This window comes from Paramormyrops kingsleyae, chromosome 14, assembly GCF_048594095.1.
Source record: "Paramormyrops kingsleyae isolate MSU_618 chromosome 14, PKINGS_0.4, whole genome shotgun sequence".
Taxonomy (NCBI): domain Eukaryota; kingdom Metazoa; phylum Chordata; class Actinopteri; order Osteoglossiformes; family Mormyridae; genus Paramormyrops; species Paramormyrops kingsleyae.
This window is the reverse complement of record NC_132810.1, coordinates 7,886,654-8,370,797: the sequence shown is the minus strand read 5'-3', so window position 1 is coordinate 8,370,797 and position 484,144 is coordinate 7,886,654. Positions and strand designations below refer to the sequence as shown.

General features: G+C 44.1%; 14 protein-coding genes and 1 long non-coding RNA gene across 50 annotated transcripts; 6 read left to right on the top strand and 9 right to left on the bottom strand.

Moving 5' to 3' along the window:
* Nucleotides 1-98,911: 98,911 nt before the first annotated feature.
* acp7 (acid phosphatase 7, tartrate resistant (putative)) lies at nucleotides 98,912-122,961 on the bottom strand. Of its 4 annotated transcripts, none has more exons than XM_023802177.2 (14): nucleotides 122,861-122,961; nucleotides 118,459-118,592; nucleotides 116,386-116,586; nucleotides 115,473-115,655; nucleotides 115,143-115,168; nucleotides 112,597-112,694; nucleotides 105,885-105,947; nucleotides 104,014-104,128; nucleotides 103,596-103,709; nucleotides 101,033-101,069; nucleotides 100,513-100,580; nucleotides 100,246-100,317; nucleotides 99,948-100,085; nucleotides 98,912-99,679 (listed from the first exon to the last, which is right to left on the bottom strand). In XM_023802177.2, exons 1-14 carry the CDS (start codon nucleotides 122,914-122,916, stop codon nucleotides 99,614-99,616), a joined length of 1,371 nt encoding a protein of 456 aa, XP_023657945.2. In that variant the 5' UTR covers nucleotides 122,917-122,961; the 3' UTR covers nucleotides 98,912-99,613. The 4 variants fall into 4 exon arrangements, with proteins under 4 accessions (XP_023657945.2, XP_023657946.2, XP_023657948.2 ...); XM_023802178.2 differs by lacking the exon at nucleotides 122,861-122,961 and adding an exon at nucleotides 122,200-122,352; XM_023802180.2 differs by lacking the exon at nucleotides 118,459-118,592 and having other exon boundaries at nucleotides 122,861-122,938.
* Nucleotides 121,607-125,734, top strand: katnbl1 (katanin p80 subunit B-like 1). Of its 3 annotated transcripts, none has more exons than XM_023802182.2 (10): nucleotides 121,607-121,861; nucleotides 123,064-123,190; nucleotides 123,525-123,562; nucleotides 123,773-124,040; nucleotides 124,252-124,367; nucleotides 124,448-124,498; nucleotides 124,579-124,668; nucleotides 124,754-124,858; nucleotides 124,970-125,063; nucleotides 125,164-125,734. In XM_023802182.2, the coding sequence occupies exons 2-10, from the start codon at nucleotides 123,077-123,079 to the stop codon at nucleotides 125,194-125,196; spliced, it is 909 nt and encodes a 302-aa protein (XP_023657950.2). In that variant the 5' UTR covers nucleotides 121,607-121,861; nucleotides 123,064-123,076; the 3' UTR covers nucleotides 125,197-125,734. The 3 variants fall into 3 exon arrangements, with proteins under 3 accessions (XP_023657950.2, XP_023657951.2, XP_023657949.2); XM_023802183.2 differs by lacking the exon at nucleotides 121,607-121,861 and adding an exon at nucleotides 122,412-122,466; XM_023802181.2 differs by lacking the exon at nucleotides 121,607-121,861 and adding an exon at nucleotides 122,477-122,619.
* Nucleotides 125,735-126,023: 289 nt separating this feature from the next.
* Nucleotides 126,024-128,576, top strand: emc7b (ER membrane protein complex subunit 7b). Its single transcript, XM_023802186.2, has 5 exons — nucleotides 126,024-126,403; nucleotides 126,579-126,698; nucleotides 126,885-127,023; nucleotides 127,193-127,273; nucleotides 127,455-128,576. The coding sequence occupies exons 1-5, from the start codon at nucleotides 126,180-126,182 to the stop codon at nucleotides 127,599-127,601; spliced, it is 711 nt and encodes a 236-aa protein (XP_023657954.1). The 5' UTR covers nucleotides 126,024-126,179; the 3' UTR covers nucleotides 127,602-128,576.
* Nucleotides 128,577-128,678: 102 nt separating this feature from the next.
* LOC111838825 (fibrinogen-like protein 1-like protein) lies at nucleotides 128,679-132,269 on the top strand. 2 transcript variants are annotated; one of them, XM_023802185.2, is made up of 3 exons: nucleotides 128,679-129,182; nucleotides 129,467-129,668; nucleotides 130,653-132,269. In XM_023802185.2, the coding sequence occupies exons 2-3, from the start codon at nucleotides 129,512-129,514 to the stop codon at nucleotides 131,345-131,347; spliced, it is 852 nt and encodes a 283-aa protein (XP_023657953.1). In that variant the 5' UTR covers nucleotides 128,679-129,182; nucleotides 129,467-129,511; the 3' UTR covers nucleotides 131,348-132,269. The 2 variants fall into 2 exon arrangements, with proteins under 2 accessions (XP_023657953.1, XP_023657952.1); XM_023802184.2 differs by having other exon boundaries at nucleotides 128,680-129,182; nucleotides 129,445-129,668.
* A 579-nt stretch (nucleotides 132,270-132,848) lies between these two features.
* LOC111838822 (muscarinic acetylcholine receptor M5) lies at nucleotides 132,849-146,051 on the bottom strand. The gene is made up of 3 exons (XM_023802175.2): nucleotides 145,523-146,051; nucleotides 133,601-135,225; nucleotides 132,849-132,974 (listed from the first exon to the last, which is right to left on the bottom strand). Coding segments are annotated over exons 2-3 (1,542 nt in total). The 5' UTR covers nucleotides 135,142-135,225; nucleotides 145,523-146,051; the 3' UTR covers nucleotides 132,849-132,973.
* Nucleotides 146,052-167,699: 21,648 nt separating this feature from the next.
* On the bottom strand, nucleotides 167,700-264,962 carry ryr3 (ryanodine receptor 3). 15 transcript variants are annotated; one of them, XM_072699224.1, is made up of 105 exons: nucleotides 264,685-264,962; nucleotides 246,103-246,222; nucleotides 240,396-240,500; nucleotides 238,392-238,412; nucleotides 235,819-235,893; nucleotides 234,940-235,018; nucleotides 234,437-234,549; nucleotides 233,610-233,709; nucleotides 233,142-233,235; nucleotides 230,793-230,867; nucleotides 230,294-230,450; nucleotides 229,519-229,683; nucleotides 229,183-229,304; nucleotides 228,314-228,494; nucleotides 226,639-226,774; nucleotides 225,772-225,867; nucleotides 225,168-225,286; nucleotides 224,615-224,748; nucleotides 224,184-224,425; nucleotides 223,903-224,095; nucleotides 222,691-222,907; nucleotides 222,420-222,524; nucleotides 217,726-217,829; nucleotides 217,349-217,432; nucleotides 216,999-217,158; nucleotides 216,374-216,521; nucleotides 215,920-216,125; nucleotides 215,574-215,748; nucleotides 215,149-215,357; nucleotides 214,724-214,923; nucleotides 214,504-214,570; nucleotides 214,264-214,424; nucleotides 213,990-214,155; nucleotides 212,985-213,071; nucleotides 212,665-212,891; nucleotides 211,700-212,504; nucleotides 211,266-211,466; nucleotides 210,489-210,591; nucleotides 209,716-209,850; nucleotides 205,240-205,513; nucleotides 204,926-205,040; nucleotides 204,403-204,535; nucleotides 202,535-202,638; nucleotides 202,283-202,418; nucleotides 201,937-202,123; nucleotides 201,740-201,848; nucleotides 201,395-201,515; nucleotides 200,466-200,635; nucleotides 199,810-200,030; nucleotides 199,631-199,721; nucleotides 198,470-198,610; nucleotides 197,698-197,861; nucleotides 196,762-196,840; nucleotides 196,401-196,490; nucleotides 196,141-196,287; nucleotides 195,710-195,775; nucleotides 194,838-194,913; nucleotides 194,248-194,371; nucleotides 193,896-194,011; nucleotides 193,021-193,088; nucleotides 192,645-192,766; nucleotides 192,180-192,229; nucleotides 192,011-192,071; nucleotides 191,429-191,667; nucleotides 191,138-191,219; nucleotides 190,789-190,919; nucleotides 190,381-190,704; nucleotides 189,820-190,060; nucleotides 189,591-189,678; nucleotides 189,413-189,505; nucleotides 188,860-188,874; nucleotides 187,712-187,882; nucleotides 187,535-187,594; nucleotides 187,064-187,198; nucleotides 186,811-186,923; nucleotides 183,714-183,813; nucleotides 181,619-181,728; nucleotides 181,342-181,393; nucleotides 181,210-181,266; nucleotides 181,011-181,110; nucleotides 180,850-180,929; nucleotides 180,625-180,701; nucleotides 180,159-180,232; nucleotides 178,308-178,325; nucleotides 177,685-177,765; nucleotides 177,394-177,482; nucleotides 177,178-177,306; nucleotides 176,609-176,713; nucleotides 175,923-176,004; nucleotides 174,414-175,726; nucleotides 173,930-173,991; nucleotides 173,668-173,839; nucleotides 173,485-173,571; nucleotides 173,078-173,263; nucleotides 172,858-172,988; nucleotides 172,531-172,573; nucleotides 172,173-172,300; nucleotides 171,985-172,045; nucleotides 171,759-171,905; nucleotides 171,524-171,658; nucleotides 170,785-170,941; nucleotides 170,483-170,547; nucleotides 170,223-170,323; nucleotides 169,355-169,406; nucleotides 167,700-168,772 (listed from the first exon to the last, which is right to left on the bottom strand). In XM_072699224.1, exons 1-105 carry the CDS (start codon nucleotides 264,730-264,732, stop codon nucleotides 168,677-168,679), a joined length of 14,682 nt encoding a protein of 4,893 aa, XP_072555325.1. In that variant the 5' UTR covers nucleotides 264,733-264,962; the 3' UTR covers nucleotides 167,700-168,676. The 15 variants fall into 15 exon arrangements, with proteins under 15 accessions (XP_072555325.1, XP_072555326.1, XP_072555327.1 ...); XM_072699225.1 differs by lacking the exon at nucleotides 183,714-183,813 and adding an exon at nucleotides 183,010-183,106; XM_072699226.1 differs by having other exon boundaries at nucleotides 195,710-195,772.
* Nucleotides 264,963-266,335: 1,373 nt separating this feature from the next.
* LOC111838861 (formin) lies at nucleotides 266,336-351,517 on the top strand. 7 transcript variants are annotated; one of them, XR_002836977.2, is made up of 21 exons: nucleotides 268,454-268,599; nucleotides 270,740-272,499; nucleotides 283,409-283,587; nucleotides 289,880-290,000; nucleotides 292,254-292,315; nucleotides 294,934-295,688; nucleotides 297,913-298,054; nucleotides 305,523-305,610; nucleotides 308,560-308,621; nucleotides 308,886-308,974; nucleotides 309,945-310,074; nucleotides 310,569-310,715; nucleotides 310,810-310,869; nucleotides 311,048-311,168; nucleotides 322,461-322,553; nucleotides 330,568-330,619; nucleotides 335,698-335,847; nucleotides 338,947-339,028; nucleotides 340,580-341,141; nucleotides 341,387-341,447; nucleotides 351,246-351,517. XR_002836977.2 is itself a non-coding variant. In XM_023802248.2 (19 exons), exons 2-19 carry the CDS (start codon nucleotides 270,861-270,863, stop codon nucleotides 340,622-340,624), a joined length of 4,017 nt encoding a protein of 1,338 aa, XP_023658016.1. In that variant the 5' UTR covers nucleotides 266,336-266,477; nucleotides 270,740-270,860; the 3' UTR covers nucleotides 340,625-343,564. The 7 variants fall into 7 exon arrangements, 4 of the variants coding, with proteins under 4 accessions (XP_023658016.1, XP_023658018.1, XP_023658015.1 ...); XR_002836975.2 differs by lacking the exon at nucleotides 351,246-351,517 and having other exon boundaries at nucleotides 340,580-340,819; nucleotides 340,990-343,564; XR_002836976.2 differs by lacking the exon at nucleotides 351,246-351,517 and having other exon boundaries at nucleotides 341,387-343,564.
* LOC111838865 (gremlin-1) lies at nucleotides 344,176-349,412 on the bottom strand. Its single transcript, XM_023802261.2, has 2 exons — nucleotides 346,686-349,412; nucleotides 344,176-345,733 (listed from the first exon to the last, which is right to left on the bottom strand). Exon 2 carries the CDS (start codon nucleotides 345,730-345,732, stop codon nucleotides 345,181-345,183), a length of 552 nt encoding a protein of 183 aa, XP_023658029.1. The 5' UTR covers nucleotide 345,733; nucleotides 346,686-349,412; the 3' UTR covers nucleotides 344,176-345,180.
* scg5 (secretogranin V) lies at nucleotides 349,565-356,932 on the bottom strand. Its single transcript, XM_023802260.2, has 6 exons — nucleotides 356,726-356,932; nucleotides 355,824-356,058; nucleotides 353,329-353,478; nucleotides 351,567-351,679; nucleotides 350,912-350,965; nucleotides 349,565-350,203 (listed from the first exon to the last, which is right to left on the bottom strand). Exons 2-6 carry the CDS (start codon nucleotides 356,044-356,046, stop codon nucleotides 350,087-350,089), a joined length of 657 nt encoding a protein of 218 aa, XP_023658028.1. The 5' UTR covers nucleotides 356,047-356,058; nucleotides 356,726-356,932; the 3' UTR covers nucleotides 349,565-350,086.
* A 151-nt stretch (nucleotides 356,933-357,083) lies between these two features.
* Nucleotides 357,084-364,626, bottom strand: arhgap11a (Rho GTPase activating protein 11A). Of its 5 annotated transcripts, none has more exons than XM_023802254.2 (12): nucleotides 364,498-364,626; nucleotides 363,232-363,302; nucleotides 362,987-363,083; nucleotides 362,648-362,904; nucleotides 362,157-362,317; nucleotides 361,714-361,854; nucleotides 361,448-361,522; nucleotides 360,727-360,897; nucleotides 360,495-360,612; nucleotides 360,051-360,159; nucleotides 359,057-359,204; nucleotides 357,084-358,950 (listed from the first exon to the last, which is right to left on the bottom strand). In XM_023802254.2, the coding sequence occupies exons 1-12, from the start codon at nucleotides 364,618-364,620 to the stop codon at nucleotides 357,617-357,619; spliced, it is 2,805 nt and encodes a 934-aa protein (XP_023658022.2). In that variant the 5' UTR covers nucleotides 364,621-364,626; the 3' UTR covers nucleotides 357,084-357,616. The 5 variants fall into 5 exon arrangements, with proteins under 5 accessions (XP_023658022.2, XP_023658024.2, XP_023658023.2 ...); XM_023802256.2 differs by having other exon boundaries at nucleotides 359,057-359,171; XM_023802255.2 differs by lacking the exon at nucleotides 361,448-361,522.
* LOC111838867 (uncharacterized) lies at nucleotides 360,124-366,313 on the top strand. The gene is made up of 3 exons (XR_002836980.2): nucleotides 360,124-360,257; nucleotides 360,538-360,628; nucleotides 361,750-366,313. It is a non-coding gene; the product is annotated as an uncharacterized lncRNA (long non-coding RNA).
* On the bottom strand, nucleotides 365,324-369,613 carry LOC111838863 (actin, alpha cardiac muscle). Its single transcript, XM_023802259.1, has 9 exons — nucleotides 369,530-369,613; nucleotides 368,094-368,244; nucleotides 367,861-367,989; nucleotides 367,629-367,739; nucleotides 367,432-367,516; nucleotides 366,668-366,829; nucleotides 366,122-366,313; nucleotides 365,733-365,914; nucleotides 365,324-365,575 (listed from the first exon to the last, which is right to left on the bottom strand). The coding sequence occupies exons 2-9, from the start codon at nucleotides 368,220-368,222 to the stop codon at nucleotides 365,432-365,434; spliced, it is 1,134 nt and encodes a 377-aa protein (XP_023658027.1). The 5' UTR covers nucleotides 368,223-368,244; nucleotides 369,530-369,613; the 3' UTR covers nucleotides 365,324-365,431.
* A 3,309-nt stretch (nucleotides 369,614-372,922) lies between these two features.
* Nucleotides 372,923-396,357, top strand: eif2ak4 (eukaryotic translation initiation factor 2 alpha kinase 4). 3 transcript variants are annotated; one of them, XR_011982570.1, is made up of 39 exons: nucleotides 372,923-373,275; nucleotides 373,419-373,534; nucleotides 374,683-374,785; nucleotides 375,082-375,255; nucleotides 375,331-375,411; nucleotides 375,605-375,723; nucleotides 375,868-375,980; nucleotides 376,464-376,621; nucleotides 376,837-377,372; nucleotides 377,769-377,881; nucleotides 379,315-379,469; nucleotides 379,663-380,087; nucleotides 380,412-380,484; nucleotides 380,567-380,656; nucleotides 380,748-380,870; nucleotides 381,575-381,679; nucleotides 381,986-382,049; nucleotides 382,328-382,407; nucleotides 383,156-383,257; nucleotides 383,340-383,390; nucleotides 383,568-383,804; nucleotides 384,012-384,087; nucleotides 384,203-384,324; nucleotides 384,499-384,548; nucleotides 384,673-384,841; nucleotides 385,081-385,197; nucleotides 385,283-385,348; nucleotides 385,545-385,715; nucleotides 385,823-385,957; nucleotides 386,463-386,570; nucleotides 386,888-387,016; nucleotides 391,220-391,306; nucleotides 392,013-392,125; nucleotides 392,209-392,267; nucleotides 392,964-393,067; nucleotides 393,293-393,361; nucleotides 394,309-394,353; nucleotides 394,995-395,394; nucleotides 395,982-396,357. XR_011982570.1 is itself a non-coding variant. In XM_023802370.1 (39 exons), the coding sequence occupies exons 1-39, from the start codon at nucleotides 373,150-373,152 to the stop codon at nucleotides 396,037-396,039; spliced, it is 4,938 nt and encodes a 1,645-aa protein (XP_023658138.1). In that variant the 5' UTR covers nucleotides 372,923-373,149; the 3' UTR covers nucleotides 396,040-396,357. The 3 variants fall into 3 exon arrangements, 2 of the variants coding, with proteins under 2 accessions (XP_023658138.1, XP_023658139.1); XM_023802370.1 differs by having other exon boundaries at nucleotides 394,995-395,110; XM_023802371.2 differs by lacking the exon at nucleotides 395,982-396,357 and having other exon boundaries at nucleotides 394,995-395,110; nucleotides 395,202-395,975.
* Nucleotides 396,358-399,047: 2,690 nt separating this feature from the next.
* On the bottom strand, nucleotides 399,048-424,814 carry LOC111838907 (cysteine-rich motor neuron 1 protein-like). 4 transcript variants are annotated; one of them, XM_023802360.2, is made up of 16 exons: nucleotides 424,432-424,814; nucleotides 422,955-423,195; nucleotides 420,328-420,489; nucleotides 419,666-419,839; nucleotides 414,091-414,333; nucleotides 411,701-411,880; nucleotides 410,061-410,264; nucleotides 408,255-408,383; nucleotides 407,841-407,994; nucleotides 406,034-406,155; nucleotides 404,627-404,845; nucleotides 403,662-403,877; nucleotides 402,887-403,108; nucleotides 401,893-402,006; nucleotides 401,349-401,527; nucleotides 399,048-401,260 (listed from the first exon to the last, which is right to left on the bottom strand). In XM_023802360.2, the coding sequence occupies exons 1-16, from the start codon at nucleotides 424,465-424,467 to the stop codon at nucleotides 401,069-401,071; spliced, it is 2,787 nt and encodes a 928-aa protein (XP_023658128.1). In that variant the 5' UTR covers nucleotides 424,468-424,814; the 3' UTR covers nucleotides 399,048-401,068. The 4 variants fall into 4 exon arrangements, with proteins under 4 accessions (XP_023658128.1, XP_023658127.1, XP_023658130.1 ...); XM_023802359.2 differs by lacking the exon at nucleotides 424,432-424,814 and having other exon boundaries at nucleotides 422,955-423,735; XM_023802362.2 differs by lacking the exons at nucleotides 411,701-411,880; nucleotides 424,432-424,814 and having other exon boundaries at nucleotides 422,955-423,737.
* A 5,336-nt stretch (nucleotides 424,815-430,150) lies between these two features.
* LOC111838813 (tubulin alpha-1C chain-like) lies at nucleotides 430,151-432,009 on the bottom strand. The gene is made up of 4 exons (XM_023802155.2): nucleotides 431,908-432,009; nucleotides 431,524-431,743; nucleotides 431,248-431,396; nucleotides 430,151-431,183 (listed from the first exon to the last, which is right to left on the bottom strand). The coding sequence occupies exons 1-4, from the start codon at nucleotides 431,908-431,910 to the stop codon at nucleotides 430,206-430,208; spliced, it is 1,350 nt and encodes a 449-aa protein (XP_023657923.1). The 5' UTR covers nucleotides 431,911-432,009; the 3' UTR covers nucleotides 430,151-430,205.
* Nucleotides 432,010-484,144: the final 52,135 nt, after the last annotated feature.

Genomic DNA, 484,144 nt, shown 5'->3' with positions numbered 1-484,144 from the left:
TACATGAATTTTTCTCTTCTCCAAAGGAACCAGTATAATGGTCCAGTACAATGGTCCAGTACGGACAATAAACTGGGAATGTGGTGCGGAAAGCAGCAGATATTTTACAGAATTTGAAATAAATCTTAATGCAGTGGTGGATCAATACAGCGCTAGTGACTGCATGGAGATTCTGTGGATGGGCAGGAGGGGGCAGCCATTAATGTTGGTCTTTTGCATGACTTACATCAATAAAAATGTGCTCTTAGATAGTACAAACAATGACACAATTCCGTCACCTGACCTCACGGAATGCAGAAATCACACTCTTCAATATAACACTTCAATGTGTGAAAAGTTAAACAGACAATAAGCAGGTAGCGAATGTAAGAGAAGTTGTTAGTTTGTCCAAATTGAGTGTATGAATGTGTAGATGCCCTGTGATGTACTGGATGCCATCAAAGGTTTACCCCTGCCCTCCTCTGCCTGGAACAGTCCCCCTGCATTCGATCAGTGGTTGGAAGATGGATGATGCAGTTTAATATCCTATGATTTTGCAGCTGCTGTAAAAACATGTTGAGTTTTGCACCAACAATGCAAAGGTTGTGGGTTCAAATCCCAGCGAGCACCCATAAACTCTTCTCTCTACAGTAAGCGGTATTGGATAAAAGTGTCAGATAAAATGGACAGATCTTATAATTATTCAATATTTTTATTCTGTTTTATTTTACAATTGGAAAATATGTACCTTCATGTTAAAGATGTACTGTATATGTATGTCAATTTTTTTCATAGAGTTAGCAAGACATGCTGTGTCTAATTTAGGACTTGAGAGTTTCCTTAGAAACTGCTAGGTGAAAGGTCATGGGGGGGGGGGGAGGGGCAGTTAGCAACGGGACAGATGTGGATGTCCTGAGGTGCATCTGCTAGGCCGCGTCACTGATCTGGCAGAGCGGCTGGGGTGGGAGCAGCGAGTCCAGCACGAAGCGTGCCAATCCATGACGAAGACCTGTGCCGGAAGAACTCCATAAATAGCGTTTATACTCCGGCACTCTGCTACTCACAGGATTTTTGATGTGTAATTTGGTTTGTAGGAAATTGTGATATTTGTCATAGTTCACATATATATTGTAAAAGAGTGTCGTTTTTATAAAAGGGACGCCGATTCTCTCCCAGTGGTAACCTTTACAGGGTGTCCGATCAGAACACTGGGTTTATTTGCCTACCTCTGACAGGTTATTACACTTATATATTATAGTTGGATAGTAGCGCATCAACACACCATCCATAAAGCAGTACGGATGCTCGTTGGGGGATTATGTAATTGTGGTTTACTGAAACAAAAGTAAAAACAGGAATCAACATATTACTACCGCTCACAGGTAACATAGTTTTATAAACATTAAACAAATATAGATACTAAATAATATTAAGCATTTGTATTACAAAACACAAATAACCATACAATACTCTTAAACCGAGATGCATTAATACAGCAAAACGCGAAATTTTAAATTACCAACACATAAAACAATAAACATTTGCTCCGGTTACAAAGTATAGTTCAGGTACGAATGAACTGCAGACTTACTCAGCATGCACGCACAACTACAACATAAACCCAACAATACTTTGTAGGACTACAGCGTTGATCTCTGCATCCAGCCTAAAGGAAAGAGAAGAAGAAGAAAAAAAACAACGTGGGGTCCTGCGTGATGCCTCCAATGGCCGAAATAATGCCTGCTCAAAACACTGTGCAATTAACAAACCACTCACTTAACAGCCTTTTCTACATATATATATATATATATATATATATATATATGTGTGTGTGTGTGTGTGTGTGTGTCTTTATATCTGTGTCACATTTTGTCATGTCTGTCTTGTGTTGTGAAAAGGAGCAGGGGCACCATGCGTTCCAAGAAGGACAGTCATGTACTCATAAATGTTTGTACTCTTCCACCTGTCTGTCGTTCCTAGTGTTTATATGTATATATTAATGTCTTCTGTTTTTGTTTACCCCATAACACCAGACCAAAGACCTTTCCTTTCAGATCAGACCCAAACATCCAAACAGCAGCGTGTCTGAATGCAGTGCTCCCCCGCCAAAACTGTAATTTGACAATGGCTGATTTGGGAAGGCTCTTTTTTATTGCTCCATTGCCTCCTTATTCCTGCCTGACCCGGAAAAGGGAATCCCACATAAAACTAGTGTCACATGCATGTCTTTGCAATGCCTTCCTGGCTTTCCCACAAGTGCACACGCTCACATGTATATAATGTTGACCAGACAGCGGTGACAGGATACACTGCTTGGCCAAAGGAAGAATAATTAATTAAAATGAAGACATATCTGGGTTATAGATTGAACTGTAAAACACTTGAAAACAGAATAAGCCCAGTGACCAGAATCAACAAGTGAGTCTTGGGGGATTTCTGCAGTAGGCTACTGAAATACCTACGCTGTCAAACACTTAAGAAAGAGACCTTTTCTCCCATTATGACTTACTTACTGCTTATATACACTTTCCCATTCAGATATTACAAGTGTGAAGCACGCGATGATGGTAGTAGGTGGATCTTGTTACTTTAAATTTGTTTCTTTAAATATCCGATGGTCTGAAAATAGCAACTTTATGTACTTGTCTGGAATTTGCTGCTGTCATCTGCAAGTGAAGCAACATTGATTGCTCTTGCAGAACACCATGGTTTAATGCTGGCTGCATTACCGGATCCTTAAGTTTCAGACATTCTCTGGCATTTATGAAGCAGATAGTCAGATTGGTCATGGGCCAGTGTTTGTGTTGAGGGTACAACCTTAGCGGGCCATTGAAGGTGACCATGTTGGTTGCTTTAAGGTGGCTGCATTTGGAGACCTGTCTCAATACTTCTCATCATTTGCTGGCTGTAAAAATTAATCAGTATGCATTTGTCATGCAAGTGATTGTGGTGGTGTTCTACTGTGGTTTTGATTATAAAAGAGGAAGACATTAATTAGAACTAGAAGCTGGGAAAAAGAAAAAATGGTAACACTTCAGGCCATGTTATTAGTAATTTATAACACATTCATAACAAATAACAATGCATTCATAAAGCATTATAAACATGGCTATAAATATTTATAAAAATGCATAACACATTATAGCCATGTTTATTATGCATTATGAATGCTCTATAAAGCTGTCATCTATAATGCACTATAGAAACCTCTATAATGCATTATAATGGTCGGTATAAGAATTAACGATGCTTCATACTGCATTATGAAGGTATTATAGTGCATTATAGATTATCATCATAATGCATAATAGACATGGCTATAATGTCATGTCTTTTTATAAATACTTACAGGCATGTTTATAATGCTTTATGAATGCATTATTATTTGTTATGAATGTGTGTATAAATTGCTAAAAACATGGCCTTAAGTAAAGTGTTACCGGAAAAAAAATTCTTAAAAACATGCCTTTAACGGCTTTGCAGGGTGCCGTGGGGCTTACTTTGGACCCAGTGCCAAAAAGGTTACTATGAAGAAAACAAGTTTCAGCTGCTTTCTACAAAACATGCTTACTAACATCTTTATTGTTATCCTGGCTTTTTAAAAATGTAGCTTTTTATCCAAGGCAAACGGTACAGCTTTTAGCATATAGCATTTTACACTTTAAACAGGTAGATATTTACTGAGTCAGTTCAGCGGAGGTTGTTTCTCAGCTGTGCATAGGTCCGTTATCTGGACTTGGTACAGCCGCTTGACCACCTCCTGTCCAAATATGGTTAAGTACAATGTCCTTTGTTGTTTTTGTAGAGAGTAAACTATTGACAAACCTGGACTGTCAGCAGACGACAGCTGCAGCACATTGTAGTAAGTCTGATTCTTTTAGGTGACTGTCATAATTCTGTAGTCATGACAGCAGCCGGCGAGTAATGAGCCAGTCATCTGTGGGCTGTCTGGGTGCAGATCACTGGGTGCACGATACAACTGGATTTTTAGCAGGCTGAAAAATCTTCCCCTCAGGCACCACGCTTACTACTGCCTATGACGAGTCTGCTGTGTGCGTCAGCAGTTCCCGTTAACGGCTGTAGTCGCGAGAAAGTTGCCCACGCACTATTAGGCCTCATATCTCGTGTCATTTGATGCCTGTGTGCACACAGGGAGTTGCTTAACATTAGTGTCATCTCCTTATACATGTCTACAGATCCCAGCTCTCCAAGGTGCCGTGAAGCTTCGGTCAACAGTGGGGCTGCTCTGCCGACGTGTCACAGTGCCGGCATCTGGAATGAATCACTGGAGTAAATAATTGAACGAATCATCCCCGAAAAAATGTCCTGCTTACATTAGGTTATGTAGAGCCTAAATAAGATGGGGAAAAAATAATCCACTCTCACTGTTTCATATGTGCCTATGAATATCTTTCCTGTCATGTGGGCAGTACAACCAATTAGGGGTGGAATGTTCTGTAGTGATAATGTTCGCTGAGAGATGCAGGGCTTCACCCACACACAGTCCTTTGGATGAGGATCGATTAATTACCTTTCGTTAAGCTGAGTTGAGTTTGAAACCCTCTGACACATTGTTTTGCTCTTTCACATATCTGAGCAAGGTCTGCTCTGCTCACCTGGAGCCGTTTGCAGTTTTCTGAACTGACTGTACATGCCACTGCACCCATCTGTGCGCTGGTTGTTCCGGAATGAAATTCCATGAACTTTCTTGCCGGAGTCGCTCAAGGGAGTCCATACCCTGCTATCTGATTCCTCACACGCAGCATGGATCCTACCAGTCAGTCATGGTTAATGACCATTCATTACTGACTCTTCACGCTGAAAGGGGACTGCGGTGGTATTTGGGAATTATTAATGAAATAATGGTCCACACTGACTGGTAAAAATGATATACAACTGTAATAATTCCCCAGCATCCTTCACCATAAATCTGCCAGAAGGACACACATTCTGCCGTTAGAAATGGACATGCATGAACCTTGTGCTTTATAGGGGCACCACACAACTTTTCATTAAAGAAGATATGCAAATTAAGACTGCTGCGGACTGTCTTGGACGTTCATGATTACAAAGGTTCAGTGTTTCCAATTTGCAAAAACATTGACTCTGTAGGGTAATGATTAGCCAAAAGCCAGAGTTATTAATTCTAGTAACTGATTACTGAGAGATTATTTTTAATTTCTTGAGAACTCTTTCTTGACAGGGGGTTGTGATAAGCAAGGGCAGTCACCCAGGTCTGGGTTCACAGACTTAAAATGCTTGTGTGGATTTCTGATGACTGGTGTTGATACCTTTGACTCCCTACCCCCAACCCACTCCAATCGTTATGGGATGATGAGCATCGCCGTGCTCTTGGTTGTCCCCGCTGCTTTAAGTAATGAGATGAAATACCTTGCCGCACTCACCCTGGGGAAAGGAGACACTGGTGTCTGAGTCAGCCAGAAAAAAACACAGTCTATGGGAATAGCTTGGAATGTAAAGGCATTTTTCCATTTCAGGTGTCCCGGGAGGTGTCATACGTCAGACGTCAGCCACACCGGGAATGCTACAGAGTGCGTTATAAAGGAGGCCAGGGTTTTGCATGAGGAAGCCCCAGACGGCCCCACAGGGAGGTAATGAATGCGCTGAGGTCTCCCAGAGCGATGGCGGCATTCTGCGTGCCAGGTACGGCACCCCCCACAGAGGTCCCATTGCGTAGCTGTGCAGTCACGCGGCACAAAAAACAACCGTCGGGGCCGTGTGCTACTAACGGTGTCCCCGTACACTAACAAACATCACACCGTGGCTGCCTTCCTGTGTCACTGCTTTACAAGGTCGTTGAGGGCTGGACAAACAGGAGACTTTATGGAAATCCCTTTATAAATTTAAAGTCAAAGGGTCATCTTGGTTAAGGACCACCTGGGCTGATAATGAGCCTTCCGGTACATTACTGGTTCTCGGTTTTGATGTCGTCACTGGGTACAGCTACACATGCAGGCTTCTTCACAGGTAAAGCCATAACTTAGAATTAGGCATTCAGTGTTGACACACCACAGCATACAGTAACAAAATGAGTCCTCTGCATTTAACCCATATGTGACATCGTCACATAGCAGGGCACAGCTAATTCAGTGCCCAGGGAGCAGTATCTTGCTGGTCCAGGATTCAAACCAGCAATCTTTCAATTATAAGTGCACTTTCCTAACCATTATACCACCACTGCCCACAAACACAACCCAGGCACAAACTAACATACCTTTTCTAAGTGATGATTAGTCATACGCAACCATCTGCTGAGTTAATTACTGTAGGTCAAAGGAGTGTCTCAGTAGATTTGAGTTCCACTTCTGCTCTGCATGTTTGGAGTTGACATGGACTCCCAGGGCTGCGAAAGGACATCGAGGGGCCTACATCACAAAGCTGGATTTTTGGGTCAGTAAGATAACTTGCCGGATTTAAGAATGAAGTCCATTGGAACTGGGGTACCTTAAATCCATCAAGCCAGCAAACACATTTCGTTTCGTGACACAGGCCCAAGGTGTAATCAAGGTGGTCTTGAAAGGCAGTGAAACACTGCACGGTGTTTTTTCGTGCGTGCACTTCTTTGGGTGGTAACCTTGGAACGTAACCACAGCATCGGTGAGTGTTATATAATGGAAATGATGGGTGAACCTAAGATGACAGGTGCCAAATAAGAGGACATGATTCAAAACCATCAGGCCGTGATCATGATGGATGTCTGTTGTGGCTGCATTGTGACACGGAACACTGGCACAGCATAAGTGCTGTTCCCCTTAAAGTGCGCATTTAGCCGTTAACGTCACAGAGCTGCCTGCGCTCCAGCCTCCAGCAGCTTTTGCCTTCACCCATCTCTGGATGTTGCATTTTGGAGCCCCCCTGTATTCATACAAAGGTTTCAGAGGTTTTGTATTGATCCCACACATGATGATTTTCTGGGGGTTGGGGGGGTCTCCCAAAAAATTATACTTTGTATGTAGGTTTATGATTCATTATAGATGCCTTCATAATGCATTATAATGGTCAGTATAAGAATTAAGGATGCTTTGTACTGTATTATTGTCATGCCCTGTTCATCTGATCATCCCGTGTGCCACGCCCCCTTGCTACCTTGTGTGAAATCCCCGTGTTACCAGCTGTTTCTCGTTGTTGTTAATTAGTCCACGTTTGAGTATGTTTCCCCAGTCCGGTCATTAACATTGTGTGACATTGTTTCATCTTTTCAAGTGTTTTCGACCAAAATAAATCCCATGTTACCCGACTCCACGGTTTATATCCTGCTTCCCCGGTCCGTGTCCCGGCGATCATGACAGTCATGAAGATATCTACAGTATAGTACATTACAGATGAGAGCTTCATAAAGCATTCATAATATGGTATAAACATGGCTATAATGTGTTATGTCTTATAAATATGTGTAGCCATGGTTATAATGCCTTATGGATGCTTTATAATGTGTTATGAATGTGTTCATAGATTCTTGTAGACATGACATTCATAGAAAGTTTTACCGAATTCTTTTGAAAATGTACAGCTTCTGACATCTCATGACGAGTCGTCTTTCTCCTGCTATACACTAGGCGGTGTTGGCACATTCAGCATGGGCTCACACATCCACCTGAGTCACATGGGCTCCGTTTCTTGCCGTCAGAGGGCTTAGAGCCCCTGTCGCTGCGGCACGGGTATGAGAGCCTCTCGCTGTTCTGCCCCCTCAACCCGTTTTGCATAGATCTTTCTTTGACGTCCTGGGCAGGGCAGCTGGTGAACGCGGAGCAGCCCTCTGTTCTGATGCTGAGTCACACAAGTCGCCCAAATTGTGTCTGGGCTTGATGCTTGTTAAATGCCATCTCCAGGGCAGAGACTGAGGAACCGTCCTTGTTGTTAGCCTGTCAAATGGCTGTGACGGCAGTCCCTCTGAGGGCCTCTGTTGTCACACACAGTAGGGCTCTCTGCCTCGCTGTGTCACTGTTCAGATAAGCAGTTGTTTCCAGCAGCTGTGGAACATTGTTCTTTGTTCCCTGACCACAGCATCCGAGAAAGTCTCTGAGACGCAGGTCTCTTATCATCTTTTTGCTTAAGTTACAGATCGACTCTTCCGTTCTATTCTGCGATTGTGACTCAGTGTTTCTCACTGCAAAACTTTGGATATTCACAGTTAAAATTGTAACACATTCTGGTTTCTTTTCGGCATGTTTGTTTGCTGGAGCCTCTGCTGGACCCACCCATCAACCTACATTATCGTTCATTTATATTTTCTGTCATTATGAATGAACAGAATATACAATGTATTTCCTTCCAACTGTTCCAGCAGCATGGTTAATGTGTTTAAAATGCATTCAGTGTTTACCTAATTAAACACATTACTGTGCTGAAACTGAGAATGCTTGTCAGATTAGAGAACACTCCCTGGGTTCTTTCAGTTGGCACTAATATTAGTATCTATCAGCTGCGATTATCCGAGGATATTGAAAGGTCATAAATTCTGCTCGTATTCTTCACATCATTTCACATGATAGGAAAATACCTGAGGAGAGGCCTCTTATGTGCAGGTGCTGGCAGAGTTGGCAGGAAACACGGTGATGCCTTTCTAATCACTCAGCAAGCTGGTGCCATAATGCTCCCCTTGTCACATTAGGGTTGCTTTGGGCTCGATTCAAACTAAAACGCTGCAATGCCGCGTCTCTAACCGCCCTCGGCTTCATACCTTTTCCAGTGAAAACCCCCCCCTTGCAGATTTAGGACTGGCCTGGACCTGCTCAGTAATGTGAGGTCAAAGCCTGTGAGAGATATGACCCAAGCAAGCAGACATACCCCAAATTGGTGGCTTTCCGGTCTGGCTGGGAGTCATGTGGACATTACTGGTGTTCAAGTTCACGTCCCTTTCAAAGCTCCCTCTCTGTACCTTGGCATCTGTGTCATGATGACCATGGACAGTTGTTTGGTTGTTTCTGTCAAGTGCAATACACTTAATGGCCACTTCATTAGGTACACCTAGTTCATGCCAAGTAGGACTGACCTTTGCCTACCGAATGTCTTAAAATAATTGATTAACAAGGCATTTTTGGCAACCTTTTTAATTTATTGCACTGTTCTCCAGACCCTCGAGACACTGTAGTGGCGGTGGTTGTTTCTGAGACATTCTAATGCTTAGCTGTGCAGTACATGAACCGATTGACCCTGTCTGCATGCTGTATATATTTAGTTGCAGGTAAACGACTTGCTGCATGGAGGAGCAGGTGTTCAGGAGCAGGTATATCTCATTAACTGACTGCTGCGTGTTTGTCCCAGAAGAATTTGTTATTTGGCTTTAGATGGGTCAGCAGGGCAACAGTGTCATTTTAAACAATTCTTTCTGCTCAGACGGTCACAGATTTCACATCCAACGGTCATTTTAATTAAACCCTGAATTTCACGCACCACTGCCATGATCTGTCAGCAAGTCCTCCCTGTGTGAACTCAGTAAGGAGTCTGCTGCCTTATCCACTCCTCACCTCTTATAACCAGACAGCAAAATGGACACATTCCTCACTTCCATTCTTGGTGTGAAAAAAAAAAAGATTTTCCATATCAACTTTGTACTAGCAGGGCCATTAAGACGAAACTGTCACAGAAAGCTGTACTGAGTCACAAAGAGATCCGACATTCAGAAATACAGCACTTGTAAACAGTTAGCAATAGGCATCTGTAGTTTTTTTAATTCAACATTTTCTCCTGTACAGAGAGAAAGATGTTACAATATATCTGATGTTTTCATATTGAATGAGGATAAGAATTCCTTTTATGGATTATAGCAGGAACACAGCAGAATCCCGTAACCCTGTGTGGGGTGTGGAAAGTGTGTGACGTCATACTGGAATGTGAAGTGCAGGAAGAGGAAGTCCATATGTGTTGGAAGGAGTTTTGTCAATCATAACATCTGTCTACGCTGAGAACTGGCACATTCCCTGGTTCTTGTGCTTTGTACATTTTTCTTTAATTTTATCACTGATATTTTCCACTGTACTGCTTTCGGTCACTGTCTGGAGGGTAATTTGTGACCATGGAGAATTTACTGACTTCCTCAAATAATCCAGATGATGAGGACTATGAGCTGCTTGTGTGTTTACTCTTGTGTGAATGTTACACACACGGTTTAATATCCAGTAATCCAACTATCATCTGCCTGTCTTTGTATCTAATTGAAGTCTTACACAACTGCTATGGAAGTTTTATTGCAAAAGCAAGTTTGATCAATCAGCTATACCCTTTTCACCTGTGGGACCTGCTGTGTTGTTTAAAACAAGAAAGGGACAAACAAATAAAAACTTTTCCTTACATTCAAGTCAGGATAAAATGCAAACACGGAATTCCAGCAAACTGCCTGTCTAAAATTTAATTTTGTTCTTCACAGAACTAATAAAAAGGGAGAAAGTTTGCTTGTCTTTTCATTACCAAACGTGCTTTGCCATCTGTGCCAATTGAACAGGCAGGTTCAAGCACCCGCAGGTGCAGTGGGTCAGCTTGTTTAAGGCCTGTGGGCATGTGTAGCTCTGTTGATGTGGTTGCCCATGGTTACGGAGGACGCAGACTGTAACACAACAAAAGTGTTTACATGTTACACACAGGGCACCATCCAAGGACACAGGCAAAGGCGAGGGCAGCCTGGACGATAAGAACCTATAGCAGTTTCACTTCACACTACTGTTTTTTCAAAGTTATGTGTATACACACATTATCTATTTATAGTATGAATAGATATCAGGCACCTGTGTCCTGAATTTGCTAACTGTAATAAAAATTTTAGGGAACTCCATATACTTTTGGGGATTATAATGAGGTACTGTACCATCTCAATAGCTGAACACAGTAGGCATTATGCAAGTTTCGGTCTGATTAATACTGTATTTGTATTTTAGTCCTCTGTTTTTTAAACAACGCTTCAAGTATGATGTTACTCTGGGAAGGCCTTGATAAGATCCTCTTGCCAGCTTCAATATTTACAGGGAAAAAGAAAAATGAAAATAAGCAAGCTAGCCGAATATTCATTATCCTGTTCTGGGAAAGTTCTGTAGGTAACATCTCCTCATTTTCATCCAGACATGCAGAGCAGTTGGCCTGAGGGTCATTTTTGTCCAATGAACCGCACTTCCTGTAAGGTGAGGGAAAAAAACACAGAAAAACCATACAGATTTTATACAAACTACTGGGACCAGAATCAGATCTACAGTCCTGACAGTGGGAAAATACAACAGCATCACTGAGGTGCTGCAGTGCCCCCAACCCCAAATACATAGAGCTGTAGAGCTTGTAGTATGTAAGGGGTACAAATGAAGTGGATCCCCACATGTCACTCTGGGGAAAGTTCTGGGGGGCTGATTTAGTCCAGCATGATTTGTCACCACCTGGACGGATACACACCATCCAAAAGAGCCAGCATATCTCAGATAGACCCCAGGGATGCCTCTCTGGGCGCCACTCGCTTGCGTTGGTCTGTTTTCTCTCATTCCATGTTTTCCTGCTAATTAACTCATATGTTCCCTTATGCAACACATTGAAAGGAAATGTCAAGATTCCCTTTTCTGTTTCTGCTCCAAAACCCCCAAGGATTCAGCCTGTCTCTCAGGAAACAAAAAGTTAATTCTACAGATCTTACATATACCTTATAAAAACAAATGCCTATTACTTATGAGAGGAATGTATGCCTATTATATATTATTTAGTAATTACAGTGGTAAGTGATTTAAGAAAAGGATAACATTCATATGTAAAGTACTGGGTAAAACTGCTGAAGGAAACTAATTGTTTCTGTAATGTGGAATATATGACATAACAGAAAATAAGAGAATCAGCCTTAACCTTAGGACTTTGTCAGGGAAGTGAAGGCAAAATCTCCTGAGCGATGAGTAGCTTGTCCAGAGGCCACAGATTTACAGTTTTAGCATTTATTGTAGGGTGCAGTTACTCATTTCACCAAGCCTTTTTAAATGATCACAAAACTGTCCAAGGAAAAGTTTGAGAATATAACCGGGAGAAAGCAGAGAACGACGCTGGGTGTTGATGGCACACGCCATGCATCAGGTTTCTCTTCATTCGTAATGTCAGCACATTTATTATACTGCAGTATTTGTTTTTTTGGCTTGTGGTTCACTGTGAGCCTGCATTTGCTTTGCATTGACCCTTCTGTTGACCAGACAACAAAACTTCATACGCACAGTTTCAGTGGCATGTTTAACTGCAGAATCTGAGGATTACCATGACATCATGGCAGTCTACTGGTTCCTGGGTTCAGGTTCTGCCAAGCCTACTTTACGGTTGCAGAAATGCATCCTCAGGGAGGTATATTCTTTGATTCACCTCTGATTCTAAATAATTCCACTTTTGTTGACATTTTTACAAGAGTGCTGAGCTCCAATGGAAAGGTACTATGTTGGAAGCCATTTGATTGTTTTTGGTCATTTTCCCAGAGATCCAAATCAAATAACATTTTTCCTTTGGCATGCCAGTCACAACCTGGATTTTTCCAGTACTCAGTCAGTCAATGGCAGTGAAACAGGTCAATGGTTCGGCATCAGGAACCTAAAGAGATCGACTTTCTCGGTCCATGTTTTTGCTCCCTCCAAGCTCCCTACCAGAATCTGGGAGGGAGCAAAAACATGGACTGTCTGTGGGTCCCAGAGGACTAGATTGGGAAACACTGTGCTAGAGACCATGCCAGTGAAAACTGAGATGCCTTTGACCTGGTTTCTGCATGATCCCAGTATCTCTGATTTAAGTGTATTGTCAGGAAGTCGGAGGCTGGTAGGCAACCACTGAGACTTAGCAGATGATGGGCAAAAAATATTTATTGTATGTTTTTTAATGCTGAAGTGTTATATTTTGTTGTTTGTTATGTACATTGGCTCCTGCCTCCCTCTTGTGAGGCTGAATTTTCCCAAGCCTACACCTTGTCTGTAAGAATAACTTTGTAACTCCTTCACTTATGCCAGCCATTTGTTTTCTCCTTCCCTACTGTAATAAGTCATTTTGAAGAACTTTACACAGAATATTTAGGATTCGCCCCCTGCTTGAAGTGCAGCACGAAGCAGCACTGTACCCGGAGGTATCCTGCTGGATCCTGGCCAGTGATGGTCTTTTTCATGGTGCATGGTGAAGTACTGCATACTTCCAGTTTTTACAGGGGGAACAAATCAACTACTGACACAGTATAAAAGCAGTAATTCCCACGTGCAGGAAGTGCATTTTTAAAATTCAAGGTCAAAGTAATGTTGGTAAGTGCAAGCACTAGATTGTGGGGGGGGGGGGGGGGTGCCACTGAGTGATTCTCTGCGTCCAGATTCTTTATGACCTATGGCGCAGGACTGAATCCAGATCAAGGGAAAAGGACTCAGAGGAGCACTGCATTACAGTGTTGTGGCTGACAGCCGAAATTACTTAGTAAATTGTTACAATGAAAAAATGAAAATCAAAAACAATGCCAGTGCTAAAAGCATTTGGGTTTTTATATTCTGGCACCGTGGTTCTTTTTATTCTACCTGTGCTCTTATTAAACAGTGCTATCCCAGTTAATGTACTGCCATGGCCTGGTATCCCTTACAGGATGCAGCCGAGGCTTGTGCCCTGTGTTTCTGGGACAGGCTCCAGACCTCCCTGTAACCCTATAATGTGTAAGCAGATAAAATATGGATGGCTTTCAATTAATTGAGGATTTCAAGAACTACTCCCTTGATATTGTGATATCTTTAATGATTTTGGCATATTGAAGTAAATAAACCTATATATAAATATTGACTTTCATATTACATCTATTTAAAAAAAATGCAACACTCTAGAATCACAGAATTACATTTGCAGTTTTTTATTTGCCCTGCCTCAAAAATGTATTATGCTGAAAAGACACTCGAAATCTTGGGATGTTTTTGTCCTCTTTGTACAGTCAAAAACGTGGCGTATAAATAGAACGTCATTATTTTTTAAGAAATGGTGGTTCAAAGTCTTATACTTAAATGGTAGTGATGCCACCCTTCGTCATATCTGTCCTCGGCATGTGTCCTGTCAGCAGAGCCTGTTTCCTGCAGGATTTCGAAAGAGACAAGTGGGATCCCATGTGGATGCTCCAAGGAAAATAGGACTGATTTATCATCACTGGAAAGCAGCTGGCACTTGTAAAATAGTGGCCGGATAATTGTTAAGGGACTGGCATCTTCACTGGCATCTCCACTGGCATCTCCACTGGCATCTCCACTGGCATCTTCACAGTTTCACTGGCCAAACTCTTGGAGACTGATCAGTGAAATCTGTCAGCTTCTTAGGAAAATACTAATTAATGCCAGCAGTTTAATGATGGCTGTCTTATATCTGAGCCCTTATCTCTTTGTCGGTAAAGCAATCAGCCCATCCTTAACATCCAAAGGAAGATTCATATTCATGGCTCCTATGTAACTAGCTGCTATAGAACAATACTCAGAAATACCCTGCAATGCAGAGCCTGGTATTACAGCAGTCAAATGCAAAATAAGGAAAAGCATGTCAGCAGTAAAAGAGTCCTGTCATGGGTCTAATCATTCCCAAAACAGCGTGTATTTGTTGTGGCTACTGCCCTTAGTTTGGCTTGGCTCTAGAGCGCTTTGCAAAAACATAGGAACTATCTGTCGTGGCAGTAGCATCCTGCTAATTTCAAAATAGTTTTCCTGACTCACTTTCCTGTTCAAAAAGAAACACGTGCGAAATACTTTATGTGCAGTTAATGGACAGAGGAGTTAATCTGCACCTGACAGGTTTTGCTGACGTCATATTTCCTGGGAAGTGCTCATCATTGCTCTTAAAGCATTTCCTGTTTCTGAAGTTTGCCCCAGTTGCTATTTTGAACCAAATTTCTGTGACGTTATGGTGCCAAAGCTGCACGGAATGGCACAGATGTATAAACCTGAGAAAGTTGTTGGTAGTTGTTTGATACTACAGAGTGGGCTCTTTTTGTCAGGAATTCCGATTGGACCCTTGAGGGAACAAGGCAGTCAGGCCCTGTCAAATAGCTTGGAGAGTTAAAGGCCGACTTCTGTTCATTGTCTTGAAAATCTATTAAAGTGCCTAGAATTTCTGTTTTTCCTCACCATGGCAAAAGCTGCAGGGGGTGTCTGAGAGAGACTTTAGTTTTGTGTTAGCTAAGATATGTTAATCTTCCTATCGGATGAGCCTACCCCATCTAATGAAAATTTCAGAAGTTGGATTTACATCTTTCGGTTAAATAAACCAACATTTTATACCACTTTTTTTAAAAAAAGTAAAATTGGCTCCTGAATCTAAGCATTAACTCATAACCTTCAAAAGAGAACTTGCTTTCCATATTTCTAACCAAAGGTGAACTGGTTTAAAACTATACTTAGAAACACATGTGCTTTGGCAAAGCGCTAGTGCTGCATCATTTGGAAGTGCGTATTGGGAAGCAGTAAAAATGCAATATGCATTGTTCACAACATTTGTTAATGCCGTTTTCTGAGAATGACTAAACTAATCGCATAAATTTTAGAGACTTACATGACACGTCGAAACTCCTCTTTACATCTCTAAACTCCCTGGGTCATAAGGGTTGTGGCTAAGCTTCTTATTTATTCTGGACTGTTTCTCACAGGCTCTCCAAATGAAAGAAATAATCATAAAACGTTAGTTAAATTTTGCATGCTGACAGGGATTCTCATTTTGTGAAAGGTAAACGTTTTTTTTTTCCCAGATATGCTCTGGATGAGACTCAAGATCCCTGCTGATTTCTGTCTTGTTTTTCCTGTTTCATGACTATTTTATCTGCTTTCCATGCAGCTTCTTTGCTCTTTTAGTAACCTGCTATTGTTTAATTAAAATCTAGCTGTATTGAGTTGTAAATAAATCGGGGTTTCTGATGAATTACAATGGAATATGAAAGGCGTGTTATTTACCTCAGTGTATAGTATATTCCTGGTAAGAGAGCCCAGGGCGGGGGGGGCGAGGGTGTACAAGCGATGAAGCAGCTGTGTCGTGGACAGCCTTCCTCAGGGCTTTGGAATGCCCAGAAGCTTCCAGAATGTTCTTCATCAAAACAGTCTAGATGCTCCTGGCTTCCCACAAGCCTGCGACAAAGTCGAATTCACATGGCAGTGAAGTCAGGAGGTGTTTATTTTCCAGTTTGAATATTTCTACTGGTGGGACATGAAGTGGACTCTCAGTTTGGGAGCATGACCAGCGCTTCAAATTGTGCTCAGAAATGTGTGTTTTGTTATTCACTATTTGATTTGTTTGAAGTTATTTAAACAGTCTGTAATGGAAAAAAGTAACATTAGATAGTATAAATGTGAATCTGGTCCACTTGATTTGCAGACAAAATTTTCAAGTACTTGTTGATACGGAAACAGAAAGCTGGCCTCTTTCAGTTTTTGGAGACAATGAAAGTTGAAAAGTTGATTTGATATTTTTCCAGTTTCTCTAAAGGGAGAAAACAAGCACGCAATAGACTTGCTCGGGCTAAGTGGTAAAAAAGTGATCAAGAAGACAGGCAGTTCTAAGGAAAACGAGAACTCTGTCTGTTTGGCAAAAAGTCTGCTTTTCCATGGATCGGTTTTACTTTTGCCCATGAGTTTATATTGTTGATTGACAACTAGCAAAGTAACATATATCTTCATCCTCTAATGTGTTTCAGAGAACTGCACTTTGATATCGGCTTGAGGCTTCAGAGAGCCTTTGAAAGGAGCGAAGTTTCTACAAGCGTTGACTTGACTTATTCATAAATGAGTATTATTTCCTTGCAATGACTAAAGAAATAACCAATTTGGGACAGTACTTAGAATTAAGGCAAGGGAAAAGAATGAGGGGCTGTTAAAGCAGTTAAGGAAATCATCCATGTTAGATTTACTTAAAAAAAAACTTCACTAAGTTGTGATTCTGATTTAAGCTTTCTTGAAATGACAATGTGTACCTGAATGTTTTTGTAAGATGTTTTAAAGATGATGGTCGTTTTAAAAGAAGTCCATTAGGGAAACAAGCAGTTGAGTTATAGACTCAGTGAAATTTGTAATGAATGCACCTATAAATTAGACTGCATGTGGAGTTCATCCCTGGAATCTTTTTCCATATATCGAAACATTTTGCAGTACCGGGGAGTTTTTTTTTTTTTCATTTGCTTTTTGGTTTGATGGTTCTTAAGTGAAAAGCTGATGGATGAGCACGGCTGCGGGGATTTCTAGGTAAAGCCGTGCTTTAGGCATGGAGGGAAGGACCAGTATTACATGGAAATTGAGTGGAACTTGTCTGGGCCGCGGCCCTTGTTGCCTTGTAGAGTTATGGGCAGAGTTCTGGGGGAGGGGCAGACCTCACTATTTATATACCCTCAGCATGAAAGGGAAAATAGACAGAAGCCCTCCAGGTGTTTTCTTCATCTGCGCAAGCAAGAGGGATGATGCACATTCCGCCACTCAGACCACACCCATATCCTGGGCCAAAACACCAGCGCGTACCACTCCATTGGCTGGAAGGTTTCTGTTTTGTTTTTGTGTATGCTTTTGTCTGGAACTGGATCACACTTTTTAATGAAAGCACCAGGGACAATAAGCAATGATAAACACATGATCAGCAATGACTTCAACTGTTCAAACTCGAAAATGATGGATTTAAAACAAATCTAAGCCCTCCCTGGCAGCAACATTGATACTTAAATGTTAGGATCAGAAAACATTATATCATCAAGTGGAAAATTAATAATACATTTGGCTTACAAAAAATCTAGGTCAACACTCAATCAGTTGGGGTGTCTCATCTGAAGGATATTAAAAAAAAAATATATGTGGGGGTTGTCTTAAAATAATCACTCAGTTTGTCATTTAGCTTTGAAAAATGTTTAATTGCAGTGTCTTTGGGTGTGTCTCTTTGGGTGCGCTAATTGGCAGGATTCTAGAATCATGTGTAAAATGAAGATAATAAGCCCCAGATGACAAAGGCAACCAAACTCAAGCACTGTTTGATAACCACCTGGCTTTTTCATCAAGGGTTTACAGTCAAACTTGCCTAGGGAGGCATATTACATGCTGCTGTCAGAATTCAGTATGTAGGTCATGTGTTCAAGTGAAAGAAAATGGAACATTACATGAAATTCATGTACCCTCAGTCATACGTACAGCCACCCATATAAATGTACACAAAATAATAATACAAACCGTTTATGAGACCATATTCAGAAAAACACGTTTGAGGACGTGGAAGGCACTCATTTATTTGATGTACTGCTCAAATGACTTTGACTTGGTGACTTACAAGAAAACAATGTGTTTCACAGCAACATAATATTGCAGGGTAACTGCTGCTTTGTAGTTTTGCATGAGCGGTGAACATCTCATGTACTGTACTTGTTAAGCTGGAGGCTGCACTGACTCTAGGCCTTAACTAGATGTCTCTACCTTAATTCCTGCGTAGCTGTTTTCACTGTAAGCCATTCCTCTTTTTTAGTTGATAATGAACTCACTAACAGAATGAAATGGGCTGAGCAAGCAAACACAGAACACATGGATCTGATTTTGAGACCTTTGCCCTAAACCCTGAGCTCTAAAAGTGCTTCTGTGTATTAATTTCCCCCCTATTTGCTGCTAATGTGGCTTCAGAATTTACTGGCAGATGCTGAAACACACTCGACTACAGACCTTCCACTTGTATCATGGCTTAATTTTTCAGTTTTGGCATCTCAGCCAGATACTTTTGCATATACATCACTGGCTTTGAACTTGTGTTAATGTGACTGATATGACTCTGATGTGACTCATTTCTTCTGATGCAGCCACATACATGTTAGAAATGCTGTGAATCCCAACAATGATGTCCTCCCCCATCACCCGTGCTTTACTCACTTTTGCAGCTGGATCACAGAAGAACATTAAATATTAGAACATTTATCTCTGCTTATAAATGCGTGCTTTTCAGATCACCTGATTCTACTGAACTACTCAGTATTTGAACCTAATTCATTTTTTCCTGTAACTTTTCAGCTTCTCTCCTTTTTTTTGTAGTCTGATTTTCTGATTCTGTTTTATGTCGAAAACAAAGTAAAATTATGTTAGTCTGTTTGGAACTTTTAATTTCCTCCATTGATACTTTTCTTTGTAGTCATCATAATTAAATATCAGATTATCATGTGGGCCAGTATAATGTGCAGCTGTGCAATCTGCTGCTGCAGATTCCAGCATAGACTGGAGATATTTGGTAGACTGAAGAATTTTCATTGCTTAACAGGACAACTTTTTTGAAACACCCTGTGCCACAAATCTGCTAGGGGAAGCCATAATTCATCTCCAGCACTGCACTGCCTCCCACTGCTATATTAGCGCAGAGAACTGCCGCACTTTTCAAAAACTAATATTTGCAGGCCACATCTAGGGAGTATTAAAATAAGTTTTATCGGTCTATAGTTTGGTTTGAACGTTATGGACTAACAGATATGTTATGATTCAATGTGGCAAAGAGAGGCAGAGACCTGATTCACCAGAAATAGCTGTCACAGGAAAGGGAAAGCCTACTAGGTGTTTTCAGTTCAAGAGGCTGTATTCTCTGAGTCATATCCAGGGCCAGAAAGGTTACATCAAACATCTGAAGTGCCTGCACATTGGTTCTACTAAGCTGGAGCTTCAAAATGGCAAGTATAAGCTTTTGTCTGTGTCACATTGACCACAAATATGGTGATATGTCAGTGACTTCTTCCCTTAGACAGATTTCTCACGTTCTACATCCTCCAAATCCTACAGCAATGGGTTCCATACGCAGGACAACAACCTGGAACCTTTGGGGAACCAAATCTTGTAGTATAATTTGCTGCTTCTGCAAACCCTTTGCACAGACATAGACGCTCTCGGACACACAAACACACAAATCAGAGGAGATGTCAGCATGCACCCATCAGGACAGCACTGGCAGTCCCGAGCAAAGGTCTTGTAAAACTCAAGCGTAGCCGTTGACATGGCAGCGATAAACAAACACCACCAATCGGCAGAACTTCCATTTGTTTTTGCACTTTTTGCAAGCATGGGGGGGGGGACCATAACCAGGGAGGGTTCACTTACTCACAGGCCCTGAGTAGGAGCAGGGGGCTTTAATGGCTGTTCAGTTATGCACAGTTTTTGTGCTAAGTCATTGAGTTGTACTGATTTACCGCTGTTTGCCCATCAGCCCTCTGTCCCTCTTGCATCCCATTTAATTGTGCGGGAGCTAGGGGGGGGGGGGGGGGGCTGGCATGCTAATCAGATGGATAGCTCATGGAAAGACTGCAGTGGATGCCATTTTACCATTAGTAGTTCCATTCTGACATCATAAACCTAATAGAATAATAATCGGCCGAATTTTATTTGATTGTGTGACAACTTTTCTGCATATTTTTTTTCTCTTCTGGTACAAGTGAAATATTTGGTTAACAGGGACAATCAGCTGCCTGATTAGGAGCCAACTAATCAGCACACTGGATCCAGCCAGTGAAATGAATCATGTCTCCTGCACATGGTGACCTTTGCCCCCCTGGTCAATAAAAAATACAAATAATTCTTGTTACCTCGCAGGCCAGCCGGCTAAACCATGTGCTCTGGTCTAACAAAGGTGTGCTGTTAAAAAAAAGATTTAGAGGATAAAACTAGGAACAGTGTGAGCGAGCTAAACACTCGAATAGCAGTTACTGGAACATGGAGGAATGTGAGGAATGTTCCTTTTTGCCCGCTCCCTTTCTTTGACGGAGCAGCTTTATTTATCCCAGACACAATGTTCCCCTGACTCTTTCCCCGTTCGGTTGCTGGGAATCCCTCTCTCCATCCTGCCTCAGCTGCAGTCCTCGGAGGACCCCCAGACAAGCAGCTGAACTCCAGCTGAGCTGCAATAACTCATGATCTGTGAGGGTTTACGGTAAAGTTCAGTGGGTGAGCTGGCGTCGTGTGGTGTGGGGGGTGCGGAGGGGTTCGCACATGCTGCTAGCACGTCTGCATTTCCACGGTGTCTGCGGCCCCTGTCTACGTGTGTGGAGCTGGGGCGCTTGCCACCCTGTGCCCAGTGTAAGGTCAACCACCGCTCAAATCGTCCTGCTCATAGTGCCGCCTGCAGTGGCAACACTCATAAAAGGCAGGGTGGGCGCGTCCCATTTAAGAGCAATTAAGAAAGACGAATTACATCATGCGGAACTAAGGAGGTACGAAGGAAGTATTACATCTCATGCATGCTGCCCTGTTACAATTTAGAAATAGTCCTTCCAAGACCAGTCGCAATGCAACAAATCCTTACTCAACATTCAGTAAGGAGACACTGGGATATCCAGTAAGCACATTTTGACCAGAGCAAAGTCTGGTCCCAGGTACTCCTGCTAAGATTGAACTTAACTTCCGCAAGCACCTCAAACTCTGCAATCTGCCAGCCTGCGGCACCGCTTTCTCCGGAGGTTTCTCTAGCGTTAGCCAACACGATTACCAAGAGAAAGTAAGTATGGCATTTTCTGCTTCTGTGGTAACAGGCCCCTGATTACGCAACAACTGTGTGTCACTGTTTGCTGTCCAAGCCCAGCATCTGACTAATCTATTGCCGCAGGAGCCAGGATCAGTATCGGAGCCTCACCGGGCAGCTCCGCAGAACAATAGTGCTAACAGAAACTCCATGACCTGTCTGAGACAGCAGCCATAAGTCATTCAGCTGTCAGGCAGCAGCACGCAAGACTCTTTCGTGACTGCATTTTCATGGCTCGCGTTAACTGAAGTGTTAGGGGGCAAAATGCATGAGGAATTATTCATCTATGATTCGGAAAACTTTGTTTGCACGTGGGGGTCCAACTACTGTAGTTTCGAGTACCTGTGCAATTGGCAGGAATGAACCCAGAATGTTTTTCTAAATAAAATTGTCTGAGCAGCTGCTTTGTTTGTTTTCACTCACTAATGAAATGCATGTGCATGGTTGTAGAAACAAAAGGTTTTGCACAAAAGGTTTGCATTTCCTATAATTTATACGATTTTCTATAACAACCGGTACAATGCAGCTAGAATTTCTTCCTTTTAATTGAAGGAGTAACTCCATTCATCGTTAAAAGCAAATTAGAAGAGGGGCAGCATACAGCTTGTAGTACTTCCCAATAATTGTTATTCTACAAAGGAGTGAGTCTAATAATAGAGTTACTCCATGTATCATTTTTGGTACAATGATAAGGCAAGAATATGTTTGATGAGAATTGTATTGTGAATTTAGGAAAAGTGTTATGGCAGTATTAGGTCAGACAGCGATAACCTGAAGCTCGTTATAGACAAGGCAGATAGCCTAATGATACCAGGAGCACAAGTAAGGTGGAGCCTCTCATGCAGACGATGCCTCCAGCTTCTGATGCACATCACAGGAAATCTCCCATGCTTAGAGAAGTCATCCATCCACGGAGGTGGCCTACAGGCCTCAGAGGTATAGCATGCAGATGGCAGCTGTCCCCGAGGGCTGAAATGTACATTGTGTAATACTTCACATTTCTGAAAGAACAGATGTTTGATGTCTACCTACTCGTGAGAAACCTGTCATTAAAAATAGGCACTTCTCAATATGCTGCAATAATGTGCTCATTGACTTTAAAACGATTAGTCAAAAAATCCTTTGATCGTTGTTGTGCACAGTGCTAAACTAGGTGTTATCTGTAGCCAAGCAAAGTTATCATTGTGGCTCAGTGAGTGAGCTGTGCTTGTGATCAGAAGGTCGCCGGATCAAATTCCAGGGTTGGCAGAGTGATTTAACCATTGGGCCGCTAAGCAAGGCCCTTAACCCCCAGTCGCTCCAGGGATTGTATGTAGCTCAGCGGGTTAGGACCCTTTGCGTCTGATCAGAAGGTCACCGGTTCATCTCCCACTGTTGGTGATTTTATCATAAGCCCCTTAGTCCCCGAAGCAATAGGGGGAATTATCTGACTCTGCTTTAAGTCTCACCCCGTTTGTGTCTTCTAAATAAATCGTAAAAATCTAATACATTTTTGTGATAGTGTGTGGATGGTCCTCATGTTCAAATCTTAGGGTTGCGAATCATAACTTCTTGCTTTGTGCTATGATGTGATTTTTAATGGTACTGAGACCAAGCTAAGCAGTCATGATACATGGGAAGCATCAGGCTGCATAATGAGCCCTCTGTGTTGTGCAGGTTTCCTCCAGGTCCTCCTAGTTTCTCCCCACAGTCTAAACCCATGAAATCAGCTGAACTGGTGTTTCTAAACATTGTGTGGGAACGTGCATGTGTTTGCCCTGCAGTGCACTGGCCTCCCGTCCATCATGCATCCTACATTGTGCCCTAAGCTACCTGGAATAGGCTGTAGGCTTTCCCCCTGCAACTGGGTAAGAGATTGGATAGACAACAAGGATGGTTGGATGGATAGATGGTTATAATTGAAGGAAATATAACACTTTAGTGTGCAAGGCTTAGACTTATGAGTAGCGTAAGTCACTTTGCTGTTATTCGGCTATGTGTAACAGGTCATGGTGCTGAACTAGCGAGGTGTGGACCACCTCAGTTGAGAAGTCTTCTAACATCTCTGCTCAGACTGCTGCCCCTGCAACCCGGCCCCATATACGCGGCTGATAACGGACGGATGACTGGAGGCTGTCTAGCGCATCTGTCATTGATGCAAAGCTTAAGTGAAGTATATTGCCCGCTTGGATGCATCCCGTCTTTTCTGTGCTAGGATGAAAGATCTCAAAATGACATACAGCACAACATAACCATGCTGTAAAGCCTGCCATACCAGAAACTGAAGACAGATCTGCATCCAGAATGTCTACTGGCATTTTAATTTACATTTGTCCTGTTTAGCTCTAATACCAATGTTTTCGTTTCACTTCCTGCTTACAGGATATTGTAAATGAGTGCAAGAAAGCAAAACCAAAAAGGACACAGTATCAGACTGTTAGGCCAGACAGTCACATACCCTTTTAAAATATGCTAAACGTTCTCCATAGAGGAGTATCATGTCAATTAGACATACGCTGTTGTTTCTCAGAGTCTAACCACAAGTAAATCAGGAGCCTTCAAAATGTATAATTTCAGTCTCCTAAATGTTACTGCTAGCGGGTCTGTTGTGTATCAGATATAGACTTTTGTTCCATCCAGGAAATTGATGGGAACCACATGCTACAAATAACGGTAACGTAGCTTAAGATTACATATTTTTATTAAAACGTTTTCCCTTTTCCTCGTGTTATTTCCATTGCACTGTGGCTTGTTTCCATTGACTTCCAAACACGACACGGGTTCATTGCATTCAGATTTCCGACAGTGTGATGACTATCAGGAAAAACTGCATGCTTTGTTCATAGGTGAATCAGATCTTCCAGATCCCCCATATCTATTGAATGAAGTTTTGTCTTATCACAAAAGAAACTCATTTCTCTCATTTGATAACCATATGTGTTAAAGATTTACAGATGTGCAAAATATTCCCTCAGTCCAGTGACTGGACAACCCTCAAACAACCATAAAAAACACAGCTACCATAGATGGCAGGTCCTAGTAAGTGCAACATGGACCATTGCCCAGGGTGGCATCTTTTGAGGGGGTGCTGACTTAGCAAACTACTGGTGTCAGACCATGGTGAAGTCTGCTTTGGGGGGGGAGGGGGGGCTAGCGGGTGAAGGAGGCCTAGAGTGTTACATGGGCTTTGACCCTCACTGCTTCAAAGTAAACTTCGAAGGACCCTAATAGTGTTCAAATTTAAAGCTCAAACTGGATAGTATTATGACTTACATATTTGTTTCTGGAATTAAGGGTTTTTTTAAGCCTTTTAAATTAGGCTTGATTTAATACAGCCACTTATTTTTACTGTTTTTCTAAGAGTCCAGGTGTTTTTCACAATATGTAAAAGTCAGGATTATGCCCTGTCTACTGTTTTCATGGAAAATTGAAGCTTTATTTAAATAAATAAAGTTTATATGAATTATCATGTATTAATCTTTCACCTGGAGATTACATGTATGCTTTTTCTTTCTAGCTTTCTTTGAAATGAGCCAGTAACATTCCTGTTGCAGAATTGCATGGCCTAACTGTCCAGGTGAGCCAGAATGCACGTGCGGCCCACTGGGCTTCCTCTGAACGTCGGCATCGATGGGCAGAAGGGCCTGCCGCAGGCTCCACGAGATGCACCCACCAGAGATCAACGCCGTGTCACATTATAAAGGACATTGCCTTTAAAAGTCTACCCTATTTAGCTTTTTCTACAACAGGCACAGACAAGAATTGCCACCAAGGAGTTTCTCTGTGTACGAACAGGTTGATGATCCCCGACATCCACTGATGCCTCCTGACAATCTGTAAGACACTAATCACTAATCCTGTCCCAGTGGTGGGGGTTACATGCACGTGTAACCGGAAGCATCCTGCTGGGGGGCAGGGAGGTTTAAGGAATGCCTATTATACACGGAAAGGTTGTCTTATAGCCCTGTGCGATAGCTGGACATCTGCTTGACCCCTGGCGCCTAAGTACCATCCATCCAGCATTACTGTCTACATTTCCAACCTTCCAATTGTCCCTCCTTCCACTTCCCCAGAATATCTCTTACATGTAATGATGTCCGTCAAGCAGCTGAAGATGGCCTGTCATTATAAGTGCGTGTCAGCCCTGCCCTGTTCATATGTCCCTGGCCAATGAGGTCGGAGCAGATATAAGTTCTGGGCATGCAGTGGTTGGTCAGGGCTTCTATGTAATCATATGAACCTTTGAGGGAGGAGGGGCTCAAGGAACTCCAGGTTAAAGCTGGTAAGAACCCAGTTCTCCAGTACATTGGCTGCACTGTGTTTATTTACAGAGGGGGTTCCAGCCCCGAAGGCTGCTCTGTCATTCCTTCGAGGGGGACTCTAAATACCCCCCTGCTGACAGACGAATGCTGCAATGATCAGCCCCCACCCCATCCCTTGGGGTACGATGGTGACAGGGGACCACCTTGCAGGGCCGAGGGAGTTTTTGGATGTTGTGGTGCAATGATATATGTTTGAATATAAGGCTTCGGAGCAGAACATGTATAACTTTGGATTATAAAGAACCAAATACTATGGAGTAGGGTTTAGGTCATTTGAATGGTTCAATAATAGTAGAAAATTGCACACAGTCCCTAGTGTGACTATCCCTCCTGTTCGTAAAATGGAGGAACCAGATGAGCACCCCCCACAATTCCAGCTCCATCTCCACAGGGGCCCCTTGAGGTGAAGGTGGGATGGCAGCATTGCACAACTCCGGTTTGTGTCCTGAGGTACCTGGAGTGTGCAGAAAGCCCTGTGACTGCGGTTCTGTGAGCTGTTTTCCAGATGCAGAGCAAAAGGCCGCGTTGCCCCACAGCAACTGGAGCCGAGGAGCTACTAACAGGGTCATGCAGACCTGGGCGATGTACAGATGAGACACGTGCGCTGCCTGCCTTAAAGAGAATAACACACGCGACCGGCACAGATTGAGCCAAATCACTAGATCGTGGTTCCTACAGTACATTGCTGCTGTCTGCTATGCAGCGGATCCCGTTTTTCTTATTATCGTAACTGAAAAAGACTGGGCATGTTTGTTTCTTATTCAGTTATGGATTCCTATTTGGAAAACATCCTAAGCTTCGCGGAAGCAGGTCAGTTCTTACCTTGATTCATTGCCCTTTGTTTTCCACACAACCAGAAATCATTTTCATCACTTGTATTTTACATGTCCGCTCAAAGACTATTTTGTTAACATTCTTGAGTCAGACACAGCAGACACATCAGACTTCACTATAACTCCTGGAATGCTTTTGATGTTAACCCATCCTTGTCATCTGGGGTCTTTGGAAATTAAATGATCTGTCCATTTCTGTCAGTGTCACACCAACAGCAAGCTTTAACCTTTGTAAAAATAAACCACAAATGCATTTTTTTTGCCCATGACTATAAAAGTTGAAATTTTTCTCATTATGTGCCTCTTTAATTTTTCCTACCCTGCATTACAAAACAGGCAGCATGTCCGGAAATTAGTTGCCTGCGACTTCATTGCTGTTTACTGAACAAAATCATTGTGCAAATGCAGGTAGAATTACCAAACAACCCTTTTAATTGTGGTATCAGATGGTACAGCTGAAAAGCCACCTGTCCCACATGAAAACAGAGAGCAGGATGCTTGACTTTAGGTTGTCTGCAGCTATCGAGCCTCGTCATCATAGAGGGGCTGTAAGGAGGAGCACTACTGCAGAGCTAATGCTGTCCCTTAGTGACATGACAGAATTTACAGGGTCATCAGATTCTCTCGACCACTTAGTGACTTGTGATCTTTTTGAGCTGATGTTCCTCAAAAATGTTGTTTTTCTCCTTGCAATAGGTGCTTGTTACCCTGTAAATAAAGACAAACTGGCAGCACTGGGAAGAGTGAAGGGGTGAATCTAAGTGACCAGTGGTCTCGTACTGCCTTTGTAAATGCCTGACGGTACACAGTGCTGTTAAGCTAGTTAGTATCAGATTGCCTAGAGTCAGATGAAACCAAATCATTTTCTGAATAATTTTATTCTGCAGAAATGCCAGTGTTTCTTTGGTAATAATGAGATAGATCTATTTAAGGACTTTCCATCTTTTTTTCTTACCCTTATTCGTGCAGATTGGTACAGCGGATAACCAGACAGAGGTCCAATGTTGTCGGGAGCTCAGCTGTGATGATCCCTCTTTTAACATAAAGCACAGAACCTGGTTCATTCCATACACTTCTTTAACAGACCTGCGCTGGTGACACTGCATTTGTTGCCAGGGTCTGTCTAGAAACGGCATTAATAGGTGGAAAAACCATAGGAGGAGACAGGCGCCAAAGTTTTGGGAAGAAGAAAAAAATAATTGTGATAATAAATATATATATATATACGGAAGAACATAGCGGCTGCTGCACAAGTGCATAGCAATCACAATTATCGATTTGAATATAAGGTTCAGCCTGGAAAGATCAATGAAATAACAGCCCTGTTTTCTGTTCCTTTCAGGAGGACTGACGCCCACCCTGGCTATAAAAATAAAAGCTTTCGGCTGCACTGGAGGGCACTGGAAATGGGCGACTCTCTATTACAGTGACTTGTCTTCTGTGTCAAAGGGAGGGATTATCAACAGAATGGCGCCATTATCCGCAGGAGCCGGGGATGAGCTCCCGCAGCCTCCCACAAAGGGCGGATGAGGTCTGGGGGTAACCCAGGGACTTCCATTCATGGGCCAGCCCTTGTAACCCAGGACAGTGTGACTGATGTGATAAAAGTTAAGGAGAGGCTAAGCCAATGATACAGTAATCCTGGGAAAATATGGAGAGGCGAGTCTGGGTGCTGACAAACAATTCCTGCGTGGGTGGGAAACACGATGTGCTTTGTCACCAGAGAAAAGCCCTCTGTGAAAAGGCGAGGGAGGGACTGCCAGACTGCTGCTCCCCTTAAGAGGGAGTCAGGTACGCTGCTCCCGCGATTCCCAACCTGGCCCTCAGGGACCCCCAGTCAGCCTCCCTACCAGAATCTGCCGGGAGCTGGGAGGGGGCAGAAACGTGGACTGCCTAGGGGTCCCCAAGGACCGGCCTGGGAAACACTGTGCCACACTATTTACATTTATTAGTTGTACATATTTATCACAGTCTTCCTGTGTGTTACTCTGCTCTGCTTTTGACTGACAGTAATCTCACACTATTTCCCCTGTATGTTTCTCCTGTAAGGTGTATGTTTGTGTTGCATCCATCTTTTTCTCTGTTTGCGATGATTTTTTTTTATGTGGGGGGACAGCAGGATTTTAGATGGACATCTAGCATTACATTTAAAGTGTGCTGAATCCTCTGACCAAATCCGTGTGGGCTCCCCGGTTAGATTTGCCTTGTGATTTTTCACCGAGACCACAATCTGCTCCTGGCGGATTAAATTGACTCGTTTTTTTATTCTAATGACAGTCTTCTCGATCGGGCCCTTTCTAAATGAAACGGAAAGTGAATCACCGACCAGGTACTGAAATGCAACAGAACAGCAGTTACCTCACTCTAATCTATATAATTGGGATTTGTAATAACTTAAGAATCCACTTAAGAAGGCTTAAAAAATTAGTTGCGACCTCAATAGTTGAATAGGTTAGATAAAAAACTAAACCCTGCAGCGTTATACTCACTCAAGAAGATTACGTCCAGTATCAATATTTACCCTTATCCGCCCATTTGATTAAACTCACTCAGCAGCAGTTGTTAACTAATCAGGGGCCTAACAAGAATGCCAGTTTAAACAGACGGCAGTGAGGGAGCTGCCAGCGTGCGCCTCTGTCCCTGTTCTGTGCCAAAATGGCTGCGCAATCGGCAAGGCCACCACAAATAATGTAACACCGCAGTGTTTCACCCATACGCCTGTCTGTCATCACTGCTATCACTCTGGTCAGAACTAATGATATGATCGGCTGGTTTGTTTTCCCCGATTACTGCCAAAAGTCCCCCTAGTGGCCATCAGCGGGTTTGGATTGGAATGCTGCGATCCAAAGAGAGGCACGTCCGCAAGGGCGGCTGCCTGATGCCGGCTGTTGTCCTTCCCATTTGCGCGCTGACCGCGTTCCTGTTACACGAGCGCTGGCTTCCTCGGTGCATCGTCCTGCCATACCCACGCTGCCGGAAATCCTCACGTACGCATCGTACTAGCCAGCGCCCTGGGGCTTACTTTTGTATTTGCAATAATTTCACAAATATTTGAGGTAGTATCTCTCTTGCTCTGGGGTAGCAAGAATGCATGGATGAGTTCAAAAACCAATATATTTTCCAGTCATTAGACAGCAATTCACTTCTCATTTGCCTGCAAAACATGATATAACTCAACCGCAGTAACCAGACTTTGTACCCTATTCGTGCAGTTTGAAAATGCAGAAAACATATAGTTAGGGTGACTTTTTGTCATTGTTTTAGAAAACTGTGACCAAGGTTCATATCAAAACGATTTGGACATCTGGCAAATATTCTTATATTCTTTTTAAAAAGTAGCAGATTTTCAGGTGTGAAGCTCTTCTGCTTTGACGTACACGCCCCTGGAGGTTATGTAAGGAATGACAATAAACAGCACTTATGTCTACTGCTGCTTTGGGTCCTGCTCTTAGGAAATGAGCTTTAAATCACTTTTTTCTAATGTTCTTTGCTGGCCAAGTTTCACCAGATTAATTTATTTTAAAAAGTCCCCTGAGATATCAAATATCTGGACAAGCCATTTCCACTGCTGAAGGGTCACTCCTGGAACTGCACTAAGTAAGGCTTGAGGTCTGAGGTATGGGGCCCCCCTGCCGGCTGTAGAGGAACCACCTCTGTAACAGCAGGAAACTCAGTCTGCGGGAGTACACAGCCACACAACAACACTGAGCCCCTTCATCCAGCACAAAATTAGTCTGATTATTTCCACTATTCTTAAACTTAAGTGGCGGTAATGTGGGGTGGTTGACGAGGCTGACGTTCAGGCTTTACTAATCCGGCAGATGCTCCCGGCTTTGGCTGGCATGTTGTGCGTTTTCAGATTGCTGTGTTTTGGCAGCGACCTGCAGAGTCTCTGGTCTATTTTATTAATTTTTTTCCGAAATCCGGAAGCCATTTTCCTTTGTCTCACCTTGCTGTGGACAGAAGGTCCCTCCAGAGACAACATCTGGGGTAAGTGGGAGAGGTACAGCTGAACTCCTACTTCCAATTATGTTGGGAGTATCAGGTAACGGCTGAAGCAGGCGCCGTCAAATAAAGCACTTAAAACTCCTGATCGCTTAAGAGCGCTCATAAATGCGGCCGGCTGATTGCTGCCCGTGCTGATTCCATGTGCCTTTTGTTATTGCTAAAATGCCTGTTGTTTTGGTCTCAAATGCACAAATCAAATTGCTTTTAAAATAAGGGATAAAGAGGTATTCTATTAAAAATGCATTAATGTGTAATTCAGGCTGCAGCTCAGACATGTGAGAGACACTGGACTAATGCAAAATACAATATCTCTCAGTTGGCAGTTGAAGTCTTGAGATTATTATCAAGAGATTTACTTAAAACCAGGCAGCTTGGGGCACAAGCCTGGGTACTCCCTGGGCAGGGAGCCACAGTCACACATTGAGGCCTTCTTCTGCCAGGGTTTTTAAATCAACACTTATATGTTTTCCACCTGAACACGAATGCTTGACACTACCATAACATCTAGGAACTTCCCTCTAATTAAAACCCTGGAATTTCTAAGAAGGCAGATTGTTATGTTCTTTAAAAGCCATTAAAAATTTATGAACAAAATAATAAAGTAACACCGATGACTTAAGGCGAAATGATTACCGGAATCTAAATTGGAGGGCGAATATATTGTGGGCTGTGTTATCTGTGTAGTGAAAAGACTGATATAAAGCCAGATTATGATTTATGATTTGGTCCATGTTTCTCACTAAGTGTGGCGCCAAACAAATGTGCATTTTGGAAACACTGAAAGAATGCACTTCTGTTGTACTCATTGTCATTATTGAGAAGATGGTTTACATATACAGAGCCGCATGTCGAGGCTGCATCAGGAATAAGAATGTGTCAGGCTAAGCTGGAATTTAGTTAACACTGGACACCCCGGGCCGTGGGAAGACATCGGCATCAGATGCTTTGGCCGGCTCTCTGTCTGCGAGCCAGCCATCGAGAACAGAGCCGTCAGGCTTCCAAACCGCTGCCAGGAAGACGTCCCCATTGAAATGCTGCGTGTCACGGGTGGCCAAGCCGTTTAGCGAACGCTGACACTCTGTCATGGGAGGCTCATCGATCTCCCCAGAATAACAGAGCTCCTCATAGGCGAAGGGATTTCGCCAGTCAGCTGAGTGAAGCTCGAGTCCAAGTTCAAATTTACAACTGTTACAGCAGCCAGAACTTCAAAGAACGTGCCTGTTAACAGACTCCATAGCCGCTCACTAGGTTTCCCTTGGCCATAACAAAGCCATCTCTCCGGTAATATTCACAGCCGCTTCTTTGTGCTTCTCAACATGTTGAAACAGAGATGAGACTTAAGCACACAGTTCTACTTGGGAGCAGGCATGTACACAAGAGGTCAGACGATGTGTTTTATTATCTACTCTGATTTAAAAAGTTGTCATCACGTGTCGTCAAGGTGGGGGACATACAAATATCTGAGCTAATAGTGAAGTTAATTGTAACTTCAGGGTCGGTACCTAGCTTTCAGACAATAGGATTTCTGGCTCAGTCAAACTCAGAGGCCTTGCCTGGATCCTACCAGGGGCTCTGGAATGAAGCAAATCAAATATGCATTGTGTAAAAACGAGAGAAATGAGGTGGAAAAAAATCACTTTGTCATTTCTTGTCCTTTTAGCCAAGTAACACAGTGTTGCACGGAAGTCTAAATGCAGTGAGGGACATAAATTGTGTTGAGTTCTCTCTCCCACAGCTTCTGCTTTGTTATATGATAGTTCTGGTTTGGACCAAAGAGCAAAGACCCACACAAGAGCAAAAATCCCACAAGAAACACCATGTTTATACATGCTTGTGTAGGTTATGATATCTTTGGCCACTTGAAGACCTTTACATATTTCACAGGTGTCCTAGAGTTCATGAGCACTGCAATTCTATAACAAACTTTAACTTGTTGCTGGACGTCTACTATTCTGCTTCCACTTCAAGACACAAACAAACTTGTGGCAAGTCAAATATTGCTGAAGCTATTGAATCTGCCTACATTCCACCCCACTCTGCATGGGGTTTGCTGCTGCACAACACTGGAAAACAATAGTTAAACCTGTAAGAAGGCTTATTAACTTTTCAATGACTTGTCCTAGAATATAGAGTTTTAGCAAATTTTTCATTGTGTCTGCAGAGTAGTATTGTGATAAAACATATTTGGGGTCTGTTGGCTACATGGCTATTGTTGCATAAGGTATCGTGTGTGGAGATGCAGGCAGACCATGTGAATACTGATTTACATTCACCAGATAATCTACCCGCCTCCCAAGTTTCTAAATGAAACTTCACATGTAAAAATTGCAGAAATTAAATGACAAAAAAAATCACATTGTTTGCAGATGACCATCTTAATCCATGCCCAACACCAATTACTGTCCAGTTATTTTCTTAAATATCTAAAAATGTCAGATTGTCCTCAAGCTGTCCGTCAACCGTCAGTTGTCTCTGTACGTAATTAGTAAGGCTCCAGCTGTGCGTGAAGCAGGTCAAGAGATCTCCGAGTGGCAAAACATGTTTGCCTGAACAAGAAAAGGTATAAAAATATGAAAAGAACCTGACCCACCACTAAATCACCTGTGACTGAAATGGGTCTGACCAACAGGCCTCTCAAAAAGTCTGTCGTCATCTGCAAAACAGTTCAGAATTATATTTTTGCAGTTAGCAGCTGTTGACATTGCCGGCAGGTTGGGTGTCTGTAGAACAAGGCAGACATAAATTAGGAATTAATGACCAGGGTGGGTGCAATTTGAGCTGCCACTGTCTGGGTACATGGTGGCCACTGTCAGCCTCAGCACAGGCCCCAAAAACTTGCCATCACATACTTTACCTAATTTGGTCAACCGATGCAGTGATTCATTTGAAATTCCACCTAAAATTCCTGAAGGATCGTTCTTTCTGTCATGCGTAGCTAAGAAAGACACTGCCGAGTTTTTAGAGCGCGAGTCAAAGTCAAACGTTCTTCAGTTATGCCAAAAAAAAGTAGGAAAACTGTGTTTTTTTTCCACACAGGATGGCTAATGGGTGGCAATATTCTTTTGACTTGACCCACCTTCCTGCTGCAAAACATACCACAGTACATCAAAAGCACATTTATTCCTATCACTCATTCTTTTTTCATTAAGAAAATGACAACATCACATTGCTGTGTAATGTGAAAGCTATTTGTAGAACATGGATGATGAATACTTCAAATTGACAAAGCTACTACTATATTAAGAAAATAATAAAAAACAAAAAACATTATTCTGGGATTAGCAGTTTTGAGTAGAAAGGATTTAAAAGAATTTTTGCTTTTGGTTCCTCTTTGGAGCTTAATGATGGCCTGTCACCACTTGCTGGAGTCTGACTGACTAGAAATGAGATCACGTGGATTCACTGCTAGTTTAAAGACACAAGTGCAGCCTGAGAATTTGAGATCTCATGCATCCTCAACCTGAGGGTAGACCGCTAGCCAGGGCAGCCCGGTGGTGTTATTTTAGCTGCGGGTCACGCAGGCTTAGATGTTATCTCCAAACAGTATTTCTGGTATTGCAAAGACATATCTAGAACCACAGGGGAAAACCACGCAGCAACCTTTGTGGAGATAAGGCTAATCAAATGAAACAGAGAACTAATCATACCACCTTAGCCAATAGGCTGTGAGCGAGGAAATGTAACGGAAAGTGTGTTTTTAGAGATGCTATCAAGGCCTAAATAGCTACCTAAATTGTTGTTCTCCCTTCCTCTCTCTCTTCTGTTATATAATCCAATACATCGGTGGCGTGACATAAAGGGACAGCATGAAAAGCACCAAAAACTGCTCACATAAATTATCACGGTTTTCATGGAAAAAAACGTTTAAAAAATGTTTGCATACTTTTAAAATTATGTTTTGTTTTATTTTATTCTGTTGCCACTGGCAGCTATCATTTTTTCCTCTGAAACGTTTTTTTTTTTTCCAGTTACTTACTGTGTCTGCTTCTTATTGAGACCTTTGCTCCAGCCACACATTTCTTAAATAATCAAATACAGGAATTCTTATTAAATATTTGTGGTGAAATGATAAGTGACAGGAGTGACAGGTTTATGCGTCTATTTTCAGCGGAAACGTTGACGACACGTTGTGAGCAGATCTGCAGGCATGGGCATGAAAACTAGCGAGTTTTTCAACGCCGTAAGTCCGTTTTTGCCAGTGCCCTCTGAAAAGGCTGTTATGTAAACGAATAAAAACTGGCAACTCTTGAAGCTCGGAAATTTGGCAGAGCCACGCTGGAAAGCGGGCTGGTCACCGAAACGATTTCTGTTTTAAAAGCAGTGCCGTATTTTTCATTTTTCCATCTGCACATGAATATTAGCAGTGGTGACACGTGAGGATGTTCATTACGAATCGGGTGTCACGGGTCACAGGCATGCCACACGAGGCTTTTAACGTACGTATAAAATGTTCGTGCAAAGTGCTTCATCTTTTCCACCAGCTTTAATAATACCAATGTCAACTCTTTGAGATGAGTGCATTTCCGGACCCATAAAAAAAGTTTTTCCCCTGCATTTGGTATAAACACCCGGGTGAATAATTCATTGTTAAATGCCTCTTAATTGTAACTTCAGGATCGATTTAATGGGGCATGCTGGTAATGGCAAGCAGCTGGTGCAGCCAGGGGACCCTCCTGAAAGTGAGCAATCAACCTCACTGGCAGTGAAGACCAAGCGCAGTGATTCGACATCCTCAGGACTAGGGGGTCGAGGCCTTACTGGTTGACCACACTGAGGAACAGGCTCCATAGCCACTGAAATGCATGTTATTGGATGATGGAGTTTATATATTGATGTCACCCTTCCCTTCTGCATACCTGTACCTCTTAACACACTCCATGGTGGACCCAGTGGACCCAGTGGAGGGAATAGAATGCCCAGGGACTCGGGCAGTGCAAATGTTCTTACCCACGGCCAAAGGGACCTCATCTTCAACCCACACACATCCACCTGGGACAGCTGGCAGACAGGGACTACGTGCATTATGGGAATTTGAGTGGCTCAGCTGGTGAAACGAGGGCTGACACCAAACAGCAGCGTCCATTTTTCTCCTGCATGCTCCAGCAGCCAAGATGTCCGCTGGCCAAGACGTCCACCGGCGAGTTCTGCTTTCACCGCCTGTTCCCACTCACTGGGCGTCACCACAAGGTTGTGTTTCCTCCCCGTACATCTGCAAGCAATGCAAGCAATTTTTGAATCTGGGTTTGAGTCTTAATTAAAAGCACATAATGCTTCCATGCAAGGTATAAACACTGTCGATTGCACAAAGGCATGTTGCTGCCAGCTTCTCTGTCCATATGTCACTTGGGAGCATTAAATTCTTTTTTTTACATTTCACAGGGAGAATTGTGCATCTTCCATCAAACACCATATGCAACAGGTTAGCTCACTTAACCATTAAATTAAACACTTAGGATGAGATGCAGCCCTCCTGCATTTGCAAAAATGGTTACAGAAAGGTTACTACAACTTTTCTTATTATTTGTCTATTGGATAGAGTTAATTTAAAAGAATTTTAATGCACTTACTTGTTTAGGGTACATGTTGCACAGCAAATACACAACAGACCAGGAATAGTAGCTATTTAGTTCTAGAAGGCATGCACACATTGACGTAAGCTTGCAATTCATTTACACTGATACCACCTAGTTGTATTTATTTTAGCATTACAAACTGTTTTTCATTTGAACATCCCATCTCCAATGGTAACCAGTGTTTTCCCAGACTGTGGGATGTCTGCAGGTCTCACAGTATGTGCAACAGAATCACAGTGAGCGCTGCCTTATGACAACGTCCTGTCACTGTGTGGATGAAATTAGACTTGGCAATGGATCTTTTGAGACGTCACTGCCCTGGAAGCCCCCGCTTTGCCCCCTACCCATTCGGTAAACCCCTCCCCAGTGTTTCAGTGACAAACCCTTAACCCAGATCCAGTACTCGCAAGCTCTCTGCTGGCATAATGGAGTGTGGTTGAGAAATGCTATAGCTGTGCTGATTGAGTGCAGTGCCTCAGAATGAGGATTCGGCACGCCAAGCAGCTGGGCTAATTTTAGATTCCATTTCATGTATTTTTTACCATTTCTTTCATTTCTTAGGGTGATATAAACTTTGAGATAGCTGTGGTCCGTCTTCACTCTAGCTGTGTACTGAAGCCATTGCTGCCGTGAAGGGAGGCTTCAGCTAAACTCCAGCCCCTTCACAAATCCATGAAAAGGCTCCGCCTCTGCAGCTTATGCAATAAAGTTCCACTCGCACCTGAAATGAATTCAGGGTCTGAGCTAAACGGCGGGCGTCTCACCATAGCTGCACGGCATCTCCCCATGCAGCCACTGCTTTCTAGAGGACATGATCTTGTTTTTCTGGGCATTTGTGTCACACTCTGACTCTTCTTGCCTTCCTAGATATCAGTCACTACTCTGCACTTTCCAATGAATGAGTGCAATGAATTTTGTGGGAGTTAAATGTACCCTTGAAACAGTAATTTGTTCATCGTCTGTGTAGCTGTTGGGTATCTTGACCTGAAGAAAGAATGACAGATTTTTAAATAGGATACTATGAGCTTGCTTTCCATTTTATTGTCCATTAATTTGGTGTTATAGGAATGTTCTGGGATTTCTGAGTAATGGGAGATTGAGTTGATTCCCTTCCCGTGTTGAGTGGACTATGGAACATTTAGTCTGACATAAGTGCCACTGATCTTGCACATTTTAATAATTTTATAAAATTGAATTTTTGATTTCTGGGTGCCTTAGTGGGAGAGACTGTTGCTTCACACCTCCTGGGTATGGGATGCAAACCCAGCTTTCACTCTGTGCATGAGGAGTTGACCTGTGACCTGTGGTGGCTGCATGATGCCCCCAAGTCCATGACATAGGAAAGTATCCTACAGTATATCAAGCCTCCTCAATGGAGTGGCTAAGCTATGCCATGCCGCGGGGGTGCTGGTTCTCGGGGAAGGACACGGTCAATGTTTCGTGAACACGCCATCCCCCCAGTTCACCCCAGACCATCTGGTTATAGTTCATGTGCTGCAATCCAGGATGCCATTAGTGACTGGCGGGTCAGGAGAGCAGCGTGAGACATCATTTGTTTCCACCACCATTAGTACCATGTGAAATGGGTGGATTCAAATGAGGTGTTCACCACTAAGGGAGGGGGCATGCATTTAGTGATACATTCTCCTGTTGGGCAGAGGTGGACATTTCCGGTCCAGAAAGTAAAAATCCAAACCAGGATTTTGTTTCAACCAACCAGTTGAGTACTCTGTGACTGTGGCTCTTTATGCTCAACTGGTTGGTTGAAACAAAATCCTGGTTTGGATTTTTACTTTCTGGACCTGAAATGTCCACCTCTGCTGTTGGGGGTCCCTGACTCTGTAAAGCAGTGTTTACCAATCCGATCCTAGGGGCCCCACAGACAGTCCAGGTTTTTGCTCTCTCCCAAAAAAGTGTGCACAAAAATGGGAGCATAAATGTGGACTGTTTGACAGGGATCTCGGAGGGAGCAAAAACATCGACCAGCTATGGGTCCCAGAGGACCGGGTTGGGAAACACTGTTCTTGGGGTTTTCGTTTAAGCTGATGATAAATGATCTGTCTGTCACGCAGTCCGGGTGCTTGTGCCTGTCGCAGTGTGTGGTGCTGAAGTGAGGAGATGCACGTCCATCATGGAGACGGTCATCGTCTAAGCAGCTGCAGTTTGACACCAGTGCTCCAAGCACACCGATGCAAGAACCTGGAAGTGTCAGTTGGACTTTTCCTCTTAGTTCTGTTCTTTTTCCAGGCTGGAGTTGAAACAGAAGATAAATTATGGCCATTCCCATGATGGTGGAATTTTTCTTTTTCATTAAAAAGTTTGGACAGTAATAATGACTATAAATCTATAAATGAACTTTGAGTACGGCTCCCGCCTCCCTACTTGGTGATCCGTCTCTCTGAAGCCCTCGTTGGCTGAAGCACGCCAGGCAGCCACATGCTTCAGCCTGACCGTCCCCAGTGGGTTCTGGCCATGTGGTGCACACATGTCTGGGGAGGCACCTACCGCTTCGTAGCCTGGGCAGCAGCTTAGAGGTGTGGGGGAGGACTGGCACCCTGCCTCCAGACCACAGGGGGTGCTCTAATCCAGCCGCTCCACTGGGAATCATTGTCCTTTCCACTTGCATTTGCACACTTGTTGAGTTCCCCTCTGGGCCATCGCTCCAAGAAAACCAATTTCTGGCTTTCTCTCTACTCACATTTTCACAAAACTCAAGTTTTGTCGTCCGTCTTCGCTTCCATTATTTGAGGCTTCTTTGGCTCGTGTGATTGGATTGATTTTTGTGCCCCATTTCTTTCACAAGAATTCCCCCGTGTCCATTAAGCTCTCAGGACGGCTGTGATTTGATTGTGAACATGTGTTTAAGTAAAGCCAGTTTGTCCTTCTGTTTTTGCACAAGAACTGGCCTCAGCTCTTCCATCCTTCTTCCTGGTGACCTGGGGCATGAAGTTTCCAGAAGAGCTCCACATCTTCTGTGGTTCATAACCTTCTATGGTTGCAGGCAACTGCAAGCATCCACCGCCCTAAACCTGTGCTCCTGAAGGTTATGAAATGGAAACACCACAAGCCAATGCTGCAGAGCATCTCTGCCCAGCCCTGATACCAGCTCTCTGTGTTTGACACATCCCACGTGTTTGTTCTCTGCATTAGCCGCATGCCTGCCTGACTGCTGCCCACAAGCCTCCCTTAGCTGCATAAAATAACCCTGTGTTAAGGGCCAAACCCACTTTTGAATACAGGAGCTGTGTGGAGTGATAAAAAAAGGATTCAGACTTGGCATTGCAGATGTATTTAAAAACAGACGCGCAAAATAGGTTTTAAACAGGGGTGACAGAATGCTTAAGGTAGCAACCATACCCACTAATTAAAGGCAAGAGCATGAAGCTCCCTGAAGGACCCCTTTTGCTGTACCATGTTCAGCTGCAAACTTTGAACGCTGCCCTGGGTTAATCAGTATTCTGGGGAAGTCGATCCAAACAATTGGTTTTAAATTAGCATCCTGCATCCTCATTTTAGAGCCTCTCAGTAAGTTTAAATTTCCAGCGACATGAAAATTCAATATAAAAAGTAACTGCTGGAAAAAAATGCCATGTTTGTCTCTCCAACTTATGCAAACACATTAAAATCATTCAGGCAATCATAAGGATTTGAAAAATACCCCCAAATAGATATTTTTTGATGTTTCATTTTCATGGTGATTTAGTCTGTATTTGAGTTCAACGTCTGTGGAAAACAGATTGAATTGTCAGGGACCAACCTCGTTTCAAACATCAGAGTGGTTTCCTCATGCCATCTGGTTGGCACACAGGGATGAGGTTGATCTAAAGTCACGGCTGATCATTTCTGGAGTTTTGTAATAGCTGGTTCTCTGGCCAATATTTGTTTGTTCCACCAGCAATAGCTCACAGATCATCGCTCAACTGCGTTGCTCATTTAAAATGAGGAATATTGCCTGACTCTAAGACCAGATGTGCAATTGAGGCACTTTAGCAGCATTTTTTCATTTAAATCCTGGGAAGAATAGGTGGAAACTATAAAGCTTGGTGTTCCTGTGATCCAACCAGGGATGGCCGCTGATGTTTTGTCTTTGTTGTACAAGCCTGGCACAGCAGTTTCACACGCCTCAGACTGGTCACCATGTCCCCTCTAAGACTTATGCCTGGCAGTAGCAGAGATGATGCATGCATTCATTCATGGCTGCCTTAACAGCCAAAGGACCTTGATAACTCAACTTGAAAGTAGTCAACAAAAGCCTTGAGTTGGAACTATTGTGTAAATGGATGTTTTATTAATGATGAATGTAGATATCAAACCACCCAGATAGCGGCCTTGAACTGTCTGTCTCGTTCTTTGGATATCTTAAATCACTGGGCAAAAAAGTGCATCCAAGTTGAATTATCTTTAAAAAAAAGTTATATGTATACATACTGTATGTGTGTGTGTGCGTGTGTGTGTGTATACAGACGCTTCTCTGCTTACGAATGAAATACGTTCCGAACGCCGTTCTTAACTTGAAATGTCCGTAAGTCATTATTCAACATCATTTTTAGGGTATACGCAAGTACACCTTATAATACGCAAGTACACCTTATAATACGCAAGTGCTTTAATTATATTTCATGATTTTCATGAAAGGCACAGGATACTGAAGCCAATAATTATATTACTAATTACTAATTTAAGATGTTAAATGTACTGTAAATATGTGGCATATATGTAAAACACATTATTTATCTGAGTGGATTCTGCAATTTGTTTTTTGTTTTATAAGAAAGGTAAACAGTGACAGGAGTATTAACACTCGAAAACCAGTTTTTCTCAACATTTTTGCACCCTAACCAAGTCATTAACATGCCAGCTCAGCCGCGATCCTATATCAAGTACAGCTATAATCAAATGCACTGTCCACTCTGCAATTTATACCAATCAATGCCTATCGCACAAATCTGATTGGATGTGCCAGTGGATTTTAAATTACACATCTGTGGTTTAACTTCTTGGGCTGGTTGAGTGTTCACTAGTTTTGCGCTAAGCAGTTGCAGACCCAAGACCCGTTTAAATAGGTTAATTCTAGGATTGTGGCTGGGAAATCTGATCGTGGATCAGCATATGAGCTTGCTGGTGTTAAAATGCTTACATTTCCAACTCTGCCTCACGACCCTTTCAGAGCTTGCTGCGACCCAATGAGAATCGCTGCTCTAATCAATGTATATCCCCCTTCCCTTTTCCTTGTTTGGTGTTCTTGATATATTCTGGAGTATTACGATGCTCTTATTCAAGACTCTTACTCATATTGTTAATTAAAAATGATCTATTTCTTTGTCAGTATAGTCTGATCTACTGTTGGGTAGTACAGGAAATATTCATACTGAATGTAACATTGCTGCTCTACTTCCAGACAGTTCATTGGCTGCAGTGTCTGCAGCACTGCCCTGCACTGATAAGTCCATGGAAATCGGACTTTTTAGATCTTCAAAAATTGACTGTAGTGTTAGCACTCAAAACTAGAGCCAAGGGCTTCCTCTGAACTCTCCACTGAGCCCAGAAATAGCTGCATTTGGATTCCAAGGAGGCCGGCCGGCCGGCAGGGAGCCACTCGACATAACATTGCTCTTACTTCTTGAAAAACAAGTTTTTCAAAAGTGTTACTCCCCAAGGCGTGTGCATTCTTGCTGTTCCACATGAAAATCGGCACTGCCTTGGTAGCACAAAATAATTACCTTATTGCTGCCCCACCAGTGAAAGAATATAGAATACGGATTGAATATTGAACACATTCTTTGAGTCTGGACTCCTTGGACTGTTTCGGTGTGTAGACATCTTTTCTTTGGAAAGAGGCTTGAAGTATATATTACTAAACTAAACATTATTATTGTAGAGAAATGTATGTTGCTCATTTTGATGACATTTCAAAACATAATCAAATTCAAGTTACATGGGTATGATCTTATGATGATGTAACCGTAAAGAGTGTGTTTGAGCATCATCTCAGTACTCTTCAGTGCTGTTAAAGATGTGCATGTCTTAGTTGTAAAATAAAGACAGTCTTTGTTCGACTACAGAAAGGACTTCTTCCCTTTTGGGTTTGCAATATTTGTTATCTTACCAAAGTCTGAGATATTTTCTGTTAAGTGTATTGCCAGTCTTATGTAATTGAACAGAAATATATAGACTACAGTTATATGGAAAAGTAAATTGTCATTGTCTATCTATAACATTTTAATTGGAACTCTATTATTCTGTTTCTTCAAAGAAGAAAAGACAATAAAACCAACCCAAAGCTTTGCCGTGCCTTGCCGACTTTAAGTCTGTCATTCAGATGATTGTCATTTCTCTAGTTTCTCGGTGGATGAACACTTTGTTCCCACAGTGAAAGATGGAGACTGAGAGAGGAAGATTCTTGAAATGTGCAGAATCTGACAAGACTCCCAGATCATTAATATCCAGATGTTTTGCACTCTTTTGCAAAGGGCCTGGGATAAACAAACTGTCTGGAGACAGACAATGAAGACATTTTCCAAGGTCTTCCAACCTCTTATCTTGGGCAAAGTTGGGGGAGTCACTATCTACATAGGTGTACAAAAATCAACTGCTACATAAATTGTGAAAATGAGAATGGGAACTAGAAAAGTTTCTGTAATAATTAAGGCACCCATTAAGCTAAGCTAAGGTCTTTAGCATTAGGATGGCAGTGGTATCTACTGCAACCATCTCCCAATGGCTCACCTCCCGCATAATGCACCTAAAAGCACCATAAAATTGACATATAGCAAAATTTACAAAGCATTCACAAGAAAGCACTATGGTGTATGTGAAAGGAAGGGCAGGACATGGGGGCAGAATTAAAATGGCTGATTCCTTTGGCAGCTCCATCACCTGAGTAACCCAAATGCGGCCATGAGCAGCTCTGTCTATCACCCATGTACAAAATAATAGTGTGGGTCACATTTCTTGGTCATTATGCATCTGGAGTCATCTCCATGTGCACAAAGCTTAGGGAGCCTTGTGATCCAGTCGGTTTTTTTTGTGTGTCCTCTCGTATATTCACGCCAATCCTATGATATCCAATGATGCTAAACAGGACCTCCCACACCATGTTTAGCAGAGGGTAAATGACCCTTTGAATGTTTATGGCAGAAGAGAGGAATAAGCAGGTCCAGTTTTCCATTTACAGTTGGCTATAAGCACAGCTGTAACCTCATAAGGCAGTATGTAAAATCCATCGGAACATCGCAGGGGGTGGTTTGAAAAAGAAGATTGTCAGAAAGACACTCAAACACACTGGCCCCGTTTTTCTGCTGGTGAACCGCAGGCAACAGTCCGCCGTATCCTTGCCCTGTAACTGGGAGGCCAGCCAAAGAAAACTTGGGGACCATTGTACCCGATTATTATACTCCGGCTGCTGCCCGGTCCCTCCTCTGTTCTCAGCAGCTGAGAGAAGGTGAGCTTGATGGAACACCATTCCACAGCCTGCATGTGGATATGATCATACTCACGTCTGTGAATGGGGGCTCAATGGAAATGAGAAATCCCTCTGTGAAAATATTAGATTTCCATACTGCAAAGCTGCCATATTGAATTGTAAGATACACTACACTTAATGAAATGGAATGTATTCTATTCACTGAAAGTGAACTGGAAAGGGAACAAAGTATCAACCAATTTGTACTTTGGCTTGCTGCTGTTCTTCAGATCTCTGTTTCATCTTGGCAGAACCTTCCCTTCTGGGTTGTCCCTCTACTCACTTGACAAGCCATTGAACAGGCAGATGCAGCCCCAAGATGCCAACCTTGAGGACTTTGATAGCCGGAGCTTTTGGCGTGTTCCTTTGCGAGGTTGCCCAGCATTAAATTACATCATCTAGCACTTTGTAGTTACTCAAATATACTATACTAATAGGCTCTTTTGAGACCTCTCAGTGTTGTGCGGGTTTTTGATGACGTGGCCCCAGATGCAAGCATTAGCGTAGGTCTCGGGGACAAGCATGCAAGACACAGTACACTGTGAGAATTAATGTGTTGGGTGTAAAAGATTTTGTTAATGATTTAAATCCAAGAAAATATCTGGAGACAATTTTGTTCGACTGAAATGTCAGCACTGTTTTCAATTTAGCAACACAGTTCTTACCTCATTCTGCTGGTGTTTTGTTACGTACAACAATTTGCATAAGACTTCTCAGTAGGTGAAAACTATTAAGCACTTGCTTAGCTAAGAAATCTCAGCTGTGTAGATTTATATCAATAGGAAACAGAGAGTGCACAGGATTTTTTTTTTACCTGCTTTAGTTCAATGTTACTTGAAAAGTGAAAAGTGTGATATATAAGAGTACTTTCTGACTTTCAAATACTATATAAGATATTAATATTGGAGACCAAAATAAGTTCAATGTAAATCCTGCCCTGGAGAAAGGTGGCATCTTCTTTGAATACTGGTGTCTCAGCTTTTCAGGTGTTTGTATGGTTGCCTGCCATGCAGATTATCCCCTCCATCGCCAACACTTAAAAGAACCTTTCCTGGGTGTTGGATCTCCTCCCTCAAGTGTTGGCAGGAGATAGAGGTGTCTGAGGTATGCCATTTGAAATAAGGCTTGTACCTGTGATGTTTGAATGTTTTGTTTGTTTTGATCTGTTTTATAATTTGATGAACATACTTTCAGTGGCTAGGCCTGGCAGCCCAATACATTCACACATGCTTACAAAGCACCCTGCATCTGTTGTCCAGGAATGAGATTCATCTTCCAGTGGTTACAGTTATTGTTGATTTGTGAGATAAGCAAAAGAAGTTCTCAAGTACTTTACTATGAATGGCTGATGTGCCTCCAGGGAACAGGATGATGTGCTGAAATGAAAAATATTGGGTAATGTCCACATTTCTGCAGCAGAGCAGTTCTATATATCCTGCTTCTCAGTCAAACAGTTGAACAAAATGCACTGTCCTTTGACCAAGTGTCCATAGCACGTCACAAAACGAGATGTACTGTCTGTTTCTTTCACAGTTACAGTGCACGGTGATGGAACATCTAGTGACAGTGCAGCTGTGTAATCACGCAGGACTGCTGAATTATTGTGAAGGATGCCAGGACCAGCATCCTTCAAGGCAAGCCTAGACATCAAAAATGATTGTGGCTGATGTTTAGTTTTGAAGGCTGCTAAACTCTGTTGGTGGCCACTGTGGTTAATTGTGGTTAAGAATTGTTGATATTAAAAAAAAGTTAGTGATATGCCCATATAGTTTTATTTTATATGACTTTTGTTGAGTATTTACTTGTCAGGAAATGTGTACACCTGTATGAGGTATATGGAGGGAAATCTGTTTGAGTGGGAAAATGCTGTCTGTAGGGGTAGCATGTGACATGGTTTTGTAGATGGCTCTAGGATGCCAAGCTCGTCTTCCATGTCCCAAGGCTACTTCAGGACTGCATTTTTCTGTTTCTGTTGGGGCATGTGGTGGGCAGCTGTCTGTGGAGGGCTGAGGAGGTCACCACCGTGGCACTGTGATTTCACCTAGCCCTACTTCCTTCCTGGTGCATTCTCCATATGCTGTAGCTGTGTTCCATTGCTTCAACCTCTTCCTCTACACAGTTTTTGCCTTCAAAGCTTTGAATAAAGGAATAGAAGAAGTTAAGCAATAAGTCACAAGGTTAGACGAGGTCTCCATCCCTCTACCATCTCTACAGGATTTAGATTGAAAATATTCATGCTTATTATTCACTCTGCTGTCAGACAACAAAAAGGACATGTCCAATTGAAGGAGGAGTATTATGTAGTTTGACTGCTTTGTTTTATGTTGTTTATATTGTTTTGTATTGTTAGTGTTTGTGTTAATATCTCCAGGAATATGGTAGTATTTCATTGTCATACAATAGCTAGACTTAATAATAATAGAAATAAATTCTTTGTTACTTCTTGTATCCACAAAGACTGAAATTCAAATATTTGCCTTTTTATTCTTTGTATCTCAGTGCTTCCTTGTAACAGTTAAAGTGGCCAAAAAAAACTTGGCACAGGACAATTAACCAGATCCTATAACAGCAGCTCACAATCCTTTCATGCAATTCAACACATTCTGTCGGTGCATCAAGGATTTTTTTCAAATTATAAAAACAGAATTAGATGAAATCTTCTAAATGTGTCATTAGGATTACAATTATGTATACATATATACCATGTATACCATTGATTCAACACATTGTGACCACCCCCACATGAAACGAATAATGCTGACTCGTAAAAACGGATTAACCCATGAGACTCCCTGAAAGCCTCAAAAGCAAAATTTTAAGGGGGTCTCAAGATCGGTATTGCACAAAAATAAGGAGATGGGGACCCCCCCCCCCGAATATTGATGCGTATTTCGCACACTGGATGGTATATATCAGATGGTAATTTGACTTTTCGTACTTTATGGCCAGATGACTGGGCCAGAACATCTTTAAAACCGTTAGGCTTGTGGGGAGCTCATGGTCAGCTGTGGTGAGCATCTACAGTACCATAAGAGGTTCACGGAGGGAAAAACCAGGGACCATCACGACGGGGTGTTGGGCAGCCAAGACTCATCGGTGCAAGATGTGAACGAAGGCTCTCCCACCTGTGGACAGAAGGGTTACTGTGGCACAAATGGCAGATCATTTTGATGATGATCACGGGAGTAAAGAATTACAATACACAAGATCTGTCACATATGGGGCTGCATAGCCATGGAATGGACTTGTCGGTCAAATGCATCCCACAGATCCACAATACACATACACACACAAGTACACACATCAAATAAACAGCTCGGCATAGTAACTCACAGATTACTGTTTCAGTTTCTTTACGATAGCAGTATTGTAATCATCCATCCATCCATTTTCCAAACCGCTTATCCTTCTGGGTCGCGGGGCGTCCGGAGCCTATCCCGGAAGCTATGGGCACGAGGCAGGGAGCAACCCAGGATGTGAGGCCAGCCCATCGCAGGTATTGTGATCATTATATCAAATTTTTTAACGTCTATGATTTTGTTAATTTTGATATTTAAGAAGTCAGGCCGCATTTTGGTTTGAAATTGAATGAAAGGGTGAACCCACTGACCTGACATCATTGCAAACGCTGCTACAAGGGGACAACACGTCTAATGTGGCGAAGCACCTGTCTCTCACTCCCCCTGATTTAAATAAAGAGAGAAAAGATCTTCAGATGTGCATGATCACACATGTCAGACAGATGATAGTGATGTAACTGAACGGTTATTATGTTTTGTGTTTCTTTCTAAAGTCATGTTCAGCCATCGTGTGAGTTCATTCATATCCCTTTCCCCAGTGATGAAAGTAGGCTAGGGAAAACGGCAAACAGAACAAACACAAATATAATCCTAACGTTAATGTATTATTGACGAGGTTTTGTGACAGCTGAGGCCAAATTAATATCAGAATCTATGAATTGAATGGAGTTTGATTTATCTATGGCTTCTATGCATATTTTACTGGTAATGTTAAAACTATATTATAGGCGATTGCAGTTGGTTTAATTCAAAAATAGGCCTGCATATTTTAAAGCAACATAATATTTAAATATGAATGTTTTATAATATTGTTTTAATATCCTCTTTGTTATTAATATAAAAGTACGAAAGCTGATACCGGTCTAAAAGTCAAAATTTTGATCCTTGAATGCCCATTATGTGAAAAAAATATTTGTTTTGGCTTGTCCTTATAGCATGTGACGCTCATAACCTGCATTCTGGCCATGACACTCAACCAGATCGAAAAATCTGAACTATTTATTGGAAAAATTGAAGCAGCCGTTGGAAGTGCTAGGCCTTTAAATGAATATAGTCCTTTTCAATGCAATGAGTGATTTAATGGCTCACAGGAATGCAAATCTTCTCAGTCTTCTCAGGGCTCGATTTATGGAGAGCACAGTCTGGGAGAAGGTTTGTGCCTGTGATTTAGGGCCTGGTTCTATTGAAACCTCAAAGGGCCGTCGTTTTCTCCAGAGATCTCCACTCTGCACGCATGCTGTCTGAAACCCTCTGGGGGTAAATGCCCTTCCATTCAAACTCCCTGCTTATAGTTTTAGATGAAAATGGTTCCCAGCCTTAGCAGACTGGCATCACAATAAATATTTGCCTATTAGGTACAATTCCTGCAACAATGTCTACTCAGATATATTTATTTAGGAAGGGAATTTCTCCTTCAGCTAAATGGAGCTTTTTAGATACACCTAATGATTTTCCTCAGCAATCGCGGTTTATCACAGATTATTTATGAATGTGCATGTCTGCTTGTCTGCTTGCAGTGTGAGGCGCTGTCTGATCTGACCTGCATCCTAACCTGCCTGTACCTGCTAGCAGGCTTTCGGTCCTGCAGGTGGCCCCAACATCAGACAAATACAGTCTGTGACAACCTTACCCACTGCAGCACTCTGAGCTTTCCCGGTTTCTCAATGCCTTTCTCCAGGAAATTTTTATTTGATTTGGCCCAGTTTTTACGTTTTTAGAGATATACGAGTTTCCTCCATCCAAGGATGAGCAGTCGTCTTGCATAATTAACAGGCACGTCTTCATGTAATTAATGTGACCTTAAACTGGGCAGCGAGAGACAAAATCTGTTTGGAAGGGAAATTTAAAAAGTAAAACATTTCCCCATCTCAGGGCTCCTCTCTTTCCTCACAGAGTTGTCTCCTGTCACGCAATCCATCCAACTGCCCTGGGCATTACTGAGAAACAGCTTGCAAAGTCTGCTTCTGGCTTTATATAATACTTCCTGTTATTTAAAGTTCTGTAGAAGGCAATTATTTTTTTTGGCAATTTTGCAATTCAACATTTTAACTATTTAAAATTATTCTTGACTTTAAAAATTATTGATTGTTGTTCCTCTCCTCCTGCGCTGTCATACAAGTACCTCAAAAAAGCAAAATGATCTGACTGCTGCTTTGATACTCGATTTTGAGTAAAGTGCATTTTTTGTGTGTGCTCATACCAAAGAAAGCCTTCCATATGGCTGCAATTATGTGAAGGGGTGTACATTTAAGTTTTTATTATTTTAACTAATGACATTCAATTTACACCTTACACAATGCATAACAGACCTTCATAATAACCATCAAAAAAACAAATATGTAGGTTTTAATAAGACAATTGGCTGTTTCCATTTCCTCTTATTTAGCTAAATAAAACCAAGTCTCGGTCAGGTTCTGTTGTAAATCCTCCATTTTATTGCAACCACTAAATGATGCTTTGTATTTTTTTGCGTTTCTTTCTGCTACTTAACTGGAGGGTGATTAAGAAAGTGTAAGAACAGATTAATGGTGATCTTTATTTACATGTCTCATGATGTTCCTATTAAATGCACTGCTTGAGTCATAGGTATTTATTACCTTAGTTATTTCAGAAAATGAAATATTTGTATTTCCATCTCCTCCTCTTCCCTCACAGACTGGTGTAATTTTGTCTGTAACTAAGAGCTGCTTAACTGTTACTGTTGATGTGAACAGGACGGAGTTATTTGTCTTCCAAACAAGACATCATTTGTTTGCTTTCAAGTGTGATTTCTTGGTAAACGTTTTGGAAAAAAACTAAAACCGCAATGTTTCTCAAAATAGGCTCTTGTATGTTATTCCCAATAGCCAGTTGCTGGAATTCCGTTTGACCTCTAGAAGATCAGTACATCACGGTGGTCCAGGTGACTCTTTCTCTATGTATTTTGGCATTTTCTTTGACTTTTGACAGCACTGCCTTGTTGTGCTGATTCACAGCATCAGCTCCGTTCATCACTCATTCATTTCATCCTGCATCATTCAGAGGCAAGAGCCATTTAATTCAATGACATTTATTTATTTCTTCCTATAGGAATTCATACATCGTAATATATGATATTCTATGTTACCATCTTGAGATGCCAAGACCAAAGGATAAAAATTAAACTATAGGGATCAATTTTTTATCCAGCTGTGAAAGAGCAAATTATGTTGAGTTTTAAAGTAGTGTTTCTGAACCTGGTCCTCAAGAAACCCGCAGACAGCCCACGTTTTGGGAGCAAAAATGTTGACTGTTTGGCAGGAACCTAGGAGGAGCAAAAACATAATCAACTGGGGGTCAATGAGGACCGCATTGGGAAAGAGTTTTAAAGAATGTTATCCATTAACATAGTGGTCAAGGTGCTGGGACACCAAAGTGCTAGGCCCTGGGTCACCAAAACATCCCTTTGGGAATATTATTTATCCAGATGTTTAAGTAGAAAATTGTCAAAATGTGAGCTGTAACCTGTCAGTAAAAGCAGTGACGTCTAGTAATTTTCAACTTCAATTCACTGAAAATTTGTTTTCCAGTTATTTGCTACCTGCTTCACACTCTGTATATGGAAACAAACTGTAAGGTATGGAATTGAATAAACCATATTTTAATGTGATAAGATACTTCTGTATTTATCAACTTAAATATTTTAAATTGTATTGTTACCATTCTCTTTTTCTTACTATATAATCTTCAGATATTTATGTTAGAGATATGGATAGAATTTTTGTATTTTTTTTCTGTTTTGGATTGTTTATTTGGTGAATGCACTTTTGTTTCAATTATAGATGTATATCAAGGTAGCTGTCTCTCTAAGAGTAAACCTAGAGAACTGACGGTTTGTATCGTTGGCAACATACTGAAGCTGGAGACACAATGGAGTAAATCACTAGGTCACAGAGTAACGTGCAATACCCCGAAAAGACCATATAAAGAGTTTCTAGAATTATTATTTCCAAAAGGGGCCATATTTTACTCAGAAATAAAAGTGATATAATTACATCATATAAAAGATGTATTTAGTTGGTTTAGTAATGACGGGCCAATTCAATGGCTAGGATTCCAGCTAACAGCCTCAGTATTATTTCCATTGTTATATAAAGCTTTTTGTTTGTTGCATGGAATGTCCTGTGCAGGGAAAACACGCGCCTGCACTGTGGGAGCAGCTTTTGGCTGCTCACTGCGGCTCTCTGCAGTTTCCTTGAGCCATCAGCTATGGCAAAACAACTCATACCTCCTGGAGGAATGGAAGTGTGGTCCCCCTCAAAAAGGCGCTGAGGAAGCTGGGAGACCAGGCCTGCCGGTATTGGTGCGATTCTGTTGCACGTTTCACGTTGAAAAAGCAACTGCCCGATTGCCAGGTGAAGGTTCTTTCCGTCTCCATGTTGATTATGGGCGAAATCCTTGTAGTAAACTTGACGTATCGTTTTAGTGTCTGTAGCCGCGTGCAAAGGAGAAATCACCTGCGGTGTTTCCAGGAATAAAGTACATTTACGACCTACTGTCAGCCTAGTCTAATCATGTGAGTTTTGAGACCATTTGGCAGTAGTCATAAACGAGCTAAATACATAGACGGTAACTTTTTTTGCTAGATTTTTTAGATTCCATTCCCATTTTATACTTAAATATTCGTTTCAGAGTGTTCTCCTTTAAATGGTACCATCTGTGTGGAAATCATAACTGAGAAATGGCTTTTTGAAGTCATGGTACTTTTCTGAGATGACATACTAAAATACATCCAGGAGTCAAAAATTGTAGAAGTAATTTTGTTCCACCCTAATGAAATATTTATTAGTGTCCTGTGTTCTCTTCTTAAGTCAAAATGTAAATATCAAAAACCGCGTAAAGGTAGGTAAGTTTTGGAGAACAGTATGTTAACTCCAGATGTATCCCCAACCTCAAACACTTTCCTGTGTGGAAACCTGGGGCTCCCAGTGAGATATCCATGCAATTACAAATGTCTCAAATCCCCTTTTAACATCAGTGTCTTTATTTTAATGCATAAGACAAATAAATAAGTAAAACTATATCCATTCTTCAGATTTAATCAGGAAATCTCACCGATTAGTGTGTCAATTTATAACCTGCAACATTGACTGTGATGTAGGGTGGTCTGATAATGTTTTAAGCCTGGCTGTCAAGCAGCCATGCAGGGAAATTGCTCTCAAAATTTGCAAGACAACAAAATCTATAGATCCAAATTCAGTTGAATTGTTTTACCAACTTAATGGTGAATCATCTTTAAATCTGTGAGAAAATATCCATCCATCTTTTTCAACCGGCTTATCTGTTTGTAGCTCTGACAGAAAATGTTATTTTCAAATAATCAGCACGCCCCTTGCGCATTATTACACACAAGGCTAGTCCTGCAGTAAATACTCAGCAGTGTACCTAGCAAGGAGTTAACTAATAAACCAGGCACTTTTAATCAATGCAAATAAGCGTGTTATCTAGGGGTGTGCATAGCAACTGAATGGATGCTGTGCGTAATTAAGAATTTTTCTTCTTATACATGTTTTATTTAAATGAAATAAGATACTCTGCTCTCTGTTGTTTTTTTTCCCCCAGTTGAAGTAGTCTCCTTACTGCACTCCTTTACCTTTCCTGAGTTTTTGAAACAATGGACTGTTTTAGTGTTAGTGTCTATTACAGCCGGTGGGAAAAGAGGGCGACGATCCACTGAGAGGCAGCAAGATGACAGGGGTTAGGCTTAGGGTTAGGGTTAGGTATGACATCATTCCCAGCAAGATGACAGGGGTTCATTGAGGAAAAGGAGCCTGGGTGGAAAAGCTCCAAAATAACAGGACCACGATGGGTCAAAAGGAACTGGAAACTGACTAAACTTAAGACCATTTATCACACAAAGGAACTAAGAGATAATGGGAACAGGAATAATCAAGTAATGAAATGACAAGCAAAGTCACAGCAGGCAGAGACAATATAGAGCAACGTAACATAAAGGCTTCACACAACAACTGGGGAAATTACCAAAAGCAGGCACTTAAATACGCTGATAACAGGCCTAACAAAGGGCAGCTGTGAACAGCTAATCAACAAGGCCACGGAACAACAAGACACAGGTGAAATAATTTACATTTAACAAGGGAGCAACAAACTAGGGAACCTAACAAACACTAAGGCTTAACAAGACTAGGGCAGACTATGAACATAAGGCTATGCAGAACAGAATAAAAGCAGGCACAACAAGGTAAATCAAAGGCGAGGAAGAAGAAAAGCATAGACAAATACACATGGGAAAAACAGATAACACTTAAGTTACAAACGAGGCCACATTAGAGGACTTCATAAGGCGTGATGCTGAACTGCATGTGCCGATGCCAACTAAGGAGGGTATGGCAGCAGCAGCGCGGGCAAGGAGGGGTCAGCTGGCGAAAGAGCTGAGTCGTCTGTAGCCTGGTGAGGAACCTAAATTGTGAAAGTAGAAAAATAACAGCCCTATTGTCTATTATTTGAACGTTTTAAAACACCTTAACTGTACGTTGTGTTTTGTTTGAAGATCACACTTTCATAATATTTTGCAAATATTATGAAAGATTAGATTAAAACATATACGTAAAATAAATTGAAATAAAACACACAAGCATAAATATATCCCCATTCCCAGCTGCCGCTCTCATTCAGCAGCGAGCTGCACCATCTTCAGGCATTATTATACTTCGTATGATCTGGTGATACCAGGAAATGAGGACACACTCGCTGCTACTTCATGCCACGCCTGCTTCACCTCTAATGGCTTAAGTGGAACAATGCTACTCCCACAGATGATATGCTTGCGTCTTCTATATCACGCACCAGCTCATCCGTTTCCTCAGCTAAAAACGATTTTGTTCGCCAGGCAAACGCGCCATTGTAATAACAATCCGCCATAAATCATGCGCCGCTGCTGTTCCGTTTGGCTTATTGCCCGTTACACCCAAAAGACGCATCTGAATCCTTAAAAGGGTTAGGACAACCTTTTTCCACCTTGCGCTGGCTCAAAGTTTGATTAGTTGTGCTTTGCCCTACGCGTTTTGTGTTAGATCGTCAAAGTAGACTGTACTGGTCTGTACTACGAAACGGGGTTACTGGCTTATCGGAGTAATTTGTCGGATTTAAGGTACCACAGTTTAAATGGACTTCATATTTGTTCACTTGCATTTTGCCCAGACTACCTTAAATCCGACAGGTTACCCCGACAAGCCAGTAACCCCGCTTCGTAGTACAGGCCATTGGACTGGTATGATCACAGTGAACCAAACTTTAGGTTTTGTTAGCCCTGACTAACCTTATTTTCTAAATCAGCGGCAACTGATTATTTTACGATTTCTGGATTCCATTATAACAGCAAAAGTATTTTATGTGCAGTGATTCGAAAGTGGTAGTTACTACAGTCTAAGTTGATATAAAACAAAACATTTCATATAACGTTAAATAAACAGCCAACAAATAGACCTATCATCTTCTTTTCCACTTTCCATAGCCACTCATCCATGCAGGGTCACAGCATAAACAAAAATGAGTGTAGCACAAACAGAGAAGCTGTTCTTGGTGAGACACAGATGGATGCAGATGGACAAACTTTTAGATTTTTAATCATAAACAAGTAAGGTCATCTTCACTACTTGTAGTTTGTATTTAACTGATCTGAAAAGTCCTAGAGGTGAACCTAATAAGCTCCCTGTTACTGAAAGCGTACAGTAACTGTAATGCATATGTTTTGGATGAATCGATTGGGATCACTGTTCTAGGATTACTAGGGAAAGGGATTGTGACACATGATTCTGTGTTGGACTGGCATCCAGTCCAGGGTCTCCCCCAGCCTTGTGCCCTGTGATGGACTGGCATCCAGTCCAGGGTGTACCCCAGCCTTGTGCCCTGTGATGGACTGGCATCCAGTCCAGGGTCTCCCCCAGCCTTGTGCCCTATGATGGACTGGCATCCAGTCCAGGGTCTCCCCCAGCCTTGTGCCCTGTGCTTCCTGTAACAGGCTCCAGGCCCCCACATAATCCTGACCAGTCATTAAAAAGAAAGAAAAATTATCTGGCAAAACAATTAGTTGATGCTTACTGTACCTTAAATTGGTGAAATGTCAAATACATAGCATAATCTGTGTTTCAAAAGGTTCAGGTGAAAGCAACCTGTGTAGTTTTGACAACAATTTTGATTACCTAGAATTCAATAACCTCTAGAAATACTTAACAGAAATGTTTATTAATATCTCTATTCCATGTATTTAGCAGTGAAAAAATGTAGTCCATCTCTGTTTCTCCTTTTAGTTACATTTCAGAATAGTTAGTTAATTCTTTTCTTTCAAGTCTGAATAATGCAATTGAAGATGTACAAATGTTTGAGGGTAACTCGGAGAGGAAGTCTCTGTGGTTGGTCTATGTGTTTGGGGGTAACTCGGAGAGGGAGTCTCTGTGGTTGGTCTGTGTGTTTGGGGGTAACTCGGAGAGGGAGTCTCTGTGGTTGGTCTGTGTGTTTGGGGGTAACTCGGAGAGGGAGTCTCTGTGGTTGGTCTGTGTGTTTGGGGGTAACTCGGAGAGGGAGTCTCTGTGGTTGGTCTGTGTGTTTGGGGGTAACTCGGAGAGGGAGTCTCTGTGGTTGGTCTGTGTGTTTGGGGGTAACTCGGAGAGGGAGTCTCTGTGGTAGGTCTGTGTGTTTTACTAAAACTGCGTCACTTTCCAGCAAGTTTCCAAATTTTGTTTTCCCTTCCTGTAAAACCTTCACATAAATCACAGGAGCTGTTAAAAATATACAGCAATGAAAATAAACCAAAAAATCTGTTGCGTTATATTTAACCCAAGGGGCTAAATATAGGCATTAGGCTGAAGTCAAGATTGTCAAATTGAGGAGTATTCTTTATGGATCATATATTTTGAAAACAGTAATGACAACTCTGAAATTCCTCCTGAATTATACTGGGGAAAGGGGTAAATATAAGAACAGATATTATTATTATTATTATTATTATTATTATTATTATTATTATTATTATTATAGTTGTTGTTGATGATGCTGATTGATTATTATTATTTATTAAAGGTCTTACATTTAACAGGCTAAAACTCCTTTAATTAAATCCAAGTTTACACGTCATGATTCTGTTAAGTGGATCTTATCTTACTTCAGGATCTGTTTGTAAGGAGGCCCCTGGTGTAGCTAATCATCAGTAAAGATATTTGCTGGAAACATGTTGTCCATCTGCTGTTATATATACTGCACAGGGTTCTGATGTATGGGTTCTTATATTATGATAGTCATTGGGTTTAGTACATTTTCTCGGCTTTCAGTGCTCATGTCTTTAGAGTTACACCTCATTGCCAGAATTATTTTTTTTCTTTCCTATTTCTGTTCTGGTGTCTCACCACACATTGTCTCAATCTCAGGCAAGAAACACTCGTAAGAAACTATTTGTGGGAATAAATACTCACTTGTATACATTTAGCTGCAAGACATTGTGTGGGAAAATGCATATATACCGACTTAGTTTTCACTGGGTCGTTTAGCGTGTCCTGGCCAGCAGATTTTGGAAGGATGAATTCTGAAAAACCATGAGGTCAGCACAGTTAAATAAAACGAGGCAATGGAGAACAATTAATGGCACAGCTTGTGAGCTTTATGGGTATCTTACACAACATCCCTTACCACTCTTCCAGGCTGTGATTAAGGGTCCTGGACTCTACCCACATTGTTGAGGAGAGAGTGTTGAGCCTGGCACTGTCTTTCCAGGCTTTATGGGGCTTAGTGTCTAATATGGGCTCGCCGTATGCCGTTAGCAAAGAAGAAGTAGCTGGTCTTTCACTTAAAATTAAATTGGGAGTTGCGCTATGTGCACTAGCTAGCATTTTCCTGCTTATCTTTGCTGGTTTCTCATAGCAAACATTTATTTACGATTATTGCTCGCCTCACATGACCCAGACTAATATTCAGAGGTGGAAATTTCAGGTCCAGAAAGTACAAATCCAGACCAAGATTTTGTTTCAACCAACCAGCTGAGTACTCTGTGACTATGACTCTTTATGCTCAACTGGTTGGTTGAAAGAAATCATGGTCTGGATTTTTACTTTGGATTTTTGCCACCCTCTGCTAATATTACAATATTTGGTAAGGCTTTACATTAACTGCATCTTCATAATGCGTTTATAATGCATTCATAGAACATTCAGGGCCCCTTCGTGAAGCATCCATAAGACATTCACAAGCAGCATTTAACTATACCTTAACATCCTAACATACCTTAACAGTTTTAAAATAATAAACATTAATAACATTAAAAACAAACATAATAATTGTATAATCATAACATTTGTAATGTTTATTAAAGCTGTAAAGGAATGTTAGGACGTTAAGGTATAGTTGCATGCTGCTTATGAATGTTCTATGAATGCATAATGAATGCATCATAAAGGTCCAGTTAATGAAAAGCATTACCAAATATTTCAATAAGGGATTCCAAACCCTTGTAACCCTTTTAAGTGTTTACCTGTACATATGTTACTGTTTGTATGGGACACCATTGATTTTGCTGTCTTGCTGGCAAGAAATATACATATTTCACCTGAGCTTGCAAGTATGACGTGTGATTCAATAAAACAGATCCCTGCAAGTATGGACAACACATGGTAATGAATATAAGTTTAATATTAATTTGCGGGTTGCACACACCAGTCATAAAGCTGTCTTTTAATAATGTATGGTGAAAGCGATACATAGAATCTTTTCTATGACTTTTACCACAAACGTAAGGTGGACAAAACTCAGCAGACAAATTATATGACCATGGTTGTGTTCAAATCCTGAATTTGGGAAGCAGCTTCTTGGGAAGCAGATCTGATCTGTATCATAAATCTCAGCATGACAGCTCATTGATCCATGCAGTGAAGATTACATTTTGACACATGAGAAGCTTCAGTGCAACTTCATGAAATTTACTTTGGGTGAAAAAACAAAACATGAACTGCACTGTGCCAGAGCTCTGGGGTTAATTTCCTTTTCTTTAACTGCAGGTGTGTTTGCCTTTTTATCTGTGTATGCAAATGTGTGTGGGTGTGTTTGAACATGACACTGTGTGTGTGTGTGCGTGTGTGTCTGCTTGTGTGCCTGTCTGTCTACTTGTACTAATATTTAAACCAGGATAGTAATATCTTTTATCTTTGTGTTGATATCTCAGAAATGCTGATGCAGGATGTATTGAATATTTCCAGATGCTTTATAGAGCTACTGTTTTTGAAAACACTATTAATCACGTTGTGTCATTTGTGTCCTGTTGATGCATCATAACTCGACAGTGGAAATACGGACATTTCAGCGGTTCTCTGACTGCTGTGATGGCAGTAAATCATACTTTTACTGAAAAAAGAGACTTAGAAATTAGATAAAGCATATATTTGCGAATCTCTAATAATGGCAAAATTCCACAAAACTAGAGACAAAAAAAAAATGATAATCATGCTTGGGGGGTGTGCTGTCGACGCTGATTAGAGGAATATGGATGCTACAGCATTTTTTATTCTGTGGAATATGCAAGATTGATCTGCGAGCCAGATATAATGATGGATTACAAACATGTCATGGGCCGTATAAAAACATTTCGTGGGTCAGTAGTTTGAGACCCCCACTCACGGTGTAAGGTGTGGGGGTGGAACATGAATATTAAATGTAAAAGTATTTATAAAGCTGCTTCTTAAGGGTGCTATGTAAACAGAATTGCCCAGTGAGCCAGTGCACACCTTGTTGTTCTGGCAAACCCATGTGAAATCTCTGACAGCTTGTCTGGCTCCCTTTCAGGTGATAATGGGGGAGAATGCGCTACTAATGAAGTGTGCGTGCTTGAAATGCGCGTTCTCCTCTTCCAGAGGTTGGTGGCTATAAAACTAGATGAAAACAGCTGAGTGTTACATCCAAGCCATTCGCTTTATTTCAAACTCCACCTCAACGACTTATGTTTTGGCTGAGTACTAATCCCCTTTGGGGTATGGAAATTAAACATTAAGTCTTCAACTGTCTGATTCAACCATTGCTCATTCAATTGTTTAATTTAGCAGAATAAAAGAAGCCAGGTGAAGAAACCCAGAAGTATTTGTGTAGAAACGCGTCACTGGTGAAATGCACCTGTAGTGCCTTATATTAAATTTCTTTTGCACTGACTTGCCCCGTTCTGTGGTTGGAATATGCTGGCTCATATTTAGTGCGGGAGGGGGAAAAAATCCCTTACCAAAGCTGAGCACTATGGCCAGCAGACCCTCACCAGCTTACACTAATAATGCCCGGAATGCTGGTGTTCCACCACATGTTTAAGTGGTTGCAGGCGTAGGGTTATGACGCGGGCAGACAGTTCTTTCTGGGAACACTGCATTGCAAATATTTTCCCTTTGTAAAACATACTTTCCTCATGCATACAAAGAGGGTAATGGCCCGTCTGTTGTCCTCTGTCCCTCAGAAATCGACTTCATAGGAGATCACTGTTCTGTCCTGGGGTCTGCATGCTGACAAGCACTGGCAAATCTGTTATCTGAAAAGTTCCTAAACAAATAATTGCCTGCTTCAGTGGGAATAAAATCAAAGCTTTACTTGAAAGCACACATGTGGCAATTGTCAAGCATTTACGCAGCTGAACCATAACTATGTCCTGTCTTTGGTCCAGTAATGTCATAATCAAGAGCTTTTTTATTCTGGAATGTTTATGAGGAAGTTTCATAGCAGCCTGTTATTCCTCACTTATTTCACATGTCCCTCTTTGCCTGAAAATGTACATTTTGTGCAAGGCAAACATGTGGTGTTCAATAGGGTCTGTGTGGCTCCACTTGACATGTCCTCCCTGTGCCTCCTGCCACTGTGCAAAGGCGTTCTCTCGGTGTTTAATTGCATTTGTGTGCATTCTGTCCAGGGTGTCTCCCATTCTGTGCATTCTGTCCAGGGTGTCCCCCGTTCTGTGCATTCTGTCCAGGGTGTCTCCCATTCTGTGCATTCTGTCCAGGGTGTCTCCCATTCTGTGCATTCTGTCCAGGGTGTCCCCCGTTCTGTGCATTCTGTCCAGGGTGTCTCCCATTCTGTGCATTCTGTCCAGGGTGTCTCCCATTCTGTGCATTCTGTCCAGGGTGTCTCCCATTCTGTGCATTCTGTCCAGGGTGTCTCCCATTCTGTGCATTCTGTCCAGGGTGTCCCCCGTTCTGTGCATACTGTTCAAGGTGTCCCCCATTCAGTGCATACTGACCAGGGTGTCCCCCGTACTGTGCATTCTGTCCAGGGTGTCCCCCGTTCTGTGCATTCTGTCCAGGGTGTCCCCCGTTCTGTGCATACTGTTCAGGGTGTCCCCCGTTCTGTGCTTTGGAAAACAGAGGAGTGGCATGGTGGCTGAGCTGCCTGGGGGACACTCCAGGGCTGTGGGTTTGAATTTCACCTCTTTTGTGTAGCTGGGATCTGCCTATTTTGTCCATGTCACTTGCAGTTAGGCTAAATGCCTTCTCTGCATTGCTCATGGCCCATGAATCTATCTTGCGATGGGCTGACATCCCATGCTGGTTCACCCCAGATAGGTGCCTTCTGTTCCCTGTGATGGGCTCCAGGCTTCAAATGACCGTGACCAAGATCCCATTGGAGGATGGATGGAAAATGGGTGCATTATTCTTAGATGAGTATTATGTATTATTTATAGTGACTGTCTTCATTTATGGTTTAAACCACCCTATTTCAGACAGCCGCTTTGAGTAATTGCACAAAAACCATAACAGTTTGGTCTAACATCACGCCTAGACATCCTCACAGACTGGTGCCTTGGGGGGCAGAGGGCCTGCAGGCTCATTTGGGGAAACAATGGTGGTCTGTTTGCCCTCCACGAGACAAACGGCAGCTTGTTCCTATGCTGATTTCGGAGTGTTAGTCCTGAGGCATTCCAGGAATGCTGGGAGACGCTGTTGACAAGACCCTAATGTAAGGGATCAAACTGGCCCAGAGCTCGTGGCATGCTTCCACCCAGGCAGATTATGTAATTAATGTCTTTCTCCCTCTCCTGTCACTGGGGCTCTGACTCGTTTGCTGTGATGCTCACCAGAAGTGCAGTGGAAATGAGCCATATAAGGGCAGAGCTACTGTTTCATTTATTTTCCCACCAAACTTTGGATGGAGAGGTTATGTACTGAGGGGGGGGGGGCGTTTTCCCACCCTCATCTTCAATATACCCGTTTCCCTTTCTGTTATTGTGTCAGGACTGGATATTTACATTATGTTTATCTGTTTCCTATTCTGTTAATATGTTAGGAATGGGCATTCATTATGTTTGTATACTTTCTGAGTCACTGGAAAGCCCTCCCCTCTATCCAGCCCTAGTCCCTTTATAGCCATATATGCAAAGAGCCTCATTTCACAATCGGACAGGTTCACTTCATTGTACCAAAAGGGTATGAAGACATCATAACAGCAAAGGAAGATCCCGGCATATGATGCATCTACACTGATTCTATGACACATTCTGAACTTTCACCCCTCTAGACATGTGTCTCCTCCATTAGCTATTATACAGCAAAACTGAATTTCATTTTTAAATAACCAGCTGTTCATATTTTCATTTTGTTATTAAGCTAAATATTTCAATGTTATCAAATTCTGCTTTAATCCCATGTGAACTTGGTATAAGTTCACTCATGTCCAATTATTCACACATGCAAGTTAAGTGTCTTTCTAAAAACTGACAGCATTGGGGGGGGGGGGGGGGGTTGGTTGTAAACGTATCCCTATTGAATTCCAAACAGTTTGTGTTCAACGGCTGTTTACTTTGCAGCCCACATCTCTTAATGTTACGGGGCTGCCTAATTTCCAGACGGACAGCCAGGCCAATAATCACTGTAACCAAGACAAAGTCTCATGATTCACCGTGGTCTGCCGGCTAACTGATAAGCAAACCACTACTGACGGAGCGACATTGAAACGAGGAGGTTGGGACGCTGTGTAGGGACACAGGGTGTGGTTAAGTACTGTAGTCATCGACTTTCAGCGAAAAATTTCAGGTGCCTCTACATGCGTTGTGGCCCTTACTTGGTTCTCAAGTCATGGAACATAACCGTGACCATAAAACATATGGGGATGAAACAGCAAGTGTAGCTTATTGACGGCCCCCAGCCACCGGTGGAGTTTCCAGTAAACGCTCGGTCCGTCCTTGGACACTCTAGCCAAAGCAGTCGTTCCACTTGGCAGGCAAAACCCGTCTGCTCAGCTCAGTACACTTATGTTGGAATTACAGAATCCTAATCAAAATGCATTTCCTCTTGTATTTAGCAATGGTTCCTATCGCCTGAGACCCTTGGTCAAATGGCCGATGTTAACTCTCCTACCACATTTATCAGCTGGAATCTTTACACAGGTAGCTCTCAACTTAAGTTAATCCGGACTTATGCAAAAAATATCCGAGATACAGAGTTTATGGACACCAAATTCTTGCACTCGGACCTCAATCAGCATATCTGCAAATGAATAATAGACTTCCTGACCAGTCACTCCTAGCCGTCAGGTTAGGGACATGTCTTTCTTCCATACTCACAAGTCAATACCCACATAGCTCAGGACTGATCTCTGACAACAATGCAGCAGCTTACAAGACCTGGTGTTGAGATAACAGTCTTACTCTTAATACAGGTAAAGCAGAAGAAGTAATCGCTGACTTCAGACAAGGCAATAAGAAATATGCACCCCTGCATAAAAATAGAGACTAGGTGGAGAGAGTCCCCAGTTTCAGAATCCTGGGACTTTACATTTCAGATGACCTCAAATGGAAAGCCAATACTACCTCACTGGTTAAGAAGGTACACAAGGGCTGTTCTCTCTGAGATCCCTCAGCGAGGCCAGTGTGAACAGACAGCTATTGGTGAACTTTAATTGCAGCGCAATTGAAAGCATCATCACATTTTGCATCCCTGTGCGTTCTGCTGCTGGCTAGAAACCACTAAAGTGACATCAGCACTGCCCAGGATATCATTGGATCTGAGCTCCCCTCCATCTATTTCACCCACTACCTTCACAGAGCCACTAGTATTGTCAAGAACCACACATACACACCTCATAACAATCTGTCTACCCTCTCGCTATCAGTAGACGATACAGAACCATTCAGGCCCTTACTTCAAGAATGAGGAACAGTTTCTACATGAGAGTTGCTGCTCTGCGGAAGAAGCAAAGATCAATCTTATTTTCTGTACTGTTCATGTCATGCAGGCATGTCTTTTCGTGCCTGTTGCATAGATGCCATGTTCTCTTACAGTACCTGCTCTTACTGCCAGCCTATTGCACTATTACCTCATTGTTATGGTTCGTCTCACTTCACTTCTCACCCAGTCATTTTTATGCTTGTAAAATGCTCAACACATTTACTTCATATTTGAATTTATGTATTTATTAATTTATTTGTTTTCTTTTTTTTTCTTCTGCATTGTCACTGGAGTAGCATAACAAATTTCATTTTACACTGAATTAGGACTATAAAGGGAAAAAAGCTTGTAAGGTAACATAAGCCTGTAAGTAAATTTTCACTTTCTTTTCATTTATTTAATTTGTGTTATTTAGTATGTATTACTAGTATATTTTGACATGTCTGTTTTTTGCTATAAAATTTCTTGAATGGTATGGAATGTTAAGTCCAACTTATGTAAGGGTATGTGGAACGGATCACTTACATCGGTCACAAGCTGTATACTGTAACTGCAGACATAATACAATGCCATTTCACTTTGACTTTACCTAAAGCTTCTTAATAAACTCATCCATCCATCCATTATCGTATTCCCCATTGGGGCCGCAGGGGGCCCGGAGCCAATCCCGGAACAACGGGCGCAGGCGGAAACCAACCCTGGGCAGGCGCCAACACACCGCAGGGCGAATAAACTCATTGTACTGATAATATGTAACATTCTATAATGTTCAACTCACTCTTTGGCACAAGGTACCATTTAGTAAAATGTGAAAAAGTACTGCAGCAGAATTAGGGCTACACACACCATTTGGTGAACGGTTCTTGTTCCCAATTGTTGAATCAGTATGCAAAAATGCACCTCGTCTGGGGAACATTTGTCTGTAGATGGACAGTTCAGTTCATTTTCTGAGTGGGAGTCGGTCCCTGCTTTTCCCTGTGGAGGCAATAATGAGTCACTGACTCAGCAGCTGGGCCGCGTCAAGCCCCAAACCCCTGTGTTTCCCATGATTCCGCAAGAGAGTCACCCACGGCCAAACTATCAGGCCAGTAAGCTCTGATGTCATTGGCACATCCTCTTTTTCCTTTTATAGAGAAATTTATACACTGTGTACAGGTCTGGCTTGGAAAGCAGCTTTCATTTTATATTTACCTCAATGACAAAAGGAGAGATAGTAAATCCCATTGCTGGGCTGTGTGTTTCTTCACTGGCACTGACCGTAACTTACGGCAGCATTAGTCACCCATACAGCCAACTTGAGACTGGTGTTCATCTCTGGTCCTCTGGGCAGATCTTTCCGGCAGCAGACCACCATAGGTGCCAGGAAATGATTGTTATAAAGTGACAGGTGTTTTCACAAACATATGGCCAGGAGGATTCCTAACAGAAATAAAGTGTTTTTTTTTTTCAAACCCACCCAGTTTCAGTCACTATCCAACAAGGCAATGTTTACTTGAGCCTCTGTGTAATTTGAAGAATGGTTTCGTGGAGCCAAGTATATTGTCTGTAGGCCCCTTGGTCTAGGATGAGAAAGGGATCCACAATTAAGCTTTGGAATAAACATTTTCCGGTTACTTTGGAACTTGGGACTTGGATCAAGAAACCTGTCATATGGGAATCTGTAAACATTTTGCAGTTTATGACATGACATGCTTTTGCCTACCGAGAACATATGCGTTCATAAAGGAAGTAATTAGAACTTTATTTCATTGACCTCATTCTAGTGTTTGGATGGGCTGGCAGAGTCATGTGATTGTAGAAGGGTTGTCAAATGCATCATCCTTAGGCATGAGAACATCCAGACCCCGGTCCAGTGACACAGGCTAATGAGCACAGAAGCATTTCGTAACTGCTGACAAGCAGCTGTGGTGCTCTTGCGAGGTTTGCTGAAAAACCCGACGATGACATTAGCTGTACTGCTCAATCCCACCAAGACCCAAGATTCCAGATAGTTTGTGGAAGAAGGCAAAGGAGCTCTAGGACCAAGATGGGAGACCCCCAAAAGATGTATCTCCTGCAATACCCGAATCAAAATGCAAAGCATTCTGACCTGCTGCCAGCTGCCCTGATTCAAATTCAACTTATGATTTATGAGTTTGAGTCTTATGAGTCTTCACAGGGTGTCACTCATTTTGGCACGTTATGGAAAAACAGCACCAAAGCATGTTGGGGCTGCTAGAAATAGATTAGGTCAGGCTTATAGGGAGCAGTTAGAAATCATCACATTTTGCCCTCATTTCATTAGCACTCAGATTTTTTGTGACGAATAAGGACCTTGACTTTAGTCTAAAAGTTTAAGTCTCTAGAGCAGTGCTTCCCAACCCAGTCCCAACCATAGACAGTCCAAGTCTGGGAGAAAGCAAAAACCCGACTATAGGCAAGCCAAGAGATGCAAGGCATGAAAGGCATTAGAGGGTTAAATATTTAGTAGGGGTGAGACATTCATGATATGACTCAACCCTGTCTTTTGTTAGCATTTTAGCATGTTAGGTTAGTATCACCCTGACAGCATCTGACACATTCTGGAGCAGTGCTGGGTACAAGGTGTGCCTCATGAGTGCAGACTGACAGGAACAAGCTTTCTGTGCTGAAAACAAATGGCATCCATCTGGCTTAGTCTGTAAAGGCAGAAGTATCAAAACAAACGCTCATCAGAGAAGCTGAGCAACCAGTAGGAATAGGTATTAGATGTACTTGATAGCTGTGGATATCCAGTCAGAATGGGAGGATGTTGTACTACATAGCTGTGGAGGGACTGCCTGATAAAGAAATTGATTTTGTTGTGTCATGTTCCTTGGCTCTGCGGTATTTCTAAGGAGTCTCATTGGCACGTCTACACGGTATATTCTCACTAAAAACAGGAATTACCGAAAAGCACCCGCTCAGTGCACAGGCTGTTCCCTTTTCAACGGAAAAATTCATGGTCACACACGGCTCGGCTGACCTCCGCTGGGCCGAACCGAACCTGTCACGCCCGATTAAGGCTGGGGTTCTGGGCAGTCCTCTGCGGCGAGCGACGTGTAGTCCCTGTTAATGGCCAGTGCATCCAGAGCAGACGTGCTGAGGAATGCTCACGTTGAGACTCTCTGCTTTGTTTAAAACCACAAGCCAAAACAATAGGGCTATTCAGTGAACCAAAAACCTGGCAGAAAGTTTATTGTTTAAGCAGTCGTTTTGCGTGGGATAAAGGGTGCGCATTTTTTTGTGACAATTATGACCAACAATACCAAATTTATGAATAGATTCCACATGGCGAATACCCTTTACGCATCTTTTCTGGTTCTGCTTTGTTAGGGCCGTACACTGCTGCTCCTAAATCCCTGTTTAATCGCCTGCAGTTGCTTCCTTCCACAGAGATTTGTGGTGTCCTGCTTGGTAAGAACAATGGCTCTTGAATTGACCTGCCCCACTTACATTCTGAAAGCTTGTATGCTTCTTCATTTCAAAGGCCAGGACGTGAGAGGATTTAATGTCTGGATGAAAACTGGCTCAAACAAATACAAAGCTGAGAGACAGTAGGGATGATAGTCAGTACAACTCTGCCCCCGGTCTTTCTCTGCCCTTGGTACTATACCACACTGATCAGTCCTGCCTTTCATTTCAGCTGCTTATTAATTAGGATATGAAATCCATCATGGACGGGTGGACCCTTCCACACTCTGCTACACATCTTGCTTGACCCAAATATGTTGCTCATGGAGTTTTACTTACACAAAAATGTTCTGAGGGCAGAAGGAAAAATGATTGGTTCAGAGAGATGACCAATGAGATTGTAGGGGAGGTGGGTCCAAGACATATGATTGGTTGGTCCTGCCTCCTCTAGTTGCTTAGACCCACCTCCTCTACAATCTTTGTGTAAGTAAAACTCTCACAAGGAAATGTGTTATGTTCCTTATGGTATTCCGCAACACTTCTGATGGGCTGGCACTCATCTTACATAAGAAGTATCCATGTCAGGAGTCGATCTTATTTACCTGTTTTCATGTAAACTTCACCCACTTCCTCTGCCTGCTATGTTAATACGGCAGACAAAGTAATTTCACCTGAATATGCCAGCTGTGGTCTAATTGTTTTTTTTTTTTTCTTTTAATTATTTTACATGATACCTTTCATATGTATCAGAGAATGAATTCATTTTATGAAAAAAAAGTCAGAATTAATGAAAACTGAATTGTGGTCAACACGTAATTCATTCTGAGTGAAATCCTTGCTGAGAAGTTAGAATTATACAGTATAAGCGGTCTTGACTATTCGCTGTCCGTTAGGGCTGTAAAGCTGCATCAATGCATTGTGATGAATCACTTATTGAGGTGGCAACTCAATGCCTTGATTTGATTATGTCAGCATTCATTTTTTGGTGGGCACAATCATCATTAAAGACAAAGGTGCTCCTGCTTCCTGGCTGCGCACCCTGGTGTTCACATGCTGCAGGTAAACACACAAAGTACCATGCAAATTTCCAAAACATAGCATGGCAGGGAACGGCTCATTAATATTCAAGGAAAGCACTACGGTAATTATGTTTGCGGTACGATGCTTTTCAGAAAAACATCCTGTTGTGCAGCAGAGAATGCTCTCTCCAATGGTTAAGATGTTTTTGTAGCTTTGTAGGACAAAGAAGTCTTTGTTCTTGCTAGACATGGCAGCAATGATCAAAAGCCTAAGATGTAATGTTAGGGTTAGAGATGCACAACATATTAGTTAACACCAGCTTCTCCATATAATCATTGGTCTATTCCCAGTGAGCAATTGCATTAATGGTCTAGAGGAGCCTCCTGCCACAATAAAAAGCCTCAGGCTTTTATATGTGATTGAGTGTTTCTCAGATTTTTGCCTGATAGTGTTGAATACATCACATAAATGAAAGCACTTATTAAAGGAAGAAGATGAGGAGCCACATCAGACGATTCAGTGAGGAGACAAACAAGGAGGACTGCAGAGGTATCTTCATGCATGAGTATCTCACATGTCAGTAGGAGTTTTGCTGACCCATCTGAAGATGATGCAGGTCCATTGACCTTGACAACAGAGCTGAACCCAGTATGGACTTATTCCTAATGTTCCTTCTATAAACTAAAGTATAATATTTAGGGACTTGGGGTTAACGAAATGTTCTTGTCACGCCCGGCTCATCCTATCCTCGTGTGTGCCACGCCCCCCTCATTACCTCGTGTTACTACGCGATTGTCATCACCTGTTCCTTGTTATTTCCTGCTCATCTGGTGTATTTAGTCCGCGTCTGTATCTGTATTCCCTAGTTCCGTCATTGACGTTGTCTGACATTGTGCCTGATGTTTGTCGCTGTTTTCCCTGTCCGTGTGAATAAACCCGTATTCCTGACTTCACGGCTTCGCTGCCTTCCTGCCCGCTGGGCGAACGTAACAGTTCTCTTCCTAGTTGCCTTTTTTCTAGATGGTCCATCTGGAGAAGCAAATAGTATTACCTTCATGCATGTTCATTAAAAATGAAGATATCAGTGTAACCCCAACCAGGGGGGAGAGGGGGGCACTAAAAATGTCTCACCACAGGTCTAAGTTTCCACCGAATGAACAATGAAATGGAGACTGTGTACAAAACATAACTCACTTTAATAAAATAAACCAAAGCAGAAGCTTAAGCCCACATAGAATACACCAAGACAACTCAAGAATACAATTAAATCGAAATGAAGCCCCAAATCAATAAAGGAAAAGAAACAACCTGTCCCCCCCATACAGGTAACAATACACAATTAAAACAAGGGCGAGAAGGTCAGCGACCAGGACTAACCCCCCCCCAAAAAGGTAGGACTAACCAGACCTACACCGGCCTAGCTGACTTAATGCAGTTCTTGCACACACGAAAATCCACAGCATTACAAACAATCCCAAAAGCCAGAGCACTGCACACCCACACCACTGCACACCCACAACGCTGCACACTCCCCTCCCCTCTGAGGTCAACCCTGACATCAGAATTCCCACCCAAAGAAAGACAAACAAACTAAAGAAATTATAAATAAAACACCATAGTAAATCACAGACGACATGCATGGAGGTGGTCTTACAGCTTGATATCCTTCACCTATCCATATTACATACAAGGCAAACAACTTCACTAAGCAATTCACGGGGAAAACCCTGAACTAATTAACTAATGACAAGCTAATGCAGAACACGGAGGCTTTTCACGCCGCGTGAACGGCATTTAAAGAAGGGAGCCGGAAATGGGGAACCCCGTAACTGCCACCACTACGTCATACCACGTTACCTGGGTGTAGCCCGGTGTCCCCCACCCCAACACCGCCGGAGACCCCACTCTCACCTGTCACATCAGCATGGGTCCCAAGTTTCAGTCTTGGCTGATATTTACACTCTGTTAGTGATCAATGTGATCAGCAACAGAGCTAAAGACACAACCACTAAAATAATGGAGATGACTGCATTGGACATTCTTATTATTAAGGATTTTGTCGGATCATTCACCACTTAGAAGAGGTTGCAAAGTACTGCATTGAAATGTATATAATTCGATCGTTCACAAAATAAAACCCAATGTAACAGTAATAATCCGGCCAACAAGCTCCATCCCCTGTGACCCCCAAACAGGTACTGTACAGTAGTTGGACTTTTGTAAATTTTACACTGGTTTGTTCTCCCTGTTTAATAATAACAATGAAATATAATGATATGGTACTTTCTTTGTATTACATTCATAGTGTGTAATTAAGTTTCCATGGTAATACATGTGAGTTTCCTCATTAAGCAGCTTGCCCAACACTGACTGTGACATGATTTGTATTAATTACAGACTTTAACATTCCCTAAGCTTCTTAGTGATTCTACACTTGCTCATTTATCTGATGCTTTTATCCAAAGCCACTGATAGCAGAGAGAGCTTGTAAGTTCTACCTGCTCCTTGGGATTTGACCCTACAACCTTTGTATTGTTAGCATAATGCACTACTTGTTGCGCTACCAGAGCTTTTACTGAAGTCTGTTGCTATCAAGCTTCTTTTTCTCCTGAAATATCTCCATCAACCCCTCATCCCAAGCAGTACTGGGCGCAGTGCTGAGGTACAGCCTTGACTGGATGCCAGTCCGTCATGCGACACATTCGCTCATACTCACGTACTGTGAACGACTTTGAGACAACAGTCAATCCTAGCTGCATGTTTGTGGAATGCAGGAGGAAGTCTGTGAGCTGGGAGGACTTCATTCACTCACTTAATTCAAAGAATCATTGTATAATATGAAATTGTTAAAGAAGATGATTTCTGAAATCCATATTTAGAACATACAGAATTCAGAAGGTCTTCTGAGGTCCCATCTCAAACATGTTAGACATAACATGTACAGTACTGTGTAAAAGTCTTAGGCAGTCAAAAGTAAAGGTGGCTACCTATTTGGGTTGTAAGTGTATATTCCCTCAGCAAAATATACAATTTAACAACTGCACGATTGCAAATGAGAAGTATCACAACAAAAACCAAGATTTTTTTTCTTGGTCAATGATTTCTTGTTGGATGGCTAGATGAACACCACTTTGGTCCCCAAACCTCTCCTCAGGGGCACCCCGGCCACTCCGTGCATTTGATCACTTTTGCCACCAGGTCAGTAAATTACTGAATTTATTTAGTTAAATTACTTGATGCAGTTTTAATTAGCTAAACAAGGTGGAGTAGTAGATGAATAAACTTTGTCAAGCTGCAAATTCCTTGGGTGATTTTAGAAGTTTTGAAATGGCTTTAACAGGCATAATATCATAGTTTTACACCAAGAAGAAGATCAATTAAACATCATTTTCTTTGACTGCCTGAGACCATTGTACTGTACTGTAGGTTCTTCTCTGCTCTTCATGTTAGCAATGCGAGAGCAGAACAGCTGAGACATCTGTGTCCCTCTGAGGATGGGCAGGTCTCCATGCCTTTAGCATTTGGCATCTCTGTCGCACGAGTCTGTCTTCCTGTACATGACCTAGACTAACGTTTCCCTTCATGTAAGGCCTCTGACTGCCGTCATTATACCAAATTACACTGAGCTTCAGTGTGTACTGAAGCACTTTTTTTTTAAAGAAAAAAGAGAAATCTGTAAGAAGGAGAAATCTGTAAGGGTGCTTTTCCGAAGTCTGGTCCAAAACTGTTACTCATAAGGTGGTTCCTGACAGGCACTGCAAGCCTGGAAGTTTAGGACTCTTTCAGTCCTCAGTGCGAGCTCAGGGTCACTGGACAGTGGGCGTCAAAGCTACTTTTACAGGGCTGGTGGGGCCATTTCGGGGAAGAGAATGTGGGAGGGATGCTGGACCCCTGGCCACTATTTAATAATAAAATTAAATACTGTAAGTTTATTTACTTGAGGATCTACAAACTTTGCTTGAAACAAATAGCGTCACGTAAACCCCGTAAAGTAACGCATGAATTTTTCTGTAAAGCTGGAAGAGAATAAATGTATGCATTGTGCATTTTAATAGGGGGAAATGCTTTCAACAGAACCATAAAATCTTTCCCTTTTATGCTCCACAGACACGTATGAGTTCCATACTGACGGAAAAGTCTACGGTACAGATCAACACGGAGAATAGTGATAGAACTTTAAAAGGAACAGTAGTTTAAGGTCATTTTGTTTTTATCCCAACAGCTGCTTCAGGCAGGAGGCAGTCCTGATAGAGTTACTCCGCCAGTTTGATTTGAAAGGAAAGTCCAGTGTATATAGTATTAATATGGCCAATGAACTGCGGTGCCTCAGGGAGACAGACAACTCTCGCCAAACATCTGTGGTCCAGTTTCCTTCCGTCAGAGGTAGAATATGGGAATCGGAACCTCCACCGCCAAGCAAACCTCAGGGGACTCATTATCTGGTAGTCACTCCCATGTAGACACAGTTGTATCTGATATCTCTGTGGTACCGTACATGTTAAATTGGGTTTTGAACCGTGGCCTTTGTGCATATCTTTGTAAATGACCTTCAGGATTCTTACTAGATTCTGTTGAAATAATCCATGCTTACATGGCTTTTGGGTTTGCAAAAGGAGAGGCTATTCGCGAAGATTGTGTTTAGCTTGGACATCATTGGTGTGGTAGGTGATTTGGGACACATTATTTGGATTCATGTGTCAGATGGTGCACTAAGGCTGTACACTGGTGCTGTGCTCACACTGCTTTTGATTCATAAAGCATGTTTAAATAGCCTTGAGAACTTCTCATCAACTTCAGCAAAAACACTATCCAAATTATCCCAACTGATGCTAAATACCGTAAAACTGAAAAATACTTAATATTGCTTAATATCCAAGTTGAGTCTAGAACCAGGAGCTTGGAAAGATTATTTTTTATTCAAGAAAAACAAATAACAAGTAATAAAAGTTCAAATCCTATAACCTTCTGATACGAATATGGTTCCTTTCTGAGAATCATGTTGTCATTGCTGGCAGTTCTGAATTTTCTGCCATTTTTATGGCCTGATGAGCATATGCAAGACCACAGCTGACCCGGCAGATGAAAGGCAGCTCTGGCCTGGCCTCAGTTGGCAAAAAGCTTCTTTATAGGCGAACAGGGGATAGAAGTAGCCTTACGTTTGCAGAGTAAATGAGGTGACTCATCGGCCCTTTGGGTGTCTGACTTCCACAGCACGATCATTTGTTGGATGCTGCACAGCAATGGAGGTGACTAAGCTTCCAGGAATGGAGTGGATAGGAATTGCATGACTGTGGTTTGACCTGGTCACACCTCTGCCACACTCCTATGCTGGAAGAGGCCACTACTTTAGGATCTTCGGAACCAGTTTCTCTCTGAATGCTTCATTGATTTACCACAGGGTTTTACTAGCCCCATACTCTGGAACACGAAAACAAATGAACCCTACACAGGGCTGGCTTGTAGTTATGTCTTGATTATTTCATCCCATGGCAAACAACTGGATGCGAATACGTTATTATTGTTTTTTTTTTAATTAACCATGTGTGATTTCAGCCTTATGTGAAGCCCAACTTAAACCCCATTATTGGGCATTTCAGCTCCAGAAGCTACAAATCCAGACCAAGATTTTATTTCTACCAAGCAGTTGAGTATAAAGAGTCAGTCACAGAGTACTCACCTAGTCACAGAGTACTCACTTAGTCACAGAGTACTCACCAGGCTGGTAGAAACACAATCTTGGTCTGGATTTGTAGCTTCTGGACCTGAAATGCCCAACATCGTTTAACCATTTGTCCGTCTTGAGTGACCCGTTTTCCAAGTTCAGTTTTGATGGTATTCAATTGTTTAACTTCTGAACCAAACTTAATAAATGATCATTGCTGACAGTGTAGAGCCTCCACAGCCAATAACTCAGTCGTGCGCTCCAAGCTCTTCCGGAAAAAGAACACTGACATCAGCGCGTTAAACTCACTTGGCTGTGTTTTACACAAGAAGCCTTCCAGAAAATTCTACCCAAATGCAGAACTTTCTTTCTTGACTATTAATTAAAAGCCAATATTAGTGAACTTGTAACTATTGAAGTTTAGATTTATTTTCTGATTTTCTGAACTGTTGTCCAGATTTAATGCCTCATAAATTTTTCAATGCGCATATTAAAACAAAAATGAATATTTTGAGGGTTAAACAAGCAGTTGCGCTCTTTGTATGTATGACCTTATCTTCGCAGACAAAAACATTTGCAACGCTGTAGATCTTTTAGAATTTATGAATAAGAAACAACATGTATCTGAAGCAAAGCAGTTTTTCACATAAAGTAGAAAATGTGCTTTAAACACAATTCCTCTGTTACGTTTATCTGAGGATGATAAGGTGAACAGGAAGGAGGTCCAGCATTCGGCGATGAAACTATTTAATCTGCCCTTTTATTGGCTGGGATGCTTTAACCGTCTACTGCCTGGAAAAAACTGCCGACTGGGAAGTCTTAAATCAGTACCAGAAGTTGGGCTTCATTTTGCCAAGTCATATTTCTCTTTTCTCTTTCTCTTTGTTTTTACATAACTCAGCTGCACAGCCAACACAGGCTCTGTTGTTGTTGGCAAAGAATATTTTATTTATTCCTTGCCGCATTAGTATTGGGGGGAGATTTGTGGATTGTTGTTGGCCATTGTGTTTGCAGCTGTTTGCATGCTGAACCTGTCCACTGGCATTTTTCCTTTAATTTTCAGGATAAAAGGATGAAAGTTGATATGTTCTTGATGCACATTCCTAACAGTATAGGGACAACACCGGAGGTCAAGGGTCACTGGGTAAACCAGTTCAGGTCATAAGGTGGCAGCCTGTCAGAATTGACACCACTCATCCTAACTGATAAATGTAGATGTTTCTGTGCCTCTGTGTGGGGTGAAAGCCAATACTTCCAATTTGCTTGTAAAGAAAAATACATTTATCAGATAAGATTGAAAGGTTAAACTTATGTACTATCCACAATGTTCAGGGGAAAATAATTTCATAATGATTGACTCTGGAACTTGACAGTTTTGAAATTCTTTTAATCGAGTACAGATTCCGTACGTTGTTAATATGGACGATTTATGAAGAGATATTCTTGCATTTTTAGAGAGATACAAATGGTATCATTCAGTGTTTGTGGTTGTTGTGAGCAGTCTGAGCCCCTCTTCCATTTGTGATCTTTTTATTAGTAAATAGTACATGTAAAACAAAAGGTTTCAAAACTATATTTAGTTCAGGAGAATTTCTTGTGAGCTGAAGTGCACTTAAATCCATTGCGCAAGTCCTCATATGTTGTGGGTTTCTTAAATTGGTATATAAAATTGCATACGTGATGCTACTGTACAAGCACAAGTTTGTGAGAGAAGCAAAACGTGATTATTTAGCCGTTAAGGCTACAATTTAGAGAAGCGGGATCTTTGTCCAGATTGATGAAACACTTCCCAGTGCTGCGTTTTAGACAGGACTGATTAGAAATAATGAATTGTAGGTGTTTGGAGATTCACCTGTTGTATGCAGTCCAACTGAAATTAATTCAGTTCACTGAGGCTCCTTGCCTGATATCTGGAAGTCTCTATTTTTTTCCTTTTTAGTTGTACAAAGTTTATTGCGGGGGAAGAAAATCTGAAAACACTGAGTTACTCAAACTCCCAAGCAATGAAATGAATGTACAACAGTCTCTGCCACCAATCTGTGTAGCCAGCACTTTTTAATTTGTTTTGGCACCTGTAACTAAGAAACAAATCTCTTCAGGACCACACAGTATTACTGTACACACTGACATGTCCATTAAAAAAGATTCATGAAACACGGCTAATTGAATATTACCGAAGTCATGAAAATATTTTATTACTTTATTACATTATTAATGATCATTTTGTTCCCTTTTTAGTTAATAAATTCATAATAAGCACCATTTTAATGTGCTTAATGTATGAGTAGTGATTTGGTAGTCCTTGTGCTGAAACCACTCTGAAGGAAGCAGATTACAGATCTTGCTCCTGAGAACAAACTTACAGTGTAATTGTGACCTTTGTCTCTGTTTTTTTTCTTGTCCTCATACAATCTGCCATTTGACATCAAAGTGAGAACATAAATTTCTGAGATATCAATCAGTGGTTTATTTCTTTTTTTCCTCGTTCTGCAAAGGATTCTTTTTCCCATTTTCCTCCTATTTTTATTAATCCACGCACCAAATTACTTAGGTGGTGCTTATCTGTCCCATATGGAGTTCCTCAACTCCTGGGAATATCTAAAGGATCTCAGGCTCTTTCTGGAATTACAGAATGCCTTTGATAGCTCACCATCCAGTAGCACGCGAAGTGACTTTATCCAGGATCATGACTTGTACTTGTGAGTTTCAAATAAAAAGCACAGGAATGCACAGTTTCAGATATGGAATGCTGCAATGTTTTCTCAGCTTCTGTTCTTATTAAACTGTGTTTAAACTCTTTTTGGCTTGGCTTTCTCATCTGCGTTTCAACACCAGCAAAAGTGAAAAACTGGGAAAATATTAATAGCTGATTTTGTTGATCACCATACAATTTCTTCTGCATCCTAGCGAAAGTGAATTGCAATGAATTGGTGAAAAAAAACACCTCCAATTTCTCCATAAGAAAAATGTCTTTTCTGTTTTCTTTGGGGAACATCATTTTTGTTCTCTATCCTTTTACCTGCCATGCTGGAAATTTTACAAGTCTGTCATAGTCTAAAAATATGTCCTTATCCACACAGTAAATAGAATTTAAGAAGAATGTTCAAAACACTCATTTCGTTTCTTGAAACAAAATGTATCATTTATAACAAAATGGTGTACTTGGACATGAACATAACCTTGAAGAAGGCCACAATATCTCATGTGGCAGCCTTCTGTCTTGTTTTAAAATAACAACATGTATAATTATTCTTACTGTGCAGACTTCCTATTTAAAGAATAGATATAGAGTCAGAGGCTCCCAAGGTTGTAGATTCAACAATCACATACATTGACATTCTCTGTCACTTATGTGTTAGCAACATAGATAACAACAAAACATCCCAAAACACTGTTTTACTAGTATCTGTTGCTTGGGCCATTAATCACCGATACCACATGTTGCTAACAGAGTATAACCAAGGCCAACCTGTTGGAATGGCTTAGTTGCCCATACTTTGGTTCCCTGCCAATTGATTAAGCCTAAGGGAGATGCTTGCTGTTTGGACACTGACACAATCCAGTCATGTGCTCAGTGTCACTTTCTGATAGTTCTGCCAAAGGAAGTCAAGCTCACGGCCAGACCGTGCACAGCACTAGTGACACATGGCTTTGGAGAGGATGCCGTTTATGAGCATAACATGTCATAATGTCCCCTTGGGGACTGGGAGTTTGGGTTTGCTTTTGCAATGAATTTCTAATATTAAAAGCAACCATGAACTTCAGTAGAACACTTCAGAATTTATTTTTGGAATATACATAAATACAGATCCTCATCGGGAAGGGGGGATTAAAGATGGAAGGATGGATGGACGGATATAAAATTAGTGTCAGTGTCATGGCGAATTAAATAAGGTGTTAAAACTATGTAACATTTTCTTGAAAGAAAAAAAAACAATGAAATATGAGGAATTTAAAACCAAGCCAAATGTACAAGGAGTTACTAGGTATCATATGGTGACCTGCACTGGCTTCCCAGCTTAGCCAGTTTATTGGACTGGCAACACAGGAGCCAGGTTTGTCTCCATCAGATAGGGTTCCTCCTGGGCAGAGAACATTCCAGAGGGGCTGCATCGTCTCTGATCCTGACGCTGGCTCCTTCTTGAAGGCAGAGTGGAAAAAAGTCTGTGGAATGTCAGAACTGCCGATAAGATTTACTAAGAGAGTTGCTATCCTGACATTCTGGCCTTCCACTGGGAGTCAGAATCTCATCTGGCCAGTCTAAGGGTTATCTGTCCATCCGGAGCATAGTTTCGGGATACGGTAACCAGTGAGCAGCTCAGGTTATAATTTGAGGCTTGGATATCCTGTGTTTCGCCAGACACTTGGTTAATTCCTGGACTAATACTTTTAGCGTGAATGAAAATACTTCAGAGAAATAAGCAAAAGTACAGAGGTTTTTGGGTTTATTGAGTTTTTGCCAATGAACAGCTCCAAATACATCAGACAGATATTAAGCCATCTGTCTTCACAGTTATAGAAACCAGCAATGCGAAGTCTATTTAAAAATCACTGCTTAACAAATTAGTGCAATTTCAGCACTTTATAAATGCAACAAGTTTTCAAATGGTTTATGTGCACTTAAAAACCGAGAATACCAGAGTTCTACTGGGTCGAAGATGGGATTATGACTGGTGGTGTGGGGTGGCGTCGTACTGCCCAATGGCAGCAGGTACGAAGGATCTCCTAGTTCTTCTCAGCACATCACAGTGGAAATTGCTGGTGGATGAAGGTGCTGCAAAGTAGCAGGCCATGGGTCAGATGGGCAGAATGGTTCATGGTGCCATGTAGTAGAATGGTTCATGGTGCCATGTAGTAGAATGGTTCATGGTGCCATGTAGTAGAATGGTTCATGGTGCCATGTAGTAGAATGGTTCATGGTGCCATGTAGTTTCTATGACGACATTGATGTTGGTGATGGTGACAGTAGTGGTGATACGGAGGGGGTGGAGCAGTGGCTCACATGGGTGCCTTACACCTCTGAAGACCAGGGTTTGAGCCTCTGCACCCCCCCCTCCATGTGTGTGTTGTGTGCATATTCTCACCCATGTTGTCATGGAGTTTTCTCCAGTTTCTCCCCTCAGTCCCAAAACACACTAAAGTGAGTTGGTGTTTTGATACTGGCTGTGTGTGTCCTGTGGTGAGTTGGTACCCCCCCCCCCTGGACTGTTCCCTGTCTTGTGCCCCTAGGGGTAGGTTCTGGACCCCCATGACCCTGGTGGGTATAGAAAATATATGGATAATGAAATTTAAAAGCACTGCTTTCTCTATGGCAACAGGGGATATTGCGTGTTTGAATTCTGTCTTTGTTTTAATCTCCTGGAAGCACTTTCATTTCACAGAGCATTTCATGGGCGCTTTTTATATGCTCCTTCTCCACCATTCTCCTCTCATTAGACTCCAGCCAGTACCATGATTTACATGTTATAATATCTGTTGTAAAGACTCACAGAGCTTAACGCTTCCATTAACTCTTGTAGACCCGTAATACAGCAGCGTTTAAAAACTGGCAACAAGCAACACAGGGGGGGCAAATTACTGCAGTCTGGTAACTGTGGTTGACAGACATTAGTATGGTAATATTAATCACCTAGGCCTGACCTTTCTTGACCACTGCAGTAGTACAACTCATAAAGGTTATACTGTGTAAATGCTAACAGCCAGTGGTTTGAGTACGAATAGCTATAGGCAGGGATCCTGCTACTGTGCATTGTAATCTCCATTGAAACTAGTTAGATTGCTTATAAAGTTTTTGCTGTGTGAGTCACAAAGTATATTGCTTTCACTTTTTTGAAGCTTAGGTATAATTAAGCACTTTATCAGTCTTATGTCAGTTTGCACTTCATCATACCAAACATTGCATTACTATGGAAAGCTTCTTTATTGCATCCTTGTATCCTGACCACAGAAGATATGACATAATGTCTCAAATTTGTACCTTTACAGCCCCTATCAAAAGCCTAAAACGCGGGACGTGCCGTTCTTCATTATTCGACTCAATTCAATTTATTTTTATATAGCCTCATTCCCATTGTGTTTGACAAAGGCAGAAATGGGCTATAGTAAAACAAAATATAGAGTGAACAACGTGTCAGACACATTATAACGATCTCAATTTAGAAAAACAGCGAAAAGACAATGAAGGACAGGAAACCTCTGAGATGTATATAAGGCAACAAAATCTCTGGGAGTCCGTGGCCTTCTACTGTTTAACTGCCCTGGAATGCCAACTTTATAGAAGACGGAAAGAAGTGTGTGAGCATTTTGTGAACAAAATTAACGAGTGGGGCAGTTATGTTTATGTCTGAACTGCTCCCTATAGATTAAACTCAGATTCCCATGGCTGTGGTATGTGGTGGCAGAGACGTTAAGGGAAATTTTAATGGACTGCTTTGAAACCCAAACAAAAAAACAAAAAAGGAAAGTCTCCATGACAATAAGGCACAGCAGTGTAGGTAAACAGCTAACACGTCTAACACTCGGTACACTTTCGGTGGTCATTCCTTTTCCGTCTGCATTCTGGTACATCGCAGACCTTTAACGTAATAATATTTTGCATGTGTTTTTTTAGCCTACAAATTAACCTTATTGGATTTCATATCCTGTGCCAAATAGTTTTGTTCGATCCTTGAACGGCTGTCTCTGTGGAGCGAGTTCTGGCGGGCCCACTGACGGACGTCAGAAGCCTGCTTTTCTCATCCATGCTGCCTCAGCCGGCTCTTGCATAAAGGGATCTTTGTGATATCAGTCTGCGAAAGGCATGGAGCGGGCCGCTGGCCCGAGCAGGGCCCGTCCTCTGCTGGCCTGTTTCTGAAGCCCCAGTTGTGTAAACAGTCCTATCGATATCCTCATAGCAGGAAGGGAGGTGCAGAAACGGCAGCTCTCAGAACAGACTGAAAGGACAAGTTGTCTTTGCCCAAAATGGCCTGGTTGCATCTGTGTGTGTGTGGATTAAATTTATATTACATTGTAGGGACCAAGGTCTTCATGTCGAGATTAGAGTTTTCCCTATAGAAAAGAATTGAGAGTCCCAACAAAGATATAATTATAAATCTGTCTGTGTATGTGTGTGTGTGTGTGTGTGCGCAAGCGGGTATACCTTACCTTATGGGGACACGATGTCCCCACAATGTAATGAATACCTGTTTTTTTTTCCTCTTATGGGGACCAGGAAACTGGGGAAACTCAATTTAATAAAAATGTGACTGCAATGAAAAAACTAAAAATGCAAAACTCTTGTACTTTGTTTGGTTACTTATGGTTATGATTAGGGCTGGGTAGGGGTTAACATTGTCATAGTTTAGCGTTAGCATTTTTCCCATAGAAATAAATTAGCGGTCCCCATAAAGATATGTTTACCCAACGTGTGTGTGTGTGTGCATGCAAAAGACACGCAGATAGTCAAAAGGACAGAAAGGGCAAGGGCTTCAGTTTCGTTTCCACATCGGTAGGGACCAAATCAGCCCCAAACCCCCTAAACACACACAATGTTAATATGGACACGTCCCTACCATCCATACCCAAAGGTTGGGATCAGTGGAACATCCACAGGGCTGATCTCATCTGCTTCTGCTGAAAACACCTTTGGTTCACAGAATAAATCCTAATCATAACCAAAAATGGGGGCCTGAGCAGGGTGATTTCTCTCACACACTGGACTTTTGGCAAAGGTTTTGCATCAGTAAATGTGCTTTTCTGTTGTGCATCATTTAATACCACATTTAAGCTCTCTGGTTTATATTAAACCCTAATATTATTTTGAAGTTAAAGCCATGTAACTGGCCACTGTGATCACCTCCCACTGGATGGAAATATACCTACATTAGAGCCCTGTACTGCTCTTTACGGGCTCACTGACATCTTTTAAATAATCGCTGGCAGCATTCGCAGCCGGTCAAAGACTTTTCTTTAATCTCCCTGCGGTGTGCAGGGCTGCTGTGCATATCGTCCTTCTGAAGTGTTTCGTGTAGGTTAGGGGGGTGCAGAGAGGCCCAGGACGTGTACGGAATGTCTTCAGCCCGTAAGGATCTAGCAAGGCTTCCTTCCCAAACCCAGGTCTGACACACAGCAGAACCTTTGTTCTTTTGCCTGCCTATAATAACCTTCGCCCCCCCCCCCCGCCACACACAGAAGCAGATGGCCACGGACGCTCCCGTCTCACACGTTATAGCCCCATGTGATCCATTTGTCGCACTGCCTGCACTTTCTCACATTCCAGTGCATGCATTTTATATCTCCCCTCTGCTCCCTCGCATGTCCCAGTGGCTATGGAAATATCACTCGTTACTGGTTCCTTTAACAGCATAATTGTCGGGGTTAAATAGTGTATTTCTGCTGTAAAATAAACATTTGGTTGTGGAAAATGAGGAAGAAGTTAGCTTACATTTTTCCACAGGTGACTCACAGTGTACACAATGTTCATCTTCCGAAAGAATAACAGTTCCTATGTAATATCTCATTCACAAAGGCTGCCATTAACATTTTTCAGGCTTTTCACTTTCTGTCATATACAAAGTGCCTATGCACTGGTGTCAGGCTGAGTCTTCATCACCGGCTCTTTGAGCGCATGGAAAATCAGCCGTGACACGTGCAGCCTTCAGAGGACTTAAGGTGACAGTCTAATGTGCTGGATTAATTATCTCGCAGAGGCACAAGGGCCTGATTCTCAGTACTTGTATGCTTAATATGCTCTGAAAGACATGGATCTGTATGAGTTCAGTAGTGCTGAGTACCGTCCTGAGCCAGTTACCGAGGATTAGATGGCGTGTTTCAAAGGCACGCCCCGTCTCGTCCAGGCTTGCTCTTCTGCATATGACATCCAGCCATTTGCCATTTGCCAAACGTGGTACAAATTGTCTGGCCTCTTTAGCCCTTACTACCTAATGTCCTGGGGTTGTTTTTGTCAAGGTGACAGGTCAGGATTCTTTGACAGCCTCACGGCCATTAAACGTGCTTATCTTTCATCCTTGAAAGCGCTCATCGTTATTCCTCACAAAGTGCTCTCCAAGACAGGAGCCTCCACTGCCCCCCCCCCCCATTTTGACACAGAAGCTTCTTTGCGCCACTCTACTGCCCAAATAACTGGGATGATAAGGGGGAACTTTCCCCTAAAGTAGAAGTGAAGACACTTCTGTCACTGCGCAGTGTGGGCATGTCTTTGTAATAGGTCATCTGAAACGGGCATCGGGCTTCACCTTTTAACAGAAGCACTGTCAAGGCAGTGATGCCCGAGTTTTCTTTGTCGTCATTTCCAGTTTCAGGAGCATCTAATGGGAATGTAACAGCGATAGACTATGGTGAGGGGGAGAGACGGGCTGGCTCAGAGGACTAGGGGTCTGAAGGCACCCAAAACAAGCCAGCCTTTGTCTATGATTGCTACATCCCACATTCTGTGTAGGCAGGAGCCAGCTGTGGAGATGCAGAGAGCTGCCAGCTATATTGTTAGTCCCACCAATTACCGTGTTTGTGACTGCCAGGTGTTGATTCCTTACCCAATATTGAATGACATGCTCTTGAGTTGGTACTAGGATTTATGGCTTTTGTAGCATTATTTTTCAGTTATATATTTACGTATTACTTTTCAGTGGAGCCCATCCAGGTGACTTACTGAAGGCTGTTTGTGTCAGAGAACAAGTAAAGGTATATAGGCTCAATAGCAATAAATGAAACTAAATGCTGGAATTTCCCATGATGCACCAGCAAGCCCTTACTGTTTTGTGATGCACGTTCCAAAGCTATGCTGAGGATTGGGATCTTTTTTCAGCACTACTGTGCTGTTTGTTTTCAGACCTGTCTTCCTTCTTCCTTGAGTGATCTCTCAATGGCAGCCTCAGTCTGGCCGGCTTGGCTACAGCTGGGTTTCAGCTCACCCATCCTTACCATTCCTGAGACAAAAGCAGAAATAAGACTCGGAAAGTTAAATACCATTGTGTGAGGAATTAAAATGTTTCTTTGAAGTGAGCTTAAAATATCTCTTGTCGTGGAAACGCCTGAAACGGGTCGCGGTTATTAAAAATACGGGTCAGTATACTTGGACTAGCTTAATTGCACTCTTTTATCACGCAGCTCTTCTCATCTTATTACTTTCAAGCGCCCCACAAAATAAAAATTCCAGGGCATAATTTTCACATAATCATCTCAATAAAGAGTTGCGTGCAAATAGTACGAAATTTACACACAGGGCTGATTCTTAATGACATATGTGTGCATTAGGGGAATAATTCTGATTCTGTTACATATTAATGATGCATCTCCTCAGCAGCCTACTGGGTTTATAAGATGTTTATTTGCTATTTCAAAATCTCAGCGCTGTCACGACGAAGATATGCATCTCCTACGGCGTCGCATGCTGCTTTCTCAGGCCGTTTGACTTACAGAAACGTAGTCGGACTTCTGCTCGGTAAGAAGAAGCTTGGCCTTTCATTGCCGTTGCAGTCAACCATTTTCTTTAAGGCTGCATTCAGAGCCGTTCTTGCATTTTGGTTCGATAAAGAGCCACCAGCTTCGGGCATTAGGATCTCCCGCCCGCACATGGTGGGACAAGGCCCTTCTTAGCGGTAAACGGCCCAAACGGTGCCAGCCTTCTGCTTCCGCTCCGCGGGCCTGCCTGCTGCGTCGCTGGGCTTTATTCAGCACCCCGTCGGCACAGACCTCACGTATCCGCGGCTTCCTGTGAGACATTCCTGAAAAAGTGGGCCCGCCACCTTCTCCGCTCCTCTTTCCCTTCGTCTTTCTGCAAGCTCCGTGGACCTCTCTGACGGCAAGCTTGCTAATGCTCTTCTGGCAGGTGTTCCCTCTATGGGCTTGTGGTGTCGGAGCTGGGGGGCACGGGGGCAATGGCCCACAAGCAGCCTTTTTTTTTTAATTGCCCACGATGCCTGGAGCTGCATGCCAAAAGCAGCCTACTGAGAGACGCTCTTGTTGCAGCGGCCCTGTCTAATATGTGGTCCCGCGCCCTCCCAGCCTGGCATGGAGCGGCACTTCCTGCCGATAACTGCGGTCCTGTCTCCAAAGCCATGCCTTACATTGGGTCTCTGTTTACTTTACCTGGGGTGGGGGCAGGTCTAGGCCTTCGACAGCCGGCTGTAATGCCAGAAAGCTCACCCGAAGGAGTCCCACTATTAGAGACTGGTATTGTTGGCAGGGATAGGAGAGACAGACAAGGAAAAAAATGGCAAATTCAGCTTAGAAGCTTGAATTGCCTAAAGTGATATCTAACTACCCATGCTAGCGATGATTCTTTTTCTGTCTTGCCTGACAGAGGGCAATACTGCACAATTAGAATTCTTATTTTAGTGCAATTAGTCTGATTGTAGTTCTTTTTTTTATATAATCTTGATGCTTTGCCTGCAAGTCACTTAGGAGGAACTCTCTGCCTAAAAAATAAAAGATGGTAATAAAATCAAAATTTTCACTTAGGAGTTGGGATCCAGAATGAGTCTGTAAAAATCAAGGCTGCCCAGCGGCCCCCTCTCTCCATGCCTGCCACGAGCCCAATTTAATGCCCGCCATACCAGACCCATTCTACCTGTCCCACTGCCTCTCTCTGTCTGGCATTGTTAACAGCTCTCGATGGCCCAAGTCGGGTGAGATGTGCCACAGCCCTATCTCCTTCCCATCTGCAGACCCTCTTCATGCACTCATCTCCCCATCCTTGGTCTAGGAGACCAAGTTTTGAGGGCAAGCCAGCGACTGTGGTTGAAGGCACTGTTGCCTGGGAATGCTTTAAGTAGACTTGCATAGCTCCAGACAGCAGACCATAATGATGTGTTTCACCATGGGCTAGGAGGCGCCTCCGATGCCAAACCACTTTAATAGCCACCGATGAATGTCAAGTGGCTGGCTGAACTGGCAACTTCCCCGTGCCAAGCACATGGTTTGGTGCAGCACAAATAAGCGGCACTTTCAGCGTGAACGGCGCCAGCCGCGCGCTCCTTTTTCCACCGAAACGTGTTTATCGACTCTTACAAAAACCGACAGACTCGTTGATCGTAGGAAATTCAGATGTGAAGCTGCTGTGAGCTTTTCTCAGGAACAGATATAAGAGGGTTTGCCTCTCCCTCTTCAGCACGCCTACGGAACGATGAACGTAAACATCAAGGAAAAGACCCAAAAAATAACATCCAGGTGCAGCTGAAATATCAGGTGCTGTGTAAAGTCGTTTACAGACCAGTGGATGGGGCAGGGTGTTGATGAGAGGGCCGAGGGTTCCATGTTCACCCCTGAATCCCTCTGATGTGCGTCTGGTATGTCTTGTTTTTTTTCTGAACCCTGAGACACAACATGTACATGGGTTGAGGTATTCGACACCTACGTTTTCTTGAAGTAAAAGAAACATACATTCATACAGGACTTGGCACCAGAATTGATGGCTAAAGAATGCAGTATGAGGTTGATGTCCGCAGAGCAGTGAACACAGAGGGACATTGTGGGGAGGCCACAGCCCAGCCTCGAATACAGATGCTTGCCGACTTGCTATATCATCAGAGCCCATCCATTTACGCCTTATAATGTTCAGCATTGATGTCACGTTGGGACATGAGGGAATGATGATCCACTGAGCAGCTTTAGACAATGAGGGGATTTGGGACCAGAAGGAGTCAAACGAAGTAGATAGATAACTGAGAATAATAAAACTAGAACTGAAAAAGGATAGAAGTTGAAGCAAGGGGACAAGCTTCGTTTTCACCAACACGGAGCTGGTACTGGTGCTGGTGCCGGTGCTGGGCTGGTTTTCTATTGGTGCCTTTTGAGAACCAGCCTGCGTTTCCACCAGTTTCAACAAAGAACGGAACAGGAATGTTACCGAGGCAGAAGTGGAAGTAAAGTAAAGGTTAATCTGTATTTCATTTTTTGGATTTATTTTGCTGAACCGAAAAAAAAAAATTTCAGAGTATGACCTGTCTCTATTGCCTGTGTCCACTTTTATCTCCTGTGTGTGTAAATGAGTTTATTCTTTATTCTCGTTCAGTTTTGCCGCTATCCGTTTAAGTATCACGCTATAAAATAGTCTAAAATCTAAACTTTGCAGTCCGCCTCATGATATCTTTGTCACTCAAACGCCAGAATATTTTATTTATTCAACCTGTGACATACTTTATTGTTAAACATATTTATACTTTATTATTAAATCTGGCCAACAAATCATTCTTTCATTTTTCACAGAATAAAAAAAAACTATAACATTGCATCATTTATGTGAATTATACCAGTGTTTTAGAGCAAGTTAATATTTTACGTAAAATATCTCATTTTCAGCAAATACAATCCATACTATTTCAAGCTATTTTACAACATTTTGTCTCTGTAAAGGCTCCCATGACTGTATGTGTCAGTGTATTCTCAGTTGCTGTATTACCGCTGTTCTTTTAAGGATTGCGCAGTAATGCTAAAAACTGAATTTTGTTGTCCGCCTTATAAGAACATAAGAACATAAGAACTATACAAACGAGAGGAGGCCATTCGGCCCATCGAGCTCGCTTGGGGAGAACTTAACTAATAGCTCAGAGTTGTTAAAATCTTATCTAGCTCTGATTTAAAGGAACCCAAGGATTCAGCTTGCACTACGTTATCAGGAAGACTATTCCATACTCTGACTACACGCTGTGTAAAGAAGTGCTTCCTTAAATCCAGTTTGAAATGTTCTCCCGCTAATTTCCACCTATGGCCACGAGTTCTTGTATTTGAACTAATGCTGAAGTAACTATTCGGTTGAACAGCATCCAAACCTGTTAGAATCTTATAGACCTGGATCATGTCCCCCCTCAGTCTCCTTTGCTTGAGGCTGAACAGATTTAGCTCAAATAACCTTTCCTCGTATGACATTCCTCTAAGACCAGGAATCATTCTTGTGGCCCTACGCTGCACCTTTTCTAAGGCCGCTATGTCCTTTTTAAGATATGGTGACCAAACCTGTACACAATATTCTAGGTGAGGTCTCACCAAGGAATTGTATAATCTTAGCATTACCTCCCTTGACTTAAACTCCACACACCTGGAGATGTACCCCAACATCCTATTGGCCTTTTTTATTGCTTCCCCACACTGGCGAGAATGAGACATGGAAGCATCAACATACACACCAAGGTCTTTCTCATAATCAGCTACCTTTATTTCAGTAGGTCCCATAAAATACCTGTACTTTATATTTCTGCTCCCTACATGGAGTACCTTACATTTGTCTATGTTAAATTTCATCTGCCAGGTGTCAGCCCAGTCACTAATTAAATTAAGATCCCGCTGTAGCTGCTGAGCCGCTAGTTCAGTATCTGCTACACCACCCACCTTGGTGTCATCTGCAAATTTCACCAGTTTACTGTATATATTGGTGTCTATATCATTTATGTAAATTAGGAACAAAAGTGGTCCTAAAATTGAACCCTGCGGTACCCCACTATGAACGCAGGCCCACTGTGACATCGAGCCTCTTATAACTACTCGCTGCTTCCTATCCGTTAACCAGTTATCAATCCAAGTCGCTACAGTTCCTAAAATACCTGTCGCTTTGAGTTTAAGTGAGAGCCTCTTGTGGGGAACAACATCAAAAGCCTTTTGGAAATCTAAATAGATGACATCATAGGCCTTCTTATCATCAACTTCCTGAGTAGCTTCCTCAAAAAACTCCAACAGATTTGTTAAACAGGATCTACCTCTCCTAAATCCATGCTGGCTATCCCTCAAAATGTTATTTGAGTCCAGGTAATCTACCATTTTCTCTTTGATTATAGCCTCCATAACTTTACCAGTTATACAAGTTAGACTGATTGGCCTATAGTTTGACAAATTACTTCTATCCCCTTTTTTGAAAATGGGCGTTATGTTGGCATGCTTCCAATCAGAAGGTACCACACCTTCAGATAAGGATTTTTGAAACAGTAATGTTAAGGGTCGGCAAATAATATCCCTCATCTCTTTTAACACTATAGGTAAGATGCCATCAGGGCCCTGTGATTTATTTATTTTGAGCTTAGCTAGGCTTTGCAAAACATCAGCTTCAGTTATATATATATTAGTTATAGACGATGTTGAATTAGTAATAAGAACTGGTAAGTTACTAGTGTCCTCGACAGTGAATACCCGTGCAAAACTATCATTGAACTCATTTACTATGTCAATGTCGTTTTCAATTATAAGACCCTTACTATCCTGCAGATTAGTAATTTCAGCTTTTAGAGCTCTTTTAGAGTTAAAATACTGGAAGAAACTTTTAACGTCATCCTTAGCCTCCAATGCGATCTTCCTTTCGACATTCCTTTTAGCTCGTCTAATGTCATTTTTTAATTCAGCCTGTAGATTTAGATACTCTTGCTTTATTATGTCATCATCAGTTATTTTCCATCTCTGGAACAAAGCCCTTTTCCTCCTTACTTTATACTTTATGTCCCTATTAAACCACCTAGGTTGCAATTTCCTAGATTTATTCTTGCTAGAAACAGGTATGAAGTCCTCTTGTACTTGCAATAATGTGCTTTTAAAAAATTCCCATGCCTCTTCAACAGTTTTGTTATTTAACTCCATCCAGTTCACGGTTTCTAGTTTTAATCTCATACAATTGAAGTTAGCCTTCCTAACATTATATATTTTTGATTTGGACTTTGCTCTTCGGGCACTAAACTTAACCTCAAATTTAACCATGTTATGATCGCTACTGTCAAGTGGTTCTAAAACATCTAATTTACCAATCCTGTCCTGGTTATTAGACAAAACAAGATCAAGAATGGCATCTCCCCTGGTAGGGGTGTTAACAAACTGAGTAAAAAAACAATCCTGTACTAATTCCACCATCTCAAGTTCATTTTCAGAAGAGCCAGCAACAATGTCCCACTGTATCCCCGGTAGATTAAAATCACCCATAACTACCACATCATTTTTATTGCTCATAATCCTAATATCACTGTATAACAATCTGCTTTCCTCAGCAGCTACATTGGGTGCTCTGTAACAAACACCGACAATTAGGCTATTTGAGTTTGTAGCATCTAATTTTACCCATATAGCTTCCGTACTTTTACTTATATCAGTAAGCTCCCTTGCCTGCAAGATTTCCTTTACATATACTGCAACACCACCTCCCTTCTTACCTATACGGTCTTTACGGAACAATGTGTAACCATCCATATTATATTCTTGTCCATCCTTATCACTCAACCACGTTTCAGTTATTGCTATAATATCATAAGAGTCCAATGAGATAAGAGCCTCTAAATCATGAATTTTATTCCTAATACTCCTGGCGTTTAAATACAGACAACAAAGGGTAGGCTTATTACAGTGCCTACTTATAATATGATTTTTTTGGGCTTTCCGTTTCCCCCCAGTTACATACTTAACTAACCTCCCTGCCCCCCCAGTCCCTAGTTTAAACATTCCTCAACTACTCTACAAATACGCCTTCCCAGTACACTGGTTCCCCTCCGGTTCAGATGCAACCCATCCGGCTTGAACAGGTCCCACCTGTTCCAGAAGGTCCTCCAGTGCCCCATAAACCTAAACCCCTCTTTCCTACACCATCCTTTTAGCCACGCATTTAATCTCCTTATCTCAGCTAACTTAGCCTCACTTGCGCGTGGCACGGGGAGTATTTCGGAAAATACCACCATGGACGTTCTGCTTCTAAGCTTATTGGCGACTTCTATAAATTTATCCTGCAGAACAGCCCTTCTACCCTTGCCTATGTCGTTGGTGCCAACATGCACCACGACAACTGGATCCACCCCAGCTGGGGCCAAAAGCTTGTCCACACGATCTGGAAGGTCTCCTACCTGGGCACCAGGCAGGCAAGACACCGTACGGGACCCTCTATCACGCGTGCACACATAACTGTCTACTCCCCTAATAATTGAATCCCCCACTACCACAACCTCCCTCTTTCTGGGGGGAGGGGGCTCCTCAGTGCCCAAGGGCCCACCTGCTTCCCCAGTCCCTTCCGGCTCTAAAGCTGGAAGCACCTGAAACCTGTTAGACACAGACACCTCAGGTGATGCCGCCTCTGTAACGTGTGTACGCCTTTTCCTGCGTCTACGACCTACGGTCACCCAGCTCTCTCGACCTCTCTGCTCTTCATTCTCCCTCCCCCCCGTTAGTGGCGTACACACCGTCTCCCTAAACGGCGTATCAACTAGCTCATCTAACTCACTGTTGCATTGGATGCGAGCCAGTTGCTCCTCAAGGTCGCGAACCTTGACCATGAGTGAGTCCACTAGCTTACATCGCTCGCAGATGAAGTCCGACTGGACACTAACGTCCAGAAGGGCAAACATCTTGCAAACGCAACACTGAGCTGGCCCCATAATTAACTAACTCACTATGACCCCGTACTCCCAGCCCAGTAAATTTATATAGTGTATTTAACTATAAAGATTAATTTGCGTAACAATAAATGCAGTAACGTGCGGAGTACACTAAAATAAGTTATTACTTGTGTTAAAACGGAACTTAATTATTATTTTATTAAAAATTTTAAACCTGATAAACTTACTACTACTTACCAGAAGAACTTCTGCCTGAACCAAGTATGAACTAAAAACAAGGCGAAATCGAAGTTAAATGACCTCTTCACCACTCAAACAGCATCATCTTTTATTTATTTGACTTGCGACATAGTTGTGTCACTGCCAGCACTGCTAGTATTAGACTAACTACAGTATATCCTTAGTGGATTGAAATTTCTGGGTATGCGAAAGGTTTGGACAGCATAGTCCGTACCATTTTCGCTGACATAATGGTGCCAAATTCTGAGCCCAGCTTTTCTGTGGTGCCATGCTGGAGCCATGTTTTTCTGGCCTAGGTCCATTTTTTTGCGGTGGAAATGCATGGAACCAGAGCTGGATTGGGAAAAAGTCCGGCACCGGCACCAGCACCGTGTTGGTAGAAACGAGGTAATAGAGGAAACACAAGTAAGAACCACCTACAAATAACACTCGACATCAATCAAACACTTACAACACTGACACCTACAATGACTAACAGACAAATAGGGCAGGGCAGGCTCATATATAACGAGGACTAGGAGCAGGAACAGGTGCAGGTCATTGACAATTAACTAAGCAGTAGGAATACACTGGCTGTGTTCGAATTCAGGGGCGGCATCCTTCTAAGGCTGCATTCGAAAACCGAATGCGTCACAGTGGTGCAGCAAGGCTGCCCCATTTCGAAGACTCCTTCAAATGCGGTCTAGAGATGCGTCCTTCTTTTACTGCATCGTGAAGGATCCACCCGATGGATCCTTCGCAGCCCAGCATATCCCAAGTTCCATTGCGCAGATGTAAAGTAGGTGTGTACCAGATAGGTGATAAGAGCGGCACGTAAGGGTGACTCAACGGTTAGGGCGGGAACAGCGGTCATGGCCAAACCGTCCCATTTCACAACAATTCAACCTCCGAAAACATCACAGCCTACAAAGGCTATACGTTATTCGTAGATGATGTCCTTCAAATTATGCAGCCCCTAAATTCGGACACAGCTACTGAAATAATGAAATGTGCTAAGCACGAAGGAAAGAATGGGATGGGATGGCCAGCGACACTTGTTGACCAAACAGGGAAACAATGGACAGAAAGGCAGGGACCAATCCTGACAAGTTACTGGGAAACCAAGAAGTTAATATATTCCCTTTTTGGACTATCAAAGAAATGAATGTTTTTAGTGTATAATACAATCAAGCAGACCATGCTGGACTGCAGGAACATGCGGTTGATTGGAGGACACAATTACATAGATGGCATCAGTGGCATTCAAAGATAAGGACAGAAGGCCCAGACATGGTATGCATGGACCATTATGGACTATTTACGCTCTGTCTGTAAAGCGGAATCCTTCCCTTTCTGCCGTCACTGGTCCTCCATGGCCCCCGCTGCACAGAAAATAGAATCCCACCTTGTGTTTTATAGCTTGACACATAGTATCCATTTCGCTTTTCCTGAAACGTAAAGTAAACAGACATACAGTATAGGGCAGATTGAAAACAAAACGGCCGATTCACTTTGGGATTACCTCCTTACAACATAATGTGAGAGGACGTTAGGCTTACAGTGGGGTGCAGACACGCTATCCCTACAGCCTCCTTTATTGCTCAACCAGTGGAGTTGTTTTTCTCAGTTGAATGACTATGGTTGACTCTGGCTCCCTCATGGAACTGGATCCACTGCGTCTCGGACCAAAACCCAGACACAGTGCATGTGTTGTTATTTTAAATCCCCAGTCACGGCTGCACATCTTCTGGCAAAACTATGTGGGACACAAAATATGTACTTTGAACTTTTATTTTGTTTTGACCCCGACAGCAAGTGCTGAGCAATAGTGCGCTGTTTTCATTAAAAGTCCTAACTTACGTTTGTTTACGTTTTTTTTTTTTCCCAGCTGGATACCAATATGTTTCACATTTCCCCCACACATGTTGTGAAAATCGCACAGCACACAGGCTACTGTGGCCCTGTTACAGATGAGCACGCAGCCGCGCTCCTTCCACATTTACGACGGCACTTTCCTTCAGTGAGCGTGCCGCCGCTGCCGCTTTGTTGATGCAGCATTCTTGGTCCATTTAAGCTGGTGGGATCATCCTGATGAAACAACCTACCGCGGGAATCGCTGTGGAGCACAGCGCATAGCCGCGAAAGCTCTTTGTAGCAGAATGAAGAAAATGTCTCTGGAGATCAGCACCATTGTGGTTGGGACTTGGGGGGTCCCAGAGGGGTAGGGGTACTGACTTTTGAATTGATGGCATTTCTACACAGAACATCTGATAGCCCTTGTACAATAACAAGATGCCCACGTGGACCGTGCCACATAGAGATTTTATTAAATGGTTCACGTTTTCCCCCCAGATAATCCATTCCCTTGATCTGGTCTGGGGACAGTTACAAAACAGTGCACACTTACCATGGAGGCTTCGTTGGCCTGGGAGATACTCAGGACTCCTTAAGCTTTGACTTCACAGTTTGGATTAACTGTGCAGACTCAGAAGGGGACAGCTTCACATGGCGATTGCTGAAAGGCCCTGACATAGCCGTCTTGGCCAGGTCCTTTTCTCACGCCAATTCATCATACGATGGTCGCGCTGGACGTCCCCTAGGCACAGTCTCCCACCTCGTCGAGACTCCGTGGGACTCAGCAGAGCCCACTGCATCTCATGTCTGCTTCCAGTCGCCATGCTCAACAATGAGAACCACATTGACTTAGTCATTACATGGCAAGGCATAAGAAGTATATTTAAATCTTCCTGACAGAGATGGATTACGCCAAATGTTGCTTGGTAACACGTGCTGTTGTCCCGCTGACGGCACAGTGTCCAAATTAGTTTAAAAATCTCAGTGTTTTCTGTGTTTTGAGGACTGAGGGGACAGTGTAGAGAAGAAAAGCAACAAAGGCTGCTAGCCTTGTACAAGGATGTAGATAGATACTGTACAGAAGCATCTTTTCAGCTGCCAAGCCAGGTCATGTGACACCCATACTCATAAGCTTGAGACATCTGAGGTATTGATTTTGCATCATACAATGATTTCCCACAACTGATAGCCCATGCAGTAGAAAGCGAAGATCTACATTGTGCATGGAGGCAACTGATGACGTCTGTCACCTAAGAAACGAAGCCAGCAGGCCCATTACAGAGCTGGGGTGGAAAAGCCACTTTATCCTTGGTACCAAGCTACCTCTTGAACAGAAGCACATTCAGACAGATACATACATCTTTGCCTACTTCACTCTTCATATAAGGGATAATTTTGTTTTGGTACAAATGTACCTTTTCGAACCCAGCTGAAGACTAAGCTTGTTGCAGGCAGGCACAATAACTCACAACTCACCTGATAGTGCTATACTCCTCTGTACCTCCTCATGCATGGGGGGGGGGAGGATTTTTATGGCTTCCAAAGCGTCCATGGGACAAGAAATTTCCAGGGAAATACCTGCTGGACATCCGAGCAGGACATCTGAGAAGGCACGAATGGGAATTCTGGGCCCTCCGTGTGAGGCCAGGCAAGCGGAGCAAAAACAGCCCGTCTTCCCAAATAACATTTTTCCTTGAACTAACCGAAGCCATCTCACTACGCTGCAGTTTTGCAGTGACTAAATAAACATGCATGTGACCCAGCATATTTAAGAGAGTAACATACATGAGAGGTTAGCGCTGCAAAAGGGAAGAAGTTTCTGAAAAGCTCACTTCTTTGGTCCAGCAGCCTTGGGTTTTAAAGTAAACTTTGTTGAGATTCAGACTTAGCTTTGAATAGCGGCTTGAGGCTCCAGACTTCACAGACCCCTGAACAGCGTGACCTGGAGGAACCCAAGAGGGATCCAGACCACGGGAAGCCACACGCTCAATTTGCTCAGGTGTAATCAAGCGTGTTTGTTCAGGTGAAGAGACAAGCCAATGGTTGTATAACATGAATACTCACCTCTTTAATTCCTCATTCTAACAGGCCTGGTTACTTCTGTCTATTGCTATATATCTCATTGGGCACATTGGTTTATGTAGCATTTCAAAGCAGTCAGTATTTAGGGTTTTTTTTAACCGCAATTAATATTTATGTGCATAAGAAATCTGCACATAATTGTTCTGTGAAGCTTTATAGATTAAATATTTTTCAAATTATTTGGAACAGAACAAACCTTATTTGCACATTCACTGTCATGGATGAGCTTCAGTTACAGCAAAACCCGATAACTGACATTTACTTATGTCGCTATATAGTATAACAGCTGGGGCAACTGTAGTCATCACTGAATTTCATTCCCCTCAGCAGGTCTCTACCTACAGAAACTCCATCTGCTTTGCTGTACACCAATGCAATAATGCCAGTAATACTTTAAAACTGCTACTTTATAGCTACATAAATTATCTAAAGGGCCCTTTTTCCATTGTCCTTTTGTTCCTGGATTGTGGTCAGTAATTGTTTTCAAATTTGACTCACATTAAGTCAACAACTGGGGAACGTAAAAAGGAGATATTTGTCTTGGAGGAGACACTGTGAAGAGATGCCGCTTGCCCAAGATGACGGCCTGTCCACATGCTCAGCCCATCGATGTGGCCACATGCCGTCGGTGGGGACATGTTGTTTATAATTGTACCAGGCAAACATAGTTCACTCTTTTCACTCTGAATTTGAGGTTCTCTCAGGCCCTCTCATCATCCAAGGGAACTCCTAAAGAAAAAAATATCCATGACGCAAAAAACATCATTCATATGCAAGAAAATGCCACCCAAACACAGAGCAACAGTATTCGCTAGATGTAAAGTGGACCTGCTTTTCAAACTTGGAGACAAACGTGCAATAAACTGAGCTAATCCCACACTGGTCCAGCTGAAAAGAGCATTTGTTGAACAGGGTTTGTCAGATATTATTTTTAATAAAAACCCTGCCTCTCTGACAGACTCTGGGAATGTTTAATATTTAAATCAGGAAAAATGTTAAAAACTGTCTTCAGTGGAATTAATGAACCAAGCATTCTGGGAAGCGTTTGGTAAAGCCAGCGTTGCTGTGCTGCATGGCAGAGGCACGTAGCCACGAAGTAAAATAACAGGTCCGAAGCCCCCTTGAAATTTGCTTCGGCTTCAGCAAAATCTACCAAGAGGGACCTATTGGCAGCGTTGCTGGATCTAACTCCAGATTTATTTCTGGCTATGGGCCTGATGCTTGGGATCTCTGATGTGCAGTGATCAGGTCAAAAGGAGATTAGCCTGAGAGACGGCAAACATTCTGTTTATCACAGCTGGCAAGTGAGATCCTTAAAGAGTCACCCTGTTTGTTTTACAGCTGTTTGTGTCAATTCTGCATGCATTTTCTCCCTCTGAACAAGCACCCTTGAATAATGATCATCTGAGTCACGATGAGAGACAAGCCGGAGGCTGCAAACAAACAGGGGAGGATTTGTGATTTCAGCAGGACTGCAGGAGTGATGAACACTATTGCACAACTGCAGAGGTTACTAAGGTTGTAACAAGATTTTCAGGCAGGCACCCACTCCTAATGAATGTTCATGTCATCCTCCACTTGGTGGCGCTGTTGCAATTTAATGTTGCAGGTTTTATAGGGGAGCTATATTATTTAGAGCAAATGCCTTAACTTTTAGGGTACAAGACGTATAGAAGCACAAGCCACGATAGCAACTTTTAAAAGACATTTTAAAAGGTCTGTGGGGTACTGTGGGGGTGCAGTGGTCATTGTGGGAGGAGTTAGAGTGACCCCCCCCCCCCCACCACTGCCATTCTCTTCATTGGCTGTTATCTTCACTTTTTCCCACCTCTAGCTTACATTAAGACATCTGCAATTCTTTATCGCTTCGGTTCACCTTGAGATAAATATTACACAGTATCCTTGGATCTTGTTCAGGGTCCAGCTCTGTATACTATGCTGCCTAGGACAGGCTCCACCCCTCCCCACAACCATGTCCAGAAGAAGTGGCTGGAAGATGGATGGATGAATGGATGGATGGATGAATGGATGGATGGATGGATGATATCCTTCAGTGGAATGATTTCATTGTATATTTGTGCTAAACATATAATCACAGTTAACAGAATAACTCTTACCCCCCACACACACACAACCAGTGCCCCATAAATCTGCAATACGAGGCAACTGTCCCACTGAACTCCTCACCATTAAAATGTGACGTGAATGTTAGGGTCAGAGAGCAACTATTTGCTGGTTTCTGAGACATTGTGGCTTGATATACTCTTACTATCACAACAAGAGTGTTGGGTCAGAAGTCAACGAGAAGCAGACGCACTGCAGGAGGGTCGTCGCCACACCTCAGGTTTGAGGCACGTGTGTCATAGAGACTTGCCCAGGAACCTTAACCTCTCATAGCCCCGCCCCTTTAGTAACCCCCGTCATGCTGCTGCTTCTAGAACGCCCATGAGCAAGCCATTCCGAGCATGGGGGGTCTGGGGAATCTTTATTGCTTTCCCATTTCTGAATTCCCATCTGGCAATGACTCTTCCATTCCCAGCACCATTCATTTTGGCCCACTTTGGAATGTCGCAGAGAATATTAAAACAGCAGGTCAGTGATTGACAGATCATTCAATTTGGTAGAAGGTATCACTTTTGCTTTTCTAGCAACACTCGGTACACCAAAATCCACATGCACTCCAGACCTGTCATTTCCCAGTGACACAGCATTGTCTTTGAGCTTTGAAGAAGTGCTAAGTTCCATTCATGTTTCTGACAGGATTCATCAATGGACTATGCAGAAGTAGCCCTAAAACCCCCACAATAAGCCATCTTATGGAGTAATGCTCAGTCTCTATGCTCAGTCATTTGTCACTACCAGCAGAAGAAGTTATAAATAAGGCATAGCATGTGGCAGCCCAGCTGGCTTTTTGATGCGTGGCTGATGGCCACCAGTTCATAGAAATGTGTACCAGAGACATATGGTTAATGAGTCTTTTCAAAATGAGTCAAATCATTTTTCTGCGTGCATGCTGCGACCACAGATATCACTCTATAAACTATTCTTTGTATGCATATATTTGTGCTTTTACATGAAAACCAAACGGCTGTTTTTGGATATGTCTACAAATCACCCTGTTTGAATTGGACACATCACACCAACTGGATCTGACACCCTTCTGGACTGCGCAGGAGAAGCTGGGCTTTTGACCCAAGGGACTGTAACTTGGCCTAGTATTGGACAGTATCTCATGCAATGCAGAGATGGAAAGACCACAGGGAACCATTGCTCGTCCAGGAAGTTTATTGAAGTTGACGACAGTAATGGCTGTTTTCCATCGAAAGCCGTCTTTGTTTGTCAGCCCAAGTCCAAACAATACCTGTTTTATTGAGTCTCAGGATCAGTCCCATGTAAGGATATCTGGAAGGAGGATCCTGTCCTAAAAAGATAGAATGCAGTGGACCTCAATATATTATAACCCCATCCTGGAGGACCTCCACTAAACTTTGGAAACATTTCTTTGGGACTGAGACAAGGTCAAGGATTCACACATGCAAAAGAAAGGGGGCTGTTCTTATCTGTTCTTAATAAGTCCTGGAAACTTGCCTCAGGTTTAGCCTCAAATGGGGCATTTTAAACTAATTGCCGGGGAGACAAGGGGTGGCACAGTGACAGCCATCAGTCACTGTCATGCAAACCTTCGCTGCTTGTCTCATGGTCCATTTAACCCCATGGAAACACATGGAGATTTTTTTCCCCATTTGTGTTCAGAGATGCCGACAGGATGTTTCCCAAAGAAATGACTGAGGAGGGAGTAGCAGTGTAGCACAGGCTGTTCGAGCATTCGTCAGCCTGTATGTACTGATAGGGAGTCCTCGATGGAGTCGGCCGTGTATAAATCACTGTCTGCCTTGCTGAATTCATACTGGCACAGAGTCTTGACCGTTTCAGTATGTCCCTCAAATATGGCCTTAAGTCTCCACTAGATATTGGAGTTAGTTAACTGTTACTGGACCAACTGTGAATTGTTAGGTTGGCATAAACATATATAGCTTTATTATAAGCTAAATGCAAGATAAATGTTTCCTTTGTAGTACAAGCCTGTCCCTGAAGCATTTCGTGTTACAGTCAAGTTCACAAGGTGCAGTGATTGACTGAGGTAGGACCGGGAACTGAGTGAAGGGCCTATTTAAACAGGGCAGAGCGGTAACTTTAGAAAGACATGCTATGCTTCCAAGTGGAACAATTATCCAGGATCACATTTGCTGTTCCAAAAACAAAACACCGTATGCAAACCAAGCCTACATTTCACCCAGAAACGAGCTGACAGGAACTTGGAATGATCATTTTTATTGAAAAAAAATCTGCAAGATCCAGAAGACAGCAATTGCAATAAGACAATTATCAAAATAAAACAAAATTTACAAAAGCAAGTTCACAAAGCTACACGTGACTTTCCTGCTGCCATTTTAGATACAATCACACTAAATAAAAAAGCATCCACTGCAAAATGACAGATTAAATACATCTTCTGCCAGCTTTAGCCTTTTTACAGCCTGATAGATGATTAGCGGCATTTAAACTTTCTTTGTGACACACTTAAGAACTTCCTGGTTTGGGTGAAAATCCCTTGTGCTTTTGATAAATGTTTTTAGCATTTATCCATAATGCATAAATCACCTTATGTAGGCTTATGCAATCCCTGTGGTTTTAGACAGATTCATTCCAACTCCAGAACAACAGATAAAATAAAAGATTCAGCAATATAAATCTGATCTGACAACATTTGAAAGCCAAATATCACCCTTTTCTTCAGTTCAAAACACATGTATTTTATAATTGGCTTTCATCCATTATTAAAAAATTCACAGCTGTTTTATAACTGTCATATCCCTGTAATCATATAACTGCATATCGTGTCCCTAAAAAGTTTAGAATGTACTTAGAAGTTAATTGAACCTTGAAATACTTTACTCCAAAAAAGAATTTGATTGGTTGAATGCTGCTGGTCCCCGCCCATATGTTGACTGGTGTTGTCAGACCCAGGCTGCCGTTGCATGCCGATCCTTCACCAGCCACATGGTGTCAATCACCTTACCATTCTGCGGGATAAACAACCAGGAGTATCTTTGAGTCTGCTTGACCTCAGCATAACCGCAATACTGACATCACCCACTGTCTGCATCTTCTTCACAATCTCACTTGATGGGTGAAGTTGCAGCCAAGGGGTGAATCAATTTCTGGAGCTCCGCAGTGACAAGAAAACAGATGTGCTGGCTGCATTCGGTGTTCTATTCGCTCTCGTTTTTTCTGTCACGGTCTTGTCTGGAAAACCTAAGCTCTGGGACAAGGGGCAGCATCTCCACCTACCTGGTCGTCGGAGACCTGCTCCAGGTACAGATGGGTGGAGTTCAACACCTGCATGCGGGTGTAGCCATAGTCAGTACTCCGTAAAGCACTCCAGTCCCTGGGCTTGGGGATGAACCCGTCGTGTTTCTCTCTGCATCCCTGGAAGATCAAAGGAGTCTGACTGCTTCTGTCAAACCTCTATCATTTATCATCAGAGTTTTTCAGTGGCATCACTTTTTAAAAAGGGCCCTTTCGATTCTTTTGTGATGTTTGGTTATGGGTCAGTAGTGCTAATCCTTTGAAGCACTGCGATACTTACAGCTGAGCCAGTGATGATGTGAACCGGGGCTCTGGGGTTCACATATGGCTCCTCTGCACTCCCATTGTAGACCTGAGGAAAGTACAATTTTGTTTCTATTTTTATTTTGTTCTAGATTAGATTAAAGGCCATTTTTATAAATGAATTATATATTTATTGACTTTATTGGCAAATTCAACCTCAAACATACCTATGACCATAACAAGCATGACTGCACTGCACATCTTCTCGTCAGTTTATTGTATTTCTGTTTGTGAAATCCCTTACCTTGTACTTATAGACTGGCCAAAGCCTTTCGTAGGTGTGCTCATGTGCCCAAAGTTCCAGGTCCACTCCTGTAAAAGCACCAGCACCAAACCATTTAGGTGCTAACCTGCCATAGTATAGGATTAACCTCCACTTCGAATTCACCATCTGCTGGTTTCCATCCCGTACCTATGTGTCTCTTTCTGTGCTGCCCTGATTTCCTCTTTCCATTAATCTGTGGGAACTCGCCAGACTCATGAAGCTAGATAGCAGGTGACCGATCTTGGCTGTCCATGACCTTTGACCTTTTGTAGTCCAAAAGTCAAGAGTTTTCATGGCATATCTCTTGAAACAATCAACCAAGCCAGGAAAGTCACACGAAGGCAAAAGCAGCCATCAAAAAAGTTTCTGTACCGCTGCAAATTGAGGTCTGGACTTTCTCAACCCTTGTTTCAACTAGACCAGAGGATGTCAGTTAAAATCTTTTTAAAACACCGGCAAATAGTTTTTGTGATGCTATGTTGCCACAAGAACATCTTACCATAGAGGTAGAATAGATCTTCAAGGCTCCGTCTGACCTGGAACAGAACAGAGTGTGCACTGGGTAACTATCATCAGAAAACACATCTGGAACCACCCTCTTTGGGTCCGTCTAAGCCGTCAGTCCAGGCATGTACCGAGAACTGCGTGTTAAAGGACCAAATGGAAACTATTTTGTGCAATCTGCACTGATCTGCTGGTTGCAAAAAAGCTCACACTTCAGGCCACGTAGAACAGCAAACTCATTTCACAGTCAGAAGACACAATTCTAGTAGAATACGTAAGAGATCTAGTTAGCAAAGAAAGTCCACAAGAAGGGCAACAAGATGCTGTATTCAGTTCAGAGCAACACCAAACAGGAGGTTAAGGGCATAGGATCAGGGTCAATGTGCTGATTCCTTTCCAGACCGTAAAACTGCTTATAGCGGTTCAGAGAACTGAGGCTTCAGATGAGCAGAAGGTCCGCATGGAGGTCAGCATGGAGGATTTACATGCCCGGGGTCAGAGAGACAGGCATGCAACAGGCCCCACACAGACCCTCGGGCACCAAGCTGCCAAATGCCCCAATGCTGAACTCAGTGCCCCCACGGTGAGCCTCAGAGCTTCTTATGGGAAATAAACAGCACCGGTAAAGGTGCATTTCTCACCCGCACTTTAACACACCACCCCATACCTGTGATTTTGCAACAATGTGATTTTCATGAAATATCTAAATGATGATGGCCTTTCTGGAGCACCTCTGTTAATCCCCCCAAAAATGTAAACTATTACAAACACACTGAACGATGAATTAATTCTTAGAGTTTTAAAAGAGAGATTGTAAAAAATTGTAAATAACCTTATAAAGCTTCCAGGTCGCGTGTCTCCATTCTATGCACCTCTGTTCTATTTGCTTTTTTTTTTTTTTTTTTTTTTTTTTTTTTTATTGCCCACCACCACCCCCCCTCTTCGGAGGACAACTTTATTTTACATTACATTCAAGAGTAAAGATTGTGGCCGCTCCGAACTCACCAGTACCGTGGAAAAGGAGAAAAACAGGGGGGGTACAAAAACAACAGCGTAACAATAACAGACATCAATCACCATGGGGAGAGGGGGAGAGAGAAAAGAAAAAAAAAAAAAAAAGGTATACAGAAATAATAACACTAATAATGTAGGCGGGATGGAAAAAAGATGAAGTATAGGGGAATACAGAATACAAACAACCATAAGAAACATAACACTCATCAAACAACAAGAATTATAACAACATCAGTGATACTAATAATAATTAATACAAATCGGTATTATATATATGTAGCATACACACACGTAATCGTACCGTTATATATGTATATTTCAATTCCTAAATCTATAACATACCCTAAAAAGTCATAATAATAATGATATTGATCGCTCAACCAGTCTTGTATGCATGTGCAAGTGTAGGTGTGACCTGATTTGTCATTGGATGTGCTGGCATTTAATGCCGTCAGGGGAGGCGGCAGCACCCCCCCCCCCCCAGGCCCAAGGCGAAGGCAGGAGAACCAGGCAACCGAAGCCACCCTACTGCCCCCCCGGCACAAGGGCCCACAGCCACGCATCCCAGAGACAACCACCCGCCCAACCCGAGAGGGAGCCCGCGAGGGACTAAGGGGGCGCCAACCCCCGCACAGGGAGGCCCGCAGAGGGAGGACGGGCGGCGAGCCCCCCAGCCCCACCCGCAACCACCCCACCGGGGCAGGCGGGTCCAGGGCCGAAGGGCCCCACCCACCGGGACCACCCCCCCCACCCCCCGGCGGACGGCCCCCCACACACCGGGGGAGCCCCAGCCCCCCCAGCCCGTCCCCCGGGAGGACGGGCCGCCGCCCACCGCAGCGACCCGGCACGCCTCCCCCCCAACACTGCAGGATGATCCAAGGGGGGCCCATACAAAGAGCCCCCCCCCCACCCGGGAGCGGACCCGCGGCGACCGGGGAGCGGCAGACACCCCGCCCAGCCCAGACCGAACCCCCCAATCCGCCTAGCAGGGCCCAGAGCGTCCCAAGATTCCCCGGACCGCCCGCCAGGGCCCCACCACGGCGCAGCAGAGCCAAGCACCACCCGGCCCGCGGCCCAAGAGAGGAGGCCGCCCATACCCGCCAGGGCCACCCGAACCCCCCCATGATGGGTCTTCCCCCCGGCGGGCCACCCCACCAGCACAGGGCCAGAGACAGAGAGTTAGGGGGGGCCCCTCAGCCCCCATCCCCTCCCTGACCCATGTTGGTGTGAAGTGTGCATGTACATGTGTGAGAGAGTTGTGTGTTTATGTCTACTATGCATTAAAATTAGTGGGTGCAGTTCGGGTATGTTCTATTTGCTTAGGCTGCTGCGACTGCCCCCCCCCCCTTTACAAGTCTAGAGCTACATGATATATGTACTAGAAATTTATGCCCTGTAACATGACCAGAACACACACAGCATATGTGTGAGTAATAGCCAGGGTTTGTCTTCAGTCTCTGACAATATAGCAGCTATTAATTTATTAATCAATGAATGCATTTGGTCCCACAATAGCTATTTACAGAGGGGTAGGGATAACATACAATGCTCTCAAACATGGTGCAGTCGTCCTTGTCCGCATTGGAGCAGTACATAGGCCGGTGTCCCATGGTGATAATCCAAGGCCGCGTCTGCCTCTTTGATGGGTTACTGGCCTCCTGGGAGTTTGTGAAAAACAATGCATTTCATGTACACAGCACAGTATGGTGACTGACCATCAGTGCACAAGCCGTCAGGGCTTTGGAGAAAATATTTTACTTTCCAATATGGCCAATATAATCAACAACACTAAATCTCATTATTGGCAAAATGAAAGACAAGTATGCAGAAGGTTTGGGTAAATGTTTATGTTTCACATTTCCCGAAGAAATAACTGTATACAAGCACTTTAAGGAGAAAGCTATTTTGCTGAAAAATGAGGCGTAGATCCAGTAAAAATCTAAATATAAATGAAATATGTACCTCCAAGTCTTTTTTAAGCCATTCATACTGCTTGGAAATTAAATCCTTGCCAAACTCCGGGTAGAAGTAGACTTCCGTGGAAAATGAGATTATATGAGCAGGCCCAATGTCCCAGCTGCATGAGATGTAAACAAAACAGCTATCCATAAGTATCAGCCAATCATGCATCATCATAAGACTTACAGACATGCCCATAAGAGTTACACATAACTGCATGTGTACGCTGTGTCTATAACAGGGATGTGCATCTCCATTACTGAGGCCAATGCGACACACACTTCGATGCACTGACAACGATCGGAGACATAAGCGATACATATGAAACCACTATAAATGCGATACGGTGTGATTCACTCCTATTGCGATGTATCTCCAGATACTGACAGGCCTCCAATTCACACGAGATGAGCAGAGAGACTTGCAGAGAAGTGGCCACTGACAGCAGTGGAGACCTGGCGATGAGGTCAACTTTCTAAATAATAAAGGCATATGGCCTCTACTAATAATTATTTGTTAATAAATCGAATTTTACAGATGCAAAGATGTTAGGAACGATGCATCCCGAGTTCATCCCAAATTGTATCTAGTGCACATTTTTTTTTGATTGGAAGAATCGCATCGTGAACATTTATGCAGCTGCACCCATGCAAATCGGTGAATCTTATTAACCCTAGTCTATAATAATCCATTCTTATAGTAAAGCGCATTGTAGGACACCACTCAAGACATGAAAGTCATCTGCAAAGAGCACATGCAATATGTTTTGGGGAGATAGCAAGAACAACACACCTCAACTGGCCTTAGTGCTGACATGAAACGGAGAGCCCAGACGGTATCACGGGCCGTAAATTCAGGCTTCAAAAAAGAAGATGGTTTATGGCCAGAATCCGGAACTTCACTTCCATTGTGAACATATCCGGCGAGGGGTACAGATATGCCCACGGGGAGCTGTAAAAATAGCCCCACAGCTGGCGGGCAAATTGGTCACTGACGTGGGGTGGCATTGATACACGTTTCTACAAATTATTCGATCAGAGAACTTGCCAGATGGAGCAGTGAGACATTGATGGTGGCAAGGGAGTGCTGGTGGTAAGTTTCCTATGGGCCGCAGAGGACAGAATGTATTAGATAGATGTTATTTGTTTAGAGAATAGGCACTCAGCGTGCCCCAAGTCACCAGAGTGGGAGCAGAATGGCATCCTGTGCCAGAGTCCATGGCACGCCGCCCTCTTTGCCCAAGCCACGTCTGACAGATGTATGTCCAGCACTTAGAGTGCCTGTGATGGATGAGGCCCGGGTCTCAGGGGACCCGGGGCCCGCGAGAGCCGCTTCTGTGCTTGTGGTCAGCCTTGCATAGCTGCACTCTCTTCTGGGGTATCGCCTTTCGGCTCTGAAGAATGGCCCAAGTATTCCATGCCCTCCGGCTCTGGGATCGCTGCTGCCTGTGCCGCTGGTTCCCTCAGAACCAAGCATATGTCTTAAGAAATGCTGGCAGAGGAATAGCGCTTGACTGTTCTCTCCCTGTGCTTTCATTTCCTATTTTTTACCCCTTTGCTCCCTATTTTAACTGTGATATGACAGATTTGCTTGCTGGGGTGAGGCGTACAGTGAACTAAAGTCTACAAAACTTTTACAGTTTTTCCATTCTTGTAGTGAGTGCATTTAGCTGCATGTAACCATGGAGACTGAAATTCAGTTCTGTTTTGAAAGCTCTTATAGGGCAAAACTGCAAAGAGATCTAGGGAATATTTTTATTTCCTTTTAAAATCTTTTTATGCCACTGTAGAGAGTGTGTGTCCTTCTAGTCACCTTGCAACTCATGCTGTGAATTCTCGGTCACAGAGATGGGCGTCTTTAACGGTTAGGCCTACCTGTACCAGAGACCCTCCGTGTCCCCTGGCATGCTAAAACGGTTCTTGTAGTTGGAGAAGTTGCTAGAAATAAAGAAAACAGGGCAAGAGTTGTCAGGTAGATGTATAGGTTGTTGAACTCACATTCCTCAAATTTCTTAGGTGATTAGCTGCAGAAACCATTGACTTCTGCCTTTTTGTTGCTGTTCCCCAGTGCAGCCAGTAAGTATCTTGTTGCATAATCCCTTGATCGAAAAGAAACGCTGTGGGGTCAGGTTTCCCCGGCATGCCAAACACAGCTGAGTCCAGTTAACAATTTTGACAGGGTTCAGTCAAAGGCATCTCTGCCCTGTGCTCCTCTCCCAGCTGTGGAATGAGCCCTGCCTGGCCTTCACCTTCAGAAACAGACCAGCTGAATGTGTGTCCCTCCATGCTGAGGACTTTACATAAGGGAACCCACATGATCATGCCTGTCAAATCAACTTTTATAGCAGTGATGCTTCTGTGCACCTCAGCGGTCACATGACACACACGAACATGGTCATGTTGCTGGATGCAGTGCAGACAGAGAGATGCAGCATAGAGGACCAGCAAATGTCTGCAGAGTACAGCTGCTCCTTGTAAGAACAGATGAACTCTGAACACATTCATTGACATTGGCCCGGACAGGGCATGAGGTTTCTTGATCACAGCAGGTGTTGCTTTTCCATTAGTTTTCATTGAGTTTCTCACTGGCCAGTTCCAAGAATCACAGAATGTGAAGATGCCCGCTACCCGGTGGCTCTTAGTGCAAGAGGCCTTTTCTTCTTAACCTTTCACAGCGTGGCAATATTTTCACTGGCAGAATCTGTGCCACTATATCAAATGTGCAAAGGGAAAAATCTTCCTGAGGGGAGCAGTTGGTAACAGAGAGGACTTTCCTTAATGCCTGGCTAGGCCGTAATTTCACCATAAACAGTTGGGCCAAAATCCCTGTGAAGAAGACGGTGCTGTGGGGAACTGCTGGGTGTTCTTATGTAAGAGCGACAGCTCACTATGGGAGGCCAGACTGAATTCGGGGAGTAGGGGTAGGGTGACGGGGTTAATGTCAAGTTACGGGAACCAGAGGAGGTTAAGGTCAGGGATTAAATGGACAGGGAAGGGTGTTTTAGTATTGTGGATGCTTAGGAAAGGATCAGATTTAGGGGTACTGTCATTGTAAGGGCTAAGATTATTCTGCCTACAGTGTTCCTTGCCAACTCCAGGCACAAACAAAATACTTTATACAAGTAACTGAAGTCACATAATTCTGCTTAAACCTAGAAGGTATTTTTGCAGTTTGCACCACATAAATACCGAATGATGTCACATAACGAGCAATAACTGAACAAGAAATACATGCAGCAGCAAATACATACTAATCGTATGGATGAAAAGGGCTTTAGACTCTTCAATCTCCTTTAGTGGCAGACTAAAGCCACAGGTTAACACTGCCACCTAGTGACAAAGCCACAGGTTAACACTGCCACCTAGTGACAAAGCCACAGGTTAACACTGCTACCTAGTGACAAAGCCACAGGTTAACACTGCCACCTAGTGACAAAGCCACAGGTTAACACTGCTACCTACTGTAGTGACTCAGGCTTTAGTTGGAGGCTTTAGGCTTTAGTTAGAAGACAGTGATTCTGGCACGACGTACAAACTCTGGACATTAGGAAATGTCTGTTTTCTGTGAACATCCTAGATTCCCATAAAATAATCATAAAATGGCCAAAGGCACTATCATGACATTGCATTCTATTAGTCTATTACATGTGGATAGTTAAAATTAGAATTTAAAATAATTTCAAGCTATAATTAAAAATAATAATTAATTCTTTGAAATTTACAACAACATCAATATAATCTGGCGTATAAATTGATACTGTTTGTGTATGAAAATACTAAGAGTGACCTTTCTCCTCAGAATGCAGTGAACCTGCAGGGAACCTTTCTCAGTCTGTTCCTCGGGGACCCCAGACAGGCTGCGGGGATCCCTGAGAACCAGTTTGAGAACCACGGCTTTAAAGGTACCTTACAGGAGACCGTTTCCTGAACTCTGCTGCTGTCCTGCATAACCTTTAAATGCAGTGGAAAGTATGATGCTTCTTTCTGTTTAGTTGTTATTATTTCTGGTTTTCTTCAAACTGCAATCTGGGAGCCACTTTCCACACAGAGTTCTTGGACACGCCTGGTCTTCCATGGAAATTCAAGTAGATAAAAGGGTGTAAGAAAAGTATTTCTAAAAAATGATTGCAGGCAGGCTCATTATCCTTTCAGTGGAACTGCTTTATAAAACGAAATTCCAAGAGTAAATCATAGTTAAAAAGAAAAGCGAAGCGTTTGATCTTGTTGATGTTTAAGATGACCAGGCCCATGCACATGTTTGGTTAAACAGACAGAAGTAGTCTTTTATGTTTGGACTGTCATACTGACGGTGTGACTGTATTGGCCACCTCCTCCTCAACGTGACAACTTGATGCATGTGACACACTGAGTACACAGAGACCACCGGTAGGGTGACACTATGTGGGGGGAGGGGGACACTGTGAGCAACTTCAGGTTTTAGAAACTACTGTAAAACTGAAAAGCTCCTTGGTTAATTACGGTAGTTCAATCATTCCGGTGCTTTTACTGGTTTGTTTCCTTGATTGAAAAACTCATCCAGCTGTTTCACATTAACTGCATGATTGTAGGAGACTGACCAATCCGCACTTAGCAGGAACTCAAAGTGAAAAGCTAAAGTGAAATCCAAGCCTTTTTAATTGAAATCGTTGTTTACAAACCCTGTCCTAGCTCATAGTGTGTGTGTGTACTCCCCGCCCCCCACCCCCCCATGGATTAGGTGGTCACTCTAGCCACCAGTGGAATCTGAGTTCTTCTGTTTCAGTATCACAAATGAGTAACCGATCTTCTGCCACCATCAAATGCAGTGGTTTTGTGGGCCAGATGAAATGAGAGCCATTAAAATAAATAACAAAAATACATTAAAAGCACTTTCTTGCAGAAAGAGTTATGCAATGTACACACAATCACCGATACTAAACCCTCCAGTTGGGGGACAAGCCAGAAGCAACAAACTACTGTTTGCCATCCCCATATAAACAGATAATAGTGAGAGAACAGGAGACAGTAAACTTGAGAGGAGGGTTAGGGGCTGGAATTGGCTGATCAGGGGATGTAGACATAACACTGAATGACTATTACTGTCACTGTTTTTGATATACGAGCCCCTCATTTCCCCAGAGAAGCCTGGGCATTAGAATTAGTCTGCAGCTGATCCCTGGGACACCGAATACCACCAATAACATCCAGCTTCTTTAGACATATTGTTTTCATTTGGTTGATGGCTTTTTAAGGGGATCCTTACTGCTGTTTTCTGTATTTCTAAATGTTCTAGAGGGTGTGGAGCACCGAGTTCCTCTAGGTTAGGGGAAAATATCCTGCTATGCATTGCCCAGTGGCTGGGTCACCATCTGAGAAACGACTGTGTAGCAAAGCCAGGGTATGAAGCTGCTATGAAAGGGCTTTGTGCATGTCAGGGCACCAAAACCTCCTTGCCCATAAACTTCAGGACGGGGCAGGTCAAATTAACCCCCCCCCCCCCCCCCCCCCCCCCCACGGACTGGCACGCCAGCAGAGCTTTCCCTGACTCTCCACCCCCACTGCAGACGCAGGTCTAGAGCCCACCTCCCCGCGGATGATGAGTGCACCCACATCAGGAATATGCCTCAGGCGAGGGAGAGTGCGATGGCCATAAAAAAATAATAAAAAAAAAAAACAACACATTTTTCTGGGGAACCCAGGAGCAAAGCAGGCTTTGACAGGCCCTTACCGTGAGCGAATAAACAAAGGGATGGACAGATAGAAGGCGTGAAAAAGACAAGGCCGCAAAATGACTGGATGGGCCTGCTGTCAATATACACCTGCTTCTGTTCACCTCAGCCGAGAAGTGTTACATTATCCTATCAGGGATATTTTACATTATTCTATTACACTGCCATGACGATACGAATGTCACTCCGAAAGGGACTGTCAGTCAGAGCATTCTGAACACTTCTGCTGGCACGCCATTCTCAAACGAGTCCTAAAATTGACCCTTGACACACAGCACATGCATCTGCTGCAGATTCAGCTCGGTTTAGCATATTACACGCAATGTGGGCAGCTTGACACTGACAAAATGTAAAACGACAGACTAAATTCCAGTATATACGTTCCTGTTACAGTACGACAGATGCCTTCATCCAGTGTGACTCTACATTAAGAGTTAATGGCAGACTGCATAAAATCCATTCTTCAAGGCAGTTCTTTAAATGGAACAAACACAGGGGACCTTTGTGGTTTTGTCTTGCTGGGTGCCTCATACCACTCACACGATCTCTCTGCAGTCTGGTTTTAATAGACGGAACACACCTTTGGTGTTCACAAACACAAACCGAGATCATCTGGGACACATGACACTTTCCGTAGACACGCAAACCCACCACACCAAACCAGTAGCTGGAAGGTCAGCTCACTAATGTAAACACCACAGTAAAAACATACTTTTAAGTGGCAGATGGGGCATTTTTTCCCCGCCGTATTTATTTATGTCCATTGGGAGCAAAATGCCCCCAGCTTTTACAAGGAGACATTGTGGAACCTAAAGCCAGAAGTTGGCCTCACTCCCACCCCCCCCAAAACCAAGGATTATTCTGTAAAGCAGTTCCTTGTTTTGCGGCTTGTTCCTCTTGACGTACCTGGTGTCCTGTTTTAACAGCACACAACAGTCTCCTGGAATCTTTCATTCCCAGGAAGAACAGCCGCCTCACATTACGTTTCCCAGTATCGAACCCCCCCACTCGCGATGTTTCACTGATGGATGAAATATATCTCCTTTGCGGCAAAAATGTTTTAAAATATAGTGCACGCTACCTGTACAAAAGGCTGGAATGAAGCATGTTTACAGAAGGAGGCGATAAAACCCTATTTTACGGGCAGCAAAGCTGTTACCATATGCACCTACTGTTTATGCACCATATAAACCACCATCCAGAGTTTGCCTTAGTGCGTCCTGTTGACTTTGGGAGCCTGGAAACCGTATGAGTGAAAGCAGTCTGAACCGGCAGAGCCGGCGGCTGGGGACTCCTGGCCGCAGTTCAGAGAGCAGCAGGGTTGAAATCCCAGACTGAACAACACTCGTGGGCTTTCCAGAGCCATCTCTCTCTTTTTTTTCTGCTTTCCCCTGAGGTAAAGGCAGCAGTGTGAATAGAATCTGGCCTGTAAATTCAGCACATAAACAGGAAACTTCTTTTGTGTCGAAGAGAACAGTGGGGGGGGTGGGGGTAGTGCTGAGTCATCAGCAGCAATAGCGCCGGCTCTCATGCGAACCCGGGCACTTCCAAAAGCACCTGGGAGGGTCTATCTGCTCTCACTCCCTGGCCAGGCTGCCCATGCAGCACAGTTACCAGGGCTTGTTGCTGAATCGGAGCTGACCTCAACGTACATCACCGTCACTGCAGCCTCGGCCGGCTGGCCCGCCTGGGTTCGGGCCCCACAGATGACAGCAGGGCCGAGTTTCACGCATAACCTTGCCGGAAGGCAGGGGAAGCGTCACGGCAGGCGTTCGTTATTCACCATTGGCCTGGAGGGAAGGCGGATACAGGCACGTGCCCGGGCAAAGCCAGCAGTGGTTCCACAAACTGCTGCCGCCCATGCCATGCCAGAGGCCAAGACATTAACCATGTATGCAGAAAGGACCGAGTAGAAGAATACAGCAGATCAGATGCAGCGAGCGGACAAATGTGGGAGAACAATAAAGTTCATACATGTTCAAAAAGATAATGGAGAAGGGAGGTTATTGCTTACTGAGATGTTCATGTTCGTTTCCATGTTCATGATCATTCCATTGGCTCACATGTTCACGATTATTCCAGAAAATCTGTGATCAGTAAATCTCTGTCTAAAGAATGTGCTGGCACAGGACAAGATACAGTATCTCTAAATAAGGGTGTTAAACAAGCTATTCATTCTGTGGTGGGATGAACAGGCAGCTTCCAAACCCAACATCTGTCCTGTTGGCCAGTGAGGGAAAAATAAACATGAGATCGTGATGTGAGAGCAGGGAAAAGAAAACTGAAACTATGGAACATGAACTGTGCCCATTTCCCTCTGGCGGTATCGATTAAAAAGCGTTCAAGGACGTCACTGACCGAGGTAATGTTAGGCAACCGCTATCAGTGCTGGACTACTGAAAGGCAATTAACTATGTTTTCATTCCGTGCTTCTCCGTACACGTTGGTTACATTTCATGAAATATAACCATTTGATGAATATGCATCATTATACCACACATCCGAAGGACAGGCGTGATACTGAGTGCTTTCCCAGAAGCCGGGAGATGGGGGGAAAAAAATGAAGTGCGTTATTCTATCTCAGTTACATAACAGCCCAGAAGGGACCGCGTGCATTTTTTAGTCTTTGTGTTTTGGCTACAAATCATCACTGTGCCCTTGTCGAGTTTTCACAGCAGGCCCTTTGTGCCTGGCCATTTTTCAGGGAAAATGGGCGTCTCGCAGTACTGAAGCTCATGACGTTCGCCCCATGCTTGTACACAAGGGCGCGGCACGTCAGGTATTAAGCTGTTTAAGGAGACATTACCTAGTGTGTAAATACACCTCACTGCAGCGGTTGCAGCCTTTTAATGTACAGGCAGGAGAGAGGAGACACTCACTATCTGTATTCATGGTTCCCCGGGCAGGTCATGTAGGGCACATAGGCAGCAATGGATTCCACCTGCCTCATGAACTCGTCCCCGATCCGGGCATTGTCCTAAAGGCAGACAGAATTAGACAAAACTTCGCATAAGGTTCACAGACCATTCGTTCTGGTTACGCCATGGCAGGGTGAAATGCTTAATCAGTTAACACTGGCGTTTTAGGCAAAATGGAATTCATTTCTTTTTTTACTAAATAAGGCGATTATTCACCTTTTGTAAAAATGTCAAACTTAAAGCATTAAATAGTCTGAGTACATTCTCTTCGGTGAATCTATAGTTAATTATCCACACGCAGTGTTCAGTTCGGGTGGTGAAGTTTTATAAGGTGCAAAAAAACTTCCCTGGGATTTTCCTTCTGGACCAAAATACATTTAATGTCTAGGGCTAGAATATAAAAATCCGCAAAAGTATGGAGAAAATCACTTTGGTACTTCGGTAATCAGGAATTCAAATAAACAACATCTGGGGAAAATTTGTGGTGTTAAAATATCAACCACTTCATTCAGGATAAAATAAAAAAATAATAATTATTAAAAATATATAATAAAACCTTATTCCTGCTTATGCATTCTTATATGATGGAAATGCAGAAAAATACAGATTTATATGAATACTCAGCTGTGCTTAATACCCTCCTTTTAAAGGCCTAACAAACTATAAGCAATAAATGTAATTTGTCTAACCAGCGTTATTAACCAATTCAAGCTTATTGTTTCCGTTCAGCTGCAATTATTACATTATTAGTATTATACGGCGCTCACAGAAAGTCTTGGGACGCTTGCTTAATTCAATAAAAATGCTGCACATTTATTGGGTTTTATCACAAAAACCAAATATTTGTGTTTAGTATCCCTTTGGGAGCTAATTGCAATTAACAAAATGGCAAGAGCAGAACTGAATGAGTCAGTCAAACAAAAAAATTACACTTAAAATGTTTGTGTGAAAGATATCTGCATGAATCTTAAACATTGCTTGTCATTGGATTTTTGTTATGAAATCAATAAATTTGCAACATGCATTGTAGGGCTCAGCAATTGCCTCTTCTGTATTAAAAATGCTAATCAGTTTCATAAAGGGGAGATGGGCTGAGACTAAGACTGGATTGGTTTGTAAGGTCACGTCATGGCCTTCTCTTGGGTGAACTGGCTGGAAACATAACAGCGCTGTTTCCTAAGCAATAACACACACTTTAAGGTTGGGCTCCTAACTTGATACATATTTCCAAAAATACTGCTAAAAAAAGAAGCTGATTTTGTAAATTCTTCTGGGTTCTGGACTGACAAAATAACAACAACTGAACCCTAGCATTACTCCATCAGTGTTTCCATAACACAAGAATACCCAGAGACATGGAAACAAATAGTGGAATTCTTTTCGGGATTCATTTTTTAATAAAAAAAAAAACCATTGCCTGTAATCAGAGTACATACATTTTCCAGACAGCTTGAAATATGAATCTACATCACAGCTAATGTTAATGGAATCGGAGCTGTTTATCTGGCTGTCATTTTAATGCTGGTCACTGAGATCAACTGGCTCATCCTACCCTCATCCTTTTAAATATAGTACAAAAGGGTTCTGTTGGTTTCTATTTATAAGACCCAGGAAGTCAAGGAATGTAATCAGCCGCTGAAAAGCACTGGCGTAACTGGGTGTGATGAACAGAGTCTGATCATTGAGTCCTGCATATTTTAGTTTCCTTTTGGTCCTTGGAGAACAGAATACAGGAACAAAAATGTTCAGACATTTAATTTGCCCAAATTGTGTCAAATTGATGTGCACAAGAACAGAGAGTTACCCCATTTGTGCAGTGTTTAAACACCCAGCTGCACCCACACAGCCCACTGGGGAATCACCTGGGATTTTTTTCAGTCCCGCACTGAAAAATCTTTCATTGTCTGTCACCCTTTCAAGTAATGTACTTGGTTTCATGTTGCTAGGTATATACTGATTATGCTTTTCCAGGAACGAGGGTGAACTTTGTCCTGTTTTTAAAGCATTGAGTTTTTTTAATTGTATGAGGATGGAATCCTTGGGATGCCACAGGCTGGCTGACAGCTGCTCTTAACAGGTCGTCCAATGAGCTTCACAGCCAAAGTCAGTCAGTTCCTGCACAGAGTGACAGCTTTCACCGGGAGCCGCTTATAGACGTTCCATGTGGAATACCTAAGGTCATCTCACTAGAGCCTCTAATGGACGGTGTGAGGTTACTGTGGATCAAAATGGACCTTAGAGCGTACAGTATATGTACACCATGTATTAACCCTGGGACACGGAGTAGGTCACTATGACAACAGCAAAGTGCAGCATCTGTCCTGAGACTCGACTCAGGCCTGACTGAATTCATTTTAAGCCTTTGGATAAGGCGTGATAATATGTCAAGTCATATTGGTGTGTGTTCCCCACCCTTTGCCAGTTTCGCTAAACAATGGTGAAAACATAAAGCCCAACCTGCGGGCTGTACTAGACTACTTATGTAACTTATGATATAGGTACATTACCTCATCCATGTCATATGCAAAGTCCCCTAAAAGGCAAAAAAGCCCAACATTATTTTTTCATATCTTTGTGTATTATCATGTATATCTTGCTTAGTCAGCATTACAGGTAAAAGAAAGAGAAGCCACCAAATAACATTATTTATGTAGTTTGTTCTTGGTTTATATAACTAATACCCATGTGTCCACAGTTTTTTTAACATTATTTCCGTAATAGAGAAGAAATGGAAACTAAATGTGAATAACAGAGATGCTGGACACCTAATTTCCTGGCAGTTTGGGTATGTTCCGCTCACTCATGCTTCGCACTCATTTGCCGCAGTGATCCCTCACCGATGTGCAGGATGACATCGTACATCCCGACCTGGGTCTCCTTCTGCAGCCGGGCCAGTGACTGTGGGTTCTCGTTGCCCATGTCACCAAAGAGGGCGAACCTGGGGCTCCATTCCAGGCTTTCATTCAGGGCGGTGAAGTAAAAAATGTCGCTCCAGCCAGCCTCGCTGCCACAGTGGTAGACTGCAGGGCGGACAGAGAGAACAGCAAGCATCATGCAAGGCAGCTGGGGGCGGAGACTCGTCCTAAACACCTCATGGTGGCAGAACGACCAAAAAACACTGACTGTACATGCCAGCAGACAATTCTTGCAGTTGAGATGCTAACACGTTAACTAATCGACTAAACTGTGACGTGACCGCCAGGGGGCGCCAGTGGGCCTCATCCCAAAGAATGTGTGAACCAGGTCCGTGAGGGGATATCCAATATCCCTGTCTTCTGTCCCCACACATCCGCATCCGTCTGCGCCGTCAAAGGGGCATTCAGTGGCGGCGATGATCAGACTGACAGAGGCAGAGAGCCAGGCTGCAGCTGCCCCCATTCTCTCCTTCCAAAAGCCCTCGTCTCCTCAGCCGACTCAAAGAAAAGCAAACCAAAGCTTTGGAGCGATCCGGGTTTTTCTAAGACGGGGCAATATACGAAAATGAGTCATGCCATAAATCACAGAGTGGAAGGAGCTGGGCGCTAACAGACTGGAATCAACCACAGCCAAGGGGTCAGAGATGGAAAGGACGTGTGCGTGTGAGCCCCGCTCATGGGATTCAGCATTCATTGGCCTTGGAAACCTCAGCTGGTCCACCATCCCCCATGTCCATCATATAAATACATGTATTCCCAATGAAGGTACCTGCTCCACTCCATCTTAGAGCTCTGGCAGTAAGAGCTCCCATTGCCTGTGGCTGCATGCACTCACCATAAGCAGAGCCAGGCTTCAGGCCGGATAGGGTGACTTTGTGAATGAACAGCCTCCTCTTCTCCGAACCCCCGTCCACAAAAGTAGTGGCGTTGCCCTTGGCCACCAGCGTGAAGAGTTTGCCTCCCCACTCGTTGTATTCAACCACGCTCTCTGTCTCATTGAAGGTGGTCCAGGTGACCACCATGGAACCATGGACTCCTGGGAGGAGACACCCGGCTGTCAAACACTAACAGGCAAGAAGAATTGTATGTTTGCTCTATATTCCAGTTATATAACCTCGATCGGCCACCGATCTGAATGGGCCGATTTTCAGCCTGATCAGCCGATCAGTCTCACGTATTTCCGATTACGAACCGATCTTGCGCATGCACAGTAAATCATAGGCGCAGTCGCGCGCACTTTCAGACAGGCAAAAACGTCCGTAATTTGGAAATTCTTCAGCGTGAGCCAAGCGGGCGCAAAATTCGCTATCTGCAGCAAGTGTAAGGGCCAGGTACACCGTAGGGGATCCAATACAAAGACATTTAACACAACAAATTTGATTAGACATTTAAAAACACGTCACCCCAGTGAACACGTTCAGTTTGAACAAGCTAGCAAAGTGAAAGCTGCTAGCAGAGCATGTTCGAAGCCATCTACGAGCCAGCAGTCCTATCTTTCGTTGGTATTTAAGCAGTGAAGAGAGCAAAAAATTACAGGGAAAATTATGGAATTCATGGCACTGGATGACCAGCCGTTTTCTGTAGTTGAGGATAGAGGCTTCAGAAATCTGATAAATTACCTCAGTCGAACATATAGAATACAGAGTAGAATACCGTTACTTTTCGGACGTCGAGCTACCGGAGTTGTTTAATCTAGTGTTATGTCACACACGTTTACTTGCTGCACCTATTATTATTTTAAAGAATATATTAATGTTTTGTTGTAGTTTTGGTTTTATTTATTTGTTTTAGTTTAATTTATTTGAATTTGTAAAGTTTAATAAGAGTTTGTTACGGAAATAAAGTTTTGAAGTGAAGAAAATGTCATTTTTGTATGCATTTGCTGTTCTCAGGGCAAAAATCGGTATCGGCCGATCGCACATACCCAAAAAATCGGTAATTGGGATCGGCTAAGGAAATTGCAATTGGTGCATCCCTAGTTTATGCCTCCCTCAACTTGCTCTATTTTGTAGAGTAAGTTGTCCGCGAAGGGCAGCCACCCATAGCAGTGCCCAGGGAGCTGGGGGTTAAGGGCCTTGCCCAAGGACCCGCAGACGTGCTGAGGCTGGGTTTGAACCGGTGACTTTCTGATTACAAACACACTTAGCACACTGAGCCACACACAGCGCTCACCTGGTAATAAATTACACATCCTCCAACATAAATATCATCTTACAGCACATAACAGATCAAGAACAGCTCAGCACCGGGTGTTTTTCAATATGCTTACTTCACCATACTTGTGTTCTCGTGTACCCGTTTTTACGTCATCTTCCATTGCCAAAAACCAGTGTCAATTAAGTACAAAGGACGGTATGTTGTTCTTGCCTCACCCCAAATATCAACAATGCATTGGCTGCATCCTCGCCAAAAGAGAAAAATCACATGGTTCATTGGAAGCCAGGTTAGCAAGATCGCTCTTACCACGAGCACAAGTATGATCTTTGCATTCTTGGTATTGAGAAACATCCACGGTTAGTTGCTAAGACCAAGCCTCCTCCAGACCAAAAATACAAAAGACACTAAAGCAATAATCACCATTCAAAGGTGGGCTGCACAATATCACATCACCGTATGTGAAATATCCGCAAGTAATATTACGATATTTACAAAACAAGATGAAATTACTTGAAATAAACTACAGCCAAATGAATCATATTATCTGCCAATAGAGTGTGTCAAATAAGCTGGCTGGCCGCTGTGTAAGCAGACACAAAGCAGTGCAGACAGATGCGATATGACTACTGTGCATGCGCACATCGTGATGACCATGCTGAAACGATATATTGTGCAGCCCTGATCAAAAGACAATACAAATTGTCAAAAAAACACTAAAGCAATTCTGATTATGAACATAGCAAAATTGTACCTGGATAGGAGACGTGCACCTGCTCTGGTTGGCTCCAGATGGGGGGGACGCCATGCAGTGGGGCGATCAAACAGCCGACAACTAAGAGTATACTGACAGGCAGCATCCCTGCTTCCTCCTCTGCCAGCGGCCTCCTGTGTATGACACCCACCGTGGGCAGCCTTGTGACTTATTCTATGTGGTCTCATGACTATCACGCATTTCTTCTCCAGAAACAAACACACGCGAGTCATTTCCCTGGACTATGACCCACCTGTTCAGCCAGATATTCACAGGACAGCAACCATTCACCATTCAGAACCAGTCATGCAAGGGGAGAAGCGAGGAAGGGCACAGGATGGCAGGGAAGGTGAAGCACTACACCATTGGTTGGTGAGAGGCACCCATTATTAATACCAGCTGCTGTCTGACATTGACTGTGATACGCATTCATAAAATACAAATCTATGACGCACTGAGTTGCAAAGTAATATACTTATAAATATAAAACAGCTGCATTTCTTCTCTAAAGTTGTCCACATCTCCTAGCCTGACAGTACTGCACAGCTGGCTTTAATGTTTTTCTCTCATTTCACCTGTCATTGTGTCTATATTGCAGGTAATTACTGGCTGCAATTTAGTTTCTATCACATGCAGACAGGAGACAAAAAAAAACCTCGTCAGCAGGTTATGTAAAACCAGCAGTACACTTCCTCATATTTATGTAAACAACATGTGCTGTCACATGCCACTTTATAATGCCGGCTCAAACAGCTTTAATGTTTGGGAAGAATTAGCTTAGACCAGACAGCAAAATAATAATATTTATCTATGGTATACTTTAAGTCTATGAGGAACAACATCTTTTTTATAATCAATGGTGTACTCCCCAACATTACATTTACATTTTATTTATTAAGCAAATGCTTTTATGCAAAGCAACACACTTTTTTTTGAGAACAAAGGGTCAGTCAATCCCAGGAGCATCTGGCAGTTATGGGCTTTACTCAAGGGCCCAATGGCGACGCTGCTCTGTTGATCCTGGGATTTGAATATGCAACCTTCTGATTACAGACACAGCATTCTAACCCCCCCCCCCCCCCCCCTCTACTAGGTCTAGTCGTCAAACCTTGACTATTCATCTGCCTAGGAAGCAGCGGAGCTACCAGAGATTTTGGGCCCCAAAAAAGCACATCAGACCAATCCAGACCAATTCAATTATTATTATTATTATTATTATTATTATTATTATTATTATTATTATTATTATGTCACTCAGGGGCCCTTGGGATCATCCTGACTACCCCCCCCCCCCCCTTGATGGCACCCCTTCTTGGGAATCTGCATCTTTTATTCTAAAAGTGAATATTCCACTGTAGCTAACACTATTACTGCTCTGCATGGACTACAGCAGCACTTTTCTGCAACTGAAAACTTGTCCCTTGATCTTCCCAACTATGAATCGGTCAGAGATCACAGGATCCGACCGACTGGTTCGCTCCCTACAGACCAGGCAGAGTGCAATCAGAATCATCTCTGATGTCTGCCTTTCAACCTACCACCTTTTCCATACTCTCACCTGCTGTAGTGTCTTCAGATCTCTGCTCTCCAGAACCATATGCTTCAGTTTTTACCTGCTGCAGTCAGACCTCTTCACTCACCAAACCGAACACACCAGTGCATGCAGTGCATGCCCTTCCTATGTTTGCATGGATTTCCTCTGACAGTTGTAAGACATGTAGTTCGGTGAACTGGCATGTTTAAATTGCTCACAAGGTGTGGTTCTGTGGGTTAGGATGCTGTACCAATTATTAGAAGGTTGCCAGTTCAAATCCCGTTGTCAGCAGAATGACATTTGAGCCATACCTTCAACCCCAAATACTCCAGGGACTGACTGGCCTTGTTTCCTTAATTTCCTGTTGCTCTACATAAAAGCATCAGCACGGATGGGCCGATCCACATTTTTTCAGTTCCCATCCGATTCCGATATGAGCTCTTTTTACTTTAATATTTTAATATAATAAATTTACATAATATATTTAGACTTTATATATTAATATTTTAAGCTGGTAATTACAGATGAAAAAATGCATGCCAAAAAAATGGAGTTAGCAGTGGGTTCGATATTCGCCGGACATTCACAGATCTTCTCTGTATTTACTTGATTAAAACGTTCATAAATTTGTGTGTGTTTCTGAAATTACATGCACACCTTGATTTTTTTCAATTACTTCATCCAATAAATTGTGAAAATGCAAAACAATGCAGCTCCTGTTGTGAATTAGTGCATATTCGCTTGACTTTTGACAGTGGGAAATGGAAAAGCAAACGGGTTATTACTGAAGGCATGCAACACTTTGAAACTCCATTCCAATGTATTACATACTTACACGAAATCACAAGCACATACCGAGCCCACTAACACTCCTGAAACTATAAATAATCCTATAAGCTAACGTCCATTATTTTTGTACGCAGGTACAATATAGGGCATCCTACATTTCAGCTTATGGCCAAAGAACATGAGTAAACCTACACAAATCCTCTACTTTGGCAATTGGGAAACCTGTAGAAAATTTGTGAAATAAACTTAGATGCCTCTTATCCATTATTTTCTAAGCAGGTGAAACGTGGAACATCCTACAGCTCCAAAACCAAAGAACCCAGCAATGAAATTTCAGTTTGTAGTCAAAGGACATGAGTAAACCTACACAGATAATGTACTTTGGAACTAAGTATCGGACGTGGATCAGTGATGTATGGCCGATACTCGATTCATCAAACAGGTCTGGATCAGCGCCGATACCAATCCGTATACCGGTATTGGTATATCTCTAGCATCAGCTAAACAAATTCATGTAGTATATGTGTGGCCTGTTACAGACCGGCATCCCTGCCTTGTGCCGTATGCTGCCTGAAATTGGCTTCATTACTGGCATACTGTATTTACTACATTTACACTCGCAGCTGTAGGTTTAATGTGAATTATTTATAAGTAACAATGGCGCAGTCCTCAAATTTTGAAAAGGTTTCAATACAGGCTATTCGTAAAGTATTCCCATCCCAGGAATGGCACATGCATTGCGCTCATATGAACACAGGAGGGCGCATTCCAAAGCAACGACCGTCGTACAGGTGATCAAGGCCGCAGAGTCCATATATTTCCCCGACCAACGACAGGGGGCGACCGAGTCCAACTGACAGTTTCATGCTAAGATCACTCCCAACATGCAGCGCTTTTCTGTTTGAATGGCGCAAGTTCCACTCTGATTCTGAATGTATTTTTTCGGTTAATGACGTTTAAATCTTTTTAATAATTATTTTAAAGTTTATCTACTTTTTTTGTTACCGTTCGGCTAAAGTCGAATTCAGTTCCAGGCTTGACACGTTTATAATGTGACACACGAGAAGCCAACATGTAACGGTAGGTAAACTCCTCCAGGCTTTAGATGTGCCTCTCTCCCTGCGAGTGCTTCATTAAAATGCAGTCGCATATAGCCCGTAGGAAACCAAAATATTTGTGCAGTTAAGCGATCGTATAGCCAATTTTGTCAACGCGGGCAGGAGGCTAATTCTACAGAATTAGCATCGTCGTGGGTGCGATTGCTCGGCAGGCCTCGGCAGCACCTCCGCTGGCCGATAGCGCAGCTAGCCGGGTAAAACGCCCTCCGCGGCAGACCGTGTGCACTGAAAATGCGGGCAGAAACATACATGCGCTTCATACCCTATGGTTTCCGTGAGCGAAGATAGCGGAGGTCTTACCGTGGCCCTTTGGGGAGATAGTCTGGTTATGGTGGTGAACTCGAACAAACAAAGCAGACGGCCAGGGCGCAGCTTGTGACAGGGCCGCGCACGGCTGGGCTTCGCTACCGGGCGTCCCGCTGCCTGTCTCTGCTACGGGGGCAGCTCCATCCCGGCCTTCCCCCCCCCACACACACGCACAACTGGTGTTTTTAAACTTTGGCAGGGATCCACATGGGTTGCGCCATACTGAATAACAGCTGTAATTTGCAGCCCTTCGGATCGCTGGTAAGCGAGCAGATTAGTATAATACTGCCGTTTATTGGGAGGCTGTTTGCCGAGAAGGAAAGGACGGGGACAAAAAAAACAACCTTTCAAAATAAGTTTATCGCTGGAATCAGACAGTCCTTTGACAGTTGGGATGTTCACAGAAAGCGGCAGGTGGATCCTCCGTCCGTGGCTGCTTGGTGTTTTAGTTAGAACTGGCGCACCGAGTATTATAGCTACGAAGTGATGTGAAGTTTATAAAACCTTAGTGATGCCTATTCTGGTTGTTTTTAGTTCGTATAACTACTCCTCTTACTGTTGTTTCGCTAAACATATGGCACGTTGCGTTAATGAAAGATGATATCGTCGGAAGCAGTCAGTCCACACAGTTCAGGATAGTTCTAGTTAATATTACCTTGTTGGCTGATGGTGCACTCCAGTAAAGTATAGTTGTTGACTGCTTATGTGCATGTAGTTTGTGGAGGAAATGCCCTTAAGTTGAAAGGAAGAACTCGTATTTCCGGGATTTTTTTTATTTTTTTATTTGGCATGTGACATTGATGCAAGTGTTTGCTGAAAAACAACCGATTTCCCCCTTGCGTGTTACACTTTCTCAAGGTCCTTCCCTATTATGGCCTCTGGAGACCATGGTGTTGACAAGTTTGAGCACCGGTTTCATGAAGATGCCCAACCCTGCGAGCTCAAAAAAAGGATACGGTCTGCAAGTGGCAAGACCATGAAGGAGGCGAGTAGGGCTGCGTCGGCGCGCTGGATAACCACGAGGATTGTGGCTTGCTTCCTGGCAGTGTGTTCAGGGCAAGAGATGTCTGTGCCTCTTTGCTTTAGTGGCACAAATACAGCAGTTAATGATTTACTTGTTTTGCAAAATAATTAACTTCCCCTTGTCTAAGCAAGTGTCTGACTTTCTTTAATATTCATTTTATTTATTTGGCCATAACATCATGGTAGGTTTTACAGTGATTTTGCAGTCGCAATGACTGTTCTGAGTCCCAACTCCTTATATGTACTCCAGTAATGTATGGTGGAAGAGGAATTTAGTGGTATTCTTTTCCTTTTAGGTGGATTATTTTAAAAAGGAGGAAATAAATAAGAAGAGGTGAGTTTTCACTAACCATCAGCAATCTGACGCTCACCTCGTGTGATTCCCACATGTGGCAAACATGAATTGATCCGTCACCAGTGTATCGACTCATTCACAAAATCCAAAAAATAAAACGCCTTGCAGAGGGGGTCCAAGAAGCCTCAGTTTTGTACAAGGGCGATTGGGTTATCTGGGCAAACCCTGAGCCTTATCTCCACTCTGCAGATCTCCAGTGGGCCGTACTGCACAAAACTCTGGCAAAGTAAAAAGAGTGGTGTCCTCCAAAAGAAAGGCACGTCAGGTGACTGTGTGCCCTGGGGGCAGACGGAAGCCATCCCCAGCTGTTGGGAGCTGTGACATGGCAAACAAGGAGAATGAGCTGGCATGTGATGAAGACCTCCATCAAGGGCTCTTCTGCAGGCAGCCCCTGAACCAACCAGAGGTCACCAAAATGGATGAACCTGGGTCCAAGTACAGTGACTACTTCACCGAGGTGGGTCTGTAGCAGCTACTTTTGGTCACATGGAATCCTTGATTATTGGTTTTTGATAAGTAAAGTTGGGAATAGGAGTAATTATTACTGTTTGCCTCTTCTTCCAGAGAAGAATTGGTTTTATAGTTTTGTCGTGTTTTCTGTCACAGTCAAACCATTATAGAGATCTTTCTTTGTTTTGCTTGAGTGTGTGACTTAATTTTTAATACAGCTTTCAAAGGATCATGATGCAATGACCCAAGTGCTTTTTGGAAGAAATCTCAGGCTTAACGTTGCTTTGACTCTGTGGCGAAGGAACGCAGGCGAACTAGTTGCATACCTTCTCAGGTAAAACCTAATACTTGTGATCTACAGGCTAATTTCTAAGTATTGAATTCAGATTTTAATTTTCCTTTTGTCATCTGTAGAATCCAGGACACTGGTGTGCTTGTTGACTGTTTACCTGTAATCACAAAAAGGTAAGTATTTATTTATTTGAAATGAATTGTTTGACTGCATTCTTTTTTTCTTATAACTTGTGCTTTTATTCTTTGAACAGTCTTCAAGAGGAAAAGCCAGCAATATCCGTTGGCTGTTGTGTAGACCTTCTACCTTTAGTAAAAACGCTTCTTACAAGTCAATATGAAGAGTGAGTTCTATTTTTTTATAACAACCTGGTTTTGTCCTGTTGATTAAGTATATGGCAAAACTTGTACTTTAAAATTGCATTTCAGGTACCTGGTAGTCGGTTTACATTGGGTTCAGTCCGTTCTGAGGAGGTGGTGGCCAGAACTGTCTGTGAACGGCAGGACGGCTCGCGACAGCCATTCAGACGATAAGTATGTTTGCTCGTGTGGCCTTTTACAGCTGATTGGCCGGAATTACCCATGTTTGTTGTGTGCTGTGTGTTCATGTGCTTCTTGATTAATTTCCTACTAAAATTTTCGTAGGAACATTCATGTGATGAAGCAACAGTTACGAGAATTATGGGAACATGGGTCAAAATTAATTTTTCTTCCTGGAACTACGGGTGAAGTGGCGAAGGTACGGTGCTTCCCTTTTCTTTCTCTTTCCAGAATCCTCTAGCAGCTGTGAAGAGTGTTCACATGTGTCCTTGTTCTCATTCTGTCCTCCTCTTTTGAAGGCAGTAGAGTCATACTTGTCGCAGCTGCGCTGAGGCAGAGATGTAGCACGACGGGGCTCGGACCACTCCACGCACTTGACAGCGGTTTACAAAGCTGCTTTTCAACTCCAACACTAATTCTGAGGCCGGAGCGACTGGGCCTCAGAAGCACGACACAGCAGTGGACTTGAAGGACTGAGCATCACACTGATGATGCATAATCTGTTTTTTTTAGAACTGATACGGGACAGGGGGGCTACCTGCAAACCACGACAACCTACTTCACATTGAAGTGGGCTGTTTGCTTAGGGGCACACACTGGACTCTGAGGTGCCAGAGACTCAAGCTCAATTAAAGTGCCAAGCTCTCGCTCCACCAGAGCACTGTTCTACTGTCGTGTTTTTGTAGAGATGAATGTAATTAATGTTCCTAGTCATTTTTTTTGGTCCCCCTCTCCTTTCCTGAAATCAAGAACTTGAACAGCAACAGTCTTAAATTATTAGACTTTTCATGTGCTTGTTCATAATTAAAATCTTGGACTGTAATGTATATAAGATTTTATTTTAATCGAATATTAAATAAATTTGCAATGTCCTGTTTCAGACTTTATTTTTATTACATGGCAGAGATTGACATTTAACATGTCTAGGCATGAAATCTTCACTCATTTTAAATATACGTTGAAATGAAAAATGATGTTTCTGTCTTACGATTCCATGTCAGATTATGACAACTGACCTCTAGGAAACTCTGCGAAAATCTATATGTAAATCATCCTCAGTTGGAAGGTGTTTTGCTTATCCTACCGCTTCCGTGCGGTTTTCGAGCAGAGAATGTGTCCGTGTCCGCGATCGCGTTTGTCGATAAAGTTTTAGTCGTAAAGCCAGCGTCATGACGTCATTACTCAGGCCGAGACGACGGTCTGTGTTAATGGTGGAGAACTCAAGATACTGGTATTTCTCATAGCTTGTGATTGAATTATCGTGGTTAAGGCGTCATTTAGACTTTTTTTTCAGGTTGGCGAGGTCCACATAAGAATGCAGCGAACAGCGTGGCCGTCGTGGCTGTTTTTCTTAGCGCAGCTGGCGCTGTCGTTGGGTTTCAGTGACTTGGAGCCTGGGCCCGGCGGTGTCGCGCCGCAGACCAGCGGGGATCGCTTCAAGATTGAGGGCCGGGCGATCGTGCATGGAGTGAAGCTCCAGGACTGGATTTCCACCGCTCGGGTTCTCGTGGAAGGGGAGGAACACGTGGGGTTTCTGAGGTAGTATTAAGAAATTGAACGTGTATCCGTCCCAGTTAACTACATCGTTTTCTTATATATAACGGTAGTTTATGACCTGTCAGTCACCCTAACGACAAATGTCTGTACTGAGGGATTGACCGCGAATGGCAGAATGATATTTCTTCACGGTTCCTAATGTTTTTTTCCTCTACAGGACCGACGGGAGCTTTGCTGTGAATGATGTTCCCTCGGGCTCTTATGTAGTGGAAATTGCGTCGCCAACATACAGATTCGAGCCTGTACGGGTGGACATTACATCAAAAGGGAAAATGAGGTATTCAGTTACTCATGTTATATGCAGTTTTCTTGTGTCTTTGACTGTGTGTCTTCGCGTCGTGCGTCGTTGCTTTTATTAAATGAAACGCAATTCGAGCTTAAGTAACATAGATTCCTTTTCAGTGACAGCAGCTATAATGCACCAGTCATAAGTTTTTGCATTGAATGTGTTTCTGTTGCACAGGGCTCGCTTGGTGAATTACATAAAGACTTCAGAGGTGGTGAGGCAGCCATACCCACTCCAGATGAAGTCCTCCGGGCCCCACTCGTTCTTCGTGAAGCGAGAAACCTGGGGCTGGACTGATTTTCTTATGAACCCAATGGTAAGAGACAGCAGTAGTGCTCCTCAGCATATTTGAGGACGCCTTGTGACAAACTGGTAACCTGGAAGAATTATCGTGAAAGTTCCTTTCTTTGGCATTTTTGTATTTTTTTGTAAACTATACACTGAGTTTAATGTACTATTCCTTAACTGATGTATTTTTCACCTAGGTTATGATGATGGTCCTTCCCCTGCTCATCATAGTGTTGCTGCCTAAGGTTGTCAATACCAATGACCCTGAGATGAGAAGGGTAAGTAATCTTACCTTAGCATTGTGCATCCAAACCGGGCAAGTTGTGTCCAGTGAAATCTGCCTTTTCGTTTTGTGACTTATCGTAGGGACAGATTCCCTCAACAGGAGTAGAGACTTTGGTGTGCTTTGCTGGGAGGGAAGGGTTTGTAAAATATTTGCCCTTCTCTTTGCTCTTCTAGGAGATGGAGCAGTCAATGAACATGCTGAACCCCAACCACGAGCTGCCAGACGTCTCTGAGTTCATGACCAAGCTGTTCTCCAAGGGCTCTGGCAAGTCTGGAAGTGGCAGCAAAGCAGGCAAAAGCGGTGCAGTGAAAAGGAGGTAGTGCCACGTTTCTGCCCAGGAACAGTAATGCACTGTGGCACTGTTACCATGGAAATGGGAGGTTTTAAATGAAAATAGCTATTTCTGCTCCGTTTGTCTTTTTTGGTATTAGAATATCAGAATTTCAGGACCTGCAGATTTTTTTTTTTGGGAAGGGTGTGAGGCGTGAAAAATGGCAGATGTTTTTGAACAAGTTTTGAGGAGATGTGCTCAAAACTTCAGTGCATTCTGTGTCATGAAAGAACCTGATCTTCAGTTTTTTTTTGTTTTAATTTATGTATGCCTTGCGATACCATCACATCTGTCTTTTGGCTAGATTACTGGTCAGATATCCCTCTGCGATGCATGCCCATAACTTCTGGTTTAACCACTTAAAACCTGTTGCACTGCTGAATGTAAGTTAATGTTGTTGCTTTGTGTATTTCAGTAGGCATCCATTGCCACACTGTATGTATATTTTGTGTTGGTTCTGACCATGATCCAGTTTCTGCCACATTTACTTAAATGAGACATTATATATTAGAGATGTTCACTATTAGGGTGTCAGTTGCTTGAAATGGGACTGATACCCTTAAACTAAATGAATGCTTATGAAATTTTAACTTCAATAAAGTTCTTTAAATGCTAACAATATGAACTGTGTTGCTCTTATACAGTCTTACTACTTTTGTGTAATTCGGCATCAGTCAGATGGCTCTGGGTTTTTGACTTGTGTGTTTTCAGGCTCCCTGTGCCCTGTTTTTCTGATACCTTGCACTAGGTCTTGGATTTGGGTGGGATGGGCCTCTCTGCCTGAAGCAGTGCATGCTGGGGGATGCTTAGTCTTTGGTCGTATGGAGCCGACTCTTTGACATGAGTACTGAGAGAATGGGTGGGGGGAGGTGCTCGTTCAGATTTGCTGTGGACTGTGTAGTTGATTCTATGTGATGTATTGTGCATTGGAAGCGTCTTCCTAAGAATAAAATACGTCATTGTGTTTGGTAGCTTGTTCTTTGGAAATATATATGGACACTGGTCTTCTGCCTTCTGGTCAGTGGGCATGTCCTTGCAGTCTGTAAAATTATGTGATTGTTTTTAAACATGGGTTCATGTGCAGCCTTGAAGAAAGAAGGATGTGAGCCGGCTGGAACTGTGGAGCTGGGAGATGCATGATCCTGCTCAATCATATAACTGCTTTCAAGGAGGCTTAGTTCCTCTCAGTGGGAAAAAAGAAACAGTGTACTATCAGAAACCTTCCGCAATCCTTTTATTTAAACAAAACAGACAACTGCAACATGAGCTTTGTGATCTCTGCTGGCGTTCACCCAATCAGATCACTCCAAAGCGGTCTTCCGCTTTCCACACAGGTTCAGATAAGCACACACTTTAAACCTTAGCGGCTCTAAGGAGCAAAGTGGGGGCTGAAGTCCGACGGAGATGAGGAGCCAGGTGTGAACGACGCCGCGTCCGTTTGGACTCTGAGTCTCCGACTGCCAACTTGCATGGCTGTGTTTGTTCTGTGCCTCAAGGTGCAGTCAAAGTACAGCTCGAGTAAGAGTTGCCACAGCTGTCATCAGAGAGAGTCGGTGACACTCAAAGCTCGGTACAGTTGCTAACTTTATTTTTTACTTTATTGGGGATATTTTACACTATAGCATGGATTGCTGTTTGTAACATCGGAAGTACATTATGCATTACTCTCCTGTATGGTATCAGTATGTTATTTGCTATGGTCTTATGTAATGTCTAACTTAATTGCTCAGAAATGTCTTTTTAATGTTTTAGATCACAACCATCTGGATTTTGGCAAATTATTAAGGTATATATTTATATGCTGCTGCTAACATTAGCCTTCTGTACTACAGAACTGTTACTGTGTCGGTCCAGCACTAGGGGCTTGGGTTTCTGGCCTCAGCGTTGACTCGCAGGGAGATGTGGGGGAAGCTGATGATTACTGGGGTTTGGCTGAGAGCTCTCCTGCTCCCTGCGCTGTGCTTGATGGGGGCTCACTGTGAGTTTCCCCAGGCCAAGAACATCCACCTGCTCTACCACGAAGAGCTCAAACTGGTCCTCAACCCGGGTCTCCAAGGTGAGCTCCTGGCTTGCCTGAGCAAGGTTCGCTGTACAGTTGGTGTCAGTCTGGTTTCTTTGCAACTTTGTAGAACAGTGTGTCCCAACCCGATCGTCAGGGACCTACAGACAGCCCACATTTTTGCCCCCCCCCCCAGCTCCCGGTGGGGTTAGGGTTAGGCCTCGTTCCGACTATGTGTGTTGCGTTGCGCTTTTCATGAAGTCGTGTGTTCTGCGATTTGCTAGAGTATCATATATTGCATAGAAAGCAATGGATGATGTCCCCACTAATGTGCTGCATTGCAGTGCATTTTGTAAACACTCTGCTACGCATTCCCATTGATGATAATGAAAAATTGATACAAACGCATTCCAAAGTCTTTGTATGCATTTTTTACTCCCTCTTTTTCCCCACATACACTAGGGACAATTATGTACAATCATAGAAATGGCTAATACGACGCAACTTTAAAAACATATAAAGACGCACAAGAACGTGGACAAACACGAGACGAAAACACAGAAAAACGCATGCAAAAAAAATGAAAAAACAGCACAATATGTTTTTTTTTGGCTTCCCTAGTGTGAACATACCGCTACTGGGAGCTGGGTGGGAGCAAAAATGTGGACCGTCTGTGGGTCCCTGAAGGCCGGCTTGGGACACACTTTTAGAGGATAATTTCCATGGATGAGTGTTGTCTATTGCTGCGAAAATGGCTTGAAAGTTTTGAAATATTGATATATTGGCAGAGCGAGCCTGTCTTTACAAGTTACCCAGTTATAAAAGTGGTTTATCAGTGGGAGTCAATGATTATGTTCTAGATACGGACACATTTTCGTGTAAAACTGTCAAAAACTGACCAAAAGAATCGGTGAGTTTTACTTACAGCTTCTTACCAGCCTCATAACGAAAAATGACTAAAAGCTATTTGCTAACGATTTCATTAGCGTAAATGTTAACAACCAGATGTTGACACATACAAGGTGAGTGTCTGTCTTGCAGAGTTCCCAGGGGACTGCTATGACATCTGGCGGGATTCTGGGGGCCAGGCGCAGGATGGGGTGTATCTCATCCAGCCAGCAGACTCCCTCGTCGTGGTGCAGTGCGCCATGCAGGACGGGGGCTGGACCGTAGTGCAGCATATCACCGTCAACAGCACGGTTGACTTTGACCGCACCTGGGATGAGTACAAGCTGGGCTTCGGGGTCCTCACTGGAGATCACTGGCTGGGCAATGAATATCTGCACCAGCTCACCCGTCGGCCTGGCCGCTACAAGTTGGGAGTGAAGCTGGTGGACAAAGACGCGGTCACCAAGACGGGCGAGTACGACCCGGTGCTGGTGGAAGGTGAGGACGCCCAATACAGACTCCGCTTGGGGCTGTTTCAGGGCACTGCCGTGGACGCCCTCACTCAGGACACAGAGAACTATCTGCATGACAACCAGAAGTTTACCACCAAGGACCGCGACAACGACAACTATTTCCAGAACTGCGCCAAGCTGGAATTCCAGGGAGTGCCCGGAGGTGGCTGGTGGTACGATTCCTGCGCGGGTGCCAATCTCAACCGGCGGAATGTCATCTACTGGCAGAAGGACTGCAATAAGGAGCATCTCTGCAAGTATGCCTGGATGATGGTGAAGCCGTCGGCTGCCGGCAAAGGCATCAGACCTGGCAGCTGTCAGAAGGATGAGCTGTGATGAAATCCGGCATGATGAAAATCTGGGAGACGTCTGCTGTAGGGAGTATGAACTGGCCAATTAGGAGAGAGGGGGCAGGACAGTGAATGGATTCTATATGCAGCTCAATCAATATTATCGCTTAATCTTTCCTGTCATCAAGCCCAGGGTTTTAATCGAATTACTCCAGTTTTTGCAAATTTCATATTTTATGTAGGTCCATATTCCTAATACACATACATCCTTAAGAAATAGCCAACATTACAAATCATTTATTTCTTTTTTGTGGGGGGGGGGCAGTGAGAATATGTAAAGAGAAATGTAAATTCCTGAGATGCCCTAAAGGTGATGATACACAAGGCAAGATTTTGAGCATGTTGCCAGGCAACTGCCAACCACGTGAGACAGAGGGCAACTCATCTGCATCTGATCTGCCGATCAAAGTTTTTCAAGTAGAAAACAATTGCCCAATATCAATGGAAAAGTGTCCACGCAGCATTGCTCAAAAAGTTGCCCTGTATATCATCACTCTAACACTGTGATTACATTTTTTGCTGATATGTACAATTGAAGGGGGCTGACATATATCTTGTCTTTTGAATGTTTTAGCATAACAACCAAGTAGCCATTTTATGTCAGTCACTTTCTGAATGTTCCTGAGTAGGGATATTTATAGCCACGTTCCTGTTTCACATCATATTTTGTACAGTACCAAAGTCGGCATATATATAAAATCAAGTTTGTTATTAAAAGTAATTATAATATGTGAAACTGAGACGAGGTAACACGCTAATGATGTGAAGCCAGAAGGTACGTCTAGAATATTTTGACGTTTTGAAGGGCTGTATAGAAGAACAAAATCAGGCACACGGGTCATAAGCCAAACTTTAGAACAAAGAAACCCAGCATCGTGTGGTAATTAATACAGTTTTTTCTACTTTTAAGTATCGCTAAGGACAAAATGCTACAACAACAGATTCATTGTTAGATTGATCCAACTTACCTTCCTATAAGAATCTGGGGCGTTATTGATTCCACAGTCCTTATGATACAGTCAGAAGCAATCAAACTGCAGGTCAGACCAGTGCGCCATCAACCTATGCTCACATAGGTTTCCACATACCTGAACCAGTTTCCATTGCACATACATTCAATCGTACAGCTACTTCTAACTCGAACCACTCAATTTCCACATTAACTGGTTTGTTTATTTTTTTTAAAAATCTGAAAAATGCAACATTCTGCTGCAATTTTTACTATTACATTTTCTGGCCTCATTTTCTATCCTGAATATATTACATGTTATTCTTCAATATGCAGAAAAGAATGTACTTCACATGGTGTGCTACTGTTAGAAGAAAAAGTTGTATACAGGAGCCTATTCATGTGACAGACATTTTACAACTGCACCTGTTAAAGGCTTTCATGACAAAGAGTAAGCTCTTGATATGCAGAGTAGACACGATCAGACTGTACATATACTGTAACCATAGCAGAGTCATACATGCCAGTACAAAATGTGGGTAATAATAGCAGGAGGAAGAATCTGGTGAATGTAACACAACTGACTGAAGCTCTGTCTATCTGGGCCTCATAAAGACCTAATACAGGTGTTGGGAACATCCAGGGAAATGTTGATCTTTTTTGTCTTCTCCATGGAAAGAAACAAAATATAAATGAGAATCATTAGTATTGTAAGTAATAATATAATGTTACATCATCAAAACGTTTGATTTGTCATTGCTTGTCTATTGACAATTTTTTGACTCCTGTGTTTTTATTACTGGGTTAACTCATGGATAACTCGTATTGCAAGACAATAAGATTCAGCCTAGTTGCACTCTCAGAAAAAAGGGTAAAGATCTGCACCTTTGCTTGTCACTGGAGCTGTACCCTTGTAATTGTACCTTTTAAGGTACAGATATGGACTCTGAGGAACATCCCAAAGGTACAAACAGCATTAATGTACCATTTCAGTCCATTTCTGTATCTTAAAAGGTACAATTACCTACAGCTAAGGGTACAATTGGCAGATCCTTGAGGGTTCAGCCCCAGTGACATGCAAAGGTACAAATTTTTACCCTTTTTTCCAAGAGTGTGCAAAAATTGGCCTGTTTTATTGTGAAATAGTGAATTATGTGTGTTTATCTGAAACAAAATATTGAAAGATTAATTGCTAAAATATACTGGCCAAATAAAAATAAATGCTTTCGTTACTTGTGTGTATGAAAGCCCTGTATCAGGTTTTTGCCAATGACCGGGTTATGGCTGTACCAGTATAGCTTCTCTTCTGTCCTCTTCCTCTTCCACTGGCACAAAAGCAGCATGCGGAAGGTCTTCTGGAAGGTTTTGTTGCAGAGGGCGTAGCACATGGGGTTGACTGTGCTGTTGACGTAGCACAGCCAGTAGCCCAGATGCCAGAGAGACAGAGGGATGCACTCAGAGCAGAAGGTTGAGATCAGAACCATGATGTTGTAGGGGGTCCAGGTGAGAATGAAGGCTAGCAGGATGGCACTGAGAGTCTGTGCTGCCTTCTTCTCTTTAATGAGGACCATTCTTTTCCTCTTGGTGATCTGGTTCTTCAAGGTGGTGTCCATGGGTTTGGAGGAGGAGGCAGTGGAAGGGGCAACCATGGACTCTGCAGAAGAACATGATGATTGAGTCATTTTAGTGTCCCCGTTTTTGCATTGGCGGGGACTTCCATCTTTAGGAACAGGCTTAAATTTGTATGAAACACATTTTTTGCCTTTTTGAGAACTGCTCTTGGGTGGAGAAGGAAAATAGCTTCCCTCTTCGTAGCTGCTCAGTTGCTCATTCTCACTTGTGACAGAACTTTCTTTTGCTTCACTGGCCTGGTTTTTATAAGGTGCCTGGAAGATCCCTGGAGATCCAGGGTGCTCCTCATCTTCTGAGGATGCGTAGCTGTTAAAAGTGGTCACTTGATCAGCCCTAGACCACTCGTCATTAGGAGCCGCTGCAGACTTGGCAACATTGCTACGGTTCGAAGAAGACCAGGATGCCTGGTTCCTATCCCGGGAGGAACTTGGTGGCTGTCTGCAGTTGAAACAAGATCTGATTATTGTCTTCTGGGGTTTGGCACTGCTGGAGTCAACTGAAGAGTTGAGACCTTGAAGTTCTGCTAAGTCCTTCGTACGCTTCTCAGTTTCCTTGTAGATCCTCCAGTACAGAATGGTCATGATGGACACCGGGATGTAGAAAGCAGCAATTGCAGTTCCAAATGTGATCACTGGCTCTGAGAAGAACTGGATCTGGCACTGCTTGTCAGGTACTGTCCTTTTGCCAACAAAATACTGCCAACACAATATGGGGGGTGCCCACAAGATAAATGACACCAACCAAGCCATGCCAATCATGATTCCGGCCCGTTTGGGTGTCCTCTTAGCTCTATATGTTAGCGGTCTTGTAATGGAAAAATATCTATCAAAGCTAATAACTAGCAAGTTCATTACTGAGGCATTGCTAGCCACATAATCCAAAGCTAACCAAAGATCACATGCTAAGCTCCCCAAAGACCAGTATCCCATGAGTATGTATGAGGTATATAAATTCATAGAAAACACTCCAATTATGAGGTCTGCAAAAGCCAAGCTCAGCAAGTAGTAGTTGTTCACAGTTTTCAGTTGACTGTTGACTTTAAAGGAAATCATCACGAGAATGTTCCCAATTATCGTGATCAGACTTACAATCGCTGACACAGTTGCTATGGTTATAACTTCCCATAGGCTGTGTGTGATTGATTGGATATCAGATGCATTGGCATTGACTGTTAAATTTTGCTGTTCCTCCACCTCCATGTTTTTCGTATTGATGTGTGCTTACAGGAAATTCGTTTGGTAACAGAAGTCTGCCGGAATTCCCTTATGAAGTAGCGTGCACACCTGAGGGAGGAAAAGACATTCAGTACGTCATAAATTTATGTTAATCAAAAGGGTATATTAATTAATGCGGCTAGGGGACGCTTTCATAAATGTAATCTCTGTAGGTAGTCACCATCTGTAAAGGGACGACTGGGGATAAAGCCTACGGATCGCGGGACGAGGAAGCAGGAGAATGGGCTACGGGAGGCTGTGTATGCCAGCAGATCATCGCTCCGTTTCCATAGTTAGTATATAGTCTCTTGGCCCCTGATGGGCGTTCGCTACTCCGCTGGTAGTAGTTCATGTCTTGCTCACTATAATGATATAAATATTTGGTAATGATTTACATTAACTACACCTTCATAATGTTTTTATATAGCTTTCATAAAACGTTCAGTACACCTTCATAATGTATTCATTAAGTATTCATAAAAATTCATAAACATCATGTATGTATACCTTAACATCCTAACATCCCTTAACAGCTGTAATATACATTAATAACAAACATTATATAATAATAACAAACATTATAATTGTATAATCATATAATCCCCAGTGTATATATATATATATATATATATATATATATATATATATATGAACGTACACAAGGGCGTAACTTTGGCTGGAACATTGGGGGGGTTGAGGTCTCCACCCATTAGGGGGGAAATATTGGGGGGGTTGTATTAGCTGGTTTTGATTTATCGGGGGGGGGGGGGCTACAATCCCCCCACCCCCCCCCCCCATAATTTACACCCATGAACGTACAATTCACGAGAGTTCAAAAAAGTAATGTCTTTAAAAATTAAATTTTTAAAAACATCATTTTAAATATTATTTATTATTTATTTATATTTCGGTCGGATAAAAAACAGTCACTGTTGGGTTCTAAATGAATGACTGACTTCCATTTGCTTTCACCTATAAATTTAAAACATAATTCTTCTGGGGTTTTACAAATACCTTGTACTGGGATATAAAATACGATTTCACTCCATTGTAGCATGTAACAGAATAAATTTGTGTAAAAGTAATTAGTGAGTTCAGGGTTTTTCCGTTGGGTTGCTGTGCTCCTGTTCGACTGACACGCAGGCTGTAATTTATTTGCATTCCTGTTTAGAAATGCACTGCGATCTGGCTCTGTATAGGCTACGCAGGTACGACGACTCCATCTGCCCTGCTTATCCATCCAGTGCAGGCTTGCAGTGCAGAGAGGGGGCATGGGGGTGTGACTCCATCACAGAGCACATATGCTCATGCAAGCAATCACACGCTATGCATAATTTAAAGATGCCAGTACACTTGTGTGTCTTTGGATTTCAGGAAGAAACCTGAGCAACACCTGGAAAACCCCCATCCCTGGAGGTGTGAAGCAACAATATCACCCTCTGAGGTGATACCAGCAGTTGAAACTCACCCCTCTAATGGGCTTGGGACTGTGGTTATTTTGGGTTTAGAGTCACTGCACCAGGCCACTGACAGCATCCAGAAGGAAATGAAGTTTTGAAAACAGGTACAAGAAGCCAATAACTTGGTGGCCAAGGGGGAATTTAACCAATAGGTCTCCAAATGCGAGGTATTAAGGTCAAAAGGTATCTCAGAAGGGGAGACAGGCTGGGCCTAGGCTGATTTGATTGAGAGATCTGCAAATACAGCTGAAGTCCATTTTGTATCCATATCAAGCAATATTTTTAAAATCATGTCTTTAAAATCAGTAGTTCTTAGGGCTCCATGATATTGGAAAATAATTATATTATGATGTGATTTTTAAATTTTATGATAATTGTGGTTTTTATGGAACAAAAAATGAGTTGAAAATTTACTCAAACTATAGCCAAATAGAACTCATAACAATAGTTATTTCATATAAGTTTTTGGTGTTGCAAGTTGTGCCAACACAAAGTCATGTTTTTAACAATTAGGCCTACTAGCTAATCTTGAAAATGAACAATCATTAAAAAGTTTTGTGTCCTGTGATAGAGTAAAATGTTTTAGCATAACGTATTGATCGTCTGAAACCAGCTGACTATCACATTCCTTGCAATGTGACGATTGCATGTGCAAAACGTAGGCCTACATGTTACGTCGATATTAACATTGCACTAGGACTGCCACTAACGACTATTTTTCTATTGATTTATCTGCTGACTATTGTATTGATTGGTCGATTAATCTAAACGATTAATCTTCCTCCACTTTACCGTTTAATTTAAGTTAATTTTATTTTGAAAACAACGAACTGTATACCTTTACATGGCTTTAGATTAATGTACGCGGGCTTTTCGGCACTACATGAACATTATTTTCACCCACAATTCAATAAACAGATTAGTAGTATGCCTAAAAATATTAATGAGAGGCGTATTTTGATGCCCAAAAGCCTGTAGTCTGTATAAATTTGGCGTATCCTCATGCTTAATAAATTCGGTTAGCGGAGCACGCCACATATGCCGCACAAGGGACTGAAGTCGCGACGAAGGAAGGGACAGATCAGCAGCCACAACATCTTTTAAAAGAGGAGATAAGCTACTGTGGTTAAACACGGTAAAAATATGTTGAATGTGTGGCGGTACTTTTGCAGATCGAACACGTTTTTGTACATATTTGTACATGTTACATTTTTATTTCTGTCCACGAATTATTTCCTTTTATTTAGTGTTTGTTTTCCTTTCAGTTTAAGTTTACGATGACGACACTGGTCCCAACAAGTTCACTTCGCACGAACGCACACACTGGAACCGTAAAGCAACGTAGAATAAGCCCAGGTTTTAGCCTAAACATTTGCACAAACACTTATTCAATTGAATAATATAATGTAGCAGGCAGACAACTTTATGACTTTAATAATTAGTGTTTTTTACAGCTACAAGGACAAAAGATATTAAAAAGCTCTCCGTACTAATTGGTAATTTAATAAACATGAACAGAAAACACGGTGGTTTGCAGGTATAGAATATCGCCTGTGTGTTTTATCTTCAGGTGCTCATGCGTAGCGCTAGTATCGCCGTGGTATGCCATCGCCCTTTGCAGTGTAAAACCACCTTTTTTGTGATAATTTTTGAAAAACTCCAATAATGATAAGAAAAACTTATGTTTTAATGAATTGAAACGTTTTCGAAATCATAACGGTTATTAAAACAAGAAAAAAAACAATGCGTCGATTTAAAATATTGCTGCGTCGACGTCATCGACTAATCGCGACAGCCCTACGTTGCACATTGTGCAGGCCTAGTAGCACTGTTTAAAATATAGAGATTTCTATTTAGGATTTTAACCTGGATAAGTCGAAACTTTCTGTAATGGTTTTGTGGTTTTTGTCATACTGCTCTGAGTAGGACAGATTAATGTGTTCTTATTTGTTTATTTTATTGGACATCCTACAGCATACAGTCAAGTATTTAGGTGTTTCAGAACTAATATCATATAGATGCTTTTCTTATTCGAGATGATGGTTTTGTTAGAGCTCCATCTGCTGGTCCAAAAAGAACCTGAACGTACTTTTGTCTTGATACAGAAATTGGTGATATCAGTTGACTGGTAAACATACATACATACGGCACATACATACATGTGCTGAGAATTTATTTGCTTCCAAGCACGAGGGTTTTTATTAATATAAATTTGTAGGGAAATGTTGAATATTATATGAAATTAGGTCTGTTGATATGCTTATTCCCAGGTTAATCTACAACTTGTATAATTGTGTGTTCTTTATATATGTGTGTTAACAGGGTGTGTATGTAGTGAATTGAGGGAGCAGGCCTTGTTTCTCTGGATTTTTGTTACCGAGGAAACGGTCACATAATGTAGTTTCATACCACCTCTGAAAATTTGAATGCACCAGGCTGTTCAGTGCAAAAAAAAACCACTGTAAATAAATCAGCCATTTTCCCTCTGTCCTTTCTCCTGACTGCAGAAGCCTGTTTGGATTGTCTTGCTGTTGTGTGTTGACTTTGCACTGGAGTGAGTTTGCTCTCTAAAGAACATAGAATGTCTTTTCTGTTGAATGTTTTTTTAGTTCTTGGGTTGCTGTATCTGTATATCCCTTATGCCTTGCCTGTGGCAATTAAAATGAGGTATTTGCATACTCTTGATTTTGTCATTAGAGATAATTTAATATACAGCTTATCAGTTTTGTATCTGCTACTTAAATAACAGTCTGTGGCAGTCCACATTGCTGCATCTCGCAATATAAGATTCTATTACGGGCAATTAATTTGATTTAACCTGTGCTACTGTACTTTCATTCGGCCGCTTTTTACTGCACGTGTTCCTCATTACCTTAATCATGCTATTACTGCTATTATTCATGACTGTGTTGGTGATTTAGGGCTCTTCACATGATAACAGGTTGGGGGTGTGTGGAGGCGGTAAGCAGCTGGCAGGAAGTACAGCTCAGTGAAACACAATACTCTGGATCTGGGGTTGAATTGGAGGATTCAGTGCCATAGAGCGACAGTGAACACTGGAAGTATGGCGCCACCTAGTGGGCATTGAATGGTGCTTGGGTTCTGTTTTGTTTGTCAGGCGAATGGGTAGTGTTGAAGTCTAGCACAGGGAATTGGGATGCTGGCAGAATATGTCCACTGCTATGCAAAGGTTGTGTAAGATCAACAGGCAATTTGTTATGCAGAATGGCATTTTATCATCATATTCTGAACGTCTCTTGCACAGTTGAAACTGGCTGCCTACTGGTTTGAGTGTTCATAGGTGACTGTAAACAGAAAATTACTGACTAGGACATGATGGTCAGTAGAGTAATTACACCCACATAGAGCCCAGCTATTGCATTTATGTGATTGCTCTCATCGGTCCCCCCGGTTTGTACCGTGCTTTTATTTTGTTTGATTTTTTTTTCTGTTTGCATGTTTTACCCGTCTACTCGCTTTTTTGTTTTGTTGCCCACGTTCATTGATTCATCCCAGAAAGCGACAGCCTGTAATTCTTAAGTATTTTTAATTAAATGTAGGCGTGATGTGGTCAAGCCTGTTGTTGCAGACAATTAGCAGAACCAGGCAAGAATCTGAATTAGGCAACTTTCGCCGTTTGGAATAGGAAATACTTTGATTAATGGAAGCAGCACAGAAGCATTAATTTTGTTGCACCTGAAACCAAAAATTCTTTGTATTTAAGAATTTGACATTTGTAGTAATCTATGCTATGTAGTATTAATTTTACAAAGTACTACTTCAATATAGTATGTATAGCCTAACCTTGAATATCAAATTGTGAATTTATTAGAGATTTGTTGGGTTGGAGACAGTGCATCATTGAATGGAATCTGCAGCTGAGAGTGATAAAAAAAACTTAAGGTCACTGAAGGTTAGTGGCCTTGTAGATCTTGTGTATCCTCATCGAGTCGTTTTTTGTTGTTGGGTATAGCGTAAAGTGTCTGCCACCATCTGGGGACCTGGCAAGGTGATCTTCCTTCTGGTGCTGCATCAGACAGAATAGGTTCAAATATGTGCCCTGTCCCCAGTAAGCCTGTCTGGGCCCAAAACAACATGAATTAATTATGGCTGTTATGCACGGCCAGTGAAGTGAGGAGGCATTCTCTCTCGTTAACTGAATAGCATGAAACGCGGAAATGAACAAACTTGCACATACTATGCCCTGTCCTGCCTCTTTTGTGCACCTGCATGTATGCTTGGCGTTTGTGTCTCTGCTCGTTATCTCTGGCACATACACACACACACACACACGTCATAGTTTGCATCAGGGTTATTCCCATAGAAATGAATGAAGAGTCCCCACAATGGTATGAATACAAACATGCGTGTGTGTGTGTACGGACGTGCTTGCAGAGTTTGCATTTTCTCTCCTTATCACGTGGGTATTTCTCTGAGTTCTCTTGTTTCCTGCTCCAGTCCAAACACTTGCAGTTAGGCTAATTTGTGTCTCTAAATTTCTGATGGAGTATGATTGTGAGTATGTGCCCGTTTTGGACTGGTATCTTAGTCTGGGTGTCCCACAGCCTTTTGCCTTGTGCTGTCTGTTATAGGCTCCAGGTCTCTCTGTAACTCTCTGTTCTCTGACCAGGAATAGCGGTTGGAAGATGAGTGGGGAATGGGACGAAACTACAAATGTCGTTCATTCTGAAGGTTAAAATCTGTCTACTTTAGAATGTATTGATCTCTTAAGAATTCCTAATGTGCTGTTTGTATGGTTTGGTGGTCTGTGGCTCAGTGGTCTAGGTCTCGGCAGAACAGTCACATGTCCGTAGGGCCTGAACCCCCAGCTCCAGGGGTGCTGCACGTTGGTGACCCTGCACTGTGACCCCCAACCTATGGAGAGCAAGATGGGGTGGGTGAAGAAAAGAATTCCAGTTCCAATTGAACTGTTATCCCAGAAAAGGCATGAGTCAGTTTATATTAAAGATCAGTCGCATAACATAGTAATACTGGATGAACATTTGAACGTTTTCTAGATGTGCAGCTAAAAGCCACCATGGGTTTTATTCAGCCATATTTGTGTGGTCCGTGTGTGTGTATCAAATTTGACTGTTATCCATCTTGTCTGTATGAGCCAAAAGGCTGTGAATGCCCGTTAGCGAATATTAAGTGTGTGTGCTTTAGTTATCTTGACCTTTCGGGGCAAACAGTGTAAAAAGACACTACAGTAAATGGCTTATAGGAAGTTTGTTTTTCGGGGGGTGACATATGCAGCAGTGATGCAGTCAGAGAGAATGCCTGGTCATACTGCTGCATGGGGAATAAAGGGCTTTTAATAGACTGCTTTCTTATGATTCAGACAGGAGTCAGGATAAATCACTATGAGTTTCTGAGTGTTTAAATGTGCTGCTGTGTTAGAGACTAGTTGTATCTGAGAGTGAGTATCTGTTTGGTGAGTCCCAAGGTGATTCTTGGATGAATGCTGCTGTTGTTTTTGACCTGATCCACAGCACAGTTAGAAATACCTTCCCACAATATTGTGAACCTCTGTGGTGGAATGGTCGGAGCTCTGGATTTTCTTTAGATCTTGACAAATAATACTGTAGCATATATTGCTCTGGTGAAATTGTATGTTTGCGCATGTGCCTGGCAATGGGATGGAATCCAGGATGTTCTGATCTTGTACGCTGTTCTTTGTGGGATAAGCTCCAAGATCTCTTTGACCCCATGCTGAATACGCCGTTTATATAGATGAATTTAAATTTAATGAATGAGCTGATTTCTTTATAGTTATAAAAATGTAGCAGTGCTCCATTCAGTGGAAACAGTGGACAGGATTGAAATGTATCTTACAGACATACATCTATCTGTAATATGACTGACATGATGGCGTTTGCTGACTGAGTAGATCACTGCATCCAGAAAGGACACACGCCTTGGTATTAGTACTCAGAATTTGTCAGGCAATAGCTTGGGTTACACCGAAGTGACTTTTTTACTGATTTTATTTTTGTGTTACTCATGCTGGAATTTGTAGTTAAATTTTATTAAGCATTACCAATTCGACAAATTTGTGTATTTTGGACAAATTACTTGTGTTTGCGTCATTTCTGTGTTGGGCGTAGTCATAAACAATCTTTGCGTCTTAACAGTTTTAAATATATTTATTCTTTGTATATAGAGATGCACCGATCGGATATTCGGATCAGTATCGGCGACAATCCAGACCTATTTGACGGATCTTGCATCGGCCATACGTGACAGATCTACGTCCGATACCTACTTATTTAGTTTTTGGCAGCCTCTAGAAAGATAGCTCCTATTTCTTGTTAAACCTATTAGTACAATCAGTCGCACGGCAGCTCTTATTCATTTCAGATTAGTTTTTTGCGGCATTCAAGCTGAGCGGTAACGCTCATATAATTACATTGTAGAGATCTACAATTACATTTTTACTATTAAAACCTCAATTATGGATATGTGAGCTTGGAATTCTTACTAGTCAAAATGTATTTACAGATATCTACAACAGGAATTTTTACTAGCATGAATTGAATTATAGAGCTCTACAATAAGACTTAATTGTTACTGGTGAAAATTGAATTTAGGATATGTGACGCAAAAATACATTGGAAGTCAATGGAAATATATGACTAATACAAATCGAGCTCTACAATATAAATTCTTACTAGTAAAAATACAGTTCTTAGTAGTAAAAATGATCATTCTTACTAGTAAGAATTGCATTGTAGATGTCTTGAATTACTAGTAAGAATGTTATTTTTACTAATAAGAATTAAGTTATAACGAGTACACCTTATACTAATATAATAAGACAATTTGGATTGCCATAGCCGCTCAGTGACTGCTGTGACGTCATGCGCATACCCTTCGCTGTACGGGGAGCGTGAGAAAATCAGATAAGAGGGTGACGATCTGCAAGTATTTTACCGTTTCAACAGCAACTAGTAGCACAGCGATTTGCAATCTTTGTAGAAACAGCTTGTAAAAAAGTTTTGATAAGTAGGAGAAGCATTACGTGGAAAATTCAACTAAACAAAGCGCACGCGATTCTGCGAGACAATGCGAGTAATATGAAACATACAAAATATGAAGTGTACAAATTAACGAGGTGGAACAGTGCGTTATGTATGTTTCTAGTTGCGTAATTATTTCTCGTATGTATTTATCAATTTAAAATATTAATATTTAAAGTATGAATAATTTAATAATATTAAAGGAAAACAATTAAAGCTCTTTTATCGGAATCAGTATCCGCAGTCGTGTGCCAAAATCGGATCGGACCTTTTTGTATAGATAATCTGTCATCTTTTGCAGTCCTAACTTCAATCTTTCACATTTGGCAAGTTAACTCTTCCCAGGTGAGGTTTATAGATACCAGCTCTCAAATAGTAGTTAATTGACCATTGTCAAATTGTACATTCTAGGCTGTTTGTTATGATTTCTGGACTTGCTGAAAATTCACTTTGGTTTCTCAGTAAAATAATTCTCCAAAAAAAAAACCAAACAAATGGCAACCATTTTCCTCTCCCTTCACCTGGCTTGTTTTAAATGTGCTAATCAAAATGAAAATGATTGATCTGTGATAGGTATAGTTCTTGAACAGAACTAGCGTCTGTCATAGTACTTCTGTGTTTCTGTTATCTCAACTGAGCATGTATCTATATAGTCGTAAAAGCAGATTTGGGTTTTAATGAAAAATGCTCTGTATAGACCTCCCGATTCATCTTAGCGTTTGCATTATGAAGATTAGTGGGGCTGCACATCTGGGTAAACTCAGTTGCACACGATAACATTAATCTGCTTTAATGTCAGCGCCTCCCAGCCTGTTCCCCTTCAGCATAAACCTGCAGCTTTGTCTTGCTCTGCACATTTGCTTTTGGTGACTTTGTCTGAAAGGTTTGTGTCGCACCACATTTCATGTCTAAAATGCTTCGCTGAGCATGTGGGCTCTGTATGGGCCATTAAAATTGCTCTTGAATGAGTAATGCCTTTATTTATTTTTGATTATGTGGCAGGCTGGGAAGGATCTGCCTGAGGTTGCCTACGACACTTGTGTGTTAATATGAAGGCTTGTTTTTCCTAGAAGTTATGCTTGTCATTAGTGGCGACGTGTTCATGCTTGAATGACTCCTTGTCATTGTTTTATATGCAATTTCCACAATCCACGGTGTTACCATTTCAATGGTATCAAATCAGGAATGCCGGTGCCCTGACTACAGCTCATTATGTCTGTGAAGGCTAACAGCCACAAAGGTTAGGGCTGACACCTATTACGGCTGTTTTATAATGGTTTAATGAGAAATCGTGTATGTTACGTTACCTTGCGTCCTATGAAATTGCGCTTGTACTAACAACAATTGCCCATCAGCACATGAGATTGCTCTCATTGTGAACCAGGTGAATAGGGTTGAGCAAATGCTATTTCTTACGGTGTCTGTGGAGAGCCAGGGAACTGTAGGGTGCAACCAGGACTCCTATATCAGCTGCAGATGGTAGAGGTTTTTCCACTCATTGTAGATGTACTTTAGTGCCTGAGCTCAAGGGACAACAGGGAGAAGCAGAGAGAGCCCCCAATTTTTCTGGAGTGTCAGTGAAATGTAGATGTTGCCTCAGGCTTCTGCCTGACAGCTTCATGGATGATGTTGAAGTGTTGCGGCTTAATACATAGACTACTGGCCTTCAACTTTTGTTTATTGACTTAGAGAGGCTTGCTGAATAGTATACTTGAAAACTGCTCCTTTTCTTTAAATTAAAAGACTATTACAAAGCCTTAGATGTGTGTCTGTGTGTTCTTGCAGCAGATTGTGTGTTAGCCTGTGCTTTGAAATGAGCCAAAAGCATCGTCTTGAAACATTTCTAATCCCTGGTATAATAAAGCAATCAGAAAGAGACATACTCACAGGTGACATTTTTGTAAGCCTGCCTTCCCATTAGGAGACAGATCTCATCCATGCAGTGGAGTAGGTGGTCAGTGATCTGTTAATTCCTCTGGCTCTAGATTCAGGTCCACATTCGAGTTGGTAAGTCCACAGGAGGGCTGAAAATTGCAGTTGATCAGAAATGCCAGGTATTCCAACTAATACACAGCATGCCAAACCCAGCAGGTGGAGACAGACCGCTACCCAGAAGTTCAAAAGCAGGCTAGCATTGTGCCGGGAGGGAAACGAAGGGGGCAGCCTCGGTAAAGGAGAAGAAAAAGATTCCCGGGTAGCCGGAAGGAATGCCACTGTTTCCCCGCGCAGAAAGGGGCACGTGAGAGAGTTCCTGGGACCGGCTGCCTTTCTGGAGAGTGGTGATGGTCCTTGAGTTGCAGCTGCCGTTGACTCGCTGGCAGGCACAGATGTGGTCGGCGCCCGCTGGGAGTTTGCATTCCCATGGGTCAGGATGGCTGGCTCATCCTGTCTCAGGACCTCAAGCGTGCAGGCGTGGAGCCTGAGTGGACGTGCGGGAGGGAGGACTGCATGGTAATGGAGTGGGAGGGGCTAAGCTAGCGAGAGCAGGCGGCGCTCTGACGGGTAACGAGTGCGTTAATCACCCGCCCCGGCGTGCCGTCTCCACCGTGAGGATGCAAAGAGCAAGGTGCTGCTGGGCTGTGTGTTTGTGCCGCCTCTATCAGCGAGTTCACAGCTCAGCGTGAAGGTCGGCACCTCACAGGCCATATGACCTGGCCTCCCGAGATAAGCCTGTGCTTCTCATCCCTATCCCTCGTCTGAGACTTTCGTTGGGGTTTGCCGGTATTATTTATGACTAAGGACTAAAAAAAAGATTGTATTCACACGTTAATAATACATTTAAACCTTTTTGGAGCTTTTACTCAAATTGTGGTCTAAATTTGGTTTACAATTAAACATTTATTAAAGTGCCAGACATTGCTTTTCTCTTATTAATACTTTGCTTGTTAATCTAATCGTGCAAAATTCTGGAGGCCCAGGAAGCACCAGCTGAGGGACCCATTGTGCTGGAGCAGCCTCTGTGCTGAGCCATGCGTCGCTGTCATGCTGTGTATTCACATTATTCACACGTTGAATGGGGGATCCCCCAGATGATCTGGCTGCATGCTCTGTATTCCACGTGTACCTACTGATTTTCTCACCCAGCTGGTCCACCGCCATCTTTTTTGTGTGCAGAAGTTATTCTGTATGCTCCGTGATAACAGAATTTGAATGTTGTGGGTAGCTTTGTTCCATTTTTTTCCCCCAGTCTTTCCTGCTCCTGGAAGGTGGATTTTGATGAAATCGACCTGCTGCTGCTTCTTGTGTTAGTATTAAATGCAATATTAACTTGGCCAGTAAGAGGACGTTCAATGGATTGTTGTCAGTGAGTTTTCTCCCAGGGCTAAACTGAGGAACTGGCCATGCAGTAAAGCTACTGATGAAGGTGAAAAGAAAATAAAGGTGCTTCTTTACCAGTATATTATTATTAAGAACCATTTTGATTTCATGTATGAATCACTGGAGATGAGTGGTTTTTTTTCTGAGTGATGCATCTTCCAGGACTGGCGACATTTATCAAGACATTTTGAATGTGAGTTGCAAATGTGTCCATATGCTTCTCTTTATCTCTGACCTAGTTGTGCACAACTGCATCTGCACTGTCCTCTGTTACAGAGGCTTAAAAATGCTCCACTTCCTCTTGCTTGACATCAAGTAAATGTGGATGGATTTATTGTCTTTGTCAGCTGTAACGCTGTGGGTGCGCAGGGCGTCTTGCGACCGTCCCGCGATGGCTTCTAGCGGGAGCAATGTTGCCTCTTTATCCCTGCTGCATGCTTTCAGCGGCTTTTCCCAAATGTGTTTTTATGTGTGAAGGGGAATAAAAATTGCGCTGTAGCCTATAAAGATGATTGGCCGTTACCTGAATGAGACAAGCAATTGCAGTGCAGGTCAGGCAGACGTTAACTTTTTCCTTGGGCGGTTTAGTTGTTAATTACACTGGTCCTCTGGTTCACCTGTTCCTTTCCTAGCTGTCTGTACAAATACAACACAGCTCTCTGCCTGTGGAAATTAATTAATTAGCTAAAGCAGGTTGGGCTTTCTGGGCTTTTTTTTGGGACAGTGTTGTTTTCAGTCTCTTTTTTTGGCAGTTCTCTGCCCCTCCCATGGATTGATCCCGTCCTGCTATAGCAGATTACTGTTACGGATTATCTCTCCTTTTTTTTTACGGTTTTTCCACATCTCAGAATTTATGTTGTAAACAGGATAATAATAAAATTTGATTAAATTTTCCTGGGGTTAAAACACGTTTTCTCCGTTCTTTGCAGTTTATGAAAAACTGTCTGGTTTTCTAAAGAAATAATTTGTATACACATTTTGACATATATTTTCGTAAATCTTTAACATTGCAAAAAAAAAAGCAATGGAAACGCACAGGAAAAATAACTGGTGCCAGGTTATGGAAAAGGCTTTGGCGGGTTAGGGCTGGGAATCGGGGCCCATTTGCGTTTTCCTGGGTTCAGAGTAGATTGCTTCCCTTGACAGGGTTGTGGGATAGTAAGAAAATATTATTTGAATCATATTTAGAATAACCGGTTTTTACTGAGTACTAGCAAGTACCATGTATGCAAGTCCTGCCATGACAGAGTGGTTGCACAGTAACAGTAAAAACTATATCCTGGATGAAGTTAGAGGGCAACTGAGAAAAACTTCTCAAGCCAAATCTTCAGAATTAGAAATCTGATTTTGCCCGTGACTGGCGGGAGAAATCATTCATCACCTGGCAAAATCTCTAACCTGCTTGGGTAAAAAAATAAAGTCTGGGTGACAACAGAATCTGCAAAGAATCAATAATGATGGTTGACTTGGTCTCGCGGTGTCCTGCCAGGACATTAGCATTCAGGTCTGTGTGTGTCTTCTCCGCCCACCACACAGTGCTATCTGTCCCTCTCAGCAGATGATGGCAGACTGTGTGGTTGTTGCCTACAGTTGATGCCGTGGTAGTGCCAAGCTAGAAAAACCAGCTGAATGTTGTCAGCTCTAGAAAGTCAAACCGTTTTCACATTAAGATGCATATACTTTGCATTAATGCATTAAGACTTTACATTGAGTGAGGATCCATCCTTGTCTGAAATGCACCTCATGATGGCAGGATTTCGAAAAATAATTTTTATGACAGTCGGATTAAAGTTAGCTTACACATCCTAGATTTTGCGGTATCATTTTACCCTCTCAGGAATACTTCTCTGCCATTTCACATAAACCTGAAGTGAAGATGTTACAAGACAGACCTTGAAAAAACTTTAACCAGGTCCTTCAGATTGCTACAAGTCTGACTTGTGGCATAATTTTTTTCCATGCCGAACTGAATAAGCCTCACAGCTGACATGTCATACAGAGATCTACATGTTCAGGCTATGAGAAGTCAGTGGGAAATCAGTCCGGGAGGCTGCTGGCAGAGTGTACCAGAGTAAAATCATTCGTCGTTTCAAATGTAGCTCATCCTAATAATGAATTCTCATTCTCGTTTCCTTCATCCTTTGAATTCAGATGGTCTGAAAGTGAATGGGAAAATGATTGCTTTGATAACCACTAGTTTAATTTTGAAGTTTGGTAATTGGATTTTTTTTCCAATGTTATTCTAAAGACCCCTGCATGTTGCCTACTGTTGTGAAGGTACGGTTAGTTTACAGTTACTTCATACTTGAAGCAATTCAAAGTGCTTTACATAAAATACATAGACGTAAGATTGGAATAATGGATAACGTGGAAGATAAAAATATTAGAAAAAGAAATTAAACAGCAAATATGAAATCAATTTAAAACAGCATAAAATAAAAACATTTAAAAATGGTTGAGAGGTGAGGTGTACCTCAACAAGGTCCTCAGGTAGTCTGTTCTTACTGTTGGCTGCATGATGACTAAAACACATTTCAGCACTTTGTGACTGTAACTGGAAACCAGTAATTGCGAACCAGTGCAGTGATTCTGTAATATAGTAGTCATCTTGTTTCCTGGTATTTGTTCAATTTTAGCAGGAAAAGAGCCGGAGCTGCCAGTTGGCCTTTCGGGGAAAGCAGGTCATGAAATGAGGTCGTATATTTTCATCATATTGATCAGCTTTCTTATCTGCACTCTGTCTTATTTGTTCTTTCTTCTTTCTTATATGACTCACGCATACGTGTGCCATTCGGCGGCCATTTCTGGGTCCTCCTCTTTAAGATTTGCCATAAGTTGCTGAGTGATGTATGGGGATGTTTTGCCGTGAATTCTATAACCCTTCATTTGTGTAAACATTCATTAGTGATACTTCTGTGCCATTTGTGTGTGCAAAGTAGGTTTTCACACATTCCAATAAGACTACCCACATGAATGGTTTGTGAATGGTTTATGATCAGGTTATTAATTAGGGTGTAACACTTTGTAAGTCATCAACAGACAATTATAAACAAATTATAACACTGTTTTCTTTTAATTACCGAGTAACTACCAATTTTAAGTGGCAAAACGGTGCCTTATTATAAAGAGGTACCATAAAGTATGACACTCTTTTCGCAGTTTGGTTGTGTCTGCTGTTGTTCGGCATTTTCACAGACCTGCTGTTTTACCTTTGACGTGTCTCCTTGGTACTATAGCTGTTATTCAAGATTCAAGATTTGTCACATGCATAGTTATACAGATGCAGCTCAAGGTGAAATGCAAATCTGGTTACTCCTTAGACTGTGAGACAACTAACAGTTAAATAAAAACAAATAAAACTTAAATGGTTAAAAGTGTGGAGGTGGAAAATGTATAATAAACGTTAAATAAGACAATATACAATATATGTATAGAATTGATTTTGAGGGGATGGCAGGATGGGTAATAAAAGTTTAAGACCATATATTCATAAATGGCAATTTATAACGTGCATAAATGGCTGAGTGTGTGTAAGCATGTCCTCTGATGAATTAGCATCGTGTCCTGGGTGTCCCCTGCCTCGTACCCTGTGCCACCTGGGATAGACTCCAGGACGGCTGTGATTATTTACTGGATAAGCAGCTGGGCGATGATGGATGGATTTTGCTCAGGCAGGATGAAACGAGCTTCCCCTGTATGTCTGCTCCACATGCTTTCACCGTTTGACACACTTCATGCATCTGGATTCTCTAGCTTTGGCAAAACTCCTGTGTGCCTATTGGTGATTTTCACTATTCCACAACCAGGGGCAAATGTTTCATTAACAAAAATTAGCAAAAGTAGCAATAACACGAAATGTTTGCCTGTAGCGACTGTTTCTGTATTTTTAATCAAACATAATTTCACTGAATTAAATCCTCATGTGAAACAACAAGAAACTGATCTTGAAAATGCAAACATGCACAGTAAAACCAACTTATAAGCTGAGTTACGGCACGTTTCATTGCTCTTTTCCTGGTCAGGGTAGGGACCCGTGGACGGGATGAGCTTTCTGAAATAGTGCAAAAGTAGATGCACTTAAGGGAACATATTCAGTGAAAAGGTGCAGGGGGTAGACTGTCGGATTTTGCGTTTGTGGCTGTCTGGAGAGGCCTCACTGGGGGGCAGCTATGAAGGATGTGTTGGCCCAAGTTTTCAAAGTCAAACATGCATATTGCTTCTGAGCCTGGCTGGATGTCAGACTCGCAGCGCTTGTGGATAAATGGCTCTCATCATGTAGTAATTAATTCACTTCAAGTGTTGCTGATGTCATCACAAATGATTGATGAAATCTTGCTAATAGTTTCATGTTGGATAATAGAAGCATCAAAATATCTGTAAGAGGTTTAAGTTTCAGACACTGTTCACTGGTGGACTTAGGGTAGGGTTTGGTGGGAGGGAAAGGGTACCAAGCCACTTCAGATTTAGAATTTACCAATAATACCAACAATAGCAGGTCATGTATTTACTGAAGAAACTCAAGGATCTTACCTGCCCATTCTTGTAGCTGGCACCGGTTTCCTGCTAGTTTGCTTTTGCGTATTACTCAAATTGCTGCCTACTGTCGCATTACACTCTTGGCACAGTTTCAGTCACTGTAGATGCAACAGAATGAAGTTAAATTAACCAGTAGCCACCACTGGTCTCCTCTCTGTGTCGCTTTCCGTGAAAAGCAATTACTTTATCAGTTTTTGCTTGGGGTGTGAAAGTAAGGGTGATTCACGTTTATTACACTTTCTTTTAGGCATGGAGAGTGTGGGAATGGGCTATTGGAAATGAGATTTTTTTTTAAATGGTCTTGAGAAAATCAAAGCAATTTTAAGTGCAGGTCTCTAGCATCAATTACCGCATCAGTGTGGGAATATAGTGAATTGAGAATGAAGTTCTAAATTCTCTCTGTTCTCTGAAATGCTGAAAAATCAATGTCACCCATGTCCCTGGGGGAAACCGCTTTTTAATATATTGACTTCAATTGCTGTGAAGATGTCTGTGTTTCCTGGCAATGTTAAGATGCTGGATCACAATTCTGATGACCAGATGATTGTCCATGTCTCTAATGCCATTAAGAATGAGATTTTTCTAGTTAAAGGTCTCATAATGGTTTGTTTTCAATGGAGAGTCGTAACTGTACAGCTGCAGGTTTTATGTGATGTAGAGTAGGTCAATGATGCCTGGTTCAAAAACTGCTGAAAGTTGTAATTATTGATATTTTTTATTAGCTGGTGATGCGAGAGTGCGTGGTGATGTTCCAGTTTTTCCTCACATCTAGCCTGTGCGTAAAGGTGTTTGTTATTTGTCAAGAATGTGGCAGTGGTCCACATAATGACTGAAGCAACGTGGGCTGCAGGCATGCAGGATAAACCTCTAACGTGCTGTCAGGAAGTGATCCCTTGCTTCTTCATTCATTTCCATGAGCTTTGAATCTGGCAAAGCTGCTTATCAGCATGTCCAAGCGTAACCAAATAAATTGCCTTGCGGGCTGTTTAATTGTGTTGTGTTGTATGCGTTGGTTATTTGATAATGATGCACTTTATTTTGTTTGCATTTATAAATGGGTACACAGATTGCTTTTTGGAATAGCCGTGGTGATCATTTGTGTGTGCGGCTGGGGGAGCTGTCTAACTGTCGCTGCATTTAACTAAAAAACAGAAGTCAATGTGCAATCACTGGGCTTTCAGTGTAGGGCTCTTAAGTGAAAATGAAGAAATCTGTATACAGTGAATTTCGGAAATTTGTTTAGACATGATTATAAAGAAAGGAAATTGCATCTTTGATCATTTCAGCATGTTTGTCTTTTTAAGCTGATAAAAAATATAGGCAGTTCAGGTTAGTTCAGATGGCTGTCGGGCTTTCGTAATCACACAGTAATTGGAAGATTGGTGGTTATCTTAGATCAGTATATTCATGAATTCCTGAACTCATTCTTGCCGCTTTTCCAGACACACGCGTTCGTATAAATATCTCTGTGGGAACGTCCATTCATTTCTATGGCCATAACCCTAATCTCAACTATATAACCTTAAGCCCTACCCAGCCCTGACTTTAACTATAAGTAACCAAAGAAAAATACAAGACTTTTGGTATTTTTAGTTTTTTTTTTATTGCAGTCACAGATTTTTATAAAACTGAGTATTCCCTTGTGGGGACCGGAAAAGATGCCCCCACAAGGTAGAAAGTATGAGTACGACGATGTGGTAAATGCAAACCCACACTCAAATAGTAGGGGTGCACCAATGTGAAATCTGCATGGACATGTATGTAACTGCTCAGTACTGCTTGATGTGTCTGCTGTCCAAGCAGTAATAATGCCTTAAGTGTATCAGAGCAGTGTGGTGTGCAGCTTACTGGGCTGCTGCTAGAATGGCCCCCAGATAGCACACCTGCTATAACACATAAAAGGCTTACATGCAGTTTACTCAGCTTACACCAGGACATGCTACACACACCACCTTCCAGAATCTTCTGCTGAAACACTGGCACTTGTTATTCAGACCCCCTTTTTTGTTAATCTCAGATTTTAGTTGGTGATCTCCTGTGTATGTGTGAGTGTCCCCTAATCGTCTATTACAATAAACTCCAATACAAAGCATTAAGTATGTAGTCAGTAACAGCTATTTGTTGTATGTCTGTAATGTTCCTCTTCAGCAGGTTTACAGTATATAAAGCATCAGCCTGGATAGGGTAGCTATGCATAATCATATAAAATATTTCTGCATCACAAGTTGGATGCTAATTGTTAGTATCTAATTTGACATTGTAACAACAGTAAACAGAAAGGGTTTGACTTGCTAGGTCCTGAATGTACTCTCTCATAGACTGGGTACAATGCAGCTGCACTTTCAGCTCCTGATTCAGACCAGAGTTCTTGGATACTGCCCTGTTTTCTTCCAAGTTCATGTTGACATGTATCTCAGGATACACAGGTTAATTGAATTTTTTATTGCATTTTTTTTTTAAGTTTGAAATTTTTTATGTACCTACTGTGGTGGTGTATAAAATGTAAAAATCACACCACTGATTTGATAGAATGTGAGTCTGTGTGTGTGTGTGTGTGGGGGGGGGGGGGGGTGGTCACCCACACAAACTAAGGCATGTGCCCCCCTCCCTACCCATTTGTATGAATGGGCTCCCTAGCTGGCAGTTCTCCACCAGGGGGCTCCTACAGTGGGCAGATGGCTGAATGTCTTTTGCCATGAGTGTAACACAGGCAGACTGGAGCAGTTTGTTGTATGGTTTCACTGGAAAGCTGCACATCGCCTGCCCTATACAGTAGTTCCCTGTCATCTTTAGTGATCCCTCAGATGTCCTGATTGGTCAATGGCCTTGAGGCCTCACCGAGTTCTTTCTTGATGTGGTTCCAAAACCACATTCTCATTCGACTATGCACTTGCAGAAGGCCCCAGGATGTGGCCAGACGTCTCCTAACGCATCTCGTTCCAGCAGATCCTGTGAGTGCTGTGGCCTGGAGACTATAAAAGCGCACAGTAATATGGGTTTAAGTTGGGGCGATATGCTGGGGCGATATGCTGAAACATTTTATCATTTTTGCATATCAGTCTGTATCGATAATTAGGGTTTCATGCAAGTTGAATTGGCAGAAAACTGACATCTAATTTAATTAACTGGATCATACAAAAAAATAAACTTATTTGTTGTAGGGTGTAACACTAGAAGACTGCAGTAGTGTGTTTGGTTTCTGGGCTTATTCTCTGACTGCCTTGCTGGTCATTCTAGGCGACAGATTTAACGTTGCTGGTGTCGGTGGCTTTAAGCACTTGCATTCTGTATGTTCTACTGGTTGACAATGCTTGAGGTGGGACATAAGTTCATGGTAATTCCCAGGTTCAGTTTTCAACAGAATCTACAATAGATACCAGTTGTGTGTTGGACTTTAAATAGCCAAAGTGCCACCACACCACTGATGTGTTTTTGCCTTATTCTTCCTCACTTTCTCTTTTTTTAATAATGTGGCTGCTGAGCTGTTATCTTCTCCTCCGACATTCGAAGTTTCCACCGAGGGAGCAATCATCTCATCCATGACTCACGTACAGTCGTGGGAAAAAATGAGACCACTCTATGTTTTTAAACAAATCTGCATTTTTAAATCATGGTTTAATTGTGGTTCTGCTAGTAGAAGGTTACGCTGAGCAGCAGGATGCTTTCAGGTTCAAAATTTCTAAGACAGCAGTCACTCAAAAATAAGGTGAACTAGGAGACACTGGGAACGACCAGAAACCAGTCAGGAAAAAGGATCCTAATGCCGGAGATGACTGTTGACAGTTTCTCATGAATCGAAGGATGACATCCAGTGAACTTCAAAAGGAATGGGAAACATTACAAGCAGGTGTGAAGTGCAGTGCTAGGATAGTTTGTATCAGACTCCTAGAAGCAGGACTGAGGTCCCATTAATGAGAACCAGGAAAGAACCAGACTGCAATTTGCAGAAAAATATATATTATTCATAGATGCACATCCACAAATTGAGAAATGAGTGAAACAAAAAATTGTGCTGTGGTCTCTTTTTTCCGCGGCTGTGTATCACCAACAGTAACATATGCACATAAGTGCATATATCATTTATGCTGACTAGCTCATGCCATTTACTGTCTAGTGGTGTTCTTGGAACAGAGATGTTAGGTCCTATTGCATCTGCTATTGGGTGAATGACAAATAAGGTTTTCACAAATTGACAGATGGCGCAACCAAAAAAAAAATTGTATTTTACAATAATTTCTTTAAATGAATACATTAATAAAGTTACCATATATGTGTCCAGAATGCATTAAACATTTATTCTTATTTGTTTTTTGCATTTTAGATCAGTAGTAAAATTATTTGCAGTTGCACCTCCTGCACAAACTTTTGTCCTTGATATGAAGTCAGGTTGTACTACCTGACATGAAATCTGTGCAATCCTAGCCATGACTTGTCAGTATTTAAGTTAGATCTACTTACTTTTTCACTGTGCCATGGAGATCACTTGGGACGTCTTTATGATGTAGCCTCCAGTCCACTGTTTTATAAAATGACTTTTAAATAAAGACCCCCCTTGTGCCACCTGACATTCAGAGTAATATAATTTTGCAGACTAATGTTTTTCAGTTATCTTAATGGTGTTTTTCACCTTTTTCATCATCGTAGAGGTTTCAGGCATAGAATTTTGCTTAGTTAATGATTTTTTTTAATTACTTAAATTCCAGTTTTAATAGGTTTCATACTCATTTGTTCAGAGGGTTGCACTACCTGACATGTCAAAACTGTACATTATTTCAATGTTTTTAAAATATATACCCACATTAAAGAGGTTTCATGCAATAATGTTAGGGATGTTATGTACTTATTAACTTATTTAAAAAGTAATAATGGACTGGGGAATCGAGATATGCATGTCATTTTATTCACCCTATTTCACTTACAGATCATTCCTGCTTCATGTACTGTAGGAAGTGGTTTCAGTCCTTATTGTGTGTAATGAAGTGTTTCCACAATTTTTGTACAAAAAAAAACAAAGTTCGATATCTTAATGTACAGTTTTTTACCAGATACATGATAATATTCTGTCAGCTTCTGTGTAATACTGATAGATGGTGCTTACATCAGCTTTATGAGCTGCTGAGGGACGCTGCAGAAGTGAGGATTGGTGTCGGCCAGGCAGGGCCTATCTGGTTTCCATAGGCGTCAGTGAGGATGCAGTTTGCTGCCGTGACCTTCATTCCCTCCCTCTTCATGAGTGCTCTCCTGCTCCATGACTGTCGCGTTACCCATCAAAAAAACAGCTTCTGCTGAAAAAGCACTGACTTTTGACAGATACGTCAAAAGTGTGAATGTTGGGGTGTACCTCTGTTCGCATTTAACCTGTTATTTTCCTACATTTTGATTGTGAACAGTCTTGTGAATGGGTTTCACCTTCTCTGTCTCAACAGCAGGTTAATGTTTGTAATTTGATACGGTGGTGATGGGGCAGTTTTTTGAATTGCTGTTCTCAAAGGAAGAAAGTTAACTGTAATCAGCACAGTGCCAAGGGTGTGAATGAAGGTCAGAGAGACTGCTCTGCAGTGTTATTCTGTCTTTTGTGCTTGTTAAACGCTTACAGTGAGCCCCCTTTCCCCTTCTGTAAGACAACCCCAGGCCATTTGCAGTGGTGAGCATCTCCACGTTCTCCTTCAGCCTTGGCTGCCTAAGAAGTGGTGCCCCCACTGCATTCACTGCTGGTGAAAACAAGTCCTACTGCTTGGGGTGTTCTGGTATTGTGTTTGAAGAGAGAAACACAAGAGGCAAAGTAAGTTTTTTGCATATGTATTTTGACTGGTCATTTTGGCCCTGTTCTGCTTGTACTGGCATCACAAAATATAGCAGATGCCCAAACAAACTTGGAGTGTTGTAGTGGTGTATCAATGTGGAAATTCAAATTTTTCACAAATGTGAAATTTGCCAAGCTTTCTGTTGCTGATTAGCAGAATGACGATACATTTTTTTAGATCTTGGCTGCAGGCTTGTACTTTAAGACCTTCTTACTGGTGAATGAGTTGATGAAATCCCTCATCCGCCACTATGGAAACTGGCTAATTGTCCAATTCAATCATTCCTTTAATGTAGTAAAATCTTTAGCTCTGACGCTGCTAGCTTTGATTATTGACTAAAGTCTAAATATTAGCCGTTGATATTGATCGAAATTGACACATCAGACCGCTGCCTATGGCTTAACTTTTTACAAACATTGTAAAGAGTTCTTACGGATTTGTTATCAGATGTATAACAGTAGACCGAAACTAGTGTAGCCTGCTTACATTTATGTTGTGTTTTATCAAACAAATGGAATCTGGGAGATCTGTTTCATCGCCTTAAAAGATAGCTGGTTAATAAGGGAGACTCTTCTGGACAGTAAGGCTGTATTTCTGTTGGTGTCTTTCTGGTTGATCCGCTCGCATGTTGGTTCGTTGTCCAGGCATTACTTCTGGCAGTGCTAGCGATCTGAAAGGCCAGGCATTAATAAGCAAAAGGAATGCAGGGTGTTAAGTAAACAAGTGTGATGCAATCCATTTATGTGTTGGTACTGAAATGTCAGATGCGTTAAGATCTTAACCTGTTCAAACGATGTCCTTCATTAGCTTATGGGGTTATATTTGACTGCCCACAGGAACTTGCCCATTTACATGTCTTTAAATTGGAGCTTGAGCGTGAGTGAACAGTGTAACCTATCGTAGGCGAGGATTTTAGCCCATGTGAGTTTTCCCTTACAAAATTACAAGGAATGAATATAAATTGGTTGTGCACTATGTTTAAACTGTTTTTTAGATTACTGTCACTTATCGATCTTGCATGTGTTATCAATAATAATTGATAAATCAATAAGTGGTCCCAGCCTTAAAAATGTCTGCAATTTTGCATCAAGGTTCACAATAGTACAAAATGCATTTTGGGGAATGAGAAGGTGTTTAAAGTTTTGCAAAAAAGGTAAATCAGATCTGTGAATTGTGTCTAACTAGTTGAACATTTGTTTAGGGTTTTGCCAAATGAGTGATTGATTAGAAAATCAATTGTGGTGATTGACAGTTTTGTTCCATGAATGGGGTGTAGCGTTTTAGAACTTCAGAAATGCCGTAATAGTCATGCCTGCATTATGAGCACTGGCGGGAATGAAAGTTAACACATTCTACCTATAAAATGCCTTGTGAAGTGTGGAAGTTTAAGTCTGAGGACCAGAAAAAAAGCTGTTTTGCAAGCAGTATTAGAGGAGTTTTTCAAGAAATTTGCGGGATCATTTGTTAAGCCGATGCCCTTATGTCCGTTCAAGCAAAGGAAGACGTGTCTGTAACCAGCTCCTGCACATTTTGGAGGAAAAGGTCAACCCACATTGAGCTAAAGGCATCACAGTCAAGATTGTCGATATTATTGTGGATGGATTGCCTATTAACACAGTCAAGAGAAAGTTATTTAATAAATTAATCAAAGTATTTGCCCCAAGTGGCCAGACAGTGTCAGCACTAGAGATAGATGTGATTGGTAAACAAGATCAACACTTTTTCATCATGTTGCCTGTCAGGAAAGTGTCATTGGTCCCAGACAGTCAGTTTTCTGGATCTGCCTGGTCTGAAATTGTTGTCTTCTGTGTAATTTTTAAAAATGCACGGCGTCACGGGGACACAGCACCCCACTGCACGGCGTCACGGGGACACAGCACCCCACTGCACGGCGTCACGGGGACACAGCACCCCACTGCACAGCGTCACGGGGACACAGCACCCCACTGCACGGCGTCACGGGGACACAGCACCCCACTGCACGGCGTCACGGGGACACAGCACCCCACTGCACGGCGTCACGGGGACACAGCACCCCACTGCACGGCGTCACGGGGACACAGCACCCCACTGCACGGCGTCACGGGGACACAGCACCCCACTGCACGGCGTCACGGGGACACAGCATCTCAGGCCTGGTGTACAGGAAGGGAAAGGTGCTCCAAACAGATCTGCTGATGGTGATGTGCAGTGAGAGCTTAATGGTGCTACTTGTCACCCTGAGCGGTGGACACTATCCACAGTGACGGAAGTGGACATGCGGGGTTCAGCTCTCATGATCAGCCAAAAACGGCGTTACCTTCAGTGTTAGGTCACATGGGTCAACTTTATCTTGATCTCTCCTTCACTTGCAAAATCAAATTTTATATCAGGAGTGCTGCCTGGTTTTTTCTCCATACGTCTGGTGGGTTATATAACGCACTTGATGTAGAGCTTACGCTGGAGCCGGTTGTGGGCTAAAAATAATCTAACATCACAGTTGAGGACATCTGCAGTGTTCGTAATATTACATGAGATGGTTTAAAAAGTGGGGAATAAGCCTGAGTAGCAGAGACAGGGGGAAGATGGGCGCTGAAGAGTGAGACTGAACTCCTACCTCCCTGTAGCAGTGAGAGCTCCTTAAGCTCCTGTTTCAGCACCAGGACAGTTGAGATTTCCTAGCTGCCATGTTTGAGGACCTTCAGGAAGTCCAGAAAGCATAATTTACTGCTATAAAGATAAAGTACCTGACAAGTGGATGTTGAGTTTATTTTCCACTTGTAATGAACTATAATTATCGGTCTCTAGTTTAATTAATACATTGCATAATGCATTGGGCATAAAACCCAATTTTTCTGATGGTGCTGTAATATTTTAATCTCTCCTGGCACTTGGCTAAATGCTTTGCTGCCTCTGACGCCATATTCACTAGTCTTCTGTTCTCTGTGACCTGTCTGTGCATGGTCATGCAGTCCGGATGATGATCTGGGACAGGCGTATTAAAAATTAAACCTGATAAAATCTCAGTTGTGTATTCTTCAGGAGCGCAAAGAGCTGTCCTCAGACTCACAGTCATCGCCGTCACCCCGCACCCCTGTTTCAGCGGCAGCACACTCAGCTATGCTGGGATGCTCTCTCTTCCTGTGGTTGGTGGTTTTTGGTTTTTAAGTGGCCTAACTGGATCTGGAATTTTGTGCATAGACACTTACTTGATTCTGTCAAAGCAGCAGTAGGGTTTAATGCAGAAGGTTCAGACTGGACTCAGAACATTTATTGCTGCTTGCTGTTTGTCTCACTTGTACATCGCTGTGGACAGAAGTGTTTGCTAAGTAAAATAAATGTAAATATGTGCTTGACTTGTGTGATTGGGTTGTTCATATAAATCTCATGCCACATTACAACACGATTTCTGGTCTGCTGATATTGGTGGGGGTCCATTTGTACTATTTGCACTCTCATTTCCCATATTAACCCCCTCCCAAGGGTTAATACAGTTTTACAGGGATATTAAGACTGAATAAGCAAGAATATTACTGTAAGCCATTTTGATGCATTTTAAAATTTTTACATATTATGTTTCCAAATATTGAAGAACTATTTAACTACGCAATAAGTAGAATAACTATATTATATAAAATAGCTTTTTTGATCAGTTTGTTTATTTTGTATTGCTTTGAAGTAGTAACACAGAATACTGACAAATGAACATAATGCATCTTTAAGACGTTGATCATAAATGCATATAACTAATGAAGTAACATGTAGCATGGCTACATGACACGAGGAGCAGTGCCTGCTCATCAACCAAACATGGGGGGGGGGGCTCTTATTCCGTCATGTTAACTGGCTTTTCGGATAATAATGCTTCTGATGATGAACAATCTGATGGCAGCCAGTACGAGACAGGACAGCAAACAGCTGCGCGTGTGTTTGGGGGACGGGGCTGTTTACTTACAGACCAACAACAGCAAGAAATAAATTAATCACAGAATCAGTTAACGGATATCAACGATGGCTTACTCATGCCTGTATTTATCTACCGCCCCCAGCTTTTTCTGCCCCCAGCCTGTTTCGCTGCTCTCTTGCTGTGCTGGCGTGTGGTTATGCAGTCCAGCCTCTGGGGCTGTAGGACAGGCTGAGCCCCTTTAGCGACGCAGTCCTGTAACTCGACATCTCACTACCTCCCCTGGACCATAAGGAGGCCGAGAGTGGCTCAAGGCAGGAGATAGTTGATGTTGCTTCAGATATGTTGGGATTTTTTGTATTTTTTTTTGTTAAATCCGTCAACCAAGGAATTTTTCAAATAGCCACTACTGATCCAGCCCCCGTCCCCATCGGTGAATGGCCGTTTGACAAGTGTAGTGAATCACCAGTAGCGTTCTGGGACACGTCTCCCGTCTGACCTTGTAACCAATTCTCCTCGCACAGCACCCTTGGTTCCTGTACTGCTCTGAAGCAGATGGGCTGCTCATCAATTCTCAGCTTTCAAGGAGCTCATCTCACCCCTCCCACTGGCAGCAGAGGTGGTGCTCATCCCACAGCTCAAATTCTTATGCTGATTTCAGTGACCTTTTGTTGGGAAGGTGCTGTGTAATTATAGAGAAAAAATGACTAATCTATTAAAGCTGATTCTTTGTTTTTCAGATAACAAGGATGTGTTAATGATGAACTGCTTTTTGGCTAAGAGTTAACAAAGAGTATTATCACAGAGACTAATTTCAATTTCATTATGCTGATTTCATAATTGTTCTTTTTGACAGCCCACAGGATGAGATGCAGGAGAGGAGGTGTTCTCCCGTAGAAGCTGAAAGCCCTTCTCCTCTGGGTAGCTGCCATAGATGCAGGCTTATCAGTTTCCTTTTCCCCCCAGTACTCAAACTCTAAATACACTGTAGGGAGCTAAACATCAACGTGTGAAGGTGTTGAAGCAACTGATGAAATTGTTGTGGTGTTAAACCTGCCCACCTGGGGGGGTGGTCAGCTGGCAGGAGGGGACTGCTGGCTCATTTGAAGATTGTGGTTTTAATAGGGGATGGTGTTTATCTCTGGGGCTCACTAGTGCATTTCTCACAAGGAAAGCATTCAGGACGATCAGTCCTAGTCATCGCCAGAGCTGGTCAGAGTGAAAATGATCTGATCATTTACATGTGTTAAACGTGAAGTGCTTTTTTTTGTTGACATTGACTGTATCTTAAATTAGTTTGTGTAATAAGCTTGTGCAAACTTAAATGTAACTTTAACACCAGCGTCAGCTGCAAGCAGATATGGAGATAAACACAGTTCCATCTATCCATCTTTCAACTGCTGATCCCAGTCAGGGTCGTGGGGGGTGGGGCCTGGAGGCCGTCCCAGTCAGGGTCGTGGGGGGTGGGGCCTGGAGGCCGTCCCAGGCAGGGTCGTGGGGGGTGGGGCCTGGAGGCCGTCCCAGGCAGGGTCGTGGGGGGTGGGGCCTGGAGGCCGTCCCAGGCAGGGCTGTACTCTGGCTGGAATGGCAGTTCATCACAAGGCACATGCATGCACTCACTCGCACACACAGTCACACACTATGAGCAAATTGGAGACACCGATGAGTCTAAAAGCATGTCTTCGGACTGCAGGAGGACACTGGAAAGTCATGTGACACGGGCGGACCATGGAAACTCCAAACACAGTGCCGAGGTGAGAGTCAGATCACCAGCTCTGGAGGCACAAGGCAACATGCTGCTCCACACAATCCAATTTGTCCTTATTTCAGTGACAGTGACATCCTAAGCCATGATCTAACAAAGTTAGTGAGAACAGGATTGTTTTATGAGGTAAGCTGCCAGTGACTATACCCCCCCACACACCTTAGTCCAGGTGCCAGTGCAGAGCAGCAGGGGTGGAGGGGTGGGCACATCTGTTAGCAAGCCCATGCCAGTTCTGAAGCGCAGTCACCAGCAGCTGAAACACTGAAGCTGCAGTTTACAGCTGGCCTCTTCAGCTCCTCCCAGGGTTGTAGATTCATGTCTTTTGGTCCAGCAGCATATCTATAAAATAGCTTGAATGTTGTTTTTCCTCCAGACAGTGCATTATTGTAACACCCTCCATATGTAGCCTGACATTATTGTAACCCCTGGTAATCTGCAGCAGCATGATCTGTGGGGACGTTGGTTCCTGTCATCACTCTCTATGCTTTATGGTATTATCTGACGAGTGTGTGTATGATTCTGGGAAAATCAGTCACACGTGTCTTAATTAAGATGGTAAACAGGCATAATCTGTATCAATTTGTCTCGCTAAAGTTGTAGAACTTCAGAAGATCCCAAAAGGCAATAGAATCAATGACCAAACTGCACCATTAATCATCATTAGGTCTGTGGGACTTGTTCCTGCCCAGGGACTGTGACATTTAATTCAGAATAATATTTCAGGTTAGTGGACTTGGCAGAAATGCTCCTGATTCATGCTTCTCAATCAGTTGGCCTGCGAAAGTGCCAATCCTCATTAGCAAACACTGCTGTCCATGACACGTGCGCATGCTTGAAGCACATATCGTTAGAAGTGGATTCATTAAAGGCGGAAGAGGCACCGCAAACCATCTGTCCACTTCTCTCTCTTGCTGCCCCCCTCTGTTCCTTTTGGCAGAGTAATTAGAAGCTGAGTCGGTGTTTTTTCAATGCGATACGGTGCTGAAAGCCACGTACGTAGTGCTGGGGGGCGTGTGTGGGGGGTGAGGTGGGCATGGCTTACAGGCTTGGCAGATACTGCTCTTCAGGTGCCCAGCTGCTGCAGACAGGGCATCCTCCTTCCTGTCGCTGTCCTTATAAGAGGCGGGCTTTCATCTTCAAGATTACAAACACTAAAGCCCTCGAAAACATTACTCTCTCTGTAGTCTGTAGTACTACCTTACGATCAAAAACCCTTTCATCTGTATTGGCATTTATGCTGCAGACAAGCACGGTAATTTGTGGACGCAGTATTTCGGTCATGCTGCATTCTGTGTCCTGCTGATTTTATATTTGTTGTCGAGTTCAAGTAATTTTTTGTAGTTTAAGGTTTTTGATCACAGGGGCTAACAATATTCTTTTATCAGTATATTAGAAGGAACTCAGGAGCTTATGCCCTCAAGCCATTAGATCACTAAACACCTCTGTGACAGTTAATTTAATACTCGTTGATTACATGTGCACCACACTCTTTGAGCTACTCCATATAGATACACAGTATTGGCACACGTGTCTTGATCATAAAACTCAGGTGGTTCATTCAGACGCATTGGCACAGATGTATAAAATCAAGCACCTACCCATGCAGTCAGGTGTGAAAACATTTCTGAATGTGAAAGAATGAGTTGTTCTGAAGAGCTTTGTGAATTCAAGCATGCTACTGTCATAGGATGCCACCTTTTCAATAAGTGAGTCTGTGAAATTTCTTCCGTGATAGATATTCCATGGTCAACTGTACGTGGTATTATTGCAAAGTGGAAATGTTTAGGAACAACAAAAACTCAGCCACGACCTAGCAGACCACTTAAAGTAACTGAGTGGGGTGACAGACTTCCTTTGGCATTAACTCCAGCACAAAACTGTGCGCCGGGAGCTTCATGGAATGGGCTTCCCTTGCCAAGCAGCTGCATGCAAACTTCACATCACCAAGCGTAATGCTAAGTGTCAGATGGAGTGGTGTAAAGCATGTCACCACTGGAATTTTGAGCAGTGAAAACGTGTTCTGTGGAGTGTTGAATCAAGCTTCTCTGTCAGGCAGTCTGATGGACAAGTTTGGGTTGGGAAGATGCCAGGAGAACATTACCTGCCTGACTGCACTGTGCTAACGGTAAAGTTTGGTGGAGGAGGGATGGGGTTGGACGAGGCCCCTTAGTTCCAATGAAGGGACATCTTAATGCTTCAGCCTACCAAGACATTTTGGACAAATCTATGCTTCCAACTTTGGGGAAGGCCCTTTTCGGTTCCAGCATAACTCTTTCCCAGTACACAAAATAAAGACATGGTAAGGTGAGCTTGGTGTGGAAGAACTTGACTGGCCCACACAGAGCCCTGACCTTAAACCCTTCAAACACCTTTGGGATGAGCTAGAAAGGAGACTGCGGGCCAGGCCTTCACATCCAACATCAGTCTCTGACCTCACAAATGCTCTTCAGGATGAATGGGCAAAAATTGCCAGACAAATGTGCAAAGCCTTCCCAGAAGAGTGGCAGCTGTTACAGCTGCAAAGAGGGGACCGGTTCCAGATTGATGCCTATAGATTTAGAATGGGGTATCATAAAAGTTCCTGGAGGTGCAACTGTCCCAATACTTTTGTCCATATAGTGTACAGTGCACTTTTTTCTTTCTTTTTTAGCATAAATTTCTGTTACTTGTTCATTATATAATTATGTTGCCATCTTCTTTTTTATTCTTTTATTGCTATTACTGTTTTTAATGGCAGTGTTGACTACCTTTAATTTCACTGCAGCTTATAGTCTATGACAAAAATTCTTGAGTATTAATCCTTACAGAAAGAAGCAGTGCTTCTGACAGAAAATTTTAACTTGGGCAAGTTTCCTTGTCTTTTTGGCTGGAAACCTACCATGGGGGTCTTGCATCAAAGTAACAAACAGCCCCGACCTTGTTTCCATTCGTGTATGTATGTTGTCATTTCAATGACACAGTGACATAATTTCCAGTGACTCCGACCGGCCACCATCCCTGCAGGGCGGGCTGCTATGAAACATGGACTGTGCTGGGTCTGGGCCCAAAGAAGCAGGCCAAGCAGAAGACCAGGTGCATGGGCGGCACGACGAGAAGTAGCAGGGAGTCGTAAAAGCGGCCTGCTAATCTTCCAGGCTCTCACCAATCTCCCGGTGCGCTGGCATTCACACGCACGGCATGAGTATGACATGACATCAGCGGGTCACATGGACACAATAACTGTGGCAGGGAGCTTGCGGGCGACAAGTCTGAAAGTTTTGAAGGTGAAACTGAAATGGAAGCAGCTTCAGCTTTCAGCTCAAAGGAACAAACAGCCCAACTTTTATATAGAAGCTATGGTGGCTGACCTTCAATGATAATTGTTCCCTTTGCAAACTGCAGCATGTTTAAGCTGTGGCTGTAGCAGTACATCTTCCTGGCCCTCATCACCTCCATGCACCAGTAGGCTACTGCTGAGTTTGTTTAAAATCCTTCTGTTCAGGCTGATATGTGTGACTGGTTCGGACTGCAGCCCAGCAGTGATCCATCATTATGGGGCCCAGCTTGTTGCTTCTTCCAAAATGTGTTTAGTTATTTATCTGACTTTGTCTGAATGGCCTGTTGTGAAGAGAATATTGATCATGATGGTGAGATCTCGTTACTAGCAGAAAATTCACATGCTGTTTATCAGAAGGGGAAGTGAGCTTCCCTGTTGTGCCTGTTGTTGAAGGACAGTCAAAAAGCAAGACAAAGGACAAATTCTGCCTGGGCCGTCAAAGCAGACTAAAACAATGAAAACCTATAAATTTCCCACTGGTTTTGATTGTCAACTAATTAGGTTGGCAAAAGAAAAATGGATGTTTTTCTCCAATCAGTAGGACAATTTAAAATACAATTGTTTTTATTTTGTAATGCTGCATTTTTGTTTTGTAATATTGATGTTAAAATGAAAAAAATTGCTGGAAACATACGATTTAACTTGCAATGTCTGTAAAAGCTCCTCAACTCTATCATCTGTGGACAGTGTCCTGGAAAGGCTGGCAGCTGTTGCTGCTGCACATGTTTAGCGTGAACTCAGGCTGAATGTTTCTACCCTTAAGTTGTCCTTGTCGCGTTCAGGTCCTGGGTTATGACTGTGTGCGGTGAGTGTTAAATGACAATTATGTGCCGTGTTCACTGCTATATCCCAGGGGTCATGAGGTAGCAGCCAGGGAAAGCAGTAATGTCAGGAGGAGCCACCTTGACTTCTGGATGCAGGGATGAGGGAAACAGCTGGTTAGTTCCACCTCCCTCAGCATGCCAGCAGAGATTCCAGCTGACTCCCTTGTATTCCACACTACACAGGTTTGACTGTGGGGAAAACAGCAGCACAATAGCACAAACGGTTTAGGCCTGTCCTTATGAACCAAGCAATGGATTGTCCCCCTCTGCTAAATCACCAATAGGTCCTTAAACTGGTTGTTGGGACGTGTTACAGGGCCGCCATGTGTTAAGCAGTGTTCATAGCCATGGATGGTCACTCTATGAAGGAGGTGTTAAGCTCTGAGGTGGCTGCTTGCATGTAATACATAACAGTGTTAATACCTTGCCTATATCAGTCTCCTCAGAATGAAACAATGGCACGTTCAATAGCAGCACTATGGGCCATTAGCTCTTTGGAAGATCAGCCTTGAAAGATCTGTAAGTCATCTGTATTTTTTTCCCTTTATCCCCTTATATCCAGTGAGACTCGGTGCAATTGGCTACACATGCTGCATTCATTCAAACTTACAGCACCAGTTCAAGCAGAAATATTTTATTGCAAGTGGGTTCTTTATTTCCCCCCTCAAAAGAAATACACAGGTTAGCAAAGCTACTACATACAAATGGCCATACAACAGCATTTATTCCCATTGTTGACTTTTTGACTTTTGAATGGTGATTTCTTAGCAGTTTAATTGTATTGTGAATATTTGCAGTTGGGTTGCTGCAGTTGGAGAGAAACTGAATAGAATTTACATGTCCCTTAATTTTAAAACAAAAGCCACAAAACTAACCTTGATACATCTGCTTGTCGCTAATCCAGGAAAACTACAGCACTACCATACTAGAAAGAACAGAAATGGTTTTGCATAGCTTTGTCATGTCAGTAAGGCACTTTGATACTTGATAGTAGGCATTTCAAAGCATGTTCAACCCTTTAGCTCAACTTCATTTAAACTGTTTTTCATCTGATCAGGCAGAGTGACAGTTTAAATATTACAACACTGTTTATAAATCTACGCATACAACCATTTGGCATAAGTCTCAATTTCAACATTCTGTGAATATTGAAGTGGTAATTCTTGTGCATAATTAGGACAGAGATTGAAACCTCATTCCAAAACCCTACACAATCCAGTGTTTGTCAGAGACGAAAAATTTTATGCAACGGCTCAGTATTATTCATAAGAAAGGCAACATGTCAAAAGAACAGACTGTTCCCAAAAAAACAAAAGTTTGTATCTTTTTTGTAAGTTTTGGTACACTGAAATGTGGCACTGTACCATAGAATAAAATGGAAATATTTAATGCTGATACAAGATGGTTTCACTTAAATACAAAATAATAGTATGACTTTTGCATCTGGTCTCTCTGATGATCGAGGGCTTATGTTCTCTTAAGTTCAGATGTTTGAGGATACCTGTGGTGCAGTCGTAGAACAGTTTGGAGGTTCTTTCATGGTGTCTGTGTGTTTCTTCAGCAGTTGACAGGGAACTGAAGATACAAGGTCTGATCTACCCCAGCTGGTCCTCGTACTGCTTGCGGAAACAGTCTCCGGCAGGGAAGAAGTCCCAGCATCTCTCCTGATACATCTTCCACACGTACGACTCCTGGAGACATCAGAAGATTATATTAACTTACAGAGCAACCACAGTGTTAAACAGGGACATTGTAGATGTGACTGTTCAGGGATCTGTTGTTTAATTGTGAAGAGTTTTGAACTGTGTATATGGTTCGGTCAAAAAAACGTATAGCGACTGCTCTCTAATTCTGCTTAGTATAGAGCAACTTAGACAGCCTGCCTGTGTTTCTAACACTAAATTGTTTTGTGCTGAAGTTCAGCAGCGCAGAGGTGACTGAAAACCCAGGTATCTGGGCAGCTTAGTGACTAGACAGCATTGAAGGTGTTCCAAAGTCACTCCATGATGGCACCATCAGCATAAGTGGACCCCCATTCCTGTGCTTTTTGCTAGCCAAAGACAAAGCATGCTTATCATAGTGATAGAATGAATCACTTCCATTTATTCTGTCAATATTAAGGGCATTTGACCCCCACAAACTACTCTACTTTTACTGGCATTATCATTACCTTGACTGTCAATCTAACAACTGTAGTTCTGATTTTTTTGCATATAAGCAATTACATTTATATACATTACAGACAGTAAGTATGGAGAACTGGGCCTATGTACCTGACCAGTGTGCTCCGTCTCATCCTTGTTGACGAGGTACATCAGGAAGAACCTGCCAGCACAGGGGAGGGATCAGAGCATGGCAGCAGGCAGTTGTTAACCAGAGTGAAGCTCTACAGAAGTGTTTCTCAGACCCGTCTTTGGGGACCCCCAGACGGTCCACATGTTTACTTCCTCCTAGACGGGCCACATTTTTGCTTCCTCCCAGCACCCAGCAGCAAAAATTTGGTCTGTCTGGGGGTCCCCAAGGATTAGTTTGAGAAATACTGCTGTACAGCATCCAGCTTATACATCGGTGATCTCTAAAGTAACCTGGGCATTTTAAAGTCACTTATTATCACAATGCCATTACGTTCTATTGGAGTCATTCTGTCCTGCCCTACTTGTGCTTTGAATGAGTGTGAAAGTGTTTCTGTAGATCGGTAAGCTCCTGGGTGACTCCAATTTGATCAAGCTGCTGTTGTCAAGGAAACTGCAAAAACGGAAACTGTTTCCCCACTGTGGATGTCTAATAGCTTCAGCCTAAAGGTATCTATAACAACACTAGATGAATATTTGCTAACGGTGCGCCATCACTGCGGATCCCTTGGAGAGGCAGTGCCACACATCTGCATGTAAAAGAACCCAACAGTCATAACCATCACCAGCTAGCGCACTTACAGAACCAGGGGTTTGTCTGTAGCACAGAGATAGTTACTGCACATGATGCACCTCTTTGATCTTGTGGGGCAGCTGTGTTTTCGGGCAGATTCAACATTACCACAGACGTGCAAAACACAATCTAAGCAGGGTCAACCAGTTGTAATATCTGGACTCAACAGATCCAAACTGTGCACTGCTATGTACTGGGTTGATGACAGGTACTCACAGGTAGTTAGCCAGGTTGTGCTCCTGTAAGGTGTGTGTCTCAAAGCCATGTGGTGTTGTGTCAAAGTAATCATTTCCAATTCCACAGATGAAGCATTTGGTCTGGGTTTAAACAAAAGGACATGGATTGCATGAATAATAGATAAAGATGTAAAATCGTAGCTTTTGCCAAGTACCAAGCACACATTAACATTTTGATTTAACAGAAGTGATCTAGAGAGAGATTTCTTGGCAAGACAGGTTACATCTCTACACACTCACCTCCATGTCTTCTTTCACTTGTTCCTGTTGATCTCTCAGCTCTCCAAATGCATCAATGATTAGACCTGTTTCCGCACACAAACCGCTTAGGATGCATGAAACGGCAAGAATTTCACTGAGAAATCATCTGATCGAAATGTGAAATTGCATGAATGTCAGCGTGATATTTTTGGAAGGGAGCTGGGACCATGCATTACAGAACCTCAGTGCGAATTCTCTTCTCCACCCCACCAGGTCCTGCAAGTTAACACTGTGCAGCCAGAAGGTCTTCCTGGTAAGCAGAGATTGACAGAGCCCCATACCTTGGATGATGGCCAGCAGGATGACAATGACAAAGAAGAAGAAGGTGATATCAAAGAGGATGCGGTAAAGCTCATAAGGGTCGCCTGCAGGGTCCTCGATTTCATCTCCGATGCCACCACCGGCCCTCACGCCCACATACATGTGGAACAGGTAGCACTGAAGGGGGAACAAGATGGCTTTAATGACACTGCTCATATTGTCCAAAACAAACTACAATTCTTATTTACATTTGCACATTTTATTTAGCAGATGCTTTTGTCCAAAGCAATGTATAACTAAGGATCAGAGACCAGGCTCAAACAGCATCCCTACAGCAATTGGGTTCATACGCCCTGACCAGGGAGCCACTGGCAAAATCGCTCTGCCAATCGTGGTATTTGAACTGGTGACCTTGTAATCACAGGTAGGGTGAGCCACTCAGCACTTATTGACTCTTTGAGATGGAAAGGATGCAATAATTTCTTCTGATCCTCCCAGGAAAGTGAATGAGAGAGTTATATGTCACGATCCTATATGGGTGAATAGTGAAGACACCTGCCTAGATAAATAAATGGTCTGTTTTTATCTGTTTATCAGTAATGTGGAGCAGGAGTGTGTAGGAAGAAATTTTATGGAGAATAACAGCCACCATTGATCCAAATACTGAGTTCAAGTGTACCAACGTCCCCTTCAACCTTTCAAGGCACCTAACCACTTTAGCTGCTGTACCACAGCGTTTAGAAGAAGGAGATAACTTACGGTCATCATGTCATCACACTTCATGTCTGGTTCATCTTCATCCTCGCTCTTGTTGTAGAACTTGCGGAAGAAGTTGAAGGCCACCACAGTGTACAGGTACACCACCACTGCCAGCAGCCCTACCGTCAGCACCAGCTATTTTAAGGGTGGAGAATTGTGATTAATGCATGGCTGCTGTACAATACAAGGCTCACAGATGTGTGTCTTTAGCTGCTGGAAGACAAGCTTTTCTTACCTGTTTTCCATTATGAGTAACTGAAGATAAGATGGTTCTCAAGGTTTTGAAGCCCATAGCAATGTCCAACAAGTGAGCAGCAAAGAAGAAGTTGTTGTAGTGTCCAAGGATTGACATGGTGGTGTACCAGACCAGGTAGAGAAAAGGCTGCAACACGACCACATAGTTATCAGCAACATCCGGTGAGCAACTGGGGCCTCTGGTGGAACAGAGGAGATGTACTCACGTTGTCTGTAAAGACCACACCCATTTTCCAGATGTGGTATTTGGTGTCGATGGAGCTGAGCCTATGGCAGAGGAGAAGATGAGAAAAAAAGTTATTGGATTGTTTGTCATCTATCCACTCCACCAAATCACAGCTGTCTTTATTAAGGTGGAGGGTGTAAGATTCCCTGCAGGTATGAAGTCACTTACCATGAGACCAGCGAGGCCTCCTTAACTACAGCCTCCTTGGTGGGGTTGAAGTCCAGAGCACTCTTATCCAGACCCAGCAATTCAGCTATCCTCTCTGCCCCATAAAGATCTCCATACTTATTGATCACCTGCAAGCAATGGCAATGAGCTGTGTTAGAGGGTAGGGCGACTTAACAAATAAAACACATTCTGGCTTTTAACTAGGAAAAAAAGTCTTAATTGTAGTAACAGTGTAAGCATGTAGTAAGTGTTATGTAAATATACTTTGCCTTGAAATACTGTGATAATACTGTTAGTGGCTTTAAACTGGTCACTAAAGGGTCAAAAATGTAATGTGATAAATTTAAGTTTAACTTACCTTGCGTTTAACAAATTTGTCCCAGTAGTTGTTGGGAAAAGAGCTATAAACAGACAAGAATTATAAATGTGTAAGTCTCCTTGTGACTCCAGCAGATTGGCAATAAGGGGTAAGTGGGCAGTCAGCTGTGTTTAACAAAACAAGGACCCAAAATGAGGATTATGCCTGGGGGGGGGGGGGGGGCTTTTTTCCATTACAGTGCAAACTGACATGTACACAGCCACTCCACACAGGGGGTAGACACTTCTGTCTCTCACAGACAGCAGCTTAAATTGAGGCCACTTCTTCACAAATAGGGATCATGCAGTGGGTATTGAAAGGACGTACGGGGTGTTGATGACCAGTCGATCCCACTGTCCTTTGATGTCATCATCCGAGGGCTGCTCAGTGATGTACAGGCCATCAAACTCCAGCTTCCTTGCGATCTCTTTCTCACGCTTAAACACCACCAAGGGCACCTTGGAGTAGAGGTTATTCAGGGGTTAATCAGGAAACACTTGGCCGTGTAATTTAATCCTCACATCCGGCTTTTAGAAAAGTGGGTCACCTTAAGGTAATAGTATCCCACCACACACAGGAAAGAGATGACTGTGTGCAGGATGGCCAGGAAGCGGAGAGTGGGTGCCATGTACCCAGTGCTCTCCTGCAGCACAAAGTACTCCGTACCGCCTTCCTCATTTTCATCATCACCATTCCAGGGATCTGCCTCCTCATCCGAGTCATCGCCTGTGACCTTAACACAGCATACATTTACAGCCACAAGAGGCAAATATGGCTACACTGCCCTCCTAGGCTGAGTAGGCAGGCCTCGCACAGACTGAAATGTCAGCTGTAATTCTGAAAAAATGCCAATATGTTGCACAATCTACATTTCTAAAAGCAGACTATGACACGTTGAATAGAGAAGTAGCTGTTTAATCTAACAGTAGGATTTACATACTTAGTCTGAGTTACCTTATAGAAGAGCAGAATGAAATTGATGGCAAAGGCAACAAACAAAGCCAGGAGACGGAGATTGTAGAAGTTCCTGGCCAGATAGTTCTGTAAAGACACAAGTGCATTTTACCATCAACCATGCAGAGAGCTCAACATGTTGCCTAATGAAAAATTAAGTGTTTTATGAAAACAAAAACTCACAAGCATCTTGGTCTGGTAGACCTCCAGTCCAGCGAAGAAGCTGGCCATGAAAGCCTCGGGTGCCTCCTTCTTTTGATCTCGTCTTTTCTTGGGGACCTTCTTCTCCTCCTCCGTGGCAGGCTCAGATGGCATCTCCTCTTTGGCTTTGTCCTTTTTCTCTCCATCCTCTGTGCTGAATTGGTAAAACGCCACAATCCCACAGAGTTAGAGAGCAACAGGGCATCACAACAGACAGCTCTGCTGTGGCTGAGCCGACACTCACTCTGCCTTCTCAGGCTCTGCTTTCTGATCGGTCTCAGCGGCCTCGATGCCAGCAGCCTCCTTCTGTGGAGAGCACAACCCCCCAGGCCAAAGTTGTTTAAAAAGAAAAAGCCCCAAACTGCTTATACTGAGACATACCAGCATATGGAGCTTACAGAACATGCAAGATCAATTTAAAATTAAAACTGACTTTTTGCTTGAATAGGGTAAAAAAAAAAAAAGCTAGTAACATGCACCAACAAGTATAGTACGATAGTTCTTTGTCCCCTATGAAAACACTGCTGTGATAAATGCTTTAAAGCAACACTGTACATCATTCCTACAAAAGCCAGCCACAACTACTTTCTCCTTACACACTAAAGCTGACAGGCCACCCTGCATTTGATCTGTGGTGTATTTAGGACACTGTTGCCTGAGCCACCCATAAGCCATGTGGCTGGTCATGACGTGTCAGTATCATTCGCAGTAAATCAGTGGACACGTGCCTGAGCTTTTTTCTGGCGCACAGCACTTGCAATGGAGGGCGCGTCAGAGCCAACAATCTCAGACACGTCGCCTAAGCCAGGCTCCAGTGCATGCTTTCCTCCTTCCTTCTTTGGCTGGATATTTAATAGCTCAGTCATAAGGTCGGCCTCCACCTTGTCTCCTTTAGCCATCTGTACCAGCTCTGCTGTAGATGATAGATCACCAGGCTCCAGCTTCTCTGCCTCCAGCACATCACCATGGATACCAAACTGTGTGGGATCAGGCATGTTTCCCAGGATGTCCGTCACTTTCATATTCTTAGCCCCCTCTACAAGGCCTCCTCCAAACATGGAAGTCCAGAGGATGTGGAAAAAGCCCCAGACCAGGTTGAACATGAAGTAGAAAATGCCAGTGAAAATCATCCAGAAGAAAGAGAAAAACCCTTTGATCATCTCCTTCACAGTCATTTTTCTTAACTTTTTATATCGCTTTCGCATGCTTCTGATGGTCAGCATCTGACGGAAACTGCACAGGTTTTTCTTCATTGAGGCACAGGCAATGGAGAAGGCAGAGGATGACTCGAGTGCATGCTCTTCATCCTCCTCCTCCAGCTCCTCCAAAAGACTATGTAAATCTTCCTCATCATCCTCTGGTCGCTCCACTGCATCTGGTTCTGAGATCTGTGAGGCCAGCTGCATCTCAAAGATGGTGTCCTCACAGAAGTTGACAAAAAGCTCCATCTTTTCACTCTCACCACCCTCATTGACAACATCAAAGATGAATTGTCGCTTAGATTCCTTGACCTGGGGTTTCTCCCATTGGGTCCTACTGGACTCGCTGATCTCAAAGTAGACCCTCTCAATCCTTTTAGCACCTCCCATTATCTCAATGCGCCCCAGGTATGGTTCAAAGTAGCTGAGAACGCTTTCAGCGAGGTCGAGGAAGGTACTGAGTCGTGAGTCATGGGGCATATGTTCTGAGAGATTGGTGAGGAGCACAGCCACATTAAAGCCAATATCCTTGGCAGGCTCATGGAAACGTTCCACAAACTCCTTATAATTAAACATATCATTCTCATCAGCCTCTGCACAGGAAAGAAGGAACTCAATCTCTGACTGGGAGTACTGCTTTTGATTCTCCATGGATTTTTGGAATTCCTTTTTGGAGATTACACCCTTGCTTTCAGGATCATATTCTTTGAAGTTGTCAGAGGTAGTCAGGTCCTTCAGTTTGAGGAACATGTCAAAGAACTTCAGGATCATCTCTACGTTGCTAGAGGATTCCACCAAGGTGTCCACCATCTGCTTACCAATTGTTCCATTTACCACGTTTCCTGTGAAACAACAGCAAAGGATATTGACATACATGTACAGTGTAATCACCTTACACCCTGTATAGAAAAGCTATCAACAATTTGAATCAGGGATTAATGAAAACATGAAGAATCTGCCCATTGAGATAAGAGCAGCTGCTATCACTAATGACAATTTTTAATTCTCATTTCCAGTTCTTCTGCCATACAGCCTAACCTTCCAGAAGAGACAACAGCATGACTATCATATCCTTCTGCAAGTCCAGCAGTTCCTTCAGTAGCTTGATCTGGCTTGAGTCCTACAGAAAAACAGAAACCACTTGACGACGACGTGTATTTCAAAACTGCGAGCAGACAATCACATTTAAGTGTTTAATAAACCTAATTTGAACGGTGGGTGAAATTCAGGCTATTTTTCAAAAGATGAGTCTCATCTGGTCAGTGCCATCCATCAGCACATGCTAATGTCATTCTATTCATCAGGAACAGGTGGCGGGGAAGGCCTGACTCAGTTTTGGGCTACCTCGAAGTCCAGCTCCCAGCAAGAAATAAAATGTAGGCCAGCACTTTACTCAGCAAAAACAAGTGTGCTCAGACTGTCCTGTTGAGCAAATTCAATCTGTGAGGTCTGCTCTAAATGGCAGTGAGATTTATGCTCACAAAACCCTTGGCCACTTGGGCCACATGCTATAGGAGTAATGTAATAAGTGTACACTGCTTCTGATAACTGAAAAACACCCTCTGTTTAAGAATTGTTCAAAGGGAGACATCTAGTGGTAAATTTGTAAAAAATACACTGCTGCATTTCAAATGTTAGTAGTTAACTACTGTATTGATTTATTATACTCTGTTCCATCTATGGTAAAGCCATAGAAAAGATATAGAGAAGAATAAGGACAATACCTGTGACAGCTTCATCTGCATGTTGGCAAAGACATGTAGAAAGCCCACCACTGCGTCCCACAACCTGCTGTGAGCCAAACTTTGCTGGTTCCCAATACAGGGGCCCTGCAGCAGAAAGGTTTGCCACAGCTGTGTTCATTATGGGTTCAAGTTCAATATGAGATAAAACTTGTATATTACTACACGAGACATTGCCATAACATTCCGTCACAGGGGCATGTTAGTATTGAGAAAGGAGCACAAACTATACTTGAGGATAACCCCTAATGGTATGTATGGATGGATGGATGGATGGATGAACGGACGGACGGACGGACAGACAGACAGAATCTTTATTGTCATTATACTAAGTAAAATGAAATTGGATGCAGTCCCTTCAGTGCAAATTAAGCATTTAAACACATACACAAATAGAATGATTAAATTCATTTAAAAATTGGATGTTTATATTAACTGGGTTAAAATGTAAAAAAAAGATAAATTATTCAATACTATAACACAATAAAAAATTACACAAAAATTTATATTGACTTATATTTATATGAGACAAGGAGGGTGGAAGCCCATACCTGGATGTACTCAGTGAGGGAATTGAAGATCTGTCGGGCAACGGCCAAGGCTTTGGAGAAGTTACGTTGGCCAGTTTCATCCATGACATCCTTTCCAGAATAGTACCAGTAAAAATCGCTGATGGATTCCTTCAGGGACAGAAGATCAGAGCAATGGAATGTGAAGCAACCACTGCAGTCTGCGACTGAAAAGTTTTTCCTAGTTATGTGTTTTACCTGCAGCCGAAGCAGATAATCCACGGTACTGATGATTATGTTAACGGTGGTGGTGTTTCCAGTTTGGGTACGCAGGAAATTCTGGAAGTCTGTGCAGTTAAGAGAAAAAGGAGAAGGAAAAATGACCTATTCTAATTAATTAATGTACCTGATAAAGACTGAATAACATGACTTGGGACAAGTTAAAAAAAATCTGCCTATATTTTTCTGCCACATTTAGTTGTGGTCGTTGGGCACAATTAACTTAAAAAAAAAAACCTTGTGCATGAATAAGTGGTACCTGGTACCTACCGTTATTGTGACCTTCACAGAGAAGTTGCAGGAACCTAAAGAGATCCTTTGTGAAATCGTCATTCTGCAGTACCTTAGAGCCTTTGGAGACAGAAGTGTTCTTTGATTAGCACTGGGAAGAATATTAGACCTCATAGGTCTGAGGATATCTGGCACAGGCAGGTTATTCTAGCAAAACGTTGACGTCCAGCTTTTGCTTGGTAAGCATGTGAGCTTTGTAGGGTAAAAGCTTAGAACTACCACTACAGATCAGACTGTATCACTACTGGGAGAGCAACAGTAAAGAAACTGCATTGCAGGGGTTTGTCCTTTCTGATTCACACATACAGAGGTGTATTCATTTGTATTAAAGTACCATTTTTATTATTTCTGGTTAGTATTGTTATAACAGGAAAAGGTTTCCACACAAATCACAAGCACAAATTTAGTATAGTGGGTGAGTCAGTGAGAGTCTTTGTCTATGTCTACACATACTACTCTCAGCATGCATATTTTCCTGCAGATCACAGCAGGACTAACACATCCAAGACAGGGAGGAAAGGGGATGGGAGTGCAGAAGTTGTAATGCCAGCATTCGGGACGGCAGCATTGCGAAATGAGGAGAATCTAAACCGTGTATTTACCCTGCTCACTCACGTTGACTGCGACCGATGAGAAAAAAAATGACAAAGAAGAAACAAACAAACAAAAAAGCAGACATAAGCAAGGGAGAAGACACTGAATTTCAATAAGAAGTAAGAGAGAGAAAATTGACATCACTTTCCAGTATAGAGACATTGACATGCGCTTAAGAGAGTCTCAAGTACAAGTTCTGCACAGATCGGCAGGTGTTTGACTGGAGGTGAAATACAGTACAGGACTCAAGTCACCATCACTTATGCCTGATTTAATGAGGTGGGAAAATGACGAAAAACACATAACACAATTGTCAATGAAAACAGATGTCAAAGAACCCAATGAAATATCTTCTGTGAACAGATTACTAATGTTTTTTTTTTCGTGCTACTCTTAACAGGTGGTGCGGACAAAGATAAACTCCTGAGGGTAACTGAGGATGGCATGGTGATGAGTATTTCTGTGAAAAAGAAAAATGCAACGGGATCAGCTAATGCTGACTGATGTGTCTGCATCCCCAAGCCCCTTAGATGAGCGGTGCGATGGGATCAATTTCAACAGGGCAAGTGCATTGAACACGTCTGGCCTGGTATGTAAGCTCTGTAAAAGTGCCCCACATTCCGACAGAGAAATATACTGCCAGTGCACTGAAATCTGGCTGGAAGAAGACAGACAAATGGCACTGAAGGGAGTTTTGGAGACTGCAGGGAGGGTCTGTATTGATTGAAAAACTTCAGCTAACCAGGGGCACTATGCTGAACCCTTAAATGAGAATTTCGCTGGCAAGCTCAAGCTGCAGCGTGTTTTTCTTTCTGCCAGGTATCAGAGGGCTGCTGCATTGTATTGAAGTGTCAGGAGTGTTTCCATTCAAAATATTAAGCAACTTTTTCACAAAATTCGTATGAGCAAATATAAATCATCTTCTCTGGAGGACTACAGTTATGTTTCATGAAAAAAAAACGTGCTTAATCTATAGATATTTTTCTTTAGAATTGCTGTTATTCATAAATAACCTTTTCATTCCAATACTATGCCTTTCCAAAGCTATTCACTAAGCAGTTCCTCAAAGAAATATGAATCAAAATTAATGATTCATGTTAATTCTCCAGCTCATGTGGCAGCCCTTTAAAAGTTAATATATTAATTGTTATATATGAATCCATGGTTTAAGCCATGATTAAAGCCAGTCCATTTAACCTCTGTGCTTTGTCTACGAGTGTCACATCTATTTAAATGTGGTGTGATTTCTTGAGTTGAATCTGTACCTGTAGACAAGACAACAAAATGTTAATGAGACAACACGGAGCACTGTCTGTGGGGCAGGCAGTAAGGGTGTGCCACAAAAAGAAAAAAATGCATTACAGGGATAATGCAGTTTTATACTTGTTTCTGCCGTTGTGCAACTCAGTCCTTGAAGATCAAAAGAGAGTTACCTGCTAAACTGGGATCTCGTTATTATGGTATATTATGGTCGCCAAATCCGTATCTATGACTTTGCTTAGGCTGCAGTGCTCAGTAACTGTAAAAAACCATCATGTGCTGGCAGAAATATATAAAACGAATTTACTGCATTTGATTAAATAAGTTACATAACAGATGGTAGCTCAAGTTGCTAGAAGCCAGACTGATTACAGAAGATTTGGCTCAGGAAGCAGTTTTCTATTTGGTGCCTTTAAAAGTTTGAGCATAAGGGCTCTGAGGCTCTGAAATGTGAAGTATGGTCAGAAATTACAACAGGGGCAACTAAGACAGACTTCTACAGAGGCACCTAAGATAAAGCTATAGAGGAACCTAAGACAGACCCATAGAGAGGCAGCTCTTCCATCAGTCTCCTGCCCTGGGTGGTTCCCCACACTTACTTGAACCTTCCTCAGTCACCATTCCCAGACCTTCTGCTTTGTTCTGCCTTTCAAATGCATTCAAATCCAGGACACTGAAGATTAAATAAAATACATAAAAGATTATATAGAATCAGTCTGAAGGAAGCAAACTACAGTTTGCTCCATGTGGAAAACCCTGCTCTTCTGATTGGTGAACAGGCCCACGGGACACTTGGTGGCTGGAACGGAGCCCATTTTAGCGGCACCCTCAGGATCTTCCAGGATGGCAAACCCAGCAAGTCACAAAACAAGTTAGGCACTCTAACGTAAACTAAACATGAGCCTAATCTCCCTCCCCACTAACACAAAATGAGCTGCTTTATATCTAGGAAAACTGGTTCATGGCACAGAGGACCCCCAACCTCACACATCTCCTGAAACATCCACAGGCTCCCTGTTTCTGACACTCCTATATTGAGTGAAATCAAGACCAAGGGTACAGCACCTGCAAGACTGCATCAGTCCAGATAAACTCTTGAAGAATCCAGCATCTCTTTTCTCCTTTAGGTAATCCAGCATTTTCTGCAAAAGGATAGGTACAAATTTCTCTAAATATAATACGGCACTAGAAAATATACAACCCACAAAGAGGAATAAGATTTAAAATGAAGGGTAAAGGGTAAAACGCCTTTCTGTAGTTAACATGATCACTGTCTGTGAGCATCTGTACCTGCTGGACAAGCACGTTTCCCCCATTGAGAATGGAGATGCCCAATTTCAGTGTGACTGTGACCATAGGACCCAGCCGGCCTGAGGAAGCAAAGGAGAACAGCCTGGTCAAGTACACCCCATGTGGACTATTTGTGTACATGTGCCTCTTTCTGCCCGTACCTTTACTGGCACTGATCATCTGCAGAACCATCTGAGCCGCCCCTCTGTCATGCAGCCTGGCCTGCTGGTAGAGAGTCCTCTGCTTCTCCATCTCCTTCTCCTACAGCCCCCAGGCACATCACATGGTACCACTGGACTCATTTTGCAGACTGTGCTACAGCTGTTCTAACAAACCTGTTCTAACCACAGAAATATTTACCTCAAAGGTCTTCTCTTTCTCCTCATCCTCTTCTTCTTCTTCACTTTCGGCACAGCTCTAGGGAGGAAAAACTTATGAAATTGCTGAGCATGGCCGCCCCATTAAAGGCACTGCATTATCTTTTCTTGTTACCTTTGCCATCATGTCAGCGTATGCGATGTATAAAGGGTCCTCTTCCAAGTAACTGGAGGGAGGAAAAATACTTATACATGAGAAGCAAAGGCAAGTTACCAACAGATCATATAGGACACAATCTCTGAGCTTGTGTGGGAATGAGCTGTGAGGCCTTATGCATCATGTGTCCGTGTGCACATGTAGCCTGCAACCTATGCCCTGGTTGTGTAGAGGTGTGTGAGCGAAAGTTTGTGTCTGTCTATGCCGAATTTGGGAGAGTTTACAAGCACCTCACCTCCGCTCTGTGAGTGCATTGTGACTGAAATGAAGGATAAGCTGATGAAGAGGGTCTGGCTGCATCTCTGTTTCCTCCTCCTCTTCCTCCTCCACCTTCATCTGGATCTTCTGCACACATATCCAGAGCCATCAGCATTTTTTAAATGGCCCCTCAGACAGAATTCTGTGTATCGTGTTTTGAATAGCATTCAGTGAAATTAATTCTGATTAATTAAACCCTCTTCAGCCGTTTTCTGGTTCATGGAATACCATTAATATCCATATTTCAAAGAAAGGTAATGTTGAAAAATACATTATAAATCTCAGGAAAGCTTCACTACAGTCTAAACAAAACAGATGCAAATCTCACAAACTGCACACACAGATGCCAAAGCAGAACAACCAGTAACTACACTTTAACTACTCATTTTGGTGCACCATGCACAGAGACCTGCATCATTACGTTTAAATAATTATACATTATATGACATGAATAACTTACCTTTGAAAAATGGATCTACCTTGTTTAGTTAAATATATGCTACTTTGTGAGGCTGATTCCAATCAAATGAGAGCTTTGATATGATATCGGGAGTTTCTGTAAAGAGGAGGATAGAACTGGATGCTCTTACATGCATGCACATACAGTATATTCACACACAGCCTCGATGAACATTCAGTGAGTTGACACTATAACACAAAAGGTCATGAGTTGTCAAGCATGAAATTATGACAGCTATCGATTAATTCCCCAGTTTAAGGCACATGGCTCATAAATGAGAACGACAGAAGTTAGATGAGTTCGATGAGAGGCTACCTATGTCGTGATTTCAAAGTCTTCACTGTTAATAAAATATATATATATATATATATCTTCATTATAGTTGATGTGTCTTTTTTGGCTGTGTGTGTTGTGGTGATATTTGCTTCGGTCACTAATCAAGCATAGCCACAGAGCCAAGTATATCTGGTTCTGATGATGAAGTTCTCAACCTAGAAACACTTAATATTTTCTAGAAAGAATTGCATAGGTAATTAAGATGATCTTAAAATGATGTGGCGATGACAATAATGTAGACTGCAACAAATTTACGAAAGAGACTTCCATAAATTTCCATGGTTAAGTCAAAGCATTGTGGGACCAATGCCCTGTGGTCACCGTAGGGAGACGGGCCGTATTACTAGTGAGCTCACAGTCTGCGCTGACATTGAAGAGAATGTCATGCTGGCCGGAGCTGCAACACTGAGCTGGAGCCAGACACGAATGACAGAGACAGCAGGCACACGGGGGCAGGCAGGCGCGTTTCCCGCGGCCCAGCTGATAACTGCGCTTGCGAAATGCTCGGCGGCGGGGGGGAGGGGGGCGGCCCACGATGCAGAAGAGGCCGACGCCGCAGGGCAGGTACTTACTGCCAGGTCCTGCACTAGGCTCTCCTCAAAGGAGTACGTCTCTGTCTCTATCCAAATTCTCTGATAGCCCATGAGGAAGAGGTTAATAGAGCGATGCCTGGGAAGGGGGGGAGAGGAAGATTAGGAGGGGTTAAGGGCTTAAGGTAGGAAGGGAAGACTGTTCGGACCAGGGTGAGCTGGACCTAGGTGGTTAATGGTTAGTGTGAAACAGTGGCTCATCTAACTGGTCGCCAACACTGAAAAGTGGGACATTTCAGACACTAGTCCAAAACCCCCATATTTCATATATACAGAGGCAACAAAATGTATATATGATATATGTAACAATACCCACAGTTAAAAATTTTAAATACATTGTTTAATTACACTCATGCTAAAAAGTAACTTGTGCTTATGCTAAAATCTTGGTCTGGATTTGTACTCTCTGGACCTGTAATGTCCACCTCTTGTGCTAAGTAATACTTAAAATTGGGGGGGCGGGGGCGGGGCGGGGCAGGGGCAAAAACATGACGTCTCTAACACCCTGAATAAATGACTAGAATACACTACTGATGTACCCTCAAATAACAGCACCCTCCAGTTTGTAGGCTGACCAGTTAGAATCCCAGTGAAATCAGTATATGGAAGTTATAATACAAACCATGGCTGGAAGGGGTAGGGGGGGTACAGGTCACAGACGCCGGGTCTCCAAGTCATTACGTTACCGTTAGCATGGAGAGCAGACTGTCATAGTCTGTGTTCTCATGCATTTTTTCCAGCCAAAAGTGTCGATAGGAGTTCAGGAAGTAATTGTTATTTTTGTGCCTGAAGAAAAGGTATCGTCATAGAACAGAGAAGAGGATGTGTCAAGACAGGGAAACGAAAGGGGGGGAACCATGGTTATTATTACCAAAAAATGGTTATTCATACCAGAAAGACATTTAATATACAGTATAAAGCTCTTTAGTATTTAAGGTTGAAGGGAATTAGCTATCAATAAGAAGATAAAGGAATGAGGATGACAAACAAGTCTGTGTGGAAAAAGGAAAACCCTGAAATTTGGTGATTAAACATGTTCCGAAATGAAAACCAAGTGCTAGCTGCAGATTACACTCTCACTCTGCTATACTTCACCTCATAATGAAAGGAGACAGTACTGATGTACCCTCAACTACTCTTACTATGCAAACAGCACCTGGGCCAATAATCAGCAATGAAAACTGCTTCTACCCGCCAGTTTTTGTTCAGCTCTAATTGGATTGCAATAATTTTTCATTCCATGAATGTTAACCAAACATTACAATTAAGGTATGGAAATCATTAAAGTGTCCAGTTTTGCTGATGTTCCCAGAACATTATCTCATTAATACAACTACAATTAAGAATAATAATGTACATAAAAATACAGGTAGTACTGTGGCTTTACACCCCTAAGGTCATGGGTTCAAGGCTGGATGGCGTAATAGTTTTATTATAAAACAATACTTTTCAATATTATGTTAAAATGACGTTCAGGTAATAATGCTACCTTGCTATTATTGACAGAACCTTTCTTCAAATGTATAAAGTGGAAATAACATTCCATGAACATTACAGTAAGAACATTCTCTGCCAATTTTGAGAAGACCTTTAAATAGGGATGCACGATACCGATACCGGCATCGGGTATCGGGCCAATACTGCGCTCATATGCTCATACTCGTACTCATAAAAATTGTCCAATACCAAGAATCGATACCACTTAGTTGCAACATTACATTAAAACTTGAAGCCGTAGCATTTTTGGACATATTTTAGGATGAGGCATGATGACAGAAGTACAGCAGACTGTAAGCTCTATTCTGCTAACGTGTCAAGAAGAGGAAGAGACAGCACGTCATTTAACAGAAGTAATCTGATCAAACATCTAGAGACACCACAGTGCAGCTGCACACGGAGTTCGCTAATATTCTCAGAGAAAGATCGCGACAACAAACTCTAGTGCAAATTCTGGAGAAGCAGGAGAAAATAAAACTGAAGCGTTATATGTACCTAACATTAAATAACTAAATAAGTTATTTAATGTTAGATATAACTAATGCTTCAGGTTCAATTACCAATATAAGTACACCTGGGTGCATGCTTTCTTCGCTCCTATAAAAAAAAGAATGTAACCAAGTGGACCCATCACAGTTGTTGTGGTCTGCATTGCATTGCTGTGATGCGTAATTTCTGGGGAGGTGCACGGTAAGCTATGGCATAGGGTCCACGGCCACGTCGTACTTACGGCGTCTATTCGACGCAGAAGTATAAATGATTGAACTGACAACTGAGGTGGCAAGTAAGGTAAATTAATTCATACTATATATATATATATATATATATATATATATATATATATATATACATACAGTATATACACACACACACACACACACATACATATATATATACTAGTGCTGTCAAACGATTAAAATTTTTAATCAATTAATCATAGGGTTGCTGTGGATTAATTTAGATTAATCACGATTAAATATCATTCATTTTTAATCTATATTAATCGCATTTCATTTTGTATGAGCAAACAGATTCAAGAAAAAAGGGAATATACTGTATATGCACTTAACATGTTTACTGAACATCTTGAACACGAATCGAAATGCAATCCATCTGCCACAGAAGTGCAATACCATGGACCCATATCAAAAAGCAAGATTTTTTGCATAGCCCGACAACTTGTCGGATTTAAGGTACCTCAGTTTAAATGGTCTTTATCTTTTTTCACTTACAATTAGCCCAAACTACCGTAAATCCGACGAATAATCCGACTAATCATGAAATCCAATTCTAGCCTGGTTAATTGCCATTGTTAGCAATATCAGTTGATAACACATTACGCGCTGTGCTTTACGTAGAAAACTTCGTAGCAACACGTCCACAGATAAGTTGGACGGTATAGAGTGTGCGACCGATTTAATGAGCCACAAATGAGAAGTAGCGCTTAAACAGTATAAAACTACAACTTTTCCTTCTATTGATAAAGGCCACAGACATCTTGGATTCTGAACTCGGGATGCTCTGTGCTGCTCTGAGATATTTCTCAGAACTCCAAGAAACGGGAGCGTGCATGTCGTCACTTCCGGCTTCAAAACTCGGAATCTGACTCGGAATATGAGTTCCGAGGGCAAATGGAACGCACCAAAACTGCCCGAAATGGGTTGACAGAGACATTTCAGGGATTTTGAGTCATTCTGCACTACAGATGGGTTAATTGCGTTAAAAAATTTAATCAGATTAATCATGATGATGGATTAATCCGCGTTAACCCGTTAATTTTGACAGCCCTAATATATACAGATATATATATATATATACATACACACATACACACACACACACACACACACACATATATATATATAATGCTTTGAATAGTCATTACATATTATATATGTTTTATAAACGCCGGTATCGGATCGGTACTTGGTGTCGGCTGATACACAAACCCCAGGTATTAGTATTGAGATAGAAAAAGTGGCATCTTAGCAAAAGTTCTGGGAACATCCCCTGTTATCTGGGACACTTGAGGGTGTATAACTGGAATCAAGAGCTTGTGAATCCCGTTAGATGAAACGATTAGAAGAGAGGCATTCTACTGATATGTAAGGGAGTACTGTCCAGAGTTCAACTTGAACAAAGCATCAAAACACTTTCTGTAGTTGTCATTAACCTGGGTTTACTGGAACTGTCACACATGCAGAATTAAACAATAAAAAGTATGCTCAGATAAAGGCTCGCAGAAAATGTCATGATAAACCTTCTGGTACGAATGGTGACTCGTACCTGGGCAGGTTGTAGAGAGGAGCCATGCGAAAGCAGGCCACCACAGCACGCTTACGCTGTTTGGAAAGCAGCTTCTGCCACACACACTTTTTGGACCTCAGCGGCTGCTCCACCTGGTGCAGACGAATAGATAAATAAATACAAATACTGGCCTGAGCAGTCTGGGCTGCTCTTGATAGGAGAACATATTGACACCTTGAACTGGTAAGAGGAGGTGGTCAGCATGAGCTCATGGAAAAAGGCAATGGCTCACCTGCTCCAAGTGAAAGACGGCAGCGGAGATCCTCTGCACGCGGTCCACGATGCGATCGGGGTCAGGTGGCTCCTCATTCTTCACCACCACATCTTTGTAAAGGTTCAGCTGCCACCTTACTGCTGGGTCCTCAGACTGAAGGCATGTCAGCAGCTATTTAATTACTATCAATCATTTATGAGGCCACGATGCCGTCACCATCACTGCAGACCTTTTTTGAAAACACACAACCTTATTTTCAGTCTTATGTTCCTTGCCAACATATCACTCGTTAATGGGTGTAAACATTCATTCTTTTTATTGCTGTTGGTTTTAAACCTTGATGCCAGATGTGGAACATGATAAGCAGTGAAGATCAATATGTATCATCACAATTTACAGCCACTACTTAACAGATCTGATAGTTCATTAGGACTTGATACTGAAATGACAATGTTCTTTGCATGCCGGCTGATGACTCCCACATCTCACCTTCTCCTGCAGGTGCAGATTCTGCCGCACGTGCTCTTTGACCTCCTCATCCGTGTCTTTCTGTTGAAACGGTTAGATTGGGGAAGAAAGTCATAGGATAACTGTATCAAGGCAATTGGACAGCATCTGTGGAGCCGCCCTCCGCCGATTCCGAATGACGGCACAGCACTTCCTCACCAGAGTGTAACGGCTCTTGGCCAGGGAGATGAGCTCCTGGTCACCCGGGGTGCACATGTTGAGGCCAATGGGCAGCATCTTCTTCAGAGCTGCCACGATGAGGGAGGTCTGGATGGAGTAGAACTCGCCACGTCGTTTTTTGTGCCTCCTCTCCTGGTCCTGTCCTCCTGACTGGCAAGGAACACATATGCATGTACTTCTGCAGGTTTATGGTTCACCGTAACACTGATGCAGAAAGATAACAGGATCTTTTGATGTCGATTCTATAAAAAAACTGGCCTATCAATGATGTTAATCTTTTTTAAGACATAGGGCTCATAGATCCCCTAGAAAGAATCTGTAAATTGAATTTAATTTAAAAATAACAGTAACCATTTCCCAGACTAAGATTTAAATCTGCAGCTTCATTCAGTGTAACTCTTTATTTTTTCTGTGCTGACACAAAAAAATCAGATCGAAAAAGTATTTAAATGTTATACTGCACTCTCATTTTAACAAGCTGTTGTATTTATTCAATCTAAGCAGGAAATCCAGTGTATTTGTTTACAAAAAAGTTGCCCCAAAGCAAAGAATAAAACTGGTGCCAATTAAGCGTTTCCTTGTGAGATGCAGCCCAGGTAGCTGCACTAGCCTGGCCTTTGCCTCAGTCAGCACATAACACTTACAAAGGGCTGGTTTGTGCTGGGGGGGAGGAGAAGGCAAAAGGGACTAGCCGGCACAGCAGCGACACAGACGCCTAACAGATAAACCGACAGTGTATCACACCAATGTGGGAACACAAGCAACAATGGGCAATGGAAGCAGAACGACATTTATAAATACAGGACTTGGCATGTAATAAACAGCTGCTGGTAACTCGTCACCTGATGACATGTCACAGATGGTTACCATGGAATTTGTCTGAAGAAGTTGGAGGGATGTCTGTCAACATAGGTGTGGAAGGTTGTACTTGTTATTACATCGACGGCGACCAATGAGGTCATTAGTGACTGACTCGTGAAATGTGTTTATCACACGCCACACACTGCCCTTCCCTGAGAACAGACCGCAGCGCGAGGCAGGCTCGCGGCGAGGCAGGCGCGAGGCAGGCGCGAGGCAGGCGCTAAGATGTTTGTCTGAAAGACACAGCTCATGCACTCTGACTGTACCTTTCCCAGATAAGACTGTGTGAGGGGAAAAAGCACAGGTTAAACGTACTTAGACTTCTTTGTAAGTTGCATGATTCAATATATATATATAAATCATTTTTAATTCACATATAATGTCACTTAATATCTCAGTCTTGAAAATCAGCAGAGTTCTGACATTCTGCTTCATAAAGTTCATTATAAAGGTCTCAAAAATAAAAATAAATGGTATTAGCATAACTTATAACAATTGTTAAAGGTTTCCATTAGTCTTCATAGTTCTTTAAACCACATGAAAATGTCATGCCCCCACTATATGAGAATATTGTTCTGGATCTGCAGCATAAGCCAATAATATATTACCTGCAAAAGTGCTGACAGTAAGCACAGAGTGGAACTAACCAGGAAAATACTGCAGGAAAGTTACAGAGCAGATTCAAACTACTCCCCTGTGCAATTAAGATGTTCCTGGCTCAGAGGTACAAACACAGGTCATTTCCGTGGGCCTGCATGTTGCTCTGATAAATGGGCTGATTTTATAAACTGTTAAAGAAAATATTCCAAACTGCTTTACCTTGGACATCTTGGTCTTGCTGTCTCCAGTCAGGAAGGAGAGGTTGTTGATTTCATTCTGAACCACAAAGTTCTGCTCTTCACGTTTGAAGTTCTTCAGGGAAAACAGAGAAAGAGTGAGGTCATCATTGGCTCATGTATCTCAGTTCTTAGTACTGCTATGCAAGGCAAAAACTTACATGTGATTTACACCAGAGGATGAAGATCTCAGCCACCATTCTGAAGAGCTCATTAGAATCAGCATCTGGCTCCTTCAGCCATCTTGATCTGAAGGTTTGATAATATTAAATCATGTCAGAAGAGTGGAGGTTTTGTATCAGTTTTGACTCTGAAGTCTCTGATTTTCGCCCCACTCATAAATGAATGGATAGATATTCCCTATATTCTGTAGAATAAGTGCTGGATTACCTGTTGTTGTCTACGTAGCGAATCAACATGGGGTAGAAGGCATAGAGGTCACGGCACAACACGGCAAACTCATCCAAGATCAAAAGCTCTGCTTCTTGGGTATCAGCCTTGCTGTCAGCTTTGAGAAGCTCCTCCTCTGCCACCACCTTCACGGTCTTCTTCTTCAACTTCTCCAGTGTGGGCAGGAAGTGGGTCTTCAGCAGATCAGCCCGTGCCTTGCTGATGATGGGTTGGGCGTATACTGACAGAGCAGAAGATACGATAAAGACCATACGCTACAAGATACTTAGAGTCCTGTAACTTTCATGGGTTACAGAATCACTGTACACTGCTAAGAGTAATAGTGGCATTTTGTGTTCATCATTCTTCCTTTACTCTCTTAGTAAATCATTTCCCATTATTTGCAATTTTAATACATGACAAAAGATGTGCTAAAATATCATGGTAAGATCTCTAGTGATGGTAGCTTTGCACCGCCCTGGTCTATGGCCAAATATGGTCGTTTAATGCCATAATTAAATAAGCAGAAGCCCATGAACAGTCTTGACTCTCCCCACCCACCAGCAATCCTCTTCATCCAGGAGGCCTCGTCAATGCCCAGGTTGCTGTTGAGAATCTTGAGGATGTTGCCCAAGATGATGCTAAGATGCTCAGAAGTTACGGTGGTGCAGCAAGCGACAGAGCTGCCCTCAGGGGTATTTTCTGGCCCCTTCTCCCACCAGTAGGAAAGGTAACTGCAGATCATGGGCAGCACCACCTCTATGACATGAGGCATCTCTGTGTAACGTGCACCAGACTCTGACATATCATTGATGTCAGACATTAAGCCATCAAGACGAGGTATCTCCGGACACATCTCTTCCACTGTATCTGGCATGGCTAGAACTGGACACATAGAGAGAAAGTGGCTTTACCCAACAACAAAAGGGGACAGAATGAATTTGCACTCAAGCTCAAAGGGATACTCACTGGCACGCTCACGAGGAGACTTCGTGTTAAAAACTGAGCAGGGGTTGTGCATGTTTAACTGGGGCTCCAGAAAGGCTACAGGCATGGCTCCTGCTAGAGTAGCCAGACACTCCCCCAGGGCAGGAAGCTGCCTAGGGAATGAGACACAGCTGCTTCACACTTTGTTACAGTTGCATGCTTTCAGAAATTCAGTATTTGTAATCTCTTTATATCCATCTAATCATCGGAAAGGTTGATTTACCTTGTAGCTATTAATAAATCAGTACGCTAAACTATGATATATTACAACACAATAGCTGTGCAACCAGTCTGCTTTTCCTACAAAAGGTTTGCTGTAAGTTCGGTTCACCTCTCTACATAGATGTTCTTTCCAGTTCCCAGCGAGTACAGGCTAGTCAGGATACGGTAGCAGGACACCTGGACATCATCCACTAAAACACACAATGACGCACACATCTTTGAAAACAATCTCTGCTTACTGGAATATAACACTATGGCAATGATTGAAGTTCAGGCACTTCTTCTATCTACAAAACTTTGTGTTTATGGTCAGACCTATGAAAATCCTGAGAGAAAGTCAATGCATCAATAACTGAATAAAGTGTTGGGACTTATAAAAAAAAAAAGGGGGTCGACATACATAGCAGGTCCACACCAAACTGGTGTTGGGTGATGTGCTGGAAAAGAGCCGTGAGGATTGGCAGAAGGGCCACTGTGGTGTAGTTGATATTCTGGGAGACACCCTTCATCTGGCTACGAGAATGTGTGAACTTCCCCAGCTTCAGGTTTTCCAGCGTCTTCTCCAGGTCCTCTGCGGCATTCTCAAAGAAGGTCCGCAGCCCCGCCTTCACTAGGTCTGAGCCGGACTTCATCACCGTCCTGAGGGAGTGAAGAGTGCAGACACCCACAAAATCCATTACACAAGTAACACTGCACAATATTGTGTTTAACACAGGACTCATGCATTTATGCTGATATAAAACTCTTATTTATGGAAGAGAGCTTAGCTTTAGTCACTATGCATAACTGTCAGTACACAGAAAAGGAGAAAGAGATGACTGGAGCCTAGATCTATAGCAAATGCAGAGGGAAATCTACATCATGCACACATGGTTCTATATGCTTCTTCAGACATACTTGGTATGTCTGACACTTCTGACATAAAAGAGGATCAGGTGTACTAGTCTAAATCATGGATTCGGTTCACAACACAGAAGCATACCTGGTATCAAGAGTATGTGCCAGGATGTGGAGACAGCTTACCATGGTGGCTGAGTCGCTTCCTTAGGGAAAACAAACCCGAGAGGGGAGTCATGTCAGTTCTCTAAAGCGGACAATGATGAAAACTGTGCGTGTAAAAGAGAGGCCGAGGCATCCATCAATTCCCTTACCAAAAAGAGAAATCCTGTGTCTGACAAGAGCTGCCAGTTTACAGAAAAGGCTAAAAAACAGTGGAGACCAAGAAGAGAGCTGTGAGCAGATACACAGATATACAGGGAATGAGATTTGTTCAGGTCACAGTGACAAAGAGTGACCATTTGATGGGTCACAGAGCACTCACACACACACACACACACACACACACACACACACTCTCACAGTCATTTGGAGTTGCCAATTTAGAAGACCCAGCAGAATTTCTTTGGACTGTGAAGAGAGCAAAAGAAAAATAATGGGACACATGCATAGTGCTGAGGCCAGAGTGAAAGTCCAACGTTGAAAATGCGCATCCTCAACCTATAGCACCACTAGTCCACAGCTCTGCAGCAATACCTAGTTATTGTATTATATACAGTATGGCAAGCCTGTGGGATTATAAACACACTGTATCAGTCACTGGTGCAGTGAGATGTTACCTAGTGACCATCTCCTTCTCTTTGTTGGAGGCATAGCCACTGCTACTCAGGTTCTTGCTAGGAGATGAAAGAAAATAGAGACTGTGGTTCTTGAAGTACTGGTCTATTAGCGGGAGCAAGACCTGTTATCCAAGAATGGGCAGACAAGAGGAGACAAGAACACATGAATGGTAAAGTATGAAGATAACCCTGAACACTGCAGAGAAACAGGGAGCTGAGAACATAACATTCTAGCAAATAACCCTGAACACTGCAGAGAAACAGGGAGCTGAGAACATAACATTCTAGCAAATAACTCTGAACACAACTTTTACATTTAAATAATGAGTATGTGATAATTGTTTTTGAATTAGCAAAACTAGTGGGCCTTTCTTACTTTTGCAAAGAATTTGATTTCCTGCTCATGTGGAGACTTATCAGTCTTGCCGCTGGAGGCCATGGCCTCTGAAACGAGAAGATCAAAAGTCAATAATCACATGCAGTGAGGAGATGAATTCCACAAGGTAACAGACACCACCTTGGTAAGCGACCAGACTGTATAGAGGTAATAACACCCTCTATACAATGGGGGGGGGGGGGGGGGGGTGTCTGGTACCAGAACTTCCCATCTACACATGTGAGAAAATTCCAAAAGGTTCACAAGCATTATCTGGAGATCTGAATCCAGGTTGTCAGCAGTGTTGGGGAGTAACTAGTTACATGTAACGGCATAATGTAATGAAATTATAAAGTAAATGTAATTGTAATCCGTTACATTTACTGAGAAAAAATATGCAATTAAATTACAGTTACCAATCAAAATGCTGGTAATTACAAATGGGTTACATCTTAATATTTTCTTATTAGTAAAAAGCTTATGCATTGTATAACATTCATTTTGTTGCTTTGCAGCATGCAGAAATGCCTTATTTTGGGATATTTCCAAACAACGCAGGTCAGCAAAGCCGTTAGGATATTTCAGCTTTACTGCCCAATTTAAAATATCTGTTACACATTTGTTAGAAATCGAATCAAAAAGTAATCAAATGTAATAAGTTTCATTACTTTGATGAAGTCATCAAAATAGTTACTGTACATTACTTATTACATTTTTGATAGCATAACTAGTGTCTGTATCTGTAACCTGAAACATTTCAAAAGTATCCTTCCCAACACTGGTTGTAATAATAAGTCCTAATGTGCTCTAAATCATAATAATAAGTTCTTTGTCTTTCTTGTAAATGGCCACTGTAACTGCACTCAGTCACACACCTAAGTGAGCGATGAACTCCTGTGCAGAGTCCACGTATTTCAGCAGTTTTTTCAGAAATTTGTAGGCGAAGCGCCTCTCCATGGAAGAAGAGTCCTGCTCCATGTCCTTCAGGCCTCTATGGCACAGAGGGAAACAAGATGATTAAAGACGTGCTGAAATGATCATTCAGGTACTGAGATGCGTTTCAGCTTTACACGCTCGTCGGCTGTTCACTGGGCATTCACCCATTTACCAAGCAGACAGTTATTCAAATGGCTGAAGACTATAGTCACTGAAAAGCTCTGAATGTACATCTGATAAGATGGTGAAAGTTGCAGACTGTTCAAGGTGGTGCTACAGGAATCACCTGACCTTGTGATAGCGTATCCGTTAATTTGCAGGAAGCGGAACAGCTCCTGGGACTTCTCCCGATCCCGGGCCTTCTCTTTGGCCGTCAGGGTGTCATAGGGCACCAACAAGGGGTGTGTCCCACCTCCTGGGCAGAGCAGATACAGTCAATCCCAGACAAAGTGACAAAAGGACAAAGGAACAAAAGGAGATTGTGACAGGAAAGCGAATGTCCTACAGAGACTGATTTTCACGATGAAATGTCACAAAATACCATACGATCATTTCCGTTTTGGAACTGTCAGTTTCTTATATAGGCAATTTCAGTAAATGGCATTTTCATCCTGGTGCTGATAATAAACTGTGTGAGGAGCCACTGTTTCCCAGGGGTCTGCGATTTGTGTCAAAAGGCTTTGGACTAGGCCTTGTCAGCCGCATCAGAGCAGATGGTGTGCTGGAACAGATCCATGGCTCACAGACTAGAGGAGACGGAAACACTCTCTCTGTCGCTTTTGCTCCATTCTAGACCTTCACAGGACTGCAGGCACAGGACCAGACAACCGCACAACACTAAAGTTCCAGCAGTTAGTTGTATATGCAAAGGAATAAGGTACCTCTGCTTCCAAGTTCAGTTTTCTTTTTCTTTGCCCAAATATTGTGGTAGTTTTCTGCTACCACCTCAACCATGCCCTGCAATGAAAACACCATGTAGTTTAGATGTAAGTGCACAGACCTGTACAATGTTGTTTTTGCTATTAAAAAGAAAACATTTGTAAAACAATGTACTATGAAAGGCACAAAATCATCCGAATTTAAAATTCCATCAATCATTATGGGGACACCCAGCCACCCCACCCCCCCCCCACCCCCCCATCACGATCAGTATAAGTGGTTAGAAGATGAATGGATGGATTATGGTGATATTAATGTTAAAAGCATCACCTACTCCAGAAGCACAAGAGCAGAGATAATACCACAAAGGAAAAGCAAGTCTATCTTTACTTTAGAGAAATTCTGGTCTGATAGTTTCTTCTATACCGAGATCAAATCATGTTGGAGATGACATATAGATGTGGGTAACACTAAAAGGAAAAATGTAGATAGGCTTGTAATTAGTTACGTCATGCAGACCTAAACTAGATTTCTTCAGTAGGAGTTTGATTACAGCAGTTTTAAGTGACTTGGGAACATATCCAGAACGACTATGTCTTTATATTATACAAAGGTTTTCAAAATACAGCAAGTTCTTTCATTGACTTTGCAGATATGTGATCCAGTAACTGCCTTATACCCTGTGGTGCCTGGGATATGCTCCAGGTCCCCCATAGCCCTGTCCAGCATAAGCGTTTGGAAGATGGTTAGATGGATGAATTGATCAATCATTATGCTTTTACCATTATTACTCTTAATTAAAACTTGGCAATGTGATTTGACACAGAGTAATACATTTAAGTGCTAAGAAATAAAGACAAACTTTCATGCTAACCTGTAACTCTCTTGACAGAAGTACATTACTCATATCCACTGGACACGGGCTGTAGCCATTTCCCTGCTAAAATTCAGACACTGGTTACTAGTGATGCACCATCAACAGACACTATAAACCAAGAACACATTTTATAGGTAAAAGAAAGCAGACTGTTCGAGCTCAACAGCATTATTGCAGTAAATGGCAGGAGTGATGAAAGAGAGACAATGAATCCAAAGATAGCACTTCAAAGGCCGGAAGTACGCAAGCATGGGTGAGCATGCACACACCGACACAGTCTTCTCAAGCTTTTAGAGATGCCCTATTTCAGTGGTGTCTATGTAATTAATTGAGATGGTCATGCGGCCTGATGGATAAACGCAAAAGAGATATTCAGCAAAGAGAAATACATGTACAACATACAATGTAAAACAGAAAACAGCGTTTACCTGAGAGGACTGGGAAATCCTACGAAGCTTCTCACTCTCCCGCTGCTGGACCATGGCTTCACCCTCCTTGGTCCTCTCCATGTTCCAGCCCATAGCTAGCATGCTCTTCAGAGACTCCTTCACAGGCCAGCGATAAACCTCCCTGTCCTGGCATAGAGATGCACACACTCAGATTCTTTCCCTTGACACACCTGTCCTGGCTGAACACAGTCGGCATGTTACGTAGCGGATCTCCACACCGTTGAAACTCTTGGTCATACCTTCTCTGCCAGGGACTTGTAAGTCTTCAGCAGAGGGTGGGTCTTGGCCTTCTCGTCTACCATCTCCCCAAACTTCCAACCTAAGGTCAACTGAATATTTACAGATAACAAATTAAAGCCACCCACAACTCTTAATGGACACCATTTATATTTTAAGCCTTGCTCTCAATTCTGTTTTCATTCAAAGGTGTAGCACAAACATCCAAGTGACAACAGTTATGAAATTTCAACTAGTCCATTAAACGTTTTCCTTCAAATACCAAATGGAAGGGTGTTATATATTCAATATAAAGTCAGATTATATATGATCAAACTGATGCAGGCACAATTGAAGTGGGACTGACCTCTGCTGCCCACCTACCTTTTCTGCAGCCCATTTGTCATGACAATGCTCTGCATATTTGTTGGCAACATATTCCAGCTTCTCTGGAAGCGAAATGCTGAAAATACATTTAAAAATAAATACACTTTTTTCCAGCCAAATACTAATTTGTAGTATAGACATATAAACCTTTACAAACTCATACTGGTACTCTAAAGAGCTACTGGTAAAGACTTGGCGGCTTAATATTGGTATCAGTTACTGTGTTTAATTTATTATTAAAAAGTCTCAGGCAGTCAAAGAAAATGATGTTTAAATGATGTCGGTGTGAAACTATGATATTATGTCTGTCGTGTGTTAGCTTAACCATTTCACATCCTCTCCTAAAATCACCCCAGAACTTGCAGCAAACATCCAATACACCGAAGTATTTTTTGACTCTACCACTCGCATAGCATGTTTGGCTAATCAATACCCCACTGACCAACTTGACTATTAAAGTTTGTGAATTGAGCTGGTGGTGAAAGTTAACAAATACATGGAATGGCTGAGGTGCTCCTGAGGAGAGGTTTGAGGACTGAAGTGGTGTTCTAATAGCCATCCAACAAGATATCAGTAACTTCTTATTACTTTTTATTGTGTTATGTCAATTATATGTTCTAATGTTAAATTGTGTTTTTTTTGAGTAAATATACACTTACTATCCAGATAAATAGCTTTAAACATTTTGACTGGCTAAGACTTCTGCGTAGTACTGAATATGACAGACGGGAGGGCACAATGGTGGCTGAGATGACCGGAAGCTCTGTGCTCTGTGCTTTCAGGGTGCTGTCAAAGGCGTAGACTTGGGTACGGATGGGAGAGACGGTATTGTGGGAGTACCGTGTGTGTTTAAGGGAGGGGTGGCGTTTGAGCCGATTTGGTCCATACCAATGCTGAGACCGAACCTACCCACCGCAGTTCCACGGGACTTACTTAGCAGTGTTGATAGGTTTGGGGTCGAAGTTGCCCTGGGCATCCACTGAAGCCTGCTTCTCCAAGGTGGTGCTCATAGATGAGTCCACATAGTCAGGCGGCAGTGCTCCGGAGATGGCGCTCAGGCAGGGCATAGCCATTTTGAAGAGCTCCGGGTCGTATTTCTGTCACAGCAGTTTATGGGAGAGTTAAATTAGCAGAAAAGACCAATCAGCTGAGTCTAAAGGAGAATTGCTTGATCCATGCAGCCTGCTGTGAAGCAGATTGAGCGGAGGCCAGCTGCTTAATGGACTGCCGTTTTAAAAAGCAAAAAGCAATGAGGGAAAAAGGCTGAAATCCCATACGCCAGCTGAAATATTTACGTTTTCAGCCTAGATTTTCAGCAGCTTTACTTTTATGTGTGCTTGTAATGTCCTTAAAAGATTCAGTGTACCATAGTAAGTGTTAAGCTGGAACCATGATATTTAAACTGAAACCTTTATGGTGTTAGACGTTATGAACTACAAATATGAATATCTGACCACTGCATTGTTTGCACAATGCCTGGATTCTTAATATGTATTAAAGGAGAAAGAAGAGTAAAGAAAACAAGCTTTGAATTATTAAAGGAAATTTGTACCATGGTTAATAGCATTCATGGGAATAAGTAACCAATATTTTTGGTTACTTAGAGCCAAATTGTTGATTATATTTAAAAAATCAAGAACAGGCCATGACAGACTGCCACACTCTGACTGCCACACATTTCCCAGATGGTAAAGCAACGCTATACCTTCTGCGAGAGTGAGTCGAAGATTCCCCAGAACAGCTTCTTGGTAAGAAGAAGCTCCTCCTCAGATGCCATACCATACCCACCGCCTCCTGCAGGCAAGCAGTAGTACTTCCAGCTCTGCTCGTAGTGATTGGTCAGGAGCTAAAGGACACAAGACAGGATTGGACAGTTAGTTGCCCCGTCACAGTAGTCAACACAGTGAGACTGGATCAGAGCCCAACACCTATCATTTTTAATGATTGCAGATAGGCCTGAACCAGGCCTGACAGCTGTCATACAGCCAGCAGAGTGCATGCTGTGTGCCTTAAGTGAGACGTACTCTGTTTTCCTCATTAGATGGTGACAGGGTTCTGGATGTGTGTGTTTGTGTATTTCATTCCGGGCCAGCACAGAGACACCCATACATCAGTTCTACTGACAATGACACTTGGCGGTACTTAGGGAGTATAAGAGCGCCTGTTATAGCCTGTTATAGCCATCTTGGTTGAGACAATTGGGAAAGGGGAGCCGTCATAGACACTGCAGGTCCAGGCACTTTATCTACCACTAAGTCACCAAACAGCCATGAACACTAAACAACTAACATCAGGAATGAGAGCCAAAAGCAGAACCTCACAGCAAGTAGGTCTCCTATCATCTACTGATTCCAAGTTCGGTTCCCAGGCAGAAGGTGATCTGGCTGTTAAAGAAGCAGTTCTTGAGTACAGTACTCAACTTGAGGTGTTCAGTACTAAAATACTTCCGCAAATAAATCTAACTTACCAGCAAAATACTAGCAACACCATTTTAAAAATTAAATCCTACAAAATCACACCCGTTGGGGTGACAATATGACCCCACAACCTGAGCTTGCATTCTGGCGGCAGGATGAATACATTGACATGTTTCCCCTCACAAAAATACTAAGCACAGCATTATGTTCAACATTCAGCATTAATGATTTCATTCTTGCCCGCAGCTCCCTGGGGCTGCCTGTTTTAAAGTCAGGGCTGCTGACATCTGTTTAGCTTGGCAACACCATCTCTGGTACTCCTACCCTTAACGGGGAGCCTTCATAGGAAACAAACTGGCCCGGCATGACAAACAGGAATCGTGTGTACTGTCAAGGTTAGGCAACTGATACAAGAGACGCAGGAGGCAGCAAAGATGGGGGAAGCTCACTTTTAGGGGCATTTTGCAGTACTCCGACAGCAAGGGCACGTCAAAGACGAGGCGGCGCAGAAGCTGTTGTAGCATCGAGGGCCGGAGATGCCTATGGAAAGGCAGTCATGTGACCATCAGGGGGCGAAACACCACGCAAGCAAAGATCTTCATGATTTTGAAACCTCAAGTGGTCATACTTGCAGATGGCGAGCAGGCACTCCTCAATTGCGTCGCGCTGGGCCTTGGTGAGAGAGCGGCCCTTGGAGAGCCGGTAGATGGTGTGCAGGGTAGAGTCGATAAGTGTCGCGTAGTGCTCCGTGCCCGCAAAGTGCGAGGCGCAGCGGGTCAGCAGAGGCAGCATCGCAGAGCATATGTATCTGTTCATGGCCAGCGCCGTCTCTGTGGTGCTCAGTGTCTCCTGCAGGTAGAAGCCCAGAACAAAAATAATGGAGCCAGGCCAGGCCAGGCCACATGCCTGTGAATCTCTGCACCAGTTGTTGGGGCTTTTGTTGACATTTCATTCATGACACCAATCTATCAGCATCCAACTTTGTGGAAAACAAACTACTGATGTCCATGACATCATGAGTAATAATACAGTATTATAAGGAGTATAGTATACTATATACTATATACTATTACATCCCATGTAAGATTTGTTAAATCTTTTAATCAAACTTTATGTGAACTTTATTGTAAGTCTTCAGCTTAGCAGTTATGATTACCATTTATGATTTTATTTAATTTCTGCATGAAATCTAAAGCAAGCTTTCCCTGGTGCACTGAGAGGAAGACTGCAAGCACCCTCAAAACGTGTCAAACACGCAAGCCAGTGTTTATGCTGCTCGCTTACCGTGTCCAAGGACGCAGAGGCACGCAGGTCAGGCAGGAAGCCCACCTCCAGCAGCTGTAGCAGGAAGCTTTGGTCCTCTATACCATACACACGGTCCAAAAACAGCACCATGGGTGCCTTGTGGTCCGGACAAAAGCTGGCTGACATGTCAGGCTCCGTTACAGTTCCATCTGAAAGAAGATGCAAGACAATGCATGGAGCTCCTGGTGCTGTCACACTTTGGCATCTGGACAGTTACCGAAGCAATGTAGGTGAAGTACCTCAGAAGAACCGGAACAAACAATATTTATTATCTATGACTACTAACATAAACTCTGAGCCTGATCCTAATGCAACAAACTGCCCTCACACAACAATTATCATTAAGCGAAATTTAGTTGCCCTACTTGAAACCATAGAATGAATGAGTATCACAGGGAACAGATACAAAGTAAAGGAGAGGTGGCAGGGTTCCACTAGTCTAGAACATTATGATATTGGATGTTAATTCCAGGCAATGATTTATGGAAAATAATATTAAGGCTGCAGCATAATAAAGGAAGGGAAATTTTATTGTGATTATTTTCGCTGGCTTTGTCAGAGGGCTTTTAGTAATAGTGCTGAGCCCTGCGGCACTGGGCATGGCTGCAGCTGCATTGAAAAAATAGAAGAGGAACACCTTCAGTGGTATTAGAGTGATGGAGACAAGGATCCCATTTAGTCATAACAGTGGGTGACAACTGCAACGATTTTTTTTTGCCAACTTTCTTCAAAGCTTTTATCAGATGAATACCAAAGACTTGGTATTAACAGCACTATGACACAATTACTACGGTCACAGAGAGGAATTACTCTGGTTCGAGTGTGACACTTGGTATCGCAGGTAGCCTGCTGTGACTGAAGCAGCCTGGGTGACTGGGGAGAGTGGCTAAAGAAGATTAGTCTTGTACCTTTGTTCACTACAGGCATTTTAAGGGGTATACTGATGATCCCCACCAAGTCCTCTGTGGGAACCAGAGATCGCAGGATGGCACGGATCCGCAGGGCCTCCCCTTTACCCTTGTTGATCAGCTGCTCGGAAAGAGAGCACAGTCAGGGGCGGCGAGTCATGGTTCCCTCTGAGGCATCATTAACTGAGAAGAATCACTCCCCGACCCCGAATACAGGACTAACGGCAATGCTGGAAATCAACTATAATCACATCCGAATAATGCTTCGGCTTTGTCACTGTCACAGAAGCTGAGATCAGCCGTCAGTCCCCTGCTTCATCTCCAGATGTCCTCCATATGACTCACATGCATCTCCGGGGCACAGCGCCCCAGCAGGTCAATAAGAGCGGAGTAGAAGGACATGATGGCATTGCCCATGTGCACCACTTCTTCCTCCTCTTCATCTTCAGCAGAGCTGGATGGATCAGAAAAGGAATGGAGAATTTGTGCCAGGCTGTAATGCATTGTGGTGGTCAGTGCGGTCACTGGGAATGGCTACTTACACGTCTGAGCTGACCCCCTGGGCGGCACTGGGCAGGTCCAGGGCCGGGGTCTCGGAGATCTTGATGGCTTCCTTCATGGCAGCCAGGAGGCCATTGCCCCCCTCACCCCGAAGGGCTGGACCAAAACATTCTGGCCGCCGGATCAGCAACTTCACCACAACAGTGGAGTTCTCCTCCACGCTTTCACCTGGGACAGTGAACACATATGCTTTTGTAAATATAATACATACACACACACACACACACACACACACACACACACACACAGGGTCCCATTATTTCAATTATGTGTGTCTATCTGGGTTTTATGGTCAGTGAGGTCATGTGATCGGTGGGTATGACATACCATTGACAAAAACAGCAAAACGAAGGAAAGACAGGTAGCGTTCGCCTTCGATAGGGTTCCAGCCAATGTCAGGATATCCTTTCACCAAGAGCATTGGGCAGCTCTGGAGCCCACAGCCAGCCAGGTATGTCACCACCTATATCATATAACCAGACCTCAGCTAAGGATTGCCTCAGCCTCTTTTCCGAAGACATCCTCAGCCGACCACTGCTCCCTGCCACTCCCCCTCGCATGCATAGACAGCATACACACCTTGTCTAGGTCTGGCTCCTCTAGTGCCAACGCCAGACCATTGTTGTCCATCACTGATGAGGCGGCTACATCCAGAGGGGTTGAGCCCCGCATAGAAGGAGATGCTACAGACCGACAAACATGAGAATTACAGGGGACATTACACAGCGAGTCTGATAGTGCCTCCAGTTTCTAACAGTTCTGGGGCTGAATTATAGAAACTTCCTAACTTGCAGATCGTATCGTAACTGTTTGGTAACCATGGTAACTAGGGTTACTACCTCATTTAGGAAAAAAAACATTAAAGATGAACAGTTCCTTAGTCATTATTATGAGCATAAGAGAGGAAAAGTGTATTACACAAGCTCTCTAACTGGCGAAAAAATAAAAAAAAACTCCTAACATCAGGATGATCGTTAAGCTGTCCTGACTTTCACTGGCCACCACACTGTTAGTTATAGCTAAACTTATTTAATCCGTATTTCTGCTCTTTTATATTTTTTTGACAACCAAGAAAATGTCACCAGGCATAATTTCTTCATTGACACACTGTAACGATGTGTTATGGTTTGATGACCAAATGCTCATTAGTAGATTTAAGCTACCCCAAGCTATGATCCTGCAGATAGCCAAGCAACTATGACCAGCTTTGGAGAGGCTGACCAGGCGACATGGGGCTCTCCCAGTTGTGGTGCAACTGCGAAATGTAATTCTTTTTTTCTTGTTTTTTTTTTTTTTTTTTTTGCTAAACAGGAGGGGAACAGCAAACTTGGCATGTGAAGCGAAGTGACCAGCACAGCAAAAATTTCTCAGTCCGCTGCAATTTAACCGAGGTGGCAACAGCAATTAGCGATTTGGCTGCTCATTACATGCAGTTTCCTGCAGACTCCCGTTCATGACATTGTCATAAAAATTACAAAAATTGCTCCGGGAATGAATTAAGAAAACGTGGCCACAATTTAATTAAAATAAGGGAATGAATTTGAGAGTTCACAGTGGGGAGGATGAGGCAACATATGTGTACTGCAAAGGATACTATGCCATGAACATCCAACTCATAGGAGATCATAACATGATGATTAGGCATTTAATAGCAAATTCACCTTGTTCAACTCATGATGCTTTCTTCTTTACGACAAAGTGGTGTATTATTATTATTAGTTTTAAGTATGTGATGCTCTTTTTTGACAAAATATAATGCTAATGGGTCACAAAATAGCTCTGTGAGTTGTGAAAAGTAACGTTGGTTACTTGGTAACAGACATAAAAATTGATAAACGTTGTGAGAATGAGTATTTAGGATTTCCTAACCTTAGATAAGATAGGATTCCTAAAGTTAGTTAGGATTTGCTTCTTTAATACCAAACTGGAGCAAGTCCTGTCTTATACTCTATCTATCTTACTTTAAGAATTTGGCCCCTGGAAACTACTGACCTCTGTTCATTCAGTAATTCAGCAAATCTATATTGCCACACTACTACATTAATAATAAAACTGTAATATACCCACCTTATTTAAATTATTTAATTCTCCCCACTGCCCCAAAAACAACCACAAGGCTAAATAAAAGCATATGCTGTCACAAAACAGCAGGTGGCAGCATTTTGACTCTCAGTATAGAATGCAATTCTATTCCTGTAACCAAACTGATAGTCCGTTAACAGCTTTAAGTTACACATTCAGATTTAAACTTTCAAGGAGCTCCTTACAGTGATTACCTACAAATCCTTCCTGAAGTGAATGCATGTGCAAGTCCCCCAGAATACTGCAGCAATACAACTACAGAGCTGCCATAAAGTTAAGGTTGATATTATTATATCCGCCTAAGGTGGATGGGATTTAATTTATTAAGAACCGACTGTTGCCAGCCCAGGTATAGTTCTACACACCCAGTCCCACACTGCTGTTCTCCAGCAGGTAGCTCAGGTGGTCGAACATGGCCTTCTGGTTCTGACGGCTGATCCGACAGAAGTAGCACAGAAAGCGGCAGCAGCTGGCCACCATCTTCGGGAAGGCGATCTCCTGCAGAGTGGCATGAACTTCACATCAGCTCACATGATATGTTCACATCTCAAATAATAAATACATGACTACAGACACTAAAATGCTAATGCTAACTAATACTCCCACCGGGGTGCATTTTCAATATGCTACATCATCCTCCGACTGAAATAGTGTAGATGCATGACATTTACATTAACATATTTATGAGACTTGTACATCCACTAGTACTAACCCTTATTTACATGTATCTATTTTAAATGGCTGGTTTCTAAATAGGAACACAGATCGTAGACAAGACATTAACTAAACAAAAGGAAAGGAGGGCAGGCTAACAGCATGGCAGTTAAATCATCACTAAAATAAAACTCACTTTACCCCCCACCCCCAGTGCAAGTCCCCCCCCCGTACCTGAGACTTGCCGCCCCCAAGTACGTTCACCATCACCTCCATCACAGTTTCATGCATGCCCAGGACCCGCATCAGGTTGGGGTGTTGGTAAAACACTTTATTGTTCATGATGTCACTAGAGAGGGGAGAGAACCACTGCATGGTTTGTCTGAGTGTTCCATTCCTGGCTCATCTCCCACATATCCACCGGTAAGAATGACAATCCATGACACTTCCCAGCTACGTGGGACACTTATGGTAATAATCCTATTCAAAACGCACGGTTAATGAGAGCCGCAGGGCTAGGCTGAGCACAGGTGCAGAGAGATGCACACCTCAGGCCGTCGATCATGAGCCGCTCCTCCTCCTGGCCCATGCGTACGCTGAGCAGCGAGCGGATCTGACCCAGCGAGGCTAGTAGGTTGATGGTATCCTGCACGGAGGCGGCGCTGATGCTGTAGCTCTTGCGCATGGCCCGCAGGAGCTCACCGATGCTGTCGTACTGCCGTCGCAGCAGGCTGAACATCACCCGCACCAGCTCCGGGTCTTGGATGTGGCACTCCTGGGCCCAGCTCACCATGGTCTGGGAGATCAGCTCCTTCAGATTGGCTGGGGAGGTTACGGCGAGGAAAGGCAATTAGTGTTCAGCTTGATTAACTGCATATTAACTATGTCATTATAAACACTTACAATGATATGACCCTTAGAGTCTGCTGAGAATCCTATGTGAATTGGTGACACTAATGGGAAACTGCATCATCTCCTCCTCATTTGATTAACTAACGAAAAAGGTAAGTGATAGTTAAATCAAGTACTTTTTCATGCATAGAAAACAAAAAGCAGCCAAATTCTAACCCAACACAGTCACAGTCTCTTGGCCACAGTGATCAGGGTTGGCATCTTGTCGGCAATCCCCGAAAATGATGTGCGTGGTAGAGTAAGTGGCCTGTTGTGTCTAGCTAGCAGCTATGGCGTGTGCAGCTATGGCGTGCAGCTCTGACACGCCTGCTGGAACGCAGCAGGGCCACAGGGCTGCGGAGAAAAGGCGCAGTTTGTGCCGGTGATCCCGCTTGTAACTGCTGCAACAAGTGCAGGCCATAAAGGAGCACCTGTCAGTGATGAATTCAGCCATTATGGTGTATTTACAGCCTGTATGCTCCTTCGCCTTTTTTCAGGAGAATAAAATTTCATTTATATTCATAGGATATAAACAGCATCGATGAAGCTAAAGTGCACAATTTTTTTGGGCTGTCTACTAACAAAATTTGCACTGGGATGAAGAAAGTATACCTTAATACCATTTTATATGTCATTTTTTATAGGCATAATATATTTTGAGACATTATCATTTATAATAATGGTGCACTAATTAGAAGTACTAATAATGTTATGTTGCTTGTGGTCAACAGTTTGTCTGGACAGCTATTGTATGGGTATACCTTAAAGCTTCATTAAAACTAAATCAATATCAAGGCTGCTTAGCAACACAGGATAAAGATCCAATTTAGAACAGAGATCATTTCAAAACAACTGATTAAACCTATGCGAAAGCTGAGCATAACATTTGCATGTCATTGGGTCCTTCTGACGTGACTAATTGGTGTGGTTTATATTCTGATTCTACACCTCCTAATGCCATGCATGTCACTCGTCAGATGAGCATTGGATGGCCTGTGGAATGTTCTGCTCAGCGACAACCAATACGATGGTTAACACTCATAAAGTGGGGGGTTATGCAAAGGCATCTCTGGACAGAGATCTACCACATTCCCAAGTTTTGCCTGGACAAGGCACTTGAGGTGCAAACGATAGATTCTTCCAAATAAAAGCGCACTGCTCTCTTGCACAAAGCTCCAGTGTGTCGGGAACCCTAAAGGGTAAATTCTATTCGCCAGTCATGACAGGAGAAGTCCGCCACATTTCGCACCTATCAGGTCCTTCATTCCATCATCCATGCCACCACTACACCATCTTCCCCAAGTGGAATCACACAGTGTCTACCAACCTCCATTGTTCAAGAGGAGACGCTGTCAAGAAAGTTAACATTTACGGTACCGAGGCACATCTATCACAGCTGCTGGTCCCATTCTAGCTAGCATGCCTTGCAGTGGTCATAAATAACACCATTTATAGGCCCCGCCTTCCCCCATAGACTGGGCCAATTATTGGGGGGGGGGGGGGGGGTAACTGCAAACTTGGCATAACCGGGGGAGATTAACAGGTGGCTCCCTGGCTCAGGGGGAGCCCTGCTAACGCAATGTGGAGCTGACTGTAATCAGAGTCCGACCTCTCTCCCATGTGCCCCAAACCTTCTTTGGTCAGGTGCATCCTTTAGGCCGAAGAAGCCCTGCCCCCCTACCTCCTCAAACCTCCAACTGCTCTCTAAACTTTCCCATCCATGCCAGATTTTCCTGGTCATGGCTGAGGAATAAACCACAAAGCCAGAGTAAAAATGCTAAGTTGACATCTTCACTTCCTCGTCCTGGAAAAAAAATCGATACAGAAAATTCCGCTCCTTGGCACAGGCCAAACACAACACAACACAACAAATGTGCTACCACAGAAACTAATGTAATGGCCCAAGCTCCTCACAACTCTTTAAAAGCTGATTTCAATTACTGTGATCACTGGAATGCATGCAAACCCCATGCTCCTTTTAAAGGGCTCATAAACAGCTCACATCCCTGCTGCCACAGTGCTTTTAATGCCATGAGATGACGTTCTAGGTGCCAAGAAATCCAGCACCAGTCATTTCAACTGTACTGCTTGTAATTAGACAAGAGAATACTAATCACATTTGGTACACTTGCTTCTGCTAATATAGTCTGTATTATTTGCATTTATTCAGAATGCCCTTAGTCAGTTGGCATTTCACTCAAAGCTTTTCATTTGGTTGTTTAACAATTAGGACAAAACTGCTTTTTGGGAGGTGACATAAAACAAACAAACCGCTAATGATAAATTCAGAAGTAAACACACTGATGATTAACTTTAGTTTTAAAACAGTGCATGTTTATTTTTTAGGGAAAATGTCCTTTTATAAACGTATATATTATCCAGTCTGACTTCTGGGGGCCTCAGTGTGACATAGTTTTGTTAGAAGATGCAGATATTCACACACTGACTTGATATACTATTTTGGTTATATGTATGTGCCACTTAGCTAAGTGAACAAATTAAAATAACAGGTGTAGGTTTCATTTGAGTCTGTGAAAGATGCTCAGGCTGCAGATCATAGGCTGGGTACCACATGATCGGTGGAACCAGTAGCTGGATGGTATCAAGCTGAGACATGCAGTATAGAGTCTCAAGCCCAATAAAAATCTGCTGCACCACACAGTGTACTGACCTTAGTGCAAGTTTAACACCCCAGAGTGTACTTACTGCAATCAAATTTTTCATTTAAATGGTGATTTCCAAACCCCCATCGAATGGTAGTTTCAAGCAGACAACAGCAGTTTCTTGCTTCTAAAGAGCATACGCATCTTCATACACCAGCACAATACAGGTGCCAGCACTGGAATCCAGAGTCCCACTGTGAATTGTTTAGCCTCCCTTTACAGCTAGAAGGCAGCCCACTGGCCAAGGTTTAATGCAGGTGTCACATTTCCATTAAAAACACATTTTAAACCAAACTGAAATGTAGGTATCAACGTTCATATCACTGGTAGCTGAAATATAAATCAGAATACCTGTAAAATAGACTGAATAGAAGGGTTGTGGCAACAGTCAGTTACTTATAATCTAAACAAATATCAAATAGCAATCGCTATTTACCATAATCTCAGAGTCCTACTCCATGAGGCCTGTGCAGGGCACTAGTATTACTGGCTTGAATAAAATGATGACTTGGTCAGATTAGCTGATGTTTTCAGACATCAACTGGCTGCTAAAATCACAAGCTCTCCTGCCATCAAGCAGCCATCGACTGTACCCGTCAAGCGTGATCGCTAATTGTGCTTGAGCACGGAACGCAGATGTGATGTCAAGGAAGCGGCTGGCACATGCATAAGCACATTTAGACTATACATGAAATGGACCTGGAAGGAACAGATGGAGTAGGCTGTACAGAAAGTGTAGCAACAAACATTTAACAAATATAGCGACAAAGGGATCACTTTGGCCTACTGCAGAGGTGCAGTGTTTGCTGGAAATTTTGGCTGATGAGAATATCCAGGAATAACAGGATGCAACTCAAAAAAACTCAGAGTATTTGGTAAAATACACCACTATCTTATACATGCAGTGCAACTGGAAGTTTGGGCAGTGGTGGCTTAATTGTTAGGGAAGCGCACTTGTAATTGAAAGATTGCTGGTTCAACCAGCAAGGCACCACTGAGGTACCCTGAGCAAGGTACCGTACCGCCACCAAGCACTGCTCCCCGGGCGCTGAATTAGCTGCCCCCTGCTATGTCACGATGTCACATATGGGTTAAATGCAGAGAAGCCATTTCATTGTTGTGCACTTTGTGCTGTGGTGTGTCAACAATGACCACTGATCACCTAATTAAAATTAAATGAAAACCACTTTGTTGCATACTTGATACATCTGTAAGAGGTCCATGGGCTATGTGACCAAACGACTCCAAATAAGTTACAAAATAAGGACATTAATCATGAATTCCATTGTGCTGTGTGACACCACTTTTCTTCTGGCATTCTTTGACACAAAAGGTCGCATGGTGATGATGAAATCATTTGGGCCTGGAACATTAAGTGCAATGTGAGCGCGGACCAGCAGGGAGGTGAGGAAGGGGGATGTGTTTGGGCGTGCTACATCACAAGCGGGTCGAGTGTGAGTACGCCCTTACTGGGAGCTGACTTCTCCTCCACTGTAGGCTCCTCCTTGGTTTTCTGTGGGGGGCCTTTGATCTTGTAGATCAGAGCCAGTAAGCGGCCCTTGATGGAAGTGTCCTGCTCCTCTTCCTCCTCCTCGATGGGGATTCCTAAATGAACAGGCATAGATATTTGCAGAGTTCATGTAATTGCCCAGGCATCATCCTGGCATTAAATGAGAAAATATTACTGAGTATGGAGACAAAAGACAAAGAGTTTCATATGAAAATGGGTCCCTCAGGACTTTGATTTAGATCTTAATTTGAGGTCAGGTAAGATCTTATTTACACTGCCATTACTGTGTAAAAGAAAACAGATTGTAAAGACCTCTGTTTTTGAAGACTACAAATGTTTAAAAACTGTTTGCAGATGCAAATGTCTGGGACAGTGTTCCTGTAAGATAAATTGATACTATCCGAAAGCAAAGAATAACATGTTAAAGAGCAATGAGACTGATGACCAAAGGCATCCTCATTTTTTTGCTTTAATAGTGTTGCTTTAACAGCAGAGCTAATCATTGCCATTCTTTCTTCTTATGGAGGGCATTTGATTTGTCTTGCACAGAACAGGTCCTTAGCGCATCATGTAACTGGCCAGAGTTGACCATGATTCAGAAAACAGAAGTACTTCTAGAAAATTTTAAAGCTGAATGACTACTGTAGGACAGCTGGTTATCTGTGTCCAATTTCTAGCTACAGTATGAAACCCATCCCACATACAGAGTGACAATATGAGACTCTGCCCATACCACAGTGTAGGCGCAGCTCATTATGGAAGTCATACAGCTCCTCCTGGATATCCTCTGGACAAGGGCAATCCTCACCCATGCTGAAATTCAGCAACATATTAATCTGGAAATAAGAAAAATTACAGAGCTAGCATGGTGGCTACTAAAACAATGGCAGCAAAATGCTCATCCCATCAGTGGTATACAACCCCGGACCCGGAAGTGTCACACAAGACAATTTCTTCTGTGGGACCGAAAAGCCAAACAAATCGGCAAAGCACAGCATCGCAGTGTAAATTACATGGGAAAAACAAGGCTGGTGTAATTGTTGGGGCAGGCGTAGACTAAACCTTGGGTACGCAAGCTTTCCCCAGCCGTAGGGCTGGAACCTCACAGTCCCTAAGGCACTACCTTTTGCACAAACAATAAACATACCAAGTAACTCAATGAAAAACCTAGGCAATCTCAAAAAAGTAACATCAATTGATCACAGGGTCATAGATGTGTCCCTCATCCATGTCATCACACATTTACATACAAATAATGCTCCTTATGAGTGCAGTACCTGCTGCAAACCCTAGAACTCCAAAACCACTGGAACAATGTTAAGGTGCCACAGATCGTGACAGCCGTTCTCGGTTGCGGCCATAATAAACGACACATCGAAGCATAAATGAAACAGCAGCTACAAATATGAGACAGCAAAAAAACTTAAATACTGCGAAACTGTCAGAACCAGAGAGCAGTACGCCAGCAGCTGTATGCATTTCCCTTTGCAGCACTTCTGCAGGTTCCCACCTGCTCCTGGGGAGGCGAGCGAAACTCTTTCGTCTTCTTGGCGGTGACGGCAGCAGACATGTTGAGGGCCTGCATCAGCTCATTGTATCGGAACTTCTGGTTGTACTGAAGCTTGGAGACAAAGCTGTCTGAAAAAGACACGATGGCTTCGATGCGGTGCCTCAGCTCGCAGTCACAGAAGTAGTGGAGCAGTTCGCACATCTAGGGCACAGACACACTTATGGGATTATTATCTGTGCTAAACCAACTGAAGAAAGCCACAAACGGGAGAAGGAAATCCATGCAGAATTATGACATTTTTATTTGTGTGATAAGAGGAATTGGCTGGAAATTATTCAATTCAACAATAAAATACACACACATAGAAGTATATATGTATATATAATGTATATATTAAATGTACATTGACTGTATAAAATTCTGGTGCTCTGTACCTGTCGCTTGACAGACTCAGGCAGTCTCTTTTCAAGCAGGCCCTTAATTGGCTGCCTGGCATCCTTGGCCTCCTCCTCTCCTGCCTCCACGGCCTTTTCCTCATTGCTGGTCACCTCCTCCTTCTTGGTGGCCTCTTCTGGTTCTTCCTCCTTGGAGTCACCAAAGACATTGGGGTCAATGAGCAGCAGAATCTTGTGCACGTCCTCACTGGCCAGCACACCCATGGTGAGCAGCGTGCCGATCAGCTTGAGGATGGGCACAAACTGGTACTCCACGCTGCCCCCCACTGGGTCACGGATGTGGTGGCCGCCGCCCTGAACGGCCTCCGTAAGCATGCTGATGGCCTTCTCCTTGAGCGCGTCCAGCGGGATCTGTGGGCTGTAGAGGTGCTGCTCCCGCTTGGTGGTGATGAAGCAGAGTGGCACGAAGTTCAGCCGGGGCTTGAGCGAGGTACTGAGGCCCACGCCGGGAGGCGAGTGGATCTTGGATTCGTCGGGGAAGAGGCGGATGCTGCGTGTCTCGTCGGTCACCGGGATGATGAACTCGTTATTCATCATGAGCCGGGCCTCCTTTGCCGTCTCCAGGTGAATGCTGACGAGCACGTCGTAAAAGCCCTCTCGCAACATGCCGGACAGATACTGGTTATCGATGGTGTATAGCAGCTGGGACTGGTCAAGGTGGCTGCACAGGGCGTGTGCCACCCGAGTGTTCCCAAGGGCACACAGGGCGCAGTAGAGATTAAGTGTGTGGTAGTGGAACTTCCTCAGGTCCTCCTGTTCGGAGAGTTCCATTATGTCCACACACCTGGGGACAAGGAGACTTGTCATTGGGGATATGCAAGACGATGCACCTGAATGCCTTCAGCTGTACACGTTCTCATGTGAGTGTTTGTCTGATTCACTTGCAGCATACAGCTGTGTGTGCGTGTTACAGACTGAGTACGTGGGTGCGCATGTGTCCTGACCTGTTCTCCTCAGGGATGTGCACAGCCAGCATCTGCAGGGGCTCCAGGCACTGCACCACCCAGCCATGCCTCTCGCTCACCCTGGCAGTCTCCACCTTCAGGAAGGTGTTGGGCATCCGGCTCCACAGCACAGAGATGATGGTCTGTACGTCCAGACGGGGCGGGCACTGCGGCACGGGGTTTTTGTGCTCGCTCTTAAAGATGGCGGATGACAGGGGCATGGCATTCTGCAGGAAGTGCAAGGTCACAGATCAAAATGCTGCAAAAACGCGCCTAGAAAACACCTCGAGCCAATGCTTGAAGATCCAAGACCAACAAACCTTTATCTTTGTCAGCTCAAACTGAAACAGATTGGGACTTGTGGGCTGCACAAACACTGCTGGGAACAGCTTTGTGTTGGGCTCAACCTGAACATGAGACAGGGCACAGTGAGCTTCCGTTATACATTTATCTGTAAACTCCTCCACATAAAGAAAGCAAGATGCTGCAGTTTAGCATCAGGATGACAAACATGCGGAGGGTAGCTGTGCACGGTGCCGCATGGAGCTGTGCTCTGAATACTCCAAGTTGCATTCATCTGCAGTGCCACTGTCCCCCAGTTGCAATTTTGTCACCTTGTCCACAGTTCAGTAGCTGGCATGTATATTGCCGAGAAGAACGAAGCAGCACTAGTGGCAGTTTTGACAGACCCTGCTCAGGCTTCATCTTATCGGAAGAAGCCGCTGAACCATGTCACCCGGCTTTCCGTTCTGACAAGGTGTTAGAAATGGAAGCCTATATGAGAGGCCCAGGACAAGGGGATAGCTGACGGAAGGGGAAGCCGAGTCACTAGGCGTCATGTGCGTAACTGTGCTCTAGTATCTGTGTATCTCTGCGAAATGTACCCACGTCGGAAGTATGTAGGTGAAAAAACTAAACAGCTTTCTAGACCAGTGTTTCCTAACCCGGTCCTTGGAGACCCGCAGAAAGTCCACATTTTTGCCTGCTGGGAGGTGGGAGGGAGTAAAAATGTGGACTGTCTGGGGGTCTCCAAGGACCGGGTTGGGAAACACTGTTCTTGACAATGGTAATATATTACTGGGCTGTTTTCCAGGAAGCAACTTGGAGCATGTTCATCTCTGACATGTGGTCCTCTATAGCGATTGCTCCTGGCTTTTTAAACAAAGTCAGCAATCATGATAAACAGTCCGCAAGAGAAGTGCAGTAAACACATGGGTTTCTCCTGCTAAGGAGTCTTGCGCATGCATTCGCTCAAACTCTTTTCATTACACATCCACTGCTTGCCTACATGTTCCTGTAGTCTTGAACCATTCCATGATAGGTACCTGGTAGGAGGTGGGCAGCTCCTTGCCATTAGCAGAGAAAGACACAAGGCCAGTGGCCAGGTCGATGAGGCACCCGACCTCCAAGTCCACGTTGCTGCGGCCAGAGGAGGGGGAGGTGCTGGCGATGTCCCCTCCCCACACCATGTAGCAGTTGCTCCTCTTAATGCTACGCAAGAAAGGACACAAAATTGGCAAATTAATTCAAACTTAATTACACCTAAAGGAAAAGGCAGCTTGATGCTAATTTTAAGCAGCAGTGATTCAGTGCACATACCTTTCATGTACCCGCCCTCTCTCATCTCCCAGAGTAACAGTGACTGTTCGGTTCTTGCTGAGGCTGAAGTTGTTGCTATAGTAATGGTAGTCAGGAGTGACCCAGCCCACCCACACACAGGAGGGGTCCTGACCCGCGAAAACCCGCACAGAGTGATAGTACTGCGAAACAGAACACAGGGAGGTTACCTACAGCATCTCATGCTGCTTCTACCAAAATTACAACATCGTTCTTACATACCATCGTGATGCTACTGTAATCTGTCCTCCTTCCATCTTCCTGATGTTTCTGGGCTTTGCCAGTATGTCTGCAAACCAAAATGATCAGGAAACATAATTTTCTGGCACGAATGGCCAAAATAATAATATAAAAAAGGTAGAAGCAATGTATCAACTACTAAGATCAAGTATCTTAGTAACTTCCAGCGGCTCTGAGTGGCTCTGGGGTGGGAGATTCACACCTGTGTTTGGATTTCTGAGACTCATCCTCAAGCACCCCATTTATGTCAATAGAGGGACTGCTCCGAAAGGTGGGCTGGAACTCCACTGGCATGCTCAGCCGGCAAAACACCATATTGGCATTGCTGTTCTGGGTCCCAAAGGTCTTATGGGTCACTTTGAGACACGGCGGGCTGTCGATGGTGCCATCGATTCTGGTAACCTGCATACATCCAGAATTCAGCAGACAGCATGGGGGTCCCCATCAGTTCCACACACAGCAGTCGAGAGCAGAAACCGAAATTCTTAGCTGCATCTTCACTATAAGATTGCAGAACATGAGATAAATGCAAATAACTGCTTCTATTACCTTCTGGCTCTATGATAATCATGGTCTACAATGTGTATGCTTGCACGTCTGTTGAGTGTGGTTCCTATAATGACTTGCCTCTATATGGTTGTGGTTTTTTGGCACATTGACGAAGGTAGGTAGACGTTTACTGAACCACATAGTAACTTCCCGGTTCATGTTAACGGCGAAAGGTTCAAAGCCCTCCTGAAGACCACACATGGTGTAGTATTTGAAGGTGCTGGCATCCTTCCCAAGGTTCATGCGGCCAATCTCAGAGAGACCCAGGCTACATACTGGGATGAAGCCTAAAGAGAGAAAGCTGAAGAGACTATATGGGCAAAGCAAACATTCTTTCTGGAATAGTCTTCATCAAGAAATGTTAGGCCTGTATGAGAGACAGCATTTCAAGATAAACCCAGTCTTATCCAGCATAGTCTACCAACAGCAAGGGGTTCTCAGACGATTAGCAAGACATACACCACTTCATGAAACATGGCTTCCTCAGCTAAAACAGCACTCACCATCCTCAGTCTCAAAATCTGCGAAGCACAGTTCGGAGCCCTTATTTGTAATGAGGATTTCTCCATTCAGGGTGAAGATCATGGATTTATCCTCCATATTAATCATGCAGCCGACTACGTCGCCCGCGTGCCAGGTGCGGCCAAAGAAGCGGCTGCCCATGTGCAATCGGTGACCCTGAAAATGTCACATGGCTTCAGCTTCAAAATACATATAAAAAACACTTGAGAAAAATATTTCTCAAACAACAGAATGTAATAAGCTAACAAAAATAAGAGCTGCATGGACTGCATTCAAATACAAATATTCCGTGCATTTAGCAGATAAATGTGACCAAGTGGGACTTACCTTGTACCCATCGAAAACAAATGCCTGGTCATCCATGCCCAGATCTAGGTCAGACCTGCATCCTGGTCGGGCCCAACCTACACGCATGTCTCCCCCGGTGACAGCCTCAAATTCAAAGTACCACTTCCCCGTTTTCACAGCATATGTCTGCTCCACACGGAAAAAGCGGGTCTTGTCAATACTCAGCCTCTCACTGACATGGCCGGCTTGAGAGAAAGAGAGAAAGTCTTACCTATGTAGATGTACTCCATAAATATGAAAAGACATATTTTTCAAAAAACAAAATATACATTGCCTAAAGCCCCAGCAAAATACAAAAGGAAGATAAATCTATTCTGATCCAACACCGAATACAACAGCCCACACTCAACTCTACAGGGTAAGAACAACAGGGAATATGTCATTTTACATTGAATCACCCTATAGCCTCACAGAACAGAGCAGATCAACTCACCACTCTCTTGGTCTGGAGGTTCAATATTGTATCCATATCCAATCAGCGTTCTGATAGCCTCACGGAGGCTGTCCCTGTTCGACTTCTTTGTGCGCTCATCTAATAAAGCATATGGCACCAGGCGAGGATTGCGCTTGCTCTTCAAATCCTTCACAAAACAAAGACATCTTTCAATTTCCAGTCTCTTGTGCTTCAGTGCCTTGATTACCCATGAGTGCTACAGTAAGTCCGGGTGGTTAAGAGTGAGCTGACAGTCCCTTCAGCATTAAAGAATACTTAATTGGTTGTTTCCTTCATTTGTGCACCCATGTGAAATTATAGTTTAATGTTCAGTTTGTGAAAGCAAAAAACAAAAATTATGAATCAATGTGATATATGAGTGTATTTTTCTAATATAGATCAAACAGGTTAAACTGTTAGAAATGGTATTTTCAAAACATCCAGATAAAAGGGTGTCATTTTTTCGTTACATATGGTCGCTTATGTTGAATCTGTTATTCCAAGAAATTTCGCTATCAGATTCTCTTTGAAATAAATCATCACCGTGAGCCTCAGTTCTTTTCACATCCCAACTGTCATGCACAGCTTGGCAGGATAATTAATGTGTCGCTTTGCAGGCCATCACCTGCTGAATGCCATAGGTCCATCCTTGCTTGATTCTGTCCTTCGCCCAAACGTTGTGAGCATTCTCAGCCAGCTTATCGACCAGAATTTCCTGAGCAGGTGTCAGCTTTACGTCGGAAAGCTCCAGCGGTGTGGGTTTATAACCATTGGACATCATGTAGCTGCAAGAGAGACAAAATGATCAGGTGACAAAGTATTATCTGGACAACTGGTCTATAATAAGCTTGAAAGAATCCCATTCCTTGTAATGTGTATATGAATACACAATTTGCTGATATGTAAACTCTGGTACATTTCTTTTTACCTAGCTGGGTGGGACTAGACTACAAACAGTCCTGTTCAGACTCTTACTTCTTGGGAAGCTTCATTTTTTTCAGATCATCTTCTGCGTCGACATTGACATGGACAACATGGCAGCCCAATGCCAACAAGGTCCTGAAAAAAATAATGCAATTAGGGTGGAACAGTGGCCTTGGGGGTTTCAATACCACCCACTGTGTAAAGGTTTTCTTGGGGTCCGCTCATAATCTATGGCAGCCCACGCTGTTGGGTGAGCTGGACTCTCTATGCTGCCCATGATGTGTGGGTGTGTGTGCCCTGCCATGGCGTGGTATGTCATTCAGAGTGTTTCCCTTTCCTCTGCTCTAGGCAATCGTTCAGTCACGTTGGCTAATGAATTAGGCCCACCCTGAAAGGATTTTCCCTCTCTCTATCCACCGAGAACTTACTTCAGCGTTTCAGTTGACATCTGCAGGTTGTAATTCTTTTCAGTTTCAGGAAGCTTCGAGAAGTCCACCAGGCATGGATGCTGTCTCTTGTTGTCATCCCTCACCTATAAAGAATACAAGTCCTCATTCATGTACACCATAACTCTAAACTGTCCACTGTCCGCAGAAGATGGACTCCAATTTCCTCTTTTGGCAAGCCAACACTATTTATAATTCCTTTAGATGACCATAACTGCCACTACCAAAGTTCAGGGTTTCTTAGTAGGAGTGTAATAGTACACATATTTGTACTGAAAATTTTCAGTACAGTATATTTCAGTATATTTCAGTATATTTCAGTTCGGTACACATATGTACTTAATGCAGAAAATACAGAACCTTTGTGTGTTTCCCCTGAGCAACTTTCATAAAGGAGCGGATGAAGCCACAGCACTAATGCGCGTATGTCCTTATGTGAAGCTGGACGCTGTTAAGGTGAGTATACCACTGGTATTTTTTTTAACTGCTGCACCATAACGGTTATTTATTTTGTTATTTTTTGTATTTTTTGAGACAATATTTGTGTTGCACAGTTTCAATATGAAGCTGAAAGCTGCTAATGTGAATACAGTACAGATCAGGTACAGTTAATTTTCTAAATGTGCACCATAATGGATATATATATTTTTTTATTTACTTGAGATTTTTTTATTTACTTTTATTTACTTATTTTATTTTGATTTACTTTTAAGTAAATTTTTGTTTTTTATTAGTAGGTCACACCAGTATTGACAGAGACTTTTTAATTTAAGAAAGACAGTCATACTTTTTTCAGTAAACCACTGTTTAAAAAAGAAGCAATTTATGTTTTGATTCTTTTAGCCCCCTGTACCGAAAATGTACCTACCATGGCTTCAAAACCGAGGTACTTACCGAACCGTGATTTTGTGTACTATTACACCACTAATATTTAGGCTTTTGAGCAAATTCTTTCTTTGCTTTCAAACTCAACAACATAAACATCCATATTAATATTACTGAACATTAAACAAATTACTCTTAATTACCATTACACAAAAAAATATTACCCCATGACTAGGGCTGGGTACCGAACTTCTGCATTTTTGTGGCACTGACTGAAATGCTCCAAATCAAAAAAATAATTTTCTTTTGGTGCCAAATTCCGATATCGAAACAGTAAAGATCTAAAGTTGCTGGTGATTGGCTGTCTAACATAGAAACACCTTGTGTTTCTCACACTGAGACGTAAGGGATAACGCCTCCAAGGTGTCCCGTTATATAGAATTAACGGACGAGGCGCAGGTATACAGAGTTTTAAGCTAGTTTTCATAGCTGTCCCGATCAAATTATACAGAGTTACTAGCTACCTAACAGGCAATCAGAAAATAGCATTTGTTGTTTCCGGGTAATTTCCAAAATAAGTTACATGTGATCCCGCTGCAAGCTCGTTATTACATGGATGCACATACACGGAGCGCAGACAAAGTGGGAGTGGCAACACTGTTGCCAACTCCTCAGCAATGAAAGTAGCTACTAGCTGTCTCAAAAGTCGCTAGAAGTCGCTAAATGATGCCATCGCCTGTTTTTTTTTTTTAATATATATATTTATATATATATATACAGACGCTCCTCTACTTATGAATGAGATACATTTCGATTGGCCGTTCGTAACTTGAAATGTTCATAAGTCGTTATTCAACATCGTCTTAAGGGTATACACCAGTACAAAGAACTAGGATGCTGGGAACATGCACGCTACACTGCTGCACAGTGGGAGTAGCGGCCAGAAGTTGTACTAGGCGGAATTGGTGCGCAGAAAAAAAAAACTGACATTGCGGACAGGAAACGGGAGCCCAATGAGCACAATTTGGATTTACAGTTCTCTTCGTTCGTATGTCTGAAAGTTCGTAATTTGAACGTTCGTAAGTAGAGGAGCGTCTGTATATCACAATTCCAACCGTCCTCCTTTATCCGGACTTGGGACTGGCGAAAGTGACCCCAAAGAGACACTCTGGCGGAGTTTTGACAAGCCAGGGCAGGATCAGCCAAGATCAGTCTCCAAAAGTCTCCAATAACACCAGAAAAAGTCGCTAGATTTGTCTCTAGTAGCTTTTTTGAAAACGAGTCGCTAGAGGGGTCTAAAAACTCGCTAAATATAGCAACAAAGTTGCTAAGTTGCCAACACTGAGTGGCAGAGCAAGAGCCAATGAAAGCGGTAGGCAAGGCTCTAAAGTGTCACGCATTGGCCGTGAGACACACGCTGCATCCCTAACAGATGTAATCGCACTCCAAAATTTTGATGAAACTGAAGAGCCCGGGTGAAATATAGATAAAAGGCTGTGTCCTGTTATGATCGTGATCGATCCCCCCAGTAACTAACCAATAACTTAACAAAACGATTTGTTCAAATAAAAGATTGTTGCTGTAATGTTTAATGTATTCTTGTTGTTGTTGAAATTGATTTAAAAACATATTGGTATCGAAAAAAGCATTGTTCAGGCATTGGTATTGAAATCAAGGAATCGTACTTCTACTGGTAACGAAAAATTTTGAACGATGCCCAGCCCTACCCATGACCCTGAACAGGATAAGCATTTGAAGGTTGAATGAAAGGATGGTAATATTACGGCTACACACACAAACACAGTAAGAGTATTATTCTTTACAAGCCTAATTGAAACTACTCTAGTGGACATGACATGGATGCATGCGAGCTGGTTTTCTTGGTGAATGATATGTAAGCAAACAGCTCATATTGCCAAGTCAGGATTAAAACTATTTGTTTTCTGTGTTTTATACTGCAGCGTATTGGAAAATGATCCATTCGTACACCAGGCTGAAGCTGCTCCAGTGTCAGATTAATACTGCCCAAGAAAACACACCACAAATATGCTCAGCGCTGTAAGGCGTCTAAGGTGAGCAGCTGTTTGTACTAACTGAATGAACACCAATTGCCTAGGATAATTCCACTGAAGAAGTGCAACTTGTAGTGCTCATAATAGACAGCTGCCCCAGGCCCATTAGAGGGCCTGTACATCATCATCTTCTCACTTAAAACTACACCTGACAAGTCAGCTTCCCTCTTCGCTTTTTAGTGCTTGAACAAGAGAAATACATTTCTGTGAGAGTGGTGGCACTGCGGCGTAACTTGTTAACGGTGCTGGTGGAAAATGTATTCATGCATAAATGCACTTCATTTAAATAATTCACGCTGCAGCTCTGGTTTGGCAATGCAGAGGACACTCTGTGCGCAGGGCACTCTGGGGTACACAGATGCTGACTATTAACAAATGCAATTAGGCCCTTGGGTTTCTCTGAGTCTAACTGTGTTAGTAGAGAACAAGGTATCACGCAAAACATGGAAATGGTCAATAGCTAATGGTGCCCCCAAGGAAACAGAGCAGATAATACAACAGCAGTAAATGAAGGAGATGAGGAATCACAAAATTCAAAGATATCACCTTTAGGAAAAAAGTCCCACACACATCATGGAGATCTCCTCTACAAGGGCTAGACTAGCACTTCTATGGGCTAAGAAGGTCTCATTAAAAAGGGAAATCAAATCAATTCTGCAATAGCTGTGGCTCCAAAATAATGTTTTAATGAACACAAAGTATGACCTTAACATAACAGATATCTTCCCTCCCAAAGAAGTTGCCTATTAAAATCTTGGAAGGCAGGGAGCTTTACAGATGGAGCGATTCGTCATAGAGGACTACACTGAGAACAGGGGCGGAGGGCACACAGTGCAGAAAAGCTGATCCACTGCAACACGGCCCTTTTTGGCCAGATTTTCACTTTTCCCATAATCAGACAGCACATGGCCCCATACTTTTGGCTTGTGATAAACTGGACTTTATTAAAATTTAGCTGTAGCCAGAATGGTTGTTAAGAGACTGATCTGATGGGGAAAAGGCTAACTGAATTATTACAACAAGGAAAACAGCTGGGAATGGGACCAAACTTATTACAGCGGAACACGGGTGAAGACAGAACTAACTTTGGTTATATACCACCTCGCCAGACCATGATATCCTTGATTTTGATTGCTGTTAACCTTTTGTTTCCAGTCTTGTCCTCGGTTGATTATTCATGAGGTTAGGTACACCAGTCTATTGTGTAATAGATGTTAAAAAGATGGAGGTATGGCAACTACAAGCAAACTAATGCAGCATTTCTGTAAACAACTGATGACAATGGCTCAATGGAAAACAATCTTATTTTATTTCCACTTACCCTCTGTTTAATTTGAACCGCAAATTATAAAAGAGAAAGCAAAATGACGTAGCTATTTTTATTTTTTAGCTTCAAAACGATTGAAAAAACGATTGGAAATTGATTAGATTTAAGTTCATGCAGGTCATATCTTAACCTTAATCCTAAAACATACTCTATGTACTCATGTCCTTCAAGTAGTTGCATTTCACATTGACCCTGACACACTAAATCTTTATATACTGTATGAGAATTGATCGTTTCCCCCCATTCCAAACTGTGTTTATGGATTTAGCAACGTGATAAGGTACAATATGTAACTGATATCCCCATTATTTTCCCTTTTGTAATAACAATGCTGATACTTAATATGGATTAACTTGCACACAACAGAAGAATATGCAATATTGGTCATTTTCCACTGGTGTTCATACATAGAGCTCATGGGGTTTGTCATGCTTATTTCAGAGTGTACCTACCTTACCGTAAGACCAGCCAAGCTCGATCTTATTCATACCCCACAGTTCATGGATGTTTTCTGCCAGTTTGTCCCGAACTTTCTCAAGATGTGGAGGCAAGACGATCTAAGAAAACAGGACATGTGACTCCATACCATAGGACTGCTGCAGAAGGCCTCCCATGCGCACAATGCAGCGCCAACAGTATGACTATATCACCAGCATAACTAAGAGGATGTTTAGCCTGTTTTGCCTTGCATGTATACATGTGCACATAGAGAGGCATGCTAACCTGGCTGGTCTCCACAGGTTTGGGGATGAAGGACGCTTGGGACATAAACTGGGTTGTACCCAGCAGGTCCCTCACACCATCTACATCACGCTTGTACTCCTTCACTGGCTCCACCCGCATCTTCTCCTTGGGCAGCAAGGCCTCATAACATGGCGCGTAACCCAAGGGGGGAAGGAACTTGAAATCGCCATGGCGACCCCCCAGCAAGAAACGCACTCTGAAAAGACCAAATCCACTACTGGGTCTATCATCGGTTGCTGACACTAGATTCCTTTTGCATAACGAATCACAAAGCACTTGCCGTTAACTTCCTTTATATCTCAGTGATACATCTGCGGTAGCATGAGTGCGAAACCAAAGGCATTCATGAACCCGGCACCCAGGCACAGACCTGCTAAGGTGGCACCATCCCCACCTACACCATCACAGATACACAGAGACTCTGATGTCCCTCAACTCTGCACAGCAATGAATTATTTAAGACCAGAACATAACCACTACCCATTTCCTATAGAGTGGGGCCCTCAATGGATCATTTCCTACAGAGTGGGGCCATCGATGGATCATTTCCTACAGAGTGGGGCCCTCAATGGATCATTTCCTAAACAGTGGGACCCTCGATGGATCATTTCCTACAGAGTGGGGTCCTCAATGGATTGTTTACTAATGGCATAGCCTCTTTATTAAACCTCCAAATCTGGCTTGCAATACAAAAACCAAAAGTTATTCAATGACATACCCCTTGAAGCCATGAGCCCTGGTTAACATTAACCACACAAGAAGAAGTATGGAGAGCACAGGGCTGATCATAGGTGCCATGTTAGTCAGCTGAAGCTATAAATTCCTACCGCAGGCATGCCAATCAAATAATCTGAAGTAACCATAGCAACACCTGTGTGCAGAATGTTAGCTTCAGTCTCTATAAATAGCCTGATACTTGTGTTTTTTATTGCGTTCAAAGTAATTCTCTGACATTTAGCTAGAAAACCAGTGCCAGCACACAAACAGATGGAAGGAAGATGTGTGCATTAGTGTAGAAAGTGCATCAGTAGCTTTTGCATTTGTGCTTATTAAAATGTGTTTGTCCTTGTGTGGGAGAGAAACAGCAATTTTAATTTTCAAGAAGTTAAAAAAATCCTGCGAGCTTGCGTAATCATTCATTCTTGTCTTTGTCTGATCATGTGTGAAGGAGTGTGAAGTATGTGCACATACTTGACCCCAGCAGAGAAGCTGACGACGGGGAAGAAGAGGCCGTCTGTGTTGAAGTTCTCAAACATGCCCTGAACGGGCTGCCCATTGATGCGGAAGGAGATGCTGGGGGCACCCAGGTCTAGGCAGCAGCTCACCACGTCATCAGAGGTCAGAAGGTGCTGGTTAATGGAGGCTACCGCCCGTGGAACGCGTCCTGTGACATTCAAAGCAAGGGGGCGTTACAGCAGCTGGACCTGCCTTACTGAAGCTGATCAGTCCTGAAGAGAAGAATCAAAACTCACCGGACCAGAGGTGCAGTCCATCAAAGCTGTAGGAGTAGAGGTCGTCGCCCACACCATTACCCCCCCAGCCCTCTCCACCCCCAGGGTAAGGGGCATACCCTTTGTTGTTGGCCCAGCCAACACGCAAGTGGGAGGGCTCACTGGTCAAGAAGGGGTCCACCTGGTCAATCATGAGCTCATAGTACCACTTTTTATACTGGGCCGAACCTTCACTCATACCCAGGAAAATATTGGGCCTCATGCTATAAGGGAAAGAAAGCCAGGGTGCAGTTACTCTAAGCAAAAATAGTATAAAAAAGCAAAACAAAGCTTTCTCTATGAATATCAATATGTTTTTAAAGGTAAGTCAAAGTGAAGATATCTCACGACAAATTTTTACTTACTGATAAAATCATGTCACATAGTAAAACCACACATAACAGGCCTGTTACCTCTGGACGTCATTAACCAATCGCGTCTGGAGAAGCAGATCTCTTTTGGGAAGCAGGTGATCGCAGATGAAGTTCTGATTGGCTCGCACAGCAACCCCATTGCAGACGCACAGAGAACACAGCACATCAAGAATCTGAATCATCCAGAAATGAAAGCACAGTGAGCCAAGGTAGGAAAAACTTAAAATAAATGCTTAACACCCCGTGTTTTTCCAAGCCCTATTTTTGCATGACAAATAATTTTTAATTGCAGTGCTTATTCCATTTATACTAACATTTAACCTCATGTCATTTTGCTCTTGTATGGATGCCCTGTTTTACTGGTGCTGACATTTTTCTTCTCCCAAAATATAATGTGATAACATAACCTTTGCATAAAAAAGAGGGGTTTCACTGAAAATAGGTTAAGGTGACGCAGTCTGCTATACACACAAGCAGACTGTCCATATCATTATTCATTCCCCACTACTCTCAAGTTGTCAAAATTCTCCTGTATGCTGAGTGGTGGTGTTTAGAATGCACCAGGCATCTGTTCAACACCGCTGTGTATCACCTTGTGGTTACGCCCATGTTTGTACAGCAGGGAGATGATGGACTTGATGTGGCCTTTCTGGATAATGTTCAGAGCTTCAGGGCTCTCAATCAGGATGCAGTGCAGGACTTCCAGGATTCCTTCAAAAGGCAAAAGAACCATCTTTAACAAAAAAGGTATTTTTTAACCAAAAGATGACTTCCTGAGATTGAAAGGCCAGATGAAGTTTCTCTTGCGACCGAGGTGGAAGCAAAGACTGTCTCAGATATCTGTCAGCCTTTATCACAAAAATGTTCACATATGGTAGAAGCCCAGTTAAAGACCCTATCAATATCACAGAGCAAGCATATCAGCTATAAAAAGCCAGTTGTGTGGCCCTGTCTAGCCAGATCGCTTGGAATGGACCCAGGCTGAGGGACAGGAGGCCACCGCAAAGTCAAACCTGCAAGGCACTGGCACTATTACAGGAGCTAGTGGCCCCACAATTAATCTCTGATTAGCACCTCCTCTCTATAGCCTGAAATGTCAGCAGTTCTCAAACGGACTAAAGCACGGTAATCGGGGTTAGGATAGTAAGGCAACACTGGGGATTTCTAGGCTATTGGTTGGCAGCTCTGTGACATACCTGAGGATGACTCCAGTCTTTCAAGCTTGCTGACCAACCAGTCCAGGTTTTGGGAGAACTGCGCACAGTTGTTTCTGTTCCCCTTTATGAGGGCAGCTGAACGTGAATGACAAGAGTTAATTTTTATGATATTACTCTGTAGGACATTCTATGTTGGATTGTCTGCAAACATAAAACACACTTTACTTATAAACCCCCACATTTCAGGTAAAAAATAGCAAATTAGTTAAAACAAACACACCTCTGAAAAAACACACCTCCCAAATAGCCTCATGCCTTTATGCATACTAATTACCCAGCTAATTACTGAGGAAGGCACAGCACTGAGCAAGAGCAAAATGGCAGGGTCACCTAAACCAATGCAAAAGAAGAGTCTTTAAATGTATTCAATGCTGGCCGCATGATAGGAATATAAAATGCATTAATGCCTGCACAGAAATTTGGTCCATGAAATACAATAATCTGAAGTCAGCTCAGTATGAAGGACATCCTCCACAGCACTTGTAGGGATGGAGAGCCTTGTATGAGGAATGAGAAATTACAGTACAAACTACACAGGCCCAGAGCAAGTCCATATAAATCTCTACGTATGATAAGGCCTGGTATCACCTGCACACCTCTTCCAGATAAACATCATTAGCACCTCAGATAGGGATTAACTGCTAGTTCACTGGGTGTGTTGATAGTGAAGCTACTACAATGGGAAAGTGGGTCAGCTGGTTACTAGTTCTGAAACAACAACATAAACAGTCCTGCCACATTATCCGAACCAGGAAGTCATGTGACACACTTATGGGCAATAAGCTCCCCAGCCACAAACTGCGAATGGAAGGTATGGAAAGAGTGTATACTGCTGTCCCATCTTACCCAACAGCTCATAAAGGAGGTTGAGGATGTCCTTCCAAGCTGCACCGGCCTCCTCCCCAGCGCACTCCCCAAAATGGGCCGCACTGTTATATACACTCAGCCGGTCAATGCAGCTGGACACCAGGGTCAGCATTCCCTGAAACACAAACACCGTCAGCTCGGTGACCTGCCCTGTCCAACGTCAGCTTTAGCTTCCATCACATCCACACCCCTCTGCGCTGGCATAACAGGCATGAGGACAGGCTCTGAGTCATAGAGGATGAATAAAGAGCATCGGGAGAGAAAGTGTGATAATCACCAAACTGCTGGCGATCTGCAACATTTAACAGTCTCTGTCAATTAACAGAAATGACAAACTGACATATAAACATTTCATGAATATTTTAATAAAATTATAATAATTATTAAATTAATTATTAATCAGGACCAAATTCAATTCAATTTAGACTGAAAGGCCAAGGACTAATGAAAAACGATTTCAAGAATGATGTCTTGAGCACAAGGACCAACCCGTCACCTAAACATCTTTTTTCGTCAGGCCATTGCTCCTCTAATTAAGGCCCCATGAGAAACTGTCTCATAATCTCACCACCCACTGTACAAGTTTCATTCCCTTATAGACTCGTTTGCACTATACCCAAGCTGTTTGCACATTACATTTATTCACTTTATATTTACTATTATTTCTTTATTTGTCCACATCCTTGTCACATCATTGCACATGGGCGCCCCAACGGGTGGCTGCCCTTCACGGACAACTTACTCTACAAAGAGCAAGTTGAGGGAGGCGTAAAAACAATTTCCCCACGGGGATCAATTATTATATCATTTTCTATTACTTTGTTTTTAATTATATCTTTTATCATACTGTATATATGAAAAAGACCTATTTTTTGCTTTATTCTATTTACTATTCGTACTTTTACATTTAGATTTTTAATTTGCATAAGTCATGACACCACCCAGACCAAAAGAAATTCCTTGTTCTTTTCTGTACTTGGCAGATAAAAAAAAGATTCATTCTGATTAACTGCTAGTAATTGAACAAAAGGAATCAAAATTAGAATAATGTAGAAGACTAAATACAGAATTGATATGTGTTGCTCTCAGCAGAAAGCTCATAATACTTATAGTAAATAGTAGGTTTAATTGCTATTTTGACCAACCAGGATGCTGAGTGAAACTGGGGCAATAAAACTGTGTTACATTGAATTCTTCAACATTACAGCTGCAACTGAATGTCTCTGGGGAGGGAGGATCATTTCAAAATTAATGAGCGCAATTTAGGGCCTGGGAGCACTACGATCAAAGCTATACTGCTTTGCTGTCAGTCAGAGATTAACATATCACTTGAAAGCAGCTTATAGTTATAAGGCAACACTGTAAATTAGGATTCAGAAAACAAGGAAATCCATTGCTTCTGTAAAATGTCTTCTCTTGTCTGTGACCGATTGTTGCTATTTTAGATGGCCTCTTACTAAAATTTACTGAAACATTACCAATACAGGGAGCACAGGGGGTTTCCCTTTGAATGTCAGTCCAATATAGTCGGTTCTGATTCTGCATCCTGGGCATGCTGTGTCCGCCCACATGTACAGTAAGGTGCTTTCCTTATGTACAGAATAATGCACAGCTCCATCTGCATTTCTCACTTCCTCGGTACAGCCAGACGTACTTCCTGTTTGAAGAGGTTCTGCCGGTTCTTGAGTGAGCGGAGCTTGTTCTGTTTTTCCTCATGCTCCAGCTCGGCATCGGGCAGCTGGAAGTAGGTGATGAGGTCATTCAGAGTCTGCAGGACCTCCTCAATAGGCAGGGCGACAGCCGCACGGTTCTTTCCACTCAAACTGTCCAAGTCTCTGAGGGACAGAGTGAGAAAATGAGAAAAGACAATGAAGATGTCTCCACGCATTGGACTAGGGTATAACTGGAATAACAGTGGCAATTATGACAGGGATGAGCCAAGACGTTCAAGAGTTGCATGAAATTCCCATTTGTAAGGCATCTGTGTTTCGTGGATGGCGGTGGGGTCAAATGGAAAGCATTCCATGAGCAAGGAACGGCAAATCAGCATAACCAAAGACATTCACAATGTGACCGTGACAAAGCATAGTTTCTTAAATGCCCTTGAGTAAATTTCTGCTGAAGTGTTCATTTCTGTCAACAGGATAAAAATACCCCCTGTCACATCATGGGGCAAGGTGGAGATTTGGGGGGTGGTGTACGTTCTGATCCAGGCTTGGTGCCAGAGACAGCAGAGCCACTGAGTTTTCTGGCGATAGAACATGGTGCGTAGAAGAGAGTGGCGGGGCATTTGCCTTCTGGGAGGCTGAGTCATAGTCATTGGGGGGGGGGGGGGGGCAAAGAAAACATGTCTGCTGCAGAGGAGCCTTAATGGAGTGCCCCCACACACATTTCACAGCAGTAGCTAACAGAACTGCTTTGTAAGTTAACAGTAAAAGCATTTGAGCAAAGGAATGGCAGGGCAGAGAAGGACTGGGCTCTGCCTAAGGAACAGTATAGCCATTAAAAAGCGATGCTGGCTACCTGATGAAGTGCTTAAAGAGCCTGGTGGTGTTGCGGATGATGCGAGCTGCCCTGGACTCCTCATGTTGGCAGCGCTGGAGGGTCAGCCCATCATCCATGTGACCTTCCGAGTGGAGGCAGGCCTGCACAAGGATTGACATTGATGGATCAAACCAGCACTGATTTTCCATCAGCGGAGCGTCACAAAAGCGCATGCGACCGCACTCCATGACGACCTGTGGAATCTGACCCATCATCCCAGGTGGATTTACCATTCATTATTAATAAGCTCCTGTTCAAATGCTGTGAAAGCATTGAATGTAAGGCATTTCTTCACAGAGTACTCAAATTGCTCACCCTTCTCTTGAGCGGCCCCAGGCGAGCAGATTTCACATCTGGAGCCTGGTAGGACAGCCACAGCCCCGTGGCCACATGCATGACAAAGCAGATCGAGTCCCCGTACTTTATCTCCGGCGCCCCCATTCCTTCGATGTCACGTTTTGGGCTGGACTCCACCTTTTCCTGATAGGGAGAGACAGACAAACAAATGAAAAATGTCTAGGACTGCTAGAAATCGCTTGCATCCATCTCTAACTTGCATCTGTTATGGATAAACCAGAGAACTGCACACGTGATAATGAGAACGAAAGGTCTAAAAAAGGCTTTTTAAAACATATGTGCCCGAATCATAGTAGTATTAATACCCACAAAGTCTCTTAATTATACCAAATAGTGCAATAGGAATGAGAATGGTCAAAGGGGACTTCACAAGATCAGCAAACCAACAGGGACAATAACAGGGAGCAAAACAGCAGAAAGTAAGGATAGGACATGCATTATTATTATTATTATTATTATTATTATTATTATTATTATTATTATTATCCATCCATTGTCCATTATTATTATTATCATAACCTTGGTTCAGGTCCGCCATATTGGAGTTCATGTTATGGAAACTTTATTCATAACACTGTTCTCAAGCCCAGCATACATATTAGCAAGCCGCACAGTTGTGCCAGCCTTCAGGGACCTTAGCGGGCATTGGTTGGCCCTACCATCTGGAGTTGTTTGGATTCTGTGCATAGGAAAATGTCTCCAGGGTCTTGTGAGGCTCCTGGACAGAACTGACCTTGGAGGGTCTGAAGCAGAAGGCAGTGGAGGTCGTGTCAGACTTCTCCCGGTCCTGCAAGACCAACCCCCTGTCCTCCGTCAGCGCCAGGTAGTGGCCCGTGGTGAGGTGTCGAACGCGAAATGGCTGGCCCCAGCGGATGTGACTCCCACTCCAACTGACAAAGACAACACCCCACCCAGCATGCAAGCACACACGCACACCACACACACACACATACACACATATACAGTATGAACACCACAGTCAATTACAAATAACACTCTTACATATCAACATATCAACTATTACTCGGTCCAACTTATGTAGGGAGGTTGGTCTCTAATCACACCTGGTGTTGAAACTCAAGATCAAATCAAAATCTTTGTGCCAGATCTGACCACAGCCCAAGAAGCATCTCATAGACTTGCTGGCTTATCATAATCCATCAAAATGGAAATAAAACATCCTACTTCCTTCCTTAGATGCCATACTATGCAGAGAGGGTAGAGGAGCCCACCTGATTCGAAGAGGCTCCAGTCTCCAGAGGGACCTGGCTTTGGCACCTGCTTTGCCCGTCTCATAGTTCACAATTCTGTAAAAATAACCAGAAAGTTCACCTGTTGGTATTCAGCTTCAAGGCACAGCCTATATATTCGACTAGCATTTTAGCTTGAAACGCACTGACACATTAACCCTGTGGTGGATGTGTGCCAACATGTTTACAACAGTGACACTTTATTCCATCAATGAGAACATATAAATACATAGAGCACTACACATGAACTGTACATCATCAATGTGAATGACAGGGTCAGAAGATGAAAAAATCTTTAATTTTCATGAGCAACATGTCTAAATGTGTTTGATGGACCTGGTCAAAATTTAGCTTCTTTAAAAATGTCCCCTCTATTAAATTTCAAGGACATGTCTAAAAGTAATGCAAAAGCTGACAACCAATATTTAATCTGCTGTGTATTTGCCAAAGGCTTCACACTAAAAATAGGCCCCATGACTGAAGAGAAGATGAAGGGTCCTATCACCTCTCAGCCGACCGGCAATACCTCTCCTGGTTTCTACAGCGACCCACTTCTCTGTCTGTGTGCTACTTCCTACTGTTTACTGTCAGCTCCGGTGCAGAACATCTATAGATAGTAGAGCGGCCATTTCTTCCCCACCTCAGGGACTAAACTCACAAGGAGTCACGGCACCATACTGTCATGCCCCAAGCCTTTTCCTCTCTGGCTTTTTAAAGCAAGCTTGGCCGACCAGCCTCAGGCAGTCTCGGCTCTTCTGCTTTCTTTTCGTGCCAAGGTCTATGGAACACAACCAGCACTGACTACTTGGCCTCCAGACCTACAGAGGGCACTATGCTCACATGTGGCACCTTGCCAATATGCCTCTAATACAGATGAAAAACTACAAAACAAGCCATTATTTCTTTAATTTTGTATTTAGCTTAGTTTACCAGGGGGGTAGACTAGCTAGAAAATGGACAGAACAGAAAGTTCGCCTATCTGATTTGAGTAGAAAATGGTGGTACTTAAGCAAATACTAAGAAAACACATATTGATAAAAATATATCAAATGGTACATAACAATGAGCCCTTGTACAAATAAACTGCAGATCCACTGTACATCTACTCATTCAAACAGTCTCATGGAAACAGAAACATTGGAACCACCAAAAATGAGCATTTAACTATACAAGACTATAATCCTGTGGGTCTATGGGACCTTGCATAAAATGGGTCTGAAGTACAGAACTTCACCAAATCATAGGAGTCCCAAAAACAGAAAAGAAACAGCAGGATATAACATTCTGACATTGGATGAAAAAACAAGAATATATAGTTTGTGATCTGATATTTGGATCAATATTAGGACCGATCCAGATCTATTTCACGGATTGGGTATCTGCCATACATGACCGACTCTTACCAATTCTTAATTATTTAGTTGAGCACTAACACTGCCACTCAGTATTTTTTGCTATTCTGGGTGTGAGAGCAGTGACTTCCACCAGCTGTGATGTCATACACTTCGTTGTAGGGGGAGTTTGAGAAAATCAGATAAGATGGTGAAGATCAGCAAGTATTTTACGCTTTTAGCAGCAACTAGTAGCACAGCGATTTGTAATCTTTGTAAAAAACAGTTTGTAAAAAAGTATTGAGAGGTGGGAGTAGTGCATGCAATTGTGCGAGACAACATGAGTAATATGAAACAAGTAATGGATGATTAGGGAGTCGCTAGCATGGGCAGTTCTACAGATTGTGATACAGGGGTGGCTGCTATTGTAATGAAGAGTAAGTGACGTTGTTGCCTGTGGGAAAAAACTTGTGTGGCATTTTAAACATTCGCCACCATTCGCTTGGAAGATATTCATATTGAATTGCAAATGCCTCAAAAATGCTTAAAACAAGACGTACAAATGAGGTGGAGCAGTACGTTATGTACGTTTCGAGTTGCCTTATTAAAGATTTTTTTTTGCCATAGATTTTCTCATCTGCATTTACCAGCTTAAAAATACGGACATATAAAGTATTAATATATTAATGCATTATTAATTATTAATGTATATTTATTATATTAAAATATAATAAAATGTGTATCGAAATCAGATCAGAACTGGAAAAATGTTGATCGGCCCATCCCTAGTTTGTAGATTTATTCAGGTGATATTCAAAAGATATAAAAGCCAAATGATTTGGGAAAGCACTCCTGTCAGGGCTGTTTCTAGCCAAGTCAAGTTTACTGGGACTAGACTTTTTTTTTTGAAGGAAGATTGACATCGTGGTTAAAATACTCGGGGCAATAGCCCGGAGCGATCAGACCTAACGACGCCCTTGTTTGCTGTTCGGTAACTCACCTCTGCTGCTCTTCACTCTGGTCTGACCCAGGAATGGTGAGGCTCTCATCGTGTCCATGAAACAGACGCATCACATGACCTCCTAGCAAATAGCCTATCCAAAGACAGACAAAGGTCTCAGTTGTGATGACACCACAGCACTCCTTCAAAACCAGTGACAAGTGGCAAAAGATTAGATCTGATTTGCCCATGGGAGTCATTTTAATAGAAATAACTTTTGTAATGGAAACACTTATCACAAAATTTTAATTAAGTACTTTGGAAATACCTTGGAGCAAACTGACTCGGCCCATTTTACATTACCCAAATATACTTAATTTTTTATGATTAGATGTGGATTATACAGTACATGTCACTGCAGATACACATGCTCTTTACAAGTTTAATTACTATGCATTTACTCATCTAAGCTTGGGATGCACATTTCCATAAAAAGAAATTTGCAAAGACAGTGAGTGTCACACTTGCCTTCTTCCACGCTGCTTCCAGATCGGGTGGGGTGGACATTCCACAGTGTCTGCATGAAGGAGGCATCCACTTGAATGCTGCCGTTGGAGATGGACAGGTGCTGGGAAAGAGGAGCCATTTAGTAACTCCTAAATGTGCAGGGATTTATCTACCCAAATGGCATTTTGCATTAACAGTTGTATCAAACAGCATCATCATTACTTTGGGATAAGACATTAAAACCACTGGGCATAAAAGGACACCAGCTTTTCCATACTTTTATACAGTGTCAGGTTGAGTGATGCTGTCACACGAACCACTATACTGCCATCAAATGTGTCTCTGGTGCCAGAAAAAGAAGCTGGTCATACTCTGTTACCTAAAACACACACTATGTTAAAGAGTTTCATTGCTTTTCCTCCAAGAACAACTGTCTGGTAGCCTCATTTGAGGGCAACTGATCACAGGGCTAACCTGAAAAATGTAATGTGTTTAAATCCACACATCTACAGTAGTGCCTGTGCATATTTTAACTGTGCCTGACAACCACAGGAACTAAAATCAGCTCTACTTATTGACAGTACCTTATAACAGAGGAGAACCTACAAACAAGGTGGGTCTCACATGCTATGGTACACAGTACAAAGGACTAAACAGAGCATGTGGAAAAGTGTCAATATCTATGTTCATGCATTGTTTCTGAAAAACAGAATTTAAAATACGTTCCCTTTGCTATCTAGAAATGCAGAAGAAAAAAAATCTTCAATCTCTCCTTACATTGCAAAACAGGATCTCAGCACTAATACTGAATTTCGTCAAGGCAAAAAAAGGGGGAGAAGTGTACTTACAAGGTACCGCTCTGAGGACACGCTGACTAGGATGAGGTCATCACCGATGCGCACCTTCTCACCCTCCGATCTCTGCTTGGAGGCAGGGTGGATTGTCCACCAACAAGCCTCACCTGCAGAAAGAGCTGGTGTCAGGGCAAGAGGTTCATACAGCATGCTGCTCACAGTAACCACACGACTTCTTATACTTGCAATTAGAAGCTATTACCATTCTACCACAATGCCTTATACAGTATGACCTACAGAATGACTTCTATGATAAAGCAAGTCTACACTTGAAAGGTCTCCCTGAGCACATGTAAAGGCCTTCAAACTGACAGAAAATTGAAAAAATGGCACCGGCAAACTTATTTGTCTTTACAATGTCAAAAGAAACGCACCTAACTAAAAGTGGATCATTCAAATAATACTAAAGATTACACACACTCTCTATAATGCTAATAATTATTTTATACCTATTAAAGCACTAATAGTGTTGTAATAACCACATCAAAGCAAATTACCAGTTGAATCTTCTTGAAGTCCCACATCAAAAGACAACTTATCAGTTAGGGACCTAGAAGTCTTCAAACAAGTCAGGTACTGGAAAAGAGAAATTGCTAAACAATCAAGCTTTCAAAAAAAATCTGTAAAAAATATTACTGGTTACACAATATAGACACTCCATTCCTACAATTAGGTCGTTAAGGAAATTGGTCGATAAACGAGGAGCCGCCCCTTGCCGATATTTCAAGCATACTGTACTGGCAGTGGGATTATGTCAACCATTTTTAGACAGTGTTTTAATGTCACCTTTGTACCACCATTTATAACATTTTTAGTATATTTATAAATGTTTATACAGCAGTGTACTGTATATTGTAATAGAATGGAGGAAATCAGCTCTAACATACATTGTGTACTGTAAATACAGGTAATCATTTTTATTCATTCTGAAAAGATCTAAAGGAAACTCCAGGTTGATAACTTTGTTTTAATTTGCATATCTCGATGATTTCATCAAATTGGTCAACAAAATTTTCCTCGCTTCCATGTCCTTGCTTCCCGCCTCACCGCTGATGCTCCGATTATGCGGGTTGAATCTCCGGCAATACAAATTTATAGACGGAATATGTAGTCTTGGTGATTGCGAACATAGTGTAGTGAATACTGAGCGACTGCGGAAACGAGACTGAGACTGAGAAAGGGTGATGAGATGCTTGACACTGAGATGACGCACTGCCATTTCCAGGACCAGCATACAATACCGACTGGTGGGAGAGCTGGTAAGTCCGGGCGGTCATTAAACAGGTAGCTTATTAAGCGAGGAGTGTCTGTACCAGGATTCAAGAACAATACAATCCTCCTTCTACTGTGGCATCATAGTCACCATGTGTTCTTACCATCCCGCTAAAGGAGTGGCGAAGGAGGATTGCATGGCCATACAGCAGGGTCCGATGCCCACCTCCCTGCACTGCCTGAAAGAAAAACACATCCAGATTAGTCACCCATGAGCAGGGTGGGGAAGGCCGGGCTCTAGGGCTACTGTCCTTTGCTACCAACCCGCCTTGCCCCACCTGACTGGCACAACTGAAAGTAGCCAAAGCTACAACCATCCCAAAGTTTCTAGGTGAATTACGACCTCTCACCAAGTCAGATCCAGGTTCAAACCAATGAATGCATGCAACCTCACTCGCATTATTTTGTTAGACTGTTCTCGTTCGTTTGAACGGGAAAAATTTCTTCACAGTACCGAAGAAGAAGGAAATGAAGAGGAAAAGAGGGCTGAAAATCCATTTGGTCTGTGTGGTTGGGGGTGGGGGAGGTGGGACTCAAAACATACACAGATACAGCTCAAAGAGTCACACGAGAATCGTACATTAACTTTTAGTATGCTCACTGCTTCCCAGCCGCTGCTCATTGTACATTTAAGAGAACACTTACTCACCTTCCGGATGAGCCTCTGAGAAGCATCAAAGTAGAAGAAAAGAACACGTGTTTATTTTAACATTGCATATAGGATATAAAAAAATCAAGAGGGGACAAGGGATACTTCTTTATTTAAAGGTGAACATACACCTCCCTCATATTCAAGAGAGTGTAGGTAGTGTCTTCACAAATATTCTTGTTTCAATGAACAGTTCAGTTGCTATGGGTGGGTGGAGGGGGATCGGCATTGTGTTTAAAAATATATTTGTAAGGTGGCAATCACATTAAAGACAACCTGCTGGCTTGTAGCCCTTAGAATAGGGTTTGTTGGCTGCGTGGAAGCGACTCAACATAGACATTCAGCCATGGCATCACCCGTATGTAGCTCACCCACAAAACCAAAAAAAGAAAAGGGTATTAAATCAAAGGCCATAAATAAACAAATAAATGAATAGAATCTTTACTCCAGCTGTTGCTGGGAGATGACATATTGACAGCTGGGGAGCAGTGACCTTTCGCTTGGTGGCAGCTCCCCTGGATCTCTGGCCAAGTAGAGCCATTAGATAGTAGGGATTTCCTCCCTGTGATGCAAGACACTCACCCGACTGCAGGTGAGCAGGGGGACAGAAAAAAACTGCGTGACCTGCTTTCACTCATCAGAGTCCTTAACCTAAATTCATGGAGAGAGGCTTCCCTGTTGGCCTTTTGTTTTAAAATAAATCAACAAATTGTCGACAGACCATATTATCAATGCCATTTTCAAATTCAGAAGAACTTGGGAAAAATGCTGTGTTTCATATTAACGTGAAAATATTAAAGACTAGTGCAAGAATGTAATTCTTAAGAATGGTAAGAGAAAAACAGAAGGAATTTCTTCCACTTCAGGGACCTACGATTCCAGCACAAAAAAAACACAATCACAAAGACATTTTCCGTTCTGTAACGACAACCCAAAAATAAAAAATTAAAACAGAAAGAAAGAAACTTTCTGGAACCAACAGAGATTCCAGAACATTTCCTCCTCCTCGGTACCCTTGAAATTTTAAATAGTTAGATCACAAAGAGTAATACCAACAAAAACATCCATCGTACGGCATTCAAACGATCAGGAAAAATCTTTCCATCATCTCTGTGACAGCCTCAGTCCCATGAGCGGCACAGCTGCTCAGTGTATCAGTTTGCAGCTCTGTGAATAACCCTCCTGAGTATTCATCAGAGTCGTCAATGGGATAATCCATAGACAGCTTAACAAAACTGCAGGCAAAAACATCAGGGAACTGATATGTACACTTAATATGCCCTCTGAGTCACACAGGGGATTCCATTTTTTTTAAGACAGGTTAGTTAGAGGCTTTTAGTTATGGTTCAGAACAGCAACCCCAGCCACTAATGTGTGTCTGAAGTTGCAGTACTCCAAGGTGCTGAAAAAGGGCTTTTAGCAGTAGCAATAATATTGGGATGCTTTAGAAGCACTGATGGTGTACACCTTTAATTGTCACAATGTGCAACCATATACCAGCTGAACAGGATGTGATGGATCAAAGGGATATGAATGTAATTAGTATGGACTGAAAATACAGAGTGTAGTGGCAGATGCCAATGCTGACACATTTATCTTTAAACTGCACATGCTCTGTGAGAGGTATGGCGAAGTGTGCAATGTTGCTTGACACACTCACATTAACAGTGCAAGGGGTGCTTCAGATATTTCATTAAGCACCATTTCCTCCCATCTGTAAGTATCACAGGAGCTCCTATCTACATCGGATACCACTCTCTGCTTGTCATGTTACTGAATGCCACTACAAGAGAAACTGAAATGTGTTTCAAGATCGAATCCACTGATGACTTCATGTATGCAAATCATTCCATAACTCTTACCAATAATGCCTTATCTGCTATTAACCCCAGCACCAAGGAGACTCGTAAAATAAACACCAGTTGTGGGAACAATGGAGGAAAATATACAAAAATATGTTGGATTGTTACTAAATAAAAAGAGAGCATTTGCATGCACATGATATATCAAAATGAGCCGTGGACATACCCATTGATCCATGTCACGTGGCTAACAACATGGGAAGGGGTGGGGGGCAGGTTTGGAATAATACAGCACAGACAAATGAAAGCATTACTGCCTGATTGTGGCCAATGAAGGCAAGCATGAAACAAACTGGGCACAGTTCACTTCCATGAAAGGTCCAGTTAACCAATGTCTATAAGGATAATGCAGAAAAGCAGCAAAGATGCTCAATGTACGTTTAGCAGTACAGCCACAGTTTCACGCTTCCGCGACCCATTCAGCAGCATCTTAGATTCATGAGAAGCAACAATGAAACTGGGAAAAAAAAACTACTTCACTGTTTACCATTCAATTCCAACTAGCGAACATGCCACCAATTATTTTTTTACTCGACTGAATTTCATATAAGATGAGATATATTTAATTGATCCCAGGGGGAAATTTTGATGCACACAGCAGCGAGGCACAGAAAATCCACAGACACAAACATATAGTGCAAAAAGTAAAGCCTGACAGTTTACTAATAAAGATGGTACTGTGCTGGCTCTGCTCTTATGCTGAATATGCACATTCTGCCTGACACATTAATACAGGGGCTCTACAGTCAGTTCCTCATGGCTGGAATGCAGCACTTCAGGCCTATACAATTTCAAAAGGAAGGTCTTACTATATTAGGGCTGCTAGCAGGTGTTGCACTGTTGAACACTTACATGACAGAAATACTATAAAAGCTTCAGAAAAAAATGAACTTATTTAATAAAATGCGTTAATATATTTCACTTAATACATAGAGTTGCTGTTTCTAACATTGGCAGTTGCTTCCAGAGCTATTAATCAATCAGGTCAAGAACCCAAAATAAGTGAAATTACCAAACTGGGCCATCATGATGACAGTTGTTGTGCTGGTTAGACATTGATACTATTTTTACTGCATTAAATTTGTAAAATAGTCCTGTATCCCTCCATTTTTGTTGCCTGTATGCCACAGGTGAAAGCTCAGGTAGCAGACAATATTCTACTTTGATTTAAAATCCCTCCAAAAAAGAGATTACAGTAAATAAATTCCTGAAAAAGACTGATTAGAGCAAAAAACTTAAAGATTATTCTTATAAAACTGTCATAACTAAAAATGTTATGGTACATTCATAAGAACATAAAAACAAAATATAGTGTAATTTTAAACTGGGAAAGTCCACATTCACTGTTGCATGCCAGTTCTTTTCCACTATTTTCTTGTTACATTACCTTGGTCAGGGAAGATTTACATCCCCTGTACTTTTGAAGGCATTTCATCTGTATGTATTATACAAACCTGTAAACGATTTCATAATTTACCCAAATTATGTAGAGCTGTGCATTAACTCTATCTGCACAGTAGACAGCTGATTCCGATCTGGTGGTCTTTGGATTAACGATAAAGTTAAACAGAGACATATATTACAATTCACTGCCTCAATGATGGCTCTGTTGCTCAGACATTAAGCAAGCAAACCTGCCTTAAGTTTCTCAGCCATAGAATGGAAATCATACAAGCAACAAGTCACGGGATGCCGTTTTTGAAAAAGATGTTCAGAAGGGATCCCCTGCATTATCATGAGGTTCTCAAATGATCTGTTATTCAAAAAAGCCTTGACAGGTACATAACCCAGACTTCAAAGCCCTGGTTATAACAGAATCCTCTTCTTTGTCTCTGAAAAAAACTGGCAATAGTACAGATCCAAGTAAATGTCGGGGAGAGAGAAATTAAATGAGAAATTCCTTAAACTCATTTCAGATGGTAGGATTAAACATTTTAAGTCTTGTTACATAATTATGTATTATTATGGAAATACGAGTGGTAGAACAGATAGTGTGCTGTGCACACATTTTTAACACAGCATACAGCAATACTGTGAACACTGTGAAGAACACAATTGAAAATCTAAAAAATTAACGTTTACTCACACTCACACCAATAAGAAAAAATTTTGTCGGTGCCAATGAAAATGTGCTACAACAGGTACACAGAGGTGAGGCAATGATACTTACTCCCTCGCTGTTCTCTCCGGTTTTGGCCAACATCTCTTGCAGGGCACGCACCGACAGGGACTGCTCCAACACAAAGTTACAGATGCACAAATCTGGAGGGACATACTGCAGAGAATGGGACAAAGGAGACTCTCAGTTTGTTCTAAAGTGCAGATGACTTCTGTACATAGTTGGATACGAATGGATTTTACACTGATCCCAGAACAGCACTTACACAACAGAGTCATTTTAGAGGGCTGACAATTTGGCATTGTGAAAGTGTTTGTCAAAGGAAAAAAAAAAAAAAACTGGATTTTTTTTTCTTTGATACCACCCAAATTGCTCGAAAGAGAATCCATCTGCTTTTTGTGCTGAAAAACACTTAAGTGAAGTGTTATATATCTATCCATCTTCCGACTGCTTATCTTGGTCAGAGTTACAGGGCAATTTGGAGCAGCAGCACAGGGCACAAGGCTGGGATACATCATGGAATGGATGTCAGTTTATCACAGGTCATATACATGCCGGTTAGCCTAAGCGCATGTCTTCAGCATACCCTTAACCCTGGTGCCGTGAGGCAACAGTGTCACCCCTATAAACATATATTAGTTAAATATTTCTAACTGTCCCTTGCCAAACTACTTTCAGCTAAATGCCCCACCCCAAGAATCTTTGATGGCATTTTGTTGCATCAGATTATAACGTTCATTTTCTCAGAGATTAGCACCTCAGCCTGAGCGTAGGTGCTGAAGTGTTCCAGCACAGTGGTGTCAGCAAGTACCTAGATAATTACAATTATTTAGAGCCACAAATTCAGCCAATCTACACGACTGCAGCCTGCACAAGTGAGAAAGAAAAACACGTCACCTGACGACATTTATTGTTAGGTTCATGGATTTTCAAAGGGATGGCAAATAACTCTGGAGGCCTGTTAACTTCTAACGCCTCTGTTACAAAAGGCTTTATATATAGGAGCACATATCTACAGCCCTGCCTGGGCTTCACTGACTCCTCTGAACTAAACCAGACCCCCAAGGCCCACAGGGCAGGTCAGGAAGTCAATCAACACAGGTGATGCCACTGAAAATAAAGACATGCTGCGCCTCACTCTGACTGAGAGAAAACAGCCACTCTGGGACAACAGTGCAGCCCTTAAGTTTAACATGGGAGTCACACCACTGCAACACAGATAAAGGCTCACCATAGTTTTGCTGCAGATATACAACTAAAATGGCATGCTAATCAAATTTGGACGATACGAAAAAAGAGAAAAACATAAACCCAGTTTAATCGAAGCTAACAGGTCAGCTCTGTGATGCCAGCAGTTTAAGGTAAAGAAGAAAAGGGACAAACAAAAGAGAAAGTGATGTACTCCATAGTAAGCGGAAGCACCCCCATATGTTTAGGAATACCAGGAAAGGAGGTTACTGGCAAGGTGCTATGGCTTGTAACTTGGGAAACTCTTTGTCCTCATTTCCCTAGTCACACTCCAATCCCTGATAATCTACCTGCCCACACAAGATAAATATCAGATAAATACCAGAGTATGCAACAAATTAGCAGTCAGTTTCCATTACCGCACCACTGCTGTGGTCACTCGCGTAGCGGCTATTTTCCGCTTAACATTGGTCGATATGCATTTCAGACCTACACATATAGAATGTCACACAAATCAATATTGTGTGCATGAGACAGAGTGAAAAATCGATGCCTTCCGACATTGTTTTGGCATTTAATGCTTAGTTTAAATTAAAAGATGGTAAGATAATCATCAGAAGACTTCCTAACGGAATAGTGGGATTCTTTAAATAAAGCAAGTTTTTGATATATGGCCCAACCACGTGAATCAAGAGCATATAGGAGAAGTCAGGAATAATAACAGCGACATTGATGACTGTATTTTACCACAGAAGAAATAGATTTGTTCTTCATAAAGCAATTCATGGGTGTTGAAGGGGAAAAAATGTATTTTCTAAATTTTCAGAGTGACTTCAAAAGATGCCTTTCGGTAAAAATTCCATTTTCAGATGCACTTCTGTACTCACTACATTATAAATAACATCTTTGTTCATGTTTCCTCTGCCTTTTTATTCAAGCCTTTATATCTTGTTCTGTGATAAGGGAGGGTCCTACCTTAAAGTGACTGTCAAGAGGTGGCGGCCTGGCAGTCATTTACTAATCAAGGTTCCCTCCTGGCTGTAACCTCCAAGCTTTACATTCTCTGGAAGACCGCGATGAAACACAGAAGACCTCTGACTTCTCTGTCCACAAATGGCCTTCCATTCACTTTTTACAGATAAGGAAGCAATATTTATGATATTCCCAGGGGACCAGTGGCCATCTGTGCCATTTCACTGCTGGACGTCAAACAAATGCAGTGTCCTCTCACCAAAAGCTGTGTTTGCAGAGGATTCCTTTAACTGAAAAATGCAGGATAACGTGAAACAGGACCCCGGACCCCTCCTGCATCGGTAACCCAATAGGCACAGTGCTTAACATGAAAGTGTCCACTGAAGTGAAGTGCACTAGTGATGTGGTGACATGGAAACAATAAAGAATATATAGGCCTGAATGGCATACTGAACTACCAAAGATGATTTAACGTTCACTTTCTGCACCACCAAAGGTAAGACAGCAATGAATGGACCTTTATCATAGGCATTATATTGTAATTATGTGATGCCCTTAGGTCTCCATAGAATCATCGAAAAATATGCTGAAGTAGTAATTAAAATATGCCAAAGTACTAATTAAACTCCCTTTAATTGTCCAAATGTAGCAAGATGTGCATCTCTGACAGAAATCCTACTATTAATCTTTTTTTAGTAGCAATTCAAGCTCTCTTGGAAAAGACCATGTAGACAAGTAAAGTGTAAATAAAACCATCAGAGGCAAGACACAGGAGTCTGAAAAACTGAAAAAGTGTAACAACCTCAAAAATAGACGGTTTACATTCAACATTTTTTTCACTAATTCTAACTGGATTGCGAGGGTTGTACTCTTCATGCTTGTGCAGCCAGACTTCCCCCCAGGAAGCCACTCATGCTGGTCTTCCTCATCCAGAAACCAAGGTACCAGAACTAAAGCACAGGACACAATAGCAGGTGTCAGGAGCAGTGATGAGTAAAAGCCAGGGATGTGCAGCAAAGCACACTGTCCCACAATTACATTTTCGTATGATCTCCACCCCAACAGAAGGGGTCATGGACCTGCGATGGCAAGGTGATATTTTATATACATTAAGAGGCAATGAAGACAAACTACCACACGCAGAAGTCATGAATCACTGCTGCAAGCTTCAATAACCACTGGATATGGTGCACAGACATTTAACCGTTTCTGATTCCTTTTGTGGAAGGTACAGAGAAACAGGTATTTGCAAACCGCTGTGCTGCCCTATCCACCAGCATTGCATGCTGAAGAAATTTCTTATAGATAATAGAAATGTTGATTAATGTAGTAACCAAAGTGTGAAATCTAAGCATGCAACAGGGTCACTGCTGTGGGAGAATAATAATCTGGGGTTAAAGAAGGGGAGTCAAGTTTATTTGTTTAAAACCACAATTTTAAAAACAGTCATTTCACACAGATCTGCTTTCTGTTGACTAAATATCTACATTGCTGCAATATTAAATTTTCCACTCAGAATAGTGAAAATATTATCTATCCCCAAACTGAAAATGAAAAAACATTAAATATTTTGATATTTTCTCCCACAAATGGCTCTTGCTTAAGCTCAAAGCTGCAGGGAGTTTAGGAACTGTAGCAGCTTGGATCGAAAACTGGTTAACAGACAGGAAGCAGAGAGTACCATAATTGTTAAAGGCACAATGTCACAGTGGGCCTGCGTTCATAGTGGGGTACCGAAGGGTTCAATTTTAGGACCACTATTGTTCCTAATTTACTGTACATTAATGATATTGACACCAATACATACAGTAAACTGGTTAAATTTGCAGACGACACCAAGGTAGGTGGTGTAGCAGATACTGATCTAGTAGCACAGAGGCTACAACAGGATCTTGATTTAATTAGCGACTGGGCTGATACCTGGCAGATGAAATTTTACATAGATAAATGTAAAGTAATCCATGCAGGAAGCAGAAATATAAAGTACAGATATTTTATGGGTTCCACTGAAATAAAGGTAGCTGATTATAAGAATGACCTCGGTGTGTATGGTGATGCTTCCATGTCCCACTCTCGCCAGTCTGGGGAAGCAATAAAAAAGGCCAATAGGATGTTGGGTTACATCTCTAGGTGTGTGGAGTTTAAGTCAAGGGAGGTGATGCTACGATTATATAATTCCTTGGTAAGACCCCACCTACTGTAGAATATTGTGTGCAGGTTTGGTCACCGTACCTTAAACAGGAAATTGCTGCCTTGGAAAGGGTGCAATGTAGGGCTACGGGAATGATTCCTGGTCTTAGAGGAATGTCTTATGTGGAGAGGATAGCTGAGCTGAATCTGTTTAGCCTCGAGGAAAGAAGACTAAGGGGGGACATGATCCTAACAGGTCTGGATGCTGTTCAGCCAAATGGCTACTTCAATATTAGTTTAAATACTAGAACTCATTGCCATAAGTGGAAATTAGCAGAACATTTTAAAATGAATTTCAGGAAGCACTCCTTTACACAGCGTGTACTGTAGTTAGAGTACGGAATAGTCTTCCTGCTAGTGTAGCGGAAGCTAAAACCCTGAGTTTCTTTAAATCAGAGCTAGATAAGATTTTAACAACTCTGAGCTATTAGTTTCGTTCTCCCCAAACGAGCTTGATGGGCCGAACGGCCTCCTCTCATTTGTAAATTTCTTATGTTCTTACTCATTGAACAAAGAGAACTGTGTCTGTAGTTAGATTTATCTGACAGGAATTACGGTTTTGATTAATTTTCGATTAATTGCCCAGCCCTAGTCCAAAATCAGAAAAGCATTATGAATTAAAATACTATGTATTTACATTTATCTATGGTTTCGCACAGTCACCAGAGTAAAAAAAATACTTAGACTATTTAAAAAGGCAGAATTATGAATTAGAATTGTGCAAAAGCAAATGGACTGGTGAATGAAGAGGGTGTCCCCAGCCTTCTGCCCCGCGAATCCTGGGAACAGACTCCAGGCTCAAACGGACCCTGCACTGGTTAAGTGGTTATAAAAGTCAGGTGAATAAAAGGGCAAATGCAGCGTAGTCATTTCTAAAGGGGATGAAAAATGCAGCATCTCAGAAACATTGTGTTTTTGAGCTGTAAAATGCAGGCTTGCTACCCTTCCATCTCTTCATTTCATTCTTTTCCCAGGTAATCGCAGAGAAAATTCAGCCTCTGATTGTCATGGAGCCCCACATTGGGATTCTATACCTGCTGTCATGCACCTGAAGAGGGGAACTGCAAGGGATTCAGGTTTCCCTAAAACATGGCATTATCTGTTGTGCAGCTAATTAAAGGGATTAATTTCAGATGAAATACTTGAGTGTTAATTGAAATAATGTAGAACCAAACTGGTATCTTACAAGATCCTATCTGTTTAGAATCTTCAGCGAGAAAGGTGACTCAGAATCTATTTTTAAACCAATGTATCCTCATAGGTTATAACCCCACAAGGAAAATGTGGACTGTTTGATTGATTACTGCTTACAATGGCTTTGAAAGCTAGTTTAACTGAGGAGACATGCAGGGCTGGTCACTTCAGTACATCTTTTTTTTCACAGGATCCATCTTGCTGGTTCCCCTACCTTGGCCTCTGATGTGGGTTCCAAGTAGCACAGTCGGTTCCCCAATCCCTCAGCAGATAGACAGAACTTGCGATTCTCCTTCTGAATGCTGGCGACACACTGCAGCACCACTTCATCATCCTGTTAAAAGACACAGCAGGGCAGTTCAATGCATGGTAAAAAGGCAGGAAACTTCCAACAACACTCATTTTTTTGATAGAAGTTAAAAGGCAATTCAACTCTTTAACACTTACAATACTTAACATCATTGCTTACCTTGTGAGGGTGATTTGTAACACATTAAACCACAGAGACGGGTATAAGGAAAAGAATGGAACAATTCAGTCGCTCCTCAAGAAGCTGTCAAGAACTATACTATTTAATAACACCATCAACTGAAATACATTATATGGACAAAAGTATTGGAACACCTGGCCATTACACCCACAGGATCTTTTATGATACCCCATTCTAAATCCATAGGCATCAATATGGAGTTGGTCCTCCCTTTAACAGCTGCCACGCTTCTGGGAATGTTTTCCACAAAATTTTGGACTGTGTGTGTGGGAATTTCTGTCCATTGATCCAGAAGAGCATTTATGAGGTCCACTACTGATGCTGGACGTGAAGGCCTAGCTTGCAATCTCTGTTATAGTTCAGGTGTTTGAAGGGGTTGAGGTCAGGGCCATGTGTGGACCAGTCAAGTTCAAACTCACCCAACCATGTCTTTATGGACCTTTCTTCGTGCACTTGGGCACAGTCATGATGGAACAGAAAATAGCCTTCCCCAAACTGTTCCCACAAAGTTGGAAGCATAGAACTGTGAAATATTTCTTGATATGCATACCAAGACATTTTAGACAATTCTGTGCCCGAATACTTTTGTTCATATAGTGTGATAATCCAGATCAAAATCTCCTGCTGATATACTTAGGAAAAGGCAAGTAAGACCATGTGAAGTGCCACCACAAATGACACAATGAGATACGACATGACATGATACAACATGAGACGATAAGAGAAGTTTTAATGACCCCATGGGGAAATTTTTCACTCTTCATCGAAACGCACACAATGACACTATTCCCAAGTGAGCAAGAAATACACGCAAATCTATGTCTGTATGTGAAATATATGGAAATGGCCCACAAGGTCTTGTGGGGTCACTACTAGCATACAGCCAAGGTAAGCAATCCAGTTGATGAAGTAAACATTAGACTTTAAGGAAGAGGAGAGACAAAACTGCAGGCAGCATGAGACGCTATGCATAAGCACATAAATCAACAATGCACAGCCTGCCTGTTAAATGGAAGTAATAATCTTACATGAACTACTCTGGGAATCAGTGGGGTGTCCTTTACAGTTGTGGTTTAGCCTGTTTAGATAGTAGAAATGCTGAAGTCGTCAGTCGCACCTCTGACACAACGATAAAACACAGCTCAGTAGGGAGCTTTCATCAGCGAGAGTGGTTTACACTTCGCTTCGGGGAGGTTTAATTTGGACAGAAAGAAAACCTGAGTCAGCACTCCTTCCCATCCAAAACTTTCCAAAGTCATCTTTTAAGCCACACCGAGGAACAGATGCAGAACACATGCTTTAAGAAGCTCATTAGCTACATTAAAAAATGATTCTGACAAATTTTATCTAGGTGTTGGGGTTAATGACTACATTTCCCAGTACAGCAAACAGAACCAAAAACCTGAAACAATTGTTTTTTTTTCTTTTTTTCTCATGTATAAGATCAGTATTGACATTAGTTATGATGGCTAATTTGAACACAGCTGGGATTGATAAATCTAGATCTTCGCCACAGCTTACAGCTGGGTAACATAATATGTATCTTATACAATACAGCACATGAAAAACTATGAAATGGCCTTAGAGTATTTTTATACATCATCACAAATTCACAATAGACACAAAGAAGGAGTTGATATTAAACTAGATTTGGTGCTGCTGGAAATGACAGCAATGTAATCTCTTTTCCCAGAACTTCCACGTACCTTCCAAGATAGGTTGGCCACAAGCACCGACGCTATGAATAAGCTATCACTGTATGCCCCACCCCAGTAGTTTGTGGTCAAAGGAAAGTATGTAGTCTGGAGTAAGCATTAATAAAGGGTTGTGGAACTGCCTCTGAGGAAATACAATCGGGCCAAGTTATTGTGTTCATATATAAAAATATATTTAGTTTCTACCTATATATATATTTGAAAAGTAGACCGTCCAAGGTTTCTGAGGGTGTTTTTTAAATGTGTATATGATAAAACCTCGCAGAGTTATTTAAATGGTTTGGCGAAATTTCTGTCAGATCCCGCCGGCGGGACCGCCGACCCCAGAGGAATTTAATATTCTAATCTAATCAGTTAACGGTTAATGTTCGGTTAACGAACGCCGGTTGTCGGTTGGGAAAATTAATCGAAATGAGCATCCCTAGTCCAGATCTTCAACCTTACGACATGTCTGCAAAGGTTGAAAAAAAATAAATGAAATACTTTATGAGATGTTGTGCATGAAATGTTTGAAAATATCTTTTTTGTTCTCACTATGTGGTGCTGCTTCAATTTTGGGGCAGTCTGTCTAAACAATTCAAGTTTGTTATTCTTACAATGTGCCTGCAAAATTTGAAAAAGATCCGTATAATACTTTTAGAGTTGCTGTGTTCATAGCACCAATTGTCAACAGCAGCCATTTTCTTCCTTTGCTGCCGGACAGCGCATTTGTTTCACTGTTAGAGCAATTTGTCTGAAAATGAAACCAGGTGCAGATCTTCATCCATATAATGCTTTTTGAGAAGCAGTAATAAAATTCATCAAATCAGTTTTGGGGTCATCTCAAAATTTAATCAGTTCCAATTTGGCATCCATATCTTACAAGTTTGAAAAAAATCTATGAAAAAAAGTTTTAATGAGATCAAGTGTGAAAACTGCCCCTTTTTGCTATCAGCACGATATGGTTTCAACATCCCACACCCCCCCCAACAATGCTGGTGCAAAGTTTAAAAAAGATTAATCAAATTGTTATTGAGTTATCGTCTTAATGAGACATTCCTTTTTTTGGATATCACTATGCAGAGCTGCTTCAATTTCGGGTCGATCTGTCTCAAAATTCAAGCAGTTGTAGTTCATCATCCATAAAATGCCTGTGCAAAGTTAGAAGAAGATCCGTTAAGCGGTTTACAACAGGGCTTTTCAAATCAAAGTCCTTAAGGGCCGAGCAATGCTGATTTTTCAGCCTTCCTTTAGCCGTGAGCCAGTCTGCACACTCTTGCATTCATACAGAATCACATAGCACCGAAATGCAAATATCAAAATGTAGGCTCATTAATATTAATAAAAGAGGCACTACTTGATGATTGTTGAGCTGCGCCGATGATTTTAGTGCTATGACACTTTTAGGAAACTCGCTCCTTACTACTATTTTGTAGTGCAGAGCGTTATATGTATTGGTTAAGATAACCTAAGTTAGCAGCACCAGAGCTAAAGACACAATTACTAATATAATGGCTCATACACCATTTATAAGAGGTTTCTAAGTAGCGACCCATGACATGTGTATAATTCATTATTAAATCTGGTCCAAAGATCGATATTTAATTTTCCACAGAATAAAAAATAATGTAATGTCACCCTCCCCCCCAACCCACCCCGGGCAAGTAGCTCAGAGATATTAGGTTTATATATCTGAATCAGTCAAAAATTCAACATTGGCACACGTTTAGCCTGGGTGAATGTGGCCAACAGATAGCACTTCCTTTATAACAACACATTATTAGAAAAATACAATGTAACACTGTAACTATTTTTAATTAGATGTCTAAGCAAAACGGTTGTTTCCATAATACATAAAAAAATCAATTTCTCCAAAAAACTTCATTGCATACATTAGAATATGAATTTAAAGATAACCATCCCCTTATAATTAATTCCATGACTTAATTAACAATTTTAAGTATTTTCCAATTTATCTATCTTGTTCCATAATTAATAAAATACAAGCATAGACTTTGAGTATGACAGCTGTTGTCATCAGTTGAAAAATATGTCATTCTTTTAGTTAGATAACTAGAAAAACTGACCTTACCCATGCAACTGAAAAGCCTCTTTACAAGCATTTTACATAAAGTCCAGTAATGGTATTGATTTTCTTGTGGGGGAGATTGCTTGGGGTTTATATTATTTGTTTGCTCCAGGCTAGAATGTGCTGATCAGGCTCTTAAATGAGAGAAGCTGCTTCGATGGCATGATAGCAACCTACATTATTAAATAGGAGATTCTGAAGAAATGGAAACGCAGCATTTTGGACAAGCATAAGAGACTCTTCCACCAAACAGTGACCTTTGTAGGGTGAGATGAACAATACCCTTTGTAGGGCACGCTAGCCCAAAAACTTACATAACCCAGTACAGTTCTTTAAATGTATTGCTGTATATAAATCAGAGAGAATATTGATCAATCCACAGTTCATTCAGCTCAGGTTGCCTTTATACCTTGGGCTTGACCGATTATTCTGTTTAAATTCCAGAGCACATGACATATACAAAGTATTCAATTTATCCATAGGGGAATTAGAATAAAAACAAACTGTTAAGTCCAATCCCATTCCATAATATTACAACATTGCATTAACACTGGGCCAATTAAAAATGATTTAGTACCTGTACAGAGCCCCTGCCTTCAGTTTGCCAGGGCTGTAGGAGAGCAGTATTGATTTGTGTTTCATTCTTGCAGCAGCTCAGCTGGGCTGCTAACTCGTGGGTCATATTAATCTGAGAAGATGGTTGCCATGGTTCTCAGAGTCCCCTCTTCTCCAGGCAAGCATTAAGATATTACAATAAGAAGGGGGGTAATCACACTAAGCCTTGAATGCACCTCCTAAGCTATGAGAAGTATATGATCGATTTAGACAAATGGCCCATGGTAAAAATGACTGTGATCAACACAAAGCTAAACCTCCTAGACAATGGAATTCGGAAGAGGGGTGGGCAAATTCTTCTTACTGCAAGCACCAAGATCAAACTCAGCTGAAACAACACATGCTACCATGTCACACATGCTACCTTATGACACGCCAGAGGACTGCCTCTCAAGAGATGACAGCCACCCCTCTCCCTAGGGAAGCCCCTAAGCCACAGTGCATTCTGATACTTAATCAGGAGCCTGCATACCATTCTTCACCACCACTTTAATCAAAGTGTAGTAGAGAAGGCATGTTAACACCCCGGAAAGATCTACCACGCTACACGTAGTCCAAGAAGCACTTACTATTTCATTACTTATCCGTGCTGTGCATCTAAAGTGTCCTAGTTCGGCCCCTGCCTCAGCTCAATTTGCTGGTCATATCATTACCGTTTAGGCAAACTGTAAACTCTTGCCGTAGCAAGATAGCAGGCAATGGAAGCCATATAACGCTTTCCTGGGTTCCTAGCCATGTCATGCATTGTTAGAACTGTTATTTCACCTCAGCACAGAGATTTTGATTGTATTGCCCAAACCCAAAAGGTTTTAGAGAAACTTGTTATACAAGCAAAAATAGTATCACCTCCACAAGCTATAGTTTATAAAATATTAACATACATAAAAGCAATGAAAGAAGGCACCCTTAGTTAATGCAATGAACAATTTAGAAAATTACTGAAATGTGTACCATTTATTTCAGATGCTCAGATTAAGTGGCAAGATTCCAAAATGGATGATATCATATCACAGTTTAAAAACAGATCCCCTATAATGTTCTAACAGGAGCATAAATCTTTTCCTTTCCCCTAAATATTCATAGTTTATTTTAAAATTAAAGGGGAATAAATAACCCCATAAAGAGAAAAACATGGAAGCTTTAATTACCACTGTGAAAACAGAATAAAGAGATTACACTTTGATTCTTAGTAAAGAGATTAAACACAAATCTAGATTTTTTTTTCATAACCAGACTGTTGTGGGTCTCAATCCGGGTCCTGACTCTGGGTGTGTGGAGCTACCATATTTGCATGAGTCTCCAAGGGTTCCTCCAGGGGTTAAAAGATTTGCAATTTAGGTCAATCTGAATCTAAATTACTCTTAGAGTACAAAGATGTGGATTCCCTGCAACAGACTGGCATCTAGTCCTGGATTTGTCCTGCGTTTTGTGTGTTTAACTGTTTAATTTACACCAGTTTCACAACCATGTCAGAGAGCTTGTGTTGTTGTAATATGACAAGAATCAAAAGAAATCTTGTGTATAGCAGCTAAAAATTCAATCAGGGCTCAACTGCTGCAAAACTCAGGTATCACTGATCTATCATGCAATGAAATGTACATCATGCTTTTCCCATGATTCTCTTCTCCAAGTTCAAGCTGCTGAGAAATGACAGGATTCCTTTGGGTACTACTCTTAGCAAAAAGACAGCCTTCCGGTCCACACTGGGCTCCTTGAACTTAATGTGGGAAGGCAGAGGGTTCTCTCTGTCCTCATCTGATCCCCTGCCAAGGAATCTGGTGAATCTGCTGCAAAGTGATCTTGGTGGGGAGTGTCTAAGGAACCATCTGCTGGAGAGATAAAGACACACATCAATCTATCTATAGACCTGGGGGAAGAAACGGGGTGAGGGGGTGGGGTTGGCAGGCCATATCTATCCAGGGCAGCCCTTCCCTGGAGCAGCAACCTGATCCAAGCCTACTTTCATACACAATTCCTCTGGTGGCCAGCAGAGCTCTACCAGAATTCCCCAACAGAACTTCTTGAACTGGCATTCCACATGTCCATCAAGCCACATCAAAGAATTCCAGTAATTTCCATGGCCATGGAAAAGAAAGGACAATTTAAAAGGTATACTGTCCCGTCCACCCTGAGGAGCCTTCTGCAGTTACTGCAGGACAGGAGCAGGTGTCCCCACAACCCCTATATTCATCAGAAGTAACCTGAGATCCCCAGAAGCACAGCTCTGTCAACTGACCCTGCACACCACGGATATGGGCACAGAAAAAAAACCTTAAACATGATGGCTTCCCTATACTGCTATTTTCACATACATACTGTACAACAGTATAGATATGGTATTCCTCTATAAAGTGCAGAAATTACAATTCCGGACAAAAAGGGACAAACCAAGCTCACAAGCTTAACCAATCCTAAGAACCTTCTGTTGGTGTTTACACCAACATGTTGGATGAGTTCTGGATAGCACTGACTTTCTCATAAATGTCAGGTGAGGTGAGAGTGTCATTTTCAAAGGGGTAGCTGAAGCAGTAAAGAATGTTCTTAAAAGAGAATAAGGAAAATACTCGCAAAGGCTATGTTAAGCCCAATCTAATCAAATAAAAAACAAATACATATATGAAACAGGTAAGACTCAGACACTGAGTCTTACTTCCACCCCAGGATTATACTCTGCCGAGTTCACCCTCAATCGTCATTGTGTTAGTCAGATGAGGAAGGAGCAGTTTGGTTCACGGTTGCCATGGAGAGACAGCTCATGTTCATGAGGTCACTGACGCTAGGGAAGCAGGCTCGCTGAACAAGCTGCCCACCACTGCAATCCCCCCTAAGAATATCCCAAGAGAGACATGAGAAATTCATTGACATCCACAAACTATTTCAGACTGTGTCGACTTCGTTTGCTAACGGTCCTGTATTTGACAGCTTTATGATGTGCTATTTGCCATAAATTCTTGTGGCTAGGCTGAGCTCAAGTAAGCCAGCAAAAATCTGCAGGGAGCTGTTGCAAATCACTATTCCATCACAGTGTGTTTCAGTGCCTTATCTTAGACCTGAGCTGATCCTGGAAAACAGAGTTGTTTTCAGATTCCACTTCACAAACAACAACCACAACAACATGCAATTATATATTCCTATTCCTAAATGATTAAGATCTAAGTATCAGGTCTAGTGTTCTGGTATGAAATTAAGTAGATTGATAATTTCCACAGTTGCTCATAGTTACAGCCTAGTAACAGACCCACAAGGGCAGGGTTGGGCAGAGACTTGGAGGAGCAGATGCTGGATCAGTCCTCCTTGGTAAAACTGGCTGACCAAGGGGGTCTATTCTTATGGAACTCATGGTACTTTCAGTGATTTGAGCAAATCACCAGCCCCTAAACCTCCTGGAATGTTCCTGCATAAGGACACTGAAACAGTGCAACACCAAATAGAAAAAGAATTCTCATTCTCAAAAAATAGTGATTTGGAAAGTAGATGTTTTTTGAGGTTTTTCTGGACAAAGTATACCTATCCCCAAACAAGCTTCACATACAGCCTGTAGGGAAAAATATATGTCTTATCCACTAAATACCAGTCAGTTCTGATATAAAAAAATAATTTAACAGTTACCCTGACATGGATAGCATACACCAACAGACCCAACACCAGAGAAATACACCCTTCAGGGTTTGCTGTGTGCAGAATTCACTGTTCTTACAACATAATAAATTTCCACCAGTAGGAGCTAAACATGCTTTATGTCAGAATCTCTATGAACAAAAGACTTGCCAACAGGAACATGAGGATGGCAAATTATATTCCTGGGGCAATATTTTTAACAGGTGATGCAAGAAAAAAAAAATACATGGTAACAAGGATTAATAAAAAAAAATGTGCACAGGTATGGGAAGCGTTCAGCACTTTCTATAATACAGATTTTCCCAATCCACTTTTCACCTTGCCTCTCTGAAGCCCATTAACAAGTTTTCCTTGTCAACAAGGACACAGACTCTCCAGTCATGTGACCATGAGTACAAAAAGACCTCAACAGGGGGAGCAGCCATTCCAACCAGCAAGGATCTCCCACTTTGTCAAATACAATTTAAATTGGGATCATCAGAGAAGCCAGGACCAGATGCTGTTGTAAATCAGTGCATTTTGCTGTCATTAGAGAGGCTGGATACACTGAGGCTGACTAACGTAAAACCTCCTGTGGCTTGAGACCACCAAAACTATCATAAAAGGAAAAATTCAATCAAAAGAGGCACATGGAAGAAAAACACAAAGCTCCTAAAGTGGAAGGAAAGATTTTATTGGACTGTGACATCTTACAGCAGTCTGTTTCCCTCACTCACAGATCAATCTATAGTTACTAGCTATAGGAACGTAATGTTAAAGAGGGAAACAGATGGGGCACCATAGGTAGGTAAAGAGCATCAAACAAATCAGGTAGCTTGTTCTGCTTTCATTTTGACTATGACTAACCAAATTGACTGCTACATTTTAGGTGGAGTTCAGTAAGTCTTGATTAGGCACCTGTATCCTTAAAAAGGTGTAGAGCTGACCAATACGGCCTGGAGGTCTGGGGCCCATTAATGTCAATACTTATGGAATTGAAGTTTATCTGCCATTTGTATAAGTACAAGTATATCAGAGTTCTTTAGCTTCTCATCCCCTATTGCTCTCCTTTGAGACATACAAAAATGTTCAGGTGAGAGTAAAGCTTGGGTTCTGAACACAGGGTCAGCCATTTAGCCAGCACCCCAAGAGCATATTTCAGGGGGGTAAGAATCTTGCTCAAGGGCCCAACAGTGATTTGACCATTTTGCCAAGCATGGGATGTGACCTGACAACCTTCTGATCACAGGTACAGTCCTACTGAACCACACACTGCCCTCCAATGCTGGTATATAGGCAAAATCACAGTCAGAACTCAGCACTTCCTCTGCATGCTTACAGATGCGACCATGGCAGAATAATGTATTGTTTTATTGTGCACAAAATTGACTTAATGACAAGAAGACCAATAAAAACACAGATCTTGCTTATTCTATATCAGGGGTGTCAGACTCCATTCCTGGAGGCCCGGAGCCCTGCACAGTTTTTGGTTTACCCTCATTTAACACACCTGATTCAACTCCTTGTGCTAATTACCACACAGCCTTTCAGCTGAATCATTTGTGGTGGAATAGGGAAAGAACTAAGCTACACAGGGCTCCAGCCCTCCAGGACCAGAGTTTAAGACCGCTGCTCTACATTCATGGTGAAAGTGGAAAATACAGAGGTTCTCAAAGTGGCATGAATCTTTTATGAGATGAAGAATGGGAACAGGATCAATACTGGTCATTAAGCCTGTCATAGGCCTAAAGAATCTTTATCACATATCAATTAATGAAAATGAAGCTGAAGCCTATTGCAAGGGGACCCATATGAGCAAATCTGATCGCAGTCAATTAAAGTTAATTTTGCAATTAGAAGTGTTTTATGTTGCTCATGTTGTCGCAAAATGCACAACTATAACTATCAGAATTCCACATGCACAAATCTCAATCTGTAAAATGTTCGCTTCTGATATTCTGTTTAGTACACAGAAGAAAAAAAGGAGATGTCACAGTGTTTTTGCTTAAGACATCAGTGGTGTCAGTTTTTGGGCTGCTGCAAAATAAACCAAAGCACAATGAAGCAGGCTTCTAAAAACTCTTAGTTTAGCTTCTGAAGAAACAGAAGAGGTTTGCGCAGTCTGATCATGAAAACTGATATGAACTTATATAGCTTACATTGCCTTTAAGGATCCAGTGTACTTCACAGAAGTCTTTAAACTTGACCCAGGAACAGGCCAACTGCTGAGCCAATGCAAAGGCATACCAGGAAAGTCTATCCTGGTAACATGCAAGCAAACTATAATTCACTTCTAAACCATAACTCTCTTCCTTTGCTTGACATGAGTCCCCATATATCGATCACCCATGGACAATATGCTTTACATAGTCAGTGTAAGAAATTACCCATCCCTCTGTCTTTTCATACACATATCTTGATTTCCTTACTAACAAATAATTTCAACTAATAATAAAATTATTTTTTCCCAAGTATGCTGTAGTTTGCTGTGTTTTTGTAGAGCCTGTTGTTTTGCATGACACACTAGTCTACTCAATACATGGATTTACTGTGCAGTATGAACATCAGCCTCAGGAGCCATTTGACACAATCAGGAAGTACACATGGAGCTTCAAGCATAGCAGTGACAACTGTGTGAGCAGAGACTGATTCACAGGTTCACAGCCTCCCACAGACTTCCACATAGCACAGCCACAGCACTAACTGGCTTTTCCCAGACTGGATTTCATTTACATGACCCTATAGCTACTTTGTGCACACAACAGGCATTGTAAATTCACCGGGATGACCATGCTGGACTGAGAATCCAAATTCAGAACTGAGAAACAGAAGAATGCATCACTAACATAGGCTGAACTTAGTCTTTGTGGTATTTTGCTTTAAATGTGCCTGCAATTCCTTATGATAATTTATTAAATAAACCCATATTGGACTGGCATTTTCCCAATAAAAGCAATATTCCGAACTGCTTACAGACACTGTTAGCCCACGGCCCAAGGAAAAAACATCTGCCTGTAAGCATGCTTTGCTTTAAATTTGGCCTTCTCACATTCCTTCCTACAGGTGCATGACAGCGTATTTGAACAAATTCAAAACATACATTTTTACAAGACTCTCAGCTTTGTCCAAATATAACCAGCCATCCTCAGATGCATATTACAGATAAGAGCAATGGAGCTACCAAACATCTTTCTTAACTGGGTGGGAATCTTGGAGGCATCATATCACCAATAAACCATAAAAGTATTATGTTCTATTTAACACAGAATACTATTAAAAGATTTAAGCCTGTTGATGTTGAATTCTCCATTAAATAGCTTTCCCACTTGTAACATGGAAGCATAAAAAAATTCACACTTTATGAAGGAACAAATGTGAGTTCTGAAAAACTAATCAACTAACCATCTTGACAACTTCCTCGAAAGCACTACAGACTGTCTGCTACGACTTAGTAGCCCTATCCATACCTTAGTAAAATAGGTATTTAACAGCCTAAAACTTTCAAAGATTTTGTATTTTACATTAATTTATCTTCTAAGAGACCCCTTAAATATAGCACATTATTTTTTATTATTAAAACTGCATTCAAACACAATGTTTTAATAAATCTGAAAATGTCCTTGTAATGACTTGAAAGTGACACAGCTTGTATGCAGCTTGTATGGTGGATCAAATTAGATTGTACTGTTGTTTTTAAAATAATAAATTACATAAAACTATATAATATAAAAGTTGAAGTGATTATGCATATATGAGGAAAACCAAACCGAAACCCTGAAACTGTGGACAGTGCATGGTATTTTTCAAAAAGACTGCATTTTTCCCCAAATCCAAGCTCAATAACAAAGGTAAACATAGAACAAAATAAATAACTGCTAACAAAACTCTAAGCCTTTCTCTCAAAACCCAGCTTATGGTGCCTTCTTCTAGTTCCCAGAAACTACACCTGGTGAGACTCATCAGGTTTGCAGCAAGTGATGATTTGAAACAGCTGGAATCAGCCTCTAGACTTGTCCAGTTATCTGGAAGGTTTCCATGACACCATAACAGACTGCTCAGCAGAGCCTGATCTAAGAATACCGCCATCACAGTTCTGAATAACTTTGTATAAACGCAGACTCACGGTCCCCTACGGCAGAGCTGGAGCAAAAATGAGTCACGGAAGAGGGTGTGTGTGTGTGTGTGTGTGTGTGGGAGTTGGAGTGAGGCAGGTTCTGCTTTCTGGCATTTGGGCAAACACCCACAAGGATAGGCGCTCACTGCTCACCCGCCTGTTTGGAAGCACAGCCTCACAGAGATACGGTGGTTCTAATTAAAAGCTCTGTGTGGCAGAACCAATACAGAGATGCAATGCAAGTACACTGTTCACCTGAAAACCTGTCTCCACTCAAAAGAGTTTCATATAAAGGCTGCGACTTTTGCTAACCAACCCCCCACAGTTCAATTTGCCACTACTCCTCCACTGAAGGATGTCTACCTTGGATGCTGAAGTAACAGTACCAGACACTATTGCGAAAGGGCAAGTAAATAAGAAGAAGAAAAAAAACACATCGACCCAATTAATTTGGGGTTAGAGTTAGCAACTTAGAGTTTCAGTGGCTCATTACCAAGGATAACACATAGGAAATGGGTCAGCCTGACTGGATAATGCTGCTTACAACCAGCCCCAAACTTCCTTCCTCCATAAAAGATTTGTGGCTGCCATGCCATATCATGCAATTCCCCAACAATATCCCAATGAGATGTTCTTACTAGAGGAAAACAGGTAATTTATATTGGGTCATACAGGTATCATCACTGATTTAGTTTACCAGTACAATGCAATCTTATCATCCAATTAAGCTTCACCTTCTCCTCATGCGTAATACAGGACAATGCTGGCTGAAAAATCTCAGCACCCCTAACAAGAAGCATTTCTCTTTCCATGGCATCAAAATACTCAAGGCAATGAAATCCTTTCTCTCTACTGGCCTTACAGTAACAGCCAAGCTGTGGTAATCTTTTTCCTCACCCTGGGGAAATAACTTCATTTTTGTTGTTAGAGGTATGCAGCAATAGCACTGCCTCCGCTTGCCTTTATTACAGAATTCAGTAACAATGAAGAGAACAATCAGAACACAGCTGACTGCCAGCAAATCACAGGTTGCACAATTACATATCAAGGGCAACAAAAGTCCTTTTGTCGAGTCCAGCAAGGCAGCACATCAGTTCCAACTGTAAGGGACCAACAAAGGCTTTCATCATTGGCAAATAAATTCATCTCCTCTTGCATGTATGTTGGTGTGTCCTTAGACAGCATGTGAGTGTGCGTTCCCATGGGAAAGGTATAAGATGCAGCTCTAGGGATCAGCTGTTACTATACAAATGGATTAATGTGCTTATATGGTGTTTTGGAAAATGATTTCTGAGACTTGTGCCATTTTTAAATTTGTCAGACCACCACAAATCTTTTTCTTCCCGCACAGCATAAGTTCTCCATCTAAAATAGCTGGTCATGCTATCACATCTGCTGCTGTCTGAACTTGCTCTAGTCACACTTTCTCTGGACATGCATCTGTGCTGTGCAGCACCTGAGCCCAAATCATCCAGTCATATGCTGCCCCGTGTGGAGGAATAAGAGGAGCCTCTTGACTTCTTAAAGACACAGAGTCTTTGCCCCTTCAGGAGGTGGGGGCGCCTATACGTGCAGTACATGCCAGTTTGCACTTACGTGACCTGCAAGTGACCCTCACATACCATTCCAAATTTTTTACATATTAATGAAACTGATGCCTGTATGGGATACTGAGGCAGGGAATACAACGCAACGCACCTGTTTCTCTGATAGTAAGCAAAATACAATTTTTACCATTTCATAAAACATTTCAGCGGAACAATTCCACTTCAGTATCTTGTTACCACAGCAACAGTCGTCCTCAGACTGAAACCAGTAACAACCGGGTTATGAGTCCATGTTTTTATCTGCTACACAGTAACACACTAAGAACAAGCACTACAATAACTGATACAATAACTGTTATTCCATGTCATCTGATGTCTGACTTAAGAGCAAAGCAAAGGTTATTTCTAAACACTGTGCCTCCTAATATTATTGGCAGTAATATTAAACTCATCCTGCGCGACACAAGCTGAAGCAATGGCCCCTGCTGGCAACAACGAATAGCAAGGAGGCGCTGTGGAAGCATCAGCTTTTTAAAGACTAATTATAAACTCTAGAGTCATCTCAAGGAATGCAAAAGGCCTCCAGAACAACAAACTCCAAATAAGATCAAGGCTACTGTTTGGGGCCCTCCACAGCACCTCGTTTTATAGGTGTACTTTACTCCCATATGCATGTTCACAACATCACGCTGACCACTCAGGCAATAATCACACACAATTATTCAGTGTCTTTTCATATTGAATGAATTTTGATCTAGTCAAGGTCATATGCTATTTTCATATTTACTATTGTACTTTCACCTGTAACTGTGCAGCTGAGAAAAGACAAGACCACCAAACTCAAACCAAATACATGACAATTTAGCTTGTCTACTTTACATAACGGGTACTTTACAAATCATAACAGTTTATTTCCGTAATATGACATGTTATCTTTACAAATGCAGGGCAAAGCCCAGCAATAGCCTATTAGGTTTCACATATTACTTAAAAAATATGCCAGTTCCATTCTGATATATTCACAACCAGTGTCTCTCTATTTAATGAGGAAAGAAACTTATTTCAAACTGACCATAGGGACAGACATATTTCCAAAGACAATGTCACAAAAGCTTAAATTCTGGATTTGCTTTCAATTTAGCTGCATCTCTTTACTACCACTGACAGGCACTAATTCCATTAAACAATCAGTCTGAAGCAACAAAGCAAATGTGGGTTATTGGTGGGAAAAAAATCTGAAAATGTCCTAAGTCACCATCATGCAATTCAACAAACATGCCTCTAAAATTTTGCACATTTTGAAGATGCAAATTGAAAAGCCGTTAATGGAAACGCACACATTTCAAGAAAAACCCTCGAATATCCCAAAAAGGTTATGTTAGCTTGAGGTGTTTTGTGGCGAGTTGAAAAATAAACAAATTGCAAAGCTACAAGGAACACAAAAAATGTATATTAGTAGATACATAACACATGATATTTCATTATTCCAGAACACGGCTGCCCAGTCCTGCTCCTGGAGAGCTACCACCCTGCAGAGCTTAGGTACAGCCTAAGTTCATACTGAGGGCCTGACTATCCGTATCAGGTGTGTTAAATTAGGGCTGCACCTAAGCTCTGCAGGGTGGTAGCTCTCCAGAAGCAGGACTGGGCACCCCTGTTCTAGAACTAAGCATTATTCACGTGACATCCATTAATGGAAAAACACCCTATTTGCAATTTCACATTGTTGATTTATTGATAATTCAGTTAAATTTGCGCAAAACTTTAAGGGAAACACAGCTAGTGTCTTTCAAGATAGAATTTTTTGTGCATCTCAGAAACATTTCCCATAACAGCCAGCAACTTCAAAGTCCACTGGCAATACTAGCTGAAAGCAGAACAAAAAGTTAACCCGCACATTCTTTTTCATATTATTCTTAGAACTGAATCATAATCATTCTCTGCACCAGGATTTCCACTCAGATTCTATGGGTTTAAATGACATAGATATAGACCAGAGAGAAAGATAAACAGAGATCAGAGTCTCAAAATCACCTATATGTTTTAGAAAAGAAAGGCATAATCTGGATCACATGTGGTCAAGAATCTCTTGCTTCTTGAAAGACTTTCCTGCTATAGGTTGTCATTGTGAAAGCCATCGATTTCACTGCCAGTTTTCCCACCTTTACACATCAGTGATGCAAGAAGTTTAAGCTCCAAATTCAGGCAATGACAAAATAATTCTAGGAGATTAATAACAACATTTATCAAACTCTGACTTTTTATATAATGAGAGAACTTTTTTTGTATAGTTCTCTGCATTGACTGTAAGGTTTCAAGGTTAGCAAACAAGATGAACAAAATAGCAATAAACTATTAATAAAAGGATATGCTAATATGCAGGTCTTTTAAATGAAAATGCAAGTGTTAGACTACTAGGATCCATGCAGTCAACTTTGACGTGACAGTTTAGATAATAGCATATCTGAGCAACAGCAAATCACAAACACAACTGAGTGATCTGATGCAATTTTAAGCCAAGTTCATTCAGCATGAATATGAAAAAATGTTTCTTCTGCTCAATTTTTTCTAAAATTTGTTTCCAACTAAACACTGTCCATGTCTATAGCAAAATGAACTGCATTGCTGTATTCCCAGAAGGTGCACACAGTCCATTTCTACACAACACTGAGCAATGAACAGAAGGCTCCAGCTGGTGAACCTGTTATGGAAAGGCATCATCTTTAAGGGTCACACATTTATGCATCAAGCAGTTTCCAACAGTAAGACATGCAGCAGAAAGATAGAACTAATATCTTTATTTATAGCAGTGTAAGTCCTCAGCCATATTAATGACATAACTACTTATTAGGCACCAAAACAGCCATATCTAACTCATTAAGCAAGCCCTACATACAAGAAGAACAATTATATACATTTCATCAACCACTATAACATCTGAAGTTTAATAGCTAAAAGTGAAATTGTCAGACAGCAGACAATAGCATAACACCTGACTGTTTTACTATACAACATACCATCCAACTATTTACTGGACTATAGAGACATTATGACCTTTACTACAACACAGTCAGTGTTTGAACCAAACACAAAGCAGATTGTGAACAGAAACTTTTAATGGTTCATTTTCCGTCTTTTGCTATAATAGTAACATGACTATTATATGGAAAAAAGGAAACCCTATCATTAAGCTGCTAAGTGTTATGGGGGAAAAAAACTTCTATGGAAAAAGTGTACAACTTAAATGTAATTTAAAGCATCAGAATGATCTATTCTAGTTGAAGTCTGGACCCCTTCCCATTCTCACATCTTTAAATGAACAACTGAACTGCTATTGGATCGGCACGACACCAGAAAAAGGGCATGCAAGCCATCCTCACCACCAGCAGGTGACCATCTCTTCATCATTATACTCCACTCCATTCATTTGTCTCCAGATGTTCCTGTCATCAGGACAAGACTCTACAGCTGCTCTGGCTCCTTCTTTTGACACACACATTAAAAGCCTTGAGGAAGCCCTCTGAAACAGTCACTGCTGCTACAAGGTTTTTATCAGTGCAGAAGGGAGCCAAGACTGAAAGCACATTAGGCACTGGGAGAGCTGTCGATTACCACAATTTTTCTTTTGAGTGAAAATCTCTCACTGGTGACATATATAATCTATACTGTTAAACAACAAGCAGATGTGACTCTTTTGTATATAAATGTGAAAGAAACCCTAGAATAAGAAGCATAACCAGTCAGCTTCAAGACACAAACATCTACAAACATACAAGGGTATCTTGAAAAAAGATGGTGGCTATCTAACAACTGACATCTTGAGGTGTCACTTGCAAAGACCACTGCCAAGCTGCACCACTACCCTTTATGTAATTAATTCCAGTCAATTCACAAAAATAGAATCGTCTCTTAGAAGCTAATGTGTTAACAGAAACTGTCCGTCTCATTTTCCTTGAGCACTACGTAGATCCTGCAAAGGGCACGAAGGTCTTTTTTGAAAAAATTAATGCAGCCACTGTCAAATTTACAGACGGGATGATGTTTAAACCACCACTTGTTACGAAGTGGCTATGCCGCCCGCGAAAACATTATATTACGGCGTTGTTTACATCGCAACTTACTTGTTGTCCTGAATATTATACATTTGTGACAGTATTTCATTATACATTATTACGATTAATTATCCTTGCATTCTAAAATACGAAACTTTTAGGTGAATCCTGGAGTCCAGTAACGTGGGTTTCAAGTCACGAACAAAGATATTGCCTACGTGCGTATCTAGTAAAAGAAAAACAAAACCTGTATACAGGGTGTTGTAAAACAAGTTTTAAATGAGCACACAATCGCAGCGCTCTATGCGCAAAACAAAAGGAGTACCCCTCCGGTCAAAGAAAAAACAAAAGACAGATAATTTCGCAGGATCCCCTGAAAGGCTTTCCTGTCGATCAGTGCATTGAAAGGACCACGACAATCTGGGATTTATTAGTGGCGGAATCCGCGTCGAGGGAATGATGCTACTGTAGGGACCACACAAGAAATCATCACGTCCACGGGCTTGACAGCAGCGACAATGCATTGCACAGACAAAGAGATCAGACATTCAACGACATCCTGACTTCGAATGATACATCAACGAAATTAATTACTTACAGTTCTCAAGAACTGAATTTCATCTTCCCCTTCTCCACCTTCAGCCATGGCTGTTGAGGAGCCTGCTTAGACTCTGATAGCCTCCACTGTCGCCTTGCAGCACGGCGCTGCTGCTCCTCTCTCCTATCGATATTAGCATATAGCTAATCCACAGCCATATAGGGGAGCTCGAGCAAACGCACTGCACTGCAGCCTGTCACTCACGCCCGCTCACCGCCAATGCCAGCGGCGCCGTTCCCCTAAGGGGGGCAAGCGGGAATCGCTTTCGCGGGGACTCCGGATCTAATACGGGGGAGGGGGGATGGAGAAATAACAAAACGTAGCCTTGCAGTCAAAATACGGCACTGGGTACGGAAACCTGACGTCAGCGATGGCGTTCATTAGCCGATAGTGAAAAGCAGTAACCGCTGCTTAACTGGCAGACTTTCATCACTTGTACAGTTGCCGGTTAACTAACCGGCGGCATCTTTCATGAAAATGGTGAAATCCAGACCCGGGAGGGATACTACTATACGCCGTTATTAAAAATAAAAAAATGTTCCCTTGCTTTAGTAACCCAATAATTTACGGACTGCTGTTTTATGAGCAAAAATGAACGGTGAAACAACCGGACAGGTCGGTCTCATTTAAGGCCGTGACGAATGAACTCGAAGAATATTAAAACCCAAAACACTGAAACACAGTCCGCTGTCAATTTCATTCTTTTAAGTATCGTATATGTTTTGCTGTAAATCCGTGCGGTGCGAGTTAAACTCATTTTAGAATATTTATGGTGACCCCCCTAATATTAGTTAAAGTCAATGAAAAAGACTAATTCATGCTGTGCTGCAGATGACCATGATGTAGAACCACTGTGGGTTTTAATTTTTTTACGTGTATCTTATACAGATGAAAAAGTATCATTTTCTGGGACACAGCCAGTCAAGCTTGGACCTTCAGCATGTGTTTGGGGTCCAGCTGACCTGTTCAAACAGTTGCCAAGAATAGCTCTTAAAATAATGCTAATAAAGTGTCTTTAAGAAGAGAAACCAAACAAATCCAAAGTATGACAATCACTTAATTAATACTGATAACTGCCTGAATTTAATTTTTGATCAGCACCCAAACCTCGCATTTCCGTGGAGCCCCCTGTAGGCCACATACAGTCACTATATTGGGCGGGGGGTGATGTGAAACAACAAATCCTGCCCGCTGCATTTCATACAGTCTTGTTAGAGAGGTCATATTTCTGATTTCTAAGATGAAGTTAAATAGTATTTTAAACAACTGTATGCTATGTCTGTGACAATCAAGTATCACAATGTGCAGTTGGTTACCTTAAAACTGGTGACATTCAAAGGTAACGGTCGTTTTCGGGTGAGAGTGGTTTAAAAGCAGGCCTTCATTTTCTCTACTAGCGTAGTTAAGCAATGAAATATTTTCATTAACAATATATATCAGAATATACTTTTTTTGGTTGGGCCGCCAGACGCTAACAGTAGCCGTTGGGTGGCTTAGGTCAGCTGACGGACAGTCGCGAGCCTGGCAGGCATGCAGTCACGCCAGCGGCGGCGGACGTCATAAGACAGATACTGGCGCGAGCCGCGTCTGTAAAATTATTTTCCGCCCGCCTTCAGGCGCGTGCTTCCAGGCTCGCGCCGAGCAGCTCGAAAGGTGTGAGAAATCCGAGAAGACAGGCTCACAGAGAAATGATGTGGGCGGTTGGTTTGCCTCTGAGAGGACAAGAAGACCAAGCCGGATACTTTGAAATACACACAAAAGAAAATATGAACATTTGACTTACTTGAGTAAAGGTAAATGTATTCTGTAAGAAAGACAAACTTTGAGTTGAGTCTGTCACAGGAAGGACTTAGTGTATACTTTACTGTTATCCAACTTGTGTATGTACATATTCCATAATTTAAGTATATGATAAAAAAACGCTCCAATATCAAACCATTTACAAAAGTTAGCGTAAAAAACTTAAAACATTTATTTTAAAGCATATGCTGCCATCTTGTGGTAATTTGTATAATGCGGCTAACTTTAGCCTCGAAAAGTGATGGGACAAAATCAGGCAGAATCGGGACAGTTGAACGAACCAGACTCAGAGTTTTTAATTTCTCAGCGAAGTATTAGGTATTCAACCGAATGGTGAAAAAAAACATTTTTATTTACTATATACAGATACTTAACTCCATTCACACCATTAGAGCATGTATTGTTTTTCCATATCTATTTAACGGTGCTGTTACAGCCCATAGGGATCGCGATGGGAGTGTTTCACTGACTTGCTGTTGACGGAGGAAAAATATGAAATGGTGCTTGGCATAGTTTTGGATTCTACCCGCTACCTGCTTCTTTCTGGTACCTATCTGTGTTGTCTTACTGTCCCAGGGACAACCGTCACAACGGACAACGTGTCCTGCCGCGAACAGACAACATTTATGTAACAATACTTTCAGCCGCATTAAGGCTTATTTAATAAGATGTACACCATTTCTCCATTTCCGTCTTTCTATGGGTCTGCTGCCTATTACTTAAGTCATGATAAAGTTTTACCATGAAACCGTGCATAATAAAATATATTGGGTAATATACGTACCGCGTCCCACTGGAAAGCCATTATAGACGGCTAAGCTGTGAGTGGTGAGGTGTGTATGTAACCCTCTAGTGGCGGAAAGTAAGACTGCAATGCAGTGACCGCAGTCTAGGGATCTGATGAAACAGGACAAATTCACTAAGCTAAATTATTTCTTCTTTTTAACTGATTTTGAATTTGGTGAATTTCTTTGATTGAATGATTTACACTAATTTTAGTCATACGTTTTGTTTGAGCTGCAGTAACATTTCAGCGATAACAAGGAATCACGTTATAATATTTAAAACAACATCGAAATCTCACACAAACGCGATTACGCTGAAAAAATATAGGTCGTTTAGAACTCCAAGATGTTTCCCCACCCCCATCTTTGGATTATATGCAGCATCTAACATACTTTTGTAGGAATGCCCTCTGTCCTTTCTGTGCCTGTTTGCTTGTTCCAGTATGGGACCTAGCTCATTTTAGGTAGCGAAACATCCACGTGAGCTTTTCATGTTCACTTCACTAGAGATCCGGGTTTCGAGTAAATTTTTGGCCCACAATGTTTTATTGCCTTTTGTCAAATCTGCAGCATCTTCTGATTTTCAGTGTACGTGCGTCTTCTATAAGATGTCAAGGTCATCTAGAACGAGACCAGAATATGTACATGCTACTGACATCCTAGTTGATATTATTGCTGAAAACTAGGGTCGAATTAAATTCACCCTACCGCTGTACCAGTAAAATAGCCCAAAATGTAGGGCAGATTGACCACGCTCGGAAGACCGCAGTAGCGGGTCAGAAGTCTGCTGTTCATCTGAGTTCAGGCACGCCTTCAGCATGTGCAGATCATTCAGACGTCTAATTTATGGCTGTGACGCGCGTTAAAATCAATAGGCTTCGTAGAAGGTATGACTGCAGGTAAACAGTAAATGGGTATACAGCCGGCATTTTCTTGTGGCGTTGCATTTTCTTTGACTGCATTTTACCTGAAACCGTAAGAATTCTAGTATCGTTTGTTCTTCATTAAAATGGCTCAGCCCGGCGTCTCCGTTTGGTTTTAGTTTGTGTAAGTATTGACCGTCCTGGAAGTCCGCAGATGTACATGAGCGACCCCGTCTCTCTGTGAGACCGCGGTAAGCGGCGGGGCTTTTATGCTCCAATAGGAGCGATCCAATGAAAACGCAAAAATCTCTGAGTGGCTTTATACGCTGTCTGTCAATTGCGCTTCGAGAGTCAGCAGGCAAGGCTGGCTGGACGTCAATGAGCTGAGGAAACATTGAAGGAGCGATGCAAAATGTTTGGGTATATCGTACAAGTCTTCTCTATCTGCTGACAACTGTCTGCATCAGGTGAGTCGTGGGAATGTTTGTGGTGGGGGGGGGGAGGTTCTAAAATGTGTTCAAGTCTACATTAATATGGAGTCGGCATGAAAACTTAAAGCTGTGGTCTTTCTTGGCTATACAGAATATTATATATGTATAAAACCATTTTGTTAATGATTTGAGATGTTTTAATTTTAAACTGATGCCTTTATTTTTTCCAATACATTGATGAGCTTATAATAAGCTCTTGTCTGAACGTGATAATCACGAGATATAAGAGCATCTTTATATTGTATAGTTTCCTCATAACTGTCTTTTATCATTTTTTTTTCTGGACAAGTAGTCGAGTAAATGTGAAGTCAGTAGTTGCTATTTATCGCTGTTGTTTTTCCAATGTTTTGTTTATGCGGCATTAGCTTTTAAATGCTCATGTACTTAGCATTTTATTCATGGAAAGCCCCATAATTTAGTTTAATATCCAAGCATTTTTATGTGAGTGTTATTCTCGTGAAATGTATAATTTTCGATTGTGTGCGTTGTGCATATGCCCTTACAGGCCGGCGTACTGTCAGTGTTAGTGCAATAATGACGAGAGGTGATTTCAGTATTTACAAATAAATGCGCAGTTTGTGATTGGCGGCTGCGGTGAGAAGTGTGGTGTGGTATTTCCGTCTATGCATTAGTTAATTGACTGTTTGAATGCAAAGGATTCGTTTCTGTTACTGAGCGTGCGATTAATTTTCATGATTATTTACGACAAATGCAGACACAGTTGAAAACGCTTTTTTTTTAAATTCAATCTTCAAGACAACTTCTGAATGATATTCAATTTGTTTAATATTTTAGCACACTATAAGAGTAATGAGAACTACGGGGAAGATCGCCTTAACAGTGATGGCAGAAATAAGAGCACTGATTCTCGTGCCATTATTAATATACTATTTTTGTTTTTGTTTTAATCAAATATTCATGTTCATCTTATACAAGGGTTTTGGGCAATACTAAGCTCTTGCTGTACGTTGATTTCAGTAAAGGAGTAGCAGTGTACGTGTATAGTTGTGTTTTTGGGTTAGCTTCAGTGTATGTGTGTGTTTTTCTTGCCCAGATACTTGTGCTTTTACACACATAAGGAACAAGCTGTATGAATAGTGAAATTAATTTTGTGCTAACATTTCTTAATCTGAGTTAATGTTTATTATACAGATGTAAAAGTAAGCTACCTTTCCATCTTCTGATTTCTTATCCATCTACGAACATCTACGAACACTTTAAATAATTCCAAATGTCTGTGCGGTTGAATTGCTGGTAGCATGAATGGTGTTATGATTGGCCCATGCAAAGTGACTTCCTTATTTGTCTATAGTGTCAGTTTTTAATTTGTGAAATGACTTTGAATGTGGTCATTTATTTAATATCTTATAGTCTTATATTTGATGAGAAGTGATATTCAGATAATGTACTATATAAAATCAAAATTATATTATGTAAAATGTATTAATGTAGATATGTACATGTCTTTGTAACTATTTATGTTGTTTTAGGTTAGGATCTTTGATAACTTACATTTTTTATGATTACAGACTATCTGAGGATTTTTTTGCAGGCATTTCAGTTTGTCTCTGTGTGTATGTGTGAGTGGATCCTTTATGCTTCATCTGTAATTAGTCTGTTAGAGAGGCCATCTCCCATTGTCACATCCATCCGCTTTCTGTTCAGGGTTTCGGGGGGCCCAGAGCCTATCTCGGAGGCTATGAGGACACAAAGCAGGGAACAACCCAGGATGGGGTACCAACCCATCACAGCCATTGCCACATCATAGTTAAATTGAGCAAATGTATAGCTTCTAAGCAGATGGTTTTGTTCATAAAGATTTTATCCATTTTTTCAGCCAGATATCACTGAAATGATAGTGGTAGCAGAAATTAAATATCACAGTTGTTTCTCATAATGGTTTGAGGATTTGTTTTGTTGTGGTTTTGCAGGTGACCCTTTTACAGTTTAAAGACATTATTTATGCTCTGCATAAAAAATTAGTTTTTCATGTATTATCTGTTCACTTCAGACACAAGGAAGATATTTATATGAACCATTTTTATATTACTATATTTTATATTCATCCTTGAAGTATTTAAGTCTAAGAGGTGTATTTTGTTTTTTTTTTTTACAGGTAATCGATAACTAAGGAGATGAATGACCAGGCTATTTTTGTCTTGACTTGTTCCCTGAGCTTGGTATCAGAAGCAGGTCCCTCAGAAGAGTCACCCCTTAATTAGTGTACGAGACATTAAATGATGTCCATTATGGAGGGAAGGCACACTGTCCTTCGGCTGTATAAGCCCATCAGGGAGAGGATCTGCATCAGTCTGTACCTCCCAGTAGGGCTGGAACACAGTAGAGCCTCCCTGTTGCTCAGTGGCCATGGTCAGAAGAAGGTGGGGCCAATGGGAACAAAACAAAAGCAGCAGTCTTCTGAGCTTCCAGGCAAAGACCTAACCTCCAGCGAGGTTACAAAGGGTGCCATTGCAGATCTCAGCTGGATTGCGGCTGTGCATCGCCAGGCGCTGGCTGACCTCTTTGCCCTTTGTGCTGACTGTGCAGCTAGGGTCCAGATGGGAAACCAGGACGGCAAACTGGAGGTCCAGCAGGAAGGAGGTGCTGCCTCCCCCTTGAGCGAGACACTGAGCAGCAGCAACCTGCAGCATTCCCCCAAGTTCTCTCCTGACCAGAAGAGGGGCACCACACAGGGCCGACGGCTGAGGAAGCTGGCAGTGAAGCGAACAGACAGCGCTGAGGGTCTCCTGCAAAGCAAGTTTAAAATGAAAGTAGAGAAGGCCGTCTCTGAGGGCTCCCCATTCCAATCTGGGAAAGCCCCTGGGACCTCCACCCAGGAGAGCAGCTCCTGCACTAGCAGGGATAGCAGTGCTGCCCCACCTGTGGAGAAAGAGCTTAATGCCAATGGGCAAACCAAAGAGTTCACAGTAGACTACACCTTTGAGTCTGACACAGACATCTGCAGTGAGCTGTCAGAGTATGACAATGATTTGTACAATGGATTTGGGGGACTCCACAGCTTCCTAGGGGAAGAGCAGCAGACACTGCAACAGGAGCAGATGCTCAGCGGGGACAACCTGAGACCCACTGAGGATTGTGGTCCATCTTCCTTGGAGGTTCCCTCTGCTGCACATGAAGAAAGAGACTGGAGAGATGCTGGGATCCAAGTGACAGCTAGGGTGCAGGAAGTAGGGGGCATTGTGCAACAGATCAACCACTTTGACTGTGAAGAACCCACTCTAGATTCACCGTCTACAGCCAAACCCTGTGGGACAACCCTGCAGAAGGGGTGTGAAATGACTCGGGTCTCCCTGCCTCTCACTCCTCCTAAGCCAGAGCAGGATAAGTTAGCAGTGAACAAGCCTCTCCACAGGGTTTTGGAAGCAGAACGCATAGATGACAGTGAGGGGTGGAGGAGATTTCAGGGAAGCCCTAGAGTACCAGTTGTGAACTCCAAAGAACTTTTACCACAGTCACTCTGGGGCCCAAATGACAGTTCTCCAGCTTCAAGCCTTAAATCTGAGAGGAGAAGTCCTTCCTCACCCTCACTCTGTGAGGTCTTCAATACATCTTATCCCACCATCAACAGTCTGCAGAGCATGTCCCCAGTAGTTTCACCAGTTACCTCTCATATTACCAGCCCACAGCTCAATCACCGGATCCTGCTTCTACCTGAGGAAGAGGGCGACCACGTTGGCAACCAGAGGAAGTCATTTCTAGGGGCCACCTTGTCTGAGGCAGAGCCCAGGGTCGCCACAGAGGTTATCGACAAGAATGGCAACAGAAAGACTATCACACGACTGGATCTGAATCTCTTTCATCAGGGAGGTGGCTCAAAATGGGGCTTCTCTAGCCCCACGGTGCCCTCCCCCCCAGGTTAGTGAACCTTATTCCCTGTAATGATTGCTCACCTTGGCTTCTGCTGGCACCCCTTCATTTGTCGCTTTCAGGTAAAATTGACACAGCAAGCACAGAGAAGCTTCTCATAGCTCAGTGAAAATTCAGAAATGTCTCTGAAACCCAGGATGAAGATGTGCTGGGAAGTTTCCTGCAAGGTCAGCAACTTTTGTTTGTTTCTAAGCTGCCCAGGTTTGTAAGGTCTTGTGAGTGAAACCTGAGCACCATCCTGTATTTGCCGTGCGGTTCCGCAGTCATAATTCACAAGGATATATCTCATTTTAAAGAAAAGCAGGTGTTCCTGATTTTTTTTGCCGCTAGTTGTTACAGAAGTGCATGGTTCAGTGAAGCCCTTCATGTACATGCTAGTTTTACTTGGGCAGGCTTCCCAATGTGTTGCCAGCTGCATACCTGCAGTGTCTGGTCCACGGCAGGTTGTGTGATTGTAGGGTTAAAGATGCACAATGGAGTGGGACGGACTGGAGCTCATCGTGTATGCTGAGTAATTGCTTTTAACTCTGCTAGCCCTCATAAACTAGATAATATGCTTGCCAGAATCCCCTCTAGCCCTTCTATGGTCATATGTGCGTTAGAACTGCTTTCTGGAGGTCAAAGGGAAGCAAAGACAGGTGTAGGATTTGTAATGGTTGTCTTAAGGTGGAATTGCACTATAGGAAAAAGTGATAAAGGCTTATTGGAGACTTTGATGGATATAGGGAAACTTCTAGAGCTTCCATTTAATTTGTGTGCTAAGTGAAGTTTCATGCCACGTATTTCTGTTGCGCTAAGCCTCCTCCTCCTTGTTATAAATGCTAATAAATATTACAAAACCTTGGACAGCATTTCATCCAACTACTTATCTTTTGACTGAATGTACACTGCTAAACAATACATCATTTTTATGAGGGTAGGTGACACAACCCTGCTGGCTTTCTCCTTTGGGAGAAGGAAACACGTCAAGACCAAGCTGGTTATGCTTTGTGTTTGTCTTGTGCTTCGAAGTATTGCAGTAAACTTGCTAGGGTGTAAAAACCAATAACAGTAATGATGGATTGTACTGCCTGTAACTAAGTGCTCATGCACCAAGCATCTTCTACATATTGTGGTGGGGCAAAGGGAAGAAAGCCAGAAAGCAGTCTTTACTCTAATCATTAAACTCATTTTGTAAAGAGGCTTTCTGTAAATGAAAATTTCTTATGCCCACAATAAATTTAGGCAGTTTTACCACTGCCATAGAACATTTGAACTTCATCTGTGTTCTCCCTGAAAGGTAAGTGACACAAAGTAGGGTTGTAACGGTACACATATTCATTGCATGAGATGAGTGAATGCATTGTCTGACACAGGCAGAACCTAAATTCACAAGTAGATGTTCACACAAAACATTATGCTAATTGTGGCTGTGAATTGGTTACCACTAAAGCTGGATACAGCCACTCATAATCAGTGGTTTGGGAGCATTTTGGTATCCCAATAAACTACTGACTGATAAGACCAAGACTGTCTGTTGGCTCTGTAATACTGAAATTGGCTATGGCGTGTCTGTTATACTAAGGATACACAATCATACTCTGTAATAGAACATGGGATTTAGACAATATTTAGTTCATTAAGACTGCCACGATACAATCTTCTTTTTGAATTTTTGTTTTTTTCACTTTTTTATTTTTAGAGTGTAAAAATCAGCTTGTCTTAGGTTTATTATTCAGGCAACTGTTCTTAATTGTGTTTGTTTGCAGTTTTAATAGTAAATAATTTCAAACAAATTCAGTTTCACTTCTGTACCAAAATTGCACAGAACTGTGTACCTAAAACCAAGGTTTGTACAGAAATGTGAATTTCGTGTACTGTTGTACCCCTAATCTTATTTTTTTAAAAGGACATTGCTGCCGTAGAAAGTGTTCAACTTAGGACTACAAGAATGATTCCTGGTCTTAGAGGAATGTCTTATGAGGAGAGGTTAGCTGAGCTGAATCTGTTAAGCCTTCGACCAAAGGACACTAAGGGGGGACATGATCCAGGTATATAAGATTCTAACAGGTCTGGATGCTGTTCAACCAAAATAGTTACTTCAATATTAGTTCAAATACAAGAACTTGTGGCTATAGGTGGAAATTAACAGGAGAACATTTTAAAATGGATTTGAGAAAGCGCTTCTTTACATAGCGTGTAGTTAGAGTATGGAATAGGCTTTGTGTTAGTATAGTGCAAGCTAAAACATTGGGTTCCTTTAAATCAGACCTAGATAAGATTTAACAACTCTGAGCTATTCGTTGAGTTCTCCCTAAATGAGCTTGATGGGCTGAATGGCCTCCTCTTGTTTGTAAATTTCTTATGTTCTTATGTAAAAATGTGTTGGGGTCTTTTGGGGGGTGGGTTGGTGTTTTTTGCAGCAGTCATGCTCTTGAGTAGTTTCTACAAAGGACAGAAACTTTTCATAAAATGGGTGAGGTCATTTGCCATTTGAAATGGAAATCCATGTCTATCCGTACAAAACTTGCTTTGTGGATCTAGGCATGCCATTCTTAATGTGTCTCTTAGAGACAGGAACAAACATGCCATTCCATCCTAAAGTAACCCAAGACGTCCTACAAGCTCTCCTGGGAAGTTGTAGTGTGTCTCTGTGTTATGAAAGACTGTAATGCTGGGACCTTGACCCCTTGCAATATTTGTGTGAATTCAGATTTTTTTATTTTTTGCCTGGTGCTTTTCATTCTGGAAATATTATACATGTACTTTTCACAAGTTCACAAGCTTCACCTTGATGAATATACAGTATTCTCATCAATTCATAATATAATATCCATTTATTTTCAAGGCTTTTGACCTTATTTGAGATCATCAAGCTGGTTATGTCAATGACTATCGATCATGCACAGTTCCTCCCTCATCCACAGTTGCCTCAAATGACACAACCCTTTGTTATTTGGCACACAAAGTTCTTATTTCTTGAAGTGTATAAAATGGTTATTTCTTGAAGTGTATAAAAGGGTTGAATGTAGCTCAGATGTTCATGATTCTCTCTGAAAAAGGTTACTTTTACACAGCTTGATGTAAATTGCCAAGAGTACAGGAAAGTCTTAAATTGGCACTGTGCACTTTTCACACATTTATCTGACACTTTTATCCAAAACAACTTACGTTAGAGGGAGGTGTTACAATTTATGTGTGCTCCCTGGGATTCAAACCTATGACAATTCCAGCCAACATGTACCTTAAGTAAAAGGGGGAGGGGTTTGAGTCAGCTTAGAGTAGCGGAAACAACCAAAGTAGAGGCACAGAAAGCCTGGCCCTAGAACGTCAGCTTATTTTTGGTTACGCCCCTTCATTTTTAAATGGATTTAGTTGTGTCCCAGTTTCATCCCGTAATAAATATGATGAGATTAAGAGAATCTGTCAAGTATTTCATTGTGACTATGGATGACAAGGATTCAAACCATTAGTCATATTGCCAAACACACACAGATCCAACGATAAATGTATTATAAACCACCTCATAGAACTCTTAATGCAATCCTGGTGGCCACGACTTACTTTTAGAATCTTTGCTTTAGGCTGCTTCTTCCTAGGATGCCACAGTACCCTTTGTCCTTCAGGAATGGACTGAGCCTGGCATACAGCAGTTACAATTGGGCAGGTGTGGGATCGTTTACTCAGTATGGGGGATGAAGCACTTAGAAGTGGACTGATCTGTTCAAACTAGTCATAGTGGCACTGACCCCAGTTGTTCACCTCCAAAATATGCAGATATGATTGATCTCCGCTACAGAGATATAAATAAATCCTTCTTTTTAAAAAGTTAATCTGCCATGTTAGCTTTTTATGCTTTTAATCACTGCAGTGGAAACATTTCCCATAGAATTTACACACAAAAAGAAAAGCACATGACACTCACTGGGTTCCCTGCTGACTCTTGCCCTAGCACAAGACAGCCTTTCTTACACTTGACTATCACTGCATCTCCTCTGGGTCATAAGTGGGGTGTATTCCTGAATGACAAGACATGGGAATGCCAGCATCGGATGAACTTCGCCTACACAAAATTTAATTGGTGGTCTCTGGCTGAGTCGCTGCATCTGGTTTTTAAATCATCCCAGGGTTGCGCTAAATAATTAATTACAATAATGTTAGAAGTATCTGGTGAGAAACACCTGATAAAATACTGTGGTTGTGGCGAAGAGGGCGTAAGGTGAAGCTTGTGAGTCCTGCCAATGATAGACAAATTTAAATCCACTCTTTTTAATCCACTGCCCTTGGTCCTTATGGGCAGTGCTAGTATTGATGTAACTGCTTGGGGCAAATAGGATATTGGAGGAAAGAAGGGGAAAAGGAGTAAAGGAGTCCAAATGAGCCATTGACAGCATCCTTCAATAAGCCCTGAGGCTTTGAGGAAAACAGAAGTCCTGGCCTGTAAGCTTGAGGTATCCTCATCAGAAAGAAATTCAAAATAGATACAACTTTAATTTATTTTAGGACAGACCCTGAAAAAAATGTTGGCTTCTGCTTACTTATGTAACTTCACAGTATGGGTATTTTATTGGTGGCATCTCCTTGCTATTCAAACATAAACACATTTTTTTGTGCTACTGTCCCTGCTACAGCTTCCACATGGTAGACTGTGTCATAGATGTGCTTGGAGATGCCCAATCACAAATTCATGCTTTGCACCATGCTGTGAGGGCATGAATGAATGCACCTGGATACTCCCCACCTCCCACCCCACTACTCATCATGTGCTGGCATGCGGCATTAATAAAGTTCTAATTCCATAAACCATTCAGCTTTTGGAGTCATGTGAAACCTATTGCTCCAGAGGCAGTCACTTGACAGCAGGAAATGCACAGCATGTCACAATGCTCAGTGCACTGGCTGCCAGCACCAGCCAGGAATAAGGACAAGGGGAGCTTCTGTGTTAGTGATTACTCCAATGGTGGGTGATGCATTGGTCAATAAATTTCATTGCCACTGCTCTCAAGTAGTTTCCTGCAGTGAGAAAGCTTTCTGGTCCCTGGCTGTCATTTAATGTGACTTGCTTCTCTGGAGCATCTGACTGTACCAGCTTACACCCTGAAAGCTTATATGAACTAGGGCTGCCACTAACGACTGTTTTTCAGTGGATTAATGTATCGACTATTTTACCGATTGGTCGATTAATCTAAACGATTACTTTTCGTCCAGAATAATCAAACAAACATTATGTCATTGCATCGCATTAGATAATGGACACCGGCCTTTCGGCACTAGACAGTTACAGTTCTTTTGCCTACTCTGGCGGTCCACCATCCAGAATAGCGCTTGCGTGTTTTCTCTTCAGGCGCACGTGCATAATTACGGTAGTGTAGTCGTGGTATGCTGTCGAACTTTGTACAGTGTACAAACCACCTTTTTGTTTTGTGATAATTTATAATCTAACGTTACATATTGATATTTATCAGAAATAATAAAGGTAATCTCATTTTTAAAAAACGATGCGTCGATTTAAAATATTGATGTCGCAGCGTCGACGTCATCGGCTACATCGACTAATCGCGGCAGCCCTGATATGAACCAAACATTTATAGGAGGTTGATTAAACACATGGTGATGCAGAACATTGAGGGGCTGGCATTGTGCCCCCTCTGCCCTGCTAGTTGGTAGGTTTCCTCAGGATTGATTGACTTTAGGTTCCATCTGTGATATTTTTTGGGTTTGTTGGATTAGTTTTGCTCTCCTTTGAATAAAAAAAATACAAATTTGAATACACTGAAGTGGAACAAGATACTTTTTCCCTCTCATGATGTGTTAATCATGTGACTGTGATTACTGCTGTTTGGATTAAATAGGGTGTCACTCATCATATGGTCACCTCTCAGAGTTGAGAATGAGAGTTTGGTGCAGTTTTCTCTGTGTGGTGCCAGCATATTGACGGTGTATGTTGCACAAATGGAGTGGTTTTGCTGTGCTGCACTCCCAGTTTTCACCCAGGCCACGTTGATATTCTCCATTCATCCATAGCTTGCTGCTGAGAGCAGCAGACCTGGTAATGAATAACAAATGTCAGCGACTGGATAAAAGCAGCAAAACTGCAGGATGTAAAATCATGCCCTGCTTCTTGCTGAGCTTTGTTACTTAATCACCAGCTGTACAAATGCAGAATTATGCATTTCCTTTTTTAAATGGCTTTTAGTGCTGCAACATTAGCCAAAAAGCAGGGCTTGGATTGCTTATAACAATATGTAATGTGTGACACAAGGGATGTGGCTTGTTTTGTGGTGTGAAAACAGCAGTTTCGTTTGGCAAGCAGCTGTCAGGTCTGGTGGTTTGATGTTCGTACTAACACTGGTGCTGCTACAGCTGTCTAGTCCTTCGGACTACAGAATTACAGACCCTGTTTCAGGCCACCTCCAATGAGTCAGGTTTATTTAGGTGAATTGTCACAGCCCTTGGAGTCATTCAGGAAAAATGTCTGAAAGACATAGTGCGAAAGTCTGGGAGCCATCATGCTGACAAGCTACGAGATTCACCCTTAACCTTCATTTTCCCCTGATTTGTGCTGATTTCTTGATAGTTTGCATTTATTTTCGTGAAGTTAAGATGCTATATTAAAAGAGTCTCATGTAAAATTGACCTAAATAAAATGTGTATTTTAAAAGGGTGCAAATTGAAATTGTTTTAGTTTTATTAAATGTTTCTTTGATAGCTGATTAGTAGCAGTTTTTTGTTTTTTTCTCCTTTATTTTGATTATTGCAGGCAATTCACATAATCTTCCACATTCGTAGAAATCTGTCATATCAGGAAATACCTGTTGGATATCACAATGATATTTATCTCTTGGCATATTTTCTAAAAGGGGATATGTGTGTATGTATGCACTGGGTGTATGTGTATGAGGAGATCAGTTCAATAACGCACAGCTTGATCACTGTTTGGGATAGTTCCTCTCCAGCTTAACCCTTTTCCGTGAATAACAAATCTACATTACGCAGGGCAGTTAATTTCCTTGGTGCCTGCTCTGCGTTGTTCACCTTATACACAGTTAGTTTCAGATCCACTGATGTGGGTGGATGTAGGACTGTCTGAAACTGTTACGGTGTGCCTTTCTTACCTGTTACTTGCATGTAGACCTGCGTCATTTTCTGACCTTATCTTTCTCTTGTGCTGTATGTTTGGTGAGCAGCTGTTAAGAGGAATCTTTCCATATATTTATATTTGTTTTTTCTATTGTATCTCAGACAATAGGTGAGTAAGTGTTCTTTGTGTGTTATGCTCACACATACAAGCATGATAAATACATTGTAAAATATGGGCTTTTAATTTTATTTCCTGGATGGGGAACACATATGATTTTGGGACTGGTCATTTACAGGCACATCTCATTAGTGTGAAAAAGTATTTTCACACTACAGTTACAGATTGAAAATAGAGATTATCATTTTTTTTTTGTAGTGGTGTTGTGTATAGGGGCTAGAGATTGTAGAAGTTGGATGCATTGGATGTGTAGGGGTTAACCTGGGTGTGGTGACGGGGCCATTCACCACTATGCCATTGTCATTCTAACAGCATCTACTTAATTAACATTGTTTAGGACTTTCAGTTTTCCTCATATACTTATGGAATGTATAGGCAACCAGTGGAAGACTTCTGCATTGGCTAGATTTGCATTTGGCCATTTTTATTGCTCATCCATTTCTTACACAATTTTCATATGCAGTCTCATGTGGAATTTCAAGATTGCAAAAATGACAATGTTTTGCTGTGTGGGTGTACATAACTGCTGGTAAAGCTGGTGCAGACACTTCAGTTCTTTTTCTTTTGGTCCTGCAGGTGGCACTGTTGTTCATTTAATGTACTTGAATATCATAGCACATTTATTATTATTGTTGTTATTATTATTATCCAAGCAATGCTCAAATTCATTCATAAGACCATTATTTTACTTGGACACATTTAGGTTTAATTGCCATGCTGAAGGGTACAATTTCAAAGGTGTCTTTTAGAATATGGACAGTCTTCAAAATATTAAGCCTATTTTTCCATTTTACTTGCATTTGTCAATCAGCTAATAATTTTTTTGCCTGCCCAGTCCACAATGCAGTAATTTGTATAAATGCTAAAATGATTTTAGCATCACTGAATTATTTTGGTCTGTTGTTTTTTTGTTAAGATGTTTATGTTCGATTAATAAAAAATTCTTTAAAATGGTCCCTTACGTATAGTTTGAACTCTCACAGGGACAGACTGAGACTTCCACTGATGGCCCCTCAGCCTTGAACATTGAATTAAGCAAAAATCACATTATTCCCAGTTGTAGTAATGCAATATCACTTTTATATGTGTTACTTGGAAGCAGCTGAAAAGGCATATGTGTGAGTTTTAAACAGGTCTATGGTACACCGGGGATTAAAGAAGCCATATTTAGCTTTGATCTCTACTGATAAGAAATGTAAAGCTTATAAATCATTTTAATAGACTAAAGCTGTCATAGTTTAGGGCTGGGAAGTCATTAATCCTCTTCTGTGCATTTCAGTACAGTTTATTATTCTTATTGAAAGCTACACTGATGAAGCCCAAGATCATTTCCCGTGTTGACTCACTACTTAGTGAGAATTTTTTTTTATCATTTAATGATGTTCCCAGCAGCTTTGTGTCCAGTATTATTTGAATTTAGGTATCTTTCATTTGCTCCTGTAACCCTGTAATCCTTTGCTGTGTTGTGGGAGCTCAAGTTGAAATTTCAAAAATTTTAAAAATGCAAGAACTCCTTGGCGAGCAAAAGGACATGGGTTACGATGAGGAGGCTAAATAAAGACAGCATTTGAAATAATGAGCAAATCATTTTACTGATGTTGTGATATTCCTCTTCTGTTAAAAAGTAGCAGTTGCTAGATCTTGTATGATGTGACCCTCCTTGACATTAGCCTGACTGTTTCCCGGTGGGGTAGCACGGTGGCACAGTGATTAGCATTGTTGCCTCTCACCTCGGGGCCCACCGTGACTCCGTGTGTGTGGAGTTTGCATGTTCTCCCCATGTCATCATGGGGTTTCCTCCAGTTTCCCAGCACAGTCTCAAACCATGCTGAGGTTAATTAGAGTTACCAAAATGCCTATGTTATGCCCATTTGAGTGAATGGTGTATGAGTGTGCTCAGCAATGGGTTGGCATCACATCCTGGGTTGTTCCCTGCCTTATACCCATAGGCTTTAGACCCCCTACAACCTTGAAGAGGACAAGCGGTTACAAAAAATTGATGGACGAATGTTTCCAGGGGTCTTAGCTTTCTGTCTTTATTTCATTCTTTGAAGTACCTTTTTCCCCATATGTTAGATTGAAAACATAAGTAATATATACTATAATATTTCAGAAGTGCACCCAGAAAACCCAGGTTGAAGTCAGTATTGCTCTGTCTGAGTGAAATTGATCATTATAACTGATTTTTTCTTCTTTATGCCTCAGGCAGAATACCGTCTAATTGACATTAGTATATTTATTACATGAATTTAAGGTAATAAAACGCTATTAATTTTACTGACAATTACAAAATACAGTACAGCTGTTTCAAACGCTTTTCAAATTACAGTATTGTACAAATTAATTACTGAACTGTGTATAATTCAGATACGTTATAATACAGTACAGTACTGTACACAAATATTCAATTCAATTCAGAAGAGAGGGCTGCTGTGTTCGAAGCTGGACAGTGAAGCAAAAGGACGGTTTCAGCTCTGATGGAAGAATGATAATCCATCTCCATTCACCAGAGATCAGCATGTTTAGAGGCTCAGTGCCAGTAGTTTGGAGTGCTCTATGCTAGTTCGTGCCCAGAATCCATATGTGAGAATTAAATGACTGTTTAGTTTCTTATGTTTCCCTATCAAGCAATACAGGAAAATGATTGTTTCTGGAATCTGTTACTTTTGCTGTACCAGTTTTGATAATGATCCTTTTCTGATTTTGATCCCCTTTGAGCATTTCCTGCAAAGCTGAAATGGTCCAGGCTGATAGGTCCTTTTAAATATTGGAGCTGTGTGATTTAGCTGTACTCTTTGCTCATGAAGTTATTTTACAGGCTGTCACAGAGGTTCCTCGGCTCCCATATTTCTTCCAATAGTCCATATGCATCACTCCTCAGGCAGGTCAGACAGATGATTGTAGCTGGCACTAGGCACTGGAATTTTATCAGGTGTTCAAACCTGCTCCCCTTCTAGGAACTATTTAAGCCTTTTACTCTAACTGCTGCCATTATATTGCTGACTAGTGTCTTGCTTTAATTTAAAAAGCCCCCTTCTAGTAATTGAGTGTGTTTTGTGAATAACTATTTCTTGCCTGATAAGATTATTTTGGATTTTTTAAAATCAGTTAAATACTGTCATGTTATATCCCTTAGAATTTTCTGCTCCATTGACACAGGCAGTTTGAATTGTTTTTGTTGCCTTTCAGTAGTACCAGTAGTTCTCAAATGAAAAGTTTGTTGATGTGTTTCAGCCATGTGCTTTTGCAGTCTCAGTATTTACTGCTATACCAATGTTCAGTGTGTCATGATTGATTGTCTGGCTACATTGGAAGAGCCGTTCATGGTAAAGGGGCAGGCATATATTCTCAATGTTTATCCACTTATTGGCAGTGTACAAATTGGCAGTGGCAAGTTCTTTTTGAAAATCTGTGGCAGGAATTCCTCTGAAAGTCTAATAAAAAATGCAACCTAGGATCAAAATGGGAAGGCAGAAATACACTGTGTATTATATAGAGACAGTAGCTATTGTGAAGCTACTAAAACATTATCTTCACCTGCGTCTTGTCAGTGTATTTAATAAAACATGTATTATTCAAAAAATAATCTTGTTTTCTTCCTTGACAGCACCTTGGTACTTGGGCAGCTGAAAATCAAATTACTTCTTTGCTTTTCTTCAGAGGACACCACACTGAGACAGGATGACATCTGGCTGCTTGACGGAGATGAGTCTATCTCTCAGGACAATGAAATTCTCCCCCGCATGCCCAGACCGAACCACCTCGACATTCTTAGGATTACGCCCCCAGAAGATGACATCACTGGTGACACACCCTACTACCCCAACCGGGAGTTCACTGTAAGTGATAATCAATCTACCCATTATACATGTCAAGATGAGTTTCGGCATGGACTGCTGGATCTGGTGGGTGTTTAGGGAGCGTGCTTTTGGTTCTGTTGGGTAATTAACTATTTTTTTTCATATAGCATACTAACTTGGCTCATTCTGTACCCTGAAAGTGACACTGATATAATACAGGACTGCATGATTATGGACCAAAAACACCCAGTCTGAAGGTCCTTTTTCTTTATTCATCAAGACCAGAGCATGGGGAATGCATCTGCTTTGTTACTGCAGCTGGGCCACATAAATCCGACAGGCCCACAGATGGTGCTTATTCACTAACTAGACTGAGTTTGGCAAAGACCAGCAAGGACGTTTCCTAGTCTTAAGGGGTGCTATAGGAAGGCGTTTTCAAAGCTTTAAATCCCAGCAGTTGCATGCAAAAGCAAATGAGGGGGGACCTAAAATAAGCAAACATGACAAATATCTTGAGTTCTGTCTTTACCCACCATCTGTTCACAAGTGTTTTATCAGTTCCTAACATAGCACTTCATGTCTAGCTCAATTTCATTTGCTTTCGTTATTTTTTTCTGATCCACAGTCAATGTGAACACGCCGTTGCCACTTTTCTAAACAGCGTTTCTGCAATATAAGGAGTGAGTGAAGAAACATGAGTGCTGTCTTGTTCTCAGGTGTTGCTGGCAAAATATTTATACCTCTCACACCTTCAGTAACATCATGCACCTTCTGGGATTTTGTGTAGTGTTATAATATTAGACTGGTGATCCATGCATGGAAAGCAAAGCAGGGCATGTTTCAAAAGTTTTTTCAGGGAGGGTACCAGATTAGACCTCACAAGAGCTGCCTGTCTAAAAATTGGCAGGTTACCGGATACAGTTCCAGAGAATGACAACTGTAAACACACACATACAGTCTCATGGATATTGTTTGGGTGTGGAGCACAGTCAAATGTCCTTCTGGTCAAACTGCATTTAATCCTCTTCCCTCCCTGGGATGACATGACCTATTGTCACAGAAATTGCCTTGGATTTTATGAGACTTATAGCAGAAATATTGTTGTGTGAGTCTAACCAGGTGCTGTTGTTACTGCGTTCAGTGTCTGGGGCTGCCAGCTTGCTTGGCACACTGTGACACTTGGATCTTCAATAAATAGTCATGATGGAATCATTAAAATAATTGGACTGCTGCTTTAGATTGTATGAGTGTGGTTGGTCTGCATTATGTTAATATTATTGATCTGGGCCACGTTAAAGTTGTTAGTCTGGGTAAGGAAACTGTAATTTAGTTTAAACTGTAGTTTGGGCTACATATGTATGCTTTGTGGCTTATAAAGTGCCACAGGCCCTGAGCTGTGCCCTGAGTTCAGAAGATGGCTCCCAGTTTAAACAGCTTTTTTCTCTCTGGCTCTACCCTGTCGTCCCCAGGAGCCTCTTGCATTTGTTCCTCTGATGATCACAACTGTGACCCATTAAACACAGTGTTGGTTATGCAATAGGGGCACATGAACTCAAGGCCCTCTGCCTGTGGATTACTTTTAATCCCTTCGTATCACAGAGCAATTCTGCAGCCTGGTTTGTTGTGCCATCGACTGTCCATTCATCCATGTGTCATCTTTTATCGTTAATTAAAAATGATGACATTGATTGTGCAGAATATGTAATGTATAATAGATAGCATTGGCAATAACTGCAGCGGTTTATTTCAGCTGGTGAGGAAAAAAAAATGCTAGTAAATTCAATAATATGACGAGATATTGATTCAAAAGATGTGAGTTTAATGTAACATTTCAAATAAGCAAAGTTAATGTCTGCTTACAAGTGTCTGCTTACAAGTGTGGACACGGCATCTGAAGCATGAGCTGCCTGGGTTAAAGTTGTTTGAACAATCCCGAAGGCTAAATACCTTCAGGTTCCTGTGCATATCCTTAAGCATATTTTATGCCTTTAAATTTAAATGTTTTTGTCCAAAGCTGTTTTGAGGCATGTGAGCCTGACATTTACTGTTACTGTAACTGCCTCTCCCAGATGGGAAGGTTGCCTTTTATATATATTTTTTTTAGTCTATATGTTGCCACTTGTGCCCAGTTTCATTGTCTGTCTTGTCACTAATCAGTGGTCTGCATCTGTTCAGTCTCCGTAATTTTCTCACAACAGTGGTTCACAATATCCAAGGGCCTGTCTACGTCACACGGCGCTACGGTACATTAGCAGCACCCATGGCAAGGGAGAGTCCCGTGGCTGGCCTTGCTTATGCTTCCTGTCCCTCATCAAGATCTACATACAACAAGATTTCATCATCCTGTTTTCCTGAGACGCCCAAGCAGTACACACCCTTAACCTTGTTCTCCTGCTTAACACTTTAATTTCCCATCATGTCCAACATGCTGCTGTAATCCACATTAATTCCTCCAATACCATCCCTGTCCTTGATATCCAACTATTCTTACTCTTTAAACTTTTAACTTTCAGGTCTGCACAGCTACTCCTTTGCAAAAAAAAAATCACACTTCTGCGATGTCTTGCCCATTACAATGGAAATATATTTGTTTTTAAATCTACTTTAGGGTGTAATGGAAAGTATATTTAAAGTGTACATTTGTTATATTGTTGATGATGATATATATATTTTTAAATTAGCATACTTTGGTAAACTTGGAGCACAATTGAGTGAACTGTTTTGAATGAATGTTTTTATAAGAGTTTATTCAGGAATACTTTGTGGCTTGCTATAGGAATATTTGCTTTGCTTAGAACTGATAATCCAATGTCTAATAATGTAGCCATAGATCCACCGTGATCACTCTTTATTTAGGGTATAATATACATATCCATATAATTTCAGTAATAATCTTTTTACATGTATTTTGTAAGTGTTGAATTTAAAAATGGTGTTGTTAGATGTTTTTGTTTCTTACTCAGGAACTTCACAAAACAAGATTTCTTTGAATATTATTTAGCTATGTGTGCAGCATCTAATGCCAATAAACTAAAAGTATGCCCAAAAATTGCAACTTTTGTATCCATTAGGAGATATTCACTTCTATTTTCTACAGTCACCTTTTTAACACCTCGGCTTTAAAATGAAAAAAACTTAGTAATTTGGGTTTTGGTGGTATGACATTCGCAGAGTAATTATGGGATGCCTAGCCAACTAATTGTTGCAGATTATGCCTGTGGTGTAACAGCACCACTCGGAACCGTCCCTGGCAGTGTGTCTGACCTGAGGATTAGTGGCCTGTGCTCCTGCTGTCTGTGTTTACTGAGTACTAGGAAGCAGCGAGGGAGTGCCCTACCTGTACCAAAGGTCTAGAGGAGGCGGAGAGGATGGAGGGGTGGGGCAAGTAACCAGACACCTAAGCAGCTGCTGGAGATCAGTCTCAGGCAGGGAGGTTGGGGGTGGGCAGGGCAAGAGGCGGGACGGACCGGTGAGCCACATTCCTCTGCAAAACTTGAAGGCTTTTTCACACGAGAGAGAACGCAGCAGCAAGGGGAAAAGCGGGTTGCCCTTGACTTGATTCTGCGTGGCAGGACTGAGGGAGAGCTGGAACGTTCCTGGCTTCTCTGTCTGACTCAGACTGACAACTGGAAAACATTGTTGCTTTGGAACATTTTTTTTTCTCTGCATGCCGCAAGCTTTTCCTTAAGAAGCCCTTCTTCCTGTTTTCCCTTGGAGAATATTTTGTAGTACTTCACTCTCTGCTCCCATTTGTGAAACTTGAAGGGTTTTACTGTGCTACATTTTTTAATACTTGTACAAAAAAGTTTTTGAAGGATTTTTTTTTATAAGAAAAGGCTTTTAGAAGACATTGTTTTTATTAACAGCAGCACAAAACACCTTGCGAAAAGGATTACAGGAAGCTATGGTTTGTTGCAGAAGCTCTTCTGGGCCAAGCAGGCTTTTGAGGATCCAAATTGACAAAAGGACTTTTGTTTGCTGAAAACGAAATTGGATCGGAGCAGGTTGGAGACCTGAAGGTGTAGTGATGAGCCCTTTGTCAAGTGTCCTGAATATGGACTCTGAGCAGGATACATTTTTCTTTCTGGGCTCTAAATTTGAAAGAGGAATGCACAAAGGAGACATATAAAAGTATTATTAATGAACAGTAATTTATAAAAATCTGATTACTTGGTAAGATGATTCAGTTTGATGAATTGGGACCTTAAACAGATAGATTGCGATGAATAACATAAACGGCAACCCGGATACTGGTGATAAGTATCCCCCGAACTCATTCTTCAATAAAATCTCGACTATGTTCACTCGGATTGGGGCAGAGAGATCAGAAGTTAAAGAGCCAGACAGGGAGGAGGCGGTGCTGACTTCGTTCCGGACATTTGCCGATAGCCATGACCCCAACTCTGCAGGAATTCTTGGGGCAGAAGGTCTGTTAGGTGTGACTACAACATACCACAATGGTAACGAAAGTGCTTCTGTGATAGAGGAGAACAAGGACTCGCATCAAATTAGAAGAGGGTCAACCGATACAGATCTGGTCCAGGTAACCATGGTGGAAACCTACAGTGATACAGAGACCGAAGAGGAAGAAGCAGAGGAATCTGACCTTTGGTTTAGAAGCCATGTACTCTCCAAGGAGCCACATGATGTTGAGCAGTTAGACGGGCGGGTACCCATCTTCAGACTGCACAGTGTTCCGGAGACACCCATCACAGACATCAATCCAGCTGCAAACCAACAAGTTTCTATGGCATCATTCCCCAGCACACTTGAAAAGGCTGACAAGGGGGACGCAACTTTACATGGTGTTTCTAGCTCCTTTCATTCCCTTGCTAGAAACAGCCTTTCAGACACACCAATGCCCTTATTCAAGGTCTCTCTGGATAGTTCTGATGGGTTACATTCAATGGACAGTCCCCCAAGTATGCAGCAGGATGACCATCCTGAGCCTGGACCACCCATCCCAGCTGAGACAGCTGATATTGGGGAACTTCCAGAACAGCCCAGACTCTTTCCCATTGGAGATGTTGCACCAGTCTCCCCCAGTACCATGAGGCAGCCTGATGTTGACCCTGGGGAGAATCCTTTAGTTATGGACTCAATTGAGGCACCTGACCAGGACGATACCCCTTCTGAAAGCCAGGCCTCCACCATACCCTCTCTACTCAGGAGTCAAAGTGGTGTGTCTGATAGCAAGAGGAAACCAGAGGTTTCACCCCATGAATCCCTCTCTGGGGGCATGCAGCTTCCTTCCAGTACCCCTGGGGAGAAGCCCTTCCAGCTCCCTGCCCTCTTCAGTGGGTTACGGGTACTGAAGAAGGGAGCAGTGGGGGAGGAGAGGGAGACCGTGGCCGAAATCAGACAAAGAGACACCGACTTGGCACTACTCCAGCTAAAGAAGCCGGTCAACAAAGGCCGGTTGTTCACTGAGCCACTGCCGAGCAAGAAGCCCAGACCTGTGCTTGAACTCAAGAGCAACTTTTTGGAGCAGCTGACCCAGCGCCTGACCCTGAACAGCGGCAAAACTGAGGCAAAGGAGCCTGCGACTGAGCCATTGGCTGACCAAGTGCCCCACCTGAGAGAAGAGGGGACAGAGGGGAATTTGCACCCAACCACCTCAGTGGAGGATGCTGACAAAGTCCTGGAAACACCGTTTGATACCTTTAAAGCATTTTTTACCCCAAAACCACCTAAAAAGGATTCTGGAGAGGCTGTGGACCTGGAAGCTGTGAAGAGGAAAATCAAAAATGAGAAGGAGGTTCTGAAAGCAATATTTGAGAGATCTTTGTCCAAACCAGATAATAAAGACTTAACAGATGGAAAAGTATGTCATTGCAAGCAACTTTCTGCAACTTACTCTCATCTTTTCAGCTTAATTCATCTGTGTGCGATTTTTCTGACAATTCTGTGCAATTTGATTGCTAAGATAGCTGACAAACTAATGCAAATATATCATCAATATTTGTAAAGATGTAGGATTAAAAGTAGTGTTTCATATTAGTAATATAACTCATCTGATTTTCCATTTAAATTTAAACAACAACCCGAGGACTGTCTGAATGTTATACTCCAACCATATGAAGTGCCATGTTAAGATGCTTTAGTGGACCTTAATTACATTTTCTCGCTGATTTACTTCAGAGTGGTAAATAGCTTAAGAATAATTGCAATTAAAAGTTATGCGCATGTTTGTGTCCAGTTCTCTTGTTTAGCAACGCCAATGTTTTTTATACAAGAACTACACTCTTAACTTTGCATCTCTCCAATGTTGCATATAATGCTGATGTTTTGCTACAGACTGTGACCTGTTAATTCGTTATTTGTCCTGCAGTCTGAGGCTACCTCACCAGCCGATAGTGAGGACCGCACACCGGGGAGGCTACAGGCTATCTGGCCCCCCCCCAAGCCCAAGGATGAGCTGGAGAAAGTGGGCCTCAGGTATACAGAAGCAGGTGAGGCCCAGCTCTAGACCACATCTTACCCTGGAATTCTTGCTGCACTCTCTGATCTGTCTGAACTTCTCATTTAAAACAAGGATAAATGCGTCCTTATCCAAAATATTTAACATCAGCAGTTTAATCTAATTTTCAAGTGACTGTCGGTATTGGGGCATCCAGAGCATGAGGCCTTGTCTAGATTCATTTAAAGGAAGGAACATGCAGGGCATTGATGGGCATTGAAGCTGTTCTTCCAGGGATTGCCCTGTAGCCTTTGGGAAGATTGACCACTCCAGGTCCAGCTCCAGGCACAAGCACACCAGCAGCAACAATCCTGAAAAAGGACGCATTTGATTATACCTCTTTGGCTTTTACCTTTTAGCTCATAGACATTGTTAGATCTGAAACACGTCTCTCTGGTTTGACTGGTTTTAGTTTGCCATTCTGAGCTGTACAGTGTCATTACGGTGAATGGTGGCTAAAAGGCTCAGATATGAGGATGTGGAAGCTTTGCACAGTGACCCATCAACCTGCAGACAGGTGAATGCGGGTGTGGGTTTGCATGTAGGCACATATAGATGTGTCAGCACTGTGCTCATCAGAATCTTTTACTTTTCCCCCTTTCAATTTTTTGAAAACACAGCAGGTGCTTGATGTTACCAGGAACTAACCTGGGCCAGCAGATAACCAGCTGCTGACATTCTTATTGTGGGTGTGGTTACACGCCTTAGTCACTGACTCAAGTACAAGCTGTTTACCAGGAAACACTAATGGTTTTGTTCAGAGATACTAAATTATTTAGGTATGTCACTGTTTAACTATGACACAGTGCAAGTGTTGCCAGATGCCTGTCGCTTAACACTTAAATATGAATGTATTCATGTAATGTAGTTTGTAATGCAACTCAGAATCTAATTAGACTTTGTAGAAATCTGGCTCCTCTGCTGAACTGTTGCTACATTAAATCACATCACATTAATTTACATTAATACACCATCAGTGCCCTACCTACCTAAACTGGCTAACCTCTTAAACTTGTTTGTGAATCATGGGAAGCTGTCTTATCAAAGTCATCTTTATTGTCATTGTGTGCATGCACAACAAAATGAAACTGTGTGCTGCAGAGCTGATTGTGTCCCACAGTGTACGCAGAAAGGGGAAATCTAACTGAAATTTGTACATAGTAATAAATATAGGCGGTAAAGGCGGGTGCGTGAGAGAGGGTTATCTGTTGCATCCACAGAGCACATCAGGCATACAGTGGACTCTCTTAGCTGCAAGCGCTAGGTCTGCAGAAAGTTGCTTACTGAGGCAGGTTATTGAGCTTCAGCCATGCTGTCGTACTTCCCCATTAAATATGCTGCCAGAGACAAGCATTGCTGCAGTGTGTGGCGTGATTAATTTCTAATCTTAATTACAGAGAGATGATCAGTTTTTTGCCATAGAATCGATACACCACTCTCCGTAATGGCATCTAACCATAATTCCCTGTAATGATGTGCCCCATCCTTAGCTGACCCTGCACTTAAATCATCTGGATAATGTAAGTAATCAGCCCAGTAGTGTTAAAGGAATGTTAATCAGGGTAAACTGGCTGCCAGGAAACCAGGTAGCAGGTCACAGTTTTTAGGGTGTTTTTGTTGGGGAATTAGTGTGGGGTTCCATGGCACTGAACATTATTTATTTATACTGCTCTGGTGCTAAATACAAGGACACTAATGTAGTTGCAATTAAGAACCATTTTGTCATGTGATCACTGGACACAAGAGGAGCAACATTGTTGTACCTTTGGACGGGATGTTTAGAAAAAGACTTATGTGAATTATGTTCGTAAACATATGGACAAATGGTTTGAATAACAAGTCTGGTGCAGGTGTTAGAAATTACTGTGCAGCAGCAGTTAAATCCAGCCATAAAAATGATCTGTGATTGGTAAAGGATATGTGTTTCTCCTGATTAGGGCGTCTTAAATTGTTGCAAAAAAGGACCCCTTCAAAGGTTGCAGTCACATGTACACTTTTTCATTATCTAGTAGTATCTAAAGAAGCAATATCCAGACTCTTATTCAGTCAGATGCATAAAGAGTTTTGCAACAATACTGCCACCCAGTGGATTTTTTCATTGCTTTACAGTTGTCACAAAATCTGTGAATATTGTTCTAACATTTTGTGTGTTATAATATACATTTGGATATGGTAGGGTGATTATTATATAAATACCTGTTGACTCAATATAAAGTTGTCTTCAGGTGTGTTTTTCTGTCCATAGAGCACCAGGCTGCCCTTCTTCAGCTGAAGAGAGAATGCAAAGAGGAGATGGAGAAACTGCACGTAAGTTCAATATTGAATTTAATAATGCTCAAGGAAGGTTTGCTGTGGTCATTTTGATGGGGAGATTCAGGATGTGTGAGACAGTGGACAGTGTGCTTATAATCCCTCCTGCAGTAATTTTCATATCCTCATTTCTTGCCTGATACGTCACTGGTTCTCCCATTACTACCGAATTGCACTTGGCAAAGAAGCTGTCAAAATGACAAGATGGCTGGCTGCCTGAGACAAACATGAAAAATCTCAAGAAGGAAGGAAAAAATCAGTCTCTGTTTTCCAACAGGACCTGAAACAAGCACATGTCATAGATAATTGTGAGGCAGATCCTTTTGCATTGTGATACAAACAAGAAAATGACCTTGTCTTCTGAAAAAGTGGGCAGCACAAGACAGATGTAGCAACACAATGCCAAAAGCAAATTGTATTCTTTGAACTGAGTTGTACTGCAATCATTTTAATGGGATAGTTGAACTTCCCTCATTGCCTTTGATGTAACAGAGAGAGCATGAATTAGCCTTGCAGTTATTTTCAACCACACTAGATGTCACTAATGATGAGGTGAAAAATTCCCTTCAAGTTCCCATCTGCTGAGCCAGTTGCTGATGGGAGATACTTACGTCAGTGCTCTATTTTAAGCAGAATGTAGAAGCTTTGGTTTAATAGTGCAGAAAATGGCTAGCTAGTAGCATAGACAAATGCAGGCAGGATGTGCACATACAGATATATACACATATTGATATTATACACAGGTGGCATGGTTCTTGATTGTGTATTTGTTTAGATAAATATTATTTTAACATGTAGTCAGAGGATAAGGGTAGTATATCTTATGTTATGTCTAGATTTTTAGCTTTTCTCTCTATGCATTGCCTGGTGCACAATCCATGTTATTTGACTTTACATTAGACAGTGCTCATCCAGACACCTGAGCACCCCTTTCCCTTATTGTAATCATGTTGATTGTGAAAGAAGGAGGTCGTAGTGATGTCGTAACAGCTTCCAGATGGAAATTCTTAACTTCCTCAAAGTTGCTTGAGTGAAATGAGATCGCTCCTTAGTATGTGGGATTTCGTAGCCATTACCAAGCTGAATGTATCCAAAAATTTTATTCTTATATTGTTATGGCTAGATCTGTCTCTTGCATGGTTTAAATGCTTACATTATTGTTGTAATATATTGCTTGGAATATCCCTGTTACTTATTGAGACGCTGTAAGTAATATAAGCTTGTATTCATGCATTTGTGGATAGCTGTAATGCACCGTTTGTCCAATAGAACCATTGCTTCCAAGAATAAGAGGTAAAGTTTCCCGGGAGAAGTGTAAAATATATTTGATTTGAGTCCTGCCTCTGAGATTAGCACTGAGTTTATCATCCTATAAATGGTACAGGAAAACATTGTCTCCAGATTATTTATGGGAAAACCCAGGTTACAGTGTAAGCAGTAAAATATTGTTATTTTATTTTTAACGTTGCTTTCATGTTTTGCGTAACTGTAAAGTTCTACAGTGTGAATGTAGTAAATAACAGTATTCAAAACATGTTGGGCATTCCCAGTTTCAGTTTTAATAACTAGCTTTTCAGAATCATAAAAGAATCTACATTTGGGATTTTCCCTGTGTTGACCTTAGGGGTTTTATAAAGGGCATTCATTTTCAGATGAACTTCAGACATTGCCGACAGACAATTTGTTGGCCCCCAGGGACATCAAGATTGCGTTACTTCAGTGCTGGTGTTTTCTGGCTTATTTTGCTTGCGTGCTTCATTGAGTCACTTTCAGAAATCAAACATGATATTGACATTCATAAACATAAACCGAAACACTGGGAAAGGACTGGAACGTGCCAAACACAGCTTTGTGCTGACCGCACTCTAACGAGGAACATGTGTCATTTCTATTGCTAAATTGTTTCCTTCCAGCCCAGTCTGCTGTTCAGTCTGACTGCAAGCACATTTTGCACGCATACTCAAAAAACCTCATCATTTCAAATATGACTGCGTTATTTTCATGTTCCAAACATTCAATAAACATTTGGCTTATAAGTCTTTGTTTGTGTTGTTTGGTTTGCCTTACTTTTCTTTCATAAAAAGGTTGTGCCATTGAAAGGAATGTACCACAGTGCTTAAATGGTGAAATCATTTTGGTCAGTTTTATGCTAGAGGAAAAGTGCTTGTCTCATTCTAGCTGTGTTGACAGTATAGAATTCTGCATGAACTTCTACTGATTCTGTGAATTTCACTTGGTGTTTGTCAATAAGCATACTTGACTGTACTTGTTTACCCATTTTTTGTCATCTTCCATTGCTGAAGACCAGTTCCAATACTAAAAACTGAAGTTCAGAGGACAGTAAAAATCCCCGCCCCAGTAATTTTTCCCCGCCTTAAATATCAAGGATGCACTGGTTACATCCTTGCTAAATGAGAACAACCCCATGATTCATTGTGTCCCAAGTTAGTTTTTGGGAGGCAAGTTAGCAAGACCGCTTTTGCCAAGACCACAAGTATCTTTGCATTTTTAGTACTGAGATGCACCTACTGTGTAGACCTGCATGCACATCATGATTTATCTTGGCAGCCGCCTTGCCGCAGCGACTAATGCAGATTTCCCTTTCCATCATTCAGGCCGATTTCCAGCTCAAGATCTTCGAGTTGCGAGGGGAGCATGCCGCCTCCTTGTCCAAGCTGGAGGCAGCTATTGCCAAAATGCAGCAAGAAAGGGGCTGTGAGCCAGGCCAGGAGCGCAGTTTGACACGTGAGGCCTGTGTCTCCACAGAGGATGACCTGCCTAAGAATTACCGGAATGTGTGCGTCCAGACAGACCGTGAGACTTTCATCAAAACACCCAAGGGTGACAGTGGCCAGGTCACCCAGGCCACAGGCCAGAACATGCCGAAAAAGCTTAACCTCGAGTCCATCAACCAGAGCCTTGTGGGTAGGGCAGAGTCAGATTCTGGGAATATCCCACCCCCTCCACCTCCACCCCTGCCTGGCCAATCAGGACCACCTCCCCCACCACCCCCCCCACCACCTCCTCCCCCATTACATGGTTCTCTACAGCCACCCCCACCACCAGGGCCAGGGCCCCCACCTCCCCCTCCTCTTCCTGGGGCAGCACCCCCTCCACCACCTCCACTGCCTGGAGCTGGGCCCCCTCCCCCACCTCCTTTGCCTGGAGCTGGGCCCCCTCCCCCACCTCCTTTGCCTGGGGCTGGGCCTCCTCCTCCACCTATGTCTGGAGGAGGTCTCCCACCACCGCCCCCTGGTGGACTGTTTGCCTTCAACCATGCAGCGGAGAAAGCCCCGCGTAAGCCAGCTGTGGAGCCCACCTGTCCCATGAAGCCCTTGTACTGGACCCGGATCCGGATCCAAGACAACAAGTATGTACCCACCTTCCAAGAATGGCACTACAAATTTGTCTAAGATGTCGACCCGGCTATGATGGGCCAGTGGCCTTGGGGGGCAGGCCTATCATGTGGAATCATTATGGTCCTCTAGGGATTAAGGGAGAAAGCAGAGGACTCCTTGATTAAATGATTTGAGTCCCAGGCTGGCAGCCAACTGCTCATCCAGTGATAGTGGTTTCATGTCTGCCATTAATTTTCCAGATGAAGCACAAGTCAACATGCGAAATTTGGTGTGTAACTCAGACATATTGTGCTGTTAAACTGCTGTGGTCCTCTGACCAAACTTCTATGGGAAACTACAGGAGAGCATTGAACACCTTAAACAGTGCCGGGCATATGTGCTAATCTGCCTTTTATGAGCTGTGTGAAAATATATATACAGTTGACTTTTTGTAAAGGACTTGTACTTTACACTTTACGAGTGAGCTGTACATGGCAAATGTGAATTAAATTAAAACTTGGCTCACACACATACATATACTGAACACTGTAAAAGTTAATTTTTTTGTAAATGTGTATAATGGTATAAAAAGATTTGTCTGCTGCGGTTCCATGGGAGCCAGCCTGAGGTCCACACAATATTGCAAAGTGGTTCCTCTGTCATAGGTTTTTAGATGATATTCATAAGTGTGATGGCATCCTTATTTGCTTAGGTAGAACAATTCTGGTCAGTTTAAGACCATTTCCAGCTGCTAAAATTTGTAGATAGTTGGGTTGAGTGGTATCATAAACCTTTTCAGTGGCATTCGACCTGTGATCCATTATTAAATCGCTTATGGTCTTTGGGTCAAATTGCCTGTCCTACTTTTGTAATACAGGCTGTTTTCTGTGATTAGTGTTTATGATGACTTTCGTGATAATGGTGATTGCGCCTGTGTACTTCAGAAGGAACACCAAGTCACATTACACAGGGCAGGACATGGGAATAGTAAGTAAGTGGTATGGGAAGAAGAGCTGAGTGAAAAAAATGTAGCCACCAAATCAGAAGCACATTTGAACAGCTGTGCCTTGTTTTATTGGGTGTGATGAGAGTTGGTGTACAAGCAGGGAATATGGCTTTGGGTGCAATTCTGAGAATCTGAGAACAGCTCACTCTAAGCTGAAAATGGTCAGATGTGAAATATTAAGGAATAATGAGAAATGTCATATCTCAAAGTAAACCATTGGTCTGAAGATTAAAGTGCTTTGCAAAATGCAAAATGGACTATGGACATGTACAGAATCAAAAGTATATCAGTTCCCTTATCTGCCCACTGAGGAGAGAAACATGCCATCTGGGGCTATATTACAAAGTACACAGTCATACTGAGGCAACAGCATGTTGTTGAATATTACAAAAAAGCTTATGGTGCTGTAACATAGTTCTAAATACCATTAAGGGGTGGGCAGAGCAGTCATCTTGAAAAATGACGTTCGTGCAGGAAATTGGGTCACACAAGGATGCGTAAAATAATCCCTCATGGGCCCCTAATGCACCTGATCACAGAGAACTAGCCAAGTTGCACCAGGCCAGCCTTGATTCTGCCTGATCTAGGTCACGTCTAAATGGCACTCTACTTTCATTAGCGAGAGCTGTAGGGGTGTATCACTTATCATTGCTTGGAGTCTCTGCATTCCCTGCACTGTATTTTTTATGTGAAGAGGAATGGAAAACAAAGGTAGGGAGTTGAGACTAACCTCTGTGAGACTTCTGTTCAGACCATCTGACTCCCTGTGTTTGTTTCTGAAGTTACTCGGCAACCAGAGAAACCAAATACTCCACTTCTTCTCAGAAGCTTGTTTTAAATGCTTTTTAAAAAATGAAATAAGTCACCTCTGAAACCTACCAACCCGTGAATTCTCAGATTGAATCTTAAGCAATAAATTGCTCATTTTAAGTGGGTATTTCTGGTCTTCGTTTTCTTAGTGTGAATCTGCACTCAGGAAAATGTCAACTGAGGCTCAAAAATGGAAATAAACAGTGAACAGCTTGAGTAAACATTGCATAAACCGCAACAAGGTTGTTTATCTCTCATGGGGTTTAGCTTGGCCTGAGATCACATTGTTGTTTTCAGTAAGGGCAGTAAGGCACTGTTATCCATATGGATAACTTTTTAAGGAAAGTTATGAGGTGAAGCGTATCACACATTTGTAATGGCTGTCTCCAAGTGCTTAAATCAAGGCCAGGCTGAACCCCAATGTTCCTTTCTCCCTTCAGCAACAATACCCTCTGGGGTTCTCTGCAAGAGCCAGACATCATCAACACAAAGGAGTTTGAGGACTTGTTCTCCAAAGCCACCCTGCAGGCAAAGAGGAAACCCTTATCCGACACTTATGAGGAAAAAACCAAAGCTAAGAAGGTGGGTCTATAAAATCTTGCCAGTAGCCACCTATCTAGTAACTCGGATCTGGTCTGGTTTTTCAGCAGACCTCATTTCAGACCAAGGCAATGAGTTAGAATTATGAGACTCACATGTACAGTATGGAGATTTTAGCATTGAGGCCTGGGGAGGGGTCGTTGTACATGGGCATCTCATTTTCATTAATGGAATGAGTTGGTAGCCACTCGCTATTGAGCTTTGGAGCTAGTTGCTTGACTGTTCCTAGAGCTTTTTGGTGCTACCTGAAATGTACAAAGCAGAACAAAAGAGCACAGGATGGATGTTACAGTGCAGAAACAAACCACCTGGCCTTGGACTTTTGTTAGTCTCACTTATCTTCATAGTCTTCCTTGCTTTGGCAGCAATTTTACAGCTGCCACCAGAGGGCGAATTGGGTCTGTTCTGGTAAGCACTGCAAGAATTGGTGTAGCACAAAAACTCTATAGCATACCTTTAACCTTCAGTGTGAAGGAAAGCATGTTTCCTTACCGTTTCAGTTTTGGCCATCAAGTGGACAGGTATTCCAAGCAGAAAGGCTTCAGGATCCCATAACTAATAAAAGAGATGGAGGATAATGTTGTTGCTTTGTGGTTTTACTCTTCTGCGTTTGCTTTCATTGTGTCATTTTGATGTGGCAGATTTTCTCCTCCATTTTTTCTTCTAAAGCAGCCAACTGTCTTGTCGCCATCTTTATAAGCAGCTGCAGATGTAATGCATCTGATTTATTATTGGTTGGTTCACAGTGTACATAAAATTCTGAGCTGTGAGTTTTATTGTTTGATTTAATCTTTTTTCAGCTAATGGCTGTAGCAATTACGTGTTAGGAGGATCTTGTTTTGGCATCAAGAGTAAATAATGAACTGTATTTGGATAACACTGGGTTCCAGGCAGCTTCTTTTGGACTCAGCTGTGCGAGACAGCCAGTTCATTATGCTCTATTTTTGGGTGTAATGTCAACCTAAACATTGCTCATCTTCTGTTTGGTCAGGATTTAGATTGCCTTCCATCCCCCAGTAGACCCACCTCTAAATTCTGGTCAGGGAATGGCAAAAGGGCAGGTGACGCATTGCCGCCTTCTACCCGGCCTGCCAGCATCTTCGTCCCATGCTTGGCTCCTTACAGTTTAGAGCCTAGTTTACAAGTATTTCAGCCTTAAATGGAATCAGACTCATAGAAGGTACAATGTGCGCCAGCTCCCTGTCTGCATGCGGATCCTTTTACCCTTTCCTGCTTTCCCTAGCAGTCTCATCGCTGGAGTGTGTGGTGCCTTTTTGATAGCCAAGTGAGCTGAGGATCAGAGAGGCATTATATACCACACCTCAGGAGAAGCCCCACAAGACCCAGGTCCACAGTGCGCATACAAGCCAGTGACAGCTTATAAACTAATCCATACAAAGCCTAGGAATAAATTTCTGTTTTATGGTTTCTTGTTAGCTGTCAGTAATAGTGTTGTATCTAGATACTTTCGTGACCTTTACTGAAAAAATGTTTTTAAGAAAGCCTAGATTTCATATACATGTTTTTTTCGAATCTGGCTAAGATCTGTAGTATAACAAGAAATCATTTGGTTCTTTGAATTGGAGCATAGGTCTGAATAACAAAAAAGGTGTTGGAGTGGGAAAGTTAAATCTGTAATTGGACACCTGTAAATGTGATTGAGATGAAGATTTAGAACAATGACAGTGTGAATAGGAAAATACTGTTTGTGAGATTCGATTCTCCTGTTTCCTCTGAGAAGTAAGCTGATTTGCTGTCCGTTATGTCAACATGTATCATTTATTTCAGACATCCAAAGCCACAATACTTCCTTACTGAAGAAGTGCACCGTAGGGCCTGTCTGAGTAACTTCCCACTATCAGAGATCTGGCATTTTGTCTTTGCGACAGAGGTCTTTTGCAGTGACTTGTTACCATGGTGCAATCAGAGTCGTTCATTGGCACATCAGCACATTTTCTGTGGAGATCCATGCAATTCAGGAGTATCCGTTGGCTCGTCTACCCCCTCTCAATCCATCTGCACCCTGGATCAATCTTGCAGGGCTCCAGGTTGGCCCGTGTCTCTGCAACATGTCTGGTCACTCCAGGCAGGTCCATAAAACCCCTCCGGCCTGACACCTGATACAGCCCAGGTAGCCATAGACATCCATACCTTCAGCTTTTTCCACAGCCCTCGGTCTGCATCATTGGCTGGGCCTGGAATCCTCATTTTTCCCACAGCACTGACTTTTAGCCAAGTTCAGTTGTGGATCGTGGGGCTCTCGCATCATGAATGATGCATGCGTGTGAATGTGTGCTTCATCATTGTACCCACAAGAAACTTTGATTTCAGTGAAACAAAAGCAGAAATATGGTGCTTCCCTTGACAGGACTACCAGAATACAATCAGACACTACAAATGTACGTTCTTGTGGTTAACCAGAGAAATGTTGTACTTTAAAATGGAAAGGAATACTTTATGCTGGCTGGGGTATGCTGACGGGCAGTGGGAAGCATGTGTTTTTAGTCAGGAAGGACAAGGTCTTTGCTTCAGGTCTCACGGTAATTCACCAGCAAAAGCCCATGGGAAAGAGGTTTATCAAAGGCTGAGAAACTGTTTCAACTGAGAAACTCAACATGGAGAGCATTGCTTTCCAACAAGCCCCCCACCTTCTGCCCATTCCTCTATTTTCCATAACTGTTTATCTTGCTAAGGTTATGCTCAAATTGAGGTATTGGAGCTTGAGCATGCCTAAGCCCATCTTGAATGAGACTACAGCACACAGACACTCATAAGAGTGCACTCACGTAATCACGTACTCAGTGCAGTTGTCAGTCACTCTTTCACCTAAACACGTCTTTTGGATTGTGGAAGACAGCTAGAGAGCTTGGCGGAAACCCACGCAAATGTGTAGATATGGAAAATAAGCCTACAGTTGCGTTCATCTTACCTTCTTCACATTGATGGATGGGATTTTGTGGCAGCAGAGAGAAGAGGCAAACCAACACCTGGGAGTTGTATAAAATAAAGCACAGCTCTATATCAGCCTTTGGGTGACTTTTATGAATAGGTCCTGGGTCTGCATGGGGTATTGAATGTCATATCGTCCCTGACGTAGTCTGTGCAATCTGAACCCAGATATGGGTTGCGTAGGTGGACCAAAGCTGACAGCCAAGCTACAAGACTGAGCACTCTACTGGTGCTGAGGCCACTGAACGCTGCACTGTTTGGGCCAAGCATAGCTGTGCTGGCCTCACATCGATTGCGGAGGATACATTCCCGTAAATGCAGAATGGGGGGGGTTATTTGGCTCTCCAACTTTTGGCAAACCAGCGCATTTGCGAAAGCCAGCTAAACAAAACTATGTTGTTTACATTATCATCCTTTATCTGTGGAACTTGTCCTCCAAGGTATGAGGTCCTACGTGCGGTTGCTGCTAGTCATGGGGTTGGAAAGCTCAGAACATCTGACTGATGGGGAGCAGGGTGACTGTGGGGGTGGGGGCTAAGGGGTGATATTCCACTAGCCATTTCTCCTCCTCACACCTCTACAGTCCCACAGCTCCAGACTGGGCACAGACACACGGTCAATTGAGGGAGAGACATCTTTCCTTACTTTGCACTGTCTGCCCCCCCCAGGAAGTCTGACAAGCCAATTTTTCTGCCACTGCCATCGATACTGGTCAGGCACTCTCAGCTCACAGATCAATCTCAAGTGAAGTCACCAAGTGAAGAAAAGCATGTTCTCTCAATAGAGATCTTCGCTTGTGTCATTTGGACCCTGCCATTTAGTGCAGGAAGAGAAATAGATGGCAAATGTTTGCACTGTGGAAGTTTGCTACTTTCTTATGTCTCTTCTAGAGGGGCACCAGGGCCATCCCTAGTCCTTCACCTAGGACATGTTATGCAGTCCAAGTAGGGGTGGTACCAAGGCAGGAAGGGGACTAATTTATGTTATGTACAGTACACAAGCTACACTGTGATTTACCCCAAAAGCTGTACATTGAGGTAATGAAGCTTCATAACCCACAATCAGTAACATCACTATATACTTGTGGGGTTTTGGTCTTAATTTATGCTGAATTTTTATATGCGAACTTGGAGCAATGTTGTCTATTAATACCCACGCTGCCCGTTAATGACATATAAATGGCTAGTGTTTACCTAGCTGACAGATTTTTGCACATAGGATTTAGTAAGGTAAGGGAATGCAGACGTAATGGAAAATTGCAGGGAATTTTGTGAAAAGAAGTTAATGAACTAGACTGGTTTTTTATGGTTTGAGTCACAATCAAAGGTCACTTTTTGTTTTTTTTTGAGAATTCCTTATCCTTGTTCTGCAGCACAATTTTACTACAACCATCAGCCTCTGTGTAATTGTTACTTACAGTTTGCAGTGTTTTTGGATGTTTTCATAGCTCATTTTAAAAGAACCACACTCAAGTGGGATGGAGTGATGGCTCTGAGGCTAGGGATCTGTGCCAGTAATTGGAAGGTTGCTGGTTTAAATCCCGTGAATGCCCAGAGTAATTTTACTCTGTTAGGCCCTTGAGCAAGGCCCTTAACCTGCAATTGCTTCATCCTGGGTATGATGTTAATATACATCCAGCTCTATAAGGAGGTCCTCCAGCTTACAGGGAATATCTTGGGGGTTAGTGGCAGGACTGGCACTCCTGCCACCAGAAAAAGACTTGCACTGGTTCATTCAGACTAGTGTGGTGCTGAGGTATCACCTGCCACATGGCTGCACTCAGGTATTCATACCTGAGGTAGTTTGTCATGTGGTGGGTATGGCAACGCACTGTAATCAGTGCATGCTGCTTACCTCCTCTCAGTCTGCTTTAAGTGGACCAGAAAGTCAGCCAAGAGAAAGAGAACTTAGTTGTCATTGAATTCACATTGTCCATCACCTTTCAAAAGCACTTGGTTCACTTTCAGGTGCACTTCAGCTTTTATGTGGTCCATTTCACAATCACACTCAGTTCTTTTGGACACCAAAATGAGCATAGAGTCATTTCTTCCTCAATAAGATGGTTGTGCCTGTGTTGGCAACACACGATTTCTTTTAGTTTTGAAATATTTAAACAGAGACAAAGACCACAACAACAAAAATCAGATGTTATCATGCAACAAAAAACACGTCTGCGTAGACTGGGACGGTTATGGAGGAGAAAACGTACAGTATGCTCCAGCAATATCAAGTAACCTCGGGTTTACTTTTGATGCTACTGACAAGCCTTGTGTCATTCTCACTTGAAACATATAGTAGGTATCAAAGTAAAGGTGGACTGCCATCAGATTTTACAAAATTTATTTCATTTAACTACTAAAGACTACTGTAAATTATTGTAATCTGTTTGAAGAATAATGTGTGTCATAATAACGTGTTGAGAGTTGTGACATCAGCACTGTATGGTATCCCATAGTGGCCAAAAAGTATAGACAAGAGCAAAGCGACCTGGGTGCACTTTCTGTTCAGATATCATCAGCAAATGAACCTGCTAAGTGGACTCAAAACGAACCAAACTCAAACGAACCAGCTCTTGAGGGGGGTCTGAGCTCACTATGAACATTCACACATGGCCCACATGGCAGAGGAAACGCACCAAGTCCACTTAAATTGGCTAAATCGTGCCAAGTCTGAAAATACATTTAAACTCGTTTCTCCCTAGTTTCCTGTGGTTATAAATTTTGGCTTGACCTTCACCTGTGCAGTGATGAGATGGCAATGCAATAAATGTCCACTGGAGGGGGCTGTTAACATTTTTTCCAAAAAAGAATTACAAGCAAAAACGACAGTTAAAAAAAAGAACTGGACAAGTTAGGTAGCCAAAGAAATTGGAAAAAAAAGTCCTCTACTAGATAGCCATTGAAAGGTTTGGTTTGTGCAATTTTCTGTCTGCGAAGGAATGTAGAGAAACACCTCATTGGGGCCCAGAGTGAGAGCTGTTGATTAAAGGTGCTGTGGAATGACTCTTTCGTTCACATTTCTCCTCCTATGTCTGAGGACACCGGGATCACTGATGATGCTGGTAATGGCGGTCGAAGCAGCATGCTTTCTTGCCTCCTGTAATGCAATACTGACTTCTAAGGCTTCCCTCCCACTTTCCCACTGGACGCCTCAGTAGCCGAATCACAGTAATAACGGGGACTGCTACCTAATGAAGAAACTGAAACATTAACTTTTAAAGCAGGGCTTTACCTTGCCAAAAACTGTTTCTAGCTTTATGGGTAATTCAGTCGTTAGTAATTGTGACCATCTGTAGGCACAAGTAAAAATCCCGTGAATTTATAGTTTGTTATAAAACCCTGGCCTGCTCGTCCAGACTGAAAAGATGTCCTTTTATGGTTTGATTTTTTTTTTCTTTAACTTTCCGGCTGCCTAATATTTTTATTATATCAGATTTTGGAGACATGCAAAGTTTTGCGCAGGTATTAAGTTTTGCTTGCCGTTCCCCAGGGACTAGCTCGTAAACCAAAATCATTCAATAAGGCTGACCTCTTGCATGAACATCCCCACTGCTGTCCAGTCTCCGCTCGTCTGGCCATGCAGGAGGGCCGTGGAGAATCCCAGCAGTGCTTGGGTTTGCCTAGGGCTGGGGGTCAATTCATAGGTCACAAGAAGATGTTCAAATTACACTCCACCGGGGGCCCTCAATTACAACGCCCCCCAACACCCACCAGCAGGCACTCCATAGTGGATGCTCTGCCAGGTCTGTCCGGAGATGTGGGGGGGCATAAGAGGCTGTCCTCTTTAACCTCGCTGGAGGCAGGCTGTTCTACCCTTCTGCGGAGGTCCTGTGGGTCAAGGCATGCAAGGGGGTGCATAGTAATGTATCCTAATACAGAACTTCACACATTTATCCGCTTATGATTTCCACTGTTTTGCTCTGTTAGAGTTTTGCCTGAAACACGGCTGCTGTTTATTTTTTCCCTAAAAAAACATGAATCCATGAGTTTTTGTCACTGGGGTTAGTAACCATGTTGAAAGTCTCTGAGAAACCTACACACGGAACGTAATTATTCCTAAAAATAAAAGTTTCTCTATGAGACGTTGCTGCTTGAAATGTAGTACATTTAGCATTCAAATTGGTTCTTACCTACTAAACTTTACTAAAGCAATTCCAACCAAAAAAAAAAAACTTAAAAATGAAGTTTTTTTAATACAAACCTTTTAATCGGTATATTAAAGTTAAGTGGTTTTCTTAAACTTGTTTTTGCACATTTTTAATGGATAAAAGTTTGGCGATTTTGCTCCCAAGTGAAGCTTTTTGAATTTACGGAGATGGGTATGTGCCCAAAGTTCTAAAAATTTCAGCTGTTTCATCCAAGCTTTGATGGTTTTATTTAAGTGCAATCGTCCCAATTATTTATGACAACCAGTGCCCAGTGCCACTCAAACTACAAATGTTCTTGGATTTCATTTACTATAGAGCTTGCTGAGAGTGAAATAAAGTCTTTATCCTTGTTAGATTGTCAAGCTGTTGGATGGAAAGCGCTCCCAGGCTGTGGGAATCCTTATTTCAAGTCTTCACCTGGAAATGAAGGACATACAGCAAGGTAAGGCCTGCCTTGGTGGGTCAGCCTGCCCTCCCCCCCCCCCCCCCCCCCAATCCCCATGTTAGCTACATAGTCGCTGTTGTTTTACTTGTTGACCCTTGACGTTCAATGATGTATATTACTTTACATTGTAAGGGCTCAGGGTTAATTGATATTTGAAGTGATCCACTAGTTACTGTGCAATGAGCATGCCTGTCAGCTCTTCCCCTTCTTTCTGTGAGTGGAACACAGTTCTTTCTGACCTGTAAGTGGAAGACAGTTCTTTCTGAATTGTTCTGGCCTGCTTGAATGAAACTACATCAGCTATTATCCATTTCATTTCATTGGCTTGCGCACTGCAAAGACTGGCCAAGTACAAAGAGGTTTTTCTCAGTCTCTTGAGGCTTTGAACTTCTTTAAACATTACATGCGGAATATTTGTGCAAGAGGAAAGATAGTCTCTGCATAAACCTTTTCAATTAGAAATAGTGCTTTGCTTTTGGGTGTATCTTTCAGTAAAGTGAATTTTTTTTCTTTTTTGTACTTTGTGTGGGTTTAAAGTCCACTAGGGGGCGCATGACACAGCAGGCAATTGACCAGGTGGAGAAATTGGTGGGACGGCACACGGGTGCCTGGCAGTCTGGGAGCCGCCACCACTGCCGCCATGGGCCCCCTTTGCCTAATGGGAGCGACACCCTGCTAATGATCTGACTGCATATAAATCCCCTTTGGCAGCTAGCGGGGACCACGCCGCCACATAAAACACACCCAACACAAGCCCAGCAGCACGTTGGGCCAAGCTGCGGGTGTTGATTTCCCACAACCCCCCCCCCCCCCCACATCTAAACTACAATTGGTGCCGAAAAAAAAATATCCCAAAAAGCGCCAACGCTCACCCTGCATGTGTTAACTTCCTACTGCTATAATGGGAAGGTGTAGGTGAAATGGACATTCTGATTGTGACACTGCAGAAGAAGCCACTAATAATTACTTTAACCCACCTTTTTGATGGGAAATTAAAAGGACATGAGACTTACAATGTAATTACCACCACTCACGAGCTGCGATTTGGGTGGGTGTTGTTGAGGAAAGAAGAGCGCCATTACTGTTCCTCTTCTGGGGGGGTTGGAGGCTATGCATGACTGGCAGGTTAAGAGGCAAGATTGCATTTTCCATTTTATTTCAACATGGCAAACAGCCAGTTTGGACCCAGGTCTGTTCCAGATGCATACCTCTGAGCTTGAATCGTACCATGCTAAGTCTTCATATACAGCTTGTTTGTCCCCGTCTCTAATTTAAAAACAGGGAAACCATGGATTTGGAAATGGATTTAGGATTTAGTGAGTGCATAAAATCTGTATTCTCAGCATGCCCTGTACATACATATATGTCCAATGGCTAATGGAAGCGGAGACTACCTTAGCCTCCCCAGCTTTCTCTAAGCAGTGGCTGTGCCTTAGTTCTGGGATGGGAGTCAGTTGTCGGCCTCCCTCTGACAAACAACACCACACTTTCATTGTTATTGTAACTGGCAGAGCTTAGTTTGCATGAACTGGTGTTGGCGGACGCAGGTTAGAGTGGCCAGGCAAGCCACAAGCAGACCGCAGAGAACCCCACCCCCAGAGATCATTACTGCAAGCTGCGGTGGTTCCTGCTGCAGGTCTAGGGGTTAAGCAGTTACAGGCTCTCTCCTATGACCCGTGGCCAAGAGGCTTAGTGCCCTGCATGTCGATTAGCAGGGAGACACCGTGTGCGGCTCCACTTCTGAACCTTGTGGAGCAGCGGACACGGCATCCACGTTGTATGACAGGATCAGTCACTGAGGTTTTTGTATTATTTACATTTTTTAATTGCTAAGATATGGAAGTCAAGAAAGGCCATGAAATTTCATGCATTTTTATACCATTTTCTTGTGATAATGGAATAAATTTCTTGAGATCTCAAGAAACGAACATTGTTTTCTAACGATAAAGGAAAAATTACAAAGATAAACATATAGTCTAACATTTAGTATATTACTGGCACAGTGTGTTCTTGATGACGTTATCCAGTTTGAAATGGCAATAGAGCTGGAATATAATGATCACCATGTCACATTTTTTGTTTAATCAAGGCTTAACGCAGGCCGAAATAGCCTTGCTTTAGAAAGTTATGAACATTAGTGTTAGTCATCTACGAAGAAGGTTAGCAAGTCTTCAGCTTAATAGGTGTCAGTATAATTCAGCCTGATTAATTGTTCAGTAGTTGATTTGTATCATTTTATTTAGAGTCTCCTCCAGTATTCCTATGTCTTGGAAGGAAGTAATGGTGCAACTTAATGAATAAAGCACATAGCCTTCACTGCCACAGGATTCCATCCAGCCATTTTCTATATCCACTCATCCTCTGCAGGGTCACAGAGGTCCAGAGCCTATCCCAGAAGGTACAGGCACAAGGCAGGGATTACCCGGGATGGGGCACCAACCCATCAGTGCACATACACATTCACACCTTTGGCAATTTAACAACTCAAGGAGAACACACAAACTCCACACACATCCAGCTGGGGCAGAGCCTCGAACCCTGGTCCCAGAGGTGTGATGCAGTAGTGCTAACCTACTAGCATTTATTTGTATTTGCTGTGGCAATTTGAACACTGTGTGTGCCTGGCAAGATATGGAGATATACCTCAAATGCCTTGTTCCTCCACGCTGCAGTGTAGGACAGTGTTTCTCAGAACAGTTCTTAGGGACGCCCAGTCAGGACTGGCTTGAGAAACACTGATGTAGGATATAAAACCTGTTGACTCTTTGGCTGTCACTGGTATGGTACAGGAAATACCATGACTGTATGCATTTATCCTCTTTTACTTTGCAGGGTAAAAAAATCTGCACGGTTTCCAAATGTAGGCAGCAGTTAATTGGGATAGCATGCTTGCCCGAATTCCCCTTTATAAGAGAATGCCTCTAATAAACACATTTACTGTTCCAGCTGTTCTGACTGTGGACCACACTGTGGTGGACTTGGAGACCATTGAGGCCTTGTATGAAAATGTAAGTATAGCAGAGCACTTAATCCATCAGGTCAAGAGACAGAAGAGAGCTTCAGTTTATTGTGTCAAGGTATATTAATATTCGCCTGCTCTATGGCTATGGTTGCTCTAGCATTATGTCACATTTTTGTGTTATTGTCACCTTCGCCTCCTCCTTGACATCCCCTCGTGCTGGTAGCCTGTTTTTCAGGGAAATTGTCCCCCGTTTTTTTCTTACTATGTTTTTTTCCTGATGTCTCCCTCTCACCACACCCTCCCACTGCAGCGAGCACAGAGCGATGAGCTGGAGAAGATCAAGAAGCACCATGAGACCTCTGGTGAGGAGGCAGCCAAGCTACTCGACAAACCTGAACAGTAAGCAGCTTTTGTGGCTGGAGACAGGGCACCTCAGACCCTGACTGCAGCAGCACACAAAACAAGGGCATATTCTAGCCTGTTTAAGCTAGCTATTCTTATACTTCATTCTTGCCGGCGTTAGAAACTGTACGGAGGAGGGTAATTTTTCAGCAGAGTTCACTGCTTTCTTGAGGCAGAGCTCTCAATTAATCATGAGCTTCTCCATTCGTCAGTGAAATGCCTTAGTGTGATACTGTATATAAACAGCGCTTAGCAGGGCTTACGAGGCTTTTTTTCCCTTTGCGTGTTTACGCTGTCAGTAGCAAGCCAAACACCTCCGCTCCGGCTCTGACGTCAGTTTCCTGTTTGTTCCACCTTCCTGGAATGCTTACTGTCTTACAGTGCAGTCCGCTCCGTGTCATGGGGTGGGACTTCACAAAATTTAAAAGGTCCATCAATGGCCACAGTTAGCGCAAAGGTGCATTGTGAAAGTTTCTCACCGGTGCCTGCCTGTCTCCTCAGAGCGTATTATTTTGATTGGTTCCATGCTGGCCCTTTGCAATAAAGGCAGCTCAACTAGCCGCCCGGTCGTGGTGGAGCTGCCATGTTTGAATTAGCTGTCACAGAGAATGAGTCATATCCCCTTACTCTCTAACTACATCAACAGACTAATCACTGAGGATATTACTCCTTTTCTCAAACATGCTTGTGTTTATGTGAACTTTGCTGAGTTGGTTGGATGATCAAGGAGTGATGAAGCACTTTTTAAAATTATTATTATTACTATTATACCCAGACGCTGCCCAAGACCCTTCACAATATCAGAACAGGATGTCTTGTTTGATTCCATTCTTTTGTCCAAATATGTAGTGTTTAAGTAAATTGGGTCACTTAAAATACATCTATGTGTTTTCTAATGGAGTGATAACTGGGGTTGCTGAGAGATCCAGGACATTCTGTGTTCTTCTGTATTTTCCCTCATCTGCAGGTTCCTGTACGAGCTGTCCCTGATTCCCGACTTCTCTGGCCGAGCCCACTGCATCATATTCCAGTCTGTCTTCTTTGATGGCATATCTGCTGTCCATCGCAAAGTGGAGATAGTCTCCCATGTGTGCAAGGCAAGACACCAGCCGTGATCCCACCACCTGCCCTTTTACCCCCAGTAGCTTTTAGCTGATCTGCATCTCATTGCCAGTAGCTAGTACCCCTCTCCCAGAGGGTTGTGTGCGTGGCGTTGACCTGCTGACTTTCAGGGCCTGTGATTTGTATCAAGGAACTTGAGATACGACAGAGGAGAGCGCAAGTCATTCTCCTCTTCTGGTTCTCAAAATAGCAAGCTGGCGACCTCGGCCTTTTCCATTTTAAACAATGCATCGCTCACAGTCGCTGCTGTCTGGTAATGTGTGTATTTGGGGGGTCTGGGCAAGGGGGGAGTATGAGTGGGAGAGCGGGTAGAAAATGCTGAGCAAAAAAGCTGGTTTGTGCTCTGATACAGAGCAGAGGCCTAAAGCATGAGGTGACAGCATGGCTTGTGGATTCATGGTTACAATCTGGCCAATGCGCTGGCTGTGCTCAGTTGGTATAAGACTTGTGAGATGTCCATCTGCTTCAGGGCCTACTGGAGCAAGACAGCGTGAAAGAGATTATGGGCTTGGTGCTGGCCTTTGGGAACTACATGAACGGGGGCAACCACACCAGAGGCCAGGCGGATGGGTTTGGTCTCGAGATCCTGCCCAAACTGAAGGACGTCAAAAGCCGGGTAGGGCTTCATTAGCACACCTTGCAGTTTGTTCAGTGGCCCTCCACCCTGCCTGGTGCTCTGCTGTTATTAGGTATGTTTTTCTGTGTTCCAGGACAACCGTATCAATTTGGTGGATTACGTGGTCTCCTACTATCTACGCAACTTCGATGAGGTGAGATGCAATCACTGATGATCCCTAACAGCCCTCTGTCGCTTAACAGCTGTCTGATTGAGGAACTGAGGATTTTGCTTATGGTGGTTAAGTAAGGATAAGCTGTGTAAACCCACGGTAAGCAGTTTTGGATAACAGTAAGGTGATGTTTGATGGGTCTTCTTTTTTTGATTCCCAGCATGTCGGGACAGAGAAGAGCATTTTCCCACTGCCCGAGCCCCAGGATCTCTTTCTCGCTGCCCAAGTCAAGCTTGATGACCTCACAAAAGACATCAGGAAGCTGAAGAGGGATCTGTCTGGTGAGACTCTCCTTTTTAATGCCATTTATATATTGATCATTAGCATCTGTTATCCCTGAGCAAATTTTTCTGTTCGTCTTAAAGAAAGCAAAAGCACATAATTTTATGAGAACAAAAGTGGTAAGAAGCCATTAACTCCTCCAATGCTTCCCACCACACACCCCTGCATTGGTCTCAGTCTGCTGATGGTGTTATTGCATTGGTCTCAGTCTGCTGATGGTGTTATTGCATTGGTCTCAGTCTGCTGATGATGTTATTGCATTGGTCTCAGTCTGCTGATGGTGTTGCTGATCTATCAGCACATGTATTTCTTTTCACAGCAAAGGGGGATCCACCTTAGGAGGCTGATTGTGTTCTGAAATATGAAATGTAACCCGGAGTTAAATACTAACATTTTCAACATGCTTAACTCAATTTTAATGTTCATCCCCTGTAGGACCTCAGCATGGTAGCCCCCCCCTTTCCCAACCCAAATTCTAGGTATTGGTGGGAGTGGGGGAGGGATCAGATTTGAGTCCCACTGACCACACCCACCCCCTTCCTCGTGCCTGTGATTATTTAAATCAGCCAATAACACGCCATATGAAAGCAATTACCTTTTCTGGTCGTTTCCCCCCCATCCTCAGATCGTTGTTAAATCCTGGTCCTCGCTGACCTGCTGGAGAAATACAAAGAGCCCACAAAAAGAGTCCCAGGCCCACCTTGAGCTGTCAGTCATTTATTAGGCTAAACAGGAGCCTCAGAGACAATAAATGTGAAATAAGGGTCTGATCATTTGATCTGTGCACCGAAGGTTCAGGAGTCTGGGCAGGGTGTCCTCAGGGTATTGGCACAGTGCTACAGCAAATTCCCAGCCTTTTGTAGGTTCCTTTTTGAGCATGGCTTAGTGAGCATTATCATTACCAGCAGCTGCTGAAACAAAGTAGTGTACTTCATTAAAGACACACCATTAACAGATTCATTAGAATGGCATTTTTAGTTGTTTTCATGAAGAAGATAATTATGGCATGGCTTAATTGTCTTCCATGTTTGAAATGGTTCTGCTTGGTGGTTCCCACGTCTGCATGACACCAGAGACCCCAAAGCAATGCCTCTACCAAGCCACAAAGCCAAAAAGCTTCCTAGTTGAAGTGAACTGGTTCTGGGTTAGCTGTGTGAGCTCATAATGTCATCCACGTAATGTCACTGCTTTGATTTGAGCCTCATAGATGCATCACCAGCCCACAGGAGAACCTTCCCCAGGGGTCCATCCTAATGGTGCAGCACCCTCTATGCCAGGCTGATTTATCGGCAGGAGGGATGGATGGTGGTGGCGGGAGGGGGTCAGCGCCGGGAGCACCGAGATCTGGGCTCTCAGTGGCTGTTTGTTCAGTGAAGTCACACGGGAGCAGGATGGCCCCGGCCTGCCCACCAGGCCCCACAGCCCTCATGCACTCATTTGTACAGAAACACGATCCCTCCCCCTTTTTGTGTTTGATCTGACCCCCACCCCACCCAGCTCTGACAGGACGGAGACCAGGCCCCAGTTGCATGCCTGTCAGGGAGCTGCCCGCTGCAGGTCTGTGCTTTTCAGAGCACCATAGCCCTGCTATAACCTTGGCAGTCTGTCCTGGCAATGTGCTGTCTGTTACATACACAAAGTGGGACATTAAACTGGTGGTGTTATTTTGTGGTAGAAATGTCTTCTTGACATTGAAAGACAAATCGATGGCATTCGTCTTGTGTCATTGCAAACTGTCAGTACAAACTGGGTCTGCAAATATGCAACATGGGGCAATGCGACTGGGGGAGCGCATGGTCCCGACCCTAAACCTCACAGGAAGTAGGGGAGAATGTTAGAGGGTTATCTTACCAAGTGCTACTCCTGCTGGGAACTGGCATAGCCAATAACATGTTACGCCTTGGAACTTGACAGTATTACAGTGCAGTAACAGTGTAATTGCAATGTAATAGCAATGTAATTGTCTGGCAAAGTAATCCCCCCCACAAATCCCAAACTGTGTGGTAATAACCCAAAAAGGAGCCCTCCCCAGGGGGTGGACTGATGACCACATCCCCGTGACCAAGATGTGCCCCTCGAGGAGAAGCTGCATGTTAAAATGAGTGAAGCGGCCGCTAATTGCAGCAGACAATGAGGCGTGGACATTCTGGGACAAAACAGTGTCACATAAAAACCAGCAGTCAGAACTTGTTTGCTGCTGAAGGGAATTTTAGTGTTTCACAAATGGTCCATGTGAGACTGAGCATTTATCGCTGTGGCAAATCAGGCAGCATCCCTATGTCAGTGCCCTTTAATGTCAGGTCCAGGCACAGCCGTTATGCTGAAACAGTGTATGTGGTGTGTCCAGTGTGAACACTTGGTATACGAGGAGGTGCTTAAGATGTGAATGCATGGAGGTGTTATGGACTGTTTATATAGGGGAAAACATAGTGCCAGGACTCATATTTAGAATTTATGCAGGGTAAATATAGTGTTTATGAAGGGTTTATGAACTCTGGGCTAGAATTTAAATAGGACAAAATACCAGGTGGTGTGACTGTTGTCACAAGATGCGTGACGAAGGACATGTAGACCAGCATTTGGCAAACAAAAGAGGGTTTATTGACACAGGGCCAGGAACAGGCAAGACAGGGAACGATAGGACCAACAGGATACATGGGACAGATACCACGCAAGACCAGAGGGGCAGAGCCACCGGACAGGACAGGACTGTACAGGACACATGGCACAACAATGGGTACAGAGCAGGCAGGGGCTGGATCAGGGACCAAAAGGACCAAAGGAAAAATGCCTGATATAAAAGGGGACCAGGGAGCAGCAGAGACAGAGACAGACTGAACCCACCAAGCCTGGGAACACCAGATGGACAAAACCCAGGACACGGGATAAAACACATGACTAGACCAAGGGAAAACCAGGAACAGCAGAGAGGACACCCAACAAGACACACACCAGGGCAGGGCAGACAGGTAGAGGAATCACAGAGATAGGGATAAGAACACAGGAGAGGGCAACAGAGGACACAGGCCAAGACAAAACCAAGGTAGGATAGAGAACTGGGACAGGAATCAAGGTGTGACTAGAGGGAACAGAAAAAGTCCAAGAAGTCTCCTGGACCCTGGGGAACTGGGCAGCAACCCAGGGATGTGGACCCTCCTGAACTTCTTCAGTGGCAAGGCTCATCTGGATCACGAGGGCCAGTGGGGCCGGATGACGACGAGGGGCCACCAGGGCTGGAGCAGGAGGGTGCCGAAGGAACTACTGGGCAGGAGCAGGAGGGTGCTGTGGGAACTGCAGGAGCAGGAGGGTGCTGTGGGAACTGCAGGGCAGAGGCAGGAGGGTACCATGGGAACTGCAGGGCAGGAGCTGGAGGGTGCCATGGGAACTGCAGGGCAGAGGCAGGAGGGTGCTGTGGGAACTGCAGGGCAGGTGAAGGAGGGTGCTGAAGCAACTACAGGGCAGGAGGGTGCTATGGGAACTGCAGGGCAGGAGCAGAAGGGTGCAGAAGGAACTACAGGGCAGGAGCAGGAGGGTGCTGTGGGAGCTGCAGGAGCAGGAGGGTGCTGAAGCAACTACAGGGCAGGAGGGTGCTATGGGAACTGCAGGGCAGGAGCAGGAGGGTGCAGAAGGAACTACAGGGCAGGAGCAGGAGGGTGCTGTGGGAGCTGCAGGGCAGGAGCAGGAGGGTGCTGAAGCAACTACAGGGCAGGAGCAGGAGGGTGCCATGGGAACTGCAGGGCAGGAGCAGGAGGGTGCCGAAGGAACTACAGGGCAGGAGCAGGAGGGTGCTGTGGGAACTGCAGGGCAGGAGCAGGAGGGTGCTGAAGCAACTACAAGGCAGGAGCAAGAGGGTGCCATGGGAACTGCAAGGCAGGTGCAGGAGGGTGCTGTGGGATCTGCAGGGCAAGAGCAGGAGGGTGCTAAAGGAACAGCAGTGCAGGAGCAGGAGGGCACAGAGGGAATTATCCCCCAGGCCATAGTAGGGGATTTGCTAGGGCGGACAGCATTGGACAAGACTCAACCAACCCCCCTTCGGGGCCCCAACCAACATCGCTGATCGCAGTGGGACTTAGGACCGTTATGGTGCAGACTTCAGCCTGAGGTGGGGCCCATGGAGCAAGACTTAGGGCAAGGCCCAGAGGGTCCCATTCTAAGTCCTCTGGCAGAGTATCTTACGTGTCAACCCAACCTGGCCTGGTAGCGACCGGCAAGTCAAGCATCAGCCTGGCAGTGACCAGGGAGTCAGGTATCAGCCTGGTCACGACCTGCAGGGGACAAGGAGGCCACCAAGATGACAACAGGGGGCACAGCAGAGGTGAGGATTGGCTTTGGAGATGCAGCATAGACAAGGATGGGCTCTGGGGGCAGAGCAGAGACAAGGATGGGATGAGTGTGCTCCTGTAGACTGGACTCTGGAGGATCAGGTGGAGCTAGCCCCTGTGGACCAGACTCTGGAGAATCGGGCGGAATGGGCTCCTGTGGGCCAGACTTTGCAGGATTGGGTGAAGTGGGCCCCTGTGGGCCAAACTCTAGAGGCTCGGGACAAGCAGCAGCCCCTCCTGGGCCAGACTCTGGAGGATTGGGCGGAATGGGCTCCTGTAGACCAGACTTTGCAGGATTTAGTGAAGTGGGCCCCTGTGGGCCAAACTCTAGAGGCTCGGGACAAGCAGCAGCTCCTCCTGGGCCAGACTCTGGAGGCTCGGGATGAGCAGCGCCCCCTTTTGGGCCAGGGTCTGGAGGCTCAGTACAAACGCCAACCCCTTCTGGGTCAGACTTGAGTGGCTTGGGATGAGTAGTAGCCCATTCTGGGCAGGGCTCTAGGGGCACCAGGTCAGGTGAGGCGGCAGCCATGGGCACAGCCAGCTTCCTTTGCTTCTTCCTCCTGCGGCTGGAAACAGTGGGTGGAGCTGTTGTTGACTACGGGAAGTACAGGCAGGCTGAGGAGCTTCAGACTAAGCAGCTTTACATGGCGGAGAGGCAGCAGCTTCCCCTGGGCAGGGCTCTGACTGCACCGGGTCAGGCAAGACGGGAGGCACAGGCACAACCAGCTTCTTCCACTTTCCTTCGGCCAGAACCAGGAGCTGCGCCAAGCTGTGTATAACTGGCAGGCTCAGCTATGGTGAGCTGCAGAGAACTGGTGGCCTTAGCTGTAGCTGACAGAGTGGCTTCTTGTCATGAGGAAGCAGCAAGCTGAACGGCTTCACGCCACAAGAAAACGGTGAGCTGAACCAGTCCACATCGAAGGCATGGGGCTCTGGAGGAATCAGCTCAGGGATGACATCCTCATCATCACGGTGAACCCTATACGGCATCCACACAGTTTGGTGGAGCAACCCAGACAACAAGAGACTCACTGAGGTCCTCATCCTTCTCAAGCTCCTCCAAGTCACTGTTGTTCAGTGGGTCTATGAGTGGGTTGTCCAAGAACCATTGCTGAGTGTGGACAAGAAGCTCGGACACTGGGAGGCAGGGGAAAGCATGTAGGCAGAGATGTGGAGTGCCAGAGGCTCCCAGGGATTGCCACTAGGCAGTTTGTGGACTCTGGTCATTCCATCACAAGATGCAAGACTCAAAGGCCAGTGTTTGGTGAAAAATAGGAGATTATTTAACTGAACAGGAGCAGGGAAATAAAACTGTGAGGGGTCAAAAAAAGAAGGCCAGTACAGGGAATGACAGGAGAAGCAACATCAAGCTGACATGACGGACAGGATGTAACAAATGGACAGATGCGGCAATAGTCATTCAAGCGGAATTTCAGATTGCGTTCTGGCAGAATCTGTATATGATGCACTGTAGCCTAAATTAAAGCCAGTTTGCTGCCTTACTTCTGTAATATTCTGACAACATGGGTCAGGGTTTATGATATTTTATATCTTGATACTTTGGTTTTCATTCAGTCTCACATATTGTCATTCACAGCTTTTGACATATTGGAACAATTGAAGGCTTTCCGTCTGGTCTTTGTTGTACCAGCTCAAGAGCAACTAATGATTTAATGCTGCAGTTTGTATCACATGCTAAGTGCCAGTTAAATAAAACAAGATGACAACTGAGCATATCCTGCTCTAGTGAGTTTACACATCCAAAGCAAATCATAAGCATTGTGGTCATTTTTAGAACACAATGAGTTAAACTGGTGACATGACTGCAAAGATTAAGGATAGACTGGAATGGGATTAAGGTCTGGGATCTCCTCTCCTTTCAGGAAAAAGGGCAGGAAAGCTGATGCATTCACTGACTCTTAACTGTGACATTTATACTGCCTCGCTCAGCCACAATGCCCCCAGAACATACCTTTTTACTCACCTTCAGCATCCTCCTCCCCAACTTCTTCCTCTATCACAGTCACACCCCACCTCCAGTTTCAGCCCCCCCCCCCCCACATTTGGCTCCACAAACCTCTGCTCCTGAGTCAGATGTTAGAGAGATCAGATCAACCCAAGGGCAAATGTACCAGCCTACTTTTGTCAGATAGACGTCTATAAACGTACTTGCATCTTATGTCAACGAGATTCTGTAACTTGGTAACAAAAATCACCCACATTTTCAAGTGTTCACAGCTCTATTTTAACTGGGTCTCATTCTCTTAATGGCATAATCTCTTGAATATCATGGAGTTATAACATCTTTGCATCAATCTATCGTCACCTCATTTTCAGTATTCTGCAGAGGAGACAGTGTAAACAGCTGTATGATGGGAACGGTTTTACTGACGGGTGAATTACAACCGTGAGAGACTTACCTTTGTGCGGCAGCTGCCTGGCTGGACTCCGATGGGGGAATACTGGGAATTTATGATGGGGGGGGTAGTGGTTGGGGGGGGGGGCGCATATAGCCTGGCAGGCCACAGAGGTTGTATATAATTGTGGATTATCTTTAGAATTCCTATTCTCTGCTTTGATGGAGACAATCCACAGCATGGCATAAATAACATCAGCCTGCCAGGCCATCCGAGAAGTTTGACCTCTGGAAAGCTGCAGAGTGGAAACAGGCAAAAAGGAAATGTAGAGGAACATGTAGTGTGTATGCCTGTGCGTATGTTTTTGTTCATGTGGCCTGGTGTTATCATTTTTTTTATAGGAGAAACACATATGTTTTAGTTGCCTGAAATGTTCAACACTATTCAAGCAGCATATACCTGTCAGTTTGGGGAATGAGCAGCTCCAGAGTTTTTCCAGGGAAGCATCAGCAGTCCTGACAAGGTGATATTAAAGAAAGTAGTTTGTTCCGGACGTGGCTTATCTCTTTTCTCTGAAGCCTGGGAGTAATAATGGAGGTAAAGTTTTTCTTAGTTACTAATGATAACCAAGCTGTGTGTTTGTCTCCATGCACTTTAGTCACTGTGGTTGACAACCTGGGCATTATGTCAATGCCCCATCACAACTGCATTGCATAAGCAGGTGGAAGATAGACAGATAAGTAGATGTATGGATATTGGTCCCTTAGTTAAGACAATATTCAGTGGAATATATTCATTGATACTGGGACCAGATGGTTTGTTGGGTTTATATGCACTCTGGTCACTCAAAAAAATAATTATTTTCATAGGTTGGGCTTAAAAACATTGCTGCCTTGAAAACTAGTGCAGACAATATAAAACAAATGATGAAATTTCCTGCAGATAAAACTTCTATATAATGTGTCATAATCACAATTTCCCTTTTATTTTGCGGTGGCTCATAGCTATGGCTCCTGTTTCTGTGGTGCGCTGCAGTATTTAAGGATCCTTGTTTACATCAGATTGATGACTCAGGCTCGCCACCACCCGGAACAGAGGTCTGCTCGTCTTTGTTTTTACCCCAAATGCGTCCATGTGATGCAATCATTCTGGCGTGCCAGCTTGGCCGGTTTGCGCGCGCCCCCGACAACGGGCTGTCTCTCCCCCCCACTCATGAGACTTCCTGGAGTCTCTCTAATGCTCCCCTGGCGCCTTTGAGATTTGATTATGATCCTGCCCATCTGATTTTCTGTGCATCTTTTAACTCTTTGCAAAGTGCACCACAGGTAGAGGCAACGGGCCAAGAGGTCGTACCTGTGCCGTCCGCATAATCTTCAACCAGGCGGAAGGGCTTTATCTCATTCCGGACGCCAGTCAGTTACAAGGCTTTGTGATATTTTGTATCAATAGTGTATCAGCACTGCATCAGCGCTGCACTGGAGATGCTACATCATAGGGTGTTCAGCACAGTCTGGGGGCTGTTGTAGGCTTATATAATTTTTTTTATCATTGTTACATTGTCCTTCTTCATTTTGCCATTGGCAAAGTTCTTCAGCCATTTGCTGCTGCTGTTGTGATTTTGGTGTCTGGGGAGAAATCACTCATCATACTGTACAATCAAATAACCTTCAGGATCTAGGCAGGAAATTGGACATAACAGGCAGGATTTTTAAATCAGTGAAACCTGTGCTTGAATTGGGTGTTTGCCCATCTCTTGCTCTTCCCGAGCGGGGCAGTGTATGAACAGGGCACGGCACCCCACAGTGTCTTCCTCCACAGTTTATACAAAGTCCCCAGTGAAAACAGTATTCTTTGTAATCTTATCTGGGCTGATGCTGATCAGCCGTGGTCGTGGAGCTCCGACCCTCATGGGGGCATATTATGGCTGTGGCAGGAGACTGATCCCCTGTGATCTCCTGATTGCACGGCAGACCAGTGGGGGGAGGGCGGCATGTTAGATGAATAGGACCGCTGGGGGGGTGGGTGGGGGCAAAGACAAAGTTGAGGAACAGTGGCCCGGCCACTGAGCCTGTATCTGCTGACATCTTCATAGTGCAGCGATATTGGAGGGTAAACAGAAAGATAGCCTCTGACTCTATTGGAGGCACGTCTATGTTTCTGGGATTATCTTTGCACTCAGCTAGAGGGTGGCAAACAAACAATAATGCGCAGGGAGTCGTGCATTTTGTACGGCATTGTCCATCATGCATCTACAAAGTAGACAAAAGCCTTGAAGCGTCACTTGGAAAACTCATATCAAGGCCTACTTGTTCACAAGAATCTCACTGGTTAGCTGGTGAACCCAGCATGCAGAACCATGGGCTTTTTCCACTGGGTATGAGGTCTTGGTCCTCTCTGATCTTCACTGAGGGGAAGCTTTCCTTCAGACTGCATGCCCACCGGTAAAGTGATACAGATCTGTGGGCAGGGGGGGGGGGCTCGATTAACTCTAGCCGGCCAATTAGAGAACACCATGGATTTATTTAGCATAATGGGATTAGCCTGACCATAGGGAAGCTCCTTAGAACAGGAGTGGGGCCCGTAAACAGTGGTAGAGAAGTAATTGCACTGCGTTTCCGCAGCAATGCCTTCAAAAGAAGCCAGCCCCCTTTTATCCCCACCAACCCCATTCTGTGGCCTACACAGGGACAATATCCCGAATCTAGGGAATTTTTACATAGGGCTGCTGTTGTTTTTTTGAGCTTCCTTTTTGTGGTCTTCCCTGTCTAGACCAAAGTTTGCTTCATTCGAGGGGAGCCGCCACCAAATTGCTGCCTTGCTGTTCATCACTCCCTTTAATATGTGGACTAGTAGTGGGGAGTAGGGGGGCAGCCTGTGGAGAGTGAAGAGCCTGAGCTTCGCATTCGCTCTGGACGACTTGCCTTGTGGTTTCGGGTGAGCGTGCGTGTCACTGTCTGGACCGCAGGCAAAAACTCTCCCTGTGCCTTGGGGGTAGCACTGGTGAAAGGTGGCCATTCGCACCTGCGGGGGGTAGGAGTCGGTCTGGGGGGCTGCTGCATGACATGGCCAGAACCCGCCTACCAAGCATTCAGCAGAATAATCAGCAGCAGACTTGGTCGATGGCAGAAGTCCAGAGTCACCACACTCTAAGGCCAAAGGCTGTTTATTTTTAGTATTCACACAACAGTGGTGAGGAACTTTTGCAGGGTCAGGATAGGACAGGCAGTCCCATTGTATTGTAAATGTGACCTTATACTTGAGATGGAATCAGTGTCATTTTTAGCAATACGATGTCGTATGACGTGTTATCATCACGGCAATCACCATTTTGGTACATGGCCCATGCAATGTCCCCGAGACTGTTTTGTTTGTTCCGATCCCGCCCACTGTCCATGACCGGCTGACTTAAATGTGATGCCAACAGGTTCATCAGTAGGACTAATTATACAGTTACTGATGTGCTTTGCACCGCACTTTAAATGTTGTAAATTAATATGTGTTTTCGTTTATTTATGTTGTAAATAGTAAATGTTGTAACCGAGTAATGTTTGCCGTGGAATTCGTGTGTTTCATTAGCGTTTAATTGTGAGTGTCATGTAAATTATTGGCTTCCATGCCTTTGTCGTTTCCGGTGTTAAAGCAATAGTGGCTGTTAATAAGGAGACAAATTTCCATTTTAAAAGAGCTGTCATCTCCTTTATTAAAATAACTTACCAGAGTATGTTTATTTGCAATCTCTATTTGCTGTTCGATTTCAATTTGTCTGGACATGGTTTAAAGTATACAGCCACCTTAAGAGGCCGACACATAACCTTTGTCTCCTCCTAAGTGAAGGGCATGCTGACTCAGGGATTGGGCTAGTATGCCCTAGGTAGGTTTGAATCCAGCCACATCTCAGTGTACTGAGTACTTCTTCTGTTCCTGTGGGTTTCGTCTGGGTACTTTGATTTCTTTCCATGTAATAAGCATGTGGTTTGCCTAACTGGTGACTCTACATTTGCCTTAGTTTGTGATTGTGTGTGTGTGCCTGTGTATTTGTCTGTGTTGGTCATGTATATATTACATTGTGAGGGCACTATGTATGTAGGACTGTGGGAGGTCACTGAATGGAGGACACAGGAGAAGCCCTTAAAGTCCTTACTCTTTGGAATTAGGAGGTGACTGGGTGGGTCTTTTTGTTCACCACAGGCCTTCATCATGCATCCCATTCTGTCCTTCCCCTTGTGCAGTTTAAATATCTATAGCAGAGGTGGTGAGTGTCAAGAGGTCACTTTAGTAAAACATTTCACACTTAAAAAGCCTATTAAAACCCATGAACCACTCTCCGGTCAACAACTTTTAAGCTCCTGGCTTAAAAGCTCCCAAGGTTGTTTTCTTTGTAAAAGTAGCTCTCACTGTAAAAAAGGTTGCCGACCCCTGCCAGAAACAGTGTCCACTTTTAACAGAAATTGGGTCTATCTCAGATGTAATTACTATTGAAGTTAAATTGTGTAATCGTACTTTATTTTGCTTCAGGTTCAGTCAAGATCAGACTTTGATTTGAATGTGATGATGCACATTTTTGCTGTGCGCCCCTGGGAATCTGTAATGTGTCCCTGTTCTACTCCCCCAGCCTGCGAAAAGGACATTCAGAGGGTGTGCACGAACTCCAAAGCAGAACACCTCCAGCCATTCAAAGACAAGATGGAGTCTTTTGTCTTGAAAGGTGAGTAAAACAAACAGGAGGAAATACCCCCCATCCTCAAACTACCCTCCCCCTGAATTACAGCTGTTGGTGTTGATGTTTGTTTGATCCAATGCACAAGCAAGCACCGTGAACTGGTGGGACGACATGTCGCCTGATCCCAGGACACGATGCCTGTTTGATCCTCCGCAAGTCGATGCACAAAGCCAGGGGCCAGCGGCTGGGCTGATTGTGTGTTTAGATATGTTTAGACTCACGGGCCCCAGCGGGTCGCTCTCTGATTGCAACGGCTGCTCTCAGAAATTAGTGTTCACAAATGTGTAATATTACTCACAAGGGCCAGCGCAACTGTGGCCCCTCGTTAGAGAGATTCTCTGGAACCAATTCATGGCAAACCCCCACTGCTGTATATTTACAGAGACCAATATTCTTCAAGCAGGAAAGTAATGAAAGTAATAATGATTTTTCTTTTTTTGTCATTGTCTTGTAAACTGCACTCTGTTTCCACACATTAACTAAGTCTTTCATCTGCATTGTTTTCAGTCAACACAGATGAAACGTTTTTCAAGCGCCTCGCAAATGATAAAGGGAAAAGGCGCTTAGCATGCACTTGGCATGCAGAAGGAGCGTGAAACCGGAATTCTGATCATTAGCTATTTACGCCCTCCTGTTTTGCATTTGATTTGGTGCTGCACTGCCATTCTGTCATGTGGGGGAAGAAAGCGGGTGTCCAGGGGGGCAAGACTCAGATTAGATTTCACTTAATGTGCCGCTTGACTTGTCATCCAGCAAGGCTGGCAGGGCGCCCCCTAGCTGAGGAGTGGTGGAAATGAGCCAGATCCAGGGCTGGCCTGCCTTATAGACAAGTCGAAAAAAATCAGTAGAAACACAACTTGGTTCCATTCAGTGACATTACAGTTATATAGACTAGTTTTAATATTTTACTATTTTACTTCTCTTGTGAAAGCAGGCATATATACCTACTGTAATGTGTGAATTTCACCTAGAGCACCAGAACACTCAGAGCCAGTTCGGTCCACATCTCAGGTTGGGGACCACCACAGCTGGACGTGTCATTCCACACTGACCCCCCCCATCCTGCGCCTTCTGCGATTACTCTGCCATCCTCTGATAAAACGCGCCGATTCCTGTTGCCATGGATAATATCTCAGCCTGTCCCCTTGTTGAGCTTGATAATCGTCTTTGGTCTTTTATGCTGCAAAGAGATGGATCCCAGTTAGACTCAGGTGGCAGACAGTGTGAGATGAGTATCAGGGAGACGTTGGCACCAACTGCAGTCATGTGCCGAGACAGAGGGGTAGTCCTGAGAGGGAGAAGTAACCTGCGCTGTATGTCATGGCTCAGTTTATGTTTTCTGGAGCTCTGATGGACAGAGGTGGACATTTCAGGTCCAGAAAGTAAAAATCCAAACCAGGATTTCACGTCAACCAACCAGTTGACCATAAAGAGTCACAGTCACAGAGTACTCAACTGGTTGGTTGACATGAAATCCTGGTTTGGATTTTTACTTTCTGGACCTGAAATGTTCACCTCTGCTGATGGAAAGCTCCTTTTAGTTTGATATGAAGAGAAACTGCTTCCTGCACATTGCCTCAGTATGAAAGAGGCAGTCGTGTTCAGTGATGGCAGTAGATCAGCATCCCTGAGGACCAGAATGTTCCGTGATTGTCGTCTCAGATTTGGGCATATTGTAGCAGACGGCTGCTTGCATTCCCTAATGCTGATAAGCAGCACGCAGTGCATTATGGGAAGGATGGGTGGACATGGAATTTGCCTGGAAATGGTTGTGAAAAACATATTGCTATAAATTAATTATCAGTATCTCCAGATTCCATGGGTGTGGAACAGGAGGTTTTTTAAGGTTATATGAATGGTAGTTCTCAAAATTTTCAAACCAAAAAAAATATGGGCTAGATGAGATAACCAGCCCAAGAGATGTAGTATAGTATTTATTTCTGCTTGGGTTCACTACAACATGTCAGAACAGGCTTGGGGGTCAGCAGCCATGCCATTCTTTTAGTCACCATGTCACTCACTACTTGTTATATGGGTGGCAAAATCCGTCCATCCATCATCCAACGTTGTCCTTGCTGGAGCAATAGGGCCCAAGGCTGCTGTACACCCTAGACAACAATAAATAATTTTCCCACTGATTATTAATATTTTTTGTGCACCTTCCTTCAAGGTGAAAAGCACTACTGTCAAAAACACACTGCCTTTGACATCAAAAATCATTTAAAGAATAATCAGTCATCTTTTTGTTGTCAAATATCAGTCCTTTTTTTCTTTTCTTTTTCTAGTCAGTTTGCCCTCTGAGATTTTGCCCTTGTAATGCTTTGTGGGGGCATGCAAAGTTCCTACTTCTTTATTTTGTTTTCTAGTTTGCTTGTTGGTTTCTCCTTTGTGAACTGCATGCCAAATCTGCCCAGAAGTACTCCATGGTGTTTATCTCACGAACACTCCCCCAAGTCCCTTTAGCACCGTAATACACAGTGTTTAAATCATGTCTCAGGATCATCACAATTTGTCCTATCATGAGCAGCTCATGTAATGGAGGTGAGTCATTTAACTTTTCCGCTTCAATAACAAACATGGGGGTTTATGGAAATTGTGGGAATCTCCTTTTGTGGCCGTCAGCCCATTTAGTTGTGGTAGGCTGTGTACGCCGGGTTGTAGTAATGCTACTGCTGCAGGTTGATTTTTTTATGCCGGAAATATAGTCAAAGCAAATGGGTCTATGGCTTCAGTTATGAATATGTGTGGATTGACGCTAGAAATGAAGCCAGCCTTGCTGGAGGGGGGGATGCTCAGGGTCATAGTCTCTTGATCTCAAGAGAGTTTTATGTGTATGTTTCATGTTTTTTCTCAGCAGTCACCTAGACCATGAGCATCATTTTTTTTCCCGCTGCTATGAAGGAAACACTGAAAAACTATGTCTGTAGTAATCAAGTTATAGTCTGAGAAATTGTTCATATGTATAAAATAAATGCCTCCCCCTGATTTTTCGCTGTATGTATCTGTATCTGTGGTGTTCTGTTGCAGGGAGGCAGACAGAGGTACCGTAAAATCCCGTTATAGTGGACTCGCTTATAACGAAATATTATCGATAATGGATGAGGTCCGCTGGTCCCGGCCATGCGCCTTTAAGAACATGCAGAAAAAGCATCGGATTTAGCAGACTCGCATATAACTGTAATTTTGCTTATAAAGGACAAACTATTTGGTCCCCAGGGCCGCTTTTAGCTGTAGTTTTGTTCGGCTATAATGGACAGGCAGCTCCGCCTGCAAGGCGCCTGGCGTGCCGGTGATATCCAGCGCAGATACATAGTCGGGATTATTAATCGTCATGGGTCTAGTCAGGTGAAGTTGGATTACTACATGTACAATATGATAATCTATACCACAAGTGTGTCTGCTGGGGTGTGGCATGAGTAAATGGTGTACTGTAGTTTTGTTCTGGACATACAGCAACTCTGGATATAACGGATTGTTTTGCTAGGTCCCTTGAAGTCCGTTATAACTGTATTTTACTGTAGTCATGCCACAGTCTTTTTTTGGTAAATCCCCGAATGGTTGTTGTGCCTCTTCAGGCAAAAAAACCTAAAACAGAAGGGTTTGGTGAAGACATCCTGCAGACTGCCTCAGCTGTGGCAGAAAAAACATGTGGCATGTAATCTGGTGCCGCTCAGCGAGGATGGCCCTTGCCGGAGGCGGGAGATTGGCCCACTGCATGTTGTCAAGAGTAGGCCAATGGCACACATAGAGTCCTGGGAGCAGTGTCTCCGGGAATCTCGTAGGTATGCGAGCAGAGCTGCACATTTTGGGCTGTGGTGCCACTGCTTTCATCTTGGAGAGTGTGTGTCTCACACAAAACCGTTAACATCACGCAAGCAGATCCGCATCTTCGGACGCAGGAGAGGAAATTACACACATTACTTGTGGTGGGCCTGAAAATACGGTAAAACAATAGCCTCCTTCTATAAAACATGCAAATGAGGTGGGAAGATTGCATCCATATGTTTTAGGTACAGATTGAAAAATGAGGGTGGAGGGGGAGAGAAAAAAACAATGCAAGCTTTCCCGACGTATGTGGCAGCTGGAGGGAGCTGAAAGAGAGTGTGCACTGCTGCTGTGTTTGTCTCAGGGCCGCCCAGCTCCACTGGAGCTCTGCCACTTCATTGTTCCAGTTTGTTTATTCACCTTTAATGGCTCACGTCTGAGTTCACGCGCAATATCACAGTCTGTGCACGGTCGTGAAACCGCCCCAGACATATCTTGGACATAAACCTTCTGCCCAGGATGCTCAGGAACCAATTCTAAACAAAGTGCCTGCCACAGTTTCTCTTTGCTTTATGGTGACGCTGCTCTTTATAATCCTGGATTTTTTTGGGGGTCGGGGGGTGGGGGTGCAAAAACCACAATTTCCAACATTTTGTAATTGTTCTTTTGAACAATTTCCAAAGACCTCAAGGACTCAATCCACAAATAATGGACTCTGAGGCTTCCTTTAAGTTGTGATGACGTGAGGTCAGTACTGCTGCATGCTGGGACAGCAATCTGCAATCACAGTACAGCCGATGAAGCCTCCACTGGAGGATGAGTTGTGTACTAATATTGTACAATTACTGCTAGAAAGTTCTACTGTCAGCCTCACAAACACCTAAATGTCTCTTGACATGCAGTGAGTAAGTGAGATGTGGGTCCAGTCAGCCAAGCCTGTCAAATAGCTTAATATTTATTGGTGACCCAGAGTGTACTAAGGACCTTGGGGCTAGGGGTTCCTGACTCTTTCCCTTGTGCGGCCCTGTGCAGGATACAAACACGGCTCTTTACCTAGCCTCCCTCATAAATTATTGCATGGTACTGTGTATCTGTGTGTAAGGTAGACCCGTCTCTCTCCAAACTGCGGCTTTCTGGGTCTGCGCACTTCGGCCGTGCATGCGGAGCGGTGACCCATAACTCATGCATGAGCAGTTTTACAATCCTGCCAACACTGACAGGTCCCAGTGGCCAGCCAAGTGGATCTCCTGCACAGCAGGGCACGCAGGTGAACTCAGACGACCTGGGCACCGGTTCTTAAAGCAGCCTGTGATCTGACAAGGTTTTACATCTCAACAAAGTCATTGATCCATTATCCTGTGATGCATTGCCCTGCTTTAACCACACCCCTTCTTCTTTAAAAGGGTCCTCCTTTTTTGCCCTCTCTTCCCACACTCATTCTTGCTCTTTTCTGTTAGATCTCTCTATCACTGGCTGGCTCACTCGCTTAAACACCGAAAGTAATGCAGAAGGCCTTGATTGGTTCAGAGATTCATTGCTTTGTACGATGTCAGATTTCTTGGACCAGAGATGATGAACAGCACTACAGTAAATTCACAAAAGATAAGAATTCAAATAGCAGTCATGCTCCTGTAATATTTTTTATTCCATTTTGATTCTGGATTCTCTGTTTTTCAACATGAGAGTTGTGGCTTTATTTATGCTGCTCTGGCAAGGTTAAACAAGCATCCCGTAACACGCAGCCGCTTTCACCACGTGGGCCGCCGCGAGAGAAGTCAACAGATCTTTGTCCCTTGTTTTTCTTCTCCTCCCCCCCCAGTCCTTTTTTTCTTACGTTTGATGTTTCAGACAAACATTTGGGTTTCACGGCAAAGTGATGTGGCGACGGGGGTTTCTAAAACACCCAGCAGACAGGGATTAAAAAAAAGGAAACTAATTTGAAACAAACTTCCGCTTCGGATCCACGGCATCGATGCCTCTTGTTTTCCTTTGGCCCTACAAGTATATTCATGCCGTCCTGCCTGGGCAGCACGCAGGGCTGAACCCTCAATGGTGGCACTGTCACTTCTCCACTTGTAACCACACCGCTGTGTGGCCTGTCTGAGTTCCAGAGTCGACGGGCATCCCCGTATGAGTGACTGCTTTCCCACAAACCAGCACCGACTCCTTCGTGGCTGCACCAGTCGACACTGTGTTCTGGGAGCAAGGAGGGACATGTGCTTTCACTTAACGCGCCCTGTAATTTATAATTTCTCCCCACGGTGACTAATATGGGGAGGGCGGGCGAGCCGGTGGAAGTCACGTTCCGCGGCATTCCGTGACGTGCATTCTTCCATTCCTGTGGCGGGAACGGCCGGCGACAGTTGCTGCTTCAAAGACGGCGCCTGGACGGCTCTGCTGATTCTAACACGTTGCGCCTAATCGTCTCCCCAACAAGGCCTCCAACATTGCCTTCCCATGTCTGTCTGTCTGTGGACTGGGTTTTCCTCATAAGTACTGTAGGCTGTTTAATCTCCTCATTTATTTGTGGGTCAAGTGCCTCCCCTGTGTTATCGTTCCTGTGATTTCCCACCATCTCTGTTTTTTTCTGTGTCACATCCCCCGGAATGTGCTGATGTTTAGTCATGATAATGTATTACACATAAAACACAACAAGGTTAGAGTGTTTGTATTTCCCTGTGACAAAGGGCTATAATGTTTAAACTTATAAAGATTAACAGGCAGAGGATGGGCTCACGAAGTAGAAATGTGATAGCTGGTCTCCGAAAAACTGCCTTTTAACATCTTACACATGGTCGCTCTTATTTATGGTTTGAGAAACGCGTTCTGAAATCCTTCTGGCGTGAGAGGTATCTGTGAGCAAATTATAAGGTGGAGCGTGGGAAGAGTTGTGGATTGACTAGCAGTCAACACGTGGTGCCTGTCAATGAAATGGCTTTTAAACAGAAGACTGTGTTAAGCCTTAACAGAAATAGCATGCTCTGAGTAGCACTAAATAGGCATGTTACTAGTTCATAATGTACCAGTAGCTGGGCCATGCACCAGTTTGTAATTAACATCAAATTTCTGTCTTTTACTATCTGACTTGTAGGTGAAAAAAGTGGTTTGGTAAAGCGTGTCAATGTTTTAAAGCCCTAATTTATTGTCTGTCTCAGCATGCGCGTCTCATAACTTTCTAGTTAGCCACTGCTGGTTTCATGTTTACAGAGGAGGAGAAGCCCATACCTCCTGTGCTGGTGCCGGGCCCTTGAGCGGCAGTGCCACCTTTGCACGGGGGTGGCTGGGGGGAGTGGGGGGGAATACCTCAGGAATACCTCAGGCGCCACTAAACCTCAGCCGTGGTAAACGCCATTGGTCACGGCCTTCCCCTCCAGCTTTTTGCCCCCCATCCCATTCATTAGGGTTACCTTTGACAAATCAGCCTACTTATCCAAACACATGCAAAAAAAGGAGGAGTGTTTTTTGGGGGGTAAGCTAGGTTAAGCTTACCCTCTCCCCATAGACCCCCAAACCTGCCTTTGAACAATTTTTTGGAGACTTCCCCCTCCTAAATCTTCAATTGGTAAAGGTCCCCCCATCATTGTAAAAAGGATGAATCTGGAAAAATGCAATAAATCTGAGATCACAGGCACTCTCTGGCCCTAGATAAATTCTTGCACCTCGGCCTGGCCTGTTGCTCACATCTGCCTTGCATTTAGGCCTTTTAACATGGCAAGGCTCCACAGGAGCCTGGAGGTCCCGGACCTGCTCCTTTCCCCGCAGTGCCTGCCTGGCCCCCAGTGACTACACACTTCTGCTCCTCAGCCATCGATGTGCCATGATCTGCATACCCAGCCTGATTCCTGTCACCCTTGTGTCCTCCCATCCCCATGACCGGTCATACTCCCTGAGGCTATAGGAGTATATCACTGGGCCCAGGGTGCATGCATACATATACCATGCATGCGTGTTAGTAAACATAAAGCTTGCCAGCCACAGCCGCCTGATTAGTTGAACATTCAGGGGGTGTCTGCTTCACACGGAGAGTCCTAGGCCTAACAAGTCCCAGAACAACTCATAGCATTCTGTCACCTTTTGATGCCATCTTTTGGAACTGGTAGTACGACCCTCCTGTTGACCACCCACGCTGGAGGGGACAGGAATCGCACTGCTTGTAGACCACACACCATTGGACCACCTATGTAAAATCTCTCAAAATCACAGTTTATAATAATGATTTTTTTTATGTTGGCAGCGCAAGAAGAATATGGCGCAGAAGACAAGCGTGTCCAACTTGCAGAGAAAAGGTACTTCGCCACCTCTCTCTGTTTTTGTTTTACAAGGTGCGGCAGAAGAGAATTCATGACTGGGACTTGGGCAAATGAACAGCATGGGATGCCATTAACAGAGACATGCCCTCTATCTGCCCCCTTCTATAAGCTGCAGATTTGCTGAGGTCTCTGTCCCATGCCTCCTTCACGCCTTGAGGGCTTCCTGAATGGTACTTTGTGGCATGGGAAGAGGAGTGTGGCTGAGTGTAATTGATAGTCTACATCACGTAGGGCCATCGTGGGCTATTTCACACTTTGCCCAGATAAGAACCACCTAGAAGCAGGCATCAGATAAGCAGAATGTCAGCAATTTGTATAGCTGCCTATAGCAATTAGACCTCACTGATAAGGATCCAAGGGATAAGCAGGGGGCCAAGGCGAGGGCTTCCCCGGCACAGCGTCGATGTCCAGACCTCTAATGCGAGGCCCTTCATCATCTACTAAAAACCTGCACCGCAGCTCAGCACCATGCTGATTAATCCAGAGCAGGAAGCTGGAAAGGTGCCTAGGAATGTGGACAGAGATGGCTCACACACATGGACCTGCCCAGCTCGAGCACTGCCACAGAGCCTGTCTCCATCCTTATCTTCCCGTGTTTGGTACCGCGAAGTCCAGGAACAGCTACGGGGAAAAACGAGCCTCGACAAATTTATGGGGGATGCTCGAACTGGCAGCTGTTTAACCACTGTCAGGCTGCAGCTCTATCTGGAAAATTTCATATCGGAAAAATAAGCCAGAGAGGACAAACAAAGCAAATTGATTATTGTTCCTTGTTTAGACAGAACCTGGAGTTGCTTTCTTTAAATCATAACCATCTCAATTTGAAAATAAATCACAGACAGCACATAAAAGGACAAACCAAAAAAAAAGCGCTAGGCATTAGAAACGGAGAAAGTATAAACAATTAGCAGTGTGCCTCGTTTTTTGGAAGTTTTTAGCAAACACTTCCAAATGTTCCCGCACGTCACACTCATGCACAAACTCCTGACTGCGTTTCCGAGGCTTTTTGATGCTCCCATCATCTTCGAATCTCCTTAGTGGCGTTCCACTCGCGGCTTCGACACGTAGCCCCGACACCATGCTAATGAAGGTGCTGGCTTGGCGTATTGATCAAAAGGACACGGCAGCTTTGTTTCAGGGCTTTTTAATGACATTCGGCTTTTATTCTGTCTCAGGCGGCACCGTTTAAAGGAGCTTTCTCATGCTCCTACCACACACCTCGTTAAAGTGACACTCTGGTGATGTATACAGCCCCCATGTGTTACTGGGACCCTGGCAAGTCCTTCATGTACTGCCTCAAAAGCCACCCCCAGAGTTGCACCATGATGCCCACACCTTCTAGGTATAGAACCACAGCACTGCGAGTGTACAGTGGCCACCACTGCACCAACACAGATCCAGCTGCAGTGCTGTTAGGGTTTCTCAGGCCTGTTCTTCCATGAGCTATGGAATTGATCAAATGAGTTCACCAGAATGTTTTATTCCTGTATTTGAATAAGTAATATTTGAATAAGAATATAAGTAAATGATGTTAAAAGAATATGAAGAGTAATCTAAAAGCAATATTTACATACTTCACAGTGTTTTCATTTACATTGTTCTTGCACATGTTTTGCTGTAGTAGTCAGCTGCTGGTTAAGTACCCAATATAGTGCTGGGAGTCCACCTGAACCCAGCAATCCTTTGGTGAAAAGCACAGACGTTAGCCTCAATACTACCTGATGGACTGTGTCTTCCTCGTGCAGTGTGTTACCAGCCACCAGAGAGAGTCAAAACTGTAGCCCCTCAGTACCAGGAATACTTAAAAGCTTAATATGGCTAGAAATTGAAGCATGTCCATTAGGTCCAGATGAAAGAGATGTGTGTTCATACAGAACTCAGCAGGGCTCTCCCAGAGAACCACATGTATGTTCATACAGAACTCAGCAGGGCTCTCCCAGAGAACCACATGTGTGTTCATACAGAACTCAGCAGGGCTCTCCCAGAGAACCACATGTGTGTTCATACAGAACTCAGCAGGGCTCTCCCAGAGAACCACATGTGTGTTCATACAGAACTCAGCAGGGCTCTCCCAGAGAACCACATGTGTGTTCATACAGAACTCAGCAGGGCTCTCCCAGAGAACCACATGTGTGTACATACAGAACTCAGCAGGGCTCTCCCAGAGAACCACATGTGTGTTCATACAGAACTCAGCAGGGCTCTCCCAGAGAACCACATGTGTGTTCATACAGAACTCAGCAGGGCTCTCCCAGAGAACCACATGTGTGTTCATACAGAACTCAGCAGTGCTCTCCCAGAGAACCACAGCTGAGCTTCCAAATTCAGGGCTTCAGCTAGACTGTAGTTGCATGATTCTCCCATGGCTCAGCCCAGCACTTAAGGCAGGGGTGGCCAATCTTATCCGCAACGGGCCAGTGTGTATGCGGGTTCTCACTGCAGCTCCCTAATTATATTACTAATTAGAAGACTGATTGGCTGAGGAGTCCTCACACTTGGGTTTGAACATCAGGTTACCCCCAAAACCTGCATACACACCGGCCCTTTGTGGATAAGATTGGCCACCGCTGACTTAAGGAAACCTCCAGAAACACTGGGTTCTTCTGACTGTTTATGTCAGTTTTGCACTGTAATGGAAGAGGAACATGAAGGGCTCTGGATACAATTCTTACATTCCAGCTTAATACCACTAGTATCTCTAAAGGTATATGGAGACAAATGATCATTATACCCAATGAATAACTATATTCGCTGTGGATGATTCTCCAGTGAGGGATTTCATGACCACTGTGAATGACTACTGACATTTGTTTTGCCCTATAGCATTAGCATTGCCATGAAACCTCAATGTCTGTTCCCAGACCACAGTCCTGTGAGCTGTAGGAATGCTGTTAGGCCCAAACGTACTGTGTCTGAAGATGTTATGCTACCACATTAATATACGAGTTCTGTGGCCTGTTTTGCATGTATCAAAGAGGAGTTCCTCTCCCAAATATGCACTATAAACTTAAAATTTTCCTGTTGTGAAAATACTTTGCCATTTAATGCCTTGTTTAGTTTTGGCTCATTTATGTGGCTTGCCTTCATATTTTATGCAGGTGTACACTAGCAAGGCAGCAAAGAGAGGAAGAGGTTATTTCGAGAGAATGAGTTTGTTTTTCCTGTTGTTTGAAGAGAGTAACCATCTACAGGAGCAGTATGAAGAGACCGAGAATAACTTAGAAGTCATGGACAGTTGTGTGTATCTGTATGCAAGTGTGAGTCTGTCAATGAGTGAAGGGTTTGCCATACAAGGGGTTACCGGAGAATCCTCTGTCTGCACAGACTTTGATGTATTGGTGAGACATCATAGGTATCGTAAAAAAATCTTGCAGCAATTATGTCATGACAGTCCGACGGTAGAGATTCTAAATGCAGGTTTGGGGCAGGGGTTAAGGGCAATGCTGAACCCCACGAAGGCTTTTTGTGATTTGTGTCCATTCTGAAACATGACCCTGAGTCATAATAAATTAATTACAAAAAACATATAATTAATCACAATGGATTGTGCAGAACCTACAAAGCCTTAAGAATTAATGTCAATTTAGTAAATCAACCCCCATCCAACTGCACCCCAGTTCTTGGTTTCTGCTTGGGTTTCAAGCAGAAGAACAGATGATATACTGCACTGTCTTTGTGAGCATTTGAAGCAGTGGGGCCACGTTGAAGGACACCTCGGAACTGGAGGGGGCTCCACACTTAGGAGATTTCTGCCGAGCACATTTCCAGCCCAGCCTAGCGTGGCTTCTATTATCATTGACGGAGCCACTCACCATCTGGAGGTCAAAGGCTTGTTTGCCAGTCCGTGTGCATCCTTTGACTCAAGTCCGCCCTATATCAAGCTATGACAACCACTGCAAAAAGACTTTAATGTCTGGGGAGAGCATTGACTTCAGACACTAGGAGGCATGTTTGTAGCTACGGGGAAAAGTTCAGTTCTAGGTAAGTCAGTCTGTGGTAGCAGTACCCTGAAATGCCTGTGGAAGTTTAACCTTGAGTGCTCTGGCCAATATGTTTTTGTGGCCATAAATGTTACTTTCAGTTATGTAAGGCCTTTTTACTGCTGAAACATCAGTTAAACAAAGACAAATTTCATTCATGTCCAACTGGGTTATGTGTAAAACTTTGAATTGACAATGAAAGGCCTGGCAGATGGTGGCAGTTTCATTGTTGGGAGGGGGTTACTGGTTAACCACAAAACCCCCTGCATCATTAGAGGGTTTTCAGAGATCACGCATTCGTTGTTACACAGAAACCAGACGAAATCTCTCTAGCAGGGGACCGGGTTAAATTTAGCTGACAAAGTCAGCACCACATTTTCATTAATCTGATTCTTGTCTGTTTTCATTAACAGGGTATTTATAAAAAAATTTTTTAAGGACAATACATCCAAAATATTTTGTTTAGGAATACAGATTATTTTTAAATGCACTACACTTACACACAGTTGGTCTAAAAGCAACACAGTCAGAATTCAAACAATTGAAGCAAGCTTACGAACAGCCATGTGAAGAACATCTCCATGGTTCTCCTCATTGCCTTCTCATGGAGGATAGCCACAACACATTTATAAACATGGATGAGTTCGTTGGGGCAATTTGACTCTTCAGCACCCTAGTCTGTGCTAAGGTTCAAAAGTACCTTGTCCATTTCATGTGTGTGTGTTTGTGTGCATATTCTGGACATAGTCTGAGGTAAGGTAACATCTCTCAGGTATTAGCATGCCAGATATGTACGCTGATCTTAATGCCTCGTCTGTCAGTGTCAGATATGGTTTTATTCCCCCTACACCGGAAACTCATCCGCCAGTACCTGCCTGGCTCGCCCAAGCTCTGCATGGAGAGCCAGGCTGGAGTGAGAGTCCCCCCCCCCCCCCCCCCCCCACAGTACCTACTTGGATCCCTCCCCAGTATGTTTCCTCTCTTGCCAAGAGTGGTCAGTGTGATCATCGGAGTATCTGCTGTAAACGACCCATTGGCCCAACAGGAAGCCAGCTCATCATTTCCTCCGTGCAGCTTCCAGGACATGGTGGCCTACTTCGGCTTGAAACCCAAGTCTGGGGAGAAGGAGGTGGCACCCAATTACATCTTTATGCTTTGGTACGAGTTCTGCAATGACTTCAAGAACACGTGGAAGAGGGAGAGCAAGAACATCTCCAAGGAAAGGTGAGTGGAAGCCAAACCGTGTCTGTTAGATGATTCAGCTTGAAACTTGGGCTAGTTATGGTTTTCCAACAAAACATTCTTACCTTAGAGCTTTTTTCCTCCAACAGCAAGGTATGGTGAGGTATGTATTAGCATTTTGTCAAAACTTGCGATAAACTAAGCCTGGTTAAATATGAAAAAATTGTAGAAGTAGGTGTATGCATTTATACTGCCATTGAATAATTGGATGTTGTGTTGACGAGGCTGGGTGGACTTTCACACTTCTGATAAATGGTGCCTTGTTTAGGGGTCTCTGAGGCTCTGAGACATCCCGGTTAATGCAGAACAGATTGTCATTCTCATTCTCAGGTTTCTGCACCACGCAGAAGCCCACTAAATGAGGCGTTATGAATTCTGCAGACAATGAGGACAAATAAAAGCACTTGCGTTTGCCAGTTATTAAAGCACGAGGGGCATCAAAGGAAAAGCAGGCAGGTCCGGCCCTTGGCTCAGGCCTGCCTTAAAGCCTGGGGCTGGATTTACGATGCCTCTTCTGACCTGGGGGCATCCAGCCGAGGGATGTCAGACATGGACAGCACCTCTCCATGGAGCCCCTGCCTTTATTAGCAAGGGGACAGGAGCCCATTAAACAGAGGGTGCTTCAGTAGGCCTTTTAAAGATTGTCATGATCTGAAGAATCCAATGACTGGGGGGGTTCTGTACTGTTGGTTTACAGATAAGCCACTCTGTAAATCTCTCTCCACATCTCTGCCGCCTGGTGTGGTGGTGGGGGGGGGGGGGGGGAATAATTACAACCATATCAGACCTCATTCATTCTTGCAATTAATTTTATACTGCAGATTAATGTCAAACAGTATTTTCCACTTGGCCAAATGCTGGTTTGGTGATAGTGAATCTGGTGATAATTTTTAACTGGGTGTTGCTGGAGTCAAATGAAAACAAGATTTTCTCACCGATGTTCTTCTTCCTTGTCATTTTAATTTGTGTCTACAAATCACATTTACTACCTGCACTGCCAGACTAGAAGTAAAATTAAAATGGGAAAAACATAAATGTATGATTTTTTATAATCTACTTTACCTGCCGAATGTAATCTACAGGTTACCTGTTTGTAATTTTAAATGACTACCTGGTTAATTATTACAAGCAGGATACAACTGATTTATAAAAATAGTAAAAAATGTGCAAATGTCACATTTTTTTCACAAGTAATATTAAATTGAGTTGAATAAAATAAATAGGCTTTGAAAAGTGCAACATACTATACAAGAGGAAACCAGACACATTTAAAATGTTTATAGGTGATTTCAGCGACACTCATGGGGGAAATAAAGAGTAGAGGGAGCGGACCATGGCGCTGGCATTTAACTGTTTCTGCTGCATCTGTCTGGCGTATGGAAGTTGGCAAAATGTATTTTTTTCTAGTGATTGCAAGGCTACTCCTTGGGTTGTGAGACACAAATAGGTGAGCCTGCTACTCATGTGACTTTTCTCATTGAGCTTTTGTGACTGATGAACCAAAATACTGTGCCAGCTTGAAAGGACCCAGGGCATCCATTGAACCCGGGCGGCCAGTCCACACTGGGTGTGTGGTGGCTTTTGGGAAAATAGAGAAATCACTGCCTTTGTAAAAAGCTAGTGTCCATGGCACAAAGTTTTCATCAAAAGCTCTCCGGAACGCTTTGAAAGCACAGGATGACGGGGGTTAATAAATCATTTCTAACTCACTGAATACTTTACAGGCTGGAGTGTTCACATTAGACTGCGGAAATCAAAATAAAATTTCTGCAGCACTTTAGGGAATCCAGGAGTCACTATAAAAAATATTGACATAAATGTAATTAATGTCAGGACTAATCTATTTTATTGCCATTTCTACTCTGTAAGCATTTTTGTTATTTCATGTAAAATAGCAATGTCAAAGTGATAGGACTGGTACAGAATCTATGAAGAGAGTCCGTAGAAGGTGTTAAGCAGAGTCTGTGCAGAGCTAATGCTGTTAAAAAGCATCCCATGATCCTTGTGGTTTTTACTTTTAGTTATTTATTAGACAGTCTTGCCCCATTTCATCCACAGCTGAAGGTGCTTAGGTACAATTAACTTTATTCTTAATACTATTTGTAGACTCATAAAAATCTAGAGTGTATTTGTGTGGGCTTTATTTTTTGAAAATACTCTTTATTATCTCATAAATTTTCTATACATATTTTTTGCCCCATAAACTGCAAATTGTACAGCGAGGTAAGTAGACAGTGATTGTGTCATCCAAGATTGTTTATTTCAATTAAAAGTATTCCAAAGGAAACAGTGTGTGAGGTGGCAGGAAGCAGCCATGATGCGATTTGCTGTTACCCAAGTGCTTGTGTCACCAGCTAGACAGTCAACCAGATGGAAAGAGGGGAGTTTGGCTGCTGGTCTCTGCAAAGCTTCTCTGATGTAAAGACGTGAATGGCAGTTCATTCGGCTCATTGCTAGCAGGTGGCTTTCTCACTAAGAGTGTCCCCTGAATGTACACTCTGGTTGATGCAGGAATGATGAGCTCTAGGCTCAGCTCTAGTGATCCTTCCTCCCTGGGGGTTGTGTGCTCTGCTCATGGTCCCACCTCTACGCTGTGCTTCACTTAATGTAGATTGAGTAGAGTGAACACGCCACACCGGCAACTGTAGATACACTCATTTTTCAATCTATGTTGAAATACCAGGCAGCTCTATGTCTCCGCATTTTGGAAAAGCCCTTTCCCAAGCCTTCACTCAGGTCAGATAGCATGTTCATTTGCACTAAATGTTAACCTTCTCCTCGCTTTCTGTGGTTTCAGCATGTTTACATTTTTTGGCTTGACAGCATTGACATGTTGTCTGCCAGTCCTATATGAGTGGGAATGCGTCCTGTGGATGTGTCTGGCCCTGGCAGGTCTCTCACACAGGCAGGGAATATTCATTAAGCATAGAACACAACCTGGTACCCCCAGCCCTCCTTCCAGTCACAGTCTCACTTCTTGAAGTGAGTGTTTTCATTCCTGGGAGGGTTGCCAAGAACCATCTCTTTTCCATGGCCATCTCAACTGTTGGTTTTGGTCATGGTTGTCTTTCTCCCTTCCAGGATTAAAGAGGCTCAGGACACGGTGGACAGGATGACAGCAGAAAAGAGGGTAGAGACCAAGAAGCTCAACCCCAAAAGCCTGGTAAGAGTTCATCACTCCATCACCCCTGTCTCCTGTCTCTCAGCTTTAAATGGCCTGGAGCTGCCCAAGCATTTTAGCAAACAGGACTAGGGTAACTCTCTGTTTGTTCACCATAGTCACTTACCAGATGTTTCTGTTTTAAGCTGAGCTGTTGAGGGCTGCTTGAACTTAGCTCATTATTTATTTGAGTTTTTATTGATGCAATGTAGGCTGTATTCACCCAAAAGTCCTACAGCAGGGCTTCTTCTGCCTCATACTGTCCACATTCTTAACCACTTGGCTCTGGTAATAGACCAAAGTCTATAAGAACGTATTTCAGAAATGATTATCTTTGTTATTTGTATATGTTTAGTGTTTTACAATATATTATAATAATGATATTGTGTATTTATAATATAATAATATAATAAATTTGTTTTGGTAATACTGGCATTATTCTTATAGCTATAGTACTTTTATGTTATTATTATTATTATTATTATTATTATTATTATATGTAATTATTTTTCTTTTGAATTTTAATTATCGATTTCTCGATTACATTCCTCTTGTTTTAGGCTCTAACAAGAGCAGTAAAGACCCAAGCACCGTTTAAATGTTTGTCAGTGATTACATATGTGCTGTGTGGTCAGTGAGATTTGACATCTGTCGATTGTATTTGGGTTTATTCCTGTTTTATAGCCTGATGAAGGCTATAAATGCTGATTAGTTCATATTCCGTTAATGAAGGCACTAAACATGCACACTTAAGAACAGATATATTTTAGACATAGAGTTTTTTTTTCTTCAATACAAAATCCATATTTGATCCAAACCTATATCCCATAGAAAATCATTAGAAGCTAAGTGAAGTCCTGTTTCAAATTAGGTAACAATCTGTTTTTTCTTTGAAAATAGAAAACCAAGTGTTTTGCATTGTGGCTTTTTTTCGCTTCTTTGTGTTATGAATATGACACATTTTTACATCACGGAGCTGCCCTTGGTTTTCTATCAGGGTTACATATCTGTACTGTATGCAGTGAATGACAGTCATCTGACAATGAGAGAACAGGTTACAGTACCCTGCCGTAGTGAACATTGAGTTCAGTCTAAGATAAACAGAGTGTACACATCGCCGTAGCGTCTGCCCCCATGACGGCAGTCAGCCCATCCTAGAAGGAATGTTGGAATGCCTACTTCAGACATAAGCAGTGATATCTGCTAGATATCCTGATTCAAACATAAACTTTTTATGATTTTTCTGCACTCCGATACATGCACTATTTACAGTACATACAGGCATGTTTTGTGATAAACTTTTAAATAAGATGGTTTTTTGGTAGCTCGTCATTCATGCCGGTTAACAAGCTGTGAGCCCCCAAACATACTCATGCCTGATACAGTATGTCTCCATGTTCCGCATGCTGGTTCTGTAGCTCGTGCTGCTTTTGCACTGTCCAAGTTTAACTCTACGAGTTGCGCATCTTTGATGTTTCATCGTGCAATCCAATTGAGAGATTTAGTTCTGTGCCCAAATAGACCGTAGCTGAGTGACATCACTTGTTCTTACAGAAAGAGAGACTTCGCCAGAAGGAAGCCAACGTGTCCTCCAGCTGAGGGATTGAAAGATGTGGTGTCATTTGCAAAAGCAAATGAGGGTGTCATTTGCGAAAGCCCTGTCTGCCAGCCACCAACCACTCTACCTAGGCATCCGACCTACCCACATTGCTGCAATTTCCTCCATCACCCGCTCCCCCTTGATGCTAAAACAAGGTGGCACAGAGGAGCACCTGTGCCCACTACCCTGCTGAGGTTGGTTATGGGTTGGATGCTGCTTTCTCCACAGTCTTTGTCAACAGGAAGTTGACTGACTGCTACTATTTGTGGACTTCTAAAAGTGTGGTATGCTAACGCTGAAATTTATATAGTATTGCACCTCTGAGCTTGACAGTGAATTCTCAGTGAGACTCATTGCCTTGTAGTGCTTTCACCACTGCCTGGGGAACATTCAGCATGTCTGCAGTGGAGACTGCTGAGGTGCCGAAACCTGCAATCCATGGGCAGGCATCTTCAGAGACTGGCATCCTGGCAGAACTCCATTGCATCTGGAGTTGCAAATGTGTAGCATACAAAGGTGAACACAATGTCAACACAGTGATCTCCAAACAGGATTTACACAACTCATCGAAGGAAGACGCCAGAAACACTTAAACAGTGCGAATCTTTCCGTTGCAGTAAACACTGGAGTCGACAGAGTTGAATTTGCAGTATATGAATAATTCTCCTCTGTAAATGGGAAGATGTTATGTTTTTGTGAAAGTATAGGAAAGGTGTAAGCTGATCAGTGTATGCCTGCATGTTTTCCAAACTTCTCCACAGTGACCCCTTTTGGACCAGTGTAAGAAAGTCCAGGGATTACAGCTGGGGCTCAGATACTCAGGTGACTAGAGCATTCAGTAGGTTAGTGAGCTTTACTAAACAAGGTTGTTACAAAAATGCTTGACTGTTTGCCGTGGGATCCTCAATCCCAAATCGATAGTTTATTGCTCTACTGAAATGATCTTTAAAATGTAGGAATATAGCTGTGATATGGAAAGTAAACCATGAAGTTAAGATATTAAGCACTGCAATAGCTTTATGTACTGTGCCATAATCTTCCAGTTATCCTTGTGGTGCTGGTTAAGGCATATTGCACTTTTAAACTCTGTTTCAATTCCTATGCAACCATTTTTATTTTCCTCGCAGTACCTGAAAACATGCATTACAGTGTGTTGTTGCATTGTTTTAAAAAACCATGTTCCCTATTTTATTCGTGGAAATAACAAAAATATAAAAATATATTCAATGAAGATATATACACACACACACACACACACACACACACATATATATATATATATATATATATATATATATATATGCACCTTGATGAAAGTTCTCTGACCTTTAATTATGTGTTTTATTTTGTTTTAGCCCCAATGACTGACAAATGCCCTGTTGGGGTTAGTTTTCTGTATGGCTTAAATTGGGAACCAGGTCGGAAATTTTTTATTCTAATTCATTAAGCATCGATTTACCTCTAAATAAATGACCTCAAAGATCTAGGCCTGATATATACCCTAGAGTATGTATGCTTTTGAAGTATAACGTTTAATTAACTAGTGTTTTGTTTTGAAGCTTTATATTTTTCATATTGCAGAAGTGTTGCACATCTTTAACACACTATGGTCTTGTATTAGCTTTGACGGGTGGCCCTCACGGGTACAATCAAAATGACGTAACCTTTACAGTGGGTAAAATTTAGTATGTCCATATAAGTGTATGAGCAAAAGTTTTAGGATTCTAAAACTTTAATTTGCATTTGTTTCACCTGTGTTCTTTTCTTCATTTGTGAAATTTATAATGGACATTTCTTTGATGTGTAAATTAGCGACAGGTGCCCCAGCACACTGACATGAAATATCTAAGGGATGGATGTGTTCTTGACAGACTATAGATAAATTATCTGAAAGACTTATTTTTTCGTTTTTAATTGAATTGAACATGGGCTACTATTTTCGCATAAAAAATGTGGCCTTCTTTTGGCGTGAAGAAAACGACAGCTTTGATACGTTATCGATCCTTTAAATAAATGAAACTGTACTGGCCCAACCCTGTTGTATCGGCAGTGTTGATGATTGTAAAAAACGCACCGCCATGTGTGTTGTCTATATCTGTTGATAGCATCTAAGATTCATAAAACTGCGGGTTAAAGAAAAAAATGGAAGAGGGTAAGGTCTGGGACTTGGGCAGGTTGATGAAGGGCTTTATAAAAGCGCAGTAGTGTGTAGAAAAATAAAACAGCAAATCAGTGAACCCGGACTGATCTAAACTGATGTGGTTGAAACGTGCTGCTATGTTTGTGTTCTTGGGCACTGTTAATGGACTTTTTGGAACAGTCCAAGTAAGTATAATTCAGTCATTTGAGTAACGTTTAATATACAGCCCAGCACCACCTATAGTTACGAAAAATACGATATTACTTACACGGAAATACTGGTGATAAATCAAATAAACACGTTTTTAATGTAGCTGACCTGGCTGGGAAAATCTGACACAAGTAAAGACCCCTGCTGCATGTCTGGAAAGGCGGATGAACTGTTGAGCTGTTTTTCTTTGTCACATTAGCCCAAAGACAGTTCTTGTCTGTTTAGTAAATACCAGAAAGGTGTACGTCTAATAATCGATTGCATAACATAGGAAAGACAGTTTACACGTATTAAGGCAATGAAGGTGCGCGTTGTCTGTCTCTAAGTTCCTTTGCATGTAACTTAGATTACTTGCACAGTTTTGATGTAGATTATTTAAATAAATTTTAATTCGATTTTTCAAAACATTATTTTAGCGTAGCATTAGCATTTTTCGCATTAACTTGCCAGGTTTTTTAAACAGTCGTTAGAAAATGTTCACATAAATATGCTTGCATATGTTGTTCAATTAGGCCACGTTTGTTAAATGATATGGTTGCATGTCCTTATAAATTGTTTGCCATCATTTAAATAAAGAGGGGGTACTGTGGGTTTGCAGTGCTTTCTGTGGGTAGACATTCATCTTTAAAATTACGTGGTGGACCTCAGAAATTTGCGAAGTATAGATTGCGAGTTCAAAAGTTAATAATTTTCCTAGACAGCCGGTTTTTGTCCGGCTAGCCTAAAGGGTTACATTCTGAAATGCGTAGGATAGAGACTTGTGCCTTTGACAGGTTTCCTGAGCTAGTAGGAGACCAGTAGTTAACGTGGATAACATATTTTCAAGAGGTTATTGAAAAGGTTGTTGTGCCTGACATATAATCTCTTTTCTTTTGGTCTTCACTCATAAATTATATCGCTTTACGACAGAATGTATCCAAGCGTCTAAAGAAACGTATAAAAGCCCAGCAAGAGGCTGGCTCCGACCTGGAAGAAAGTTGCCCATCACTGGAGAGGATGTGTTTATTTGGTGTTTCAGGTTAACTTGATGCATAAAATTCTCTGCGTGAAATCAGAGTATAAAGTTGCGATTTAGAAATTATATACGACCCACTTAACCTCGCCGTGGCTTGTGTGCAAAAGATGTCCAGCCCCGGGTTTCAATGTGCAGGCTTGAAGCAAGCGATTAGTAACCGCCTCAAAACTACGGCTCCACTACGGTTGTTGTTTTCCAAAACATTTAATTTGCTCTCGGAAAAGCAGTAATCCTGCTGCAATTTATGTAACAGTAATTATATGAAATGAAATTACATTTAGGATAACAGGTGTTACCTTGCAGTACTATATACGACCACTTTACAGTTTTCAAGGAGTCAGGCAGCTAAGAGATTATCATTATTACACAATTATGTACATTTGACCTTGTACAATTGTTTAATAGTTCTGGGTGGGTCCAATTACATTTCGACAAACAGCTTTTTCTTCCCTAAATTACATGAACTGACATAAACAGTGCAGACCAAGAGAGATTCACTAGAGTCCAAGTAACATTCATATTATTGATACAAACTTGTCATAATTACATTAAATATTATCATTTCTCTTTCTCATTCCACATAGTGGAAACTATTTGGTGCTCAGTCAATATTTAAACTCCCACAAAATGCATAATAGACTACTCAGGTGGAAATGGTTAGGCTATAAAGCATACCCGCCTTGATGGTGTCCAGACGGTTGTTGTTGCTGTCCATAAATGCTTTTTAAAATACTGAATATGACTAGATCTCCTCCATCGGATTTCAGGCTTACTGTGTTCAAATGAGCAGGCCAAGTTCTGCAATCTTTTAGCGGATGGCGCACACAACGGTGAATATGGCAATAGGTCAAACAGCGGTTTGCAGTGTGAAAATTCCACAACTTTTGCTATGCCTACTGAACTGTCGGTAATGTCAGTGAATGGCGCTGTGAACGAAACGTGTATAGTGTGGCTTTGATTGTAGGCTGCGTGTGTGACTAAAAATCGGGTTTTGATTTCCTTGCTAATAATGCACTGACTTCACACCAAATGACATTTCCCTCTATCCTTTGTGGGTGTGACGATTTGCCGCAATTCTGCTGGTGGGAAACGAATCCCTTTAATTGCCATGCGGTGATGCGCCATAGGTGAGCATTTCCCTTCGTAGATAAAACGGAAACAAATCGAAGGAATACCATTAGGACACGGATCTAGTCCAGGTCAATTGAAATACACCGGCACTGCTTTACGCGCTGAACGCGTCTCTTTTTGGTGGGGGGTTGTTGGTCCGGACAGTTCAGAGTGAAAGTCATGGTGGTAAACCTTTTAGGCTTGCAGAAGGAGCAAGATTGGAAGGCGCCTTCTTCTCTGCGAACGTGCCTGGGTATGTAAAAGGAGTTGCATTGCCCATAGCAGAACCTGTTAATGATAGTGCGACTGACGCACCCTTCCTCGTGGATAGTCTGCTTTAGCGGCTGGGTCTTGCACCAGTCCCGTTTCAGGTAGCGACGCTCGGTGACATGCAAGGCTTCTTGACTTGACTCCAAAACTTCCTCTGCAGGCACGGCAGACCCCCTTCCTCTGCCCCGGGACCCGGTACCCGGTTGCGGTGACTGCGGCTGATGCTCCGATTCGTTGGGGTTGTTTTTTTCTGGATGAGGGATGGCGCCCTGGGATCCACGATTCCCCTTGCCGTCTGCCTGGCAGGAAAGCAGCCCCGTAACGAATGCCAAAGCACAGAACGCGCGCGCAGTTCTGTTCATCCTGGGGGGAAAGAAAATAACGATGAACGTGACACATGATCTTATATGAAAATACACTTTTCATCAAGGAATGCGTTCCATTGCGCATCAAATTTAGTCACGCATTTCGTTTCTTATACGCCACTGTTTATCATATTCTATACAAAACAATACGAACTTGGAAATAGGAATGTCATGAATATTTAACCTTTACCCAAGAAGTACCGGGTTCCACTAAAATGACAGCCTGAACGCCACTTTGATTATCATTTAGGCAGTTCTCTCCTGTTTTCAGTCCACAGGTTTTGAACACGTTTTTGTTTAAATGGGACGTAAGCGTTTCTTGTTTAGCAAAAAAATATTTTTTTCTCCCGAATGCCGACTAGTGTCCCTTTGTTAAGCCGTAAATGAGTCTTTAAACGGTACCGCACACTATATAAACAATTGCTTTTTACTGTGTCTAAAGCACACGTCTGTGCAGTAATGGGCCATTGTAACCCAAAACATATTTTACATCCACTAAAGAAACGATTCTTAGCATATAGAGAATAAAATACGTTTGCAATCGTAAAACGCTATCTAGCCAGTTCACAATGAAAGGTGAACTTCATTATTTATTCACCAGATAACATAGTCTACATGAAATATTTGCTATTTGTCATAGCTAGTAGTCCAAAAATAAATTCACCAGGAGCTCGTATGTTTTGAGTTACTTTGTGGAAAACCAACAACTTGTGGCAAACCAACAACTTTGTTTAACAGGATAGCAACTGACTAAGCTGTGATTTTGGACATTGCCTTGATTTTAAAAGCATGAATAGCTATTATTACTGTGCATACAAATAAACGTGATTGACACCTGCTTCATAAGCTAAACCAGCTTACTCTGTAATAGACTTTGTTTTTACCCACACCTATTTGGAGTTCATATGTAAATACCCACTTAATGAAGATAAAGCATACAAGCTACTCACCTGTCAATGAATTGATCAGAGGGAAATCAAATGTACGTAGGAAGTAGTTCTTTATTGAAAGAATCCTCAGGCAGGAACGGGCTAAACGCGTTGACCGTTGTGGAGTGGGGGCGCACGCTGCTGAGAGATTGCAGTTACTAACGATTCCATAGAAAGGGAGACTGGATTTTGGTACAAATTGCAACAGCGCCGGACTGTCTCCTTTTAAAATGTCTGCCAGCTGAGATGTGCACAACAGCTCCCTTCACGTTATTGGCTAGGCACGATGAGAGGAAAAATCAAACTATCCGCCCCTCAACACTTCCCCGAACTCACTTGAGGGAAACAGTCCATCGACTTTACTTTTTTTTGAGTCCATTGGATCGGAGGAGGGCGGGGCATGGGTGCTGGGGGGGAATTGTAATCCAAGTGATACAGTACCACCACATTAAACTAACCTTATTTTGCCTTAGTGCCAGTCTTCTGAAGGACTTTTCATTTAAAAATGTATTTTTTATTTATTATCTTTGTTTTAATTATACGCCTTATTTCATCTTAAAACCGATTTGACACTGGTTTAACTAGACTGGCTGCCAGTCTTTTATGTCCACTAAAGCTTTGCTCTGGCATCGTTTCCTTCAACGAATAAAATACAGAAGTGTGGCCACATACTATTTGCACAACACTAATATTACTTTTATGTAATTTTACATGTTGTTTAATACACAGATATACATTTTTACGGGTATAAATATAATCTGAGGAGCAGAATTCCTTATCGAAAATTTGATAAACCGCTTTATTATTTGAACATTTATTTGCATATATATTTTTATTTTAATGATAATAATTGGTAACGTTCATTCGTGTCCGTATGAGCTTCCTCTGAATACTTTGGTTTCCTCTCGCAGTTAAAAAAAACAATACGAGTAGCTGAATCTAACTGTTTCTATTATCTAGTGATAATTTGCGAGCGCGTGCCTTGCATGCGAGGGACGGGCATCCCATTCAGGGTGATCCCATGCTATGCGTCGTGTTCTTCCTTCGTGTCGTGGTATGGACAGGGGAGTCGGAGGGGCATGGATACCCAGGCAGATTCAGGGGGTCCAGCACTTTCAGAGGGGCCTCTGAATGCGTAAGGTTATCTGTAAAATTAGGCGGGGGGCAGGTGACATTTTGTCAGGGGGCCGAGACTTTCTAGGTATGCTCCTAGGTATGGAAGACGGATTGATGGATGTTTTAGGACGGAGGAATGATGCCATACATACGTGAATTATTATTTTATTTAATGTGTATAAAATATTTATTCGTGCGGGGTAGCGTGTGGCTTAGTGGGCTATGGCTCTGTGCTTGTAAATAGAATGTCGCCGGTTCGAGCGCTGCCTCTGCACATCTGCAGGTCCTTGAGCAAAGCCCTTTTCATCCGTAGCTCCCTGGACCCTGTAATGGGTGGCTGCGCTTCGTAGCTGGCTTACTCGTGTGCTGCTAATAAGGTAATATAATAATCGTTGCTTTATTGAAATTCTCTTTACGTTTCCCCCAGCTCTCACCTACAGAGTGCAAGCTGGGGGAAAAGAGAATTTCAATAAAGTATCAATTATTATTAGCAGAATTATTGCATTACCTTATTATTATTATTATTAGCAGTATTTTAATGGCTGACGGTTGGCACAGTAATAAACCGCTTCCCTATTTATCTTTTTACTCACTGCTCTGGACAATTAATTTATAATAGTAATAATAATGCTTGAAACCTGCATTAATACGGGAAAATATACTTTGAGTGGGACTGTGACTTTGTTTAAGTAACCAGTTGCAGATTGTATAATTTAATTCATGCAACTGGACCGAGTAACCTAAAACAGAAACTACACTTGATAAATCCATTTGTATGAATATCCCCGGTGAAATATACACCTGATATATCTTGTCAAAAGCAACATGCCAGGAATCATTTACATCTCTCAGAATCGCAAGTGCAGTTTCAAACCGAAATTTATTTCCCAAATTTTATTTCAAGTGCTTTATCTTTGTCTTGTGTGAGGCATTGGCGTCATAAATTCTTTATTTGGTTTATTATTTAATATACGTTTTAGAAGCGTTATGGTCCGTATTTGAACTTATGCTGAAAAAGGGGGCGCAACAGTTTTAAAATCTTGTAATAATAATACGTCAACGTGATACATCTAATTATGCAGTACTCAGATAGTGTGATATATTTATTGTAATTAATTTAACGTAACTGGTTCGGACGTCATAAGCAAATTGGTCGGAATTAATATTATTTTACGGCATCTTATGGTATAAGAACATATTAATTTTTACGGCATTTGTTTTAATGTCAAGTATTGCGGCCATATAAATAATTCTATATATATGTCGAAATTTCCAGGATATTTCTAGGATGGTACTGTCAAGTACCATAATGAGAATAAACATGATCATAACGCAATGTTTTTTTTCGCTTTCGGGTATTCGGCCGTGTTGGGTACATTTCATTTTCTTTTGGGCTCTGACTTTATTTTAATTAATATTAACCATAAAAAATTTAATGTTCGTAATAATTCTCTTTCCTTTTGTTCCCCTCTATTAATTAATAAACGGTTTGGTTAAGAGGAACAGAGGAACGTGTATGGTATTGGTAATCGGATCATGTTTTCAATGAACCCCATATTTGCCATTTTCCCTCATACCTCGCCCCTCAAGACCCAGCAGTATTCGAAATGTTCCCATGTGTTAAACATATGGCGCGTGGTGTATTCCCTAGACTGAGATAGTCGCCTCTAACGTTACTTTAAATACTGCCAAGGCTCTGCCATCGACAAGTTACCGTCGATTTTCTCCTCATACTGCGTAATGCACAAACGGAAGACGCCAAAAACAGACCGCAATGCACAGCATGACATGTATTTTTCCATTGTATTCACCATAAGCCACGATGTACACAAATACATATATGATGAGGTACTTGCAGTGCGATTATGTGGATAGTAAGCGTTACAAAGTACAGATCGCGGCTATTTTTCAGCCTGAAACACTGTCGAAGATGGCATCAGCGTTTGGGAAAAAAGCTTGATATCACAGCAATCTCTTATTAGTAATGGGATCAAGTGAATCATGTATTTTCAAAGGAAAATAAGATGTAGAAACCATCAACAGTACATTCTAAACAGCATCTCACCACTTGCAAGTCCAAAATTATGATAATAACAATAATAATAATGATTCAAATTTGGGTATTTACAGTAAATTAAAATGAGTGCAAATCTAAATCACAATTAAGTTGTAATTATACTGATACTTCTGGCTAACACACTGTTCGCAATCAAATTGAATTGAGTCATCCAATAATGCCTTTTAACCATCCGTTTAACCATTACAAGGGTAGTGTGACGTATGGGAGTTCAGCTGAGCTCCCTGTTTCACATTTTGTCTGGACTGGTGACAGTTGGTTCCACCTCATCCTCAGGGAAATGGGGCACAGATTTTTTGGCCACCACATTGTCCAGCCTCTGTCCCATCAAGAAGGGATTGACACTCTGGAACAAATGTAAAACAATAGAAAGAACAACATCATCAGTTCTGATGATCATTTTTTGTTGTTGTTGTTGGGGGGTGGGGAGGGGGGATGGTGGGTTATAGGGCATCAGGGTCCCTAAACCAAAATGACCACTTTCTGAGTTTGCCTCTTTTAAACATATGATTTGATGTTTGATTTGTAATTCTAATCCCACAACTTTTAGAACTGTGTCTACATACCTGCATATATTTATACATAAAATCCCTTTCTGCATACAAGGGGGCAGCACATAGCTGGGACAGGGAATGAGTTTACGGCTGCTGGTTTTAAATGCTAGCACACGCATCCACATGAAAGCGGCCTGCTTTGGGGAGCATGGCTAGAAAGCGGCCTGTTTTGGGGAGCATGGCCAGAATGCGGCCTGCTTTGGGGAGCATGGCCAGAAAGCGGCCTGCTTTGGGGAGCATGGCCAGAAAGCGGCCTGCTTTGGGGAGCATGGCCAGAAAGCGGCCTGCTTTGGGGAGCATGGCCAGAAAGCGGCCTGCTTTGGGGAGCATGGCCAGAAAGCGGCCTGCTTTGGGGAGCATGGCCAGAAAGCGACCTGCTTTGGGGAGCATGGCCAGAAAGCGGCCTGCTTTGGGGAGCATGGCTAGCACCTCCAGCCTGTTATTACTAGGAGGAGGCTGGTGTTTCTTCTACGAAGGGGAGACAACAAAAGCAAAAGTACCCTCTTTCTTCTCTTTGGTCCACCCTTGAATTTCTCAAACAAGAGCTCCTTGTTCTGAAAGAGATTAACAACAAGTGCTATCACAAAAGATATGTATTTAAACGGTCTGTGTGCTTCATGTTGATGAATATTAGACAATCTGATATGTCACTTGACCTCTTGGGAAAACAAAACACATACCTGATAATCTTATTTACCAACATCTGCAGACTGCCCTACCTCTCATATTCCATGCAGGAAATTGCTTTACATGGTAAATCAGCAGATTGTTTTACATGCTTTTATTACAGCCTGCCTTTGTTTATGTATGTATGTATGCATTTTTAAAAAACAGCTGCCAGCTGTTGCCGGTTTTTCACCAAAGATGAACAGAAAATGCCACCAGGTTGAAAACATAAGGTGCCCGAAAAACTGCAGGTGAGTTCAGAGACCTGCATGGTATATGTGATGATACATCTGGATTGTGATGACAGAAAAGGGAGAAGAAGCAACTCAACATTTGATGCACAGCCCCTAGTGGACAGAGCAAGCTACTGCATGTTAGCTGCATTAATGAGGATCATTAATATCCATCTCTGCCAGTGAGAAGAACACAGTCATTCTGTTATAGGTAAGTCCAAGGAAGGACACAAAGCCCCTGTCCCCACGCACTCACCCACTTGGCCAGCTGCGGGTATGGGTGTGCCGAATCAAACAAGTGTTGGCGCTGCTGGAACTCCCTGTTAAACTTGGCCGTGTTGGGAAAGTTCTCCAGGCAACCGTCTGACTCTGGGGACAACCCATCATAGCACAGACTGAACAACATGACAAAAGCCAAAACATTGTCCATTTGCAATGATGGCACACAGAGTCCAGTGCCTTCGCATGTTAATTCTGTGAGGGGTCCAAATTCAGGGGGTCAATGCCCATTATAGTCATCTTTTGCAATAACAAGTAAAACCACAAGTTCATTAGATTAATTATTTTAGAAGAATATTATTTTGTTGCTTAATTTCTTTTTATCTAAAACAATCAACAGTCTTATGCTCACAGCTGTATCCTTTACTGGAACAACTCAGGTGAACCCCCAGTTTCAGGGTCCAAATTCAAAGTTCTTCCAGGTCTTTGTAACCTTTGTAACACATTACTGTAGCCAAGCTATAAACAGCAGGGGAACGGAGAAAGGGAAACACTACCAAAAGCTTCTCCTTTATACATCTCAGTGAGGGGGTGAGCCTGGCAGGTGGTATAGGACTGAGCTCTGAGTGGACTGCAAGGGAGGAGATCACGACGGGGTGCACTTCTCCGATTTGTTCGGGCTGGGCTAAAAGTGGCAGGACTTGGGCTGCATGCCAAGCACCTTCCCTGACCCAAAATGACTTATTGACGTGTATGAAAAATTAATGGGGGGGGCCTTACAGGGTCCTCCTGAAAGGCACACAAGCTCGCCGGCTGGGAGACACAAGAGAGAGGTGCTCTGAGAAAAGCAAAAGCTAACTTTACTTTCTTGCGAATACATAATTGTAAACATAAATGAAAGGAGGGACAGAGGGACTATGGGACTTCTACAAAACTGACTACACATGTTAACTTTCCCCACGCACACAGTCCTTCTCCTAGGCAACACTGGAGAGGAAGCAGATTCATCTAGGGACTTGTTGCTTCCAGCCCTCCCCCCCCCCCCCCCCCCCACAACCTGCCCTTCAGAACTCATATTTAAAGTAACCTGCTGGTGCTTAAAAAGGCTGTATATCTTCAGTTCAAAATGAAGGCCAAATTCAGAGGGGGTCTTTGTAAAAGGACACGCTGTGCTGAAGGTAAACACACTGTGTGTGTGATGCCTTATTAACCTGCTGTTGGTGTGCCCATGGAGCTTCACCAAAGGCCACTAACGAACTTCTGACTTTCAGGAAGATGCCTTGAGGCCTATTCAGGCTCGCAGGGCCTGTCCAAAGCGAGGGAAAGAGCTCTGCACCAGTTAATGATAACAGCGGCAGTCTCGCAGCTCGCCGGTGGCCAGTCTCTAAGGGAAGGTATGCCATGCAGTGGCATTTTTATGATGCCATTTAATGGCCGTCGGAGAACATCCTCTTGCACAGGCATTAAGAGGAGACCTAAACATTTCAGGAAGTATCACTCAAATAATAAAGTGGTAGGAACAAAAACAGGTAAATGGATGAAAGAATCAATGTTTTGTGGTTTTTACTGAAAGACTTAACACAGGTGCTTAATTATTTACCACTTAATGAAGCAACTCCATCAGCAGGGAATGGTTACCTGTACAATATAAACCATAGTTGAACCAACTATGTTAAAGGCGTGACAAACAGAGGTTCATCATTTTTGTAGCGTACAGAACTTAAAAGTAGGAGGAAGCTTCCCATGTCTAGAATGTGTTTTTCAATACCATGTTATCACATTAAGACACACAAACCTACCTGTCTTGCCCAAAGGACAAGGATTTGGAGGGTCCGGATAGCCCTCATCCTCGCTGAAGTCCTTAGGGACATTGTCCCCTGTTAGCTCTGCAACTATGTTGGGAATGTTTCCATAAGGTCCCAAGTGCTGGAGCCCCTCATGAGCACCACCTAATGGAGAACAGGATTACTAGGATTTCTAGGGATTTTTTTAATGGAAAATAAAAGTATTTCAATATTCAGACATTTTCATAATATACTGAAATTGGACATAAGTTACCAAAGCCGAGGTTATGAAAGAAATCCAGAGATAATAGTTCAAAAAGCTTTTTGATCTAACTATCCATTCAAAGTGTATTCTCTGTCTTGTGAAAATGTGCCAGATGACTCAGTTGCAAGTGGTTTGTGAGTTCCTTGAACTGAACCTAATACAAAGGAAAAGTAGAAAATATCAGGCTGTTTAAAGGCCAATGTACAACTCATGTTCAAGTTCAAGCTGGAAAATATTATAAACTAGGTTTATACTTTTTTGGGCAAAATAAGTACATTCTTCCAGAGTATAAACTAACCTAAGACTCATTTGTTTCCACTGGTGTGTGCTAGTACATAAACTGCTATTGAATTTAAGAAAAGCCTATGGCTTCTCAAGCCTTATAAACATAGCTGTCAAGTCTCCCATTTTGGCCGGGAAACTACCGTATTTTACCCCTCTTTCCCGCCGTCCTCCCGTATTAGTATTTTCCCGTAAATCTCCCGTATTATAATATCATTTTTTTTAAATTCCTCTGCCTCTCCAAACCGAACTGCCAGTAGCCTCGCAAGAACTGCCACCTGCAGTAGTCTGCAGGTCATTTACAACATTAACCAGGTCATAAATGTGGAGGTTAAAATGGCAATGCTGTGTGCCAAAAACAACGTTACTTTCACCTTCTGTGACGACTTCAACAAGGATACAAAGTCTGCAACAAATATGTATAATAAGTCATCAGTGAATGCCAGAGAGCCACATGAGTGAACATGAGAAATTAAAATAAAATGTGTAATGAAAATAAAATGTAAATGACAAGTGGTTATTTTAGATTTCTTGTACACCTGTCTTAAAATGTAAGGGATACTGGAGCTTGGTTGGGGTGGTGGGATGGCTTGCGGTGGGTGCCGGAAAATTTCCCTTATTTTCAAATCCAAAACTTGACAGATATGCTTAAAAACACTAAAGGACCAGTTACCTGTACCAAAAAGAATACCATTAATATGCCTCAGATTTTAGGTAGTGACTTTATTTTCCTCTGGCGCTCTCTTGTGGAATATCATAGTTACTGCAGTAATTCTGAGGTCATTAACAGAAGGTTGTCCATTTCAGAATTAATTACTGAGCTAAATGCGCAGTTAGTTATTTTTCCCTGAAACCAACACAACAGAAGAGTGCAGTTCATCTGTGAAATGAAATGATTGTGGTATCTCTTCTCACTGTGTAAGGGAGTAGCTATAGAAATGCTTGAAGTGTCATTGTTCAGGATGACAATCTGTGACGCTGACTCTGTCTTTTGCTAGTGCTCCACAGGAGTTCTTGCAGTGTCAGTTCTCATGCTACAGATCTAGACGGTGCTCCACACCATAAGGTAGCACAGCCAGTACACTGCGAATGACTTCATCCTGCCATCACCAATGCAGGTCATGTGACCTCACTGCAGTCACAGACACTGGCGACCCCTGGCTGCCAGACGTTGAAAATGGGACTTTTCCCAAATTGGCCTATTTGGTTACTGCTTATTTTGGAGATTCTCAATTCAGCCTTGTCACTGAAACCATGCTGCAGATGCAAATGGGAGTTTTGTCACCTTTCCAGTCTGTCCCAAGCTGCCTTGAGCCAAGCACCAACACAGGGATCTAGTCAGTGAAGAGGGGGTATTGGGTTCAAAGAGTTACCTTAGTTTGTACCCCCTCCCCCTCACCAAGGAAAATCCATGCAAGGATTACAGGGGTCAGAATGCAACCGTGTAAGACAATCTGAAAGAATTCTCTGTATATTATTATGTTTTATATTGCTGTATTTTCTTATGAAAAGGCCATTTAAAACAGCAGGCTTTCCCAAGAAAGGTCAACATTAAAAGGGTCTGACTGTTGCGTAACTAATCCTTTAGAGCAGCAAACAGATGGACTTTTACGCAATTATGATCTGGGGAGCCAGTGTGTGGCATCGCTTATTATCTATTAGCTGTTGGCATTACATTCCAGATCATAGTTAAAACATTTGTTGTTATTTTCCACAAACCTTTATTTCTTTTATGAGGCTCTATAACATGACTTTGCCTGTACTGGATGTGACCTACATTCGTTCTTTCTCAGTGTAGTGTGGCATAGTGGCTAGCAGTGTTGCTTCACACTACAAGGCTTAAGGATTCAACTCCCACCTCCATTGTGTGTCTGGAATTTGCAGGTTTAGAAGACTATTTGGTTATTTATAAAAACCCAATTTCTTTTTTTTTTATATAGTACATAAAGCAAATGGTGACCACCTTGGATGCTTTGTGGTCCAACGATGTTAGTAGCCTGGTGAGCAGGATATTCCACCCTGGGACGTGCGATACCCAGCTCCTCGATAATGCCGTGCAGCAGACGCTGGAGATCAGCCTCCGATACCTGGTCCACCGCGCGGGTGCTGCGGCCGGAAGTGAACGCCGCGCAGCACAGCAGCGCGCCCAGTACGGCTGTTTGCACCGGCCTGGCAGAGGAAGCCATCGCTGCCTTAGCCTGTAAATCATTAATTAGATTCGTTCATAAAACAGATCTCACCGAGTAAGAATTTATTACCCACTTATTTATAGCTTTTAGCGCCGGTAATCGTATTCTACCAATAGTTTAAAGGACATTTAAATGTATTTTTATATTTCTTATTTAAGGCTCGTTTCGTTGACTCAGTATTATACGTTTAAGATAATATTTTCTTTTCAGAATTATAATAAATTAGATATTCCTGAACGCCACTCCACAGTAATTACGTAGCTACTATGTTATTGAGAGTCGGTGAACGTAATTGCAGAATGGACATATGGATAATTTTAATTATTGCATACAAAATAATATTGTATAAAGTACGACCAAGATGCTCATGCATTGCTTGTTAATTTTTGATTTGTAACGTTCGTTTTTATTACGGTACACATTTCACAAAAAACGCAACATTTCAGTATGAAACCTGGAAAATTCTAAGGTTCGAAGCTGAAATTATATGCGTCACTGGTTTTTGTATACAACGTCGATTACAATATCCTATGCAGATTTATATAGTAACCACTACATTCCGGAGAAAATTGGTACTTGCTTCCACAATTCCTAGAAAATGAGATCGTTTTGTTCCGATGCTCATGTTTACAACGGAAAAAATATTTATAAAGGATGGGCGATAATGTTTCCTTACCGTTTAAAAGAGAAGCGGGCAGGCAGCACTGACGGTCTGTTCTATCGCGATCGCCTCCTGGCTGCGCTCTTAATAATGTATGCAGTTACCACGGCAGCCTAGCCACTCCATATGGCCTTCGCAGCCTACGGCGGCCTGTTCCGAGCATCTATCTTAACACAATCTATTCATCATGATCGCTCTTGTCGGATTATAGACCACAACGCAGTTTGTCGAGATATTGTTCTGCGTGTTTGATGTGAACTCCTTTTAACCATCTTTTCATACAGAAATGATACAACCCGTGTTTTACTTCCGTAAGTCAGCAGTGTGTGTGTCTAAAGGATAGCATGGCCATGTCCAGTTAAGATCAAATCAATCACATTTTATAGCATTTATTGGATGTTAAATTTCAATTTTTTGCATAATCGTCATGTCATACGCAAAATTTCACTATAAACACTCCTTGAAATTTTTTGAAACAGGACATGTAAACTTATTCTAACCAACTCAAAAAAAAACAAAAAACGTAAATTACAGTAAAGGCCCAAAACGAAGCAAATTCTAATCCTTTTAAAAATGATAAATGCTAATCTTAAGATTCAGTAAAACTATAAAGTCTATAAAAATTAGATATAAATAAGACTAAGGCGCCAACCTCACACACACCAACCCATGTCTTACACTCAAAATGAATTACCATCGGCCAATCAGAAGTCACGGTAGATGCTCACATCACAAATTCAGGCAGAAATCAGAGTACTATACAGCAATAAATCACTATTCTGTCAATTACCAACCAGTCACATAAATTAAGTTTTGTAAACAAAGGAGAAAATGTTTTCTGTTCAGTTTTAACAAATAGCCTAGATTGCACATATAGCAATAAGTAAAGCATTGCAAACAATAGGGTCAGAGGTCAATGGGCTTCATGGCTGAGAGAAGCCTGCCTTCACTAAGGGGGTTTCTGGGTGAGCCTCTGTAGCAACATTTGTCATTTTCATACACCTCATGCAAAATGATCTTCGGTGGGTTCACAGAACGAGAGGCGGTGTTACTTTTGAGCGGCTGGCAAGGCTCGCTTTTGGCCTTTTGCTTTACCCTGTTAGTTACATCGTCGAGGGCACTGCCACCACCTTGCCGCCTATTGGTAGAGGGCCTCCTTGGGGCAACTTTAGGGCGCGGTTTGGCTTGCTTGTCTACGTGCGCTTCACTGACCCGCCGCTCTGTTACAGACAGGCCGCTCTCCAGGCTGATGGACTTCCTGACAGGACTCTCGGGAACCTGGACACGTGTTGTGCTTATGAGCAGAGTGTTGATCCGCCTAACAGACTGGCGGACAGGGGTGCGCTGAAACTTGAGGGGGGATCGGACTGCTTTGGTCTTGGGGGAATTCAGGGTGAGGGTATTGAACCGTTGGATGTGGTCGGCCACCCGCAAGTGTCGTGCTTCTTTAGGGCCCGCCGAGTTTTCAGACTTTACACGGCAAACCTTAGCAGTGGGCAGCTGCATGGGTGGGGGGGTGCCAAGTGTAGAAAGACCTGGGCTGTTCAGCTTGGGCACTTGCAGTTCTATTCTGTAGGACACTGACGGGCCATTACCATCGATGATCTCAACCGACCCACTGTTGTTCTCCTGATCAGCCTCTCCTATGTCACCCTTCCCCCCTGACTGGAATACAGATTCCTCTTTGTCCAGAGAACTCTCTGACGGTCCAAGCTCAAACAGGGTGGAGTCAATATGTAAAGGAGTCAGAGGAGTTATTTCTAGCTCACTAATTGTCACATTTTGTTCATCAGTAACTGCCTTCTTTGGAGTCGGACTGTAACAGCTTTGTTTGCTCTCCTGAGAATCTGTAGACGTGAGGCTTGTCTCCTCGGCTTGCATTACCAGCTCCTTCCCTGAGAGGGCGCTACAGTCAATGAGCGAACGCTGGTTGGTGCCAGACTGTGCGAACGCCTTCTTGATCTGAAGTACCGTGGGCCCAGTCACGGTGTCGCCCCCCACGGAGGAGGAGCAAACATCCTCAGATAAGTGTCCGACAGCAGGGAGCTTGGTGGTAGCCAGAGTGGGCTCTGAGCAGCTGCTGTTCTTATGGCATCTTCCCACGGGGGAGTCTGAAAGAGAGTCACTGCTAAAGGCCCGGGACACAGCAGGGCTGCCCAAGTTCCAAGACGTTTGCTGTCCAGCCACAGCACACTGTGGGCTCAGCAGGTTGTCTTCAGACTTGCTTATTTGCTTGGAACCTGCAAGACAGAATAGTTGATAGCAAACATACCCCCCTTACAGCTTGGTATTAATTTTACAACCAGGGGAGGCAGGGAACAGGAGTATACAAGGAGATTCACTTACGTTTTGAGGGCCTCCTGCCATGTGAAGCAGCAGGACTGAAAGGCGTATCTTTGGTGAACTGAAAGCTGCTGGTGCTTTCTTGAGTGGCAAGCCGCCAGCCAATGGTCTCAGATGCCTTTGGCCCCAGGAGAGAATGTGAAATGACATTCTGTTGAAATAAAGGCGTCTCTTTTTTACTAGGATTGTAGATACACAAGTGCTTGTGTGTCCTCTTTGGCTTGTAGAAGTTGCCAAAAAGAAAAATACTAGAGAAAAAATACTGCTGGTCAAAAGATATTGGTTATAATTTTATTATTTATTAAATATACATTTGAGTATAATGCGTTTTAAAAAAGCCATTTCACAAAAATGTTACAAGATATTAAGAAACCACACAACAGGTTTCACATTGCATTAAAGTGCCAAGACCTATTCTATGTTAACAGATTCTTTTCATGTTAATAACACACCTTCCCATCAGTTAAGGAGTATGAACATTACATATATATCTTTGCATACACTGCATATTTGCACCTACTTTTTCCATCTTTAACCATCACAAAGACATAAAAGACAGGAATTGATTATACAAAGTGCAAAGTTTAGTGGTTACTTAAAAATCAATACCTAATTAGCAAAGAATGATTTTGGTATTAAGACTAAAAAAGTACCATTTCATAGTTTAAACAAAACAATCTGGACACTAAATGTTCATCAAGTGTCAGCTCACCCCCCACCCCTCAAATGAAATTAAAAATCACAGTAAATATTTAATTAAAATCATTAAGGCAGAAGCTGAAGCCAGACAACACGAAACATAAAAGGTTGGAAACAAGCATAAGGCTGGTTGACCATCTTGCCCAACACTGTACTGTGCCCATGACAGGCATGCACCAAAGCGGATTGATTAAACGGAGTCAAGCCAGAAGACTGCTTTCATGTTCGACAGTACCAGCAGCAGCACGAGCACGTTGGAGCAGACAGTCACTCACGGCGTTTTAGAGTCTGGACTTACAGGGTCTCCCCTACTCCTCCCCAGGGAGAAACGCAAACGCAGCGATCTGCGCACAGACTCCTTCTTGGTTCCTCTGGGAGAGAAGCAGCCAGCTTTCCCCGACTCAACTCTGGGGGGCAAGTCAATAAAGTTGTCATGTCATCAAGTGGAGGGTTGAAGACTGCAGCAATGCAACTTGTAATAGCAACAGCTCGGCCAACCAGCAAGGTGTGTCAGAGCTAACACCAGCAAATTAAACGGTCAGAGTTACAGGCCTGGTTTATGCTAGGCTTGAGGGGTACCTAATTTTTCCACATAGTCATACCTTCGAGACATCAGACTAATATATGGTATTTTCGAAAGCAATGCTATTATTGTAATTATTATACTGGCAGACAGCTTACTCTGTGATTAGCTCAGAAGTCCAGTGACTATCAAACAGGCTAAAGAAATGGACACACCCACCTGCTTACATGCTTGCTCATCCGTTTGCTCTTCCTCCTTGCAGACATGCCAGACGGCTCTCTAGTCTTACCGACTGAGGCACTCAGGGACACACAGGGGCTGGAGTCAAGCCCCCTACCTGGGGAACAACACAGGTGGGAAATGTGTGGAGACTGTATACAAGCCCACTCACTCCCAATCACACATTACACAAAGTGGCAGTGGGGGGCTGGTATGCAAGAGGCTGAAGTACCTGAGCCAGGGGTAGAGCTGCTGCTGAACAGGCTGTTGGGGAGCAGCTCCAGCCCCAGGTTCTTCTTGATGGACTTCCTCTTCTTGTTTGAGAAGCTGCAGCTGTGAGCCACCTCCAGGGGCATCTTCCTCTTAGTGTTTGGAGTCACAATCACAGGTGTCACCGAGAAGACTTGGAGAGGACAGAAAAGGCCAGTGTTAGTCTCTCCATTTCACTGTCACCTCTGAAGATTGGCAACATCAGAGCTTACAAAGAGCATTCGCATAGCCAGCAACGCATCCAACGTCAAAACGACTGGGTGGCCATTTGAGACCTGCCAAGATGGAGAAATACTTAAATATCTATGAACAGCAGAGGAGAACCAGCAGAGAAACATGCACAAGCGCAGAAATGCATCAGCATGCAAAGCAACTTGAAATGACTCAGAAGAATCATTCAAACTGCCTTTCAAATTCATTTTATACCGGTGCATTCCAATCCGGTCCTTGGAGACCTGCAGACAGTCCATGTTTTTGCAGGCCGCCGAGAAGAAGCAAAACACATGGACCACCTGTGGGTCCCCAAGGACCGAGTTGGGAAATACTGGTTTACACAAATTAAAATTTAACCGGCATCGGGTTACAGCAATTCTCCATAATCTGCCGACTGACAAGCCAATTTCAGCAAGGCAGTCTGAACAATAATCAGCGTCGCTGTGCACATCCCAAAGCCAAAGACCTACCATCTTCACTGGACAGGGATGAATTCACGGGCGTACTATTAGCTTTTAACTTATGTAGAGCTCCATTAACCACATCTGGAATGCAAGAAAGAATTGTCTCATGCTTGGCAAGTGGCCAGTGGATGTGTGCCAATGCACAGCCAGCATTGGTTAAAGGCTCTACATTGGTGCAAAAACGGCAGGTGACCTGATCCGAGTTGCATCTGCAGGGTGTGTTACACAAGTACAGCACAGGAGACCACACCGTTATTCCGCAGAGTTCTTACCTCCTAAACTCCGCCTCTGTTTCTTCTTCACCCCAGAGTCCGTTTCCCAGTCCTCGACTTGGATTGGCACAGGTGAGACCAGACCTGCTTCATAGCCTACCATGGCTGGGATCCTCTCCAGGATGAATGGAGGGACCACTCCTACAAAGACGACCACCATCAGCACCAGGGCAGTACACACACACACACACACACACACAAAAAACCCACACACACACACACACACACACAAAAAACCCACACACACACACACACACACACAAAAAACCCACACACACACACACAAAAAACCCACACACACACACACACAAAAAACCCCCACACACACACACACACAAAAAACCCACACACACACACACACACACAAAAAACCCACACACACACACACACACACACACACACACTTCAAACCACCATAAAACAAGCTTTATCCTGCTTCGTACCGATGTCCTGGGGGTTCTCGATGAAGAAGCGCACGATGGCAGCCTGCAGCTTGAGCTTTCTCTCCATACCAGAGCTCATCTTCTCCACACCCTCACAGTGCAGGAGATTTGGTGTGAAAATAACTGACAGATTCCCACTGTCCATCTTATTCTCACTACATCTATGAGTGACAGGCAAAAGCAGAGAGAAAGAAAAATCACCGCAGGCTGATCATGATGATCAAATATACACCATTTGTTCACATCTTGCATTGCTGAGTCTTGGCCACCCAACAATCCAATATTGGCAGATCATTGTTTCTCCCACCTTGGAACACTTGGTAGGTGCTCACTACAACTGACCATAAGTACCCCACAAATATCTAATATAACTCAGACCATGGCAAGCGCTTTTTTACAAGATGGTCAAAGTTAATCATGTCACGTAAGGGTGTTCATGATGTTTTGGCTCATCTATGTATATTTATTATCTATTTCATGTAAACACACACCTCTGTGAGACATCTCTGAGGAAAGTGAAGAAATAGCGCAGAATGTGAGCATTTCTGTCAGGCAGGACACAGGACAGCAGTTGGAGAGCAGAGGTCTTCTCCTCAGCTGTGGGCAGCTGCTGTGCCTTGAGCAGGGCTGCCTGTAGATCTGTAGGCAGGATGGGTTCTGGCAGCTCACGAAAGAACCGTTTCAGAAGGCCAGCCACGTCACAGGGCAGGGCTGTGGGGATGCAGCCCTCTCCCTGATCCAGCTTCACCTAAGGGGAGGGGACAGGACCAGTCAAGGCATGTACATCTCCCTGCACCCGGGCTGCTCGCTGACATCAGGCTGTGACTCACCCTCAGCGCTTTCAGACGAGTAACAGAACCAGACTTCCTAAACAGACCCTCTGTGTGGACATGTTCGATAAGCTTTGTGCAGGCATCCACCAAGAAACTGTAAATCAGAAAAGATAGACTAAGAGCAGAATGTGCCTAAAAATTATACATTTTTTTCTCTCCAAAAATCCATTTCAAACAGCCTTCAGTGGCAAGCAACACACATGCGTTGATACTGTAGTAGGGGGTTGAGGAAACAAGCTTACCAGGGTATAGTACCATATTCGGGCACAGCACATTGCGCCAAGTTGTCAAGAGGCACTCCAAAGACTCTGACCTATGAAAACAGAAGGTCTATTCACATCCATACAATGCTCTCTTCAAAAAGTCCTGAAATGGTACAGCGTGAACCCAGGTGTCTGTGGGAAGGAAGGCATTTTTCAAGTACAGGATTATAAGGGAACAACCTGTCCCACAGGAAAGTAGTGCGGTCACGCAAATTCAATCATCCACACACCTTGCCCTGGAGAGCCTCCGATACGGTCTCCTCAGCGATTTCTTTGTTCAAAGCAGAAAATAACCACTAAATCCACTAAACCAGCGACAGGGCACAGTGCAGTAAAAATGACAACCACAAGATGACGACATGATTTTAAGTGTAAAACTAATACGTGATTTATACAATGTATTCGCTTTCATTTACGAGCCAAAAAGACCGACCAATAATTCCAATTTGTTCCCTGGCATGTTCACGGTGCTTCGGCTCTCGGAGCAGCTGTGCTGATCACAACCCCCACCCCACTCCGCACAGTTGAAGCCCCCGGCGGTCAGCGAAAGGCAGATCAGGATTAGCCCATTTGGTTTGGGAATACAACCCGTCATGTACACACCATCTCTGTCACATTGTTTTGCAGAAAGCACCAAAACTGATGGAAAACGCCACAGAATGCAAAGGAACTGACGTTTTTAGTCCTCAGTCCATAAAATAAATAGATGTATTGCATAATTAGGCATGGAGTTCTTACCCGAATACACATTCTTCTCCACAGGACACAATTACAGGTAATTAACTAGGCAAAGAGACCCAAGTGTGTTTACATTACTGCCCTGTCGCCAGAGGTAGTCTACACGTCCCTGCGTATTTAAAAAAACAACCTGTGTTTATTACTCAGAAAATGAGAATCAATAATTAAGCAAGATATTACAGTGTTTTTGTTGCGTTATTCTCCATTTTTGTACAACACCCCTACTCTTTGCGGAATTATACCACTGTTGATGGAAATCCAAAAAGTATATGGTGATTGCGAGTAAACGTGGGTGGGCTGGTGGGACGGGGAGGTAAAGTAAATTCGCCTACCAAACATGCTATAACTTTAAAGAGAAAGAGAGAGCATAATTTATTTTTGCTCCCGAGAAAGGATCCTATAATCGTCCGTGGCACAGAGTGATAGATGCCAATATGTTAACAGTAACACAAGCAACCGGCTAACAACGTCAAGGTTGAGCAATTAGTCAAACAATGAACAACTTACCGAAGGGCCGCCTGGAAACTTGCACGTCTTACTCTTGTTCCAGTTTTTAATCTTTATTCCATACTGAGCTCTTATGTGCTGCACGACGGCCAGGCGCAGCACGTTCTTATCCGATATCTTCATTTTCAAAGCAAATCCAACGAAATCCAAGCGACGAGTATACCACACTGAATGCAAAGCACCTTTTGTCTCTCCTCCCGTTCAGTCACAAACGTTCTTTTTTAAGTCTCTCGTTTCGGTTGATAGCTCTCTTCCTGATCAGCCAACATTATACATAACGTTTACCAGCTTCTTTCCCGCACATACACAGACCCCAACTCACATCCTAGACCTACTTATGCTCTCTACATAATCCTGCTACATCTTTAGAAGTTTCACTGTCTTTTATAGCTTTAATTATCCACAAGTGTATACTTCTTTATTGCAGACTGCCTAAATACCTTCCAATACTTCTTCCCGTCTCACCCTCTTTTCTTCTCTAATGATTCAAACGGCGGTGTTTCCCGCATCCCTTTTCTGATTGGATACGAAACTTCAAATATCAGGACCCAACAACTGTAGCGATAGCCGTCCTTCATTTTGCCTGTTCGACATAAACGAAACATTTATTGCTACTCGTTTTATCTTTTCAAAAGAAAGTGGATTTTTTAAAATGAATTGGAAAAAATGTTTTCTAAACAACGGCACAATCAGTTGACAAATAGCAATAACATAACTACTGCTTTTAGAGAATTCTCTACAATAATATTGTAGGACTTCATATGTTCTTTGTACTTCTTAGTTAACTGTATTTTTCGTTTTAATTAGAAAAAATTTGACACCATAGTTACTGTTACAAGCATCTATTTTTATTAAAACAGAACATGTATATACAGTACACAGCACAGTACAAATGCAGACAGAGGAGTGTATGGAAGGGTGTTGGTTGTTTTGTTTAGAAGCACTTCCTGTGGACAATGGAGGGGCCAGCCTCGTCGTATTCCTGCTTGCTGATCCACATCTGCTGGAAGGTGGACAGGGAAGCCAGGATGGAGCCACCAATCCAGACAGAGTATTTGCGCTCAGGGGGAGCAATGATCTAGATGAAAAATAAATAGCATATTACATCCAATCATCCACCATTTATCTTCCAAAATATATCACATAGATTCAGAACTGTATCAGAACCATCTGCCGTACTTTCCTGCTAAAGTAGTCATTAAATGCCTGTTGACACAAAATATGAATTCTCTCACCTTGATCTTCATAGTGCTGGGGGCCAGAGCAGTGATTTCCTTCTGCATACGGTCAGCAATACCAGGGTACATGGTGGTACCACCAGAAAGGACGTTGTTGGCGTACAGGTCCTTGCGGATGTCAATATCGCATTTCATGATGCTGTTGTAGGCGGTCTCATGGATACCAGCGGACTCCATGCCTAGAGGAGGAGATGGAACAGTTGTGTTATGGATGTAGCTGGGAAAACTCTATGAAAGATGGTAGTGTTTAGAAGGGGTAATGTGGAAATCCAGAGTTTTCGGGTGTGGTTGTGGATGCTATGATTTTACATGAGGGACTTCTTTTACATGTGCCCCTCCACTTGGGGGCAATACAGTTGAAGTGTTAGAGAACAACTGGGACTCACCAATGAAGGAAGGCTGGAAGAGGGTCTCTGGGCAACGGAAGCGCTCGTTGCCGATGGTGATGACCTGACCATCAGGCAGTTCATAGCTCTTCTCCAGAGAGGAGGAAGAGGCAGCAGTGGCCATCTCATTCTCAAAGTCCAGAGCCACGTAGCAGAGCTTCTCCTTGATGTCACGCACGATCTCACGCTCAGCTATGAGAAGCAAGTTCAAAAGGAGACATGAGTAGCAGTCACAAATGCGAGCAACTGAACATCCTTTAAAATGCGATGATCTGTCCTGAGACAGAAAATTTCTCTTCCTCAGATATTCCAACTGAAGGTAAATACTGATATACAGTCACACTGTTCTAAATTAACTATTGCCTGTTATGTACATTATACATTTGAAACAGCCAGCATTAATTTAACAGTTAACTTGCAGAGTCCAGAATTTGCTGTATGTAGATTATGTGTGGAAGTATTAGCATCTTGTGTTAGAGGATAACTGTTTCTGAAGTTCGGGAGGAAGTCTTTTCACAGTGTTTCTTTATCACTCGGCAGACTTACCAGTTGTCACAAAAGAGTAGCCTCTCTCAGTCAGGATCTTCATTAGGTAGTCAGTCAGATCACGGCCGGCCAGATCCAGGCGCATGATGGCATGGGGCAGAGCGTAGCCCTCATAGATGGGCACGTTGTGGGTCACGCCATCCCCGGAGTCCAGCACGATTCCTGCAGACAGCACATAGCCCACAGTTACACGTCTGTGTGCCTGTCAGAGAGGCTAACCTTTGTGAGTTCCTCTGCACTTGTCACTCCATAAACAAACATGGCTGCTGACATTAATGGTTACTGGTGGGGAACATAGCCTGCCTGTGAAGTATTCCTGCTAAGCCCTAACAATGTAAAGGCCATTCATCCTGCTGCCTGGCAGCTAAACAAAGCTCGTTGTTAACGCTGTCGTACTGAAGTGACCCTGTGCATTCATACGCAAGGTAAACTCACAGATATTGTAGTGCCACCTAAACGGTATGAAGTACTGGCAACAACTTCTCCCAAAGCAGCCCTTATACCTCTGATTTGACTCTATATATACTAGATATTTCTATGTATCAGATGTACATTAATTTAATGTGAACCTGCATTCTAAAATAGTTATGACAAAGTCAAGTGGCTCTGTTAAGTTCATTAATGCCCTTGGAGAGTATTCGTTGACTTTGTTGACTGCATTAAAAACAGGAGACTTAAGCCAAGCAGGTTGATGTGTCTGGGTTATATCAGCCTTCCATGCTGGCTGCTGTTACGGAGGATGGTGAACTTTGCTGAATACTGACCAGTGGTACGGCCGGAGGCATAGAGGGACAGCACAGCCTGGATGGCCACGTACATGGCGGGGACGTTGAAGGTCTCAAACATAATCTGTGGGGTTGAATTGACAGCTGTTTGAAACGAGTGGCATTCATTGTGCGGCAGCTTGTCAGACCTAAAATTTGCTGTGAATTATGGGTCTATGGGGAGCCGCATCACATACCTGAGTCATCTTCTCCCTGTTGGCCTTGGGATTGAGGGGAGCCTCAGTAAGCAAGGTGGGGTGCTCCTCAGGGGCCACACGCAGCTCATTGTAGAAGGTGTGGTGCCAGATCTGCGTGGGCGCAAATGGGCAAGTTTGACAACAAGCTAAGCCCAATATGGAAAGCTAAACTCTCATCGTTCTCAACGATGTCCAATGTTTGTCATGTGTTTGAAATCTAGTTCTTACTGACCTTCTCCATATCGTCCCAGTTGGTGATGATGCCGTGTTCAATGGGGTACTTCAGGGTGAGGATGCCCCTCTTGCTTTGGGCCTCGTCTCCTACATAGCTGTCCTTTTGACCCATACCAACCATGACACCCTGTGAAAGAGACAGAAGAGATAAGGAGGAGTACATTTTATGTAGCAATCGGTAGCACACGTTGCGTGATTCGTTGCAGCTCCATGCCAGCCCTGGGAGCTCACCTGGTGGCGGGGCCTTCCCACGATGGAAGGGAAAACTGCACGTGGAGCATCGTCTCCGGCGAATCCAGCCTTGACCAAGCCAGAGCCGTTGTCGCACACGAGGGCGGTAGTCTCGTCTTCGTCACACATGATTGATCTTTTCTGGGATGGTCTGCGAGACAAAATCGAAGGTGTTTTAAAATACCAGTCGCTAAAGATGCTCTCTAGGAAACCTTTGGCAGAGCTAACCCCAGTAATTCAAATTCTAAACTGAATTGTTAAATGTAGCTTACTAGAACTGCAATATATCTATAGGCATATACAATGATGAAGTGTCTATTTAAGCTTACGCCTGAGGAACAATTTATGTATCTTTTATCAGTACACAGTTCAGTTTTAGTAAATGCTGTAATTAAATAGTTTATATATAATTTATATAACTGTTCTAGTAAAATCAGATAATTTTCTTCTTTAGTAAAATATTTCAGAATATGGTATAAATAATATTTCTAAAAGGCATTTAAGATATGCCAAAGGGTTTTTGAGAGGCTTAAAATCCATGGAGTTAGAGCCAAACAGGGGCATATGACAGCTCCAAACCAGCTGCCTATTTTAGACCGTGGACTCAGTGCTGCCAGACGTGGCCATACCGGCATTTTCTCTGAGCCACACACAGGGGCCTGGCTCCCACTGCAGCTGTCGGCACATTGCAGCACCTCTTTTTACAGGTTGCTTCCCCAATCCCCACTGACGGCTTTATCTGCTACACAGCGTGCCAAGTCGAGAGCCTCGCACGTGCCCGGCTGCCCGGAGCACAGCGCATGATGCATGCAATCCTACCCCAGAAAAACGTCTTGAGAATGCACTGTTGCAGGTCGCTTTCAACGCTGTTAGCATTCCTCCTACAAAATGCTAATCCATCCAGTACGGATAATGCAGACAAACTGAAAGTCCTGGTATTTATCCAGCAGATAATCCAAAGCGATGTACAATTGAGAAAGCAGGGTCAATCCTTGGAGCAGCTGGGGTTAATGGCCTTGCTCAAGAGCCCAAAAATGAAACCATTCTGCCGACCATAAGCTGCCAACCTTCCTATCAGGGCACAGATTGCTAACCAATTAAGCCACATACCACTCCAGAATCTTTATACTTATAACAGACAGGCAGCAGAACAAGTTCTACTAGGCAAAGTATGCTATAACAGACTAATATTTCCAGCTAAGTTAGTCTCTGCCCTACTTTAGTGAACTGTCTGTTCATAACCTGTAAGTCGTTCTGTACAAGAACAACAGCTGAATAAATGAAGGTTACATGTATAAAGTCTAGCTTCTCATCGCTGTCTCATCAAGTGGTCCTGTCTATGACAGCCATATCAGAGCTCAGAGGACTGCCGACGGATACCCAGCCTCCTGCAACACTGAAATGGTCCAATGAGAGAAACGTTAGAGAGCACTCACCAAGTTGTGTCGCAAGACTGATGCTTCCACTGGGACAAAGGCCAAGGGTTAGAGGGGCTCCTTAAATAAGCCCCGAGCCTAGGGTCTGGGGGCGGGCCCAGGAGTTCACACAAGCCCAAATAAGACCTGCGAGGGGAAAAAAAAAAAAAGCTTTGACCTCCTAAGTGTATCTGATCCTCTGTGATGAGATGTCATTGAAAGAGAGAGATGCTTCCTAGAAAAAAATGATTCCTGACAGGATTAGTGTCCAAAAAAGCACACTTTAATCAAGTGGTATTTAAGTTTAAGTTCTGTTTGTCTTGGTCACTGCCTAATAGTTTAAGTCAATGTATTGAAAATCACCTTTTTTCATCTGCAATGCACCCTAGTCAGATATCTACAGTTGTATTGCAATTTCCAGAATGTATCTATCTAAAAGTATTAATGTTATAATGTATGATGGAGATAATCTATTTTCCTTTGATTTGTCTCATTTATGGAAGGAGCACATTCTTGAACACAGTTCAGTAAAGACTGCAGTTATGATGGCTGCGTTGGGATAAGGTTATATTCTGTTGCTTTGAATTTCAGAGTTTTATTTGGCTTCATGTTATGTGTGGCAGTAAAAAAAATGTGGTAACTTGGGATACACATATAATTTATATATGACGGGCCTGTTAAATTAAGACCATTCATTTGTAAGAAATTGCATCCCATCATTGCTGATGGCATTGTAGTCATCGGGAAAAGAGCCATCCTGCGTCACACAGGACAGGCGCTTGCTAAAATCACCCTGAGTTCATTTTGTGCCTTCATCTGTATGCAGCCAGGGTTCAGTGTTTCATGTCTCTGCAACACGTTGTTAGATAATTGTGGAATAGAGAGCAACAAGCCTAGCTGTTCCCTGTGCCCCTGTAATGAATTAATTACATTAGTAAGGAATTAGTATGGGTGTACGCTGTGGAGGAGAACCACACTTGATATGACCGTGCTGTAGGCAGGGCTGTAAGGATCTAGTTAAGGAAACTTCTGAGGCAGTCTATCAGTGTGTGGAATACTGTATATGTCAATGGGCCAACTTGCTGGTATGTGAGATGGGGCCCTAGAAAGGCTGGACAGCTGCCAGTGACGCCAAAACAGCCTTACTTCCCGCTGTCTGCCGGGGGCAGCCCCTCCAGCCACTGCAGCTGGCCTCTGATTGGCTCAGGCCTCTCCTTTTAGGGTCATGGTGAGTAACAGGTGTCCTTCAGCACACAGATACAGCGTGTTGAATTTGCTGCCGTAGCTCCATGTTCACCATCCCCTCACCATACCCCACATTCTTTGATTGTACCCAAAGAGGAAATGCGCTCTTTTTCTTCTATATAGAGTCTGAGCCTGCGGGCAGGGCCACAAAGCCAGCTGGCTGCTGTCAGAAGCTCTCCATTTGTAGCTTTGGACTTGCATGCGCTTGTAAATATTTAAATCTAGGCAGCCTTATGCCACCTTAACTATTTTATGGCATCATCATTCATTGTATTTTGCCAAAAAGCTTGTTTGTTGTCATACTTAAAAGTATTCTTGTTAGAGACATTCTCAGATAAGTGGGATTGCCTTGGCATTTATGTTTTATAAATAGGATTATTGTATATGTTTTTACCAAACAAAATCTCAGTTTTTATTTGATTTTCATTTCAAAGTAAATTTATGTTATTGTATATGATGGAACTTGGTCAATTAAATTTTATCAAGTCGATTTGTGTGGTTACAATGACATTCATTACAACATTCCAAACAATGGTGTTAGTAATGAAATGATTGTGAATGGTGATACAATGTGCATTGTGAATTTGAGCAAAATAGCAGAGATATATCTGTGCCCTGCCATGTTATTTATGGCCCATTACCAGCATTTTATAGTGCATGGAATCCTGGAGGATGGCCTCAGGCACCTATCTATGCTGTGGTTATAAAAGGCGTCTAAATATAGAGATGTGATAGCATCCAGTGGGGCGGCCTGGAGGTGAAAAATGCTCTCGCATAATCCAACCTGACGGAAGACAGAGTCACCAAGTGACCCCTGCTATGTTTGCCCCTTCCTCTGAAGCAAAATGACCCATCACCAGTTAGAATTACATGGCACAGTTCATGAATCAGTTTAGCGAATGAAACGATAAGAATGCTTGTCTTTTGATTCTTTTTTGGTGTTTGATTTGTGTTTTATTACCCATTGATAGTAAGTATAAATGCTTAAAGGCTTCATTGGGAAAAGGTGGTAGTGAAGGTTTTACAGATTTTTGCTGAAAAACCCTTCACTTTAGTTTTTGCTGGCTCTTTGGACCATTGTAAGCTAATTGATAAAGTGTTAGAGCCGCATCAATCAATGACATGTCAAAGGTGAGGAGGGCCATTTGGTGATACGTGAAGATTGCCTAGTAAAGGTTTGGGGAGATTACTGAACAGGTGGGTGGCATTGGCTGAATATTATGATGGTGATGTTGTGCTGTTGGGGGATTTTTGTCCTTTTAGGGTCACGCTGGGTGCCACAGATAGTTGTCTGTCTGTGTGTGTCTGACTTCCACTCCTCCTATCTGCCTTCACACCATCCTGGTCATTGTTGCAGCTGTTGCTCGCAAATCCCTTACAGAATTTAGTGTGTTCTTTGTACCCATCCCAAACATGTCTCAGTTTCAAACTAAGCTCCATAAAAAAGATTCCATTTCCATATCCAAAAGTTCTCCTTACGTTAAACATTCCATCGGTCTGGAGCTCTAACAGAGTGAAGGGCTGTTTCAGTATTATTATTGTTACCTAGAACTGGGAAACCATGATCAGTATTGCTATAATTAGCTTGACAAGAGCTTGTTATCAGGCAAATGCCTGGGCCAGAAGAAGGGGAAGATTAGACATGTTTGAGATAAGGACTTATACAATAGAACTTCAGAACGTGAGGTGTGAATGTGGTTTGTTTTTATAACAAATTTTGTTAATTTATATACAAGTATTACAATGCACATATAGCGCTATCCCATCTAGGGCACCCCCAGTGTTGTTCGATCCCTGCAGTTCCTGGGCTAAGCTCACAGTCCACCACAACCAAGTACTGATATGCAGATATGGAAGGATAATGAGGATATCTAATCGACTTAATAAAGGCTATGGAGAAAATAGAAGCAAAATATTTAAACATACAAGTAGGTTACATGTATATTTTACATGCTCTATTTTTGGTACCTCATATAGTTCGGTGCTCGATTATGTTCGTAATCGTTATGATCGAAATTACTATTTGCAATTCATTATATAAAGTTTCAAAACTATGGCGTCTTCGCTTTGAGTTCGCGAGGATGCTACACTGATAGGAGGATGTGTGGAGCCGCAATGGCGCCTTATGTCACGTGATTCTGCAGTTGCATGCGGAACCGTGACGGTTGTTATATGCGACAAAATGACCAGATGCCACGCGCCAAACTTTACGTTTTCTGGATGATTCACGTTGCAGTTTAAGTTTTACTAGACGTTTTTGCCACCATAGCAAGAACGTTGACTTAAGATTATTTTCACAATGGCCCAGATAATAAGACAGTTATACTAGTGACAAGGAACCCTGATGTTTTTTTCGGGAGAGGGGCGTGTACTAATTATGCTTGCTGTGCAACAGAATGAGTTTTAAAAATCCCACGGATGGTGCCGAAAGCTATCTTGCTCAACAGGAAAATGAACTTGAAGCACTTGCATCGATCTTTGGAGACGACTTTGAAGATATACGGAAAAAACAGCCCTGGAAGGTATTATTCCCGGATATAACTTGTTATGGAGTTTTCCAGCTTTGCCACTGAGGTTTTATATTTTAAAGTATCCGTAGTCCTATAAAATACGGAGATATCACTTGTAAATGAGATTGCATATTCTTCTTTCGGGTGCTTTTCAGGTTAAACGCCCACCTGAGGTATACCTTTATTTGCGACCGAAGGGATTGAGCGACGGAAAGGAGAGCTATGTTTCGGTGGACCTGGAGGTGAAATGCCCACCCAATTACCCAGATGTGTAAGTGCTTTCATTTAAAACTCGTGTCTGCCCCCTCGCATTGCCATGATGTTTTTATAAATGTCAATGACGTGATTCTATATGACGAAAACAACCCTGGAGCCGTTGTCTTCCAGACGCCATTTATTTTTAAAGTCTGGTTTAGGCTATTTATTTTACCCTGACGTATTAATTTTATCCCTGACGTAAATGCTTGTGGTTTGTATTCAGATGAGCTTTTCCAGCTGTTGGTACAGTATAGAGATAAAGGGACAGCTGCAAAAGGTCAGCTGCAGGGTATAAACATTCTCATTCCATATGAAATCACCCACTTTGAGAAATGTTCCCAGGCCAGCCTCTCACATTCCCTTTGAAGAAATTCACAGGTACTCCTATATCAAACATATGGAGAAATCCCAAATATTAGATCTTTATCTCTAATAGTTTTGAAACTACAGCCCTTTGAAGTTTTAATAAACTTTATGCATTTTGCTGAAGGAGTCTTTTGGTCCAGCTTCCGACACTCATTGCTCCTTAGAGATGACATGTAATGCCTAGAAACTTTGTGACTAGGCCTAACTTTTCCTGTAGCATTCATGAGAAGCTCTGAAAGGTTGCATTTTGTTACATTTGGAATTTTCGGCCTTTTTCAGAGCCTTGTAGCAGGAAAAATATGCAAGATCTGATTTTGAATTGTACAGAAAACATTAGCCCTGGCTAGACAGTTTCAAAGCTGTACGTGCCATATCAAAGGAGGTATGAATGTTGGAAGTTGGATCGAAAGGCTCGCTAGGCAAAATGCACAAAATTAATTAAAATTTCAAAGGGCTGTAGTTTCAGAACTATTAATGGTACTGACCAGATTTCTCTTTAAGTTTAGTATAAGGGCACCTGTGAATTTCTTCAGGGGAATCTGAGAGGGTCACTTGGGGACCCTCTGGGTGATTTGATGTGGAATGACCCTGCTGCAGATGTGCAAGAGATATCAGCAAGCGTGAGCTTTTGTGTTTTTGCTTCTCTGCTTGAGCACATCTTCATTGTCCTCATCCTTTGAGCCGTTGATGTGAACCTTTGACCCACTTTGACAGTTCAGTGAGATGAATCCCAGAGCGATACAGCTGGTGCCATTAGTTAACTGCTTATTAATTATTTTTTTGTTTGGTCATCAGACCTCCAAAAGTTGAACTAAAGAATGCCAAAGGCCTTTCCAATGGCAACCTGCAGAACCTCCATGTGGAGCTGGCCAAACTGGCTGCTGAGCGCTGTGGTGAGGTGGGTTAAACTCGTGTACCCCCCCTACCCCCTTTAAGATTTGCCTGAATTCTGTAGGCTGTGTGTTTATTTGAAATTTCAGCTCAGGCTCCATTTTTTTTCCCTTGTCATCATTTGTTAGATGTCATTATGTATTCATTTTGGTTGGACCTTCATGTGTACGGGGCTTTATTTTTTTGTGCTAAGGAAGGATTTGACCTGTTTTTCATTTCAATTTATTTTAACGGCAGTGGCACCAGGGCCTGAGTTTGCATAACGATGGAGGCTCGTTTCATAGCTCTGGCTGTCGCCCTCAGGTGATGATCTACGAGCTGGCCGACTATGTGCAGGGCTTCCTAACTGAACACAACGTGCCGCCACCTCGCTCCTTTCACGAGGAGATGCTGAAGAACCAGCAGCGGGAGCAGGAGCGGCTGGTCCAGGAGGAGCAGCGGAGGATCGACCTAGAGCGTCACAAAGAGGAGCAGACGGTGAGGCCTGGTCTGCCATGCCGGCGGTTTCCTGCTCTGACCTCTGCTAACCACGATGCCTGTTGTCTTTTCCAGAAAATAGAGATCTTGGCGGAACTCCAAAGAAGAGAGGAAGAGAAGAAGGAGGAGAAGAAGCGGAAAGAAGTAGCTAAACAGGTACCAGTGCTGGCTCACTCTTTGGTGTGGTTCTGTGAGGTTTGGTGTGGTTCTGTGTGGTTCCCATATGAAATCTTTTGCAAACAACGTGGCCATGGGTTTCCCCGTGAAATGTGTGCCCTTTCAGTCCTATTATATATTTCTCCATTTTATAACACCTTGCTTTTTGCCAATCCATCATGCCACTGACCAGGAGCGCTTTGAGAATGCAGCCCAGCCTGCCTCGGAGATTCAGGTGCCGGCACCAGAACAGTCAGAGACCAGAAAGGGCTGCAGCAGTCGGCGACGGGCAAACTCCAGCAACCGGCACAGGTAGGAAGCTGAGCCACACTGCCGCAGTGCTTTGGTGAAGCTGAGCCACACTGCCGCAGTACGCTTTGGTGAAGCTGAGCCACACTGCCGCAGTACGCTTTGGTGAAGCTGGCTGATCTCTGAGCTCTGTCCATTCGATTCCAGGCGGGAAACGAATCATTCCGTCTGCAGCGATGACGGCATCCGGCAACAAGAGGTGCTGCATTTCAGCAACAGTGCCTTGGGAGAGATCAAGGTTCACAAAGGGAGACTCATTGGTACGAGCTGGCAGTTCTGCATATGAAAGCACTGCGTTCTTCACCATGCTTGTGTTCTCATGTCCCCGTTTTACATCATCTTCCATTGCCGAATGCTGGTTCCAATACTAAGAACACAAGTACAAAATTCCTCGGATGTTGGTCTTGCTTCGCCCCAAATATCAGGGATATGTCTGTTGCATCTTCACTGAACAAGACCAATCCCATGATTCATTCCGGCCCAAAGTTCCTTTCTGGAAGGCAAGTTAGCAAGACTGGTCTTGCCTAGTACGGTCTTTGCTTTCTTGGTATTGAGATTCACCCGTACAGTGTGCAGGGAGGGTGTGTCTTCCTGCCTTAGGGTTTAACTATATTGCGTATAGGGCAGCCTGGGGCCTAGATATGAGATCATAGTGTGAATGTGTGTTCACTCTTAGTGTATCAAAGTGGTTACCAAGCAGTGGTTACCTCAGTTACCCAGAATGCTGTGTTTGCTCCTGGCAGGGGAGAGTGAGGCGCTGAGCCGCAGTGTGTACCGAGCCTTCAATGCATCCTCCGGGGACTTCGCTGTGGTGTATGAGTGGACGCTGTGCTGGAACAAGAAGATGGGCAAGTTCCTTACGGACCAGGAGAAGGAAAAAATAGAAAAGTGCAAAAAACAGGTGAATAATATGCTCGGAGCAAGATGTGTGTAATTATATTCTAACAGCACCGGAATGTTCTAGATCTGGGGTATGTTTCCAGAAGCATGCAACTGAATGGTTCCAACTACATAAGTTGCTAACATGAGCTTTTGGGAAATGTAACCCTGTGCTGCTGTTTGATCCAGCACTGTATTCCTAACTCATTCTTTGATTCCGCTGTTGTCCCCTCCCAGATCCAGGGAATGGAGAGCGAGCTGAACTCCCTGCTGAAATTGGAGCACCTTCACCTGGTGCAGTACATGGCACTGAGCCACCGGGAGCTGGAGGACAGCTTGGTGGTGGACCTGCTGGTGGAACACGTGACTGGCCACAGCCTGTCCCAGACGCTGGCTCGCGGGGCCCCGCTCCCCACGGACCGGCTGCGGCAGCTGGCCGCCCAGCTGCTGAGCGCCCTGGACTATCTGCACAGCAACTCGGTGGTGCACAAGAGGCTGACGGCCTCCAGCGTGCTACTGGACGCCGAGGGCACCGTGCGCCTCACGGACTACAGCCTGTCCAAGCGGCTGGCAGATGTCTGCAAAGAGGACGTGTTCGAGCAGACACGCGTGCGCTTCTCAGAGGCCGCGGTGCCCGCCAAGGCTGGCAAGAAAGGCGACGTGTGGAGCCTCGGCCTGCTACTGCTGGCACTCAGCCAGGGGAGCGAGGTCAAGGAGTACCCCGTGTCGGTGCCCAGCAGCCTGCCCGCCGACTTCCAGGACTTCCTCAGCAGGTGAAAGTGCCCGCAGCTCCATTCAGGCCACTCATTCATCTCGTGGCTGGAACGTTAGCATTAATAATTCCTGGCACACCTTAGTTAAATATTAGTTTTCCGGGTTTAGCGCCTGGATTGGAAGTAGTTAGTTTATTCACACGGCCTTGTGGATTGTGGAGCAGTTGGCTCCCGGCAGTGTGGGCCCCCGGCAGTGTGGGCCCCCGGCAGTGTGGGCCCCCGGCAGTGTGGGCCCCCGGCAGTGTCATTGTTTAATGACACCGCAGGCTTGGGGGCGTCAGAGGGTGAGGGGCAGCTTCCTGTGAACGTCAGCTTTTTACAGAGCCTGATTGCTTCTCAGATTCATGCCTCCTCCAGTGGTTTTATTTATTGAAATTGTTTTTTGCTGCTGCTTAGGTGTGTGTGCCTGAACGACGCAGAGCGCTGGAACACGCAGCAGCTCCTGAGCCATGCATTCTTCAACCCCCCCTCCCCCAGGACCTCGCCGCACTGCTATGACAGTCCAGAAGGTGCCCCTACACACCTTTTTACATGCTTCAGCAGATCTGTAACTCATACGGTGATGCTCTTTCCTAGTAAATGTCTCCACCTGAATTCGATCAAATGTTTCTGTACAGTGTTTTTCCTGGTGGTGGGAAAAAAGGAGGCCTTGAAAGTGATTAGCTGACTTCTCATCGGTTAGTTGTTTCTGGGCAGTTAAACCAGGAGAGGATGGAAACACTATAGTGACAGTGATCCGCCTTATGCACTCCCTCTTCTGCATTCCGAGACAGCCAGCGGTTTCACTTTCGGCGCTCGTACACTGTACTTAACAACTGACTACGGTGTTTTTCACTCGGTTGCGTGAAGACTGACCCATACTTATGGTCAATGACACTAGTTGCATTATTCAAACATTGTGCCGTACATCAAACGGCTTCAAAAGATATGTTTTAAGCAGTGGCTGTGTGAAGACTTTCTCATTAACAAATTGAACAAATTACCTCTTTTTCAGGACCTAAAAATGCCAGAAATGTCTGGGATTTCACTTTTTTTTTTTCATGTTCTCATTTGCTTTCTCCTAGGGTTGGGCAGGTAATCGATATTATCGATACATTTTTTTTTTCTTATCAATTTTTTCCAACTATATCGATAATTGCAACAAATTCAGTTTCCACTGGGTTGAGCTGCATTATCAGATTAAAAAACAAACACAAAAAACCCTTTTTTTCTTTCATTTCTGCGATATGCAGACCCTGCCAAAAACACAGCTGAACCCTAACAAAGTGAACATGCTGGCGTTTCTAGCTAAAAGACCGTTACTCTAAGTTCCTCTCCCAAACTGTGATGGAAGTTCCTGTGTGTGTGTGTCTATATATATATATATATATATAGCAGTGAGGGCGTACTAAAAAGTAGCTTCCTATGTTGTCATTCTTTTGTGATTATGATAGTTAATGTTATTATTAAACCCCATAATTTTGTTGTTGGCCATTGTTTATCTTCATTACACGATACTGACCACTGCCATTGCACTGTGCATTTGGGTAACACTGCCCCTCTTTCAACTGGAGGAAGTAGAAATTGAAAAGAATGCTTAGTGTTTTCAGTAGTTTTTGGATTTATGTCATAACTTGTAAACGCATGATAAAACAACATGCTAGACCGTGTTAGATTGTGTGTCTATATTTGCGTTGCTTTGACGCCTCACTGTACGTCGTGCCGTGACATTATTATTAGCACACTTGCCACCAACTGGACAGGGGTGTGAATTACTGAAAGTTATGGTAGACATAGACTTGTACATGTTTTGATGAAAACAGAGCAACTTGTACGGATAGTGGAAATTTTTTGGCTGGCCGAGGTTTTCCTGGAAATACATCAGTACCTCTGTAAGCATGTAGCCCATTGAAATCTCATGGTCACATGGTCCCCTTGGCTGATGTCTGGCGTCTCCCTGCAGACGTAGGCGATGACTTTGCTTCCACCGTCGTCTCCCGCGGCCGCATCCTGGAAACCCCCTTCAGCACAGACATCCAGAAGCAATTCTCGCGCTACTACAATGAGTTTGAGGAGCTGCAGATGCTGGGGAAAGGAGCCTTTGGGGCTGTCATTAAGGTGTGGCTCCCTTCGCCACTTCTGGAGCTTATTAATGAGCCTCTTCTTCCTGTCCAGCTTTGATCTGGTTATTTGTTTTGTGCCTAATTTTTATTTTTTTTTACAGTTGTTTGACATTCCAAGCAGACAAAGGGTTGTCTTTCAGTGATCCGTTCATTTTCTCCAGCGCCTTGTATCCGTGTCCCTCTGGCAGGTTCAGAACAAGCTGGACGGCTGTTACTACGCCGTGAAGCGCATACAGGTGAACCCGGCCAGCAAGCAGTTCCGGCGGATCAAAGGAGAGGTCACGCTGTTGTCCAGGTTGAACCACGAGAACATTGTGCGCTACTATAACGCCTGGATCGAGAGGCACGAGAGGCCGTCCGTGGGCGTGCTGAGTAGCGATAGCTCCGAGATGGTGAGCTCCCCAGGGAAGCCCCCCCAGTGCGTGAGCCGGCCACGCAATGAACTGGGCCTGCCAGACGATGTGGAGGACAAGGCGCCCCCGCCCGCCCTGTCCAGCTCCGTGGAGTGGAGTACCTCCATCGAGAGGTCCACCAGCGCCAAGTGCAGCGGTGCAAACTCCGAGTCTAGTGACGAAGACGATGAAGAGGAAGACGTCTTCTGCCCCTCCTTCCTGTGAGAACGCTGCTCTCTGTTGAACACATTATTGGCTTAGATTAAATTGGCTTTATTGCTCCCCAAGGGGCAATTTGCTTTGCAGACAGCAGTCAACACAACCAAGACATATATAACAAAATATGTATATCTAAAATCTATTAATAAAAAAAAAGTGACATCATGTGGCTTGCTTTTTACAATTTCTGTGTTCCGTAACATAGATTTTAGTTGTCACTAAATATCACAGTCTGTTAATTGACATTTCATGATGGTATGTTGGTGGTGTTGGTCTGATGTTGCGTGTCTCTCGCATGTGTATGTTGGTGGTCTATGTCTCCTCAGCCCCTGCAGCAGTGATTCTGACAGCGACATCGTCTTCGACAACGACCACGGGAGCAAGGACAGCCTCTCCCAGGTCAGAGGTGCTGGCGTGTCCTTTTACCCACATTCACGCGAAGTGCGGCCGGCCTAATCCAAGGTCCTCCTCCTCTCTTTAGGAGGCCCAGAGTAAGGGAAAAGAGGAGAGCGCGATGGAGAGCACGGACTCCGAGACGCCCCACCTTATCGCGCATTACCTGTATATACAGGTGAGATGGTGGCCGGCTCACCAAGAACACGATGCAGTTAGTGTCTCTTAAGGGGCCGGTGGCTGCTTAATGCTGTCGGCTTCCTCCCTAGATGGAATACTGTGAGAAGAGCACTCTGCGGGACACTATAGACAAGGGCCTGCACTTGGACTGCAGCCGCCTCTGGAGGCTTTTCCGAGAAATCCTCGACGGACTGGCGTACATCCACGAGCAGGTCTGCCGCCTCATGACCTATAGGGAGATGTTCTGGCGCCCCCTACTGGCCTAGCAGTAGACTTTCAACAGAAGCGGAAAGAGAGGTCTTGTTTTGCGAGGGCTACAGAAGGATGACTGTGATGACTGGGTCTTGTTGTGTGGCCACAGGAGAGGATGGAATGGGCCAGCTGCAGGCGTGGGCAGGTGTCCTGGCCAGGGAGGGGCTGTGCTCAGAGTGGATAATGGAGCATTCTGTATTCTGTTTTGCTTTTCATAAGTTTGGAAAGCCCCCCCCCCCTCACTTTAATACTTGCCATTGCCTTCTACGCAATATGCAGCTGTGAATCCTTTTTCCAAATATATCTGTGTGGAGTCAACATTCAGTGAGTACAGGAGACTTATGCTAAGCTGTGGCTGTAGTTGGAAGCCTTCTTCCCGTGTGAGACTGAATGCACATGTGCACTATTGTCTAACTTTTTTTTTTTAATCAGGTTCTGTGCTGTCTTAAAGCCCATTGTCTCCTTAACAGTATGTTCTGTTCCACTTTTTGCTCACAGCCTCTGCTAAACTAATGAGATTTTTTTTTCCTGCCACAAAATGTTCCCAAGCCTCTATCTGACGGCCACGTTCGCGTGGGGAGGGGGCGTTGCACAATCCATCCCAAGGCATGCTTTTAATCATATCCCAGGGATCAGTTTTGTCCCGCTCGTTGTTCCCCAACAGGGAATGATTCATCGAGATCTGAAGCCTGTCAACATCTTCTTGGATTCCCAGGACCATGTGAAGATCGGCGACTTTGGCCTGGCCACGGACCATCCCGCTAATGTGGTACACATTTCCCGGGTCACCGGGCTTCCTCTTAACCAGACTTCATTAGCATAGACTCGCCCTTCCTGCTTCACGCTTTTCCTCCTTGGGAACTCTTGGTCTTGGTTGTTCTGCGTTGTCCTGTCCATCTTTCCGGTAGATGAGTGATCGTGTGTAATATCGAGTTCTACCTGCAATATCACACTAATGTCAACGTTTACATTCGGCAGAAAACAAACTGCTGGACCAGTGGAATGATCTTAAAACCAGCAGGTCTTCAAAAAATAACGCTGTAAACAACTAAGCACTGTTAATTATACTTCGCAGGCTGCCAGCAAACAGGAGATGGAGGAAAGTGTCTCTGCTCTGCTCATTAAACCGGACCCTACAGGTGAGGGAAGCTCAAACTATTCCCCTCCTGCAGTTTTGTCATAATCCGAATCAAATCTGCTGCCTTGCATCAAGCGTTTCTTAATTGGAATGTTTTGCACCCCATGGTTCAGAGATTTCATTTCGAGTTTGTGTAGAAGATTTGGTTTCCATGAATGAAATGGTTTGGGTAGAACGTGCACCTAAGCACAAAGGTGGCGAGGTTGGATTTTGAGTTGTAAGAGACCCATAGATCCATGTGTAGCTACTCTGCTTGTGTTCCTCCATTCCCCTTCCCAGATAACATGACCGGCATGGTGGGGACCGCCTTGTACGTGGGCCCTGAGGTGCAAGGGAGCACCAAATCCAGCTACAACCAGGTAGAGCTTAGGCACTAAACCCTGACATGGTAGTCAGTTGTCATGTTTTCACGAGGCGCCGAACAACCTCGTTTTTGTATTTTTTGAATGTTGAGTGTTAGATGTAATGCAACAATATTTGTCCGTCCGTCCGAGCATTAGACTTGTTTGCGTTTGGAGCCGCGTAGCTGCAGGCCAGTCAGAATGCCCATTCTGGCCCCTGACCACTATTGAAAGTGTCTGCAATGATCAGCGTCAGAACTGCACCTTGGAGCTGTGGAAGGTCACCTGGTCTTATGAATCCCGTTTTCTGTAGCATCATGTAGACAGGTGGATACATGTCGAGCATTTGTGGCATGCATTAGACCGACAAGTCCGATCCTTGGCTCCATAGCCCTGCGTGCAGAAGGACTCGGTGTAATTTGTGTTGTAACACGTTACTCCTGTCAATCGTTTTCCAAGGTATCTTCTGCACAAAACTATGACCAATTTCGGTACAAGTCCGATCCATGGGTCCATAGCCCCGGCGGCAGAAGGACTTGGTGTAATTTGTGTTGTAACACGTTACTCCTGTCGATCGTTTTCCAAGGTATCTTCTGCACAAAACTATGACCAATTTCTGTACTCTGTGCATAGTAGCAATAGTGTTAAGTGCTAGGTCCTGTGTTAAGACTGATGATGATGATAAAAATGGTATTATAATGTTCAGCAGGATTCAGGTGCTACAGGTTCTTCATGTCCCACACATTTCTGTCTGTCTCTTCCTCAGAAGGTGGACCTCTTTAGCCTTGGCATCATCTTGTTTGAGATGTCATACCGGCCCATGACCACCGCGTCTGAGCGGATCGCTGTCCTCAGCCAGCTGCGCACGGTAAGGCCCCCGGCCTGGATGGGATTGGAGCCCACCCCAGGGATTTTAGACCCCTCACCATCTGTGTCGCAATCGTTCACAGGAGTCCATCCAGTTTCCTGAAGACTTCCGGGGGTCTGAGCAAGGAACACAGGTAATACTTCGTTAATTACTGGGATTATGGGTTATGCTTATAGGCGTAACCCTGGCTGACTGGGTCCTGTGCTCACAGAGCCACCTCATGCTACCCCACGTAACGCTTTGTAACAATCAGTAACTTAAAGGCTGACCATGTTTTCTGGACTTGAGGGTCTGTGGTCTCCCCCCACAGATGAAAGTGATCAGCTGGCTGCTGAACCACGACCCCGCCAAGCGGCCCACAGCTGTGGAGCTGCTGAAGAGCGACCTGCTGCCGCCCCCTCAGATGGAGGAGTCCGAGCTGCACGAGGTCCTCCAGCACACCATGAATAACGTTAACGGCAAGGCCTACCGCACCATGGTCAACCGGCTGTTCGCCCAGAGCGTCGCCCCGGGCATAGACTATGCGTATGACATAGACTTCCATAAGGTATGAATCAGGGTACCTCACACGCGGCTTGAAAGAGCTGCCATTTGGAAAGTGTCCCATAGGTGTCACTCTCGAGCTTTCAGTAGTAAATGAAGCTCTGACCAAAACCATTCCATTCACGCATGGATCATTTGTCTGCTGTGGTTATTGAATTACACTTTAATTAGATTGTTTGTCTTAAGTCTGCTGCGTTTCCCTTGATTTCAGGGGAGTTTCAATTCCAGTGCTGCCAAACTCCAGCAGTACGTGCATGAAACAATAAGCAGGATATTCAAAAAACACGGTAAGCCTTACATGCTTTTTCTGTCATTTAAACCATTGGCCAAGGTTTTTCTGCCCTTGTTTTATCTCCTTAGGTGCCTGTGTGTCTTACATCTTTTTTTTGCACCCCCCCCAAGGTGCGGTGCGTTTTCAGACCCCCCTGCTCATGCCTAAGAGCAAGGCACTGTACGAAGGCAGTGACCTGGCGTGCTTCATGGATCACAGCGGCATGCTGGTTACCCTGCCCTATGACCTCCGGGTGAGCGGCAGGAAACAGGAAGTCACTCTGCCGCATGGTGTCTTAATAGTGCAGCTGCTTTCTTTTTAGATGGATAATTGTAATAATTTCTTCATATCCACCCTCCAATCTTCTGTATTGTTTGTTCTTTAGTAAAAAAAAATATATATATATTTTTTTGGCCTTTAACCACAGCTGGCTTTCGCAAGATATGTGGCCCGGAGCAACATTTCCAGTTTAAAACGGTAAAGTACCCTGGGACATTCATTGTCATGATGGTTTCAGATCAAGATGCAGCTTTGCAGTTTTGCAGAGTGCTTTTTCTATAAAGTGCCCCCCCCCCCCGCCCTGGAAATGGTCTCTGTGCAGGTACAGCATCGACCGGGTGTTCCGACCCCGGAAGCCCGACCGCACGCACCCCAAGGAGCTGCTGGAGTGTGCGTTTGACATCGTCACCCCTGCCACCAGCAGTCTGCTCCCAGACGCCGAGACAATCTACACCATCTCTGAAATCATCCAGGAATTCAGCACCTTGCAGGTACTGACCCGTTTGCACTGCCTAAGGACGGCCTGTTGCTTTGTGACTGTGGTTTTATCCTTTTAGGGCCACATTTACACATTTTGTCAATGAATAGGGTTTCAAAATCTGTGTGTGATTTTACTTCTGAATAAAGAATCAAAGAGGGGTGTTGACCATGTTTTCTGTTTGAGTCGTGTGGTGGGTGGGATTATAGGTGGGGCCATGAGGCTGGGTAGTAATGGTCTTGGTGCTGACAGGAGAGGAACTACAGCATCTACCTGAACCACACCAGCCTGCTGAAGGCGGTGCTTCTGCACAGTGGTATCCCAGAGGATAAGCTCCAGCAAGCCTCCAACATCCTGTGCGATACCATGGTCAGTCTCCGGTGGCTCGTGCATGTGAGGTAGGAGACCCAACGCCCATATGCTAATATCCTCTTTCGCTTCCTCCATCTCTCAGACAGAAAAACTAACCCGGCGAGAGGTTGAGGCTAAATTCTGCAACTTGTCCCTCTCCACCAACAGCGTGAGTAGCACCTCGTGGTCTTACTGCTTCGAGCCTGTCAGGAAGAACAGGCCCATAACTGCTTCAGAGTAGTTTAGCTCTCCTTGGGATCCAATGCTCGTAAATGTCTAGTGGTGGCTGCTATGGTGATAACAATGGTTTAACAATGATGCACAATACTTATAACATCCCTGACCTTTGACCCTTTCATTCGCAGGTACAGACACTTTACAAATACATTGAACAGAAGGGGGCGCTCCATGAGCTGCTTCCCCTGATCAACTCCCTGACCAAGCGGAAAACAGCCGTTTCCCAGCTAGCCAAGCAGGGTGTCAAGGATCTGGAGGAAGTCACTGGCCTGCTGAGGAAGTTGGGCATCAAGCTGCACGTATGTCAAACGTGCTCACCTACAGCTGGGGTGCTTTCTGTAACCGTGAAGTCCCCCAGCCACAACAGGAAGTGATGCAAGTGTCTTTTTTTTTCTTTTTTGAACAGGTGGTGGTCAACCTGGGCCTGGTCTACAAAGTGCAGCATCATCGTGGTGTCATCTTCCAGTTTGTGGCGTTCGTGCGCCGCCGCAAGCGCACCGTGCTTGAGATCATCGCAGCCGGTGGGCGGTATGACCATCTGGTGAGCTTCTCGTCGGTTATTGGCATCTGGGTTGAGGTTGGTCATCGTATTGTCACGTGGTAGGTAGTGGTCCCCGGTTCTGGATTTGGAGAACACCCCCGTAATTGAGACGCAGAAGCGGGACTTGCGGGGATTTCAAAACTTAAAATATTGTCGTGTGGGAGAGTGAAAAGGATTTCAGGACCAAGGGTGGAGGATGGTCTCAATAGAGGTTGGACTGGAACCTGTGGGTGAGCAGAAGGCATGGGCCAGGATGGGCTTTGTGTTATCTTATATCTTGCCATGTTGAGTCATCCTCAACCCCAAGCCTACAGCGTGGGCTGTTAATGAAGTCCAGCTGAGCTGTGATTGACTCGGTGGCTTCTGTTTTTTTTTCCGAGGAGAGGGGAGACCAGTGAAATAGGAGACTGTTTGGTTTGCTGTGTTTCCTTGCTTTTAGGGGTCTTGGTATCGTTTCAGTGATGTCTGATTGCTGAACAAAGATGTTCTCTGTGATGTCACGCAGTTCCAGGAGTTCCGTGGCCCCACGTCCCCACCCGTCGCCCTCTCTGCCGTCGGTGCCAGCGTGGCTTTGGACAGGATCTGCGCGTCCCTGGCCAACATGGAGGAGCCGGTGCGTTACCTTCTCATGGGTCCAGCGTGTCTTCAAAATGACTGATTCTTGAAACAAAAATTAGTCCAACGTAGATAATGGTATCGGGAAGGTTCTAAACTGCACATACTTGTTTTCTTTTTTATTTTTTTTTATTTTTAAGTAGTACAAAAACCTAATAAATGTTAGATGGTGCTGTGTTCCGCTGATGTGGAATGTGGGAGCCGGTTCTCTTTCCCGTAGCCCTCAGTAAGGTGCTGACCCTCAGCACCTACAGTACTGTTACCTCACAGCATGGCTGCCTGCCTCACACTGCCCCCCCCCCCGTCACCCCCCAGCCCTCTGTTGGCTCCTGTGACGCCCTGGTGCTCCCCGTGGGCCACACCTCCATGAGTCGAGCCATCGTCGTCGTCCAGAAGCTGTGGAGCTGCGGGGTCTCCGCAGAGATCGTCTACGACGTGTCTCAGGTCGGCCTTCATCCTCGCTTCCCGCCTGTGCTGTGTCTCCCGCCTGTGCTGTGTCTCCCGCCTGTGCTGTGTCTCCCGCCTGTGCTGTGTCTCCCGCCTGTGCTGTGTCTCCCGCCTGTGCTGTGTCTCCCGCCTGTGCTGTGTCTCCCGCCTGTGCTGTGTCTCCCGCCTGTGCTGTGTGTCCGCATTGTTTCACACGCCATTTTCTACCAAAAGAGGGTAGAAAGAGGGTGGTTACTAAGGTCTCTTTCTTGGAAAAGCAAAGATATTCAGTTGATAACCCAGTTCTTCGCTTTTTAAAGAAATTTGATAGAAGTGTATGAACCATACAAGAGACTAATATCTGCACTATTCACTGTTGCTTCAGAGATGTGTAAAATATGTCGGTGTTTGAAACACGCCAGCCGGCGTAGTGGCTTCCTGGGAAGCATGGGGGCTCCTGGTTTGGGGGGGTCTCCTGCCCCCCATGTCTGCAGTTTGAATGTCCACCCCATGCTTGTATGGGATTCCCTGGCTTTTCGCTAGCCATTTGCCACATCGCTATTGGTAATTTAAAATCAGAACGTGGCGAGTTTATTTCTCAACCTTTTGCCATACTGGTGAAGGTCAATCTCCCATCCTGACTGCAGACGTTTTTGTGAGAGTGTTTTTTTTGTGTGTGTGTGTGTGTGTGTGTGTGTGTGTGTCACACTACATATGTGATACACTGTTTGCTTTCCAAGTTTTCACAAAAATATCGTAATACCACCGCAACCCGAACTTGGAAAAGCGGGTGGAAACTCCTGAAGGGTAATTAGCCAGGGAGTCGGCTCTGAAGGTGGCCATATGCTTCAAACAACGTCCAGACAAAATGAAATTGAGCATGTTGGCGAGAATGATCTTTCGTTGGAATCGTTGTTTTGGCAATACGACGACACATGTAACACAACCGCTGCAGTGATCACTGTTTTGGTGCACTGCCTGCGCATCGTCCCCAAAGCAAACGTTTTAGTTTGTGCTGATCCCGCCCACTGTCCATGATTGGCTAACATAAATGTCGCCCAGGAGTCGGGCAGCTTGGTATGCTTTGTACTGCACTGCACTTTAAATATTGTTAATTAATATCTGTATCTTGTATTCTTTTTAATACTAAATGTCACGACTGATATTTGCCATGGAAAACCAGTAATGGCTGTTAATAATGAGAGCAGCTTCCATTTTAAGAGCTGCCGTCTCCTTTATTAAAATGACTTGCCACAGTATGTTCATTTGGAGTCTCTATGGACGCTTTTCCACCGTACCAAGTACGGTACTTTTGGTACTTTCGCTTTTCCATTGGCTTCCGATCGAGTACCAGTACCAAACGTCCCAGTACCAAAAGTGCCAAACCAGCTGGGGTACTTGTTTGGTACTTCAGTACTTTGGGGTGGGACTTGAAACGCCTGCCTCTGAACCACAGTACAAATGACGCCTTGAAGACAGTTGAAAAATGCAGTAAAAAAAAATAAAAAGATTTATTGCTAAATGGTCCGAAGAACAGATGCAACAAAAACATCAGGGTGGCATGACAAGAAATTTAAATCCTAGCAATGTGATTTTGTTGTAATTTTAGTGATGTGGTTGTAATAAATATTGGGCTATTTTATAAAACAAAACAATTACTTCCTAAATTTCTCACAAAACCATCTATGAGTGATTTAAACAGCAAGGATGAAAATGATTATAATTGTCTCGGAGAATGCAGCTAACTAAACTTTAAACAAATTTTTAAACAATTTGGATAATCCTATAAAAAGAATAATAATTTTTATTATGATTCTACTTTTAATTTGCATTATCAAACCAACAAAAACAGACGCATACATCACAAAAACCACACACAAAAACAAGAGAGGAAAAAACCAAAGCAAGCAAACAAAACAAAAGGGGGGGGCAGATCAAATAATAAACATTAACCTTAGCAGGGGTTATCATACTACCGACCCAGAGTATTATTGACAAGCATAGTCCCCTCCATGCACTGATCGAGGATAAGCTAGCCTTGTTCAGTCAAGCTGTGGTCTCTTCTAAAGTTGCAATGTTGAGCAGAGATACAATCCAGTAACTCTTCAAATTAGTGTCTGCTTCGAACCACAGTCGAAGGGTTGCTTTTTTGGCAGCGGTGAAATCTGCAAATAACAAGCGCTTTTCATGTAAAGTAAGCACTGGTGCAGAACTATCATTCAGTAAACGGAGACAAGGGTGCAACACCAGAGCAACATCAAGGAACTTAGACAACATATGAAGAACATATTTCCAAAATACATATATGATGGGACACTCCCAAATCATGTGAAGGAAAGTGCTTGTGGCAAAGGAATAATAATTAAAATTGCCAAAACGTTTTTTTTTTTCTTTTCTTTCTATGACAGAGTAACAGAGTAAAAAGATTTTAGCGAAACACTAACCCCCGCGCTATAATGTTCGTATAGAATTTAAATTAAGAAGTCCTGTTTTTAATATAGCTAACTATATATATGTAAGTATTGCATGTGTTGATATTAATATTGCACATGGTGCAGCCTTATAAGATACTGCAGTAATTTTTCAAATTCAGTACAAAATACCCTGCCTGTCATTCAGCGCAGGTAGCAGGTTTTACTCTAGTGGGCAGCAAACACCTTGAAGTACTGCACTACGGTACCTGGTGCGGTGGAAAATTGCCTTATTTGGATCTGCTGCATCAAAAACATTCTGCGCCTTCTTGGGTTGTGGCGTGACACAGGACGGCCAAGATGCAGCCGATTTGTTTTTGCCAACGCATTCGATTTGATTTTGTCCGGATGTCGTTTGAAGCACAAATAAATGTATTCTCACGCTTTCAGTTTAATAATGATTTTGTGGTCGATACATTTTTTCCGTGACTATGGAAACTTTGTAGCCCTGGAGTCCTCTGGGTATTCTGGTTTTCTCCCAGTCCAAAAACATCTAGTTGAATTAATATCTGTAAGTTTAGCATGTGTGTGTGTTCGTTGTTGTATTGGCTGACCATGACCCTGTATTGGATAAGGGGTCATAGGTGACTGTATGGATGTGTTCAAACCCCCCATCTCACACACCAGTCACATTCTTCATGTCTATGTTACAGCCCGGCTGCAGACGGTCCTTTTATGCCCCCCATTCTTGTTCCTCCCCCTTTTGTCCATGTTAGTCTCCATTGTTGTTCACATCCCGCCCCCCCCCACGCCTGCATTTGCACATAGTCGAGTTCTCACACTTCTCTGTCTTTCCGCGCTCCATCGCTGACTCATGCCCAGACTTCTTCATTTTCCCTGAACCCCCCAAACTCCAGCGAGGTGGGGCTGTCGTATGCCGGCTGTTTGGCACACACTCGTGCCGCATCGCTGCTAATTCCCAGCCCTGGTGCATTTCCAGGGGTTTGGCCGGTTGGCCATGTGCTCTCCGTTTTGTGGCACGTGGCTAAAAGCCGGTCTGGGTAACCATGGCCACGGCTCTCGCTTCCCAGAATCCTCTGGCTCTGGGGATTGTTAGTGGGCCGCTTCATGATGTCAGCTTCTCTGACGTCTGTCGACACAGCAGGCCTATTAAACCCTCCCTCCATGTTTGATTAGAGCCATTTGGCCTCCGATCGTAGTCATGGGCCAGTGAGATGCCTGCCTGTGATGAGTATTACGTGAGGCCTCTCGTGTCGGAATTGAACGTGACCGCATCCGTTCCTCGCCAGCCCGCTGGAATTTATTACTCAGCTGCAGGAACATTTGTCTCATGTAGTAATCCACCATTCTATAACATGACAAACCCCCCCCCCCCCATGTTTGGTTCTGGTTTGGGTCTAAGTGCTGGTGAAATGTGGAGGCACAGGAGTACGAGATGGAAGGGGCAGCCTTTCCGGGGGGGGGGGGGGGGGTCCCTGGCAGAGGAGGTGCCCCTGGCAGAGGAGGTGCCCCTGGCAGAGGAGGTGCCCCTGGCAGAGGAGGTGCCCCTGGCAGAGGAGGTGCCCCTGGCAGAGGAGGTGCCCCTGGCAGAGGAGGTGCCCCTGGCAGAGGAGGTGCCCCTGGCAGAGGAGGTGCCCCTGGCAGAGGAGGTGCCCCTGGCTCTGAGTCGAGGCCCCAGGCTGGAGTTCAGCTCAGGACATCGGTTCCGTGCCGTGTGAGGGAGATCCGGCTGCGGCTGCGGCTGCGGCTGCGGCTGCGCAGCCCTGACTGACAGTGTTCATGTCTCCAGCCCCAGGAAGCTGTGTTGGAGCACTCCCGTCAGGCTGGCATCACCTGCGTGGTGCTGGTGTCCGATAAAGAAGGCAGCTACGTCAAGGTGAGTCCATCTTCCTGCCCGCTGCCATGGTCACCTCATCCCTGGGGGAAAACATGGTGAAACACAAGCAAACTTGCACCTTTGGGCCAGTAAGCACACTGTTAAAATCCTCCTTAGCTCACCATGTAGTTATTCCGAGATGTGCGGTTATTTCGAGGTGTCTGGTTATTTTGAGGTACCTGTTTATTCCAAGCTTTGATGCTTTTACTTGATACCATCAGATGTTCTGCAGCCCAATTTCTCCGTCCTGGTAACTGTGCGCTGGTTCCTCCTCAATTATGACTCACAATTGTGTTTAAATCGATTGAAATAACTGTAAATAATCATTACATATTTGAGTCTTCAGTAAATCGTTACTGAGATTTTAATCGATTTGCTTTCCCATCTTCCTTGAACAATCACAAATTTAATTACAAAATGAATTGTTTCAGTCAAAAAGGATCAAATCATGGCAGCGTGTGATTACTACATTCGTAATTTTTTTCACTTCGCTCCTTTTAGCATGCGTCATGTCGGCGAACATGTTCATTAACGCAGTGATGCCTTAAATGAGATTCATTCAAAGCCCAGCTGGACTGAAACCAGATTTACCAAGCAGGTCATGGCCGAGAGTCTCTGTCCAAACTGTGGTTGTCATAAAGTAGCATTGCGTTTCTGACTCTGTGGATGGAAACCAAAGTGTGGTGTTTTTGTCATTTTATCTAAGGTCAAGTGTTTCGAGAAAGATCGTCAGTCAGAGAAGCGGATTCCAGAAACAGACCTGTTGGATCACATAGTCCAGAAATGTCGGACCAGGTCTTTTGACGACAGGAATGGCAGGTCCGTTCATGGTCTCCCTTTATAGCAAATAATGTTGTGATAAACTGATGTTTTATTGAAAGCGTGTGTTTTTTCTGTTATAGGGACATGTGTGAGAGTGCTTCCCTTCAAAACCCCAAAGGATCAATTCTTGCTACCTCAGGTAAGGTGGAGCCAGCTGACTCATAATGCACCCTTTGGAAGAATTATGGGATGTGTTCTTATGCAGTTAGGTCTGCACATCAGCGGGCAGAACACTGTAGACACCAAGCTTTCATGGGGGAGAGCAGAGTTCTGTGGAGAAATGCAGTTATGCAACTCCTCTGCTCCGCTGGTGCCCCCTAACTACTACTGTGAATGGAGCAGTGTGTTTCTCATGGTTGGTGTGTTCATTGTACCCCGAGCTGTGACCTTTGGCCTTTGAAACACTCCGGCGGCTTGAGACCGGTTGTGGACGCGTATGAGATTGATTGATTGGCTGGATGGGCCGGGCATGACTGTCGGGTGTTAATTTCTTCACTCTTGACGCTCCGTGATTTTTATGCGATTCCATTAAAAAACATACGCATGGGAGAAACACCCCATTATAGTTCAGAATTAGTGTTTTTGGGCTTAACGGCAAAGCCAATTGTTCCTTAACGTTTCCCACCTGCCCCGGCTACCCTGTGCCACATTTAAGCAGTAAGACGTAATAGTAAAAGTATTTTAACGTTAGCTGTGGCTGTATGAGGCGCTAAATAAAATGGGCCCATGGAAAGACTTTTCAGCTGTTTTTTTGTGTGTGTTGGAAGTGGGGGGGATGGCAGTATGCGAGTGCTGCTGACTTGGCTGGGGGTGGGGGGGGGTCGCTTTTCGGCAGGGTTGTCAGAGCCACACGGGAGCAACGTCCCCATGACCATAAGCGTGAACCTCATCACTCCTGAAAAGGTGTCCGCTAGCACCAGGAGGCGCCACGAGACGCAGGTGGGTGTCCTGGGGGGGGGGGGTATTTGTGCCTTGTGTCTGACTCTCTCCAGTCTGTTCCTTTTTTATCCTGAGACTTGGTGAGTTTTGAACATGTTCCCCTGGTATCGGGGCCAGAATGTTGTGTGAGAATCTTTTTCACATTAAGAGGTAAATAGTTCCCAGTAGCTCCCCATTACCGTAACGATGACTGTGACGGCCCCTTCTCTCTGTGCCTGTTTCTAGATACAAACCAGACTGCAAAACCTCGGTAGCTATTTGCAGAATAAAAGCAGCAATATCGAAGTTGTAGCGGTAAGTGACCCGTTTTTCAGTCCGCGCTTCTCTTTGAGTTAAAATGATGAAAGCTTGTCGGAGAAGCGGGTGAGATCTGTGTTGTATTTTTGGCAGCATGTTGTGTACAGGGGTTTGGTGATCTGTATCCAAGTAATTCCGATCATAACAGCGCAATAAATGGAACAGAAGGAGAATGTCAGTTGTCCGTAAATCACTTATGTTTTTGTTTAGCTTGTGGTACACTAGGCAAAAGCTAAAAAAAAAAAGCCAGTCATTTAGTAGATCGTAAAATGTGTGATTTATTGCTGTGTGCAAACATTGTATTTGTTGTTTTACGTTACAGGCTCATGGGAGGCATGGAGGCTCTGTTCTCTGTCGCACATTCGTATAGATTAATGAACAAACATCTTTTTCCCTCACAAGTAGCTTCACACGTTGCACAACACAACACCCAACATGTCAGCCTTTCGGGGCTGACGCATGACACCAGACTCCTGCTTCTGATCCACGTTGCGAGGCATGAAATTGTAAACGGCTCATTTTAAAATCGCAGCTTTATTGGCAAATGTGAGGCTTTAGGCCGAGGTCCTTCTTCCAAAATTCTTCACTTTGTTTGGCCTTAGAGGTGGTCTTGAGAGATGAGAGATTGACGTTCTGTTTAGAAGCCATGCAGTTGTGTTGGTTTATTTGTAGGACTAGTTTAGCCTGCATCCAAAATAATTTTTTGTAGTAAGTAAAAAGCCTCAGGTGGTACTGAAGTTGTAAACCCTGCAAGGGCTGGTTCGTGTTGGGCTCTGCATGGATTTAATAAATATTTACTACTCGTTGCTATCGCTCATACATCAGTGTTAATCTGGTTTCCACTGGGATCTGCAAAACATAAATTTAAGTTCCTCATGATAAAATGGTCCATTGTACCCCCACCCCCCCACACACACTCATACTCCCTTGTTGCTCTGTTTCAGGTTGACTTGCAGAAAGAAACAGTGATCAACTTCCTGTCTCTGGAGGTGCGTGCTGAGCTGTTAGCCTGAACTACTAAAGACACTTCACTTATCTGGATGTTGGCATGGGCCAGACAGGACGGGGGCGACCTTGGGGGCCTGGTGCGGGGTAGGAAACGGGGCGGGGTGGGGTCCCTGTTTACTGTGTTCAGCGATAGCATCAGAAGCTGCCAGCCCACCTTTCCGGCCAGCGGGAAGCGTCATGAGAGCAGAAATCCACAGGGCCCAGCAGATTTTCAACCAATGTCTGGAGCCGCCTATTGTTAAACGATACGAGGAATAAAGGACCGCGACCGGCAAGCGATGACATCAAAGCTAGAGACCCTCTGTCGATGAGTGGGGGCCTGGCTCGTCAAATTGGCAGGCGGGTGTGAGGAGCTTGCTCCTGGAGGAAACGTAGGAATGCACCTTCAGGAAGCCATCATTAGCACAGCAGGGCAGCGTGTCAGTAGCTATATTGAAGGATTAGAGCACTTGGCTTTGTTTACCGTCGATGAGCGTGACTGTGGTCCTCACGCTGTCGGGCAGGAAGGCGCAGTGAATAGCTGAAGTGCTGTGATGACGGGTCAGAACGCGGGCGCGGACCGCGTCATGTCACAGTGTCCCAGCATGCATCTTCTCGTGTGTGTTTGTGTGTCTCCTCCTAGTTTGATGGTGAGGAGGCGTTCAACATCAGCGTGAAGAACCTGCTTTCACGGCTCCCCAAGCAGCGCTACCTGAAGTCCATCTGCGATGAGATCCACCGATTCAAAATGATGCAGAGGTGCGTAGCCTTCCGGATAAAGCCCCTCCCCTTCACCCCTGTTTGACTACCGGCCTCAGGCTAAGCATCTCCTGGAATCACCACATTTTAGGAAGAACCACAGAGCAAGTCTGAAGCGGGGCAGCTGATTGAATTCGTGCCCTTATCTCCCCCCAGCCGGGGGGGAGGCTTCGATACATGAGCAGCCTGTTCATTGATGCTGAACCTGAACCCCCCGTCAAGAACATGCCACATCTCCTCTTGGGTGGGAGCTAGTGGTGGGGGCCTTTCCTGAGGTTCTTTAGGCAAGTACACCTCCCCCTGCTACTTTGGCAAGTTGAAAGCTGATTACCATGCGCCATGGAGAGGACAGACTGCGGATGCTCTCCACATGTCCAGTCTTTCAAGGCTCTGGTGGTCCAAGCCTGACCAGTTGCAGGACGGGCTGTTTTGTTCCACCTGAGGGTTCCTTCAGATTACAGTGGTGGGAGGGAGCTGACTGGCTGCTCTCAGTACATCACCTGGAAATCATTTGGTTTTAATTCCCTCTTGTTTCTGGTCAGCCTTCTTTGTGGGCAATTACCTTTATTTGTGTGCCCTGACAATGGGGATATTCAATGTGGATTTTATGTGTTTGTTTTTTTTCCATACAATTTTACCGCGGATCAGACAGCTCAGTGAGCAGCTGGCTGCTGGCCTCCTAGTCAAAGGCCTGCGCAGTCAGCAACCCCTGACTGCGCAGCTCGCCAGTGAGGTTGACAGAACCCCAACTCAGACCCCCCTTACCCTACATTACCCTTCCTCTGCTACTTGACCCCCTTTGCTTTTTTCCCCATAATCCTCTGCTCCCTGGGCTGTGGTCTGACCATCATGTCTCTGTGTCTTGTGACAGAGTGGCCGTGGTCGTTTTGTACAGCTACAAGGACGACTATTACAAGGTCCTACTCTAATCCCCGGGCTAGACTGAGGGAGGGGGCTCAGCTCCATGCCCATCACCTCTACGAAGATGTGTGGCTCTGCTGGACGCCTACCGCACGCAAAGCCGGCTGCACGTGCTGTTCCCTTGCAGACAGAAACGGTTTCTCTCTGATTAGCGTGTACCATTCCTGCACCTTGGAACCAACCTTATTTTAGAAAAAAGACAAAGCGTTGAATTGTAAGAGCTGATGTTCGACTGAGTACAATGTGAAGAATAATGTTACAAATTTTATATTTTGGAAAAGTAAGTTTTATTTACTGTGACAATAAATAATGTATTTTGCTTTGAATGACTCTCTGACTCCATATTTTGACACAGGTGTGCTGAGCTGTCATATCTCTCCCGTTCTTGTGTTTAATGGGCTGCAGGTAATATTTGCTCAATTTATTTTGCGATTGTGCCATTTGGCATGAAACTTGACACTCAGGTGACATAATATGGTGAGACCTCAGCAAGAAGGTGGGGGGAGACGGTGTGAACTGATTCCCGGGGTCCTGTGCCACCGTGGAGGCCGTACGGTGCCGGACTGCCGGAAACACGCCCGCAAGCGCTGTCCTGGGAGCCCGGGCCATGTGCTGCTGAGCCGTACGCAGTCGTGCGTCCGTTTGGGTGGCGCTACAGAGTGCAGCGAATCTGTGAATTAGCAGAGCAGACGGGGAGATGAGCCAGCATCTGCAAGTGCTGGTTTGACAATCACGACGATAAGCTTTATGTCATAACATTTGTAATCAAGCTTCAGTCTTGTTGACGTGTCTTGTCTGTTACACATATGGTCCCTGCCATGTTTCCCATCCGCCCTTGGAAAAGGTTCAGAGAGTAAAGGCTGCTTCTTTTTATTATTCCTCTCCTTCCTGAGCGATTCACAAGTCCAGTTGTGTAGTAATATTTATATAATGCTTAATTTTCCCCTCAGTGATTGTCAGTTGAATGAATATTTTGCAGCAGCAAAGAACCAAAGCCACAAATTGGTTGTATTGTTGGAACATTCATGGGATGAACATGTGTTAATGATGACATTCCTCAATGTCAGCCAGGCTCGGAATCCCCCCAGTCATCGTTGGGAATTGAGCTTGCGTGCCGTAATTAGGATTCCTTTTGTGGCCTCTGGCATTTAAAGTTGCGGCTCATTTCCTGTGTGTGTTTTTTCTATACGCCAATCCATGTAGCCCATCTGATCCATGCCTCTTTGTGTAATTCGACTCGATTAATTTTTTGTGTTACATAAGGTACATGTATATTTTTGATTTCAGTGTCTCCACTGGGGGATGGCTTGGTCCGTTACAGTTTATCCTGATTAATTCCAACATAGCATCAAATTACAGTACATCATAAATGAGAATAGCGGATGATGACCCGGAAACAGCTTAGCGCTGGTATTGCTGAGGATATGTGTTGGCAGGTGAAGCTGCCGGGTAGATGTCCGCTCTGGAATGTGCACTTTTGTCAGAAATCCCATAGGCTCCTTTGCAGTTCCAGACATTGGGTTTAGAGCCCATTTGTGTTGGTCTCTGGATTGCTGGTATGGGATTTTATGCCTTTGGTTGCACTGAACAGGAGTAGATTAACACTAGAATGTGTTTTGATTCACTATCCATATTGTCAAAGTATTAAGACCAAAGGTCACAGGTCTGCTTTGAGGTCTGGGTTCCCTTTTGGTTATAGTTTCTGCTCTCGCCTCTAATGGTGGAGATTTAAAGGCAAACCTGTTTGTAAGAGGTAGCTATAAGCAGAGAACAAGTTGGAGCCGTGAAGTCAGTCTGCTCAGATTTCAGTCAGCGTCTCTGCCTCTTAAAGAGGTACTCCTGAAGGCGTCTCTGCCTCTTAAAGAGGTACTCCTGAAGGCGTCTCTGCCTCTTAGAGGTACTCCTGAAGGCGTCTCTGCCTCTTAAAGAGGTACTCCTGAAGGCGTCTCTGCCTCTTAAAGAGGTACTCCTGAAGGCGTCTCTGCCTCTTAAAGAGGTACTCCTGAAGGCGTCTCTGCCTCTTAAAGAGGTACTCCTGAAGGCGTCTCTGCCTCTTAAAGAGGTACTCCTGAAGGCGTCTCTGCCTCTTAGAGGTACTCCTGAAGGCGTCTCTGCCTCTTAAAGAGGTACTCCTGAAGGCGTCTCTGCCTCTTAAAGAGGTACTCCTGAAGGCGTCTCTGCCTCTTAGAGGTACTCCTGAAGGCGTCTCTGCCTCTTAAAGAGGTACTCCTGAAGGCGTCTCTGCCTCTTAGAGGTACTCCTGAAGGCGGCTGGCAGAGAGCACCAGTGGCTGCCTGGTATCCTGTGTGGAAGACAGGGGCCGTGTAGCCTTCAGCTTCATGGGATTGGTTATTAAAGACCAAGTATCACAGGGATGCAAACTCAATTTCCTTATGGTTAATGACTGTGCCCAGTGTGGCACTTTCAGGAACCAATCGGAGCTGCTAGAAGCCAATATCCTCTAGTCAGTATCCCCCTGTATGTTCAGTGTTTGACCAATGAAAGCAACTCGAACATGTGCGGGGGGGGGGTTCTAACGACAGGCAGCTGCTCAGCCACTTAAAGGAAGAAGATATACATGAGTGACAGGATATAATACTGTGTGTTTCACAGCCTGTAAAATCTAAATGAAAGAGAGGGCCCGGTGCGAGAGGGATGTGTCTCACTGTTCAGGAAAGGTGTCTTGGCAGCTGTGTGTGTGTGTGTGTGTGAGTGTGTGATTAAAAACCTGTTATTTTGACGTTGTGGGGACCATTTTTGAGGGGAAATTCAATTTTATAAAAATCCATGACTGCAATCAAAAAACTAAAAATGGGTAGGGTAAGGGTTAAGGTTCATTGCTGGGATCAGGGTTTTGCCCATAGAAATGACATCACAAAAATATGAATACAGGTCGGTGTGTGTGTGTGTGTTCACAGAATCCAAGCCTAAGAAAAACAAAGTTGGTTAACTGCGACTTTTAACTGTTAGAGTGTGGAAAAATAACACATTAAGAACTTTAACAGCTGGGCATATATAGAGTAAAGGTTGTCATTTTTTATTTTGTTATAAACAAAATATTCACACAACTATCTGCAGGAGAGCAAAGAGCTTGAACAACATTTCACCATCTGTTTAAACCCCCAGCTGTTTCAGGCAGCTCACTGCAGAAGGAACATTAACTCAAACTTTCAATCATTACACAAATCTCATGTAGAAACCCTCCCAAGCTGTTCGATACCTTTTCCAAGAAAATATGTCAGTGGTACAATTCAAAATCTGAGGATTTTGCTGTTTGCCACTGAGAAAATAAATAAGGCAGAGAAGAGTTGGAGATGGTTTTTAATATCTAATATAATATTTAATATGTATAGCAGCTGCTGCCACCGCGAAAACTGGGCAAAGAGGCTTTCTTAAAGAACTGTTTAGTAATAAATAACACTACGTGAAAAAATAAATAAGGTACTCTGTCAGCTACTTTCATCTACCTTTTTACACTTAGAAATTACAAAATGCAAAAGCAGTGTTTTCGCTTCTTTTAAAGCTCGCTGTCTTTGTTGGTCGCACCGCCTCCTTTTTTGCAATACTGACATTTCTGATGTTGGTATATTTTAATACCGCATGTGCATCTCGCGTTACGTTGCCGATGCATCCCCGTTACCCCCTCAGCATTTATACAGTAGCGTGCTTCTGCGGCGAAAACAAATCCATAAAGCTTTTCTTTTTGATTTTGGGAGCTAGAGACGGACTCGCCAAAGACGCCGAATCGCAAATTTATGACTTGTGACGAAATCAAAACTAAAACTGTGGTTTAGAGCCTTGCTGTCTTTTACGGTCTTATATAACGCATTTCATTTATAAATAATCTGCAGGGTATGTTTTGGGCGTCTCTGAGGTCGGGACAGCGTGCCACTCGGGGGACTATGCACTGCGGGGGTTTCCCTTCTATGCTAATTTTTACTCACTAAACCGAAAAAAACGTTTTGTACTAAAACGGACACCAGACAGAACATGCTTGTCCTAAACAGATGGAGTGTGAATTTTGACAGAATAACTGAATTGCAAATGTAAATAAATAAAGTTGGTATTTTCTGTTTTCGCCAGGATTACAAAAGTACATTCTTTTAAAGTCTTCCACATGAACAGCTCTGGGAATAACCTTAAGGCACGTCATCTGTCCTTAGGAAAGTCACCTCACAAAAATGCCCGACACTTTCTGCCAGGGTTTGTGCATCTTCTCTTGGCTACAGGCTGTGTCCGGTTTCCTGTTTCCTCTGTTCATTGATGTTGATGGACAGTTAAATGGATTGGCAATATAATGAGATAAACAGCTCCAGCACAAAACAAGTCACTCTCAGTGAAGAGGAAAGATGTTGAAGTTGAACTTAAACTTGAAACAACTTACTGTAGGACCTTCGAGAACCTGCAAGCAGGATTCCAAAATATCTGAGATGTACATGTGCAGGGCGTGTTCATCCTGACATTCTGCAGGTCCAGTGTTTACATCCCTAAACATGGAGCTACCTCTTGTCGAATCAGGAAGACCTTGCTTCATGAGCTGACAGGGAATGGTAAGGCAAATGTTCACAGCTTTGAGATTGGCCAACCTGCAGTGTCTACAACAACAGCCAAATTGACTAAGAATAATACAAAAAACAAAAGAAAATATACATAAATATACCTCAGAAAAATAAGATGTGGAAGCCCAATTTCCTAAATCTTTATATATATTTCATTAACCTCCAGTTTCCATTTCTTATGTCAGCTAAGAAAAGTTGTGTGGTAGCTTTTATCCAGTCTCAAAAACAATAGGTCCTCTTTTCAATCAGAGTGGCTCCCAGTTCCATCTCTAAACTTGTCAGTCAACTTTCCACCGCAAGACGCAATCCGGTGAAGGCTTCACTCTCAAAAAGCTGTTTTTCCAAACGATCAGCCTCTTACTGCAAGCCAGTGTCCAATAATATTTCATCGTAATTCATGGCCTGTGTCTCTCTCTTTGTTTTCTGTGGTCATTGCGTGAAGATATCCTTGTAGCTCCCCGGGAAGTGCAGACAGGGCCTAGCGCAGCAGCTCGCCGTGTCCGTAGAAGAGCTTTGCTCGTGGGATGCTCAGCCTGTCCCCACACGGGGACCCTGCCTCTGGCGAAAAGTTCATCCCGTAGTCGGAGATCTTCATAGCCTGGAACTTGTTCTCTTTGGATGGCTCCATGTACGCAGGGCTTTTGTTCACGTGCTTCTTCAGGATCACCGTCTGGAATGAAGGTGCAGTAGAGACGCTGTGTCTCTGGGGGAGCCTCAGTCTCTCACAGCAATGCCACATGCATACCGGCCCCCCTTACCTTTTTTGGCGTGCTGTAGCATGGCATCTGCACCCACTTCTTCTTCTTGTTGACCAGGAGTGCCACAATGAGGAAGATCACGACGGCCAGGAGGAGGCCAGCCAGGATCCAAGCCATGGACTGGTAGATCAGAGCAACTTCTGTCTGGTTGGGGAAGTCTTCACCAAGGCTGCTTCCAGCTGTAGTACAGCAAAATACAACTAGAGCCAGTTCCACCAAAACTTAGTGCAGCACCCCGTTGGATCTGTGATTGCATTATATTCTCCTAGGGTTAAGCGAAAGTAAAACATGGCTTATTACTGCTGAGGCTATAAGGAGCTAATTCCAGTGCCATGATGTCAAGGGACTGCATATGCTTGGCTTCTCACCACTGCATTTTTCGGGGGATGATTATATGCGTTCAGCAACCACCAAGACAAACAGCACAATTCTTGCAAAATTAGATGTTACGAAATGACCCTTGGCATCAAATATCAAAACATTCATTTAGAACCAAGGAAACAAGAGGGGGTGTGAATGAGCGATGCATGTGATCACATCTTACTGGTTACTATGACGACAAGCGGCGGCTGGCTGGTGCCGCCCTCTGACAGCACTATCGTATTCTGCTCGGGCACCATCGTGGACACCAATAGCGGAGCACTGGTCGTCCTCATATCTTCAAAACCACAAGAACAAGAAACAAAACCCAAAGTAAACAGTCACAAATGTCCACCAGAACTTCAACGTCACACTGGATCCTGTCTCCCGCTTAAGATGGCTGACCAGATTTGAGAAGGTGTTTTATTAACTGCTAACAAGCATCAGCTTAATATTTCCTCAAGCTTCCCAGATGCTCTATGGTTTTTTTCTCATGCCATTACGCACAGGGGAAGAGTCTCTGCTGTAGCTTTGCCCTCTGCAACCGACATGATATATTTCGGATTGTGATCTTTGCTGCCATATGTGGTGTTAATCCGTCTGATGGTGAGATGAATGTTGCTGGGATGTCTACAAGTTTATATATAGGGTGTGAAAAAGCCCCTTAAAATGACTGGAGTGAAATGGCCGAAAATGTTTGCTGACTGTCGTGTTGTTATTTAACACGATCCTTGTAATGTTTTCACCAACTGGCCTCCCCGTTTTTTTGACCGGGCTTGTGGTGTTTGGAGGAGGCTCCGCAGTCTAGTTTACGCTGAGGTTAGCTATCCTCAGGTTTTTGGAAACTAAGCTTCCCCTCTGGTCTAACTTAGTGCTTCATGGTTTATGTTTAGTACCTTAGCTGATGCTAAACTGCACCTATTAATAGAGCTGGGTCTGACTTTGGTACTTCGCTGCAGCGGATCGCAGTCCTGTCGTCGCCAGTCCGCTGTTTTGTCCCCTTCCCCCTCCTGCATGTCTGATTTTTACCCGTGATTTAATTATAAAGCCCTTGATCACCTGGCTGAGGCATGTAGGTGGTGACCTAGACCACGTGGTCGGGAAACTGTAAATCCTCCCCCCCCCCCTCTGTGTTTTCAAGCATTGCTGTATAAGGAGGCGGTTGGTGGTTCTTTTACCCAGGCAGTGTGGGCAGCACTGGCCCTTGAGGAGCACGGGCACCCTGCAGTTGGCTGGCGGACACCGGTGTGAGAAGCACTGGATGGTGCCATTGTTGCAGGTACAGCTGGTGCAGGGGTTGACCTTCCAGGAATCGCCAGCCAGTAGGATATCCCCCTCGCTGGAGATGCAGTACCCCGATTGGCTGCCGTTGACTGGGAGGAGAGGCTTGAGCTGGTCTTCTGTATATACAGGAGATTACATGAACATGAAATCAAAACTTAACACCACTCAGTCACAGTGCTTTTTGTGTGGGGCAGGAACATGGGTAGTGAGAAGCTCATGGTCTGAGCTGGAGGTCCATGGGCTGCCATGCGGTTCTCATTTTCTGTGTTGGGGGGGGCAAACTGTCAGAGTGCATTGCAAGAGTGGAACCATGCGTAGCCAACAGACTCTGGGTTCCACATGTGATTCTCTGTCGACAGCCCCCACGTAAAAGACCAGCCAGTTTGGGCTGGTCCATTTATGGGCTTGTGTGAGGCCTAAAAACAGGGCTTTTCTCCACTGAGGGACTGAGAATGTTCTGCTGAGATTCATTCCAGAGAGATTCCTTCCAGAGATGACCTACAACTGACGTGAAAAAGCCTAATCTCTGAAGCACTTTCGGTTTATCTCTGAGGACCCGGTCTGTCATCTGGTGCCCATGGAATGAGGTAACCATCAATTATCTGTGCTGGATAAAAGCAGTCAGGGCAGGGAAGAGAGCAGGAGGGCAGGAAGGAAGCATCTCAGTACCTGGACACACGTAGCAGCAAGTGTCCTTGTTCCTGGCCGGGGCCTGGCACAGAGCAGGAGGACACACCTCGGTCTCGCACAGAACCCGCCCCCTCCTGCAGGTACAATGTGTGCATCCGTCCAGCTTCCAGGTCTCCCCTTCCACGTAGAAGTCCCCCCCGGGGGCTTGGCACACCACCAGGTCCGTCCCCTCGGGCTGCCCGCTGCCCGACTCATCTGCAATATGGGATCCATGCAGCCCGTCAGCAACAGGCACAGGTACAGCAGAGGCGAGGTGGCCTGAAGGACTGTGGGCCGAGGGCCAGATTGGCTCTGGGGGTGTGAGTGCTCACATACAGACAAACAGAACTTTCATTTATGATAAACTGGCCAATAGCCTCTAGCAGCTGCATGTGATGTGCTTTCCATACAGTTCCAGTCAAAAGTGTGGACATGCCAAGCCGCCTACAAAGGAGACTGATACTGTCTCATCACATGACCTGGTCACCTGACCTAAACACAGCAGAAATGGTTTTGAAGGAGTTTGGCAAGAGTGTGAAGAAAAAGTGGCCAATGAGAGCTCAGCATACATGTGGGACCTCCTGCAGGAGAGCTGGAAAAGCATCCCAGGAGGCCACCTCATGAAACTGGAGTAGAGGAGAAATTAGGGTCAGCCAGTCCCTGGAGCAACTGGGGTTAATGGCCTTGCTCAAGGGCCCAATGATGGTATCACGCTGCTGACCCAGGGATTTGAACTGGGAACCACAGACCTGCCCCCATAACAAATTAATTTTAATTCCATATATGCTATTTTATAGTTTTGATGTCTTTGTATTACTTTAAAATGTAGAGAAAAGTCCACATAAACCTTAATGGGTAGGTGTGTCCAAACTTTTGACCGGCGCGGCACATGTTTTTGGAAGAGAGCTCTGCCATCCGACATGACCTCAGCCCCGGGACCACATCATGTTTCTGCCAGCCAGTACCTTCACAGGTGGGGCAGCACAGGTCTGGCCTGACCACAGGCTGCGGGCAGCTGGGCACGGGACAGGTGATCAGCACGCACATCTCACGCCCGCCGTGGCAGTAACAGTCGCGGCAGCCGTCGTACCAACTCTCGCCATCCTTGTAACGCTGCCCGCTGGCCGTGAAGCAGTAGTGCGGAGCCGGAGCCGGGGTCGTGGTGCTCGGCACACGTCTGGTCTCTGAAAGGCACACAAATGAGCGTTTTCACAGGGGCGAGGAGAACAGACTCATGGCACCGATTAACCTCCATGAAAAACGAGGCACGTGAAATGCGCTGAGGTCCTGGAAGCCACGTCGATTAATGCTTCCAGGAAGGAAGCAGCTGAACCATTACCGTGACGACCAGACCTGAGCGGCTCGTGCCAAAGCAGGACTGTAGAGTGGCTGGTTGTGACTAAATAATGGGGATCCTTTCACAGCACAGGATGATCATAAGAAAAAACAGGTCCAGATGTCCTCTGCGAGCCAGTCACACTTTAAGCTGACAAACGGTAGGATTCACAGCGCATATTCCTTCATAAAAAAACCGCTCTAATTCGAGCTTAGCATAACTACTGTGTAGGGAGACATAAAGCTTAATCATTTCCTTCTGTTTTTCACATGTAGTGCATGGAAAAGTGAATAATAACGGTCAGAGATTGAATTAATGCGCTCAGCGTCCCAAAACAGGTAACAATTAAGCCGCCTTCTGTGTTTCCAATCCTTCGACCAGCACGAGTGCCAGAAGCACACGGTTCAAAATAACACGGCCTTTTCTGAGCCTGAGAAAGAGATCTCTGTTTACTTCCCCTGCCTTTACCCAGATTTATACTGAGCAAACAGAAAAAAGTAATTTCCTGATCTTTAAATATTTCGAGGGGGCGCAACTTTCAGATCTGAAGTCTTCAAAAATAAATTTCGGCGATATTTCTGAGATATGTTTGTGTTTCATGGGGTGGGGTTGTTGTCATGGGAGAGGCTGCTTGCGGAGGAGAGAAAAACACTGAAATATTTAGAACGCTAATAAAAGTATAAACATGGCAAATAAATTTGGAACAGTAAAAATAATTTAAATCACAAAATTACTTATTGAAATGTAATTACACGGTCGGGTCCTGGCAGAACTGAAACAGTCGGTAAACAACTGCATAGCATGTGTCCCAGATAAACCTTTGGAATTCACAAACATTTAGATTTCTCAGCAATGTTGTTTTGTTGGACAAAAGCACACCCTTTGGTGTGTAAAAGCAGACAGACGGAATTTCCTGTTCCTCAAAACAGGAATTCCCGCCCCCTGCGCTCTATATGCTGTAGTGTCCTTGTTACTGAGCATGGAAGGCAGGCCTGTCCACGGCCCTGATGAATATCCATGAGAGGCCTCTTCCCACCTTTGCACATGCAGAGGGAGCAGCCCTTCTTGCTCTGCTGGTAGCCATCGCTGCAGCTCTTGTCACAGGTGAAGGGTGGACATTTCACACAGCGGCACATCTCGCAGCCATGCTTGTTCCTCCTGCGGGGCACATGCGGACGTCAGTCCGGCGGTGCATTGTGGGAAGGGGGCCGACCACTGAGACTCGCACACACGGCACTCTAGAACCAGATGGGCAGCATTAGCGCGGTGGGCATCTGTTTCCGTTTTCTGCGAAATATACGAGCTGTCTTTGAAGAGAGCGGAAAAAAGCGGGACCCTAAAATGAGAGAGATCCCGTCGGCGGGCGCAGTCCAGCACCACAGGGCCCCCATTCTTACATGTGCACCTTTACTCCCCTACTGCTCCCCGGGGGCCTCGGACAACACCAGCAATGCAAGTGGCCAGTGCCTGACTGGGGTAAATGCCTCCTTTAACGCGTGCCACAACCGCCGAAAAGGGGCGCCGATTTTCACATTAACACACCTACCGCAGTCCTCCTCTCAGCACCCCCAATCAGACCGGGGTCGTTAACGGGGGAAGCCCCTCCGCAGCCGTGGCACGGAACAGGAATGGCCGAGGCGGGCCGGGCCCTTTGTTAATCCCGCCAGGCGATTAAGGTAGAAACGGACATGCTTCCAATTAAGTATGAGCTCATGGCTCGTTTGTGAATAAGCAATCGCAGCAGAGGCCGGGGGGGGGGGGGCTGTGAGTAATCACATGTACGGGCAACATGTACGGGGGGCGGCACAGGGTGGGGGGAGCTGGCCAGGAAAGTGAAACAAGCAGGATCCGGTAATGACAGCCAGAGGTTTGTCCCGGGGGGGGGCAGCAGACACTCTGCCAGCGGAGAGCGCGATACGTCCACGTGCCCTTGGGGTCTCGCTCTTGCTCTCCATGCATTAACACCATGAGCTAAGATGAGCTGCAGCAGCCTCTGCCCTCCCATCCCCCCCCCTCCATGGGATGTTCAGTAAGGCCATTCAGAGGCTATTTTGGTGCTTCATTTTGGATTTTTCCCAAAGCGGGACCCCCCCCCGTGTCTGGGGCTGGTCCTTCACAGCCAGAGCTCCGCCAGTGGGAGATCCAGGCCAGTGTACTGACAGCCACTGCACACGTTTAAGTAAAACTCCTGTTAAAATACACCGATACACGTGGGTAGTGAAAGCTCTGAAACCCACTTAGCAGCATAACGCCCCCCCCCCCCCCCACCGCTGTCAAAGGATTCAGCTTCAGGCAATTGTCAGACCCAGAAAGTGGGAAAAAAATTTAATTAAACAAATATGGAGCCAAACATAATCAGAATCGGAACACATAGACGGCCATGAGGAGAGCTGAGAGCCCCCCCCCACCCAGAATGGAAAGCTGTCTGGTGGGTTCCAAGTTCCTGGTCCTCATTTTAAACATTAAATGGAAACCCACCCCCCTCCAAAAACCACATTTGGGCAAACACCTTTATTAACCACGTTTTTCTACTATTAGATGATTTATGTAAAGGGGGGGCTGCCATCAGGAACTTCCACATGTTTCCTGTACTTAGGGGGATTGGGGGGGGGGAGAGACATGCATGGCCTGCCGGATCAGAATTTAAGCCCACCTGGCGGTACTGCAGGCCCACAGCGGTGCTGCCCGTCGGGCATCAACCGGACCTGAACCTGGCAATCTCCCAACCCTTTTAACTAGGAACAAGACTCCCAGTGTTCCCAGTGTTCCCGCTGTTACTGTGCTGGAAATGTCTGGACCCTTAGCATCACTCCACCATGACGGCCCGTGGTCGTGGGACTTACACGTATCCGTAGGGGCAGCTCTTGCTGCACGTCAGCAGGCGGCACTTGATCGGCTGGGGGGTGCATTCACACACTTTACAGCCGGAATCGTCCTTCTTGTAGCCGAAGGGACAGTGCAGGGAGCAGGATGTGATCAGGTCTGGACATATGGGGACTGAAGAAAGAGGTCAGTACTGAGACTGCGGTTCTAATCCAGTGTGGAGCTGTGCTGAATGTGGTTTAAAAATTACAGGGTGCTTCTGATACAGAGAAGGGTCTTTCTGGTTTTTTTTTTGGGGGGTTTTTTATTGCATGCTATTGTACACTGTGGTATTGGATGCTGCAGAGTGTGTGACGTTTGGTTTGGGGTTAGATGAGAAGTTTAGTGTTTTTCTTGGTTATAAATGGTGTTTGTGAGGGGGAGGGGCCTCTTACTGTTCACGCAATGGCAGAGCAGGCAGCCGTTGTTGTCCTGCAGGAAGCCGCGGGGGCAGTCGCTGGTCGTCAGGGAGCAGTTCTCCAGGGGTGGGCACAGGAGGGGACTCACTGTCTCAAAGGAGGGCTCTGCGGGGACACAGTCGCCGAGGCGTCACCGCGGGGACACGGTTCTCCGAGGCGTCACCGCGGGGGCACGGTTCTCCGAGGCGTCACCGCGGGGGCACGGTTCTCCGAGGCGTCACCGCGGGGGCACGGTTCTCCGAGACGTCACCGCGGGGGCACGGTTCTCCGAGACGTCACCGCGGGGGCACGGTTCTCCGAGACGTCACCGCGGGGGCACGGTTCTCCGAGGTGTCACCGGAGCCACCTGCTGCAGCAAGAGCAGCTGCTGCCATTAGCTACCGTGTGGCGAGACCCCAAAGCCGCCATTGGCCTAATCTTCCCTCCTAGACCAAAACTGCAATTAAAGTTAAGTGCAGGCATCCATTATTTATTTTTGTAGTGAGAAAGACTCCCATCATCTCTCGCCTTTGATGAGCGGCTGTGTTTGTGTCGTCTGAACGGCTGCCTGCAGGGAGAGAGCCCAGATCTAAAACAAGCATTAAGGCCCCCACCCCGTAGTGATCAGGTAGCCAGTGGGGGGGGTATTCCTTAATCACAGGACACCGGGCCCCCCTGCCGCTGGCCGGACGGATGCTTAATGAACTGTAACTAATGAGGCGGAACACAGGGTGTGCCCATTACAGTTCTTTATATGCTAATGAGCCGCCATAGGAGGTCCGGCCAAAGCTGTCTGCATACAGCAGATTTTGATTTGCTAGCTTCACCCAGCCTCGCTCTGGCCCTGTGTGTGACCACCTGACCACAGCGGTCTTCTTAAACCGGCCAGCCGCTCAGCCCGAAGCATCCTGATCAAACGCAGACCGCAGAGCTCTCCGCAGAGGCTGCCCACGGGGGCAATGAAGTCAACCGGCTGAATTAAAGCCTTTTAAGCTGCTCCGCACATCAAGCTCTCCTTCCAGACTCACAGCGGCATCACAGCGGAGGTCCCCCGGGGATGCGAGCGGTACCTGTCTGACTTCCTACGCAACAGGGCACTGTTTAGGTACTTAGAGGTTAATTATGGGCTCCAGCTGTGCTGGGGGAGGAAGGAAAAGAGCAGGAAAGATGCCCTCCAGATGACTGGCAGTGTGTGTGTGTGTGTGTGTGTGTGTGTGTGTGTGTGTGTGTGTGTGTGTGTGAGCGGGTATACCTTTCCTTATGGGGACACAATTTCCCCATAACATGATAAATATCCGGTTTATATTTTATAAAAATCGGTAACTGCTTTGAAAAATGCAAAAACTCTTGTATTTTGCTTGGTTAATTATGTTTATGGTTGTCATAGTTAGCGTTAGCATTTTTCCCATAGACGTGAATGAGCGGGCCCCATAAGGATAGGTATACCTGACATGCGTGCGTGTGTGTGCGTGTGTGTGTGCGTGTGTGTGTGCGTGTAGGTCATCTCAGGTGTCTCTGAACCCAGTCCTGAAGGATCCCCAGACAGTCCACATTTTTGGTCTCTCCCAGCTCCCAGCACATATGTACCAGACATTCGCTGTTCTTGATTGGCTGGGAGCTTGGAAGGAGCAAAAATGTGGACTGTCTGGGGGGGGGTCCTTCAGGACTGGGTTGAGAAACACTAATCTTGTGGATTAGGATTAGAAAATAAGTTTCACTTTTCATTTCTCCATATTTGTTACCATGTGCTTTTGAGTTGAGGAAAACCCCCTGTGAGGCAGTTGGGGGGGGGGGGTCACTCACCCTCACAGAAGGGGCAGCACTCCCCAGGGATGCGCAGTGGCCTCCGGCAGCTCTGCTTGCAGGCCATGGCGGTGCAGTGCCTCTCGCCGTCCACACACTGGCAGAAGGTGCAGTCATCCTCCTTCCACTGCTCCTCATGCAGCCGCAGCCTCCCATTCACCCAGCAGCTGGCTTCCCTGCTCTCCGCAGACAGCAGCTCCACGTCTGCGGTGAGACAGCAGGGGGCGTCGGCGGGCACAGACACAGACACACGTGCCCATCCACACACACACACACACACCTACCCGTGCAAATTATCATCATCTGCTCTGCCAGCCTAACTTTCGGTTCTTAGCTTTCAGTTCCCCGTAAATATCTGCTCTGGCTTTCCCAGAAGCGTATTTTAGAACGTACACCCAGCACCTACAGGGATAATGTCGCTCACAGCAGGAAATGACATCATGCAGATTGGCGTCCACTGTGTGAGTAAATACTTGGGCATCGAAGACCCACCTGATTCATTTCTGAGCACTGGAAATAGGGCCTTCGCTTACAGGAAAACACAATCACATATGTTTGAGCACGAGTGTCACAAGGGAATGCCTCGTGTATGATTCATAATATCAACAGTGTTGGGCAGAGAATGATTAGAGATGCCGGGTGAGGGGGGGGGGGGTGTAGATTGTTCGTGCTCCAGCCCATCTGTGTGCTATTACCTCCGGGGGAGGGGGGGGGGGTGCGGTGCCATTCTCGCTCTCCCTTTCATTCAAGAAAGGGCCTCAAGCTCAGCCATCCTACCCCCCCACTTCACAGCAACCAGCGGCGGGTCAATGGTCAGGCCCATAAATACCCGAGCCCCCCTACCCCAGAATATATAAGCACGAGTGGGTTGACATCTATGTAAAGTCGGTGGTTTTAACGTGATCCGCCTTGCCCCTAGCCTGCCTGCGAAGTTTGTCGTGGATTAAGACGAGACGCAGCTTCAGGCAGCCTGACGTGCTGCTGTCAAACGCTCCAGTCGAACCCCAGTCAGGTCAGCCTTCCTACCTGCGCTCTATATATTTTACGGCCTGATCACGTGCGAAGCTTCAGCACCAATTAGGGAAGCAGCGCCGTGCTGCATGATCTCCAGTTCGCCCGTAAAAAATGTTACTGTTCGTTAATATGGGTGCCCTTTTATGTGCAGAAACTTAACGATCGCAAACTCAGCTGGGGCCGAAGCCTGTAGCCCCCCGTAAAGAGGAGCAGGCCTTGAAGGTCCAGCTCGCGGTGCGACCGCCAGACCTCCGTCTGCGTCCCCGGCAGAGAGCAGCGAGGCGGCTTCTGGAATCGCCCGGCCCAGAGGAACCGGGGGCCAAGCCGCACGGCATTTATCTAAACCCCAGTCGTAATGACTCCTCGCGAAACCGCATCCTAGACGAGGCCGTCGATTGCGACATCGGCCCTTTGCAGGCAGATGTCCCGGCCTCTGATTTGTTAGGGCTCCTCTGTGGTGTGGGAGGAGATCCACAGCTGGAGGGGTTACAGAGTGCCGTCCATCATTCCCAGGAAGCAGTATGGGTGAAGCCAATCCGCAACTGGCAGGCCATGCCAAAGCGCCCGGCCAGTGCCTCAGAGCCCTGTACGCTGAGCCGGTCACGCAGCAGAAGGCACGGCTGTACCTATGCAGACCGGGCAGCATTCTCCCTCGGGTATGTAGAAGTTGTCGCACTGCAGCTTTGCACACTCCGCTTTGGAGCAGAAGGAGATGCCCCCTCGACACTGACACAGCCAGCACGGGTCCATGCGGTATCCCTCCCCGTCGGAAAACTCCTTCCCTTTGTGGATGCACTTCGGAGACCCTGCGGACCGGAACAGGCAATGACTCATGTCAAAATGGTGGAAGTTTGGGTCTTAGGAATCTAATATCAAGCTAAACAGCCAGCCTCAGCGAGAATGGTACCTGCCGCACATCCATCCATCCATCCATCCATCCATCCATCCATCCATCGTATCCCAGAAGCTACAGGTGCCAGGCAGGGAATAACCCAGGATGGGGCGCCAACCCATTCCTGCTGCACTTCCTGTGAGCCAAGTCCTTACGCTTGAGTAACGGTGGCAAATTTGTGTGTGACTTTCAGCTACCAGTATAAGGTGTTTAAAGCACTCCGGAGGGGCCGCTGATGCCTAAAGACACTGAACCCCGCAGCCAACACATCGAGCAAGAGAACGCTGGTTTGTGCTACGGCCAGTGAGCTGCGGGGGTGGGGGGGGGGGAGACGGTCTACAGATGCAGGGGCTGGAGTCGGGGCTGACGGCAGTAGCATCAACAGTAACCCTAAGGGACGGGTTTGCGGACAACGTAACAATTTCCATCGCAGTGGTAGGACGGGTAGCCTTTCAGATCTCATTATCGGGACGCCCACGCGGCCAAACCTCCCCAGATTCCAGTGTCTGCTCCGTGTTTGAGGTCAACACGGGGCCGTGGAACATGACCGCATCCTTAACTTCCCCGGGGAAAGGGGTGGGTGGATTCTGGGGGCAGGAAGGTATGGGAAGAGCTTATCTCAGCCAGGAGATCTTGGCCGGCCCGATCCCTGCTGCGCCTACGACTTCCCGGTTGCCAGGGGTGACAGATGTGCCAGTATTCCAGTCTGGCTCAAGAAGGACCATCTGCTGACCAGGAGCAACCGACCTAACGTGAACCAGGTGGAGGGCGGAGCACGTCTGCTCGCCGTCCGATTGACAGGCGGGGAAAGTGACAGGAGCGCCCCGCTGGATCGGAACCAAAGGGAATGGGCAGCTTAGTCAACGTGCCGCGCATATTAGGAAGTCACATGACGGGATGCCATAATTTCCGTGGTATTTAGTCATGTTAATCCCTGGAAAAAAATTACTCTTGGCACAGGGATGTGATTCCAAACATGTTCGTGGCTTTTTAAGTTTAATTTGGGGGCTTTAACGGCATTGATGAAGCATTACAGAGCCTGGCCCACCTCCTAATCAGAGATAACTGTCCTGATATTATTAAACTACAGGAAAAAATGCAGATGAAAAGTATAAACAGTCATTTGTAATGGGATTGTATTTCTTTTCCATAAGTGGGTGGATCAAAGCTGAGGTTTAATTCTCGCCGGACGACCCAGCCTAGTGCTGGGGTCTCCTACTCGTGATCACATTGGCAGTGCCACTGAAATTTTGTGCAATCCGTCCACACTCATGGAAAGCAAACATCATCCATCATCATTGGCTTTTTGTTTCCTTAACCCCCCCCACCAAAACCTTAATTAAGTAGCAAATTCGTTGACAGAGAAGGAAGGTTAAAGTGAACCTGTGATGCTATCACACTGGCGGTCTCCTCCGTTTTTGGCTAGTGGGGACTGGCGTTTGCCTGCCCCCACTCTCCTCTGCCTCCCGTCTGACGGGGGTGCAGCCACGCGGGGGCCAGACAAAGGTGAGGCTCAGAGAGGCGGAAGCTTGTTATCAGAGCGCTGATCCCCTGCCCCCCCCCCCCGGCCCCAGCCGGCCCTTTTGCCCTCGTCCCCTCAGCCCACGGCACATGAAAAACATTCCCATCCACAAGCTGCTGCAGCTCTCCCTCCGAGTCTTGTGAGCAGACAGGAATTGTCTGACAGTGCACTTCTGTTCACTGCGTCCATAGACGGAGCACTTTCCTGCTCACTGCACTCGTTTGGCGATTAATTCCACGGGGCGGCACACATTTACGAGCGCGGATGGGCCGGAATGTGAATCTACGCCGCTAGCTAAACGGCAAATATTTTCTTTGGTCACAAAGAGAACAGTTAGGCCCTGCCTGCCCACACCCCTCTATGCGCAAACCCCCCCCCCACCCCGTGAGATGTGCCCGTGCCGGCTTTCACGTCCACAGCGTGATAAGAGCCTGAAGCCTCTTAGCAGTCGGTTGCAGACATCTTGTGCAGGAATGCTGGACCAGTGAGTATATAGGCTCTGCGTTCCTTGGTTATCAGGCAGCTTGGAGCATTAACGGCTCCACTGATTGACAGCTCTGAGCGATCGGGTGCAATAAAACACCAAGCCCCAAGATCTTTACCTCTCTGGCACTCGTAGACGCTGCAGCAGTCTCCCGGCTCGCCCGCGGCTTCCCTCAGCAGTGCCAGCTGTTGCCCGCTGGGGCACTCAGGCTTCAGGCACGCCCCGAAGTCACAGGTGCACACGGGGAGCGCTGTGGGGCAGCAGCCAGTAGGGGGCGTGTAGCTCTTACTCAGCACCGAGTCGGCGGGGCAGTCCGGCGGCTCTGGTGTCGAGCAGGTGACCCCTGCACACCTCAGCTCCTCTGTAAGGGAACACAAGAGAACCGGTATGTGGAAACGCTCCAGGATCTCGTAGCTGCTATGTGGGGACTCGCGGGCACAGCCTCCACAGACGTTACAGACCTGCGGAGAGGTCAAGACTGTGGCAGTGAGCATGACTGATCAGCGATGGAGGACATCCCGAATTCGGGCCCGATCCAAATCCAAACACCACTTAAGTTTCATGGCACTTTAATACCAGCTCCAACCGAATTGTTGTTTTTTTGGCTCTATTGGTTCGAAACGTCAGCGAACACAGAAAGAGCTGTTTCTCAGCTCCTCTGTCTGGGCCAAGAAAATCGCACTCCTACCCCAGCGAGGGGGCACTGCGGGCTCCGGGGTGTATTTTGGATGAGGGTCAGAAACAGCAGAGCCCAGAGCCCCTCCACCGGCACAACGGGCAGCCGCAGTCGGCGCCTCACAAGCCGGGGCTGCGGCTGCATGCCGAAGTGTCCCAAAGCCGTCACTGGCTGAGCAGTATTACGACTTCCAGGGAATTTGGGAGAGGCGGCGAAAGACACTGTAGAGGACAGTGGAGCACAAATGGTGCACAGCTAAGAGCCCCCGGGGACCCCCCACCGGCGCTTACGCTCTCGGCTCAGGAGCATGACTTGCGTAATGAGCGGCAGATGAGCAGGGCGTCCCTGAAGCGCGGCCAAGCCGTGTCCTTCCCACCACACTCTAGTGGTTCCCCGATGCAACTCGATGCTGCTGCAGGATGTACCCCAAACCGAGACATCCGAGACCTCGTAAGTGGACCCGGCGGGAGGGGGGGGGTTACCAGATGGGAAAGCAGTGCTGTCCAGCAGCATGTCTACCACCCCTGCACCCCCCCCCCCCCCACCATGGACTTAGCACAATCTTCCTTTTTATTTTTAGAGCCCCGGACTGGCTTGAAGCCATTCTCCTGGACCGTCACACGTAAACGAAAGGTGAAGGGGCCTGCGAGTGGCCTTTGGCTGGGGAAAACATCCGGCGGAGTCGACGAAGATTGAAGGAGGACATTTTGGGTTTTACCCCGTGAATAAAACAGACAAACGTTGAGGTGTAGGTACTGCATGCCTTACTTTACTGGTTCTCACAAAGCCTACATTGACAGACGCTTACTGTAGTCACTCAATAGTGTCATATAGGAAAAATATCCCACATATTAATGCAGGAAAAAGGCTTTTTAACTGCTGCTGGCTTCATTCCTGCACTTAAGTTAAATAAACGTTAACTTGAGGCCTGTAGTGGTCTGTTTTTACCCCCAGAATGAGGTCCGGCGTCCGGCCTGTCGATCTGATATAGCTGAAGGATCCTTGCAAACGGGGCGAGTTCCCCGGAGTTGGCACGGCACCTCTGGAAAAGTTCTGGAAGTATCCGCATGACCAGTGGCAGCATGAGCCATCCCCCCCCCCCACATGGGTACAGAGTGGTCAGCTGTAAGGGGCCTTTGCAGGGCACGCTGATGAAATGCAGATCATTGGAGGACATTCGGGTGGCCTGTTTGGCTTCCAGGACCTGGGGCGTCCGAAGTAAGACTCGTGGGGGGGGGATAATGACAGCGACACGACGGGGGGCAGTGGAATCGGCACGGCCAACGGCCCCTCCCCCGCCGCCCCCCACCAGCTGGATTCCTCTAGTGCGTGTTTGTATTTCTCACTGCACAAACGACTGGCGCATCAGCGGGCGCAGGATCGACGCAGTGGTGCATGGCAGCAGCCTGCGCAGGCGCCGCCACATAAAGGCCCCCCCCCGGGCATGCGCAACGCAGACGAGCTGCAGAAAGGCCCGACTGTCCTCCTCTCCGACCGCTGAAATATGACACAGCACCCAGCCAGTCACACTTCACACTTCGCTCAGGGCAGGGGGAGGGATGCGGAAATTAGCTTATTGCCACAGAAGGGGCGGGTCTGAACAATGCATATTTCAGCCGACTCAGAAGCTCATTCATGAAAGAGAAACACCTCTTTGTAAATGCCTGCTTTTTTTTCCGTCCCAGGGCACAAGGAGCGCAGTCTTCGGCCGCCGCGCCGCTCTCCCGTAGGCAGAGGAGGCTGTGTTGACAGGCCAAGTTTACTCACGGAAAAAAGCACACAATGCGTGTTCTGTTCGCTGGCCGACTCTGGAAACAAGTCAGTGCAGAACAAAGCGGGCTCAGTGCAGTGGTCCCGGGCGGCGCTGGGTAGGTCCGCAGGTTTTATACACTCCCTGCGCACGGGGACGGCGGCTTGAGGGCAGCCATAAATCAGAAGGCATGTCCACTGGCAGCAGGACTCACAAAGAGCCCCCCCCCCCAAAAAAAAGATGAAAACTCATTGTTCGCCGTGCGAGGCGGCTAGCCTGTAAACGGACGTGCAGTGCTGCACCCCTCCCACCGCTCTATGGGGGGGGGAGTTGCCAGGACACCCAGGACGAACTCCCAGCCACGCGCTGCGCACTCCGAGGAGGACGGCCTCGTTGCTTGGCATCGGGGAGAGACGTTTGTGGCGGAGCCGTAGTCTGCACCCCCGCCCCTCCCCCTCCGGCGAGATCGGGCCAGAGAAAGTGGGTAAGAGATGCTGGCCTTTCGGCGCGCCGGGAGTAAGCATGTACTACGCAGTGCCGCTCTGACGAAGACGCACGATTCGACAAGCCAACAGGATATCAGTGGGATACCCTTGTCTGCATGGCGAACGTTTCATGTCCGATTACCACGCCATGCATCCACCCCACCACGGCAGACACGCCAAGAGGCTCCCGGCTTACATTACAACCTGCACCGTTCATGCCTCGCTATCCATCACGTACATGATGGACCTGTCAAACCAAAACGCCCCCGGTGGCAAAGAGTGTGTACTGCGTGACAGAGATAGAAGGGGCGCCTGTGTGGTACAATAATTTTACTACAGGTTTTCTTCTCTGCTATGTTTGGAATTAGTCTGCCTGACGAAATAGAGATCCCAGAACCGCACTTGTAACGGCCCGCTGTCGTCCCGGGAAGCATAACTCCAGAGGAAGCGCGAGGAAGCGACGTCCTTGCTGGGAAAAGCGCGCCAGAGGTGGTTAAATTCCGGAAAGCATCTCCCTGGCTTTCTGGGTCGGGGCCTCATGGCATAAAGCGAGCCGCAGCTGCTCCGTCCCACCGGGGGCCCCTCGTAAAAAGGCTCACTGTCCCCTCAGAGAGTCAGACCCCCACAGAGAGCTCTCGCTCCGTGTCTTGCATAAGAGCGCAGCCCACGGGCTGCCGGACCGTCCGTCTGAGATCGCCATGTGCCGGCAGCAGATTTGCTGGCCCAGTACGCAAGAGGCTCGGGGGAAATAGCAGGATAAGAGTGACGTCAGGGAGCGGAGATGCCGTTAGAGGCCGCTGACGGACCAGAAGCCCTGGGGAAGCCATCGGGCCAGAAACGGAAAGGATAAAAGGGGCGATGAAGGTTTTGCTGGCCGTGGGTCAACTGTCTGGCCCAACAGCCTCTAGGAGTGACCCAGTCCGGCCGTGGTGCCAGCGCTCCCCGTCCAGCTTGCATCTTCAGCCTGGTAACACCTGCCCATCCTTGGACTAGAGCAGGAAGGCAATCGCCAAGTCAGGGCTTTTCATGGAGATAAAAGCCGCATCCTGGCAGAGGCACAATGCTGATTCGCTCCAGTAGCAGCAAGGAGATTGAAAACGCTTCAAATGCTAACTGATATCTGTGTGACGTTTACCTTAAAGCTGCCAAAATAAAATAACAGAGTAACTTTTCCCATGTCCATAAGAATCTATGAACAGATTCATGACACATTATAAACATGGCTATAAATATTCATCAGAGCATTATAGCCATGTTTATTATGCATTATGAATGCTTTATGAAGCTCTCATCTATAATGTAGTGTAGATACCTCTATAATGCAGTACAAAGCATCCTTAATGCCTATACCGACCATTAAAATGCATTATGAAGGTATCTATAACACATTATTGGTGAAAGCTTTAAGTAAAGTAGCTTTACAGTCTACCTGCAGACGGTCCATGTTTTTGCTCCCTCTCAACTCCCTGCCAGACAGTCCATGAGAGCTGGGAGGGAGCAAAAATGTGGACCGTCTGTGGGTCTCCGTGGACTGGGTTGGGAACCACTGACATAAACAAATGTAAAGTCACTCTGTGGGGGAGGTTTGTGCCGCTGCCATGAATCAGAGCCATGAAATCAGGCCTTATTATGTAACTGAGAGCAGACTTTATGCCTTTTGGCCACTTCCTGCACTTGACACAAGCTACTTATCATGCACCCTTAGCTTGTATCCTGCTTCCTGTCCACCGGTGCCTTGAGGGCAGAGTCTTATCACCCAATCCCAGCACAGGGAGCCAGCGACACCCATTAGCACCACGTCCCAGTGCAAAACATAGCCCCCCTCGCCCAGGGAAGGCAGGGACAGATGTCCATTTTAGGCTAGGTGGCGAAACAGGTACGTCCCACTTGCACACATGAGTACGTCCCATGTTGGAGATCAATAACAGATGGGCCTTCAAGGCAGCTGGGAATTAGTGACAGAAAAATGCTGGAACCCTAAGCGAGACCGAGTCGCGAGACCAGGTCCAAACTGCAGGATGCAACAATGAACGGTGGCCTGTCGCCCTTTGCCAGGGCACGGCGTGACGCAGGAAATGCAGAAAAAAGCTGACTGACATTTCTGAGAGGATTCGCAGGAAACCATGGGTCCTGAGATCAGCTCCCCGCCCGCTAATGGTCACAATGCAATCCAGTACAAACAGGGCGACCGCGAGCCATGACCCGGAACACGCTCCGTCTGTCTCATCGCTTAAGTCATCGGCAGAGGGGTGCGGATGGCAGTCAGCGTGCATCTGAAGCAACCTGCGCTTTGCAAAAATGCAACGTGAGCGCCAATCAGCTGTTAACATGTAGTAGATGTAGCTTGTTAATACTGAATGAGGTTGTGTTAAAAAAGTTGCATAATGGCAATTCAATCTGAAGCAGAAGCAACTGAAAGTAAGGGCTGGGACTCGTGTTGTCAAGACTCTCATTTATGGAGTGCAGAGCACCCCCCCCCATCCTGCCGTGTTCAGTGCGTCTATAAAGGTGGGATACGCGATCCTCCTGTCTACCCAGCGCCGATCATGAGCAAGCCAATGGGGAAGGGGGGGGCGTGAGAAGGGAGAATTGGCAGGCTACATTAAAACAAACCCCCCCCACTCCTGGTGTCTGCTCTAGTAATCAGATCCGTGTGTTTATATTTTATAAATGGTTCAAATCAATCATGTTCCCTTGTGTTCATTTCCCTGCTCAAGCGACAGACAGCGGCGGTCAGAACGGGCACAGCGTCTCCGCGGCCTCCGTGTGGCACGGGGTTTACCTGCGGCTGCCTGGCACTGGCTGAGGTTGGCATAGGAGAAGCGGCCCTGGCAACCGTGCGTGTCGCAGACGCAGCCGTCTGCCGTCAGGTTGCAGCCGGAGAAGACGCAGACAGGGGGGGGCGTCCCCTCGTGGTGACTCTCCTCTCCGTACGGTTGGGCCGTTGGATCAGGGACTGGGAGAGATGGTCGCGCGTGTTAATGCCGTTCCAGGTATGGAGGGTGCCGTGCCTTTCCTGAGATCCCCTCTCTGCCCAAGACCGCTGGTATTATAGCCGTTTGGGGTAAAACTGAGTAAGGACGTTACTCACAGAAGTAATCCATTACAGACAGAGGTGGAAAGTTCAGGTCCAGAAAGTACAAATCCAGACCAAGGTTTTGTTTCAACCAACCAGTTGAGTACTCTGTGACTGTGACTCTAAATACTCAACTGGTTGGTTGAAACAAAACCTTGGTTTGGATTTGCACTTTCAGGACCTGAACTTTCCACCGGTCTGTAATAGATTACTTTTGTGACAAACTTCCCCAACACTGCCCACAGCTCAGAGTGGCATCCAGTCACTGTCTGGTGGCCCTCGACGCATTGCTGTCCTTGTGTAACGTCGCCGATGTCAGTCGTTCACAATCACTGGATAGCCCTGCCCGTGACCTGCGGATGCCTCACCTGTCCCTGTGGCCTGGAGGCACGCCTCCATGTTGGGGTACGTGAAGGTGTTGATGCAGGTGCGCTGACTGTCACAGGAGCACTGGCCACCCATGGTGTTGCAGCCTGTCTGTAGGGGGCAGCGTTCATCCTCCAGCCCTGCCTCGGGCCTGTCTGGGAGCTCTGGAAAAAGAGAAACGACGAGCGTTCAAGCCAGTGAAGTGACACCCAGACACATCGCACCTTGACAAATGAGAGAACCTCTGGTAAATCTGTCATTCTTTTTCAACAGGGTCTGGGGGGGCTCTCACTGTTTCAATGTCAGCCCCCGGAATGCCACCCAGACAAACATGCTGATATGTTGTGCACATTGCATCTGTCGGTACTGCTTGGTGTTAGTTGATACAACTCACGACACACCGGCAACCGGATAAAATGTTCTGTTTGGCTATAGTTTATTTCAGGTCATTTATTTCAGGTCTTTGTTGTATATACACAGTGTCACTCGCAGATATTTCACGTATCATGATGTGATATCGTACCGCCCTAGTAGGAAGCTTCGGAAAGTTCTCAAGGTGCCTCGCAGCTCCGAAGGAGATTCAGAGTGAAACAATATGGGGTGATGCCAAAGCAGTGAGGGGGGGGGGGGAATATTAACTGAATGGGGATGAACTTGGGTTGGCCAAATCAAAGCCCCGAGATGGATCCCCTAGTCGCTTCCTTGTCTCCTGTGACCACGACTCCAAGTCTTCCTTTCCCAACAAAAGGTCCTACTTTTGCCTCTTTTCCAGGCTCTCCGGATGAGGGGGGCAGCCCAGCTATCAGCTGACCTTGGGCTGAAGGCAAGTGAACCGAGCCCCCCCCGCCCGTCACAGTGCCAAGAGGCTTTTCGGGGCCCTTCCTGACAGTGCACTAAAAAGGAAGACACTGAAACCTGAGCGAGATACCGCCATGCGTGTGGGGGTGACCGGGGCGGGCAGAGCTGTGCACCGACCCGCAGCCAGATGCCAATGCGGGGGGGATTCCCTGGGGTCAGTGCAGAGTGGACAGGATGCAACTCCATGTGGACTTTAGCTTTGAAGGAAAGCCAGCTGTGGAGCTGGGAATCTGGAGCGGGCGTACTGTAATGAGAACCACCACCATAGAAAGGACAGCGCAGGCAGTGAGCCCCTCCCCCAGGGCACGGTGGTCCTGCTGGTCCAACTTCCCCACTCCGAGGGGAAGGTACGAGACCACCCCAGAGGAAAGGTGCCTCATACCTCAAGCAAGTGCACAGAATCAGAGGCACCTTCCTTCAGGCACCTAATTATGGCACTAATCCCTTTTGGCTATTCATAGATTATGTAGGAGATGATAGACCAGGTTCCCCCCGCACTGCCCACGTCGTCCCCTCATCCCCAAAAACCTGCCTGTTTGATGAGCTGACATCACCTTGCCAGAGGCCTCCTTTTATACGCTCTGGGTTTGAAGCCATAGATTAATGAGCCCGAGGCCATTAAATCCATAACAAATTAAAAGCTGTTCATTTGAAGAGTGTGGGAGGGGTAGGTGAAAAAGTCCAGAGGATTAGTGTTGCCTTGACTTCATAAACAAAGCTTAATCAGGATTTTGAACGCCCCCCTTCCCCCCCACCAGGATAAGCAGGAATTGATGACATGGAAAAGCAGCGTAACATGGGAACCGCCTTTTTTTGGGGGGGGGGGGGGGGGGGGGCTGTTTTCTCTCACCTCCTGTGAGTTCAGTCACACGCAATCAGCTTGTTTAGAGTTGGACACATCCCAGGTGAGGTCAGGCGTGAGAAAGGGTCACAGCCAACCTCACCTCTGTCTTTCTCACAGCCCCTGGAGTGTATTTCAAAAAGTAAGAAACACTAAGCTGGAATCTTAACCTTAACCCCAATATACATAGCTAGAAATCCTATAGTATCAGTGTCAGGCTGGGGGGAAAAAACTAAGTACTGGCACAACTTTGGCAATGCTGGGGAGGACCCCCCCCCGTGACGAAGCAGAAACGGCTCAGTAACTCATTCAGTTGTGCAACCACATCACAGGAGAGTAGAAGTCGTTAAACACGGTCAGATTGTTCCAGGAACTAATGCAGACCATGTTGCACAATTGAATTTGCCATTTTTGTGTTATACATCTTAGTCGTGTTAATTAAAATATTTGGTTTTTTTTTTTAAGTTAAATAAAAATGTGGGCAATATTTGTTAAGCTCAGTTCACCGGGGCATTGAAATGGATCCGTGCATCAGCCAAAGCCATCGTCGCGCTTGCAGATGGGGCAGAGGCGGCTGTACGAGACTGACGGGGCTCCGTTCACGTCGCTCGCAGCAGCAGCCCGTAGGGGCTTAATCAAATTATTTGGGGGTCAGCTGGCACACGCGGTGATTTGGCAGGGAAATGCCCCTTTAAGCGCTTATTCACACTTGCACGTGCAGTTCTTGCACAATAATTCTCTTTAAAATCGGAATGGAAATTTTTGACAGTTCGCTGGAAATGCAAATTTAATGTACATGCGATGAATCTACTAAAGTCGTATGTACACAAAACAAGATAAACGGAACTAGTGCAAGTTACAGTGAAGATATCGCAATGTATATTTCTAAAGTCTAACTAAAACGAGTATATTTTGAGAGATACCACCAACCTTTACATATACCAACAATGGGAAGATCCACACTTGTCGTGCCATTAACAGCTACGCAGGTCAGTCCCAAGCCGCAGTAGCCGAAGGTCCAGTCCGTTCCGCCACAGGACTCCCATTGCAGGCGGCTGCAGTGATCGCAGCATCCGCACGGGTCCAGCGCCAGGTTCCGGCCGCCCGGGCAGGTATGCGGGGGCTCCTCCGGACATGTCCGAAGATCACATGGCGTGCATTCGTAAGCGACCTGCACTCGCACCAAAAGTGAGCAAAGCAAGAGCACGATCAAGTACCTCATAATCACTTTTCGGCGAGCTTGCTATGGGCAATAAGTGATTATTTCCAGTCTCTTTTTTCAAATGGAGGATTTTCTTTTTCTTTCAAGAAATTGTCGCATTGGAGACCTGCACTCCAAAGTTGCCCAGACTGGCCAAATAAAACAGTAAAAAGTTATCGTCACTTCTTGAAGAAATCAGCCCCTGTGCGGTAGGCATCGCACGTGAAAATCGCACCGAAAAGACGCATTTACAAAAATACATAGAACCCGAAATGTCACCAGGAAAAAACGGTACAGTGAAACTCAAAACATTTGTCACCGCACCAATATCTTGATAAACGGAAGGGACCGATATGTCCGCCTTTTCTGTGTGACGTTCAGAAAGACCCAGAACATCTACGGCGTCCGCGGTCCGTCCTGCCGTGATGTGTGTGAGAGAGAGGAGGAGAAGCGGACGACTCTCTCTAAAGCAACGGTCTGCAATCTGAAACCCAAAGTGACATTAATGGGATGGAGAAATTAGGGGCGCCCCTTTCCCCTGACTGACACAAACGCTGTCCACTCACATGTGGACCACGGTGGGAGTTCGTCCTGTGATTTTTTTAAAAAACGTTACAGCCCAACTGACAAGATTCCTTAGATCCGAGTATCACAACTCACCTGCTGGGATTTGCCGGCTGTTTCTTAAAATTTTGCACACCACGGAAAATAAAATAGTGCTTGCTTGTTGTTTAACGTTCTTGGTGATAAAAATGCAGATAGTACCAGGGGAGAAACTAAAGTATTTAATACATAGAGAAGTAACCAAGAACCAAGAACCAGCCAGAATGCAGTAATCTTAAAACATAATCTTCCATCCTGGCATTTTGGTGCCAGGGACCCCCCCCCCCCCCCCAAGAAAAAGACAACATAGCAAATTACATGGGACACAGGATCTGTGAGTCAAAACAAGGCAAAGCTCATGATCCAGCGAGTCACAGCGTGTATTTTGTGCATCTCCTGAGAAACAGATGTTGGTTTTTTGGTTGATCGTCCAAACTGAATTACTCTTTTTCACCCAGTCATAGAACTGAATATATTTTCTGGAACCATTCAGTGTAAGAAAACATTTTGCTCAAGATTAGTGGAGTATTGCCCATATTGAAATTTAAACCCACTACCTACTGGATCATGACATCATCACCTGGTTTCATGAAAAGAACTGACCTGTTGTAAGTGTTGTTGCCAGATCTGCTGTCCCATCTCATCAGCTCTCGTCTGTATGATCTTTCCTGACTTGGTCTCCGTAGATCCACATTCCTCTGCGATCCTCTATATCCAGTGCTGGATGCCCATGAAGAGCCTCCTTGACTCCATATCTGACCTTGATTTGCTCCACCCAAGTCACCAGCTGCACCATCTTGGGCTGATCATTTCCCTGAAGACCGCTGGATCGCTGGGTTGTGTCTTGTCTCGAGTAGGCCATAAAGGGATTTGGAGTACTAGATGATCATCATACTGTTAGGACGTCAATGCTCTGGTTGGAGCTGTCCTACCCAATAGTGTGGTTTCACTTACCTCCAGTGGTTTTCATTTAGCCTGCTGTTTACTGGCCCAGCAGATACCAAGACACATTTTAGTTACCAGTGCTTAAATTGTACCGGATCCTGCCAGAGCACAGTCCAGGACCTCTCTGTTTTTGACTGTCTATGTTCCAGTACCTATTTACGGGGATCTGGCTGCTCTCTGGTTCAATTTACAGACATTTGAGATTCACCATTGAAAAAGCTCTGCCTGATATTTTTTCCCATAATCCTCTTGGGCAAGGTGTTGATCCAATAACATAAAATATATATAAAAAATAAAGTAAGTATTTTAATTTGCAGCCTAATTTTCAAGCAATTTTGTGTAGTTTATTCGTTTAGATTATACTTAAAAATATGTAGCATGTTTTCAGCATCCTGGGACTGGTGCCCGCCCCATTATCCCTCCGCTCTCATGCCCTTCGTGTTCCGGCACCTTCTGATTTACAAATTAAGTACTGGTAGTAAACAAAGTTAAGTCTGTGTTTGCTTTTTAGTAACAGCAAACCAAAAGCTCTCTGTTCTCCTTTAATGCTTTGTGACTATTGGAACCAATTCATTTGCTCATTTAGGACCAGATAGTTTCCAATTTTAGGTGAAAGCAAATTAAGCTTGTTTGTGGTCCTTGTTTATCCCAGATTAATGACACACCTGTCATCTTTGAGTATTCCAAAAAAGAAGGCACACAAAGGGCTTGAGACAAACATCATATTTATTTCCCATTTGCTTTATATTATTTTAGAACTTGGCGATAAAGACGTTAGATAAAGAAGAAGAAATGTAAGAGTAAAAATAAATAATATTTCCTGGAATATTTAACTGGATAAATGACATATGATACTACATTGTTTCAGCAACAGCGTTCAGGTGTCATTAACACTTATTTCAGTGCTTTGAAGTTTTTATGTATTACAAGGTTAAGCTCATAATGTTTGTAAATGCATATCAGTGGTGGGGAGGGACTTTAAGGTTATCCACCAGTCGTGCTGGGGGTGTCAACGGCAGAGTAAAGGTGTTTAAATGTGACAGGGGACCTAGAGATGGCATTGGGTGCTCCGGGGGAGTGGAAGTCTGGGAGGGACAGCTTTACGCTCTGATGGAACAAGCATGAGACCAAGTTCTGATTCTCAGGGTGTACATGGCTCCTTCTCTGTATAATTCTGTGAGTGAGCGTTTCGTTATTAATGTCACCAACATAATTTCAGACTTTGATAACGTATACATTGATAATATAGGTCGCAAATTAAGTTTGTTGTCCTGCTCCTACCCATGTAGACATGAACATGCTGAACTGCAGCCCAGCACTCTCACAAACTGCTCCTCTCCAGCCAGCCCCCCACCCTCTACTACCCCAACAGATGTTCTTGCATGCTGGGCTCCCAGAGCCTTGCATCCGGCACTTGCACCTGGGTGGTACATGGGGGGAGGAGAGGGATGGACCGGGTCAGCCTGACCCACGAGTGAAAGGCCATCTGGATCAGCGCTAGATGGAGCGTTCGGGCCCTGGACCCCTCTACTTCAGTAGGCTTCTCCTCTCCTTAACACTCCTGATCTCCTCCAGGAAGTCACAGAGCCAAATGAATTTAGGTGTAACATGAATAATGAAATGCTGTGTTATTCACATCTGGATGTACGTAATTTCAGAATGTGATTTACAAAGTGCCCAGTTGTTTACGCCAGGGACCTGATCAACACAACATCAAGGAGGTACAAGTGCCTGGTGCGGAGGAAGGAAGCAACGTTTGTATTATTAGTACTGAAAAAGCGTTTGTTTGTCAGCTCCTTTGTCCTGCATGGAGCCAAAGCCGCCCATTCATGCCCAAAACACAACCCCCTCGGCCCCCATCTGCAACATCTGCTGTGTATGAGAGGTTCCAACACAAACACAGGCCACAACTGAGATCCCCAGCTCCAGCACACACAGTCAGCCGGGCCTCGCAGCTCGGTCTCTCCTTCCTTCCCTCCTCGGGCTTCTCAGACTCGTCATGGTCCCATGATGCTCCAGTCTGGGTCCTACAGTCCGGCCCTCGGAGTCACACAGACCAATTTGCATAGGAATAGCTTTTAACCTGAGCCAGCTGGACCCACTCAAAGGGCTCTCGTCCCTCCTTATCATCACCATGGTTGTCTTTGGCAGGGCCTGTGGATAAAAGCTTACTGAGACTCAGTCCATCCAACCCTGTCTGTTTGAAGTCCAAGTCTGGAGGTCAGATCTGGAACTACAGTAGAGATGCAGGCCCTGTTTGTGATGATAATCAATGGGCGGTGGACCAGACAGTGAAGCAGAGCTGCTAGGATTGGGATGATAATTCTTTCAAGAGTCCACACACAAAAAAAGTAAAAAAACTCCGTAGCAGAAGCAATCCCATACGCAGTCAGGGAGATCCTCTGCGTTATTCAGCTCCTGAGGGGCAAATCTTGGTGATTCAGAGCTGCTGCAAGGGTGCATTGACCAGCTGGGTGTGGTAGGGTGGGTGGGACACCACGCATTTCCTTGTCTTGAAAGAGTGCAGTGTGCTGTGAATGCCGTTACGTCAGGTGGAAAAAGAGAGTATACAGGATCCTGTATGTACCGTTTTGTGACCCCCTAACCCTCTAGTACAGGCACTTAACCCCCCCACAAACCCGAAGCTATAGCAGACCTATCATCATGCTAAGTCTGGGCCGCTCAGCCTTACAGAAAAGCAACACCAGGCCCAAGAGGATTATGGGAAAAAAATCTCAAGCAGAGATCAAATGTCTGTAAATTTCTATGTTCTTTTCCCATCAGGTACCATGTTAGGCTCGGTGACCAGGACTAACGGTCAAACTTGTCCGCGGGGCTAGAGCGAGGTGGTAAAATTCGCTGAGTGGGAGTGGTGGGGTTGTGATGGTTAAACTTCCTGCTGGCTAATATTTGCAATGCTGAATAGTGAAACGGCAGATTTCTGGGGCACTGAGCATCGTTCGCGGTTGTCAGGGAGCTGCTGTCAATTTGCAGGAGACTCCCATAACGTCCAGGATATAGATCCTTAAGATTTGTAACCCCTATAAGTGCCACCCTACAGCGGGACATCAATCCTAGTTCTGATGCATAAAAAATGACAGAAAAATTCAAAATTACATAAAAAATTGGCTGTAAATGTAGATTAGTTTGTCTAATCTAAACAAACTGGGAAAAGCCCATTCATTATTAGATCGAACTGAGTAGGCCAGCTGTAGGTCTTCTTACTGGAGAATAGACCGTTTCTGCCATCTAGTGGTGTTACTGGGAATAAAACACTTTAAATAAATGCTAAATTACTCTTTCACCTACTGAAATACTTTTAAAAAAAATAATAATAATAAAAAAAAAAGCAGTCACTAATCAAACCGAAATTAGAACACAAAAATAATGAGTAAATGTTTTAACTTGAATGGAGCATGAGCTTGTCGATGTATCCAACCTGCCCTTTGCTATTCCTCAGCAGAACTCTAAGTAGGGAATAGGAAATTTAGCTTTAATTTTAACGTCATAACACATTATTATTTCTTTTATTGCATTAATATAGGTAGTATTTTGATGTCCAAATGAGAGGAGAGATTTTTGATAGAGAACCATAATGTTCAAATCAGTTTCAAATATCCTATATATACCATGTTATAAAATTATAATCTTTGATTTTATTTTATGATGCTGATAAGATCATTTTGGTTTAAAACTTATATTTTCAGCTTGAATCCAAACCCTTATGTCTGACATTATACAAAGATAATATGCACAATGTTGCAGTTGATAAAATAGAATAAAAATTATGGAAGTTAATTGCTGCACAAGATGTCTTGGTCCTGCCTCCTATGCAATCTGATTGGGAACATTTTTCTGTAAGTAAAACCCTCACAATGGTTTGAATAAATCTTGATTTTGAATCTTAACTATGAAGAGTTGAGTTTTTTTCTGTTTGAGAAAAACTAAGATTTCATATTGGACAATTCCATAAGAGGGCATACAGGAAGGTCTGCAGAGCTATAACCCGAGTGTCATGCATGTCAGTATCTGATTATCTGCACTTGCTTATTGTCTCCTAACAGAGTTTGGCGGATCCATCCCAAGATGATGAGGATCCAACCACCCTGACATGAACCTTCTCCCAATGTTTTCTGTATACATGAAAGTATGAAATTTAGAGCCTCAGGCAATACTGGACTGGAATAATAATCAGTCCTGGGCTTTGGGGTCCCTCGGGGGGGGGGATGTCGGTCAGGGGGGATGGGGGACATGTACCCATAATATTAAATTTGACTTTATTCGTCTTTCCCAAAAAAAATAGACCATTACATTTAAATTAAGTTGTGCCCCCCCCCTCACCTCCCAATATCAAACTCTCCTACTCTCTGGCCCCTCTATAATTTTTTTCCAGCCCACATTCCATTAACTCACTTGGAAAACTCCTGCCATGCTAGATGGCCAGTTCTGCCCGGTCTTAGGAATAACAAAATGATGTTTTTCTAGTTACCTGTTGATAGAAAATCAATTAAAAGTGTGATCTCCAGATGGAGCCCATTAATCTTTCTAAATAAGCTAGTTTAGAAATTGAACAGCTGGAATGCCCATTTTAATGGTGAGATTCGTGGTTATCAAAAGATCGATGATTCTTAATTGCTGTGAAATGAAGCCCACGCCGATACCGGTACCAGGCTGAGTGCTTACAGTCCTCTCAGCTAGGGCTGTCACAATATCAGATATTCAGTACATGATTGTGGGCAAAAGAATCCACGGCAACGATCGACCCCCCTAATCTCAGCCCTAGTACCCATACATTTCCATATGAATTTAAGCTACAAATTGAGAAGCACATATTTGCCCTGAGCAATACAGTACAGTGCACATTCCCTATAAATCTGAGTCAGGGACAGAGTTGGCCATTTTGTATTCAGAGCATCATTTACACAGTCAGAGGGGACAGTAGGAGGTCAAAAAAAAAGGGGAAGCCTCAAACTGTTCTGACTCAAACTAAAACCTGCAAGGTGGTGGAACCATGCTTTACTTTAGCAAAGTGTTCAGAATCCCCTGAAGTACAAGTGTCCAACTGGAAAACCTAAAGGTGAAGCAAGGTTGAGTGCAAGTCTATGGCGTGTTTGAAGTGAGACACTGAAATCAGGAATTCTGCTTTCAAAACAAACCGATTCCAGGAAGGGGGGTGTCCCTGTGAATAGTGGCTGCCCAATCAGGTGCACCAGAAAATAAGTGTTTCCTCATCTGCTAGTGTGAAGCACAATGAGGAGTGTCCATCTCTTGAACAAAATGCCCAAAATCACTGCTTGAGGATCCCAGTTAAATGGGCGGGGGGGGGGGGGGGTTGGTTTTGAACAAGAGACTAATTGATACCAAGAACAGTCACAGCTGATGTTTTAAATGCATTTATTTAGACACTCCATGAAAGATGTCAACAGGTCACATTAATATTCCTCCTCTTCTTCCTCACCACAGTCTGCAGAATCAGCACCTACTTCCTCATAATCCTTCTCGAGGGCTGCCATGTCTTCCCGGGCCTCGGAGAACTCCCCTTCCTCCATGCCCTCCCCGACATACCAGTGAACGAAGGCGCGCTTCGCATACATGAGGTCGAACTTGTGATCCAAGCGGCTCCAGGCCTCTGCGATGGCAGTGGTGTTGCTCAGCATGCACACAGCCCTCTGGACCTTGGCTAGATCTCCACCGGGCACCACAGTTGGTGGCTGATAGTTGATACCCACTTTAAAGCCTGTGGGACACCAGTCCACAAACTGGATGGAGCGGCGAGTCTTGATGTTGGCGATGGCAGCGTTGACATCCTTCGGCACCACATCGCCTCGGTACAGCAGGCAGCAGGCCATGTACTTGCCACGGCGGGGGTCACACTTCACCATCTGGTTAGCAGGCTCGAAACAGGCATTAGTGATCTCAGGCACAGACAGCTGTTCGTGGTATGCTTTCTCAGCAGAAATTATGGGAGCATAGGTCACCAAGGGGAAGTGGATGCGAGGGTAGGGCACTAGGTTTGTCTGGAACTCTGTGAGGTCGACATTCAGAGCACCATCAAAGCGCAGGGAAGCTGTGATTGAGGACACAATCTGGGCAATCAACCGGTTGAGGTTGGTGTAAGAAGGACGCTCAACATTGAGGTTGCGCATGCAGATGTCAAAGATGGCCTCATTGTCCACCATGAAAGAGCAATCCGAGTGTTCCAGAGTAGTATGGGTTGTCAGGATTGAGTTGTAGGGCTCCACCACTGCTGTGGATACCTGGGGGGCTGGGTAGACCGAGAACTCCAGCTTGGACTTCTTGCCATAGTCCACAGAAAGACGCTCCATCAGCAAGGAGGTGAAGCCAGATCCTGTCCCTCCACCAAAACTGTGGAAGATGAGGAAGCCCTGAAGCCCAGTGCACTGGTCAGCCTGAAAGACAGTCTTAGTCAGGTTTCAACCAAAAGCACCACACAATAGTGCAACCTCTACTCACCATTTTGCGCATACGATCAAGTACAGAGTCCACGATCTCCTTGCCTATTGTGTAATGGCCACGAGCATAGTTATTGGCAGCGTCCTCCTTACCACTGATTAGCTGCTCTGGGTGGTACAACTGTCTGTAGTGCCCATTTCGAATTTCATCTAAGACACATGATTGTACAGATAGTCCGACCAAATAAACCATCATACCAATACATGATTTAGTTTAGAACTAGAAGCTATCAAGAAAGCAAGTATCATAAGAACCCTTATGATGAAGGTCCCTTACCTACAACAGTGGGCTCCAGGTCTATGAAAACAGCTCTTGGGACAAATTTACCTGCACCAGTTTCACTAAAAAAAGTTCCAAAGGAAGAATCTGTCTGGCTAGAGCCACCTGCTGCAATTGTTCCATCAGGCTGCAGACCATGTTCAAGGCAATACAGCTCCCAGCATGCATTGCCCATCTGAATACCAGCTTGGCCAATGTGAACGGAAATGCATTCCCTCTGAATAAACAGTTCATGCACCACTGGTTAAAGATCATGAAACAAACCTTAAGCAAAAACTAAACCAAAGTAAGGCTGAAACATGAAGACAGTATGTTGAATGCATCAAATGCATGTAACCCTTCTAGGTTCATCAGGATAGTTTAAAAACACAGAACACTTACCATTTTACACTAAACAGTCAAGACTGACAATACTTGAGCCAAAACACCTAAAGAGGAAACAAAAACCAGATACAAGAGAAAATTAATCTGACAAGCAAAACAAAAACTATTCAAGCCATCTTCCAAACACAGCCCCAACTCACCTGTACTGCAGAATCAATGTGATTAACCAGAAGGTTCCTTATATAAAGAACTCCATAACCCCGCCTCTGACCTGCTTAGGAGGTGTGGCTTTGTGTCAAAGAGTTTAAAATCAATTACAATAAATAATTACTACAGTTACTGCTTTATTAAACTTGAAGAAAGCCAATCAGCATACAAACTTCAGATGCAAACTGAATTCCGAAACATTTAATTTTTTATTTGAAGATGTAAAGCACCTTCTTTCACAAACTAATTGTTGCCAAGAGATCCTTAATGAGGAACCTTAATTGCTTATCACCTGAATCAAGATTACCTCATTTGCAGTTGTAATCAGTTGTTTGCACTGATATGGAACCTGTGTCATGAAACTGGTTTAACAAAATCAGCATAATCAAAACCAAACAAAATGCAATCCGAGATACATGGTATCATGACACTGACTATCAACAATTTATGTTGAGCCAGGGAAGACTGCAGTCCAATTGACAACGTGTCCGCATGCGCATCATGGTCACCATGCTTTTTCTGCATTGATTCCCAAGCTGCAGCCCAAGCTCAAAAACACCTGAACGCATAGACAATACATACACGACATGTTAACATCATATTAGGGCTGCCACTAATGACTATTTTTCTGTGGAATAATCTAACGACCATTTTACCAATTGGTTGATGATTCTAAATGATCCATTTTCGTCCAAAATTCAAACTGACCGTTTAATTTATTTTTAATTTGACCCCAGCTTTTCGGAACTATATGGGCGTTATTTTCAGCCACAATTCAATATTAGTAGTATGAATAAAATATTAACGAGATGCATATTGCGATGCCCAAAAGTTAGTAATCTGTATAAATTCCCAGACTCCCCATGTCTACCCCGTGTGTCTGCAGGTATTTTCAGAGCGGTGTTGTGACTTCAAAAATCCTAAGAAAAAACTGAGCAGTCAAAACTGTGTCGTACCTCATTAAAGCCTCCAAATACCCCTTTGCTTTGACATGAACTGTTGCTCTCAGGTTCTCCTGGCCTTCAAGAATTTTCAGCGTCCTGATGACATCAACACACACTGTTCTGGCTTTTTGAAGGACCCACAAATCCTCTTAAAGGCAACATCCTTGGCCCACCATCATGTTTCTCTGATAATCGAAAGGCGCTTGTGTCGACTGTCCTGGCTTCTCTGCTCCCACACGTTCATCCTCATGAAAGAAGACAACAATGTCATTCATTAATGAGAAGAGGGACCCACTGCAAATGGCCACTTCAGTTGTGTCAGCCAAAACCAGGTTTAGCACCTGTGCGTAACACTACAGACCTTCAGCTTGCGTCTGGTGCATCTTCTTACTTTTTTCTATGCACTCTGCAAGATGTTCCTTCATGCATACATCATATTTCCCAAGAAAAATTATTAGCTCTAAAAAGTCCCCATGATCAATGTTCATGTCCTCCAGAGTGTGTCCCACTGTAGCTGTATACAGACTTAACTATGTCTACAACACATTCCAGCACCTGCCATCTCTCCTGTACTTGATCTCTGTGGCCAACCATTTGGGGACCATATAGCAGACTGGCTATATCAGCTTTTGATGCCCTTAAAATGAGCTTCTGCATTCCACCTACGTAGGGAGTACTTTCATCTGTCCTGGCAAATGCTGATCAAACTGTACAATAACATGGAATTCTCTTCATGGTATGAGTCATTTGCAAACGGTACCATCTTTACAATTGAACACTCTCTATAACGACAGGTTTTTGGGCTTTTGCTGAGCTTGGTAAGTAAAAAAATTGTTTTAGGCTGTGACTGTTGGACTTGGGGCGTAAAATATTGTTAGGTAGAGTCATTATTCTGGCACTTTCCTGCACTCTGCCTGTCATCTTTCGTGCTGCAACTATCTTCAACCTGAATAAACAAATGACTGATAAGATACGTTGTAGGATATTATTGATTGTATCATCACCATCATCATCATCATCATCATCATCATGCAAATCCAGTTGATAGAAGCCACCTATAGTGAGAGAGGAGGCAATGGTGACCCTAAATAAATGTACTGTAGGCTATTGTGTCCCTGCCAGGCTACTTACCGCTACCTGCTGCTAATGCTAATTTCCCTCTGCTGTCTGTCCCTCATCCGGAGCAGTGCTTAGGCTGTCAACGCCTAGGACAAGGACATCACTGCTGCAGCCAAAAAGCTCTCTAGTTTAGTTTAGGTTTAATCCATCTGTTTTGGTCCACATTTAACCCAAGATGGACATCTTTTTCGGACCACAAATAACCCTAATAGAGTCATGGTACCGATCTGCACACCCTGCAATACATCTCCAGGATGTTAGCGTATTCCCAATAGCGGGTTCGGAGTTAAACCTTAACTCGGACACCGTGGTTAAATTATCCTTATTTATAGTTTTCCGGCTGTAGCATCTTACAACAAAATCAAGCAACAGATTTCCAGATTTCTTTACGGACTAATTTCAATTGATACATCAGTGTTTGCAGATGCACTTCACACTCCACAGCTGTCATGCCTACAGTCACTCAATCAGTCACAGTGTAATAAATACATAGGCCTATAAAAATACATAATCTGATAAATTTACATTATACTGTGTCCGTTAAAAGAGTAGAATTAATGGGCTAATAACTATAAAACTAAATAGCTGTCACTCGCTTACAGTCATTGGAAACTGAATGTTGTGCACGTGAAAGTATGAGCATTTTATTTTTTTGCACAGGTGTTATATAGATAAAAATGACTTCCAAATTGTTCACCAGTACAAAGTCACACCAAACATTTATCTTAATTTAATCTTCATTTATGTTAATTCTTGTGTTTATTTCTCCAATGGAGCTGTGCAATTAATTGAATTTCAATGACAATTGGGATAATGGCGTCCCACGATTATGAAAAAAATGATAATCGAGAAAAAACTATTTGTTTGAATCTCATATTGAAATGATGCCCTACTGTATCTTGTGCAATAAATCCAGATCGGCACACTATGTTTTCAGCAGTGTGCTTTGTGTCACATCATGTCTATCTGCCCCTCCTGTTTTCTCCCTAGCGAGGCTCTAACGGGCCACGTCTGTTTTGCATTTGTGTTACCTCTCCAGCTGCCTCGACTCCTGCTCCCGCATCCTTGCCTGCTTGCAAGATCAAGACAAAATGGGCTCAAGTCCGATAAGAGGCCAAAGTCAGGTCGAGCAGTCTGGAGACCGGTCTCAAGACCAAGACTGGATCTCGAGAACTACAGTACAACACTGGCAGAAACAACTTTGTACTGTAACGCTCTCAGTAGAGTTCTGTTTGTGGCTTAGGCTACATTAATAAACAGCCTCAATCATCATCATTGGTTTTGTGATGTTACTTGTTACAAATACCTTGACTGGTATAGCATTGTGAGGACTCTGCTAGTGACTGTTTGTACGGGTCTGGGTGGTGGACATATTTGGGAGAAAGTCGGGGGCTGTTTTTTAGTCCCAGTCTGTCCCTGACTGTGCCCCAGTGTACAAAGTAGTGGTGGGAAGTTTGATTCAATTTACAGAATCGATTCTATGGAACTGTCCATGTAAATGAATCGAACATTCGATTTAAAATGTTTGGGGGGGGGGGGGGGGGCGTACATGCTGCTGCACTTTGTTCAATTGCCATATCGGGCCAAATATAAGATGACCCCGATTGTAAGAGGACAACCCACCACTATTTGGCAACTGTTTCTAGAAAAGTCTTTGGAATACCAAATCTTACCTTTATAAAGAAAAACCTTTTTTCTTGACAAGAACATATAATAAGTTAACCAGCAACCTCAGTTTAAAAAGCAATCATAGGCAATCGAATTACGATAAGTGTATTAAATACCAAACATTCCAGAAAAAAAAAACCAAATGTATTATTTTTGGGGGGGGGGGGGGGTAGAAAATGGATATAACAAACTCCACAGCCCTTGATGGTGCAGAATGTTTTCGATGCAGCAGACCCACATGAAGGGGGTAAAAAAATATATTGTGGAGAAAGGTTGAGCCATATTAATAAATGATAAATGTGACAGCTCTTTTAAAATGAATTACTGTCTTTATTAATAGCCATTATCGGTTTAATGCTAGCAGCAGCACAGACAGGGAAGTCAACACTTTACACGACACTCAGGGATTCCCACTAAACACACTGTTAGCAGGAAGGAAGGGGTGGCTCGGTGGTTAGCACTGTTGCCTCGTCATGCTTTTTCTAGGAAGTCGTGAGGCCTGATCAACCTCGTTTTCCTCCAAAATTCACTAACTGAAGTAGAAGGGTGTTTTCTACTTCGTTTGTGCCCAGTGGTGTCTGGGGATGGTGTTATACCTATAGAACAGAGGTGCCCAATACGTCAATCGTAAAGGTGTGGCTAGACAGAGAATGGCCTATCATCAATCTGCACTATGACATTCGTCATTTTATTGCAACAGCGGGTACGCCATGTTGGTGCGTTTTCTCTCGTGCTTTTCTTTGCTAAAGGACAGGAGAGGTAAGCAGCGTTTCAGTGCGCTTTTCAGAGAAATAGCTTAACAAACCAATAAAATGTAAAACAGTTTAATTAATTGGGGCTAAATTATCATGGTTGTGGGTTATTTTGATTTATATATAAGTATATTTTATCGCCGACAGTTTGCCGGCCTAGCTAAATTATTAGCTTAGCATAGCCACGTGCTTCAGCTGAGCGCACATAGCTTTGTTTAAAGCACATTTTCCTTGGTTTGTGTGGAGCCGAGTGCCTAGGGTGCCGATCGCCTGGGGTGCCGAGTGCCTGGGGTGCCGATCGCCTGGGGTGCCGATCGCCTGGGGTGCCGAGTGCCTGGGGTGCCGATCGCCTGGGGTGCCGAGTGCCTGGGGTGCCGAGTGCATTTATAATGAACCCTCTGTTTTTAGATACCGGAGAATATTTTGAAGTGTGTTATAGTAGAGGATACAAAAAACACACAGAAGGGCAAGTAATTGAACATTTTGAAGACAACCTTAAAAATATAACCAAAAGTGACCAAAAACGATTCCTCTACATATATACCTTTAATAGTCCTTGCTTGACCTGTATGTCTAGTTTGATTGAATTTTCTGAGAAAGGGAGTGGATATGGCGTTTTTATCTGCATTACGTTCCAAAATGTCTCCCATTTACCTACTTCTAAAACAATTATGAAAATTCGGCACATTTATGAATGCCTGTTTAATTACTCAGTTTTAAATCGTTGGAAGGTTATAAATATGAAACATTTGAAGCAGATGATGGAATTTCTGTTTCCATCTCTAAAGGACGCTGTGTTTCAGGAACAGCTTACTTGTGCACTAATAATGACATTTTCATACTTTTTGAAAAACCCCATCAATAAAACATACTTTGAACACCTGAACAAATATTTTCTGAAACATCCTACGTATATTACCAACAATGCTGGCAGGCTGATAAGATATATTGTAGATAAGGGAAGAGAGTTTGGAGCATCAGTCCCTACCTTTGATCGTGATATTTTGAAGAATTTTAATATAGGTATTGAAAAGTCTAAATATAAAAACAAGAATCAGTTTTCATTCGGCTATTTGCCAGATACAGGAAAATACTTTGAAGTATGTTATAGCAAAGTAAACAAAAAACACACAGAAGTGCAAGTAATTGAACATTTTGAAGACTACCTTAAAAATATAACCAAAAGTGACCAAAAACGATTCCTCTACATATATACCTTTAATAGTCCTTGCTTGACCTGTATGTTTCGTTTGATGGAATTTTGTAAGAAATGCAGTGAATACGGCATTATCACCTACATTGGTTTCAGTAAATTCTATAATTTTCTGGGACCTGTTATGAAGGGCACTAAGAATGAGGTTGTTGTTGGGTGTATGGAATGGTTAATGGAGACTCCCGGAGAAGAGGACAAAAAATGCCCTTGGTATGAGGAAATGGAAAAGATAGATTTCGATATAATGAAAGAAGCGGTTAAGCAGAAAATTCAAATTCTGCAGACACAACAAGATGAAGTCCAGCAAACAATCAGAAATTTGGCGAAAAAAGAAGCAAAAAAGGAGCAGAAAAATCTGAAGACACTCTATGTTGATTCTTATACCCAAGAAATGTACAAGGAACTGTTTGCTATATTCAATCATGTAATGAAGCCAAACATAGATTAATTTATGATATTTGGGAAGATCTCTCTTAGCCACGAAGAACCGGTTAAGTGCCTGCAAAACTGTAGTCGGCGCTCTGATTCGACTGTCTGGCGGAGCCCAACCCGCACCGGTCATAAGCCTTTTCCAAATCCACAAAACACATGGATAATTCATAATTCATTGCTCTCCATCCACGGATCCTCTGTTTCCCAAACACCATGGAAACTCAGACATCACTATAGACAAACACATCACAAAAACATCAGTATCACTATTCTGTTTAAATTGTTTCCCAACACAATGCAGAAAATAACCAGACTTTGAAATTCATTAGGCCAACAGAATATTGTAAAGTGAAAAGAAATCCAACATACCTGTTGTGTGTTAAATGTTATGAAACAATAACACCACTGAGACAAATTAAACTCTTCATTAATTGGTTTATTGGCATGTTTTGTCTTTTTTGTTTTTATGACATTGAGATATAAATGTTATGAAACAATACCACCATTGAGACAAATTAAACTCTTCATTAATTGGTTTATTGGCATGTTTTGTCTTTTTTGTTTTTATGACATTGAGATATAAATGTTATGAAACAATACCACCATTGAGACAAATGAAACTCTTCATTAATTGGTTTATCGGCATGTTTTGTCTTTTTTGTTTTTATGACATTGAGATATAAATGTTATGAAACAATACCACCATTGAGACAAATGAAACTCTTCATTAATTGGTTTATCGGCATGTTTTGTCTTTTTTGTTTTTATGACATTGAGATATAAATGTTGTGAAACAATACCACCATTGAGAGAAATGAAACTCTTCATTAATTGGTTTATCGGCATGTTTTGTCTTTTTTGCTTTTATGACACTGAGATATAAATGGGTGCAAACATATTTGCATCATGTTTTGTCTTTTTTGCTTTTATGACACTGGCTTACTCAATGGGGGATCCTTACGAGGCAGAAATGTAAAGCGCATTGAGACAATGTAATGTTGTGATAATGCGCTATATAAATAAAATTGAATTGAATTGAATCATGGGCGGCATGTTTGTCACACCTACCATTTTAATACAGCATACCACAGCATAACACAGGGTGTGTAAGGTCCCTCATGATACAGGAAGCCTTTTTCCTGTTCCTGTTCTTGTACAGTAAGTGTCGCTGATGGTGGGTAGTCTGTTACCAGTGATCCTCTGTGCAATCTTTACCACCCATCTGCAGCAGAGCAGTTACCGTACCACGAAGCGAGGATGATCTCCACCACATACTTGTAGAAGGATGTGAGGACTGAGGTGCCAAGGCCAGTGCGCTTCAGCCACCTCAAGAAGTAGAGGCATTGGTGTGCCTTCTTCACTAGGCTGGCTGTGTTGATGCTGCAGGTGAGGTTCTCAGAGATATGTACCCCCAGATATTTAAAGGAGGAGACCATCTCAGCAGCTGCACCTCCAATGTGAAGGGGTGGGGGAGTGGTGCTGGTTTTCTGAAGGCCCACAATCATCTCCTTTGTTTTCCTCACATTAATGGAGAAGTTGTTTACTTTGCACCAGACCTCCAGTTTTTTCACTTCCTGCCTGTATTCAGAGAGTCTGGGTCGCCCGCAGACTTCACTATATGACTGCTTGGACACTTGGGTGAACCGTCATAGGTCGGCAGTGTATACAGTAGGGGGGCTCAGGACGCATCCCTGGGGGGAACCAGTATTGAGGATGATGAGGGAGGATGAGATGTCATGAATTATAACAGACAGGGGCCTGTTTGTTAAAAAGTTCAATACCCTATTGCTCAGAGATGGGCTTAGTCCAAGTAGTAATATTTTGTCTATCAGGGTTTGTGGGATGATAGCATTGAAGGCAGAACTGAAATCCAACAGGAGCAGCCTAACATATGAGTCAATGTTCTTCAAGTGAGTGAAAGCCACAGATGAGATGGCATCTGCAGTAGAACGATTCTGTCTGTATGCATACTGGTGGGAAGCTACAATGAACTTCCTCATGCGTGCCATGCTCAGCCGTTCGAAGCACTTCATAATTATTGGGATGAGTGCTACTGGGTGGAAGTCATTCAAACATGACGCAGTTCAACTTTGACGAGGATGATGGTGGTGGTCTTCAGACATCTAAGGACAATTGCCTGAGAGAGTGAGATGGTACAGATGTCCGTTAACACCTCTGAGAGCTAATGTGCACAGTCCCTGAGAACGCGGCCTGGAATATTGTCGGGGCCTGCTGTCTTGCGGGGGTTGACTTTCTGCAGGGACCTCCTTACCTCTGCTGTGTTCACGCGGAAAGGCAGCTCACCTGGAGCTGGGGTGACCCTGGAGCCAGAAGAGTTGTTGGATTCCTCAAAACGAGCATAAAAGCTGTTAAGGGCATCTGGCAGAGGTGGATCCCTGGTGAACATGAAGGGCACCTTTAAGAGCCGGGTGCATGCAAGTATATATCGCTGCAGCCTGGAGCCGAGTGTCGAGGGGGAGGGGCAATGTTGAGTAGGAGGGGTTTATCATGAGGGGTAGGAGGGGTTTATAACGAGGATTAGGGTTGGGGTTAGGGTTAGGATATCAGATGAAAACAGTTATAAACCCCTCCCATATTGTGCCTCCTACTTGACATGAACCAAACACATAGGATCCTCTAATACATTTAAAACACAATAAAGTGCAGTACTCAAATACATTTAAAACACAATGAAGTACAGTACTCAAATACATTTAAAACACAATGAAGTACAGTACACAAATACATTTAAAACACAATAAAGTACAGTACTCAAATACATTTAAAACACAATGAAGTACAGTACACAAATACATTTAAAACACAATAAAGTACAGTACTCAAATACATTCAAACAAAATAAAGTACAGTACTCAAATACATTAAAAACAGAACTCAAAAAGAGTCCCTTTGAATTTTTTATTTTGTACGTAAATTAAATGCATCACTCTTAGCCAACCACAAGCTAACGATACTCACTCCTTAAGAAATCCCCATGTCATGTTTTCACTTTGCACAAAAAGTCATGTGAAAAACAGAAGTACACTTTCAGTTCTATGGTTTTACATATCAGGACATAATTTTAAAAAATCATCTAGTCCTTACCAGGTTCTACAATTATTGAAATCTATCTTCAGGTGTAAAGCAAGACAAAACAGATTCATTATTGATTTAACAAAAATGAAGCCAAAATGGAGAAGTCATGTGTGAAAAACTAAGCACACTTTATGATTCAGTAGTTTGTAGCAGCAATAACTTAGTAATCATTTTCTATATGGCTTTGTCAGTCTCTCACATTGATGTATAATTTGAGTAATTTTGGCCGACTCTTCTTTACAACATTGCTTCAGTTCGTTGAGGTTTGTGGATAGTCGTTTATGCACAGCTCTCTTAAGGTCCCACCACAACATCGGGTTGAGCTCTGGACTTTCACCAGGCCATTGCAACACCTCAATTTTTTTCTTTTTCAGCCATTCTGCTGTAGATTTGCTGGTGTGCTTGGGATCATTGTCCTGTGGTATGACTCAATTTCGGCCAAGCTGTCAGACAGATGGCCTCACATTTGACTCTACAATGCAAAGGCATTAATGGTCAACTCAAGGACCAAGATGCCCAGGCCCCGTAGCTGCAAAACAAGCCCAAATCATCACCCCTCCACCACTGTGCTTGACAATTGGTATGAGGTGTTTGTGCTGATATGCTGTGTTTGGTTTTCACCAAACATGGAGTTGTGCATCATGGCCAAACATCTCCACCTTCATCTCTCCAAAGGACATTGTTCCAGAGGTCCAGAGGTGGTTTGTTCAGATGCAACTTTGCAAACCTAAACCATGCTGCCATGTCCTTTTTAGAGAGAAGAAGCTTTCTCCTGGCAATCCTTCCAAAAAAGTCATACGTGTTCAGGCTTTTTCTAATTGTACTGTCCAGAACTTTAACATCTAACATGCTAACTGGGGCCTGTAGAGTCTGAGATGTAGCTGTTAGGTTTTTTGCAACATCTCTGAGCATTGTACAGTCCGACCTTGGGGTGAATTCATGGAAACATACACTGAGCTGAAATATCATTCTCATTAGTCATAGTGCAAATCAGAAGTAATAAATTGAATATTGAGACATAATATAACAATGACTTTTTAAAACATAGACATTAGCACAAAGACAAATAGATACAGTTAACCATATGATTTGTGGAGAAGGATCGTGCAAATTTGGTGTAGATGTTTGGTATTGAGCAGAATGTGCAATAAATAAATAGATTTAGATTCAGAGTTATGAGTTCAGAATTATTAGTTCTTCAAACAAACCCAGTCATAGGCAAGAAGGGGCTGGAGTGTTCAGCATTAGAACAGACATAGGAAAAGCTATTGTCAAGCTTCACATTGCAGAAGGAGACCTACTCAGTTTGGCTGTGATAAATAGCATGTAGTTCATATGTTTGTTTATGTTCCAGCTACCAAACCACACACAGGACCTCATAACAGGAATCGGTCTAGACGCCTTCATGACATCTGCCCCACCACCCTCCTTCACAGAAGTACCACCCCCACACAGACACATGTTACAGCAAAAGGGCACACGGACCTGGAGTTACCAGAACGAGCCTCAGTACCAACATACCAACAAACACCACAAGGTGTTGCATGTCTGAAAACGTCCACACAATAAAAGAACTTTTAAAGGAGAAGATTGCAGCATCAGGACTTTTTTATTTAATTGGACGTGGCACTTAATTTTTTGACTCGACTTGATAGTTCTGACGTGTCCAACCTGCGTAGGACAGCCAGCCTTATAGCAACGCCGAGTGTCAATTTCCTTTCACTTTTCTTTTCACTTGACCTTCCAAGTATCATTACCACTGCTGCGAATATATTCTGTCTTCAGACAGATAAGGTTACAGAGATTACAGTTTCATGTTTCATACTTGGCCATCCTATGTCAAGTTTCATTTTATGAGTATTAATATCAGTACTAATACTATAATTAGCACATTTGTTTTGTAAAACTGTACAACACTGCCCCCTTGTGTCACATTACTGCTCTGCATGGGACTGCCCCATTATGCTTATGTTCTTTGCCACTTTAGATATGATGAATCTAATACATTTGCATTCAGTTTATTCTAGGTAAAGGTGCAGCTAGGCTGAGTTTCCTATGAATATCCAGCTACAGGTGTAAGCAGTACTGGAGCAGAAGCTACACAAAATCTAATACCCACCCAATTCTCAGACACTGTACATAAATTCTGGAAAAGGGCAATTAAAATATGTCAAAATACAGAGGATACTACTACTAGTGGTCATTGATACCAGCGGTCAGTGGAGTATTTGGAATCACAAGACAGGAGTTTTGAAATGTGAGGCCTCCTCGCGGTACACACTGCTACCCACAGAGGGCGCTCTTACACCAGATGCTGAACAATCACCTAACTGTGGAAATAAGTTTACCTTCTAGAGTGGTTTGGTGGGGGACTTTGCCAGCAGGGGACCCCTTTGGGGTCCAAATCTGCTAGATCAGCAAGGGTCTCAGACCCCCCCCCCCCCCCAGAAGGAGTGTAACAAATCACATAGGGCCACAGCAGGGACGTGGGCACGAGTAAGGACCTGGCTTCAAGCCCACAGCCGCTGTGACAGCACCACCATCCCAGTGGGCATTAGGAGCACAGAAGATATGTCTGCTCTGTAGTTTTCTTATCATCTTGTCCTCAAGGCCGTGTACCGCTGCGCGTATGGGGGCGTCAGCTAAACAGACAACTTAGCGTTTTGTCTTCAGGTGGTTCCACAATCCTAAGCGGAATGTTCTGTGCTACCATCAAGCAGGCACCTAAAAAGGCCTATGTGGAGTATTTAAGAGGCATAATGCAGAATGACTGAAAGCTCCTGCTGGCCAGTGCATGCGGTGGAGGCTGGAAGACAAACATCACAGTGCTTCTGAACATCAGTCAGCTGAGTTACCTAAGCCACGTCACGAGTGGGCTGTCAATGAAGCTAAAGAAGTGCGTAGATGTCAAGATGTTTGACTGATGTGTCTACGCAAAGTGTCTTGGAAAGAGGATATCTATCTAGTCTGGATACCAGATTAGTAAGTCTTAGCTTCTGCTTGTGAAAAGTAATCCAGACACAAGCGTTGCGTAACATCACGTGTGAAGGCCTCAGTGCCATGTTCTCTCACACCAGGTCATCCAGCACATCCCCAACACATGGCCTCCCTGCACCATGCATGCATATGTGCAATACAAGGGCTGTGGCAGGGCAGCCAGCGGGAGGTCGGCACTGCATGCATGAAGGAACAGAGACGGGTTCAGGTCCTTGAAGGGGAACAATCCTTAACTGCAGAATCTGAATTCCATCCACACCAATATGTGTAGTCAATCCCAAATTAATGTGGAAACGTGCCTTTGTCTGTTGGTCATGACCTGCTAGGATAATCCAGGGGCCCTAACACATTTGAAACATAACTGGACTGGTCCGGGTTGGGGGCCCAAACTCTCTAGCGCCACCTCTGGCAGCCAGAGTGTACATACACAGCTCCTGACAGGTGACATACGGCTGAGATGCCTCCTCACGTCGAGCCATGTGAGTCTCCACATGCTGCTCCACAGTGACAGATTCTCTTTCCGTTCCTACTCTGTGTCATTGCTGTGCCATTACGCAAATGTGAGCCCCTCCCCCACTCTCTCCCATCCGTAATTTAATCGTCATGAAGCACACTGGCAAAAGCCACTTGAATTGGCCCACCTGGCTGTTGGACCTTTGAGATTTAACCTGTGGTATTTAAACCGGCTATACAGATGGGTGCTTCTGTACCTTGAATGAAATCATTGAATGACGTAATGCAGCAGCATGGAGGATGGACCTTCCTCGGCCGTCTGCACAGGACCCTCTCCCCCAGCGATCCAGTGTCAGTGTCACCTTCCAAACATTTTGCCTTCCCTTTCACAGCCACACCTGGTCCTCCTGTCAGTCGTTCGCTCCCAAGCTGAGCTCGCTTCCTTGTCCTTTCTTTGGGCCCTTCCTGTACTGGAGGGAAAGTAACTCTTAGACCAGATCCGATTACAGCGGCAGGCTTAACTTCTCCATTCCTCCTCAAGGCTGTGTGGAAAGGGGGAGCTGGATGATGGGCGATTGGGGAGGGGAGGGCGGCAGCATAGAACCAAATGTGTTTTCTCGCGTGCTGGGACTTGAAGTTTAATCTACTGCACCTGTTCTGGCTGCTGAGATTGTGACCCGGCCCCCCTGAGCTTTGGTGACACCTGCACACGGTCTGGGCCCAGATGGGACCCTGCCAGGTCTTCAGAAACCATGCCGCCCCCCCACCTCCCTGAACCAAAACTGCAAGCACATGTGCAGGCCCAGCTCCACAGTGTAATAGATATGTTAGGGATGGCTGAGGCAGCCTGCACTTGGAAGAGTTTCTTTGCATCTGGAAAAGTGTTTCAAAGTCTACCAGCGAAGACCCGTTTAATGCAACGTCAGCACAGATGGCTGATTCTTTGCAGCCTCATGCAGCCGTAAGACCTAATCGGCTGAATGCACCAGAACCTGAAAGTGGCAAGGACATCTCAGAAGGACCAGGAAGACACCCCCCCCCCCCCCCAATCCCTGGGGGGCCTTCTGGTACGGCACTCTCCTTATTTTCGCTAGACAAACTTGACAAGCTTAGATTTCATGCCACAGAGGTCAAAAATCGCTCCAGGCTGGAGAACATGGGTCTGCATTTCACACTGGGTGTAGCCAGATCATCTTGAGAAGTGGATGGGGGGCGGGGGGGAGGAGGAAGGGGCTCCCTCATAGTGAAGTTATACATTAAAAAGAAAAAATAACGAAAACAAGAGCAGCCCTGTAAAAATATTACAGGCAGCATTCTGCAGCCGATGGGTTTTATAGAACTTCAACATGGATGTTTCTGGACCTAGGAACCAGGCGCCGGTGGATCTTCTGCACCGAGAGGCAGAGGAAGCCTTATCTTCAGGATCTGAGTCTGACTCAGACCGAGACCATCCTGTGTGCCGACATGTTCCAGGTACCGCAATGCAGCAGCACACTTCTGCATTTTGTTTTCCTGGAAATACCACCAGTTTGTGCATGTGACCCCCCCCCCCCTCCCCCAGCGTGTTTACGGCAAATGGGCACGGTGAAGGATGCCCCCCCCTGCATCTCCTGCCCAGCATGGATACTCGGCATGACCCAGCTGTGTCCTGGAGCGCTCATCACTGTGAACCTGCAGCAGGAAAGGAACCGTGTGACCATCCCATGTGGATGGGGGGGGGGGGGGGGGGGGGGGGGGGGCTGTGGAAAGTCCCTCGGGCTTCTTTAATGAAGCAGGATTAGAGGCCATTAGCACAGTACTGCGTTTACGTGACACGGTGCATTGTTACTCATGCTGCCCCCCTCCCAGTAGCCCTTCCCCCCCCCAAGGTGGGGAGGCTCTCGGGAGGAGGGTGACAGGGGGTTATTATCACGCAAAGCAAACAAGACGGAGACAGCAGGGACAGACGGGACACCGACAAACAAATAAAGGCACAGATAAAAGGTTCTTAAGGTGCCTGTATCTTAGTGGCTGGTGAACTTCTAGATCAAACTTTGAACTCAAAGCTTTTGGTGAATTGCTCCCATTTCTGGCCTGCAAAGCAAACTGCTGAAAAAATAAAACCGCGGTAGGACTCTCGAGCTCTTCATGGCAGCCCACAAATCCCAGGGAATCCCCAAGCCTCCTGTCATGCCCCCACCCCACCCCCAACGTCAATCAAAACGCAGCCAGACCAGAGGAGCACACAGCTGCTGCATGCAGATCAGTCCTGCAGGTTCTTGTGTAATTTCTTCCTGTCGCCATTGGTCACTTCTTCTACAACTTCTTGCTACCATGGGACACGGCTCCCCCTGTCCTACAGCAAGCCAGGCCACCGAGATGCAGCCGGACATGCAGAGGGGACGCTGCCGTTTGTGTTGCTACCTCAGTCATTTTCCTCGCCCCTTAAGTCAAGGTTCACAGGGTCTTTGTAGACAGAGCAGTGGAATCCATACTTGGCGAATGCAAGATAATACGTAGTGAGCAAGTACAACAGGAAATGATGAACATCAATAAACAACAAATAAGAGAAATGCCATCACAGATGGACAAACGTTCAGGGGTGAGAGGCAGAAGGCGGAAAGGACGACATTTAAGGCCGGCCTCATCTTTTGTTCGTCCGCGCTAGCCGTCCCTAGATGGGGTCCTGACAACTGATCTTCAGGGGACCGTAGGAGCAGAGTGCTACCCCCAGCCCCCCCCTACTCTGTGAGGAGTGACTCACTCCCTGGAGATATCAGACAGGACTGCCTCTGTTTCAGCTGGGGCTGCATGAACCCATTTACTCTGTGACCCCTGACCCCTGCCTTTGTCTCTGGACATCTCTGTGAGATGGATGTCTCTCTGGGGAACTGGAGCTGAAGAAAAGCAGGGCCGCTCCATTCCGATTAAATTCTGCTGAGCAAATACAAGCCCAAAGTGTGTGTGTGTGTGTGTGTGTGTGTGTGCGTGTGGGTCATGTATATATTGTATGTGAAAAAACCTGTTTAAACATTGTGGGGACATTTTTTTGGTGCCCACAAGGGGAAACTCTATTTTATAAAAATCTGTGAATGCAATCGAAAAACAAAAAAAATGCCAAAAGTCTTGAATCATGTTTGGTTACTTATGGTTAAGGTTAGGGCTGGGTAGGGGTTAAGGATGTCATATTTGGGATTAGGGTTTTTCCCATAGAAAAAAATGGAGAGTCCCCACAAAGATATGAATACAAACATGTGTGTTGGATGGAAAACTCCTTTGCATGTGACCATGTGAGAAGCGAGTGTTCATCTGAGGAGCTGCAATTTGTCTTAAGCCTTTTCAGCCTCAGGCGTGTGGGTCGGTTCTTAAACAGCTCTAACTGAACACTGGCTGCATGCTCCCATATTCAGCAAAAATAAAACACACTTGGGGATGTTGATGGCAAACCCTGTGCAGCTGGGAAGAGAACAGAACTCACTTCCTTTTTAAAAAACTTCCCATTTAAAACTAATTTAGAGACACGTACTGGGAGGATTGTCATGAACACAGCCCTCAGCATTCTGGGTGACCCCCCCCCCCACCCTCCTAAGTACTCTTTGACCCCCTGCCATTTGGTAAAAGGTACTGTCATACTGCCCCCCACTGACCGCTGATGGTTACTACTACACCTCATAGTTTTATATAGCTGTAGAAATGCTATGATGGTCTACTTTTGTTTTTTACGCCACTCGATTGTAGTTTATGCTGTATTTATTGCATTCTTACACCTTATTGCACTGTGCTTAGTCTCAAGTACAGCCTGTCTTGTTTGGGTGTGGCACTGTGGTCCTGGGGAGCGTTGGTATCTGGGATGGGATGACAGTAAAGTTCCCTGCACTTCAGAAAGGTGATCCGAGTTCACAGGATGTCGAACATACTGTGCCAGCTAATCAGAGCCGTCGTTCAATTGCTTGGTCAGACGAGTCTCCCCGTTGGTGTTGCATGCCTGCCCGTCTAAGGAGTGATCCCGGGCCTACTTCATTAATAGTTTACCGTAAAACCAGGAGGACGTGACCAATGTTTAGCCAAAGGTCGCACGCTGGGCACATGCACTGCACCCGGGCATCCCTGGAAGCGGCTCACCCGAGGCCAGCAGGGGCCTTTCGCCTCCACAAGGGCCCTCTGCCATCCTTCATTGGCTCCGCTCACCTCTAACAGGAGAGAGGTTATGGGGGTGGACCATGTTTGCTGGTCGGTTATGACTTAGCCCAGAGTTGCACACTCTCTGTCTGCCCCAGTGCTGGGTGTGAGAAGGTGCAGCTAAGCTAAGCCCCCACAGGTGCCAATGCGTTTGCGAGGGTTGCCAGGTAACCCCAAAGTGGTCAATTTGGTGCCCATATAGCTCTGTTTTCATGTTAGAATATTTTTCTTCTGTATGTTTTTCTCATCATTTTAAAGTAAAAAAAAAAAAGACTTGCCGTTTTGACTTTGTAAGTGGTCATGCAACTGGGAGGGGGGGGGGGGATGTGTGTCACCAAATCCCCACCAAGTCAGTGTCTCTCACCTCCGCACTCCCCCCCCCCCCCCACCACGTCAACTCCCACCCAGACCTGCACCTGCAGCTGTGCATTGCACAGCTCTCTTAGAGAGCACTCTGCGGTCTCTGGCTTTGGGCCCAACGCTTTAGCGGGCAGCAAAACCCCCCCCACACCCAATCGCGTGACAGTGAGGCAGCGAGCGTTCCCACACAGACCCGCATCCTCCTGCCTCCCCCCCTGCCCCAAGCCCTGCAACCCATTCACGCCCACAACACCAAAACTTACCACTTGCACACTGATCTGGCTCGGTGTCCCGGGGACTCACGGTGAACGGGTAAGCAGAACAAGCAGCCAGTGGCACCTCTGGAACCCAGAGGCACCAGCACGGGTGCCCACGGGTCCACGGAGGCTGGCTCACGTGGAGCCTGCATATTGTTGAAAGCGGGTAATTACTCAATTACTTGATAATACTGTTGTAAACAGCTTTGCTGAAAGCAAAGAAATGCCAAATAATTTCCTTCTCTTTTCTCTTTCCTCTTACTGGGGTGCAGAAGGCAGGGCATGGAAGAGGTTAACATTTACCAGGGTACCAGGAGAGAGGCTGTATGGCAGTTGTTCCCAATCCGGTCCTCGGGGGCCCACAGTCAGTCCATGTTTTTGCTCCTTCCCAGCTCCAGGAAGTGAGCAAAAACATGGACTGTTTCTGGGTTCACGGGGACTGGACTGGGAAACACTGCTGTATGAAAGAGGTGGTCAGTCTGTCTACAAGGCCACTGCTGGAACAGCCAAGAAGCACCCAGCCCAGGGTCAGTCCCTTACACCTGTACCAGTGCATATATACACTATGGAAGACCGTAATGCAGAGGTCCCCATCTCTGGTCCTCGAGAGCTACTGTCAAGTAGGTTTCCTGCCTGACTTCTGATGAGTCACACCTGTTGTCAGGTAAATACCAGGAACATGTGTGGTTAATCAGAATTCAGGTAGAATAGAAAACCTACTGGATAGTAGTTCTCCAGGACTGGAGTTGGAGGCCCTGCCCTAATATCTCTCACCACAGGTTCCGCAAAGCACCAGCAGGTCTGTCCTACATCATCACAATTACAGATAGCAAAGGCATTGAGCCACCAAGGAGATCTTAGCTGTAGGTTCCCTTTGCTGACTTGCATAAGTCTGTTTGGGGTCGGTTACGGAAGGAGATCATCACATATGTAGCTGTGAGCTTCACCTCCAGGTTCAGGTCTCATTCTGCGAGGACTCCTACCAGGGCCAAAGAGAGCTACCCGAAATATATTACCTTCCACTGCTTCCAGGGAACTTCTGACCAGGCCTTTCTGCCGCTGTGCTTCAACAGGCAAAATGACGGGCCACGCTGGTGACGGTGGGGCCACATCTGGATGGTGAGGACGCCAACCGCAGCTCTCTGGGAAACAAACCGGACGGAGAATAGGGGCATTCACTCCCATCAAACCGCAAACCTACATGCTTTCATTTCTGATGGGTACCAAACACTGGATTGTTTGTATCACTGAAACTTGACAAACTTGGGGAAAATGCCCTGGGGGTGCGTGGGGCACAAAGCCATCTAGGGAGCGAGCCCCATGGGTCTGACGTCGTGCTTCAGAACCGCACCTACCCTGAGAGGCTCACAGCTACCAAAAGTGCGGTTCCCTTGTTTACATGCCCCCCCCCCACACCCCATTCAGCCCTCTGGCACCTGCAATGCTGTGAAAGCCCCTCGCTAACAGCTGAAGCTCATTTCCACATCACGGTGACTACGGCTGCCAGGCAACGCGAGGTTTTTGTTTCCATGTCATCACTCCTCCGTGAAGAACCCAGGCAGGACGGACAGGGTCCAGCACACGCTGAGCGCCGCCTCTGCCCCAGCAGTGTCTGGCTCCCTGCTCCGCACCAGCCATGTGTTTCTAATCAGCAGGCCCGCCCTCCCCAGGACTCATGCACGCTTGCAGATGGCCCCGGTCACACCTCTGAGCACCGCTGTGACCCCCTCCTCCCCCCCCGGGGCAGCTGAGGTAGCCGACTTCTGCAGACGACTTCGCTTATGCCTCAGGCTCAAGCTGACCCGGGCAGGACTGCGGAGTTGGCTCTAGGGGCAAAGTATTGCCAGAAACAGCACTGGGGCAAACACTGCCTCTCCCCAGCCGGACCGGCTACCGCATCAACCACGTCACCGAGTCCCACGGCGGGGTCTTGAAACAAAAATCAACAGATGTTTTTGCACAAATGCCAAGACTCTCCTGATGTTGGGAATGCACCTTGGTTTTGAGTCACAGTGACGGCACATGTGCTCAGAGGGTTAATTAGGAGCTGTTGCTTAAAGTGGCTTCCCGCATCCTTCTGCCTGCCCTTCGCCTCTGAGTTCCCCTATTTTGTTGGTTCAAACCGTGTGAAGAAAGAAAATGGAACCTGCTTAAAATGCAAGGGTGATAATGCAGATTCTTTCAGGAGGGTAAAGATGATGTCTGGGTAATGTATACACGGGGCGGGGGGGGGGGGGGCGTGAGCCTGCGCATGAACTTTACTGTGTGCCCTTTTTCGACTTTTGAGCACCTGCCTCTCATAAAGTTCCTGTATAGCCATGTTGGTCTGCCTCCGTTAAAGCATACAGCTATGGGACAACTGGGAATATGACCTACGACCTACTGGCGAGGCTGCAGGCAGCAGGGGTGGCGCATGTAGAGATGCAAGTGCAGCAGGCGCTAGGCTACAAGGTTATGCACCCCGGGCGCCTCACGAAATAACACCTCAGCAAATGGGAATGGGGAGCGCAGCGAGGCGAAGCCCACAGAAGCTTCCGGAAGGCAAACTGCAGGGGGAGCGTTATCAAGTTCCCTGAAGAAGAGGGTGTGAGGTCAGGCTGCGACAACGGCAGGTTCAGTGGTCGACCTGAACCGCTGCCTCAGACAACAGGCACGGCTGCAGCGAATCCTCCCATTCGGTGGATGATCCCAAACCGACGGGGGCCGTATTTCCTGATGACCCTCGAGGGGAGGCTGACAGCTGCCTTCCCAGGAGGAGGACATCAGAGAAGGCTATCCCACTGTACCGCAGCTATAAATCTGCCCGAGAAGCCCCCTGCAGGCTGAGTGTGCGCCCCCGGGGAGTGGGGGGGGGGGGGGGAGGGGTTTCCTCAGCAGCGGGGAATCGCAGCTGCCGGAACCCTTGATAATTCAAAGCTCTGGAGAGTTCAGCATCTCACGCCAAAACTCGATTCCAGGAAGTGCCGGCGAACGAAGAGAAACAGCCACGGCGAGGCGTGCCGTGCGGCCATCTCTCTCCGCACACGTGTGAGCTACGCCGTGTCCTCACAGGCCGAACACGCCACTAAAATAAACAGAGTCCGCCGCCGCGTGCAGCTGCCTGGACACAGGGCCGAAACGTACACGGTATCCGTTTGCAGGACGTGCAGCGTTTCACCAAACAAGCGCTCTCCGGCGAAAACATCACTCAGTCGGCTTTTCGCTTGGCCGCAAGTCGACCCCTGACCGTCAGCTGTGTTACTCCAGCTGTGGAAATGAAAAGGGCTGCGTTCCCTCAGAAAGCCAGTCCGCCGGGGGAAATCGAGGGCCTGCCTCTTAAGCCCTCTGAGTTATGCTGACTCGGGTTCAATGTTAACCAGACCAGAGCTCTGCCTGAGCGCAACAACCAATGTCATTCTGGTGTTTAAAATGTCACAGAACAGAAACCATCTCACTAAAATCACCAATATATCTAGAAATGTTTTTTTTCATTACCTGGGTGGGATGAGAAGATCAGCCATCTATACCAATCACTTTCAGTTTTGATTTCTATTGTTTATTGCTTGGTCGATCTTTCATATCCCAAAGGAACGTTACATATGCATTGCAAAAAATGAAAATCTAAGCAAGTATAATTTTCTTATACCTAGACAAAGTTCTAATTCCATCAATAAACTGACTAACAACACATCTTAAGAATAAAGATGTCTTAAGTACAATTTTCTTACTGCACTTGCAGATAATTCTGCTACTTTTAGGCCATCTTGTCTCAAAACAGAAGCAGTTTCTCTTGAATTTGAAAGGCCATTTTCTGCAATGTACAACTTTATGCACTTATATACTGTCCAGTTTCAGTTGGTGTGATTAACTGAAAATGGAGAGTAGAGTTTCTCTAAATGTAGCATAAAATGTTGTTTTCCAGAAACTGCTTCTGAACACCTGCATGTAACTGGTCGCACACGAGCATGTCTGCCTTTCAGTTCGACCGCGAGGGAGCTGTGCTGGCTGGGTGTGGGTGAGCTCCCGCGGCTCAGGGTGCGGTAAGATGGGGTGGGGGCAGTCGCTGCATCTTACCCACGCACGGCACAGGAGGGGTCACCCACCCTAACGGATACATCCTCCCTGGGCTGTTCCCTCTCACGGTGGTTCATGGGAGGTGTAGGCAGGGGGGGGGGCAGGGTATTTGGGTACGCTACATCAATATACTTTTACACTTTATGATACACTCTCTTTAGCATCAGTGACCCCCCTGTAGCAGCTCCGGGACACCCACGCTCTGACCCAGGGTCACAACCGGTGACCTTAAAGTCACGAGAGATGTTAATTTCTTGCTAATAGACCCTGATGCCCCCCCACCGCGAAAATCACGGGGCTTGTGAGTACAGTGCGTCACATGACCCGACGTGTGGCGGTAACAAGAACATCCATGCATCTGCGAGAGCTCAAATTGAACCCTTTGTCCATGAAACCGCTCTCAGATCTCCAGGTTAGGGGCTGACTGCAGACAGACGGCATCTGTGTGCCCACCACCCCCCGCCTCGCGACGCCCAGGCCGCCCCTCCAAGGCAGACAGCGATCACCGGTGGCGGCCCCCACGCTCATGTGACAGCGGGGTGGCATGCGCGGGGGAGGGAGAAACGAAAAAGAGTCCTCATTGTGAGTGTCTGCACAATCGGGAGTATTCACAGGCACTGGGTGCCACGTGGACTGCAGGGCGTGCAGCGGGGGGGGGGGGGGGGGTCGCAGTGCCACAATAAACCAATTGGTCACCTAAACACCTGAGGGCCCCGTAGAGATACACAACCACCCCCACCAGAACCCCCCCCCCCCCCCACGCATAAGCCAGCTGTCTCAAGGCTACACCCTCCCAACCCACAGTTTCAGGCCCCAGGGCCCTGTTTTAGCACGACCCCCCCCCCCCATCTGCTGCTGTGTCTACGGGTGACTGAGAGCCACATCAAAGCCGAGGCAGCACCCTGTCTCTCTCTGAGGTTACAGATGCAGGACGCTGCAATGTGAATGACCTAATTCGCCTGTTCAAACTGGATGCCCCACCACAAAAAAGAAGAAAAACCCATGTTATGACCCCCCCCCTACCCCCAAAGAAACCATTCAAAGGTAGATTACCAAGTTTGTGGGGTCTTGAGAAAGTTCAGAGGCCTCTCAACAGATGAGCAGCTATGAAGAGCACAGACACGACACAGGCCGCGATGAAGAGCACAGACACGACACAGGCCGCGATGAAGAGCACAGACACGACACAGGCCGCGATGAAGAGCACAGACACGACACAGGCCGCGATGAAGAGCACAGACACGACACAGGCCACGATGAAGAGCACAGACAGCACACAGGCCGCGATGAAGAGCACAGACACGACACAGGCCGCGATGAAGAGCACAGACACGACACAGGCCACGATGAAGAGCACAGACACGACACAGGCCACGATGAAGAGCACAGACACGACACAGGCCACGATGAAGAGCACAGACACGACACAGGCCACGATGAAGAGCACAGACAGCACACAGGCCACGATGAAGAGCACAGACATGACCCAGCAGTGATGTGTTCAAGACCATCTGTTTTGAGATCAAGACAAGATCAAGACTCATCCCAACCAAGACCTAGACAAGATCAAGACCAAAACAAGAAAATTCAAAACCAGAATTTTGATTATTATTTTTGGTAGAGTGCACCCATTTTGGGGCTAAATTTTCATTTATGTAATTCCAAAAGACCCTATTATAAAAATGTTCACATAAAGCAGATGCATAAAAAAACACACACACATTATAACGAAATCACGTACATAAAGCCCTCCCTCAACTGCATGACAACGATACTAAATTACAACTCTAACAATCAACGTTAAACAACAAACACTACGAACTATGTCCAAAACAGTCCAGTATAACAGGGGCAGCTGATGATGGATGAGTGAAGGAAATACCTGGCGAGCAGCTCTCTAAAAGGAACGTACCAGTTCCTGATGTGGCGTGAGGTGACTCTGAGCTGGGCCATAGCCAGGCTGTATCCCATTAGGCGTAATGTGAAAGAAACCCAACCTTCAACATGGCCAGATTAGCCTAGCTTACACTTAAATTTAACGTTTCATTACAATTACCTTAGTCCAAACGCTATGGCAGGTCGCAGTCTTGTTACGTTTTTTTATAGATAATGATCACTGTTTTGTCTTGCTGCCTGCGCACGCTCCCTTACAATGCTGCACGGTCTCACTCACACATCGTGAATTCCAACTACTGTCCGTGAATAATGCACTAGTATAGTTCATGAATCACGCATCCTCTATCATGCTGATACTGGATGCTCCAGCTCTCTCTCACACACAGTGGACACTATTAGTAACACACCGGAACTGAGTTAAGAATGCACTTTTTCAACTGCTGAATTTTTTTTTTATTCAGGTGAATATTTAGCTTCAAATTTTGTTTTTAGCTCCTCATACCTGGATACTGCCCTGACTGGGATCTCCCTAGACGTACTCATTCAAAACGAACACATATGGACAGCACATACATGCACATGGAAACTCCCTGCAAAAGTTTTCATTATTTTAAAATGGCATACAAAAAGATGTATAAAATGCATTAACATTATATTAAAAAGAAAATGCACACACAAATTGTCCAGAACAGACGGACGATCTTCCCAGCATCACTCACGTTCAATTAATTTCCACTTAGTGAGGGAAAAGAAGTATATTTGCATATCAGTTCAGATAATATGTTTTGTAATATTTTGAGACAAAGACCAAGGTAAGATCAAGACAAAATGGGCTCAAGACCGAGACGAGGCCAAGATCAGGTCTGGATGTCGCAAACTACTACTCTGGCACACAGGCCCTGGTGAAGAGCACAGACAGGACACAGGCCCTGATGAACAGTACTGACAAGACACAGACCCTGATGAACAGTACTGACAGGACACAGGCCCTGGTGAAGAGCACTGACAGGACACAGGCCCTGGTGAACAGTACTGACAGTACATAGGCCCTGATGAACAGTACTGACAGGACACAGATCCTGATGAAGTGCACTGACAGACCGTCATGCAGATGGCAGACCGTGATGTCATGCAGATAGCAGACCAACAGGCACAGCAGGGAGGTGCACCAAAGACTCCCCCCATGCAACGGCAGATTATGTGTGCTACCAAGCATGTCTCTTCTCACGGCTCCTTGCTAATGTCATGCCGTTAGAAGGTGATGAAACCCAAGGTGGTGGTGGCCGGGGAATGGGGGGGGGGGCAGGCTGCAGCAAGAGGTGAGGTGCAGCTGCTTGAGCTTAGTCAAAACCACAGATAAGGCAAGTGTGCGTGTGTATGTGTGTGTGTGTGGGGGGGGGTCAGCACCTGATTCAGCACCTGCACTGAAGAACAGGTGTCCATCCACCCTCCCCTACCCCCACTACTTTCACATGTACAAAAGTCACCCCCCCCCCCCCCAAAACCACTCTCTTTTACTGCTCTACAGCACCAATGCAGACGTGTGGGATTAAGCTGCCGCTAGAACGGCGTGCAGAGCTGCCACATGGTGGCGCTACAGCGGCCAGCTCCGTATCTGCTCATCCATGTCGATCAAACCCGATAGCAAACCCAGCTCGTCTATGACAGAGCTGCTCTCCAAGCCCAGCTGTGACAGCTCAGGTTGCTCGCATCCTGTTGGGCTCCCTGCTTAAGGGCACATCCTGTCTGACATGGCGAAACTATTGTTCCGTCCTGCAGCTCTGCGATCAGGGAGTCCCCTCGGCCCCATTTGAATTCCGTTGTGGGCTGGAAACCAGCCAAATTGTGCACTTTGTTTGGTACCATTGGTGAAAACTCTTAAACCTGAATCGCAAGCCTTATTCTGTGGGAAACAGATCAGACAGAAGGCCCTGTGAAAATCATGTCGCAGTGAATGTCTTCCCCTTTTGTCTCCGATGACATGAACATCACATGGTTTAGCAGAAATAAGAGGGACCTCTCTCCCCACCCCAACAGACCACAGCTAACAAACCATTCACTTTAAAGCCCATGGCTGACCAGAGATCAGTGGTTGTACAATCATTGCACTCTCCAAAATGGTGAGAGCAGGATCAAGGCTGGATGGGAACCACCCAATCCCAGCTAAAGGTGTCAAAACAGGCATCAGGGTCACATGACCTGGCAGGTGCCGTCGGCAAAAGAAGGGTGACTTGCTGGCATTTATCAGAGCCATTGAACTTTGCCCCCAGACAGAGTCACTGTGACCAGGCTTAAGGATTAAGCACTTATTTCCCCCAAGAGTACGTTAGCTATTAGGTGGTTTATGGTCACAAATACCCAGGGGCACGACTCAACAGTTTATCATGAGCAAACAGTCAGCACTCTTATCTGTGGGAATTAGTGGGGGGGAGATAGAATTCACCTTAAGAGGCAATCTTTAGCTTTAGGTTTAGAAATGTCCCTCAGTCTCCCGCATCCCTCAATGGCTCTGGAAGAAATTGCCGAAATAGAACAGCATTTCTAAAACATCACGGTAAACATCAGGAACGCAGAGAAGAGGGTGGCAGCCAGCAGGCGGGTCAGCCCCCCCTGGGGGGCCCAGGGCTGAGGTCTGGGCACTTCCCGCTCGGACAACATAAACCATGTGTGGGACTCGCGAGTATCTCAAACCCACAGCTGCTCTGCCCCACGACCAAAGAGAGCTCTGGCTTTCACATGCCGCTCACCTCCGCCAAATGGGCAACCGCAAGGCTGAAGACGCAAAAGCAATCTGCGACAGATAATTCTCCCTTTCATTTCAACAGGAGGCTGCCGGAGGTTAACTGGGCGCTTGCATTAGCAGACTATCGCCCTGCGGCCTCTCCCTCAGCCACCGGGGCTCAGGTTTCCGAGGGGGGTTGTGGCATGTGATAAATCACTAGGTGCGGGCAAGAGGCTGGCTCATTAAACACACGCAAGTGTGGGACAGCACGAAACATCTGCTCATCACTCTAATAAATTGTGACGGCGCGACCGCGGCGGGCAGAGGGGCCACGACGCGGTGCCCTTTCCAGAGAAAACAATTCGCCTTCCACCGGGGACGTGTCCTGACCAGGATCAGGTAGAGGGGACACAAAAGCATCAGTCAGAAGTAGAGCAGTGGCTGCACTTCTGGGCATTCGTCAGGTGCTGTAAGGTGGCAACTCTGATCCTGGGGAAGACAGGAGAACAACAACAAGAGAGACAGGACAGGTGACCCCCCCCTTAAGGTCAGAGGTCAGCGATCTTGTTCATTGACTGATATGACAGTAAGTGGAGGAGTCTTTTTTACAGAGCAATGGGTCAGTTTACATCCTGTTCACAGATGGAGGGGCTGATCTATAAAAAGAGAGCTGCTTTTAAAGAGGGAGGGGCTCATCTTTGGAAGGAGGGAGGACCCATCAGACTTGTCCAGCAGAGCACCTGGCCGGGACTTTATAGCGTGCGACTTCATCTCTGCCAGACGGTTTATTTTACCATTTGTACTTGCTCTCTTACAGAAATGGCAGATAACTTCGCCAAAGGTCCGTGTGAGTCACAGACTAGAAAGAGAATAGATGAAAGGCAAATTACTTTCCTGATCCCCTTTTTATTACATCAAAAAGGAGCCTTTTTTCCCAGCAACCAGTGGGGCTCCTTGGGGACAGAGCTTCCTGGCAGCAAAGTCTGGACGTGTGGGCATTGCTTTTCGGACATCAAAGAGACCAGACCTCTGGAATTATAGACGCAGGGAGAGAGATGAAGGCCGTATTTAGCGGACAATATTGTTCTCCTATTTTTCTGGAAAGAGACAGCACAGAGCACACAGTGAGGACGCCTGACATTTGGTCAAGATTAAAGGCCTAATTACTGATGTTTTCCTAAAAAAACCCACTTGTTTATTGACGCCGTGCTGTAAGAATAAGTCAGAATGGCATTACTGTACACACTGGTCCGTAAAATGGTTCCTAACACGTTTCAGCTGCAGCAAACACTCTCTGGCAGTTATGTGTAATAGAGATCAGCAGTGATGTGAGATGTGATCAACGCTGACATTCTGTCTGGAGGTGGACTGAAAACGAGCTAAATGGCTTTGTCTCCCAAAGGGAGCCTTTTAAGCAGCGGCAGGGTTAAGAGATTTAAATGGACTGCAGAGGAATGTCCTGGGTACTCAGAAACGCTCTCTATTGGTCCGGAGCACAAACAGAGCACTTCCCACAGCTCGCGCTGGGCACAGGAACAGCTGCCTTGTGGATTCTGGTAGCAGCTCAGTAATGACGCCTCAGGTGGCCTCAATGTGTGTAGAGCAGAGCTGGCCTTCGTTTCTGAAGAGCAAGCCGGGCTCAAGCACAGGCGAGCAGGTCTGCAGTCACATCTGGAGAAAGAAAGTTTAATTTTTAAAAAACTCAGGTCTGTCAGTCTCTAGAGAGTGGGTCTTGTGTTTTTTTCTGCAACAGGTCTATCTTCATTTCCCATCAAGATGTAAGAAGGTCCATGAAGCAGGACCACGGGACCCTTGCCGAATAGCACCAGCCTGACCAGTGGCTGAAAGCTCACAGATTGGTGTTTGCATGAGCGATCGTCACACACAGCACAGTGGCACCAAATCTATTAATAAAAATAGCGTGACTGAATTACTGTCTCAAACTTGACAGACACCGAGCATTGCCCCCCCCCGCACTTTTTGACACGTGATTACGACAAAGGCTTCCAGGAAACCCCCTCAAGTAGCTTCCTTGTGCCTGAAACAAAATGTAAAGCACTGCGGTCTAGAAGAGATCCGCGCCTTTCTTACCCAAAGCACAAACCACGCACAGAGGACTGGAACCCACAACCCGATGCATAGGTCTGGGATAAAAAAAAGCACCCTAGCTGATAACTCCTCAGTGGGATCGGGCCCAGATGAAAATGGCAAAGAAATAACAAACAGACAACAGTATTTCTGCAGCTTTGCTGTGGCCTGTGAACAAGAAGAAGCCACAGTGGAGACAATTATGCTGTCAAAAGGCTTGACACTAATTAAAGGCAGATGTATAACCCCCCCCCCCCCCCCCCACAACAATCCGGCCTTCAAACACAGCAGGGGAGTCGGCATGGCAACGTCAGGCCACATGACTCAGCCCTAACCTGAGAGCTAAAGAGGCTCCCCAGGGTTCCAGCCTCCCCCCCCCGACATTCAACCAACATGTTTGCATTCCTGCTCCAGTGGCCTGTAATCCCCAAGCATTACTTCTCACCAAATAATAAGATGACCCCATTTCGTCACATCACCCATCCCTGCACATTCACTCCCGCATGACTAGCGGCCACGTCGGCCTCGCTCTTCATCCCTCACCGCGGGCCCTTCCCCGGACACACCCGCAAGCAGCGTAATAAGCTCACGCTCTTCCTCATCTCCCAATATTGCCTCCCCTTCTTTGGTCACGCGTCCGTTAATTTCATCACGCGCAAATTAAATTTGGGAGCGGCTCATAGCCCAGTTACATGCCGCAGTGTTCAAAGCGTCAGGGCTTGTAGGTCTGTGATGTGGTCACTACAGTCCGGGTAAAAGGCTCCGGCTGCGATTAAGTACAGTGTGGAAGATGTTTAACGACCAAAACCGGCCGCTATCCAGTGTAAATTGGATGGCAGTTTCCCAAAAGACGAGACAGAAAAACAAAAACTTGCGGGATGCATTGGTCGGTCTGTTTCCAGTAAATGATCATCAGATTAAGGCTGTGGTGATCAGGAGTGAAGCTGGTCTAGCAGGGAACCTGGGGCCCGGGGCCCGGAGCAGGGGCCTGCATGCTCCATCGATGGGCTGCCACACACTGTGACATCGAGGGGAAAATTCCTGGTGAAACAAGGAAGCTGGAGACCTGGAGGGGTATCTTGCCCCCATCTTCGTAAGAAATAAAAGGATTTAGCAGGTATAGAAAGCGGATGTTTGGAAAAGTGAAGAGACACTGTAGCTGAATTCGGACTGGACACACCCCCAAGGTAACAGGTTTGAGGGAGGAAAGGCCAGCATGAAGTCAGGGCCAGATGGGGGCGCTGCACACCTGTTAGGGGATTATAATGTCAAACTTACTGACAGGCTCTTCCAGAAAGCCTTCCCGCCTGAGCCCAGCTCAGCACCAAGTGTATGAAAGCGGGGCCTGCAGTTCTGTAAGCCCCCCTCCCCAGCTGGAGGCAGAGCCGGGCTCCTCGGATGGCGCAGAGAGGGGCCAGACAGCTCCGTTTGTTTTCTTTCTATTTTTTTTCCATCCACTTGCACGCTCTGTCAGCACTGTGCTCCGCTTATCAGAGGCGTGCGTGACGGCATGGCAGCTAATGGGCCCCAGATGGGAGGGGGAGGGCGCCAGGGAGGAACAGAGCGAGGAGACGGGAGGTGAGAGCCGGGGGGGAGGTGAACGCTAGGGGTGTGAATGACATTGCACGTTTTGTAGCTCACTACCTGGAATCGAGCCAGGTGCAAAGAAACCTCCACACCACAGAGAGGCAGTAGCGAGCTGAAGAGATTTGCGATGGTTTTAACACTGACTTTTTGACACAGTGCTACTAGATCTGCCCACATCTGTCGCTTTGGAGACCCCACCATCACCACCACATCTGCCCTCAGAAGGGGGTCACCACAACAACAACTCTTTAAGTACCGTCTACCTGCAAGCTTGGGTGAAAACACACTTCAGCAATCGCCGAGGAGCAAGAAACAAAAAGAGATATTTTTAGAGTTTGAAGAGTTTTTTTTTGCCAATGATGCCTGGAAAGGTAACCAAATGAACATCCACTACAGATAAACAAACATAGGAGAGTTTGTTTGGCACTTTCGGAAATATCGGGGGGTTTGCATTACATGGGGTGTCACGCCACAATGATCCAATTCAAGAGTCTGAGGTAAACGTTGCTGGCTCTGCTCTCTCTTGCTCGTGAACCACAGTGTCTCTGGATCATTCTGATGGCGCCTGTTTAACAGCCATGTCCACTGCCCTCCATCTTGGTCTTGGTTGGCTTTCAGGCCCGACGCAGCCACGCCATGCAGAACTGGCGTTATTAGCATAGGCCACACTTCTGGTTCCGAATCTGGTTCCGAATCTGGTTCCGAATCTGGTTCCGAATCTGGTTTAGAATCTGGTTTCGCATTGCAGTTTTCAACCCACAGTCGTACTTTTAATCTGGCTCCAGGAGGGCAGTCCCTGCAGTTGTCATCGAGGCCACTCATCAAGCCTGTCCAGAAAGCATGAAAGGGCCACTTTGGTTGTGCCCCAGCTGGCTCGTGGTTGGCACCATGCCGCTATCTCTGACTCCTACTCAGGGTGCCTTACTGGGGGGAGTGGAGGTTTGCTGCAAATTGCCGACAGAAATCCTGCAGCATCAGAAGACGAGGAGAACAGGAGTGACGCACTCAGAGAACATTCCAGCAAACCCGGTGGCCGGCATCACACACCAGAGGAGCTACTGAAGGGGATTATATATTTATTTATACAAATCTTTTTTAGTTTCCAGTTTCATCGCCAAGGGAATCAATCAGACATGATTGCCGAGGCTTTCTGAAGCCAAACGAGTCCATTAAACAGTTTATTTGCTTCTCTGCAGGACCTAATTCGATAAGGACTCAAAAAGAATCAAGAAAACGGCGTAGTTCTGTTCTGCCCGGTCGGTGACAGTACAGAAACTGGATATTAGGGCTCTAAGTGGCGTAACACTTCATGGATTAGAAGCGTGATCCGGAGCCTTGGCTTAGCCCCTGTATCGCTCCTGTAGCTAGAATAACAAAATAACAAGGCCTGTTACACCCATCTTGAAATTTAAGCTGCCTTCCGACTGAAATGAAATTAAAACTTAATATGCACAAGTGTGAGTGCAGGTACGTTGGAATACTTCTTTTCACATATCCCATGATGCTCTCCTTCCAGACATATACACACACAAATACTCTGTAGAGAGTGAGCCTTTGGGTCTGAGCTTACGGTATTTATTTGACGGTCTTGGAGTATTTTAGGGGGGGTAAGGGCTTTATTCAAGGGCTCGAACCAGCGACCTTCCGATTACAGGCACAGACAGCTAACACCTTTTCATTTAATTTTCATTAATGGCGTGGGGAATTTGGGGGCTGATAGAAAGGCTATATACCCCGGCCAGAAGGAGGCGCTGTAATGACTTCAACACGCACCACTTGTCACTCCAGTTCACCTCAAGAGCCAGATCCAAAACAAGCATAAAAAGCCCCCCTCACCCCGAAAACAACAGGCCCTCCATCTCAGGGTTTGGATGGGCTCTGGCCAAGGCGAGAAAGCCTTTGTTCAGAGTGAGCAGGAATCTAACCGCAGGACAAAACCAGAGGAAACGCAGCTCACAACAAATAAGGATCTCACGGAAGGTGCCAGAGGAGGAAAACCCTAACGACGTGCTGACATCAAAGGGCCCGCTGCCACTCCTGTGTCCTGCAGGAGGGGGGCTCCGCCCACACAGTGCGCCCTGTACAGACAGGCGGGAACACGGGCCGTATCGGCGATTCATTACCGCCGGACAACCGCCTGGGCCTGCTGTGAACTGGCGCACGGTGAACTGAGACACTGATTTAGAGACGGGCAGTTTGCCGGACAGCCTCAGACGAGGAGGGCCGGCAGCCGGGCGCCCAGCACGTGTCGAGGACCTCGCCCGCAGGCCAGTGAGGCGGGAATTCGCCGATGCCGTCCTTAATCAGCCCATGTGGGCATAGGCGTCTCTTCGTTTGCCTGACTAAAAGTCTGTGTACATCAGCCACCTGCTAACTCACCTGCTATGTTTATGTAGCTGCAAAAGTAGCTTCTCATTAGCATCCCTATTAACACACATTAACAGGATCCATAACAATAATGTATATATTTCTGTTGTATCATTACTCTGTGATGGACTCCATGACACGCTGGCTCTGACTCTGTATGTGTCAGTGGGTATTAGTCATTCGCAGATTTTTACTTCATAAAACTCGACTAAAACGAGCTCCTAATTAACTGCAGTTTAGGGTTACAGAGCTGACAACCCTAACTGCCACACTTTACGGTACGGTGTACAGTGTTCATTGTAAGAATTCATAAGAAATGTATAGCGGCCCCAACCTACCCACAATGCCCTGCTTCTCCCACATCGCCTTCAGCAGCTGCTGGCAGCCAGGGCGTCTCACGGGGAAAGTGAGACCACACACAGCGGTGAATCACCGGCACCGGTGTCAGAGACACACCGGGGGCTGGTCTGCTGCTGTGTGCCATGTGTGTGTGTGTGCTATGCAGTATGTGTGCATGTGTGTGTGTGCGCTATGCAGTATGTGTGCATGTGTGTGTGTGCGCTATGCAGTATGTGTGCATGTGTGTGTGTGCGTGGATTATGCTTATATTACATTGTGGGGACTAAATGTCCCCCACAATGTGATAAAAACCTGTTATTTTGACGGTATGGTGACTATTTTTCAGGCCATCTGTGAATGCAATCAAAAAATTAAAAAATGCCACAAGTCATTTTTGTTTGGCTACTTATGGTTAAGGTTAGGGCTGGGTAGGGGTCATCATGTTGGGATTAGAGTTTTAGAAATGAATGGAGAGTCCCCACAAACCTGTGTGTGTGTGTGTGTGTGTGTGTGTGCGAGCAGGTTTACCTATCCTTATGGGGACACATTGAAATGAATGAGCGGTCCCCATAAGGGTATGTTTACCCTACACATGCGTGTGTGTGTGTGTGCAACTCCCAACCGCAGGCAACAAACTTGCCGGGTCTCGCCCCAGTTTGGGGACATCAGGTGGACCAGGGATTTGAGGTGAGGAGCAGTGTCCCACCCCTGGATCATGCCACCTCTCCGGGTGGACAAGTCACCGCAGCAACTTTTTGCACCATCGCTGCAGAAAACACCCCTAATTTTGCCCCTGTTACTTCAAAATCAGGCAGTGATCCGGGAACTACACTGTTTTTAATACTGTGGAAACTGAAAAGGAGGGTGGAGGGCCGTTGTAAATGAAAGAACTGAAAAGGGGGGCAGTGGGGGAGGGGGGGGGGGGGAGGCACCACCCCGCCAGTCCATGCTTTCCCCATTAAGGAGCCCCGAGGTTTGCATATATAGGTCAGAATAACCCACTGCACACCTTTATTTATTAGACTGTTATTATTCTGTGGTGTTTAGATTTCAGCTTTATTGTTTCCAATGTCATTCTTCTGGGCTAAGCCAGCGAGATAAGGTCTCCACACGGCGGAGAGTCTGCCACGCAGGACAGCTACCTACAATAGATATATTGTCTCTGTATCCTGAAATGACCCGGTTCCGAGTCTGTTATTGTGTAAGCTGCCCGTGCTCCTGGATTGGGTTTCTGAGCCTGGTGCCAAAAACAATATTTCTTCCTCTGGCTGTTCAGGGTTTTATTTTTTGGAGCCCTCACCCTCCCCAGCCGTTTTGGTGGCAGATTGGCGCTCATGAACACTTTCAAGGCACTTGGGAGGAAAGAGGAACGAATTAACATCCCTCCCTGATGTTTTTCACGCTCTCTCTCTTTTTCCTCTTTTTTCTTTTTACTTTTCTACTCTTGCCTTTGTTTTCTGAGGAAATATAGCCCTCTGCTCCTGAGCTGTTTTGGAATTGGTGGCCGGACACGCACACCAGATACAGAATCCTGTTTTCACGAGGAACTACTTATAATTATGATCCAAAACAATGTGCACAGCCCCATTCAGTCACACAATGCCTGGGCGACTAATCTCCAGTGCTTAGCGGGTAAAGAGCAGAGGTGCAGTGGAGGAGGCGGCCAGGGGCGGACCCACTTAGAGAGAAAATTTAAATCCCAGATTATCCCAGACAAACTGCAACCCAGAGGCAGTCAACTGGAGCCAGCTGGATGCTGAGCTGTGGTGCAGGGCCAGCTGACCTTCACATACAGGCAAGCACAGTTCAGGTATTTGGGGACTCTCCACACATGTCTATGGGTGTAACCCTAATCCTAACCCTAACCCTAACCCTAACCCTAACTCTTACCCAGCCCTAACCTTTAACATAAGTAACCTAGTAAAATACAAGACTTTTGGCTATTTTTGTTTTTTTGATTGCATTCACAGATCTTTATAAAATTGTGGCTTATATTGGGGGACCAGAAAAACGTCCCCGCAAGCTACAAGGTAACAGGTTTTGTCTGGACGATGTGGTAAATACAAACCCGCACACTCATGCACACACGCTGTTGCTCGCTCCTGGACGTGACATCGCCCGCAGCCCAAGTGCATCCCTTGAAAGGCAGATGGAGAGTGAGAGCCAGCTGTGGTCTCAAGCAGCAGAGAATGCTGGGAGATATTTATGGGAACTGGCAGGCGCACGTGGCACGAGCCGGCGTCGGGTAGATGGATGAGGTGCTGCCTGATGGCGGGGAGAGCAGACAGAAACGACCCCAGCCCCTACTCAAAGTGACAGGGGATCTCTCTCTCTCTCTCTCTCTCTCTCTCATCCCAGTGGCCCCGTGAGCTCTCAGGCCTCCACTGGCTTCTTCACACCCGGCCAGTCCTTATGTCCTCATCCATCCCTTCTCTTTCTTCCTCTGCCCTGGAGCACCGGTAAAGCAGAGAACAGTCATCAGGAGGCAGCACCACAAAAACAGAAAGTGCCACCGCTGGGAACGGAGCACAGAAAAGGATGGAGGAGAGAAGGATCAGGATCAGCCTTGTTATATAAAGATATGTCAATTTAAAACTCGCCAAGTAATTTCTCAGGGCATAAATGGGTGTTTCGAGGGCCCTTCTTCGCTGCCAGCATGCGCACAGTGCCCCCTGTCTCCATGCTTTCCGTTTACCGTCTGTCAGCACGGCTGCGTGACTCCCAGGGTGCATATGAGGACAGGTGGCTGATGATGTCATCCTCTGTTTGGACAGGAGTGATAGGGACATGGCTTATCTAATCGGCTCCCTGTCTAAGCAGCGTATCGATGAGCCTTGGCGGCACTCTGCACACCGAACCCCCCCCCCGAGGATCTCTGCCGATCAGCCCATCCTCCTCTCTATACCAGGGTCACACCAGGAGAGGAGATTAGGGCAGGCGGTGGACATGGGGAGAGGGATTAAGGTACTGAGGAGTACAGCTGTTTTACTGCTAAATTTGAGCAGACCTTCTACTGCATAAAGTTTATAGACTTTGAATCTTCAGACATGATACACAAGCAAATTATACCACATACACACCAGCTGCCTCTACCTCCTGACCCTGAAACGGTGAAAGCAGACCTGGTATTAGAATCAGAATCATGAACACGGAGGCAGATTCTGTACTCTGGTAGAAAAGACGGCGTGACCGCGGCGGTGACCTCAGCGGGGGTGTGATGCCCGCCTCTCGCTCAGCCGCACAGCAGACATGTGGTTTTCACATGTTCGGAAACGGGGCATGATCCCATGCCGGTGTGGTGTGTGACCTTGCACCGCTGCGGTGCCCCAGGAAGATGGCGCTACGTAAATGGCATTAGCCCAGAGTCGATCTGGCAAGTCCATGCCAAGCACTCAATTAGCACCCGCTTTTTGGTCATGTAGCTGCTTTCGCTTTCTCAGTTTAGCATTAGCAGACGCTAGTTAGCATCTCATTGGGGTACATCAGCCGCCCCCCACTCGGGACTGCAGCCATGTGCCTGACCTTTCGGCCACGGCGACGGACTCCTACGCGTGTCTCGCGCCCAGGTGGAGCTCCTCGCCGCTGCAATTTCCCACGCTTGCGCTTGCGTGCCATGCCCCAGACCGCGTGCCTCGCCGAGACGAGCTGTCTCATGCCGCCAATGAAACAGAATGACTCAGCCTGCAATTCATGAGAAGGTCTTCAGGGAAATATTTTTATTTATCTCGACACTTTCAGTTTCAGTCAAACCGCTACACTCACACACACATCGTATAGACAATGTTTCCATTCCTGCAATATTTTACCCCTTATGAAAACACATGCCATGCTTGAGGAGAACATTTAGTCACCACTGGTCACCCAGGCTTATATTCTGTCCTGTTATACTAAGAGGACACCTGTTTCAAATCCCACAATCCTTTACTCCCAATGACAGAGTTCTCCACCACAATCGACCTTGTGTTGGTATCTTAGCAGTTGGGGTCACACTGAAACTGTCTTCTTGGTTAAGCCCCCCCCACACACAATTGAATGAAGTCATTCCGCCCCTCCCCCCTTTTTTAAAGCCAGGTGTCCAGAGTTGTATCGGTCCAAGCAGACATTCCAGCACGACGCTGTGACTGCACCAGACTGCAGGTCTCTTATTCTGCTCCTACGTTATAAGACACATGGACCTTAGTAGTCCTTAGTGCATATTGCAGTGTGCTTGTGTGTGTTTGTGGGAGAATTCTGGTGTGTCATTGATGGACTGCTCTGCCATACGCCCAATACCATGCACAGGATTGGATCTGGATGACCACAATCCCTACAGGGTGGATGGATGGATGGATATAGTGAGTCAGTAAGTGGTGGCTTGTTGGTGAGGTGACAGTCGCCACTGACGGTCCAAGTTTTTCGACTCTGCTCAGGTTCCAGGGTGAAGACAGGGGTGAGGAATGAGGGGGGAGGGGGAACAGGTCCTGTCTTATGAGGAACTGAATCTGTTCAGCCTTGAGCAAAGGAGACTAAGGGGGGATATGATTCAGGTCTATAAGATTCTAACGGGTCTGGATGCTGTTCAGCCAAATGACTATTTCAATATTAGTCTAAATACTAGAACTCGTGGCCATAAGTGGAAATTAGCGGGAGAACATTTTAAAACAAATTTGAGGAAGCACTTCTTTACACAGCGTGTAGTCAGAGTATGGAATAGTCTTCCTGCTAGTGTAGTGGAAGCTAAAACCCTGGGTTCCTTTAAATCAGAGCTACATAAGATTTTAACAACTCTGAGCTATTAGTTAAGTTCTCCCCAAACGAGCTTGATGGGCCGAATGGCCTCCTCTCGTTTGTAAATTTCTTATGTTCTTATGTTCTGTATCCTGAAAATTATGTTCATTGTTTCATTATGTTTCATTATGTCACTTTAGCTGTGACAGACTGGGCCAGGTTTTGATCCACCAATACAAATGAGCCCCTATTTGTGGCCACCCAAGATATTAAATCAGTTAGCATTTTGGACAACAGTGAAATTGTACATAAATATAAATGAGATTTTTGGGGACGAAAATAATCCTTACTCAATAACCACAAAGCCAGGATGTCCTGAGGGCCTCGTGATGTAAAACTCCATCCCACAAGAGTATCATATATAAACGTGGCTACATACCCAGCACTTTGGATTGATAAAGTATATGACTGATTGTCTGGTGCCTGATGGGTGTGGGATCAAATCCCCCAGCCAGAATCTGAACAGAGATGGTTTATAAGCATGCTGTGCAGACAGGGGGCGCGTGTGAGCATAGAGTGGGTGTGTGTGAGACTGTCAGCAGGGCAAACGGTGACAAAAGGAGCTTTCCAACATTTTTAAATGAAAAATGAAGTCCTCATGTTTGACTTGTTTCATATTATGTTAAGCAGTGTTTAAGGTGTGTGGTGCTACACGCATTAGTTATAATTATCTGTTTGCCATCAAAGATTTTCCTAATAGCATTACTTAATTGCGACAGGCATGCGAGGACTGCATATGTGGGTGAGGGGCACTGGCCCTTTAAGAAGCTGAGTGATTCAGTCCCCCCCCCCCCCGGGGCTCTGGGCTTTGTTTAAAAATCAACAGTAAATCTCCAGCAAGATGCTGACATCAGCAGAAATGGTGCGGCAGGGGGTGGGGGGGGGGGCGCACAGGGTCAAGGCTGCCACTTACTGACTGTGAAATCAAAACAGCCTGAGCGCTCTGCAGGCGCACTGTTCGTGGGGCCGGGGGGGGGGGGGGGGGGGCAGAAGCTGTGGAGTTTGTGGAGTTTGACACAGGAGAGAACGCAGAAGAAAGGGCGGGAGGGTGTATGGGGGGGGGGGGGGGTCAAATTGCAGGCGGTCATCAGCATGAGGTCCCAGCAATGACACACAGCAGTTGGGGGGGGGGGGGGGGGCTGTAAAACAGAATCGTCCCCCCGCCCCCAGAAACAGCGGCCCTTTAGCAGTACTTCCAGCCTGCAGTTGGAAACACTTGTAACAGATTTTGCGGGGGGTGGGGGGGGGGGGGGGGGCTTTGTAAACACACAGATCCTGCATGCATGTCAGCTGGACGCACATGTAGCCCCCTCCCCCACACATCCCACCCCCTCCGCAGCACATGACCAGGACAGGCCAGCACCTTAGTGGATCCTGGTTACCCTGGAGACAAGGTTCCGAGTTTACATCCCAACTACAAAGAGTGGTATGAGGCGAGATGACTGTCACCCCAAGTGACGGGGCACCGACCCACCATCACACGCTACATGTCACAGGCAAGCCGTTGCGTGTCTCTCTCATGCCTATAGGCCAGCAGTCCAGCCTCACGCTTTGTGTTTACACAGGCAGACAAACATTACGTGAGACACTCCTCTCCCTAAAATAGATAAGGCATCAAGGAGGGACCAGTTACACAGAGAAGTCACCATGGTTACCTCCAAAAGAGGCACAGAGATTGAGAGATGCCAGAACAAGCAGATCCAAGACTGGCTGTCCATCTAGCTGAACACATATCGATCCTCAGAGGTGGACATCTCCAGTAGGGTGAGGGGTCGAGTCCCGGATGGCAGACTGGTGCTGCAGCAAGTTTGAAACCAGCAAAATGATCACAAGTGTGAAGAACCAACAACACCCACGAGCACAATTCAGATCCAGCAGCAGTGAGAAGTGACTGAGGAATGAGCGTGATAAGGTTCCACAGAAAAAAAAACCCCACTCAGAGCAGGACATTAGACAGGCGTGAGGCAGAGAGGATGTGAGCAGCAAGGCACGCCCTGGCGGGGGGCATGGGGCTGTGGTTAGGCAGGGGTGGCGTTCTCGGTTTTTTCAGCACCACAGGAGACACGGTGCAGGAAGGCTGCCGATAACTGCGGTCAGGTGACGTCTGTGACTCGTCTTCTTATGTTTGTTCGGGTCGGACTTTAATCAGCTGCTCCCCGACAGACGCACACGCGACAAAAAAAGAGAGAGAGAATTCTATTTTTGCTGCCAAATCCAGACAGTCACGTCCGGCTGCTGTGACTTTCACACGTCAAGTAGGCTCTGCGGAGATGGTCTCACGCGGCTCTCTCCGCGGCCCCCGTGGGGCTGAGGAAACGGGACGGCCTGTTCCTGGCCGCGCGCCTGAGGAGGGTGCCGCGCACTGGCCCACTCTGCTGGCAGAGAAAGAGGTTATTTCAGGTCAGGTGACTTTTATTTTCTGTCTCCGTTGCCTGAAACCAATTAGGCCTCACCTTAAAGGGGCTGGTGACTCTCGCCAAGCTCTCTGCTCAGATTCACATCTGGATGCGATTGTCCACCCCCTGCTAGCCTGCCCCCCCCCCCCCCCCCCCCCATAGGGAATCAGCTGTGAGATACTGGAGCACCGGGCGGAGGAGGAAACTGGGACCAGTCTGACCTGAGGGGTGCTACCACAACCAAAAACACCAGCCATCTTTGGGACAGGGCTCCTGCCAGCACCTTCAACAGGTCAAAACGCCCCCTGCTGGCGTCCCACATCTAAACTCCCACGTTCCCCAACGAATCTGCTATAGAGGAGACGCTGTTTTCTTTGGCCTTAGCTCTCGAGGGTCCCTCCGACACCCACATCAGAAACGGCCGCTCCTTTCTTCCACACGCCCATCCCCATGACTTGCTCCATCACGCCAACGGTGCCCCACCTATGCCGCATCAAAGCCTGCCTGGCGCCCACCCAAGTGCAGTCCGCAGGAGCTGTGCTGGGTCACAGCTTATTCAGGCTACCGACACCGCGGCTCCAGTGTCCAGCAGTATCACTCTCCCCCCCCCACTGCCCTCCCACCATGCCACTAGGTCAGCTTCCAAACTCCCCACTCTGCCAAGAACTCCTCCTTTTCTTTTGATGGACACTGGCAAGCCTCAGACACAACAGCAAACACTGCTGTGAAAACACACACACACACAAACACACACACACACACATGTAGGGTAAACATATCCTTATGGGGACCGCTCATTCATTTCAATGGGAAAAATGCTAACGCTAACTATGACAACCTTAACCCCTACCCTGCCCTAACCATAACCATAAGTAACCTAACAAAATACAACAGTTTTTTGCATTTTTAGTTTTTTCATAGCAGTCACCGATTTTTATAAAATATAAAAATAGACCAGGAAACTGGTCCCCATAAGGGAAAAAAAACCGGATATTTATCACGTTATGGGGACATTGTGTCCCCATAAGGATAGGCAAACCCGCTCGCACACACACACACACACACACACACACCAATCCTGTGGCACCTGCCAGCCCGATTACTGGGCACCCTGCCACGAAGACGGCCCAGGCTGCAGATAAGCCTGCGGATCACGGGGAGGCCAGGCTGCATCGCTTATCGCCCAGATGGAGCTCTCCCTCGCACGGCAAACCAGCCCTGCCACTACAGCACTGTCTGAACTCGCGTTCCTGTGGACGAGCCCACTCCCCTCCCCACTCACTAAAACCAGCAATGACCCCCTTTGGGCACCGTCAAGTGACAGACAGGAGGCAGGATTAGGCTACATTTCACATCTCATTGCAGCCTTAAGATGAGGGGACAAGCTTTTTTAAAGAAAGTTACACTTTACTACTCACTTGTGTATTTAACTTCATTAAATACTTTTCCCATTTTTTTTCCCAGAACAAAGCATTGTGTTATCAGCTACATGTTGGAAATCTCTGTATTGCTCCAGGTTGTTGTTGTTGACTAATGAAAAGAGAGGCCAGATAAGCTCCTTTCATGCCTGATAGTAAACATACTGGATCTTTGTGCCAGGATGAAGCAGCAATCACATCTTGTTCTGCCCCTAAACCAAACAAGTGGCCGGCATTTTATCACTCGACTTGCAGCAGAATCGGAACCAGTTCTCTGGAACTGGCACATCCCCACTGAGCCGCTGGGGTCCACACAGAACCCGCAGTGACCATGACGACAGAGACCGCTGTACCATTAGGGTGGGGGGGAGTGGAACAGGCTCAGGGATATTTGGCACCCGCCCCCCGCTAATGGGTCACCAGTCCCTTCCTGCAAACCCCAGCCTCCAGAGGAAAGGTGTGGTTCTCATCCAAACAGACCAGAGGGCTACCTCACTGGCCTCCTGCCCCTAAGCACCAGTTTTGTGTGTCCATCCCATGATGCAACAGGTGCATATCTGCAGATGCATCAACCCATACGCCAAATACGAGCCAGCCTCCGCCTATGCGAGCGGCTTATTTACCTACGCTCGAGTTTCCCTTTGTGCGCGAAGACACACACAAACCGAAACCAGAAACCCTTTCGCGTAACGGAGCCGCCGCCAAGCTGGATCCAGTGCGCGGACAGGCCTGGGGGAGCCGGAGACAGGCCCACCATAATCCTCAGAGAACCGCTGGCCCCCATCCTGCCAGCACCTCGCCCCCCGTCTGGGAGGAAGCGGAGGAGAACAATGAGGGACACCTCGCAGACCGTAACGGGTCCTGCAACAACAACCATACAGCCCTGTTTTTGGCAGTGGGACTCATCAAAAAACAGGATGTCCCACACTTTGTTTTCGAGAGTTTGTGTGTCTGTGTGTGCGTGTGTTTGTAGCCCCACTCGACAGTTGATCACTCGTCCTCCAGACTACAGCTCACCGTCTTGCCGTCTGATTTCAACACGATACTATTTTGCTTGCTGAGTTTTAATTACATTTCATTAAAAAAAAAGCTCTGCATACACTGTCAAACTGAGGTGAGCTGGAAAGAAAACAAGAAATACAAGTCATATATATCTGAATGTCCCCCCCCCACCTCCCCCCCTACAGGCTGCAGTCATACGAGAGGCCAAATCCCGGCACATTAGCTGAGATGGCCAATAACACTATGCATCTCCAGCTCTTCACTCATGTCATTCTTGGCTGCTGTTCTCCATCTATCTACCTCCAGTGTCTCTCTCTTTTGCCATCTCTCTCTCTCCCTCTTAGCTGCCTGTTTCTTCCCATTTCCCTCCCATTTTCTCAGTCCCTCCCGCCTCTATTCTTGCATATGTCTCCCCTCCCTCCCTCCCTCTCTCCCTCCCTCTCTCTCTCTCGCTCTCTCTCTCACTCTCTCTCTGCTAAGGGGAGAGCTGTTATTCTTGGTCGGCAGCCAGCACAGAATTGTCAATGCAGGCAGTGTTATTGTTTTTGTAGTCCCCCCACCCCCCCCACGTGGGTCTCTCGCCCCTCCCGAGTTTGGCTATCGGGTTACGGGCCATGTGGAGTTATGCTGAGAAAGCAGCGTCCCTCCTGGCAGTGTCGCTCCCGGAATGGGATGAAGGAGTATGGGTAGAGCATACTGGGTAAACCATACTGGGTGCTTAAAAGAGGCTGCTGGCCAGGGGGTAGAAGCGTATCACACACCCCCACCAAAACACTGTGGCATAAATGGCGTGACAGAATTCTGTCTAGCATCGCCATCGTGATCTGGATCATGTGACACAAATGTGACATCAGGAAACAGCTAGTGTTAACGCACAGGCTGCTGCATCTGCGGGAGATGGATATCAGGGGGGGGGGCAGAACCCGAGAAGGCAAAGTACCGAGGCGACACCATGAAGGACGTGCCTCAAGGCTGGGCGCTTCCTGGTAGCTCCGCCCATCCTTCCCAGAATGCACTGCTCCGGGCCGCCCCCGCTGGCCTCGGCTGCCCATTCTCCAAACCCCTGGCCAGCTGCTCTTAGGCTGCTGTCAGTCTGCCGCCGTTCTGCTTGCCAGACACTCATTACTTCTTTTATGAGGGGCAGAGACTGTGGACCTCAGTGTATCGGCTTCATGTCCACCCTGTGCCCCCCCCCCCCACCGCCCCCCGCCTGATTATTTTTAGAGAGCGCTTCAAGCAGCTGGTTGTCATTACTCTCAGTTTCTGCTAGCGAGCCCCTTCCCTCCATCTTCGGCTCTCTGTAATTGTCTGGGCTCGTCAGTCGCCGCGCCGCAGCTGTCGGAGGCCAGGGGGCGCCAGGCGCTCCGCGAGGCCCTGGCGACCAGGAACGAGGCCGGCCCACGGCACGGAGAGCCGGGGAGGGACAAAGCACCGCAGCCGTGCCCGGTGAGGAGACGTGCAATTTAGCTGCGGATTAGCGAGGGCAGCGCTCCCCTAGCGACTCCCTCCTTAAGCGGCAGCCAGCCTTCAGCCCGTACCGCTACAAGCCCTAATCGATGTCTGTTATCCTGCGTAATCACAGCACAAGGACTTGGCACGATGAATAGCAAAACAATGGGTCAATTGTTAACGATTGCTTAATGAAGGGGCTTCTTATGGAGGCTTGATAGACATCTAGAGGCTGGGGGGTGCAGGATGGGGGGGCAATCCACTGCAGGTGAAAGGGGAGCTCTTCCCAAAACAGATGGCCCCACAGTCTACCTCACCCACAGCAAATGGCTGGGAGAACATGGACTTTATCACAAAAGGGTCAGTCGAGGAAGTAGCCCAAAGTTACCTCATATTCGGGTCACATTAATTAGCCCCCCCTGGGCTCTAGCGTAAACGAGTAATTATCCCAATCGCGTGATAAGGTCAGATTGTGAGCTGCTTCCTCTACGCGTAATAAGGGCACTGGGAAACACAGTTTGTTTACTTTGAATGGAAAATAAGGGCTGCGATAACCGGAGTAATCGAGAGAGAGAGAAAGAGAGAGAGAGAAGGGGGGGGGGGTCAGGACTGGCCCCGGTAAGATGGAAGGGTAAAACAAAGGCCCTGGATCATTGAATTCAGTGCAGCAGTAGCTGGGGAGCGAACAACCTGCGATTCTCAGAAACTAACACAAGAAAAGTCTTAAAACAACCACTTGGGAGTGAGAAAACTGAGTTTGTGGAAAAACCACACACTTCCTGTCATATGCAGTACAGATAACTCATTCAGAAAGTGTCTCCTTGGAAACCCACTCGAATAGCCCGACCTGATAGGACGGCAAGATAATCCAGTCCAGCATGAATTCCTCTTCCTCTGTAGCAGTCAGCTTTGCCATCCACTTTAATTACCACCATTGTGTGTTTCCCCCCCGCCATCAATCCTAGGTAAAAGGAATTGTTTTTATCTGGCAGACTACTATGCTGAAAACGATGGCTCCTGAGAGATGCTGGTGTGAGGGGGCAGGGGGGGGGGGAGGGGGGGCTGCTGGGGCCTGGCACTGAGGCTCAGATCGGCTCACTCCCCATCTGGGGAAGGGGGGGAGTTTCTAGTCACAATTTATATGGCCCACAGAATCCCTGCAGCACTCAGAAGCCCTGTACTGATTAAGCTTAATTCCACAGCACCTATAAATTAAATCCACATAATGAGCCGTCTCCTCGTCGACTTGTCCACAGACCACAGGTCTGCAGCAGGACCCATGTGAAAAAGCTGGACGAGTTTATAGCACTAAGCTCCGATGAATCCAAATTCACCTTTATTTACACAGTCGGAACACGCTCTGAATTTCGATCCATATTCACACTGAATTAAGGCTTGGTGCAGCACCTCCGCTGCCTGCTGGGTGGCAAGAGAGGCACGTGGATGCGGGCCCGGCACTACGACAGCCTGCTGCCGCGCCACGCATGACCTGAGCCCGACGCAAGCGGGGGGGCAGGGACTCCTCCCCACCCGCAGCTCCTCCCCACTTCACCTGCTGGAAACAGACACAAACAGGGGAAAGGAGGTCGATTAGCGATGTCATCGCTCTATTTCTCAGCTGACTCCTATTCTATGCAGGGGGGGCCCAATAGATGAGGTGGAGTGGGGGATCCAAAGCTGCCACAGCTTTTCTGAAGGAATCATCACAGGGGCTGGCTGATATTGTGAGGAAGGGGCAACCAGACTCTAACCCACCCCCCAGTACGCTCCCACCTCACTGTCAACAGCAGCAAGAGCTTTGCCAAGCCTGAATCGAATGCCGACGGCACGGGTGTGAGGGTTCTGACTTACCTGACCTTTCTGGAAAGGAGAGCAAAGCGATTCAAATCAACCCCTTTCCTGATCGCTGCACCAACACACCCACATCCACGCTTATCTCTGCCTACGGGAGAAACATCTCCCATCACATGACTCAACAATGCTTGACGTGCCCTGCCGCACGCAGACTTGACTCTGGGAGTGTGTGTGTGTCTGTGTGGATTAGGTTTATATTACATTGTGGGGGACATTTGGTATATATTTGGTAATAAAAACCTGTTTTTTTACGTTGTGGGGACCATTATTCAGGTCCCCACAAAGATCTGTGAATACAATCAAAGTAGTAAAAATGCCAATAATGGAGAGTCCCCACAAAGATATAATTACAAACCTGTGTGTGTGTGTGTGTGTGTGGGGGGGTGGCACCTTTCTTCGCCAGACTGGCTTGGTATAGAAACTCACAAGCGGCTCTGCCGCGTCTTCCCAGAAATGGAGCACTCAGTCCCTGCCCCTCACCTGATCGGTGTGCCTGATAGGTTCCCACACACTCCCATTTCGCAGTCAGAGAGCTCGGCCCAAACTGGTGTATCAGCACCTGCAGTCGGCTTTGATCCCGGCTGAAGAGGGCGCCACACACACGGCCCCCCCAGCCCTCACCCCTTACACGGTGACAGAAACACACGCGGCCTTTAACGGTGACACCCCCCGATTAAGCCGTCCACCCTCCCAACTACGACCTCTGAGGTCAGGCAGAAAATGGGGGGAGCACTTAACAGAGGCCCCGGGGGGGGGTTGGGCTTTTCAGGATCGCCAGCCATGAATCAATGGCCCTGACCTCAAAAGAATGGGGGAAGTGGGGGGGCTACTCAGAGAGGTTGGAGGGTCACAGCCAAGTGTGCCCTCTGAATCCCCAGGACTAGCTACTAAGCTGACTACCCCCCCCCCAAAAAAATACTGCACAGTTTGCTCCTGGGGGAGGCAAAATGGCAGGTAAAGGGAGGCTGTGCTTGGCAGAGGCATATCGGAGAACATGTGGGATGCAGGTGTGTGAATGCTGGGGGGGGGGGGGGTCTTAATGAGCGCTCCCTGTTGTGAGGGGATAACACAGAGCCATAATAAATTATATCATTTATTATACAAATTATACTGCAGGACGCACTTTCACTGAAGCGGCAAGAGTGAAATCAACACCGGACTTACCCATCAACCCCCCCCCCCCCCCCCCCCACAATGCAGCCGCAGGATCACAGCAGGAACAGTAATAATTCTCTTAAAGACCCCCCCCCTCAGAAGTGCTGCCATGGTTACCAAGCCCTGGAACCTGTGGCATACGACGGGACGGCCTGCAGAGCAGTGCACCAGACAGGGAATCTTCTGCAGAAACCCGACAGGGTCTTAAGAGGCCCGTAGCAAAGTCAGACGCTACGCTACTGGATGGGTGCCACAGCTCTTCATTTCCATTCAGACTAGGGTAGGCCAATGTGCGGAATGCAGAATATATGAGCCTTTAAACGGGGGGGGGGGGGGGCAGCTTCACGTAGTAGCAGCCATCTGAGAGCGGCTCAGGACTTCGGCCTGCACCGGCTTCCACTAGCTGTGTGATACGGCCCATCCTCGGTTTGCGGGGGACCGGCCGTGTTCAGCCTGCCATGAGACTCAGGGCCTCCGACAGGTCAGCCGGAGTTCACTGGGGGGGGGAGCTCCGTGAGAGTGGGGAACCCATCTGCTATGGGAGCGCGGTCCCGACACGCTGAGCCAAAACCTCCAGGACCCGGGCTCTCCGAACAAGAACTTGATGAAGAGCCTGGACTCTGCTGGGGGGGGGGCACTACTCAACCAGAAACCTGGGGCAAGCGAGGAGACCTGCTGGCTGCGCGGTGGGTGGGTGTTTTTGGTGGGGACAGATTCCAGATAACTACAACCTAACTTGGTTAACTATTAAAATGGACAGATGGATAGATGGATGGATGATGGATGGATGGATGGATGGAGGGATGGATGGAGGGAGAGCCATTGGTGAGGCAGCCACAGAGCCGGGTGAGGTCATCGTCTACAGTTCGTTCGATTATTAGGGTACTGAACAGAAGGCTCTCAGTACGCATCCTGAACAAGCCAAATGAAACTCAACCAAAGAAATCAAAGCCCCCTGGAATCCAAACATCCAAGCAGAGCAGGAGCATCATGTAACGCAGGGTAAAGCCCCCCCCCCCTCCCCGCCCCGCCAAGGCCTTTGACCACTACTGCAGTCAGGGTTTGCACGGTGCTCACATCACACCAGCATAAGGTGAGTTTGCACATCATGCTTCTAAGAAATTTAATATCCACAAACGAAAAACTAACTAAACAATCAATAAGCGCACACCACCCATGCCTACAACCAGCGTCTCGTCCCATACAGACGTACCCTGATCTCCTCTCATTTTTGTTTGCTGACCACTTCATCTCCAGGCCCCGTCAGCCAGCATCATCACCCTTCAGGTGGTGCCAGGATTATGACTCAGCAGCCCATATGGGGGCGCTGCTGAGGAGCTGGCGCCAGGGTGGGGGGGGGGGGAGTCCGGCGAATGGGCTTGGGGCGGCCGCCGTGATGGCTGACCGATACGACCGCCCCCGTGTCCTCTGGCTGGAGTGCAGAAACAGGCCCGACAGGAAGATCTGCTTCTGGGACGGACACCACCTCATTGTCCCACCCTGATACCTCCCAGGGCTCAAAGGAGCTACACAACAAGATGACATCCAGTCAGTCACGTCCACCTCCATTAAGAGGGTTATACAATCCTGTACAGCAGGAAGCCAAAGACCAGGCCTGCCACCCCCTGCCTGCAAAGCTACCTTCCTTCTGATTCATGTGCAAACTTTGTCCTTAATTAATCTGTGTCCTTAATTCTGATTGGCTAATCTGTGTGCAGATGATAATAAAAGTCTGCCTGATTGGGTCATCGGCACAGCAGTTATCGGACACATCCCCCCACCACCACCACAGCATTAACACAGCTGATTTAAGCTTTTCTGTAAAGCAAATGGGTAACACATTACTTAAGGCCATGTTTTTAGTTATTTATAAACACACTCATAATGCATTTTAATGCATTCATAAAGCATTAAATGCATTTTATAAACATGGCAATAAATATTTTTAAAAAGGAAAAACACATTATAGCCATATTTATAATGCATTATGACTGCCTTATGAAGCTCTCACCTATAATGCACAATATAATGCACTAGATATCTTTATAATGCAGTGCAAAGCACCCTTAATGCTTATACCGACTTCATAATACATTATTATGGTATCTATAGTGCATTACAGATGAGAGCTTCATAAGGCAGTAATAATCCATAAATAAAAATATCTATTAGAATTTAGTGATCAGTGGTCATTGTCAACACACCACAGCACACAGTGCGCAACAACGAAATGTGTCCTCTGCATTTGACCCATATGTGACTTTCGTGACATAGCAGGGGGCAGCTAATTCAGCGCCCGGGGAGCAGTGCTTTGGGACGGTACCTTGCTCAGGATACCTCAGTGGTGACTTGCTGGTGGGGGATTCGAACCTGCAATCTTTCAATTACAAGTGCGCTACCTTAACCATCAAGTAGAAATATGTTGTCCAATATCACTGGAAAAGCGCCTGAGCAGCATTGCTCAAAAAGTTGCCCAGTGTATCATCAGCACCGTTACACTGTGAGGACACCGCTGACTCGAACCCCGGTCTCCAGCACCTAGAGAGTTAGAGGCTGTTCTGACTTTCCTTCCAAGGCTAATATGTGAGGAAATAAAAATCCTCAACCCACCGCCACCCCCAGCTATTTTGAGCTGCCACGGTATGGGTGCAAACCCCAATGGCAGCCTTGCCGTCTGTCACCAGGCGAGCCCACGGCTGCCACCACAGTGAGGCTGGCACGAGCCCCCGGGTCAGCGGTCGGCACAGCACTTGGGTCAGCTGTGATCCACAGAACCGCACAATTACCAAGGCTCTTAAAGGCTGCATTACGCTCCATTAATAGGCAAGATCCTCGCCGCATGACGCCGCTGCCGTAAGCAGCCTGCAGATAGGCAACTACACCGTTTGGTATTTACACAACGGCGCAGAGGAGAACAGAGGGCTGGGGAGTGGGTACTGAAGGACGGGGCGGGGGGGGGGGGGGGAGTGGGCAGGGAGAAAGAAAGGCCATGGAGAAGTGGGACAGTGCCCAAAGAGATGAAGGGGTAAGGGCAGACAGAGAGAGAGAGAAAGGGAGGGAGGGAAAGAGAGAGGCCGCAGAGAGGTGGGATAGTGCCCAGAAAGACATAAGGAAAAACAGAGAGAGAGAAAGATAGAGAGAGAGAGATGTAGTAAAAGGAACAAAAAAAGGCAGGAACAAAAAGTGGAAAAACAGAGTGAAACAGTGAAAGATAAAAAGGGAGGAGGGAAAGAGAAGCAGGGGAGTGCTGAAATGGGGGGGGGGCACAGAGAGAGACAGCAAGAGAGACTGAGAGAGGGAGAAATGCCATAACTTTAATATCTGCCCCACTGAAAGCTGCCACTGTTAACAGCTAGAGAAACCCCAGCATGCAGCTGGGCATGTGAGCACAGAGTGGCTGCACCCAAACACCCTACGGCAAGCAGCAGGCCAGAGCGGGGGAGGGCCGCCACCATGCACTGGACCAGCACACAAACAAGCTGCCGGGCAGCCTGCGGTCAGAGGCAGCGTCCCCTCTGCGTGTGTCTCTCTGCGTGCCTGTCTGTGTGTGCGTGTGTATTTGTGTGTTTTTCCCAGCTGTGGCAATTAGCAGTAAACAAAACCAAATGACCCTGGCAGCCACAAGCAGGCATAAGAATTAAAAATGAAACTGGTGAGCACAGCTGGGCTTTTTCGTGGATGGGGGGGGGTCTCTTTGCCCCAGTAGTCGGTGTGTTTTTCAGGGAGCGCAAGGACAGCGTGAGACAGTCACATTCAGTGCCGCTTTGGCAGCCCATGGTCGTCCCGTGCCTGAAGCACAGCCAGGACAGCCTGCCAGCAGCGGACACACGCTATTAATCACCATCCTTACAGCCAACGGAGCACCTATTGTCTGCAACGGCAGTCGCCTCACTCCAACATGGCCTGTACCTTGCTTTAAAATGCTTGCAGTTCCTTATAATTAATTTGTTTTTCATGTGCGCTCCTCCTTCATCTCTCTTTGAGTTTCCTGCAGGAGCTCCTCCTTTCTTTTGTTTCATTTGGTTTTTCTGTTTGTGCTCCTCCTTCATTGTGGTTCACTTGGATTTCCTGTGCGTGCTCCTCCTTTTGTTTGTTTTATTTTGTTTTTCTGTGTGTGCTCCTCCTTTTGTTTAATTTTTTTCATGTGTGTGCTTCTCCTTAGTGTTGTTTCGTTCGGCCTTCCCGTGTGTGCTCCTCCTTTTGTCTGTTTCATTTTGTTTTCCCTTGTGTGCTCCTCCTTTGTGTTGTTTTGTTCAGTCTTCCTATATGTACTCGTCCTTCGTCATGTTTTCCTGTATATGCTCCTCTATCATATGGCTTCATTTGGTTTTCCAGTGTGTGCGCCTCCTTCATTTTGTTTACCTTTGTGTGCTCCTTCATTTTATTTTCTTGTGAGTGCTTCTCCTTCATTTTGCCTCCTTGCATGTACTCCTCTATCGTAGTGTTTCATTTGATTCTCTGTATGTGCTCCTCTCCTTTTGTTTCATTAGGTTTTCGTCTGTGTGCCTCTCCTTCGTTTTGCTTTGTTTGCTTTTCCTGTGTGTGCTTCGATTCCATCATTGTTTATTTGTTTTGTTGTGTGTGCGCTTGTTTTTTTTTTTATTTGGCTTTTGGTTTTCCAGTGCTAGGGATTCAGCAGCGGTAAATCTGGCAGCAGGCTTCCCCAAGGCCGGTCCTGTCCCTGAGCTAACAGTACAGCAGGTATGGCCAGTGTGAGGGCAGGCCTCAGAGACCCCAGAGTGCGGGGCCTCTATGTTTACATAAGGCCTTATCAGGCCTCTGAGCTCCCGGCTCCTCCCCTGGCGCTTTGGCGTGGGCGTCCCTGCAGGCCATCTGTTACAGTGCTGTTCCCGCTTCCCCAGTCCCGGTGAACTCAGAGCCAGGCCTTTCAGCTGAAAGGTTTTACACGCTCACACTGGGGGGGGGGGGGGGGGGGCTCCTCCTGCCAAAGAAAACCACTCACTATAAACACGGACCCACAAAGCACTCCTCCCCTTCCAGGCTCTTCAAAACAAAAACTGCTACGGCATCGGCCCCCACTGTCTGAAGGCCCCACCTCATTTACTTTAGACCTGTTATGTTTCGGGACTGAGTACTGACCGGCAGAAATGGCTGGCTCAGTTTAACCTAGTGGTATAACCATATACAGCCCACTGCTTATTAAATTTAACTTAATTACTTATCCAAGCATGATCAGTGATTCTCTGATTGCCTGTTTGACTTTGGTGTGGCGGAGCTGCATTGTAGTCAAACACAGGTGTGGGAAGGTTCCAGAGAAACATAAGCGCACGTTTGTCTTGGAAGGAATCCAGCACTTTAAATAAAATCTAGGGTTTTTCAGCTCTTTTCGATGTGGTTTTATTCTGGTCCGTTTCAGGACTCTCTGGCTGAGGGAGCAGCTGTCGGATCGGTCAGAGCGCGTAGATGGGGGCCAGAAAGCTTGGCGGCCTCTACTCCCTCGCTGTCTCCGTCCAGACACACATGCCTCTCGCCCAGCCTGTCTGTTCCGCGTCTCGCTGCTTCTTGTTGATTTACCGCCGGTTCT

Excerpts from the sequence above, each read along its gene's own strand:
- eif2ak4 (XM_023802370.1), top strand. The coding sequence starts at position 373,150 with ATGAGTTTTAAAAATCCCACGGATGGTGCCGAAAGCTATCTTGCTCAA. Across the intron at positions 380,871-381,574 it reads TGGCGTACATCCACGAGCAG|GGAATGATTCATCGAGATCT; the intron begins GTCTGCCGCCTC and ends GTTCCCCAACAG. Across the intron at positions 393,068-393,292 it reads GGAGGCGCCACGAGACGCAG|ATACAAACCAGACTGCAAAA; the intron begins GTGGGTGTCCTG and ends GCCTGTTTCTAG.
- arhgap11a (XM_023802254.2), bottom strand. The coding sequence starts at position 364,620 with ATGAAGATATCGGATAAGAACGTGCTGCGCCTGGCCGTCGTGCAGCAC. Across the intron at positions 361,855-362,156 it reads CGAGAACCCCCAGGACATCG|GAGTGGTCCCTCCATTCATC; the intron begins GTACGAAGCAGG and ends TCGTCTTTGTAG. Across the intron at positions 359,205-360,050 it reads GGAGGAGTAGGGGAGACCCT|AATGTCATTTCACATTCTCT; the intron begins GTAAGTCCAGAC and ends TTATTTCAACAG.
- ryr3 (XM_072699224.1), bottom strand. The coding sequence starts at position 264,732 with ATGGCTGAAGGTGGAGAAGGGGAAGATGAAATTCAGTTCTTGAGAACT. Across the intron at positions 229,684-230,293 it reads TCTGCTTCAGACCCTCCAAG|GAAAAGGTGGAGTCCAGCCC; the intron begins GTCAGTTCTGTC and ends TCTCCCTATCAG. Across the intron at positions 189,506-189,590 it reads TCCTCTGGTGTAAATCACAT|AACTTCAAACGTGAAGAGCA; the intron begins GTAAGTTTTTGC and ends TTTTCCCTGAAG.
- scg5 (XM_023802260.2), bottom strand. The coding sequence starts at position 356,046 with ATGGCTTCCTCTGCCAGGCCGGTGCAAACAGCCGTACTGGGCGCGCTG. Across the intron at positions 351,680-353,328 it reads TTGTCCTTTGGGCAAGACAG|AGTCAGACGGTTGCCTGGAG; the intron begins GTAGGTTTGTGT and ends GGTTGTCCCCAG. Across the intron at positions 350,966-351,566 it reads ACCCGCAGCTGGCCAAGTGG|AACAAGGAGCTCTTGTTTGA; the intron begins GTGAGTGCGTGG and ends AATCTCTTTCAG.
- emc7b (XM_023802186.2), top strand. The coding sequence starts at position 126,180 with ATGCAGCGAACAGCGTGGCCGTCGTGGCTGTTTTTCTTAGCGCAGCTG. Across the intron at positions 127,024-127,192 it reads ATTTTCTTATGAACCCAATG|GTTATGATGATGGTCCTTCC; the intron begins GTAAGAGACAGC and ends TTTTTCACCTAG. Across the intron at positions 127,274-127,454 it reads ATGACCCTGAGATGAGAAGG|GAGATGGAGCAGTCAATGAA; the intron begins GTAAGTAATCTT and ends TTGCTCTTCTAG.
- LOC111838825 (XM_023802185.2), top strand. The coding sequence starts at position 129,512 with ATGTGGGGGAAGCTGATGATTACTGGGGTTTGGCTGAGAGCTCTCCTG. Across the intron at positions 129,669-130,652 it reads CCTCAACCCGGGTCTCCAAG|AGTTCCCAGGGGACTGCTAT; the intron begins GTGAGCTCCTGG and ends TCTGTCTTGCAG.
- acp7 (XM_023802177.2), bottom strand. The coding sequence starts at position 122,916 with ATGCACATAAGCAGTCAACAACTATACTTTACTGGAGTGCACCATCAG. Across the intron at positions 116,587-118,458 it reads GGTGCACGTCTCCTATCCAG|GAGTCCATGGTTCCATGGTG; the intron begins GTACAATTTTGC and ends GTCTCCTCCCAG. Across the intron at positions 112,695-115,142 it reads TTGCATATGACATGGATGAG|GACAATGCCCGGATCGGGGA; the intron begins GTAATGTACCTA and ends GTCTGCCTTTAG.
- LOC111838822 (XM_023802175.2), bottom strand. The coding sequence starts at position 135,141 with ATGGAGGTGGAGGAACAGCAAAATTTAACAGTCAATGCCAATGCATCT.
- LOC111838863 (XM_023802259.1), bottom strand. The coding sequence starts at position 368,222 with ATGTGTGACGAAGACGAGACTACCGCCCTCGTGTGCGACAACGGCTCT. Across the intron at positions 367,990-368,093 it reads TGGGAAGGCCCCGCCACCAG|GGTGTCATGGTTGGTATGGG; the intron begins GTGAGCTCCCAG and ends TCTCTTTCACAG. Across the intron at positions 366,314-366,667 it reads CTACTCTTTTGTGACAACTG|CTGAGCGTGAGATCGTGCGT; the intron begins GTAAGTCTGCCG and ends TGCTTCTCATAG.
- katnbl1 (XM_023802181.2), top strand. The coding sequence starts at position 122,600 with ATGTTCACAGAAAGCGGCAG. Across the intron at positions 124,041-124,251 it reads ACAGTGACTACTTCACCGAG|CTTTCAAAGGATCATGATGC; the intron begins GTGGGTCTGTAG and ends TTTTTAATACAG. Across the intron at positions 124,669-124,753 it reads CTTACAAGTCAATATGAAGA|GTACCTGGTAGTCGGTTTAC; the intron begins GTGAGTTCTATT and ends ATTGCATTTCAG.
- LOC111838907 (XM_023802359.2), bottom strand. The coding sequence starts at position 423,246 with ATGAGGTACTTGATCGTGCTCTTGCTTTGCTCACTTTTGGTGCGAGTG. Across the intron at positions 411,881-414,090 it reads CGTCTACGAGTGCCAGAGAG|GGTCTCCGAAGTGCATCCAC; the intron begins GTAAAGATCTTG and ends TCCGGTCCGCAG. Across the intron at positions 406,156-407,840 it reads AGCTGCCCCTACGGATACGT|GAGGAACAAGCATGGCTGCG; the intron begins GTAAGTCCCACG and ends TGTGCCCCGCAG.
- LOC111838865 (XM_023802261.2), bottom strand. The coding sequence starts at position 345,732 with ATGAACAGAACTGCGCGCGCGTTCTGTGCTTTGGCATTCGTTACGGGG.
- LOC111838813 (XM_023802155.2), bottom strand. Across the intron at positions 431,397-431,523 it reads CCTGGAGCCCACTGTTGTAG|ATGAAATTCGAAATGGGCAC; the intron begins GTAAGGGACCTT and ends CATGTGTCTTAG. Across the intron at positions 431,184-431,247 it reads TTGATCGTATGCGCAAAATG|GCTGACCAGTGCACTGGGCT; the intron begins GTGAGTAGAGGT and ends ACTGTCTTTCAG.
- LOC111838861 (XM_023802248.2), top strand. The coding sequence starts at position 270,861 with ATGATGTCCATTATGGAGGGAAGGCACACTGTCCTTCGGCTGTATAAG. Across the intron at positions 283,588-289,879 it reads ACCCCAACCGGGAGTTCACT|TCTGAGGCTACCTCACCAGC; the intron begins GTAAGTGATAAT and ends TTTGTCCTGCAG. Across the intron at positions 310,870-311,047 it reads ATCTACGCAACTTCGATGAG|CATGTCGGGACAGAGAAGAG; the intron begins GTGAGATGCAAT and ends TTTGATTCCCAG.